The sequence below is a fragment of the Plectropomus leopardus genome, chromosome 15, assembly GCF_026936395.1.
Source record: "Plectropomus leopardus strain MGB_pleo_1.0 chromosome 15, ASM2693639v1, whole genome shotgun sequence".
NCBI classification, from domain to species: domain Eukaryota; kingdom Metazoa; phylum Chordata; class Actinopteri; order Perciformes; family Serranidae; genus Plectropomus; species Plectropomus leopardus.
The window spans coordinates 21,137,821-21,587,954 of NC_142190.1; the positions used below are offsets into that span (position 1 = coordinate 21,137,821).

At 40.3% G+C, this 450,134-nt stretch overlaps 16 protein-coding genes and 2 long non-coding RNA genes across 44 annotated transcripts; 11 read left to right on the plus strand and 7 right to left on the minus strand.

Moving 5' to 3' along the window:
- Nucleotides 1–1,055: 1,055 nt before the first annotated feature.
- Nucleotides 1,056–100,319, minus strand: dchs1b (dachsous cadherin-related 1b). Its single transcript, XM_042498854.2, has 29 exons — nt 99,792–100,319; nt 82,473–83,318; nt 82,164–82,361; nt 81,123–81,896; nt 28,414–28,602; nt 25,442–25,673; nt 24,323–24,559; nt 22,220–23,272; nt 21,790–21,977; nt 21,334–21,430; nt 20,394–20,551; nt 17,035–17,472; nt 16,241–16,536; nt 15,994–16,109; nt 13,289–13,528; nt 12,148–12,273; nt 11,776–11,985; nt 10,949–11,205; nt 10,606–10,812; nt 10,093–10,489; nt 9,848–9,961; nt 9,501–9,712; nt 9,232–9,383; nt 8,598–8,728; nt 7,866–8,152; nt 7,213–7,354; nt 6,341–6,512; nt 5,846–6,255; nt 1,056–5,051 (listed from the first exon to the last, which is right to left on the minus strand). The coding sequence occupies exons 2-29, from the start codon at nt 83,298–83,300 to the stop codon at nt 3,004–3,006; spliced, it is 9,909 nt and encodes a 3,302-aa protein (XP_042354788.2). The 5' UTR covers nt 83,301–83,318; nt 99,792–100,319; the 3' UTR covers nt 1,056–3,003.
- Nucleotides 100,320–135,794: 35,475 nt separating this feature from the next.
- LOC121952895 (lysosomal proton-coupled steroid conjugate and bile acid symporter SLC46A3) lies at nt 135,795–145,784 on the minus strand. Its single transcript, XM_042499762.2, has 6 exons — nt 145,645–145,784; nt 144,529–144,752; nt 141,267–142,146; nt 140,080–140,163; nt 139,686–139,842; nt 135,795–138,134 (listed from the first exon to the last, which is right to left on the minus strand). Exons 2-6 carry the CDS (start codon nt 144,718–144,720, stop codon nt 138,017–138,019), a joined length of 1,431 nt encoding a protein of 476 aa, XP_042355696.1. The 5' UTR covers nt 144,721–144,752; nt 145,645–145,784; the 3' UTR covers nt 135,795–138,016.
- Nucleotides 145,785–146,071: 287 nt separating this feature from the next.
- Nucleotides 146,072–175,617, plus strand: synj1 (synaptojanin 1). Of its 14 annotated transcripts, XM_088088211.1 has the most exons (35): nt 146,072–146,165; nt 147,152–147,309; nt 147,501–147,587; nt 148,044–148,311; nt 148,566–148,791; nt 149,812–149,895; nt 150,246–150,323; nt 153,030–153,091; nt 155,266–155,362; nt 155,847–156,022; nt 156,096–156,177; nt 156,300–156,452; nt 157,758–157,923; nt 158,319–158,342; nt 158,810–159,001; nt 159,696–159,780; nt 160,402–160,542; nt 160,641–160,833; nt 160,917–161,075; nt 161,194–161,350; nt 161,468–161,594; nt 161,854–162,066; nt 162,149–162,227; nt 162,455–162,620; nt 162,791–162,973; nt 163,105–163,143; nt 163,552–163,674; nt 164,443–164,481; nt 165,168–165,215; nt 167,729–167,761; nt 168,665–168,717; nt 168,832–169,021; nt 169,713–170,035; nt 170,341–170,364; nt 171,959–172,095. In XM_088088211.1, the coding sequence occupies exons 2-34, from the start codon at nt 147,186–147,188 to the stop codon at nt 170,359–170,361; spliced, it is 4,191 nt and encodes a 1,396-aa protein (XP_087944337.1). In that variant the 5' UTR covers nt 146,072–146,165; nt 147,152–147,185; the 3' UTR covers nt 170,362–170,364; nt 171,959–172,095. The 14 variants fall into 14 exon arrangements, with proteins under 14 accessions (XP_087944337.1, XP_087944325.1, XP_087944326.1 ...); XM_088088199.1 differs by lacking the exon at nt 170,341–170,364 and having other exon boundaries at nt 171,959–175,617; XM_088088200.1 differs by lacking the exon at nt 170,341–170,364 and having other exon boundaries at nt 157,767–157,923; nt 171,959–175,617.
- A 427-nt stretch (nt 175,618–176,044) lies between these two features.
- Nucleotides 176,045–179,117, plus strand: cfap298 (cilia and flagella associated protein 298). Its single transcript, XM_042499812.2, has 8 exons — nt 176,045–176,202; nt 176,453–176,623; nt 177,238–177,405; nt 177,752–177,819; nt 177,904–178,062; nt 178,190–178,321; nt 178,425–178,520; nt 178,619–179,117. The coding sequence occupies exons 2-8, from the start codon at nt 176,485–176,487 to the stop codon at nt 178,727–178,729; spliced, it is 873 nt and encodes a 290-aa protein (XP_042355746.1). The 5' UTR covers nt 176,045–176,202; nt 176,453–176,484; the 3' UTR covers nt 178,730–179,117.
- Nucleotides 179,089–189,747, minus strand: eva1c (eva-1 homolog C (C. elegans)). 2 transcript variants are annotated; one of them, XM_042499809.2, is made up of 8 exons: nt 189,241–189,747; nt 187,121–187,320; nt 186,248–186,371; nt 185,864–186,016; nt 183,186–183,329; nt 182,446–182,526; nt 182,258–182,362; nt 179,089–181,755 (listed from the first exon to the last, which is right to left on the minus strand). In XM_042499809.2, the coding sequence occupies exons 1-8, from the start codon at nt 189,353–189,355 to the stop codon at nt 181,382–181,384; spliced, it is 1,296 nt and encodes a 431-aa protein (XP_042355743.2). In that variant the 5' UTR covers nt 189,356–189,747; the 3' UTR covers nt 179,089–181,381. The 2 variants fall into 2 exon arrangements, with proteins under 2 accessions (XP_042355743.2, XP_042355744.2); XM_042499810.2 differs by having other exon boundaries at nt 182,446–182,523; nt 189,241–189,746.
- On the plus strand, nt 183,342–194,575 carry LOC148187292 (uncharacterized). Its single transcript, XR_015778903.1, has 3 exons — nt 183,342–184,698; nt 189,497–189,815; nt 194,437–194,575. It is a non-coding gene; the product is annotated as an uncharacterized LOC148187292 (long non-coding RNA).
- haus1 (HAUS augmin-like complex, subunit 1) lies at nt 192,005–195,619 on the minus strand. The gene is made up of 9 exons (XM_042499846.2): nt 195,471–195,619; nt 195,203–195,377; nt 194,468–194,603; nt 194,021–194,155; nt 193,727–193,850; nt 192,867–192,932; nt 192,483–192,554; nt 192,229–192,276; nt 192,005–192,132 (listed from the first exon to the last, which is right to left on the minus strand). The coding sequence occupies exons 1-9, from the start codon at nt 195,489–195,491 to the stop codon at nt 192,088–192,090; spliced, it is 822 nt and encodes a 273-aa protein (XP_042355780.1). The 5' UTR covers nt 195,492–195,619; the 3' UTR covers nt 192,005–192,087.
- Nucleotides 195,620–195,766: 147 nt separating this feature from the next.
- mis18a (MIS18 kinetochore protein A) lies at nt 195,767–203,891 on the plus strand. The gene is made up of 5 exons (XM_042499724.2): nt 195,767–196,443; nt 196,749–196,815; nt 198,601–198,723; nt 199,679–199,781; nt 203,601–203,891. Exons 1-5 carry the CDS (start codon nt 196,206–196,208, stop codon nt 203,679–203,681), a joined length of 612 nt encoding a protein of 203 aa, XP_042355658.1. The 5' UTR covers nt 195,767–196,205; the 3' UTR covers nt 203,682–203,891.
- A 7,987-nt stretch (nt 203,892–211,878) lies between these two features.
- hunk (hormonally up-regulated Neu-associated kinase) lies at nt 211,879–222,857 on the minus strand. The gene is made up of 9 exons (XM_042499988.2): nt 222,215–222,857; nt 218,775–219,067; nt 217,983–218,038; nt 217,404–217,539; nt 217,161–217,288; nt 215,572–215,698; nt 215,292–215,460; nt 214,911–215,073; nt 211,879–214,108 (listed from the first exon to the last, which is right to left on the minus strand). Exons 1-9 carry the CDS (start codon nt 222,449–222,451, stop codon nt 213,360–213,362), a joined length of 2,058 nt encoding a protein of 685 aa, XP_042355922.1. The 5' UTR covers nt 222,452–222,857; the 3' UTR covers nt 211,879–213,359.
- A 2,547-nt stretch (nt 222,858–225,404) lies between these two features.
- Nucleotides 225,405–238,595, plus strand: scaf4a (SR-related CTD-associated factor 4a). Of its 2 annotated transcripts, XM_042499438.2 has the most exons (19): nt 225,405–225,693; nt 227,386–227,469; nt 227,593–227,637; nt 227,748–227,909; nt 228,090–228,222; nt 228,626–228,762; nt 228,898–229,074; nt 229,188–229,273; nt 229,401–229,485; nt 230,011–230,187; nt 230,656–230,729; nt 231,243–231,433; nt 231,619–231,719; nt 232,202–232,315; nt 232,415–232,571; nt 233,326–233,453; nt 233,774–233,927; nt 234,274–234,429; nt 235,011–238,595. In XM_042499438.2, the coding sequence occupies exons 1-19, from the start codon at nt 225,664–225,666 to the stop codon at nt 236,144–236,146; spliced, it is 3,327 nt and encodes a 1,108-aa protein (XP_042355372.2). In that variant the 5' UTR covers nt 225,405–225,663; the 3' UTR covers nt 236,147–238,595. The 2 variants fall into 2 exon arrangements, with proteins under 2 accessions (XP_042355372.2, XP_087944687.1); XM_088088561.1 differs by lacking the exon at nt 230,011–230,187 and having other exon boundaries at nt 225,410–225,693.
- A 914-nt stretch (nt 238,596–239,509) lies between these two features.
- sod1 (superoxide dismutase 1, soluble) lies at nt 239,510–244,312 on the plus strand. Its single transcript, XM_042499701.2, has 5 exons — nt 239,510–239,668; nt 242,615–242,711; nt 242,873–242,942; nt 243,730–243,847; nt 243,937–244,312. Exons 1-5 carry the CDS (start codon nt 239,597–239,599, stop codon nt 244,042–244,044), a joined length of 465 nt encoding a protein of 154 aa, XP_042355635.1. The 5' UTR covers nt 239,510–239,596; the 3' UTR covers nt 244,045–244,312.
- Nucleotides 244,313–245,453: 1,141 nt separating this feature from the next.
- Nucleotides 245,454–247,504, plus strand: LOC148187293 (uncharacterized). The gene is made up of 3 exons (XR_015778926.1): nt 245,454–245,752; nt 246,218–246,310; nt 247,198–247,504. It is a non-coding gene; the product is annotated as an uncharacterized LOC148187293 (long non-coding RNA).
- Nucleotides 247,505–268,909: 21,405 nt separating this feature from the next.
- On the plus strand, nt 268,910–335,616 carry tiam1a (TIAM Rac1 associated GEF 1a). 3 transcript variants are annotated; one of them, XM_042498731.2, is made up of 30 exons: nt 268,910–269,142; nt 287,958–288,063; nt 290,558–291,219; nt 292,499–292,785; nt 293,932–294,204; nt 294,312–294,543; nt 295,190–295,362; nt 295,942–296,166; nt 298,374–298,559; nt 301,722–301,868; nt 302,265–302,339; nt 305,211–305,381; nt 306,525–306,629; nt 307,589–307,670; nt 307,942–308,028; nt 312,816–313,028; nt 314,128–314,261; nt 322,777–322,881; nt 323,860–324,084; nt 325,206–325,274; nt 325,410–325,535; nt 327,048–327,156; nt 327,587–327,766; nt 327,933–328,051; nt 328,157–328,265; nt 329,510–329,568; nt 329,972–330,068; nt 331,646–331,733; nt 331,856–332,028; nt 333,147–335,616. In XM_042498731.2, the coding sequence occupies exons 3-30, from the start codon at nt 290,565–290,567 to the stop codon at nt 333,803–333,805; spliced, it is 5,163 nt and encodes a 1,720-aa protein (XP_042354665.2). In that variant the 5' UTR covers nt 268,910–269,142; nt 287,958–288,063; nt 290,558–290,564; the 3' UTR covers nt 333,806–335,616. The 3 variants fall into 3 exon arrangements, with proteins under 3 accessions (XP_042354665.2, XP_042354666.2, XP_087944202.1); XM_042498732.2 differs by having other exon boundaries at nt 268,934–268,952; XM_088088076.1 differs by lacking the exons at nt 268,910–269,142; nt 287,958–288,063; nt 322,777–322,881.
- A 3,072-nt stretch (nt 335,617–338,688) lies between these two features.
- grik1a (glutamate receptor, ionotropic, kainate 1a) lies at nt 338,689–378,618 on the plus strand. Of its 4 annotated transcripts, XM_088088377.1 has the most exons (18): nt 338,861–339,228; nt 349,668–349,835; nt 350,442–350,699; nt 352,369–352,550; nt 353,407–353,460; nt 353,748–353,918; nt 355,116–355,259; nt 357,698–357,805; nt 358,088–358,132; nt 362,731–362,847; nt 363,285–363,488; nt 364,591–364,814; nt 365,530–365,648; nt 367,242–367,459; nt 368,991–369,216; nt 372,034–372,284; nt 373,013–373,181; nt 376,161–376,300. In XM_088088377.1, the coding sequence occupies exons 1-17, from the start codon at nt 339,147–339,149 to the stop codon at nt 373,136–373,138; spliced, it is 2,697 nt and encodes an 898-aa protein (XP_087944503.1). In that variant the 5' UTR covers nt 338,861–339,146; the 3' UTR covers nt 373,139–373,181; nt 376,161–376,300. The 4 variants fall into 4 exon arrangements, with proteins under 4 accessions (XP_042354710.2, XP_087944503.1, XP_087944504.1 ...); XM_088088379.1 differs by lacking the exon at nt 373,013–373,181 and having other exon boundaries at nt 339,042–339,228; nt 376,161–377,714; XM_042498776.2 differs by lacking the exons at nt 338,861–339,228; nt 358,088–358,132; nt 373,013–373,181 and adding an exon at nt 338,689–338,854 and having other exon boundaries at nt 376,161–378,618.
- Nucleotides 378,619–380,997: 2,379 nt separating this feature from the next.
- Nucleotides 380,998–397,444, plus strand: map3k7cl (map3k7 C-terminal like). 4 transcript variants are annotated; one of them, XM_088088818.1, is made up of 5 exons: nt 380,999–381,296; nt 386,177–386,281; nt 390,214–390,272; nt 391,829–391,944; nt 396,519–397,444. In XM_088088818.1, the coding sequence occupies exons 2-5, from the start codon at nt 386,206–386,208 to the stop codon at nt 396,697–396,699; spliced, it is 432 nt and encodes a 143-aa protein (XP_087944944.1). In that variant the 5' UTR covers nt 380,999–381,296; nt 386,177–386,205; the 3' UTR covers nt 396,700–397,444. The 4 variants fall into 4 exon arrangements, with proteins under 4 accessions (XP_042355685.1, XP_087944944.1, XP_042355683.1 ...); XM_042499749.2 differs by having other exon boundaries at nt 381,002–381,296; nt 386,200–386,281; XM_042499750.2 differs by lacking the exon at nt 380,999–381,296 and adding an exon at nt 384,074–384,429 and having other exon boundaries at nt 386,200–386,281.
- A 1,035-nt stretch (nt 397,445–398,479) lies between these two features.
- On the plus strand, nt 398,480–406,225 carry bach1b (BACH transcriptional regulator 1b). Its single transcript, XM_042499020.2, has 5 exons — nt 398,480–398,673; nt 398,813–399,061; nt 400,446–401,900; nt 402,842–403,048; nt 403,525–406,225. The coding sequence occupies exons 2-5, from the start codon at nt 398,813–398,815 to the stop codon at nt 403,858–403,860; spliced, it is 2,247 nt and encodes a 748-aa protein (XP_042354954.2). The 5' UTR covers nt 398,480–398,673; the 3' UTR covers nt 403,861–406,225.
- A 2,700-nt stretch (nt 406,226–408,925) lies between these two features.
- rab38b (RAB38b, member of RAS oncogene family) lies at nt 408,926–418,409 on the minus strand. The gene is made up of 3 exons (XM_042499980.2): nt 417,982–418,409; nt 414,545–414,822; nt 408,926–412,325 (listed from the first exon to the last, which is right to left on the minus strand). The coding sequence occupies exons 1-3, from the start codon at nt 418,208–418,210 to the stop codon at nt 412,176–412,178; spliced, it is 657 nt and encodes a 218-aa protein (XP_042355914.1). The 5' UTR covers nt 418,211–418,409; the 3' UTR covers nt 408,926–412,175.
- Nucleotides 418,410–421,974: 3,565 nt separating this feature from the next.
- On the minus strand, nt 421,975–447,350 carry grm5a (glutamate receptor, metabotropic 5a). 4 transcript variants are annotated; one of them, XR_015778841.1, is made up of 20 exons: nt 447,178–447,350; nt 446,465–446,776; nt 446,250–446,383; nt 444,568–444,829; nt 442,975–443,089; nt 439,725–439,974; nt 434,201–434,436; nt 433,966–434,087; nt 433,760–433,884; nt 433,499–433,667; nt 430,835–430,961; nt 429,971–430,088; nt 429,443–429,629; nt 428,217–428,375; nt 427,973–428,098; nt 427,048–427,230; nt 426,737–426,906; nt 424,166–424,827; nt 423,700–423,820; nt 421,975–423,256 (listed from the first exon to the last, which is right to left on the minus strand). XR_015778841.1 is itself a non-coding variant. In XM_042498582.2 (19 exons), exons 2-19 carry the CDS (start codon nt 446,690–446,692, stop codon nt 423,786–423,788), a joined length of 3,408 nt encoding a protein of 1,135 aa, XP_042354516.1. In that variant the 5' UTR covers nt 446,693–446,776; nt 447,178–447,350; the 3' UTR covers nt 421,975–423,785. The 4 variants fall into 4 exon arrangements, 2 of the variants coding, with proteins under 2 accessions (XP_042354516.1, XP_042354515.1); XR_015778840.1 differs by having other exon boundaries at nt 421,975–423,262; XM_042498582.2 differs by having other exon boundaries at nt 421,975–423,820.
- Between the last annotated feature and the right edge of the window lie 2,784 nt (nt 447,351–450,134).

Here is a 450,134-nt window from a genome sequence, read left to right on the forward strand (position 1 = left end):
ATGTATTGTATTTTGGCTTTTTTGTTTGTCTTTGATACCAAGCTATATACATTTTGTCAAGGGGTTAAATGTACAGACTTGGGTCTATTTGACATCTGTTATGTGCATCATGAGTCATCAATAGATTTTTGTCCTAGCTGTATTTTACGTCTATATTTTATATAGTCTTTTTTTCTTTTTGACTTTCCGCTACATTTTGGCCAGATTCGCACCTGATTGGGATGCTATCACCCCTTTAAATGGCTGTTATCTGTGGTTACAAACCTTGTACATATGAATGAGTAGGGGCCTGCTACACCTACTGGTAGGTTTAAGTCCATTTAATGGCCATTTTTAGTTTGTTGGGTTTCACTTTCCTTTGATTTAGGCACAAAAACAAAAATAGATAGGTACAAAAAAAAAATCATGGTTGGACACAGATATTGGTTTAACATAGGACTGACATGTAAATCCCAAACTCCTTGGTTAATGTCCTGTGTTTGATCCATACATCACCCCCCATGTGGTATTTCTCACACAAGGAAGAAAGTTCAATAAAAGCCCTTTCTGGAGGGAAGTTTCATCTCATGGCCTGATAATGGCCTTTTCACCAAAATGGTTGGTGTGACAGGCCCCATACAAACCCATATCTTTGACACTTACTACTGTAGATAATGACCATTTAATGGTCTGATAACAGCCAAATCAGCTGGAAATCAACCAAACCTAAAGATAATGCTAATATAATGTATTAGCCTAAACAGCAGATAGGGCTACTGTTCAGTTTTACTTTCAGGTTTATATTTGCTGCTCTTGAAAGCCAGATGGTGACCATACTCAGTGTAGGTCTCTGCCTCCTGGCCGACTGCCCTCATAAGGTCTGTTGTGATTCTGCCCGAGCCAAGTCTTCCCCTCCCTTTAGTAATATCCTTGCCTAAAGACTGACGTTAACTTCAGCTCTTCAAAGTTACAACTCCCAGCTAAGATAACTGGAACACTGTTAAACTTTAATTACTTTTCAGTTCTTCCCTCAAAGCCTTGGTGTGAATTCTGAAAAAGATGAGGTCTGACGCCAGTTTGTCAAAAGAGATCAGTAGGAATTTATTTGCTTCAAATGCATGTACAGCTCTTTTTTTTTGTCTGCCACTGATCCAATGATCAGCCTCTGGCAGTCATCTAAAACTGCACTCCAAATGGAGGTCCTCCAACACAGAAATGTTTCTAAGACAGCATGATTATGAGTCGAGAACATGTTGTGCTGGAGTTAGGCTCGTGGCATGTGTAGCTTTTAGATGAGCCAGTGCCAGCTTTGTATGAGGCGATTTGTAAGGTTATGTTGAACAAAGGACAGAGGTAGAAGCCATCTTTTGAAAACAAAGTGACATCCAATTGCTGTGATTACCCCTAAAGATTAAAAACAGGCTTTGAGAATAAATACATGGAAGAATGAGAAAGAAACTGTTAAAACTGGTTCTGAACAATGAGAGAAAAGAAAGAAGGTGTAGCTGATGAGTTAAACACATGGAAACCGAAAACACCTCATCATTCTGGTGACAACGTAGATGAGTGAATCATAGCAATAAAATGTACAGAACATAGAGTTAACATGGAAAATAAATACTGCAACGGTTGCTATATCCTTGTACATTCATCCGGGCTCATGCATTCAGGCATTTGCTTCTCACTTGTCAGGCTCCTGTGCAACATTTTTCCAAGTCATGTCATGAGAATCCCAGCCTATACATTGCATGTTTATTTATTTTGTGCTGAGATGAACCACTTCACAGTAAAATGCATTTGAGTTAAAATGACTGATGTTATTGATTTTAGGAAGCACTTTCTATCAAAGACACAGAGGTGATCAGCAAATTGAGTTGTCCCTGAATAACAAAGGGAGTGCTAAACTGCTGGAAAATCAGGCATTTATATAGATGACAAGTTTCCATCCAGTTGTTTTGGATTCAGGATGATCTACGATTTGACAAAAAAAAAAAAATCTTAAGGTAACAAAGCATAGTGTGAGCTGTGCTTCGTTTCCTACTGTCAAATTATGGCAGCAAGTCCTCTTTTTATATAAATAATGCTAAAAACACAAGTCTCCCTCTCACTTACATCAGAACTGTCACAAGAGTCTCTAAAAACCTAGGAGACACATACAGTACATAGCCTGCATACATACAAATATACATATATGCAAATACACAAAAAAACCTCCATGTGGAATAATGGCATTTTTGGATCTGAAATCATAATTTTATATAAAAATATATAAAAATAAAAGTAAAATCAAAAGAAGTGTCATCTCAATTAATGAGAAAAAAAAATCTCCATTGCCTTTCCATCGTGTGATGCATTGCCAGTTCAATGAATCAGTGTCTGTGTGAACACACATCTTTTGTGTGTCCATGGGATTCACACACATGTCCAGAGGCCACTTTAAAAGCAGCAACTAGATGAGTTTAATACTGGAGTGTAAAAATGTTCACGGACACAAAGAGAGGAACAAGGTCCTTAGCTCTCTGGCCAGCCAGCGAGGTAACATGAAAACTACACATCTATCTACACACTAAGGGATCTCCGACTGCAGGGCATGGTAGCTGCACATACCCATGAAGAGTCTACCTCTTAACCCCGTTAAGTTCATGGAGACCTGCGTCACTGATGACATGAAAAGGTGGGCTGGTCCTGTCAACCCAGGCACATGTTCCACTTTTGTGCATTTTTGTAACACTGTCAACCTTTGGAAGTGCTTCAAAGAATGCAAATATCCTACCAAGAGAAGGTTGAGTATGTTTTTGTGGGTGTGTCTTTATTGTCCAAAATTCACATGGCCAGACACTTGAAACAAATGTCACAATCTGGACATTTGTGAAACCTGTGTTTCATGACAAAAACCATGGTTTCTGAGAATGGCATGACACCTCCACTTTTGTTCCATGAAAAAGGAACAGCCAAAAGGCTGCCCTGTCATGCTTTGTTCAGGTTGATTCAAGTTCCTCCTTAAATAGTTTTCTAATTTTTCCATCATATTCTCATCTCGTGATCAGGACTCTGGTCCAGTGAGGGCTCCCTGGTGCTGATCATGGACGCTGAGGGCCCTTGGTTTACTCCAAAGGGAGACACAGCTGGAGATCGAGCTGCCAGGGGGGACAGCGAAGGGGAGAAGCTGGGGGACATTGCTGCTGATGAAATGGATCCCTCATGACTGATAGGGGACCTGCGGAGTGAGGCCAAGTGGGGAAATGTCCGTCCAATCACAGGGACCTTGGGGGGAACTGACATGGCCCCCGGGTGGGCCACTGATGTGATGAGTGGTGGAGGGTCAATTCTAGGTTTGGGATCTATTTTGTGCTTGGGCTGGAAGGGTTGGCGAGGGTTCTGGCTCTGCTGGGCAGTTTCATCTTTCAGCCTGGCGATCTCTGTGAAGACATTTGCCAGAGGCTGGAACTGTGGGCACCAGTTGAGCAGGTAATCCCAGTTATAGCTTCCGCGGAGTTCCTCATCACTGGCAACGATTGCCGTCAGAGAACCATCCACTGAAGGTTTACCGTCCTCAGGGAAGGCGTAATCCTTGGGGAGGGATATGTTGAGGCCGCGGCCTACCCCTAGATACCCTCCTCCTTCGTCTCTATAGACTGGGAGCTGGCCAGAGAGCAAGGTCCCACTGAGACTACCTCCCAGTTTCTTTCCTTTGAACCAGGTGCTGCCCTCCAAAGCTGCGGGCTCACAGGAGATATCAGAGAGCTGGTCAGCGTCCTGCTGAATTCCAGAGTCTGGTCCTCTGGCCGAGATGTGCTCTTGCATGGACGAGGTGATGGAAGCAACGCGAGGGTACTCATTGATCATCCTGATCTCATCATCCTCCGCTGCCTCAGCCGATCCTCTTCCACTTGAGTGTGAAGGATCCAGAGAGCCTCCTCTAGTGTAGGGGCCACCACCGGCTCCACCCTGATCTCCAGCATACCCCGGCAAGGCCTGGTGGTAGATCCTCTCCCCTCCTGGTCCTGAGTTGCAATCATCTAATTTCTGTAGAGCCGTTCCTGACGCGACAGTTCTGTTCCCCGCTTCCTGGGCTTTCTTCCTCCTGCGTGACTTGACAAGGAACACCACCACAGCCATGACCACAAGCAATACAATAAAACCAAGAGACACGGCAATGATGCTTATCAGGAGAATGTTGACATCGGGGGCCAGGCCGAAGTTGGTGTTTGTGACATCAATGGAGACCTGGGCCGTTGTGGTGCGAGAAGCATCTAGAGGACTGTGAGCTTTCACTTCCAGGTTCATCAGTCTGGTTTCCCGTTTTGCCCGTCCTGAGCTGCTGCTACTGCTGCTGCCTGAACCATCCACTTTGAGGAAAATGACCCCAGTGGTTTTGTTTACATCAAAGTACTGGGAGCTGGTGGGAAGAGAATAGAGAACAATACCATCCACCCCTCCATCTTCATCATTTGCCTGGACCTGGCCAATGCTCTGACCTTTCTTAGCTCCCTCTGGAACTTCAAAGGAGAAATCAGACGATGTGAAAAGTGGATCATACTCATCCTCACCTGTGACAAACACCTGTACAGTTACGGTGGCTGAGTGATTGCCAGAATCTACTGCCACTGCTACAAAGTTAAAGGAGTTGACCTTCTCAAAGTCAAAGGGAACTTTACTTTTGATTTCTCCGGAGTTCTGATCCACAGTGAAGCTTTCTTTTCCTGCCACAGACCGCTCCACAATGTGGTACTTCAGTTGGCCAAAAACCCCTGTGTCATGGTCTATGGCATGCAAAACAGTCACAGGTGAGTTTGCTGGTTGGTTTTCTCTGATACTGGCTGTTAGGACTTCCACAGGGAAGTATGGATGATTGTCATTTACATCTTTCACTTCAACGATGACAGGAGCAAGTGCAAAGTGACCCTGTCCATCTGTGGCCTGGATGATGACAATATGTGTGGACTGGTGCTCACGGTCAAGAGCTCGCTGAAGCCGCAAGGCTCCAGTCCACTGGTCCATGGTAAACAAGTTCACCTCATCACCAGAGCTGATAGTATACTGGACCTCAGCATTGGGAGTTGAGTCTGGATCTGACAAAAAGACAACAGAATACAAGTAATGAACTGAGAGACAAAGTAAGAGAGTAATGTTGCAAAAACTGGTAAGAACATGAAATATAAACAGTGGTGGACAGTAACAAAGTACATTTACTCAATTACTGTACATAAGTACAGTTTTTGAGTATCTGTACTTTACTTCAGTATTATTGTTTTTGGAAACATATCCCTTTGACTCCATTACATTTAAAAATACAAATATTGTACTTTTGACTCCACTACATTTCTGGGATGGCTCTTGTTACTTGTTACATTTGCTTTGAGGTCAACAGATGATTTTTTTCTTCACCATATTACCGATGGGCATACCTCAAGTCAATGATCTGTATCGTTTTCAATGTTTGCTCTGTTTACTGTTTATAACCTTTATCATGGACAAAAATTTTCCATCTAACCTGAGAAAGCATGTCAATTTGTGTTTCTATGGGCATTTCTACAGGCAGCGTATTCAACAAGCTTTTCATTGTACAGGTTCTACAAGCGAGTTGGTGGATTTAATGGGTTGTTTTAGAGTCATAAGCTTCTATACATGTATTATGACAATATACAATGCGTTGAGATTTTAAAAAATGTGCTTTTAATAATTATGTTTCTTTTTAAGCAAGTACTCCAGTACTTTAATTCAAGTAATAATTGGACTCAGAAACCTCCACATGTATTGGAGCAATATTTGACCATGATTATCTATATTTTGACTCAAGTAACAGAGTTGTGTACTTTGTCCACTATTGCATATATATAGACAAAAAGAGAAGACATTTGCCCACCTGTAGCAGTCAGTCGGATTATCTCAGTCCCAGCAGCAGCTCCCTCACTCAGTGACACAGTATATTCTGCTCTGCTGAACACAGGAGGGTTATCATTCACATCACCAATGGTTAGCACCGCAGCAACACTAGAGCTCCTCTGGGGCACACCTCGGTCTGACACCACCACAGTGAGGTTGTAAAGTGGCTTGGTTTCAAAGTCGAGCCCCTCAGCCAAAAGTAGAGTCCCAACTGTCTGAAAGCCCCGACCCTCCAGGAACCGCACGCTGCTCTCAATCTGGAATGCATTTCCTTCATTCCCATTGGCGATAGCAAAGTCGAAACCACAGTTTTCTCGAGAGAGGTCACTGTCAAAGGCCTCAAAAGTCAGAACTGTTGACCCCGGGATGGTGTCCTCCGAAACCGTAGCCCTGCAGACAAAAAACATTACATAAGTAAGGACAGCTGTTTAGGTTACGAAATAACACATTCAGAATCTAATGAATGTAGACTGACCTGTACTCTGATTGGTGAAACACAGGAGCGTTGTCATTGACGTCAGAAATTTGGACCTGGACAGTGGTGAGGGAGGAGAGCGAAGGCGAACCTCCATCACAAGCTTCAATGACAATACTGACTGACGGACGTTCAGGGTCAAACTCAGCTCTGTGATTGATGAACAGGGTTCCTGAATACAGAGGAAAGTGAGAGGAAGTCAGTGTGCTGAGGAAGTTACTTTAAAATCTTTCAAAACTGGAATATTATTCAAGAAGCTAAACTTGGGGTTTCCACACATTTTCACAGACAAAATTTCAAAACTTTTCCATCACTTTTCAAAGACCCATAAATAAGTTTCCATTTTGGAAAAGCATGTGCTTCATTGTGTCTGTGGCACTTGCCAGCATGGTTACAATACTTTTCCACACAAAAACACACGTAGGGGAGTCTCACTTCCCATAATAAAGGCTGCCACACTTTGTCACAGACATAACCTGTCTTTAAAGGAGAGGCTTGGCCAGTTTTAGTCATGGTAAATAAGAACTTTGCAAGTTGTTTATTTGTATAAAGCAGTAAATAATTTAATAACCACAATGTCGATGCTGAAACAATATACTGTCCAGCCCTAAGTCGACCACCAGCTAACTTACAGAAAACTAATTTTCCATTATGTTACATTACGTGAATGGGTATCCCTAAAAGATTACTGTAACAATTTCATTACACACAACAAAATTCCATGACTTTTCCAAATGTTCAATTAATTTTACTAATTCCATGACTTTTCCAGGCCTGGAAAATGATACTGTGAAATACTATGAATTTTCCAGGTTTTCCATGGCCATGGGAACCCTGTAAACTATGTCTGGAGAGGAGCCAAAGTTGTCTACCGTTGTTGGGGTCAATGTAGAAGCCCTCCTGGGTTGATGACGTCACTCTGTAGGTGATCTTTCCGTTTTCTCCAGAGTCCCGGTCAGTTGCTGTTACTGTAACGACTACACTTCCTGGCGGTGTATGCTCAGGCAGAGTGACCTGGAGTGCAAAGACAGTATTTGAGCATCAATGCCAAAGAAACACATAAGCCAACAACAGATCACATAAATACTGTAATAAAGGTCAACAGGCACTAAACTCACTCAGGGGAAAATTGCATCTTAAATCATAATTCCTGTTTTTCCTGAATTTGTGCTAATGTTGAGGTCATTTCCTGAGACGAAGAAGTAAATACAGGCTGATCTCTGCAAAATTTCCCTAAGGTAACAATAGGCAGTTAACTTTTATCACTCCAGTCCTGGGCAATGTACGTGTGTGTTTTTTTAAAATATGTGTGCGTCACTACAAGTACGGTTTTCTCCTTCGTCACTCCAGCAGACATGAAGTAGTCTGCTGGAGTGAAACTTAGTTCAAAACTGTTTTTGAACTAAGTTTAATTCCCTATCAAACTTTATAGGGTCTGAGAAAATCAGAAATTTAAACAACTTATTGTATATACAAGGCAAAGCATTAAAAAAAAGAAATCAGGTTGATTTATGTACCAGCCTACCTGATAGAGATCATGGGTGAACGCAGGTGCATTGTCATTAATATCCTCCACTAGTATTGTAATGTTAGCCTCAGTCTGATGTTGGCTGTCTGTGGCTCTGACAGTCAGGGTGTACCACGTCTTCTCCTCAAAGTCCAGAGGGGCGGTGAGTGATACGCCTCCACTGTAGCGGTGAATCCCAAACTTGCCTGAGGCTGTTGGGTCCAGTTGCAAGGAGTAGGAGAGAGCAGGACTGGAGTCGACATCGTTACCTGTCACAAGAGTGATCTCCGTGCCAATCAACATATCTGGTAGAGAAAGAAAATGAACAAAAACAATTAACTGTATTATCTTCTTGTGGATAGAATCATTGTTTTAATAGTTTTTATGCCGTTGCTGAGCCATGATGCACAACTACACAGCGCCCAAAGGGTTTTCTGGTGACATAATTCATTTTGTAAATGTAATATGTTTGCTGTAAACTGGCCTACATAAGATTCATAACTAGAAAGAACACAACTCCTGCAAATTAACCCTTTCAACCCTGAGCAAAGTGGCTTGATCTCTCTGAAAAAAATGGACAGAAGGCAATGAGCAACAAATTAATTAATGACCAGAAATTTCTAAATCTTCTAATATGAGAAACACACCAATTTGCTCATGGTTTAAAGGTTTAAATATTTGTGAAAGACATCTGAATTAAGTAAAAGAAAAGAGATGTCCATTCAGTTTTCAAAGGGATAAAGTACTTACTCTCTGGGATACGGACTTCCTTGGGCAAGGGAATAGTGGGACTGTTGTCATTCTGGTCAACAATGATGACTGTTAAAGTTGCTGAACCAGCCAGTCGTGGACTTCCTCTGTCAGTCGCTGTAACTACTAACCTGTGGTCGGGAAAAAATAAGAAATGGTCCAAAAAGTTGTCTTGTCTTTGATCATATGTGTAGTTCTAAAAGTTTACTTCTTATGTTGGTGATGAAAGAGAAAATGTAAAATAATGCACATCACACTTTTGGTTGCACATTCTCGTGCAAAAGAAGATTTATGGAAGCAACACAAAAAAAATAATGAATATGTTATAGTGAGCAGGGGTTGATTTACAGGATTTGAAATTACAGCTTTGATACATCTGGCATGCTCAGTCAGTTTGCACTGGTGCTTATATCATCAGCAGACTACAACCTCCTCACCAGCTATCTAAACACAAACTAGCTGAGTGAATGATTCATGGTGTGCTATACATGTTTGCCTCTGTGAATACATTAAGGATTTTTTCTGTACCACGCAGGAGCTCAAACATTTATTACAGGTAAAATATATCCATCTTCAAAATGTGTGCATAAAATGGTTCTTGTTGAGGTTAATTCAACCACAGATCTGTTCTCACTTGGTCTGGGTAAAGATCTCACGGTCCATGATGGCTGCTGTGGTGATGCTTCCTGTCATCGGGTCGATCTTGAACAAGCCGCTCATGCCTGACGACTGGATGGAATAAGTCACCTGACCATTTTGGCCCTGGTCCACATCCTCAGCCATCACCTGGGAGAGGGTGTAGGAGAGGAGAATGTAATTACACCTTTAGGAAAACTAGACCAAGCCAATGGACAGACTTTGCTTGTTTTGTTGTGCAGTTTTGGGGGTTTTTTTTGGAAATACCTGTATGATTGGCATCTCGTATCCTTGTGCTTCTCTCATGTAGGCCACATAATTCTGCAGCTGGAAGCGAGGAAGGTTGTCATTGACATCCTGCAGGATCAAATTGATCGCCATGAAAGATGTGGAGGACACAGTTTCAGCCTTCACAACTAGACGGAGTCTGGGAGTGTCTTCAAAGTCCAGTCCATTGGGGCTCTGCACCATGATTTCACCTGAAGATTTGAGAGGGAAATAAGGATCACACAATCATCAAATGGCAGATTAAACTGATGTTTACATTTTTTAAAATCCACACCTCAATAACATCTATAGGACATTTAAAAAACAAGTTTTATTGTGAGTTTCACCTGTTGAGGAGCTGATGCTGAAGGCCTGCTTTCTATTCCCACTGAAGAGGCTATAGCTGATCCCCTTGCGTGTGCCGTCTGGGTGTTGAGCCTGAGCCTGAGCCACAGCTGTGCCTACATTTTTGAAGTAGAGCAGAGAAGATATTGCTCAACTGTGACAGCAGAGAGATCTTCAAAGTGTAAAGCGGGACAAATTAACAGAAATGATTATTCTAATCCCTAATAATACTTTAATAATGTCAGACCTTTTACAGCGTTCTCCTGCAAGCTCACATCTCTGGCATTCCTGGAGAAGCGAATGCCGCTGTACTCCACCTCCTTCACATAGATCACCACCACTCCCTGTGCAGACTGAGCTGGACTGCCCTGGTCCATGGCTTCCACTATCAAGGTCCTCTGAGCCTGGGTCAGACTCCCGAGCGGCTCCGTGGCCTGGATCTCCCCAGTGAGGGAGTTGATGCTGAAGCCCTTGACTGGCATAGCGAAACGGTAAAAGACAGAACCATTGGCTCCAAAGTCTTTATCCTCAGCCTTCATGGTGGCCAGAACCCGTTGGGAACGCCTGCTGGACGCTTCGATGACCAGCGGATCCTGGATGAAAAAGGGAGTGTTGTCGTTGACATCTAGGATGGTGACTGTCACCTAGAAAGAAGAGGTCACATGTGGGTTAAGTGCAAAGTCCATTGCTAATGTACTGAGCATAAAAAAACATGTTAATCATGAATTTAAGGGTTTTTTTTCTCTAACCCTTCATTCACCTGAGCAGATGCGTTCCTGGGTTCAGCAGGTGAAAGGTCAACAGCAAACACCTGGAAGCTATATGACGCCCGTTTTTCACGGTCCAGAGGTGCCGATGTGGTGATAACACCAGTGTTCTCATCTACACTGAATGCTCCGTGAGCCTCTCGGCTTAGGAAGTAAAGAACCTTTCCGTTCAAGTTATCATCTACATCCGTGGCTGACACCTATAAGAGATAAATACTGTTTTAGGATTCAGTGAGTACTAGTGACATGGGACGACTTTTGTTATAAAAGTAAGATATACACGATGCCAGGGAGACATTTAAACAGAGCATCATTTAAATTACCATTCCTACTTACCTCCAGAACTTTGGACCCCTCTGCAGCATCCTCCGACACTTCCACAGAGTAGCTACTTCTGCTGAAGACGGGACTGTTGTCATTGACATCTAGCACTTTGACTTCTACTGTGACAGTCGTGCTGAGAGCAGGGCTGCCTTGGTCCGTAGCTACGACCTCCAGAGTGTATTCAGCACTCGTCTCCCTGTCTAGGCCACGTGACGTGGACAGGGCTCCCGTACTGGTGTCGAGATGGAAGTCTCCATCAGGATCACCAGCTGGATAGAGAATTGAGAAACAAAAATCTTAAATCCAAGAATCCTCTATGGACTGAGTGATGAAAGCATTTGTGCCAACTCTGCACTTAAGTAAAAGTTTGAATTTGCTCCAGACAAATATATGGAATGTGCTATATTTGAAATAAGCCAGAAGAATATGAGGGGCGAGCCTAGTACATGTGATCTTTCATATGGGAGGAATGAGTGCTGTCAGAAGCAATACATTGGTCCAAATGCTGCATGCACACTGTCATTACAAATTCAGATATCACCAAAACTGGTCCAAGAGAATGTAATGACTAATACAAGTTTGATTTAGCTGTAATCATTGCATACACACACACATTGAGTGTCAACTGTAATAATCTGTCAGCTGTCTGTAATTTTCCACTCTACCATTTTAAGCCTTAAAATCACCAAAAATGACAAAAATTCACAGTCTCTCCCAGGATATTGTTATTTCCACATTCAACACACCCTCCAAAAGCAATTACAGCAATTGTGGTGAACATAATCGCTCTTTAAATCTATTCTAATAAAATACTTGGGTTAAACAACACTGTTTCTCACCAGTGATCCTGTACTCTAGCTCTCCACCAGGACCTGTGTCGGGGTCTGTGGCCTTGAGGAAGCAAAGCTCTACAGGGGCCTGGTTCTCTGGCACCTCCAGTCCGTACCATAGCTTTGCAAAGACTGGAGGATTGTCATTCACGTCCTGCACCTCCACACGGACTACTGCCTTCGCAAAGTTAGGAGGCAGCCCTCCATCTCTGGCATACACTGATGAGCGATGGAAAATGTTAAACCAATGAGATGTTTAATCCAAAACAAAATTTTTATCAATTGTACTTGAGGTGTTCTGTGGGTATAAATATGCTATAGCTCCATCAGTATGGTGACAACAAGGAAAATAGAGTTGTGTAAATAGTAAAATAGTAGTACCAGTGAGTGTGTAGTGATCCTGTAGCTCTGTGTCCAGTTCCCTCGTGGTGGTTATGACTCCTGTCATAGGGTTGATGATGAAGCCTTCCTCTGTCACACCACCATATGTTACTTGGCCATTAGTACCTGCATTTAAACACAAGTCACACAAAAAAGCAAACTGCTTAACTGGCAATAAAGAAAAATAGCCTAAGTTGAATGTAAAAATGCAGTGATATTAATTAATTCAATGCACATAAAGCTGCAAACAAGTCCAAATGAAAGCTCCAGAAACATGAGGCTCTGGACGATTGCTGTAAGCACTCATATTCATTAGCATGAGGTTGTGGTTTGGATTTTAAAGTAATTTGGTTTCTCAAAACCATTTATATGTCTCTTTTGTTCTGTTCTCTGGCCTTCCTACTGGAGGCAATCAAGATTCAAGAATTGTTTTGTCATTATGCAAGCATAACACAATTGCAAATATGTATCCTTAAATGGTGCATACTATTTAAGAAAAATGAACAAATATTTTACATTTAGAATAAGGCATGCATTTAAGAGATAAGAAATATTTAATAATAGAATCTCACTAATAGACGTACAGAACACACTCAATAAAAATAAGAAAAAGTAGTTGTACAAAGTACAACTAAGGAGGGTGCAAGTATCAGCAGTAGCAGCAAAGTCCAGTAAAGGTGCAGTAAGACAGATGTGGAGTTAAGTCAGTTGACTGACATGAACTGAACATTGCACGTACAGAATAATGGCAGAATTCTGTATACCAGATGTACCTTTTTATATCTTTCTCATTCTTTCTATTGTGAATTTTGGAACTTTTCTTTCTTTTGATGCCCTATAATCTTGACATTGTCCCAAATTCATCCTTCCTTGACTTCATCCATAATTCTTACTGACCAAAAAACACAACTTTGTTCCTCATATGGAATCTACTGACACTGTTTTGATATTTTGTGGAATTTTTAGTCTGGAAAATATGTGTACGACTTGTCTTTCCTGAATTATAAGACACTTATCTGGTAACATAACATCTTTTTAAAGTCTTTGTATATCCAAAAATATAGTTTGCGCCTGCAGTACTGTATGTCCCCTTATGCAGCATCCTGATCACACAGTCTTAAAATAATATATTTCAACCAACCTTGGTCGCGGTCTGTGGCAGTAACTGTCAATACAGTTGTTCCTGGCCCTTGGTTTTCCATTACCAGAGCCTCAAACTCTGTTCGCTGGAACAACGGAGCTTCATCATTCACATCGATCACCTGCACACACAGCACCTGAGATGTGGAAAGCTGAGGTATCCCATGATCCTCTGCCACAATGGTCAGATTGAAGACTTCCTGCTCTTCTCGGTCTAGTGCTTTCAGGATAGAGAGGGAGCCTGCAAGAGAGGAAAGAAAAAACACTGTAAAACTGACCTTATTTACTTCACTTGAAATGTATATCCTCGTTTGGGTTCTTTTGGTCTTGATGTGTGTGCATTTGTGTTTGGATTATTCTTGTGACTATGTAATTTTGTGTACCTGAGAAAGGCAGTATTTATATGCCTGGAAGGACCAGTAAAAACAAAACTTTTACAGCTTTGCTTTATGAGAGTTTCCACACTGAGAGGCCAGAGCCGAGCTGTCAAATTCTGGCACTTTGAACATGCATTCAAATGTACATCAGCGCTTTATGAGTGAACATGTATGATTATGTTTGTGCAGGCATGCAGGCAAACACACGCAGGGTCCAGACTACAACCTGGAACTATAGCTGCCAACTCAAATCAGCCTATGAACTCTGCTAAAATTAGCTCATTGTTTTTTTCTCTGTAAATCAAAACAGTATCTGTTAGCCTTAAAATCTGTAAGGCATTAGTTAGTGTGTGTGTATGTGTGTGTGTATGTGTGTGTGTGTTTTATGTAAATCAAGCTGGTTCACATAGAGTCTGTGAATAAGACCACCACTTCTCTGGCTTCAGTTACTCTGCTACCTTTTATGTTTACACCCCACACCCCTGTCATCACCCCAACTACATGGAGAGTCAGTCAAAGTGAGAGGAAATATGAATTGTGTGTGTACTGTTTACAGCAGTGCACAAGCTTTGCTGGCATGTGGTGCCCGAGAGACGTGTATAATTTATAAATGCCACAGCATGCCAAACACACATACACACACACACACACGCACGCACACACCGTGTGTTGACTGTTGTGTGAGTTGAGGCTCTGATGTTCCTGTGGGGTTTTCTGACTCCCATGTTTCAGCCAAACAGATGCAAAACATTTAAGGGTTCATTCTCCTCTGCAGCCCATTTAGTGATTACTGATACAGCACCAGCCATATGATGAAAGTGTTCTTATGTTGTCTGGATAAGCTTTGCTCAGATTCACATGAAATCTTATTTAAGTTCTACTGAAGATTTTAAGGTATCTAAAAGTAAGAAATATGACAGAAAAAGTTTTTCATTTAATGCAATTCTGCAGCAATAAAAAATGGTGTCTGATATGATGTTTTACTTCTCTACTAAGTCTGACATGGCTTAAATGATAAAACAAGCTGATATAAAAAATGATTTCTTTATAGGACTGGGGACAAAATCCAACATCATGATATGCCTGTCACTAATACCACTTTTGACTGATGATATACTATCCCAGAAATAACTGTGATAAACAATATTACTGTCATTTTGAGACATTTTGAGAAACTATAATTTTTTTTTCAAATAATGTACACAAGATAATATATACAAGAACAAAACAGCCTTTAAAATCAGTAAAAAACAACACTTAACATATAACGATATCACCACCATATATAGTCTCATATCACGATATTGATATTGATATTGATATATTGCCCAACATTGATATCTATGTTCTCAAATGGCATAAATAAAATGTTTGAATTTTGAAGCTACTTGTGGAGAAATGAAGGGACATATAAAACACATTAGTGGTTAATAAAACAACCAGTAAAGCGGCCATCAAGAGAAATAACAGAAAGTTCATATTGGCAGAGCCCACGTATAATTTATAAGCGATAATCAGGCTAATGATACCCTCACATCAGCCAGGAAGTTTGGTAAATGTCTTGGCAAAACAATCCTAATCTGCTATTACAGTTTTTATTAACCATAAGCTTAACACCACACAGTCTGAGAAACAAACCAGAAGTGAAATCAAGCCCCGCATATGCACCAGACACTTTACTTCACAGTAATGAAGTAAAGACTTTCTTCCATCTGGAAGCTGCATTAAGTGTCTGTCTTACGGTTCTTAATCCCATCTCAGCCGGAGCTAAGCACGCCCACACCAACCAGCTCCAGTGATGAAGAGATTACACATACACATATATAACATATCAAAGGGTGTCTTCATCCCTAGCCCAAATTAAGATCGGTTCCCATGAAGAAATACGTCAAAAAAAGAACACTGAGGCATTATTCAAGTGCAATATTGCTCTAAGGCATTGAAAGGTCGTCTAGTAAAGATGGTTATGAGGGTTATGAGTGTTTTAGCAGTTGAGACCCTGTGGACACTGCACTTCAGTGGGTAATTACGACCTTGTGGAAAGTTTTGTTCATCCAGGGGGGCTTCAACGGGTGGGATGCTGATTATCTATCAATCATGAAACCCTCTCAGAGAAAAGGCCACATACAGTACTACTCCTGCTGTGTTAAATCATTCAAAGCCAGATTGTGAATGCACAAAACGATGTGGTGAATTTTACCCTCATCATCGCTTGATGGAGTGTAAATTGGGTATTTATGGGAAATCCCCAGTCTCCACAGACCCTGTTATATTATCGGAACATTACGATATTTTTAGATGTTGTATCTCACCCTAAAATTACTCTTACCAGTATTGGGGTTGAGACTAAAGCGGCCAGCGCTGTTGCCTGCCTGGATTCTGTATGACACTCGACCGTTTTCTCCTTCATCTTCATCCCGAGCCATCACATACAAAATCACAAACCTGTCAATAAAGATACAAAAATCCAACATTAGGACATGTCAACCACTTGATATTTTTTAGGTTTTCCACCTTGGAGCCATGAGAGTAAATGCACTTGATTTTTTTTTTTAAACAGACTTCTTGCCACTCACCCTACAGGCTGATCCTCCATGACGCTGACAGCAGACGGAGAGCTAAAGACTGGAGCGTTGTCGTTTTCATCTGTCACAAAGACCCGGGCAGTGACTGAACCCCAGCGTCTCTGAGAATGATCCTCTGCTTGATCTGTGGCCCGCACCACGAGGTAGAGGGACGGTGATGACTCACGATCTAACTTCTGCCCCAGAGTCAGGACTCCACTGGAGGGGTCGAGGGTCAGGAGGTCAGGTGTGTCAGGCCAGTAGTGTTCAATGGAGTAACGCAGTTCGCTATTGGGTCCACTGCCATCCTGTATAAAAGATAAAATGGATGAATTAAACGGAAAATTGAAATTTTGATTTAGCAAAGAATAACATAAAGGAGCAAACTGCTGACAATTGTTCATTCTTGACCTTGAAACTATAAGTTTTCTCAAAAACTGGGTGTAAATGAATTATTTTAAAATGATTATTTGATAAATAGTTACACAGAAAATGTTTCTTAAACAGTTTTGATAATAAATTAATCTTTGAAATCATTTATAATCATATCTTTTAATATGATCTTCTAATATCATATCTTGTAAATATGATGGTAAAATGGCCAACTTGGGCTCTGGGAAATTGTAGTTAACTTTTTTCTCAGTTTTTGTCATTTTATGACTTAATTATTAATCTATCAGAAAAACAATCAACGGTGAAAATGACCAAAGTTTAGTCTTATTTATGGTGTTTGGTTGAAATTATATCATAAGTAACAGTCATTGATTACCATTATAACTTGTCTAAGACAGAGAATGATTTCCCACCTGATCAAGAGCCTGGAAAGTATATATGGAAACCCCTGGTTCCATGTTCTCAGGGACCACAATGGTAACGGGGTCTTCTGTGAACTGGGGAGCATGGTCATTGCTGTCCTGCACATTGATATCCAGCTGCACCAAGTGGCTGCTGGGAAATGCCTGGGAGAAGTCCGACACCTCAATGTGCAGTGTGTACCTTGACCCCTTCTCATAGTCCAGCTCGCGCACCAGGTACACATCACCCTTTAAACGGTCTACCATGAAAGTCCCATCGCGGTCCGTCCCTCCCACAACCAGATAGGTCACCTGACCTTCCAATGTGTTGTCATGCTGGTCATGTGGGCGAACAGAGCCGATGATGGAGCCCGGGGCAGCTCCTTCGACTGTATTTAGGGTCATGGAGAGCATGTTGGGCTTAGGGTTGGACTTAGAGGAGCTGAGAACCTGAAGGAAAGAAAAGAAGAGTCAAACAAACTGCGTCAAGCAAGTAATTACTTGGAAATTTGTTTCTTTAATCATCCATGTATTTCTCCCAAAATAGTGAAAAAAATGTGAAAACAATTTAATAAATACTAAGATTTCAATAAAGTATAGGAGAAAAGTGTCAAGGTGAATGCTGTGTATGTTACTGGATCTGATTTCCTTCAGAGTTCTGCAGACAATAAAGCTATATGGTTCTCCCCCCAGCCCATCCCTAAACATAGCCTTGGGCTGTAATCTGTTTCTGTTTTGTTGCTATTACTATAATAACCCTCACAGGCATTCTCATTGTGCATGAAGACATTATGTACAATCCTTCCAGTAAATATCCTGACACTGCGACTTTCTGGCTTCAAGATGAGAATCAGAATGTGTGACCTGAGACAAAATAATAAGGGTGTAATGTGAGGGAAAACTGTAAATACTCCAGTTCAAATAATGCAAAGCAATAAGTGCAGCCACCATATGTCACAGTACGGTCAGATGAGAAACAAGTGCATGCCAGGGGGGCTTTTGCCACTCCGAGCAACAGCCTCAGGGCTCGATATTGTTCTGGGACAGATCAAAGAGCTCTGAAGACAGCAAGCATAAGCAGAATTTAACAAGCTCTAGTTTCATCATCAAAAAATCCATACAGACAGAATACCTTTCATTACCAAGATCTGTTGCAATGTATTGCATGTTTCTAGTGGCTTGCTGGAATGTGAACAGCAGGAATAAACCTACAAGAGGAGTGGATGCAGATAATGTGCATAATTTAACCTCACGTGCTGACTAAAAAGACTGAACCTTATGTGCAGGCAGCTGCAGTTAAAATGTACTACAAAACACATGTCAAAGAAGGGTCACCTGTTACTGATTCCAATTTTTAAAAAGCTAGAAAATGGGGTGACATGTCATCGTTCTGACGGCCAAAATTTCTGAAGCCCCATTAGTCTGAAATATGTCCCATTGGACCAAAAGCTTATTTCTCTGACAGCAATTATTCCCAAAATTTACGCCTATTGTGCCAAAGTCCTCTAAAAAATACATACTCCCTGCAGTTAGTTTCGGTTTTCCAGCTGCATTTGAGCAACCTCTCCCAGGAGTTTTCACTGATCCTTCACGGTATTTCCCAGCGGCATCTGAGCAACAACACCCAGTTGTTTTTCACCAGCCGATTCCTGCTTTTCCAGCTGCTTTTGTGCTACCAAACATGGATGTTTTTTTAGCCAAAGCATGATCTTTTCCCAACCACAACCAGCTGTTTTTTGTGCCTAAACCTAACCTTACATTCGCCAAAGCGTAAAGAGAAACATAAAGTTTCAACATATCTGCTACAAAATAATCCAGGCTACAAATATAACGTGTCCATGGTTTACAGAAACATCTTTTCCTAGTTTCTTTGGTTGTCTAATTATAGGGAGGGTGCATTTTTGGAGAAATTGGACTTTGGAGCAATGAACCTTTGTTTTTGGGATAACAGAGTGTTGGAGAAAAGGACTTTTGTTCCAGTGGGACATTTTCAGACTAATGGGGCTTTGGAACTTTGGGTTGTTGAAACAATGGCTTGGCACCCAGTTTTCTAGCTTTTAAAAAATTGGAGTCATTAACATGTGAACCTTCTTTTACATGTGATTTGTGGTGCATTTAGCTGAAGAAGTCAGAAAATGTTGGTCCAATGGGATATTTTTTGGACTAATGAGGCTCAGAATTTTGGGCCGTCAGAACAATGGGCAGTCGCCGAAAATGTAACCAGGTCCTATTTTTTCTCTGCGTTTTTTCTATTGCAGTTCCATTGCAACAAGCCAATCACCACCATATTAGGTTGAGATCTGTTTTAGACACAAATCTTTAAATGTAGGACTACAAGTTCTACAAGTTCTCGAGCGCATCCAAGTGCTTCCATTTTCTTGAATGTGATGCCTTATCACACAGCGCCAGCAACTATACTGTACTATTTGTATTTTAACCTTGGTATTACCTAATACCTGCAGTACAGATGCAAGCTAGCTAGAGTGCAGACTGTAGTACTTGTGGTGTACAACAAAATCCCTGTGTCTGATTTTACCCACAGCTATGTGAAATGTTATCTCAAAATCATTATCTGGAAATGTTACCTCATGAGAGTGTTTGAATGTGTAGTTACAGTGAGTGTGCTTGTGTGCATGCGTGTATGTATCACCGCCTGCTACCGTACAGTGGTGCATTCCCTTTCTCTCTCTGTGTGATTTGATGCAGCTGGCTCTCATCAAATCTCATCTGGGAGCATTTGATTTCAAGGTGCCTGTTTCCCCTCTGTCTAATCTCAGTGTCGCACAAGCGGGGCGCAGGCGAAATCTAAGGCAAGCACTCCCGCTGTAATTAGCATCCTTTTCCTTTCTGAAATCACATCACATAAAAACACGGAGCTCAAAGCTCCACAGTCAAAGCAAACCACCACCCTTTTCTGGCTAAATGCCTCTGTGGCAGGCTTTTTTTCTCCTGCTGTTGAATTCCTGATATTGTATGTTGATATGCAGGATTGACCCCCCTGCAGAAAGTTCACAACAATAACTCAGTCCAGACCGGCTCCCTCCTGCAGCTCAGGGTTTCTCACCTTGGGTTTTGGTTACCTCACTAACCTTTGGGGCAGGAAACACACATGCTAGATTGGATAGATGCTTTTGTTTGTACAGGCACAGGTTCAGCTTCTCTCCTTCTCATATTTATCTCTCTTCCCAATTCCTCTGACAGTTATACTGTTCACTTTGTGCACAGTTTGAGGAAATTACTCGCAGCAAGGAATGCAAAAGGACTGAGGTAATATGTAGATGTGACAGTTGTAGGTTTTAACCATCAGATTGGCCTTTGTTCCCTATTGCCCGTTGCATTAGAAAATATTAAAATCTACTGATTTTTTTTACCTGTATCCGTAGCTTGCAGGTTGAGCTGAGGCCTGGTGTGCCATGGTCAGCGGCAGTCACGGTGAAGGCGTACTCGGCGCGCTCCGCCGATCTCAGAGGGGATGCGGTTCTCAGTTCGCCACTGGTGGGGTTGAGGGTAAAACGTTCTGCTCTGGAGCCTTCAGAGGACGCAACAGTTATAAATAAAAGCTTAAATTCAATATATGATTGAATGGTAATTATGATGAAACAGTGCAAATAAAGAGAGAAGTCATTTAAATATTCTAAGTGTTATTATATCATTTTGAATATAAAATCGAGTCATTATTTTATTTCAGATTTTTGTGTGAAATTTTGTCATAATTAGCTTGAAGTTTTGAGTAATAGTAAAAACATGCTTTGTGAGGTCACAGTTACATTTGACCTTTAAACACCAAAATTTCTATATTTATACAGGTATATTTTAAATTTTATATTTTATACATTTAGGGATGCTATTGTACATACTTTAGATTTTTATACATATATATATATTTTATAATGTTAGAGAAGCCACATTAAGGATCTATCTATCTATCTATCTATCCATTCTTCCATCCATCCATCCATCCATCTAATCAGTTCAGCCTTGCGTCTAAGTGGACATCCGTGCCAAATTTGAGGAAATTCCCACAAGGCATTTTTGAAATATTCACAAGAATGAGATGAATGTGAGGTCACAGTGATCTTGACCTTTGACCAACAAAATCTAATCAGTTCATTGTTGAGTCCAAGTGAAAGTTCGCGCTAAATTTTAAGAAATTCCCTGAATGTGTTGTTGAGATATCGCCTTGATGATAATGTGACGAACGTACTGAGAGATTGAGAAAATGTAATGCCTCCAATGACAGCTGTTGCTGGTGTAAAAATGTAGCATAACAAGGCATAAAAATATGTCACCAAGAGGATTTACAACACTCACCTGATAAAGAATAGTACACTGTCCCGTTCTCTCCCTCGTCTGGGTCCTTAGCCATCACTGTCCCTATGACTGTCCCAGATGGAAGCCCCTCCATTACCTGCAATGGAAGAGTATTTTTATTCATGTTAATGTCTTTCTTCAACATGACTTTTCTATTTACAGTAACTTCTTCATTCTTTATCTTGTCTTTGTTCCTTCTCCAGCACTATTATTGTTATGACTGTTGCTTATACATCATGAGATTTCACATTAGACCCTTCAAAAATGAAAAGCAACTTTAAGAAAACATTTTGCTTTCAAATAGTTATTAGAAAAATCAAACAATATATGAAGAGTCATTTGGCAAGAAAAGTAACAAAACATAATTTTGCTGTCATATGGAACCCTGGCTGGAGGAACGTCTCTCTATAGGGTGAGTTATGGATCTCTGCCCTGTCTAATATCCCTTCAGCTTACCTGATGGAGTAGCTCCCTGTCCGGCCTGGCATGAGTGAAACTGGGGGCGTGGTCATTTTCATCCAACACTGTGATATGAGCAGTGCCGGTGGCGCTGCGAGGAGGCGTACCCCCGTCCTGAACGACCACAATAAGCTGGTAGCTGGACTGCTGCTCTCTGTCCAGGGCGAGGCGGGTGCTGATCTCACCTACAGAGAAAGGGAAGGAGAGAGGGCTTCAGGGCGCAGTACTTGCAATAGTTGGAGAATAATTGCCATGCAAATTCTATTGACAAACAGCAAATCATTAATTGCTCACGGTAAATCATGCTGGTACTGGTGCTGCTTATGGAGTAACTACATTTCAGCCAGTGTAACACAATTACAACACACTGCTTCAAATGTTACTGCTCTCCAATTCAAATCAAAATAGCTGAGTCATGGTGTTTTACCTGTTTGTGAGTTGATTTGAAAGTGCCTGTCGGTGTGCAGCAGCCTGTAGGTGAGCCGCGCATTCAGTCCCGCATCTCTGTCTGTTGCAGACACCCTGCCGAAGCCTGTCCCTGCCAGCAGGTTCTCCCTGACTGCGAGGAACACCCTCTCCTGGCTCAGCCTTGGGGAATTGTCATTCTCGTCTGTTACCGTCACCCTGACTGTGGCACTGCCGGTCCTCCCCGCCCCTCCTGGGCCTGAAGTGGCCAGAACGGTCAATAGGTACATGTCTTTAACCTCTCGGTCCAGAGAGCTACGAACAAACAGCCAACCACTATCTGGCATGATGCCAAAACCAGCAGCGTCACCGTCAGGCCTAAGGCGGTACGAAATAGAGGATGATGAAGAGGAGCTTCCACCATTCCCAGAAGCCTCTCTGTTGAGTGCTCGAACCTGCAGGAAACGCGTGTTGAGAGGTGTGTTTTCCCGTAGTTCCACACGGTACGTCAGGGTGTCAAAGTTGGGGCCTTGTGCATCTTGCGCTTGGATGTGGACCACAAGTGTGAAAGTGGAGCTAAGCTGAGGCGCTCCACCATCCTTGGCAACCACCTGAAGGTCATAGCGTGGGACACTTTCATATGACAGACTCCCAATCAGACGTACTTCGCCACTACCGCGGTCAACACCAAACGTCCTCTGGCCACTGCTGCCTGCAGCCCCAGCAGAGACCAGGTCGAAGCTGAGCTGACCGTTATGACCAGAGTCCTTGTCGGTGGCCTGAATGCTGTAGATAACGGTCCCCATTTTGGTGATCTCAGGTAGAAGCAGGGACTCTGATGAGGAGGGGAGGAAGGTGGGGGCGTTGTCATTGACGTCTGAGATGGTTATTCGTACCCGGCTGGTTCCATATGCTGGAGGAGAGCCGGAGCGTGCCTGGATCTCCAGGTCAAGACTGGAGCAGGTCTCATGGTCCAGAGGAAGGGCAGTGCGAATGGTACCAGAGGCACTGTCCACTGTGAAGTAACCATCAGGGTCTCCAGAAGAGATGGAGTAAAAGATATCCTTAGAAACACCTATAAGGAGGACGCACAGAGAGAAAACAAAAGAAAGAATAAGACAAAGAAAAAGACAGTGACAAAGGGACTAGGGCTGTAAAATATCATAAATTAGTGTAATTCCATGTCAAAATTTTCAAGAACTTCAAAGACTTTTCCAGAACTTTCTGTGATTTTTACTAGCTCAATGACTTTTGCCAGGCTTGGATAATGAGATTGTGGAAATCCATGACTTTCCCAGCTTTTCCATGACTGTGGGAACTGTTATATACATGTATGCAATGATTCAAAACTGAGAAAGACTACAAATAATCACACTCGAGGTGCTGGAACCAGTAGCAGATCTTTGGTATTTTTGCTTGATAAATAATAATTGAAAAAAAAACAAAAACAGAGATTCACCACTAGTATAGACGGAAAGAGTGTCAATATACTGTACAGCAGTTGATTTTCCACTCATCCTTAGCTAAATGAATACATATCCATGCATGAAAAATTCACATGACAGATCCATATCCGCTCTCAGTCAACAAGGATATGGTGTGTTTATCTCAGATAATATCTCATGTAAGTGTTAATGAAGAGCTGGAAACACTCAAAGAGTGTGAGTGGATAGAATTACTGAAAGCCTCGTACAGTTACACAGACAGAGATAAGTGTTACTCCGTCCACCACACAAAGAAGAACACTTCATTTTGACTCCCACTCCACATTACAGCCCCCATCCAAATTCATTTCTCCATCCATAACACTGAGAGAAAAATAAAAGTCTGGCCACAGTGAAAATAATCCCCAGTGAAGCCGACGCTGTGTGATGGATGTGGTATCTTAATGGCGTGTATGCTCTCTTGCTTGCATATTTGTACAACTGCTGGAGTGAGAGGTAAGACATCATACACTCTCAGGCCCAGTAGTGCTTTTTTTATCCTGGTACTTGTCAGAAAGGTGAAACCAAGCAAATCATGTGAAGTAAATTCATAAAAGCAAGCCTGAAATTAAGGTAAAATAGACATCCACATATAGTAAAGCAAAGGGAAAAGGGGGACTTAAGAGAACAGATGTCCTAACCTGTTTTAGTAGCAGCTCGGACCACTCCCACCGCCGTCCCCCTGAGGACATCCTCAGACACAGTGAAGAAATACTGAGCCTGGTCAAACACAGGAGACGCCACCGAGCCTCCCACCACACTGATGTTGACCCTGGCATTGACCGGCGCCGTCAGACCACCGCCGTCCTCGGCTGATATCACCATGGAGATTACTGTGTTGGCTTTGCCATGGAGCGAGCGAGAGAGGGAAATCACACCTGTAGAGGAAGAAAGATAAGGAGAAAAAACAAATTACTATTATATCATTTTTGGTTTTTAAATCGCACACGTCTCGAGCTGTTGCTCAAACTACAGGCTGTACTTCTGCAACTTTGTATTGCTTGCTACCAAGAGACAGACCATCCCCCCCTCTCTTTTAACCTCAGAACGAAATCCAATCACATGGTAAAACTAGGCACTACTGATCAAATATAAATACAAATTTTGTTACTGCCTTGCCTATTTCTCACTGAAAATGTTTTCGGAACTTTTTTTTGCACTGTTGAGCTGTAATAGTGAGAGTTTGTGAACAGGAAGTGGGCACCATGCTACCACCAGAACAGTGAAAACATAGGCAGACAAAAACTCAAGTTGGTAAAACTAAGAAGCACTGATGAAATATAAATCATGATTCTGTTACTGCATGGTCTAGTTTTCGACTCGTTTTAGCTTTCTGTTTGTCTGTAATACACGATCAGTTGTTACCAGCCATTGTGTCGAACAGACAAGTTTGTATTAAATCATCAACCAGCGGGAAGCCTTTATTGGTTTGGTATGATGCAGTGCATTGTTGTAGTTGTAGGTTTTCTACCTCTTGAGAAAAAGCAAATGCTGCAGCTTATTTTCTATCTTTTCTCTAATCATAAATCTCTGATTTCAAAAGTATTTGTCTTTCTACTGTCTAGATGACCTAGTTCTTTTTGAGGACCTTCTTTATATCGATGAAATACTTCTTTAAACACTCCATAGCAGACAAGTTTCACAATAGCTCATCTTTGCTTGTAAGTTATGTGTATGTGTTAGCATACACATAAAAACACACACACACACACACATATAGTTGCATCACATAGCTGTAGCGATGTGTTACACACACATACCTGTGTCTTTGTTGAGAGTGAAGAAACCAGAGCCTCCTGCAGGTACTGTGCGGTAGGTCACCCTGCCGTTCTCCCCAGCATCAGGGTCATTTGCAGTTACCTTGACAACAGAGGTTCCTGGGGCACTATGGGTATTGAGGCTGACCATGTAGAGGATTGGATAGAAGGTGGGCCTGTTGTCATTGATGTCTATCACTGAGACCCGCACGCGTGCTGTGGAGCTCAGGCCGCCCTAAAAAATAAAGTAATGATTTTTCATGACAATATAATGTCAGCAGGTCACATCAGCAAGCACCAATGTTGTACTAATATTCTGGACTTTTATGACACGTCTATTGAGACAAAGAGAGGCTAAATCATAAGAATAGCTATTTTAGTTAAACCACACCCTCCCTCCCTTCCTGCACTGTATATCCCCAAAGACAACATTCAATTTGTTTTCCATCCCTTGGTGAAAAGTGACAGTCCTGGACTTTCATGTTATGAAACTTCAACATTAGATTTATGTCAAAGATAAAGCAGCAGCAGAGGAACACAGAAAGATGAGTTCTCCACTGAAGATCCCTGAAATATGGAGCCAATCAACTGCTGAATGCATTTGTCAGTGAGGAGAAGAGGTTGCACTCATTACACCGTATCTGCCGGCTTCGTTTTATGAGTCCATTAAAAACATGGATAGCCGAGCCAGAGGGAACAGACACCAGCGCAACTGAGCTGGGAATGTGTTGGGGCCCGGGGGGGTGCATTGTCGGGGTAAGGTGGTAAATTATAGACCTGAATTTAATCTTTACTTAAACAATGGTAAATAGAGAAGAGCAAGTATGTACACTACCACTACTATGACTCATGATAATACATTTTAAACAATGGTTATGGTATGTTGTATTTCTTTACCTGAGCTAAGTATACACAAGAGAATGAATGCTTTATTGCACCTTGTGTGAAATTCCAATGTCTATTAAAGTGCATCCAATGTGATTGATATTTAAGATGTGCATGGCTCTACTGGGAAGAGGCTAGAGCAGAGAGTGTATAAATATGGTCAAGAAGGCATTGTATTTAAAGGGACAGTTCACCCCCAAATAAAAAGAACAGATTTTTATTTTTCCCTGTAGTGCTATTTAGCCATCTCGATTGTCTGGGTGGGAGTTGTTGAGTGTTGGAGATATCGGCCGTAGAGATGTCCACCTTCTCTTGAATATAATGGAACTAGATGGCACTCGACTTGCGGTGCTTAAATTTGAAAAACTCAACAGAAATGTCTCTTTCTTGAGACCATGACCCAGTTACTCAAGATAATCCAGTCCTTGTTGTGAGCAGTTACATGTAGGAACTTTTTTTTTTGCAGAAGGAAGCGTGCATCTACTCATGGATGAGAGGCATATGACAGTGTGAGATGTAAACATTAATATTGTCATCCTTGGCCAAGTGCTCTCTAGATCCATCATATAGGAGAGAAGGCTGCCATCTCTACATCTGATATCTCCAATATTCGGGCACTCACTCCAGAGGAATCTAGACTGTTAAACAACATGTAAGAGGAAAACTATGTATTTTTTGATTTTGGGGTAAACTGTCCATTACTTTAACTTAAATGACATCCTACAGTAAAGGGGTTATTCAAATTGAATGTCTAAATGGATCTGTTTTCCTACTTCTTTACCTTTCTTCCTCCACACACCGCCTCTCTGTTTGCTCTGATTGCTTTGCCATGCTGTTGCGGTTCCTCTTGATTCTTTTGAAGACACACAGTCAAGAGACAGGACGCTGTCTTCTTCAAACATGTCCCGAATGTCTCTTTGATCAGATTTATTTGTGTGCAGCTGTACACATCTTTAATTTGCCTTCTGCTTGAAGCTTTGATCAGCAGGAGCATCACATACTCAGTGGGCAATGTGTTTGGTCATGGAGCAACATGATGAAGTGACGCTTTGACTATTGTCTAGTTCAATGTTTTGGTCTCCAACTGAAATGATTTCAGATACTGTTAATTAGACTTTGACTGTACAAAATTGCAATGGTTAAATTAATAGTTTTTGGCGAAATACACCTATTTGCTTCAATGAGGCAGATGGGAAGATTGATACTGCTCTCATATCGACTTAAACTTGAAGCTCCCACCAGCAACAAGTTAGCCTAGCTTAGCAAACAGACTGGAAACAGGGGAAAACAGCTAGCCTTTCTCTGTCTGAAAGTAACGAGTCAACCTCTAAAGCTAATTATCGATTTTAATCACCGAGTCTCACTTGTTTATATGTAGGCTACAAAAGCACAAGTATGCATGCAATAGAGTGCAGGTGTCCACTAGGTGGCCAAGCTGCACCTTGGCTCTCTTACAGTCAAGATGGTGGTTAAGATAACAAAAACGGGTTGTTTTTATTTCATCTCACATCTGTCTTAACTGTAGTGGATCATAACATATTGTGCATGAAATTAATCTGCAGATACTCTGTTTAAAAATGGGACCAAATATTCTTTAAAAGACCCGATTTCTGGAAATGCCTTTTACTCCATGCCTTTGCCACATGATTTAGTTCATCATAGACTTGTGGCTCCTACATGTCGGCAAAAAGGAGTGAGGAGTCAGCAGTCAATGACAGTGTAAAACATTCAAGGAAATGTGAATATATTAATAAACACACTCTCTTGCTCTCTCCCTGACACGAAACACACACACACATAAATGACATATTATAGTCTTACAGGGATTTGGCTACCTTTCTAGGCTAGATGTTTCCTGCTTATTTCAGTCTTTGCACTAAACAAAGCTAATCTGCAAGTAGTAGCTTCATATTTATTTTACAGATAGACTGGTAATGTATTAATCCTCTCATCTAACTCTTTGCAAGAGATAGAATAAGTAGTAGTATATTTATCAAAAGGTCAAACTATTCCTTTAAGTTTCAACTTGTCTGACACAAATTACAACCAAAGTTATTCATTGCTCTTCCCTTATAATTTAGTGTTCTTACCCCATCTGTTGCAGTGACGGTCAAGTCAAACTTGTCCAGTCCCTCATCTCGGTCCAGAGTTGTGCTGGTGCAAATCTGGCCAGTCTGCTTGTCTATGGTAAAGTGGGTCGGTGCTGCACTTCCAGAAGCAGAGCCCAGGACATAGGATATAGCGCCAAAGGAACCACGGTCCTCATCTGTGGCTGACACCTGGGGGAAAAGAGACACAAGGTAAGACATGGACGGTCCAGCGATGCCAAACGGCCCGTGAGACATGAGGATTTCAGAAAGCATCGCACCAACACACCCAGCAGGTCCCGAAATCTGCATGAACGAAAACCTACATGTGGCATAATTGTTATATACGAGCTGAGAGCCTTTCTGTTATCACAATAATGTCCCATAATACAGTCACCTCACAGACCCATACATCTGCACTTGTCATAATATCACACACCATAGCACTACTTGTTATGGTTTCCAGAGTACTATAAAAACCGAGCATCTGTGAGAGCAATTCACTTTTATAGATCACAGATATTCTGTATTTTACAAAAAAAAAGAAGGGGGGGGGGGCTTGTAGGGCGGGGGGTAGATTTTCCTTATGGTGTTTTTGAAAAACTGACAAAGGGACAGGTGGTGCAGTAACCATGGCTACAGAGGGAGAGAGCTGACAGGTAACCTTTAGGAAAAAAGAGGAGCGTTTTGACAGAGGTTGTGAGTTTAGTTCAGGGGTTAACAGAAGCACTTTAATGAATGTTGGAAGGTCAAACTGGTTTTAAACTGACATTTAAATAAGATACACAGTGACAGAGAGAGCCACTTAACCACACAACTCTAATCCGTACTCCATTTTTCTCCTACGAAGGACTTAAAACTGTTTCCACTAAAATATAAAACAGACACAGGCCCTGACCTAACCTTTGACTTTTTGTCTCATCTACCTAAAAATCCTCTTTCCCCTGCGTGCGCGGACACAGACACACACACACGCAAACACTAAATCTATTAAAACACTAAAAAATCCCATAACACAACAAAGATTTCCTATCAAAGCAGAAAAGGGAAATGTCGCCTGTGCTCCAGGTTCCTGCCTCTGACTGGAGCTTCACACTGGTCCATAACATTGTTTTGTGGCGTTTATAGTGCTTGTTAAAAAAGCATTCTCCTTTAGATCTTGAAACCTTGAAGGCGAGCCAAAATCCAGGAGGCCTCATGACATCACTCGCTTTCTGTCATAGTGTTCCTCATGAGGCAACAGCAAGATATCCCAAGATATCGTGTTTGATTTCCAAGAAACTTTTATATAATAATCATCATAATCATTTTTGGAAAAAAGTCTTTTCATGTGGAGAATAAAAGCTGAGGTGCAAGAAGTTCCGAATTATATAATGATATTTTTCTTGAAATATTTAGACTTTTTAGCTAAATTTGACTTTATTCACTTAAAGGATGACTATTCTACATAACTTTGTTGATTGTGGGATGAATATTGTTTCATTATCTTAAAAATGCCATTGTGTTTTCCTTTTCAATAGTGTCCCCAATATCCTGTTGTATTCATTAATATAGATATATATCCACTTACAGTTTAAAGTGCATTTAAGTCTGCTTTCTATACATCCATTGGTGTTGTCACAGTGTTTTCTACAGCTATTGACTTCCCAAAAAAGGATTGAAATTGAAAAAGAAAGAAATAAATTACCCGTCTCTTCTCATGCGCTTGTTGTTTGATGATTTCATCATCAAATCCTACATGTGAACTTGCCCTGGCCCCGAACCCCCCAGACCACAGGATCACCGAAGCAGACATCCGGCAATGACCCTCCTTCAGTCCCACCAACACATGTCTTCACCATTACGCTGGCTTTAGACAGACAGAAAGACATAAACACTACTACCTTGACTCACACTGTTGCTCCTATAGGACATAGAAAGATGTCAATATTAGAGCTGTCCCTTCAGGGTTTGTAGTCACGTTACCGTGGCTAGACGGCTATGGTTTCTGAGGGGTCATACTGCACTTCTTGCTTTGGTCCGTGTTTACAGCTGGGGATTTTAGATCATCTCTGCGACTTCCTACAGAGTACAGTGTTGAGACTAGCACTATCTTTTGGGATCTATGCTCATGTCTGGGTGTTCGTCATATCTTTCTGTCTGTGATGGATTAGCCACCTGTGGTGATGAGAACTGGACCAACGTTTAACACACACACAGACACTTGCAAAATGATGACCCCATCCTTTTCACTAAATCTGATTAAAGAGGCTTTAACACCCGTGACCGCCCACCTGGTCATAGGGTGACTTCATCGACACCTCTATTTTTTTCGCCCAATAAAGTCTGCTGTAGATCACAAACAAAGGCAAGGGGAAAAGTTCTTTCCTCTCAGTGAGGCAGCAGAGGAGACATCATTGGGTTTGTTAAGTTGATATAAAAATGCACAGGTTGGGAACACGGTACAGAAATATGCTTGGAAGTAGTATTTAAATGGAGTCTTGGACTGGAAAGGGCTTGCATAGAGGCCAGGAGCAAGAAGGAGAGCAGGACATTGATTCTCCACACACTGTAAAATGTAAAAACCCACAGCAGTATGGTATGGATTCTTCATGCTGGAAAAAAATATGCAAGACAAACACTAAGAAAACGCCTATCCAAGCACACTTTCATGGAAACCTTGGGAGCTATAAAATAAAAGATGTAATGATTCGGGATTTTTTGCTGTAACATACATATACACAGCACAGTAGTTTTGTGGTTACGGACTGGATTTGCAAAAGTAGAACAAAAAATATATATAGAGGGACAAAACAGGAAAAGAGACAAACCTCCAAGGCTGGAATACATGACAGTATTGTCAAGGCACAACAGTTTGAAATGTGTAGCAGAAGAAAATCATATCAGCCCTCGAGAGAAGACAGGAGCTTGTAAGGATCAACTCTGTCATCAGTACATTTCCCTCCTGTCAATCCGTCTGACAGCTCAGCACCAATGTTCAGTTTACACAGCACAGGCCAGAAGGTGGGATCAAACTGACATGTCAATTCAATACCAAAAACTCCTCTTCCAATTTGGTGCACTATCTGGCATTTACAGCACTTATCTCCACTGAAAAAAGTAGCAAAAGTTTTGAAGCCAATAAGGTAATCTAGTAAACACACACACAGTTGACATGTCTTCTTAAATCAAGAGATCTGGTGGGCCAGACGGGGGTGTTTGCCAGGGAGGAATTCATCTCCTCGCCAGAGCCTGCTCTCTGATGCATGACCGGCCAGCCAGCCTCGGCTCTGCACACCTATTCCTCATCGTACTCTCCGGAGGTTTCCAGCTGCGATAAACATACAACAACATAGCAACACATACACAGTAAGCCACTCATACCTTTCAACAGTTAAATCTCTCTGGCTCTTACGCTTGCATACAGTGCTTGTCTCCGTCATATTTGTGAGATCTTCCGCATTTGCATAGATTTTTGGATGTGACTGTAGGTGGCAGGGTGGTCTAGACACAAGGTCAAAACATTGATCCCCATGTTTTCGTAACTCTCTAGAGCATGCCACTGAACCTCTTCAGTGTGCCATTACTGTAAATTATTCTGGATGTTGCAGCCTTTACAGATTAAAAAAACACCCACATCCTATGGTGGCCATTATTTTATTAAAAGGCCATAATGGTGGTTTTGCAAGTTGACTTTCATACATTATGGGCATGAACTGAAACTAATGGTTGCCTGGAAGGTGCCTGGAGTGTGGTTCACTTTGGAAAATGGTCTGCAGTAATGCTAAGTATACACGATTTGTAGTAAATGGGCTTAAACGTACAAAACCACCAACATGGTTCTTGCCTGTAGGAGCTCTGATATCCCACCTGATGTCAAAAAAGTGTCCTATCAAAGCAACATAGCTCAAATATGTCTGGTAATAATAACTGATCTACAGACAAAGCATTTAAAATTTATATCCACTTCTAACATGCATTATCTGACATACCAGCTGTGCAGTTTCCTTTTTGACTTTGAGGATATGTTCTGGCCTTTCAGAGCATTTATCAGCCGAAAAATCATCAAAACAAAGGCAGACTAAAAAATGCTTTAGTTAAGCATCTGCTAACCATTTGAACTTGTAATACTTGAAACATAAATTCACCCAGCATGCTTTCAGCTTAAGATTTTCAAACAGCGCTTTGATTTACCTATCATGTAGTTCACTGACCGACTCTTATGTATTTGTTAAAGGACACAGCCTAAGTCTCACAAAGCACACGTCAGCCGGGTAAGCACTATGTGAAAAACAGTCAGGAAGAGCGTGCCGAGGATTGAATTCAGCCAGGACTCATGCCTGCAGCTTTTTGTCCATAGAGAGCCATTCATCCCTGGCCAGGACAGCAGAGGAGCGATCACTCACTGGAGCATTAGCAAAGATCCAGACCTCATCATTCATTTGCCTCACTTTTCCTCACAATCACTCGCTCTTTCTGTTTCTTTGCATCTCTACCTTTCCACTTAGCCTTTCTCTATTGTATGCTCCCACTGATTCTCCTTCTGCTGATACACCCATTTTTCCCTATCTGCAGCTCAGTGCTCTCACACACACACACAAAAGTTGCTTCCCTGTGGAAACCAAAAAAATGCAGGTTTTCCTTAACCTGAAGTTTCAATTGTGATGACATCAGTCTACAGGTTGGAAAAAGAGGATGGAGTCTTGCACATTATAGTCTGCTACATCTTTAATCAGTAATAGCTGGTCTATGCTTGTTTTTTGCAGAAAACTATTTGTCATAACATAATAAAAGCTGGCAGGTAATCAATGCCATTCGCCATCTTGTTACTGTTAACTTGTGTTGTCCATTGTGCAGCGCCACTTATTGATGACACATTTTTTATTACAATGGCTCTTCTCAAAACTGTAGGCTGATTCACAACATAGTACCAAGGTGCCAAGAATCTTAAACACCAGTGGTTCAAGAAGCAGAGCTACTTCGGTTGAAAAGGGGTAAAAGAGTCATCTAACAGCGTTATTTAATGCTGCAGAGAAGAATGGATCTTCTGTCTTGGACATGGTGCAGAATTAAGGCCCAGACACAACAAACCAACAACCAAAAACTAATGGCGATGAAGGCTGACTGTTGCATCACCTCAAATTGCATGTGTCTTGTCCAAAAAAAATGCACATAAACACAAAACAATGACTACAACCAGCCGCCAGCCACCAACCAGCCAAATACACTGCACACCTGCATGAGAAGACTAACTCGCAATACCAGCAGGCTATATTTGTCATTAAAGAAAAGAAAACCAGAAGACCGACAGGATGGATTCAAGATGCTGGTTAACCTGTTGGCACATTTGCAACGTATGACACAACACAATGTTGAAAGAACAAATGATATTTACTCTGCGTTTGTGAACAGTAACACAAACAATTAGAACCGTTCCTGCTAAAGAGCTCAAAGCTAGAAACTTAATCTTACCTAATACCAGAAATCTGTTTTAATCTCAAGCCCTCCAGACTTTAGTAATTTGTTTGCCTACCTTACTTCCATTTCTTTTCTCGTGCACTGAGCTGAACTTCCAATCACAGTAATTTCTTCACTAGTGGGCTCTGTCATCTCTGATGCCATTTCAGCATGATGTATTGGACAAAAAAAAAGCCAACAGCTGACTAGTACCAACAGTGTGGGACACACCACAAAAACTTGCACAATGGATGCTCACCGACAGCCCGAAATTGACAGACAGCTGACCATCGGCCCTAGCATGTAGTGTCTAATAATACCAATAGATCAACATCTACCCCAAAGCCTTTGCGACTGTACCCTCAACATCTTATCAACCATCAGTGACCGACCGCTTTGGCATCAACTGAGATTTTATTTGCTTTAACTTCTATCCTGGATCATGTTTTTCCTCTTTTCCCCTAGTTCACCCCTTTCCCTTTCTGTCCTTCATTATCCTAATGTCTTCATCCTTTCTGCTGTTCTGCATCTCCTCTCTCCTCTCCTCTCCTCTATTCTCAGCATCTCCAGATGTGGGCGCTGGTCCAGGTGGATCCTGCTGTTCTCTGCAGTTTGTCTCTGTAAAACATCAGTTAGTGTCAGTAGGAGTCTGCGCATGGCTTTTCGGACGCAGCTGCAGCTCTGCTGCGGCTCTGGACTTTTATAGCTTCTCATGAAAGAGAGGGAGAGAGATTCTATGGGTTTCAAGAGTAAAACCTGTAAAACACAGAGAGTTGTTCCGATCTAATCTACTCTTCCACTGACTGAAGCCAGGCCCGGATGTTTATAAAGCAATCATCATCTATGAGGTCAAATAGGCCAAGAAGAAGGCTAATATTATGCCGTTCCACCATATGCAGAATTCTAGGATGTTTTTACATCTTGGAGCTTTAGTGGTATCATCATTTCATTTCGGTTACACAGCAATGATGACTGTGTACTCATGTAATGAACTGGCATTGATTCTTGATCTTGTTGACTTACTCCTTAATCATATATTTCCTCATTTAAATCATAATTTTGGTCATTTTAGAGAATTGTTTTTGTCATGTGCCTTGATGTTTTAAACTGGGAGTTGATTGCTCACCATGATTGCACGTTTCTTTCTCTATCTGACTTATTTTTGAGGGATGTGACTGCCCTCCAAGATCTCACATATTAACAAGCCTATTATTACTGATATAAATAATGGAAGAAACTATGATAATTAGACCAAAGCTGTAAAAAGAAAAAAAAAGAAAAAAAAACTTTAAAGCAGCAGCAATGACCATAAAAGAGCATGATAGATCTAGAGTTGGTGAACTGAATGCATCATTGCTGAATAATTGCACACAAGCTTGAGGTTATTTACAACAAACTGAAATCGGAGTCTGGATTTAAAGGCAATAACTGTGTTGGAGTGTCGGATCAAGCTAAAATATTCATTTAACTTTGTTGCTCAGTTTCCACTGAAACATTCCTCCTGCTCTCCTGTGAGCCACATTCCTCATATTAGGCATTCTCAAGTCTCCAAATCAATTTCTGCTTTTCTGTTGCCAATGAGTCGAGGCACTATGGGTACAATTAAGATATATGGCAGGGAAGGAGAGAAGGGAGGGGAAGGTCGGAGTGCGGGGGGAAATAGTTTGGCAAAGGAACAAAAGGCAGGGCTAATGATAACATGAGACCTTGAGATGGAGGCGAGGAGGATCGAGACTTCATCTCTTTTCTCGTTCAATCTCCATTCCTCCCTTGACCTCCCCTTTCTCTTTTAGCGTCTCCCCTCTTTTTGTCCTCTCCCTCGCTCGTTCTTTCAGCACCCTATTACGGCAAGTGCTTGTTGTCTTTCATGTGGAGTTCACGGCTGGAAATGATTAGGAACATCAAACCACTGAAGGGAAGCGAAGGGGAGGGAGGTGAAAGAGACATAGCGAAAGAGCCTCTGACTTCTATATTTGGAAGAAAAGAATGCTAATATTATTAATGAACATAATAAGGGATGATGGCCACTAGAAAGCCTCTTTCTCTTTCTGCCTCCTGCAAATGTGAATACTTATTTACGCACAGCAGGACACATTTGTAGATGTTACACCCTCAAAGCTAAACAGTAAACTATACCATAGAGCTACAGCTTTTAGCCCACAGAGTTTCACATGCAGACATGTGGTGTGTGTTAGGAAGTTTATCTTCGGGCTGCATCTCATGTTAAAGGACACAGGAGCTGTTGTTCAGGCCGAATCATGTCACATGTGTATCTGATGTTTGGAGTTTCCCATCCCTGTTTTTTTTTCAGTTATACATGTTTACTGTGTTTTACCCTTCACATACTAAGAACACAGTAAATTTCAGTATGTAATTAGATAAGAAAATAGTTGTACAATCCCTCCTGAACTACAAATCTATAGCACTACAACCCAGCAATTATACTAAGGGTCTTATTTTACACCTGGCACAAAGCGGCACACAGCGTAGCACAACTGTTATTGCTAGTTTCAGACAGACATAGCTTTCACTTTCACAGCCAGCGCCCACATTGTGTAAAAAGCAAATCTTCTTGTGCCGACCTATGTGTCCATGGGCATGTAGGTCTTAAAATGAGGTGTGGTCTTGTGTATGTTTTGGCACTGGCCTATTTTGAGGCAGTGGAAAGCAATTGTGCCACTGACCAACATAAATCTGGTCTAACGTCAGAATGGTGCAGTTTTTCTTGCTATATAAAGGGCACATTACTCAGACAATAAAATGCGCCTACAGAAGCAGGTTCACAACACACATTCACTTTGCTTGCTCATGCAGGGACACATGCATGGGGTTCTGGGTGGGTGAAATAATATGTCGTTACTGTGAAAAATATGAATTGCATTCTCTAAAATGTGAACATAGTAGAGAGTAGAGACGAGCTGCACAGCTGCGCAGCTGCTGTCCGACTCCACAATAAGAGAGACGCTGTGTGTTTACGCATGTGGAGCAGCGTAGCTTCATTGATTACTTCAGAAGCTTAGGCTTAATTTAGTTAGAAGTTTAGTTGTGTTTCCTCTGTCTAGTTTAGAACTTAAGTTTTAGTTGTGCTGCTTAAATTTTTGCATTACTTTCAGCAGAAAACTGCTCACTTCTCCAATTTACATAATCTGCCATGTAAATAGCATTGTGCACGCTATAGGCAAATCCAGTTTTCTGATTGGTTTAATTTATGCTATGACCAGTACACGCCAATGATTAATTAAGTGTCTAAATAGAACCAATTTGTTCATTGTGCCAACTTTGCACCCAGATTATACACAATTTAACGCGCATGCATCCTAAATGCAGCTATGTCATGCACTTTAGACCATGCCCTATAGGTTGTTTAAACAAGGCCATCGGTCTGTCACCATTTATAGGTTGAGAACAAGCTGCCATCTATTTTGTGAAAACAGGTAGGGGATAAAGGAGAGGGAGTCGCTGTGCATGGAGGTTAAAAGTGAGGTCTGAGGGAGATAAAAAGCTAGTTACAGGGATGGACAGAGGGATAGAGGGAGCACAATGAGGGATGACATCACCCTACTGGCCTCTGAAGAGTGATAAGAGACGCGGGGGATTTAGCTAGTAGCGATCCTATCTTGTGCAAAGCCCTGCAATGTGGCAACCCTTAACCCGGGTGTGCATTTGTGTGTGTGCCTGTCTACTGTATGTGTGTGTTGCTGCCTTCCCGCCCCCTCTTTTTAAAGATTCTTTTCAAAGTGAATCCTGTGGACCCTGAGTGACAGCTGGTTTAATCAACGCAGAAATCTATTTTTTACTTACTGTTTAATATTTATAGCCGTTTAAACCCTGTCTCTGTCTGTGTCCGAGGCCTCAGCAAGACTCACTCTGGCTGGTGCGGCAGCTGAGGTGCATATCTGTGAAATGCCATGGATTTTATTGTGGCTATCTGCTAACAGGGAGGATAATGAGGAGCTTGGGGTCCGGCGTTAAAGTTGAAGGGTGAATGTGCACGTTCACCACCCACAGAGACGAAAAAGGCTGTCACCGTATTCACCGTCGGGGTGATTAAATGGTCATAAGTCTGCACGCAATAGAGGCGATATGGTCCATAATTATCAGAAACATCAGCTGAGAAGGAGAGTTATTTTTTTAAAGCATAATTAGAGAAATCAACTTTGCACCCTTGTAACTGATCCTTGATCAGCATTCAAATTCAACCATCTGTGAGCTTAATGAGGCTCAACGCTGCTCCATTGTTGTTGGGCAGCGCAACTCTTCTGTTTAGTGTTTTCGGAAAATATCAAAATGCTACTAAAGTGAAGTAAAAGCTGCTAAAACAGAGACACCAAAAGACAAAAAGAGGTTTTCTCCAGGCAATCTTTGATTTGCACAGTGAGGTCTGTAATATAAAGTGAGCGATGATTATCACTCTTTGTGTTCCAGTTGTAATTTAGCTCCACAGATGAAGAGAAAACAGTAATTAAGGAGCGAGAGAGCACAAAGACGGACGGGAGTGGGACCTCAGACTGTCTGAGCTGCTGGATGAGAGGATAAATGATTGAGAGAGAGTGGCCCACGGTTGCTTTGGGGACACCGCTCTGGGTTATTTTAAATCCTTTAACTTGCTAAACCGGCAGTATGTTTTTAGGGAGGATGCATCTGTGTTTCTGCTGCAGCATCTATCCCAGAATGGGAGCAGACGTGTGTGTGTGTGTATATATAAATTTTGGGCATTTCAGTGGTTTATCCAATAAAAACATGACAAAGAGAGAGAGAGAGAGCGTGTGGAATCTGTTTTGTTTTTTTTCCTTCACTGGGACACCACAGGATTTTATTTTCTCTTTGACGAGTATATGGGACTCTCGGGCTGCTGCTAAGAGTATATCATTGGGAGCAGGCGCTTGGAATTTGAGGGTGAGCATCTTGTTGATGGTTATTGTTTCCAGTTTGTGTTTTACGTTTAAAGCATGTCAAAGGAAGGGGGATAAGAGGATAAAAGAGGATAATAATGGTTCATACTGAAGCACACTATATCTGTCTACACTGCTAGCAATATTTTACTTTGTGGGTTTAACAAATTGGCAAATGTGTTATGACATGCAATCTGTGTGTGTGTGTGTGTGTGTGTGTGTGTGTGTGTGTGTGTGTGTGTGTGTGTGTGTGTGTGTTTCATGGAAAGACACAGTGAGCAGTTAGTTCTGATTATGGATATTGATTACTCCATCTGTGAGAGCAAAAAGCACAGAAAAGGGGAGATCAATAGGTGTGATCTGGACAATCTATCATGTAGACAGCTGCTAAAGGAGTGTAGAAAGTCAATGTCAACGTTCTCCAGAGATCAGAATGTTTCTAAATAAGATTAAGTTGTCAGCAAGACTTTGAAATCTCATCAAAGCAGACAAAAAAACAAAAAAACAATCACCTAAACCTTTGAACTGTAGTAAATCAATTTTTAAGTATATGTTATGTCAAGTATTTTCTGTTAAAACTGATGTTTTATTGTCTTTAAATAAACATTATAATATCACTACATCAGTTTAAGTTTGTCGGACATAGTTCTCTAATCTAGGGCCAATGGGAAAACGTGCCCTTTCGATAACATGTTTCAGGTTGACACACAAATAGAGATACATACAATACACCTTCTAAACATGCTACACAAAGGTGCAGGCTTATCCCTGTTGATTGCATGGTTTCGCTCCACTTAACAAAAATAGTGTCTCTAAGCCTCTGTAGCCCTCCGCCCGTTTCGTCATGCTTCCTGGATGTGATCCCTGAGGTTGTAGGACGTTTTGATCATGGCCTCATCAGTCACCATGTCAACAGTGAATTGTGACACTAGTGACAATGAGTGAGAATTAACTAACACCAGACTCCAGCCAAATAATGTAGGATTTTGGTTGTGGACAGCCGTAATGGTGGTAACCTAACCAGTCAATATTATCTTTAATTGGCTTTTAGTGATATCATGTTGTTTGCCTTTGCTTTCCAAAGTCAGAGCAAGAATTGGTTTCTATCTTTCACCCACTCTGCAGAGCACACAAGGTTTGCAACAGTATGAGACTTTCACGGTACGATAACAGTCTCAGAAGATATCATGGTCTTAAAGTTTCACGATATTACAGAATTATTATAATCAGTCCGAATGACTCATAAAAGAATGAAAATGGAAGGGTTATTTTTGGTTGAACAAATGTTTTATTACTATAATTGACACCTGAAATCTTTTTTTTTTTTTTAAATTAAAGTATGTATAAAAAAGTCTCCTATTTAAAAATAACTAATATAAAGGTGACATTCTTCATCCAGTAGCATTTTTTTCTCCAATATCATAGATAAGAAAATGTACATGATATGATAACCGTCTACTTTCATATCACTGTATACTTTAAACCAGTAAAATTCTCCAAATACTTATTATGGCGACTTAATCTACAGGTTTGCCACCAAAAATCTTCTCAATAAACTGGATGTCATCTACCATACTGCCATTCACTTTGTCACAGGTGTCCCTTTCAACACTCATCACTGTAACCTGAATTCTCTATGGCCATCCCATCACTCCATACCAGTCAAAAGATCCACTGGTATCAGTTCACTGATAAAACTAACACTGGCCCCTCCATATCTCCACTCACTATTCAATATCTCCTATAGTTACTGCAATTTCCGCTCTAGCAAATTCATCAGTATGGACATTCCTAAAGTCTGCACTTCCTTTGCTCATCACTCGTTGCATTTTGCTTCTCTAATTGGAATAAGTTGCAATAGATGTTAAACTCCACACATTCGTTACCCTTCTTCATACATCATCACAAGCGATAACTTATGATCACTGCTCTTGTTTTATGATTTGCTTCTCTGCAACATTGTTCATACTGTTGTTGTACGCACTGTACATTTTTTTTCTATTTTTTAGTGACTGGCTGGTAAAACAGTGAAGCAACCTGGGAATTTTTGGGTGTATCATTTGACTTTGGCCACTGGGGCATTTTTCTTGTGAGGTGCAGACTTGTTTGAGCGGAGAACGTAAACAGGACTCACTGAAAAGCCACAAACGTCCCCCTAACACTCCCCTCTCTCCACCAAAAGCTCAAAACATGGCAGATAAAAATGGCTGACCTCATACAAACACAAAGGTAAACTCCAAAAATCATTTGTCACTGCCACAATGATTCCTTGTATCTTACGCTCCGGGGCACTCCGTTGGTTAGGGCATTGTCATACGCTGCCAGATGGAAGCCTTTAACTCAAAGACTTATTACATTATTTATCTATTACTTTCTCTGCCTTGGGGCTAAGAGTACAATAAATCTGGCCAAACTTGAGTTAAAGGATTCTATACTGACATGTTTCCAATTCAAACTAAATCACAGCTTTATAAAGTAAATCTGATTGAAACCAAGTCCCCCTCTGTGGAGCAGCAGTCTTTTTTTAGAGATGCATACAAGGTTCCAGGCAAGTTGAAGCCTGATTTTCCCCATATAAACATTTATGTTTCAGTGTCATTTTATTTCTCAATCTGTAAACCAACACACGGCTATGTGGGAGGTTCACACTAATAAGACGGAGTGTGTTTATCATTATAAGTAAGCTAGGCTTTATTGGGGGACAGACTAAACCACGTTTTTCTGCCCTGCAGAAATGGTCTTACAAAGAGCCAATACTGATCTGACAGTATTAGTTTCAGGGATGAGGGTCATTACAGACGCATGTGTATGGCTTGTGTGTGTGTGTGTGTGTGTGTGTGTGAGATCAAATCAGTGTGAGTGGAAAGGGTCAAAGGTGAAGCAAACTTCCAGCTGTGCCTCTCCTTTCTTGACCCCTAGAGATGACTTTGTGTGTGTGCGTGTGTGTGTGTAAAACAGGTCACAAGTAATGCTGCATGAACATGACAGTACAGGAGAAAGCAACACCTGCTATCTTTGTACAAAAGTATGACTACAGGGAATCACACCACTGTGTCATGTGACTCTCTAAGGTTCAACAGGGTTAATCTCACTTTTTGTTTTGCTTTCAAGAACATCAGATCAGCACACAGAACAGATTAAACCAACTCTGTGTATGTCATCTTTCTCAGCTTTTTGTGCCTGAATCCATCCTCTGTAGTTTCTCCAAGTTGCTCCGTCTTTTGCTCCTTCTGCCTGAGGTCAGGCAGTTAGGGACGTCTGCGTCAGGGAAGTGACAATAGTAAAAGATAGCAGGAGCACCCCCTGAGCTTTGAGCTTACATCTGGTGTTGGGTTACACAGATATCTGTTGACTGCAGAGAGGTGCAGCAGCTCCAAACCAGAGGGTCCATGTGTGTGTTAATGTGTGTTTTTGTGCATAGTTTTAGTCTGCACAGTTCAACCAGTAAAGCAGAGCACATAACAGAGTGGATCTGTAATCCTATAGCGCCTGTGTATCAAAGCAGTCACATTGCCAGTAAGAATATACAGAGTATATAGTGTTATAAAAGTGGCTGTCTTAAACAGGGGTGAAACTCAGGACAGCAGAAAGACATAAACTACTAACAGGCCTGTATATGACAGCAGCTGTCATAGCTCACTCTCTCTCTCTGTTCCCGCAGAAATGCCTGTTTTCATTTTAGCAAAAACATTTCAGATATGAGAATTATTTTGCTTGAAATAAGCAGATTTGGCTCTCAGTGATTCCCTGACTTTTTCACCAGCTCCACCAGGAGGTTGACCTTTGTGGTTGATGTAAAGTTTCAATGTGCTTTTGCAGAGTCAAGCACATCTGCAGTCATCTGTGTCATTATGTCCAGTTCTGGTTGATATAATTTTCATCATCAAAGAAGTGGGAGAAGTCAGGGATTCATGAGCACTTGGATGTTTGACAGACTGACCTGGTATGTACTGGACATCAAAGATTTGTTTGTTCATTTTTGTCTCAAGAACAAGCTCACAATATACCCTGGCAAAAGCCAAAAGACTAAAGCTCTAAAAAACATGTTTTTATTTTAAAACTTCAGATCTTAAAATGAGTGTTAAAGCTTACTGGAGGAGCTGCAACAGACATGTCTTTGAACAAATCCCGCCAAACAGAAAAAAATGGTATTTGAGAAAAGGTATCGGGCATTAACTTGAATTAAGTCAAAAAGCCTTGGGTAGCTAGAAATAGAATATCCAATCTAAACTCAAATCAAGTTAGACCGAATTTTAAATCAATTTATGACATTATCTCACTTTCAAAGACTAGGAATGCCCATTTCCATGTGACATTATTGGTGGAATGCTTCTCTGCACAATTTAAACATTTTTGGAAGGTGTTCTTTCAAGCTGCTGTTGATGCCTCCGCTGCTTCCCTCCAGATGTTTGTATTCTGAACGAACAGAACATCTGTTAAGATCTTCACCAGCTCCCAGTAATGCTGTATAACCACAAACTCATGTGCATTCATGCGTATCTGATCGTTTCTGTTCAGTCTCCAGCACTAGACATCACTGTATACGTCCTCGATCTTGGGCATTTTCTGTAGTCATGTGCACGAGGGTCAAACAACAAGCAGCAGAGATTACCGGCTGTTAATATTGGACCTCTGACTGACAATGGAGCTAAGTTGATTGTGCAGTTAGGAGTAACAGGCAGCTATGATAACTGGATTAGCCTCTCACTGACCCGGGCCTGAACCACAGCCAGAGTCAGAGATGTGTCACCTGCCCGATGTCCGTTGAGAGAAACATAGAAGGTTCTTCTGTCTGCATTAATGCTCATTACCAGCAGGGTCGACAGCAAGATGATTCTAAAACACAGTTAGCAAATTTAACGCTGAGAAGGTTAAAGTACTTTTTGCCCCATGCAAGACCCAAGTGGTCATGAACTCCAGCGGTGTGTGCTGGCAATTTAAAGACTGATAAGTACTGTTAAAACACATAATTCTTGAGAACTCTCACATGCAAAGACACACACACACACACACACACATGCACGTATGCACTCATACTGACACATAAACTGCTGAATGGTCAGCTTGCAGTCAAAGCAATTAAATCTTAATGAATTCTATTGATTAACTTTATTCTGCTGAAGGTTCAGGAGCCGAACCCGTGTCTGCTCTACACAAACACACACGCTTACAGTATAACTAAATTCACAGAGACATAAAAAAAAACCCTCCATGTGTATTTGTGGGCGAAGATGTTAGAGCCTGCGATTCCATTTTCATACACAGCCTGAGGGGGTGAAAAACTAGCTTATCCTTGTTAAATTAATTTCCTGACTCTGCATATGTGAGGTGAACACGAGGAAGTGGCGGGAAACACAGTCCTGATTCCTAAAGCACCTGTTAAATCAAAGTGCTCGTAGGACCAAAGCTTGATACCTAGAATTTTGATCGCGCTCAGAAGAGGCAGCCAAGTTCTTTTCGGGATAAACCGTTCTGTCTGAAGCAACTCTCGCTGCTTAAATCATCTTTGTCTCTCTTTGTTGTTTTTTTCCTTCATTTGATCCTTTTCATCTACACTCATCAGTTCCTGGAGAGAGGATTGAAGTTAATTGTTTCTCTGAGTCGGCAATTTGTTTCTCAGCCCGTCTGATTTCAGCGCACACAAAAGACAGTCAGTGTGGACAGTGATGGCTTGGCCAAACAGCAGGGAGCCTATCAGATTAAAGCAAGCACCGGAGACCTCATAAAAACCCCAAAACACGCTTGGTAAACCAGGTTGTCAGTGATGTAGAGGATCCATTAAAGATACATTGGTGCACGCAGAGGTACAACACATGTGCGCAGTCTGCCTTCCCATTATCATCCCATCCTCCACGGCTAGCTCAGCCAACTGGAATTTCCAAGAAAAACAGGTTGGCCAGGCATGATGCAGCCCCGGGGTCAGAGACACGGCCAACTCCTGCAGGGAGCAAATCAGGCAGGGGATGAAGAAAAGGGGAAAGGGAGAGAATGTGAGGGAGAAAAGGGTTGCACACCTACAGACGTGTGGAAAGAAGTCTTAAATCAGCTGCACGTCCGCACTTCATCAGTCAGCTCCCTGGGAAATGACTTCTCAACACAAAGACCCACAGCAAGCCTCGTACGGCACGGTAGTAGCTCCAAAAAACAAACACTGCAGACATGAACTGGGCAGACGAGGCCTGAGCTGCAGATTGCTCCATTGTCTCCAATAAAAAAAGTAGAAAAGCACACCACAGGTATTCAACGGAATGTTGAATGCTTCGACAGTCACTTTATCTGAGTGTTGGGAAACTGGAAATCTTAATTGCTTGAACAGAGGCGAAGAAGCAGAGATAAGCTGGAATGAAGATTAATTTAAAGCTGAATAGCCTCCACATAGAGATTTTAGCTTCAAAGATAGAAAATAATGAGACTCCAGTGATTAATTGGGGGGGGCTTTTCTATCTTCATCACTCCATCGTTTTCTGCTATCTCTGCTGCTTTCGTTCACTGTGCTGAATCATTACAACATGATGTCACTGGAGCAAAGACACAAAGAAAAGCACTGCACTTATTACCTCATACAGAAAGTTTTGGCTAATTTATGTTCACAGTTGAGTAGAAAATTGTAAAAGTTTTACAATGTCTCCGGCAGAGCAAAGCAGATGCTATTTTCCAACATTTCCAATGCAGTCAACGTCCCAGCGGACGTGATGAGCCGCACTCTGCTGTGTAAATCATGATGCACCTGTCATTGCCTTTGCAGAGAGAAAGAAAGAAGGAGGTGTAAACAGAAGTCGGGGCTGAAAGGGATGAAAGAGAGATTCCACTAATGGGTTTGATACTGAGAGATGAGGTGAAAGTGCTTGGTACAGTATGCGAAGGGAGTGGTGGAGAGGATAAAAAGAAGTGTGTGTGAGGAAAGGTGGATAGCAAGGGAGGGGGAGAGGAACTAATGTGGTGTTTTGGAGATGTGTAGCAGAGGGTTCAGGAAGGCAAAGGCGAGGGGATAGAGAGAAAGTCAAAGAGAACAGATGTGAATTAACACTTCGCCAAATAAAGATGACGACAGAACCGTATATGCGGTTTCATTCGAAGTGACAAAAAATAGTCATCGTTAGATGTCTATTTCGGTGTCATTTTTCATGCATTGAGTAGGGGAGGACAGGCGATGAGAGGTTTAGCCGGGAGTTAGCGGGGAGATTAGTTTAAAGTCACGGGGTAAACAGACCTCCAACACAGTAAGCCAAGGGGTTCAAGGTAGGAGGCGCTGGCTAAGATGCACTAAGCCACACGGTAATGGGAAATGATGGGGTCCCAGCTATCACATGGCTGGTCACACCAAGGCTGCGAGGGGGCGGTGGACCGGGGGTGGCACAGATTATTACCCAGATCAAAGCCAGGTTTGAGTGGATTTGGGTTTCAGAAATGGGAGGAGAACAAGAGACCAGAGCGGAAGATGAAGGGAGGGCAGAGATCTAAAGATACAGTAAACAGTATTTCAAAGAGGTTAAAGTCATTACATGCCTCAAACACATATTATTAAGGCTTAAATAGACTACTTTTCTCCTGTAACTAAACCACTAATACAGCATTCACTATTTCTTTCAACGTGCACCTGCTATGACAGATTTGTACCCCCCCTCCCCTTTTTCCCAACCCCCACTTTAATTCACTGCTGCCAAAAGCAGCTTCTGCCCACGCTTCCTCTCTGTTTGCTTACCCTTTAATGTATTTACTTGACCTCCAAGAGGCATCCACACGATGGTGTTTTTCTCACCCTGAAACCCCCCCTCTCGGCTCAGATAGCAGCATCGTACCTTAGCCAGCAAGCAAAGCTCACCATCACCAGGGTCACATTTAGCCCAGCTCAGCACTAACAAAGGAGAATGAGAGAGGGGCAACTGATACAACTGCAAAAACAAAAGTTGGATAAGATACAAAGGCAGAAAGATCGGGATGGAGGGATAAAAATGACGGTAAACAAGGCTTGGGGGTGGGAGGGGAAAAGGAGGTCCCTGTTGTCTTTAAAATGGTATTGGTTTTCTCTTTCATTACAGACACTGTGTTGACTCTGCACACTGCTTTTCCCCCTGTGGATTAACTACACTGCCTTGACACACACATACACGCAATGAATTGCTAACTTTATATACATACTGAAACATGCATGAGAGTATATGTGCAAACTATATGGCAATTACAAAGAAAAACATCAGTGGGTCGACCGGTTCCACTTGGTAGCAAACCTCCAGCATGCAGAGATTTGCTTCCATGTGACAAAATGTAAATATTCCTCCTGTGTCTTTTATGAGTGAAGCATGGAAGGTGATTGCACTGAAGGAAAAAGACAGCAGCTTCTTGGATGATGTAGAAACAAAATGCCCCTGTACATTTCTATCTCAAACACATTGCTCCCAGAGGGGCCAGTCAAAACAGGCCTGTCAAACCCAGTTAGCAAGCCACTATAGACGCACAATGGTGCCTTGTGTGTGGGGGCCAACCAAAACTCCTTGTTGGCCCTTCTCTGCACTGGCAGGGTATTTCCCATTAAAACAGCTTCCTTTTTCCTACCTCAATTTCCCCTCTTATCACTTCCTCCTCTCCTGTATGAGTCCCTTTTCTTCGATTCTTGTCACCTCAATCTCATCTCCATGGCCTCTCTCTGTCTCTTAATGTCTCCTGTCTCCGTTTTTATTGACAATTTGTCCTCACTGGCTTGAGCTCTTCAGGCCACGTGTGCAATATTCTTTGCTGAGAGTAAAACCTGCAAAGCCAGGGTAATTGCCTGTTTAACTGCAATGATTTGTTTTCCCTTTTTCCTATTCTCTCTTTTATTTAAATTGGTTGCAATCCAACACAACTTTGGAGTTACGTCCAAATCCATCTTCATGCACGCCTTTGCATTACAGGTATGTGCATTTTTTGATTTGCATTTCTTTCCTGTTTTCAGTTTTGGTTACAGTTTACTGTCCGTTACTTCACAGACAGGGCGTGTCACATTCATTTCTGGGTGTTTTTTCGCTGCAGTCCACTCTCATTTTGGTTTTGACCAAGGAAGAGAACCCAAAAATATTTCTGGTTGATTTTTATTTTATTTCAGTTACTTTAGGGTGCACTGTGCTTCCTCTGCTGTACATTCATTCAGCAGTGGTGGCACCGCATGGCTGGAAAGTACCCAGCTTCAGTGTCGCTGTCCTCAAAGAGAACATGCAACAGCACAATTGGGATTTCGTGAACTTGTGTGTGTACCTTAATCTTAATCTAAACATTTAAGTGTGTTATGTTTCTGAGCTGTAACCAGCTCCGACAGTGGAAACGGGATAGTGATGTGGTTTGTAAATGGACCACAAACCAAAATTGATTCCAACCCCTGCTGTTCCAAAAAGAGAAGACACACACACACACACACACACACACACACACACACATGCAGCACATACACATACTTTAAACAATGGATTTTTAGTGATGAACAGATGGAAATGTTCAGATTTATTCAGGATTTTCCACAAATATCAGCTTCATTTTTATGTATTCTTCACATAATTCTGGTTAGACAAACATCCTGCAGTAGCTCGAGTAATACAGTTGCTACAGTTGTTGTTGCCCATGGCTAAAAATTGAAGACCTTGATCCATTTGAGCTATTTATTTTATTCTAATGGTGACAGTGGTCATAAATTTCAATATGGAAGTCCATTTCCACCAGTGTGATAAAAAATAATAATACTGTAAGCTGTTATAATGAGAAAGTCATTATTTGAAAATACTACATTTTTATTTTTAAAGTTTCTCATTGTTTTGAGACACAAAGTCATTATTTTTGAGAGTTTCTCATTATTTTGAAATAATAAGTCATTATTTTGAGACAGTTTCCTTAATATTTGCAGCAGTGAGATAAAAAAAAGATACTGTAAGTCATTATATTAAGAACCTTTCTCAAAATAATGACAAAGTATCTCAAAACATCTCAAAACAATGACTATTTGTTTAAGCATTTGGATAATAAGTCATTATGTGATACCAAGTCAGTAATTTTGAGAACCGTCCTCATCATGTGTCTTGTCATTATATTGAGACTGCTTCTTTGAAATACTAAATCATTATTTTGCGAAGGTCTGTCATTTTTGTGAAAGCTTCTCAATATATTTGAGCTACTGGGTAATTATTTTTCAAAAGTTTCTTATCATTTCTAGATCCAAAGTCATTACTTTTAGAAAGTTTGTCTCTTATTTTAAGATACTAAGTCATTTTGAGGGAGTTTCTCACTTTACTGACCTAATTTTTTTTTTTAATGTCATTGGCAGAAATTAGCTTCTATACTTTGATCTATATGACACTAATAAGGTTGTGAAATGTCTTGGATTTACTTTGATGAAGCACACGACCCATCACTTGTGCGGCTGATGCCATTACTAATATGAAAATCTACGTGTGACATCATCTGGCTCTAATGGACGAAAGAACAGCCAAAAAACCCTTTCAGAGCAGGAAAAACCCTGTTAAGCCTTCATTCCTTTCTCACTCCTATCCCTGCCAGGTCTCCTTATCCCCAGTGTTTTTAATCTTTGTTTTCTCTCTTTTGTCTTTTGCTTCCCACTCTCCTCCTCCCTCATTCTCTCCATTCTCCAGTCAGTGCCAGCCTCCGCTCCCTTTGTTCTCCACTAGGTGTGGCCGATGACAGAAGGCTAGGGGGCAGTAAACTCGGGCTTTGCTCTAACACTGCTTCACTGATTCGCCACTTTGATGCTCTCGCTAATCTCCAGCACTCACTGTGGCACATACTGGCACAGAGCTACACAATCTGTGACTACACATACACACACACACAGGCCTGAGCACACACAACGGCTATGAACAAAGGATAAGGATGCAAACAGACTCGGGCTACAGAGTGTACAGTAAGATTAAACACGATCACAGAGACATACACAGAGTTCTAAAGCGGACTCTTGCAAACTTACACACACGTCAGAACAATTTCTGTACAAAACAATGGAGCAAAATCTGATCTTTCCATCAGCATAATGCATATGGGCAACTCATATTTAGGCTTACAACAGCAGATCGCCAGCTGCAATGCGTCTTCCATTAAAGAACTGGCTCCATCAGTAGATACTGTTTTTCCCCTCGCTCAGTGTTTCGCCAGAACAGCGAAATGAGCAGTGTCAGGTTCAGAAAACAAAGAATGAAGAAAGGCTGAGCGGAGCAACACACACCCAGGCGAAGCTGATTACCTCGCTTAAAGTTACTCATCATCATTGTGTCTGATTGCGAACATTTATACAGACTGAAGCAGTTGACTTCTCTCCCTCAAGTGCTCCTCTACTTAACAGTATACAAAAGAAAGGATTATGTACTTAAAGTCTGTTTACAAAAGATAAAATAAATATGTGTTATGAGTTTGTCACAACACAGAGAATTGTGTTATTAACCCACGAGCCAAACTTGAATGATCAAAAAAAAAAGTATATGAAAATAGGTTTCAAAATCACAGCAGCAGCACAATTGAATCAGTGTTCCTACAGCTTCCAGACAAATTAAATTTAATAATTTTTAAGACTTTTTAATGTCACTCACGGTGAAATTTAAGAACAATTTTATATTAACCTAAACCGAAACAATAAAAAACATGAACTGCCAACAATTTCACATAGAGTTAACAACAATTTTGCCCAAATGTTTATTGTAACAATGCAATGTCACAAAAAGCAGTACACAACATCCTCCTTCTACTTTTGAAAGATTGATTTACGACATTTTAATACCAATTACGGCATTACTTTTAGATCAATGAATTCAATGCCTTTTAAGATTTTTTAAGGATCCGCAGGAACCCTGTGAATCACTTTATCACCATTCAAGTTAGCTGAGCGCTAAACTGGAGGTAGCCACTTAGCCGCTGAAAGTCTGGTGCACGGGCTCTAAGAACAGCACAGTGCGAAAGCCTTTTCAGATCATCAAGATAATTTTATATGCAACAGTCAACAACTATTTTGGCTTCAAGCGTCCCTGTCCAACTTTTAAAGAACTGAATAGGTGCCCGCCTCCAACACTTTATCCACTTCTTTTCAAGCACACACACACCCTGAGCCAGAGAATCAGCTGGTGCGAAGCGACAGCCTCTAGATAGCTGTTGACCCAGTGGCACAGTAACATTTTAGGCCTGCCCAAAAAATCCTTGACAGAAATACTGCGAAAAACAGTTTAATGGTCTAACTCTACAGTGCAGCATTGTACAGTTCACAGTCTAACATCACATCTTTAGAAAGAAATATAAGGTTTTACTTTACCCAGAATTTGAAAAGTTCTATAGCAAATATCTGGAGTTTGCAAATACTTGCACCCTTTTTTGCAAATATATGACTCACATTATTGTGATTAATGGAACAGTTGCTTGAGCCCAAGCACCGAACACACTGGTTTTAATGGATGATGAGGAAAATGTGTCACAGCAGTAACTGGAAATGTATTTTTCTGAACCAGAAACTTTGAACACATCATGAGTCACAATTTCTCTGCCAGTGAACACAAAAAGTGTCATCTCATGACATCCTTAATTCAAGTCTTAACGCTCTAATGTGCTCTTTGGCAGGCAGGTTGTTGTTGGATTCTCTGTCCACAATCATTGCAACAGCAGAATGTAAAGTAGAGGCTTTTACCTTTAAATTACAAAAGTCAAAAGAGCCTTAAGGTTTTTGCTAACTAAGCTGTCCTATTCTATAGTATAATATTATAGAAACAGCCAAATTGAATCCACTCTCTGTCATACTATTTTGGTAACAGGCCCTTTACTTGATTCTGATGATACACAACCAAGCCACATGTTCTAAATATAATGAAATAATTCTACATTTACATTATGCCAAACTTTATGATTACATATGATGGACGCTGAAATCAGCCTGGAAGATTACACACAATCAGTGCATCATTGCTACATGGCCCTACGCGAATGTTTTCATTAGATGCGGTCCCCGAGGCAAGATGAAATGTACGACAAAAGAAAGTTCCAGGCAATAATAAGCCATTCCTGCTTAACATCTAAGTCTTTGTCATCACCCCTGGGTTCAGTTTGCTCCATATCCTTGGCATGGGAGTGAGTGTTGGATGAAGAGCAGGACTAGATTAACTTGTCAGCAATGTGTTAGTTAGGTCTGTCTCATTCTGACCTGCCTGCATCATGTCCCGTAGCACAGAGCTCGTCTTTGCGGCCTTCAACACAGCTGCTGTAAACAAGGCTCTGGGCCAGGTGTATCAGGCCACTTCCCAGTCAAACCATACAGTGGGATTCAGCCTTACTGGCATGACTTAATTCAACAATGAAGAAACGCAGCTAAGTAGAGCACCATGGTTTTGTCATTGTTGAGTATTCTTGAATGCTTCCCTTACATGGGCTTTGAAATGAGACCATAGATTAGAGAGAGAGAGCTATTAAGAGTTGGACGAGAAGATTCATGTCTTCTTCTGGACGCGCTGGACCACCCGAGCAGCAGCCTTAGATCCACGAAAACATGAAGATGGTTAATAGTTCCTGTGAAAGCCCTTCCTGAGATCACCACTCTGCACACACATAACCACAACCAAGCAAATCAGTGATCAGTATTGATTTTACAGCTTGTAAGGGGCTTCTATAGGCAATTAGATATTGAAATTTTATTAATTTATTTTCATTCATTAGATCCTAAAAACCGTATGAAGTCACATATAAATTTTAACACCTCAGTACCTGTGCAATACCTAAATTTACTTTAAAAGAGAAGAAATGGTCTTTATCTTCTCCCTATTTATCTGTTTTCCATAAATAGCTGACCTAGATTGCTGAATTCAACATTGCTGCATGCCATTTAAATGTGTGATACAGGAGAAATTGTTGCAAAATAAGTGTAACATCTGAATTTTATGGTGAAGTCCATGACGATGACCAGATACACTCTGAGGGCTGAACGAGGGCATGAGTTCATGTTTTCCTACAGTTTATGGAAGAACTTATTCATGTTGTATGAAATCCCTGAATTTAATTTCTAAAATGAAATTTGCCTCGCCTGATCCTTCAACTTTTACCCTGTCCTTGATTACTTGGTTGCTTAGGGCTGAATTTCCAATCTCTCCTCCACCGGACACTGTGGTGTGAGACGCTATTAGAACCGAGACAGGAAGTGATGCGATAAACCAGGAAGTTGCCACTATTGTTAGGACTGAAAACGGAAGTTCTGCTTGGAGCGATATGCTCAGGAACTGGACTTCTATGCAGAAATCACACAAGAAAGCACCAAACACAGACGCAAACCTTCACACAGTCTTTCTCAGCGTGTCACTATGGGTTATATTTCTCCAAGAAATTCCCATTCATATTTTGCCTTTGAGTACACATCCAAAGTTTGTACTGCAGTTGCTTTTAGACGTATTTGATTGATGAAGAAATGAAAACAATGCTGCCACAACGGCCATGACAGAGCTATTATTTGACATCCCTTGAGCTTTGTAATGCAAGAAGGTGGAAACACTGAGGTCATAACTTCACATACTGATACACAAAGCCAAACATGAGTTTGTCATCAGAGTCACACAGTTTAAAGGGCTATGAAGCTCTAAAAAAAGTATGACTCACATAAAAAGTACAAAAAGATGATCATGTATCGAGATGGATCCCTTGAAAAGGAAACAGGAATAACACATTTATCTTGTGAGTTGTGTGTGTTTGTTTTTTTTTCAATGATCTGTGTCTTGGTGATCAACATTTTTGAACAGTGAGTAACGGGGCTATGGATATTTGGTAGACTTTGATCCTGTAATTGTGAACTTGGGCAGATTATGAGACAATGGACCATAGCCTCTCCTACACAGACATTGTGTAGGAGAGGTTATGCCTCTTTTGGTTGTTGTTTTGAATCTTTTTGTGGTTTTTGTGTCTCTCTGGTCTCTCTTTGTCATTTTGTCTCTTTTAAGGTCCTTTTGTGTCTCTTTGACAACATTTTTTTTTACCTTTTTGTCCTCATTTTGTTGCAGTTTTTTGCAATCTTTTTGGTTATATTTGTGTCTTCCAGGTAATGTTTTTGACTTTTTGAAGTCATTTTGTGTCTCTTTGAGGTCATTTTTTTGTCTTTTTGTAGTCATTTTTTGTGTCTTTTAGGTCATTCTCTGTGTCTTTTAGGTCATTCTCTGTCTTATTCGCAGTCATTTTGTCTCCCTTTGAGGTCATTTTGAGTCTCGCAGTTCTTTTGCATTTCTGTGTTTTCTTTTGGACTATCTTCCTGGTCAGTACATGTTGATTTAAATGACATTTGCAGGTGAAGGCCAGAGGACACTTTGGGTCCCTGCATGGGCCTGGTAGGCCTGTTCAGTAATCCATGTATGATAAGGGAGGGAACCCGCTGATCATCTGGTCTATTTACAAACTGGATTTTTCATTTTTTCACACAATGCAATAATTCTTTGAAGCACACATGTAGACAAAACAAGTATATCTTTGTTCACTTTTCTTGAAAGCTCAAGATCCAGGGTGACAACCCCAGCAGTTATTCTCGTGTGACTCAACAATCGCTACAGTTTGCTGACACGCATTTCACACCTCTCCTCCACAGATTCAATTAGACCTTTTTACAGTATCGCCTCAGGAGGAACACGCACATCAACCTTACTCCGCTTTTCAGCACACCCCTCCTCCTCCTCTCATCCCTCCTGTTACGCACATAAAATGATTGGTGACAGCATTTTTTTTCCTTCATATCCATGTTGCAAAGCAATGATTTTCACATCAGAGCTAGGCTTTAGAGTCTCAAATTCTCTCACACAGACAGAGACAGACATGTAGAAAATATAACTGGCATACACAGCTTGGAGTCTTTAAACGGCTTTAAGCAAGCCAATGTGAAGCTGAGCATGTTCCTTTTGTGTCTCTCCCTCTTTGCTCTGCAATTTCTTTTCACCTCATTATGAACAGGGACAAAAAGGATGCTAGTCAATCAAAAGGTGATTAAACAGGAATTTAGCATGCTACCCACAGCGACAGACAAACTGTGTGAGTGCACATGTGTGTGAAAATGTATAAATGTACAAGTGAGCGCCCGACAGTGACAGCCAGACTGTACAAGGCGTCAGGGATTAGGTAGGAAAACCAATCTCGACCAGCCATGACCAAAGCTCTGTGAAATAATAAAGAAAAAAAAGCTTTGCAGACAGAGGCTGAGACAAAATAAGTTTCATTGGTTCATTATGGGAACCGACTCACTGGAGAACACATCTGGATTCCTCATACAGCCTTAATCAAACAGCTGGCCGCGAGTAATACTGGTTCAGAGGAAGACTACAAGGTTAATGCACAATACGCAGTGGGAGGCTTTGTGTGTGTGCTTTCATGAGCATCTTGTTTAGCCTCAAATTGCAATGAGGCTAATTGTGTAAAAAATGATGTATCAATTGTGGTGACACTCATAGGCCCCCTGATGTGGTTGTCTTGTTACTATGGCAACACGGAGACACAGTCCCTCACAGAAGCCATGGGAGAGAACTGGGTCAGATATTATTAGGGAATATATTACATTTCCTTTGTTTTGTTTGTTTCATTTTGCTCAGGTGGTTTTAACACTAATAAGAAATGTGTGTGTTTGATTCATTCATAGATATTTTGGTACAATTAAAAACACACCTGATATCATTTCAGTGGCCTTGATGTGATAATCTTTGAATCTCATACTACAACAAACATGTATTTCAACATCATTAGCAACAGATATTTTATATTCAGGGCCGCTTTCCTGGTGTGTGAACTTATCTTTCCCTCCTGATCAATGCAGCTGTTTTTTTATTGCTTGATTCCTCATGTTCTTGTTATCCAAGGACACAGGGAAGGTGCTACATAATATAAAGGCAACCTTGTGTTTACTTGCATCCCTGCTTCTCTATGAGCGCCATATCCCCTTGGGAAAATGCTTTGATTGCTCTGTTGATAGCACAATATACAACATCACCTCACTGCCTGTGATATTCTTGGGCTCGTCAGTCATTTATTCAGAAGAACAACAAGGTTGTTTGAGGAACTTACAGTTTTGAAACTTCCGAATCAAAGGGCCTTTCTCTGCACGGGGCTTACAAGCAAAAAGGGATGAGATATGGAACAGAAAATGTAACACAACTTTGATTTTCATCAGAGGATTTTTGAATTTTGGAACAAACAATCCTTCCCATGTAAAGACTAAGCTCTGTTTTCCTGCCATCAGGGCACAACAAGGAGGCTTAACTTTCTTGACAGAAAACTCTCTTTTCAAAACACTAAAAGTCTACCTCCTCATATCAGCTCAGGCAACACAAGAGCCAAGAGGAGCTGGCTGATTCGTCAACAGAGTTGGGGAGTGAGAGGCGTCTTTGAAGCACAAACAATTCCAGGTAATGACTTCCAGAGTGGTTAAGTTCAGAGAGATGGGTACCTTGCCAAGGTTAGAGTTACACACTGGGATGCAGATGCACTCTGAATAATACAGACAGATGCTAGAGCAAGTGGAGACGTAGTATAAACATTCAGGGTTGGTGCTTTGATGACTTGAGTCTAGTTTTGGGAGGGTGGTCTCCTAAACTGCCTCTTCATACCAGCACATGATCAATAGGCCTGTAAATGTTTTAGCACTGGCGCTACAAGGGGCATAAAATATTGAAGCGACAGACTGAAACACTACCTCACGCGATGAGGGAGGGATTGTATGCGTGCAGAGGGGGTGGGGGTAACACTAGAGAGCAAGTCAGCATTATAAACTACCCTATCAGTCACTCTACACCAGTGTTTGTATGAAGAGAGAAACAGAGACAGGGGAAAGAGATTGTAAATGTCAGAGCAATTTAGCCCCAAACTCTTTCTCAATTAGTTTACATGGATCCTTATAATGGCGAGCGATTGGTATTCGGATAAGAACATAAAGCGTATTTCATTGTCACTATCTCATCAGTTATACTGGTCTAAGTCATAGGCAACTACAGGTTACCACAAGAACATGTCATCTGTCCTCACATGGCAGAAATACACACAAACATAGGAGATTTTGTATTTACATTAAAACCCTTACATAGCTCAAACTCTGGCTCCCCATTCAGCAACTGCTGACATGAGAGATTACCTTTAACCACTCCTCTTCCACTGTCCCGCATTCACTTACAAACGCTCCACTCAGGCTCCACATGATTTACTCGAATGTATATACACAAGATGAACTCAAACCCAAACATGGTGGTGCTCATATACTGACTGTACGAACCACACGCACACTTCAGGTAAATTCTAATGCAACCAATTTTGAGAAAGCAGAGCTGACCTCAGGTCACTGTGGGTGTTAAATGACAACCAAGCATGAGTGACTGGAGGCTGGGCTCAGCCATGAGTCCAACTTTATGACAGAAGTAACATGATAGTCTCTGTTTATGACAGAGGAAACTACTCAGTAGGAGGCTGGGAGATGAGGAGATTATAAATTGACTGTTTCAAGGAAAATTCTGGTTTATTAAAACTTGGATCTTTCATAGTTCCAGGCATCATTTCTATTGGTTATGATAACATTTTACCAAAGCAGTTTCTAGAAAATGCTGACACGGCAACAACAGAGTCTAACAGGGCAAGAAACAACCCCAGATTTTTTGTATAGGGATGGCCAGATGTGGCCACCAAAAATCTTGGGGTTTGGGCAGGGGGGTCACCAAAACCAAAAGCCATGATTTCTATTATGCTGTTGGAGTTTGTAGGATAGGAGACAATGTTACGGAGGTACATTCTGATATACGTTGGTTTCTTATTTTACAGTTAATATTACTAAAATACAATGATACCGGTTCAGCTGACGTTTTGATAATGTTTTTCATGTTATGTATTTATATATGTTAGGTTGATTATATGTTGATTAGAAGAAATTATTTCCTGGGAACAAACCTTCTTAAGCTTGGGAAAAAATGTATATGTACCCATAAAGCCCATTTTCATTCAGATATTTTGAGGTGCGAGTTCAGGAGACCCCTTTGAAAATGGCCATGCTAGTTGTTCCCTCACCAATTCAGCCTAACTTTTGAGTGATATTTATCCCCTTTCCTGACGAGCTATGTCAACATGGTTAGTATCAATGGATGCCTTAAGTTGTCTGATTTCTTCAGATATCACAAGCTTTTTTTGCTTGCCTAAAGAATGAGCACACCACAGCCTCTTAAAGACAGTAACGTTTGCCTTCAGTTACCTTCGCCACAGGCGGTCACTGAGCGGGCCAGCAAAATTATCAGGGTGGCCATGGCTGCCCCTGGTCCCCTTTTGGGGTTGCCACTGAACATGACAGGGTTTCAATACCCCAGGTTAGCCAATCTTCTTATAGAAAGAAAACAAAGTGAGCAATTTAACCATAATATAATACTGGAGCTGTATTAAGCCTTTGAAATCTGGAGTGCCATCACTTTTCTTGTGCTGCTTTCAGATACCTTTCACAAGTATTTAAACCTTTGAATCCATAGCAAATTGGTGTGATTTTTCCCCAAAAAATATGAGAAAAAGGGCAATTTTGTAAGGAAATTGTGAGTTAGTAAATCTAGAAAATTATTTTGAAAAAACAAGGAAAAAATGTTTAGGTAAAAATAAAAAATACAAAAAATAGGGAAAACTATATTATGTTTTTGTTTTTTTTAAAACTAATTTTCCAGTAATCTTCTTTTTACTAATATCTTGCTAATTTTTAGGTCATTTTTTCTTTCGTTGCTTATTTCCCTCTTCATATGTTTTTGAAGGTATTGAGCCAACTTGTTCAGGTTTCAAAGGGTTAAACAAGATGTCTCCTTCAACCCTGATGAATTTTAGGGGAAGTGACTGAATGAGCAAAGACATCAATGTGTGAATCCCCTTTTGCTGCTCATGTCCAAGTCCACATTCCACATTTCCCAATCTACGGACTTTGCTGCAACCCTCTTAACCTGCGCGACCCTGTGACGACCTCCAGCAGGGACCAGAAACACAAGCACATGTTCATCTTCTCACAGCATGTCAGACACTTAATCTTAAGTGTCAAAATCCCAGTTCTACTTGTGAATTTCCTTTGTCTTTTTGCATATTTTTTACAACCTCTGTTGGCATCAGAGCAGTTGTCAATGTGCAGCATTTTCACTGTAACACTGATGACACATGAGAGCCAACAGAACTTTAGAGAGTAAAAAATTCACCGATGCCAATCCCTGACATCCTTTGTGAAATGAGTTTACACAGGACGTATGGCCAAGAAACCTAATCAGCGCACAAATTACCATGTAATGTTCCAATCCAAGAAAAAGAGCAAACAGGAGTTTAAAACTTTTTCCAGTAAATGGCAGCATTATGTAACAGAGGTTTGTCTCAAAGGTCTGAGTCGCCCTCACTCTCCTTCCGCATCTGTGTGTGTACATTATGTGTGAGAGACAGGGCTGACAGATGGCTTACGGTCCAAAATCACCACCTCGCGTGAGTAGCAGGCCTCAGACCCAGCTCTAACCCCAGTCTCTGCCCTGGGCCCAGGCCTTAACCCAATCAGGGGAATGGATAAACCAGACAAACATATGTGCACATTTACATACATCTGCTCAATCTATCCCTTGGGGGAAAGAGGATTGAAAGGATGTGACGGACAGACAAATAGATTGACATGAGGGGTTGAACTAACCAAAACTAAAAAAAAAACTGGGGAAATAAATTCAGAAGCACAAGTTTTCTACCATCCCTAGATCAAAGTCCTCTCATTTCCTTGTCCCTGTCCCCTTGTGTATCCTCCATGTCCCTGCAGCAGTCCCTTGCAGCCAATTCATACTAGTAATTAAACTAATTTCCTCACAGCTGACTCACCCTGGAGGTGGTCAGTATTAAACGCTATGCCAGATGGAGAATACAGCGCTGAGATCATTGTTGATAATTCACTTTTTCCCACCATTCAATACACGAACAGTAACACTGAGTGATGGAACATGTGGGATTGTTCGTGTGGCTGCGAGTGATTGCTTCCAAGTGTGAGAGTGAAAAAGCAAAAAGAAGAAAATGGGACAAAGATGACCCAAAATATTCGGCTACTTATCACAAATTGTTTTGTTTTTTTTTACTTGAAAGGAACATTTTCTCATTGAAAAATAAATCACTGGTGACTAGTTTAAATCGTGATGAGTGGAAAAATGAATGTCATGTATGGGAATGATTAGCATAAGAGTGAAACAGCAGCATTATAAAACGGGTGCCACTGCAGATATGCAGCACCCTTAGTTGATATGCAGCCGACATCCATGCTACACTGCCAACTTTACCGTGACCAAAATGATCTAAGGAGATGGAGTGGGAGTAAGAAGGGATGAGGGTGCGCGGGTTGAGGAAAGGAGGGTGAGGTGACTTGAGTGATTATTGTAGCTGTAATTTATCAGGACATTGGAGTGAGGTCGAGGGGGGCACTGAAGTTAAAAACAGGGAGGGGCGGGTTACATGAGATTCTGACCTCAACCTCAGAGACCCTGCAGGGAAACACGACACAGACCCGTGTGTGTACTCAGAGTCCCTGAGGTTTACTGCATGTATAAACACACCACATACTGTACTGTATATGGTGGTTATTGAACTCATGCATGTGTATGTGTGGCTCACTGCACAGGTACGATAGGACAGAAAAAGTGGAAGAGAAGAGCACAGAGAGGAAAAAAAACAGACCCATACACACTGACAGAGTGTGGACTATTTGAAACCTGTCCCCAGTAAATCACAGTAATAGTTCTCTTTGAAAATTCCCATAAGAGAGGACCAGCAGAGGGACGCTGCTGGCCACCTTAATAGCACAGATTGAATCTCTATAGCTGGACTATAAACGGACTTCTCTGTGTTTCCATAGGTCTGCTATAGCCTGCATCTCACATTACCTCTGTCCTGGCTCTGTGGTCTGCTGGCTAACCAAACCTGACTCCTACCTCCTATGTCTCTCCTTGTGGTGTTCAGCTGAGAACAGTGGTTTACATACTGGGGTCCAAAGACCACGAGGGTAGCTTGAGGGGCCACAGAGGGGGCCACAATCAGATGAGGAAAAGTTTATCATCTATGTTTCAGTCCCTGGAGGTTAGAACAATGTAGAAAGATGGTTTGGAGTACAACTACTGCTTTTATCTCTAAACCTGATTTCCATTCATCTCATTGCCAGTCATGTGACACACTTGGGCCCCCAAACACAAAATTTACAAAAGATATGGCTGTAAAACTTTTTTCTTTTAAGTCAAGAAATCACTCTTTATAGCATCAAAAGTTGTGCCATTAGGTCTGAGAAAAACAAAAATGAATGTGGTCATATCAGTATAATATTTTGTGCAGAGATTTCAGCTCAGCTCTAATGTGCGGGTTCTATGGGCCCAAATGTGTAAAATCTGAACAACGCTGTACACACACATAAGTCACTTTCATTGGAATGAATGGGGCGCCCTATAGAGGGACGGAGGTATGACGTTTTTTTTGTAGGCAGACTCGGAAGTAAACATTGCCCTGGTTCCCTCGACAAAAAGCCAACTGGATTTTGGATTATTGCAGAAAATAAGCTCTGTGGTAAACACAAGTTCATGAAACTTACATGTTCAGTGAGATAATCTTCACAAATAAACAACACTTTTATCATTTTTGAAGGGCAAATGTAATCGCCAGAAGAAAAAGCTAATGTTAGACTATAAGTAAACTACACTACGGTTTCATGACTTTATCGTCTATACAACAAGGCTGAAAAGCCATGTTTGCCATGATGACATTTTGTAGTCTCACTTAGCTTCTTGTCAGCAAATACCTTTTAAAAGACAAGTAAAAGCTTCACAATTCTGGAGTGTGGTCCTTACTGACAAACTTTATGTCATAAAAAAAACGTGAATATCTTTTACGCTTGTGTTAACCACATACTGTACCTTGTTTCAGACACCTAACCAAAAACCCATTCAAAAACCCCACTCATTACTAATCATACTAACTCATTTTTCATGTTTTAGGACACATCTCTACATCTCAAGCCAAGGACCAAGACAAAAACTGGGATTAAAATACAAAATTAAAAGTAGGCTACCTTCAGTAGTTGAATGAGAAATCACAAACGGTAAAATCAGTTCCACATGGAATGAGCTGCTGTATAAGAATGACACTCGCAGCACATGACTGAAGACCATTTATCTATCCATCTGCCTCTGTCTATTTACTATTTTTTCCTTGCTTGCTAGCCACATTTTGATCAGATAAATATGGTGCCAAAAACAAAGTAGTCTCCATAGTGTTCCATAAATGCTGACTGTGATGTTTGCTCAAATTTAAAGCAAACTCCATCTATCTGATATCAGCATGGTATTTTATACCCTACATTCTATGTCACAACCAATACAGGATTTGATTTGACACTAAATCTGGCAACTCCTACCTGTCAAACTTTTCTCTGCATTCTTTCACATATTTCTTTTCACATACTCCAGTGTGTCCCTGTTTGTCCAACATGAATATGAATTTGGGTGGAAGTTGCGGCTAAGCCTGAGGATGGAGCTGTCAGCTGTAATTCTGTCACAGGTGTCGGGATGTAAATGTACCTTTGTCTCTCGCACCTGAGAAACCTCAGTACATCTGACACAGTCATCCTGTTTTGCCCAGCTGAGCCCAACCCCTGGCTTAGTGCGGGGACACAGGGAGAAACCCCACCCCTTGTCTACTGGAGGTTTCCAAAAGTAGGAGAGACTGATGGCTAAACCAGGCACTATGTTTACGCCCCTGATCCAGCACTCAGATACCCAGTCGCTCCATCGCTCCACCCGACAGCGGAATCCGAAGTAGTTTGTCTCGGCCTGGGGACAACCTCGACAGACAAAGGAGTCTGAACTGTGGCATTTTTGGTTCCGCAGTTAAGCCACTCCATAAGCCAGCTGTCAGCCATGAAATGAGAGTGTGTTTTTTTATATGTGCATACTCTTGCCAAGGTGACCTCCGAATGAACGCGATTAAACAAGCTTCTATATTTGTGAGCCTGTATGTATGTGTGTGTCTGTACGTGTGTGTAAAGGTCACTAGTGTCGGTGTAGGGGTTTGGAGGGGAGGGTGCACAGAGAGCGCATACATACAGAAATGAGTGAATGACTGATTTATTAGGTGTATAATTGCCTCTATCTTGGCTGTAGATCTCTGTTGGATGTTCTGTGTGTGTGTTTTTGTGTGTGTGTGTGTGTGTGTGTGTGTGTGTGTGTGTGTGTGTTTGTGTGTTTGTGTGTGTGTGTGTGTGTGTGTGTGTGTGTGTGTGTGTGTGTTAAGAGTGGGCAACGTGAAACACAGCAGGATTAATGGAACACTCAGCACGCTAACTCCATGCAGACCACCAGCATTGCGTTAACCTCTTATACTGAGATATTGAGATAGAAAGGCCGTGAAATCGTCTGCATAGCTGAATATCGTCCTGTTTGCCAGTCCACCTGCACGCCTGTCCATCTCATTTTCATCTCAGTTCTTCTTCTTCTCTTTTATGAGCGTAAGAGCATGCTTTTTTTCTTGGTTGAATATTTTAAAAGCTCAAAGTTAGATTTTCTTCTTGAAGTGGATTTTAGCTTTTATCCTGCATCTCCTTTCTACCCACCCTCCCCTGAAGACTCAGGCATAATTTTATCTGTTACCGCGGTGACTCAATGTATCTCATTTAGGATTTCAGCCAAATGCTCTCTGGTGTATATCATGCCTCGCTGATGTAAGTCGAAGGAGAGAGAAGCAGAGCTCAAACACGCACACACATACACTCTCAGACGCCCAGCGAGCTGTGCCAGAAGAAGTCTTATTCATCAAACCTAACCTTGTGAAAATGTGGACCTGACTACACTCCTCTAAATCACTGGGATGAAATGGCAGGGGGAAGAAGAAGCCAAATCACTTTATTACACGGTGCACAGGCCGTGTGGTGTTGGAGCCATGACTGAAACCAAAAAGAGATGATGTGAAAAAGGGCGGTTGGGAAAATAGAAAGCTCTCCTCCAAAAATAGGAGAACCTGTTTTGTTTTTAGAATGAATGTAAATCTAACTGAAGGCTTAAACTCAGTTGCTCAGATGAAAAATCACCGCTTGCCAGTTTCTATGATTTATCTGTCTTGTTTTAACACAAGATTTTCTTTAACTCCTTGCAAAATTGTTCCCATAGAGAACCTACACCTGCTTCAAAAATACTAAATGAGCCACTGATTGGACTTCAAGCCAAGGTTCAAGTCCTTGCTCTATTGAATCCTAAACCAATAAAGACGGCTCTGAATTCGAAGCCTTAATTATGTGTCTTCAGGCCGTGCAGCAGGAGGACATTAATTAAGCTAAATGATCCTTCCTCTACAAAACATCTCACAGCATTCATCAAGGAACGAGCAGGAGAAATGCTCCCGTGGCGTGAAATATACATGTGCATTGTATGGAGCTGCGGGCAGCCCGGACAGCACTACGGGGTTCGCATCCACTCCACTACGAGAGCGAGGCAGCTGGAAGAAAAAGGCCAGACTAAAGTGTAAAATGGAGGATGTGTGATTGGACTGAGAACAAGACGTCTGCTGGGCAAATAAATATAAAAGAATAATCACCCGCAGGAAAAAAAAGAGGAGAAAGAAAGAAAGCGCCCACTCTATTCTGTGTTGCAGTTTTCCATTTTGGAGGCAGGTCCATCCCTCCTCCTCCTCCTTCATATTTCACAGACAGGGCTGGGATGGATGGGGCTTTCTAGTGGCACTCTGGGATTAGAAACACACACATACACATAACATCTACATGTTCATGGGCACTACACATGCTTAAACACACACACACACACACACACAAACATACACACACACACACACACACACACACAAGCAAGAGCCTGTGAGGTGATTGTTACCAGATGGGGGGGGGGTCGTCCATCCAGGCTCACTGTGATGGACAAAAGATTGCATGGACTTTTCTTCATCCTCTCCTCACTGTGTGCATGCACATATGTGTGTGTGTGAAAGAAAGCATATCAAAGTGTGTGTGTGTGTGTGGGGGAGCTCGTGTCTTCAATGAATAAGGGCTAAAACCCCCCATTTTTCCATTGACTGAGCTGGCAGCTGGCGTATGTGTGTCCCATTCAAATAGAGTGACATGTTTAATTTGACAATTAAGAAAACAAAGGATCCCATTTAGAGCCTCAGTCGGAGGCTGTGTACACTGTGTGTGTAACTGTGTGTGCTTGTCAAGATTCTCCGCCGAAGTGAAAGAGACAGACGGGGAAGTATCGTGGATGCAGGAACCCAAAAAGCTGGAGCAAACCTGAACCGTCAGTTTAGATAAGCAAGAAAAAGAAAAGGAGCTGTGAGGAAAAGCAGGCAAGAACAGAATGAACTTGAACAAGAATTTACTTTTCTGCTAATTCAAACCACTCTGCCTGACCTACTGCTGTGCCAGTCAATCTGGCTCATGTGTGGAGTATTTACAGTTGCGGGTTAAGCATTACCTCAGTTTACCTCAAAGCAGCGGCAGACCACAGGGATTTAAAGGTGATGCAAATAAAACCCGCACATGGTGTCTCTTTTCAGCTGGCGGAGGATCGTTAACCTCACATTAAGTCACACTTTAGGTGTTGGAAAAGCAGGCTTATGCACATGTATACACACATATTATTTTTCTTGCAAATGTGCTTGAAATTATGCTGCACAAACAAAAAAATGTCCAACATGGGAAGAACGGTGCCACTTAGAGTCTGTTTCCTAAGAAAAATATAAAGAAGTTTATGTTTTTTGGCCTAAAAAATCTAACTTTGTACCCACTTATAGGGGACTATGGGAGCTGCTGACCCTTTGAAACCTGAGCAAATGCTTGATAAATTTTTTTTAAAAAACATGGTAAGAGGCAAAGAGCAACTTATTAAGAAATGGTCCAAAAATAAGCAAGAAATTAATAAAAAGCTACAAAAAAATGCTATTAAAAGGTGTCTGACTGCAGCACAATAAAACAGATGTCCATGGTGTTAAAGAGTTAAAGAAGGTACAATTTCAGCACACATTGTTTTTACAAACTGCGCTGATTGGGATTAATTGCCTTTATCTTTGGGTACCTTAGGTATGACCCAAGCAGCATCACTTCAGGCAGTTTGTGGCTATTTTAACATGCGTTCTGTGTTTTCTCTCTGATACATTTGTAACTGATTCCTCTTGAAGTCTCCTTTCATTTTAATTTCTAATAACCTTTGGATTTTACTGTCAGAATAAACAAACTGTATTCCATATTAGTTCAATGATCAGCGCTTATCATAAGATACAGACGGCACTCCCCATAATCCACCCCACTCTCCCCTCTCTTCCTTCCATGTGGTCCTGAGAGTCCTGTTACCATGGCTACCACTGAACGAACGATGGCTCCAACCCCTTTGAAAGCCATCACGCTTCCCCCCACCACACACACACACGCACGCATACACATGCTATCTGTATGAAGTAATGGCGATCATCCTTCACATGGGTGAGTGTTCATATGAAGACTGTCTGCCTGCTCCTCTCTGTGCCTAGTTACAATAACATGACCCCACTCTCCCCCTGACAGCAGTGAAAAATACCTATGGATGGAAGATTCCTCACCAGCACACACACAGACACACACACACACACACACACACACACACACACACACACAGAGAGAGAGAGAGTCTGGTTGTTCTAATTTGCAAAGACAGCCATTATCCTGTGATCAATAGCATTTCTCATGCAGCCTTGTGGCATTTTGTGATACCATTCTCAGTCTGCATGTTGTAGAAGATAATGTCTTGCTAACAATGGAGAGAATGACTGGCTGCTGAAAGGTATAGAGCCATTCCTCTCCTTTTACTCTGAACCCTGCTGTAGACGACCTGCATGGCTGGTCTGCCCAATACCCGTCAGCTCCTCATCCAATCCTCCACTGCATTGCTCTATTTTTTTCGTATTACTACTGCATGTGTAAATGTGTTTGCAAGCAAGGAACGAAAGGCTTCTTTCAAGGGCGTACTCAGACAGATAGAGGTGAAGTCACACAAACCCAGAAACACACTCACACACAGGAGAGTGAGTGGTGATGAATTGGCTCTGCCCCATCTCCCCTGGCCCCCCTTTCTACATCTCTCATCGTCATGGTAACCATCAGCACCTCCGCTGCATCCTGCATTTACGCTTTCACACCACCATCATGGAGCCATCCTTTTTATCACTCTCCTCTTTTCTCCTTTTTCCTTTTTATACCCTCGCTCACTGTCTAAAATGTGCTGAGTCCTGCTCTTTCCACAGCTCTGCATGTCTTTACCATGAATCATCCATATATTCAGCACCTCCAGCATTTCATTGTAAAATATTGAGATGTTCAAGCAAGAGCACAAGTTCCTTGTATAAAATCCTTGGTCTTTTTTGTATATGGTTATAAATGATTAAATGTCTGCATGTGATTTAGTGAGGCAACCCCCAAGCAAAGTGTGCAAAGAGGCTGCATTTAATTCGATGGTCAACAGCATCTACATGGCACACTGACCTTGCCTCTGTCTACTATGGCATTAGGCTTTATCACATTGAAAATTATGCAATGAATTAAAGCATGTAGGGCCACCAGGGTGCACTGCAATATATAATATATTGTTTACAGAATTATAGAAAATAAATACTTGCAGTTTTAATGACAAATCTTAATGAAAAACCAACCAGAAATGCAAGAAATCTGACAGTAGCATTCAATAGATTTTTGATCTCAATTCGACAAACCTGGCTTAAAAAAGGTTAAGTAATGTTTTTCCCTAATCATTCATTAAAAAATTATGAATAAATAACAAGTGTCTTGGTTTAATTTCTGCATCTAATTTTCAGATGAGCAGACAAAGGAAACCAGCCAAAAGAAGAACTTTTTTTTCTTTCCAAATGGATCAACAGAAATTAAAAGCTGCATATATCAGAAAAAAAAACAAAACTTTTTAATAATGCCATTTACTACAAAAAAAGGCTTAACACAATACAGGTAAATACAATTGCATTATATGGTAGGGTACCAAACAGCCATGACCAGCCTCTTGCAATTCATTACCGTCATTGCATGCCTCATTACAACCTACAGTGTATAGTGTACATTGCATTACACGTTATGCACAAACTAAGCAGTATCATCTGTTCTGCACTTCCTGTGATCTCAGTTTCTCCATCTGTATGACTTGAAAGAACCATTCCTTAGATAAGAAACAAAGGCTTTGGAGGAGAAAATACCATTCGATGGATCCACATTAGCTCTAGTATCCGGTATTAGAGCAGCAGATCCGGCACTCCAAGATTCTTGCAATCAAGCAGCTCTATAATCGTCCCCTGGAGCGGGGCAGTAAATACTCTCAACAGCCCGCCAGTGGTGGGGGTGTTTAACAGTGTGCACAAGTCTGTGTGTTTGTGGGGAAGCATGTCTTCATGTCTGTGTGTGAACACAACTTGACGACATCAGAAAGCACTTCCAATTTTTTTCTTAATTGATATTCCCTTACACAGAGCAGGACGCTGGCCAAGATACCAGTGTCTGCCGTGACTAGAGTCACAGAGAGATTGTGCATCAACGACAGAACAAGGTTCCTCCATTAACAATCCAGGCTGACACAGACCTGAGACGAATGGTTTGTGAGATCATTAGCTGGCAGACACGACTACAGGCTGTCTCTGTTTACACTGTCTCTTCCACACAGCATACAAAAGATACAACACTTGATTCACCTGAAGACTTTGTTGTAAGCTGCCACAACCGCCATTCAAAATACAAACTTTTACATTCGAATGCTACACATGACGTTTTAGAGGGTCTTTTGTATTGCATGTATATTGTTCACAGCAAGTAGCATTTTTGACTTGGCGATGCATCACTTGTGATTGGCCTTAAATTTATATATAAATTTGTATATCTATCTATGAATATCTATGAGGTTTAGTTGGTGTTGAAAAGAATACTTCAAATGAATTACTAGACCAAATCCCCTCCTTACAAAGCCTTGTTTATTAGGATATGGAAATAATTTTTCCTTTCTTCTGGGTGAACACTGGGCTGTACCAAATGTCTTTTTTTTCTTATTTTTGAATAAAGCTGTAAAGGTCTATTCTCATATTTTATGACATCATCACAATAAAATATAATTTAAAAAATCCTCAAACACAAATCCTTAATTGGAATAAAGTGATTTGTCAGATTAACTATGTTTTTCTTTTTTAGAATAATTTAAAATAAACTTTCATTAATGACTAGAACTTTAAGTTTAATCAACACAAGTAGGCAGCAGAAGACATTAAATAATGATGAAATAGTGACTGCGCCTTTAGGCTTATAGCTGCATCATGCTTTGACATAAATGGCAATAAAATAAATCAGAAATTTCAAATGGATGTGTTTACTTCTCTTTTTTTTTAAACTCAAAATCATTACAGTCCAGTGCAGAGGTTCTGTGTGACTGACACTCACTCGCTGTGCAAAGGAAGGCGACCATAACCGCGGTGATAATGATGAAATGTCTGGATCACCACTGGAGTCTAATTCTACAAGTAGTAAAATATTAAAAATGTGACCTTGACATTTAATCTGCATCAAAAATAATGGATTGAACAGAAAAAAAAGAAAAAAAAACAACCTTCTCAGCATTCGGATGTGGTTTTATAACCTTATGAATGAAGCTTCGAAACTTCAAACTATTCGGTATAGCTCTGTTGAACTTGAATGAGTATGATATCAGATTCAATGAGCAATGTGTCTTTTTTTCATCTTCCAACCAACCAACTGCTCCCACTTTCCACAACAGTCCCGCTCTGCTGAGCCATGATGTGAAAACATTAAGCTGTGGTGAGTGACAGCAACTCGGGCACCAGATGCTGACATTCAAAGATGGCTGGTGCGACTCCCTCCCCGTTGTCAGTTCCTTTGATGCTTTAAGTAGAAGCACAGCATTGTCTTTAAGCAATGGGAGCCGATTGATCCAAAAACTCAGTCTCAGAGTTGTGACAGCGATGCATCTCTGTCAGCTCTTTACGGTGACATACGCCCTGTCTGTATTTCCCACGTTTGAGCACTTTGACTCAAGAGCATCATCTAGTAGCACTTTTATTGCTAAATTTTGCGAGATGGACATGTTATTCCAAAACCAGGAGATTTATTCCAAGTAGTATAAAGAACTTCCTAAACTGCACACTGCGCACCAGGGTGTGTTAGGCCGCAGTAAATCTGATCCAAAACCACAGAGCTGAATTTGGTCCACATGCACCAGAAATGTTGGTTCTCCTAAATTGACATTAAATCTGACACATCCTTACTCTAAAAGTTAAATCACTTGCAACAGCGAGACAGAACGCAGGCCAAATCAGATGATTTACCTAACCTCAGCCAACACCTATTGCCCAGGCCAAATGCCTGTAAATGTACTCAGTGTGAGGTTAACACAACACAAGGCGACTACTGTTTCATGTCAGAGAGATACATCTTGGAGTCCTTACACGACTCCAACACAAACACCTTGTGCATGATCTGACTGCAAGACATGTAAGAGAAAAAAAACCTTTCTGTCATAGTCCTTAGAGGAGCTTTGACCAAATTGCAGGGTGGGAATACTGAAAGGCACAGTGACAGAGAAGATGGAGAATCCCTTTCCCTTAATAATGAGTTACAGTATGGTTGGTAAGGAAGAGATGGACCACCGTGAAGTAGCTGACAGTTGCTTGAAGCAACATTTTGAATGACCAGAGTAGGAAACATGCGCGCCTTGTCAAGAATGTTTAAACTTTAGACCTTAGAGAAATAATCGAAGTCATTATTGATGAACGGCAAACTCAGCGGCGTGTATTTATAGGTATTAGTGTTAATGTCAGTGGAGCTTTACAAATATTACAGCAGGAGTTCCTTCAAAAGGACATTATACTGGAGCTATTTAAATGATTGACCCGGGTCCAATAGGTATAAATCTGGAGAAAAGAAAGACAAGACTGCAATAAGCACAGTGGTAGCTTCTAAAAAGTCCAACCCACACTGAGCTGGTTGTCATTTTAAAAGGAAAAAACACACTGAGGTTTATTCCTCATCTCCAGGCTGCTTATTAAATTAATATTCTGCTTAGCCGGCATGAACGGGTTCACTGAGTCCAGAAGGCTACGGTTCAGAGCGTGTCTGAAGATGGGACTGCTTCTGTTGAATAAAGGAGATTAAGATCAAGAAAGAAAGTTAATAATCAAGCACTATAATCAGTTTTTCTTATGTGCCTTGATTTTATGTTCCAACATTTTTATCACCTTTCTGATCATGTCTCCATTATTGTCGTCACTCTTTTATTCATTCCCGTCTCGCCGCAACTTGCAGCTCAAGATTTGTACAGTTCAATGAAACAAATCACAACAGTTGCCCATGCAAACAGTAAAGTTATTTCCACTCCTGTAGTCCTTCCAACCCTGTCTGACACACCGCAGCCAGCAACCACAAACACACATGTATGCTCACATGCACAGAGGCCCACAGTGGAAATAAGTCTCAGACTTTTCTGTGGTTTTTATCCCTTAAGCTCATGCACCAGGGTTTCATCCTGTGCTTCTGTTCTTCTCTGTGCATTTATTTAGCTTTATACATCTGCATGAGGGGTGAGCGATATGGCCAAAATCCTTTAGAACTGTATTTTTATATCATGACAACAGTATGTGTCAGAATACAGTAACTGTTCTGTAAATTTAATTAAGAAATGGTTTAAAGTAACCATACTGTTACTTCATTACATTTGATTTTTTTCTTCTTTTATTTGGAAACTTTTATTCACACGAGATAACACTTGACTTAAGACAAAATGCAAAAAACGGTAAAATTTGAATTATTTAATATGGAAGCTTTAAGGTTCCTGAGAACAAATTTTCAAGTGTTTCAGGTTTCTGTATGAACAACTTCACTCTCCTCCTACATGTCTGCCTGGATCATGTTACCTTCCTAGGCAGCTGGGTTTACAAGATCGTGCAAGTTATCCTGGGATCATGCGGGGAGCCAGCCCTGATTTGCTACAGAGCCACCCCTGAATAGCTCCTGCAATTGAAATGGTATTGCTAAATTGTCCAACCCTAATACGTCCATTGTTGTTTAATTACAAATGTGCATAATATACTGCAAAATGCCTCACTTAAGCCCATGTGCAGTACAGCTCAGTGAAACCAGACAGCAATCAGAAAAAGAGGGAGAAGTGGAGATCAACGGAGAGTAGAGAGGGAAGGTGAGAAGTAGTAAGAGATTCTCTTGTAAAAGATTCCACTCTGGGGGGAATGGAAACTTTGGTTCACTCTTCTGGTGTTGCTCTAACCTTTAATAGACAACTCATGGTGAGAACTATCCTTATAAAAGCTGAAGTCTAAAGCAAAGACAATATGAGGTGCACGCATGACAGAAGTGCATCTGGGAGATGTAAAGAAAGTGAGAAACGTGATGTGGACCATATTGAGTATAAAATGCTTTTTGTTAGCCGTTGCCATTTCTCTGATCTCACATAGAGCAGCGGTATTGTTTAATACTGTGTCTTTTGGCAGCGCAAATGCAATACTATATCTGGAATACTAACGTTTCCCCCTCCGCCTCTCTTAGCATCACTCCATGTTTGAGTTCCTGAGGTGAGAAGAAAGTCGAAGAGGACAAGTCAGATGATTAAATGGATGATTCATTTGAGAAAACAAATATCTGTAGCTGCACAGTCTTTGACCCCTGAGAGGAAAATAAATAGTGTGGAGAGAGCTGGGACAGACACAACACCAGAGGAGCGGAGTCAGCCAGATAACAGCTCCGAGGCTTCTGCTACAACACTCACACACACCCACACGCACAGACATCAACTGAAAGTCATGCCCAAGACTCCTGCGGAAAATAACAACTAAGAAAAATGAATTAAAATGACTTGACACAAACGCAAAATGTCTTGGTCACACCCAACTGTGACTTCAAATGGTAACCTCTATCTCTCTGTAAAGCCGAATGACAGAATCTGATACACTGGGAAACAAGCGCCTTCACCGCCCTTCACCCCTAACTTATCGACCACCTGCTGTCCCAAACTGCAGAACCTCTCCCAAAGCAAATACGATCTAGAGAAACACAGGAAGCATACTAATTTACACCAACTTAACTCAACATGTCATGAAATTAGATTAGTGTGACCAAATGAACTGTGGAGAGCCCCAGCATCACCTGCCGCTCGCGTGTGGCGTGTGTGTGTATGCACTGTGTGCCGTCTGTTTGTGTGCAAGCATTCAAGCATGTGCGTGTGTGACTGTGTGACTTTGTTCCTTTCACTCTCAAACTCCAGTGTAGGAGTGAGAAGCTATAAGGGATGAGACAGTGACAAAATGGAGGCCCAGACAGAGATAGAGAGGACGTCTGGATGGCAGATAAGTTTGAAAAGAAACACAATGCAAAAGCAGCCCAGGAGAACTGGAATAGAGAGATAGGCTGGGGAGAAGAGACAGATAGATGTGTGTGTGTGTGTGTGTGTGTGTGTGTGTGTGTGTGAGAATGGCTGCAGTTTTGACTGTGTTTTATATGGAGGATCCTGTGCCTGCAGCTGTTTGATATCTGTGTGTTCAACAGACTAGGGAAGTTATCTCAACAGTGTTCTTTACAAAGTCGAAAGTGTTCACCTTGTCAGTTTCAGACTGTGGAAAGAAACGTGCCGTATTAAAGACTTTAATTAACAAAAGTCTTCTCTATACAATTGTTTCCATTATTATCTAGTATAATTTGCTGATAATCAGCATCTCTGGTTTCATCTGCAGGTTTAAGCCCAGAACAGCCCATAATATTACTTTGGTTAGGTCTATTTAGTCGATAAATTGATGATAAAAATGGATAATCTTTAGGATTAGGATATTTGCTTGGAAATAAGAAGATATAGGAATATATCACCTTGAGCTATGGGAATTTTTCTGACATTGCTCAAACTACTGTCTGCAGGCCAATAATAGCCAACTAGAAATGTTTTGTGTGGACCTGAACATAATATAAAATTTACTCAATATATATTTAATAATCCATGTTTCATTTTAATAGTTTCTCTTTCAATAACCAACATTTAATCAAGCAGAAATCTCTGGGACTGAAAAATTAGACCAACTCTGAAGTGCCAAAAACTGCAGTACCTTGAATTGCCATTTGAGGCTGGCTCCAGAAACAAGTCAATCCCCACAGACTCCCACATAAAAATGCCCAATTTGATCTCTAGGGATCAGATCCATCCCTAGCTCCTCCACACGCTCTACCATCTCATCCAAATATGGTCAGTTTTGGCTCCAAAAAGAAAGACAACAACTGCTGAAATGCCAAAATCAAGGCTTTAAAACAGCAGACCACAAATCAATGGGTGATTTTAAGGTAGCTGTTTATTATTTTATGCTGTCTACGCATTTAGTAAACCAATTTGCTACTGCTTCTAAGCAAGCGTAAGGTGGCTATGAATGACCACTTGAAGAAAGCTACAGGTTGCATGTCAACTAAGGGCACCTTGCAAGTGTCACAAGAATTGCATTTGGTCTTCAATGTCAGTGCTGTTAGCTAAAGTTGGAGAGTTTGAAATGTGTGGGGGTATTTTTACCTATGCTGCCTTCAGTCACATGCTATCTCCCTAAATTGTCTCCCTTAGTCATCAAAACTTTAAAAACTCCTGGACTAAATTATTTATTTCTAATAAAAAGCTCAGTCAAACTTCCATTAAAAGTAAAACTGGTGCATTAATACTTGGGTTGTGTTGTATTGGCATATTATTCTTAAAAAAGGTTTCCACTGATGAAGAAAAAGAGAAATAGAGAAATACTTTCCATTCTTGATAGTCTCCTTCACTGATGGGAGATTGATTCTTCTAAAATAGCAGAGGAAAAGACAAAGTTGGGACCAGAGCAGAAGCCATGAGGGTAAAAGCCCATGAGACATGAGGTAAAAAGTAAAGGGGAAAAAAAGAATGGAAATTGAGATACTCACTAACAGATGAGATGAAGAAATGGAATAGAAAGCAGTCAGACTGGAGAGAGAGACAGAGAGAAAGAGACTGAGAGAAGAAAACCCTCACTGCCATATGGTACGGAGTATTGGGCTTAATGAGGCGTGAGGCCATCCTCTCCACAGAGGCATTGGCCAGTCAGATCACACATGAATGAACACTCTGATAGGTTTAAAACACAGCATATGCCAACAGCTAGTGATATGGAACCAAACTACTGCTTCTGAAGGGAAAAAAGAAAGAAAAAGGAATGATTTACCCAGCCCGGGCCAGAATCCAACACCCACCAAAGAGCAGAAAAATGCTCTTGCAAAAAAGAAATCTGTCTGATAAGAGTTAAATGTTTTGACGCTGATTGCTACTAAAAAATATTACAGCCACTGTAAAAAAAAAAAAAAGCGAGATCTGATGATGCCACTAAATGATAAGACAGGAGATCACCAAAGTTATTACAATTCATCCTGTGGAGGACATGATATCAAATTTCAGGGCAATCCATCCTATAGTTGTTGAGACATTTCAATCACAAAAGGGGTCTCCAACGAATGATTTGATTCTCTAACTTTCAAAGGGCAGCCTTATTTAGAAGTATGCTATATATAGAATTTATTTACATTGCAAACTAGTCAATCGAAACAGTGGTAGACATGCAACTCCCATATTCTGCGAAGTTAAAGTACTGTTTTTGTCAAATTTGATGGCTTTAGTTTCCCATCAGAAAGGGCTGTCTGATGGCACAGTGAGGCCGTGAAATTACTCGAAATATAGCATACACTTCCACTAATATTTGTTCTTTAGGTGGGCCTTATTATTTGGCTAAAAAAAACCCATTGAGGCAGCGTTTGCTCAGCACCGTTTCATTTTATGTAGGCCCCACAAGGGTTTTCTACCCAGAAGTTACTGCAAACAAAAACTGTGATTCGGTCTATAGTTGTAGTTGATATTTTAGTCTGGATGAAAGTGATGGATTGACAACTCAACCCCCTAACAAACAGGAGACGCCATCTCTAAAGCCAGGCTGCTGGTATGGACAAAATGGGGAAAATCTTGAGGATTGCAACCTTGATATTTCAAAAAAAAAAACAAAAAAAACACAGAACCATAAGTTCAGGTCTTCTAAGAAAGACATGACTACTACAAGTTAATAAATACAGCCCACCTCATTATGTAGAAAATTCGGGGCATGAGCGTAAAAAACAGGATGGATTTGGTTGCTGGCATTTGAGCTTCCAGTAGCAAACAGGTGATAAATTCACAGGGAGTGTTGATGGATGTTATGAGAATAGTTCGCATAGCAGACACACCATCCTGATCCCTCGTCACACACATCCTGTCAACATGGCTGGCAGCTGAGAGATGTATGAGTCGGTGGGAGAGAGCGGGAGAAAGAGACAGAAATACAGAACCTGAGAGTGAGCGTGTCAGAACGGGGGCCAGCTGTTAACAGCATGAAACGATTCACCAAAGTTTTGCTCTCGCTGGTGTCTTTTTTGTGTGTGAACCCGACCATTTGTCGGCACTGATCACTTGTTAGATGCAACTGAGGCATGCAGTGACAAGTGATCGCTACGACCTGCAGCCTTCTCGCTCAACTATTGATCCTCGCAAATTAAACACACTGACAGATTAATTAAAACACAAAAGATAAAGTTTCAACAGAGCGGGGTCGTATTTAAGCGCGGCCGCCACTGTTCGAGAACAATCATTGAGGGAAGACATCAAGCGGACAATAAATTTAATCCCCCCCACCCTGCATTTTCAAGCTTAATAGAAACTAAAGTGTGTATGTTGTGATTCTGGGCAAGAGGAAAGTGTAAGAGCTCCAAGTGGAAGCCGTAGTTTGGCCTGGCTCTGGTTTCTGCAACGTCGTATTCAGTGCGACACCAGCAGAGACTGGTTAGAGGAGGCTTTAAAGGAACACCTTCCTGTTTTCTGTGTGTCATAAAATTTCTTTTCTCTATTAGTTTATCAAATGTGATTCGTCTCAGTGTGCGTGTGCGTGTGTGTGTGTGTGTGTGTGTGTGTGTGTGTGTGTGTGTGTATGTTTTAAATTTGATTAGTCTTTCCTTATAGAGCCACATAGAGTTTAGCCACAGGGTCCCAGACTTTGGACTTCACACCAAAAGGGCTGATTGCTTTGACAGGCAGACTTGCTGTGTTTATTTAAGTGGTTTTGCGGGAAGTTCAGGAGGACTAACTCCACCTGTCAAAAGAAACCTGTCTCCTTCCCGTTTCTTTGTTTTTGCTCTATTTCAGTCACCTTCACACCACACTCAAACTCACATGTTCTTGTGAGACTCTCTACTTGTTTTACCTGACAATCCACAAGGCCTGCTCAGTAGGTGAGTCTGTCTGTCCATCAAAAAACAAACCAAAAAATGAAAATGAAGTGGCCATCAGGTCTCAATTTCCCCTTGATCAGCAGTTTGGTGCATGACAGAGTATGTCAGGTCCATCCTTTCAGGAATTCACAGGTTGTTTTGGGGGATTGTTATGGCCTGAAATGTCTGATTTCACAGCAGCATTAAAATAACTGTGATGCATGTTGCAACATTTTCAGGTGTTTTTTGCAATTAAATTGCAGGGACAAGTGAAATTTGCAAAAACATAATTAGGATTCTTCCTTGGATTTATCTCATTCTCTGACATAAATAGCCCTTAGTCATGTGATGATAACCGTTAGCCGTGTCACTCTTAAGTGAATCTGCCACAGGCACTGAGTTCACACTGTCACAGCAGCAATCTCATGATACATGAAAAGAGAGAGAGAGAGTGGGGCAAGTTCACTGAGAGAATCAATATGCAGCATGTAATTCTAAAAGGAAATTTGATTTTATAGAGTTTAAATAATATAATCTTACTGACTTCACAAGGATTGCCTGAGTTTGCGTTAATTGTTGCAATCGCAACATCCCGGAAGGGCTGTCAGATTCCACCCCCTGAGTTTAATCGCTCCTTTGTGCTAGTGCCACCCTCATGACAGTATTGTTTCCACAGTGCAAGCAAGACTGTACAAATAGCAAAAGTATGTTTGTCAGTATGTTTCTCATTCTGTCCAGCCTTTTGCACTGTGGAGCTTAAAGTAATTTGCAGCCTCCATGGGCCCCTGGTGTGGCCTCCAGGTTTTACTCACGTCCCAGCTTACTTCCCTCTCTTATTTCTTTTTGATTCTGATAATTCTTCATTTTTTAAGCACAGTGTCAACCTGTTCTCAACCAGCAAAAAGTGTAGCGCTATTATACTGTTGTACTGCAATGCCAGCGCGCCATTCTCTACGGTTTTGTACATCTCCCAGCTGAGTACATCTGTGCGTCTGGTGAGATGATTGAGTGTTGTTTAACAGGCTTGACCAGGAAACCACATGCTGGACATCACAGGGGAAATGCATCACCTGCTGAAAGTGAGTTCTTGGCTTCAGTACAATACAAAATAAGTACACATACACAGATGTATGACTCACAGGCAAACACATGCAGACAAACTTTTGCTTTCTGTTTTGTTGTCTTACTCTCAGCTATTTCAGCTATTTCCTTCCCACTTTTATTCGGGTCCTTTTATAATTTCTACTTTTATTCCACGTGGGCTTTTTTTGATTCTTAACGCAATTTTTTCCACTAGCTTGCATCTCATCTGTGGATGTCTACTGCATTTGAGCATGCATGTCACTATGTGTGCGATCAACAGTGGCTTACCAGCAGTCAGGTCATGCTGAAAGTGAGCATGTCATTGGATCTGACAGAAACTCTGCAAGGCACAACCCATACAGGAAGGAAAATATGCTTCAACTCTGAAAAATACACATTATACCCAAGAAAACTAGCAATTGACCCCGTGGCATTAGCACTCACTGAAACAGGCCCCACACAGATCAGATGAGATCAGCAACTTTTTTTTCATGCAAATAAGAGTTTTGGTACAATGAAAATGCCCCACACTTAAATAGGCTTGTCACTTTTCATCACCAGCCACAATTCACGCTGTTCTCATGACCCGTACCTTCCCAGGATATGAACCTGATTCAGATGGATGTGCTGTGCATACAGACACACACACATACACACACGGAGGCACCATAACCTCTCCTGCCTGGGAAATACTTTAAGGAAGCGGGGGAAGAGGAAAGCAGGGAAACCAAGAAATAAATAACTCCTTTGTGTCGCGGCTACATAAACAGTGCAGCACATTACAGATTACTATGGTAGTCCAACTGATAAGAAACTTCCTACACACCATTGCTGCATGTATGTGTGTGTGAGTGGACAGAAATCAGGAGACATCATGAGAAAGATTTAAAGAAAGAGAAACAGAACGAATGAGTAAGAAAAACAAAGACAGAGAGTATGGAAAGAAAGAAAAAATGGAAATGTTGGCAGAAAAGAGTAACTACCCTTACCTTTTGTACATATGTGGTCCGTTCGATCCAACACGTCTTCTGATAACTTATTTCCTTGTTTGGATATTAAACATTTGCTGATTTTCTCCCATTTTTACACAAAATTCAAACCGCGCCCGCCAGCCCAGTATAATAACGTGATTGCTATCTATTGTAAATATTGGTACAATACTGAGAACATTCTGCCTTCGTCTCGACTCTGTTAGGAACGTGACAAAACCTCACAACCTGATTGCGGGTGCCAAATAACATCACACAAAAATGTAAACTGGGCCTACTGGACCAGCTGACCCAATTCTTCACTTTGTCACTATCTTGACAGCGTGAAATACCGAAAAGCTCCACAATCTTGACAATTAGTTGGCAAGCGAAAGGAGAAAATACAGAACAAATCTGGAATGACATCCATTAAGGTATAAAGTCAGGTCTAACATAATTTGTGTGTGTGTGTGTGTGTGTGTGTGTGTGTGTGTCCTGTCTGAGTGGCCACATATTCCATTGGCCCACAGAAAAAGTTTACTCCAACTACCATTATCCTGCAAATCACTGCCCCTGTGGGGAGACTCTCGCCCGGGGAATCTTGGCTCGGTTTCGAGCGAGCCTTGAGGAACGTGCCGGAATGAGCAAATCAAGCCTTATTCACTCACTCTGGCATCAAAACCACCCGGGATGTCTGGCATGGGATTACGCCTGCACCTACTGCCAGAATAACTGCCGGCTAGGATTAGAAAAACGACTAACAGTTGATTACAACTGTTGCAACAACTGGAATCGAGGTCCAGGGGGTTCATTTAGTTGGTTGAGGGATATAATAATTCAACAGAGCAGCCTAATTAGGAGCAAATTACAGGGTTCAATAATTCAGCAACGTGCAGGCTGCATCTGTGATTGTAAAGACACCTCAGGAATAAATCACGTTAAGGCTGTAATTATCCATATCGCTTTATTTCTTTTCTAAATCCTTCCACAGGTCAATTCACCTCCTTTTTAATTCATTTGCATCTCATATCACTTCCCTCATCTGCTGTCTTCCCTAAGGAGCATGCCCATATGCCAGTTTCCACAGAGTACCAACCATCCATCCTCCCCAAATATATGTTAAACGAGCCTGCAAGAATGTGAAATTCAACTACTGCTACTTATCTAATTCCAGTTCGGTTGGTATGATTAGAGGCTCAAAGCCTTTTATTGGAGCCACTACACTTTTAAGTTCTAGCAGCAGGCTTTTTAAAAAATGCTGAGAAACAGAAACACTTCTTTTTCTTCTCATCCGCTTCACGGCAGAGGGGCAAAACCAACCTGTAAAAACAGTCGGTCTAAACGGTGCATGATGCCAAGTTAAGATCTTGCTGGAAGACAAACAGCCAGTCATCCTTTTTTCATTTCTCGGGAGAGGACCTCCTTATACATAAGAGCTGCTAGAATCGAGATAAAAGCAAGACAGTCAAGCTGCCGCAACATACCAGGGGCTCACCCTGCGCTGATGGCTTGGTTGCCATGGCAACCATATGAGGTGAGAGAGAGGACATACCAGCACAAGAGTAAATCTCCTCGCAGTAGTTTCAGGAATGCAGGTGAAGTCTGCCTCCTTGTCTTTCTCTCTCTGTTTCTTATTTCTTCCACCTTTATAAATCTTTTTACCACTAAATGAACATGCTGAATGGGTTCACTTCTCAGTTTTTATGAATTACATCACAATGATTCTGAGTGCACCATCCTTTTCTGAAATAGGACTTTGAGCCTGCTTCGCACTTCAGACATGACTTTGATTTCCAGACTCATTTATATTGATGTATAAATCAGGCTTTTGCCAGGGGAGTAATCAGAGCAAGCTTAGGGGGAGAGTGTGAGTGAAAAGCGAGAGTGAATAAAGAGATGAGAGTACGACGGAGACAGTGAATACTTGGTTTTGGCTGCATAAGTAGGACAACAGTGTTACGGCCAACACAGTGCAAGATTGAGCACCATGAGAATTATTAACGGCAGGTCTCCTACAAAATAAGGAGTCAAAGAGATAAAAGAAGGCAGAAGAGAAAACTTTCTTACCTCTAAAAAGCAGGTCCCAGCTGGAGTGTTCTCCTTGATGGAGGCATTGTAAAAGTTATTGGAGAACACAGGTGTGTTATCATTAACATCCTGCAGCACAATGTCCACCTTCGCTGTGGATGACAATGGCGGGCGGCCATTATCCACCGCTACAACGGTCACACTAGGTGCTGGCTCTGATTCGAAATCCAGAGCCGTCGCTGTGGTAATGATACCCGTGACTGGGTCAATGGAAAACCAATCAGAGTGGGAGTTCTTGCCCTTGAGGAGTCTATATCGGACGTCTCCATTGGGGCCCTGGTCCTTGTCCCTGGCGGTGACTTGGAGAACAAAGGAGCCAGGATAGACAACCTCAGGAATGGTCTGTCTGTAGGCCTGCTGGTCGAACAGAGGGGGGTTGTCATTGACATCAGTCACCTGGATGGTGAAAGATGACTCCGCCCTGAGGGGAGGCGTGCCCGAGTCTGTGGCCATAACCCTGAGGTCATACGAGTCTCGTTCTTCTCTGTCCAAGACCTGGTCAACATATATCAGGTAGATGATGCTGTCCTTGGTTGTAAGAGCAAACTTCCCATCACCCCCCTCCAGGGAAACATTCACGTTAGCGTACTCTCCATAGTCTGGGTCTGTGACTGATATCCGAGCAACGTACTGGCCTGGTTGTGCCCCTTCGGAGATCCTTGGAGAGCCATCCTCACTGAGGAAGATGATGGTCATGGTGGGCTGGTTGTCATTGTAGTCCCGGACATGAATGGTAACGAACGCGTTGGTCACCTAAGATGATGGTGCAAGAATTATGTTAGTTTAAAAAAAGACCTTATCTTGGGCTTTTCCATTCTGCCACTGTAGAACGTGAAGGGAGACCCACTCAATATGTGGACATAAATAGCTCATTTTAAGGTAACAAGAAAGCGATTTTAAATTGCAGGGAATTATCCACTAAATAAAACATACTTGTTAAATGATATTTAATTTCTGGTAATATATCCCCCTAAATCCTACACACTAGACCTTTAATGCACTGTAATGTAATGCAATTACCTCAGGGTGGCTGGCGTTATCCCTGGCCTGGACCACCAGTTCATGGACCCTCTTCAGTTCATAATCCAGGGGCCTATTCAGAGTGATGACCCCAGACTTAATATCCATGACAAAGAAGCGGTCAGGGTCACTCTGACGCCGGTTGATTTCATATAGGACCAGACCATTATCACCCTCATCCTCATCTGTTGCAAACACCTGAAAAGATGAGGTGAAGATGAAGGTCAAACACAAATTTAGATGAACTTTGAATCTGGATTTATTAGTAATGAATCACTATCCAAACAAAGACAAAAATTTTGAGCTAACCTGTAGGATGCTGCTGCCTTGTGGAAGACTCTCAGAGATAATAGCGTGATATCTGCTCTGATTGAAGACTGGTGCATGATCGTTGATGTCGGTCACAGTCACTTCCAGGGTCATGGAGCCCATCCTTCTTGGAGAGCCCCCATCAAAGGCCTCCAGGACCAGGGTGTACAGTGATCGTTTCTCCCTGTCCAGCGGTCCATTGACCACCAGGTCTAGATACAGCACCTTGTTAGCAGCTCTCTTGGTCTCCAATCTGAATGCCTGCCCCACGTTGCCCTCTCGAATAGCGTAGCCTTGGGTAGTCAGCTGGTCCTTGTCTGCATCTGTTGCAGGCTCCAGGGAAAACCTTGTTCCCACTGCTGTGTGCTCGGGAATCTTAAGAGCTGCTTTCTTTTTAGGGAACACAGGTGCATGGTCGTTGATGTCATTGACAGTGATCGACACCTCGACAGTGACTCCCGTCATTGTCACGGCAATAAAGCTATAGTGGTCCCTCTGTTCGCGGTCCAGACGGCGTGCGGTGGTGATGATGCCTGTGGTTTCATCGATGTTGAGATCGCTGCTAACGCCTGTGCCCTCATGGTCTGAGATGAAGTAAAGACCTCCGGTTTCACCAGGTGGTAACCCAGCACTGATGTCACCAACAATTGTCCCTGCCGGTTGCTCCTCATCCAGCTGGAGCTCCAGAGCTCCAAGGACAGTTGTAGACTGAACAAGAACAAGGACAATGTATAAATAAAAGAGAGGCTCCTGTCGCCAGAGACTTGAACACACACAGGGTCCGCTGACCCAGGCCCTCCGTTTTGACCCTTTACTTGTTATCGGCATGGCTGGGCTCTGCTACACCTGGGAGACAGAAAAACAGAGAAAGAGAGAAAGAAAAAAATATCAGCCAGAGAAAAGATGTATTTCTACAAGCACAGATATATTTTATGAACTGTGAATTGAGAAATTGAACATCTATTTTCATTCCCTATTTGAAAACACTGAAAAATCACTTGCTCCCCTAGCACAAAATGAAAACAAATTGTTCTTTTTCTAAAGTGTGCATTCTAAATCCTTGCATGACAATGTGCTAACACTTTTACAATCCCAAATCTATATTAAAGACACTGCCTGATGAATTTCAGCTTCCCCCCCATTAAATGGACGTATATATAACATTTTGAAAAGAAGGACTTTCCAGCTGGATCATGAAGATTTGAAAGAGCATGAAAATGGAAGTCTAAATCTGTCCAGGATCCACACTGGCTTAACCACATTGAGGACAGAATCATAAACTATATTTATCTCAAGGATAACAACTTTTATTCTTTGGGTGAGAACATTTTAAAGTGTCCAGAGCCGTCACGCACTGAAATCCCAAGGGAAAACACTGAAACGGACATCTAGATCCTTTGTAAGATTTTTATTTAATGATAGAAAATGCTTACACACACACACACACACACACACACACACACACACACACTTACAAAGACATGGAATGCATGGGAAAGTAAGTCTTTATGGGGAAGTATGAGTCTCATTTAAGACTGTAAGCTTAGCCTCTATGTTGCCGAAACTCTAAATCATGCACAAATCCATAAAGATAATATCCTCCTCATGCTTATGCTATATCAATCTTATCGGTCATATGCTTGATCTAATCATGAACAGATCCACATACTGTAACTGTCCACAAAGGAATGCATCAGTCCAGGATCAAACTCTTTTTGCCAAAAAATCTATATGTTCCTAGTGTGCCAGAAGCATGGATATGCCTCATGAGTCATCACATGGAAAATTGACTGCGAGAAAGGCAATCACAAGAGTTTAAAGGCTATCTAAAACTCACCTGACACTGTTCAAGTTATCCTGCAGCAAACCCACCATCTGGTACTTCCAGCAAGTTAAAACAAACACCAATAATTATTTGCAAATGGTATTTGACCCAGGTTTGACACACATACTTTTGTACACTGACATAAAACTCTCGAAATACAAATTTAACCTGTATGGCTGCTCCAAACTCTCGTGAGATAGATGCTCATTTTACCCCTTGATGAGGTCTACAAATATTTAGATTATGTTCAAAATGAGACCAATTGTTTATGCATGTTCCTCTCGTATTTACAAGGGATGATTTATTGAGCGTATAACTCTGCAAAACATCCTGTAATGAGGAGGACCATCCAGGCCTAACGTAACTCATTCATCACACTTGGAAAACCAGAGGGATGCTACTTTTATAATCTTGTACATCGAGCACCTAAACACTCTGGAATGTGAATGACTTTGGCTCCTATTAGCTAATGTTTGGTACAAATGACCAAACTATACATGTGTGATGCAGGCAAAGGGCCAGTAGAATAAGAGAGGTTACTTGTCAGTGGAGGTTTTTGGACTTTGCTGGCTAACCATATTTGCCCAGACAATGACTCCCCCAGTGCATGTATAGTCTGGACAGTTAACTCTAGGAATGTCTTCTAACTCTAGCGAGAAAGCCAGCCTGCTGCCAGCTGCAGTATCGGCACATAGATTGAATTGGAGCATTCACACTCCCACGTACAAAAAGATCATTGACTGACCTTCTGGAAGGCCTATGGAAAGGCTGAATACCATGCTATATAGGGAGAAGATGAGAGGCACCTTCTTTAGAATAGATATAAAATATGAAATAGTTCATTGGAGTAAGGTAGCCACCAGTAACAGGTTTAAATTCACTCTATCAGTCATGGTAATGGCGACACCATAGAAATTATGAATATGGCCATCATGACATCACCCATTGGCTCATGAAATCCTGTTCTGAAGCTTGAGTTTTGGCATTTTGGCCATTTATATCTTGGATTTCTGAAATCAGAAGGTGACTATAATTGTAAAAATTTAAACAGTAATTATATAAAAATTCATCTCCAGTACAAATCTCATGAATGGAGAATTTAGCTATAGAGACAAAAACTGTTTTTAGCCACCATGTTTATTTCTGCTGTAAAGTTGAGCATTTTAATGTGGGTGTTTATGGGAATTAAACAAGTGGCAACCTCCGCAGCTGAAAAATGAAGCCAACAGTAAAGTACCAAATACTACAGTTCTTTAAATGGGGACTTTAGGCTGGCTCCAGAAGCAAGTCGGATGCCCAATCTTTTTTTTTTTTTAAAGATATTTTTGGGTGTTTTTGCCTTTAATTGATAGGACAGTACAAGAGTGAAAGGGGGAAAGAGAGAGGGGATGGCATGCAGCAAAGGGCGGAGGCTGGAGTTGAACCCGTGGCTGCTGTAGCGCGGACACAGCCTGTACACATGGGGTGCCTGCTCTGCTCTAGCATGTTACAAAAAACATTGATTTTAGTCACTTTAGCTAATTACCCTGTTCAAGACAACTGTACAGGGGGTTAATTTTTTTTAACTTTTTTTTTTTTAGCGTTTACATTCTATTTAGGCTAATAGTTTTGCATATTTAATCGCTTTGAGTGACAGGCTGTCTGCTGATAGTGTCCACAGCTACTCAGCTTCTTCTGGCTCCAAAAAAACAAGATGGCAAGGGCCAAAATGCCAAACTCTTGGCTTCAAAGCAAGAGTCCACAAACCAAAGAGTGGCGTCATGGTAGTTATGTCCATTACTTTTACAATCTATGGGACTGACTCACTCTTGGAGCCAGCCTTGAGTGGCTATTTGAGGAAATGCAGTTTTTGACACTTCTACGCTGGCTTCATTTTTCAGCTCCTGAGTTTCCACACACAGAAATGCTGAAATACTTGCTTGCCTTTGCATTTAATATAAAAAGTTTCTTTTCATTTTCTTCTCAAGGCTGTAGTCTGAATAAGTCTTTGAGGGTATAAAAAATGTCTTTCTGCACAAGTAACACAAATCATTATTCAAAACAAGCTTTGAAGCCATTTAAATAATGCTACACTGTTTTGTTATTCATTTTAGATTTACAGGGCTCCTGACAGACTATTTAGAGTTTCCATAGCATATAAAGCAAATACTTTTTTATCACATGAATCCGCTTGCTATCATTCAACCCCCCAGTCTTTCTGCCGACCCTGACCTCCCGTGGTAGTTTATGAGGCCTCTAAGGAGGAGAGATTAATAAGGACTATAGCTCCACTGGGACAGGGAGAGGGACACTGATACTGGCCCCACTGGTACGGTCGCCGACCTCTACATCTGGTCTAGACGGCTGCTCTGGACAGTTGCTGCTCTCCTACGCAAAGAGGCAAGCAAAGCTGAGACTGCGCTTAGTCTGCATACACGCCTTTCTTTTGTTTTGTTTGCCATGTGTCAAAGTATTCGTGACTGTTTGTGTCTGTGGGACTGTCTGTCTTGAATAAGCGCAGGAAGAAAAGAAGAAAAAAAGAGAAGTTGAAAGAGGTGGTCTCAGAGAGACAATCAGGGGTGTGATGATGAAAGAAACCTTTTACTGCTTGGAGGGAAACTCTGCGTCAGAGACTTCGGAGACCCTGCTGTGATGAAATGAAGCCATGGTACTCTACAGTACCATAATGCAGCCAGTGGGAACACCAGGGAGGACCAAAAAAAGAACAAGAGAGATGGAAAGAGGGGATTTAGGACACAATAGAACAAGTTCTGAGGCGTGATTACAGTTTGCTTTGGCTTCACTGCCTTGTTGTCTTTAGGGACCGCGGAGCTGTGTAGGAGAAACTTATTATCGAAGTCAGAAAAGTGTACTCCAAAGTGTGCGAGTGCGTATGTGTGTCTTTTTACATCCTCTCTCCCTCACTGCTACAGTTGAGTGTCAGTGGAAGGTTATATTGATGAACAGGTCACACGGCTGCAATCTGTCACTGTCAATGAGCAGTCGGCGGATGACATCATCTCCCTTTTGACGAGTGCTGTAATACACTTGTGTTTACACTGGAAAACACGAGCTGATGAGGAATGGAGAGAGCAAAGGGCTAAAATATAGCTCATGCTGAAAGGATACTGGCTCTAACAGATGGCTGGTGGAAAAGAAAGCCACCTGATTCACTCCCTCTAGTGGCAGTCTTTATAACATTCTGCTAATTATGATAAATGGCTGCATGAATTGAGGTGTGTCTAATTTCTTCTCAAATGCAAAAACAATGTACATAAAAGAGGTAAAATACAACAAAGAACAAGTTTCAACCTGTCTGTGTGACTGCGTGGGTCTTTACACATCTGTGTCTTTGTTCGCCTGCTCAACACATGTTCATGCAAGCAGTGACATCATCTCTATGCGACCACATTGACAGGCAGGGCAGACCCGGAGGGCTCCATGCAGTCTCAGCCGCATTATATCTGGCATTGCACCCCCATAATCTGCCTCTGCTGTGTGCAAGCCTCAAAGCCTCAAATACATGGGCCTCCACTCTTAAGTGCTGTTACCATATAATAGAAAACCATAGTGTTTTCTATAGGATGTGACCATTTAAAGCGATACAGTGTGTGTTTGAGGATGTGCGTGAGTGTGTTCACACTATCTCAGTTGTGAGGAATAGCTTTCCCTCATGCCGGGCCAATTCTTAACAGGCCTCTCTATCACCCTATCCCTCCCGTGTCCGTCCCTCCTCCTTCCCTCAGTCCGTCCCCTCCTAATGGATTTTGCAGATCTAGTTGGGCATGCCATAGCTGCCCGTAGGCCAAGCTAAACAGGACCAAAAGTCACAAAGTTCCAAGTAAAAAAAAAAAAAAAAGGCCACTCTGTACCGCCTCTATCTCGGCCATGTTTCTCGTGCTTTGATGGAACAGCGCAGGATTGCATTCAGCTAGTTCCTTAGCGGTTAAGAGGTCTGGCATTGCTTGTAGATAGTTGGCAGCAACTCATTCAGCCCTGCAACAGCTTCTGTGTCACCCAGAACAAACATTGGCTAAGTGCTGTGATTGACAGTAAAGTCAGACGGGGGAAGAATAAAGGAAAAGGCTGTCAAAATGAAATACACAAGATGATGTCAGAAATACAGTATGCCTGCCATAAAGACAGACACTGGATACCACCTTGCCTTTGCATATTAAAAACCCCAACTACGAAAATCAGATTTATGGAGGAACATCTTGCAACAGTTTTCTTGCAATCCACATCATGTATTTGCTCTATTAAAACTGCACCGATTAATTGATTAGTCAATAAGCTGTCAACTATAAAATTAGACGCCAACTAATTGCATTATCGATTTATCACTCTGAGTCATTTTCAAGAAGAAAAAAAGTCAAAATTATCTGATTCCATCACCATAAATGTGAATTTATGACAGTAAACTGAATGTCTTTGGGCAAATCTTGGGCTTTGGCCCAAAATCGGTATTTTTCACTCTTTTCTGACTTTTTATAGACCAAACAATTAAAAAAATAAATAATCAACAGATTAATAGCTAATGAAACTAATTGTTGGTTGCAGCCCTATGCTTTATATGGTGTTAAAATAATAGAGTTTTGTAGTTATGGTGCCATTGGAAAGCGTAAAAAAGAAATTTCTGACAGCTCGAAGCAATGGCACAATTACAAAGCGGCTAAAGCAACATCAGCTTGTTAAATGACTGAGAATAAAAGGTTAGGTTGTGGTGAAACAGGCTGCAGCGATGAAAAGCTCTGTGAGACCAGGAAGGGAGGGCTGAGAGTCTGTTTGGGGGAAGAGGATGGAGGAATGCTTTGCATCTCAGTTTTCATGTCGTTTGGGTTGTGTGTGTTTAGGGGGACGACAACTATGACCCCTGTCTCCCCTTTAGTCGCCTTTCCCCGGATCTCTGGATATAGACGTCCCATTTCAAAACCCCAGCTGTCACCAGCACTGTGAGCATGTGTGTTGTGTGTGTGTGTGTGTGTGTGTGTGTGTGTGTGTGTGTGTGTATATTTAAGTCTCCCTCTATGCACATATACCTATGTTTCCTCAATTTCACTTTTTCTTCCATTCCAGACTACATCCAGACTACACTAAAGATGGATATCAATTTCAATTTATTTCCATAGCTGACTCAATCAAAACGGAACCCATAGTATCGTAGCACCGACCCCTCAGACAGCCAGACGTCCGCTGTCTGGACTTTTACACACACACACACAAACACACTTACATATTAAAATATACATGCACGTGTTGCACCAAGGCATAATCAATATTAATAATACTATGTGCCGGGAGACTTCATGACTGCGTCGCACAATCGGGTTACCTCACCCAGGGGGAGGTCTGAAGCCGTAAAAGCTCTCACAACTGGTGAAACCCAACCTACGTATCTGGTTTGTGGAGAGTGGTACAATCTAAGTAAGTAAGTTTGAATTAATTATTATGGCTACTCTGAGCTGTGGCTTCACTGGTTGATCTGATACAGAGTGACAACTTATCCAGCCACAAATACATGCTATAAAAGGGAAATGTGAAACAGAAGTCTGTAAAACTGATATGAGATTCCAAATGTATCCAGCTGATCTATTATATTATCATGTGTCTTATGGTATATTGTTTTCAAATGTGATCATTATTCACATCTTAAAGTTTGTCTCTTATTTTTTCTTATCTTATTATCTATAAGATATTACAAACGCAGAGAAACCAAACTGTACCATTTCCCCCAGTTTACCTCAACACTGTGAAAGCCTTTGTTTTTAACTCTGACCATGAAATGCTGCTCTGGAGTTTTATTTTATGAGTTATTTCCTACATAAATGTCCATGTCAGTGACATCAGTGAGGCTGCAGAGATCAGGAGGGGGGGGACCACGTCATCGCAGAGACTAGTCTGTTCACAGTGAGAGCGAGCCTCTGCGCCAAGAGCCTACTGAGAGTTTCAAGTCCACTTTTTGTTTTCATACTGAAGTTTTTGTTCTATTCTGAAGAGCAGAATAGAAAAGAATATCCTAAATGACACAAGTCTTATTCTTTGAAGAAGGAAGTGAATGTCACTTGTGTGTGGATTTTTTTTTTGTTCCAATCCAAAGGTATTTGAACAGTGAGATATATTTTCATGGTTTGGCTCCATGCTCTCATTTGGATGTGAAATGATGCGGTGAAAATGAGGTTTAAGTGCTGACTTGCTGTATAAGTTTTGTTTTATTCTCAGTAATACAAGAGCAGCCCCAGTTTATCATTATGTGTCCTCGTGTTGGGATCAGTGATATTCAAGATCATTCAATAAATTCATTTTTGGTATGTTTCATTCCATTATTAGCCTCCAAGAAAACCATCAAGTGCTCCTTACAGACATTGTGTAGCTATCATAATTTATTAGTGAGGTATATTTGATTAATTCATTTTGTAGTGTGGCACTATTTCAAGTCTTGCCTGGTTGAAGTCGTCAATTCAGTCTCAATTCACTGTGCTGCTGCTGATAGTCATGTCACACTTACATTTTTGCATTTCTCCACTAACATTCTTACTCTATTCCACTGGGATATTAGTTAGAGAAAAACAACTGCAAAAGATTTTGAAACTTTGCAGAAACAGCATGACAATTCAAAGCTGGTGTGATGACTCAGATTTGTTTATTTACCCACACAGAGGATGTCAAGCTAGAATACAGTCACACACACACTTACAAACTGCACCAGGTCCCCTGTGACAAAACGTCCTAGATTTTACTGCCCGACAGGCCAGAAGGAGAAAGAGAACGACACAGTAGGAGTTGGGAGGAGGAAAGGAAAGAGTGGAACTAGGGATGCAGAAGAAAAGTTTGATTCTGACTGAGGTTTCCCTAAAAACAACACTGCCACGGTGACAGAGACAGAAACATAAAGAAGTTAACCATAGTCTGAGTGAGCGCTGAATCACACACATGCATGCAGAGGACTCACACGCACCCACATAAATAATGTACCCTCTGGACCATCCGTGAAGGCATGGAGCAAGTGAAAACACAGCCGGAGGTGATTCACTAACCTCTCAACCTTCAAGGCCACACTGACAAGTGAACGTGCACTTCTCTGATGAGTGTGTGGGCCTGTGTGTATGAAAAAAAAATTAGAGGGTGGGTGGAAATTCAAAGACTATGAGGACAAGAGAGATTGGGATAATAATACAAAACAAAGAGCACAAAGTCAGCAGAGTCAAAAAACAAAACAAAAAAGATTTGTGTGGCGAGATCTCCCTAAAGGTGAAGTAGCAGCTGCCATCTACCATAATTCATCGCCCCTCTCCATCAGATCACGTTTATTATCCCACAAGGGCAAGCTGTTCAGTCAAACCAAGTCCATGGCTCTGTCGAACATTAATACCTCACTGGTGAAACTGAGATAAATAACAGTATACTGTCTCAAAAAAACTGTTTCTTTGTTTATGATTTGCATTTTGAGTTCTTTCTGAAAAAGAACACCAATTCAGTCCTCTGTTGTAAAAAGAAGAAGAGTGGCTGGATGTATTTAAACATCAGGAAATAATCTTAACTGTTGAATGTGGAAGACGTGAAAATCATTTGGCAGTATATTGTTCCACAAGCATGCTATGCATCACACACAGAGATATTTCTTTGCTTGTCATTTGGATCATTTCTGTGTAGTGAGTATTTGTATTATTGTGTAATTGGACAGCGTGCATGTCCACTGAACATAATCATCCAGTCCATGTATATTTATTCAGGATTTATTTGTTTGCACTAATTGTACAGTTTACAGCCCATGGAACACTTTAATTATATACAGACATTCAATATATAACATTAGTTTTGCTTTTTTTTATATAACATTTAAATACACCTGCTCTTTTACATACTTGAGTACATAATAGTCGTGTCTATGTTTTACCTTTATTTGTCCAACTCTGTTTTCTTTGTTCCTTGTTGTTTTGTCTATTTATGTGTAACTACACTGAGAGCAGTGCAAAAAACAAAAACAAAAAAAGTAAAAAGTATGTGTTTGCATGCTTGGCCAATAAATGTGATTCTGATTCTGATGTGTGAGTATGTTTTTGGGTGTAAAGTACAATGTTTTTATGTGATGGCGCTAGAGATTAAATGTGAGTGTTAATGTGATGTGAATGCTATGCAAATCACTGGAGAGTTCATTTAAATTTCAAATTGCGATATTTGCTAAATGATTGATCAAATTAATTGATTTCTGTCCATGATTGTGTAGTACTGATACCCACACACACTTGAGGTTATCCTCACCTCAGATGCCTAACTCCAACCGGTAACCTAACTTTAACCCAATCATAAATCAAAACCTAAAACTTTAAAAAATAATGTTTAACTGTGTGGGGACTGCTATGGGGCCACATACAAGGTCAGTCCCCACGTGGCAATATGGACACAGTCCCCACAATGTAATTACAACATTCCGACACACACACACACACACACACACACACACACACAATATAATGTCAGAAGAATCACAGCATTTGTTAACGAACAAAATGAGGAAAAGTTTAAAGACATAACATTCAGCTGATAGCCAAAACAGGATCAGGAGAAGGGAAACCAAAGATCTATGTTGTAATGTAAAAACACACACACACACACACACACACACACACGCACATGCACACACACACACACGCAACACACGGGCAAGCACACACTTTAATCTTTTTCCCCGTTCCACCCAATGAAATAATCAGAAGCATGGCCTAACAGCAAACCAGCAGAAAGTCATATTAGGTCACGTTATTGTATCAGAAAACACACAAACATTAATCAAAGTGATAAAATGTTTTGTGGAAGACTCTGCCAGCTAACAGAGGGTGAAAAGAGGTCACACAGTATCTTCCTAAGAGAAGTGCAACAGGCTTAATTTCTGTGGGAGAGAATGGGAGTTTGGCTCTACTTTGGCTGACAGATCTGGGAAATTATCAAAATGTGTAATTACTCATCTTCAGCTCAGAATATGGGACAGAGATTTAGTTTATTAGTTATTAAATTCTCCATCAACTCTCAGGCTTGTGGCGCGCCGACAGCTGTTCTCCAAGAGAATGCCTTCGTATCATGTTACGCCATTATATTTCTTGTGGTAAGCCTGGGAATTAAGTCTGTCTGTCTTTGTTTTAATTTGCTTTACAGAGTAAAACAGACATCAATGCTTGTCAGTTAATAATAATGGAATGAAATCATGATAAAAAAGACAGAGATGGCTTTTGAGGTTCCAAATTAAAAATTAACTTTGGGGCTGATCAATAGCGCTTCGAGTGTCTGACAGAAATTTCAGTGGCAAACAACACAGAATAACATTTTTGATCCTCCAAAAGGCCACTGCTTTCAATCTCTAAGTTGTCAAGAAACAAAAAAAACTTTTCTCAGGCCAACTTTTTTCTTTTCCCTCCTTTTCTCTCACACCACCCACACACATCCAGCCTCTGAATCCCTTAACTTGCATAACACGTTGCACTACCTGAGCTGCGGCGCCCTACATGCAGCTCTCAGCTCGGTGCAAGTGTTTGAAGTTACCAGAAGCTCAGATCATCGCACTTACTTCATTAAAAACACATGAGAATCTACACAGACAAGATCTCTCTTCCTCTCTCTGCTCGGCCCGCTTGCCTCAGAGCTTAGACGCTTCTCATCCATCATCACACTCCCACATGGGCAAAAGTTACCGCGTTTCATTCGTCTTCCCCTAGAGCTATTCCCACATACATCTCTTCATGTGACTAATGAAATTAATATATCACTTAATTCAGAAATGTGCACCTATAATTCAGATGCCTGCGCCAGTCGCCCCCTCAGTGGGAAGGGATCGATAAAGAGGTCTGAGCAGAAATATCTCTGCTGGCATCTGAAAGATCACAGTGGAACAACTTATCAATTAGTCGATTAGTGTACAGACAGAGAATTCATAAACAGTTAAGACATTTATCAAGCAAAAATGCCAAACACCTGCTGGTTTTTGACCTTTTAATAGACTAAACAGTTAGCCACAAAATAATTGAAAGATTTAGTGCTGATAGAAGTAGTCATGAGAAGCACCCCTGATGAGATATCGGCATTAATCACAAGTTTAAGTTTATCCAATTGCGTGTGTACTCGCAGGCTCAGAAGCAAACTCACTTCTTCCATCCATTTACTCCAAAAATGAGAAACCCAGAGTTCCGACAATCTAGCCACACTTTGGCACTCGGGAGCCAATGTCACAGCTCCAACCCACGTTGGAGAAGCACAGGATGGGGAAACTCGAGACAACACCAGGCTTTAGAGGACTTCCATGTGCAGCTTCCTCCAGGAATATAACAGCCCATTTCCAGTAGTCATTATCCCAGATCCAAAACTAAAGGCCTGGTCTAGTTATGCCGGCCAGTTTGGATTAACGTCTTTTGTTGAATTTGAAGATTACACTATGGCAAGTCAAGACATTTGAAACTTGGTATTTTTGGAGAGCAGTGGAACGAGTTCAAAAGCAGCACCTACTGTCCTGCACTGAGAGGCATTTTTAGCCAGTGTCTGTAGTCTTTCCAATTCAGCTGACCTGGTCATTACACTAACAGGATCAGCCTGGACTAGGACTATGAATAACGACAAAGGCGGGCACTTCAGAACTGGGCCTCAGAACAAACAAAAATGGGACTGCACCATCTGAAAACTCCAGCTAGTCAATCACTCTGTGTCTGACAGGAGAGTCCGGTCATTTCCTTTGATTGGTTGAGGCGGTCATACAGTAATATGTTCTCCAGATCAGCAGATAGATGGGTCTTCATACTGTAAGTAGGAAGGTAAGATGTGTATTTCCTCAGGGAAAAGTCTACAGTCAGAAAATAAGCCTCAGTTGAAGCTAAAAGATGAGGTATGACTCAGGACGATAATGTATCAGGGTCTGATTCATTTTGCCAGAGTTTATTAAATATAAACCCGTTTCCACGACCACACATTGCAACTCGTACCTCATAATTCAAACATTATCATCCAAAGTTATAGCAGCAAGAATGAAGAATGAAATAAGCAAGTATAGTAAATGATGAGAAAGTGGGAACATGTTTTTAAGGGTGGCCAACAAAAACAAAATTGTGAGATTACAATCTGATGCTTTTATCTTGAAGTTTTGATACTTACTGAAGAAATTCCACCAATGCATCTATAAGCAAGAGTTACTGAAACCAACCTGATACAGCCGCATTTCAATTTGTGATTTTAGGAACAACTTCCTCTGCATGCAAGCACACACAGAGCTCAAATTTTACACTGTAATTAAATGTCACGATTATAATCACGGCAAGATGGCAGACTAGTGATTGTAGCTGCCATGGCAACCATGAGGCCCTGAGGGTACAGTTAATGAAATGTGGAGCAATCAGCAAAGGGGGATTCCTTATCAATGGGAATCTTATTTTCTGACTCTACTACTCAAGCTAATAATAACTGCCTGGCCCTCCTGTGGATGGATGATGCAAACAGAAGCGGCTTTCCAGGAAACCGAAGCTACTCCATCACGCAATGCTGCAGCTTAGCACTGGTTTCAGTTCACATGGCTGCCTAATAAACATAAATTACATGAAATCCCCTCAATATTGAGTCTCTGGTTTATGCTATGACTAAGATGGTGGTCTGAGAAGTAAATAAAGACACCAACACAAACCCCAGGCATCAGCAAAGTGTACTGAGTGAAAGATGGAGGGTAAATAATTCCACTGGCTACTTGTGGAGCCAGGCAGGGGGAAACGATCCTTAGTTTTTTGTTGGCTGTCATCTGCTAACCATTCAACACTGTGTTCAGTGTGTGTTGTATTTCCATACTTGTGAGGACAAATGGCAAATTTGCCTCTCTTTGTTTTTAAGGTGTTAATTTAGCCCTTCAGCACTTTTAAACCTGAGAAAATTGGCTTGATATCTTTCAACAACATGGAAAGAAGGCAATGGGCAAAATTACCTGCCCAATTGTTGTGTGTGTAATTTTCTGGGCATTTCTAGTCACGTTGCTTGTTGCATTTTTTTCCCATGTTTTCGAAAGAAATCAAATTTCTTAGGTCTCATAGGTTTAAATGTGTGTGAAAAGTGTCTGAATGCAGCACAACAAAACTGATGTCATCCACGTTTTAAAGCATTAAGCATTTTGGTATTAGGAGTTAGGATTTGGGTCTGGTTAGCGAATATAAGAATATTATCTAGTGAGGTAAACTTAGACTTGTAGATGAACACATAATTTGTCTGTATGCTTCCTTGTGTGTGTGAGTGTGTGTGTGAAAGAGAGAGAGGGAGTCTCTGAGTCACTTTCCGACATTTGTACTCAGACGCAGATATCCCATGCACAGAGAAACAAAACCCAGGAAAAAACAGTTCTGGGATACAATTAGACAGATTTTTGCTTGAGCTGCAACATTTGTGTGGGAAGATGCTTTCTGTTTTTCCCCCTCACTCTTCCTCTGCTGGCAGCACTCCATGATTTGAGTTGATGAGCTGAAGCAGATATTACATCGAATCCATCCCTCACTACAGTTTTTTCTGCAATATTGCAAGTGTGTGTGGTGTCTTTGTATTCTTAATTAACAATTCAGACAACTGTGAGAAAGGATAGAATAAAATCATGTAATAAATCTTGGCGAAAAAAGACAAAATCTTCTTCTAGTGTGGGTTTTGTGGGAGCCACAAAGAGGACAACGGTGTATACAGTACAAGCAGGATTTCAGTGTCAATGTGGGTGGCGAATGCGCAATTTGATTACACTGTATATCTCCAATGTTTAAAGTACACTCTCAAGATTACTTGAGATTTGAAGAATAAAGCCTCAACTTGGACATTCCCTGAAGTAATACCATTAGAGTAAACAAAAAAGTATCCTTTAAGACTGTGGGAAGTGGTATTATATTTCATTTTGAAAAAAGGCAAAATTGATCAAAGCTTAAAGCAGAGATTTAACTATATTTCCCTGCATGCCAGCATGATTCAGAAGAGGCTTTTCTAAAACTGCGAGTAGATGCACATGCGAAAACCAAGCCAAGTTTGATGCCATGTTGCTGCAAAATGCACAAACAAACCGATACACAACGGATAGAATGGGGGTTGGAGGGTAACGGGTACAATTCAGTCACCTTCCCCCAAAAATTGTAATATAGTCGTCTGTAGTAGATGCTGTTGTCGAGGGTACTCATCTATTAAGAAGACAGCCCTTAAAAGAATCAGGCCCGACCCTGACAGAGTCAGTATCATACTCATCCATTCAGCTGCACATGAAGAGCAAGGTAAACAGCTGACTGTTTACATTGTTGATAAGCTCTACAGAAAGACTTGACACTGGACTAAATGAATAGGCCTCTCTGCCTTGACATGCTTGCTACAAAACAGTAGAAACTCAGGTCGTTATGGGAATAACATGAATGAACCACTCAGCTAATAAATCAGGAAGAATCTTTCACAAGAGGGTCAAGGGTCAAGGTGGACTCTTCAACTGCCATTTCACTGTTAAAGGTCCAGTGTGTAGGATTTAGTGGCATCTAGCAGTGAGGTTGCAGAACTGAAACTTGTCCATTGTGCCAAATGTGCAGGATAACTACGGAGCCCGACAGGACTGCATGAAAATGCAAAACTGCAAAAACACCAACAAGCCCTGTCTCCAGCCAGTGGTTGGTTTGTCCTTTCTAAGATACTGTAGAAACATGGTGGACTCCATGGAAGCAGACATGATCTGTATGTGGATATAAATGGCTCATTCTAAGGTAAAAAAAAAGATATGATTCTTATTTTCAGGTGGTTAAAAACTAGAACTGCCCTTTGAAAATCAGAGATTCAAGTAATCAGTCCAAGACCTCTCAGAAGGCAGAAATGTTGGGCATTTGCGACCCATCACTGGCACCATTACTTTACATAACTATATACTGAATGCTGCTGTCACTCTGAACGCCAAGCTGAGCCCTGTTCAAACTTAAAAACCTTGTATGGGAATCAAACCTAATCTCATAATATGCGTATTGAACTGACAAACCTGATTAAACCGATATCACTGACTTTGATACAGCCCTATTAAAAACTAATGAAAACATAGTCGTGAATAGCCTATACCATTTCTGTTAGTAGATGTCCCTAAATCCTGCAAATTAGATCATCAAATAGTTGTCTACGCTCAAACTTAGAAATCATGTTTTCATAATTGCATCCTCTAAAAAAATCTTCTTCATGACTTCAACAATCAAACCAAGACAAAACTCTAGAAAATTCTCAACTGACAACAATTGTGAAAAGTATCCAGAGTTTGGCCCAGTCCTGCTCCTGTATACAAGCTCGACTAAGCAGCCGATGTGAGTAATTATAAGTTGTTTGTACAAACATAAGCTCTACTCAGTTGAAGCCGCACCAACAGATATCCATATGGTTCCTGTTATAAAATGTCTTGCTGCACGCCTCATCACTCTGCAAGAAACCAAAATCTTACTGGTTACATGCAGTACCAGAGGCTGAGGCCAGTGTGCTGCAGAGCTGGAGCACATGAGACCATGTAAGTGGATAGTGTAATAATGCAAAGATCCGTATCCCTCCTAACAGCGGAGAACCGGGAGCTGCGGATGCCAGCAGACACCAGATATGACTGGAATAACTATTGTGGTTTGGTACTTAAATATGCCCCTACGATCCTGTTTTTAGCTTTTGGCCGTGCAAACATATATGGACAGACGTAGCTGCTATAAATACACTTCATGATAAAAAAAAAAATGTCAAAGTATTTCCTAGATATTCAAACTAACTAGAATCCTCTTAGACTTCTTATTTTTTATATTTAACATATTATACAGACTTAAGTGTCTGCTAAAATAGTCCCACTGCCATTTTCTGCTTCTGTTCTAATAATCACACATAAAATTGGAAACCTACACCATCTTCAGCAGAGCAGGCACTGCTGCAGCTAATGATTTTAGTGCCTTGCTTAAAGGCACACAGCATTGCTTTGAATTCTCTCCACTAGTGATGCCTCACAGACAGTCTCTTTAGATTCTGTCACATCATTTAGTCTCCCCAGAAAAAAGTATGCTGGCCCATTTTATGTGCTTCGTGGTGTTTCCCTTTAAGTGGTCCTGTCCTCCCTCCAAAACAAAGTGTAGGAAACCCTGAAGAGGAAACCACTGACTTACTGTCATCAAATAGTTCCATAAGACACAATCAGCCTATACCCTGGCCCACTAGAATAACCTCCCTTTTATGTTTAGCATATATTTTACACTCTGCTCTTTTTTTCAAGCTTGCTGTTTGGCTGGTTTGGCTGTGAATGGTAATCAATAATCAATATGCTGCATCATCAGGATCCATTGATCTTCTTGTACTATTGTAGCCTCTAGTATGGTCTCCCCACATTTCAGTTAGCCTGACCAGCTACCAGCTCATGCAAGGTGCAGATGCAGGGTGCACCCATCTGCATGGAGTACCCAGAAAAGCTCATTTCTCTACCTTCATCTCTTTCTGATCACATGCATCAGTGACCACAGAGGGTGAGAATAAAAGGACCTGTCACTTACATTCATCTGACCCACTCCGCAGCTCTGGATGTGCGCTCTGGATCCCCCCTCCAAAACTGATTAGTATGCAAACGGGTTTCCAATTCACCGACAGACAATCCACCAGGACAAAATCTTGAATGGAGCCGAGCTGGCCAGCTGGACCGGGCTTTTTTTGTTTGTTTGTTTTCACATAATATCCACAAAAAAATGACAGTTGAGCCAATTCCACAGATTTTCTTATCCGGTAGGTTTTACTCCTCCAGTGAAGGGTCTTTTTTTGGCGTGTCGGTTCCCGTGTCAGGTGAGCGCGTTTGGATCAGCTGGGAAGCTCTTCGGTTTCTTTGCAGTGTGCAGAAGAAAAGAGCCGTCTGTGGCCCTGCAGTGCTCTGCCCGCTCTCTCGCTGATGTTAAACGTTTCTCTCCTCTTTTTCTCTCTCTCAGCATCCAGTCACTCAGACACGGCGCGTGTGTGTGTGTGTATGTGCTGAGCCAGAGCCGCTTCAGGGCACCGTGCACCTCACCGACTGAAAGCCGACTCCTCCGCCACAAGGCCCAGCCCCCCTACTCTCCTCCCCCTCCTCCTCCTCCTCCTCCTCCTCCCTACACTGACTTGGGTTGCTAATTTATTCGGGTAGCTACACAAAAGGGGGGACAGGGGAGAGGGAGGCTGTGGAGTACATTGGGGAGTGAGAGCAGAGAGGAGATCGGAGAGCAGACTTTGGTGCCCCCCAGCTCCGTTCAGTGGAAGTATTCTCTGAGACAAAGAAGCGCACCATGCGCCATCAAAAGAGGGGTTCAGCTTAGCATGGCACATTATGTATGAAAATGAGTCATTATTAACAGCAGCATTTCTGTTTCCCCTCTTAGTATGGTATGATTTAAAAGGACACCACACACATTTCACAAAACCATATCAGTCCATACAAGTCCATATGAACATTCAAGCAATTTTGTCTTTTATCTCAAGATTATATATATATATATATATATATATATATATATATATATATATATATATATATATATATATATATATATATATATATATATATATGTATATTTAATGTGTTATTCCTATCTACACAGAGTCCCAGCTAATGAAGGACGCTCCCACAACATTGGTTAACGTTACCTACAAGTTGCAATAATGTTTTAAAGAAAACCTTTGAATCTAATATTCAAAGACTGTTTTAAGGATGTTTATCATTTCAAATAATTTCCCTATAGGGTTAAATGCTGACTAAGATGTAACTTTATAACTGAGATCAGAGAATGTCCTTTCATAAAATGTCCCCACAATGTTACATGAGAACAGAGGAACAACATTTTCAAAGCAACATTCAGAAAATGTTATTGAGGACTGAGATGACAGACCTTTTTATGAAAATGTAATGTAATGTGATATGTTAACAATTAAAAAATAAAATAAAGTTTTGATATTTATAGAGAATGTTACCCTAACTCTTAGAAGAGCGTTCTGGAAACTAAAAGAAAACTTGCCACTGAAAACGTTTCTGAAACATTGCAATGGTTGATGTACTATGTGGTACTCGAAACAAAACATATAGTGTGGTAATGTTTAATGAAAGTATGAAAATGGCCTGCACTGTTTTTTCAAAAAGTTTGTCAACTGCACATTTCACAACACAGGCTTATATTATTATTTTTCATTTATCATTTAAAGGACAACAACATGGGGCGCCTCATGGCTCAGTGGTTAGAGCGGGCGCCCCATGTACAGAGGCTGTGTCCTCGCCAAAGCGGCTGCGGGTTTTAATTCCGGCCTCAGCCCTTTGCTGCATGTTGTCCCCTCTCTCTTTCTCTTCCTTTCACGCTTAAGTTGTCCTATAAAATAAAGGCAAAAAAGCCAAAAAAAATTATCTTTAAGAAAAACAAAATAAGGACAACAACATTCAGAGCATATGTATGATGCAGATGTTGTTTCAGGTTGTCTGGCTTTGAAGATAGAGGTGGCTAAGCAGGTGGCTAGCAGCTAAAGGTGCTAACAGTGCAAACAACAGCAATGGTGCTGGAACAATGTCAGCATGAGGGGAGGGCCATAATGCTTCAGCAAAGAAACCATTCCACCACCGTGGATCGTATTGGAGATGTCATTGGTATCCACCTTATGAGCAAAGTACAAAGCAGTGGCCATTAGCTTGCCAGTGGGAAACACATAGAGGGTCTCACATGCACATACATCTATGATCGGCCAGACCATCAAGAACAGAGAAGCTCGGATTAAAACACACACAGGGAGCAGACTTCATTCTCTGCTTTGGGCATCATTACTTTTATATCCTCATATAGCAAATAGTGGTTTGCTGCCATATTAATGCTCTGATTGCTGCAAACAGCTCCTTTAAAACTGTGGTATGTTGAAACACTAAAATAAATACAGATGTATTTGAGTAATTTAAAGTAGCCTCAAGTTAGATTTAAGCTATTCCATTTAAAGCTTTTCAATATTAGGGTTTTATGGATGTAAAAGATTATAACCTGAGAGAGGAAGCAGTAGAGAAGGCTTAGCTGAGGCACAGACACACACACACCCTTTAGACTGCTAGCATCAGCAAGATGGGAGTCATCCATCACCCCCGGATTTTAGGTCAAACCTCCACCTGCATCGCTGAGGCACAACAAGGGAGGCGGTGTGCAGGAAAGAGAGATGGCGTGGAGGTGGGAGGTGTGAACATGAAGAGGGGTCTGTGGGTGGAGTGTTGGAGACTGTGGCCAAGGACAGCAATCAATCTATCCCCTCTTGCTTTTGGAGAATACTTACTCAATGAGAGTGTATGTTGCAGTCATTCCTTCCTTTAACACTAAGTGTCTACCTATATTGACCGTGAAATGATGGCCAGACACTGTGGATTAATGCTCATTTAACTCAACGGGAGACCCGTTACATCAACAACTGCTTGGTTAGCTGTGGATGCAAAAAGCAATGGTCTATGAAAGGCAAACAAACATGTCCCTGTTTCCCCACATTGTGACAGTGGTCACTTGGGGATTGAGCCATCAGTCATGGTAGTATTAGTGTCATATGGTACCTCTTAAAATTAACAAAGTATAAAATAAAGTCCCAGAGGAATAACAAAGGGTTTCAAGTGCACCTACATACTGTTTTTCAAAAGTTAAATGGGCCCGCACACTATAAATAAAAAATATCTCATGCTCTTCTTGTGATTATATTAAATTGTGATTAAAATTTTATTTTATTGTTTCATCACAGTTGCACCTTTTCACTAATGGGAAAAAAATATGTTTCATTAAGTAGAGAGTCACAATCTGAGGTAAATTTGAATGTTTTATTTTGTGTGTTATACTGTATCTCATTTTTTTACTTTAAATAATCCATTGCCTGTACAATTTGACCCTCTCGTTTATTAACAGCCACAAATACACTATTATAACAATATGATGTTTTTCTCTTCATTTTATAAGTTGTTAAAAGTCAGTTAAGTATTTGCCCTTCTTAACACATGTTATCATTGCAAGTTAGACTTTATTTTTTCAGGAGGATGGCATGTGTTAGATAAGATTACCACTGAATACAATTTGTAATCTAACTCCCATTCTCATCCTTTGGTTCTGACCTCCTGACTGAACCCCAGGCCCCAGAAACTACGCTTGCATTTCTAAGAAAACATACCAAGAAGTTAACATGAAAGATGCGATTTATAGTAGGAAATGGTCGACCAGTTGATCGTGCTTTACTACCCCTGTTAGCTGTGAGTTATGAGGACTATGCATGTCTTTTAGAAGTATTTGCTGCATGTGAAAAGGCCTGGCTGGGTGGAAAGACATGAGCTAAAAGGTCCTTATCGTAAGTGTCAAACAATGTGAAAAATGAACACAGAAGTTAGTTACCTTTCTTTGTTTCTTAATATACTTCTCACCAGAATAAATAAATACATCTTTTCCAGGTGAAACAAGTCCCCAGCTTCCTTTCTTCTATTTCTGACATCTCTCGTCCATCCTTGTCATTTTAGAGTCAGCATTTTTTCTTGTGTCTTTGTGTGTGTGCAATTCTGCTGTCTGTGTTTGTGTGTATGAGTGAATTTATTCAGCATCAATCTTCTTGTGTGAACACTTGCCACAGATTTGCTATTACACAGCTTTAACTATTAGCAGATGGCCGAAGAGTGACACTTTTGGTCGGGCTCCCCACGACGGAGGAGACCAGATCGAGATTTATATTGCTGCCGCACACATTCGTAAATGCTAAAATCTCTCTGCCTCTCCATCGCATACAAACACACACATACACACTCACATGTGCACAAACAGACATAGATCACGATCATGGCGAGCTGTCAAAAGATTTCTTTGGCTTCCGTGTCTATCCTGTTTGTCAGTTCCTCCCTCTAACCTCAAAAACCAGAGCCTGACCATGATAACTTTGGTCCACATTTCAAAACTTTAACACACCTCCAAGATTTATAGCCTGCCAAGTCTTAGATAAGTCTTGTATGTATCCCAATTCCATGTATTCATAACGGAACATGATTAAACCAGCAGCCACAACTTTCCAGAGACCCGTTAGAAATGACTTAATTTGGCCTTATGAGCGTCATCTGATATTATATACAGATTTTAATTACCTTAGACCCACAATACGATGACTGTAAACATAATATAGAAATAAGTGTGACATGGTGGTTAGCTAGAAGCTGTGGGGTCAATTGGAAATGCGTCGTTAGGAGCTAATGGAGGGGCCTGTCTATATTGGCTGTATGATTGGACTTGTTGGCCCGGTCTCTCTCTCGCTCCTATACAAACACCCACAGTTGACCGCAGGACTGTGATGGGAATCAAAGCAGCAAATTAGCCAAATTGGCATGTTTGCATGTGCAGTGGCCTGAAACTAATTTTTAGATTTCATCACTTAAAAAAAAGCTGGTGAGTATTGTAACATAACAAGTATTCTTCCTCTGAGTGAAATCCTTTTGGAAAATATGTCTAAAATAATTCTTTGACCGAGCAACATAATATCCCAGCTCTGTATATCCTGGCAGCTCTGTCCCAAAAACGGGCTTAATGTGTCTCTTTCCACCATGTTTTATTTCATTCAACTGTTATCACTTCATCTCCCTGGATTCAGTTCGTTTCCTGATGCAGAAGTTTATATCTACAGTTCTGCACATACATTCACTTTCTTATTTTTGTCACTTGACTCTGTCTCTTTCTCGTTCGACCATACGCATGACCCTGTGTCCATGCAGGTGTCTACCCCGGCGATCTGATCCACCTTTCCTGTGCGGCAGGATGGGATGAGGTCACAGCTCCACTCAGTGACTCTGTGCCAAGAAAGGAAGGAGTGGTGGCTTAATCAGACCTTCCTTTCCCATGGCCAAAATATGACTCTCCCGCCTTCATGTAGGTTTCATTCAAAAAGAGTTCAGTAACTCTTCAGAGCAAAGAAAACTTGTTATTCACAGTCCAATGTTTAAAGTATAAATCAGAAATAATCTGTTTGTTGTTGGTTATTTTTTCAAATTTGAAACAAATCTCACAAAAAGACTAAAATGAACAATTAAATGACTGCTGCTCCATAGACCTGTCATGTCCAAAAATGATTAAAACACATACACTTTTTCACTGGGAGACATGTTCATTCAGTCTAATGAACATGGACAATGTAACCCACTTTGAATCAGTTCTGCATATATTGTTCTGCTGCTGAAAATACTCACAAGCACAAATATGTATCAGTACGCAACTGAAAACAGTCCCCAACTAAAGCACTATTTACTCCTATTTGCTCTAAATGTGATAAATATACAGTGCTTAGCTTTTTTAGGAAACTATTAAGATATTTTTTGAAAGTAAACAGCATTTGTGAGCCTGTAGGCATTTTGCCACAGTAACTAATCACTATCTTAAGCTCTTTCTCTGCATCACTGGGACGCTGCATTAACACAATACCTGCAGAAAGCATCCTTCTCTGGTCTCCCTCATGAGAATATCACATTATGCCACTTCTTCCCTTAATTTAATTGCAGATCACAGACCAACGTTAAAAGTTTCATACCGCCATTATTGTGGAGCATTTAGTGTCTGTGTAAGATGCACCAGGCTTTCCACCAAGTCCAAGCTAAACCCATCTGCGTCATCATGAGACGCTCAGAGCAACTGACTCAGTTTAAAGAGCACGAAAGTCCACTTAGGGTGGGTGGGAGGTGAGATGGAAGGGTCTAACAAACACCAGACTCTGACCCTCGAGAGATGTGTCTGAGACCAACAAACAACATCGGTTGCGGGTTTTGTGTTACTCGAAGCTGGATGTTTTTTGGCGACATCTGCAATCTTTCTCTAACCTTAATCAAGTAGCTTTGTTGCCTAAACTTAACTGCTGCCCCCGTTTTACCACCGACTCCTTCTGTGTCAAAATATAGGGCAAAAGGCTGGCCCCTGCATCATTTTGGTAATGTGCAGGGCTTCTGATCAAGCAGCAAAATATCACAAGCAGGGATTAGATTTTGTTGGACAGTCAGAAAGTACGGAGAGATGGGTTACCACATTGTTGTTTTTAGTCTTTGTCACTTTTTAGATCTTGGACATTACAAAACTACTTTAAAATATTGTTGTTCAGTATCTTCACCTCTACGTTATAACGCAATGGACACTTTCACTTTTCGCTTTTTTCTTTTTTCTCATGTGCCTCCCTTTGCCCCTGGCAACAAATAGAGTTGTATTTGTCTTCATCTGTGCCTGCAGGGTATTCTTGGGGAGATTATTATAGCTTACTTTACTCTGAGGCCAGCCTGCCTACCATGCAACCACACACCGGCCCAATGACTTTGGCTCTTCTTTCAAAGCTACTACGATGTTCATTTCTGCAGATGTCACTGAAAGGGGACCAAGAGTTAAGCATATGTAAGATGTACTGAATGAAGATCTCTGGGAGAATTGGTTTTGTTCTATGACCAGAGGTAAAAAAAAAAAAAATCCCCAAAAAATCTGTGCTTCCATTTTGTTGGGTGTTGGCACCACATTTCCTGTTGGCTATGTATGGTTTCCTCTGGGTCTTTTTAGCCATTTCAGTGATTTTTACATGTGCATTGTTTAGGCGAGTAGTCTGTGCGTGTGCAGCTTTTGGACTATTTTAGGGAGAGGAGAGGATAAATAGACGAGGGGATGACAGAGCAGGAAAAGGGCATTGTTATTAGCAGCTCAGAGAGCTAGTATTTCCTGAGAGCTTTGCAAAATGATATCACACAAAGTGCTCCACAGAAATGGAAATGGAAATTATGTCTGAATTTGTGATATCATCATGGCAGCCACTCACCCCTAAAGTACCTGCTATATACAGTGCTTTCCAAAATCCATCATTAAATCCTCTTTTCACTCAGTGAAGATTTCTGCTAATTCTGAGCTTCGTACTTCAGCCTTATCTTGAATTACGTCATCTCCACAATGTGCTTAGAGTTGAAAGAAATGTTAAAACCCATCTCTCTCTGTGACTGAACCGTTACAACTTCAGAGGCTCGACTTCAGAGGCTGGCCTGCTTCCACTTGGCAAACTCCACCTGAGCACGGCCTCCCAGCATTAGCTGAACATTTGCTGAGAATCTTATCTTATATGCTCAAGCATGAAGGTCGTAACTTTTTTCTTATCGTGCAGTGATCTGGAGGTAAAGAGTGAAAACAGGAAAGCAGCAGTCCAGGTTTAACACCACAGTTGTATCGAGCCTTTCTCTCGCTGTATCTTTACATGCAGGCCGATATCAGAGAGGGAGATTAAACAGTTCCTCTGACGAGCTTCCAGGTTTTGTACAATGGAGGAAATTTGTGGGTCACAATCCATCTGAGGTTTTTTCCTTTTGTTGGGAAGATGATCGCACTAATTTCTCCCATATCGCTCTCGTGAATGTAACTATCCTGTTTTTTTCTGTTTCACAGTGAAAACAAGACATTCTCACAGTTCTATACAGTAATCTTAATGGTTCTTGTTGAAGAATCCACTACAGAATGCAAATCTTAATTTTGCAACATGGAAATAATTTTAGCAGCCATGGAAGCTGTGTTCTGTTTGTGTTTTTGCCCTTATCACTGTCCATCTTATAACTTGGGACTCTTTTTTGTGACAACACCTTTAATAACCCTCGGCTCCCCTCCTTTTCCTCTCTATTCATTACTATCTCAATCTCTTTTTCTGCAAGACTCAGACGTCACATCAACACAGTACCTGCAGTCAGCCCCCTCCTCTTCTGCACTCTTGTCACACTCTTCCCCTCCTCGCTAATTTATCTCTTTATGACACCTCCCTTCCTCCCGCTATCAGAATGTTTTATTGTTGCAAAGCAAAGACCCTAAGAAGGCAGGTCCACTAAATCAGAACGGCCTCGATTTAAGAACTGAGATTGTTTAGATTCTGCGGAAACTATTTAGCTGCTGGCTGACGGGCTGCTATAAAACCTTGGCCACCATGAAACATGAACTTAATGGGACTAAAAATGAAGTGTTCTGTAATTGCGAAACTATTGTTGTGCAGATGTGTCTATGTTACACTGATGAAAATGTAAAACCTACTGAATGTACAACAAGTCAGTCAGTCATTTTCTGTAACCGCTTCTCCTCGTAAGGGTCGCGGGGGGGCTGGAGCCAATCCCAGCTGTCATCGGGCAGAAGGCGGGGTACACCCCGGATAGGTCGCCAGACTATCGCAGGGCCGACGCATACTGACAGACAACCATACATGCTCACAGTCACACCTAAGGGCAATTTAGAGTCACCAATCAACCTGAGCTGCATGTCTTTGGACTGTGGGAGGAAGCCGGAGACCCCGGAGAGAACCCACGCAGACACGGGGAGAACATGCAAATTCCACACAGAAGGGCCCCCACCTGTACAACAAGTATACCAGCTATTAACCCATTGAAACTTGAGCAAATTGGCTTGATTTTTTGGGGAAGAATGCAATGAGCTGCAAAAAGAAGACAAAATTATCCAAAAAAAAAAGAAAATTTGTAAAATTAAAAAAAAAGAAAAAGAAGAAAGGATTAATTTAAAAATAAAAATTAAATGGCTTGGGAAAAAAAGCGCTTAAAATTATAATAATTCTGTAACATAATCTTAAATATGTAATAATGATGATTAGTTACGAAATGTACTTTCCCCAACCTTTCTTCTTTTCCCTCAACAATTCCCCTAGCTTTTTTTTTTTTTTTTTTTTTTTTTTAAAGACACAATTTCCCAGAGTTTGTGAAACTTCTCTTACCGAGTTGCTTACTGCCTTTCCTTCATATTTTTAGTTTTTTAATGTCACCAATTTGCTCATGGTTCAAAATGTTTGAATACTTGTGAAAGGCATTTCAAAGCAGCAAAAGAAAAGTGATGTCGCTCCAGGTTTCAAAGAGTTAAACAGTGCTGTCAGTGCTAATCAAGGAATATTCCATATGAATAAAATGAGTGAAAGCTGAAATGTCAGTGTTACTAAAAACTCTTATATGTGTGCAGAAAGTGGACAATCAGCTACAGCAGCTATAGAATACTAGAGTACTCTCATACTGGTTCATTACACTCAGTGAATAGCTGCTGAAAGGCTTCTGTACCCCACAGTGTGCTTCTAATACAAGCGTCTAGCAAACAGGAAGTAGCCAAAGCTGAGAACTTCCTGTATAAGCCCATCTACTGGCCAGCTTCTGCACTATGGGCACAGGAGGTTCCTGAATGTGTGTTCAGTGCGTGTGTGTGTGTGTGTGTGTGTGTTTGTGTGTGTGTGTGTGTGCCATTCAGCATTCCATCCCCTCTGCTTCCTTCCCTGCTCCTGGCCCGCTGATGCTCGGCATCGTGGGAAAAAGTGAGTCGCACCTCCGCACACCACCCTCGCTCACTCACCACAGGCATAAAGCAGCAGAGATGGGGACAGATTTAGTGGGTGTTGCAAGCCACATGTGTTGCCGTGTGGACCTGTGCCACCATGATTCCGTATTTAGAGAGAATCGATACCGAGTCTGTGTGGAGGCGGGGGAGGACATGTAAACAGATATAAAGAAGGATGTTCTTTTACTCACAGCTGGCTTGTTAAATTGCCTGTTTTTACTAATGTATCTATTTATATATTTAGTCATTCGACATTAAAACAAATGTATTGCAGAAAGGATTTCTAGTGAAGGATAATTTGTGTCCTTTTCTAAATGTCATAGCACAGCTCAAGCACATGATAAGTAGTGACATTCTCATATATGTGACATGATCATATAATAATTACAATATTTACATCACATTACAATGTGCATATTTTTATGGGTGTGTGTCTCTGTGTGCATGCTTGCACAAGGTCTTTATGAGTATGTATGTAAGTCTATCTATGTGTATCTGTTCCTCTGTCTGTATGTACATATGTATCTGTGCATGTGTATGTGCACAAGTGCATGATTGGAGATCAGTAATCACAGGTTTGGTTTTGTTTCAGCCAGTGTTTCAACTTTTCATTAAACCATAGACGGTATAAATAATGGACTTACCTTCGCACGACATCGCCCATTGGTTTGTGGACTCCCAATATGAAGCCTTGAGTTCACGATCGTGGGTTTTTGGAGCCAGAAGTGACCATATTTGGATGAGAGTGTGGAACTGTGGAGGAACAAGGGGTGGATCTGAATGAGAAAAACAGTTGTCATGAATGTTGAAATTAGCTAAAGAGACCGAAACCATTTTTTCCTACCAGGCTGTAAAATGTTTTGGGGGGCATTTTTACTCTGTTTTGCAGTTTTGTGGCTATTCTATGGACTGCAGTTTTTGGAACCAGCATTGGCTTCATTTTTCAGAGGTTGCTATTTGCTTACATGTTTATGAATGAATTGGCTAATGTTTTTTTATGTCCATTAGCAGGGCAATCAAAAAATGCATTCCTTTTGCTAAAAAAGTAGAAACTAAAAGTACTTCTTGCCACCCTGCAGTTGCCATTTGCTCTCCTGTGCCTATTCTATTTTTTGTCTTTGCAGCATTCAGACAATGTCTTTCTTTGCATGTCGAATCGTTCTTTACATACTGAAGGTCAAATGCTCTATATCACATTAACACCCCCAAAACAAACAAGACATTCCAAAGTATCTTCCATTGTTCTATCAAGCCTAGTTCCCCCCAAATAAAATTTGCAGCTTTATGTGACAACACTTACTCTTTTGTTTATGTATATGCGTGTGTGGTGCGTGTGTTATGGGACGTCTCAGCCTTGGCTCGGCCTGTAAAAGTGTGTGTCACAGACTTTAGAGGAAGAGGAAGATGAGAGGGGTCAAGTGCGTTGGGGGAGATAAGTCCCTCACGTTGCCCTTCTGGATCAGCTGCTTCCTGTTTACTGTTGCACTGAAGTGTTGTCCCATGAAGATAACAAGGCTTTGACCTTTGACTCTGACGGAACAGAAGCACATCCTGCGGCGGATGCCATATTGTTCAGCGCCTCGTCACACCTCATCACGTAACCAAGGTGACCTGCCCCTTACTCACATTTGAACAGTTTGTACGTCATAGTGGATCATAGTGCACTGTTTGATTGAATGGCTTTTATTTAGGCGTTTGCCTTACCGCAGCTCGACACTGCTTGAGTGCAGGCAGGATAATGAAAAAATGGTGAACTTTTTATGTTACGTTGACACCGATCCACTTTTTTTTTGCCAAAGGCAGCTAGCAGCAAATCTAGCACCCCATTCCAAACACTACAACAAATTCAGGAATTGTTAAATCATATTAAATCCCCAAACATTTGCTAATAAATTGGCACAGCTTATTTGAATTTGTGCAGTTTGCTTGCCTTAGGATTTTAAATTTTTCCCACACACTGAATGAAATAGAATCTGGCTTCAACACACAGTGCAAAAAAGTATCCCAAAAGCAAAATCTGTTATTTTTTCAATAAAGTTCAGGGTATAAGTTTACGTTAAGACAGAAGGAGTTGATAGATTATATTCGATGTTTTATGATACAGTGTTCTTGAAACTTTTCTATCTTCTTGGAATCAGAGAGCGGGAACTAAAGGCTACTTTGAGTCTGGAAATTGGTCAAGAAAAACTCCAAAATCGGCTCAGTAACTCTCACAGCTGTCTGCAGCTGGAGCCAGGGCAGGAGCTGGAGAATTTTCTGCATCCCTCCTCGAGTGTGATTTATGTCCACGACAGTCTTCTCCAACTGCTTCCACTTTGTTTGGTTGTTTGTTTTTTTGGAAGAGTTTAAGATTTCTTTTCCAATAAATTGCTGGCTGTTCAAGATAAGGCAATGGTGGTTTCTTAACCAGTGCCACACACATAGTACAGGTCACAATATGTTTACATTGTAGAGGGTTGTGTGAGCTTTCAGAAGGATTAGGGTCAGGAGATGGAAAGGCTCCAACAAAGCTCACATTTTTTCATAGGTTTTAGCAAGTTTGGCAAGGTGACAAAAGTATACAGAGACTTGGAGAAAGATGAAGAGCCACACTGAAGTTAAGCTGAAGCCACAACAGGATAAAGCAGAGGAGCTCAGGTTCTGCACAGGGGTATTTTTTATGAGAACCGATCACTGGGTGCAAGTTTAAAAGTATATTTTATCTCTTTTGGACTACGGAAAGGACTCCCTGCTCTCTCAACTGCTGCAGCCACAAAGCTTGCGTGATATGACAAAATAAAAACCCACAAATGGCCATTCCAACAGTCTAAATAACAAGCAGAGATTGATTTATTTTGGTTCCAATTCCCCCTCAGCTCTGCAGAGTGTCTCTATTGGAGCATTCAAGGCATGACAATCACTAAACAGGCGGTTATTCATCTCTACTTCTCCTCCAATACAGACATTTGACCTGTGTGTGTCCCTCAGCATGTGACCTGGACCGTGTCGTCTGCATCATCCAAGGTCTCCTTTTACTAAATGGTACATGAATAGAGAGACAAGCACAGTTTTGTGGGCACATTTACAGCAGACAGTCCCTGATGCATAGTAAACATGGTAAACAAGGTTATGTCCAGACTCCATACTGATAAGAGACGGAGACGGACAGGAGCCACTGATGATGTGATGTGTATGTTTTTCAAATTAAGTCTTATGCCAGCCGGCACTGAACTTAATTTGAAGGTTAGTGTTCTTTATCTCTTTTTTTCTTACTCAACTGGAAATATAAAAAAGCAAAGTATATACACACACTCTAATAATCATCAATACTTCACCCCCAAATGACCATCTATATATCAATTACTCACCTTGTGTTATGCTGATTTTGTAAAGAAAACTTTGTTTTTCTTGCACGCCTCCTCTGTGAACGAGAGGAAAAAGAAAAAAGAGAAAATTCTTGCTGAACTGAAGTCATAGCAGTCCATGTTCAGCATGTCCATCCACAGCAAAACTATATCGAAACATCTGTTAGTAAAATCTCACATAATGTGTGCAGTATAATACAAGTCTTATTTATCCATATGTATGCTCAGTACTTCCCAAAAAGACAGCCCTTTCCAAAAGAGAACTGATCTAAAAGTATAAACTTATCTATGCCATCTTAAGAGCCAGACTCATTTACTTTGCTAAACATGGGAGCTGCTGATCTGCTGATCAAATTCCGAACCACGGTTAGCCTGAAAAAAATGTCGTATTGGACCAAAAACCCACTTCTCCACCAGCCCATTATCCCAAAAACAAATGCCCATTGCTCCAAAGTCCCATTTCTCTGAAAAATACACACTCCCTACAATTAGTTTCAGTTTCCCAGCAGTATTTGAGCCACCAAACCCAAGGTGTTTTTACTGACCTGTCACTGCTTTATGAACCACTTTTTTGCCACTGAATGTAGATATCTATCTATATAATGATCTTTTCATAACCACAACCAAGTGGTTTTTGTGCATTAACCTAACCTCATGTTCACCACAGTGTTGTTGACAATGTAATGTATCTGAGGTTTACAGACACATACAATGCAAAAAAATTCTGGAGATTAGGTTGTATAACTGACTATCTCTGGGAAAACAGGGCTTTGGAGAAATGAAGGTTTGTTTCTGGAATAACAATGGGATTTCAGTCCAATGGGCCATTTTTCAGACTAACGGGGCTTCAGAATTTTGGGCTGTCAGAAAAATGGGCAGTCCCCAATTGTTTGTGTTATCCTGTGACTTTACTGAATAGGTTTCACGGGGGGCAGGTGAGAAAAACATTTTCTACGCGAATTCATTGTAACACAGTGAGTAGTTGTTATGTAAATGGTCGTTTGGAGAATAAAGTATCTCTTTAATGTGACAGTGCAAGACATTATAGTGCCTCTAAGAGACTGGTCTAATTCATGAAATCAGTAAGCATATTTGTGACATCATGAGTAAAAACTGCACCAAGCTCATGCCGTGCTCATGTTTTGACCGCCGAGTCTGTCCTCAGGTTTTAACTCTCTCGTCCCCTGGCAGCTTGGCAGTCAGCAAGACCCAAATATTTACTGTGCCTCGTCTGCCATCTAAATACCCTTTCTACATGACATATTTATTCAATTATGCTTCACTTCACAAAGACAAAAGGAGCACCGCCACGTCCAAGTTGTGAGCATTTTTCCACCAACAACTGTGGAGTCCCGATGGCTTTGATTCAAAACAGACGGAGAGAAACTTTGGATGCATGTGTGACATTTGTTAAATACTTGCTGTAAACCGTTTTGACTGGTGAGGAAATCATAAACACTACTTTTGCACGACTCAAGGTCCAGGTATTGGCCGCTTGGAGACGACCGTGTGATGAGGTGTTTGTTGGAAGCAGGCTTTTGGCTTTACAAAGAGCACTGTATGAGCTACCAGTGATTACCTACCACCAGAGAGGTATTCACTAATTTACAGCTGTATTTCTCTTTTATTGAACATTTGGTTTTTTAGCACGCAAAAAGTTCATGAATAGTCAAGTCACAACACAAAATAGCAAGTATAGATGATTGCAAATGCTCTAAAATATTTTCTCACAACTATAGAGTGAAGGGAAAAAAAGATCAGGCAGTACACTGCAGTGATTTAAATATTTGCAACAACTATTATTAGTACAATATTTCTTTTAAATAACAGCAAATGAGATCACTATGAATGTCCAAAGAAGCCAACAATGGCAGCTAATTTTTCATTTTGTTCCCAGCATGCCTACTTCCATATGAGCTTGCAACATAATACATACGGTTACATGGTTCAGCAAATGTGAAAAACTGCTTTAAAAGATCACTTTGACATCTTGGCAGGAAGGCCGTTTGATCAGATTTGTGTTGTAGGACAAGAGGAGTGGTTTTAGTTCCACCTCTTATCTGTTTAAATCACTGCACTGCATTCTTATACTTAGTTATACAGTGTTTGATAAGTGCATAACGTTTCACAGGAACTACAGAGCACAATGGGATCTGCTTGCTCTGGTGTTGGCACGCAACACTGTGAAAAAAAGTGTTAATTTGGTTAAATTCCTCTCCGGCTCTGTAAAATAGGTCCTCCTTTGTGTGTGTGTGATCGACATTTTGTTTATTTTGAGTGCTTTGGAAGAAATCCACCCATTTCTCAGTCCCCTTCCATGAAAACTTTACGAGGCAGTCTTCATTTCCACGTCCTCTGCATTGCAGTAACGGTGCCTATCAGGCAGACAGTGTGCTGCCTGTCACCTCTGAGTAGGCTGACATCATTATGACTTCATTTCGCCTGCTCTCTGGTTTTCAAAGTCACTCAAAGTCAGAGAGCTCTGTAAACCTGGATGCCCGAGGGGGCTGACATTTGTTCTACAACCCACGTGATCCCAGCTGGCACCCTTCTCCTTTTTTTTAAATTTTGTTTTGTTCTTTTCCCTCTCTGACGCTCCCTTCCTTTCTCAACCTAATTGTTGCTTTTCTTTCTCAGTTTGCCTCAGAGGCACGACTTAATGCTTTCTTCTGAAATATCACCGTGCTTTGCCGAGGCAGTCTGTTTCATGTTGGTGAAGTGTGTCGGGTGCAGGGATTTAGGGATATTGAGGTTGTGGCAAGGGGGTTGTGTTCATCTCTCTTCCAGGCAACCACTGTTTTATTCCCAAATTTTCCATGCATTAGGCAGTTATTATTTAACTACTGCAGCTTTCATATACACATGCACACCATCATGCCATAGAGGCGGTTGTGCGTAGGGCTTACGGGGACAGAGCGGTCACTGTGTTTCCCATCATTCTCTGCACACACAGATAGCCCTAAATGGAAAAGCAAGGTGGTGGTGTGTGTGTGCAAAACCACAACCAGAAAATCTGCTGCACCGCTTAGGATACCCACCGGCCGTCCACATCACAGTGACCACTGATTTCGGAGCTCTGTAATCACCGTACACAGGGCTATTTTAGTGCAATCTGACTATGGATTAGACAGCAAATTGCCAGGGATAGTGAGCGTTTCCATGGAGAGGGTGGAAGTTGCTTGTAAGAAATAATAAACAGACTTAGATTAAGATTAGATGTGACGGTCTGAGAGCGGTGGCAGCTGGAGGAGTGTGTGTTTGTGTGTGTGATGTCCCAGTGTATGCATTTATTTAAAAAGGGAGAACAAAGAGGGTTTATGTGGGAAAGAGCGTTCGAAGCAAAGAAAACTTTTTAAAATTCATCCCTACGCTTAATCACCTCCATTTGTGCATGACTTCTTCCTCATCCACTATTAATCAGTTGGGTGTAATGACAAGCTGACATCGCCATAAATGTTTGTCTTCAGTCAAGCTCACACATATGTGACCCACAAACTTGTCCCAAAGTCGAATTCATTGCAGAGTTTGCGGTTGCAACTGTCATAAAACTCAGCTCAGCCCAACAATTAGCTTCTTTAATGAATAAAAATATGAAAACTCTGTCAGAATCTCCCCAGTCTCCATCATGTATCTATTAAATGTGAGTCCCATCAACTGGCAGACTGCTGAGAGACTGGCATGCACACACAGTATGCGCCAGCCACATATGCATACACACACCACAGGAATACATAGACAGCACTTTTAGAGAATCAGGAAAATAAACTATTAAAAAATGCTTACACACGCAAACATAAAATACTTAGCGATGATTTGAATTGGAATCCTCAACATGCATTCCTTGACACTACCACATTACTTTTAACCAGTGGTGAAGGAAGCATTTACATGCTTTGTTTAGGGTGAATATTGGTAAAGTGGGACACTTTCTCATCATTTACCTCCTGTGTCATTTTTAATTATGATGTAAATGTGTTAGTCTTTTATATAATTCTAAATAGCCTTAAAACTCTACAATACTACAGAAGAAGAACGAAACATTAAACTAAAACACACATTAACCCCAAACCAAATTTTTTCAGGGGCTACCGTCAAACTGGGTCACACAAATCTATTGCTTTTTAGAACATAAAAGTACTAATTTCACACTAAAAAATACAATGTTACTATTAGAGATCCTGCATTGAAAACGTTTTTTGAAGGGATACTTCTCTCCATCTAACCAGGGCTTAGATATCCCTCCTCCCCCAGTGGCAAAACTATAGGCTGTACTTTTGTGTTTCCATATTGTATAGAGCTGGTTCAAGAGACCTACCTGCCCCTGTGGATCTGAATGATGAAGTTGGGAGATCTGAAAGAAGCCTGACAAGGCCTGTATGAATGGTGGACCCAAGGCATAGAAAAGCAAGGATTAATGATCAAAAGTTTAACTGGAAAAAAACTCTCATGCCTGAACATAAAAACATGATCAACTGACAAACTGACAAGACTGGAGTGAGAAACAGGAGATTATACACTGTCATACCTGATTAGTGGATGAGCTACAGGTGTGCAGGGTAATTGGCACCAGGCAGGCAGAGAGTCAGCCGGACACAAACACAGACACAGGTACACAAAAACAGGGAACCACGCAGGGACATAAGGGAGGGGAAAACAGGGTGTGTGTGTGTGTGTGTGTCTACCACAGTAGTCAACATAGCTAGCTACCACCACACCAGTATTAGTTACCAAACATTAGACCTTAACTTAGCTAATGTTAGTTTTTCCGCAGTGTTATGTGCCAGGTTACATCTCATTCTTGTGTGTTTGCTAGCAGTAGCAAGCGAAAGAGGGCCCACTATGTCAAACCCTGGGGAAAGGCATGCCTTTGAACACTTGCTTGCTTAATACACAAGAAAAGGGTAATAACGTTTAATATGGTTTAATATGAGCCATGGTACATCAATCTAGCCTTAAAAATGACTAAGATATGAGTAAACCCACAGACAATGTTTTTCACATTGTTACTGACAAGGTATGTGCAACTGCAGTTGCCGTTTACACAAATGAGCCCATACACAAAAAAACATAGATTCCAAGTAATATTTGTGCTATTTGGTGGATTCTAGAAACTTTAATGATTAGATATATATATACTTAACAGGAAGCATTTGGAAACTTTTTTGTTTTTCTTAAGACCACTTTCTAAGTTGTCTTCTCCCCCATATTTCCATGTGAAGTGTAATGCAGTAAAAGTAGAAAGTGGCATGTGATGAAAATTCTCAAGTAAAGTATAAGTACTACAAATTTTTTTTTAAGAACAGCATTAGTAAAAACACAAAGTTATATTCAACCCCTGTTTCCTATTCACCACACGTAGCCCTCCTCACAGCTTTAGCACAATGTTTCAACAAAAACAATTGAAAAAGACACACATCTTTTTCTGCTTTTGTGTGGAATGTTTCTTAAATTGTGATGAAATTGTTTTACATGATGGATATATTAAGTCTGCTGTTTTGCCCTGAAATTATACAAAGGCATGTCAGAGCTCATTTAGAAGACAAGAGATCCAGAGTGCTGGTAAACGCAGAAAGCCTGTATGCAGATGGTATGTAAATCATGCCAAAGAGAAAGAATCTGCTCTGGCTCTATCAATGATAGTAGAGTAAATTATTGAAGGAGTAACATCACTGAGCAATGAATCATCTCGGCAGCAACTGGGTCAGTGCTGAAAGAGTCAATGCATTAAGTTGCTCTCATGAGATCATCCGCTGAGTTTGTTTTTGTTACTGATCAGCTTCCAGGAAAAAAAAATCAAATACTAGGATTCACAAGAGAAACTCTTTGTGTTTTTTTTTTTTAAATAAAAGTAATTACAATGTTCAGTTCTCTTTTGGAATCAAAAGTGGGACACCTGACAGCCAAAGTCTCACTTTTCCTCCTTCTCACATCTCTCTCAGACTGGTCGTCAAATTTATGTGTTCATGGTTTTGTCCACACGCTGTTGCCTTAGGTGATTGCTGAGTGCTGCCATTCACTTTATCGCATTTCCCAGCAGCCAGTTTGGCCTCTGATGCTAGCTACACACACACTCACCTGTGCACCAACTGGTTAATTTCCTGCACATCAGAGAAAGAGCTGGGGAGGGTCAACAACAAAGACAGGAAAGAGTTTGAAAAATGGACGGCTTTGATAGTTATGAGCTTATTGTGCTGCGCTAAGCACTCTTTCTACGTGTGTATGAGTGTGTGTGAAGGGAAATATGGACGCCATGTGGGGTTGAAGGTGTGAGAGGAAGCCTAACAGGCCGTCTCATTTGTGCACCGCTGCAATAGGCGTGCACAGGCTTTGATGACTGTTGGGGCACCTCGCAGTGTGCGCCAGGTGTTCAGTGCGACCATAAAAGAACCTACTGACACTGAACACAGGAGCTCTTGTTTATACTAATAGAATAATGGGATAATATTTCACTGTGCATTACAGCCAGGGGTTTAAATAATATGAAACACTTCCCTGAAAGCTACAGATTCCCTGTGAAGATCTGCCAGGCATTCGTGCTTTTTATTCCGCCGCTGTGATGATTGTGGCCCAATAAAGATGGCAGGGGGCTGTGATTTTAACGAGACCCTTCGTATGGCTTGTGGCTCCTCTTGTTCTTTCATTCTGTCCATCTGTCACACCGCTGAACACGCCAGCATTGTTCTGCTCTGGCTAATGCTAAAGGTCTGTCGCCCTCTGATGTGGTGCTTCTCTGAGGGCGATTTTAACAGTGGTCCAACGGGAGATTGGAGGAAAGGAGCAAGAGAGAAGATTTCAGATTGTACTTGACAGGAGGCAAGTGAGCAGTGAGTCCAGAAAACCTTAAGGGATTTCAACAGAAACAGACCAAAAAACCCATTGCTTTCTGTGCGGCTGCATTCTATGTGTGTGTGTGTGCGTGTGAATGTTAATATACGGCAGTTTTATTTGGATACAGCCTCTCATCTCTGTTAGTGTGAGAGAGCCTCATTTGGAGCTGATTCTGTAGAGCAAATATAACCTCCCCAAGGACACTGTGATCAGTCCCAGGCTACAGGGAAGATTTGGGTTTCTTCAGCGATTTTAATTTGCAGGTGGTTTTCATTTTAGTGACAGTATCATCTTCAGATTCTTCGTCCTCTTCAGCTGTCTGGCCCCTGCACCCTGAACCACTCGCTTTTTCTGTGTTACCTAACTCTCATGTCCCCGCTTGCACTCTCCAAACTTTTTCCCCACGTCTCGACTTTTCTTTCTAAGTCACTGCGCTAAAAAGAGGCACTGTTTTGCAGACAGTCATGAGTCATTTAAAATAAAAACATTCAAGGGCTTTGTCACCCAATTGACGCCAAATGTAGCAACATCAAGAAATCATTATGACCATAACTTTTAAAAGAGCAGTGTGTATGATTAAGTGGCATCTTGCGATAAGAATTGCAAATTGCAACCATCTGTTACTTCTCCCATGTGCAAGGCATGAACTCCCGGTTAGAATTCCTGCTGTGTTCATTGTTCAGGAGGTTTTACCCGGGAGCCAAATTACCCACAGGTCTCTTTCTCTCCGAGACAAATGAGCCAGGTGATTTAATCCAGTATAAACACTGTGATAGTGTGACAAATCTGCTGATAGAAGGTTGAGACAGAGCCAAGTCATCACTGTTACACTGCTGCATTTTTCCAGTTGGAAAATATCTTACTGTTCAGATCTCTTTCTTTTCTGGCATTATATCTTTATTGTGTTGGGTGGGAAATGTCAACACATCTCTAATGAGGTTTGTCACATACGTTATTTCTGCACAATTTAATCAGTAGCATTTCATTAACTCACTGTCATTCAATGCTTTCTCATCAACCTTTTTGTCTTTCTGCCATTTTTGCCTCTTAAAAGCCTCTTAAAAGTCCTACTCCTATACTCAAAAGAGTTTCTCACCTTAGGAGCTCTTTTAAGGACTAAGATGCTTTGTAAATAACTTATCTTTACCAGGATCTAGTCTTCACTTGAAGCAAAAATTCTTGTTCTTGGAGCAACTTATTTTTACTCAAAAAAACGTAGCCAATCCAGCCCCTGGTGTTTTAAACTAATAAAAAATACTAAATAAAGCAATTTCACATTACAAATCAGTGTTTTTCTATGCATGTTCATCATTAAGGTGCTGCCGTCTATGGTAGCCGGCATGGAAATGCAAAAACACTTAGCCTATCTAGAATCAGCATTTGCTTCGTCCATTCAGGGCTACTGTAAAACATAATGGTGCAATATGGCAGACTCCATGGATGAGGACCTGCTCCCTATGTGGATGTAAGCGACTCACTCTAAGGTAACACAAACACAATGATTCTTCTTTTCAGATGTTTACGGACTAAAGAAAACATAATAATTATTCCATTTCTGCCAGTGTGTCCCTCTAAATCCTACACACCCCACGTTTAAATGCTTTTATTATCGCCGTAGGTGGTTCTACTGGTGAGACATTTGCAGCTGATACCAGTGCCCAGAAGTCATTCAAATGTTGTGCCTTCAGGTCTGAATTCAATGAACCCTTGTGAATCGGGTCAAGAATCAAAGCTCAAAAGGGCTCCTCTCTCCTGGAGCATGACTAAGCAATAGTTTCTTACAATGGCAGATGGAAGGATTTTAAAAGACCCTCAGCAAAATCTCGATGGCTTTCCACTGTGTTTATCTTCTTCAGCAAAGCAAAGACGAAAACTCTCAACCAGAAGAAATAAAGATGCTCTTTGCAAAGGGAAGCAGTTTATGGAAAATGTGGTCATAATTTTAAGAAACACTCACAGTAAGTGGCCACTGCCGCGGGATAGAAGCTGCAAATCATCTCGACTATGGCCCTATTTTGTTCATGACGATTACACAAGAATCAAATCAAAGAATTATGTCAACAATGATTTATTGGTGTTTATATGTTCTGTATGTGTCACCTGTGAGGCAGCCTTTGCAAGTGATTAGGTCTGACATACTGAAACATGAGATATAAAAGGCAACGACGCAGTTCTGCAGTTAGGCCCCAAAACTGTCAGAACACACACCGACAAATCCGCCAGAGTCTTCTCATCCTCAGTCATTGATAAAATTAAGCCGCAGCCTCGTGCTGGGACACAGTGAAGTGCATGACTTCAAAAATGAACTCAAGAAAATTGGCACATTTAAAAGCATTGTTCCAATTTTGGCTAGCATAATAACATTTCTGTATATTGATCCATGGAGTAGTTACTGCTGCATGTTGACAGACTCAAGCTCTCTTTTCTTCGTGCTTTCTAACTGTATCATTTTCTTATTGTGTGCAGGACCAAAGGGGTCTGGAGAGGCTCATCATCTGGATTCAAATTCCTGGTCCAGACGTATTATGGAGATAACAGGACTGTTTGTATGATCAACAATTCCAATAAATATCTTCACAGATATAACACAATGAAACACATATGATCAGAGAAAGCACAACATTTTGTTTTTGTTTTCTAGGTTCCAACATATTGGAGCAAGCAGATGGCTTGTGAAACCAGACAGTCTGGGTTTCTTTGTCAGTGGATCAAAGACTTTTTATCTCAACAAAAGCTCCACTTTCAAGCCAAGTATCAAGGAGAGTTTTCAGGTTTTGAATATGCTTTTGGTTTTCACCGAGTTTTTCATTTGAACAGTTTAGAGGCACATCTTTTGTTGACTGAAAATGTCATCAAATTCAGAGTTTTCATTAAACAAAATATTAAAAGTGACAGTTCACCCCAAAATTTAAAAATACTTATTTTTCCTCTTACTTGTAGTGCTGTTTTTCAATGGCAGTTTCTTTGGTGTGAGCTGCTGAGTGTTGGAGATATTGGCTGTCCAGATGTCTGCCTTGTCCTTAATATAATGGAACTACACTCTGTCTGTGGTGTTGACAGCACCAAAAAAAAAAAAAACATTTGAAAAACTCAACAGTGTTGCTTTCCAGAAATCATGACCTGGTTACTCAAGATTATCTACAGACCCTGTTGTAAGCAGTTTCATGTGGGAACTATTTTCTTTCTACCAAACTACATCCACCAGCCGTATTACTGCAAAGACTGACGTGTGCATCAACTACTGGATGAAAAGCTCATGTTTGTGACAGTGCATGATGTACACATAAATGGCGTCCTCCTCGGCTGAGCTTTAATGTTATTAGCTCAGTGGTGATAGGTGAGCTAGTAGACGATACATGCTTTCCCCTGTGTAGTGATACATTTGGTCAATGTTATTTGACTGTAAGCAAATACTTTCTACATGAAACTGCTCACAGCAAGGTCTATGGATTATCTTGAGTAACCAGGTCATGATTTCTGGAAAGAGACATTAGTGTTGACTTTTCCAAATGAATTTTTTGGCACTTTGAACACCACAAGCTGTATGCAATCTAGTTCCATTATATTGGAGAGAATGTAGACATCTCTACCACTGATATCACATGACTTGGCAACTCACAACAAAACAATCTATGTGGGTTCATAAATAGCACTACTTTTCAAAGGAAAAATTTGTATTTTGTATTATGGGGTGAACGGTCCCTTTAAGGCTTGACACTTTGAGAGCTGTTTTCTGTTGCCGGGGTTTCTGACAAACACATCAAGATCAAAGTGGCACACTTAGCGACTCCAGCTGTGTCTTCCCTCCTTTAACACCATCCTCATCCTTGGAGTGACATCAAGAGGATATCCTATACCAGCGCTGGTGACCTCAGTAGACCTCAGTCCACAGCACATGTACACTGTATGTATGTGTATGTGTGCTGGCATGTGGTCTGCTTTCCATTAAACTGCATCAGAGAAAGTGTTAGCTTTTTAAAGAGCTCTAAGCACAGGCTGTAATTTACTAAATCTGTGTTAAGGATGTGTGCTTGGAGCTGGTGCAGCGCATGGGCTGGTTGGGTGCTTGGTACAGGCTTTTTTTTCTTTTTTTCTTAAAATACAGAGGGCAGTAGCAGACCTCATCAAAGCTCGACTACTGTTTAAAACTCCTGCTGCCTGCTAAACCTACTCCATGGAGTATTTCAGAGGTCATGTCCACTCACGAAACCTCCTCCATAAACACACACATACACAGTGATCCATACACACGGATTGAACCATTGTACAAGGGAAAATTTAGCTTAAGACTGTAGATAGGTTATTGGTCAAGGCATGTTTCTATTTAAATTAATCTATTTTTGTTTGTCTTTTAATTGATCAATTAATTTATTGTTTTATACTCAATCATGTTGAATTCTATTATTACTACTATTTCTGTGTTTACTGCTAATATTCTATATTGATACCACGATCATATCAGAATCAGAATCCAGTTTATTGACATGTATGTTTTCATGTATGTGTATAGGTGCATAACATAAACATAGTAAGAGAAAATAAAATAAAACCAAGTATTCAAAAATAAAGAAATGAATATAGAATAGAAGAAAGTTATTAAATATAACAAAATACACACACAGACACACACACACACAAACAAAAAAAAAAAGTACATTCAGCTAATCATTTTCCATAACAGCTTATCCTGTTAGGGGTCACTCTTGGGTTCTGGAGCCGGGTTGGATTCAATAACCCTACCCTACTGGTAGTTTATGCAGATATGTGCAAAACTGTCCAAAGAATGAGCAGAAGTTCACAGCACAAAGAAGAAATTTAAGTATAAAAAGAATGGACAATGTACATCATTGTACAAGATGTGTGTTAATGTGTCGTGTAATGATTTGAAGACGTTAATGTAATGTGTCATGTCTGGAGGTGGGATGTTTGGGTGGTAGAGTCCGTGTCACTGGGGGTACCAGGCCTTGTTGATGAGGCCAGCTGTGAAAGAAATTGTTTTTGTGGCCTGAGGTTTTGGTCCTGATGGCTTCTTGCCGTAGATTAGTGTTTCTTTTCAAGTTTGTGTCCAGGGTGGGAGGGATCAGCCTCAATCTCTCTGGCCCGCTTTAGGGTCCTGGAGGCGTGCAGGTCCTCAAGGGACAGAAAATTGGAGGCAGTCACCTCCTCAGCAGAGGGAACGCTGGAGTCTGCCTGCTTGTCTTTGGCAGTGGCAGCAGCATACCAGATGGTGATGGAGGAGATGAGGATGAACTCAGTGATGGCTGTGTAGAAGTGTACCATCACTGTCTTTGGCAGGCTGAACTTCCTCTGCTGTTACAGGAAGTTCATCATCTGCTGTGTTTATTTGATTTCACCATTCAACATAAACCTAGCAGTAAGGTTAGCTTAGCATAAAGGAAACAAGATGAAGAAGCTAGCCTGACAAACATACAAGACATAAAATATTTATTACTGAGCTTTAGAGCTGCTGATTGGAATATCTTAAGCTAGCTGTTTCTCTATATCACTAATGTTAAGCTAAGCTGTTTCCTCTCTTAAGGACAAATAGCTTATGGATATGGTTGGCTACTTCCCATCTAACTTGAGCAAGAAAGGAAAAAAATCATATTTTCCCAAACTGGAAGAATTCATTTAATGAAAAACTATAGTTTAAATAGGGTTATTGAATAAAACATACATTTTATTAAAATAGTGCCTTACGACAGACGTTTAGCATTGATTAGTTGAGGTTTGTTGAGCCCAGTAACAGAGGTCACCCAGACACAGTCTCTAATGTGAAAGGAAATATTTCAGCATGGCTGTCGATGACATATTGTTCATAAATCTCAGAGAACAATAGCATTGCAGTCTGACTGTGGATCTGGCGTGGAGCGAGAAGGTACTTGGCTCCAACGATTTCATGGCTTTTTTTGTATCAAGATTGGAAATGTTGATTTTAGGAAACTGTAACCATTGTGAAGCAGCGGGACTGGAAAAACCAATGGCATAAAATGCTTTTCTTTTCTATCCCAGATTAACTGACCTTCCCTTCTCTTATAATGAGTTTGGCACGATAAAGAGATCCAGTGATGAAGAGTGCTGGTTAGTGTTTCACATGGAGCGTGATAGAGCAGAGCAGTTTTTTTTTTTCAAAGTTTCTCCCATCTTAAATGCGTATGATTTGCTGAAATGTCAGTTTTTCTCAGCTCATCTCAGTTTCCTGTTTTACTACAAAGCAGTAAGCTGATGAAGGGATAATCAATAAGGTCAAATGAGGGTTAACCACCTCTCTCTGCATCACTGCTAAAAATCACAGTCAGCACTATGCAAGCTGTATCACAAAAACTACATCTGGTACTAGTATGATTCCACCGCCAGATAATTTGGGTCACATAAGTTCACTTTTTAAAATGGCAACACATGTAATAAGTGAAACTGACGAGTAGCCAGCTTCTTTTTTGGGAAAAAAATGTTTCACTATAATTGGAGGAAACACTAAAAGATTTTTTCAGACAAAGACAGTCGAAAAGTGGTTAGATGCCATGCATGTATTAAGAATTTTTAAAGGTTTAGTTTATGATTAAGGTCTCTTGGCGTCATCCGGAGTGGTCATTTGCATTTTATCAGTAAGTACAGTGGAAGAAAGGGATAAAATGGCCCTGTTTAAAGCATCTGGTTTCACCCCCCTAGTGTGGCAGTTAGCATGTAACAGCTGAAATCCAGGAAACATCTTGGCAGAGTTTGTACGTTTCCAGGTGCAGGGAAGTTAAAGCACCCTCAACTCCATTTTTTTCTCTCTCATAAGGACAGAAAAGAAAGATATAGATATTGTCTTGAAATACAGCATTAAACAGTAAAGGATAAACTTGCACTTTGCACTTTCATACCTCTGAAAGGACTCAAAGTCCAGGGATAAGGATGGTTTTCAATGACTGAAAAGATTGCCACACTTACATGGCCTTATTTAATTAGTTGTTATCAAGGGCAAATGCTTCATTTCAACATTGCGATGGGCACATGAAATGGAGATTTGGGGGTTTTCCAGCAGAACATTTTGAGTATTAAACATTTAATTTTCTGTTATCTGCTGGGGTTTTTTTTTTTTTGTTTTTTGTTTTTTTTTTGGTTGGTTGGGTTTTCTACACCAATTTGTACCTTTTCTGCATGGAGTTTTGCTGTAAATGTCTTCAATTTGTGAAAGTAAAAGTCACACATTTTCTAAGTGTATGAAAATTAAAGGAGGACATGCAAGGGCCCCACCACCACCACCTACACTGAAGCATGACACACAGACTTTGTGGTGGTTTTATGTCTCTTTGTTGTCACTATGCATCTTTTTGTGGGTTTGTTGTCATTTTGAGTGTCTTCCTGGACGCTATGTGTACATTTGAAATTTTGTAAGACCAGGGGGGGCCCTGACAGATTGGGCCCCAGGGCCTGTACCTGGTTGGCCCATTCAATAATCTATCTGTGGGGATTGTCCCTGGTGTCCCCCCTGAAAGCTACACCCATGGTTTGTAAAACACTAAAAATAAATAAATAAATAAAAGACTTGGGTTTTTAACAGTCATTTTAAATCGCTCTTTGAATGTCAGCATAATTTATGATTATCAAACCTCTAACATGATGTCATAGATTTTCATGAAATGAGCACATCCCACAGGGCATTAAAGACCGAGAGTCAGTATACTACAGTGGTGTGTGAAGGGTTGTGAAGGGTTAGCTTATGATTACATCTCAGCAAGTAAAATAACTTTGACACAGATTCTGATTAGGCAACTTGAACAACTCTGTTTAAGGTTAGAGTTACGGTTACAGTTTTGTTTGGGTAGGTAAAACAATAAAAATAATTGGAAATAATGAGAAATTTGAGAGCTTTGGCTTTTATTTTGGATTAAATGAGGAAAAAACACTATCAAAAATGATCAGATATATGATATATTCCCGTGTCACCAGGCTTATACAGTATTAGACAAAAACCTTATGTCTTGTCTCTCTTCGTGACGACAGAACATTTTTACTCACTTTTGAAGCACAGAAAATGCATTTCAGTCATCACGTTGTGAATACCGGCTGCAAGGATTGTCAATATGCCAAAGTAAGATCTTGAACAGTGGAGGTGACAGGCAATAAAGCTATCATGAGCACATGTCTGGTTGTCATGTATATGGGTTTCTGTACTGCAGATGCATGAAGCTCATGTTCATATGTGTTTGTGATATTGCTGATATCACTCACGCGGCTGACATCAATCACTGGCAGACATGGGACAGATGTTAGCAGTGTTCTAGTAGACACAAATAAGTCTCAACAGCTGGAAGAGGAGACCTCTGGGTAGAGGATAAGGGCAAAACAGCCCTCAGGATATTATTTGTGTCTTCAGACTTTCCCTGCTGCTTCTGCAAAGGGCTCTGTTGCACTCCAGGAGGAGTCTGTCTCAGTCCTTCACTACTGGAGACAACAGTCAGAACAAAGAAAAGCTCAAGGACATTGCAGTTAGTCTAACTCTTGCTGTGAGTTTTCCCTCCAAAAAAATATCTCATTATTGGAGAGGAAGAGCAGGAGAGGGAGGAAGCCCTTGGGAATGCATTGACTATAAAATCACCATAATACCCCACTCACTCCAACCGCTCCCATCTACTACTACTGTACCAAATGTGACGGAGACTTCCTCTCTCATGTTTGGGTTCATGGCACTGGCTTGACAAAATACAATCAAACTCAGATTACTCCCTTCATTAAAACATGGTCCAGATGTATCATTTGACTCCACTGTTGAACATCGAGGGATTTGCTAATTCGTACAAATGAAAACAAAACAATAATATTTAAAGGGTCAGTGACAGGAGGGGTTTCAGCCAAAGATTGTTGATTGTGGAACTTTTGACGCAAATCTGAGCTTCTGTGATGGATCCAGCACTCGTAAAAATACTCTTCACATTCTTTTTATGAATTGCAGGGGGGCTTGAATTGTTTGTTAACAGATAGGTTTTCTTACTATCAACAAATCGGATGAAAAAAAAAACTGAATTGAACCTTAACAATATATTTTCTGTGTAGCCATCATCTTATGTTAAAAAAATATTGATGAAAGTTATGTTGAAATGTGAGCTATCTAATGTGAAATGTTCCTTCATTACCGAAAACAACTATTTAAGTTTATTTTGAGTCATTCCTGTATATACTATTCTGCTGCAAGAAATACTCACTGGAGGATCAAATGTATATTAATCCACTTCTGAAAATGCACTCTTTACTCCTATCTGAGTAACATTTGCTTTGACTTTTTAAAGTCTAACATTGTCAGCAGGAATACTGAGAATCACTGATAGCACAGTGAAGTTAGAAAATAATGATAAACACATTGTTGGCCTTTTCATTGGATTTGTCAACAATAACAAAAATATGGACAAACATCAGTCATATCATTCAATGTCTGGCCCACCAGTTTTTATTTTATTCATTTCATATGTGTTCTACAGTGGCCCTGACAGCTCAGCACACTACAAATCAAGACAACACAGGCAAATTAAAAAGAAAAAAAAAACATTTTGGTGACACGTGCACAGCATCAACTTTAAATGCACTAAGTAATTGCGTTTATGGATATCTGTAAATTGAGGTCATCAAATGGGTTTTGCAGGTATGGTGTGTTATAGTAATGTAGCCTACATCTATAGGGACCCAATATTATATTCTTTTATGGGATCCAAAATCTCTGGCAGCATGTCTGTAAGATAATAGCTTGACATATCATTTGCTGCTTATCCTGATTTTGAACTTTTTTGTGGGCAATTTCCACTCCAAGACCAATAATTAGAAACCTGATGCTTGTGAACACCACGGAAACCCCGCTAATGCAAACTGAAATGAAAATGCCTATTAATAGAAGCAGTTAAAACCAGACGTAGCTAAGTGCAGGCCGTAAAAATGAGCTCATTGCAAAGAACAGAGGCATGGGTTGGGTCGGAGAAAATCTGATAAATACAGATGTGACTGTGCACTCACACATCACTCCACAGCATGTCGGCTTACTGTTTGCCTGTGTGGGTAAACAGAAGGTTTACCAGCTCTGTGGTTCCTGTAATGTCGGAGTGAAACTGGAGAGCTTCTGATTTGACCAGCGATACCCCTCTCTGTCAGTTTGTGTGCTTGTGTCTGTGTGTGTTTAGAGCACGCCCCGACCAAATGCAATTAGTGTGAAACCACTTAAGACACATGTTGCTGTTAATATACCCAGAGAGACAATAAAACCATCACAGGGAAAACTGAGACCAGAGAAAAGAGAACAAAAGAAGGAAGAATCTAGACTCCTCAATTCTGAGGATGACTGCAAAGATGTCATAACAAGGATAATGATAACAATTCTAGTGTCAGTTACTTAACGGGTCAGTTATCCCTTAGACACTGAATGTGGCCTATGTATTCCTCTTAGTTAAGCCCTCTTCTTTCCATGCCTCTCTGATTATCAGGTCCTGATGTCTCCTCCAATCCGGGCAGCAGGCTGATTAGTCTGACGCACTGAAGCAGAACCAGGCAAACGGAGAGAGGCAGTGTATTGATCGTCACAGTGACCTTTCATTTGCCACTGTTCTGGAGATGTGGGGGTTTTCATTCTTTAAGACTGGCTCACCACCAGCTGACGTGTCTAAAGTCGCTGCTCTGCACAAATGACATTCATAGCTTTCACACACTAAATTGTAATCATTGAGGTTTCGGCAGGGTGGTATGACCGTACAACAGATTTTAGCTCCTAAATAGTGGGATAATAACCAACATAATTTGCTGTGACCGCCTATGGTCATGGAAATTAGTATATAGATACTGGCATTTGGCTGAGCCTGTGTTTGTGTGTCTGTAAAAGGGGCAGGAGACAAATACAGTAGGGTGGGGGAGGTGAAGATTCGACTGTAAAACCACTTCTAGGGCCTGGGGCATGCTTGGTAGGATGATTGTAGATGGCAAAGAAGAGAAGAGGGGTCCGCGGTTGAGGCGTGTGCCAATAATGGCAGATCTATATTTGAAACAGATCATAAAAAGCCAGGCAATACTCTTTAGTGAAGAAGGAGAGAGAAAATAAAGAGGATGTGGAGGAGGGCTGTAGAAGGACCGACAGGGGAATTGACATTATTGGCGGTTAAGACAGGGAAAAGACATCTGTGGAGGGAGTGGGTAACCACATGAAGCCATGGGATCCAGATGGGATAGAAACAGGTATGCAAATGTGTTGATCTCAGTGATATGAGGACACGAATTAAAGGAGAACAAAAGACGGCAATGCAATGAGGAATAAGGAGGAAGCTGAAAATCCATGTTAAGATGACAACTGATTATAACCCTTCATTGAAAAAAGGCAGCAGGGTATGGCAGTAATTACGGGTCAGGGACAGAGCTCCTCTGACAAACATCAGCTAAGCGCACACACATGACCTACAACACACTCGCAGAAAGCATGTGGGGAGCATGGGATGATCAGACCATCACTTAACCAACATATATCATCTGTTGCAGTGCATGGCAGGCCTGCCAGCAGGGGAAAACCAATACAGCAGCTCCGTGACCTTTGCAGAGCAAAAAAGGGTCAGAAGAGAAATGAAGGATGACTGACCTCCAGCTGATGCTTTAGATGACAACAGTGGGACTGACTACATTTCTACTGCCAGCTCTGTAACTGTACATGCCAATTAAAACACTGTTCCTCCATTAAAACTGTAAACATATCTCACCACTGTAGAATTATAAGGTTTGAGATAGTGTCAGATGTTCACGCTAAATGAGGCCAAAGTCTCAAATAATGAGGTAAACATATGTAAAAGTGAAGTCCTATGAGCAAAAGCCTTAGGCCTCAGACTGGTCTGAATTCTCTTTCCAATGTTTTTTGTACTTTCAGGCTTGTGACAGATTTCTGTATATGGTCATCTGCTCCAGGCACGTTACTGCTAACGTTCTCATTACGCATGTCATAAGATAAGGAGAAGGTGGACCCAAATGCAATAGACGGCAGGTAAAAGGAACTCAAAAGACCCCTTTTTATTTCAGGGAAACATTAACTGAACATCACACAATCAAATCAAGGAACCAAAAAAGACTGAACTGACAACCAGGACCTAAATACAAACTAGACTGACGTGGTGATGAAGTGCAGGTGGAGAAAAAGGTGATTAAGCAGAGGAACAGACAAGGAGCTGATTGGCTGGAAGAAACTGGGGAGCGGGGAAGGACTTATAAGGCCAATACAGCACAGGTGTGTAGCTGGCTGTGAAACTGAAGAGCACTGAGGGACTAACAAGGCTAATGCAGGGCAGGTGTGTAGATGGGTAAATGGAAACACAAGAGGGAAAAACACAGTAAACTGAAACCCAAAAACCAAGACAATACAATCTTCCTAATAATAAGCCAACCAAGTGAAAGCCAAGACAGACTAACTAATGAAGGTAAGCTAACTGAGTCTTAAACAGACACTCTCAGTCTTCTCAAAAGTCTGAAAAAATCAGCACACAGCAGCCTGTGACAACGTAGCCTACACTGCCACATGTAGCCACCAAAGACTGTATAAATAATGGATGCAGCTACCGTGACATCACCTATTGGTTTGTGGACTGCCATTATGCTGTCACCATCTTGGTTTTTTTGAAGCCAGAAGTGACCACATATGCTGTGAAGGAGCGAGGGGAAGATCTGATTCACAGACTGTAGTGACACAGCCTGTCACTCCAGTGGCCCCGCCCTTAAATAAACCTAAATTTGAGTCTTAACAAAAAGCTAATGGGTGAAAAAAAATCCCTGTAGAAATGTCATGGATGTTGAATTAAGCTATAGAGCCACTGAACATGTTTATTTCTGTTGTAAAGTTGGACATTTTAATATAAAGGTCTATGGAGCCAGCCTCAAGTGGCCATTAGAAGAACTGCAGTTTTTGGCACATCGTTTTGGCTTTATTTTTCAGCCTTTGACATTGCCACTTGGTGGCTACATGTAATCGTGGTTGCCCATGTTGTTAATTTCTGGATCCCATTTCTGGTTGAATGTGTTCAGTTGTGAAGATTTTGGTTTAGAGGCTGTAATTTGTGGTTTTTCAAGGCTGCAATGACAATGAAGAGACACAGAGTGTTGATACAGAAGACCTGGAGACCATGGCCAATAAGAGCAGACTGGACTTTTTCGGCAGGGGGCCTTAAAGAAACAAGTGCTAATATGAAGCATCTTAGAGAGAGGGGGGGAATACAGGTGTTTGAGAACAGACAGTATGAGAAAAAATAAGTGTTTTTTGAACATCAAAATATGAGAACATGTTCTAGTAGAAACCCCAAATACAAGTATGAACCTGAAAATGAGCATAATAGGTCCTCTTTAAGCTACATCTGCTCCAGTGAAGCAGCTGACTTGAAAAGCAACTTATGTTGAAAAACAACTTATGTTGAAAAACAGCCAGAAACAGCTTTTGTGGCTATCAGAATGATCCAACATTTATATTAACTGTCAGTCTTATAGTGTACTTAATTCCCTGTGCTACTGAGCCTGTTTACATTTTGAAAATAGATATGCAGTGGGTCCTGGTGTGATCATATCATCCTCAAATGATCAAATCACTCCAGCTTGGGAAACCCACATACTGCCCCCTTAGCTTTAAGTCACGCCAACCACCTCAAATGGGTTTTTATATTATAGTGAATTATCTCCTCCCGGAGAGCAGAAGGTTGCGATAAAGAAAGGGTCTGTTGGAAACTTTCTGGATCAACATCAGAGATCGAGCTATTGGTGATGTGATGTGGTGTGGTGCAGATGATCATGCTGCTGAATCAGCCAGTTTGGAAACCAGAAACCAAAGACCCTCGATCCCCCTGCCTCCATCTTCAACCATGGTTCCCTTTTATCCTCAGCGACCCTATCCATGCCAGACACATGCAAGCCACCACCACGACTGTCTCCCCCCTACAGGCTCCTTACTCCTGGGAAAACTGTCTCCTTGTCTGCAAACTATCGTCACTCTTCACCACACCTCCATCTCTAATTTAACCAGAAACCTCATGTGTGGTGCCAAGCGAGCCCTGCCTCAGATGATCCCTCATGTAACCTCCAGCGCCGAGAGCTTAATTCAAACTCAGTGTCAACTTTACCTTACAATCAAGCTGCAGTCACGGTTCTAAAGACTTGAGCATGGAAATCAAATAACTGCACATTATGATCAGACGTCATTTGGGTTTCCGTGGATGAAGCCAATTCAAACTGACGTGGCAATTATGAATTTAAAAAAAGGAAACACATTTTCAGTGGCGTGTTTCTACTCCAACAAGGTTCAAATGCAACAGGATTCTGTTTTCACACTGAACCAACTTGGTCCTCGTGTTAAACAGGCATATCAAAGTTATTTTTTAAAACCTTTTTCACAGCAAGTGTTTGTCCTTTCCATTCTCAAGAGGTTTCCCATCTTCCTTTGTTAATCACATCTTTCAGTTCAGTTTAGATGGAATCTATGTGCAGGACAAAATGTCCTTACGACAAACCCAATTTGTGACTGAGCTGTTATTTGTGATGCACCATGGGTATGTCTAATCTGATCATATGTGACATAATGCTTGCAGATTCACATGAGAGTACTATATTCCTTCGCCGCCATCTCATTCATCTTTTGTGGTCGCAGATATTATTAACCTGCTTCTCTGTTTCCACTCTAACCCAATGGTGCAGTAACCAAGCATGCAATCTGATGGGATCCCTGCCAGGAGTTCTGATTTCCGTTCATCATCCATAAGACACACACCGTTTGCATGCTTACGTGCTTTTCCTTGAATCTCACGTCTCTCCCCGAGTCTAAGAAAAATAGGTTTTACACATATACATGTAGGCACAATGACGACCCTTCTCTGTAGAGGACAAAAACAGGAGGTGGGAACTTTGGAAAAGTCAGTGCAGGAAAATCAAATACAATAACTTAGAGGTGTGAGACGCATGAGGAAAAGTATTAAGTTAAAAACTCAAGTGTTGGGAGCATAAATTGGTGGAAAAAAGGGCTGACTCTATGTTCTGTCATTTTTATTATCCATTCTCTAATCAACAGCAATTGGCCACCAGCACAGTTTCTGGTATATAAATTGCACTTTTTCTGTTTTTATTCTATTTGTTCATAAAACAGGGGCAATGGACAGTGATTGAGTGTCCCAAAGTTAGGTAGATAGCTAAATTTCATCAGCACTCCCTCAGCAGGCAAATCCACAAAAAAACCGTGGCTTTTGATTTTATAAATCAGACAGGAGCACAGAAAATAAACATTGCATCATACAAAACTAAAAGCCCTTTCCATTTAAGAACATTACATCATACAAAAAGAGAAACAGAATACTCTGTGTTTAGTACTTTGTGGTTACTGGTCACATGGACGGGTTTGTTTTAGCCATGGTTTCAATTGTGATTAAATTGGAGTGAAACAATGAGCATCAGACAATACCAACTTATTTTTGAGTTCTGGCAACTTACAGGTATACCCCAAAATGGCACTTTTCTTTGTATTGGGGGCAATGACAGTGGAAGAAAGCCCATAACTAGTGATCAGACCATTAAATTACACCGTGGCTGCGCTGAGATCATAATCAAGTTTGTTATGGTTACACCTGTCATCAATAATCCCTTTGTAGCCTTTGAAAAAACAGGGAATCTAGAGCACAGTGTACTTTAGCATACACGACGAAAAGGAGAATATACTAATGGGAGATTTACAGCTATGGATTCTTTAACAGTTTTATTTATTATAACACAACATAAAGGATAAAAACATATATTTTCTTTATTTCCATGTCTACAGCTGTGTTTCATTAGGGCTTCATATTTCTAAGTTGCTGGCTGATGATATTGTAGATGCATGGCAGTGCCTGTAAACCTGGTTCAAGAGTGACACCTAGTGGTCAATACACAAAAACCTGCATCAACAGTTGAATCAGTTTTTAATTTTTCCCTTAGACACAGACTCGGTAAAACATGTCGGTAGTGAGACTCAAGTCCACACTCCCAACTTTACAGAAGACATCGGAAAATGAGCACAAATGGGTAGCAAGATGAAAACAAAAGCTTTATTGTGACAGATCTTTGCCAGCAAAGCAGGATTTACTTCACCATTTAACATTCATGTTGATGTTTAATATTCAAGGTTTAATTTTATTTCCTGATGTTATCCTTTTTCTTAATTTTTACATCCCAAATCCAACATTAGACATAATAATAAAGTCTTCATATTTTTTACTTGCTAGACATCTGATTACTGAGGACTTTCACTCAAGATAAAGAGCTTCCTGTAAAAACACCTATTTTTCACAAGGAAATGTTCTTTGACAATATTTGAGCATGTTATTGCTATATTAGACACAGAACATAAATATCCATTAGTGGTGATTTTCCCAAGAGGAAGACTTAAAGTGACAACAGTAAAATTTAGTCTTGCTGATGGTCTTCTGCAGTATTCGTAGAAAACCATTTTATTTTTCTATTGTACCTACATATAACATACATCCATAAAAATACACACAAAAAAGAAAAGGATCACACACATAGATACCAAGTAAAAAAAATTGTTTTGCTTAATTATTGGCACTTGCAAAATAACATTTTTTAAGGCAAAAAGAGAAGAACACAAACTATTAATTACTAACTACTAACTACCAATAATCTCTGTCTTTCCAGTCATACCAGGGTGGTCCATCCAAAAACCAAACCTAAAATGTCATCCTATTTTAACTCAGTCATTGTGGCACAACGTGGCTGATAAACCAAAATATTTTTTTATTGTATATTTAACTCCAACCTTCATTCTGGCTCAGAGAACCCACTAATAAATTTTTAATTGTTGGGTCTTCCTTATCATCCCTGAGATCACCACACATTAAGTTTGGGAGACAACCATTTTAAAGCTGTTAAAGCCTCTTCCCTCTGGGGATTGCACAGTACCAAATTTATATTAGAGTATTTGTTTACTTTTACATTACTAAATGGGGGTTGTAGTGAATAAAATATATCTTAATTGTGGATTTGTTTAAAAGATATTAGCAACTTAATATAGTAAAGTAGATTTGTCTTACATTGCAATATTTGGCGCGTTACATGACATTTTATCTCAGATATAACTGACTAAAGCTCTTCATAAAGGCATTAACTAACATTGCACTTAAAAAAGCAACAAAAGGTGGAAAGATCTAAATCAGTTTGCATAATCGAAACTCTATAAACAAATGAACTGCAAATCAATCACACTGTAAAATTGTATCAAAACACATAAAATCTTTTTGACTTCTCTCCCTTCCTGCGATGTTAATTATGTGACTGAGCATTCATGTAGTTTTTCTGCAGTTTCCTGAGGAACACTTTGCTGCTATGCTATACTATGATGTTACATGATACAGTTCTGACCTGCAGTTTTGACCTGTATACCATCATTATACCGTCCTTTAAGTATTTCATATTATGTTGTGTCTTTGTGCAAGAATTACTGAGGGTTATCCATTATGAGTAGTTTCACAATTTGGGCTCTATGAAGTTCCTGTCTGTCCACACTATTGTATCATTTTATGTCAAGTAGTCCTTAATTTACTTATGTGTTATTGTATATTTCATTTCTATCATTACATGTGTGAGGCTGTAACAGCATCTTAGCACTTTTTTTCCACGGTTTTTTCTATTATTTTCAGTCATGTCTTGCATGTGGTTTCTTTGGGTGGGCAATATTAATGCTTTATTAATGGCACTTTCTGCCATTTTCATTTAAAATTCCTCAAAGTGCCTCAAATGCTTTTCAGTCTGTCAGCCAATCCATGGGCTTCTATTCTAAGTAATCTGGACAGTTATTGCCTTTTATGCTTATTCAAAAAAAATTTGAATGTGTTAGTAATGTCAAAGTCAGCCCATTTAGAGGTACATATATTGTATGATGATTCCATTCTTTATGGAAGTCCTGTAAGATTGGATGCATGTAAACATCCCATTCCTGCTTCATATCCTGTTTATGCTACAATCTTGACATGTATCTATACTAACAATGTGCCTGTAAAAAGCAAAAATTAAAAAAAATGTTTTACCTACAATTCCCTGTTGTATCGTCATATTATTCAAGTTCAATAGTAAAAACCAAAGCAATAAAACCCTAGAGATATATCTGCAAACTGCAGTACTAGCTTGAGACTGGGAAGAAGATTTACTGAGGTACTTACGGGAAAAGTGTCTTAATATAAATCACTAGCGAAACCAACAAGATGTTGGTGATTTTTTTGCCGTCCACATGGCTCATGCAAGAATAGGGCTGCTGTCATTCTGATTTTCAGCAAAATCCTCCTCCACAGTGTAGACACGCTCTTGATTTTTGTCCTCTTCGCCAACATCGACTCCGATCAGACCCACCACCCTAAAATATGGGGAAAAAAAGGCATAAGAGGAGCAGAAAAAATACATGGGATACATTAACCAGTTCAAACTAAACTGAGCAACTGTCTTCTCAACAAAGCTTCTCTCTGCACCTGCACCACAAGTTTTCAAAGTTGTTTATTTTTCCTTATACGAGACATAAACCCCAATTAGTGTACTAGTAGTCAGGCTTGACATCTGAACACCACCCACTGAAAAGAAAGGATTTTTTTCATGTAGAGCCCATATTGTCCTTGGCTGTAGGACAGAGATTGCTGAACCAGTGGTGTTGTTATTCTATGAGTACGCTTCATGTAACAGAAGAAGCAGTGCATGTAACAGAGATGAATTCACTCAAGGAGTTTTAGGTTTCACGCTACACCTAGCAGACTGACTCAGCAGTATTACAAACAAATGTAAGAACACAGTGTACCACAGACAAGCGCCCCTTTAGGGCATCTCCTCCATTTCTACATATAGCAGCGTTCATTTTGGCGGTGTGTTAGACAAAAAGCACAGGAGAAGAAATAATGTACATGTAAGAGATTCATGCTACTATGTGAAGAAAGAAATGGTTGTGTGAGGGAAGTTGGATGTGATGCTCAGGAATGAGGAAGTGAGTTTTTTTGTTTTACTGAGGGCCTACATTAAGAAAAACATTTCTGTTTTTCTAGTCAAGCAAAACTGGCAAACAGTGACTCAGCAGAAACAAAGGGTGTTTGTAATGCAACCCACAGAGTACAGCTCTGCACCTGAAGCATATCTATACAGCATAAACTGCTCAAAAGCTTCGTTTTTATCAAAGGTGTGGGCTTAAATGAAATAATAAGAGTCAGACTCGAGTCGAAAATTTGATGACTTTACAGTCGACAGAATCAGAAAAACTTGCCACTTGACTTGAACTTTAACACCAGTGACTCATGACTTCACTTCAGCCTTGTGACTTGGAAATGTCTGGAGATTAAGTAAGTTATTTAAAAAGTGTGTCATGAATAAATTCAGTGCCCTTCATTTCCTGAATACACTAGTGTTAAGTTGATGCTCAATCCCCTAGATCCACTTTGAACCAGTCCGACAGCATCTAGTCAAGTTACAGGAGAGATCTGTGAAGACTTAATGTTACGTTATGAAGTGCCAGTTAGGAAAAAAATGGTTCCAAAGATGATTTTGTTCACATACAATAATTACACAGGGGGGTAAAAAAAAAAAAATGAAAATTGAGTACTACTACTCGAGTACAAAGATTTGCAATTTACTTGTGACATGCAAAAAAAAAGACTTGGTCCTATCTGGGTTTTTTTAAGGGGGGCTTTTTGCCTTTATTTGATAGAGCAGTTTCAGATAAAAGTAGAGCAAAAGGTCTGCAGGTTGGAATCCAACTTTGGTTTTTATTGTAGAATGAACTAATAACTTTGGGTAGAATGATTTCAAAACACCCGTGAAGTTTGGAAATGTATGATTGCATGCTTTTATAATGTAGAAAAAACATGCAAAACGCTGGTATGGTCCTTTAATGTTGTGTTGCCTACATTCGGCAGCATGATGAACTTACCCTAGGACAAACAAAGGGATGGCACAGACTCCTGCAGACACCAGGAAGGCGAAGCCGGGGTACCATGCCACCGTAGCAGCGTAGATGCTGTTGAAGACGGCGCTCGCTACATTGGCAGTTAAACTATCCAGGAAGGAAAGACAGGCAAACAGGGCGCCTGCCAAAACACACCCAAAAGGGAAGAAAAACACTTTTTTTTTGGAATTGATAAGATCAGAAACCACAGGATATGCCTCAGTTAAGTTTACCCTTTGCTCTAAGGAACAGAAACTAGAAGTGCTTCAGTTTCAAGTGCATCACATATTGCTGGGACAGGCAAATCCTCAACGGACTGTGACTCTACAAACACACAGACACGGTTCTGTGGCTCCTGCAGAACCTTAAACCCACTCACCCTGCTCAGACTTTGAGACGATCTTTGACATCATGGAGCGTAGAACAGGGAAAGGCATGATAGACAGCAGCATTGGCACCCTCACTGTGGCAAATAACAGAAGGCAGACAATATGTTATAAATCACAAAGCAGGGACTATAAAAACCAAATCAAACTCTAAAATACACACATCTTAATTAAATTCATGTTTCCCAGTGGTTTTAGGGTATGTTTGTAAAAAAAAAAGACAATTTAAGTAAACACTGCAGCGATAAAGTATCATAATTATATGGTTTTATCAGCTTACAATGCAATAATCTAATTAAACACATAAGATACAACAACCCTAGAGACATTTCTGCAGCTTGTAAATGATATAAAAGAGGCAGCTCTGTCAATCTTTAACCTGTGGAGCACACCTTTTATGATTATTCATGTAATTTCCTGTTTTATATTACTCTTCAGTGTGCCATTTTTCCTCTAGCTAAAATGTGTCTTAACATGCCCTGTCCTTTAAAACCAAATTTATTTTAAGTTAAGCACATAGCATTTTGGATAATAGGCTTCACAAACAGAGATATTAACCTTTTCTTATACATATGGCAGTTAGCAGGTACTTATTAACCTAATTCCTGTGCATCATTTCACAGCACAATGTCCAATATCTGCCATTCAGTAGAAGCAGAGATGGGCAATATTTTAGTTACATATATTTAAAATATGTATTGAATTGCTTTTGGGTATTTTGTAATTTGTATTTTGCTGAATAGGAAGATAAGATGTAATTTGTAACAAAATACTTTAAGAGCTTTTATTTGTGCACCTGAAATACTTCAAATACAAAATGTGATGGCAGTTTGTATCAGATGCATTTTTGTATTTTTTTAAGTTTGAATTTTCTTGTATTTAGATTAAAAACTTTTTCTCATACCAGTGTTTTGTATTTTATTTTGATACATTTGATGAGCAAGTATTTGTCATTTGTTCACAAGATATCGTTTGATGTATTTGTGCCCATTTCTGTGTTGATTTAATCAAGTAGTAAATAGTGATTAGATCAATGATGCTCCACTGTCCTCATCAAACTACTCAACATTACTGAACTTCTCTGAAAATAGGGCAATCAAAAACAAGCCAGGTGCAAAAAAGGGGTATTATTTTATGTTATTGGTTTCATCTGCACTGTTATTGCGGAGGGTTTTCTCACCTAAAAACATCAGTAAAGTGGTCTTCACAAATGGCAGCATGACCATGCCTGATATGACGGACAGGATCCCCATCATGACAATGAGCAGCTGTGGCACACCACAGTACGTCAGCGCTGACACTCCCATAAAGCTGGCCAGGAACACAGTGGTGGACAGTGCCGCGCCGTAGCCGATCAGAATCTCAGTCCAGCACAGCGGCTTGTTCAGCTCATATAGCGTAAACAAGGAGGTCCCCCCCCAGGCAAAAGAGAAGCTGATGAAGGTGAGTATGAGGAGGACCAAGACCGTTCTGCACTTTGGGCTGGCCCTTGCAAACATGTTGTAGACCCCATAGATCATGTGTTTTGTGGCTGAGTTCTGAGGAGGCCCGTTAAGAATAACGGCATCAGCGGGAGCCTTTTTCACAGTCTCTTCCAGGATGAAAATTGCATAGAGCAGGATCACACACTGACACAGTGCAGCGGTTAGGAAAGGCCAGTTGAAGCCTAAAGCTCTCAAAAAGTAGCCTGTTGATACTGCTGCCACCCCAGACAACAGGCCAATCATCATGTCCACTCCTGCCATACGCAGCGTCTTCTGGTGACCGTCCTCACACAAGTCTGCTATGTAAGCATAACAGCCGCCAAGGAATGTGCCCAAGCCGCCAAACAAAGAACTGAGAAGCGAGGAGCCGACGAGCAAGTAAACATTGAGCTCGAAGTAAGACACAGTCAGGAAGGACAAGGAGTAGATCAATGAGCCGATCAACGGCATGATGATTGTGATCTTGCGTCCTCCCCGGTCACTGTAGGCCACGAGCAGTAGAGTGACAATCAAAGAGGGGATTGTGGACAGGAGGTCTGAGTAAAGGGAGAAGAGAGATGCCTGCCTCTGGACCTCCTGAAAATACAGAAAGAGAGAGCATGGTTAAGTCAACACTGTAAAAATAAAAACGAATTGATCTAACTCTAAAAAAAGACTAGTGTCTGGACTGCCTTAAAGTTCTCAGTTGACTCAAAGTTACCACACATATTTCTTAAGTCAATCTCAAAAATTTTCCATCACTTTTCCATAATATTTCATCTCATTTCCCTAACATTATTGAAGTAGTATAAAAAAAAGGTCAGCCTATATAGTAATAACACCATGCATCGTTAGGCAGGGGCCTCCCAGGCATTTGCAGAGAGTAAACTGTTAGTGCTTTCAAACTTTACTCCCTCAGTAGGCATTCCCGCCACCAACTAGCTGCATGTGCCAACAGACCAGACCGGAGGATCCTGTGGGTGTCAGTGCAGTTTGATGTGTTGGGATTATAATTTTGACAAGTTTATATGCATTAAATTCTTGTTAAACAAAGGTTTATTGAACACGTCTGATAACTGTTTGCTCAAGCAGTGCAGCACTTGATTTTTAATTAGTAATACAAGGAACGTATTTGGCACAGACATGTTTGGTGTTTTTTAAGTACATATTTTAAAAAGCACACAAAATAATATATATTCAAAACTTTTCCAAAATATTCTGTTCATTCCAAACCATTTTCTGGCCTGGAAAACAGTTTTTCTAACTTCATAACTTTTCCAGAAATTTCATGACTGTGGGGAGCCTGTTGTAAGAAGACAATTCAATGTAAGAAGACAAGTTAAGGTAAATTTGTAATGACTCAACTCATCTTCTCAAATTCAGTGAACTTAAAACTGACGGCAGTCTGGACACTGGAAACTTTTTTAAGTTAAAACAAATAGTTTCTTATGACAGGGAAGCTGGCAACTATCTAATAAATTATACGAGTTAAACTGAGATAGTGACAATGACAACGTCACAAAACCAGACTGAAAGCACATTTGTGTCATGTGAGTGTTTTAAATTCAGGGCCACAAGGAACAAAGCTTTCTACAGTGCGACAGGTGCCTGAGGAGCTGTTTCCAGACAGTAACAGGCTCTTCCTGATCAGTCTGTTTGTTCTCGCTTCTCTGCTGTGTGCCAATCTCCCTCTGCAAATATACTGTTACTGTTAATTTCTACAGAGGAATATTTCCTCTCAATCTTTCTTACAATGTCATATATTATATTTTGTACTGCAGACTTATTGCTGTAAGTTAATAAGCAGCGGTGTAATGCAATGTAAGTTATAATACTTGCTTTTAGGCTTACTTTACAGTAAATAAGTACTTTTTGGGAGCATCTGTACTTTAAGTCAAGTTTTTATATTTCTGTCAACTATATGCCACTTTAACTCCACTACATTTCCCCTAAGCCTTTTAGTTACATACTGCAAAACAGGAAAGAAAGGGAGGAAGGGACAGACAGATGAATAAAGGAATGGTAGTAAGGGAAAAACTGGATTTTGTTCTTTAAGTTGTAAATCAAAGTCAAGTGTATTATAGGCTCCATTTTTTAACGTGGTGTATGTTACGAAGAAGAAGTAAACGCCATACTTTTATATTACAGGCATTTATGTGTACTTTTACTTTCAATACTTAAGCACATTTAACATCATAAAATGATACTTGAGTGCAGTAAATACCAGATACTTCAAGACTTTACTCAAGTAATATTCTCATAGGCGACTTAAATTTCAGAGTCATTTTCTGGTCTGATATCTGTGCTTTTATCCAAGTGTGGCTTTCAGGTACTTCATCCACCACTGTGAAGAAGTCTGTATGTGGTCTGAAAAAAAGGTGATTCAATCAGAAAATCACTGGTTAGTAAAAGTGTTGCTTATGCGGCATGTCAGTCATTATCTAAACAAGTTCAGAAGAGTCAACTCTTGTCACGGGTCTCTCTTGCTTATCACCTATAGCACAGCAGCTGAATCAGTTCTTTTCACCTGAGTTGTGTTGCAAGATCTGTAAGGATTATTGGAAAATGTATGCTGTGTCATGATAGTAAAAGTTAAACACAGACACAAATACAAACTGTGTAAATATAGACTGTGCCAGTCGTTGAGCTCCAGGTTACTTCAGCATGCCTTACTTTGTCGTCGCCACACAACCCCCCACACAATGACTGAGTCAGCATCAAATGCATAACAATGCAGGAGGCAGAAAACACAAAGCAAACCAGCAGCAACCCCCCACCCCCCAAATTATACGTACAGTTTCGATGTCATTACATTCCATTCATGCCATACAGTTTCAGTATACTGAAAATGTCACGCAAGTGGAAAGTGGAGAAGTTAATCTGTGCATTCATTGGGCATAGCCTGCTTTACGTTTAAGAGAAACAGAACAACTTGTTCCAACTATTCATTGAGAATACATCATGTGACTAATGACTAACCTCATGGTAGCTGGACTGGTTGCTGCTGCTGTTTCCTGCACATCTGGAGGTGTCACCAGAGATGGGATAAGTGGTGTTTGTCAGCTGCTGCCAGAGCCTCCGGTACACATACTGCTGTACAAGAGGGTAGATGAGAAAACTGGAGAAAGCGTACAGTGCAACCACTGGCTCCACAAGGAAAAGTCCCTTCATTTTGAGGGGCTGCGATGTTCCCTTGAAAAGATCTGAAGAGAGAGTACATTTTTTTATCATTATTGATCATATTTCAAATTTAACAGTGCATTGAACGGATGTACATTTAATTTTCAAACATTGAAAATGATCATTTTAACGTAATGTTTAACACAACACCAAAAGCAAAAAGAAAATGAACATAAATCAAAAACAGATTCAGACAACACCAAATTGTATGAGGGAGATTCAAACCGAGACATAATACACCTTATTTGGTTTTTTTTTTTAGATACAATTTTCCCATTAATTTGAGAAGTCTTAGGCCTAATAGCTGTCTTGTTTAGTGTTATCCTAGATACAGAATCTAAGTGACACTGTAGCGCAACACAAAACAGACAGATATTTCGGGGAATCTAAAGCACTGCTGATTTATGGATGTGATATTTGAGAGAATACATTTTGAGATGAACATGAACACAAAAAAAGAGTGAAATAACTGGTTAACTTTGCATGTCTGAGCAGATGTTTGGTGGATCTTTAAAACACGTGACAGTGTTTATGAGACTACCTATTTTTCTTTACTACAGTTGAAAAATATACTTATACTGAACAGCTCAAGAAAGATTATGTTCTGGCTGCATACAGCTAGGAGTTGTAAAGATTAGATAATAATCTATTGTTTTTGCCTTTTGGGGATTGTCGACGAGAGAGTTCGCACTATATTATAGATCCAGCATTATCTAAATGTTTAAAAAATAAAGTGAAACATGCGATAATATTTCTGTAATGAACCGTTTGCTTGTTTTTCTCCGTGAATACTGCAGGATGAGCTTCGCGGTCTATGTTTAGATAGTAAACAATGGAAGTAAACAGCAGCTTAGCCATTAGCTTGTTTTCTAATAAAATGTGGACAAGGACAAGCACATGCAGCATAACACTTACCGTTTAGATAGTCGCTTTGAGCATGTTTTAATCAGCCAATTGACCAACCAATTAACCCCTGCGAGAAACTGAGTTTACGAGGTCGGTCAGAGATCTTATTTAATGTGCAGCGCAGGACCGGTTTTAATACGGCGTTATTATCAAATCAGATGTCCCGCCCCTTGTCACATATGATTGGATAGTTGTCTCTCAAGGGTGTTTTTATTGGATAACTGGTACTGTCACTCATGAGTAAAATCGGGCGAGAACATTTTGTGACTTCCTGCAAAAAGGTCGTTATTAAAAGTCAACATGAGTTTAAAATACCTCCACTGAGGAGTAATTTGATTTAGCTAGAAAAAAAATGTATTTACGGACTCTAAATGCTACAGTCGTCGTTATACAAAAGCGCACGGGACAATTACACTAGGTATTACGGTAACGTGAGGTAGACGTGCTTTGCGTCGGAATGTACCATTCTGCCAACACACCGGGAAGGATTTTGTTGTGACAGCGGAGTAACAACCCGGCGGGGGCAGACGGTAAGGCGATATCCCCAGCCCTTCCTCTGTGTAATTTAAATCAAATAAATTGTAAACTAGAGATAAAATTCAAATGCATGCCAAGGCGTGTATGTTTTCCCCAAACTGAGTCGTTTAAATGTATGTACAAGTCAGCTTGTCATCCCGGACGTACAGGTAGTACCACAATCAAAATATCGTCAGCTAGCGAATCATAGCTACCCCTGTGATTAATTTAGCTAACTCAGCTAACGCCACCAGCTAGCATTAGACAGGTGAAGGACAACAATCTGTTTACGCCTCATCGTTTTTTTTTTGTCTCTCGTTTTCTTTGTTGGTTTCTCACATCACAAAATCCAGCGTTAAAGCTAGCCTGCGGGTAAACGTTAGCGTTAGCTTCGCCCGCTGCAGTTGCATTAGGAAGTCGTGACTGTCCGTGAGAGGATGGATATTTCAGTCTCCCGGCCTAACGTTATCGTTCACAGTGCTACCAGTCATGCAGTGCTGCTCATAATCTCCAGCCACCTGCGATATTCAGTTTGAAAGATTACTTTGTCATACGTTTGAGCCTTTACCAAATGTCCTTAACTGATTTTTGCGTCTGATTTCGCAATGAAAGTTTTCTGGATAACGCAATTCTCAGTGTTGCCTCATAGTAACATATATTTCCATAATGTGTAGGGTATTTCATTTGAATTTCAAAAGATTATATCCCCTAAATGTATCACACAAAGTCAGAGTGGTGTACAGTTCTCATATTTTGTTTAGACACGTCGTAATACCTAATACAGTTCAGACTCCCAACATTAGCTACTCAAAATGTTTTACTACAGTTTTTACTCAGACTTCCCTAACAGCAAGTGATGTATAGTCTTATCATAGGTTACGGCTACATCAAAAATGAACAGACCTTCATACAATCTACTAGCCATCAAATTACAGATTTTGTCTATGATTGGGAGTGTCTCTAATCTGGTCTGCTGTCGTTCATGTTTTTTTGCTTCCAGGTAACAACTTAGGTTTTTTCACCTTGGATCAACAATGGCCTTCAGCAAGGGATATCGTATTTACCACAAGCTGGATCCACCCCCCTATAGTGTCATAGTGGAAACTAGGACCAGAGAAGAATGCCTCATGTTTGAATCAGGGGCTGTTGCTGTCCTGTGTAAGACATCTTTTTTAATAATACTGTAATGAGATGACTTAAATGTTCTAAATTTTTGCCCCAAAACAGAATGCTACATTGGAAATATATCTATAAGAATATCGAGTAATAGACATGATTCTGTACTATATTTAAATCATAAGCACTACCAATATTTTCCTTTAATTGTGTTGCTTTTGTTTGTTTTCTAGCGGCGGCAGAGAAGGATGCCATTAAAAACTCATATTCCAGGATTGTTGATGCCTATGGCATCCTGGGAGTCCTCCGCCTAAACCTAGGTAAGCTGCAGACACATCTTCACTATGCATTGCTCCTTGTTGCAGAAATTTCCTGGATCCAGTCCATACTCTGACCCTAGATTCCAGTGCGGCTCTGAAGGCCCTCACTTTGTAGTCCTTTTGCTGCTTACTCATAAGCTGCTTTCTCCTGCCCTCTACATGACCTTGAAGGCTCTTGTTATCACAACAAGGGAAAACACAGCGTAAAAGATTAAAGCTCAGTCTTATAGATGGCTGAGATTTTACTTACTGGTGTTTCCTCCAAAGTTTTGGTACCAAAGTTTTATTAACCATTTCTTGTCCAGTCTCTTAGTGCTTAATATTTTATTGTATTGTTCTAAATGCATTGCATCAACACAATGCTTGCTTCCACTCTTTTTTTTTTACAGTCAACCATATTGAATGTATTAATGCTCATATCCCTTTCTTTTTATCATATCCTACTTGCTTTTGCAGGCGACTCCATGCTCCACAGTCTGGTGGTTGTGACAGGATGCAGCTCTGTAGGGAAGGTGCAAGATTCTGAGGTTTTCAGGGTCACACAGACAGACTTTATATCGCTGAAGAATGACCCAGGAGATGAGGAGCGCATCTCTGAGGTGCGAAAGGTCCTGAACTCAGGACACTTCTACTTTGCGTGGTCTGCCACTGGAGTCAGCATGGACTTAAGTCTCAATGCACATCGCAGGATCCTAGAAGACACCACAGATAACCGCTTCTTCTGGTAAGCACACAAAATGATTTCTATTACATGGTTACAAGGAGACTAGTAGGCAGGTATTTGGTTTTAACAGTCTCTGAAGTAGTAAATATGAACTAAGGGAATGTTTCTCTGCCTGCACAGTCTTTCTGGTGGCATAGTTTCTTCTGAGTGTGTGATATGGGGGTGTGTGATTTGCAACAAAAGTGTGAAAATGAATTGTTCACACTGAATGTGTTTGTGTGTTTGCTGTTGTGTCCATCCTAATTAATAAATAGGAACCAATCTCTGCACCTGCACCTGAAACACTACGGAGTGAACTGTGATGACTGGCTGTTGAGGCTGATGTGTGGTGGTGTGGAGATCAGGACCATCTATGCAGGACACAAACAGGCCAAGGCCTGCATCTTCTCGCGCCTCAGCTCAGAGCGAGCCGGCACGCGATTCAACGTCAGAGGAACAAATGACGATGGGCAGGTGGCCAACTTTGTGGAGACTGAACAGGTGACTCAGATGCTGATGGATTTATTGCATCACTCCTCTTGTTTGAGAAGTGGTATGATTAAAAACGGCTGACCAGAAATCCGTTTCATAGCTCACCGTACTTGTATCGGTTTACATATGCTCTGTGCATGGTCACATGACCTTGGTTAATCCAGTCTGTGTAAACACTGGTTATCTATTGACTGTTGAAGAGCAAACCTGGTGCAGCCTGGTAGTGAATCAGTGTTGTTTAAGCATTCTATGCTGTCACTGCAGCATTGTTCAGCATTAATAATTATAGATTTAAAAATGTAGCACAATAGCCAGCAGAATTGCGGCGATGATGAAAATATATCAGCATACAGGTTTTATTGGTCAAGCTCCAGTCTGAAGCCTTTTACTTTCTTAGCAGTTTAACTTCCTCAATGAGTCAGGCTGTCAGTGTTTTGCTTTTATTGCTGAGTCAGCTCCTGGCACATGAATATTTGAATACATGAGCTTATTTGTCAGCTTTTCATTGTTGCTAAAGACTCAAATTGCTTTTTTCTTTTTTTTAGTTCCTGTTTGAGGCAATGGGCTATAGTTTGGACAGAACAATTGCAACAACTATGATTATTATGCAGTACAACCCCACCCATATTCATTCAAACCTTTATATAAAACTTTTACAAGACATTTAAAACATATACGTATATGCTGTCTCGGCAGGGAGGGATATGAACAGCTAGTCCTATATCACAGATCATATGACAAGGGTAATCCTTCATATTTCCTTTGTGTCCTGACAAAGCAGCCACAGACACATGTGCAGATATTGTCTATGCCAATGCAGTAATGTCACTTCCCTCTCTGCATCATACAGTCAAGGAAGAAGTTCAAAGTGTTTTTTACAGTTCATGTAGACTATATTGATTTAGTTCATGTTAATTTTTGCTTCTTCTCATCTTCCCATAGGTTTTTAAAATGTGTTTTTATTTTCTTGATCTGTGTTTTGTCACCTTTCAAATGAACTTAGCCAAACTTTCCTCTTGTTCTCAACAGGTCATTTTCCTGGATGACAAAGTATCATCCTTCATACAGATCCGTGGGTCCATTCCTCTTTTCTGGGAACAGCCAGGAATCCAGGTAATGGAAACTTAAACCTTTCCTTTAGTCAAGCCAGCCTAGAATTGTCATAGTGAGGTTTTCATATATCCTATATTTACATCATATGAAAATCATATAGCAGCCTTCTTGTTTGTGTTAAAGTTGTGCCCATTTTATACATGCTGTAGTTGTAGATAAGGCTCACCCAGTCTCTGTTAATTACTCAGTGCTAAGTGTAAACAGTGAACTCTGATGAGGCCTTTGTGGAGCTCTTGCAAAATAAGAAAAACCACCCATTAATATACATTGTATTCAGCATTTGTGGGGAATGAAACATCAATTTGTATCTTTATCCTATTTTTAACACATTTTGTCCATGCTGTGTTCAGAAAAAGTCCATTAAGGGTGTTTTATTGCACCTGAATGAGAATCGGCACCCTAATGGGATGGATGAGAACCCCCACCTGGTATAACTTGTTTTTGTGTTTTTTGGCTCTTGCTGGTGCTGGCACTTTCATACTGCAGATAGGGCTTTTTCTGTGCAATGCCAAAGACTAGACGTGAGAACAAAGGCAGTCTCATACCTCCCCTACCTGTCTGAGAAGTGCCATTTTGGAGATCTAAAGCAGGAACTAGGATCACCAATTAAATGCAAACCATAAATAACAGCACTGGGATTCTCCCGCCCTTGTCCTGACATTGCACAGACTGGTGGATTAGATCAGGTGTGGGGGAGGTTAATGACAGATATAGTGGTTGGTAAAGGGCGTTTTTCTGTTTTCCTCAGCTCCCAGACTTCTTTGGTCAGGTGAGAGTCTGGTCTGAAAACATCCCCAAACCACTTCCCTTTAGTCTGCTGATATTCCCCAGGCAGCTGGATAGGTGTTGACTGATAATATGGAAGAATGAGCTGCAAGATCTCTTAGAGGCCAACGAGAAGCCAAGACCATATTAGTCACCTATTCAGTCCACCAGGTCTATGGTTTGGTCAAAACACAGGGTAGTGGGCTCGGGGTTGTTTTCAGACAGAACTGCAGTCCTCCTGCTTCTAAAGCACTGTGACAGCTTAGTCCCCTCTACCGATTGTAGCTTTATAGGCTTACTGTCTCCTCCCCATACTCTGTAATTCATTCCTTGACCAGGAGGGATAGTTTCAGTTTTATCCAGAAGAAGAGTTATTTATCTTTCTGCACTTAGTTTCCATTAGAAGTAGCTGTAAATTAGTCTAGGAAGCATACTTGTAGTGTAGTGTCATAAAACCCTGATGGGAAAGATGTTATTTAGGGAAGTGGTAGGTCTGCCCTCTCTCGGGGCTCATTTATACTCCCTTTTCATGAGAAAATAGATTTGCCCATTTCTAATGTCGTAAACGTCACTGTCTCGTACTTCCACGTGTCCTTTATGTTGACATAGATACAGCTAAAAGATGGCAATAGAGGGCGGAGTCAAAAGTTTCACACAGCAACAAACAAGTTGAGCGTGGAGGAGGTTGTAACAATGTACCGTTTAACGGAGGCCACGCTGTGGACGGCGGTGGTCTGTGACGCTATACAATACATTGCGACATGTAGATAGAGAATGCTAGTCACTATTGATTCATTTTATTCTGCCATTTTTTAAACGTCTGTCTTCTCCTGTGGTCGAATCTTGCCTTGAACTAAGCTATGCTGTCCCCACAATCTCCGGTAGTGCTGCCTCATTTCACTTGTATCCATAAGCTTTCAGAAAATGTGCACAAATACAGATAAAATTAATGCATAGTCCAGACAAAATGATCTACTGGTTCTGATTACATATCCAACATTGAGCATAAATGAGCCCTCATTCAATTAAATCTTAAGAGTTCAAAATCTTACTTATCATTTTAATGGTTGTTTTGGGAAAAGAGCTATGTGCGAATTCAGTCATTAGTGGGAAATGATCACGTGTCATCACAATAATATTCATGAATATGCTTTGTACTTCAGGAAGCAGTAGGTTTCAAGAAATTCTTCCAAACGACTACATTCAAACATCTAATCAATCAGTTACACATTCAGATATCTAAGGACTGAAAAAAACTCCACCAGGATTAATAGTCAACTAAAAGTCAAAGACAAACCTTGTAAGTGGCATGATGACCCACAGTATGTAACCTAGAAATATACTGTCAACATGAAATGCTTTTAGTAGTATAGTAGATGAGTTAAAAACTTGATTTGACCAATTACACTCCAGGTGTCATCTGTTATCTGTTGAGTTGGAGTAAGATGTGAAGAGGTCCTGGTCTAAGGTGTTCAGCTGTAACCTGAGTCCCTTCAGATGCTATCTCAGGAAGTTATTAAATATGCATAGCATAGAGCTGCAGGACAGTAGAGGGAGGAAGGAGTGACAAAATGGCAGCAGCATGGAGCAAAATGTCTAACCCTGCCAGATACAGGCCATGCCAAATCGGGCACATGCAAAGTGATATTCAAGCAGATATTGTACCCAGAGACACTGGAGTGGTTATACTGGTTTAGACCCAGAATGCATTTATGTTGTTTGTGGTATGAATTGAGTAACCAGTATGGGAAAGAAAAGACAAAAAGTAAATGGTGTTGGATGTATGATGTAATTTCATTTTCTTCTTTTAATTTGATGACAAGGCCATAGAGACAGGAAGATAGAGTATTTTAAAAGTGAAAGAGAAGACAAATAAAGACGAGACTGCTAGGGAACAGCTAGGGAACAAGTGAGGACCTGCAGTGCAGGGTGAGTAAATTTTCATGGAACAGCTACTGTGCAAGGTTCCCGCTCAGCCTGTCAAGGTGTGGTCATGTCTGCTTTCACTCGTCTGTAACGCTCAGTGGTGTTTCTTGTGATTCAGCCTATACCGGTGTAATTACTAAAGTTGCAATATATGTTGGAGAGATGACAGACAAGATTTCTCTTCTGTTTCTTTGTCTTTGTATGAACAAATCTCTCTATGCTGCCCATGTGTTGCTGTTGTTCTGTGTTATTCTTCTTTTCCATCATAATGATCTTGTTTCCTCCATTTAAATCAAAAATTTCTACCCCAAATGAACCACCAGGTTTTCTGATCATCTGCAACATGTGTTTGCCCCACTTTCCTTCAAAGGATTCCATTTAAAGTTAATAAGGACAGTGTGACTTGTGTCTTTTTGTCTTTTCTGGCTGTCTCTGACCTTCAGGTCGGATCTCATCGTGTCAAACTCTCAAGGGGATTTGAGGCAAACGCGCCAGCATTTGAGAGGTAATTAAAATGTTCTCTCTGTGTGTGTGTGTGTGTGTGTAGCAGTTTTCAGACGCTTTATCTAGCCTCCAACAGATTACAATGCCTCTGAGGAGCAGAGGAGACACAATAATACGATGTCTCCTGCAGTCTCTGCCTGAGCCTCAGTAGAGACAAGCTCTCCACACTCTTGAAGGACAAGATGTTAATTGAAGCATGTCCTCAGAGGCTGGTTTATTGCAGGGAACAGAAAGGACACATTAGTAGCCCTTGATCAGCTTTTGACCTGAAAACCATGTGTTTAATATTAATACAGACAGTTTCGTGTGTGTGCGCGCGCACGCACGCACGCACGCACGCACGCACGCATTGAAGCATTTTATGAATCGACATTAAACAACTTGAAGCACAGATGTTATTTCCATGGTATTCAGATCCAGAGACTGCTCTCATTGTATTCCAATTATGGCTTCTCAGTAGTATCTTTCTTAATTCTACTCTGACAGTTAAAAAAAAGCTATTCTGCAACAATCGTTTTGACTTTTGATTACTCATCTTGTGTTAAATGGCAGTGAATTGTGGAGACCAGGTGGGTGGTAAGAAATATGTGCATCCTACAATGGAATCATCCACATTTTATCTAAAACAGACAACAATATTTGTCTAGTTACTTTACAGAAAGTAGCTCATGTTTGCAAATATGAGGACATATATTTTAGTGTAAACGCTTACAAAGCTGTCAGCCTGATACCTATATATATATATATATATATATGCACACACACACAAACCATTTTTTGGTATCATAAGCATGAAGCCTGTGGGTTTTTAACTTGACTTGAATGTTAAATTCAAGGACAATTTCACTTAAATCCTTATTTTGCAGCCTTGAAGGACACATCTGTTTTTCGCTTACCATGTCTACCAACACAGGGTTAGCAACAGAGCAGCACCCATTAGAGCTGCACGTTTGCTTAAGGGGAATTACGCCCATTTTCAAAATTCATAAATGTTGTTCCAATGGTTTAAGACAATCCAAAATATTGATAAACACGAACAACTCCCTACTGAATAGCTTCCACTTTAAGGACTCTTAAGCCAGATGGCTTGTCTCTGAGCCTAAATTCAGAGATCATCACCCTAATCACTGTGGTGCACCTTGATAGCACCATCCCTGGCTCCATCCTTATCAACTTTCCTTATCAGTCTCAGAGCACCCATGCTAGTTAGAGGAGAACATGATGCCCGAAAGCTAGGACGACCACCAGTGGTTCTTTTATTTCTAGACATCTTGGAATTTAGAGGATCGACTGAACTGAATTCAGTATTTCTGTCAAGAAAATATATCTTCAACATATCAAGATAAGCATGTCAGATGGTACACCACTTGTAGCAACTTACTCATTCCTCACACAATGTGGTTGGCAGTGCAGCTAGTCTTTGTCAATATCTGTCCAGATCGGGATTTGTGACTCATTCTCTGTTATATCTAGGCAGTTTTTTGCAGTCTAATATGTCCGTGTTGAAATTCCTTAAATAGTACAAGGCCTACCAGAACATCTTTTTATAAACACAGTAACATTAGCAGAATGTAGCTGAGGCCTGCTGTTCTCTTTGCTGGATGCTGCCGCCGCTTCATCCATTACTTGCAATTTATTAGAGCAATTTATACAGACGCCTGGGGTTATTGAAGTGTCTGTTCTCGGTACTATCCCTTCTTTTGTCCTCCCAGTTTCTACAACTTTGCAAAAACACATGTCATAACTATCTTGATAAATGCACCCTAGCATTATTCCCCTTCATATACGTCACTGTATTCCCTCATCTTAGGGAACAAGTGTCACGACTGAAGAAAGATGCATTGAAATACAAATAAACATTAAGACGTTTTGAATTAGTTTCATGTTAATATTTCAGCATTGACTCTAAAAGCTAAGCTTAAATCCTCAATTTACATGCCATTGTTGGTGTGCCATGTCCCCTTCAGAGAGATGTGGGCCCAGCAAGTGTTGAGATGTGGTGTTGCTGTGCTGCTGCAGCCCTGATTTATTAATCTGAGAGATCTTGTGTGTATTTACCAAGCCTAATCATTTGTGCATTAAGACTGTAATAGGCTATGACAAATGCTGGATTAGGGTCATCATTATTTTAGACCTTAACAATGCTCATTATGTGCTTGTATATGTGCCATCCAGACACTTCACTGCACTGCGGAGGTTGTATGGTAAACAGGTGATCATCAATCTGCTTGGGAGTAAGGAAGGGGAACACATGCTCAGCAAAGCGTTTCAGGTGAGGAACAATTCTCTGTCCCTTAACACTGACATGTACAGTAAGACATTTATCTGGTGCTTCTCGTAAAAACAACTTAATGATGTGCATTCAAATACATCCCATCCCATTTACTGCACCTTTAACTGTCAGTTCACATTTTCTTCTATGGCCTTACAGCTTCCAAAAAATAAAAGCGGAATCTTACTGTATAAAAACTATAAACCTGCATTACACTGGTTAATATTGAAGGCATTTCGTGGTTAGCTGTCGCTTGAATGGAGTTATAGTTCCTCAGATGTTAATCCTTTCTATCTGGAGCCATAGTTCCTAAAACTTAAATTAGTTCCTATAACGTTTACAGCTTACAATTAAAGATTTCCTTAGAGTTTAAGACGCTGGTTTTGCATTAAATATTTGCAAAATAATGTTGCATTGTAGGTTCATGCCACACAGCTTGCATGCACAACATTTTTGCATTCCTCTTCCTCTGTTTTACTCTCAGAGTCATCTCAAAGCATCAGAGCATGCTGCAGCAGTGAAAATGGTGAACTTTGACTACCATCAAAACGTGAAAGGGGGCAAGGCAGACAAACTCCACAGTGTCCTAAAACCCTACCTCAGCAAGTTCCTAGAAGAGTGTGGGTTCTTCTACTACTCTGGAGAGACAGGCATCACAAAGTAAGAAATTGATACAAATTAAATTAAAGTAATTTTTGTTATTGCTTCTTAACATTATAACATATCTTTTTAGGACTCAGGGTGGGACCATTAGGACCAACTGCCTGGACTGTCTTGATAGAACCAATAGTGTTCAAGCTTTTTTCGCTCTTGAGGTAGGTTTCTGACACTTACTGTATGTTCTTGTTTTGTAAATAAACAGCATGTCTTACGTCAAAGTCCATCATCGTTAATGTCGATGCTTACAGTCATAACCCTGTGTTCCTCACCTCACCAGATGCTGCCGAAGCAGCTGGAGGAAATGAGTCTGACGGAGAAACCCCAGCTGGTGGCCAGGTTCCAGGAGGTGTTTAGGACCATGTGGTCTGCCAATGGAGACTACATCAGTAAGATCTACGCAGGCACTGGCGCCCTGGATGGCAAGGCCAAGGTACATAACATGGACGCACTGAATACACGCAAACATGCAAGTTCCCATTAGGTTATAGTTAACCTCTGAGGCCAAATGTGAATGCAGAGCAGGCTCAGAGCTGCATTTGATACGTAGGATTTCAATGATTTTGTCAGATTCGATCAATTTTAGCTCAGCCAACAGTAAATGACAGCATTTAATTGAAGCAAATTTAGCATCCATATTTAATGTGTTAATCTTTTAATATTGTTTGATCCTTGTTGTTTTAAGAGGTGCACATTTTATTAGCTACTCTGGAATAGACAATCTTGATAAAAACTTGATATGTTGATAAAGATTATTCTAACTAAAGAGAGAAAAAAAACACTTTTGCTAAGGCATGCTTTCTGAAGAAGATTAAATTTTGCCCCACTGAAACAAAATGTCTTGCAAATTTAGTCCTTTTTGTTAGCTTAAGAAGGGATCACAAATGCTCACTATTGCTCTTCTCAACCTACTTGAAGAAGTAGCACAAATGCTTGCACTGTGCAGTGAAGTTGTGAAATAACAGAACTGAGAGCCGTAATTATTACCATTAGGCTTTGATCTTAAACCATAAACAAAACTTAAAAAAAAATAATATCGAGTTGTGTGTTGTGCATGCAGTGACAGGGTGGATCCTCTTTGTGTGTATACCTGTGTGCTTCAGTTTCTTAACTCTTGTGTGCCGTTTCTTTCCGCTGTCCTCTGGACCTCTCTACCTATGTGGTAAGTTAACGAGCCAGTCGATGTTGTCTTTGAGCTGTGGGTCTGTTTTCTGGTGCATTGATTATAGTGTCTGTGGGTTAAATGATGATGATGGAGGATAGGATAGGTGGTAGCCTCTTTATTAAAAAAAATACAACCTGATTTTATTTCCCTTGAGGTATCCATGTGATGCATACTGTCTTGACCTGGCAACTCTTGACAGCTCCCCCAAGATCTCTACTGATCTACAGAAAACTAGCCATTGCCCTCACTTGTTGAGTGATTGTTTAGCTACAGTGTCATTTCCAATTGTTGCAGACATCAGCTGGCAACATCTACTCTCTTGATTGGATGAACTCTGAGAACTCAATTTAAATGGTCGCCATGTAGCATTAAATCAAACCATGTTGCACATCAATCAGTGAACTTTTAAAGGTTTGATCCTTCACGGTCAGTTCTTAAATCTATATTACTTGGATATTTCTGATTGTTCCTCCTTTTCTTCTCTTCTGTGGTTGGAGTGGGAAGTACAGACTTTCTTGACACCAAGCGAGCTAATATTTAAGGTGGTTTTTAAATTTTTTTGTCCGTTTGTAGGCGGGAAAGCTGAAAGATGGCGCTCGTTCTGTGACAAGGACCATCCAGAACAACTTCTTTGACAGTTCCAAGCAGGAGGCTATAGACATCCTGAGGCTGGGCTCCACACTCAACAGTGACTTGGCAGACAAAGCTCGGGCCTTGCTCACCACCTCCAGTCTTTACAGTAAGTCTTTACAACATATGATGTATTGTTTTATGGAGTCAACAGATCACATTTTTTTCTAAAATGTACTCATGAATAGTAGTACAAATGCATGTCTTTTTTTTTGTTAAATGTTGCAGCCTTTATGGTTTGGAAATCTTCATTTTTGCTCCCTCAGGGAGGAATTATTTGAATATTTTGACAAGTTTTGACCTGTATCAGTTGCAGCTCTTGTTAGCCAGAAGCTCCTCTTCACAACAGAAGGGTTCATCTGCGCCACGTTAAGTGTAATCTCCATGTGTCAGCTCTCTGTCCCAGTTAGATTAAAGCTGACCCACTGCTCTGCTCGAATTATCTGTCAAAGCACTGTTTAACCCGCCCCTCTCTCCCTTCTCTCCCCGTGCCCACAATCTTAGTCACTGAGCCCGTCTTACAATCAGGTATAGTAACTGACGGACTGCCCCCATTGGATGGATCTTTTTATCCCATCACATATTTGTCCTGCCATTTGTGTTTGATTCTCATTACTGTCCATTCATTTGTAATCCAATGTTGGTAGCGGTTTAAGCCTGTCTGTTGCTTGACATCAGGCTGATGCAAGAGTGGTTAGAAGAAAGAGGATGGTGAATTTTGCAATGAAATTTAACATCACTTTCAGTGGAAATTTACAGACAGAAATGAACCATTACTAAGGTTGATTATTTGAATGCTAGAAATATTTTGTATCCTTCTCCCATGCATGTTTTAGAACATTGTTTCAGTCTCCCTCTCTTGTATTTAGATGTTCTCCCATTTGTTTTTTATTAGTTTTTTTGCCCATTTTTGTTTCCCTGTGTGAAACCCTTCCTGCAGACACACACATACTCAACATTTTTACTCTCTAATCTTACTCTCCTCCCCCGTACAGCCTCCCCAAGAGTATTGCTGGGAATGTGTCAGAACCACCATAAATATACGAGGCCAAAGCAGATCCGAGTGTGTGTCGGCACCTGGAATGTCAACGGTGGTAAACAGTTTCGCAGCATTGCTTTCCGCAACCAGACACTTAACGACTGGCTGTTAGATGCCCCGAAGAAGGCAGGGCATCCTGAGTTCCAGGGTATGTATTTATCTGTACTCACTGGTGGTTAATATCATGTCTGGACATTATTTTTCATCAGAGTGCTCTTATTTATCAGGTTAAAAAGAGTAGTTTGAAGTTTTTGAAAATGCAGTTGGTCGCTTTCTTGCAGAAAATTAGATGACAAGAAAGATGCCACTCTCATGTCTGTACACTAAATACAAAACTGCCTCTTGTTAAGTGGAAACAGCAAGCCTGGCTCTGTCAGAGAGTATCAAAGTTCAGTTATCAGCACCTCTGAAGCTCACTATCACTATCTCATTTGTTTAATCTCTGGTTAAAAGTGGGGTTATGTGCCAGACTAATACTTGGCTGAGCGCAGTAACTTTGTCTCGGCCAGTTGCCTTACAGTAATGACAAGACTTAAGAAAGTGACAGATATAGATATATCAATATCAACAGAGTATGTTTACTTAGTGAAGCTGATAAGGTTGTCACAATACCAGAATTTTAAACTTTGATACAATACTTGCATAAAAAACAATATTAGACACCACAAGAAAAAGAAAACAAGCTCACATGGTGAAGTAAAAGTATTTATGCTTTTGACAACCTTAGTAGCAGAGGTCCAAGGAGCTTAAGGGAAAAACTTATTATATTAATGTAAAATAATGTTTTGTCTCTTTTATCAGACACTTATGTTGAACATTGTGTAATTTTTTTGTCTTTACAGACAGCAAAGCCAACCCCATTGATATCTTTGCCATCGGTTTTGAGGAAATGGTTGAACTGAATGCTGGGAATATTGTTAGTGCAAGGTATGCATGCACGTTTAAAGCCTTACATAACTGACACGTCTTTTTGTTGTTGATGTTGTTGTTGTTGTTGTTTTTACCTATGGCCTATCAAATATGAGGTCCTTCACTGTGCTCCTTCCAGCCTCCTCCTAATCTCGTATCAAAAGAACAGTTATATTGTTTTCTCTTTCACAAATCAAAGGGATAGTTCACCCAAAAATATGAAAATTCAGTCATTTTCCACTCACCCTCATGCCGATGGAAAGTTGGGTGAAGTTTTATTGTCCACAACACAGTGCCGGAGTTTCATGGGGAAAAGGCGTTGCAATCATCTCCCAAACAATTAAAGCAAATGGTGAACAGAATTCAAACGTTAAAAAAATATGTAATAAAACCACAAGATGTCTCCATATTGCTTGTCCAAAGTAATCAAAGGGTCCTGAAGCCCTAATATGCCAAGTTGTTTTGATCACCGATGTCATGATTTTAGCATTGTTGTAGCCTGTAGCATGTAGCATCTTAAGATTTAACATAATTAAAAGTTCACGGTCCTTCTGACTCACTGTATGTTTTTGGCTTATCTTGGCATTTTTATTTTTTTCTTTTTCTGTACTATGACATATCTTTCTGTTTTTGTTTCAGCACTACAAACCAGAAACTATGGGCAGCAGAGCTACAAAAAAACATATCGCGGGACCACAAGTATGTGCTGCTTGCTTCAGAGCAGCTGGTGGGCGTGTGTCTGTTTGTTTTCATCCGCCCACAGCACGCACCCTTCATCAGGTATGAGCTGTTCACATTCTCACAAGACGCTTGTCTAGTTATACTTTAATTATAGTTTTAGTAACAAATGTCATCTTGTCATTCAATATGATTTCCAGGGATGTTGCCGTGGATACTGTAAAAACTGGGATGGGCGGGGCTACAGGCAATAAAGGAGGTGTGGCCATCCGCCTGCTCTTCCACACCACCAGCATCTGCTTCGTCTGCTCCCACTTTGCTGCTGGCCAGTCACAGGTCAAGGAGCGGAACGACGACTACAGTGAGATCACCCGCAGACTCAGCTTCCCCATGGTAACACCCATGACATCAACATGTGATTTCACCAACACTGTTGTGTGTCTTAAGCATAATTGCATCTGTCTTGTCCTTGCCAGGGTCGTCTGCTATACTCCCATGACTACGTCTTCTGGTGCGGAGACTTTAACTATCGAATCAGCCTGCCCAACGAGGAAGTGAAAGAGCTCATCAGACAACAGAACTGGGATGCGTTGACAGCAGGGGACCAGTTGTTGGACCAGAAGAACGCTGGTTTGGTATGACCATCAGTACACATATAGAGCATGATTACTTTTACTTCCGCTCAACAGAGTACTGCGAACCATAACACTGAGCCTTTTATAGTGCGTACTAATGCGGAAATGTCTTTAACAGGTGTTCCGAGGTTTTATTGAGGGGAAGTTAGATTTTGCCCCCACCTATAAGTATGACCTCTTCTCAGAAGATTACGACACCAGTGAGAAGTGCCGCACACCAGCCTGGACTGACCGCATCCTTTGGAAGAGGAGGAAGTGGAACTTTAACAAAACAGGTAAGATGCAGAGCTGTTGTGGATAATTGTAGGCAACTAGTCAGACCTTGTGACTGAAGAAAACATTACATATACTGTCAAAACAGTCATTTATGTGCATTTGGGCATGTTTTGCAGCTGAGGAGATGAATGTAGTAGGGGCAGCTTCCACATCTGGGGAGAATGAGGGAGATCCAAACAGCCTCTGGAACCCTGGGACTCTGAAGTACTATGGTAGAGCTGAGCTTAAGACCTCGGACCACAGGTAATTCATGTCTATTATACCTCTTTCCCACCAAAATTTCGTCCATGCACGCAGGTTTTTCAAACACAGGTAAACATGCGAAATACTGTATTCCCACTGCCAGTTAACATACCGCTTCAGCACATGAGTCTGACTCTCTGTCAGCTTTTGCGTGTGTGTGGGTTGTTTTGGTGAGTCCATGTGACGTCACGCACAGGAAGGAAAACAGGTAAACAGTTTCTCTTCTTGCTGTTCTCAAGGATCTCCTGTCTTTCTTTAGGCCCGTAGTGTCTATAATAGACGTGGACATCCTGGAGGTCGACCCAGAGGCACGTCACCAGGTCTACAAAGACGTCATAGCCCTGCAGGGACCTCCAGACGGCACTATCCTGGTGTCACTTTGCTCCTCCGGCCCTGACGACTACTTTGACGATGCACTCATAGACGAGTTGCTGGACAAGTTTGCTAATTTTGGAGAAGTCATCCTCATCAGGTGAGCCCGACATCTGAGCGCAGACAGACATATATCACCTTCAGAGAGCTGGACTTGATTTCTAATGTCCTTGTTTATGCAGGTTCGTTGAGGAGAAGATGTGGGTGACTTTCTTGGAAGGTTACTCTGCACTTGCTGCTCTCTCTCTCAGTGCTTCGACTGTAAGTCACCACCGATTATAATAAACACTTCTAAGCTAGAGCCTTAACATTGATGATATAAAGTTTGTATTATTTAAACTCAAAGTTGCATCATTTCAATCATCCTTGTTCTTCATTCATTTGTCTCGAACACACAAAGAAATTGCTTTTCTGTGACACTTTTTTCATCAATTGTATATCGAGTAACCAATCCTTCCTGCTTTCTCTGTGTCTCGGTTACACTGTAGGTCCTTGGCAAAGTGATAGACGTCCGTCTGAAGAGTCCAGGCTGGATCAAGAGCCTGGAGGAGGAGATGAGCGTGGAGAGGATCTGTGGAAGCATCCCCACCTCAGCCAGCTCCACTCTGCTTGCTGAGGACACAGACATGGGCGATGATGATTACGATATGGAAGGTGAGGAGTGACAGCCGAGACATCCCAATTCTTACCCTCAAAAATGTAGATTTTATGAATGCCAATTTACTTATTTAGTTGTTTATTTATTTATTTTACCTCTACTGAGGTGAGGTATGCTGTCTGGCTGTCCATTACATTAAATCCTGCCCTCATGTCTCATTTACCAGGTGATGTGGACGAGGAGGTTGAGGAGATCCTCCCCCAGCACCTTCAGCCTGGAGCAGGTTGTGGCCCTGGATCCTCCCCTCTCCCCTCCCCCCGCAGTAGTCCCTGTCCCTCTCCCACCCACGGAGAACCAACTGCCCCCAGCAGGCCTAGTCGTGGAGCACAACCCATCCGACCATCACATGGTGAATATAACATGTTGAGCATGACACACACCTAGAATCAAGTCAATAGAAGTACAATCATCAGCTCTGGCTTCAGTCTCTGCCTGCTGGAATATAAACTGTAATTCTGTTCTGTTTCTTACACACTGAAGCAAGTTTAAGCCCATCATCAGTGAGGAAAGAAATACCAGGTAACATGTAATGTGTGATGAGTTAATCTTTGATTGGTGTGAGAGGGCTTGCAGTCTGTTTTCCAGGAAAGCTTCTTTGTGAAACATGAACAAATTGTATGATGGCACAGTGTCAAGAGATGTTTATCTGTTAGACTGTCAAAATAGGGCACATGGCTTACAATGTTTAACCAGTGTGATTTGCCAAATAAAAGAACTTGTTTATATGATACAGTTAAATGTAAGGCATAAATCGTTGCTCTTTTCCAAAGAATTTTGCTTAAATATTAGGTATTCAGGCAAAATACCATTTCATAGTGTTATTCTGTTTGGTGTAATAGTGCTGGGCAGTCTCAGCTTTTCTGGAAACCATCAGGTTCCTTAGTTAAACCACTCCCTTTTCATTTACACCTCTTTTCTTTCTACCAGGACCTCCTGTTGACTTTCAGCCTGGTGCCCCCACATCTCAAGAGCCCAAACGCCCGCCTCCCCCTCGTCCCCAAGCCCCCCCAGCCAGACCAGCTCCCCCTCAACGACCACCTCCACCTTCAGGTAAAGTGTCATCCTAAACCTTCTTTTATACAGTCAGTTAAAGCCTTTATTTCTGTCATTTGAATCACAAATATATACTGCTTTACAAAAGAGAGAGCTGTAACTACAATAACTGAATAAAAAAAAGCTCGTAGTTTGAAGTTTAGGCTACTTGGTCAAGCAGAGGAACTGAAAAAAAGATATGCAGTGAAAGTTCCCTTTAGCTTTCTTGACCATTCTCACTGATGAACTTACCTAAGTATCTGTGATTAATACTCTAATTTATATACATATGATTTAAAGGTAGCGTAACCAAACCAAAACATGAACATGTAGCTGCTGAGGCTGAGACAACAGTTACTGCCACGCTGCTAAGCTAGGCAAGTTAGCTTTTAGCAGGACTAGCTTTACTAGCTTAAGCTTTTTTCTCTTTTTTGGTCAGATTTATTTTTCTGTGTTATTTATTGGCCATAATGCACCTAATTGTTAAGATTTTGGATAAGAAAAAGATAAAAGTGGATAAGTTAGTTCTCACCAGCTACCATTAGCTAGCTAGCATGTATTCAGTTTTTGTATTTTTTTCTGTTTTAGGTGTTGTGGTTTCTAACTCAGCATTGATCCATGCAATTAATGTATTTTTGGCTTTGTAGGGTAATACAGCCTAAGTCAGAGCAACTGTATACAATAGAAGTGAGGAAATGTAATTGTTCAGCATGGTACAGTCCAAGATACTTTATGTAGGTGTTAACATTTTCACCTTTATCCCACTGCTTCGCCTCATTCCTGAAGGAGGCATGAGCCCTCTGCCTGTTAGAAAGGAATCTGGAGGTAAAATGATTAGTGTGTAACTGTGTGTTCATGTGCTTAAATTGCTGAAGCATTTGAGGTAGCGGCTGCTATTTTCCATCTGATGCTACAAACAGAAAAGCACATTGCTTAAGTGTTGATTCAGTAAGCTGTCATTGATGCTCATTTTAGTTTAGCACAGGACAGAGTTAGTTCGCAGATGACTGTATGATGCTCTGTTAAAAAAAAAGTGTATTTATTCACTGAAGCATCAGCATGATATTGCTTTCACTTCAGCTTTTCAGCTTGATGTTGCCAAAACAATTCACCCAAATGAATCTCAGAATATTGAAGTGGATACAGACGACGAGGTTGCTGAGTCATGCTTGATTTTAGATGAAAAACTCCTAGTTTAGTGCTTTGGGGGTTGAGAAGTGTTCAATGACGACTTCCATCAAGTTCAAAATACAGTGCTCTTTGTGCATCATCCAATCACTCTCCATAATATGTGATTTTGTGAATTTTTATGGAGAAAATATAGCTAGCTTTGCATTAATATTCGTCCTCTGTGGTTTATCTGTACTGTAGTAGTGTTGTTGTTAACAAGCCTAGACATTGTCCTGAGTATTGTTGCCCTTATTTGAATTTGTGTTGGGGGGGAGTAGCTGGTTCGTAATGATATAATTTTTTCTCATAATGAAATACAGTTTCCCCTTTTTGATTTTAAGACTGTGGCGAATGTCCCAGCCCACTGCTTGGTAGGAGAGGCAGTGAAGGTAACTGGCCAGGCGGTGTGTCGTTTTCTGATCCCTATAGTTTTACACCCAGTCATCAATGCTTTTTTACATTGATGGTTCACAGATTTTTCATCATTGTGGGCTGTCTTAGTCTTGTGTTTGAGAGAGAGAGATGTGTTTGGTAGCCTGCAACTGTAGCCCGAAATATTTGACTTATTGAATTGCAAAATATACAGGGAATGAAAAAAACTACAGATGAGCTCGCAGATATACTAAATATACTCTTACTTTTACTGTGCCACTGGAGTAAAAATCAGACTTTTCCACCCAGGAGCAGGGTGTCTGTGCACCAGTAAAAGGTCTTAAATTTTTTTTTTGTAAATGTCATGCCTTAAAAGTCATTCAATAGTCTTACATTTGAATTTGTGAGGTCTTAAATGCAACAAAAACTTTATCTAATTTAATTTATCCATCTTTTTATTTCATCTTCTCAAAATGAGTTATGCTTTTTAGCATGAAAGTCCACATTTCTGACATTTTTTAAATCTTTAAAACTACACCTGAACCCAAGACTGTCTTTTTACTGTATACTTGCGCTTACTTGTTGGCAAAATTTGGATTAACCTAACTCACTCTAATCTCCATAAAGTCTTCCTCTGCATGGGACTACATATTTACCACTTACCATTATACTTACACACAATGATTTTATGAGCAAAAAATAATTTTTCCGAAAATCAGTCTTAAATTTGGTATTTATATAGGGGGAAAAGAATTCTTCTTTCCCATGCCAAGATGGTTCAGTAATTTCACCCATAAAGTTATAGATTTGGTAGAATGAAGCTGTACCCTCTCTCCACTTCAGGCCCTACATTTGGGACATCAGGGACAACAAGGCTACTTTAATCACATTATAATCAGGAGTCATTGCAGGAGACCGTCTGACTGAAATAGTTGCACATAGTTGGGAAGTTGATACCTCACTATTTAGCATTCTGTCATTGTGGACTAAACAAGTATTGATTTGGCGATCATAGTCTTTTCATAACTGAGGAGATAATGAGTCCTTTGGTCCGAACAGAAAATGGTCTTAAAGTCAGCTCTGTTACACTAATCCACTATGATAAGAGGGAAAATCCTCATCAGGCAGGTAGATATTCAGACTCACAGCATCTCAGGCTCCACTGCTCTGCTGCTGCATTACTATGGGTAGAAATATGTGCCATTCGAAACTGAATTTGAATAATTTATATTTAAATTGCTTAACTTGAGTACTTACAGGAAAAATACTGAAATTGAATCACATAATTTCCATTTGTGCTGTTTAACTTGAATATTTGCATTAAAAACAGAATCTGAATAATATGAAATTGAATTTATTAGTTTGAAACTGAAATGATTTGCTCTGAAACTGTATTTGATCCTCAATGAAAATTCACTTTGACATTCAGTTCTCACTTTTCAAATTTAATTCTTAAATTCAGATTCAGTTGTGCCACACATCCAGGGCTTTGCCTGTAGGAAGAGCAATCAAGTGCAGATTCACAGAACACCCACAGCAATACAATGCAACATACACATCAATGCAGCATTCATTTTATTTCAGAAACATTAGATATAAAACACTGGCAGGGAATATTTACTGCACTATCAATACTAATGATCAAAAGTACATTTTACATTTTTTTTTTTCTGAGAATATTTGCATACTATCATATTAAAATCCTCGTTATCAATACAAAAGCATTTCTGTAAACTGTATATAGGTCTGCTGTTATATCCACCTGATGTTCATGATTCCATTCCATTTCATATTTATTCCAGCACCCTTTGCACTGCGAACCATTGCAAAAATGTCTTGTTTTGTGGATTCTTTGTAGCAAGCTGGTTTGATAGCTCATCAAAGTCTCCCATGCATGCACATGTCAACTATTAAACAGGAAAAAGGTGAAGTAATCAGCTTCTTTCAGTATTACTTTCTTTTTACTGCCATCACCCACATTTATGCAGTTGATCTTATCACCGTTTAGTAATGCACTGCCTAATAAATAATGCGTGTAATGACTGAATTCACAGAAGGATAATGGTGCCAGATAAAAGCTAAAGTTAGCCATGTAATGTAGTCGATGTAATGTGGATCACATGTAACTTATGTTTGCAAGTACATGTTGTTAACTGTGTAATAAATCTAATAAGAGGAGATGAACTCTGTAGGCAAATGAACGACAATAACAGCCATTAATGTTATGTAAATGCACCATTAGGTTAACTAACAAAATCTAACTATGTTAGCCATTATCTTACAATAAACAATAACTAAAGCGGGCAACATGAAAGAGTCACGCCTGATCTGCTTATGCACTGAAATGTCCAAAAACTCTGATATAAATTACTCAAATTCAGTTTCTAGTTCCGCATTATTCTGCTCATGCATTACCACCATATGCTATTATTAGTGCATCTTGTTTTTACTGGGAACACCTGCTTCCTGTGACAAGTATGCCACATTGTGTATAACAGTAATGTGATTTGGTTTCCTTTGTGCTGCAAAGGACCAAAAAGTCCTGCTCTTCCTCGGCCAGAAGGTGAGTGCCACAAAGCATGACGTAGCCTCACTTAGCAAAAGTATAGCAATGAAGACAAAGGATTGTTGGGTAGTATTGTAGGATTGCATTTGTCCCATGAAAACCCATCTTTATGTTGCCTTTTCCTTTACCTGCTTAGAGTAATATGGGGTGGAGATTCTCACTGTCTGTTGGCTATAATCCTGTGTTGTGTGTTTATACCTTGACACAAATTAAGTATCCCATGTTGGAGGATAGGGTTTGGTTGCTTAGCCTATCTGTGACTTGGCCTGTCTTCACCTGATCCATTTGTGTAGTGTGTGTGTGTGTGTGTGTGTGTGTGTGTGTGTGTGTGTGTGTGTGTGGGTGTGTGTGTGTGTGTGTGTGTGTGTGTGTGTGTGTGTGTGTGTGTGTGTGTGTGTGTGTGTGTGTGTGTGTGTGTGTGTGTGTGGTTAGCTGAATCCCTCTGTCACAGTAAAGGTGTGTGTGATTAGCAGTGTTGACTTTCATTCGGTGACTGCGCAGTGAAGCATTACACTGACGCAGACATCAGACATCTAAGTCGCGTGGGAACATGTTCACAGGCGCTGAGAGGGGTTCGGCAACAGAGTAGTGAAAGAAGAGGTGTGTGCTCTCAAGCTGTGTAGTAAGCATTTGGCTCATAGAACAAGGCCTGCCTCTCCTGCAGACCTCCTGCAGCTCAGGAATGACTGAGTCATCATTTATAATGAAGTCAGCTACGGGCAATTTCTTCTGTCATCAGAAGGGGTGGGTTTGCAGTGCAGTCAGTCGCTAGAGCCTCCCATATTTTTTAACGCCCCTGCTATTCCTTAAATCTCTCCCTGGGGGGCCAACATAACATATACAGTAGTCAGATTCTTTTTTGTTGCTAACGTCCACTTTTTTTTGTCTTAACTCTTTCAGGTCGAGGCCAGGTAGCAGTTGGAGCTCCCGGACCTGCCGGTGTCCCTAGACCAGTGAGTTTACTACCCTGAATATTCTTCACAAAAAAGTCTAAACCATATTTGAAAGATTTTTTCACCCAAATTTGTTAATGTCTCCTTGCTCTCTATTCCCTCTTTGACATCCAGAATATCCCTCCTCGAGCTGGGGTAATCGGTATGCCTCCTCAGTCTCGCCCACCACCACCCTCTCACCCTGGAGCACCCAGACCCATCCCAGAGGTGCATCCTGGGGCCCCTCGGCCCATCCCGGACACCCATCCCGGAGCCCCACGTCCTATACCCAGTGCCCAAGCTAAACCGACTGACTTACCTCTGGGTAAGAGAATTTCTTTTCTCAGGGGGCAGATCAAGGGTTCCCAAACATTCCTATGTGAATATACTGCATCTATAAATACATAAAAATGAGAATTTCTTTGTATTTTACTTTTAATTTTTTATTGTCATCATATATTATCATGTATTGATGACATTTCTTTTTTAAATGAAAAATTATGTGAATAGGTGTGTCACCCAGTGGTACATTAGAATAAAAACTCATATATAATGATAAATAAAGATCAATAATGACAGTAAAAACATTTCGGATCCCATTTTTATATTTAAAATTCTGCCTGCTATTTCATAATTGCATTTTTTTCCTCTGTCATAATTTCAACCGCCCTGCACAGCAACAAAGGGCTAAGAAAAACAAACAAACAAAAAAAGACAATTTCATGTTGCATTAATAGCATTAATTTATGCCCTGGCACCCCTTTTGTAAGATGTCGTAGAAATTGCAATGCACACAGCAAAGGTGTAAAAAATATATATATATTCTGAATATATTTTCCTACTTTTACTAACGTAATAATAATACATTTTAGGACACATAATATTGATAATAATATTAATAATTAACAATTAGCTGTGGCCCACGGGGAGGCCCCCCTCTTCTAAAAATCACTGTACTACTGCTGTAAATGTAATACAGTGATTTTAAGCCTTAACTTTCCTTTTTTCTCACTCAGGTCCGTCTCCCTCAGGTCCTCCTCCTCCAGAGCACCCTGCAGGGAGACCCCAGGTCCCATCACCCATGCAGCCACCCATGCAGCCCCAACCAGCTGCCCCTGCAGCTCAGGCCCAACTCCCAGCACCGATGCAGCCGACACTTCCGGCTCCACTCCAGCCACAGCAGGCTCCTAAAGCCGGGCCGCCTCCCGCCGCCACGGCTGCTGCAGCCCCTGCTGGGCCTCCACAGGGTCTAGCCTCTCCTAAACCCCCGCCACGTTCCCGCTCCTCTCACGCTCTGCCACCGGATGCTGCCAAGTCTGAGACATCCCCAGCTGCACAGGTTGGTGCCAACTTCCTTTTAATTCAATTACTGGAATTTCAGCAACTGCACAAAAAACTAACATTATTATCTTTTGAGTATACTGAGATTTTCTGCTTGCATGTAATTAAATAATGCATTACAGATTCTTGTTCAAATTCTGCTGGTTAGACAAGATATTTTCTGCTAAATTATGGCGAGTATTGGTGGTGGCAACTGCGACAACAACTTCTTTCTGCTCCTTTGTCTCACATCAGATGAGCTTAGTTGTCTGTGTCATTCTTCCTGCTTTTGTCTCTCTGATACATTTGTCTCTCTCTCACAAGCTGGAGAAGCCCTCAGGGTGACAGGTACTTTATATTAAACCACCTCTTTGTCTCATCCTCCATAGCACAACAGTCCTCTGCTCTGATGCTATTACCTGTCATACATGACACCCAGTAACCTCCTCGTCTCTCATCTCGTAGATTTTCCTTCCTTTTACATCTCCTCCTAAATTAATTTAACCTGGATGTTTTTAATCCACTGCAAGGCAATGCATCGTTCTGTGTTCGGCTCACAAAATGGAGCATTCTTTGTCTTCTTTTTGTCCGTCAACATATCAAACCATAAATGATGTGGAGAAAAAAAAGACTGACAACAAAATGTTTTGTTGTTGGCCATTTTCTCCTCCCTCACTCGTCCTTTCATATCTGCTCAAAGTGGTTCATGTGTTAAGAGTGAGCACATATGCAATGACATAATTTGATTTGGCATTTTGTTGAATTTGTATAATTTCGTTTGTCTGTGTTAGAGTTAGTGTTTGCATATGGACTGTGATATACACATCTGCAGAAGTCAGTGTGTTTAAGTCGGCTAGATTAAAGGTACCCTGTGGAGTTTTTGACCAAGTATGGATTAATTAATGCCTGTCATACACCAAACGACTTTGAAAATGTGTCCAAAAAAAACCCCGAAATTATCTCGCCTTTAAGGACAATGTGAGTTTTCGGTCACACAAGATTTTGAAAAGACTGCCGATCTGCAAGGCTACAACTAGATTTCTTTTCATTATTTCCCATCCTGCTCTTGGTGGAAAATATTGCACCGGACTCCTTTAAAGAAAAATGACAAAAATAATTCTTTGCGTGTCCGTATAAATATGTAGCTCTAGAAACACAAGATTAAAAGCGTCATAACTCGACAGTATTCTTGTCAATTCTGTAACAATCTAATTTATAAAAATGAACTGAATTTGCGTACAAACTTTAATTTTTGAATTTTTTTCGCCTCTACCAGCCTCTGATGTAAGTCGCACTTCTTTAGTTCGAGGAGACCTTTGGATCAAGACGCGAACGGTTTCTAAAATGAAGATTTCTCATTAAAATAAAAACTGGTTGGTGGATCAGAAACACACAGAATTCAACAGAAACTCTTGTTCACTCCACAACTCCACCAGTTTCTTCTTTTCCACAGTCCAAGAGAACAAAGACAGGTTCATGTTCTCGAGCCTTCCCAGAGTCTCCGATATGTTTGCTATCTACCCAGTTGTTCACGCCATTGTATTTCAATATTTGCATGGGCTCAGACTCGAACCATACCATAATAATAAATATGTTTTGTCCTGATAAAGATGACAATAAGACTGGTGTAAGACCGCTTGGACTGAGTTTTATGACCACTGCGTGCACCAACACTCATGATTGTAGTCCAACATTGCAAGTTTGTCCTCCACGCTTGGATAGTCGTTTGGTGTCGGGGTGACATAGGAAGCGCCGGATGTAAATATACAACTGTGTCTTTGCAAGAAAGCTCCAGTGGGTATCTTTAAATTTTCCTGTGATTTTAAGAAAGACGATTATAATAAATTAACTTATGGACCATTAGTTATAAAAACACATTAGCTCATGATTCATAGTTTCCAACAGCATCTGTTGTGACAGCTGAGTGTGTTTTCCTCTTCAGACTAATGGACTGAATGGAATCCAAAGAGAAGCACAATGGAAGCCCGACCCCTTCGACACACTCGCTTCTGAGTTCCTCTCGTCCTCCTCATCCTCCTGGCAAACCACCCAGTCCTTGACCAGAGGCTCCTCGCTGCGTACTCCCCCCTCAGTTCCTGTGTCGAAGACGTCCAGCACTCTCCCTTCATCCCTCTCTTTCCAGTCCTCCGCTCTGTCAGACCTGCAGGCACTTGAATCGTCATCCTCTTCCTCACTTTCCACCCCGTCACCGCTTGCATCTGCCCTGCTCCCGCCTCCTCCAGTGCCCTCTCGTAGCCGCTCACATGAGACGCTGCGTGCCTCCCCCGGCCCCGTCCCGATTGACCCGCTTCCTGCCCGACCCAGCAGCACCAATCCCTTCACAGGACCACTGGCGCAGCAGCATCAGCAACGCCGCGCACTCACCCCAGACTTCAGCATCCACTGCCCCGCCCCGACGCCAAACATTCACAGGACCATGTCTGCTCTTACTCAGCCGCTCATCCCCACCCCTGCTCCAGCATCTGCTGCACCCACCTCCCAGCTCCAAAGGACCACGTCCCCGTTTGGACCATCGTCCACTTTGACTCCTACACCTGCTCCTCTGGCCCCCCTCGCCCCACCTACTGTCCCCGCCCTGCCTCTGGCACCACCCTCATCCCTTCCGCCTTCCCTCGCGCCTCGTCGCCAGCCGCCTCCCCCAGGAGGGAAACCAACTCAGCAGTGGGTCACGTTTGATGACGATTTGGATTTCAAACTTCCAAACAAAACACCACAGGCCCCCATCTTCCCCTCCAGTTCTTTAGTGTCCCAAAGTAAGACTCTGCCCTCCCGCTCTGTGTTTGACTCAGAGCCCGACTGGTTATCCTCGGCCCCTTCAGCATTCCCAACTCTCCCTCCCCCCATCCCAACTAGAACTGTTCCCAGTAACCCAGCTGTCCCAGAGGGAACCAGCGATAACTGCGTCTTCCCAAGGGAGTCCACAGAAAGATAGGATCACTCATAATATGTAAAGGGCATATCCAGATATGTATAGATCTATGATAAATGTGTATATGTGTGTGTGTATGTACAAAAGAGACAGTATTTAAGAAGTATAGACCAACCCCCCTTCTGAATCACAGGAAAGGATTTATATCTCGATCAGTAACACGAAAAGAGCTTAAATCTATGTTCTAACTTTACCACAGAGATGTTTGCCTGTGCCCTGATATTAACATTTATTTTAATATGAATCCTTCTGATGTTTATTTTTTATTCATGGCAGCAAACATGTGCCTGTGTCTACAGTATAGAGTTACATAAAGTACATCTTTACGCACAAATCGTGTTTAACCACCTGTGCAATATCAAGACATTTCTGTGTAGTCGTGCAGCACACTGCATTCGCCTGCAAGGTTCAGTGTTGGCTGGCTGCATTCACTGACGCACCGTGTTTCATATCAAACACTTTGACTGACCTGCACATCAGAGTGGCATTCTCAGAGGAGGGGTAATCTTCTACTTTCTCAGCTCTGTGCAGTAGAAGGCTATGCACTGCAGGTTGTACATTTGCTCCCAAAGTAGTTGTTGTTCCGTTCTTTTGTGTCTGCAGGGTGCACATTGAAAAGTCATATTGTGTGCTCGCTTTTATGATGAATGTACTTTATGTTGCACTGGGTTTTGTCTTCGCTTCCTTGCTGACAACGCAGCGTGACCGGCAACAGCACGAGTCAGTGTCACAATCAAAGTGTTCGCTGCCGCAGGACTGAAGCTCTGTGATGTCGTCTCATCCACTTGATAGGAAAACATTTTACTATCTATTCAGCCATCGTTCTCCGTCTATGGGCTGTTACGCTTAGCTGAATATATTTTGTAGCTCTATATCAAAACCTATACATAGTTATTATGTATTCATGTATGTTTTCAACATGGGAACTACTCGCTAAATGTGCGTACGTGTATTTGTGATGACCGTATCGGTGGTTTGCACAATGTAACCGATATGCACTGAAAGGCTGTACGTGGTCTCACGGTTGTATTCTTGCTGATGGCGACGTGACAGAGATGAGAGCCTGCGGATTGAACAGACATCCTCTCCCACCTCCATAGTGTTTTGATCCTTCTTAATTTATCCACAGCATTTAACCACACTATTGTAAACTCAGAGAATGTGGCACGTGTGATTCTGGTCTGTTGACACGGCAGCAAGGATGCGTAATAATAAGTGGGTACTTTTTTTTTTTTTACTTTAACTTTTGTTTATTGCAAAAGCTTTTAATTTCCAAGAACACTTACTCTAAATAATCTATTGTTGATACTGTGGTGAGAAGTGATGTGTTGTGTTTGAGGTGCATATCGTCCGTTGTCGTGTTTGACAGTATTTGTGTTTGGATGTGAGTGTGTGTACAGAGTTAAGAGTGGAATATCGGAGCTTTTCCTGCAAGAAAGTCTTCTCTTTTTAGTGCACACAGATTCTGAACTAACAGCCACTGTATTTACGGCTGTAACTCTATTTCCACTTTTACAGCCTGCCAAGGGCTGTGGAGTGGCATCACTTTATTGCAAAAATGTTGACAATATAAGAAGTTTTTTCCACAAACCAACTGAGAGTTCCCCCGTAGCAACACTAATATAACATTGTCCGACACCTTGATTGAATACACAGACTCACTTTACGCTCAGATGCATCGACAGATTATCATTTCCAGTTGAGTATTTGTTGTGTCCATCCCAGGCACAGTGTGGCCCGCATTCCAGACAGTAGCGTGATTTGGGTGTCAAACTCTTCTGAGTGTTTGCCGTCCAACTGTGATATCTAACCCATAGCTGTCTCCTCCAGTTGAGAGTAACTGTTACTGAGCCTCGCTGATTTCGTAACATTCATGAGGTGTGTGGTGTTTTCAGAGATGCTGTGTCAGTATTTTCCCCCTGTACTACCTTACTCTTTACTGCTGTTGAGTTGTAACGGTCAGCGTCAGTGTCGGCAATGATGACGAGCAATAGTTTTGCAAAAAGGATCAGTGAGAGTACAATCCTCCCAAACACGACACATGCCGGCTGTTGTGATGTAATCAGATGTTGTTTCTCCCGCCAACTTCCAGAAATGATGTACAGGCTGAAATGTCTTTAAAGGGTTTAATGGTTCATGGAGGATAAAACATCTGACCCAAGTACCAGCTAAATAATGCTTCTGCGCTTAAACACAATGTAAAATAAGAAGAAAAAATGTGTTCTCTGCACTAAAAGCAGTAGCTATCAATGTAAGCAAGTGTATCCGGTTGCCTTTGCTTACATGTCGATGTCATCTCTAAAATGCATTTATTGTGTTATCCAAATGTGTGCAGTAGATACTGTATCGGCATTAACAGTAGGTGACTAGCCAGCGCTTTGTGTCATGTCATGGTCAAGATGAGATTTTATAGGAAACAAATTGCTCCTTTTGTGAGGTCGGTGTCCCCTTTTTATGGCTATAATCCATAGTAAATAACCGGTCTGTGTTGTTGAACATATTCTGTATGTATTAAAGAGAAAACATGAAGCTGCGATTCGTGTTAATATCCAACGTTCCATATTTTAAGTGCACAGCTGATTGCACATTTATGTATGAAGCAGTTTATGTTGTATGTATGTATGCAAAAATAAATGTAAGTTTACCCTGAATGTTTGTTTGTCTTCTCTGAGTGAAGGCTGTAACTTTATTGTACATCATGCCCTGCTATGATGCCTTTCAGCAGGGCGCAAACATTTCTATGGAGAAAGGGTGTAGGTTTCCTCTCAACACTGGGGGGAACACATGAAATGGGGTGGTAAGAAATATTTTGAGCATAAACATTTGGTGAATTTTTACACACCACTTTGTGCTTTTTCTGCAATAATTTATGATGTAAATAAAAATCCTGCCCTACTTTTATTTTTAATCATTGGGGGTAACAAATGCACATATTCTAAATACTGAAATCTACACCAATGTTACTATGGAGTGTACCGACTAGTTGCACGCATATGTTTGCTCCCTATTGGCCACAGTGATACCTTTATATACCATTAGAGGGCGGCAATACTGCTTACATTGTTCTAACCTGCCATTAATTGTTCACACGAAGAAGAATCTGAACCTTCTCGATTAGAGTCCATGCTAACTACTACGATACATCCATGATGCTAACGTTAGCTCGTAATGTCACCGGTTGTAAACAAAGTGTGAGCTGAATCTCATCATCTTGTGCCTGTCGTTTCACTCCATAGGTAAGTGTGACCATTCTCAGTCTCTGTGGAGAAATTACCCGTGAAAAGGGTGAGCCATTGGGTGTAAAACAGCAACGTTAGCTAAGTATTTAGCTTTCTGCTTTCAGGAAGTGTCCGCACACTACAGTTGCCATGGTTACACTGTTGCCCTAAAGACCCCGGCATTGCTTTTACGAGCACAAATCTTCGTCTATTTGTTATTCAGCTGCAGAGTCGCATTACACTCTAATCCCAAAAACGTGTCTTTCAGCGGGTAAAGCTTCGGTGAGCTAATTTGTGAGGATGGTGCAGCTGCATGTGAAGCGTGGAGACGAGAGCCAGTTTCTCTTCAGCACCGCTGTGGACGCGCCTCTGGACGCGGTGATCCAGCAGATCACAGCCATTTACAACGCAAGACTCAAAGTGGACAGAATATGTTCAGGTGAAAATGACACATTTTTCGTGTTTTTAGTTTGCTTAGTCTGTAGTGTGGTTGATTGTTTCACCTGTGAATTATTCTGTCAGTGTGCACACTCACACATCTTTTATTACTATTTAAACAGAGAAAACTTATTGCTGGAAACATACCACTAGCCTAGTTTAACTGATGAAGCACAGACAAAGAAGTAATTATCCACGTTTATTAGGGTGTAACAAGAATGTGTTATTATTGTATTAATTATTGTTATTATTATGGTATTATTGTACTGTAGGCCAAGCCAATTATCAGGGCCAATATTTGGCATTTTGCCGATTATCGTGAATATTATTATTATTCACATTTGAATAGTCATAATCTGTATTTATGCAATTTGTTATATATTTGTATATATATTATATATTATATTATTATTGTATTTATTATATATTTTTCCTCCAGTCACTCAGGGAGGCTCAAGAAATAATATTTGTAGCTCTGGGGAGGGTAATGATATACAAAAAAAAAAAAAAAAGAAAGAAACCAGCCACCACCCTACTCTGATAAATAAACAAGTCCCTAGGATCTGTCAGTCTAGTAGGATTCATTGATTTGCTTGTTTATTTATATGCCCTCAGAAATCCCAGAGCTGGCAGACCATGGCATCACGCTGCCACCCAACATGCAGGGGCTGACAGAGGAGCAAATTGTGGAGCTGAAACTGAAGGATGAATGGGAAGACAAATGCGTACCCAGCGGAGGGCCAGTGTTTAGAAAGGATGAAATTGGAAGGAGGAATGGACACGGTGAGACTCTTGACTGTAGGCTGTGTAATTAAACAAGAAAATAATTCTAAACGCGTGGCACAGGTCCCTTTCATATGTTTGTTGCTTTGATCTGCAAACTGTGAAACACCTGGACAGAGATTAGCCCTTACTATATCCCTGATATTGAATCCCTTGTGTGATGTGCAAAAATTAAACAATGTTAATCATTGTAAGTAGTTTATTTCCTTGCCCGAGTTGATTGTGCATCCCTACTGTTGATCACATAGACATATACCGCTGTAACAGCTTTTTAAAGAGGTTCATTTTAATGTCCAGGGGAATGATTTTTGGTAATCTTACAATCCACCTCTTTTCCTTCTACCAGCTCCAAATGATAAAATGAAAGAGGTGTTGATGAAAACAGTGGAGGAGGCAAAGGCACTGATCTCCAAAGTGAGTATCAACAAAAGAAATCTTTATCTTGTTCACTTAGGGTCAGAGCTTTCAATGTAATCTGTCTCTCTCATTATCTTTCAGAAACAAGTTCAAGCTAATGTTTGTGTTACCATGGAGATGATAAAGGAAGCCCTGGATCCGCTAAGGGGTGCAGTCATGATAGTGTACCCCATGGGGCTTCCTCCTCATGACCCTATCAGGATGGAGTTTGAGGACCGGGAAGACCTATCAGGAACACAGGTAAACAGCTAAACCTGTGTTGGTAATCAGTTTTTTTTGGCAGCTATGAAATTAGTTTTAGTCAACAACAAGGGCATACACTCCTTCATTCCTCTCTATCTGCCCTCTCCATCTGTCTGTACCTCAGGCATCTCTGCAGGTGATCACAGAGGACGAGTGCCAGCTATGGTGGGCTGCCAAAGAGATGCAGAGGGGGAAAAAACTGCAGGACTACATCGGCAAAAATGACAAGACGAAGCTGGTAGTCAAGATCCAAAAGGTGAGAGCCATTTCAGCCACTCTGAAGAGAGTGTATTTGTTCTTTTATGTTTTGTGTTTGTTTTTGACAACTACTGGAATCCATTTGTTGCTGTTCCCTTTAGAGAGGAGAGGGGGCGCCAGCGAGAGAGCCTCTGATCACAGATGAGCAGCAGAAACAGATGATGCTGCATCACTACAGGAGGCAGGAGGAGCTCAAGGTGAGGGAGACAAAACACTCGGGAACTTTCAAATAGGCGTCTACATTAGAAATCATGTTCCCATTATGTGCCTTTCTAACCTTTGTCAACATTTGCAGAAACTGGAGGAGGCAGACGATGATAGCTACCTGGACTCGGAGTGGTCAGACAGACAGGCCCTGAAAAAACAGTTTCAAGGCCTCACCAACATCAAATGGGGACCGCGGTAAAGACCACTGCTGCTTAAATTCCCACCTTGGAGCTGCTGCTCTCACCTGCTCCTTTACAGCTCTATATGCAACTGACCGAGATGCCTTAATATCACAATACTGAAACCAGTTTATTTGCTGTGTTATTTGAGTTCTTCCAGCAAGAATTGTACACAACAGATAAGTTCATATGCCTCGAAGTAGTCACTGGACTGAAACATGAAGAAGACAGATGGAGAAATTGTAAGACAGAACAAGAAATGATGTCACGTGGAGGCTGATGTTAGATAAACCTGTTTATTTGAAGTTAAATCTGATGCCTGTGTTCATTTACCAGTTGTTTTCACCCTGTTGTAAAGTTATAATTAAATTGATGCTGTGAAAAAAATTAAAGCTCAATGTAAATGTACTTTCTGTCGTTATTGTGTGGGGAAAAAAATCAAATAGAGCAGTTTTTCTGGGTTGACATTCAACAATATTAAGAGGTAGTGAATCAACTGGAAAAGTTTTACAACCCTTGGATTGCAGGGACAAGGATGCAACACCTTTCCTCTCTTTGTCTCCCGTCACTGACACACACACACGCACACACACACACACCTCTGCGAGTCGGAGCTGCTCTGAGGCAGGAAGTTGCCACATACTAGATGATCGTTCCAGCTCTTGTCCAAGCACGGACAAGGAAGCTGTAGAGTTCAGAGTGTTTCGTTCACTGAAAGGTTGAACTGTTTGTACGTGCTGACAGAGCTGATGCAGTGATTCAGAGAGGAGCATTTCAAGGAGCAGTGTATTCTGGATCTACAGTGTGAACAGATGGTAACTACAACAACCACTAATGAAGTAATATGGTTAGGAAAACACTTTACTGCAGCTATTTTTGTTAAGGAAAGCAACACTTGACTCTTATTAAGCCTCAGATATGACCGTGATGAAAAGGCTTCATTCTTGAGTTAAAACCCAGAGGGAGTTGGGAACAACTGTGTATCGTGGTCCCTCTAGAAAAACTGAAGGTATTATGGCAGATCACTGTCCCTGAAATGTTCTTTGCTTTGTAGTAATATTGTCAGTGTCACTGATAAAGCTGCTATTTGTCCCCTAAAGGATTAGTCCATACAGAACAGCGCCTTAGATTACCTTAGATGTTGAAACTAAAATATTTAAGGTAACCACAATTGTACCTCCACATAGTTGCTTCTGCAGACCTCTAACATTTTCTACAAATATTATAAAGCGTCTTCTTCTAATCAATGTAATCTAATTGCTGCTCAACAGAAAGGGAAAAGATTGAAGGTGCTGTTATTTATAGGTTGTTATGCAATGATTTTACTGGTCCGGATCACCTGAGATCAATTTGCGCTGTTGTCACTGCTGTATGTGTGTTGTGTGGTGTTGTCCCTTTTTTTTCTCCTGCAGCTCTGCCCAGGTGTGCTGCATCACCAAACGAAGTGCATTGCTCAGTGAGGTGCACCTGGCCTGGGAAGAAGCTGCTTAAAAGCTCCTGTTCCTGCAGCAGAGGAGAGAGGCTTCTGGTGTTGTTGATGCCTCTCTGCCTGGAATTATTATTGTCTTGTTTGCATGGATTTAATCTTTTATAAGGTGTCTTATGTGGTTATTTGGGTCAGAGATGGAGTGTTGTTCGCCCCATAGGGCCACTTTGGGGTGTAACAGCTGTATGTGGCCCATGAATTAAAAAGTCTTACAAGGTGGTTTAAACCATTGCACAAAGCTTCCCCATATGACTACACCAATGGATGTGTTGCTCAAATTACTAACTAAGGTAGGGCTGTTGCCTTAATCTGTTAGTCTATTGTCAATTTGACCTTAAAGCTTGATACTGAATTCAGTTAATTTTACATGAAAACCTTTTCCATCATCTATGAATTGCTGGTTCCAGATCAACACACTCCTATTATTCCATCTTGTGGCACTCCACAGACCACCTTTATCCTCTTACTGTCTCTATTATGCAATGTCAGATCACTTTCTTACTAAATTTAAAGCAACACCAGCCTGTCCTTGTGATGTTGGGGCAAATATATACACCACTGACTGCATTGGTTGGTCAACTTTAACAGCAACTCACTGTAGCAGCAGGCACTGTTAAAAACTGCATTAGCCCCTGTTTGTCGCCTGGATACTGTGGTTGAACCTTTACATAATGAACCACATCTTGATACAGGGTCTCTAAATAACAACTTCTTTTGTTTTTTTCTCCCCATTGAAGAGGTATTTTGGGGAGTTTTCCCATATACTGTACACATTGTAAAGGCAGATTTGTGATATAGAAATAAAACTGAGTTAACTTAAATTTTAAACGGCAGCTGTGTGACTTCCTTCAAGACCAGTGATTTTACCCTTTTTGTGGTACTGTATTTCAACCCAAAGTCCGAGCTTCATTCGGTGGTGGATGTGAAAAAATACAACATTTAAACAAATACAGAATTTATGTGACCACCCATTTTAAATCATTAAACCCTGTTAACCCTTTAACTGCTGTTGGAGTTTCACCCAGACATTACATTCTTCACAAACTGACCTGCAGAAAATGGCAAAACACACAACAAACTGCTTTACAATGTAAAAAAAAGTCTCTTGTTAATAATCAAAGGCTGGGAGCTGCTGCAGAGGATCCTGAAAAAAGGTGTGAAAAGCATCCATTAAGTCAGAGTGTAGTTAACATGAGCTGCCGTTCAGATAGGCATTCATCCGTATCTCCTGTATGATCATATCCCTGCGCTCGATCCTCTCCGCCCGCTCAGCTGCCTCGCTCACATAAGTCACTTCCTCCCAGTCATGTATCGCCTTCCTGTCTGCGGCTGAGATTAGAGAGCTGTATGTTCCCTGTTCCTCATCATCTTCTTCTTCCTCATCATCGTCGTCATCATCCTCCTCCAGGTTAACAGCCTGGCTTCGAGACTTGGGTGTGAGTCTGTGATCTTTGAGCCCGTGCCCTCTGCAGGTCACCGGGACTGACACAGCCAGCAGTGTGAGCAGCAGGCCAATACACACGCTGGAGGTGAACAGCAGCGCTGCCATTTCTGGATGCTCTGTGAGGGAAATAAAGGAAAAATTTCTAAAACATGGATTAGATTCTTTCCACTGCTGACATTAATCAACTCCAGTTTGGTTGAAATACACCCTTCATTAACCCTTTACTAAATAAAGTTAGACAGGAAATTTAGTAATCAAAAACAAGACAACAATACAAATTCAAAAGACATTAAAACAAAATATATAAAAACAAGTATCATCTAGCAATTAAGTATCAAAATATAACAACAGCATAAGAGGCACTCCTATAAATGTCATGACAAAGTGCCTTCACATACACACACCCACTCCAGCCAGAATGAAGAAGCTGAAATGCACTATTTAAGGGATGGGGACAGTCCTGAGGAATGGAGTCTGGTGAGATTTTTTAGCTTTTTTTCTGGTTAAACAAAAGGATCTTACTCTTTAACCATAATGTTTCTGTGGAGATCCTTTCCATAATGTTTTCAGACACTTATAATAACAATCCGAGCCTGACAGCGGCAAAATAATAAGTACCTTTAATGTAGGCGTAAGTCAGGAGAGAGTTGCTCATCATCGCTCCTGAGTTGTCTGGTCTTCTTGACCCTTTGGGGAAAGGCTGCTCCAGATCTGCAGGAGGAGCTGTTGTAAATAATCATAATTATGATGTCAGCTTAAATGGCAAAGAAAACCTGGATGTGTAACAGATGGCATGATGCAGTTACCTTTTTCTGTATCCACAGCAGGAGATGAGGTGGAGGTGAACATGGAAGGGTCTGCCTCTCTTAATAAAGTTTTCGGTACTACTAGAAGAAACACAGAGGAGTCTTTATATTGCTGTTGACAAATTAATACAGAATTGGTGACTGTGTATTGGTGATTCTGAAGCAGACCATTCCTCATCACAACACTTTCCAACACCCAAACTTCTGCATAAACTGGGCCCACAATAGAGTTAGACTCTCAAATTATGAATATAATACATTATTCTGTCCAACTGTGCTGATAACTGGTCTGCAAGGTTAACACACATTGTTTTGTGCTTTCTGAAGCCAACAGAGTCAGTCAGAAGAAATCTTTCAACATCAGGCTGAAGTCAAACTTCCAAACTTTGATGCATGAACAATGTTGCTGCATGACCTCACTGGCATTTGTGCCAATCGCAGGAAGTTTACCAGGATGCCTGCCTCAACCCACAAATCTGAGCTTACAGTCTATTATTTCCTGCTACCGTGTTGTTGGGTGTGATATCACGAGAACAGCTGATAAGCAGATAAGAATCCGCAATAAGAAACTACATGTTCACTCACAAATTCACATAATGAATAAGGCAAAAACAAAGCCAGACATGACGCGACCTATCTATAGAATATTATCACGTGAGCTTGTTTCTATTTTAAAACCTCTCATTTATCAACAGGCTAGTAATTGTATCTTGTGAACGAGGAAGCAGAGAGAGTCTTACCACAAGAATAGACCACACTGAGGTACTTCCTGGTTCCTGGAAAGCAGGGGTCCCTAAAGGTCTGGTTGCTGACAGCAACAGCACACTTCTGTTTGCTGTAGCAGGATTTGGACACCAAGTGTACGGCCTCGTGGTTCAGACAATCTGTACGGAACAGCAAAGAGAAACCCAGAGAGCAAGGCTTTGAATAAGACTGAAGATGATAAGAAGTTTGTGTGTGTGTAATGCTCACTGAACTTCAGGAAAAAGCTCACTGACATGTACTTCAGTTGCAATAACCACTGATTTAATGTTTTACAGGCGTTTGGATGTAGTTTAACCTGACAAGAGTTTTCTTGTGCTGTATCAGACGACTTAAACTAGCATTTAAACCTCTGCCTGGGAAAATTGGTTTGATTTCTGTCAGAGACACAGAAAAAAAAGTAAGACAACTTGGCAAGAAATGTCCAGAAAACTATATTTCCAATTGTAATTAATTAGAATTTAAAAAAGAGAAAATATTTTTAAAGGAAAATTCCTTTTTCTTTCTTTCTTTCTTTCTTTCTTTCTTTCTTTCTTTCTTTCTTTCTTTCTTTCTTTCTTTCTTTCTTTCTTTCTTTCTTTTTGCTTATTTTTAAGTAATTTTCTTGTGACTTTTTACAAATTTCATACTAATTTTTGGGCCAATTCTTGTTTAGTTGCTTGTCACACTTTTCCCATTTTTTAAAAAGAAATCAAGTCAATTTGCTCAGGTTTCAAAGGGTTAACTACAATGAAAGCACTTATTTTGGCAGCCATGTAAGCAAATGCTTAACTCATTTTTGCATATTCTAAAGCATTCGATGATAAAGAAGGCACTTGAAAGCATTACTGTATGTCAAGTTATTGTCAAATATGTGTAATTTGGTAGAATTAACAAATGACAGTAGAATCCAGTCTGTATCTGACACCCTTCCTAAAGACCTTTTTAAAAACTGACATTGATTTATCAGAAAAAGCACAGGTGTACACAATAATGTTAACAATGGTTGGGGGAAAACCCAAATGAAATGCAACCATTACTGATGTTATTAGTGAGATCTGTGAGATTTCCTACTATATGATATCAAAATATGCTGTGGAAAGTAGCCCACTGTATATTTTTGCCTGTGTTTCCTCTTAATGTAGGCCACATTTCACATAAATAACCTTTTCTTTGTTTTGTAAAGCTAATTTCTGAGTTTTGTTAACAACTGTTCCATAGGACAGTTATTCGTGTCACCATCTGCCTCTTTCACAGAAGACAACTTGGCATGTCAAGGTAGGAAAAGTACAGATGCAGTTAATAAAAGTAATGATGACTAAATTCCATTTCTCTGCTTTGGTTTCAGAGTCCTGGTGCATGCTGGCTCACAGTCACACTGGGACACTTGACAGAGCCGTCGTTAATGTGATTGGTAACACCTGGGATTTTCCTGCCATGAAGTCTAACGCTGCATTCACATGCCTCTTAGATGGTCCCATCCTGAGTTCAGAGGCTGTTCCTTCGACTTTGGTGAGTTTTTGAGCTTTAATTTGTAATGTGGAAATAACATGGACGTTACAAAGAAAATATATTGCATTTTATTGTTGAAGCTTTATATTACAAAGTGATTTTGTCCAGCCTTCTTGCTGCACCAGTACATCCCTTAAATTTAATAAAGCATTGCTTTACCTGACTTATACTAATAAATAGCTTTTTTAACTCATCTGGGTCACCTTTATGTGGACAGCAACGGTGATAACCTAAATACGTATTAAAATATACTAATAATATGTTTACCATCATCCAAACATTTACTTTTGTCTGCCAAGTTTCTGCATAATATGTCAACAATGGTTTAATGTTGTTTTGCATGTTTTTGTCGTCATTATCTCTGTCTTTTTTGGCCGTTTTGTGTCTCTTTGTGCTTGTTTTGCCCATTTTGTGGTTGTGTTGTGTCTCTTCGCAGTTCCTTTAAAAATCTTTGTGGTCCTTTTGCCTCTTTGTGGTCATTATGTTGCCAGTGCATGTTAATTTAAGTGACATTTTGCATGAGGAGCCCAGGGGGGGCCCTGACACTTTGTACACTTTTGGGACCACTGGCAATGTGGAAAAAAGACTAGAACCATCTTATCTTTTACACAACTTATCTTTAACTGGGAAACTTGGATATTACAGAGTCATTGTTAACACCTGTGATTTTTCGTTCTATGAGGTCTAAATGAGCCGTATACAATACTTATTTTAGTAGACACTACTTAGTGGATACATTAACACACTCAGAAAATTCCAACACTCTAATAACATTATTATAGTGCATTTTATAAGTAAATATAAGTAAATACGGTGTTACAGTGAAAACAGCCACTTTGTTTATAACCACGTAAACACATTTCCTGCATAATCTGATTTAATGAAACATCATCAGCACTGCAAAAAAAGTCACCAAATAGTGCTGCTAATTAAAAAGCCATGGTGTTGTTTGTTTACAGTAATAATTCTAAGGTTTCAAAAATAATAAAAAAAAATATTAAAGTCAATTAAAATGCTATATATTGTCTGTCAGACTAGTGAAACCTGTGACTTACAGTTGATAACCTGTTGGGCATTTTGCAAGACATTATATTTTTGGTTTTACTCCTTGCCTTATCAGAGGAATATTAGACTAAGACTGAGACTGAATATCCAGTTGACTTACCAAATGGGGGTGGTCTCGTCAGGTGTGAGGGGCAGATGTCGGTCTGGCCCAGACTTCTCCCATAGACAGCTGCATAGATGTTCAGAAGCTTGGGGGGCTTACAGCGCAGGGTCATCGTCTCCCCCTCACACACCACATGTCTTTTGTGTTCAGCTGAGCGAGGCGAAAAAAAAACAATAAGGATGAAGAGGTGATTGCAATGGGAAACTGAGGGGTTAGGACTGGGGAAAAGGGGAGGAGATTTTTGTGTGTAGCTGTGAAGCTTTTTCAGGGTATTCCACCTGTAAATGTGTGTGAGAAACCGATGCTGAAACCAGGACGATGAATTGAGTGGGAAAATAAAAAAAAGGTAGAGACAAATGGGAATAGAGCTGCTGGACTCACTTGGTTTACACTTGTAGTCCACGTGGAGGTATTTGGTAGTGCCAGGGCAGGGGTCCTTCCCAAACAGCAGGTGGTTGACAGGCAGCTGGCAGTCTCTGTGGCTCTGACACTCTGACAGCAGCTTCTGCACAGCAAACATCACCGACAGTCAGCATTTACAGCAGAATGACGCACTAACTGGCTGACAAATGGAGCACAGAGGTTAAACCTTTATAAATATAACAATTAAACAGCAGTCATTCTAGTATGCTTTCACTTATTTACCTGCAAACTAGTTTCTTGGCTTGTTTATTTAGGTTAGGTCAGGTGACTTTATTTGTACCCATAGGTAGATTTGATTTATGTATTACCTTTTAAGCATTTTGTGATTTATTAAAATGATTTATAATAATAATAATAATAATAATAACTTTATTTATATAGCACCTTTAAAAACAGAGTTTAGAAAGTGCAGACAAACAAGACAAAGCAGAAGCAAGAAGGGTTTCTTGCAGAGGCAACATAGTTATAAGAGCCTAACAATAATGCAAAACTAAGGCCAGACAAAATAAGTAGAAATAATCAAGAGAGAACCAATTACAAACAAAAACAACCCTTTCAATAAGAGTAAATACAATTCAAAGAATATTAGCAGTAAACAGAAACAATAGTACTAATAATAGAAATAAACAAGTAAAGTTTTTTGTGTTTTTGAAAATCTTCTGGCTAACAATAAAAATAAAATAAAATAAATAAAAACAGCAGTCATCAGCAAAAAAAAAAAAAAAAAAACACATGAAAAGAAAGCATCTCCAATAAATCACCTAAAACTCTCCTTTACACAAGTGGCCCAATAAGACTGAAAGTGCTGCATATCTCACACATAAAATGCACCTGTAGAGCAGTAAAAGCTGAACAGCTGTGGTTGCCGGCTCTGAGCGAAGGGTCTAGGTCTGCGCTGCACAGACGTGCATCACCATTCCCGTAGAAGGCAGACTGGATGGAGATGGTGGAGTGGCGTGGACAGTGGAGACGCAGAGGCTGTCCGTCACATGCCTGAGCAGAGTGGCTGGTGATGATCCTGGACAGGTAGTCTGTCACACAGAAGGAAGTGGTTAGGCTGCACTACACATGGAAACATCAAGATGCATTAAAGGGACACAAATGTTTACACATGAAGCTCAGTTTACTGGTCATGGGGAGTATGCTTAACCTGTAGACATAATGGTTTAATGCACTCTGTGGCTCTGGAGGGAGCATTTTAAAAATTAGGGGAAAATAACTCTATGATGCCATCAGGGTTAACTTAGATTGAGTGTTAGAATTTAAAATTTTAATGGAAAGCCTGCATGACAGACTGGAGATTTGGGGTTTAAAATATGGTATTGAGTTATAGGAAATGTAGGATGTTATATGTTTGGAGCTTGGCCCACAGAGCGTAAAGTTTGTCCATTTTCACCATTCTTAGTGTTTACTCTGTCTCTTGTGAGCCCCGAAATTTTTCAGAAGTGCAATTCAAAATCGCTGGAGTATTCCTTTAAATCCACTTAATCATTTTAAGGACAGACAACCACAAGAACCTTATAAAGGGAGGAAGTGCCCCCAGGGGCACCACTAAATCCACTATTCGTTACAGTGGTGGAGATAGACACAACAACTAATAAACTTGATTGAAAATGGATTTTAACTTTGAGGCAACTTAATACCACTGAAAAACTGTTTTGTTTGTTAATATTTTTTTTAATCTGTGGTTTCGGATCTTTCTTTTTTTTTTTGGCCTCTTTGGAGCTCCCTTGGTTGTCTCATGTTGCTTTGAAAACTCACCCCTCAAACTACTGACTGCCAGATCTCTTTCCTTGGTGCCAAACTCCGCCAACTGGCTTTCAACCCAATACGACCCACCTTTGTTGCGTGGTGTCAAGTAGATGCGATTAAGTTACTTCTGATTCAGTCTTGGGGTGTTTACATTATTTGTCTTATTTATAGGGAGCCGTACAAGCATTTGCCCCAGGTAAGAGATGCGCAAAAGTCCCACCTCCCACATTAGCAAGACACACAGACTTCTTTTGTTTTGTTTTTTTTTTGATTGTCTTTGTCATCATTAGCTTTCTTTTTTGTGGTTTTGTGTGTCTTCGTAGAGGCCACTTATATCTCTTTGAGGTTATTTTGTGTTTTTTTGGTTGTTTTTGTGCCAATTTGTCGTTGTTTCGCCGATTCTGTGGTTGTGTTGCATGTCTTTGCAGCTCCTTTAAACATCTTTGTGGTCTTTTTACTTTTCCTTGTAGTCATTATGTAGTCAGTGTGTGTTAATTTAAGTCACATTTTGCATGAGAGGGCCAGGGGCCCCCCTGACACTTTGGGCCCTTGGGACTATGCCAGGTAGGCCAGTTCAGTAATCTATTCTTCCTTGCAAGACTAAGAAGTGATTGAAATAAATTAGATGGACAGTTTGGACTATAACTACAGAGACAAAACACAAAATAGGACATGTATTTTATTCCATCTTGTGAGGGGCTCATTGCATGTCTGCTGCAGAAACTGACCCTGATGGAGACCTGTGAGTCACAACGCGCTGGTCATTTTAATCTTTAACGCCATGTACAACAAAGGCATTTCAATTCTTGCACAAACCTTACAGTGTGTCTTGCATCACTTTTGAAGGAGACTTGCATTTTATATTTTTTGATTAAGGGTCATGTAAGATGGAATAAACACTACTAATGCAAAAAAAATTAAAATAAAACAAAATACAATAAAGTAAAAGAGGCACCACAAAGTCTGTGTGTCTTCCTCCTATGTATGAGAGGTGGTGGGGCCTTTTGCATATCTGAGCCCAGGGGCCCCTTGTCTCATTATCCGCCCATGATTATCACACCATTTAGAAAAGACCCATATGAAATATATATAAAGTAGCAACACTTTCTCTGATATTCAACCATAATGATTTACCCCTCTCCTTCTCCCAATGCACCACCACATCATCATCATCATCATCATCACCATCACCATCTTACTTGAGAAGTCAGCCAGTCCACTCACACGCCTGCTCCACAGGAGTAAAGTCAGGTAGAGGAAGCTGTGGCTCCAGTCTAGTCCGTGGCAAGGACGCGTCCAGCTCATGACTCGCATCACCTGTCTCTGAGATCATATTAAAGAGACTGGAAAATTCACTGCAGGCTACAGGACTTTATGAAAATCCACACCAAAGCTTCATCTTCTTATAGCCTTGTTCTTAAAGCCACCGCTTTATCCATTCCTCTTTCCTCACAGGAAAAATCACCGATGAAGCTCAAAACAGAGCAGCGCCTGTGCGCCTGTGTGCTGCTGAGTAAGAGCAGCTCCTGTCCCCCCGCAGCACTGGACCACAGAGGAGCTTAGAAATAGCAGCTGCGCAACAAGTTGCTCCAAACTGACAGACGAGGTGATCAATCCGCCGCGTGGTGACTTTGCTGCCGTTCAACGCCGCAGATTTGTGAATAGATGCATGTGGAAACTGAAATCGACTTACAGTAACAGCTGAGTGGGAATTATGGAGTGGGCGTGGCAGATAAAACTATTTTAAAAGGGAAGAGGGGCGACACACTCAATGGTATGACGCACTGGCACCACCTTTTATTTTTTTCTCCGCCATGAGGCACATGTTTACTTTTTGGATTATGGCAAAACGCTTCCATTCTGTGAGGTTTCTCCTGTGCGTGTCTTCTCCACTAGAAACTACAACTTTGTATGTTATGTAGTTTTTATGTCTTAACCTCTACACACTTTTAACGATTTGGATTTCTTTCTATTATTTAGTTAGATGTCATCAATAAGTCCTTAGGTGCGTTTTCCCCCTCTGTGGACATCTATTTTCATTATTATTTTTATGTTATGGGTTTGTTTTTAATATGTGCTATCCATCTATCTATCTATCTATCTATATGATTATAAATATCTATATCTATCCTATATCATCTGTATCATCGATCTCTTTCTATAACATATAAATATCTATAGCAATCTGTGTTTATCTGTCTCTCTTTATATATATATATATATATATATGTGTGTGTGTATATATATATATCTCTAACATAATAGAATTTATTAATATCATAGCAATCTGTCTATATCGGTCTCTCTCTCTATATATAATTATAAATATCTACAGCTATTAATATACTTGTTTATCTCTATGTATGTGTATATGTATCTATATATCTTAATGTATCCATGTCTCTCTCTTTATCTATCTGTGCATCTCTTTATATGCATCTATTTCTGCTATATCTTTCTACGTAGCTACATCTGTCTATATCTGTCTGTCACACTGCATAGTATCTGCCACACATTTGTATTAGTGTAGAGTGGAAGAGATACTCAACATATACTCAGAAGACAAAGAAAGCACTGGCACAGCATTTTTGGCAAATCTTTTATTCAAGAAAGCAACTCCAGAAATAGAGGCCAAGATAGTGGTAGTGAACAAAAATAGACATTACAGCATTAATGATGCTCTCTGTGGGTCTGTGTGTCCCAAGCTGACTTCAGTGAATGATATTTTGATTCTGTTTCTTTTCATAAACTGTCGATGCCCTAACCGTGGTGCCTTTGAATAAAGCAGGGGGCCTACTGGGTAAATGGCTCCCCAGCCCACATCCATGACCCACTCCATGGTAACCAGTCAATCTACATGTCAGACTGCAGCGTAGAACTACAACAGTCAGACTGACAGAGACGTTGGGGTCTCCACGCTCGGCTCCACGGGGGGAAGAGTGGCAGGGGGAGGAACTGAGAGGTGATATTTTGCATACAAAGTTGCATAGGAGTGGTTCCATTCTCTGTACATTAGCTTTAGGCACCAAGGGAGTGGCTGCAAGCCCCCTTTCATGTGCTGTTATCCCTCTAAAGCCTGAGGAATTTTGTTGTTGAAGTTAAGAAGTTTCTTGCACTTTAAGTTTTTTAAGACAAGGGGATAACAAATATACAGTAAATGCAGCGCCCATAACATGATTCCATTAATGCCTTAAGCTATGGTGAAAAAAAAATGAAATATGTAAACCTATAGAAAGGAGAAATAGAAAAACATAATTTTTGTCCCATCATGATGCTGACTCATGTCAGCAATTCTTGTTGATGACATAAACTTCTTTACAATATGGTAGAGATTACATAAGGATAAAATATGTAACACAATACAACTATTAGTGTTTATTTTGTTGCTTTTTGAAAAAAAAAATAAGAGTTGCCATAAAGACAAGCAAAAACATATTGTGTTAACTAAATAAATAATTACTGCTGACAACTAAGGCCACTCGAAAAAACAAAAAAACCCTAAACCTCGTTGTGTTTGGGCAGACAGATAATGGATAATCAATATGCCATTATCAGAGAGACTTTGATCAAAGAAAATTTCTCACGACATGCTGTTGAAACTTGTTCAAATTGGGAACACAACTACTCGATTAGATAGGAGTGACTCCAAAATCAAGACAAAACATTTGATTAGTGTTAATGATGTTTTGTAACAAACAGGAAGACGGGGAGATAAACCAAACAGGTCCATCCAAAGGAAAGATTTACATTTTTTCCTTAACGATGGCTTGGATCACTCGCATATCAAAATATTTTCAGTTGATTTCTTTGAAAGCACAAATCTTTCAAAGAAATCAGCTGCGGAGGAACACACAATTCTAGTCTCAGGAGGTTGCTTTATTTACTTTACAACATTCAACAGAGGGAGACAGTTATTTTGAAATAAGGAGTTGGCTGTCGCAACACAATACAAAGATTCCCAAAGACAGAGAAACAATTAGTTTATTTTTCCAAACACAAAGAATTTACAGCTCAAAATGGGACAGATTTTAACTTTATAAACATCTTCACTTGAAATCCATATTCATCTCAAACTGTGAATCAAGTGCAGCCTGGAATTGAGGAAACACAATGACATTAAAAATAAAAGAAAAACAAGTAAGCAACCACATATCAACCATCACCTAACCAAGTATTACGATACTCACCAATTCTCTTTTTGCTTCTTCTATTTTCACTTGAGCGAGAGAAGGGCTCTGTTGTGGTTTAGAAGGAAAAAAAAAACATTTCATGAAGTCGAATACACAAACATAAAGCTGTTTTGAAATATCTGTCAAGTTGGTATAATTAGGTCTAAATATAGATTTTCTCCCCAAAAAATGCCATGATAAAAATATATAGCATGATGTGAAAGTGCTGTTGGATGTTGGACTGTTAGTGGTTAAACTGAAAACAAACTCACTGGGCTTAAATCCATGTAAGGCTCCAGTTTCTTTTTCAGGGGGATTATTTCTTGTTTCAGCGCTGTGGTTTCCTACAGAGAGAAAGATAAGACGACACATTTTAACCCTAAAAGTGAACCAAAGCGTTGTATTTTCATTCGGCAGGCAGGGCAGCTTTAACTGTACAGCACATTTCATACAACAGGGCAATTCAAAGTGCTTTACAGAGCAATACAATACAAAAACATAATCAAGGATGCCGATGTACAATTAGAGTAGAATATAAAAGGTCAAATTTGTTACTAAATTATTAAAAAAGATTATTTACAGGGATATTAAATGAAGTTTTAAATAAGTTTGCATTTTCATGCTGCTTAACTTGTACCTGTAACAACTAAAATTACCTCAGAAAGCTGCACAACAGCTTGGTGTGTGATGGACTTGTCCATGTTCCTGGATACAAGTTGAGCCTGCAGGATTGACAGAAGAGAATTAAACATTCAGCCGAGTCCCATGAAGCTGTGTCCAACTGCTGACGGTGATATTAGTGTATCTGCTCTCTCCTGACAATGATACCAGTGGCAATAACTGTTGGACTGTCTGCAGCATCATCTTGTTGCTCTAGTAACTTGATGCCCAAATTATATCCGGGTCAAACTACACTCTGTCTTTTTTAACAAAATAAAATGTGTAACCCCACAGAGGAAAGAACCACGGCTCACCAGGAGGTTATTTGCTGTTTTTCAGAGAGCAATTTCGGCATCTTTGGCATTTTTTTTCTGTGGCAACATCATTGAGCAATGAACGATAAATCTGCATAGCATGTTCATCATCAAACCCTTAAGTTTGTCTTCTTTCCTATTGCTAGAGTGTTTTCTAGTAGACTCTCTTAAGACTACCCTCTCCATCGTTCACCCTTCTAATTGAGTATTTTTATGCCGTTGGCTATTTGATTTTTTTTTTTTTTGGCATGTGTTGATTGCAATTTTCTCATCCTGGTGGCTGAAGACACCAATAATCAATGCCTCTTTGGGCTGCATAACAAGTTGTCATTAGTACAATTTTTCTTAATTTTCTCATCCAGAGCAAAACCTCCCACTCGGATATGATTACGTGAAACAAAACAGGCTGAAGTGTAGAAGAAGCACTCTAAATATCTGGGCATTATCATTTTTAACAGCGGCATAAATTTAATGTTGCAATGCACAACATAACTTGCATTATACAGTTATTACACATAAACAGGTCTAATGCCGTGACGTACCTCTGCCCTCTCCCGTCTGCTGCTGAGCTCTTTAGCCTTTGCAGTCACAAAATCCATGTTGAGCAGTCGTTCTTCTGCTTTAGCACTCTCCACTGCTTGAGTTTTGACTGTTTTGTTGATATCCCTAAAGACAAGTTACAGATATAGTAAAGTATGTGGCAACAAATGCTGTATGTCTGCTGTGACTGGATTTTAGCAAGTGCCTACATGAAGAAGTAGTTTTTAGTTTTTACTTGCTACAAAGCAAGGCCACGGTCAACATGCTAAAGTCATCCTCGACATCCATGTTCTTACTCTTGTAAGTTGCTCCGCAGCACCAGAGTGGCACCGAGTCTCTTTCTGACGGCCCGCAGTTCCCTCTCAAGTCTCCTGTTTGACTTTTCTGCCTCCAGGAGTTCGTTGGTGAGGTTGTTCACCGCTGGCATGAAGCTAGGCGAGACATAAAGCTGTTAATGTGAAATCCTTTAATGCTAACTTTCCATCAAGAACAATACTGATGAGAAACAATAGAAAAACAACAAACTTAAAGTGCAATTTCTCACAAGTGTAACTATCTTCCATGTGCCATTGATGAAAATATTTTTTAACTGTTGAGTTTTCACCTTGTTCTTTCACTATTTATATTGCTCTTGTTGCTTGCTTATATTGTACACACATCTCTGCTGCAGCAATGCAAATTTCCAAACTAAAAAAGGATTATCTTATCTTAGAATAGACCACAAGAGTGCAGCGACGGTGTACCTGCCCAGTGACGTGTCTCTGACTCCAAGCACCATGGCAGTGTCCACCAAAGCAGACAAGTAGTCAGAGGCAGGCTTTGACAAGCTTGCACAGGACAGACCAACAGCTTGCAGGAGAACATCACGGAGGTGAGCACCTAGACGGAGGAAACACAGTCAAGTTGTGCTAAAGTTCTGTGAAGACTTTGTGGTATGAGCTGATGGGCTGTCTTACATTTGACACAGCTGGGTACAGTGAAGTGGATCATGTAAAAACAGAATCAGCCCATTAAAGATCTGTAACAAGTTGGATCTTTTGCCCATCACTTAGTCGTACTCATTAACCCTTTGAAACTGGAGCAAATTGGTTTAATTTCTTGCAAAAACATGGGGAGAAGGCAAAGTGCTTAAAACATATTATAACTCTGTAACACAATTTTAAATATGTAAGAGGATAATTATAAATATAGTTTTTCCCGAGCTTTTTTTGTTTCCTTTGGCATTTTACCGAACTTTATTTTAATTTATTATTTTTGAACCTATTAATTTCTTGCAATTTGTGTAACATTTCTAACCAAGGTGCTCATAGCTTTTTTCCCCCTTTTTTGTTCAGGGTTCAAAGGTCTAAATACTTGCTGAACGCAGCAGAAAGAAGTGATGTTGCTCCAGGTTTCAAAGGGTTAAATAACAGACACTTTGCATAAAAATTGACAGTGTTAAGTTCACTTCGCTCCTCTCCTGTCTGTCAGTGTCCCACCTTCAGCCTGATACTCGGAGGCTTTCTGTTTGAGGTCCTCTGTGAGGACAGCTGTGTCACTGCAGCGGTCTTCACTGGACTGAGCCAGCTGGTACAGGATGTCCACTGTCCTTGTGTTGACCTCAAAGTGTGGGACCGGCTGATCTCCAAACACTGAGCTGAGCCAGCTGTTCACCTGAGGAGCGACATCAAGCAAGATGTAAACAAGAACCAACGGCATTAACTTATGACTTAATTAACTTGTATGGTCGTGTTATAAAGACTTTACCTTCTTGATTTTTTCACACATGACGAACAAAAAGCATCAGACACCACAACGACTAACTTCTTAAAACATTTAGGTGATCCAGCAGTCCCAAAAGGCGACAACAGTAAAGTTTTTTCCTCTCTGGTTTCGCGCCCCTAAAATCATTCTAATAACTTCCGGGTTGCAAGCAAACGAGAAGACGGAGCAAATTTGTTTATGTAAAAATAACGTCATGTTTTTAAATTTGATTTAAAAAGGGACTAGTTGTAGTTAAATTAATAAATGAATAAAAACAAAGCAGGTCATAAATAACATAAATGTAAGGTATTAACAAACTGTTTCCGGTCTACGTTCTTAGGCTCACAAAGATGAACAACAGATCAAGAGAGTTCACGTCGTTTCCCCTCAGACTTACCTTTATACCTTTTTCAAGTAAACCGGAAAAGTTCAGAGAAGGCACTCTCGCATCTGTAAACGCTTAAAATAGACCAACGAGAGGCTTATGGAATAATAACGGAATGAATAGTAAGTGTTTTTTGTAAAAAATTGGGTCTTATTTTATTTGGCCATCCGTTTTGAACATTGGCTGTACATAAAGCATTGAGGTTGTATCTTTTGAGGCTTTTCTCTAACAGACGAAAGCGGAAGTACACACAATAAATTGTCTTGCGTCGTGATATGTCTTCAGGGATCTGCACTTCTCTGTCAACCACCCGCGTAAGTTCAAAACAGCTTGTTGGGTAGAATTTCGTAGAAATGGCGTCGAGAGAAAAGGCATCAAAACATCGACAGAAACTCATAAACACCACGTTTGAGTCCAGTGTAGACTCCACCGCCGTCGAAGAAAAGTTGTTTGGCCACGCAGAGGAGGACGAGGAGGAGGACGGTGACGACGGACCTGTGGTCTTCATCTGCGGGAAGTGCAAGCTGCCTGCCGGGGACTCACTGTCCTGGGATGGAAGTGAAGATGGACAAAACCAAATAAGACTGAAACGTGAGTTTCGCTTACTTTTTTATTTTCACGCCCAAACTGACTGCTTTTGCATATAACGAATGTAGAGAAGTCAGCTGGGCGACATATCAAACTGTCCCCACCAAAATTTAATTCTGTCTTTCTGCTGTTGTTTTATTTATCACCGGACAGTTAGCTCGCTAGCTAGTGCAGTTTAAAAATGAGTGGTGCGTTCAGATGCAGCAGTAAAGGTTGGGTATTTACAGATATCAACGTGGCCTTATAAATACAAACTATAACACAATGCTGCAATACGCTGCTGACATGTTTTGATGTTTTGGTCTCAGGGGTCACTGACAACGTCGTGGTTGGAGAGGACACTCGCCTACATGAAGCCAGCAAACGATCCCCCTGGTAAGACAGATTATCGGCCTGATCGGCCTGACCGATTATTGGGACCGATTTTGGCATTTTGCCCATTATCTGTATCAGTACTTTATTCTTATGATTGCCGATACAATTAATTGTTTAAAAAGTGCAAAGAAAGTGTCAGCAAGGGAGGGATTTTTATTTTGGAGCTGTTTTTATTCATTTAGTTTTTACTTGACTTTATAAAAAAAGTTGCAGGGAACCTTCTTTATATAATGTTGAAAGTTTCAGTTTTGATTAAACATTTGCTAAAGGCATTTAAACAAAGTTTTGTGTTGGAGTCTGTCATATTCTAAATTCTAAATATTGACAGAAAGATTTTCATTTTTATTGTAAATGCATATCTGTTGATAATATCGGTTACTGATCTCATTAACTACTAATAATTGGTATTGGTATCAGCCCTGAAAAACCTATATCAGTCAACCCTAATAAGAAGATCCTGCACAGTACTGTGTATGAAGTATTCAGATCCTTTTATTAAAGTAAAAGTACCAATACAGTAACTTAAAATACTCATACATTAAATTACATTAATAATAAATTATATTAATACATTTAAAATATTTGCATTCACATTTTACCTGATTAAAAGGTCAATAGCAGCATCAGCTAAATGTACTAATAGTATCAACCTTTAAAGTGCAAATTATGCAGCAGGATTGCCCCTTTCAGAATCAAGCTATACTTTTATATCATTGGATTATTTTAACTCATGCTTAGTCTTGTAAGCAACCTTTTATATCTTTAATTGATTATTGGTAAAATTAACAATTGAATAATCATTCTTTTTAAAGAAACATTAAAACGTTGCATATTTCAAACAATATCAAATGTGTTTTTATCTCAATCAAAGCTCACAGCAACATATTGCATATACTGTGATAGTATTTCACAACCTCTTGATTGACCGATTCAATTTCTAGCTTTATTAAATTCCTAATAGTCGAATAACCGATTGTTGATTCATTGTTATCAACCCCAATAGAGAGGTCTGATTTTAAATGCTTTATGCATTGTTTGGCAGTTGTATCTACAACAAAGCATCATATTTTGTCAACATAGGACTAGGCAACATGTTGATATTATATCATTGTCCTGATAAGACATAAGGTATTGTCTTAGGTTTTGGGTTTCAAAATATCATTACTGTACTGTTGTTTTTTCTTTTTGTTATAATTTGATAGATTGTAGTTATTTTTTATTCCCTTTTCCCACTTAGTCATTATATCCGCATTAGTGATGATTGTTTGAAATCAAAATGTATTTTCTCCATATTGCTCAGCCCTATATGATTTTTTTTTTTATGTGAAGTGATAATCTGCAAAGTAACTATAGCTGTACAAAGTATATCTAAACTGTATTTATGTACAGCACTGGAATAAGCGTACATAGTCATATACTACTACTGGGCCCATCCCACACACATGGGCTTCAGGTAACCAAAACAAAATACTACATTTTGTCACCCCCAGTTTAGTTTTAAATAAAACTGGGGATGTTTCATTAAAATTTTCTATAGGTATACCCCTTGCCAAAGTTTATTGGAGGGCAAGTACCCATCACTGTTACCTTTCCCATCCACAATACTTCTTAACCAAATAGTTTTAGTTATCTAAACATTCCTATACCTTTTATTATGGGGTCGTAGATGGATTTGAAAATTGGCATAAATGTTGTGTTTGAATAGATTAACAAACAACCTACATGTCTTTTGTAATTTATGTATTTTTACTTGTTAGTTTAAATCTGTCCCAATCTTTCTTTCAGTCTGATTGTGGATCTGTTCTGTCGAGGCTGCCACTCTGTGCTCGGCATGGTTTATACATCCACTCCTAAGAACCTGGACCACAAGAGATTTGCATTCTGCTTCAATGTAGCAGACATCGACAGGTAAGTTTAGGGCTTGGATTATAAAAGACACATAACTTTAAATTGTTTTATGTGATTTATGATACATTGTTGAAGAAGGCGTGATGATCAAAACATGACTGTGCAGTGAAAAACGTTCACCTGTGACGTTGTTTCACAAGATGTACATTTTCTGAGAAGAGTCTCTGATGAAATTAACACCTTATTAACTGTATGTTGAAATGTAAGTGTGAGTATGTATTGGAAAAGAAGGTTACACATCAACAATGGAGTGCCAGACCCAAAATCCAGTGAGCGTGTACCGAAATAAAAGTGAAAAGGCAGCACATCTCAAATTTCCTAGTTAGGGAGGAAAAAATGCTCCCCTTTCCCCCTGTTTATTTGACTCATGATGCAGTAGAAAGAGTTTGGTATTATACGCTAGGGAAGAGTTACTACAATATTATATGAGTATTTATTTTGTCTTGAAAATTGAAAACATGGACCCTTATATAAAAACTGGTATCAACAAGTTTAAACTTAAAAGCTTCAGCATATTCTAACAATTACGTCGAATAATAGAATGAGTAGAAATAAAAACCCTAGTTTGATGTAGAAAATATGATTTTCACACTAGTTTTGGTATGAGTGAATTTACTGCTGGTGGTGTATGTTGTAATGCACATTAACTGCTTAAGTTACAAGGAATTAAAAGCCAAACTCTATGTGTTTAAATAACAAGGTAAAAATAATAGTATGTTTTTGTGGAATTGCGTTTAAAAATTGAAAAAGATTATTTTTAAAACAAGGTGTCCAATACCACAGCCTAAAATAGGGCTTCCTCAAAAGCTGAATGTCGTATGCTTTCCACAGGCAGTGTTAATAGCTGAGATGTTGTATGGGATTTTATTAGTTGTATAGGTGTTACTGGAACATTTCCCCCCCTGTGCTTTTATTTAGCACCCTAATTTTATATGATACTGTGAATGTTTTTCAGCTATGTGCTTGGCTCTGCAAGCCAGATGTTGGCAGCAGAGGGCCCCAAAGAGCAGCCCGTCACACTGGAGTACAGAGGCATTGTTGAACAACAGCTGACAGAGGTAAATTACTGTTGCTGCTTTTCTTTGTCTGTTTTCTATTATATTGTATCGCTGTAAAAAGAAATGTTTCATCCTCTGTGCAGAATGTTTGCTCTAAAACTCATTGCAGTGTGTAACCACGACTTTTTCTCCCAGCACAAGTGAAGTTTAGTCCTCTAAAATGACATTGTTTTGTAAAAAGATGAAAAACTAGAGGTTTGACCTGCTCATTGCTGGTTATGAGTCACTGTCCTCTGTGTTTTATTGTCTTGCTGACCGTGCTCTCACATTGCTTTAGAGCAGCTCTCTCTCATTGATTACCAATGCACAGGTTATACTAATGATGACATCAGCTTAGTTCTGGGAAGCCCTTTCTCCTGTGACCGGCTGACGTTTATATCAGACATTACCTCATCTCCCCATATTGGCTCCTGGTTTAAAGATTTAAAAGTGATTTTCTTTTTTCTTCATTCCATTTTAGATTGCATTAAAATAAAGAAGTATATTTTCAGTAAGTTTTAAGTCTTAACATCTGATCCCTTTAAAAAAAATCTGTATTTTTATACTTTGAATTTCTCTTCTGTTTCTTGCACTATTATTATGAAAATGACAAGGGTACTTGCATTATAAACTGGAGCAGTGTAGGTTCCCAAAGTTATTCTTAATCACCCTTTGTTTGAAAACATCCACATGTACTCAAATTGGCCAGTAGGTGGTGATAGTGTGCAGGAGTACCTGCCAGCCCTCCCACACGCTTGCACCAAGGACAATAGATGTGATGGGGAGCATGTTGAGGAATCTTTGTTGGAGGAAAAACATGTTTTGATCATGAAGTGTCTTTGTCACTAAAGCGGGATGTACGCATGGTATTTTGTTTTACTTGGCAGTGATTTCTGAACTTTGGCTGCAGGTGATGATTGATCAGTAGTGTTATGAGATGTTATCTGTGTGACAGTACCGGTTTTTGACGAGAATAAAAAACTGAGCAACAGAAATACAAGACATAATTCCTTATAGAAACATGTATTAGCATGTTTGCGTATGAAAAAAGTAAGTACTAACATTTGATTATTTTATCCTTGACTGACACTTTGCACATATAATTAAATGTTCTCTTCTGTTGCCCTTCTGTGAACCTCCAAAACAAATGCACTTTAAAATGAATCAACTCATCTCACAAACGAATGTCACTGATGTAATAACACCATCTGTCAATCAAACAAAGGGGCGCGCCTGTGCTGTATAATGAAATGAACAGGCTTACCTCATATTCTCTTTGGGTGATATGTAGGTTTCCACCTAAATCCACCTTGTCATTGACTGTGTTTAGTTGCTGTGTGAGGAGGCTGAAGTTTAATCTGACTATGATTACAAGCTGATTGTATTAATGTTAGGTGGTTTTATAGCCATCGTTTGTTGTTAGCCATTGACGCATTGTAACGAGATTATAAAGGCCTTTGACTTAAATTAAAATCAGAGCTCTCTTTGAGCACGTGTCTGTCGGCACAAATCGTTATGGCTTAATTTTCACTGACGAGTTCTACTTTTATTTCTTTTAATCAGCTTTGCGTTTGAGTTTTTCAGTGTACACAGTCGATTATCTTGACAGAATTTAACATTTCCACTGTTAGACATATATTAGAAATGTTACTGAGTGGTATGTACGAGCTTGACCGTCCACAGCTCATGTTGGTATTGAAACTGCAATCAAGCTCTGCCACATGAATGTTAGATTGCAAAAATAAGTTTGCCTTTTTTTACACTTCTGACTCCCGCCTCTTGAAGTAAATGTCTTTTTGTTTGTTTGTTGTAGCTTTCAAATAGTTTTTTAGTTAGATGCCTAAAATAAGGTCTGTGCTTAACACAAGCTTAAGAGATTTTGACAATTTGTTGTGTATGTCAGTAAACAAAGCCAGGTCCAGTGTTTAGGATTTAAGGGGATATATTGACAGAAATGGTTTAAAATATAATGAATATGTTATCATTTAGGGTATAATCACCTGAAAATAAGAATGTGGTTTTGTTTCCTTAGAAGGAGCCATTTATATTTACATAGGGAGAGACTCTTGTCGACAAACTCCGTCATGTTGCAGTTCTTGTTCTTGCAGTCGCCCAGAATGAACAAACCAAACTTTGGCTCTAGATAAGGCCATTCACATTTTTTCAGATCTTGTCATCAGAGAAAACAGGTGAGCATAGTTTAGCAGGTGCTGGCGTAGCAGGCTGTCTTCAACACGCCAAACAGCTTCAGGTGAACACTAATTTATAACTTCAAAGTGCTTTATTCAGTGTTTTTACTGGTTTAAATCACCTGGTCCATTTGTTTTGAAGAGGAGGAGACCTTTGCGGATAATTTGGCTCGTGGTAAAATCCCCCTGAACAATGAACACTGAAGGAATCCTGGAGAAGTTTCAGCTGCTTGCAATCTGCAGTGCTCACAGCTAGATGGCACTACATTCCCCTAAATCTTACACACAAGACTAAGTGTCTTTAACAAAGCTGTTGTTTGCTAAAAAGTGTCTAAATTAGACCACCGAATGTCATCAGGCTGAACACAGCTCTACAGCCTCATTGTGGTGACGTAGAAGTCAGGCAACCATAGTATAGTTTGTTTATAGCCTAACGTTAATATTACATTACATGAATATTATCGTGCTGGATAAGCATCGTAAACTTAACCGTTTGTTAATTTATGTCGAAATAGAAGACTCCGTTTCTTAAAGCAACAGTGATCTCTTTTTTATTGTAGAGTGTCATTATTTATTTTTTTTAAATTGTTTTATTTTTATGAACGCACCCATAACTTTTTGGTCCCGCCCTGAAATGTTTCCATAGCAACAAATATACTGTTGATCAGACAGTTTCTGGTTAACAGAAGTCTTTTGCCAATTTTAGACCTTCTTTTATTTAGACAAAGTTCTTGCATTAGGTCTCGTGTTCACACAGTTTTACAAACATATATTCAACATTTGAGAATGTCAGCTAGTTTTAATTGATTAATGTCAGTTTGGTAATTGTTCAAGTCATTTATGTGGCAAAAATGCTCAACAGTCACTGATTCCAGCTTTTCAGGTGTGAAGATTAACTGTTTAAAGCATTGTTCTTTGAATACCTTTGGGTATGATGGGCCCTTTTCACTTTTTGCCAACATTTTATAGACAAATCAATTAATCAAAAAAAAATAATTGATTAAGGTTATGAGAAGATGAGATTAAAAAAAAAATCAGCCTTACTTATTTTAAATATAAAATGTTTTTGTTTTTTTTGGTAGAAAAAACTTTCTAATTCTCAAATTAAGGTATTCGGAGAAAAAGTCTTCTTTTTTGTAGTTTCAAGGTATTGTCGTCACCAGTATTAAAATTTCAAACGTTGCACTCTTTGTCCTTTGCTATACTGTATCTGATGTGCTCATCACCCCAGCCGCCACGGTTAATGTATTCTGTCTGTCTGTCTGTTCTGTCTGACTCGTAGACACTTGTTTGGGTTTTTCATCTTATACACTCACTGACCTGTCTCTCCCCCACCCCTCCCACTCTCTCCCCTCCCCTTCTTACCCATCCATCCCTGACCACTTCCCCCTCTGGGTTTCGTCATTCTCCGTCGCTGTCCCCCTTTTCCAATTATCTTTACTCCACCCCTCTTTCTTCCTCACTGCTTCCTGCTGCTCCCTTCATTTCCCACCTGTCCATTTTCTCCTTCATTTCTTCCCCGGCCTTACTTTTTTCGTATCCGCCCCGTCTATCTTTTACTAATTTTTCTGGCGTTTTGCCCTTCACATCCCAAACCCTGCACCTCTCATAACCTTCCCCATCTCCCCGGCCCATCACTCATCCGTCACAGATGAAAATGCTGGTCATGTCTATGGCACAGAGGCTGGAGGAGATCGACGCCGGCCTTCAGGATGAATGCGATGTGGCATGACAGCGATGAACGTCAGCTTGTCTGGGGTGGGTGCCTTGTCCAGGTGTTGAATGTGATTCCTCGCCCCTAGCTTTACAGTAATGGTTCCTCTTCTAAGTTTCATTTTAACCACATTCCCTCAGTATCACTTATGTACTAGCCTCACCTGGGGCGCACACACACACACACACACACACACACAAACACACACACAGAGCCTCCGTTTTGTCCTGATTACCGATGGTGAAACAAAGACTGCATCCACACGTAATCAATCATGTTGTCAGCTCGGCTCCTGTGGCTCATGGCACCATCTCCTCCGCGTGTCTCGGTGCAGAGTGAATATATGCTGTGAGCAGAATTTTTATTTGTGCAGGATTTCATCAGGCAGTCTGCACACTCAGCACAACACCGTATTGATCTGGCCCGCACGAGGCCCACACACACTTTTTCTTTGTTCTGTTCCTCAAGCACAGAGCCTTAAAGGGAAGCTGTATATATGCATTTCATCAGTTTGTTGTTACCAGAAGTGAGCAACATTTGATGAATTTATATTAAAAAAAAATACACACTCTTTCATATTGGCTGCATCTCAGTTAGGGACATTATGGACTATTTTTTCATGGAGGAATTATTTTAAGACTAATCTGTCCTTTTTCAGTTAAAACAAAAATGTTCTGAAATGAATGGCAGTTTGCATCCATTATTGTTATTACATCGATTCATTGTTGGCCTGTTTTATTTTTGTTTGTTTGTATAAGCCTGTTTTGTTTTAAGCATTTTTGTATAATAAAGTATTCAACCGCTTTCAAAAAATGATTTTAAAAATGCGTTTCAACATTGTCAGTTTCACCTAAAGGATTAAACCAAATAAGACAACTTTAAACTACCAGGATAATCTTTTCAAATGTTTCTTTTCCCCTCACTTTGTGCAGTGAGATTGTTGGAGATCAGTGGCTCATCCTGCTTTGTCTCTAATTAGAAGTATTTCTTGGATTTAAGAGTTAAACAGCAAGTTTAAGGTCTTATGGGGTTGTTCAGGGCTGTGATTATATATTGAAGGCTGAGTGTTTGTTTACCAACTGACCTCTAATGTGCCTAGCAACACTTTTACTAAGGCGGGAAAGCAGCAACACGCTGCACTGCTTGCCCTCCCTCACCCACGAGGTTTCATCAGCCTCACAGAACAACAACAGTTAGAAATGGCCAACCAGCACGCTGTATCCAAGGGCAGGTTGCGATGGCAACTGAGAGCACGTGCTATGCTGAGTGCCTGTTGCCATCTCGTCATCTTGTTCACTGCCGGAGAAACAGCCAGCCAGCTCGCTGGCCGGCACGCCTGTCAACAGACGTTATCCCCCGCTCATGCTCAGACACATACACGGGGGAGGAGTCCTGAATGAACCCCCCCCCCACACCCTAATCTCTGTGTGATGTTTTTCTCTCGGCTAACCCCACCCTTTGCCCATCTATCTCCCCTCCCCTCCCTCTGATTCTCCCCTCCCTCAACTGCTGGGAAAAAAGTCAAAACAACAACAAACAAGCCGGCGTGGTTTTTGTTGTTTCTGATGGTGTAGCTTGTTGTTGTAGTCTGTATCCGGTCCTTGCTTGAGGATGAGGTGCCTCATGCATTCTGCGCAGAGAGCGGCTGATGCAAGCCGGACTGCCAATCGACTGTCCAGATGTGTGCTGGTACGCCCTGTAACAGCGTTTTGGAGAATATCTCCCCGTTTGTTTGTTGTTCCATTCAGAGTAATACAGCTTACAGGCTTGTGGCTGTGTTTGAAGTCAGCGACACCGTGAACGGCTCACAGAATGTCCTCTGAACTCATTTGGCTGTTTTATATATAGACATGGTGTTGCTGGATGCGTTGCACTAGTGAGTGCAATTATTGCACCGGTTTCACCCCATTCACCCCTTAAGTCTCAACCAATCATTACCCCCCAAACCACGACCAACACACACAAACACACATGCATCAGCCAGTACATCTACACACATTCTACAAGCACTCGGGGACAAAGGATGAATAATGCAGAGGTAGTGTCTGAGTGAGAGTCGCCTCCCCTCTTTCCCTCCTTTTCACCTTCCCCAAGCAATAAGGAAGCAATGTTGCCATGGAGGCAATGAAGCCTCAGCGCGCCATCAGCCAATTACAGCCTTCCCTGTGTGAAACATGAGACCAATGGCTGCTGGATCTGATGCTGCTGTTGCCACAGACACTGAGATCTGATTGGCTGAGCTCTGCTCTTTGATTGAATTTCTGATCTTGTTTTTCAGAGAAAAAATATCTCAAGGAGTGCCACCTGTGTGCCAACTTACAAAATATGTTTGTTTTTTCCCACAAAATGAAAAGGATTACTTTGTGAGAGGGAAAATGTTTCTGTTTTAGGGGTTGAAGAGACCCAAATTCAGTGCCGTTTTTGGTGCTGTAATGAAGTGAGCAATGAGGAAAGTGTTTTTTGTTCCCTCTATCCTGAGGAGCATGTGTCTGAAAAACAACCTCATTTCCATAATGACAGTTTGAATCATCACTTGTTCCTGTCATTTAATTGCAATTTTCTGCCTTCCCATCATAGTATTTGGGTTTTTCCCCTGACAAAAGAACCACACCCCACCAGTTGCTCATCACTGGTTTATGTCCATTTCCTGGTTTAACTCTTGATTCTCCACAGCGCAGCCCAAACCTCAGGTCCGTCACAGTCTTATATACTGCTGTGCATGTTAAATTTCAGCATCAGCTAATTAAAACATATTTTGTGTTAACATATATGCATTTACATGGTGCCTTTATCTAAACATTAACCAAATCTATTTATTGTATCAAGTAAAATGTTTATTTTCTGTCAACTTTATTTGTTTTTTAGTAACCTTTATGTGGTAGAGCAAGTGAACTCCTGGCTTGGTTGATCCTCTCTACTTTTATATACATACTTTATCTCTCTAGATCTAAAGTCGTTAGCACAGTCCGGTCTCATTGTTGTCTTTGTGTTGCACAGAGTAGACAACAGGTCAATTAGTAAAATCCTTCACCTGAGAGGTTACATTTCCCAAATTAATCTCAGGAATCTGTGGATGCAAGATGATCTCAGTATCGAGAGCATTTGGGGAACATAGCCCAGTCTTGTTTTACTAACAGCACCTCTAGGGCGAAAGCGTAAAATCTCTGATAAGCCACAGCCTTCTTGTCTCATTAATCACCTTCATCTGTGTCTGTGATCGAAACAGGACAGCCAGTCAGAGACTCGTCCGACGGAGTAACCCAAATCCCCTCTAAGTGCTCAGAGCCTCCTACTTCATTAGAAACATCTGCTTGTTTATTTCCCCGCACATTTTGTGTACGCTGCTGTCTGCCAGGAAGTCTCTCACTCTCTCCTCCTCGTCCTCTGCGTGTGTGCGAGGTGCTGAGGGAGGCAGTACTGGTCTGTGAGGTTAGAACAGGATGCTCAGGTTGTCTGTGTGTGTGGACTGGGCAGCACATCCCCGGTGTTCGTCACTGCTCAACAGCCAGGTTAATCGTCTGTTTTTCTCAGACACAAAGGCTCGTCCCGTTGCCAGCGACACCCTGGTGTGAGTGTGTGTGTGTTTATATGAGATGAGAAGGGGCCTGAAAACAGGATTAGTGTCATCAGGATCTAAGCCTGAACAGATTGACAGAAACAAAGTCCTGCTGTACATTAAGTGGTCAGTTTGGCCTCTCATTAAACATGATTTAAAAATAAAACCTGAGTTTTTGTGTGGCCAAAGACAGATATGAATGCCGCCACTCAGGTTAATATATTAGTTCTTGAATAAATCAAAGAGATTAGCTGTTTGGGTTTTTTTTTTAATTTGTAATTAAAGCCTGTATTTCTTCGAGTTGGGGCATGTCTAGATGTAAGACAATAGGGAAATTTCATGTTTGTTTCCACAATTATCCTGGCCAAAAAGCGATTTACAATATTATGCAGATAATCATTGAAGTATGCTTAAAACTCGCACAGTGAAGTGGTTTGCATATGATTCAAAGTTGAAGCCAGGGGTATGGACAAAAAGGCAAAACAGCAATGTGTACGGTTACAGAAAATGGCAAATTTATGAGCTTCTGAGAGTTAAAGTATTGAAAAGAAAGATGTTTGTAGATGCATGCAGTTAAGGGATTACTTTATTAGGGACAAAAAGTTGGAACCAGCTTTTGTTTAAAGAAGGGGGGATTTAATGTTAAAGGCAAAACTGGAAACATTAAAAGACTTAAATAATAGACTGGTATCAAATGCGTGAGACAGAATACATCCACAAACTCACCTGTATGGAGGGAATTCTGCTGGGAGACTCCGACCTGCTTCTTCACAACACCAACAGTAAAAGCAGGCAGCTGTTTGAGGCTGTGTAGGGGCTACAGCTGACCACTTCATATTTTCTGAAACTGCAAAGATCAGGCTAAACTGGAAAAAGGTTCATACAGTTTTTTTAAAATATTGTGGAAAATGAAATCCCAAATACCTGCCCTGTTATGTAGCTCAAGAAAATTAGCCCTTTGTGACCTTAGCAAATTGGCTTTATTTCTTTCAAAAACATGGGGAAAAAACAATTTAAGAGGAAATGACCCAAAATTATCAAGAAATCAGTACAAGAAAATGACCTGAAAACTGTTTGCAAAAAAAGGACATGACAGTGATTCAAAATTATAATTTTCTGTAACATTATTTAAAATGTCATTCTGATCATTTTAAGAATAGTTATAGTTAAAATGATTTGCCCTAGTATTTTCCCTTTTTCCCTTGACATTTTTCTTTATTTTGTTTTTCTCAATCTACTATATATCTGACAATTTGCGAACGTTTCTTACCAAGTTGCTCATTGCTTTTTTTCCTGTTTTTTTTTGTTTTTTTTTTGTTTTTTTTATATTGAACCAGTTTGCTCTGGGTTCAAAAGTTCCAGGTTTCAGAGCATTAAAGGTCTTGTGATGAGAGAGGATATCAATTTGTTTAAAGTCTTATTTGCAGCAAATAAGAAAGTGGTTAACAGACACTGTCTTCATGTAAATGCATAAAAAAAAAAAATTAAAAAAAACACCGGCCGGAAATTGTCCAAGACATTGTAGTTTTGGAGAAGTTGGTGGGATGTAAGCACACTGTGCATATCTTTACAGGTGCTGAATAAAAAAAATCAAACTACCGCAAGAAGAAGACAGGAGATGCACACACAGTAATAAAAGCTGCCAAAAAATTTAATTGTGCCATGTTTAAATCTTAAAGTGATCTTTGTCCGGCATTGTCAAAGTTGACTTTTTTCAAAGAGAGAATAACTGGGAAAAACAGAACATTTCTATAAGACATGACACCAACTCAATTAATACCTAACAAGTATAAATCCTAAAACACTTCCAGACAACCAATTAATTGTGACTTTAATTTTTTTTATCTGGTTTGTGTATTTTATTTATTTTTTTGTGTGTTGATGATGTGCTGTTCTATTTGTATTGCTACAAAAACCTGATAAAACCTAAAAAAAAAGTGTGTAAAACTCATGAAATACCACAAAACATACTGGAATCACTTTACCATACAGTTGGTGAAGAAACTAATATTTTTATTTCATCACAGATAGGACAAACATGTTTTTGCGAAGCATCCTTTTTCGTGACAATTTTTTAAAAAACGGGCTTTTCAACTATTTGAATGGCATCATATCTTTTGATATTAAATGTTCCAGTGCATTTTTTTAGGAAGGTGCGTATGCCGCCTATCAGAGGCTCTTTTAGTGTTGGTTGCCGTGCCGTCTCTGCTGAGCATGATATTCACGATCATCCCAGTAAATGGAAATTCACTACGATTAACTTATTGTTTTTTGTTTTTTTCATTTTGTTTGTTTGTTTTTTAATCACAGTCAGACATACATATATCTGCTCTCTTGCTGTTTCAGTCTTAATTTAAAATTTGTCAAGATTAATGGCTTTGGGGTTATGGACAAAATACATCATAATAACCATAAGACTTCTAATATTTATATTGCGTCAAAATATTTTTTTTTTTTAGAAAGGGAGAATATCCATCATACATTTTCATCCTGCATCTCAAATATTTCTGAAATCATTCCTGGAGAAATCTGATGTACTAACTGCTTTGTATTGTTTTAATAAACAACTTTATGATTATGATTCACAATATTAAAATTCCCCCAATATGATCATGGTGAAAAATATCAACTTATAGTCCACCCCTGCTGGGACGGCAGAGGGAGGGGTGTTTGTTTATCACAGACTCGTCATTGTAACTTGACCTGTTTATACACAGATTAAAGTCGAAATAATCTGTCTGCCAAATACAATTATATTTTTGTCTTCATCTCATCAGTATGGATTTCTTCCATGAATGCTTCCTGAGATTATAACCTATATAGTTAGTTACAATAGCTGGTCTGAGTCCTGATAAAGGCAGTCTACTACTGCAGCCTACTTTAGCTTCATTTTAATTATTTGTTAATCTGCCTGTTGCATTTACCATTAATAATTAAATCTACATAATGTGCAAAAAAAGTGAAAATGTCCATCACAGTTTTACAGACTCTCTTTTCCAAATATTATTTTTACTTTGTTTTCCTCAAAATCCAAATATAGATATAGATATAGAGATATACATTTATATCTTACGGAGATAAGTGGAAAATTCTCGTATTTAAGTTTTTGGATTTTTTTTGCTTCTTTTTTTTCATTTTTGCCTGATAAATTACTTAAAAAATACATTTTTAGTGGATGATTTTCTGCCAAATGGCAGAGTTCTGATACTTTTATTTATTTTTTATTAGTTTTTACTTTTATTCTGTTTTCAATTTAAATTTTGTTTAGTTTCTGTTAGTTTCCACAGTCATTTTTGTCCGTTTAAGTTTATTTTTTTTGTTTAATTAATGTTTAGTTTTTATTAGTTTTAGTATTATTTTTAGTTTAATATGGTAGGTGTCTGTCAGGGGCAAGATTTAAGTTCGGAACAGGTGTTATAGTATCAACACAACACTTTTTGAAGGCAATTGACTCAAATGTCGATGTTTCAGGCTCAATAAACATATGCACTAATGCCTCCTCATACCTTTTTGTGTTAAGAAATTTGACCAAATGACAAAGTAAACAATATAATTTCAATAGTTTTCGTTTTTTAGTCCCTTTTTTGTCAACTATTTTTTTTCATATCCAGCTTTTGATTTGATTTAGTTAACTTTAATAACGTTGCTCTGTGACAGTATAGTGAAATAATCTATTACCCATAACTATCCCTGTCAGGTACTAATCATAACAGATATTTTTCTGAGCGCTCTGTCAGTCGATAATATTTTGTGTGTTTTTGTACACACCTACTACAGGTGTTATTAGAGGCGCGCTGAACACTGCAGGTATTTCCTGTAAATGCCCCGTGGTGAACACTATCCTTTCCCTCAGCTCTGTGGTTAAGCCATAGTATGACATGGTTTGTCTCTCTGGACCGCCCAGGGGTTTTGACTCCGCTTGTTTTTGATAAACAAAAGGCTCCGGCTCTAATGCATTTTTGAGCCACTCTTGCCCCTTGGCTTTTATCAGCTTAGCCACGCCGCTTAAATCGGACAGGCCCTGTTTGTGTCGTCGGGGGCATGTGTGTGTTTGTCTCAGAGCTCTGGTGATCCCCCTTCTTTGTCTCGTCAGGCCAGTGTCACCCAAAGAGGTTTATGATGGGGGCCACAGCTGAGTAGATTAGTGTCTGCAGTATGTGTGTGTGAAGAGGGAGGGGTTGTAATATGTGTGTGTGTGTGTGTGTGTCACAGTCCTAAGGATCCTTCAGCTGTTTAAGGGTGTTTTTCTTTTTTTACCCACCACAGGTGTCTCGTGGGAAATGTATATGGTGTGTGAGACAAGTGGCACATTGAGGTTGTAAAGCAGCGTAGACCGTTCTGTAGTGCTCCCGGAGCTGAGAGCTTTAGGAATAAAATATACGCCTCGGGCTTTGTGTAAATTAGACAAAAATGAACAAGAATGTAGAATTCTGTGGATTATTGCAGAATTACTTGCTTAATTATAGTAAGTTAAGTATATTAAATCTTTCACTTACTAAAAAGTTACATATTGGCATGTATGCACATAAAGCCAGACTGTACGCAGGTGCATTTGAAAGAGCAGACAGACACATAATGGATTTAGTATAAATATTTAAAATACTTTATACAGCATAGAAATCTCTTGACACTCAAACAAAACCATCCATTACAAAATCTTACAAAAGACCCCCCCCCCCTTTCTCTCCCTTGAGTCTGTATCAATCTCAGTATCAACCAGAAAAAAAGGTACAAAGACATTAATTTCAAAATGGTGACAGTACAGTTCGACTCGTGTAACATTGCATGCAACTTTTTCATTTTGGACAGGAAGAGATTCTACAGTATCTTAACAGTGGGGAGCCTCATGTGCCCGTGGAAGCCTTTTTTGTCATAGTTTCATGAAGCTACTAAGACGTGAAAATGTCAAACATTTTACAATCCCAGGAACACAGGAGTCGTACTGTTATTTACAAGCACAATTTTCACAGCACTCTCAAAGGAGCTCTTGGCAAATACTCGTCATTGCGGTTTAACACTTAAGACTATTGCACAAACTACAGCATTAAGACAAAAGGAAGTGAATTATTTTCGTGGATGTTACGTGATCCTCCCACCTTCATTCCCTCGACTTTCGGCGAGGTTCATAAGTTTCATAAGGCTTTTGATGCTCTATTTTTTAACTTTTTTTCTTTTTTTTCTTCAAAACCGACTATGAACAGGCAGTGAGAAAGTCGTAACTAAGACTTTGACAGTTTCCCTGTGGGTTGTAGAGGTGATGTAACACTTGTATATAAAAAGTTATAGCTGTGAATTATTATGAACGTTGAGTGATAGTTTATGAGGACACTATAAAAAGTGACTCTTCTCTTGGTACCTACTTCTATTTCGGTGCGTTGATTCTAATGGCACTAACGCTCAGACACTGCAATGCCGTGGCAAAATCCACACAAGCATGTCACAATCGACTGCTGTTCTAAACATTAATGTATGAATAATGCAGTGAGGTAAGAGATGGTAAACGCCGTTGTTACTACAGGTTTTGGTTTTTAAGAATAGTGCAGTGAGCTTCTTCATCCAGCCAGCAGTGAGGATTCAGTGCCAGCTGGCTGGAAGTCAGTGGGTATCTTCAAGAGTGTTTTCACAGAGACAAAACATTTATACATGTATTCAGGGTAAGGGTAAGAGTTGGGGTCTGTTAGCTGGTGTGAATCAGTCTGCGGCTCAATTAGTAACCAGTTACAGCGATATTACATAAGAGAGTATCTCTTGACTCAGTCTATAATACAGTGTTTAGCGTGTGTATGTGTGTGTGTGTGTGTGTGTATTACATGATGTCCCATGTCCACTCTGTATCTAGGCCACGGCAAGGTTTAGTCATTGCTCAGGGATTCGTTTCAAATCTCATCTTATAAGCGTCACCACCTCTTATTACATAATTAGAGCAGGAAGATACAATATCACTCAAACCTGCTTTTGCAAAACTTGTTTTTTTTTCTTTTTTAAATGTCATGTTGTGAAAAGTGGCTCAGTCGCAATAAAGGGACAGTTCACAGTTCAAAAGGCCGCTCTGGAAGACCTCTCCAACTTAAACAAAATGTTGAGAGGGGCCTTGAGTTCAGTCTTTCTGTCTCTCTTTCGTTTTATTTGTCGTGTATCCCTCAGCAGAGGGTCTTGAGTGCACCTGAAGCGCAGAGGAGAGTCTGCATGGGATAGGGAGGTGGGGACACCACTTCCTCGACGACCTGCTCTGGTCGGAAAGAGAACGGCTGCAGCTGGACCTTCTTCTTTAAGATCTGACCGATTCCCATAGAGGGGAATTTGCTGCGGTGCGTCGGGCTGTCAGGGTCATTGCTGCCACTGTTGGAGGGAGGACTGAACGCCGAGGTGGGGTTGAGGGGACTAAAGGCGGACTTTGGAGGGCTGAAAGCCGAGCTACCCGGGGGGCTTCCTATAGTGCTGGGGGGGCTGCCGCTAGTGTCAGAGGAACCGCCCCAGTCTGACGAGATGCTCTTCTTGGGCTGCGGGTTGACGATTAGGACGGGAGGACTGGGGATCGTGGCTTTCTTCAAGTAAGAGGAATCAGGTTGGAAGGCAGAGACGTGGCGGGGCGGGGACAGAGTCCCATTGGTCAGCTTGTACCATGGTGAGGCAGGGGTGTCTTCGATTTGCTCAGCTTTGGAAAGGGAGCCAAAGGAATGCATGCCGATGGGTGACGGTGCCGGTGGGGCAGGTATGTTGTGTTCTGGGCTCGTGTTGACTTGCGGGAGGGTGGCCAAGCGCCTCCGTTGCTGCGGGGTGTTGGAAAAAAGAGGCTGGATCTCCAGGTATTCCATGGAGGAGGACGCAACGGTGCCTGGTGGTGCCAGAGGTGAATTACGATGGCCACCAGTAATGGCACGCAATAGACCTAAGGAGAAATAAAAAGCATTGTTAAAGTCTTGAAATACTTCCAAAAAAACATATTAGTCTTTGCTCAACTTGCTGCAGGTGCAACTGAGTGAAAGAACTGCAGTACTAAGTACTCTTGGCTGGGAACCCTGCCTGTCTAGATTCTATATGTCAAGTCAGTGAGAACATACTGTGCCTCTCACTGACAATTATCTGACAACTTGGTGTAAAAGTACAAGAACATTGTGTAATCTACTGTTCCAGATCTTGTGAGGACCAGCCCGTTCTGACATGCTGGATCTGCGACAGCCTATAAGTTTTCTTTACAAAATACTTATGAGCATATGAGGAGAGGGGACCGAGCTTAGGGCCCAGCTTTGCCCTCGTGTCCTTGTCTGTCATTTGTAAGCTTTCTTAAAGGAGTATGAAATGACAGACACAGACCACATATCTCTGTTAAAAATCCGAGTTCGAAAGAATTGAATTAGATAATGTTGCTCTTTTACTAGATTGCAAAAAGTGTTGGTGTGATCGCCCTACGATTGACTGACAACTTGTCCAGGATGTTTCCTCTCAGATGGATGGATGGGTGGGTGGTTGGACGGATGGACAGACAAACAATGGATGGATGGATGGATGGATGGAAGGAGGAGTGGATGGATGGACAGTAACTACGTATGAGCGAAGAACATGCATGCTCAGTCAACCTACCCTGTATGAATAAAGGTAAATAAAATAGAATAAATAAAATGGTACTTTTTAAAACAAATATACTTATCTGTTTTTAATGTGTTTTTGCACTACATCATATGATCTCTCACCTGTTCTGTGTTTCTTCTCCTTGCTGGGCCCCTTGGCCACAGCCAGGTAGACGGGCGTCTGCTTGGGTGGGATGGTGAGCTTGTCAACGTGCTTCCTCCACTGTGTCTGGAAGTATTCGCTCTTCTGCTTTTCGCCTTTCTTTTTTTCTTGAAACTGCATCTCCTAAAGAGGCAGGGCAAATCGCACATTTTACAATTTGACATACCTGTTGTTGCGTAACCAGATTTATTACCCTATAATTATTACTCTCCTGTAACCCTGTCTATGCCACTGGTGAACACTTTGAAGTTTTAGGTTAAGTGTGTTTGCATTGTTTGCATTCTTTACACATCATTATTGAGAATGACATGAGACCGGTGTGACAGCAAGGTTCCTCTTACCCGGTACTCTTTAGAGAGTCTCTTCATTTTCTTGTTGAGGAGGAAGTAGACAGCCAGAGTGTGGCAGGCGCGGTTGGTGAGGACGGCACTCAGCACCTCGCTGTGCTTGTAGCTCATCTTTTCCGTCATGTGTAGCAACACTGTGTGGTTTATTTCCTCAATGTGGATCCTAAACACGAAAAAGGAGCACAGAGGATGAAAGTTAAAGCTTTGTGATTGATCGCTTTAAATTGAGTATTTCTAGACAACATACTGCTGCAAAATATGCGTGTCAGTCTACCTGTTCAGGTATGGTGCCCCGGTATTCTTGTTTGCCAGCTGTAGCCAGGAATCAGCCATCACCTGATGGATATTAGGACGCTTGTTGGGATCTGGCTCAAGAAGCTTCTTCAGAAGACAGATGGCAGCTGAGACACAGAGAGAGAGAATAAATATTCATAAGCTGCTACTGGCACTCAACTCACCGCATGCCTATGCAAGTTTTCCAAAACTGTAACATGTTTTTCTTGAGAAATGTGACTGTTCTTTGGTAGCTAACTGTTGGAGTAAACATCAATATTGCCTAATTTCTTTGCCACACAGTACATCGCTTAATGGTTTCCGATGACTTAGTTGGAACACAGGTACATGTTTCACAATCCCTTCGTCCTGTCCCAGTGCAGTTAGCACCCGACAACAAACTTAGCCTTTATCCTCCTCATCCCGTTCCACTTTTGTTATTATATAAGACAGAGGCGATGACACATGTATATGATTAACTCGATTAATGGTTACTTACATAACTAAGTCAGGCCATCTCTTACTGGTATGATGTGAAAGGCGACGCAACTGTTTTATAAGCAACGGTACTTCCAACCAAACATTTACACACCTATGTCCCAGACATGTACCTTGAGGCAAATACCATAATTCTTGCTGTTGCATTGACCTTGTTACGCAGTGCTAGCGACATAACAGGAAAGGTTAGATGAATCATGTTGGTAATTTTGAACAAACACAAAAAAGGTTTTGTAAGAGCACATGTACGCTGGCACTCTGCCAATGTTTCCTTTGTTGTATTTTGGCATACGCGTGACATCTCAAACGTATGTAGGGCAGTGACTGATAGGACTGTATTTCTGTATTTCCGAAGATGCTGTGTTTATTTTTGAGAAATGCGTCATTATCGACTATCAGCACTTTCGGTTTGTTGTATGTGTAGACATGCATCACTGGGCAGACCAACTGTTACATTTCTCAGTAAATTAAGCAATGTGTTTGCTTACTTTTAGGTCAGCACGGTGTCTGAAGGCTGCACTTCTCTAAAGAAGAATTAAACGATCAGTAATAGGGGTTAATCAAGGAGTCTAAGTCACTAAGAAGCCTCTAATTTCTTGTTTGGATAGTATTATTTTTGCCGCTTTTCTTTTTGTCGTATTTTGCCGCATTCTTCAGCCACTTGCGTCTCATTTAGTTTTTTTTTTTTTTTAGGTGGATGACATTTGGTAAAAGCTTCTGATTCAGACTCTCAGCTTGTTTATTAAAGCCTGCTAAATAACAATACAAAAAACTAAACAAACAAAGCTACTGACATTCTGAGCAGCTTATTATCTATAAATTTCCACTGCCCTTTCTTGCGTCTGTTTGCACCTGAATTTCAACATTCTTTCTCTCACGTGAAATCATAACCTCAAATTATCTTGTTTGCATGCAATATATATTTAGACTCAACACTTCTGTCAATTTTATCCTGAGGGGTGAATACAGTAATATCTGAATGGACATGGTAGTGTAGACAGGTTTATGGATTTATTTTTTCTTCTCCAAGGACAAGGGCCTTGTCATGTGTGATTTATCTCATAGGTGTGTCTCGGTGCATTCAGGTCTTACCTGTGGAGAGTGAGGGAGGTAGAGGGTTCATCTCCTTGTCCACCATCTTCTGGTGCAGGGCTCGGAGACTGAAGGGCTCCACGGTGAACGGCAGAGTCCCGGTCAACATTGCATACATGTTCACACCACTGGGATATGAAAAATACGCACTTCAGCTCAGGGTTTTAAAATTAACAACTATATTTAGATAAGCTGACATTTTGAAACACCTGGTTACATTTTATAATAGGAGAATACACTCACATGGACCAGACATCCACCTTTGGCCCGTACTTCTTCCTGGAGAGCAGCTCTGGTGCAGCGTATGCGGGACTTCCACACTGGGTGCTGAACGGGTCTGAGTATCCCAAGATGCCGGCGCAGTTACTGAGGCCAAAATCTGAAGCAACAGAAGAGGCGGGCTGAGTGTTGGTTTTTTTTTGTTTTTTTTACTGTCTTTTCAGCTCACTCGTTAAACAACTCACCCCCATCACAGTGTTACGCACACAAACAGAGGCAGATTAGCACTTTGGTGAGAGCTTGTAAAGGTTTTAACAGGATATTTAATTGCTCTTAGCATGTCACCACATGTGGGGCAAAGTGACGCTTTGCGTGTCCCACTCCTACTGAGAAAATCTTTTTATTACTGTAATGTAGCTGCCATCAATAGCCTTCTTCTTCCTCTGAATATTACTCTTGTTCTTTGCTGTGGGAATGTTTGTATTTATAAATGAATTTGTGGAATTTCTTTCTGTTTTATTCACAAGACATTGAAAGAAACCAGACTGAACAAGGAAAAGAAACTTGAGTCAGATGCTGTAAATGTAAGAACTCTTGAGTTACCTATGAGCTTTATGTTGTCCTGCTCATCCAGCAAGAGGTTTTCTATCTTGAGATCCCTGGAAGACAAAGAGTAATTGTTGACATTAGATTACTTATCTGAGCCACAAATCATCATACAATGCACAAGCAGGAGAGGTCACCCCCACCCCACCTCCACCCCCCCAATATGGGTCACGCTGGCTGATTTTGTCTATTGTGTGCCACCAGATCCCTCCTCAGTCTTAGAAATCCTGTTATACAGTTATCTTCATAGGCCATCTCATCATGACAGAAATTTAGTTCCCAGGCTCTGGGCAACAAAGAATTGAATTTTCCCAGGAAGAGCTAGAAATGTATGTCTGAAATTTGATTTAGATGCAGTTTATGTGTTTATGTTTTTTTTATCCCTAAATCTAATCAAACATTTTATCACTAGATTTAACAGTATTTATAGGATGCATGGAAATCCAGCAGTTATACACATCCTTTTTTTTCTTTTAAGAAATTCTTAGCAGCTCTCTTGGAAACCTCTTAAGGCATGGCAAATATGGTTATTTGTGGATTAACCGTAATGTGCACAATACGGTCTTAACCCACACTCGGAGAAAGAGGATCATGTCTGACTCAGAGATCTTAGAGTTAGCTTTAACCCATAAACGCCACAAAGCTCCCTGGATGGCAAACTGTCAATATTTACAGAGGCATTCATACAAATGGGTGAGCAATGTGTGTGTGTGTGTGTGTGGTTTTGTGTTTTTTCTTTCTCTCTCTGCATTTGTCTGCATTTCTTGAAGCGTGATATTTTTCTTTTACCTGTGCACCACACCCGCTCTGTGCAGGTGCTCAACAGCCAGCACCAACTGCCGGATGTATTTCTGAGTCTCCCGCTCGTCCAGGCGTTTTTTGTCGTAGATGCGGTTCATGAGGTTTCCCCCCGGACATAGCTCCATCACCAGGTAGTAGCTGTTTTCTGTCTCCAGGATGTCCAGCAGCTGTGTGATGTTTGGGTGGCGGATCATCTGCTGGATGTGGCCCTCCCTCCGCAGGTTTTTGGTCACATATGAGTCTTTCTTGGCCTTGCGTTTGTCGATCACCTTCACTGCCACCTGGAGAAATTGAGAAAGGAGGGAGAAAAAGATAAGTTTTGCCTCCAGACAATGTTGTGAATAATACAGATAGAACGCAGAGTACTGGTGCACTGCCGTGTCTTGGAGAAAGGATTCTGGAGAGTTGTAGTGTAACAGGTGACAAGCTTCTCGGTCTCCATTGCAGGGTATAACTCGACACTGGCCTCTCCCTCACAGCTGCTCCCAATGTGGGGCAACCCAGGCGCTTGAGGGCCCTGAGGCTGCTGGAGGGGGAGGCGTGTGTGTGTGTGTGTGTGTGTGTGTGTGTGTTGGAGGGGTTACTGAACCATCATAAACTGGGGGAAAAGCAAATGTTACCCTATCTGTTAAGAAGGCGCCGAGGCCAAATGGACAGCTGATATTCCCCCATTTGCCACAGAGTTTAGTTGCAGCTCACATGAGGAGCGCCAACAAAAAAGAGACAGGAAGCATAAAGTAGTGCTCATTTTCTGACTGAGGAGTTTTTTTTCCTTCCATTACTCATCCCAACATCTTCTTTCTATGTTCCCCTGCCCTTGTGGAGAAATAACCTGCAGTCTCCTCATAAAAGCCACAGAACATGTCCTTTACGACATACACTTCCCTCTGTAGCTAATTACATTCAATAACGCACCCGTCTACTTTATTTCATCCTCTGCCCGCGTCTCCTTGTATCCCGTCTAGACTGGGTTCAAGAGCATGGTTACCATACACAGCAAATCATCTCAAGGAGAGCCCACAGACATGGAAAGGCATGACCGGCGAAACTAATCACCATATCCATTTAATGAAATGGTGAGGGCCGAAGTGGTTGTGTGTGTCTCTTTATTCTGTCCTTCAGCTTGTCTTTCATTTTTTTTCACTTTCGGCCTTTCATCTCTGATAATTGATCCACCTCTGAAAACCTTTTTACAACTGCTAATTAAACCTGGCTGCGTGAGTGTGTGTGTGTTGAGCTGTCACAATACAGTAATAGATGGCCCATGTTTATGCCAGTGGATAAGAGAGGGGGTGCAGGGTATGTATGGGAGGGGGATGGGACACTGTATTTACAGTAGTCTATATGTGGAGAGGGGGGTGGGTGGGGATATAGAGGGGGAGGGGTGTGCCCAGCCAGGGGGCTTCTGGGGGATTCAGTTGTTTATCAGGCGCCCCTCAGACAGAAAAAGGGGGGAGATGGGGGTATGGAGGGGAAAGTGGGTTACAGACATCAAAAACACATGCATATGACCTCCCCAGCCCCCCCTGACCATGACAGCACCATCTCTCACCTCTCCTCACTTTCAGACCCCCTGCCTGTCCACACACACACACTCTCATCCCCTGCATCCACTGACTCTCTCGTGATGCTAAAAAAAGGATCTGGGAGTCCTCCTGTACTCTGTTTCCTTTCCCCCTGACTACCCTTTTGCTTGAATAAACTCCCTGCCCTCCGCACCCTCCCTGTGCCTGTTGGACTCTGAATGAGAGAGAGTGTAAAGAGAGGGAGAGCATGCCTGGTTGTGTGATTGCCAGCGTTTGCATCATCCTCAACAAAGAGAGTGAGGGGAAGAGGAGCGCTTTCTTCTCTCCTCACAGCAACAGAATGGGAGGGGGGATGAGCTAATATTTAATATGCCTTAATATGCTAAATATGGATTTCACATATGCCGTTGCACCCATACACAAACAAGCATGTAAGGACACATAAGGAAAAGGGGGATTCTTGTTTTCCAGTATGCAAATCTACTGGCTGCCCCTCAAAACAGCCTGGAGAGACAAAGGCAACCAGTGACCAATGGTGGCCCATATCAAAGCCCTTGTGCTAGCAGAATCATAATGAGGCTGAAGCCCATTTATCAACGACGTGATTTCATATGCAAGTAGCAGCTCTGCTCTCTCATAGGCCGGACAATTTTCCTCTCTGTCCCTATCACAGGCTTGCGCGCCCATAGCGGTGAGATCACCAGCAGCAGCAGACAAAGAAGAGGTTCAGAAAAAGCTCACAGAGCGCACAAATAGTTCTCCAACAACATGCTAAGAACAAGCAGCTCTTTCTCTGTCTGTCTCTCTCTTCCACACACACAAAAAGTAAATATTGTCAGTGGAGCTTGGCTAGAAAACAAGCCCTGCTGAGTCCAACAGCTGGTGGTACCGCATGAGCTCATTAACAAAGCCTCTCATTGCAAATACAGGGCTGATCACTTTCTCTCAGGAAGCCCAGAACTAAAACCCTCATGTATGGCTAAACTGCCATTATAAACAGGTGAGGAGTTTTTTCTCAGTAGACACGCAGGCATGAGCCAAGTGACAGCTGACACTGTCCACTGAAATGAAATCTTCAACCAGATCACTTTGCTGCATGCCACTCATGATCTCGACCCTTTGAAACCTGAGCAAATTCTCTTCATTTCTTTAAAAAAAAAAACATGGGAAGAAGGCAATGAACAATAAAAGAAATGACTCAAAAATTGGCAGAAATTTGTAAAAAAAAAAAAAAAAAATAGAATAAGTAAAAAATACAAAATATATTTAAAATTAAAAAATTAAATTAATAAAATTTAATTCGAAATTAATAAAAACAATAAAGGTACAAGACAAAACAAGAAAATGAACTGGAAACGTGGTTAAAAACTTAGAATTATTCTTTAACTTTTTACTAATAAATATGTAATTATGATCATTTTTAGTTTCTCCTTTGCCTTTTTCTTTTTTCCCTAGACATTTATCCCTAGTTTTTTTGGTATTACTTTCTAAATCTACTAATTTCTTGCAATTGACGGAACACTTCATACCAAGTTGCTAATTTGCCCTGCATGGGTTCAAAGGTACAGATACTTCTGAAAGGCATCTCAAGCAAAGCAGCACAAACAAATGGTGTAACTCCATGTTTCTAAGGGGACAATATTAAAAGATAGGCTATTACAGCCAGAACAAGTTTACTAAAAGAAAAAAAAGTTGGTTTTCCTAAAAAAATTTATTTAAAAATTGCAAAAAGTCAAAAGAAAAAAAAAATCAAAATCATTTTAAATGATACACGACTACATTAACTTTAATGCTGGCTTCATGAGATTGGACCACAAGATCCATTTAAATAAAACAAAGAAAAACAAAATGTGTTGCACAGAATTTTACCAAAACCCTGTTGCATTGCCCCTTCAGTCTTACCTTCTCCCCAGTCAACGCATGGAGACCTTCTCTAACTTTGGCAAACGATCCTTCTCCCAGCTTCCTCCCAATCAGATAGTTCCCGACCCGCTTGGTGTGGTAAAAGTTCTTCAGGATGTCAGCCGCAGGACTGCACGAGGCCGGGAGGATGCTGTCATTGCCGGCACTATTTGGGGTTTTACCCTCATATAACCCGTGACTGTTGTCTACTACCATGTCGCTGTCTGCAACTGGCATCACAGCTCCCTTGTCAAATGTCCCCTTCTTTTAACAAGGGGGAGAAAAATGCGCAGCTCGTCCTCTCACCCACCTTAAAGGCGGGTATTAAATGCTTAACGTCCGGTGAAGTGCGTTAACTCCGCTCTGCCTGCGTCTTGCCCCTAATAACAAATTAAGGGAACCGGAGCTCGCGCCACCTGTTCGCCCAAAGTATCCAGTGAGCGCACTCAGCAGGTTCCGAGACAAGTAGATTTAAATGACACACAAAAATATGTCACACTCAATCATGGAAAGTTATTAACTGACGCAACCTGGCTTAATACTTGTGAAGAATTAAAAAAAAATCTGTAGCTCAGTCAGAGGTAGGCTCTTAATCAGCGCGTCCCTGCTCCACACTCTCCTGGATAGTCTGCGCGCATGCAGCGTGTTTTCAGTTTGAACTGACTTTACCGGTCATATGGGTGGGCGTTTCTTAGTGTGAGGGTGGAAAAAAAACACACAGACCCTCACACTGTTGTGGTGGTGGTAGCCGGGGTAATTTTCAATCCAATCAGCGCAGGCGGGCGGAGCACATGTGAGAACAAGGGGTACAACTCCACCCGGTACCGCTGCCCCACCGTTTCGCATGGTGCGCTCTGACTGTACACAGCTATGAACAAAGAGTACATTTGTAGCCGGAAGAGAGAGAGAGAGAGAGCAACACTGTCACCGTTAATATTTAGATGTGTTTTGTAATTCTTGCAACATGATTGCTGGCTGTCAGCGTTGTAATTGTATTGCCATGTTTATTTGGGTAGATTTGTGCGTAAAAGATCCAAATGTTCACGCCATGCGCTGTGCGCCACGCAGCCCTACAACAGCATCGGCACACATAGAGCTGTGTATGAATGATCATAAACGAATATGTAAAAATGAGTCAGTTTCATGTGAGATGCGCTATCCATTGTGTTCATTGCGTTGTTGTGTGTTGCTGAACTTGGAGTTCTGCCAATTATAAGTTGTGCGGCAAACAAAGACGCGTCTTCCTCCGCGCTCGTTGAGGTGTTTACTGTCCTAATTAACATGGTGTTTTCACTCAGAGAACACCTGCAGGGAGGGGCAACAGTTTTAGACACATTTTTCTTACTGTATGTGGCTGCACAGGTTGATATGAGCTAATATGATTATTTTAGTGTTTTTACTATACTGTGAACCTGCAAAGGGTGAGCAAATAACATACACACCTGGCAATATAATTGAATCCAATAGCTCGCGATTTTATGCTTATGTTATGTTTATTTCTTTATGCTCTTTCAGGGAGGTGTTGATTTACCACTCGCTGTAGTTTGTGGCATTACTGCGTTAGATTTCCTTATATAGACCTATACAGGTGTGTTCTATGCTGCTCACCTCTTGTATGGATTCCTGGAGAGAGAATACATCTGCACATACAGACTTGCCTGCTGGACCATGCTTTCTAGACGCTAAACCAGACACCCAGACATTAAACCAAAAATGTAAGTATAACACCATCTACTGGAGTCACTCTGTACTACAAGAACATACATTCAGGTCGACTTCCTAAAAGACATGAGACATGTACTTGCTTTTATTTATTCTTTAGTTAAAATTATGAGCAGGTCATCTGTGGATTGGTCCTTGGAGTTTAGCAGTAGGGTACAAAATAAAAATACTTAATAAAAATACTAATAAAAATACTACAATCTGTGAAGGTAGTCAAGGATTTAGAGGGAAACAGAGATCTTGTGACAGATATAGCATAATGATTCTGAGATATTATTTGAAAATGTTGCACATATCATTCATTTATAAACATGAGAAACATCACACCACTACAGGGTTTCTGTACATTTTCATGGATAAAATTACAAAATTTGGCCTCATGACTTTTCAAGGACTTGTAATAAATTCATTCATTCAAACATAAATTCTCTTACACAGACAGCTTCAGAAAATAAAATCAAAACTTCAATTGATGTTTTTCAAATATTATTATTATTTATTTATTTTTACCTTTTTTCTTTCTTTCTTTCTTTCTTTCTTCGCTATTTTTAGGTCATTTTCTGGCTAACATTTTAAAGAAATTTCTTGCTTATTAGGTAATTACCTGTTAAGTTGCTCAGTGCCTTTCCATGCTTTGAAAGAAATCAGCCAATTTGCTCAGGTTTCAAAGAGGTTAAAGGTAGATGTCATATTTAGCTCATGTTTTTCCAACATTAGGTGATGACGAGAGTATTAGGAATTGCCACCTTCTATTATGAATCATAGTCATGAAAAAAAAATCAGGTGGTTTATTCTTTCAATCCTCAATTTAGCTCTATGGTTTAATCTGGAGTCATGTAGGACTCCAGTTTAACAAAATAGATTGGTATCTGAGAGGTGGAATATGTGAAATCTGCTAATGTTGCATGTGTAGTCTGCTGTGTGTGCACTGTAGCCTACCTGATGGGCCCCTGAAGACAACTTGTGTAGGCACCATGGCTGGTGATGTGTCAAAAGGGATGCTGCAATATGAGGAAGGCATTAAAAAGAAAAATGCACTGGGGAGGGTCTTGTGTTTTTTATTGGCTTTATTGGCAACTTTGAATGGTAGTATTTTGTATTTATGTACCCCTAATCCCACCAGAGACATGTTTTCTTTAAAAATCTGCAAAATCACACCATTTATCATAGCCAGAAAGTGGTATAAAAAGAAAAAACAAAGTTGCAGACAATCCTTTCACATATGATTTTTTAGGAAGGTTGGCATTTTGCATAAGAAATTGGATATTTATTAGTTTTGGCGATAACTAACACCTGCATTGTTTGCAAGTAGCATTGGCTCCAATACTACCTACATTTAATATAATAATAATAATAATAATGATAATGATGATGATGATGATGATGATGATGATGATGATGATGATGATGATAATAATTAATAATAATAGGCTCCTCTAATAAATAAAGTACACACATAAACGGACACTCCATGGACAACCGTGTCTTATGCCCTGTCCACGTGTTTCAGTCCCTGCAGCACTCCACCACCCTGTGGACAAAACATAGAACAACAAAACTGACTCCCATCATGCTTTGCCTTACCCGCCGACCTGAGCGCTACCGATGCTAGGCTAACTATCGTTAGCTACCGGGAGCGGACATGTTGTACCGACCCTTCCGTGAATAAACATCGCTGTAAGCGGGCATTCAGGAGTTTAGGGTTTCGCTCGGAGCTTTGGGCAATCATGGACGCCGTCAACGCCTTTAACCACGAGGTAAGCCGCCTTCAGGGCTCGCTGAGACCCTGAAGTCACCGAGTCTGGCGGCGCTGGTTATGTTGCTGTGTTGCTCTGGAGCTAGCAGAGCAGGACTGACCAGTGGGCCTTATCGGCGAGCTAGCTGGACTTACACATCTTACCTGTCTCAGGGCTAACTGAGTTAGCGTGTATGTTGTCGCTACACCTGCGACGCAAGTAATGCTGGTGTTAAAACAAATTATAAGGTTGTCTGCTAACTAAAGTAGCGAGCTAACGCAACCATAGCCAGTCCACTCTGGCTCTAGTAACCTTGCACAAAGTTACGTTTATGTTAACTTGTGGGAGCATGATTACTAACATTGGTGTGGTTAACAATGCTACTGGCAAACACACTATCCTACTGTTATTGTCACGCTGCAAGCTAACAAACAAAAGTGTTTCAGCGGTACGCACAGTCTGGGTTTGTGTGGAGGATTTCAGGCTAAGTTACTGTAAGGCCTGAGACCTGATGGTTAATGCCAAATCAAGAGACAGGTCAAGTTATCCTTTGGTGGTTTTGTTTAATCGTGAGTAGCCTTTTTTATCCCTTGAATGTTATAGTTACCGTGGCTGGGCCCACAGTGACTGAATGGCAAACTCAAACCTCCAATCCTATCATAACTAGCTAACCCTCATACTTGTTTGTTGCACCACATTAATATAATCCCACATTGTTTATGATAATTCTTGAAAAGGGCTTGTCCTTTTAATAACAGTTTCTGTCTGGCAATAGAGACAGAGAAAGTACGCTTTGTATACATGACACACATGTCAATGTACATACTTCACACAACTGGTAAATAACAGACGTGAGTGATGAATGAATTAGTTTCTCTCAGACCATTTTCTTCAGCTCAGAATAAGCAAAGCAACAGCCTCATGCAACCCTCAGACATTAAAATGTCTTGGCATCCTCAAAAGTAGACACCCATCAAATGTGTGTCGTAAATTAGGGCAGGGCAAAATATCAATAGTATATCAATATTGTTATGTGAGACTAGGTATTGTTGTAGATTCTGGATATCATAATATTGTTAGTGTTGTCTTTTCCTGATTTTAGAGGCTGCGTTTCAGGAAAGCGATGCCCTTTTTTTAAATTCCAAGATTGTTTTAGCTGTTCTGTCATTTGCCTTTACTAGGGTTGCAACAAATAATCAATTAGTTGTCAATTATTTAATTAATGGACACTGATAACTGATTAATTTGTTTGAGTAGAATCTCTGATTCCAGCTTCTCACCTTGAATATTTTCTGGTTTCGCTGCTCCTCTGTGAGGACAAAACAAGACAACTGGTGATGTCATCTTGAGCTAACTGATCAATCTAGAAAATAATCAACAGATTAAAGTCTTTACCCACTCAGCCATTATGTTAGTGATGATTAATTTTCAAAAATCTCACTGAGTAAATATTTTGTGAAAGCCCCAAGCCAGCCCTACAATATCGTAATTGAGGTATTTGATGAAAAAAAGAATAAATTAAAAAATTTAAAAAAATATAAAAAAAATATCTATATATATAAACCACATAAGAGTTTTTAGTGTCTGCATGTGTCAAAGGCTCTGTTACAGATGGAAAATGAAACTGTACTGTATTTCTTTGTATTATTATTTTTTTCTTCTCGCATCTCACAATGCTCAATATCTCACTCCTGTTATCTACTCTATCTCTAGTTATTCTCGTTGATGGACTCCAAGCCCCCAATCTCAAGGGCTAAGATGATCTCCATCACCAAGTCAGCCATCAAAGCTATGAAAGTAAGACTATGTCTTCATTCCTTTGTTTTAAGAGACACTTATATATCTAATTGAGCAATATTCGCTGTGTTTTTGACAAAATATGCCTCTTTTTTGAGTCTCACTTGCTTCTCTCTTTCTCAGCTCTACAAACACGTGGTCCAGATTGTGGAAAAATTTATCAAAAAGGTGAGACAAGCCTGTCTAAATTCACTTATCACCCGTTTTCACCTTTCAAACATGAATAAAACCAAACATGATTAAAAACCAAACCTGACTTCTCTTTCTGCTGTCTCCAGTGTAAGCCTGAGTACAAGGTAGCGGGCTTGTATGTGGTGGATTCCATTGTTAGGCAGTCTAGACACCAGTTCGGATCAGACAAGGACGTGTTTGGCCCAAGGTTCACCAAAAACATTACAGGAACCTTTGAGAACCTTTGCCTTTGCCCAGTAGAGGACAGGGTAAGAAGAGAATGAGTTGGTGAAAAATTCACTGTGATGAATAATATGAATTGTATTGTTAAAGTCATGTAAAGGGTTGAAGGTTTTTTTCCCACTCTAATGACAAATCCTCACATAAATCACCTTCCTGTTTTTCCTTCTTCTTCACCTGTTTCCCTGCTTTCTTATTGTCCTTTACAGAGTAAGATCGTGCGGGTGTTGAACCTGTGGCAGAAGAATGGGGTGTTCAAGATTGAGGTTATTCAGCCGCTCCTGGACATGGCAGCTGGCTCGAGCAGTGCTGCTGCACCCTACACAGGATCAGATGACCCAGGTAATTTTTGAGTTTGTAACCATGAGGCAGCAGGGATTGTTGTAAATCAGTGATATTGTTTTTAAAATTGGTTCTTTTATTAGCTTTATACCAACATCATCAGCACAAGTTAATAATGTTGCGTTCACCTGTAAAAATAATCTGTTTGCTTAGTTTGCTTTTTTTAGTTTACATTTTATGAAATCTAAATAATTTAAGACAATACAATACAAAAAAAATACACACCACACAAAACACAACGCCAACAGCCACTTTTACCACTGAACACAGCATATTTTAGATTCCTTCCCAAAAAGTTCCATAAAACAATTTAATGTTGGTATGCTGACGTATCAACAAATGTTCTGGGGTTTGACTCTGTGTGTTGCTGACACACATGTTCACGTCTTGTCTCTTCCTTAAGGTTCTTCCCCACCTCCAGCCAAAGAGCCGGTTACTGCAGTAACGGCAAACTCCACCATGACACCGGCTGCTCAGCTGCAAAACTCTGATGCCTTTGCTGCTGTGGCGCAGCTCTTCCAGTCCACGCAGGGTCAGCAGGTGTGTGTGTGTGTGTGTGTAACAGTGCAGACTGGCATTTGCTTTGACCATGGTTATTTTGCGTGCATTATCTTTGCTTGCACATCTCTTAAAACCTCATCATTAAGTCTTCTTTCACTCTCTGGCCTTTTTTAGCTTCAGCAGATGCTCCAGAACTTTCAGCAGCAGCCAGTGAAGCCTGACACCAACACTCCGCCTCCTGTCCCTACCGTTCAAACACAGGCCCCGAATGTCACCACTGGCCAGGGCATGGTCACCCCGCAGCCACCTCTGCCCACCCAAGCTGCTCAGCAGAAGACAGCATTTGACAAGGTGGCAGTGTGTTTTTGTACTTGCATATGCCATTAACAGCTATGTTAAATGACGTTAAAAACATTATAATTTGTGCACTTTTTACATTCATTACCTGTCTCTCTCTTTCTTAGAAGTTGCTGGACCGGTTCGACTATGATGATGAACCAGAGGTTGGAGAAGAAACAAAAAAGGATGAAATGTCATCACAAGCCTCTTTGTAAGCCCCTGATTTATTACATATAATACAGTAACTCTGGACTGCCAAGTAGTGGGAAGATCTGATGGATTTTTTAAAAAATGAACTGAAAGCTGTGAAGCTAATGGGGTTATTTTTATCACCACAGTATGCAGCAGCCTCCAGCCTTCCCACAGCACATGGAGCACTTTAAACCATCGATGCTGAACATGTTTCAAGACCTCTCACAACAGGTAATAACTACAAGCTTTAGTTTCAGTGAACTCATCCCTACTGACGAGTCCAAATTCTGTGATTTTTTTTCTTAATTTTTACTTTAAACTTTAAAATGCTATCGAAATTCAGTGTCCGATCTCAATAACTATTGTAGCTAGCGTTGTAACACTAGGGTTACGCACAGCCAACAGCCAAACGCTGGTAAAATATGCATGTGGCTGCTAGATTTGCTTCACTCACCAGCCAAAATACCAATAGTTATCTGTTGAGTGGCTGGTAGATTTTGGAGTCCAGCAGCCACAGTGGCAGGTAGACAAAAAAGTTCATTTCCAACTGTGGTTACGTAGTACACTATACATTATATGAGCTGTAGTTTGGAAGGTAACACTTCTGACCACGATTACATCTTAAAATGTTAAAATTATAATCTAGGTACCAACCAAACTTTTCTGCCAAATTAGTTTTATTTAAAAAAAAAAAAAAAAAACCCAAAAAACCAAAACACTGTACATGCACAGTATTAATGCAGTTGTCTTTCTCAGGCTCCTCTGCCTCCGAATGGACAGCCTCAGGCTTATGGTTTACCTCCAGGACAAAGCTTCCCAGTTATGATGCCTCATATGGGGCATGCTTTGCCAGGCCAGACGCTCCCTGGTTCTACTGGCCCGCCAAGCTTCCCAGGAGTATTTCCTCCCCAAAATACCGCCCAGCAACAACAGGTAGACTTAAAAGCAGCACATGGTGCTCAACGGTAGCTCACCCGGTACAGCAGGCGTTCCCAGTTCAAAGGCTATGTCCTTGTCGCGGCGGCCGCAAGTTTGATTCCACCCTCAGCCCTGTGCTGCATGTCATCCCCTCTCTCTTCCCCTGTCACGCTGAAGCTGTCCCATCAAATACAGGCAAAAAAACCCCAGAAAATCATCTTAAAAAAAAGAAAGCAGTACATAGTATATGTAAATCCTAACAAGCTGTTTTTAGGGTAAATTAAGTTGGTTGTGTAGATTTTCCTTAATTTTTGAAATTTATATTGTAATTGAAATCTGATGGCAGAAAAAACAGCTTAATGTAGCGAAAAGTATTATGCTTAACTTAGGTGGAATATTAAGAAGTATGCTCAATTTTACGATCGTTTAAATGCTTAACAGTTTGCACAAAATCATAATCAGGTCTTTTTCCATGCCATATAGGATTTGTCTGTGGATGTGGACCGATCGTCTATGAGAGATGGCAGACACGGTCGACGGTCGAACTCAGGCTCCAGGTGAGTGTCAGGGATGTGACGTGTCGAAGGCTCCATGTCAGAGCTGTGCTTAAGTCTGTAAAGGTATACCATGCAGAAATAGCCGAGTACTGTTTGTAAACAGTATTGTCAGCAAAAGTGAAAGCCAACCCGGATTTCTGAGTTTTTTTGGTGCTGTAGTCAAGATGTCTGTAGCTTCCTCCTGGATGCATGCTGCTACCATCTGGCACTTAGTTGCTCCCTTTTTTTTAAGTGTCGACTTCACCTCTGTGCTGTGCCTAGCAACATCCCGAACATAGCAAAATTAGAAGAAAATACTGGCATAGTGTCTGCAGATAAAAACACCACCACACACTTCTATCGTGGTTATTAATGATTGAGAGGAATCACTTTTGTACAAGTCTGTACCTTTTTTTAAGGAAAATCCTGCATTGTATACCTTTGAGTATTTCTTAAGGTTTATGTAGGTAAAGAGCACAGAGCCTTTTTATTGTGAACAAATCATGAGTTTTGATATCTTTTATTTTTCTCCAGGTCTCCAAAGCGGAGGAGGTCACGGTCTAATTCCCGAACACGACGATCCAGGCACAGGCGGTCGCGCTCTCGCTCCAGAGACCGTCGTCACCATTCCCCACGCTCGCGCTCGCAGGAGCGCAGGGAGAGAGAGAAGGAGAGAGAGCGACGGCAGAAAGGCCTCCCACCACCCAAGAGCGAGACACTAAGCAGTGAGTCATAATCTATTTATGGTCGTAGATAGGCATAAACCTGCACAGCATGTTTTTGAGGTTGTCTTATAATATGATTGACACAGAGTTTTTTTTTATTTTTTTATTCTTCCTTTGATTCCAAGGAGTGTATGTATTTTAGCATAAGTAAGTTCTTGTTTGTGGTACCTTTCCTGTCTCTTCAGTTTGCAGTACAACTCTGTGGGTGGGCCAGCTGGACAAGAGAACACAACAGCAAGATGTTGCCTGTTTACTGGAGGAGTTTGGGCAGATAGAGTCCATCAATGTAAGTGGACCTAAATTAATCAGTTACATTGATCAGACTGTGGCTACATTCTGTGTTTGTAACAACGACATTTGCGTTTTCTTTTTTACAATTTACATTTTTAATAAGAAAATCAGAAACGTAAATGCAGAGATGCAGTCTTCTGTTGGAGACAACTTTGTCTTGCTGTATCAAAAATTTTAAGTGTTGATGCGCATTGTGCTCCTGCTATCTTACTTCTCAATTCTAGCATGAACTTAATCACATAGATGCATAATGTTAGCCGACCCAACCTCTACAAAATAGATGCTGGCTCTGCACTGGCAACCACCACATGTCCTCATAATGTTACAGTGGATTAATACTTAACCTTAAGGTAATAAATATGGAGCTCTCTGTAGCCAGAATCCATAGTGCTAATAAAAATAAGAAAAAAATTCCTCCTCCTCTCCATCCTCTTTTTTTCTCCTAACCTGTCTGCTTGTCCTCCTTCTCTTGTTCAGATGATCCCTCCGCGGGGCTGTGCCTATATCGTCATGATACATAGGCAAGATGCTTTCAGGGCTCTGCAGAAGCTTAGTAGAGGATCTCACAAAGTGAACCAGAAAACTATCAAGGTGAGCGAGCAACACGGACTGCTGCTTCGTAAAGCAAATCCGTGGGAAACTGAGAATTTTCTTATTTAATCAACATTTATTTTTTTCATTTCTTTCCAGATTGCTTGGGCTTTGAACAAAGGCATAAAGTCTGAGTTTAAACAGTACTGGGATGTGGAGATGGGTGTCACCTTTATACCATGGTCTAAAATCAGAGAGACCCAGTTGGAGGAGCTAAAAGAAGGAGGAATACTGGATCCAGACACCTTATCACCAGGTAAAAACTGATGAACACATTAGGATAGCATACAAATACATTAAGACATGAAATGCATACGCACATAGTTCATGTTAGAAGTCCAGTTAGAGCAGTCATTAAGAACATTTTTGTCAGCTGAAATTGTCTATTCAGCGAATTGATTGATCAGTGGGGGAAAATAAAGCGCCAGCGCTTTTTTCTTTTTTTTTTTTTTTCCTCTAGTTGACGAGAATTGAAAAGTGTTCGGTGAAAGAAAAATACTGCTAGTCAGTGGCCACATAGACTGGCTGGTTCGTCTTCTTCCCTTACTGGCTTTAGCAAGTTCTCTGCTTTGCAACATTTCGTGGATGTTCCATTTCATAGAAGCCAGATGCATCCAATGTGTCTTAGCTAAAAATAACAAAAAACAAACAAACAAAAAACGCTTTGCTGTCAGAGCAATCCCAGCTAGGTGTTTTCAGAAGAGCACCTGGAGTCTTCATCTGGAGAAAAAAACGCCTTGGTGAACACTCAACTTTATTATGAGAGTAACACGAGAGATTGTCAGACCAATAAAAAATTGGTTGATTAAGAGCATATTGATCAATTAATCAACCAACTGGCCAGCAGATGTCAGTCCCATCGGTTAGTCACACACTGAATTAAGTCGTTTTGCTCAAAAAATGCTTTTATTAAAATATCATTCGAAACAAGTTGTATTGTTGATGTTATTGTGTATCATAGTGTACCAGTCTGCTTTTTATAAGTCTGAATTTTTAAAAAATATTTCCAGAGTGGAGTGGAGCGAGGAAGACTCTTGGCCTCCTGGAGGAACTCACCCACAACGGCCGTTCTGAGCCACAGCAGCCTGAGGAACCACAAGTAATACCTGTGGCTGCCGCAGCTGCTCCTCCTGCACAGGTAACCAGCAGCCAGTCGTGTCACCTGCATAAACTTGATACATTAGAGATAAAACTTGCTGTAATTAAGATTATGTGCCTGCTGTTCTTTCTGCAATCTATATAAATTGTATGCATGTAATGAACTTTTAAAGCAGAAGGCTTAGCTGGTGTAACACCCGGTCTATACCTGCATGAAATAAGTTGAGGTAGCTTAGATAAAAAAAATCAGTTGTAGCAGTTTGTAGTTACTAATCTGTGTTTCTCCAGATTGTCACAGGAAAGTATAACAAATGCCTTTCTCATTTTACATCTACAGTAAATCCTTGTAAATGTTCTCAGGTTCCTCCAATGCAGCAGCCAATGGTTGGTGTGGGTTCTCTCCAGCCTCCTGTTTTTCCTGGTCCCATAGGCCTGCCTCCACCTTCCTTCCCTCCAGGCGTCCCCCCTCCTCCTTTTATCAGACCTGGCTTCAACCCTATGCAGCTTCCTCCAGGTAGCACCTCTTTCAGCTTCATTTCATTGCGCCTCTTGTGTTTATCTTTCTTCTCTGGTGTCACAAAGAGCTCATCAAGAGATTATTGTCAAGAGTAATAACGAAAAGGTTGTAATATTTAAGGGGAATATTGAGTGTGTGGTCGCTAAATTTCTGCAACTTTTTAATAGGAAACTCTACTGTACAAATACAACACACTGCTGTTTCTAAATCTTTTTCAATCTCATCATGGAGTCATATAGTCGACCTGCTTTGCTTTTTCACAAACAAACCAGACCAGGATTCCACACCCGTTGACAGTTTTGACTCCGACCCAAACAAACTCCTGTCACCCCTCCTCTCCCAGGTTTTCCTCCCCCAGGTGCAATGCCCCTGGGTCCCCCACCTCCCTCCAAAGGTGGAGTTGAAGACCCGCCTCTGGATCCAGTGGGTCTTGGCAACAGGAAACATGACGAGGTCCCGGAAGGTCCCAACATTTTCAACAACCAGATAGGACCTTTGGGTCAGTCTGTCTTTCTCTCTGAACTTTAACCAAAGTGATTTGTTGTTTCTCCTTCTGCTCTGTTGCTTTTGGATAGTTGGGAAGTTAAGTAAAAATTAAAGCCAGAGTTCCCACGGTCATGGAAAACCTGGAAAATTTATTTAATTTTACAAACACATTTCCAAGGCAGGGAAAAGTCATGGAACTAGTAAAAAGTTATTGAACGTGTTGGAAAAGTCATGGAAATGCATTGTGTGTAATAAATTCAGTTACATTAATGTAACATAACAGTAAATTTATTTTCTGTCACTAATGATGTAACATCGCTTTAATATACGTTGATGTGTTACAGGTTTTTGATAATGTTTGTTTGCTTGTTTGTTTGTTTGTCCAATTGAAATATTGGATTTTTAAATTTGTGACATCTTTGAATACATCATGTGGGATGCTGAAATTATTTTTCAATAGAGTTTAATCTTATATGTTTGAAATTGCCAGCTAAGTGGGGCAAGAAAAAAATATTTTGAATCCTTGAAAAGTTTTGACAGTGACAATGTGTGGGAGCCCTGTAATGCTGTATCTTGTATTTGTTTCCTCAACAGGTAACCCAGTAGGTGGACCTCCAGGTTCTCTCCCAAGTGGTCCTCCAGGAAACATCCCACCCCCGTCTGCTGGTTTGCTTGGCGCGCGGCCCGGTATAATCCCGCTCCAGCGTCCTCCGGGTCCCCCACCACCACACATACGTTTCCCTCCACCCCACGGGCCAAGACCTCCTCACTCCAGCTTGCCTCCTATGCCCCCACAGATGATACCCAGAGGGCCACACCCTCAAATAATGCATCATGACACTCCTCCACCTAAAGGGGGCTTTGGGATGCTCCCTCCCCACAATATAAGGGCTCCTTTCCCTCCACATGGCCCACCTCCTCAAGGTCCTCCTCCTCCTTTTATCAGACCAGGGGGACCACGCGCCCTGGATGGGCCAGAAGAAATGGACAGCAGACCATTCAGGGGAGACAGGCCTGGGTTTAGGGACCGAGAGCCAGAGAGGGACAGGGACTGGGATCGAGACAGGGACAGGGACAGAGAGAGGGACAGAGGCTTTGGAGGTGGAAGGCGTCCATTTGGTGATGGAGGGAGGGGAGGAAGTGGTGATAGAATGGATGGAAGGGACCGGCTCGGAGGCTGGCAGGAAGAAGGAGGAGATCACCGGGGAGGAGGATGGGAGAGAGACAGAGATCGGGATAGAGACCGCGATCGAGACAGAGACAGACGGGACTGGAGGGAGAGGCGAAACAGCCTGGATAGCGACAGGGAGCGAGGGAGGGGAGATGATGGGGAGAGGGATCGAGGGAGGGGAGAGGGAGGAGGGAGAGGGAGGGGAGAAGGTGGGAGTCAAAACAGAGGCAGAGGAGCTGAAGGAAAAGAAGGGGACAAGCCAAGGAGAGAACGCCGAGAGAGGACCACGCGGTGGGACAGGGACGATCGATTGGCCGAACTGGAAAAAATGGACATATTTCGGACCTCTAACACCACAGAGCAACCCCGGGTGACCCCTGCGGTTACCACGGAAACCAGTAAAGAACCAAGTGCGGAAGCTTCTGAAAAGAAGGCAGAATCTGAACTTTTATCTCCGTCCCCAGGGGTAACTGCTGCTGCAGGAGAGCCGAAGCCCTCCGAGCCCTCACCTTCAGCTCAAAGTGAGCCCACAGAAGCAAAACAGGAAGCAGCATCATAGACTGGCTCACTGCTCCTTCAGTCAGAGACTGCTGTGAACCACTGAAGATTTAAAAAAAAAAAAAGGTGTTTTTTCACTCTGAGTCAGCCTCAACTCCTGGCATATGAATTCTAACTCGTCACAGTTTATCAGTTGGTAATTGACAGTTTCTGGGCAGTAACACGCGTCTTGAAAACAAACATCTCCCACGTGCTGTCAAACATGTAAAACGGATGTTTTCTGACATTACAGCTTATGGTCAAATTTAGCTTTCGTTTTTTGAAACACATGACAACACAAGAATCGGTTTGGTAAAATTGCTATAGTTAAATATTGGCTGTTAACTGTTTTTCCCCTAAGTTATATGAATTAACAGACTGCTTGCATGTTAACATAATGTCCATTTGAGGTTAATTTGATTTTAGCTTTTATGTTTTTACTCAGATTGGTGTGCAAACGGAGGATCAGCTGACTTGTATGACAAATTTCTTTTTACCTCATTGCCTTATCTGTGTGTCAGCAGGCACTCCTCATTAAGATGAATATGTTCTTTTTTTTTTTTTTTTTTTTTTTAAATCTGCCAAAATGTAATTTCAAATACAAAATTTCAAATACTGGTCACAATATAGGCACCATTTATTTTTCTTTGTTTTCATCTCATTTTGTGTGTCATGTTGGCTCCTCACTGCAAGATCACCATAGACTGTGGTAGCCTTAAAATCCAAGTTACTTGTAGGTGTTTAAAATTGAGAAAAAAAATTACAAATTGGGGAAAACAAGTCAAGATAAATTACACTGAGAATTAGGCCTGATACATTGCTCTCATGTATTGTTGAGGTCTATTGTTGGATAAGTTCCCACTTTTCACCCTTTGAACTACAATTTATTTGAGACAGAACAAAGAGGAGCGCTGTCTTCATTATTTAGAAATATCCACTCTAAATACATGATTTTATTTCATTTTTTATGTATTGCACTAGTCTAACAAACATAGAAGCTGATCTAATTCTCACAAGGTCTGTGAACCAAATGTGGTCCTCATGTTTTGCTGATAACAGGAATCACACCCAATTCCTTGCAGTATAACTAACACTCATATAATTCATAATAATGTTTAGGGAACCAAGAACGCTTCACATTAATAGTGTAAGTCTTTCATATGTGCATATAATCATTGTAGCTGGATACAAAAATATTGGAGAAAAACAAACCATTGAAAAAAGCTCAAAACCAAGGACTTAAACAGTGGCATAATTAAATTCATTTTGCTTAACTAACAGTGTGACTGATGGACCAGGAGGCATTTCACATAAGACATTTCAATATAACATGCAGAAAAAATAAGAACAAAAGAAAAGGTAAATCTTGTGTTATATCTCCCCTGGGATATTTAGGAGGTAAAGATATAAGGTGATGTTATATAAGTGGGCTTTGTTTCAGACGTATGAGTTGTCTACACAGAGATATTGGGATATCCATTTGCAAAGAAATGAACTTAAACCCAGATTAGCTGCTCAGAACTCATTAAAAAAAGAACAGATTTTTCTCTTAAGTGGATTTTCATCATGTTTTCTATTAATTCTTTTGACAGTCAATTTTTCAAAACTAACATTTACATCCAAGTGGAAGTAAACTACCATTCTAGGATGTGTATATTTAGTAATTTTTTTTTCTGTTGTCTGAATTTGACTAAATGTGTAACTTTATTTTTCAGTCAAGGGATAAAGTAGAACTTTTTGTAGATTGAACACATGTTGTGTAATCCACAAAAAACTGCACAAATTCAGGTGCCAGAGTGGATTTTTGAGCATTGTGTATTCACACGTTAGAGGGCAGATTCTATAAGTTTTATGTTTGTGGTCTTTCCTTTTCCCGGTGTGTGGGGAAAAAAGCAGAAATCTCTTGGATCAGACGAGACTTTTTTTTTTTTATTTGTCACATGTACTGTACGTCAGTCAAATTCAGATAGAAGCTGATTTTGGCCACAAAAATACAATATGTAACCCTGTAGCTGAATTCTGTTTAGTCTTTGACACAGCTTTTAAACTCAGTATCTGATTCACTGCAGACAAACTGCATCTGATATTAAGTTAACATTTAAAGCCCAGATTCTGCAAGCCCAACTCTTGTTCATGAATAAATTTAACACAGAGGCACCAAGGACAAAACTAAAGTGACAAAATGAAATGTTGCTTGGGAGACACTGCTGTAAATATGCTTGTATCACTGATGATTCAGAGGTGTAATGGTAATTGTTGTTAATGATCTGTGATTTGTTTATCTGAGAGAAGCAAACTGATTTTGGAAGGAACGACAGAGGCCTCTTGCTTTAACTTTTTTTAAACTCCTAATGGTTTGAAAGTTGACAGATGTTTCTATGATTTGTTAAAAACACAAAAGACATGGACATTAAATCTTCAATATTTCAGCCAGGGGATATTGTTTTTAATAAAACTATTTTTGTACCAAATCACTTTGCTTGTTCAAATTATATTCAGTGCTTAACCCACGCTCACTGCTGGCACACATAATGGTCTCTTTTAGTGCTACAGGCCTTATATTTAGTGTGATTTTGCAGTAGTGCTGTTAATATTTCCAGGTTACCCTTTACTATTGACAATGAAGAGTAAAGCAGGTGAGATTTATCATTATGCAAGTCTAGATTTCAATGACAAAAAGCTAATGTGACAGCAGTCTTTGTCTCCCACGCTCTCCATCAGATGTTAATCTTTGTGCTACTGCTGTGCTCGCAGCATATGGTTTAGTCATGCTTTTGTGACGGATAATGTGACACTGCCTCACTTCAGTAAGCCAAAGCCTTGTCCAGCAGCTTAGTTACTTTAAACGCAACATGGATGACTGTGGGCTAAATTATGGGCTGTGTAAGAACATCCAACATTGCCATGAAGGATTTTTTTTCTTAATTAAGTTTATGGCATGACTTTAACAACATAGCCCAAAAGTACAGAAAAGATGATGCAAATATTAGGTCATTAACTACTATGATTGTTATTATTATTATATTAATGATTGATTTTATGATCTATGGAAGCATCATTGCTTGTTTTAACTGTCTTGAAAGGTGTCCTTCAGTGCTTTGAAAGGCACCTATAAACAAAGATGTAATATTTCCATTTGAGATAAATTGAGATGACAGCAATACATTTAGTAAAAAACAAAAAATATAATGCCTCAGTACAAATGAATGTTTCTGACATTACTGGATAAAAACGCTGTCATGTGGCCTGATGACTGTTTTATACAATGTGAGCAAAGTTTGTTGGTTGGGGATTTGATCACCTGCTTAATGGGCAGCTCTTCAAGTGACCAATCAAAATGTAGCTTCATGATTGTGTTGTACTCCGATTGGCTAGTTGATTTGAAACGCCCGCCCACCAAGTGCTTCATCTTACTTGGTTGTCTCTAGCACACGCACTAAAAACTTGGGCGTCCACTCAAAGTACTGCGAAGATGGTTTTGAAAGCTGTATGCGTGTTGAAAGGAGCTGGAGAGACCACCGGGACCGTTTATTTTGAGCAGGAGGTAAGGCGTGCTTTTATATTGAGAGGAAAAAAAATATCTGGGTGGCCATTTTCACGTAACTACCCGGAGATTTGACATGCATCCTCCTGGGAGCGTTAGCGCGCGAATGCTAAGCTAGCTAACTTCTCCATCTTCAAGCCGGTTAGGTCGGTTTTCAGGAGACACCAGGCTTGCTAGCTACATGTTATATATGAATGACAAGGCGTCCAACCTCGTTTGATTAAACAAAACGCCGCCGATTTTGCACAACATCGTAACTGTGCGTGCTTATTCAATGCAAATTAATGTTAGCCTGCACGTTTCAAAACACGAATTAATGCTAAATGCGCGTGCAGAGACTCACCAGTAACGTTACATGACACTTTGTATTTAATGCGGGCTGCTCATATGAACACTATACTTGTTAAACTGAGTTTAATATAACGGACAAACCAGTGTCTTTCATTTAAGTGTATAACCTTTGAACATTTATGGCCTGTGTTTTGTTAATTATCAACAGCGCGTGCATTAAAAACGCCTGTTGCATAAGTCTAATATTTGCAATGTTTGCAACACCATTGCCAGTTTGATGTGTTTATCTGCACCACTCAGGAAGCACTTCTGTTTTTAGCTGTCTCTTGGCTGCAATTATTGTTGCAATCAAAAGCTGAACTATAAATGGCTAATTTAATTTAAAAAAAAAAGAGCAAACACGAGGCCACTAATTTCCGCTGAGTCACTGCCCTTGTTGTCTTTACCCTGACTTCACATCTATGTTGATAAGAGTAACGTCAGAGTGGGCCTGGGCAACGTGCTAATGCCGATATAAGTTCATGGTTTCAGACTTTGTGTGATCGAGGATGAGAGTTGAGTTTGACTAACCGAAGACAACGGAGTAATTGATGGTCTCATAACATTCATGATGATCTGACCGCTGGGATAGATTATGTCCAATTAAATTTGTTACTGATTGTCCTTTTGTTTTTATTCATTAAATTAAACTGACTCTTAACACTTTATACAAAAGTACAAATTATCAAAACATCAATACATTTAGTTGCTAGAAATTCCGAATCTCAGTGTGAGTACAAGGTTAAAAGAAAAGTATAAACAATCATTTTGAAGACTCTTTTTGGACACAGACAATGACATCTGACAATGACAAGAATCCAGAAAATGAACATTTGCATTCCATTGGATAGCTCCACGATATACAATCAAAAATATATCAAATGAAGACATGCATACACATACGTACACATACACTATACACATGCATACATAAACCTCTCATCCCCTGGTATCCTCCACCATCTCTAATGTGAGCCAGTTAAAAAATGCCATATGTTGCTAGTCTTGCCTGGTGCTTTATTCAGTGGCATCAGTATCTGTCACAAGTTTAAACCACTCTGCAAACTATGTGGCCTCTTTCAGTTATACAAAGTAAACCAGAGCGTTACAATAAAACCTGTTACTGTCAATTCAACTCTGCTTTAGACCTGGTGATGATCCTATTTTGATGGGAAATGCATGTGCATGCAATCATATTTCAGTTTTTGGGACAATACATTATTTATGTAGGGAGGGGGGTGTGCAAAATGGGGAAGGCACTTCATTTCATTTCATTTTTTTAAAGCACTGTGGAGAGAGTTATTTTCATTTGACTTAGGGAGAGACATTCAACATTAAATGGTTGTATTTTGTTTTATGTATAATATTTATTTAAATAGTACCTTTCATACATGGAATGCAGCTCTGCTTCACAGAGAGATAAAAAGAGATGCATAAAGGCCTAAAGAAGAGAAAAGCAATAAAGTATACAAATTATAAGAATGTAATACACAACGTACAAAACACTACAGTATCAAAAGATCTAATATCAGAGACAAGCGATCAATAAATGAGCAATGAATCAATACATGTCACAACTGAAAAGAACAGTGGCGAAAGGGGATAAACCGGTCTGATAAGGTTTTTGATCTGAGGGAAGGTCAGAGTAAAAACGAAAGTTCAGAGCCATTGACATTTACTATAGCCAGAGACTGTGAAATAAAGTTATTTATGGTGGAGGGAGGGTCATGCATTTTCCCTGAGTCACTCAGGGAGGCTCAAGGAAAAAATAAAGATAGCCCCACAGAGAGTTATTATGTATTTAAAAAAACAACAACAACATCATAGTCACACCCAGCTGCCTCCCTACTCTGATAATTTAAGTACACTCCCTTAGCAAGGATGGTGATGTAGTTTTGGATTGAATATCATGAAACTACCCATATTACCCATAAAAGCAGACAGTCACATTGTAGCCGATAAAGTCTGCCTACATTATGGATACCTTATGTGGATACAGCTAATCAAATCTTGCGCAAAGCAGCATAATGTCATAAGCAGACTGTCACTCTGAGCCAGACAGCAGCCTGCTATGTAATATAAGAGCCACAGACTCTGAACAACAACCCATATTATCCTTCCTCCGGCGGAAATCTCCTCTAACTAAAAACATGAGCCGACCCTTGTCTTGCACCTTGTTGAAGGAGCATAGACAGTTAAACCAAGTAGGTTTTGCTCATAGAGTAACCCAAAGCCCCTAGGATTTCCCATACGTGCTGAAATTGCCACTAAATCAGCCTTTTAAAGTTTAAATTATCCTAAGTTTTGTCATCTGATGAATGAGTGAAATCCATCGAAGATCCAGTCAAAATATTAATCATATCTTTTAGAGCTATTGTTCTTACAAAATATTAATTTGAGGATTTTGGTGGCCTTTTGTATTAGATATGACAGATTTTTGTTGTGCAACTTCCTATTACATTTTCATTTTTATGTTGTTTTACTACCTGGAGAATGTGAATGACATTGAAACAATCCTTGTCTTGTTTATTTGAGTGTCATGTCCTTCCAGCCGGCTGGCTCTGACAGCTCTTTCTGTCTCTGTGTTCTCATAAATCGTGTTGTCCTGATCTGTAGGATGGTTCAACCTCCGTGAAGCTGACTGGAGAAATCAAAGGCCTCACCCCCGGTGAGCATGGCTTCCATGTCCATGCTTTTGGAGACAATACAAACGGTGAGCATCTGACAATAGATTTGTGTTGATCCATCAGGTTTATGAAACTGTTGGACTTGCCAATAAATATTAGTGCATTTTCTGGTTTTAAAATACTTACACTCAGACGGAATCTGAAGTGTTTCATAATAAAACAATTTCTATTTTTCTGTTTTTCCCAGGGTGCATCAGTGCAGGCCCTCACTTCAATCCCCACAACAAGAATCATGCCGGTCCTAATGATGCGGAGAGGTGGGTCCAGTCGGATGATAGTAGTTGTGAGCCATTGCAATGTTCAGAAAATCTTTTTTTGCCTTATATTGCCCATTATTAAAGTTAATGCAGATGATAAACACTTATCAAAATCCATTGATTCAGTAATAGATTCAAAGCTCCCACACCTTAGAAATGAGAGAATAAATTATGACTGAAAATATTTCAACGGGAAGTTACAATCACTCTTTGTTTGAATAGATGAGTCATATTCACTCTGGTTTGATGTTTGCATAGTTTTGCACAATCTTTGTGCAGTTTGATGATGTGCCCGATTAAAAAAAAACAAAACAATTTAACTTCACAGATAATTTGACTGGAGGCAGAAATAGCACTAATTTACTTCCTGTTAGTGCACATACGCCGTTTATATTTGTTGGAAGAGGAAAAAAAGTAGCTTTCAGAGTTTTCTGTAGATCCTTAGTCCTAAAAAGGTATTGTATTAATTAATATAAAAATAAGGCCTTTTTTTTTTTTTTTACCCCCCCCCCCTTTTTTTTTATCAGGTAGCAACTCTTTAAGTACAGACAGGAATCATGTGGAGAGATAAAATGGGTACAACATGGAACAAAGGTTCCAGCCCAAAATATTAAAGCAGCTTTCAGAAGCTGTTGAAACACTGAACTTAAATAATTATTGCCACTATTTATGGGATTAGAAATGATCAGGTCATGACAGGATGTTTAGGTTTGGTTATCACGGAACAACTGCAAACAAAAGCACTTTTACAGAAACTTTGATGGTTTAATGCAATTCATGTTCTTAGGCATGTTGGAGACCTGGGGAATGTGACTGCAGGAAAAGATAATGTTGCAAAGATAGACATCACGGACAAGATAATCACCCTCACTGGCCCGTACTCCATCATTGGCAGAACCATGGTGGTAAGAAGAAAAGTCTTACTGCACCTGGAGTTGAGCATCTAGGCTGATTATAAAAACCCCTCTAACGGCGCTGTCTTTCCTGTGTGTAGATCCATGAGAAAGCTGACGACCTGGGAAAAGGAGGCAATGATGAGAGTCTAAAGACTGGAAATGCTGGTGGACGTCTGGCTTGTGGTGTCATTGGCATCGCCCAGTAAACATTCAACACGAAGCACTGGAAACAACTTTTCCCCAAAGCACTTAATAAGACCAACGTAGCCACTTAATGTGACAATTTGTCCTTTTTGAGTACTCTTTATTTACAGAGTAGATGAGCCATGCTTTACCCTGTCAGTTCCTCATGACATTTGTTTGTTTGGGTTTATATGTCTGCTGATTAGTTTTGGTCCCAAAGATTGGTAACGCACAAGCACTAAACAGATGTACATAATTTACAAAGCTAATAAATTGTTCATCTGAATCACATGTGGGAACTCTGCCAGTTTGTGATGTTTGTGTTTGTGTTTGTGTGTGTGTGTGTGTGTGTGTGTGTGTGTGTGTGTGTGTGTGTGTGTGTGTGTACATAGATGGTCAACAGTCAAAACCAAAGAAAACCCTCCTGAAATAAACATAAAATTTAAGCTTAATAAGTGAAGTATTTGAGACAAACCAAACATTGAGTGCGGTTATGTGTACATGAGTAATGTGTTTATGAGGTTTATCCTGGTAATAATCATTTTCAGGATATATTGTTTACATCAGTAAAGAGAAATTGGGTTATTTAAATGCCATGTATACATCCTACTTTCTTTTAAAGTACTACAGTGAGCATACTTGGATTTCTCTAAAATGGAATATGGTGTTTACATGCTCGAACACATAAAGGGGATACTCAAAAAACCCAACACACTTTATTTACGTCAATGTATGCACACTCGAAATTGCATAATTGACTGCACAATGAACATCAACCAGATTGTGTTTGAATGGTGTGGTAAATGGACTGCCGTTGTATGGCACTTCTCTAATCTACCAACCACTCAAAGCACTTTGATGCTACGTGTCACATTCACCCATTCACACACCGAGGCTACCATACATGGTGCTTCTCATGGTGGTGCTACTTAGCTTAAATAATAAAATATAAATGATGTCACACAAACATACACAAACCAATGACGCAGCATTGGGAGCAATTTGAAGTTCAGTATCTTGCACAAGGATACTTAAACCTGTTGACTGGATGAGTTGGGGACCAAACCACTGACCTCCCAATTAGTGGACAACCGGCTCTGCTTTTCAGCCTCAGCCACCATTTTTGCTGCTGAACTCGACACATTGGACCTGAAGTTAGTGAGTCAGAGAAACTGTAATATGCCAAAAAACGAATGTCATGTGAATAAATACATTTTCACATTAAATGTTTAATGATAGTGGTTGAGAAGTACTCTGTTTTTACTCAATAGCTTACTAATACAATGACTAACTACTAATATTTTTTAACATCTCAATCCATAACCTGTAAAGTTAGCATCATTTAGGTGCACATTTCAATATTTTAATGATTAAGACATGCACTTTAAATGAAGGTTCCAGAGTGCAGGAAAATGTGGGAGGACCCCCCCTAGATCCACCTACAGTGGTCTGGGCTAAGCCCCCAATGGCCTCAAACTCAGGAAACGCCCCTGACCTTAAGTCTTGTGGCCCATTCTTGTGAGGGGCCGCAGAGTGTATCCTTACTGAGCTGTGTGCGCCTGTACCTGGAGGCACGTTTGAGGCTACAGGGGCTCCCGCACTGGTTCTTCTGGCTGTAGTGGAGCAAATTTGCACCAGGTGTCACAAAATCGAACAGGTCACAAATTTCGCTGTAACACCGGTACCTGACATGTTAGCCCGAGGCGAGGCTAGCATCCGCTGGAGTTTAAAGTGAGTCATGGCTAGGTTTATTTATGTTATTCTTTCTTAGCTGCTTATTTGTCACTTTTATATCCGGATATCTTGTTTATTTTTCTTCCACTGGCGTCGTTGACAGTCGCAAATACCTAAAATTTGCGGGCTGACTGCTTGTTAAACATGCTAGTCTCTAATGCTAACGTTCATAAAGCTAAGATAACTTTACGTATTTGTTTTGCTTAATTCAAATACCTTTGTGGGGCGCATTTGAGTAAGGCAAAGTGATGTAAATATTTAGCCTATTTAAAGTTACTTCTAGTATCCAGTACCTAAATTGCTTTTAAAATTATGTGAGTGGGGTTTACATTTTCAAGTTAATGAACCAACTCAAGTTAGTAACTGCATACATGTTCCAGATGAGTGTGTGGAGGATAAAAGACAGGTGGTGTGTACACAAATTATTTAAAGCTTATGTGTTAAAAATGTACAATTTTACAGACAGACCCCCGATGGCAGATATCATGTGTGGTCACCGGTGGTCTCTCTGTCGTCATGTTGCACAGTTCACCTGCACCACATGCCAGGCTACAGGTAAGAAAAACTTATATTCAGGAAATGTTCAAGGAGACCTCTTTCCTATCAAGATCTACAGGACAATCTGTCCTGATGAATACCCTGGCCTATAGGACAGTTTAACCTGATGTTGACATTACCAGAAAATACAATAAATAATAAAATGCCTTATGTATTATAATAATAATTATAATAAATCTAGCATTTAAAACAAATAAGTTTAAGAGGTGATTTTTAAGATGTCACTGAATCTAGTTTCTTAGGCAGGGGAGTTTTGGGAGGTCCTGACAGAAAAACAAATCAGCTTTTATTAGGACTGTGTATTAAGCCGTATCATCCTCTAGAGGGCATTGCTACTCCTCATAACTAAAAGTGTTACACTTACAGGTATGACACTTCATCTCAGATGTATCGGATCACATTTTGTCATCCTTGTTACAGTTAAAAAATGTTATTTTGTATCTTTTGTACATTGTGGGGTGGTAGCCATGTCAGTAAGCATTGTTTTTTGTTTTTTTAGATGATCACAGCACACACATGCCTTATTATTCTGCACTGGAAACAAATATTTCCTTTAAAATATTAATTACAGTTGAAAAATAAAACATTACATTTCATGAACATGTCAGACAGCCCATTGGGAGCCACCCTACTAAAATATAAATAACAGTTTGTCATCAGGCATTTTGGGTTGAAATTGGAATCTTGGTCGTCATCCATGATATTAAACTGAACAGCTGTGCCCTGCGTTGGCCAACACACACACACACACACACACACACACACACACACACACACATAGTAACACACATGGACACACTCTCATACAGTATACTCATCCCGTATATATAGCAAGGACATGGCATGCAGAAATTGCATGCTCTTAAAGCCTTTCTTTTTCACAGGAATGGTGGATGCTTCCATGTGAAGTGACTTGGCACTCTGGGCTCTTCTCCCCGGGGAAATGAGATATTGGAAGGCCTTCAATGGAGTTCATACTTCAGGGAGCAATCCAGAGGCAAGCTGCAGAGTGTGTGTAGTTTAAATTTATACATGAAATGTTTAGCTCTGAAAATGTGCAGTGGAATAATCATATACGTAGCACGATGTGGGGAAAACTATTAGCATATGGGATGTGTCTCTTCCTCAGCTTTCTACTCGGGGTAGATAATCTACTGCTGTTAAGTTTCAGTTTGAAAGCCGGCAAGCAACAGAAGTGGCAGTGCCATATAAAAAAAACAGGGAGCCTTAAAGGTAAAGTGTGTAAGATTTAGGGGGATTTAGTAGCATCTAGCAGGGAGGATTTAAGATTGCAACCAACATGAACTTCTCCTGGCTAGAATTCCTTCAGTGTTCATTGTTCAGGGTTTTTTTACTGAGAGTCCCATTATCCGCAGAGGTCTCTTCCTCTTCAAAACAAGCAGACATGGTAATTTAAACCGACAAATACACTGAATAAGGCAGTGCAACATTATAAATCAGTGTTTCTCTGACATATTCTCATCCCAAGTCGCCAAGTTACTGATTTGCAGTGGACTTCTGCGTCTACATATTTTTAGCTATCTCTCGACGTCTGCTGTTTACTGGGCTACTGTACAAACATTGCACTGAACATGGCGATCTTTGTGGTTATTATACACTGAAGAAAACACTTATTATAATTTATTACATTTTGGCCAATATATCCCACGAAAACCTACATACTGGATCTTTAGGGACTTGTTATTTCACTAGAAAAATGAACATCTGCTATTGTTCTCCTGTGGTTGCAATATAATTTAGGCTCATTTTTTACGTAGAAAAGTGAAGCCTTTCTTTGTTTTGATGTAGCAGAAAGCCAGTGCATGCATAAGTCTTTCCACTGTGCTTGGGTACCTGTAGTGCTTTTTCAGGCCAAGAACTCATAGCCAGCCCAAAACTGCACGTACAAGGTGAAATAGCTATATTAGTGTAGACAGATGCAGCCAGCAGAGCGGAAAGACAGACTGACTGTAAAAGCTGGTATAAATAGCCTGGGAGTGGAGGTGATGAATAATAGAGACTTACCAATGCTGCTGACAGTGAGGGAGAGAGGCCGTGTCAGCAGGAGAGCCCAACAAAGCTTAGTATAAAAGCATGGAGAAAAAAAGAATAGAATGAAAAAGACAACAAGTATTATCTATCCAGCTGCTGTTGACAGAAGATCACGTGACAGATCATATTCTGTGTATTATTGGACTTTTATGAATAATCAGCATATCCTTATTTTCCGTCTTAGATGGGATATTTATGTTGGACTTTGTTGGATTACATTTTAAATTTATACTTGATTTACATTACACAGAATAACAGTATGAAGTGCTAGCTCTGGTATTAGCACCTTTTTTATTAGTGGTGTTTCTTGCCGAGCATGTTGAAAAAAAGCCTTTACATTCACAGCAAGCCTTCAGATTCAGTTAAACCCTACAATGAGCCAACACAAAACAGACGAGCCATACTTATGTAAGGCTTGGAGCATAACTGTCACTGCATCTCAACAACAAGCTTTCAGGTGAAAGGTGAAGGTAATGCTTAAGGTGTATTCTCCCTTTAATAGCCATTGCTTCAGGGTTTTACACGGTACAGTGGCCGTGCCTGTTCCTCCCAAAAGAAGCAGTGAACCAGTCTTGCAGGGTCCAGTCTTTTCATTGCTTACCTAGTCTCAGTGAGTGCGTGTCTGAGTGTTATCTATTAAAAAAGAAAGCATTCTGCTATTAACGGATATCTAACACTCACATGTACACGATCACACTTGGAGGTGGTGGTGATCCCTCTGGTGTTCCCTGAAAGATGACTCAGAGGCGAAGGCTCTTCTTCTCAACAAAGTTACATAAGTGGAGAGAAGTGTGCTTTACTGGAATGTGTGTGTGCATTTCTGCATCTGTGTGCCTCAGTTAGTAGTTGTAGCTTGTCTATGAGCATTTCCATGGTCCTGTTCTTTTTTTTCCATACGCAGCCAACGTTGCGCCCTGAAGCACTGCTGACAAGAACCAGTGTGTTCACATTTCTGGAGGTGCTTCCCCCGAAGGCTGCAACAGTAGATGTATGGACCAGCACTCCAACCTAACACTGGACAGGCTGTTACTTGTTTTACAGCCGCACACTATACATATGATGCTCACACCCACCTTCAGACTATAATGTTGATTTATTATAGTCTTCCCACCACACCATACAGTTGTCGTGTTGAAATTAAATGAGCTATCGAGTCTGCTTTTTGTTCCAGGCTGTAAACAGTTGGGTTTTTTTGCTGTAAAGTTGGACATTTTAACATTGGGGTCCATGGATATTGGCTCCCTTTTTAGAGCCAATGCAATGTTGGCACTTTCACATTAGCTTCATTTTTTCAGCTACAGAGGTTGCCGCTTGGTGTCAGCCAGGAAGATTGTAAATAGGGCTGCAGCAATTTATAGGTTTTTTTTTTAATCACTGAATCATCTGCAGATTATCTTCTTAATTAATCACTTAAGCGTATGGACTATAGTGTTGGAATGTGAAAAAATCCCCGTGTAATAATTTCCAAAGCCCCAAATGACCTGCTCTAGGCATTTTTTTAATGTAACCAACAGTCGAAAAGTCAAAACTCTTCTGTTTACTTTCATCAAAGATTTTAAAACAACTTGAAGGGGTACTGTGCCAATTCCACACATTTAATTTATCTATCATTAGGAATACTTCTTCTGAGGCTCTGCAGGAAGCACCCTAAAGCATCAGAAAAACGATTAATTATTTCAACGGAGTCTTGTTTTACACATTTATAACAGAAAGCTTGCGTTAACTGGGGATGTGTGAGTTGTAAGACATGGGGTTTAAACTTGGTTGGGAGGGTCTAGTGAAAGATATTATCACGATGCAGTATGAAAATGTAGGGTGGTGTTGCATACGTTTTAACCATCCTATTATTTTTTCAAATATTTCTATTGTATCCACCAACTTAATGAAAATAAAATACAAAATTGCTTGAGTATCTCTTAAAAACAATTTATCAATCATCAAAATATGTGCTGGCTGATTACATTTTTGGTAATTGAATAATTGATTTATCAACTAATCCAGCTTTCATTGTCTCAGCGCAGGTTTGTGTGATTTAGGAAACTGTTGTTACTCTCTTGAGAGACACTTTATATTTTGGTGATTGCATGTGCAGAGATACATAGCTGTTTTGAGACCAACACAGGAACCAGTTCTACAGTCTAACCTGAATGATCCTATTGAGGTTTTGGTGCTCACTCCCTTGTGACCTTCCTCTGTTCTCTGGGGTGAGAGTTCACCTTCCGGTACATCATCTACCGCTGACATTGTGGGGATGCTTTAGAGACTTGGAGCCATAGGTCAGGGGTGAGATACCATAAATGGTGCCCGTCCTGTGAGACATGGTTGGTTGGTAGACAAGGCTAATTACAAGGCTCCCGTGACCTAACCTCTGACCCCCGAGCTCTGTGTCATGTGATCATGAGAGTGGGGGCCCTGATCACCCTGTTCCTCATAAATCAGACAGATCATTTCTTTCTCCTACTGTTCATTTTATCAACTGTTTACACTTATATTAGTATCATTCTTTAATGCGCTGCATCTTGTAGAGAGACAGTTCACCCCAAAATAAAAAAAAAAGAAGTTTTCCTCTGATCTTAAGTGCTATTTCTCAGTCTAGGTTTTACTTGCTGAGTGCTGGAGATGCCGGCCATAGAGAAGTCTGCCTTCTCTCCAATGTAATGAAACTAGATGGCACTCGGGCTTATGGTACTCAGAGTACCCAAAAAAAAGAACATCTGAAAAATTCAACAACTGCTCTCTCTAGAAATCATAACTCAAGATAATTTACAGACTTTGTTGTGAGCAGTTTAATATAGGAACTGTATTTCTTTCTACCGAACTACATCGACCAACTGTATCACCACACAGAGGGAAGCTACATCTACTTATGGACAAGAAGCTTGTGCTCCTGACAGCGATTGCTTGTAAACATTAGTGGCGTTCTCCTTGTGGTGCTAGGTGAGCTAGCAGTAGATTCACCCTTCCTTCTGCATGGTGATACAGTTGGTGGTTGTTGTTCAGAAAAAGAAAACAACTCCAACATGAAACTGCTCACAGCAAGATCTGTAGATTATCTTGAGTAACCGGGGTCATGGTTTCTGGAAAGGGACATTGCTGTTCAGTTTTTCAATTGTATTGTTTTTGTTTTTAATTTTTTCAGTGCCAACTAGTTCCATTATATTCAGGAGAAGGCAGACATTTTAACGGCACATTTCTTCAGCACTCAGCGACTCACACCAAAACAATCTAGATTAATAAATAACACTACAGGTAAGAGAAAAGATGTGTATCTTTGGTTTGGGGTTGAACTGCCTCTTTAATATGGACATTTTTGGCAAGAAAGTGGAAAGAAAAAGTGTTTGGGTTCTGTAGTATGTGTATAAAAATGGTCCAGTAGCCTCAGCAGGCTGTGTGCAGGCTGTGCAAAGAAAACTCCAGAGAGATCCAAAGGCCAATTTAACACCTCACAACACCCCCCTCATCCATGGTCAAACAGCAGTCTAGGGGTCTGACCTTTGAACTCAGTGACCTGCTAACTCAGCATGTCCATAACTCTCACTTTTACTCAAGAAGGTGCTTATTATTCTAGGAGGAATGGCTGTAGAATTTTCAACACTGTTTAGTAGATTGCTGCAAGAGGGAAGGTAGGAAGACGGACGTGATTGGACATTTGGCAACTGAGTAGCTTGCCAGACGCTGACCTTGTGTGACATTCCAGAGATGTCTTTGTGTCCAGCTCCTGAATGGTCAATGGCAGGAATACCATACAGTATGTTGATCACAAACAAGTGACATATTAGTACATACGATGCTTTGCATGGTATGTGCCTGTATTCTGTTTATTTTGTCTTTTTATGGCCATTTTTATACAGATTTTACACACACACACACAATATTATTTCTGTGATAAGACTAAGACTCAGACTTTTACGGTATCTTTTGCATGTAACACAGTTTGTCATACAAGCACTTGAAACAATTAGTCAAATAAGCAATTTGACAACGTTAGAATCTTTTATCAAGCAAAATTGCCAAATATTTGCAGTTTTCAGCACCTAAAATTTTATGATTTTTGTTACTTTTCTCTGTTTAAGTATAGAAACAATGTTTTAGGGAGTCATGGCAGCTGGTTGTACAAGAAATGTTGTCACCTTGGACTTTGAGAAATAGTAATCCATGAAATGATCAATCAGTTAATTAAAACAGGACTGAAGGCCAATTCATAGTTTCTGTGTCTGTTTGTCTGCAAGGGTCTGCGAGGGTCAGCGCTATCTTAATGTCATCATCCACCTATGTTGGCTCTGTAAATACCTGCATGCAGCTCATTTTTTGGGACCATGGGGACTGTAGATAAGGCAAGTATGTCGACTGCACATGCTCCGGTGTCTTGTTCCACAGTCTAGTCCAAAACACTGGTCAAGCCAGTCACAGCCGCCTCACTGAGTTGAAGTTAGTTTTAAGTCGGATATTCAACAGACACTCATTCAAGACTCAGCAGTGTCCTCTCAGTTTCACTTTCACCCGATGTAGACAGAAGGACAGTAAGCTGACCTCCTGGCCATCCCTTTTGCTGCTGGGGGCTGACGCAGACCCGCCATTGTACTAAGAATAGAACCCCGTCCATGTGACTATGTTGTCTGTGGACTTTCAGTGCGGAAAGTATGTCTGAGCTTTAAATGTCCACAGCTAGTGGCTCTGTGGCTGTACTTGAGCTAAATGCTAAATTCAGCATGTTAACATCCTAATGACTCTCCTTACAGGCTGATGTTAAGCAATTTTGTGGTCACAATTTTGGGCCATTTTTCTGTGCTAATCCATCTAGTAGAATATCTATAAAACCATCAGCATTTGTCTTCTGGGGACCATGAACGTCAGCAATCCATACAGTAGTTGTTAGGATATTTCAGAGTGGTGGACCAACATGTCGTCCCAAGAAACCTAATGCTAAATAATCTACACATACATGGATAATGAAAATAATTGTTGCAGTACTAAAAAAATACAATCTAAATGCACTTAAAAAAATAAAAATATACAGTGGTGTTTAAGACATTGATAGTCCAGAAATATGTGAGAAACAAATATGCTTATATCAGTGTTAATTTGCATATTTTTCATATATAAATTGCACATTTTACAATGTACATGTTTTTTAGATGTTTGACAGATATGATCAAATCAGAAATGATCTGTGCTTTGAATTCCCCGCTCTCTCCTCTCCTCCACCTCTTTGTTCCCCAGAGTCCGTTCATGCAGATTTTCCCCTGCAGAAAGACTCTGGATTCCGTTATGTAAATTCGTTCCCCATCCAAATGTTATCAAAGCAAATATTTAGGGAGTTACAGAAAGAGGAAGTCGTGAACAAGATAAAAAGAGGCAAACTGTTTGCCAAGCGTTGTCAGCTTTAATTGTAAGGGAGGACAGCGAGAAGGAAAGGGTGTGTCCTGGTCTATAGATACTGTACATTCTGTTCAGGGGTCGAATCTTTGAACCAGAAGGACACATCAGTCTTTGCTCACACTAAACTACAGCAAGTATGTTTGTACATATTTTTGTCTGCAAGGTGACCTCTGTACGGACACACCCTGCGGCTTTCATGCCTTTGTGATTATTTTCTTCCTTGAGAGCTGATCCAGTGCACTTATGTCCATGCGTGTATGTTTGCGAGTTTTCAATTTAAGACTTTCATATGTATGTGTGAGATGTGCAGCTCAGGTGTGAAGTGTTCTGCGGTTCCCAGCAGAATGAATGTCAGTGAGAGAGAGGGGAGACCGGGGGGAAGGGTGGAAAACAGTAGAACAGAGAGAGGGAGGGAATGAAAGAGGAAGAGAGGGTCATAGACACTCTTATTCATCTCACAGAGAATAGAAATCCTACATTGTCCTCGACCATACGCACAGGAATCTTTCCTCAAAGACTGTCCTCTCTATATCACTCTTTACTCCACTTTTCTGATGTTTTCCCCCCTTTTTCTTCTGCTCTTCTTTTATTCTCCTTTCTGTCCATTACAGATAATGGAGAGAGTCTGGGCTCTGACCCCCATGCTCTCTGAGATGAAGGAGGAAATTAATGTGCTAATATGCGCATATTTTGCATTCCTTTGAATATCCCATCCTAAAATTATACACTTCACCCCACATTTTGCTTAATTATTCATCTACTTGTGAAAAGATTTTGGGAAGTAATCTGAACTGTACGAAGAGTGACTAGGGCAGCACTGGCAGACTGTTTTTTCAATGAATCATTTGGTTTATAAAATCTTATAAAATACTCTTTAAAAAGCCTGTCATGATGTCCTAGAACACAAGATCTTTCCGAGTAACATTTCAAACAACAACCAATTAAGAGCTACTTTTAATTCAAGAAACTGGCAGATTTCTGTGTTGCAGCCTGTGTTTGATATTTTAATTTTTGGTGACCATTAATTACAGTTGGTTGTGTGTGTGGGTGAAAGTGTGCTCTTACTGGTGTTTAAAGCTATCATATTAATTACTCAAGGTGCCCTCAGTCTTGTCAGTCCTGGACAGCAATTAACCTGTTTTAATTAGTGCTGCTGCTGGAGGAGATGAGACATCAACACCTGCAATTACAGAGAATAGGTTGAAGTGAGAGTGATTAATCGACCATGAGCAGGTGGTTGCAGTTGCTGCTGGTTGTAACGCCTACTGGCTGATCTTTGCAGCAGTTACAGTTTACTGATTGTGTTACATGTAAGATCTGTGACTTACAAATATATACGCTGATCACACACAACATGAAAACCACTGACAGGATGAATGATGAATAACATTGGTCATCTGGTGTTCCACTGGAAAACCTTGGATCCTGGCATTTATGTGGATGCCACTTGACTGTCACCACCCAAACACTGATGTAGACAAAGTACACCCCCTCATGGCAACGTCAATCCCTGATGGCAGTGACCCCCTCAGCCGGACAATGTACCATGCCACACTGCAATAACTGCTCAGGAAGGCCGTAGGAATGAGACTAAGGCATCCACCTGGCCAATCTGAGAATCAGTAGGACTTGACGGTATCTAATCCACAGGACTCATGGATCTGCCGCCAGGCAACACAAGACACTCCAATAGCCTCTGTGTCAATACCTCGACAGGTCAGAGACCGCATCATGAATTGGACTTGGCGTTGACCTGTCGAGGCATAGGTACAGGGTGGGTGCTGGCATCAGTGGATGACACGAGAAGGTGTATTTGGTCTGCAATGGTGATTGGGTGGGTGTTGCGTGATGAGTGGCAGCCACATGAATGTCAGGCCTAAGGTGTCCCAGCAGAGCATTAAATTGTAAAAACAAATGATCAATGTTTTTCACCTCACCTGTCACTGGTTTTAAGGTTGTGGTTATCTGGTATCTACTCTCCAATATTGTTGAAGCATTATTTTTCTTTAGTCTTCTTTATTGCAGCTGTTATGTGAGTGTTAATATGCAATTTAGATTTTTCTTTTGCTATAATCAGCTTACTGCTAACCAAGCTAGCCACTAGGACATTTTTTCAGTCCTCAGTTGAAACAGTTATTTCATTAACAGGATTTGGGATGAGATTGAAATATTAGGGTAGAGGTTTAACTAAAACCTTTGCATTGAGAGATCTTTGTGTTTCCTGTGTGTTTTTAAATAAACCTACGATACATTTATTAATTTATGATGATCAATAGCCGCTCATTAACCATGACCATGAAGCTTCAAGCTGAAGTTTCACGCTTCACTTGTGTTCGAAATATTTGCTAAGAAAACAGGAATAAGAGAAAAGGTCGTCAGGAGGGCACTTTGTCACTCAGTACCATTGTCTAAAGAGGAACACACAGTTTTTGTTTAACGATATGGGGAAAATCTTGATTCTGCTTCCCCTCAACCACCTAAAGGTCACGTCTATTCTTCTTATATGACCCACAGATGTGGATATGTGTGTGTGTGTGTGTGTGTGCGTGTGTGCGTGCTCGTGTGTCCTCTTTTATGATGGTGCATAGTCCAGACATATGACCAGTGTGTTCTCCCTTTTAATCTACTAATTGAAAATCAATTCGCTAATCCACTAATTCAATACTGGATAGACTGTTTACATGCCAGAGTAATTAGCGAAAAAGCTAATATGACAAATGCAAACAATACTAATCATTAATCTCAGGAAAACCTACAATGTAGGTCCATAATGATGATGGCAGCACATGATGAGACAGTTCTTTAAACATGTCATTAACAAAGAAATCAACAAATTGATTAACATATAACAGTATGAGTACACTAATACCGTTTTTGTGTAAAGATTTACACAATGATTAAGTGGTGAGTGTTTTATTTCAAGGTGAGTAATCTTACAGAAGTCACTGTAACATTTGGCATGAGGGTTTTTCCACTAATAAAATAGATAGTAACCCTTTTTACACAGAGATCACGCCATAGAGTTACTTCAGATTCTCTTCTTTAGTCTGCCTTTACATTTTTTACACAAACAACGGTGGCACCATGCAAAATGTGATTTTAGACAGCATTCTGGCAGCATGGAAGCAAATGAGCTGTGACAGTCGTGATGATTAACACAATAGCATCCTCTTCTAGTGTGACATACAACATACAGTATGTGTCGACAGGCCCTTTCAAACAATAAAATTACAGAACATGGAACTCCTGGACCTCATTGTTTTCCCAATTTGCGTAGATTTTTGGATGTTGTTCTTCTTTTTTTGAGTCTCCGCTAGCTGTTTTTTCCTTTTAATTTCTTTTTTTTTTTTTTAAATCTCCTATGGTGGCTCGCATGCATAGCACGCCACCAAAACATCACACCTGGTCCACCCAAATGCAATTGTACCTTTTTGTACAGATAGCGAGGCGGCATAATGACACAATATTCCTGCCTTGAACAGGCAGTGTAAAAGGGGCTAGTGTTGGACATTTTTGCTGTCTTTAAGATGAAATATGGCACTATTAATTCTGTTTTTGTCAAATGGCTGAAGTATGGGTTGTCCTTTATGGGGTTCACTGAACTAAAACCCTTCTCTAGCTTGGCAGCATCTCACAGCCTCACCAAAATCCTTCCCTGCCTCCTGTTGTCTGCCTCTTCCTGGCTGTTTGTGCTTCTAATTATTCGAGCTTGCCAGCTAACTCAGCATAAACCCATCAAAGCACTGATGTGTTAGCAGAGTCGCACCAGTCCAGGTCTGCCACAGACAGGCAAGAACAGCACAACTCTGTCCTGTTTATTTTTATAGCGGAGAACTATGGCCCTTGGTTTTTGCTGATGTACACAGAAAGCTTCAGAAATGGAGGGTTCATAGGAGTGTCAGGTGTCCTCACCTGATACTCTACTGCACAATATCTTCCACTTCTGCATTGTAAAGGATTTTACAACATGCTGTGTGTAAATTTAGACTTTTTTTTATGTATTCCAATGCAGTCAACAGCCTTTTATGTTTAAGTCTTCAGTGAAAGTAAATAATTTTACTGCACAAAATTTTGAGCTCATGCATTTTCTGTTAGGTGTTTTCATCTGTGGTAATATTTTAGCATAGTTCCCAAGCAAAAGGTTTGTGGGTGTGAACAATACGTGACAAAATTTCATATTTTGTTTATGTGGATGTTTGTGTAAATGAACATGTTTGTGTACAGTATGTATGAGGGTGTGTTCGTGTGTATGTGCATCACGTCTCTGTTACTGTGCGTCTCTCTCAGTGGGTGGCAACTGTTAAACTCTTCCATTTGGGAGGATTACTCCTCCAGTCAGTCCTGTGGGAGCAGCCATCAGCCCGTCATCTTTCAGAGGAACACTATACCTTCTGATGCTTTAATCCCTTCTTCCCTCTCCTCCCCTCCTTTTCCCACACTCAACCTCTTAACCTCATCTCCCGTTCTCTCCTCCTTCCCTCCCTCCCTCCCTCCCTCCCTCCATTTTTGCTGGCGCTGTCAACTTTCAGCTGAAGTGGCTGAAACTCAGTAGATTCAGCAGCGGTTGTGTTAAAGGCTGTGATGTTACAGCACCGTTGCTGTCATATATTCTTATGGGAAGAGTCTGTCAGCTTTGTGTTACACAGGTAATGTTAAACTGATGAAAAAAGATCAAGGAAGATTTTTTTTCATAGCATCCACTGTTTATCACAGCAGGTGTCACACAGTAAGAAATAGGATTTATATTTTTAATATTATCCTACATTTAAATATTAAAAACATATTTTAAAAAGTGAGATAAACCAGTTGACGTCCTTTATAAGATGAGCCAATAAGACTCATTTTTTTTTTAATTCAGTCTTTCTATTCATGTATGTTCTTAATCCTATCTGTTATTGTGTTATTGTGTGTAATTCTTTACGTAGTGACCCGAGAGCAACTGAATGGGGTAAGATGACATAAATTTGAGATGGCTTTGTGTTACAGACAGTGACTGATGTAATGAGACAAGCACAACTGGCGGATAAGAAAAGCTCTAATTCTGTCTCTGCTGCTTGACCTGGAAGCAGCCTACATACAAAGATTTAAATGAGCAGGAAATGCATGTCAATACCTGTGTGTTTGTGAGTGTGGAGTAGAGGAACTAAGATGGTGAGAAAAAACAAAAACATTTTTAATACAGTGTAGAGCCTACAGCCATGGTAGCAGTTTGACTGACTATGATGACCACTGACTTCCTCTAGTGCCTCCATGAGGTTCACAATTGTGTAAGTCTAGTTTGGAAATATGGGGATAATAGTGAAACTCCCACAGTGTGTGCTAGTCTATTTTATTTGTGTATCCCCAAAAACCAAATATCCATTATTGCTGCAGAGCCAAGACCTGGTATCTTTGTGTTCTTACACATTATATCAGAGCTTAAGGCCAGCGGTTTTTCCAGGATGCCGTGTCAGAAACCATTTTCACCCATGTCCAAGAGTCTCTGATGAGCAGGGAAATCTTCTGATGTGTGCGACGGCAGCCTTGCAATGGTTTGAGCATGCTTTAATAACAAAAGAGCTGAATAGTGTGTGTGTGTGCGTGTGCTGTTGCATCTCCAGAGAGGCCGGGTTACTGGGCTGTGTGAGTAATGAAATGGGCTGTGCAGTTTGCGCTCATGAGTTTGCGACGAGCTCAGGATGTTGTGTGTGTGTGTTTGCAGCCGTCTGAGCACTGCTAGAGTTTTACCCGTCTCTCGCTCTCCCTCTCTCACATCCTATTCCGTCCACCATTCACACACACACACACACACACTCTCTTTACTGCCATTCCTTGTGAATTTCTTTACAATTGTGAGTCAAAAGAGTGAGAGAGCCGAGGTAAACCGGCATGAAAACAAAAGAGACATATGCTGTTCCCACCCCTCCCATGTGCTTGTATCCCAGATAATCATCTCTGAATGCAGCACCCTAATTAATGCTGCTCCCTGTTTACATTGATGGGGATTATGATTGGTGAGCATGCTGCAGTACTTTTACTCCACTGATCTGGAGATTACCAACATGTATGGAGTCTTTCTATCTGATACTTTGTCTTGCTGATTATATCAGATTTTCTGTGATGCTGGTTACGCTTGCCAAACATGCCTAGTGCCAATTGATGACTCTTTTTCAGCCCATATGCTCCATTCTCTTGGAAAAATTGTGTGTATACATTACTCTGACATGTCTGATTTGCCATTATTGGGTGTTGACCGAAGTTTATCCTGCCTATGCAATTTTAAAGACATATTTTGACTTCACCTTTGCAAGATGTAATTATTTTCTTCCTAGAACTACAGACATTTTAAGAGATTATCATGTGGATACAGTCGACTTCTTTGCAGTAATTAGTCAAAATCCTTGGCTTGTTTCTTGCTGCAGGGTTTAGCACAAAGCCCCTACAGGATAGATCCACATCTCTGCTGACTCTTGCGTGATTTTTTAAGTGTTATTTCCTGCCTTTGGAAATACACGGGCATTGTTTATTGTTTATTTTTGTCTCAATCTCAACCCACGTTGGACTCTATGTTAAACCCAGCTGATCCTGAAATAAAGTAGTGCTGACTGTGGCATTGCTTATTGGCTTATTCATCTTCCTGGTGATCTCAGCATAAGCTAGAAAAAGATACCGTTTGTGAGTTCAGGGTGTTTCCAAGGAAAGAATTTCTAGTGTTTGTGTTGCGTGTAAGGGACCAGCTGCAACTTTGGTGTGTTTTCTGATTATTTATTGGCTGATCATTGTTGCTAATGTGTTTGCATTGTTATGTGTCTCAGTGGATGCCTTATTAGTATGGACTGACGGTGCTGTGTTCGCATCAATACATCAGGTTTAGGGATAAGTGTAGCTGACTATAATGCAGCTCATTCATTTACTAAGGGAAAAGGGGATTTACATACTGATTCTAACATTGATGCTGTGTGTTTGTATTTGTATGTTTGTCTTGAATTTATAATGAGTGTAAGTGTTTTCAGAATGTAGAATAGTCCAAAATAACTAGGTTCATTCTTGAAATATCTGTGAACAATGATAACAATGATTGAAACAATGATTCTTATCACTACAGTCAAGTGATGTGAATTGGCCTTCAACCGGAGCAGAGGTCAAATCAGCCGCTATAACTGAAAACATCTGGGTGGGAGTGTACAGCCTGTAAAAGTAAAACTTAAACATTTGTCAGTCAGGCCCATTTCCTTATCGTGAGAAAAACAACCATTGGCCTGTTGTTAAACAGTGTTTAAGCAGCTCAGCTATTGTGTCTATCAGCAGTAATTTTAATCAAGATAAAGCATCCTTTCTTGTGTTTCACATGTTTTTGGAGGCAACTTCTAAACAATGTGTGTAACACGACATCAAAAGCTTTAATGAACTGATTAAAAGTTGAATCATTGATGATGATTTGCATCTTTTGGCAAAAGCTCATTAATTTGAATGTAAATGTTGCAGACTTTTTAAAGGTATACTATGCTGGATTGTTGGCTACTTGTTGGTTATAAACACGCTCGCCAAAGAAACTGAAAGTAAAAGCCAACCCCAGAGTCACTGTTGTTTGGCGTTTTGCCTTGCTACTTCTGTGTTTTTTCTAGGTTGTGTCTCTTGGATGCCTGCTGCTTACAGTCTAGCACTTGGTCACCACCTTTTAATAAAGCCCCAACCTCACCTGCGCTCTGTGGGGTACACGCCCATGAATGTCTCTAACACAAAAAATGAGAAAATAGAGGCAGGGGGCAGAATCTTTGCAGAAGATCTTACGTGTTCATCAGTCTTACAGTGTTTTTTTCTTTTGAAACTCCTGCTGAAAGCATATTTAAACTTTGCAATCTAATGACAAAATAGTTTGTTACAGTTTGTAAGACTTCCTTGTAAAATGATGTGTGCATTGTGGTCTGTACCTTAGCAATACTAGATCTGCCATTTCCACTTCCAAGACTCTGATGCACTCAGATCTGCTGCACACATATGATTTCACTTTTCTGTGAAAATGCATAATCTGCCATGATTAGACAGCAAAGCTCCAAGTCAGACACATTCATTATGTGAATGACCAACTCTGATGTTTTTCTTCTGAGACAAAATGCGGGGGCTGAAGGCCAAGTTTTGCTGTGTCGTAGGAGCACATTGAAGCACAGCGGTGTAGCAGTGGTTTAGGAGCAGCAATGTAAGACTGACCTAAGTAAACCGTGTGCCTGTTTGAGAAGCTCAGATAATGAGCTGACCTCAACCACATGAATATTAATAAGACTCATAACGATGGGTTAATGTTGCAGAGATGTGTGCTGTATGACCTTAAGGTCTCTGGACAAGTATATACTGACCCATTAGCAAATGATAGCATTAACTGGACTGTGGACTTGCATGTCTTTTTAGCTGGACTTCAACCATGGGTTGTTGCCCTTTCAGAAGGCTTGACACTGTTTTTGCTGGTAACATCTTTGCTTCTGCGATGAATCATGTGATCTAATTTCTCAACACATACCCAGTTGCTGTTGTTGCACAACACATTTGTTTCTAGCTGCAAAGTTTGGCCTTGAAAGCTGCATTTGAGAAATTTAGGATGAGCTCTAAAATGTAGTTTTTAGTATAACTGTTTTTTCTGTATACATTTCTGTTTTTTTAATGTTTCAGACATTGTGTTTTAATAGTTAACAGGTTGATAAATATGTTACAAGAGTAGTGTTGTGTGGGTGGGCGTATCAAGTGTTGCATGTCCTTGGCGACTTTCTTGCTAGATTTATCAACTTTTCAGACCTTCTAAAGCAACTAATGACAATTATAGCAACTTATTCAAATGGCCAGGGAAAAGGGGAGAACTATATTCATATTATAATTTCATTGATTCTCATGCATGCTACTAGAGTAATTACTGTCTCCAGCTGCTCTGCCAACACTGCAAGGCCTCGTCTCCTCCTCCTCATGCACATAGGCAGTCAGAAGGTGTGGTTGAGCAAGAACGCGAGAGTAAGAGTAATAATAAATGTGGTCAGAGCAGACAGTTTTTTTGAAGTAAATGGTTTTGCACCAAGTAGGCAGAAGAATGGCACTGGGAAAAACTGAAATGTTCAGACCACAAGCTACAGGTCCTGACCAACGATGTGTAGAGGTATTTCTCAAAACTTCGGCAAGAAATTAAGATGTGACAGAGAGAAACAGTCCAGTCTTTCAGTGCGCTTCAGTTACCACCAGTTCTCTATAAAAAAAAAAACACTAATAATTTCACTATAACTACATGTGGCTATTAGCTGTCATGTTTATGTATTGCACTGTTTTGGTAATGAGGCTTATATGTACAGAATGGGGGCAATCTTTTGCCAAATGTTTGTATATTACCTCATTTAAATACCTGCAAATAGCAAAGGATCACCGATATGGTATTTGCATGGCAGTGCAGCGCAGTTAGGTGTGCATTTCACCCTTTACATGTCCTTTGAGAACTACACAAATTCTTTTTGTCCTTTTTATGCGGGTTTAGCAGTCACCAAAAAAGAACACACTTTCATTTTGTTACTTTGCCAGTCAGTATAATATAACACACATTGTAGAGTAAAATATTGTTAGTGATTTCATTTAACAAGTTCATAAAAGATAGTGTGGGTCTTTGAAAAAGCCCTGTATAACTTGTGCACATTAATTTCAAGATCAAAAGACAGGAAATGTTGAGAAATTTGGGTATCCTAAAAAGAAACAGCTTCTGCTATAGAAAACGAAATGATTTACGATATGAAGAAGAATTATTAAGGCCTTTTTTAAAGAAAATTGTTGATGTGTTGGGTTAGGAAGTCCCACAGTTTGATTCAGTTCATCACTGAAAATGCTACTTTGGTGTGCATTTACAAATATGCACTAATAATTAAGTAAAATACTCTTAAATAATACATTATTTCATTTCTCCCTGGGGATGACTTGTTCTGTGTCCTCTGACAAAAAAGTTCTCAGGATCATTGAATCATTTACCAAAATGTTTGGCTTGAGGACAAAGGATTTCATGAGAAAAACAGGGGCGATTGCATAATAGTCTGATGATCCCCCATTGTCTCTGTCTGCTGCACTGTGCGGCTCTTAAAATAACTGCTGTTTGGGAGTATTTAACATTTATAGAGGGAAACATGATGGGACAAAGGGCAGAAAAGGTAACAGATCTACCCAACAAAAGGACCCGACACAGCCTCCACAGGGGAGAGAGGGGAGACAGTCACAAGCATAAAGTCACTAACATTAAGTGGTGCACCGACAACACACACACATTCATAGCGCTTTGCCCTCAGGCCCATGATGACATTTCAGCACCTAACTCAGACAATGCCACTGCATTACGATTCTTTTGTGTACGGCATGTGTGTATGTATGTGCACATATGCTGCCTGTCTTCGATCACCTGGCCGCTCGTAAGACCTCATTCTGTACTCTGTCTGTCCCCTTTCCTTTCTGTCTCCTTGTTTGTTTCTTTCTGTGTTATCTAACAAATTAGCTGGAGAAGGTCGTGTCCTGCCAGGAGACGGCTGAAACAGGAAATAACCAATTCAGGAGGATGAACAGCGACTCAGACAACCAGTTCCCACACTCCTACCCAAACATAGAGTTATTGGGTTGTAATGCAATTATCCACAGAGGGGGGGTGGAATTGGTTAGTAGTTTAAGTCAGAGCAAAGGATGTGATGGCATGTTGGTGCAAGCAGAGCACAGAGGAGGTAATAGTAACAAAAGCAGGTGGAGGATGTTATGTAAGCAGAGAGGGGGGCTGGAGGAACATCAGGTTGGCGGGCTTTTTCTTTTTGTTTGCACGTTTTGCTCTGTCTGTGTTCACCATTTGGCACGCTGCTCTTGTAACATGAACAAGCTCATTGTTTGTTCTCAGCTGTGCAGTGAGAACAGCGACAAGTAAATGAATATCAAAGCTCATTCACCGGTTACGTTTTCTGTTGAATAAACAGACCGTCTGGTAGCAGTGCTGAAAGAGGAGACGGTTTTCTTCTCCTGTCTTCCTGCACACCTGAGCTGGCCTTTCAGCACAATGGACTCCACCTTTCAACCCTTATCAGGCCTTATCGCAGGGTGGATGTGTGGGTGGGGGTGGCAATATCAGTTAAAAGCTGAAGGGATGAGACACAGATTGGTTTCCCATTTCATGCCTCCCACCATATCTGTTTCTAAACACATCATATTCAAATTCATGAACGTACTGTATTGGAAAGGGGACAAAAAAGATATGCACATATACACAGTTAGGATGCTCGTTTCCCCCACCCAACCACCCACCTTGCCAGATTTGATAAAATCATTATCACCAGCCATGCATGTGGAACTGATGAATAATGTATGTAATGCTGGTCCACAATAGTACATTCCTTCTGGCCTGCTACCTTTCTCTTAGAGTCACAGTAGCTACTGGTTGCTTCGGGTCATATCAGATAATCCCTGTCTAACACTATTGCATTTCCCATTAGCATGGGACAAAACTATATATGCACATGCACAGAAGTCATGTGTGAAATCGTGCACACATGCAGACACATGGGCACACTCCAGACGGGGAAATAAATTGGACAGGTATACAGGGAGACACAACTGCACTCATTAACAGTGACAACAGATGTGACTGACGGACCCTCAAACAGGGGAAGAAGCGGGCATCAGGTGTTAGACTGCACCCCTTCATGATCGACACAAAGAAACGATGACACGCATCAAAAGTAACACTGTGATGGATGGCTTGGGTCTGATGCCAAAGGTGAGACGTCACTTATTTCAGTCGTTAAGTGTAGCAGATAACACATGGAGCTAACTTCCTCCATGGCCCCTATGCATTCACATACACAGAAAAACACACGCAGAGTTGTAATACTTGGGTCCATGCTGAACTTGACTTTGTCTCTGTTTCTTTAAAAAAACAGCTTTGCCAGTATAGATATGTACACATTTTTTGGCATTATGCACATAAAATCACACATTTTTAATTCAAAGAGATGGACTAGGTGGAAACCCAGAGTGTGGCTGGATCAAGTATATTCTTTTTTTTGGATTGTGGCAGTATTCTTACCGAAGCCCTTTTTACACACAAAGATTGACTCATAGGACTGCTACAAAGTCCCTTTTTTACGCCACCTTTACATTTTTACACAGAACCAAACAGCGACGGCATCATGTCGCTCAAATGTGGGATGTTTTGATAGCATGCCGGCATCACAGAAGCAAAAGAGGCATGACATGTGGGATGTTTAACACAACAGCGTCTGCCTCTAGTGTGACATATAACAGACACGTCGGCAGTGCTTTCTAAACAATGACAATAGCATAACATGGGAATAATAATTATTGACCATCTCATAGCGGCTGCTCTTCTCTTCTGTTCAGAGAGTAAGAGCGACCAAATGTCATTGTTTTCCTAATTTTTAGACTTTTTTTCAGTTGGTGGTGTTTTTTTTTGACTTAGCTGCTAACTGCTGCTAGCTGCTTTTTCAAATCTCCCACGGTGGGTCGCATCCATAAAATGCCGTTAAAACGTCGCACCCATCCCATCCACGGTCCCATCCTGCCAGCTGTCCTTTCTACACAGTCCTCAAATTGGCACTGTTACGGTATCTGTTGCCCGATTAAAGGCTACATAACTCTGTCCTCCATTCTACAATGGTACCTTTTATACAGACTAACAAGGAAGCATACCAGCATGATATTCCCACCTTTGACAGGCAGTGTAACAGGGGCTACAGATAATGTCAGGAGTAGTGTCTACACTGTGAATTTCTGGACATTAAATGTTCATCTGCAATTGTTTTTAGTGGCCCCACTAATATTTGTTTTCAGTATACTAAAGTAGCATAACACAAGTCTCTGTCTGTACCAAGTATGGAGCGTGAACTGGTAGCTGGAGAGGTGCCAGTTTGCCTCCTGGGCACTGCTGAGGTGCCCTTGAGCAGGTCACCAAACCCCCAACTGCTCGGGGCGCCTATCCATGGGTAGCCACCTCACTCTGACATCTCTCCGTTTAATGCATGTGTAGGTCCTATTTATGCATGTGAGTGTATTTCTCAGGAATTAATAAAGTATATAGAAAAAAATAAAACACATTTGAAACAATTCATTGAGAACTGCTTTAATTTAATACATTCAAAAATTTATTTTCATGCTATTTCAACAATCTTTTGTCCTAAATTTCTCATCTAAATTTTATTGTGTAATTATTGTTACTTTGTAAAACAGACCAGATCTAGGCTACATCTCATGACAATTATGAACATTCCTACAGCCTCAAATGTTTCTCTTAACTTTTGTACTTCAGCCTCCAAACCATGGCAGGGGAGCACAGGGCATATCATTTGTGCAATATCTTTTCTGAATTGGACCTTGAGACGAGGTAGATGACGTTTACAAGTGATGTGCAATTCATGTTGCTATCAGTAGCCTCAATACATTCTTTGAGAATTTGGCCCTGAGTTTCCATTTATAACAAAAAAGAAAATATGTGTTGGATTCATTCACCAAAACATGTTGGGAAAAGTCTCTTAAGTGAAATCCTGAGTGGCAAAAGAAACTAATCATACGACCACAACCACTTCGTTTCTAAAAAACATAGTTAGACTAATTTACCTATAACAACACGGTCCTACTTTTAGTACAAAGACCCTTTCAAATTGCGACAGCCTTTGCACTGTTTGTGTTTACCTTTGTCACATGCACCTATGTTTGCTTGTGTTAATAACAAAAGCAAATAGCAAACCACACAAGTGACAAGTGACAACTGTGCACAAAATATTCAGGTTTTTTTGCCCTTATTCCAAAAAAGATAATATTCCTACTTGTCTTTACATGGCTAATGAAAATGAATGTTTCACTAAAACTCCTGTATACTTACAGCCATGCGTTCTCCGATTAAATTGCTCTAACATGTAATTTATCTCATCAAATTACGGAAAAGTCCAACGTCTGGAGCCACTTGTACTATTTTGCTTCTTTGCATTAAAATAGGATTTTCTATTCTAAGTTTCCTGCCGGTGGCAGGTCCAGACTTGTCCAGCTGTGTCGAGGCTGGTGTTGCGCTATTTGCGCACATCTAAAAGGTCCATTGGATCCTTTTAAAAAACCGCATCTTTTCTTTTTTCAGCAGCGACATGTCTTCATTAGAAAATGCTAAATTTTCATAACCTACATGAAATTGAGAATATTGCCATATTTGTAATGAAATGAAAGATAAGTGCATGTAAACATAGTAAATGACGCCTTGAATTTACCCACATTTTGTCCCATCTTGGCAAAGACATGATTGTGTGGAGCGTACTGAGCATTGATAGGAATGGACAGTGGAGAAGTAGATAATGCTGCACGAGTGGGTTGAGTAGTTTTTATGGATGTCTGGATACTTTGTCATGAAACTGGGTCACTGTTGAAATCCATTGTAACTATTGTGAATCCAACAACTCTCAGAGAAGGAGCTGGCCACACACTCTTCAGAGCCATGTTTCAAGCCTACAGGTGTTGATTTATTGATACCCAAAACACAAAATAGCAAAAACTATCACTTGAGGCTTCATTCTTTTATTTGAAGCCTCCGTTAAAAAAATCCTAGTGGGTTGTGAAATAGTGAAGGAGAAATGGGCTGGCAAAAAAATGAGTGGAGCAGCCGCAAAACACATGCTACAGCAGCTCTGATGGAAGGTTTCCAAGGAATGAGACGGATTCACTGCACCTCACCTTTCTCACCGTTCTCCTCGAACTACATCTTTTTTCTGGCCCACTGAATTTTGCAAGTTACTCATTTTAAGATGACTCTTTTTTCTACTTTTCAGAGTGTAGGTTTGTATTACCAGACCTCATATTTGTTTTTAGGCAAATGTGTCTGTATCCTTATTTGTTTGTGCATGCCTGTGCTTGTCCACTGTATCTGTGTGTCTTTGTTTTTTGTCTGTGTGGAACTTGAGGCCAGAGAGCCAGCAATTAAAAAGAGGACTGGGACATCTAAAGGCTTAGAGGCACAGACCCAGCACACATGCTGGCAGTCAATTGGCAAGCCGGGGGAGGTGAAATTGGAGAGAAAGAGAGAGAAAGAGAGAGAGAGGAGATGAGAGGAGGAGGGCAGGGTGAGTGCGTGTGGGAGAGAAGGGGAGAACCAGAGAGAAGAGGGCGGGCTCAGACTCAGTCAGCGCACACACACCCTCTCCTCAGCCTTCAGTCTGGTCTAGGCGTGCAAGAGGCAGCATGTGTGAGTATGCACTGTAATGTGTGTGTGCATGTGTGTGTAGAGTCGAACGCTGCGCTGGAGTCCGGGAGATGTCTCACTGATGCGAGGATTCCCCTGTTTGCTCTCAGAGAGGACATGTGCTGACTGTGTTTGAACCACCACAGGGAATTAACTGTTACTCACACAGGAAACACTGGGAGATTAAGTGAAGGTAAAAAAGATGGAGTTGTTGTTTTGAGGATGTTTTGGGAGCTTTGTGAGTGACAGAGATGGAGTTGCATGGGTGTTTAAGATAACTGGCTTCATGTTGTGTGTGTTAAGATGATTTGATAACCATTTGGATGGATTTTAATTTTAATGTGTGAGAAATACAATAAGAGGTTAAGTTATAGTAAGGTGTCCAAATGTGTGCATCTGAAAGTATAAGCCTTTTGTTGTGCATGGTCCATGTACAGTGTGTGTGTGTGTGTGTGTTAATGTCTGTAAACCAATGTATTTTATATGCTTCCTTACACAACGTGTCTGTGTGACTTCTTTTCTTTTTTCGTACACTATACTACTGTTTGGTGGTGGCTCTTTTCTGTTGATGGGGCTCTCCCGCTCTCCCACACACACACACACAAACACTGAACACACTGATTTATATTTATACACATACAAGAGAATTGCAAGGGAAAAAAAGCCACATTTTTTGTTATAGCCATCCTGCGTGGGCCAGTGTGTGCGTGTGTGTTAAAAGTCTTTATCAATTATTAATGTTCTCACTGGGACATTGCCTGGTTTCCTACCTGAGGTAATTTAGTGATAACAAAATACCTTAACAGCCCTTCAGACTGCCACCACCTGACATTTCCCCGCCATTGTACAAACTACACAGCTCAGAGGGCAAACAAAGTAGTACATGCGTTAGCGTGTATATATTTGACTATGCACTTTTACGTAAGAGGTGCAGGAGAGATAATAATAGTTGATAAAGTGAGATGTTAAAAAACTCAAGCGGCACAGTAATTATTACTCGTCAAAAGCTTGTTAGAGAGCTGAAACACTCTGGGGAAATGAAAAAAAATCACAGGTCAATCCTGGAGATTTCTGGTTATGCCATCAAAGCTTCACAATACAAAATGAAGAGAGAGGGATCGTACACTAACGGCTTTGGATCTGATAAAGACATTAGCCTACTTTGTGTGTGTCTGTGTGTGTGTCAGTGTGTGTGCTGTGTTATGTGGAAATATTAAGAGGATAGGAGAGAAGAGACAGCTGAAGAGCAGAATAGAGAAGGACTAGACAGACAAAGGGAGACCCAAGAGCTACTGAAAGTCTTGGGAACAGCAGTTAAAGGCAGAGTGGTACTGAAGACTTGGCAGAGAGCGACAGAAACAAACAAGACAGACTAAGACAAAGAGAGAGCGTAAGAGAGAGGGGACAGATAAGTGTCAAGTTAAACAAGATATAAAGGAGGAGGAGGAGAATGAGCACTTTACTTCCAACTGAATACTATTTACCATCTGTCAGTCAAATGCGTGTGGGTTGGTCGAGGTGTTAGGTCTCAGCTGTGCAGAGGGTCATCTGCAGGCATCCAGACAGTCAAAGAACTAAGAGGGGTCAGAGGGCATACAGTCTCTGCTGTCCGTTCTCCTTCCTCGCTTTCATGCTTCTTCTCTGGAAAAGAAAGAAAAAAAAAACTGTCGTCTTGGGTATATCTGAGTAAGAGAATTCAGCACGGTTCACATGAGATAAGAAAAGAGAATGTGATGGTGAAAAATATAAAAGGGATTTGGTTATAATTTTGTTATATGGTCCTGGAATTCGATATTAATTCTAAAAAGATATTTATAGCCAGTCTTCACAGTGTTTGCAGTGTATGGTTCAGTGTTTCTGAGGCAGGCTTTTTGACAAGCTGATAAAATATCACTAGAAATCAAAATAATTGTAATACTTGGTAAATGTTTGGCTTTTGACCCTAAGGGCTTTACAATTTGCCTCCTATTCAACCTGCCACTCTTCAAAGGAATGGCTTAACCAATGAGATTTGTGGTTCTTTGTCTCAGTGTTTAGTGGTAACTTCGTATTTCAGTAATGTATTTCAACTTTTATTGAATATAGTGTGATGGATTTCTTTGAAGGTCCAGTGTGTAGGATTTAGTGCCATGTAGTGGTGAGATTGCAGAACTAAAACCTTTCTCGTGTGCCAAGCATGTAGGAGAACTACAGTGACTATATAGTTAAAGTCTATTTATCTTATTTATCTATTTAGAGGCATTTTTTGATTTGTCTGTTCTTGGCTACTGTAGAATAACATGTAGGACTCCATGGAAGAGGTCCTGCTCTGTTCATAGATAAAAACAGCTCATTCTAAGTTAACGAAAAAGCAATTTTTAATCTTGGGTGATTATAAACCAATGAAAACATATTCATGAATATTATTTACAATTCCTGTCAGTAGATCCCCCTAAATCCTACACATTGAACACTTAGCATATTTCAACTCTGTTCTTTAGTTTAAAACTCAAATGGTAAAACTCAACACACTGTAAAACAGTGTAAGCACTGTGTAATAAACCATAGAATAATAAAAGCTGCTTATTCTAATATTAAACTTTACTGTTGGTGTTTGTTTTGATTTTGAGATGAGTAAGAATTCTAAACTAGTCATCTCTCTCTCTCTCTCTCTCTGTCGCTCTCTCTGTCGCTCTCTCTGTCGCTCTCTCTGTCGCTCTCTCTGTCGCTCTCTTTCTTGTTATCTTTTCTTCATGTTATCTTTCTTGCTGCAATTCACTGCTTCACTTGCCGCCATGAGGAAGTTGAATATTGGCAGGGTGTTTTGAGGAAGTGATCCGTGAAAGGATTTATAGTGGCAGATAAAAACTGGTGCGCCCTCTGTGTGTTTGTGTGTGTGCACGTGCACGCACTCTTTTTCAAAACTGACAAAGACTTTGCGAAAGCCCGGGGCTGTGAAAAGGGGGGAAAGCCATCATCTCATACACAATTACACAAGGCTTACCAAGGTTATATGTGTATGTGTGTGTCACATTTACTAACGTGTGCAAATGTGTGTTCAGGACAAATATGTGTGCATCCACACAGCCATGTGCTCTGTCTGTGTACAGTAAGCTAATATAGAGTGTGAGCGTGAAAGGGGGGGATGGGGCTCCGCTAAGTGAGCCGTGTGAGTGTGCGAGTGTGTTTGTATTGCGTGTGTGTATATGTATGTGTAGGTTTACGGCCTGACCCAGATTGATACACTGCTCTCAGGCTAAGGCAGCTCACCTATAGGGCAGATGTAGGTAGGCGTATTCCCGTTTACAACCATCCAGCCTCATGTAAACACCCTTACTGAGACCATAACTACATCAGCACTGGAACTCCAATTACTTTAACCTTAATCAAATACCAAGTTTTGACCCTAAAGTTTGATGATTGACCTTGTTGAAGGGAAGATTTCTGTGACGGACACAGTCACACAGAGTTACAGGATGGACTTACTATTATGCAGCCTTAATCTACACCATAAATACAAATATTTATCCTTTCATCTGCTCATATAAAGCTCGCAAAGCACTCCATGTATCAAATAATGCATTATATAAATGGAAATGATAAACACAATCATCATCATCATCAACAGCATGGAACTCAAGCTTATTGCAAATACACATCTTTATCCTCCACAGTGACTCTTCTGACCTTGTGGCAGAGCAGACGGACGCCCTCGCTTTATGATTACAGTTACAGTACATAAGATGCAGTTTGACGAGCATGTGGCGGGCATGATAAAGGGATGATGCAATTAACATGAAAGGGATGATCTCTCTTTCTCTCTTACATCTTTGTCCATCTTTCTCTCTCATCTTCATCCCTCTTCCTCAGTGGTCTTCTTATTTCTGCTGTTAAGCAAATATAGGGCTTATGCAGCCCCCAGTTGTGCTTCTCCCCACATGCAATCAAGCTGTTTAAATGTTTGACTGTGTGCCTGTGGGTTCTCTGTGTGTGTGTGTGTGTGTGTGTGTGTGTGTGTGTGTGTGTGTGTGTGTGTGTGTGTGTGTGTGTTTCCCAATTCGCTGCTGCTGTCACTTGCAGCCCAGGACCAGACAGATATTTTTGAAGTCTGTTTTGGGAAAACCAAGACAAAAGTGACAGCTGAGGGTGGAGAGACACTGAAATGTTTTTCCTCTTCTTTGGTTTCATTGAGTGTGTCTAATTAAGGTGCGGGTTTGGTCGTGGTTGCGTTCAATAGTAGGGGGAATCCCTTTGCAGTGAGATGATTTACAGAACAGGAAAGCAGGGAAAAAAAAGTCTTTGGTTGAGCTGGTCATAAACCATGCAACCATGCTACTAGTGATGATTTGTCACAAGAACACTGAGATCCCTTAAACATTACCTGTTCAGGACGGGAATATTGAGCCATTATTCCACCTCCCTGTTCTGTATAAAATGTACGATTGCGTAATGGAGGTAAAGAGTTGTCTTGCATTTTAAGCCAGAAGCAGAGGTGGTAACAGTACCGAATTGAGGTCTGTGTTAAAGGGACAGCTGGCGGGATGGGAACATGAGTTTTACCTTTTAATTTATGTTGTATCTAATTTGTTTCCTTTATTTCAGGGTTTAATGTTGTTTTTGGTCAGTTTCTTTGTAGTCCTTTAGATTGACATTATGCGTCCTGCATCTTGTCCTCTCGGTTTAATTTTATCCTAACTCTGCCCTAGTTTCTTCTTGCTTGTGTTCAATAGGATTGTTTGGCTTTCTGTCGTTGTATCGCCGCCTGTGTCCCATTTCTGCTTTGCTTTGTTTGTCAAAGCATTTTGTAAACAATGTTTTTAAAGGTACTATATAAATAAAGTTATTATGAGTGTGACGTTTTGACGGTGGGTTATGTGTGCGACCCACCACAGGAGATTTAAAAGGCAGCTAACAGCAGTTAGCAGTTAATTTAAAAAAAAAGAAAGAATAGCAACCCAAATTGTCCCTAAATTGAGAAAAACAATGAGGTCACAGATGCATACATGAGGCTGATGCCGTTTTCTTAAACATCACGTCATGCCTTTTTTGCTTCTGCGATGCTGGCATGCTGTCTAAAATCACACACTGGAGTGGCATGATGTTGCAGTTGTTTGGTTTTATGTAAAAAAAATGCAAAGGCGGTGTAAAGAAGGGACCTCGTAGCGACCCTACAGCATAATCTCAAGGGTACACAGGTTGGAGACCACTGGGGTTTTTCATATATACGCGTGCACGTGCTTGTGCCTCTTTGGTCTTGAATGACCTTTTGAAAATACAAGAAGAAAGACAAGAATGAGTCAGTGTGAATATTATGTCACACTGACATGTTTGCTTATGTGCGTCCGTTAGTAATGTCACTCGTCTGGTTGAGCAGGACTACAAGAGGTGTTAGCGGGGGGAGAGGAGAGTGCGAAACATCAGGTGAAAAACATTGTTTTCTGTGCCAGACTCTTCAACATCAACCCCCCGATGAGAGGAACAAGAAGATGCAAAAGCCGTGGGAGAAGCAGAAGGGGATGCCTCTAATTTGCGAAGGGGGTCCAGACAGGGGGAGGGGTGTCTCAGAGCTGACATGAGCTGGCATGTTCACTCATTTCCTATCTTTTGTCTATGCCGTGTCTGCTGATGAATTGGGAGTTTCTTCCTTCCTTCCTTCCTTTGCTCCCTCCCTTTTTCTTTCTTTCTTGCTCTCTTTTTTTCTTTGTCTCTCTCTTTCTGTCTCTTGCTCCACCATCTCTCCTTCCTTCCTCTCTTGGTGTGACAGCATTGCCATCCCTGTCATGTCTGCCCATTATCTCTGATCAGTGTTGCGTTCCAGCCCACACATCGGCTCTGGCTGCCAACTGATGATGTGTAAATGTGTGTGTATGTGTGTGTGTGTGCATGCATCTACATCTTATTTGATATACAGAAGGTTAGGTCTATATTTTTTTATGGTGCCCTCAATTCAGACAAATAACTGAAGAAAACAGCAGAGAAACATGAATATGTAGAATTTTGTTTACTGAGTCATTAGCAAACAAAGGATGTCTGCAGTGTGCACAAGCTGACATGTGATGGTGTAAGCTGAGTAAATGTAAGTGTGGTTTAGTGGAAAAATGAAGCTTTGAGACGATGTTACCTGAACAGGAAGTTGGTGTGAAAGACTTCAGAGTGAGAGAGTGGAAACACATTTGTGTGTGAAGTGCTGAGTAGGGATTTAAGGGAGGATTTACTGTGGTAGTGCAAAGAGTGTCTTCAAAGATTGTCTTTATGCTTTGTTTGTGCTTGGGAGATTTGGACTTCCTGGGATTTCCTTTTTTATGTATCTGCTTGGAAATCTTTACACCCCCTTGTTTGTGAGTGTTTCTGTTTTTCCATCCAAGTTTACATCCACATGATTGTGAATTAAAGTACCTCTCTTGCTGCTTTCCTTCAACCCCCACATTACATTAGTTACATAAAGAGAATGCTGACCAGCGACTCCTCGGTGCTCATCATGTAGTCACACTTCACGTTCCTGCCTGTTGACCTGGAAGTGATGCAGTGGCATCGTACAAGGCGCTCTCAAAAGCCCATGTGTGCATTTGTAAGTGCGTGCATGTGCAAATATGTATGTGAATATGTCTAAATGTGTGTGTGTGTGGGTAATGGGGGTGACAAAAGCAAGGATGAAAGCTTACGGGCAGAGCTGCATGGATTTTTTTTTTTTTTTGTTCTTTGGATTGAATTTCTTCTGGGATAAAAACCCTGTGGTGCGCTGTATAAGGTTTCTTTTAGACTGTGTTTTTGTTATTGTCCTTCGGCGCGTTAGCTTTTAGACACGTGAATGTGTGCGCATGTGTGGTCAGATTGCCTTTGTCCTCTCCCTTCAGGCCGGCACTCAGATGTCAGTGAGTCGTGTGGGCTTATACAGGTCACTAATGCACTGAGAGGAGACTCTATTCACCGTAGAGCCCAAACAATAACCCCCAGCTCAAGTCGGCACAAGAGCTCAGCTCCCAGGAAATGGACCCATTGACCTAGATCCTGAAGAGACGCCACACTGCTGACATGTTGTTGACATCCTTTTTTTTACAGTGATCGTTTTGTTTATACCACAAGACATCATTGAAACACTGGCTGAAATCTGAGGGGACTCCTTTTTTTAAGTAGCCAGGGATTTAATGATTGTTTACCGACCTTTATAACCTTTATAGTGAGTGGAGTTCACCGTGTTGACTTTTTTGATGCAAATTGATTATTCCTATTCTGATAAGGAGCAGAAAAAAATCAAGTTTCAGGAAAATGATGCCATGAAAAATAGGAAATTAAGTTTAGACCTCAGTGTCGATCACAATGTGGAGGTAGTATGTTAATCCGAAACTACATCACAGTATGTGATTTGTTGTTTCTACTCTATTGCTTTACAACATTTGTCTGTGTCATTATAATGGCACTAAATATCAGAGCACTTTAATATAGCTATAGGGTACTGTTTATTATTAAAGCCCAGAAGAAAAGGCAGGTGAAACATAGAATTACATGTTGGAGGAGTTTGATTTTACCTGTACAGTACCAGGAAGAGAGGCACAAAGTCCATCGTAATATCCATGTAGTAGCTAAAGGAGTCCACTTTGTAGTAGTGTAGTAGTGTCTGAGTCAGCTCCAGATTGTGCTCAAGGCATTTTACAGTGACGAAATTCTAGCCAGCAAGCCCATAACCACTGTATTTTGGGGAAACGAACGGGAGAAGGTTTGAGGGGGTTAACACCCAAAGACACACTGATGTACCATGTTGTTGCTAACCAGCTAGCTATTGAATTTTAGCAATGTTCAGCCAAAAGTTGCAGACTGATTGATGGGTGGATGTCATAATATTATTGGTTAAAATTGGCTGGTACTAGCTTAGAAACACAAGCGGCATATTTTCTGTTGCAGGGAGAAAACATGATTGGATTTTGATGTAAGATTACGAAAAAAGTTTTGTTTTTTATTGGCATATATATTTTTAATAGGTCCACAGTATTCCCATGGATGTGATCTAAAAGGGTAGAGGAGGCATGTTAATTTCATCTTAACTTTAGGTTAAAGTCATTCAGGTTAATGTTCAAATGTGTTCAATGTTCCAGTGTGTCTACTTATCCATACAGTACGGGGATTGGATTCCCGAAAAAAGATTAAATCCACAACTGAAGATTACTTGTAGATATCTCTACTGGGACTGAGGCTTTGGACAAAGCAACCAATATTAATGAAAATCTTTTTTCACACTTTTCTGTCCTTTTGTTGACTGAATGATCAATCAATTACAAGAAACTATGAATAAGAAAACAGTCTTTAGTTTCAACCCTTATCTCCACTGAGTTTTGTTTTCATCTGGACCTAAGATGACCTCTGTGTGGGAAACTTAACCTGTTATGTGGTAAGATTACTGAAGCCGTTTGTGGTCGTTGAAGTTTGAGGAACATTGATGCAACACTTTGGGCGTGGGTCCTCTGTTATTCTCTAAATCAGCCACACCTTACTGCGTGCAAGAGTGTTTGTGTGTATGTGATGTACAAATGAAGAAGTGTGTCTCAAGAGGGAGGGTTGTTTTTTTTTTTCCAGTAAACAGCGGACAAAAAAATACGATCATGTGAAAAGTACAGTATGCAAATTTGTACATTCTGCTTGCAATTTGATATGAATTGTAAATTTGCTGTAGATGCACAGGTGTTCAAAGTGCAGATATATGTCAATAGCCTATATGGTTTTGTTTATTTTTTGCCAGTAGAAAGATTTTTAGAATTCTTCATAAAGTTTGAAACCATAACCCCGCCGGCAGTGTAACTACACTGTATTGTTCTGGACGTCTGTGTCCTCCAGTGGCCTGAAAAGCAGAGACACAACACAGTGAGCTGCTGTTTGTCTGTCACATTCTTACTGAACATTTCTTACCCCCATATGCTCACTGCAGTGCATTGTCTCCTGTCTCTTCTTCAAGGGGGTGCTTTGTTTGCAAGCACTGCTGTTGACTCAGGTGCAGGGATGCACTAAGATAACTTCCCCTTCCACCTCCTGCCGTCCTCCTCCCCCCTCTCTTTGCAGTGCACCTCTGTGTTGCCCATTCCTCTGTCCATAACCTTTTTCTTTGGACTATCTGCACCTTTTATACCGTTATGTTGCCTACTCTACTTCCTCTCCAACCTTAAGCCTTCATTTCCTTTCTTTTCTTCTCCCATTTTACCCTCTCCACTTTTCCTTCCCTCCTCACCTGCCCCTGTGTGGTCATGCCAAAGCCTCTCTCTTGCTCCCTGGTAATGGTTAGGGTAGTACTACAAAGGATTTGCAGAGCCTCAGCAGAAATCTTAATTAATAAAGTGATAACAGTGTCTTTGCATAACTCTATTTGATTAAAACCAGAGTAAGCGAATACCTGCATATTGCATTGTTGCAGTATTTAACCCTTGAAGACTTGGATCAAAATCAGTTTTCCTGTGCTGCGTTCAGATGCCTTTCACAAGCATTTGAACCTCTGAAACTTGAGAAAACTGGTTTGATTTCTTTCAAAAACATGGGGAGAAACTCACCTTTATTTATATATATATATGTATATGTATATGTGTATATATATATATAAGTCTTCTAAAGACATTGTCTTGTTTGCTATCTTGTTTGCTATTAAACTTTTTTTCCTTTTCTTTGTTCTTGTTTTTTTGTTTCTCATTAAGCTGTTCATTGCTTTCTTTCCTTGTTTTTGAAAGAAATCAAGCCAGTTTGCTCAGATTTTGTAGAGTTAAGCAGTAATCAAGCTATCTCTATCTAAATTACAGGTTGCACTTACACATAAGCACACACCGACACGGACAATAACCTCCTTGATAACCCTCTCCACATAGTCTTATCCTAGTCATATTGTTACTGACAACAAATCGGGCCTGTTCACATCTGCCCTACTTTGAACTGACACAACATCTATCTCTATCAGCCCCTCAGGACCTATCAGCACCACTCTACCTCTTTACCTCTCATGTCTCCTTCCACCTCAGAGCACATCATTCATCTTTCTAACCTGTGGCCCAACACTCGATTCCACCAGCTAACAGCCTCTCATCCTCTTTTCAACACCATCATTTTTTTTTTCAGACCCTCTTGCCTCTCTCATCCCACCCCCCTGTCTCAACCTCCCACCTCAATCAGTCTACCTTTGCCTAAAACCCTCTTATCCCCCTCTCTCGCTCACTCACCCACCCTGTTATTTCGCCATCCCCTCAGCCTGCACAGAGCGGAATAGGAAGTATTACCTGCCAATTTGGCTCCATTCACACCTGGCTGTGTTTGTCTGCAGGTGTCTAAACATGCCAGTGTCTGGTGATATTTGGTGCCAAAATGAAGTGTTTGAATTTAAACCTTGACATTTTTTTTCCTTAAATAAATTTAATTTGTGTACTTATTCACAAGATGGAATGGAAACACTGAAACGGGTTTTAACAACACACTTTTTACACTAAAAGATTAAAACAGCTTTTTTAACAATGCTTAAATGATTATTCTCTCAGTGTGGAGAAGAAAAAAAAATCCCGCCATAGCTCAGTTAAGGGACTGAGGGGGGGGGGACTACTGCTAAGGAATGTCCTTTTTAAGATGGCACAACAAGCCATAGCACTACTCAATTATTTCAGGCTTAACAGCTCTTCACAGAAGTGTGTCTTATCCCACTTCATTACTTTATTGCCATCTCAACCAAGTTGAGAGGAATTTGTCACAGTGTGACTCAGAGAAAACAGAAAAAAACAGGATAACTTGCACGTATCACAATAAAATCAAAGCGAAAGATCCAGTAACACATAACAGCACAGGATTCCAGTGTGTGCTAAAGTGCAACAGTGTTAAAGCAGATTATAGAAACACAAAGAGGCAGAAAACTGTTTAAAGGGTAGCTTCTGTATTTTTAAACCTGGAATGTATTTTCCCATGTTTTTGTGTCTGAGTGAGTAATAGAGGGAAACATTTTTTTAATTGGTTCAGTATTGAGTGAGAGAGAGAGAGAGCGCTACAGCTGTCAGCTGCGAAACAGGGTGCAATGTAACCATTCGGTGCATGTTTGCCAAACCCACCAAACTCTATATAAATAGACAGAGTTTAGTGTGTATAGAGCCAGCATATTTTTACATCTAACTGTGTGCATTAGGAATTTATTTCAACCAAACCAGAGATGGTGATCATTTGAAAAGTGAAAAGACAAACAAAGATGGCTTTTGTGAGTTTTATTTTGTTTCTTTGAATAAATTACGTTTTACAGTGATAAAATTACTGTTTATTTAAATGGAGTCATATGGGTTTGGTGAAAACAATTTCATGGCTGTTTCTGGTTAAACAAAAATGATCTTTAAAAAAGGTCCTTCTCTTTTCTCTTTACCTATAATTTATCCAGATACTACTAACCACAATCTAAACCTGTAAGTGTCAAAAAAGCAGTTTTAGTGCAAATAAATTAAAAATAAAAGACACAAAAACATTTAAAAAATAGGGTCCAGGTTGAAAAATACAGAAGTTATCCTTTAATAAGTTAGTAAAAAGTCAGCTGTGATTTTTGCCTTCCTCAGTGCTCCAGTTGTAGTTTTGTGCTGATAAAGAAAGAAAGGGGATCTCTTCAATATTATTCATACTTTCTTAATAAAGAATTGAGTAACATGGATGAGGGAAACCACTCTAATATTAGCCATGGATGACACAATCTGCTGTTTTATAAAACTCTAGTTTAGGCTAACAAATATGAAGGTTTATAAATATGCTAGTGTCTCTTCTTCCATCATGTCTGTGGAAGCATGTCAATACCCACAGGTCATTTGAAGAAATTCAAATATGCTGCCACGTCCACGCAGTACTCTTCTTCTTTTGTAACGTCTTCCTCTATCTCATTGCGACACTCTTAGCTGCTCCTCCCCCAGGCTGTGTCTTGCCCTGCAGGGTTTCTACGGTTACCAGCTGAAATCTGGAGCACAGTCAATGTCTCGTCCCACTCCTCCTGGATAATTAAACAACACTTCTTGTTCTGCCTCTCACATATTTGGAGCAGCAAATCACCACATGAATATTCAGTTGATTGGTTTTGATGACGGAGAGGCGATTGTCTGCGCAGTCCCTATTTCATCAGGAGGAACGAGCGAGCGCTGATTGAGGAATGGCAAAAAGAAGGCGATGAGTTATTAACATTTATCAAAAGGCAAATGATAGCTTGTCATTTATCATGCAACCTGCTGCTTGCTGATGGTCGTACTCTATAAACAAGAGGATTTCAAGTGGCATAGTAACCTTCAACAGAGGTCCAGGGTTTAATTAGGTTTCCACACCTTGATCTCCATCTCAGAACAAGTGGGAGAAAGAAGTGCTCTGATCATCCAATGTAAAAAGCCTCACATTAAAATATACATCTTAAAAGACCCTAATGGGAGGCTTGCATCTGGGGTTTCCTGTCTTTGAATTCATACAGGGACTCACTGATCGCTGAGTTTGCACTAAGCAGCAGCAGCTACAGAGCAGAGTGTCAAAAGCGACATACACTCATTGACTCTCTTGGGCCTCTCACTCAATGGAGGACTTGTGTTGGAGGGATTTTCTTTAAAATATGGTAATCCCTGACTGCACTGCACTGCAGAGACAGTTAGCTGAAATCTGAGTTAAGGAGCGTACAGTGTAAGCTCCTAGAAAGACGGAGGGGCGTATTTAATGAAGTTAGTGACACTTGAGGAGTAAAGTGGAGTGTATTGGCTGACACTGAATCCCACTGCCCCTTTTCTTTTCCACTTGATCCTCAGATGTCACACTGATAGTGACCCAAAATCTGTTATATGTGTCATTTTGCAGATGATATGCTGCACTACATAAGTATCTCCTCCCCTGTGTTTTTAAACTGGGTATTTTTATTTTCTTATTTAGGTTTTCAGATGCTTTTTAACATGAATTGGCAGAGAATTTGCTTTGCTACGATGATCATAACAATCCTCCACTTGTCTTTTAGGAGATGACAAATACAGGGGACCATAGTAACCACAGTAAATGAATAACAATCATCTCATTTCCTCCCAATCCACTTTGTTCTGTCATTTTTATGCTTTGCCCTCCTCTGCTGCCTCAAAATGAAAGCACTCTTCAGTAAGGAATTATAATTTGTCTCTCACCAGTTAAAAGAAGTGAATGTTTGATTTAAGCAGCAGCCGAGACTCAATGCTTGCAGGCACACTGTTTGTGTATGTGCATGCATGTGTTTAAGCTGAGAGAAGGGGGGGAGGTGGCGCGTGTCTTGTCAGATCCCGAAAGGATGAATAAGAAGCTAATCTCCCTCTTCCAGGGAATTCTACCAGTGATGTTTGAGACAGTCCCGTCTCAGTGGGGCTGTGGGAGTGCAGTGGAGTGTGCGCTCCCATCTCCACAATGGGATGTTTTCAGAGCATATCTGATTGTTATCTCGACATTGAATAGATATAGTTCCTCTTCCAAATGTGAGCAATTCACACATGCCTAAGTCCCCTTTCCTAATTTGTTTGGACCATTGAGCGTGCACCTAGTCCTGATTCACATGTTATGTGCGGTGCGTTTGTTATCTTTCAATGCAGGTTTGCTCAGCGTAAACAACAACAAGGAAGCCCTGGTGTACATGCATGCATGTTTGCAGGTGTGTGTATTTCTGTAGGGGTGTGCAGGTGTGTATGGAAAATCGGGGAGCGTGCAGACACTGATAAAATGTCTCCCAGATTCCCATGGTATTCTATTTTGACTTGCTTGGAATGAAGTTTGCCCCACAGAAATTCCTTTGTTTACCCCCCAGAGAGTGTTAACCTCAGCGACTTTATTCTGTGCCCTGAAGTAAGGGGTAAGGTAACCATTTGAGGAATGTGAAAGGTGCGGGAAAAGCCCTAAGGGAAGGGTGAGTCCAGTGACTGCATCATGTGTTTTAATGCTCAATAGGGGGGTGGTCAAGGGTGCAAAGAAAGGTCAGGGAGATCAGTCAAGCTGAGAGCTTCTCTGGTTACAACAGTGTCTAGACCAGTTTCTATTGTTACTACCATTAATGTTCCTTTTAGGGTTGAGCTACTTTCTATAGTTCAAGTCAGGAATAACAAAAGTGTTGAGTTATAATTACTACACCTCGACTACTATTGCCTTTTAAAATGATTGAACGATAAAGGCTACCAGTAACCTATTTAGTCACCATTATTTAATCATTGGATTAAACACACACTGAGGGGTTTTATCCAGGATTTTCAAGTCCCCAAACATGTTAGTCTTAAGGACTTTGCATCCTGGCATCAACTGTTGTTAATCTATAATCAGGAACGACAGTCATCCAGTCTTACGTCTAGTCCACATGGACACGGCCATTTTTTTTAAACAGAACTTTTTTTATGCAGTCTTTCATCTACACACAACTCAACAAAAACTAACTTTTTGTTAAAGTCTATCCAGGGTGAACATTTTCAGAGACTACATTTTCAGTATTGATTCATAAACAGGTAAAACAGAGATTTTGGCTTGTAAAGTCAGAGTGTGTGCTACTATCTCCTTGTCAGGCATCACAAATGAGGCAGCATTTTGTAGTATGGCAGATATGGCCAAAAAAGTGCTGGCTCTAGCATTGCTGCGATGAGTTTGTACTTGTTCAGACATAAATATACAGTCACTCTTCCATGATATCGAGGAATGGGTGCATAATAAAAAGCACCACGGAGGTCACTGCTGGAGGTAGCCTTCTGGTTATAGTGGTTTTTGTGCTATTGATTGGCCAATGTCTTCTTCTACTTCCTCTGTGCATGGTAAGGCATATGTTTCTGCCTCTTGGTTTGACATGCTCTTGACAGCACTTAGTGTTTAGTAGTGTTTTTGTCATTTGGACAGAGATTTTTTTTTGAATCAACAATGTTTGTGCATAGGATTTTTTTTTGTTGAACAAAAGAAAAATGAGAACATCTCTGTTTACAAAATGTTTTTGTCTATGTGGACTTGGTCTTAAACTAGTGTGTTTCTCTTGTAATGCATTGTGACTAGTTACTAATATAACTATAAATGATGTTTAATAGCATAACTGAAAGACCAAAACGATAGTTCATTTCACAATAAAACATATTTTACTCTAAAGAGTACCCATTATAGTGCTTTTTAAAAGCAGGAGATAACTTGTTCTATTTATGACTTAGATGCTGTTCACATGTGAGAGAAATTTATGTCAAACAGGTTAATTATTGTTGTTAAAGACAGGAGTTTTATTCATAATGCAGCAGCCACTGTCATTACTGTGCTCTTGTTCAAAATCAAAGACCAAATATTGTAAAAGTGAATACATTTATGATGGCTTTTTGTCTTTTAGGAATGAAGGGCATGCAATAAAGGTGCTTGTTGATGTCATCATTTGATGTCTGATTTCAGCAGCCACTTCAGCGTGCGGTCTAGACTATGACAGGCTTATAAAAGCAATGAGACAGGTTTTGTTTGGCTTCCATCACCGTACAGTGCAGTACAGTAGTGCACATCCACGTCATGGGTGGTTTGAATCCAGAGCGCTGAGCTGTGTGTCATGTAGGGCGGAGCTGTGAGACAGGTGCAGAGATGAAAAGATTGGCGGAGGGAAGCAGGGTGTGCCTGCTCCGTGGCTGTTCTGACAGGCCTTTGGTATTTTTCCAAAAGAGTGTGAGAGCATGTGTGTGTGTGTGTGTGTGAGTCGGAGAACCTGCTCACATTTCTCTTGGGATTGTGCAGGTGTGTGTGACTGGAAGCATGTCTGCCTTTGTAGTATTACACTTCATTGTGTGCTGCAGAGAACTTGCTTGAGTGTGTGTGTGTGTGTGTGTGTGTGTGTGTGTGTGTGTGTGCGAGAGACGTGAGAGCCTATAGGTGTGGAGTGGCTTTCTAACGCAATAATGGCAGTGTGGCAATATGAGTTTGACAGCTGCAGCACAGAGTTGTAACTGACAGCGTAGTTAAGTGGCACATTCAGTCCCAGTATGATGCTCAGCCCTGTCTCAGATTTTTTTTGTCCCTTATACTCAGCCACTGAATGCTTGGAAAACAGCAGATTTAAAGATTTTGTGATAAATTCAGTGAATAAAGATCAAATATAGAGTTTAAAATAAAGCAAAGAGACTTGATATGCTGTTTTAGAGTTGTGTTTTTACCAAAGGATTGAACCAGTATGGAATTTTATTTTCATCAACATTGCTCTTTGTCCCTTCTCAGTGTGTGTGTGTCAGTGTGTCTGCATGGTAATGATGCTTTGGCTGCTGTTGCACAGGCCGCTGTATTAATACACTCTCCCAATGTGTTAATATACTGCGAGAACGAGAGACTGAGAGAACGAGAGCGAATAATTATGTTTCCCCTTTTGTCTCGACTCCCTCAATTAAGCCCGAAGAGAGGCAGCCAGAGCACATGTCTACTTATCCACTTAAAGCTCAGCAACAATAGGACCCCCCAATTTGTCTCTATCTGTCTATCCCTCTCTCTCTCTCTCACTGGTCCTCAGTCTTCATTTCTTCCTCCCCCTGTTTTCACACTTTTCCATATCAAACTTCTATTCATAGCACAGGACCCCCAATATGTTTTTTTTTTTGTCTCCTTTCCCTTCTGTGTCTGCACCATCTTTAGCGCCCTCCCTCCTCATGTGTTTTGCCTCTAGCCTTGCCTCACCTCTCAGCTCTACGTGGGTTTAGCAGAGCCTCGACCCCCCTCTCTCTCCGTTACCCCTCTCCCTCTTCCATACTTTGCTGCAGGGCATGGGGAGAGGAAAACCGAAGAGACTAAACATTTTAGACTGTACACTGCCAGAGGAAAAGCAGCGGTTTGATTTCCCCTGCGCTGTGTTAGACAGGATTGTTTTGTTTGTCTGGCCTGTGTGTGTGTGTGTCTTTCACCTCCACAACACTGAACTCAACACAAATAGATGTATAGATGAACTTGGCAACAGCGATGTGAGGTCAATGCAACCAAGATTTCTCAATAATAAAAGATCATATTGCTGTGTTTTTGTTATTTTGACAGACATTATATTGCTTTCCATTCACCCACTATGCATGTATGCTTCTATTAAACATTTTAGGTATTAAGTCCTTTGTTTTTACTCTACAGTTATTCAGAAGGAAAGCAGACCAGTTCCAAAATAAATACCCAGCACCTGTCAAGCATTGTGTGTGCATTATACTGTGTTTGTTTTGGGGGGTAGGTGTCCAGCGTGTGGGTTGGGATAAGTCTTGTCAGGCCGGATGGGATGGAGGAGGGATGAGAAATAAAGGCTGGAGGGAGAGAAAGAGGAGGAGAAGTATCAGGGTCAAGTTTAGCTTATGTAACCACTTCCCATAGCTGGGTAGAACAGGTCTCCTGTGGATCCTTAAAAAAACTTAAAAGACATTTAATTCATGTGACGTGGAGGAACCAAACACACATACATTAACCACATCCAGTAAATTACAACTAAACAAGCTTCTTGTGATCCACTCTAGAAAGTTTTTCGTAGATCGTCTAATTTTTTAACGTGACCAAAGAATATTGAAAAGTTCGTCTTAAATGTATTTCCAAGTGCTATTAAATAAAGTCTTAAAAAGTCTTAAATGTCACTTGACTAAGCTGTAAGAACCCGAATAGAAATGTGCTGCAAGTTTTAAATACTATTAAATACTGTTAGTGCAATGTGAGAGTTGACCAGTGGAACAAAACACTGGTTTCAATGCACTTGCTCGGCTCGCTTCTCTTATTGTCCTTTTCCACTTCTCCTTTTCTGAACTCTTATTTTTGTCTTAATTTTCCCAGAAATGTAACATGGTTGATTGATTGTATTTCTGCCCCAGAGAATAAACAAATTGAGAGTTCATTATCAGATTAGCAATAACAAAAGCAACAGCTGTAGGCAAAGTTTAGTGAAAGTAACAAGTATGCTCATGCCACCACTGTAGACCTGAGGAAACGAATGCTTTGTTTGATTCCAGGAAAAAAATGGCTGGTTGAAATTACTCACTAGATGTGAAGGGCCTGAACAGACTCTGGTTGACATCCGCTTTGCGATAGATAAAGTGTGTATTTTCTCCCCTTTTTGTGTGTTTTTACATGTCAGTGAAATCATTTTGCCTCCATTATTTTCCTGCTGATAGGCTTATTGGAACACAAACAAATCTGACAATAGTGTTTGCTACATTTAGGGCAGCAGTCTATGCTGCAAGGGGGCTTCTGAATCTCAGCCGCCTGAGAAGGATCATCGGTTATATCCTGCTTATTCTATGTACAAACTACTTCTTTTTGTGAACTGAAAATATGTGCAAAACGACACACACGAAGGCATGATTGTACTTGCATACCTTCACACTATACATAGCACATTATGGAAATCATGGTCTACCCTAAGCAGCTCAGGGCTAGTATTAGGGAAAATTAGGTCGTGTTGGCAAGGATCATTTAATTGAGTCTTAAGCAGAAAATCATTCACCATAGCAGCTTTCATCTTCTGTCATTTCACCAACAGTGTACTCAAGTGTGTGTGTGTGTGTGTGCATGCATGTATGTGTGTGCATGTCTTTGTCTGCAGGGAAACAAGGGGTGTTATCCCAAAATGATTTATGCACGTCATGCCTGTACATGCCCGTATGGTTTGGCAATGAGTTTCAGGGTGCAGTTCAAAGAAATTGTGCTTGTTTGTGAGTTTGTTTCGCCCCCTCAGGCTCACACAATACCTCTGTGCTTTGTTTCTGATGATCTGTGAGTTTGTTTATGTGTGTATTTAAATGTGTGTCTCTTGTCTGTTTTCAGTTGCCTCCCTGCATCATCTTAACTCCAGGCTTCACTGACCACAGTGTCCTTTATTCTCTTTCATCCGCTCTGGTATTCTATAGACTCTCTCTCTCTCTCTCACTAGTGTGCTCCACAGCTTTCCTTTCAACTTTACTTCACCCGCTTCATGTGACGTACCTGGCAGATCCTCTGCAGTAGTTTGAGAACTACCTTCCCCTTCTCGTCTTCTCCCTCCTCTTCTGTGTGCGTTTGACACATCAGGTCACTTTGAAGTTGTGAGAACTCCACTGAAACGCTTCTCTCTCTTCTTGTTCCTCTCAGGGCAAACTGACACCGGCGTTTGAGGATGTGTGGAAGATCATGCGGTCGGTGAGAGATGACACCGCAGTGATGTGCAGAAGCTGGTGATGTGGCTGCTTAATCACAGGTAACCACAGTTTGTACACCTTTGTCTGTTAACTCAGAATGCAAAACCATGATGATTTTGTATTGAATTGTTAAATCCTAAAAGTTTATTTGAGTACTTTTCCTTAGCTACTTCAATTTTAGTAACTTAAAAGTCAAGAACAATTCTTTTAGGCTTTGATTCTCAATACTAGATTGATTAATTTGTTTAAAACAGATTATTGTGATAAGAGATTTTTGCAGTTTGAGCCCACACTGAGAACCTGATGGTGTGTGTTTGATGATGTGTGACTCACAGAGGACCAACTGATCTGACAGCAGTTGACTCAGCAGCTCTGTGTGCTTATATAACAGAGCGCATGAGACGATGCAGGATGCTCGGAGAACTTTATGATCAGCAGAATGCGGTTAAAAACAGATTTCTTTGATTGTTTTAACTGTTTTGGGAATATAGCTAATGAATAATTTGAACACTGATTGGAGAGAAAAGTGCTGCAGAAAGGATCAGGCGATCCATCCTTGTATCAACCGAGCCAAGTCATGCTGCTGCAGTGCACTGTGCACTTTCCCAGACTCAAATTCATCAAAATTTAAGTTTGAATTACTTAAACTGAAATGAAGGATGTTTTGGCATTTTAAATTTTGAATGTGTCTTTGTGGTCGCTGAAAAAATGAATGAGATTCTGAATACTTAAATGGGACAACACCAGAAAACCCTAAGGAAGCTGTGTTCATGCTCTAAATCAATTTTTAATGAACTCCATTGTCCCTGTGCTACTCCATTTGAGTATGTTGTCCTAAGCAAATTACCAAACATTAAGGTCATTTATGGTGCATTCCATTTGCACTGGGAAGTCGCATTTCCCTGTTCCTAATCAGAAATTTCAACTGGGACTGGGACTGAAGTTGGATTTCTGATTCGGAAAGTCAGACTAACCTCTCCAACCTGACCTCAAAAACCAAGATAGCCTCTCCACACATCAGCAGTAGTGAAAGCTGTTGTAATATACTGTTTATCAGCACAGTCTTATTTGGACAGGACTGCACACAGTCTCAGCTTCTATCTGTGGATATGTTACTGCGGTGTGCAGCATAATGTGCTGTTATCAGCTGCTACTAACTAACCTGGCTAGTATTGATAGCAACATCTTGGTTTTCTGACTTGTACTAGAACAAGGTCAAATCGGGTGTGATGTCATTCCTTACTCCGACTTCCCATTTCCAAGGTAAATGGAACGCTGCGTTAATGTAATCCAAAACTGGCGAGGGAACTTCCACCTCAACAGTGGATACCTGATCCCTGATCTCATCTGCCTCACAGCTCAACTCAACAAAGCATTCAGAGTCATCACCTTTGATGCACCATTGTTAGTAAATGGGCCATCAGATGGTACTCACCCAGTGCACAGATTGACCTGTTTTTTTCAGCAAAAAATGTGTCAGTGTAAACATGCAAATGCCATTTGAGGACAAGGGCTACAATTTGGTAATCAATAAATGTGTAGCTCTCAACATTTAAATATCCAGTGTGTAGAATTTTAGAGGATATATTGGCAGGAATGTAATGTCCATAACTATGTTTTCATTAATGCACAACCACCTGAAACTAAGAACTGTTGTTTTCCTTACCTTAGGCTGAGCCCTTTATATCTTCATACAGATCCTCTTCCATGGAGTCTGTCATGATAGAGCCTTTTGTGTTTTTGCATCAGCCACCCTAGCTTTATAAGCTTGGCACACAGTAGAGGTCGATTCTGCAACCTCACCTTTAGATGCCACCAGATCCTACACACTGGACCTTTAAAAAAGTCAGTATCTATAAACAACCTTAAACAAATCCAACCTTAGCAATGGGCGTAATGGCACTTTTCCCTAGTTTAATGGAAAACTGTGACAAAAGACTTTTTGCTCTAAATGCATCACTTACAGGAAAGCTAGGACTGGGTTTTGAACATTTTTTATAATAGTGCCAATATGATATATTGAGTTTGGCACAAATACTAACTGCTTTTTTACAATGCCTCTTTTTGCTGAGAATGACACAATTTGGCACAACCCCTTTTTCTGTCTTAACAAAACCAATAACATTTACATATAACAATAAATATTTGATCAAAGACTAAGAATCTGACTGACCATCTGATGCCATCTTCCAGTATTTGACAGATTTAAATAGTTGCTGCTGCAGTCAGAATTTCCTATTATCTGACATGTCCTTCAATTAAAATAACAATTTTTTTTGAAAAGTCCAAGCTCAGTACTTTTGGTTGCACTTTTTAGCTGCTTTGTGTTCTGCTATTAGTTAGCCTGACCTCCTGAAAACCACTGAACCACATAAAGAGTAATTTATATAATTGTATTTTGTTGCTAGTACATCAAATACTCCTCTCTCCATTTTAAATATAACAGGGTCAGTGTGCCTGTTCATGAGTACACATGTAAGATAAAAATTACAGATGTGGCACTGACCAATAAGTCGTTACAGAACACTTACATCACTACTTTATAATCTACAGTTGAATCATGGGAAACGTGGAGAGTCAGAATGGGGACAGTGCTTTCTACGGCGATGCGACGGGACATATCTCCCGCAAGCACACATCCCGGTCTCTCCGTCTCTCCAGCAAGCAGCCAATCACCCGTCGTTCCCGGCACTCTTCTTCAGTGAAACAGGAACACAGAAACTCAGATGCCTCAACCCGCTCCTCCAGCACCCCTAGCATCCCACAATCCTTAGCAGAGAACGGACTGGAACCTTTCAACGCAACAGATGAGTTTGGAGAGTTTGGCATCAACCCTCACTGGACACAGCGTGTTGCTATGACAATGAGGCCGGAGTCCTTTCAACACGATGACGACCCCTTGGCCACACCAACTCCCGAAACCTCTGAGGCGGACACTGTCGCTCAGGATGGAGGAGAGGACTCCATGGGGGAGGGGGAGGGGGAGGGGGACGTTCTTGGTGAGGAAAGGTACCTCCAGCGGATGACTGAGGGTCCACGGGATGGAGGGAGTTTTAAAAAGAAGCGGTCCAAGTCAGCGGACATGTGGAGAGAAGACAGCCTGGAGTTTTCTCTGTCCGACCTGAGCCAGGAGCATCTGACCAGCACTGAGGAGATGATAGATGGAGGAGAAGAGGAGGAGGAGGAACCGTTTACACGCCCCAGAGGCAACGCAGGTAAGGACGCAAACACACAAAAGCTACTATCCTACAGCAGTGGTTGTCAACTGGTGGGTCACGGTCCACAAGTGGGTAGCAGGTCCTTTTGAATGGACCACAATTGACCTGTGAATGTGTCAAATTTGTAAAAACATACCTAATTTTGAATACAGCCTAATTTATCATGCCATCCTGTTTTTTCCAGCACAGCCACTATTTTATAGCCCTGTTCTTATTATTATTTGACCAATTAACCCTTTAACAACTGGATTGATATCAGTTTTCATGTGCTGTATTCAGACACTTTTCACAAGCTTTAAAAAGCCATGAAACCTGAGCAATGTAATTTCATTTGAAAACATGAAAAAAGAGCAATTAGCAACTTGGCAAAAATGTCCTGCAATTTGCAAGAAATTAGTAACAGGTGACAAGGAAATTTCCTTGTTTCTTTTTGTTTTTGTTTTTTACTTTTCTTTTTTTGATCATTCTCCAGAAATTTCTTGTCACCTTTACTCATTCCTTGCTAATGCCTTATTTGTTTGTTCTTAAAAGGAATAAGTATCCAATGTTCTTATGAACTCATTCAGAAGCACATCATAGTTAAAAAGATAACCAGATGTGCAAATTGTGTTTCCATTTGCAGGGATGTTAAGTCTACACTGCCATGCCATTTTCACTCAGTTTTCAAGAATGATAACTGATGGTTGAGAAAAATGTTCATATATATGTATATCTGTGCGTGTGTGCAGGGGTGTTAGCTTGATTTGATCCGCTTCACAGGTGATGAGGGGGAGGAAGGTGGGAAAAATTGCACCGAGACACTCACCGAGTGGGGAAAAATGATTTGAGAAAATCTGCTGATTGAAGGTTAGCTGCCATCCATCAGTCGCAGTAGTTCAGTTGATCACAGGGTTGTTAGCTTAGCTGGTGCTGTGCAGGAGCTGCTGGAGCTCAGTGCGACAGCAGGCGGTAGCTGCTAACTTGACTGCTGAAGGTCTAAGCGCTGCCTCAGGTGGTCGGCTCGCTCAGAATAATGAATGGGCCTGCGACGTACACACACGTGCGCACTCACAAAAATCATACAGATTCACACAAGCACACACATGGGGAAGGTTCATTCACACGTCAAATCTGGCAAAGTAATCTGAAAGTAAATGACAGCAATCAGAATACGCTGACCTAACCTTGCTCACACACACACACACACACACACACACACACACACACACACACACACACAAACACAAACACAAACACACACACAGATTTACACACTAACCACCTGTGTATGTTCCAGGCTCGGCTGAAAGGGCATCTTCTCTGGACCATCTGTGCAGCCAGCAGAGTCCTGGCCTCAGGGGGCAGAGGAGCCGCTATGCTAAAAACCGCAGAGAAGCCCAGTGCGATGGAGACGGAGAAGGGGAGGAGGGGTTGATGTCTCCAACCGAGGAGGATGGTGGCGGGTATGGAGCATTCACGCTCCCCTGCCGACGCTCCCACTGCCTGTCAGAGGGCCTGGCAGGGCTTGGCATCCCTGCTGCTCCGTGCCCTGCTTTCCAGGGACGCCGTGCACAAACTACTCAGGTTAGATTCAATTTTATCAATAAATATATGAATAAAATTACAAAGCAGATGAAACATTTGCCAGGTTAAGTATCTTGTCTCTTCTGTTTCTCCTTTCTGAGATTCTCACGGCTAAATGTAGAAAGATAGAGGACTTTGTTTATCAGCAGTACCCAGGAGGTTCAGGGCGTTCAGTGACACGACAGAGGACAGCAATTAAAATTTTGTTGACAACTCAGTGACATTTCCTGTGTGTGCTCATGCTATGCAGTTGTGTGTGTGCACATTTTTATCTATGTACTTTAAGGATGTGTGTATAGTTGTGTAGCGGGGAAAGGGATTACAAGGAGTTGGATAGAAAGTCGCTGTGGGGCTACTTGTCCAGTGCTGGCCTGGTTCCTTCATTTCCCCTGCAGAAATAAAAGCATTAAAGCATAATATCTTACATGTCCCATTCACTAACCACACACACTGTCCTAACATGCAGAAATGTGCACACAAAGACATTTTGAACATAATTTAGAAGGTTTTCATACAAAGTCACAAAAGCAGATTCAACCCAGAGGAAAAGGGATGAAGCAAAGTCACTGTGATGTTTCACCAAGAAGCCAATTAATAAGAGATTCAATGGACAAAACAAAACTGCATCTATAGATTAGAGAATGTTCATGTGCTTTTGCATTTTCATGTGTCATTCATAAAAAAAAAGTTCCCAAATAAAAAGGAAGCACTAAAATAGCGAACCAGGCTTTTCTTTCAACTCATTCCCAGAACCCCCAAGCACCCTTGGATAGCAGAGCACCCTAAGTGCTTATTATAAATTCATCTAGCCAGGCTGAGGGGGTTGTTAGACCGGATATAAATAGACCATCAACACAGCAAAACAAAGAGAAAAAGAACAGAGGGAGGCAATGCTTGGTAAAAGAAAAGTGTGAAAGCACAGAAAACCTCTCGCTCAAAGTGAAAAAATTTCTTTTGGGAGATATGCATGGAAAAACATGTGCACCCACCCACATATACTACATATACACACACACAAATATAAATACAGAGAGAACTTGGGTAGCCTAATCTGTGCGTGTGCACATTTTGGCTATCCAAATATCTGTAAATATGTGTGTATGTACATTAATAATTCATAAGTAAATCAGTTCTGTTTCCTCACAGGACATCTCGGGTGTTTTGGGCGAGGGAAGTGAGTATGGTGATAGTGGCATCGATGGCGTCACCACAGAGATCGACGGGGATGGAGAGTTGGTGTCCCGACGCTGTAAGGCCATGTCGGCCTCTTTCTCAGTATACTCAGCCACCGAGAGCAGTGTTTTCAACGGGAGCGACAGCGGGAGCAGCAGCGCAGGAGGAGGAGAAGGACGAGGAGGCGAGGGAGGCAGGGGAGGAGTGTATGAAAATTTCCGGAAGGAGCTGGACAATCAAGCCTGGGTCAGTTTCTTTGTGCATGTGTGTCTAAGTTATTCCTTTTTTAAAAAAGTAGATGATAGATTGGCCATGCTTGTCATCACTCAATTTTTCCATGGTTTTCTCATCAGACACATCAGGGTCGGGACTTCACGGAGGAGGCTGGCTCTGCTGTGAGTGATGAGCAGAGCAGCGGCACACTCAGCAGTGCATATCCATCGGATGCTCTGATTTGCAGTGCACAAGGCACGGTCAGAAAAGCAGGCGCTCTGGCTGTGAAGAACTTCTTGGTTCATAAGAAAAACAAGAAAGTGGAGCCCGCAACAAGGCGCAAATGGAAACACTACTGGGTCTCTTTGAAAGGTGAAGATTTCTTCGGATTTCTACCTGTGTTTGATTTTAATCTCAATCATGCAGCCACAATGTCGGACTCAGATAAACATCTTAACTAGACCCCAACCTGTTTAATCTCATTCTCTCTCCTGTTGGACTGTAATCACATCAGTCTGAACACAGTTCATGCCCTTGGTGGTCACCTCCACTGTCCGCCCTCACCCTCTTCTGCGTGGCCTTACATTTCCTCTCCTCCGCCTCATCACAATTTAATTTTACAGCAGCATCCGTGTCCAATCCAATCTAGTCCTTTAGAAATGCATAAGATACAGCAGCTGCATTCCTGCCTGCTGCCTGTCCTCATATCCTTGCCCCATAATGATAAATAAATCAGGAAATATCTCTAAGTACTCTGCCTGACCTTGTGTTATATGTTAGAAGCAGTAACTAACAATGTACATTCATTTTAATTAATTTTATTTTTTAATTTATTGTTTTTTGCTGGGGGAATTTTTTGCACTCTCAGTTTTCATATAATTGCAACATGGTGCTAGAAAATCTTGTCTTACTAATTGTTTCAGTTAGATAAAATACAGTTCTTAATGTGTCATCAATATAAAAAATCCTTTTTCTATCTCTCTTTTTCTTTCTGTCTTTCTTCTATGCATTCTTCAAGGCTGCACTCTTTTCCTGTATGAGTCAGACTGTCGTTCTGGGATCGACCACAACAGCGTTCCCAAACATGCATTGTGGGTGGAGAACAGCATCGTGCAGGCCGTACCCGAACACCCCAAGAAAGACTTTGTCTTCTGTCTCAGCAACTCAGTGGGAGACGCTTTCCTCTTTCAGGTGAGAGAGAGAGGGACACACTGGCATTCAAAACGCGACATAATGGTGCACTTCCATACAAAACAACAGAACAGCAGTTGTCTTTGACTTCAAATCCAGTTAAATTTCAGTTTTTTCATTGTTTTCAGGACTGCATGAAGATAAGGGAGACAGAGATGGATGGGAATATTAGGAGATGTTATTTCTCCTGGGGTGTTTGTGTATGTGTGGCACACAAGTACATGGCATTTAGTCGTGTGTGGGAGATAAGCCAGTCCACTGTCCATGTGTTTGTTTTATGTCTGACATGTTTAAAGGCCATGCTGTCATACTGTGACAGTGATCCACCACAGTGACTATTGTGTAGTATTAACATGTGTCTATTTATATGCATGGCAGCTGTCCACAGTGACATTCAATCAATGGATGAGAAGATAAGTAATAAAATGATGATGAGATTGTAGTGACCACCCTCTCCCAGAGGCTAATAATGGAACTCGTGCTTCAATTCTCTTAGCTGTCAATTTTTGATTTTTTCCCCGTTTATTTCTCAGAGATGTTTTGGAATTAATTTCCTCTTTTTTCCCCCCCTGCTGTCAGACGTCAGGACAGACAGAACTGGAGAACTGGATCACAGCGATCCACTCTGCATGCGCCGCGGCTCTGGCTCGGCAGCACCACAGGGAGGATACAGTGCGACTGCTGCGAACAGAGATCCGCAAGCTGGAGCAGAAGATCGACATGGATGAGAAAATGAAGAAGATGGGAGACATGCAGCTGTCTACTGTCACTGACGCCAAGAAGAGGAAGACTATACTGGAGCAGGTACAGAAGGAGGCAAAAGGGAGCTGTGAGTCAAGAGCTCTGCAAGCACTCAAACAGATTAAAGCTGCTGCTTGTACAGTAATAACATGCAAATTCAAAAAGAGAGGAATCAGCTCAAATGATCATACAGCAAATTATTCATACCTTATGTGGATGTGATGCTGATCCGAACCAGGTTTGTGATCTCGTGTTGAGCGCCCTACCCAGTGCATTTTAACCTCCAGTTGAGTTGAATGAAAGCACCTAAGGGCCTTTACCGATGCACATCTTTGTACTTTTGAACTCCACCAATGCTCTCAAGCACTGAAATCTCAGCATTAAATCATCTTAACTGCATGGTGTCATCAAGACAAAATGTTCTTAAGGAGTACTTCGACAGCAGATGTGTTCAACTATTCTGACTCGTGCTCATATATTAACACATTTAAGTGCAGCAGAATGCAGAATACTCCAAACACATGTTGAAACACATGCAATGCATACTATTAGCCAGCAGGTGAGCCGGAAATCTCTTGCTAATTCTTCCATATTTAATAGCTGTTTTGAAACAAGTCATAGCTGGAATTTTAAAGCTTTGAAGATCTGATTTTTTTTCACTGTCAGTAAAACATCGCGTGTCGCTTTTGTCTCACTCTGTGAATGCATGTCTGGAGCTGCTGCTCAGTGTGAAAGCAGCATTGCATGTAAACATTGCAAGACGGTTTAAGAATGTGCCCTGAAACAATAGGGCCCCTTGTGGGAGCAGACCCCTGTGTCTTTGTATGTGTGTGGCATGTGGGTTATTAAAAGAAAACAGTATTACATAATGTAAAGCACCAGGAAGTTGTTAATGTCAACTGTGTAGAACATGTCACATTTCTGAGAAAACACCGGGACTTTGATTTCCTACTATAATGGGATGTGGGATCGAAATGTGAGATCAAAGGAGTGAAAAAGCCTTAACTTAACCTGAGTGAACCTGATCTGTATCTGGAACCACAGTAATCGACAAAAGTTTACATAAATAAACAGGCCTGGGATTCGCTTTTAATTAAAGATTCAAAGAAAGAGCAGTTCGAGAGACAGTCATTCCAAAATCAAAAATACATATTTTCCCTCTTACCTGTAGTGCTATTTATGTAGTTTTTTTGGGTTTTTTTTGTGTGTGTAGTGTTGCGGATGGCAGTAACATGGAACTAAATGGCACTCGGCTTGTGGTGCTCAAAGCATCAAAAAAATGCTTTTAAAAACTCAACAGCGATGTCTCTTTCCAGAAATCTTGACTTGCTTACTCAAGGGAATCCACAGCCTTGTTGTGAGCAGTTTCATGTAGGAACTGTTTTCTCCCTACAAAACTACCTGCCAATAGTAACACCATACAGAGGATAGCATGCATCTACTCATGGACAAGAGACATGTGCTCACATGACAGTGAGAGATGTAAACATCAACAATGTCCTCCTTGGCTGAGTTGGGACATTGGCTAGTAGTAGCTTCTCTCTGCGAGGTAAAGCGGTTAGCAGGTGTAGTTTGGTTGAAAGAATACAGTTACCATATGAAAGTGCTCACAACAAGGCCTGTGCATTATCTTGAATAACTGGGTCATGATTTCCGGAAAGAGACACTGTTCTTGAATTCAAATGTATTTTTTGGCTCTTTTTTGGCTAAGTGCTATCTAGTTCCATTATATTTGAGAGAGGGCAGAGAGTTCTACAGCAGATATCTCCAGCACTCTGCCACTCACACCACAAAAAGGAAGATTCAAGAATAGCACAATAGGTAACAGAAAAAGAGGTATTTTTGATTTTGGGGTGAACTGTCCCTTTAAGTCCTGGAACAAATAGGTTAACACAAGGACCAGTGCACATGAAGTCTAGATTGTGTTTCATTGCGAGTGTGTGTCGCTGTGTTCCACCTCCCACGGCCCACCCTGTGATACATTGCACATAGCACAGCAGGTCGGCGACTGGTGGGGGTAGTGTTGGTGAGTAATGCCTCTCCACAGGGTCTTCATCACTCCCACATCTCACTCCTCCTGAAATGACCAAAAACTATCTAACAAAGAGTGATCTCTCATGCATATTTTATCCTTTTGTTTTGTCTTCATCACTGCTGTGTTTTTCATCAGTGGCCAAACTTGGAGCTGCTCCATAGATAAATCTGGATCTAATCAGCAAAGTTTGCTTATCTTGCATAATCACTAATCCATCCTTTTCACTTTCTGGTAGATCTTCCTGTGGGAGCAGAACTTGGAGCGGTTTCACATGGATTTGTTCCGCTGTCGCTGCTACCTGGCCAGTCTGCAGGGCGGCGAACCCCCCAACCCCAAACGCCTGCTGGGCTTTGCTTCGCGTCCCACCAAGCTGGCTATGGGACGACTGGGCATCTTCTCTGTGTCCTCCTTCCATGCACTGGTATGAAAAAATGCCCATTCACCCGCTCACGTTTATGTACACGTTTTTTTCAGTATTCGTGTGTGACTCCTCTTTCCAAATGTCTCCCCCACTTGCTGTAATTTGACTCTTAAACTTAATCACAGCTCCTTAATCCAAATTCTGTCCCACGTGCTGTGACATGTTCCAGTAAGCATTACAGAGAGGTTCCCAACCGCTGACCCTCAATACCGGCTCAGAGAGTGGGTGTGTTTATCTAGCTGTAAGAGTGAGCATCTTGTCGCATACGCCCACTCAAAGAATTTCTGTTTGCTTGACAAATCTGCAAACTAATATTAAGAGATATCTGCAAATGTCTGCAAAGGGACAAGTGCTCTGGTACATTTGTAGTCTGATTAGTATTGTACCATAACACCAGTAAACAGAGCTGGCTGAAATGTAATCTCGGAACCCGTCAGCTATCGCTTTATCGAGTTCGCTTTTTATTAACTTTTTTACATAGAAACATGTCTGCCTTCATACACAGATATCTGTTTATGGAGATTAGCTGAAATGACCAGCACACAGGAGAGGAAGTCGTGGTCCAGATATCCGCTGGCTACAACAGATCAGACCAGAATATTGGTCCTGCTCCCAGAGGTTTATCGTCATTAGCGGATTTGTTCCAAGGCTGGCACCTGCACACACCGTCTTCACCTCGCACATTCAGATCATTTTCTTCACATATTATTCTGATGTTTACTTCTGTACCCTGTGGCTCAAAGCCAATTCATTAGCTCAGAGCTCTGAACCGTGTTCTCGTTGTCACCTTGAGCGCTCCAAGAATGTACAGAGTGAAACACCTCCATAGATGTTGTGATCTATATATATATATATATATATATCATGTAGCTGTGTGCTCTGCCAAATACCATCCAGGAAACAAAGAGCAGAGCCGAGAGAAAGAGGTGGAAATAATTTCTCTATAGGCCAGTTTCATACAAGCTGGCCATTGGATACACCAAACACACACACGCAAACACACACACTTAGAACATCAGAGGTTGATAGTGTTTTTTTGTGACTGGTGAATCAATACGAACTCTGTTAGTAAGCTGCCATCCCCGAGGCACTTTCCCACAAACAGGCTTAACACTCTCTGCTCTGCTGACCCCCTCCTTCCTTTTTCTGCCTACACCCTCACTTCCTTTGTCTATTGCTCTGTTTTCCTACTCAGTCTCTCTCAGTCTCTCCTTCGTCTTTTCTGCTTCATTTTTTCACATTTTCCTCTACTGTGTCTCACACTATCTCTATTTTTCTCTACCTTCTTTCCTGCTAAGTTCTTTTCCTCTTCCCCCTGATTCTAAATTTTGTTATTGCATTAATCAAATACTGCTATAAAGGGGCACTTTGCAATATACATAAACTAAATGAAATAAAATATATTATAATAATAAGGAATATAATAGTATAGTATATATAATATAATAATGTATTATAAAGAATACAATTTTGTAATTAATTAATGAAATGCAAAAACATTTAAATGAGACAATTCACATCGCTTTCAGCAAAAGATAACTGTCCTCTCTCTCAACTCTTATCTGTTTTCCTTGGCTACAAAAGGAACATTTCTACTTTTTTTCTTTCTTTTTTTAACTTTCTTTAGTAATTCTTTTTACTCATCGGGGTTGTTATTATCCATAGCCAAAAGCGACATCGTAATAAAATAGGCAGTAAAAAGGCCTTACATGCATCTTACATAAGAAGAGTCTTGAAGACAGTTTGACCTATTATGTTTGAAGTGTGTGTGTCTCATGAGCAGTGACTGGTGAGGAGACCGATGAGCACACACCCACACAAGTACAGTATGTGCTTGTGTGCACATACAGAACATACATGTGCATCGAAGTATGCATTCGTTTACCATATAGTGAGTCAGTGCTGCTCATGTAGCTCAGTAGTTCAATGTGTTATTAACCCAGAAATGCCAAGAGTGGTTTCTCATTGAATGTGTAGTGGCCCACTGAAGGAGACTATAAGAGGTTGAGTGTGTTCAGTGTGGGCTATTAGTGTATACTTTGTAGCTGGAATTGTGTGCTTTTGTAATGTGTTGGTGTGTTCACATGCCAGTGTGTACACTTATATGTATGAATGCAAAAAGTGGCTCGTAGAACAAACAGACAACCACTGCTATCAGTGTGCAGGGCACATTTGTTGTCTACCAGTCCACTTTTTTATTCTCAGTCCATTCACTTAAACTGCAGCTCAGCAATTTAATGAAATAAAGAGTGGTGTTAAATACCATTATCATATTAAATGCAGTTGATCAGTAAAATGCTTTCAGGAAAAACATCAGAAACTGTGCGAAGTACTTGAAAAATTGCATGTACTACATATACATAAATATGCTATATAATATGTACATAAATATACAAAAAACTTGAACAGTGTCTTCTTGCACCCAAGTGAAAATAGTCACACTTCAGCGATTTGGCTATTTACGCCCGTCCCTATGATGCCTTATTGTGGATCTCACTTTGTGTTGTGACTCGTCACATCAGCACAATAAGGATTAGGGAAAAGGGGTCATAAAAAGGGGTCATATTTAGGGCTAGTACTAACCAATTAGATATGCTCTGAAATAAAGGCAATACTTATACAAAAAAAAAAAATACTCACACATTTACTGCTAGAAAGTCAGATGATGTAGTAAAAAGTGTAAGATATTCAATTGGAGGGGAATAAGATGTGTTGAATGTATGGGTCAAGCACAGGACATGCATAGGAGACTGGTGAATCGTGTGTGAGTCAAAGTTGGCTTATTATTTTTTTTGACTCAGTCAACTCATTATTTTTCAGTTTTTATGATTTATAAAGCAGCTGAATGCACACTGTAAACAAACTTTGACTTAAGAGAGCCATTCATGTTAACGTCATATTTTAACACTCCAGAATATGCACCTGGGTGTAAATAGCCACATCAGCTCTTCCATCCAGAATGCAAATAATATTGTTTGCTACAGACACCTGGGTGCGGTTAGCATCTGCCACATTATTATTGCATTGATGTCTCTTAAAAGTCTTTTAATGTAAAATAATGATGTTCAAATAACAATCTTGATTGACTGTGACAACTCTGTAATTAAGGTTTAGATACCGCCTACATTTGATTGATGTTTTCTGTTATTATCACCGTCACAGGTGTCAGCCCGCACAGAGAGCAGCATCAGGAGGCGGAACCAAGCCATGCCTCGGACCTTCAGTAAACGTCGTAGCCGCTTCTCCTCCCTCTGGGGACTGGACACTGCCTCAAAGAGAAAGACCAAGGGACATCCTTCAATCAACCAGGTTATCATTACACTACAAGCTTTTGATTGTCTTCACAGTTTTTGGTATTTGAAACGGTAGTCTCGCATAGCCAGACCTATCTCACACTGTGCCAGCGTTGGAGAGAGGTCTGGCTGAACCCATCATGATTGTTATCACAAAGAGGAAAAACCGTCTGGGCTGTTAATATTTCTGTATTTAGCCATTTCAATGCCAAGCGAGCACTAGCATTAAAAATGTGTACATTTCTGCAAACATAAAGGTAACTTAAAACATAAAAACACAATTAGAGTGTAGGTTGCTAGCTCAGCTTTGACATTTCTCTAAGGAATGTCTTCTAGTTGTATATGTAACAACTGCTGTGAATTGGATGTATTTTGTTGCAGTTGCAATTTTCTGTTCTCTGTGTGGATGCAGGTCTTTGTTGATGGGATTGAGCCTGTGAGGAAACCATTGGAGCGCATGTTTGAAGACTCTGTCAGTGAGAAATCTGTAAGTGCTCAGCCATCTTTAAAAGTACCAACACAACACAAACGTCTTTTTATTTAAAGGCCTATATTAGAATTGCATCTTCCTTGACATTTTGATATGGTATGTGTTACTTCATACCCATCCTGTTTTTCAGAAATTTACAGAATATATTCGCTGTTGAAAGTTAGAGGTAAAAGTAGAGTTCAAGTCTCCCAGAACTTGCCTCCAATTCCATTGTGGTGACTGTTTGTGTCTATACAGTAATAGTCTTCCTAAGGCTAAACACTACGTTCCCCCTCCTCTTTGATTCACTACAGAGATCCAGAGCTTGTATAGCTGAAGGCTAATTCCTTTGTCATTGTTTGCTTTTGCATAAGCCAGCATAAAAATCACTGGAGCATCTGATGAACCTTTGTATTGAATAATGGGCTATGGGCTTCTTAAGACTTCTTAAGAGTCAGCAACATCACTGGATTTTCCACCTCCATTCATTTAACTGAGATCCTTTTGGTGCACTTGCTCTTCATTTGGCGGGCTAGCAGGGGGAGGCATAAAATCCCTGCATCATTCTGCACCAATGAGCATTTCTTTGAGGTCATTTTTGAGCTCCTGCTTTAATGTTTTCAGACAGCCACTTTCTAGCTGGAGAGTGAAAGGAGAAATTATCAGACTGTAAAACTTTAAAAGCTGCAGAGTCTCATCAGTTGTTATCAGATGACTCTTGAGTTTATTTGTGGTATACAAACAACCGTTTTCTTCCTCTGCATCCATTCCATTTCCTGCACCACACAACAAATAATTTCCTCCACTAGACTTTACTGGGTTAACTTGGGGTTATTTCGGCTTTCTCCTTTTTCTTAATACTGACCGCTTTGCGCCATAGCCAGAAATAAAGCCATTATTCTTCCTCTTTATCATCAGTGTAAAACACCATTTTCAGATCAGTGTTGACAGATTCCCATTTCTTCTTTTCATTTGCTCTAGGCGATTCCAACTCTATCAGCATCATTGGCTTTGGTCTGGAGGGATATTTCTGTCTGCTAATCCCTCTGAGACAAATTTGATCCGATATGTTCAGATCATTAGCTTTCTGATGTTTCAACAAATTATGCAGACATTTGCAACCAAAGGACCTGGCAGTTTCACACCATCTGTGCTCTGTGTATCTGTCATATAGACCACAATTTATAGAAACTTACTGATAATGAATAATATCTTCAGAAAGGAAAATAAATTATCCAAGGCTTCTATCAGTATAATGTTTCCAATAGTTCCTTATCACATGCTGATAAATGACAATTTTTTGTGAACTGGAAGGAAAAATGTCCAATTACCCATGGGTTGTGCAAGGACAAGCGTACCAGCTCTATATTTTATGAGCGCTGGTAGAAGGCAGCAGAGATGAGGGGGGAGGGAAGACAAGCCTCTGGAAGAAAACTCTGCAGCACTCATCCGCTCTGACCGTGGAGGCCCCCAGTGGCACTATGGGAGATTGATTTCTTTCCTCCCACGCTTAGCTTCAGCTGGCAGAGTTTGGCATGACAGTGAAGAAATGCATAGGAAGTATGCCTCGGTTGGTTGTAAAATAAAACTGGAAATGCTGCATCAGTAGAAATGAGCATCTCTTGCAAGATTTCTGTAGCTCACATCTGATGGGCTTGTCTCAGCTTCTCTGTTTGTTTTGGGGAATCCCACTGATGGCAAAAAAAGGGAGTGAGAGAGAAAGTGGTTTAGTGTGCCGCCTAGGACCCCCGCCCCACAGCAATGGCATCCTACGCAGGCCAGGAGGGGAGCCAGATGGTGCCGAGCAGGGCTGGGGAGTTCAGGGAGATGGGGGGAGGTACTAGTTATGGGCCCCCCGGTCTGTTGTCTGTCTGAGAAAATGTGTGCGTGTTTTTCTTTATAACTGCGTGTGTCTGTATTTTGTTTGTGAAGTGAACATGTGCACGTGTGTTTTGTTTGTGCATACAAAAATGTGCCTTTGAATATAGTTGTCTCTGTCTGTTTCCCTCTCTGTCTTACTTTAACCGACACGTAGATCACACACACACACACACACACACACACACACACACACACACACACACACACACACACACACACACACACACACACACACACACAAACACACACACACACACACAGTTCAGTTAAACAGGGACCACCGGGCCGGATTGTTAACAGTTAGCAGATTGTATGGCGTGAATGAAAGATGGGGAGGAGGGGGATGATGGAGTGATGTGCAGATAGAGGGGAAAAGGGGCACCAGAAGGAGAGGCGTTGGGGGGGTTGCAATGGTGGAATAAAAGAATAAACGAGTTTGTGGATGGTGTTACCTGATAGGAGCAGATAAGGTATCAGTGACAGACAGTGTGAGGTCGAATAGAAGAGACAAGCAGGACAGAATCAGAGGAGAGAGGCTGACATGGCTGCCAGATTGTAAGAGGTCAGACTGATGGGCTTAAAGGTTACATACTGTGCTTTGAAGAGAATGCACACACATACTGTTGGCCTATGTAACGCATACTCACCTAGGGAGACTGTTGTATCACAAGGCTCTCATCACTACAAATGAATTAGATTTTGTAATCAGATCTCCTGCTGCTTTCAGGCCACCACCAGTATCCATCACTTTAGTCTAATCAATCAGAACAAATCTGTTTGTATGGACAAAATGGGGAATAATAATAAATTAGGAGAATAACAACATGGTTTAAGCAACCATAGAGTTATGTTGTTACTATTTCTTCACAGAGGAGAACCTCAATTAGATCTGAAAGGTTTTCATGATAAGCTTGAGTTTATTATGGGGTGGCTTCTCTTTTCACTAAGCACAAAGGCTACTCAAAGATGCTTAGACCCTCAATGTGTTTGTGTGTGTTGCATTTTCAGAAGGAAAAGGAGGGCTCGGTAAAAAGCCTTCCTCAGCAAAACGTAGACAGCGACATGTGGGTTCCTGATTACCTTGCTCCCTCCTGGGTGTGTCTTCCGAACAATCAGCCTGTGCTGGCTATCATACAACCTGGAGAGACAGCGCTGGAAGTCCTGAGCACCGTCTGCAAGGTGGGCCATTACTGAAAGAACCATGCAAAAACGTTGCAGTACATGCTATATGATACAGTACATATAAGGGTAATAATAACAGGCCAAACATTATGCACTTGTTCAACAATTTGCAGTGATGTAAGTAATATACAGTTTTGACTGGCCTTTTTGGTTTCATAGCCCCTGCACACACACAAATAGACATGCATAAATGCTCCCTAAAACTCTTGCGAGTCAGCAGCTGTCGAGCATGCAAATAATTCATTTTCACAGGTTTGTCAAACACATGCAATCTTCAGGAATGCATCTCATAAAATTGCACGCAGCTCTGTTGAGGTTTTTAATACCAGAAGTTGCATAAGGATACGATCTTGCTGTTTTACAGTCTGTTGACAGCTGAAGACAGGCAAACATGCAAAAGTCATTTTTTTCTTGTCTCCTTGTATTAAAATCTGAACATGAATGTGAGAATACCCGAGCTATGAGCCTGTCTCTGGCACTTCTAGGAGGGCAGAAATTAACACTGTAGATGTCACATGTGCACTTTGACTGACAGTGTCACAGATCTCTTCCTGGTTGTTTTCCCGCCTTACAATATACACTGCGTATTCCAGTCTCACACAGACTTGTCAGTTCTCTTTGCAATCCGTCTCCTCTTTTCTCTAATTGGTCTCAGCCGCAGAAACACTGCAATAATGATGCCTAATGATACGTATGCATGCCACTTTCGGCGGGTCGGTTGCATGGAGCTGATTGACGTGTGTGTGGGCGTTTGTGTACATGCATGCTATAAACATGTCAAGGAACTGGAGCATCTAATTCATGGCCCTTGTGTGTTACATGCATGCAGATATACTGGGATTATATACATGATAGGATACATAGTATATGTCTGTGTCCTTTTGTCAGGGGATTTCATGAGCAATAGAGTGTGGTAATGGAAAATATAATGGTGTTTTGATGGGTGAGTTTAAAATATTATCCATGTGTTACAAAAGAAGACAGGCTTGGCTTCAAATTGCAGGGAGAATAAACCACAAGTAATTAGAGTGATTATGCCTGTCTTATTTTGGAAAGAGGAATGAAAAAATTTGTCATGATTTCCTTCACTTTAAAATTTCTTTTTCTTAACTGCTTTTCTTCTTTTTTTGTTGCCCCCAGACCCACAACATAGACCCCTCCTGCCACTACCTGCGTTTGAAGGTGTGGATCGACAACCAAATGCTCTTTTATGTTCCCAAACCGGAAGAGGACATCTCCGATCTGGTGAGAAAACACACTTTGATAGTAACTTGTGATGCCATGGATTGAATATACCATTTCTTTGGACTGGACAGTCATATAATGATCTACCTAACTACAATATTTCATTGCAACGCCCATATCTAGCGATAAAAGAAATGGAGTACTGTTATTTCACTGTAGTTTTCTTTCTTGTCATATTTGTGTTGTGTTACAGTCTCAGCTGAGACGCAGAATCCCATTTGGATTTTGGGGTCTTCACCTTATTACTAATTAATTTTTGTTTCATTCCAGGCAGATCTTGATGCAAGCTTGTGCATGTTTTATGACTTGGATGACAGATTTAATTTGCAATGCATACAAAATTCCCAGGATGAGAAAAAAAGCACCATCGCATATGCCATAAATTATACAAAATAGCATTCCGAATGTATTATGTGCGCTATTATTCATATAAACAATCAGTCTCATTGTAAAAGACCTCACCTCCACATAATTCAGCCTGCTGCGAACCCCAAGATGAATTCTCTTTGTGATGGTGCTTTGTAGGTGATACACTGAACTCTGTCTCTAAACAAAGTCATTGTATAACTGACTCTTTTTCCTCAAGAGGTCTTTTATCTCCCTGCTTTGATCAGTGACTCATTTCACCCTCTTTCATCCTCAGTCTATGATATTACATTATTATTTTCTCCTACACACTGCAGACTTCTGTCCCCGTCTGTTGCTTCATACACACAGCTGTGTCTATGCTCTCGCCCGCTGTGAGGTCAAACCCTCGTCTGAGCACCCACACTCTTCTCAGACTTGACCTGGATTTTGACCCCGCAACCTTCACATGCGATTGCTCTGTTAAGGAGCCTGAATAATACATGAATCTATCCATTCTTTATTAAGAGTGATAACATGACCTTGACCTCTATCCAACACCAAGCCATGCTTCTATATTATGCCAATTAAATACCATTTTCTTGTGTTTGCAGCTCTACAAAGAGATTGAGGTTTGCCCCAAAGCTACTAAGGTGATCTGCTTTGACAAAACAGAGTCCTGCACCATCGGATATGGTACGCTTGATTGACAAACCCTTTTTTTTTAACCAGTTCCTGTCATACTCCTAAATTCTGTATCTAATTGATTTTGTAATAGACTTCATTGAGCCATTCTTCATTAGTCACTAAAGAGGGATGACCCAGAGTAAATGCATTTTGTCTCAAGTGAATCTAATTGCTTGGTAGTTATGAGGCAGCAGTGCACACTGTCAAATTGAGATTTTTCAGAAAGGGGTAAAAGAATTAATGACTGAATCTCTCTCTGTGTTATTATCTATGTCTATAGGTTTTTCTGTGGCAGTTATAGATGAGGATGGGACGCAGCAGCTCCATATTACTGAAGTGAAAGCAGAAGGACTAGCATCTGCTAAAGGTACATATTTCTATTTATTAACAAACAAAAATTAAGTGTGTACTTTACTGCACATTCAGTGTCCTGAGAGTTGATGTTCAGACCAAAAAAAATCCAAGTTAGCATTGCTGAATCAGAGCAGGTTATGTAAAAGGTATGTGAAAGCTAGGTACATATTTCTCTCTTGAGTTAACATTGCAGACTCAACACAAACACCTGACCTGAGGAACACCTGATCCCACATGGCATCTTATCAGTGCAGCTTTGTGTGACTGCATCGCATCAGATGCTGAGCCAACAAATCTAAATCTCTTTTGTTTGGGAGAGAAGCCTGGTGGCTTTGGACAGATAAGAGAAGAGGTGAATAGAAATAGAATACACACCTTTTGTAGAGAGGCGCTGGCTTGCAGCTAGATGTCAGATGAAAGAGAGGAAAACTGCACACCCTTTATTTGGATGCAGCCAAAGTTCTCCCCAACCTGTTTTATTTTTAGAGCGTAATGCCTTGTTTCATGTCAGCTTGAACATGCACATAAAGTCCACACACACAAAAGTGCTCCAGGGAAACTGGAAACAGTCAACATATGTTAAGCATGCAAAACATTTCATTTGATTAAGGAAGGTGTTGGCTCACATGCAGATGTCAAAGGAAAGAAGGCAAAGCTGCGCACTCAGTATTCTGATGCAGACTTTTAATTTTAAACGGACGGTTCACCTCAAAGTCTTCGTACATTTTTCCTCTTACCTGTGGTGCTATTAATCAATCAAGATTCTTTTTCTGTGAGTTGCCGATAATCAACAAACATAATATTTTAACTCATAATTCGATACTGTCAGCATGACTGAGATAGCTTTTGTTACAGCTCAGATGAGGAGGACACCATTAGTGTTTACATCTTTCATTGTTAGGAGCACAAGCCTCATGAGTAAATGTACACTTTATCCGCATGGTGATTTGGTTGGCAGGTGTAGTTCAATAGAAAGAAAATAGTTCTTGGATGAAACAAGAAAGTCTGTGGATTATCTTAAGTAACTGGGTTATAATTTCTGGAAAGAGACACTGCTGTTGAGTTTTTCAATTTATTTATTTTTATTTTTTTTACACTTTGTGCTTTGACCACAACAAGACGAGTGCCACTGAGTTCAGTTATATTTTAGAGAAAGCAGACATATCTACAGCCAATATCTTTAAAACTCAGCAACTCACACCAAAACAACCTTTATTAATAAATAGCACGATAGGTAAGAGGAAAAATGTAAATATATGATTTTGGGATGACCTGTCCCTTTAAATACAATGGATCAACATCCTGCCCTTTGTCAGGATTTACAAGGTAACAAACATCAACTGAGAAATGGAGTCATTAGAGAGGTCAATCACAGCCAAGAAAAGCCTTCAGCTTCAATATGTCCACATATGAACCAGCAACTACAAACATCTGGGAGCTTGCATCAATATGTCTAAAAAGACTTGAATCACCTGCCCTTTACACTAAATTTGTCAGTCTGATGATTACTTGCTTTCACCTTAGGAAAGGCAAGATGTCCCTAAATCTGGATGCCTGAAATAAATAAAAAGATTGCATAGGAGCTATGAATATTTGACATTCCCCTCCTTTTTTGAGAAAACAGTATTCCTTTGTCTGCTACCTGCTGTTTGAGCAGTCGGGACTCAAGATCAACCCCCATTCGTTAGTCCGTGTCTTTTAACAGAGCCAGAAAGACCTAATGGGTTTGAGAAACACACAGCCGCTCTGTAGATACTACACTAATGTATAGAAAATAACATGCCCCACTATTGTGCCCCAGGGTCAGACCAAGGTTACTCAAGTGTGAGATTGTGTCCTCCAGTGCATTAGCCATCTAAAAGCTGCTAGCTTAGCAGGCTGCCAGCAGCCAGACGATGCAGCTGCACTAACTCTCTGCCTCTGTAGTAGAGACAGATAAGGCTTGTGGCATCCAGACAACACAATGCATCTTTTTTAGTGAGATTACACTATGTTTCGCTGAATCACTGAACAAAGTATGTCAGGCACAACATTAGTAGCTCTGTGTGTACGTCAGGATGAGCCTGTGTGTGCCTGTGTTTTACTAAGAGTGAGGAAAATGAATGGGAAGTGAAAGAAATCACGCTTCAATTTCTGCAGGGTATACGCAGAAACCAGGCCATCAGTGGACAAGGAGCCCCAAAGGGTGTTTTCTCTCCCGCTCACTGTAATTCCTGTTCCCCCTCCCCCTCCAGAAGCACACACACACACACACACACACACAGAGAGACACATATACATGCAACACACACAGCTAAGCACACACACACACACACACACACACACACACACACACACATTCAGCAGTATATGGCCAGAGGGGTTATCTCTCTTTGTCCAATAAAGACTCTGCTACAGCTGACATTTCACATCCCAGACAACTAGGTCATAACTTAGGGCTAAATGTGTGTGTATATATGCAGCTGTATGTGTGTGTGTGTGTGTGTGTGTGTGTGCACGTGTGCGTGTGTGTCTGTAGTATTCAGTGCATTACAAAAGCCATATCACAGACTGTCTGCTGTCTCTATTACATTTACATGAAACTGAAGAAACAATAGCAGGCAAGCATGTGCTCATTTGCAACCCTTTGTCTCACGTAATTCTGCAGTGAGGACAGGTGAGATTGCTGTCAGGTCTCCTAAACAGCTGTCACAACCAATCAGGTTTATTGGGTGAGGTTGTCAGCTAATTGGTCTGCTGATTGAGTGCTAATTCTCAATTAGCCGAGCCGGGCACAGGTGGTCTAGAGGAGGAGCAAGAGGAAAAGCCTCAAACTGAAGCAGTCGGTGTGTTACAGTACCCATACTACCAGAGTATTTCAAGAGATTTAGTGTGTCAAATGCAGTATGACAAAAATGCAAGGATGTCCTATTATATCTAGTCACATTTTGCAGTATGGAAGCCAGGATTTCTGGTTCTGCTTTTCTGGCTATTCTGACCCATGAACCTCTGCACAGTGGAAGATAAGTCACATCAGCTGAGCCAAAGACTGATGATAGCTAATTGACAGCTGACACAGTGTGTCTGCAGGTCCTTTAAAAGTTTTAAATGATCTTATATTCCATTTCTTTATAAATATTAGACCTTAAAAGTCAATAGTCTTAAATATGAATTTGTGACATCTTAATTGCCACAAAGTTTTTCTCTTATTTCATTTATCCATCTTTCAATTTATTTTTGTCAAGATGAGTCAAAGTCCTGTACATGAAAGTCCACATTTCTCATGTTCCAAATCTTTAAACCTACCACTGAACCTAATACCGTCTCTTTTTACTTTATACTTGTATTTACCTGTGGGCAAAAGCCACAATGACGTGATGTGACATAGTAATAATACTGAAAACGTGCTGTTTGGGTAGTCCCATTTCCTGAGATGTTTTCATGAGCTTTTAAGTTGCAATGTTGAAACAACGTCCCAGCCAACATTTGTATGTGGAGCCAATGTGGTTGTAAATGAGCTGAAAAAACCTGGGACCAATATGGGATTGTCCACAGGTTCAGGTATTGACCCAAGCCAATTGCCCACATGGGTTATGTAAGGGCTAACTGAGTACCAAGTTAGTATGTGCCCAAATCTTATCCGGGGTCCACTTGGGCAAACAGTCCCAAATAGGGCCCATTGTTCAGCTCATTAACTGCCCACGTGGACCTCACACACAAATGTTAGCTGGGGTTGATGCTACAGAAAGATATTATGTATTTTAGAGCTCAGAGCATTTAAGATGTTAACAATTTGAAGCTTTATATTACAAAGGGATTTTCTCCCAGACTTGTTGGTGCACCAGTACATCCCCCAAAACTACTGAAATACAGCTTCACTTCAGTATTGCAGTTAAATAACTTTCCTAACTGATCTAGGTCACTCTTCATGGACATAAAACAGTTAACAGTAACATTACAAGTTACATGTGAGCAAAACACTGAACTGCAACATGTGAATTAATAAGAAGCTTATTTCCATCAACCAAATATTTATTTCTACGCACCGTGTTTCTGCGTGTATGACCACAACTCATAAACTTGTGAACCAAAATTCTGCGACTCTCAGAGTTATTAGGAACTAATTTTTCCTGATAGTTCCTGGTCGGAAATAATTTTTTCACATTCCGACACTACATGAATGTGATACAAATTTTGTGCTACAGACCGCAACAAACATATGAGAAAGAGGGTAAAAGTTCAAGCCGGAATATTATGACAAATTAGTATGTCCCCACTGCATGCATACTCCATGCAACAGTACATACTTTGTAAGGGCAGAATGTACAGAACATACTTAAACTGAAAAGAAAAAATACGCTATTCGAAACACAGTGAAGTCCATGGACTCTTCTTCATAAAAACTACCACACAGATGATAGACATGATGACAGAACAGGAACAGACAGTCATTGCACCCTCCCTCTTAAAGCCTCTCCGTCTTGTTAGATCAGCATTTGCCTGAAGCGAACATGCACAGAAGGATGCATTTTTAATGCATTGGAACACATTAGAGTCCCAACATGTCTGATTAGCCACAGAGCTGCTGTTGAGGAGTATGGCACTAAAGTTTTGTTTGTGCAGATCATTTGTACACATTAGCACTCCAGCGTTGATGGCCCACAGGAAAGCTGCTGTGTTGGATGGTGTTTTGTTGTTGACAGATAATCCTTTCACATACTGTGTGTTGCTTTTAAGCCCCTTTATATGATATAATTTACTGTTTTTCAGCATTAAAAGAGTCAACTCTGTAAGCTCACTTTGTTTTGTCCTCTCCACCAGGTTTGAAAGCGGGGGATGAGATTCTGTTGCTGAATGGTAAACCTGCATCTGCCCTCCAAATGGATGATATGAGGGCTGCGTTTGTTAACCAAGCGTTGACCTTGAGCGTCAGCACTCTGCCCCAGCTGGACCCTCGGGTGTTGTGCTCCCTTCCACCGCGGCGCTCTGATGGGGAGCAGGACCCAGCCACAGACATCTTCTCCCAGAGCCAAGGTAAAGCTCTGTTTTTCTACATGGACAATATGAAAGAAGCTGTTATCATTATTTGTATTTTGATCTTGTCGTGGGAAATTTCATTATACAAACAGTGTCCTCTAGTGTTTTTCAGTTTCAAACTTTAGTTTGTTCAAGGCTATCAAATCAGGTAAAACTTGACCTGCAGCTTTAACATTGGGCCTGGCCTTTTGGAGTCACAGGACTCAAATCAATCTCAGTTAGGTGCTCTGTGCTGTTATATAACAAGTGTTTGTGTTTGTGCAGGTGTAGATCAGGATTATCCACACTGATGCTTACTATGTCTATGGCTTAACAGCATAGTTCAGTTAGAAGAATGTTTGAAAAATGAAACAAATGTAACATTTTAGATGTAATCTAAACTTGTACAATGCTCTTTTATGTGTGTTTTTTCGTTTTTATTCATGTTTCTTGTGTTGTACCATCATGCATCCTCTATACCCCTGACTTTGTGTAGTGGAAAAAGGGAGAATGCAGATGGGTGATATTTTTAAGCAGAGGGTGAAGAGGGTGATCTGCTAATTATGCATGTATGCTGTCTGATAACTAACCTGCAGGCAGCCGCCAGCTTTCCTCTGACCCTCTCTTTTTCATCTGTGCAAGGGCACCATTTGTATTCCTTTTATAAATTGGGGCTTGCAGTGCACAGGCTGACAAGCTGGCATTGTTTATACAGGGACTTGGAGCACTATGAATATTAATATGAATCCCTCAGTAGTGTGGAGCTGTCACTGTGTAGGATATGTCATATGCAAAGGGTCAGACAGAGTTAAAAACACTTCAGCAGCCAGATGGAGGTCTTTGGTGATGTCATGCTTAAGAGGAGACGGGTGTACACAAGTGGCCTTCAACAAAGAGGAAATAAATTGGAAATTTCTCACAAATATGGATGGAATGATAGAGACTATACAGTCATATACGGGTTACAGGGTGGGGAAAGCAATGTTTGAGACAGAAGGGATGCCTTACAGATTGCTGTCTCAAATCTCAAGTGTATATGTGACATATCTTTTGTTTTTGGGGTGGGGGGGGCACAAACTGCTCACTAGTAAGTGCTGTCCTTTGTCTCTGTCTGTAGAGGACATTCTGGATGAGGTGTCTGGGTTAACAGCGGAGAGCCCAGATGAGAGTATGGAGGAAGGATCTCGGTTGTCCCTGCAGAGTCCTGGAGATCATCCGGAAGACAAAACCTGCATGGGGACTGGACAGAAGGTAGGACAGGTCATGCAAAGACACAGCCTAAGCTGTTTTCTCATATAAACTCCAGACAGTGTCTGCAGAATTCCGTCTAGAATTTCTCTTTCACACATGTAGCTCTTGCTTTTCCTGTAATTTGCTGAACATTTTCTGTAACGGCCCTTATTGACAGAAGTTCCCAAATATCTCTATAGTTAGACATTTTTGTTTGTGTAAATGACCTTTCTTCTTCACTCTTAATGTTTGTTTCCGTCTGGTTTTGTGTGAGCCTCCCACACACTGGCTGTGAATTCTCCAGACGGTTACCTGCTCTTTTCACACATAGGCTCAATCTGACATCACACAGACTTTGTACAAGGGAGCTGGCAGGATAAAGTTCATTTAATTTCCGATCCAACTGATTTCGACATTTGTGATCTCACGTACAGCTCTTCTGGGTAATGACTAGATAATTTCAGGTTTGCATTGCATCTGTGAAAGGGGCCTTTAGCAATATATACACACATGCAACAGAGCAGGAGATTATAGTGTGGTTCTACAAAGGATGGGGTCTCATGCATATTGTGCCAGATGTGTTGTCACTTAGTAAGATAAAGACCAGCAGTTTTGGCATCAGTGTGTGTATATGTGTGTGCTTTTTGAAGTGGCTGATAAGCTGCATTGTTGCCATCTTTTAGCCAAGTAATTTTTATTTTGTTTTGTTTTTGTATTTTTAGCTTCATCAGCAGTGCGGTTAATTCCTTGCTGTTTCTGACCTCAGATCTGCCAGACAGAAAAGAAAAACACTGATATCACTGACCAATGTTCTAATACATTCTGGATGTATCTGTGAACCTTTACTTGTCCATGTGCTTATGATTATATGAGAACCGTCTGGCAGGCATTATCCTAAATGTTTTTTCTCCCATGTCAGATGTATTTTTTTTGTGTAGCATGTAGCCAGAAAGCTGGAAGATGTTCAGAGGCTTTTTATCATGTGATTCTTGTGACCTTTACAGAAAGGCTGTTTCGGGACAGAGAGATCTGAGATGAGAAACACAAGTGTGTACATGTCTGACACGCTCACACAGCCATTACACCATATTTCACACACTGACAACTGCTTTGAAGTTGCTTTTTAGTGAAATCAAATCCAACTTGATGAGTAATTCATGCAGTAATTTCACACATAACGTACTGTAATTTTATTCTCAAATAAATAGCAGGCTTGTTTTTATACAATGCTGACAACACATAATGTGATTACTTTATGGTGTGTCAGACCTGACACATGAACAGATGTGTGCACTGGATGTGTGTGTGTGTGCCGGAGCACAGAGATGGAGACAGACAGGTGAGTGAAAGAGTGAGCGAACAGCATCACTGTCTAATTAAGATTTTGTCTGGTCTGATCAGGGTCGGAGCAGTGATTGCTGGGACACGCCGTGTGCCAGCCGGTATCCCTTGGATACGGTTGTCACTTCCATTACCATGGCAATGTCTGATAACCAGTAACTACCGGAAACATTTTTTTTTTCTGGATCTCTCTGTCGATAGCCCAGACATGAACAAAAGATGGGGAAAGGGAAGGGACAGCACTCTGCTCTCTCTTGGTTATGTGTCAGTGAGCTTCAGTCTCGAGGGTGGACTAATGGGTGAGGTCAGAGTCAGCTCCAGTCCCGTTGGACAGTTGGTGGTTCTGTGACTCCAATGTGCCATTATTAGTTGGAAGCAAAGTATGCAAAGATGAGAGAAATACCGACAGATAGGATTGCCAGGAGGGACTGGATTTGGTGCACTTTATTTGACGAAAAACATCCATTGATTCCAAACTTGTTAAACTTTACAAAACTGTTTGCACAGCTACCAATTAACATTTAAAGGATTTTGCTATTTTAAGCTCATCGTGTTCTACATGCAAGAAGAAATCCATCTGAATCTATTCTAACAAGCGAAACAGTAGAGAACACAAAATGCAGCATGCAATCTTAACAACTTCTGAATAGTGTTTGGTTTAATTATTTTAATGTTTAAAAGATTACGCAATGGCGCCAGTGTCAGAGTAGCTGTATGTTGTTTTGAGCAGTAATGGAAACTCACTGTAGCATCTTATTACCATTAAATGAGGGCACATTTGCATATGTAAATGGAGTAAAAACAGACTTTCAGTCTTCAGTTAGCACAAAATAAATAGTATTATGTTTGATGGTGTGTTATACCACTAGATCCCACATGTGAAACAATGTTTTCTCTGTGGAGACGCAATAATGTAGGTTTGAGTCTAGGATATTGCTTAGCCCTGCAATTTTGTCCCTGTGTTTAATGTTTAGTAATGTGCTTTTTGATGTATTATTACTTGTAGATGCTGTTCCACACAGATATAAAAACATAGTTTCTGCAGATCCTTAAAAAGTACTTAAAGGCATTAAATTCATTAATCTAAAAATAAAGCCTTAATTAGTATAAAAGTCTTCAGTCAAGTGGGGATTCAACTAGAAATTGGTGTCTTAAAGGTTTCGCAGCGTGACTGAGCTCGGTATAAGGCAGTGCATACGAGCCTTGGTGTAATTCATCCAAGAAGTTTTTCAAATTTACACGACAGGAATTAAAGCAGTGGAATCCAACATGCAGAGTGATCAACACAAAATCAGCAAGACAACCTGCTAACAAACCTCAGATATTTCAAACTTCTGTTCTGTCCTCATCTCTGCCACACGACAAAAAAGCCATGCTAAATACAACATTGAATATTTGGGAAAAATTATTAAGTAACTGATGCCGCTTTATGTTTGTTCCTTTCAATTTTGGTAATTGTAACATCGGTCTTGGATTTCATTCAAATTGGCATTATAAAAGTCCTAAAAATTATTACATATAATTTGCCTTAAGCTGCACAAACCTTGATAGAAGAAAAAACAAAATGTCCTGCAAGAAGGCAAGAAAGGACAAAACGGTACATCAGAACAGTGCCAGTATAAACTCTAGAAATCTGTCTTCATCTCACCTTTCAGTCTGTCACCTCCTGCTCCTCCTCCAGTGTAACGTCTGCTTTCTCTTCTAATTTCCATCTGTTGTCTGTGTTAGCCTCCTTTTTTCATCCTCCTTTTTCTCTCCCCTTGTTTTTCCTTGACTACATGATGTATTGTCATATATTTTCTTTCCATAATTGCGAGCGACAATGTGACCATGTCCTGTGTCAGACATGACAGCTCAGTGTTTTTGTCTTTTGTTTGTCCTTTCTGATCATCTTGTCTCATTATCTTTGTTTTGAATGTCTTTCCTTTGTCCCGTCCTTCAAGTTTCCTCCTGACTTCCTGTCCTTGTTTATCCTCCTCCTCCTCACTAACCCCCTGCTGCTCTTCACCATAAACAACATGAGGCTGCTGTTGGCTCTTAAACAGCTCGGCTCCCTCAGCTCTCCAGCTGACTGTGGGCCCTGACCTGAGCCTGAAGCACTTGGATGCTTCCTCTTGTCAACAAATACAATCCAAAGTTGCCACAGAATCCCTGGGAACTTCCACAACCATGTTATTTATCTTCTTAAATTTGGGTTGTCCTTTTTTTCCTCATGTTGATCACGGTTTTGTTCCCTTCTCTCTCGTGTTTGGAAAGCCTCCAAAGTGCTGAAGATTGCGTCTTACCTCATTTCACCCACCGCCTGTGGTCACATGGTGGCAAGACTGAGGAAAAAGAGACAAAGTGGGACAATTTTAATTATCCCCACATTCTAATTACTTCATTCTCCGCAGTGTTTCACATCATTTAGTGGAGATAAATGAGTGTCTGGCTAGCCGGAGGACACGGGGAGGTTCATTATTTTAGACAAAGCACAGAGCCACCTCCTCAATATGATAACACAACCAGAGAATAAAACTGCGATTGCCTGCGATAATAGAGATGACGGTGATTGCTAGTGTTCTCCAAGGTGTCGTCAGCCTCACTGACAAGTGCTGGTTATAATTTACAAACCTCTATCAGTTTAGCTTAGGGGGATTTGAAATGGGAAATGCATTATTCAGTGTGAGAAGGGTTGGGGGTACAGTCTTCATCAAGGTTTGTTTTGATTGACTCCTGAATAAATAGCTCCTTTTATGCAGTGTTTAAAGTGGTTAATGACTAAGAATCCATAACTTCAGAATATCTGTAACTTAGCTGAAGTATCTGTAGCTGTTACATACTTTTTTTTAATCTTTTCTTTCAAAGTTGTCCTCTCACTTGTCTCTTCTCACTCAGGCCTTACAGCCTCGCCTCAGTTGTTGGTGTCATCTCACAGTCTAACACTGGAGGGAGCAATGAGCTGCTTATTCATCAAGCCTCACATGCAAGACAACAACACTGAGCACGCAACCAAAAACAAACCGAAGATAAATTCAAAAGCGTGATTATCAATATTGATATGAATATTTCAGCATTCAGGCATTTATAGATTGTTATTCCTTTTCTGTCTTGTATATAATAATATAGTCCACTATTTATATTGGTTTGAATATACAATATTGTGTTCAGTTGTTAATGCTGGGAAGGTAAAAAAAATTAGCTTAAAAAATATGCTCTCGAAATTTGTTTCGCCCTCCTGTCTTCCCAGAGTTGTAGTGCTGCAGTCTGCAAATGCCCTGCCTCGATGTCTAAATGTTCGTGCACAGCTTTGTGAAGACTCATGTCATAACATAATCATCCTTTCACTTCAGATTAAATGATTAAAGTCTCTCTCTCTCTCTCTTTCTCTCTCTCTGTTATGGCATATATCCCATCATTCCTTGGGGGGATTTATGGATTTGCATGTTTCCCTGATTTCAGATGAAACTGAACTTAAAGACTCTGCCTCCTTTTCCCTCCCTCCCCCCTCTGTCTTCACTGACATTAACAGGTGCATGCCTGCTCTTGAGTATGAGTACATCACACTATCAAAATTGCTGTATTTCTTTTTACTTCTATGCTGTGAATAACACTACAGGTCAAAATACAACACAACAAATTGTGTAGATGTGAGCGATGTGTGTGCCAGGTTATGTGGATATGTGTAATCTCTGTTTATCCCAGCTCTCGCTGTGCCTGGTCTCAGCTGACGGGTGTGAGAGCAGGTTTGTGCTTGTCTCCACGCTCCTCCCTCATGCTGTACTCCTGTCTCTGTGTTCTGAAGGGCGGGTCTTGGAGGTTGTACATTTTGTAAAAGGGTAAAGATTTGTCTCTGGAGTAGGAAATGCATGTGTTGGACAGACTAGAGAAAAGGTATTGCGGAGGGGCTTTTTTTAATTTGCTTGCTTCTTGCTGTTAATTGTTTCTATTTTCTCTGCCAGGCTATTGTCTTTTTTCATGTGATGTGAATTGCATGTGTGTAGGTCTGTGTTTGTACACATGCTGTATGCTCATTTGCTTGTAACTGATTTTGAGGTACTTTTTTTTATCAGACTTGATTATTAAAACCATAGTTGCCTTTGACAAAAGGTTATCCTGTTTGAACTTTTGACAGCAAAAATTTTTGATACATCTATTCCAACTAAGACTGTGACCACAAAAAAAAAAGTTCTTGCTTTGGCAGAGAAACTCTTTGACCTCCCTTTATTTCCAACAGCCTTTACATTCTTTTCCTATCTTCGCTGACAGGACTGTAAAGAATGATTTTATTCCTGCAAGTATTATGTAACTCCTGTTTCAAGTGTGCAGCAGGTGTGGTGTGGTGAGCCATCACTGGATTGAGAAGGGTGGTGCTGGAAAGTGCATTTCAGGCTTTAGATCGAAGTAATCATGGTACGAGAACTTGAAGTTCCTGTCAGACCTGGATCAGAAATCATTTCTTGATTATACTTCAAGCTGGAAGGAGGACATGTTTAGTGCATCCGGGCATTTCTTATTTTGCTGGGTATGTTTTTACTTCGGATTGTTGTCCAGATTTGTTCCTTTTGATCATGTAATATTGCTTGATGTTTATGGAATTTCAGTGACTCATTTTGAAAGATGACAGGAAGTTTGTACGTGATAGTTACCTGTTGTTTTATAAGGCAGCTGTCCTTTCTCAATTGTGGTGGCGTAAGTATCTCTGAGTTATGATGAATAAAAGAGAGAGGGGGGGGAAGCCAGACGCCTGTTGTCTTTCCGTGCTGTTCCTGTATTCCTGTGTTTGGCTTTCGCCACCCACTGCTTCCTCACCTCCCTTTCTCTCCTCCCTCCTTTCTCCTCCCCTCTTCTTCCATCTCTCAGGAGGATGTGGTGTTTGATCTTATTTAATGTTGTATTCCACGTTGCTGCTGCTGCTCTCAAACACCTGGACAGAAGTGAGATAGTCAACAAGGACAGAGACAGAGAGAGAAGAAGAGAGAGCGGAAACGCATAGATGACAGGGGAGCGTGCAGAGGCAGTCCTGGGGTTGAGGGAGATAGACGCTGTAGGATAGTGCTGTTGTTTAGTGCAATCTCTTCTATTTAATCTTTTGACCTATTTGTTAGTTGCGACAGTGATTATTTTACTGAATGTGACTGAATAGCAGGTTTTTACTTTACACTTTTTATCAAGATCAACAAGATCCACACATCCTGCATAGTGTCAGTTTGTACATTTTGAAAGAAGATTAAAAAAAATCCTTGTGGCTCTGAGTGTCACGGAGGAAATGGAAGCTAACTGGACCGGGAAGGCAAGATAGGAAACGGACACCTGACTTCTCGTTGAACTCTGTTTGACCTGCCAGCATGTCAGCCTTTAGGAGGAGCAGGAACTCCAGAAGCTCGACCGAATCCATCTATGATATGTTACAGCTGGTGAGCCGTGCAGTCTGGCGTGTGTGTGCATGTGTGTGTGTGATCCCTCGTATTGTGGATAGGATCCTGCAGTGGTCAGTGATTATGTGATCGTACCAGCAGTGTTGAGGTCAGAGGTTAAATTCCCAGCAGAGCAGCCCATCCTAACAATTAACGGCAGATTTTTGACAGATCACGCGTGATTGAGTGAGCTGTAGTGTTCAGACCTTATTATGTCATCCTCTTTATATCACAATGGAATGAATAAACAAGCATCACTGGGCTACAAATCTAACAATTAAAAAATATTATCAGTTTGGCTCAATTGTTAGAAATTTAAAAAGAAATTATTGATATTTCAGCATTGTTAATTTTGAAAGAAAGTCTAATTACTGGCATGTTCATCAAAGTTTTCTGTATTATTATGTTTATGCTGCCCATATAGAAATAAGTAAGACTGGAAAGTTGTGCATAGTCAATCCTTTTTGCCTCTCAATTAGTAGTGATGGTAAAGAATTATGCAGCCATCATTATCCATCCTTCCATCTCCATCTCCCACTGTCATCTGTCTCTGTCGCTGCTCCATCTGTCACTTGGCTGTCATTAAATCCTCTGGCTGTGAAGGGCAAGACCTCGCCTACAAGTGGCAAGACTGTTAATGTTGCCAGTGCCCTATTTTTTCTGTGTATAGAAACTCATAGGCATGATCATAATGTGGATCGTTGTTGCTGTTTGCTCATTGATTCTTCGTCCTTTTTTCTTTGAACATTTTCCGTAATACATTGTGTGTGTGTGTGTGTGTGTGTGTGTGTGTGTGTGTGTGTGTGTGTGTGTGTAAGATCAATTTAAGGAGTTTTAAATTGTTGGCAATGTAAATACTTCTCTGCAAGTGATGCTCGCAATGCATTGTGAATGATTTGTACATTAATGTTATCAGATATGATGTCTCTGTATTATGTTACTTGCATTACATGGTTTTGCTTTATCGTGTGGTAATTGTTGTGGTTTCTTTCTATTGACTGAAGGAGCTCCTCTTGACTTCTGAATTTCAATGTCAGCATCTCTTTCATTTGTGTGTGTGTGTGTGTGTGTAAGTGTGCGCAGCAGTGTTGTGAAACTGGTTTGAATACCATAATGGAAAATTATGTTTGTCATTGCTGCAGTCCAATAGGAGACAAGCCATGGAATCAGCAAAGACAAGCCATGTCCCCCAGCTGACCAGCTGTCTGTTAATCAGTCAGTAGAAACACACAAACAGGCCCTGTGTGTTTTCACTGATTACAATAAACACTTTCACTGACCCCATGCTCTCAAATAAAGGATGTACACTTGCAAAGGTACTTCTCTGAATAATGCTGATGACTACAGGGTTGAATTAGAAACATTAACCCTATCAAACTAAACACAGGCTGAAAATCAGATTGCTCCCACTTTGTTTTTTTCTGCAGATGCAGATTTTGGCTTGCATCACCTGATCATCTGTACATAACAGAGTTCCACTGCAATGACTCATCGTGTACAGTTGTGCCCTTTTGTGTTGCTTTCATTGTGCTTGTTTGAATCTAACATGTCTCAGAAAAAAACAAAATGCCAAGTAATTTTCCTTACCAAATCATAACTTTCCATTTATTTAAATGTCTTTTTTATGAAACACAGTTACAGTACGAAAATGTGAGTCAGGTGTGTAGCATTGGTCTTTCACAGAAGTTACATAAAGTGGAACATTGAGTGCAATTAGTGTATAGTGTGTGGGCAGAGCTCATTCATTTTACCACATTTCAAGAAGATTCCTTTTTCTTTTTGTCTCTTTAATGTTCAAGTCCTGCCTGAGCGGAGATGGTGAAAAGATGGAAATGTACGTTTCGTCTCTCAACAGACCTCACAGTCCGAGCAACAGCCTGCCTGGACTTGGCCCGCAAACAATTGTATGAAACCACAGATTCACCCTTGTTTGAATCCAGAGAGAGTGAAATTTGTGATCATTGGAAGTGAATTATTAGGTTGTATTTGCAGACATAGGAAAGACCTATACTAGCTTTCAGTGTTGTAAGAATAATATGACTGCTGTATTACTCACAGTGCGTTTCAGATATGCCTTAACACATCCAGCCTCTCACTTCTAATGACGCTCCTGTCACTTTCTACCTGGTTTTTGTCTCCAGTGCCTACACACCGCTGCATTCAGCTTCTCAGCCTTGGGACTGTGAAAGAAAGTGTTAGATATGGATAGAACCTCTTGATCCTATTTATGTTTTTGCGTGGGTTCTGGTTTGTAATTCTTAAACTGCTGTTGCACATCAGTATGGAAGATGAATCATCTGAGCTTTGAGGACGGTGTTGACCCTCACTTTGTAAAGCCTAGCACTGAGTAATGAATTTATGACCTTTTAGCTGTGAAAGAAGAAGAACTTTTAACTAACAGTGGTCTGTATAGTCAGAGGGAGGCGGACAGGAAGAACCCCCTAATTTTTTTTTCTTTTTTTAAAATATTACGCCTACTTTTGTACCAGTTTGACCTGACAGGTCTGCTCATGCTTGGTATTTTTGACACCAGGGATGTAGGTGGGTGTTGTTATGGCAGGTTTAGCAAGAATGTACTGTATGTTTTGTTGGTGGTGCATATTCTCTAGTTTGTTGTCTGCATCTGTGTATGATCATGGATGCTGGTGCATTTGATATCCTTGTTTTGTATTTTACTCTACACGAGTCTACATCAAGAGGGTGATGGCTATTGTTTCTGCTCCAGCTGTGTTCTCGTTTCCTCTTACAGTAGCTCACGGGAAAACAAATACTACTTAAAATGCCAAAAAATACACTAATGACAGCCACTTCTGTCATGAAATGACCCTTAACGAAACCCAATTGCGCAGAATCTGACATGTTCTTTCTCTCTTTGTGTACAGAGCACGGAGCAGGTCACTGCTTTCTGCCGCAGTCTCCATGACATGAATCCCCTGGAGTGCCCTATGTCATCCTCTTCATCGTCATCCTCGTCGTCCCTCACCCCAAGCCCTGTGTCAGCTTTACCGCCCACAGCAGGTGCTGCCGCCCAGAGACAGCTCTCCCACGCAGACAAACTCCGCAAGGTCATCAATGAACTGGTGGAGACGGAGAAGACTTACGTCAAAGTCAGTGCAAGCTCTGTTTGGATATTTATCATATCAATGTCCATAGTGAGTCATGTCTACATATGTTAGATGAAAATGAACACACGGTCTCATGCTGGCAAAAAATACACAGTTGTTGTCGGGAGTGTCATAATCATTGTAATAAGGCGTGCAGAAAGTTCATGACTCTATGATCAAGCCTCTCCCTCCAGGAACCTGGTGGGTGGAGTCAAAGAGGTTGATTTCACCTCACCTGGCTGCAGATAAACTGGTGGCAGTCAACCAGTTTCGCTTTCCCCTGGCTTCCACCCTGTTTGATTTTGTTACATTTTAGTTTATCAGTCCACTAATTTATGTAAAATAAGCTTCTTTTTAGTACAGTGTGTGGTCTCTCCCTCACCTTGTATGTAGGTAGTTGCTGTTTTAGGGCTGCTATCAATAGTGAATATAATCAGCTGGACTGAAGGGAAGGCCAAGCTGGGAGCTGGAAGGCCCTTCTTTTGGGAGCAAGTGGACAGGGGGAGCAGCTGCTTTCACTGGAGTTTGGTGTACAGACATTGGAGATGAAACTGCTTTGTGACTCCTCAGCTGAGAGGAGCTGACAGTTTCTGAAGGCAGCTTGTGTGGTATCAAGGCCAGGCAATGAGAATAAGGACTGGCAGCAGCACCTTACTGTCTGTTTAAAAGGAATGGTTCATGTCCTTCCTTAGGGGGGTTGATGACCCTCTTTGAACAGGCATCTCCCTCCAGGAGCCTGGTAGATGGAGTTAGGATATCAGAAAGTCAGTGCACCTGGTCTTAGGTAGTGGCAGTCGCCCGTCTCTCTCGCACTCCTGGTTTTCTTACAATTAGTTTATCAGTACATTAATTTGCCTCTTAGGTATGTAAAATAAGTCTTTTAGTAGCCTATCAGTCATGTGTTTTCTCCCCTCCTTTGTCAAGCCTTTAGCTGGGCTGTGACGTGTCATAGTGGGTGATGATCATGCCTGTGAGAGCTCATTTCTTTCTGTTATTTAAAATCCTCAGTAATAACTCAATAATAAACAGCCTTCACATAAACAAACGCCTACACATGCCCCTCCCGATTCCTCCTCGAACATCTGATCACAAGCTGATCTTGTTATATTTCTTGTCTTTTTCAGGACCTGAGCTGCCTAATAGAGTGCTACTTGACGCCTTTGCAGAAAGAGAGCTTCCTTACACAGGATGAGGTACCTCCTAGCTGATCTATATAATTCAGGAATCAAAACCTGTATGAAGTTTTGTACGGATACATAACACAAACATTGACAACAATGCTATTAAAGTAGTAAGAGCATCAGAGTGATGATTTGTCTGTGTTGTAGCTGGACGTTTTGTTCGGTAACCTCGGGGAGATGGTGGAGTTCCAGGTGGAGTTTCTCAGGACGCTGGAAGATGGGATAAGACTGGTGCCAGATCTGGACAAACTGGAAAGAGTGGAGCAGTTTAAGGTGAGTGATGGTTAATCTCTCCAAGTCTGTGCATCATTCAGTTTTTAATTCCCTAATAACTCTTCGAGTTACTTTCACTTGGTGCTGCTGTTTAGAACTGGCTACTACTTGATACCACATGTTATTTCATGCATATGGATGACAGGCCACTCCTGTGGACGCAGTTCTTATCATAGATACTTAGTGGAAGCAATAAAATCATTTTAACTACACTGTAAAATGATGACTTCTTTAGTAAGCAGTGTTGGGGTTAGCTACTTTAACAGCATAGCTTTGCAAACTGCCAGTTACTTCACACTGGAAGAAGTTGAACTCCTGCAAAGCCACCCAGTAGAGGAATCTAGTTTGCTTAACTAAAGCTACTTAGAAAATGTAGTTCAATGTAATTTATAAAAAAGAAAGAAAAACCTCAAATATACATTACATATGAAATCTTACCAAAATATAATATGTTTTTTTCTTATCTATAAAGTCACATACATGGAAAAAGTGCCCACTTGCTGGGCTGACCTCCAGCTCACCTGTTAGAGTGTACGCCCAATCAAGGCTGAGTTCTTTGCAGTGGACTAAGTTCACCTCCAGCCCATGTCATTCCCACTCTCTTGCCCACCTCTCCTGTCAATCTTAAACTGTCCCATGAATAAAGATAAAAAATGCCAAGAAATCTAAAAAAAATGGCCATTTGTTCACAGTTCTTATGTAAACCAAGGAAAAATAATATTTAAATAGTGCACGATCCAAGGGAAGGTGTAAGGACTGCCAGCTTTGGTTTAGTATGCAGCGTCCATCAGTAAGGCACCTGCTTGCAGAAACTAGAGTCCAGATGGGGGGATTGCAAAAAGCAGGATTATTCAGTTAAACAGATAACTTCTAAAATAGCATGCAACAACAATAGCAATAATCAATATGATACTTACAAAAAACTGCTAAAAAATGCAGTAAAGAAGCAATGATAAAATTTACAATTTATATAATAATTCCTTCTCCTTTAAGACCCCCACAAAATGTTAGGTTGGTGATGAAACCAAAAAATGCAATGTGGTGGTGGGGTTAGGTGGTGGTAATATAACTACTTGAATCACTATGCAAATGAAACATGAATTTAGTTATGAACCAGCAAGATACTGTAATATGTAGCTAAACTACCACTTAATTACATGTGGTTCATTATGCCGCAACAGTGTTAGTGTTCAGTAGCCATGCAATAAGCAGGACAATATACTCTTCTTCACATCAGGGTCCTGCATCACGCTGTCAGGGTTTATTTTCCAATAGTGACCCGCTCACTGTTAATTTTTCCTTTCATATATAGTTTAAGGTGTTTTTGCAGTTGTTCAGACATGTGTTTGCCCTGATTTACATTTCCCTAACTGCTTACAGCTTCCAAAACAAAACATATTCAGTTTGACTCTAAAGTACTAAAGTAAAAAAAATGATAAAATGAAAAAAGTGGTACCCATTTACCAATGGTTTATGAATATGAAAGCATTACATTCGCATTTGTTTCCACAGAAAGTGCTGTTCTCCTTGGGTGGTTCCTTCCTGTATTATGCTGATCGCTTCAAGATCTATAGCGCCTTCTGTGCCAGCCACACCAAGGTCCCAAAGGTCCTGGCTAAAGGTAAAAATTTTAAAAACATTGACTGGCATCAAGCACAGAGTCACCACATGCACCTCTGATAGTTGTACAGTGGTTCATTGCTCGAAACCAAGAGTGATAGCTGAGGGGCGTGTGTAGTACAGGAAGCATGTTGTTTTATTCACATGCCCTGCAGTACAGAGGGCGAGCTGCAACTAGTATCAGCACACAGAGAGGCATAAACTTGAGACCGACAGTGTGTGTAATCACACTGTTGAGAAAAGAACTTATGCTTTTACCCGCTAAGGTCACTACCCTGACAGACACTTACAGTAAATGGCCACCTGTTTACCATTTTTCATCTTGAGATAAAAGTTCTCTGCAGGTACAGTGGCTTATCTTTGAGATGCAGTTGTCTGTATCTGTTTCAGTGTTTCCTTGCCAACGAATGTTCATTTTTCTGCTCTTCCAGCAAAGACCGACCCAGATTTCAAGGCTTTCCTGGCTGAGAGAAACCCCAGACAGCAACATTCATCCACTCTGGAGTCTTACCTGATCAAACCCATCCAGAGGGTCCTGAAGTATCCACTGCTGCTGAAGGAGCTCTATTCTCTCACTGACCCCGACAGTGAGGAGCACTACCACCTGGATGGTAAGCCAGTGTCTGTATTTACTATTTACATGCACTTTTTGAAACTATGAAGGTAAACCTCTGTGAAACTGTATAATATCGGCTCCAGAACCATGGTACTATAATTAAGGAGGATACAAAACATATGGTCACTGATTAAGAAATGATCCATGTTTGTCTTTCTCAGTTGCAATGAAGGCCATGAACAAAGTTGCGAGTCACATCAATGAGATGCAAAAGCTTCATGAGGAGTACGGAGCTGTTTTCGACCAGCTCATCAACGAACAGACGGCAGATAAAAAAGAGGTGATAATGAGCATTTCATTCAAGGTTATCCATCTTGAAAGCAATAAATAATTTAATGACCTAGATTTTTTCATTTAACAATCTGTTTTATTCTGTTTCTCTCAGGTGGCTGACCTCTCGATGGGAGATCTTTTGTTACATTCTACTGTGGTATGGATCAACCCTCCACCCTCTTTGGTCAAGAGCAAAAAAGACCCGGATTTGGCTGCTTTTGGTAAGGCTTAATGTGGATTTTGGATTGCATTGAGGATTTTTTTTTCCTAGAAATATCAGTTTATTAGATTCAGCTGTGTACACAGAAATAGAAACCTTTTACATAATAATAGCTAGAAGTATTATCCATGCATTTAAAATCCTTTTTTGGATTCACCTTACTACATCCCATGTAATTAAATTAACCAGCCTTAATGTAAATCATACTATATCATAATGACATACTGAGATGTGATATAAGCTTTTTAAAATATAAATTTGTTGCATAGGTTTGGTTGCATTGCAGCTCATAAACTGTCCACTTGCATACATTTAGAGTTATGGTGGGTAAATAAGCTTCCACAGGCTAACTTTTCAGGTCAAACTCCTTAATGTGAATGATTGCCATATAGATGATGACATGCCTTTTTGCATCATCATGGACTGGACTGGTCAAAACATTGCATAACTTTGAAAATCCTGTCACATCTGCAGGATTTCAAATAGGCAGTTGACCTGTAAAGCCCTCGCCCCCATGTATTAAATACTGAAACTAGGTGTGTTTTTATAGATGAATAGAGGAATATTTTTCATATCAAGTAGATATACAGTAAGACTTTTCAACAAAAGAGCAATTCCACCATATGTCTGTTCTCTGCTCCTGAGAAACACTGCATACCGTATATAAGAGTATCTTAACACTTGCAGGCAGATGGCATTTACTGTATTCCACATCATACTGTCATGCATAGTGTGATGCCAGGTGCTATTTCAGAGGGTGAAGAAATAGACTTGGTAAAAGGAAAACAGTGTCACGCATTTAACAGGAGAGATCTTTGCATTATTTTTTTACTTTTCATGTGAAGTGCAGCACGTTATCCTAAGGTTAATGGGTTCACATGAAGTTCTCACACACCTAAAAGTGCCCTCTGTCTTAAATTTTACTCTGCACAGACACTTTTAGCATTAAATATTACATCTACATGGTAAAAGGGCTTTTCCTAGCAAGGCGATAGTGAGTGGAAGTGGTTGCTTTGTGCATGCGGTATAGTGACTGTGGTCCATTTTCATCTTTTGTGCTACTGATATAGCATGCCAGTAGTTTGAGTTTTTTTCCCAGAAAGATGTAACTAAAGCGTCTGTTGACATGCCACATCAAGCTGTCACTGTAGTAAATCAGCTAATGAAATGTCTTTTGATACATGCGATGAATGAATGCAGACCCTACTAATGGTTTCCATCTCTCTCTCTCTCGCCCTCTTTTAGTGTTCAAAACAGCAGTTGTATTTGTGTACAAAGACAGCTCCAAGCACAGGAAAAAAATAGTAAGTAATGTTTTTCCCATTTTTTGTTGATTAATCCAGTCACAGAAACGCTTTGTTGTTGGATGTGCGGTGCGGATTGGTGCTCTGGGGCTTCCTCTGAAGTGCTTTTTTTTTTTATTGCTTTTTTTAGTTTTGGATAGTGCATTGAGACCACAAAGAAATTAAGGTTAATGTCTTTCACCATGGGACAATAGTCTGAATTGAATGAGGGTATTTATTGGCAATTGAATAGACTGAAGACAATTTGTATGCACACTTTACTGTTCCTCTCATTCAGTGCAGTGCATGGGATGGTTGTGTCTGTTAGCCACCCTCCTGTCATTGCACTCTTATGCTCTCTGCTGTCATGTTGATGTATTGCAGTGGTTATGTATTAGATATCTGACCAGTCTCTCTTTATCAGGGTGGATCTCACCGTGCGTCTGTGAGTGATGACAAAGATCCTTTCCGTTTCCGCCACATGATCGCAACGGACTCTCTACAAGTCCGCGCCCTTGCAAGTAGGTCTATTTAAATACAGAAACTTGCAGTAAAAGTCTCTTTTTTGCTTTGTTTTTAAATGTATTTAAAGCCCTGCAAATACAAAAAAATACAGATACGATTGGAGAAATACAATATAACCCCCCCACCTCAAGTACTTAGAAACAAATTCAATGTGATTAAAATGGTAAGACACAAAATTATATAAAATGAATTTTAAAAAGTGCAATAGACAATTTTCAAAAAAAATCATAAATAATTAAAAAAAAATGAAAAATAAAAATGATAAATACAAATATAAACTACTGTATAAATAAAGTAAAAACAAAAATAATGAATACAAAAGTAAACTACTGTATATATAATATGGGTCAGTATCACAAGACTTTAATACGTCTTTTTCAGTCTTTCACTATTCCTCCAGGTATGATTAGCACTTTGAGGACTGGTTTGGTCTGTATGAAACTAGGATTGTTGTTGGGGTCAGTTTCAGCTTAGTGAATGGTCAATCTCAAAGTTTGTTCACATGCCAAACTCAAGTAATCATCTCAATTGTTTTGTCCCAAACTAGTTAATTTTCTACAGAAAACAGTCACATTGATTTAGGTTGTTAACAAAACTATACAAAAACATTGGTGCCCACTCAATGATATATAATTTTTTTCATGTTTTTAAAAATTCAGTGATGAAAACACTGCAGCATAATTGGGATAGATGACCTGTATGGTCAAATTCCATCAGAAAAACATTTTAGTTATCTGGTTTTTAGCCTAAAATATGGAATTGACAAGAATTGAAATGTGTAGAAAAAGCTCCTTGAGGCACCATGTGGAGACTTAAATTTGTCTTTCCAGGGAAGCATAGACCTCATAATTGATGTTGTCAGTCAGCCAGATGTCTCCATAATGAAAGTCTGTTCAGTAGGGGAACTTATGAACGGATTTTAGGTTTCTGCATGTTCTACAGATTGCATTATTGCATGGATAAATGCATTACACACTATTCTGTGAGTGTGTGTGTTGAGTCGACACCAAAAACCTGTTATTAATCAAAGGTTATATATATTCTCATGTGTGAGATATTTGACTTTACATTAGTATTTCGGTAGTGTCACAACTATATTTTTGCTTCCTTTTTTTTGCTTTTAGATTTCTTTACCACTTGAAAGTGCACATAAACCCTAATCATATTATTCTTTAGGAATGAATGTATTTTGAATTTTTATGTCACGGTCATTGTAGACGATCATTTGTATGTGATGGAGTCCGTCATCTCAAACCACAGAGGTTGTCTCTCATGACTCAGTATTTCCTGACACTGGCTTCGAAGGCTCTTGAGTCCACTCGGTGTTGCTGCTTTTTTCTGCTGAAGATATATTATAACATTTATAAACAAAACGGATGGACTCGTATTAGTAGGTCTACATGCAATCGTCCTCACATCTCTGTTGTAGATGAACCTTAAATCACCCTCAGGCAATTCAGCTCATGTGTTATCATTTGTCTGCCTAATGGCCTGTTGTTAAGGGGAAGGAAATTGATGACGGAAATTAACTGAATGCTTTTATAAATGAGGTTCACATCTCTCTTCCTCTCAGACTCTGAGGGTACCGCAGTTTGTGAGATCGTTCACACAAAATCTGAATCTGAGGGAAGACCGGAGAGAACCTTCCAGTTGTGCTGCAGGTATGATAAAAAACAAAAACAACATACACATGTATACAAAACTTGTGAACTAAAGTTATACAGCAAGACATGTACAGCAAGACATGTCTCTTGTTAAGTTTTTGTTTTTGACTATTTTGCAGTTCTCCAGATAGTAAGAAGGACTTCCTGAAAGCAGTCCACTCCATTCTTCGAGAGAAGCAGCGACGCCAGCTTCTTAAGACAGAGTCTCTGCCACCCAATCAGCAGTATGTCCCATTTGGGGGCAAACGTCTATGTGCCCTCAAAGGGATGCGGCCTTCCATGAACAGAACAGGTGACAAAGCTTAAGTATATTGTAACTTTTAGTTCACAAAACAAGAACAGCCAACAATGTTTGTACATTATATGAAACGAAACTTCTGTATTTTTCAACCCGCACCCTCTTTCTCCATGTTCTGTGTCTAAGGGACTAATGGAGACAACGGTTTTTGAAATTGGTCCAATATTGAGAGAGACTGCTGCAATCCATCATTTTTTATATACACTTAAAATGCTTGTTGTTGCCACTGACAGGCTCAGTTTGTTATTATAATTGTCTGAAAGCATTACAAAAAAGACCCTACAGAGAAATGAGGCATTTTCCCCACACCTTTTGATGGTTTGTTCAAATAGTGACCAGGTCTTGCTTAAGGAGAAGTTGTTCTCAAACACTCACAAGAGGTTACTTGTTGAAGGAAAAACAGCAGTCAAAAAAAAAAAGAAATGAAAAATGAATTAATCTGAATTTGTCTTGGATTCAAGGACATCAATACTTTCACACAAATACAAAAAAATACAAAACAACAATTAACCAAACAACAAAAAATTTAATACAAAAATCTAAAAATAGATAGATAGATAGATAGATAGATAGATAGATAGATAGATAGATAGATAGATATACTTTATTGATCTCAAAACTGGGAAAAAAAAGAGAAATCATAACAAAAATTCTGAAAAGTGGATGTAGTGCAACTTATTATTTAGTGTTATGTAAAATATTTTAAAAGAATATCTGTATGATTTCCACAATGTGGAAAAGTCAACAAGATTTTAGAACAAATCTTCTCTCTGAGCAAGACTTGACAAACAAATCACATCAAACGAAAGTTAAGGAAAAACATTTAATTTCTCTAAGTCCTTTCTATAAAGTTGTGAGACATGTAGAACAACAATCTCAGTCTGTTAGTGTTAAAAACAAGCTATTTTTGCAAATTAAAAGTGCACAATAGCCCAGAGATATTACATTGCAGCCTGTTTCGTCGCTATGGCTTATCGGTCTCTCTCAATACTGGACCAGTTTCAGAAATTGTTGTCTCCATTAGACACAAAAACATAGAGGTTCAAAATTACCAAAGCTTTCCTTTAACAAGATAAAAAATGGTTTATTTATCTTTTTTTCTGTCTGTCTAGCATCAGCTCCATCACGAAGGCTAGCACGCAGGAAGCTGGTGAGGAACCGCTTCACCATCGACACTGACCTGGTTTTCCATGGCAACAACAACAACAGCAATGATACAGACACCTCCAGCAACACTTCCTACCCTCCCTCCTACCCATTGCTGTCCCAGCATTCTCTTCCTCAAACCCACAAACCTCAAGGAGAGGACACGGACCGTTGGGTGGAGGAGCAGTTCGACCTGGGTTGCTATGAAGATCAGGGTGAGTGCGTTGACATGGTTCCAGTGAAGGAAACGGACATTTTGAGTGACGACGACGAGTACTGCAAGTCTGTCCGAGCGGCGTCGGCTGAACCGGTGGACCTGGAGGGAAAGATGGAGGGACTCAACTTGCAGGGCGGAGAGATTACGAGCCACAACCTGAATGGACGAGCGGAGGCTGGGATCATGCTGAGCGTGACGCAGGAGGAGGACGTTGATCGAATAAAGCATGGTGATGATTCAGACTCCTTCACCTCCTGCGGCGTCTCTCTATCCCGCTGTGCAACCCCCACTCTAAAGCTTGCCCCCTTGAAGCAGTGCGCTGTGGAGGGGGCCACAAACAAGGACCACGATGTCATCTGGGTGAGGCGGGACGACTTTGCTAATGGATGCAACAGTGACGTGTTCTGAGTGGGAAGTTTAGAAAACAAGATGATGAAAGGAAACAACGACAATGTGACTGGCGGTTTCTTCCACTTTTTTACAGAAAGTGGGAGAACAAAGAAAGAGGAAAGATAAGATACAAGCTTTAAATATGTAGAATTTGGAGGTGTTTGTGTATAGAAGGTATTAAACCTCAGCCAGTCCTCCCTGTATCACAACAAAACCCTCCTCTCCCCGCCTCACCTGCATCTCCCTTCTTCTGACAATCCTGGGACACCATGCGAGTCAGAAAAACATTCTCAGAGATTCTCATCCCAAACTCCTTAATAGTGAACCCAAAAGACTACACAGTCCCTACTGTTCTGGACACAGGCATTACACACATCTGTGGAATTGTATGTGAACATAACAGCACTGCATGTGCACGCAAGTAAACAAGCAAGTGTGTGTATGAACACTGAAAGCACACAGGAGCACAGACACGGAGACTCTAGACAGCTGCTGTTCTGTGCACACACGTGCTGAAGAGACGTCATCACCGAACTGTGATCTTCTGGCCAAAAAATGTCTATTTTTCAACACAGGAATGTGGGTGTTATATTTTTCTGACTCAGAAACCGTGTTTGTATTTTAACACTCAAGGGCTGTGTGTTACTGAAATTCTCTTCAGGGGCTTTTGGCTTAACGACTGCTGTGTAAAAAGATGGCGAGATTCTACTAGCTTTATTGTGCTTTTTTTATTGTTCTAACTTAATATCAGCTGCACATTGGTGTATAGTCAGGAGTACAATAGAGTGCCGTTAACCTCTTGTATGTAAACGTTTTGAAGCTCACTTTTGTCTCCCAGCATATCCTTTTTAAAAGATACCTATTCTTTATTTAATTATTGCCTTTTTACTGTATTTTTTTAATGTTTACACCACACTCAGCTGCCCAGTGTTACAAACCACCTTTTGTGTGTTTGGTGCCACAAAAAAAAAGCTTGTGCCCTTCACATGAATGTCCAGTCTATAATTTTGTTGCTCGAATAAAATATAATTTGTTATTTTGGTAACTAATGGATTTCATCAAAATCATTAATATTTCGTGTCCTTTCTTGCCCCAGAGGCCATGCTCTCCTCCTCATGCTCCACATCCTTGATAAATAGCATAATAATTCCTACAACAATCCTGTTTTACTTGAATTTTCTTTTTTGTTTTAAAAAGGTATTCAACAGAGCCATGTTAGACCGTACTGTAACTCGAAGGAGAAGAGCAATCATGCAGTTGACCTGTCATCCCCTGACCGATTCACACATCTTCTTTTCTTTCTCCAGCTCCTTTGACATTTTATCATGACATCACATCGACAGAGAAGCTGACTGAGACAGACTACACATCCATGACATTTTGACATCAATCCCATCACCTTACCCCTCCTGCATTTCTTCCTTTATCCACCAGGCTGTGCTGTTTTACTATATGTCATCAACAACACGCTGATTGCTGAGCTCAACATTGTCATGCGCACCTTAATGGATGTATTTAACATGCACTTAATACCCAACTGTGAGGAGGGAAATCTGTGAGTCACTCTGACTCAGAGTGAGTGAGAAGAGTGGAGGGAAATAATACACTTTGGATGTTCTTATTATTGTCTTTTGATTATGATGCTTAGATTTTAGCTTACCCGGTGACGATGACTGACGTTCAGACTGTGAGGTACAATCACCTGGCCTTGGAGGCAAATCCTACGAGAACCCCCTTTGACTCCTCCCTTTGTACTTTTGAAAACTGTGTTCGTACATAAAACTGTGGAGTATTATCATTTTTATGTCAAAATAAATTTTCTAAATTTAGTTTTGTGTGATTTTTCATTTTGCACACATGATTCTGAAGTTTTAATCGTCTGTAAAAGTCGAACAAAGCTCAGCAACCACGTGTTCTCCTTCAAAGGGAGACAGAGCGTTTTCATTAACATCATATTTGAAGATCACATTCAGGTGATCAAATAAAAATGACTGATGCCGCACCAGTTCGATTGCAGTGTAAATTCTATTGTGTCGAGTTCAAGGAATTGCAAAGGATGAAATATAGGCTCAAAGGCAATTTTGATGGATAACTGAACAAATATTCTGAAAGCACAGAGGCAGTTAAAACTTTAAAAGGAAGCAGAGACTTGATTTAGTAAAACTGTACCACGGTATGAAGTAAAAGACATCACATGTAAATTTTAAAGTAAATTAGACACAAATGTATACAGTAAAGTAAGACAAAATGTCTTTGAAATTCAATTTGCCAAAGCAGAATGGAACAATACTGCTTGAAGAAATTTCATTTCCAGTGTCCATATATAAATCTGTCTGTTTTTAAAATGGATTTTTTAATTCAATATTAAGTTGTCCTGTTTCTGCAGTTTTAGCAGACATTTCCATGCATGGTATTTACCAGTTGTTCTACAGAGAGACAATTCTGCTCAGTATTCATATCAGGAGAGTTTAGTGTTAGGGCTGTTGCCCAAGGACTCCTTCTGGAGAGGCTGGATGGTCATTTTCTGAGTTAATTAAGTTTGTCTATAGGCCATTTGTCCAGGTTGAAGTTAGCAGTTTTTTTTTCAGATCACTTTTGGCTCACAGCTTGAATGAGTTCACAAACATTGTGATAAACAAAATGTCAGTTCTGACATTATGCGGATTTTGCTTTAGGAGAGCAAGACTGAGATGGCTGGCACCTAGAAACTTTTGCTATTTTCCAAATGTCAAAATATCAAACAACAGTCCAGAGTTTACAAATCACAGAAATTCAACAGTAGATAGATGGCATCTAGCCACATAAATTGCTGTTTTTGCTTCTCCGACAACAGACCATGGAAGTAATATAATCAAATAATTTTTTTCAGGTCTCCATAAAAGATGTTAAAATATTTTTTCATGAGTGAGCAAGTGACTCTTAACCTTTATTCTTATTTAAAATGCATTCCCATGTCCTGTGTTTGTTATTTGAAGATGGACAGGCAGTGACCCAGTCAGATAAAGACCTTGCTTGTCTGCAGTGAGAGATAATCTGGCATCTGCCCTGTAACCTGAAGATTATTCTCTTCTCATCAGGACCGGTGGAGAGGACCACTGCCAATCCATCTGCTCCTTAATCCAAACCGAATGGAGCCAAACTATCCAGAAATAACCAGAATTAGACCACGGGTACATTCAGTGTAAAAGCTGGTTTATCAACTTTGATACATCAGGCAAACATCACCAATGGAAATAATTATTTTAAAAAAACTAATACGATTTAATATAATTTCAAATTGATAGCCACCATTACTGCAATAAACGGTGCAAATCCCTGTTCTATGTGGAGTGAAATAAAGTTAAAATGAAGCGGCAGCCTCCAGGGCTGAAAATTGAAGCCAATGCAGAAGTGTCAAAAGCTGCAGTTCCTCGAATGGCCTTTTGAGGCTGGCTCCAAGAGTGAGTCAATCTTTGTAGACACCATGATAAACACTAAGGTTGCAGCAATACAACAGTTTCAAGGTAGGTTTTTACCATAACATGAATGGTAAAAGATAATATACTGTGTACATTTGTTTATTTATGGTTTAGAAAAAAAGCAACTGGATGGACGTTTATTTTAGTTATTTAAAGTTAGTTATTAAACATACTTACATTTTAAAAATGACTTCAAGTAATAACTATAATGATAAAACATTTGTCCAACCAAAACGAACCCTTCTATTTTCACTCCTTTAAGGGTCATTCTGACTGATAATAAAAATGTGATAATAAAAATTCTGTAATACCTTCACACCATGATATTTTCTGAGACTTTTATCATCCATGACATAAGGTTTACAGTGTAGTAGCCTACCAAAAAATAAAGGCTAATCTGAGCACCATGCAACCTAAAAGGCTCTATTAAATTCTGCACTCATGTCAGCAGTGGAGCCCTTTAAAAGATGTTTATTCTGGTGCATTTGTCAGCTGCCTGCTCTTATTCATAATTGAGGGCGTGGCTGCTCTTTGGCACAGCAATGACAGGTAGCTATTGCGTCGTAACCATGGTAACCTCAGCTTCCAATGTCCTTATTTCAGAGACACTTCCAATAAGGAAAATTAATTATAGGCTATCTTTCGGTCATCTTGGTTAGTGTTTGTTTGTATCAAAACACAAAATTAGTCGGATATTCACCTTTGTTTTAATGGTTTAACGTCTGATTTTTTAAAAATATTTTTGCCAGCTAAAAACTGGCATTAGCATTATCACAGCTAACCACAACAGCTATAAATGCACTATGCTAACCAAGTTAGCAAACAGGAATCTCGTCCAAGATTTTCCTGATATCAGACAAAATTGTCAACTCGTTACACTTCGTTTAGCCTACGTCTTTATCTGTCAACTGACTGTTTCAAAGGTCTGAAACGGTCTGGACTCAAGCAGGTCCATCACTTATGGCTCAAAAAAAAAAAATCCAAGATGAAATCCTGGATGAGCTCTTCATAGTAGACGTGCCATAGATGGAAAAGCGCAGGTGAAACTGAGAACATTAACAATAGCCTAGTTGCATTAAGTTTCCCAGTAAGCCATTCCAGTGAGCCAGCATGGACCAGGGTCTCCTCTAAACTGTCACCTCAGCTGTCATTAATGTTATTGAATACACCTGAGCTTTTCCTGCTATGACTGCAGTGAGAAAGCTGTGTGGCCAAAATGCCAAACTGGAGGCTTTAATACGGGAATCCACAAACCAGTGGGTGATGTCACAGTGGTAAGTCCGTTATTTTATTCAGTTTATGGTTTAAACATGGTTTAAATATGCATGATGGTCAACAAAAAACTAGCTTAGACTATAACGTTCGCAAATATCACATCACAGCTATGGACAGTGGAATTAAAACAAACACTTGATTAAACACCACTGTCTAGATGCAAACAGTACGACCTCAACGCGCATGACTAAGATATTGATTAGATGTTTTTTTAATTTTAGTATTTTTTATTTTGAAAGGTCATACCGGAAATCAATATCAGTCGTCGTGCTTGACTCTGAATCGCGCACCCCCACTCCCTCCAGCTCCTGCAGCCTCGGAGGCGCACTGACGAGTGAGTAAAAGTGGATGTGTTTACTCTACCCACGGTGTCTCCACTGCCGGTTTTTTTGTTCAGAAGATGTGACTGGGATTGATTTTGTATTGGAAAGTTGGATCCACATGACTCATGGTCATATTCTCTTGTTTCTTTGATGCGACGGAGTAATGCAGAGTGTCAAGGATCGAATTGGGAATAAAACTTGGGTTGCGCGCTGGCATGGCACGGCAGGTATTTCAGCGCTTGGATAGATGCCGTTTCTGTCTGTCATGGTGTCAGTACCCGCGGTGAGATCTCCTGGAGCACTATGGAGGAAAGAAAGACACTTTTCTTCTGTCTTCTCTTTGCGGCGCAGCTCTGTCTGAGCTCAACACAAGTCCTCAGAATCGGTAAGCGCAACAGCTGTTTACGCACGGTGTTGCTGGCGTTTCCTTGCGTGTCTGAGTTGAACCAACAGGGCAGCATGTGTGTAAAAGAAATTGCTACATCCTTGCCAAAGTCTGTGATAATGACATATTTTGTGACCTTAAAGTTTGTATAGATTTCTTCCCTTCTTTCCATTTGGTACCACTTCAGTGTTTTCTATCTTTTATCCCACGAGAGTGATTGTTCTTATTATCTGTCTTAAACTGTCAGTGAGGATGTCAGAACAAAGGAAAAGGTTACCTAAAGGACAAAATACGCTTTGACAACTTCTCCAGCTGCTTAATTGGAGATAACACCTATCAGCCCATATTCAGTCCACATATTCAATTACTGTGCACAAAGCAAAGGTCGTTACAATAGTCAGAAATTAATTTTAAATCACACAGAGCTAAAAATGTGTGGAGGATCATCTGAGCTCATGACTTAAACGCCTCCTTTTATCAGTTCATCATCTTGAATGGATGATGTCTTATCATAATTTTGTCAAAATGTCTTTGAGTTTTTCTGTGTGATGCAGAGTTTCTGAGTGAACTTTCAGCATACTCTGCATTCAGAGGGGTTTGTCTTAAACTCATTCAATAACCTTGAAAGTTTGATTTTATGTCTAATTTGAAGTAACATTATAGAGGACTACATGTGCTTATTGCTACACAAGCACCCAGACACACAAACAGCTGAATGTAATAGATTATTGATTCCTCCCTTTGTACTCCCCTGGCCACCAGACACTTCTTTTTTATTCAAAATGCTGTATGTCCCCCAGCGGCTGATCTTGACAAACAGTTGAAACCTATCAATCACTGAGATGGATGTAATGTAACCAGCAAGAGTGATGCAATCATCCTCAGTCCTGCTGTCCTAGGGTGTGTTGTTGAGTTAAGAGAAGAGAGAGAACTTCACCTAGACTTGATTAGACAGGAGGAGGCTGGTGAGCGCTGTGGGCTGTGTTCATTATCCGAGCGTCTCACTTTCAGGCTTTGAATCACACCAGAGTTGGATTGTAATATGTGGATGTAATTGGCTGAATAAATTGGGAATTGGTGTCACTGCCACCTGTTCCTAACTTGTAGAGGTACAGGCTAGAGGAGGTTTACATGCAGTACTGGTCCTGGATCAGAAAACATGCCTCAACACAATGTGTACAGAGAGTAATATATTCAGAGATATAGTTTTAAATTCACACATCTTTTCAGAAAATTTTGTATTTTTAGGTAATAGTTTATATTGTTTGACAGCACATAATAAGCGGGTAATGAAGGCAGAGTATTTTACAGAAAATCAGCATGCATCTTTTACATTACTACAGTTGAGCAGGGCTTGGCGATATGGAGAAAGTCCCTATATTGACCAAATGCCACAATATTGATATTGTAGGGTAGACCATTCGTTTTATGTTTTTTCTAGAAAAAAATTCAATAACCTAATTAAGAATTGTTCTCTTTTTCCCTCAATGAAAATCCAAAATGTATGAATATGCAAATCCCACTTGTGCTGGATGCAACACGTCTCCTACTTAACTGATATAAACATATGAAGCTGAGATTTAAGGTGAGTGTGGAAGATATCTTTTTGTTGAAGAAACTTCACTCAGATCCAATTTGAAGAAAGAATCATTCTTCAACTTCAGAGACAGAACTGGTGAATCGCATTCCCGTTAGCATGCAGAAAAAGACAACACACAGGGAACAGTATTGGTGCCTTCTCTGACTTGCATCCTGGCAGCAAGGACTTTAAGACAATCTGTTGTCTGTGATATCCAAATGGTGAGGAGACTAACTACAGGATAATATACATCTTAGTTTACTAGGCCAAATAACAAACTGAGTCTGGGGGTTTCTGCATTAATGCAATTAAGACTGAGATGGTAATTGTAACTTCAGAAAATCAAAGAAGGGGAACATCTGAGACTCTGGATCAGGTTTAGTACCAGCAAACGCCACTTAATTCAGAATGTACAAAGGAAAAATGAAACTGAAAGTCTGGAAATATTAAATTTTCTTTTACATGAGCAAAGGGAAACTTGTAGTTTAAGAGGCACTGACCAATCACGTTTGAGCCAACTTTGGCTGTATGCAGGTAAACAGTCTGTGTGGAGAGCAAAAGATGCAGAAAGCTTTGGCCAAAATGCAATATCAGAACCCATGCTATCATCTGATGACAGGTGCTTATTATTTGCATTTTTAAACAAATATCTACATTCATATGCAGATAACTGTTTATAAATCATCATTAGATCCATAGCTGATGGCTTCTGAGATTGCTAACTGTAACTGTAAAGAATGACCGGTGCACAGAAGATGAAGTCTTGATATCTGTTATCCAGATATCTGCTGGCAATGCTGGAGTCCTTGAAAAAATGTCTTTTGTCCTCAGAGGCTAAATTGTCATCAGACTGATAGCTGATGGGCTCTCAGATAGTTTACTGTCAAACTCTGCACAGATACCATTCTGCACAGTGAAGAACATTCAAGTGAAGTAGCAATAAGCAAAACACACTTTTGAGCTGAGGGGGACTTTAAAGAGCTTGTCAGAGGGACAAAGGTTATATCAAGTTACAGAGGATAGACACTAGCCAATTGGCTCACAATTGACTAGTGTTATTTTTTAACATGTTTAACAGCAATTAATTACTATAATTATTACATATTCAAAGAGTATTACTGTTTCTCTTGTGTTAATACAAAAAAAAACCACAAGCTATTACAAAAACCTTACACATAAGAGCCCAAGCAATGCTGGGTTTTTAAGGCTGTTAAGAAAAAATGCTGATGACATGGGGGCTGCTGGATTATAAGTTCTATTATACTGTAGGCTGTATATCTTGATAACATCTTAATGCATGCTTGCTAATGTGTGTGTGTGTTTTTCTTTAGCATGGGCAGCATTTGTTCATTTTAGTTTTGAGTGTAGCTCTAGGCCACATATTAAAAATCAATATGACCATTCAAGACCAATAAGACCAGCTTTGATGGTTCAGCTCAGACCCCCTTGAACAACACTAGTCCCAAAATTCAGACAACTCCTCAGCTAGGGATACACTATACAATTTCCCCAATCCTAAACTAATCTCAAAAGACTGAGAGTATATACTAACTGACTGGCTAGATTTTTTTATAACAACTTAAAAATGCTGGATCGTACACTTAACGACTGTGCCAGATTGTGCATTAACCAGTTGTGGCGGTGACCAGTGTACACTACACGACAGTGTCCAGAGTTGGCTCTGAAAAATCCAACATGTTTGACGCGCTCTGACTCATGTTGGGAGGAGTCTGTCCACCTCGTACACTTACAGATTTCTGTGTGATCTTGTCATGTCAACTGGCCCAGACGAGGACGAAGTCATCATGATTGTGAATCCTGTGGAAAATTCTGTCTAAAGACGTGTACTATATCCCTAGCTTAAGATCCAGTGTCTCTCTCTTTCATGTGAATTCATGCAAGAGTGTGTAAGAGACTGAAAGACATCACAAAAGATTGGCTCCAGTTGTCGCTTTGTGTTAAATCGATGTTAAGTTGGAGGCTGTAACCTACATTTATAAAGAGCGTACCTGCTTAATTCTATTCATTAGTTCTGTTCTCTCCAACAACCGGCCATTAGGAAAACAAATGAATCTCTGTTCAGCCAAATTGCCATGTTATGGAAAGTTGGCCTCCACAGATATATTTGGGAGCTGGCTGCCTCGTTAAAGTGATCGTTCATCACGCTGGCAGAAACCCAAGACTTTTGGTTGTGAGAAAGGAGAGGGCGCTGTAGTTTGTCATGGGATTGCGCTGATAAAATTCCATTTGTACGTATTGATCCTGAGGCTTTTCTTGTGACGTGCAGATTGAGTTCAGGATGGCGAGCGAAACACATGTCCATGCCTCCTTTTCTTTGGCTGATTTAGCGGCACAAAACAAATGATTTTGGAACCAGAGAGAGATTCAATTTGAAAGGAAGCTTTGTTTTTCTTTGCCAGTGTGATTGCTACTGCATCACACACTGCTTTCATGGTACAAACCCAGTGCCCAAAATGGCAAACTAAAGCCAATAACTGTAATTCTTACACTGAAAGCTGGTATAATTCTGTCAAAATGCTACAATTGAGGCTTATTATCTTGTCCTGGCTTAGTCTTGCCATTGATTTGTGGACCAAAAACATCATAAGAGATTTTGTGTAAAATTATTCTTTGTGTACAGTCACTGTCACTTATTCAAGTGCACACTGATAGTGATAGGGCATGCTGACTTTCAGATACCACTCCTGGCCTTTTTGGTGCCATTGCAGTCATTTTCTGTGTGTCTCTTTTCTCCTCTGACATCCCTGATTGCATTTTTGCCTTGTTCACCCATTTGTGCGACTCCCCTGATTTTTTGTAAGGAACAAAATGTTTCCCTTGTGTTTTCTCAGCCAGGGTGCAGTCAGTGAAATGTCTGCCATTCAGTTTGACACCTTAGATCCCCTTTTTCTACCCTCCCAGATGCATTTCCTCCGTGCCTATAGCTTAAGTGCAAGACAGTCCTCTGTTTTCAGAGAGACACAGATGGCATTAGTTTCTGTCACTGTCAGCAAAAACTCTCTTGTCAAGCTCAGTGATCTTCCAGAGCTGTTTGAAACATCCACACTTCTTCCATCTCAGGTACTCAGGAGAAGATGGATGTTTAACTGCCCGCCAATGAAATGTACCACTAAATAGAATATAACTCAACTACAGCATGCTTTTAGGTGATCGCCGTCTGGAAGTCAAACAGATAAAGAAAATTTAAAATTTTCCCTAAAACTTCATCCCCTCTCTTTTGTTGAAAGCATGAAAAATAGTGAAACATGGTGGTACAGTAATCAGGGATATAAAGCCTGCATGCTAATCTACCTCAGTGCCACTTAATCATCCAAAATCATTCCATTTCCAAATCAGCAGTGTGTCAATTTAGCTTTTCTTAACACTCTGGCAGTCTTAATGATGAAAAAGTGATGTGAGACAACAACAGCATCTTGTATCCAGATTGAAGCAGGGTGTTCATAATGCCTCGCTAATCTCCATGCAAATAGCAGGTTAGCGCAAGTTGTTATCTGCATGTCAAAAATCTGTTATTCAAAAACGACAATTTTTCTGTAGTTAACCTCACCACAATTTTTTTCTCCTTTCTGTATCACAGCCTCCTATCTCTTTTTTTAAAAATGCAAAAGAAACACTGTAGAACACTGTCAAGTGACACAGATCTTACACAAACATTAATTCCCACTGAGGGAAATGGGAAGAAAATGATTTTATGATTGCACTTATCCTTGATTTGACCATAATAGGCAGTCCCGTGTTTTCAGCAGCCTCACTGCGTCTTGAGTATGCTTATATTTTATGCAAATAAAATCTACCTGCAAACCCCCAAACGCATGTTAAAAGGCATTTACGTAGTCCTGTGGGTCCTCTGAAACTTTTAACGTCCATTTATGCTGTCTTGTAGGCCAGATGGATGCGTGTTCCCGAGGCAAATTATTCCTCATTATTTTGGTTGCTGAATGAATGCTTTTAGTGCTCCAAGGTACATTAATTCATTTGCATGGGAAAAAAACACCTTGTTTAAAAAAAAAGAAAACTGCCATTTTTATGACTGCAGCAGTCACAGAGTTCAGACTGCACCGCAAGAAGGGATGACACATGACTAATGTAAAACATAATTATTTGTAATTAAATAGTGAAGTGACGGATGGATGGGGTGACATTCTACATGCACACACACACACACAAACACAAACATCTTTATCTCCCTGGTGGGTTGTTGAAGAGATTGATCAGGTCTGCGTGACAGGTTGGCACAAAGCTCAGATTTGTTCTTCAGCTTTTTGTTTTATGTTTTCCTCTCACCGCAGCAGGGGGATAAATCTCTCAACCATCCGTTGTACTGTACCACATATTCACATTTTTATGGCACAGTTTTTCTCCCAGTTACAGCCCTGTACCTGCTAATCACAGTAACTGCAGAAGAAATGACGTTTTTATGTTAATTGCCTAATGATTCTTGGTCATTATTACTAATTGGCTGCCCTACTAAGACTTATTTGTGACATCTTTTGAGTGCCTGTATTCATGTTTGAATGGGGGTACATTGTTTGAATGCATGAGAATCCTTAACGTTGGTTGAATTAATATTCCTGAAGCATACATAGAAAACGAATCAAAGCTTGACAGATAATCATTTTGAGGGAGTGAGATGTGTCAGCTGTTGATCATGACTGCCAACTTACACAGCTAGACATTAAATCAGGTTGGTAATTTATGTTCTGCACTGTGACTAAGTTCAGTTGTTACTTCATGTGTAGTATTTGACCAGCAGTTGTTACTAAGCTCATGCAGAGCTCACACACACACACACACACACACACAGCCCCCCCAAAACCCCGGCTCCAGTCTTATAGCGTCTTGTTATATGTATGCAACAATTATCCAGATTGAATTAATTGTCCACCTGTTGGGACCGCCTAATGATTTGGGATGCCTCAAACGACTCCCCTGGATCTCTATCACTGCCTGTTTGTGGAAACGAGAAGCTGGGATGTATTTCAAACAGTACACAATTTAAGGAGGGACACCAAACCCCTTTTAGCAAAATGACCAAAATGCATGCCCCTTATTCACCTGCCATCCCTCTTCTCCCCCTGAGTCTGGACCCAGATGCCAACCTATCTGGATCTTGATCTAGAAGTAATATATTATTGGGTGTTTTTCAGTTCTCAAGTAAAATTTTATACTGTAACCAAAGTTGGTCCAGGGATGTGTTCTTGTCTTGTATTGTGACTTGGAGTCAGAGCAGTAATTATAGGATTTGAGTTGTCATTTCAGATCTGAAAGTAAAATTTAATCGCTATATTATTTGTGTAGTTCGTCAGGGCGTTAGAATGTGAGGGTGCAGTGCAATGGGGAGTCCAAGACCTTTTTGCCATAACCTGAACTGCATCCTACCTCGACGCATAGGTCAGAAAACAGTAATGCAATCACCAACTGACTTCAAAGGACCAGTTACAGTTGTTCAAAGTAAACCCTGAAGTACTTCACAGTGTCATGGCAGGGCCCAGGATCATAAAATTCGACATAGATCCCATAAATAATTTTGCAGTCTTTGCAAACCTTTTGTTGGGTGTTATAAATTTAAACCTCAGTACTTTGGTAGGCTCAGAAACCAAAGATGGTTTTGATCTTCATTTGAAAGTTAAGACTTTGACTTCCTTTGTTTAATTAACCAAAACAGTATCTTATTTGTATTGATGCCCAAACTCAAGTATCATATCAACATTAATATAAAAACTATGACACCAGCACTGCATCTCAGATGTAGTGTATAGTTTTTTGGATGTGCCCACAGTTGCCAAAAAAACGTATGCAGAGCCATGTATTTTCTGGGCTTGAGTTCAGCTCATTCTGTGCTTGGCCTGGCCCCTACCAGCATCCTTGATGAATATGGAAGCACCCCATACATGCAAACCATTATACAGCATTATTCACTATTATGAGCTATACTATTATGAGTCAGTACATTTGGACTAGAACCAGAACTGGCGTAAATGAATGCAGTGGCACTGCTGTAGTGCTTTTGAGCAAACCAGACAACCACGACAAGCTCCAGGATTTCTATTCTTGTTCTGTGCTGTTGTCTTTTTTCAGACATTTCATTTCCGAGTGTGAAACTGTATGTTTTTATAACAGTGAGATGAGGAAGTCATTGTTTTCTTTTTCTCACTGTAACACATCAGCAGCAGAGGAAAGACAGGAAGCGTTTTATTGGAACCAAACAAATAGTACAACACATAGACCAAAATGATTAAATTCAGTCAGAGCAAACATCTGCAGAATCAGCAAGGGAGTAAAAACTTGCCGAGGAAACTATCCTAAAAAATGTAGTTACAGGACTGACTATTAAATGTCCGATTACTTTTTCTTGGTCCCTGTCTTGACTGATGCAACTTGACTGGCCTTTCAAAAGCCTGTTTTGAACTTCCACAAGTAGCTTTTAAAGCCTTTTTATTTCCTGCCCTTTCACACTGCGGGAGCAATTACACTACTTCCATTTCATCTCGTCTTTGAGTCCACACTTCACATCTTCTGCACCCGGATGACAGGATGTTGATGAGGAGTTCCGGGGCAATTTCAGAAGTCTGTCTGAAACAGCATTGTTTCTTCAAAGCTTGCTGACAGCTGGTCCATGCAGTGAGTCGTGTGTGGCCTTGGGTTCTCGCAAAGTAAAAATCAGAACAATGGAAAAGCAGCTCAGTATGACTCTCTCCCTACTTTGAAAAACAAAGTGTTAAGAATATACTTTATGCCTCGGAGAAAAATTATGATTGTTCATCTTTGAGCACTTAATATTCATCTTCATTTGCATGCTCCTGTGGGAACTCCAAATTAATTCTCTGCTTGTAGTATATTGAAGCTGGAGGCATTGAAACTACAAATATTATCTTTTATTGTGGACATAATGTATTTATGGGTTTGGTTATGGCTGGGAGATTTGGTTTGCATGAAAAAAACCCATTTGAAATGACCATCATTAAATCACTCTGCAGAGAACATTTGGTGTAATTTCAGATTGTGCAGACTGTTGTGCTGCTTTGTCTTACAAATATATAAGAATGCTGTTCACCTCGACTGGTTTACTTTCCACTTGTTCATCTGTTTTTGTGTTTCCTACCCGTATCTGGACTCTGTGAATAGGATGGAGACTGTTTCTAGTACTACCTTCCAATAAGGCACCCTTCATAAAGGGGATATAAATTGTAACTTTGTCTTTATTAAGGTTTAATAATACTTCCTTTGATAAGTTTTTGTTTGCAAGCATGTGAAAAATCCCTTTTACCAGTCAGTGGTCTTCTGGAAACAATTTGAGCCAAAATCCTTTGATTATCATCTCATTAACATTTCATAATTTCATTAATGTTATGATATGATATGCAACATGCAGTGGGATTTTTCACAACATGGCAAAAAATCTTTACTAAATAATGACTCTGAACTATTAAACATTACTAAATTAGTCAGTAGCCATTAATAAGGATACTTCATTAGAAAGTGGTTCCTATTATATCAAAGAAATGAACTCACTTCAACAGGTTATTGATGCCATTGAGTTTGCTCCTTAGTTGTTAACTTCTTGTATCTAATAAATTAAAAGCAAATTTATCAGTACAGGTTGTTTTCATGCAGGAGAACAGTGTGTTCCCTGTTTTGAATTTGCCTCGGTCTAGTAACCACTTATTGATTCATATCAGAACTCCAATAATTGGAGGACATAATGACTTTTAAGAGACAATAAGATATTGCTCTCAGATATTTTTCATAACACTCAGCCATCTGTCTTTTAACACACATCAATTTACGCTACTTAACTGAACTACTATTTGTTCCATTTATCCATCTATTTATTGAAATTACTTCTGAATCGGAAACTGGTTTATTGTCTGGTTGACTGTCACGGTGCTGACCCGCTGCCTCTGTGGCTGAGTTATGTCAGCCTAATAAGATCATGTGGGTATAATGTGCTAACCTGCTAAGACATGTAACTTCTGCTCATTTTTGTAAGCATGCATGACTCATTATTCATCTTAAATTAAGTTACTTTACTCAATTAATTTATTAATACATTCCATTTAAATCAATGTATTGATTATATGCAACTTAAATCCACAGAATGTTTGGTTGTGCGAGCTCGCATTCATATGACCTGCTGGTCAGTTGTCCAAAGTAAGTAATAGTTTCCAATGGGCTTTAAAGAGGGTACTACTATTTACCAGAACAAAGGTTTTCTTTGTTTCAGGGTATAGACTTTTTAAGTACTAGATTGCCAATATTTCTGTGCTAGGACATTTAGATTTTTTTCTTGATGTCTTGATTAATTATGAGCACACCTGACTATTTTTTCTGTAGGTAGAAGCTACTCAAGGGTGGTTCCTTGTTGGAGCTGGGTGTTGGTTCAGTTATGGTGCACACCTGCTGGATGCTTTCTGCCAGTATCCATGGGCTAGGCCCAACTTTTCTGTTGCTGACATATGGATCTCCTTATCTTCTTCTAAAAAGTTTCATAAATTGATTTTAATCCTCGTTTTGCATATAATTTTGTTTCCACTGCTTCACCCAAACCAGCCTGAACTGTTTTTTAATTTGTTTACTTCAAATAAGACAGAGTGAAGATCACTCAGGCCTCCATGTGTTCTCTTCCTGGCCAGTCTTTGCAGTGATACCATAAGATGCTTTTGAAGCACTGTCTTGCTTTGTAATGTTTGTGTTGTGGGTTATGAAATGCTTTCATTTTAACCAAAGACAGCAGAATTTCTCAACCCACACAGGAGCACAGAATCCATCAGTTTAATCTCTGTTATCACCGGACTGCAGTGACAGTGTCTTTGTCTCTGTCCTCAATCTCCATCTGCAGGTGGTATTTTTGAGACCCGGGAAAGTGAGTTAGTGAGTATGGATGAGCTGGCGTTCAAGTTTGCTGTAAATAACATAAACCGCAACAAGACCCTGATGCCCAACACTACTCTCACCTACGACATTCAGAGGATTAATCTCTTTGATGGCTTTGAGGCTTCCAGAAGAGGTAAGAAATAAAGACGTTACTATGTTAAGCTTAAGAAATTGCCTGTTATTACTGTAAATGATAACATAATCACCTAAATCACTTGTGTGTCCTTTGTGGGTAAAAGTGCTCTGAATTAATTATCAACATCAAAATAAAGGTGGCTCTAATTTTAAAGGGATTCTTTGGTTTGAGGGCTATTTTCCCATTTTTATCCAGAGTGGGACAACTTATTTGATACCATTGTAATGTCTCTCCATGCAGTTTCTAGGTGTGTTGAATCAATCAAGATTAGCATAATTTATCATACTTACTGGATAAAGGGGCTTGATAGCATATCTTAAAAGTAGGGAAATACACCTTTCAAGTTCCAAAAACATGGATGTATTTAAGTTTCTAATTCTATAACCAAACATGAAACCCTAACCACTGGAAGAGGTGCATTTTTCTAATACTGAGGGCAATTAATGGCACCATTTAGCTGTAGTAACTTGGGCTAAACCAGACATTCCTTTAAAAACATGTGGTTTTAAATGATATAAATAACTTCTCAACTTGTTTACATAGAAAGTAAACTTGGTTTGAAATGGACTTTGTTTGACATTTGTGTTATTTTTGTACTGCCAGTGTGCGACCAGCTAGCCCTAGGAGTGGTTGCTGTGTTCGGCCCTTCTCACAGCTCCTCAGTCAGTGCTGTTCAGTCCATCTGCAACGCTTTGGAGGTCCCTCACATTCAGACCCGCTGGAAACACCCGTCAGTGGACAACAAAGACACCTTCTTCATCAACCTGTATCCTGAATACACCGCCATCGCCAGGGCCATCCTGGATGTGGTCACTTTCTTCAAATGGCGGAAGCTGACGGTGGTCTATGAGGACAGCACTGGTAGGTTCTTATTGTTTTTATTTTAACCCAGTTTCAGTCAGCCATTTTTGACCAAAAGTACAGGTATGAACTATTTTTGCTTTTAGAGAATATTACATGAGATAATTTAGGGAGAAAAACATAACTAATGGATGATGGTGGCTATGATGATCAAACAGGTAGAGGTACCTATAGATTCAGAGCTAATTTCGCTCAGAACAGTGCAATTCAGCTCAGAGATTTGTCACTTAATCTGTGATGTAGTCTTTAAAGGAAATCTTCACCCCTAAATGGTCATTTATATATTAATAACTCACTCCATTTTAAATTTGAAATCTTGGAAGAAAGCTCTATTTTTCACGCATGACTCTGGAGGACGAAGAATCCAATAACAGAGAAAATTACAAATGAACTGAAGTCCAAGGCATTCATATTTAGCAACAGCACAACTATTTCAAAACATCTGTTTACAAACTCTCACACAACTTGTGCAGTGTAATCCAAGTCTCGTCTTTCAGTCGTCTGCTCCATATTTCCCAACAGACAGCCCTCTCCGACAGGGAACTGAATTTAACTTATCTTTGTTCTCTTCAAAGCCACACTCTAGCACACATAAAATGAAACCTGGATTACACCGCAGAAGTTGTGTGAGAGTTTGTAAACTGATGTTTCGATATAGTTTTGCTGTTGTTAAACAAGGTCACTATGACTTGAATTCATCAAAAACATTTTTTTGGATTATTTGTTCACCCCAGGCATGCAAAAAAACCCCAAAGGATTCTTCCCGAATTCAGTGTAGCACAGTTTGTGTAATTGATAAAGATATGGTCATTTGGTGGGTGAAGTATTCCTTTAAGACCAGGCCAAAACACACACAAAAGAAACTTAATCACCATATTAAAATATTTAATATCACAGACAATATTTTGTCTTATACTATGATATCAATATTTACCCAGCTCTACACCTAAAATAACACATTTTCTGTATAACTATAATAACTGACTGAGGACTAAGCTAATGATTTTACTGAATATTAACATTGTGTGACATTTGAGGTGAAGAATTGGGGTGGAGAAGAGGTCCAAAGAGCCTGTGTTTTCTGGACCTTACGATATATTTATATGTCAAGGTTCTGATTACTCACAAAATTCAATTTCACTGTCTACCTCCATCAGCTCCCTCGTGCTGGCTAGTAAACCAATCGCTGACAGGGTGCAAGTGCCTCATATCAGACAGCTGCTACTGTTCTTGCCCTCTGCTGACTTCACGCTGCAGAAAGCTAAAACCTAACACTGAGGGCCTCAGATCCAGAGGTGTCCCATATAGAGGCCCTGCCCATGACCCAGAGAATATGAGGCGTCGCTGTTGAAATGTCAAAGTTTATAGATTTTTTTACCTTGTATTTTCGATCAGAAATATATTTCCCTAAAATGTCATGCAGACACACACCGGCACAATAACACACTGTTGTTCACTCATATGTACAAGATACAGGATGTTAGGGTGTGCAGGTTATCCAACACAGGTGTGTGTTTGCCTTTGAGTAAAGCAAGTTATGTGTTGTGCAGCAGCAAGCACATGACCTGCTGATGCGTCCACGACCCTGACCTTTGACCTGGTACCATTGTTTGGTAAAAACAATGTTTAGGAAAGGATAAATAAAATGTCTAATTGATTTTTTTTCCAGGTCTAATGCGAATGCAGGAGTTGATCAAGGCTCCAGCAAAGTACAACCTGAAGATCAAAATCCGCCAGTTGACCCCAGGTAACCAAGATGCCCGACCGCTGCTTAAGGAACTGAAGAAAGACAAGGAATTTTTTATTCTCTTTGACTGCTCCTATCGCATGGCTTCAGAGCTTCTCAAGCAGGTGTGTACAGAGATTGATCTTTAGATTAGTTGGTTCTACAGATTTTACAACACATTTATGTGTCCTTTAGGGGTGACACCTTATTACCTTGTTTACAAAAGCTTACATGTGAATGAAAAATGTGATAATAAAAAGGATGAAAAACCACTTTCCTTATCAAAGTCAGAATTTAAATGGACCACAACTTATTTCCCATAACATGGATATGCTACCGTTTCGCTAATTGAACACAGATGGTGAAGTGGGGTAGCTGATGATTTATGAAATTAACAGACATGCTGACAAACGTATTTGTGACTGTCCTTGTGTGCATCAATTCCCTACATGCCCGACAGACTGAACAGGGAAAAGTCTCCATTTCTGTAGTCTGCACACGTATTTGTACTGCTTCATTTCAAGTCTGCCCTGCGATAGTTTGGCGACCTGTCCAGGGTGTACCCCGCCTCCGCCCAGTGACAGCTGGGATAGGCTCCAGCCCCCCTGCAACCCTTGAGAGGAAAAGTGGTTACAATGAATGCATGAATGAATTTCAAGTCTCTATTGTCTCTATTGAATTTCAAGTATCTATTGTCATTAACAATTTCAAAGGACATAACTTTAATTAACCATTTTAGTAATCCCCATATTGTTTAATTTCTAACTTAGACATCGTGGAATTCAAGAATATTTTTATTCTTCTTTATGTTTAGTGGCAGCCTTTCTTTTCAATGTCATAAAATTAAATAAACAACTAATCAAATTAATTTGATGTTGAAGATATGTGTGACTGAAGCTGCATTAGAGAACACGTCATATTTGACATAGGCAATACAGTCTGGCATTTTCTTTTACTACTTTATTACTTCTTATTTTGCAGCTTTCATCGATGGGGATGATGACAGAGTATTATCATTTCTTCTTCACAACTTTGGTGAGTTAAAAGGTGTAAAAGTCATTTTATGAGATATACCACACAAAGTAAAACCATGCTCGTCTTTTGTGTGCTCATTTTGCCTTCAGCTGGCTGTGAAAATGTACTGAGAATGTTAAAAAATGTTGCTGTAGTTCATCAGTTCACAATAAAAAGCTAAAAAAAGTTACATCCTGAACTAGAGCTTAAAGCTCTGCCCTGCTCTTTCTCTCTCCATCTCATATAAACACAAACCAACACATCCTTCTTTCTGCCATGCTCCTCATCTCTCCTCTCTTCCCCTGCAGGATTTGTTTGCCTTGGACTTGGAGCCGTACCGTTACAGTGGGGTCAACATGACGGGCTTCAGACTGCTGAATGTTGATGATCCATGGGTAGCCTCCACAATGGACAAGTGGGCCATGGAAAGACTGCAGGGTCCCAAACAAGAGAGCGGCTTGATGGATGGAATCATGACTGTAAGCCCTTATTGTAATTTGGCATTACAGAGTACCAACAATGCTATCCCCCTCTCTGCTGAGATTCCTATAATAAAACATATTAGAATCACATTAAAACAAGGGTAACCTTACACGTATGACTTACACTTTCCATAAAACTATACATCCAACATGTCAGCAGGACATAAGGTACATGTGATACAGTAAAAAAAGATAAAAGGCAAAGATCTAAAACGATAACTTAACAGAAAAGGTAGGCAAATAAATACATTTCTTTTATTTCTTTTTATTTAACCTTCATTTAACTTGGTTTATTCAGCTGAGATCAAAGATCTCTTTTACAAGGGAGACATGTCCAAGAATAGCAGCGACAGAGTTTCAACAACAACAAAATTTTTTTTTTTTAAATTTATTATAAATTTTAATTTATCAATTTATAAAAGTGCATAGATATTAGTAACTTTAAGTTGATTAGATAATGCAGTTTTACATAGAAAGCCTGGACTCAGTAGAGTTCACCATGGTTTTGAACTCATTCAAAATCACCGTGTCTCCAAGCTTAACTTCATTCTGCAGATTGTTTATGCTGTAGGTGCAGAGAACCTAAAAGCCTTTTTTTTCTCAATTCAGTTCTGATTTTTTGCACGAAATGCAAAAGTCATGCAAATAGAGATTGTAATTTCCATATTTCATTTTCAAAAGAGAAGATAAATAGGTTAAAGAAAACTGTAACATACTTACTGTTTGAGCACATTTCCTGTTGTTTATATATTGGATAGATATATAAACTGAAAAGGACTGAGAACTTTCTGGCTGTGAAATTTAACCTGTGAGTTTATTAACTTTGATAGACTACTAAACTTTATGACTCTTGTTTCCATAGTAAAATATTACATCCTTGGCTTTGAGCTTAATTAAATGATTGGTTCGAGCATCTGTCCTAATGTCCTAATGTGTTCTGATGTTCATAAGATAAATGTTTTATCACCATCTCCTTCATTTTCCAAAGTCATATTTGTTGTATTCCTTAGTTTTATTTGGTCCATTATTATATCTGTTCTACTCATATATCGTGTTTACTTCTCCAATAGCACATGTTGCCTTGAGTAAATTCTTCTAGACATGCTCTCTTCACGTTTTACTGTAATCTTCTTGCACATGGGTGTGAGAAAAAAAAATCCCACTGACTTCTTTATCTTACTGCCTCCTCCACAGACAGACGCAGCCTTGATGTATGATGCGGTGTTTATGGTTGCCGTTGCATCGCAGCGAGCCACTCAGATGACCGTCAGCTCCCTGCAGTGTCACCGCCACAAACCCTGGCGCTTCGGACCGCGCTTCATGAACCTTTTCAAAGAGGTCAGTATCAGATAAGACCATGGAGTGCCAAGAACTAAAAAACCCTGTTACATCAGCAGCATGACTTAAGAAACCCCTGTTGCTTCTAGCTTGACCACCATGAATTTTTAATGATGTGTTTTGAAAGTGCTCCTCGAGCTCGAGATCCTTAAAATTTCCCACGTAATGCCTCCGTTACAAACATGAATGTTACTTTATAGGTCCCTCCTGACAGGCCATGCTTTGCTTCTGAAAGTACACAACATGAAAATGTACGCTATTTATGTACTTATAAGTTGAAAGCATGCGGTTCGGCCCAACTGTCAGGCTGGATGCCTACAGACAGAAATGAGGCCTTTGATGCATGAGTGTTTTGATCTCTTAAGTCTTAAATCCAGCAGAGGACCGTTGGCCGCCATGGAGAGGGAACATTCTCATTCAATCCCCTCACTCATATTTTCCTCTTCATGCCCCTCATCCTTCTTCTCTTCTCGCTCTTTCTCTTTACATCTCAGTGTCTCTCTCCTCATGAGCTCTTTGTTTTTTTTGTCACTGCCCATCCTTTGAAGCATGTGTCCTCCTGCGCCATTCATCACAAGATAAGAGCCTTTTTGATTGCAAGAACTCGTAATATGTCTCACATAGCACTCAATTAAAAAACATTTCAGACAAGAGACTGCAGAATACGAGGACACAGCTTTCATTTCAATGGCTGAAATTAAATCCTGGGCACTGTAACTTTGGGTGTTTTCTCTCCCCTCTAGCTATTGTTGTCCACAATAGTCGGTGTGCTTCTGTGGACAAAATTGACCGAATACCGTTTCAGTGCAAATCATTTCATGACAGAAAGCACAGAAAATAGGGTAATTTCTTGGATTTTTAATCTCGGCTTTCAAAAATTGTCATTTCTACAGCAGCAGCAATGTGTCTCTGGGATTCATTTACTGTATTTTGGATGATATTTCTTAAGTCAATTTTGATTGGCATTTCTCATTTAACTTTACAATGTCTTTACTCCAGGACATGTTCCTTTGCTAGGAAAATGAAGCAGAAAGACTCATACGTTTTCTGTCAGGAGCTGCTCTTTTTACTTCTGGCTGTCTAAAATTGGGGGACACAGAACGCTCTATAATAGCCTCAATTTTCGAATTTTAACAAATTCCACTTACTTGTTCCAAAGTGAAAAGCTGGTTGGCAGCAATACATAAATTTTAGCTTGTACTCAACATGAATTAGGATAAGCTGATGGTGTCTTGGTGTAACATGGCACGACTCATGTTTTTCATTACATGTTCAGGTGTACCTCTCTTGCTCTCTCTTATAATATTACGCAAAATAAGTAGTGAATATGTTTTTGAGGTATGAGAAATCATACAACATTAGCCAAGATATGCAGCATACAATAAGTACAAAAAAATGTTGTGTGACACAAAACAATAGAGCAGGGATACTCAACTTGCTTTGCCTGTAGGCCATTTTTGCAAAGTGACAGAAGACCGGGGGCCACTTAAACAAACATTAATAACATTTATCAGTATATATGATAATTGAATTGCCTGTTTTAAGCCTTTTGAAATTTGCTTTCCTCACTTTTGCCAGGAAGGGAATCCAGTCGCAGTAACCCACACAGGGCAAGTGTATACAGGGACGTTTCTAGGATTTGAGGACATTCGGGGCTTAGCCTGGACCTTGCGTAGGAGGTCCAGGAGATCCTTCCTTGGCACTTCTCTATTTTATTCTGCTCTATTTTGATGCACTCTGGCATCCCATTTACATGCAAAGTATACAAATTCTTAGTGTGAATCATTTTATTTTTTATTGTAAATTAGAACATGGCTGGCGGGCGCCCTCTGACGGCCCAGATTTGGCCCACACGCATTTAGTTTAGTGTCACTGAAATACAGGGGGATAAAAAAGTCACTTTGTGCCAGAGTCAATATCATCTGCTTGAAATGAACACATCTGCAGACACCAAGGCATATTTAATGAAGCCATTCAGGTTTGAAGCATTTGCTGTATAAGCACAGCAGCCCGTAAAATATATTGTATCCACATGATGTAGATGAAAATTTGTACAGATCTGAGAATTAACTACCCACAAGAAAAAAATAGTTATTACTATTTACACCATATACCATGCATGCTAACATCCATAGCAACTCAAATTAAATATTATTTACCATAAAGATAGTATGAACATGCATGCACATGTAGTTATTTTTGCTTCAGTGAACAAACACTTTCATGCATATTGAAAATGGCCCGCAGAACAACCTGTGGATGTCTTCCAGTCTTCAGCTGATATCTTCCAGCCGTCTGTCATCAACACTGATATCCTTCTCTCTCCCCTACACTTCTCCTCCTGGGAGTCTGCTCCAGAGCTTCGATGAGGCTCCACACTCAGATGCCATTTGAGACTATCTCCCACTTCTCTCTCCCTCTGCGTTACTCCTCTGTAGGCACAGTGGGATGGACTGACAGGGCACATTGTTCTTAATAAGACAGATGGCCTGAGGAGAGACTTTGATTTGGACATCATCAGCCTCAAAGAGGACGGCACAGCCAGGGTGAGCACAGGGGCCTAAAACAGCCAATTACACCACTCTCATGCTGCTTCCACTGGCTGATTCATTCCATTAAGGCATGTGTGTGTGTGTGTATGTGAGAGACAGAGAGAGAGAGTGAGAAAGAGAGAAGTGCTTTAGAGATTTTGTTTCCCATTTGTTTTCCATCCACACATTTATTATTTGGTTGAAACTTGTCCAGTCATGAATATTTATAATGCAACAACTGATTATTTCTTTCCACACTGTCTGTGCTTCGTGTTACCCTCTTCACATTTTCAAAAGGGTATTGTGGAGGGCGGAAGTCGCCTCACGAAAAGGTGGATCAAGGTTTGTGCCAGTGCCATGTTTGGTCCAAGCCTTGTTGCCCCCCCCCAACCCCCCTGCCGTTTCTCCCCTCTCTTCTCACTCTGTATGCCATGCACCTCCGTGCTCCTTGCCTTGTCAACCTTGTTTCTCTTCACTGATTTTGTGTACAGCAATGCCATGTATTTGACATTTCAGTTCTCCCAATGTTTTGGTCCAGGCATTGTTCTGACACTTGTCAAAACTTTATCAGCAAAAAATATATATAAAAAATATCCCTTTGTCTAAATAGACTTAACAATACCTCCACTGAAAGTGAGAAGTGAGTCCTGCACTTTCTCTTGATGTAATGTCATGCTACAGCTGCTGGCTGTGAGAAACAAAGAAATAATGGACTTTAACTCCCCGATCCTTCACTTTTGCAGAGTTCTACTCCACTACTTATAATTTACTTAACTGTTAGACTCCCCTCATACTTTCATGGGAATCTGGGAATCATATACACTAGCAGTACTTAACTGCAGCCAAGAGGGAGCAGATGATGACAGCTGGAGTCGGGCATCAAGTGTTGCATTGAGAGGACCAGATTGCAGTCACGGCACAAGTTAAATGCTCAAATCAATGAGATTGTGTGTGTATCAAATCTATTTTTATCTAATGATTTTTCTATATCAAATTAAGTTGCATTTTAAAAGCAAAATCTATGCTTCTTTTACATTTTTTATGGTTATTTATATTTTTTATTGAGCTCTATATGATATTTAAAGATTATCTAGGATTCAAAATCTGATTCAGGTTGTTTGCACACAGCTCTCAACATTGAGCTGTCTGAGCTGGCTCGTGGCTAACCCAGGGTTTTAGGAAGAAAACTGGGCCCCTGTTCCCTCCTATGAAAGTTGCGTAGTGGCACACAAAGCCAAAAAAAGTTCAACTACAGGATAAAAAATTACCCAGATGTTCTGATCTGATAGAGCAAGGCCAATTGAAATTTCCACTGGCTGAGCCGAATACCTACGGTTTATTGCTATGCTAACTTAAATGGGGATAAAAATGATTTAATCGTGTGGCTCTTCAAGACTTTCCAAATGTTATAGGACTGAATGGATGAAGTCCCGTTAATGAAACGTGTCCATTAGCAGAGGTTGCTGAGGAAATGCATCCACTGTGTAAAGACATCTCTTTCGTCATGTAAGTCAATGGAGGAAAAAGCCTTTTTGGGCCACAAGACATCCTGTGACTAATGTAATAAGCCTGTTAGGCTACTACGAAAATAAGATTCCAAGCCCAGGGCACCTTCTGAGCTTGTAGAGCAAACAGTGCTTACAACACCAACAACTGAAGGGGAACTGAAGGGTGGGCGTTTCGCTTCTGTGATGAGGCCACTATTTGGGATGCTGTCATCAGCGGTGAACACTGTATGACTGCAGTGCAGAGTGGTGGCAATATCTGATTTAATTTTTCTTTAAATCTCTTTTAAGATCATTTGCCAATCTTCAAAGAGTCCACAGTAAACACATATACCCACAAAGGGACTCTTTATTACCAATAACAGATAACTTAACACACACAGAGGGAGTGTGACTTCATTCTCTGCTCAGGACACCATTATTCCACTATACCTCTACATAGCAAATAGTTAAAACTGCTAATTAATGTTCTGAATGTTGCATTAAGCTCCTATGAAAATCAGACAACATAATATATAGTGACAACAAAACATAATAACTTACATAAGTGAAAGACAAAGTAAATACATAAGCGTATTAGCTTTGTTGCTAACCTTTTAATTTAGTCTCACAAAAAACACGGTAAACAGCAAAGCGCAAATTAAATATTCTCTACTTTACCACCTCTGCTTATCAGCTTCAAACCAAGTATTTATTGAGTGAAAGACGGAATGTTGAATTAATTCATCCCCATCAAACACATAGTTTACCGTCAGAAGTTGGCAAAGTTCTTCCTCTCCGTCTGCTTCAGTTGTCAGACAGACAGGTATGGAGGCAGGCAGCAGCTGTCAAGGTGCAGAGGCAGTGATTTATACTGTAATTTTGATTCCATTCAGTACTTTTAGCCCTCAAAAGCCTCCCCTCAGACGAAATACCACAACATGGTAAGCACATCACATAAAAGGCTTGACTTTATGGTCATGGAAAAATGAATTATCAGTCCGTTGCAGTCGTGTTAGTTCTTGGGCACTGGAGTGTTAAATACACTCTGAAGAGGATGATGGGCCTAAACAAAGTGAAAGTCTCCCAGGAAATGAAGTAATTTCTCTTAAAGTTGTTGACTTTCTAGAAATATTTTTTTCCCCTTTCCACTCAGATTTCTTGGCTTGGCTCAGTAAGTCTCCCTCTCTGTGGTAACGGTTTTCCAGTCTGATTTGGTTCTGGATGGAGATGAGCTTTAGGATTCATAGATAACATTTTACTCCCAGCGTATAAGAGAGAATTCCTGTCAGTTTTTATAGCACACTTTGTTGTTGGGAGCCACTCTGGTATGCATGATAAATTTGCAAGGCTATACACAGTAAATCCTTGACTTTGGGGTTTAAAAGATGATGACTGTGTGCCATGCAGTAGTCCGAGGCTATATTTTAGCATTGATCTCATTGGCTGGGTCAGATTACTATATTACTTAAACTTCAAACTGACTAATCGTGCAGTTGATATTTCTGAGAGGAGGATTTTTCCCAAAATAACACTGATCTACAACATGAGCTGGATTACGTGAAACTGCGCGGTATCTGGGACCAAAATACCCTCCACACTTCCAAAAATATTGCTCTCACTCGGCCCATTTATCTTTGAGATTGGGGACAATACAATTAATTAAATCCAACCCCATTCACTGTGTTCCTCATCTGCGGCGTCGAGAGATAAGGCAGATTTATGGACTGCCGCACAGAGTGGACCCTTGCTAAAGTGCTACGGTGGAGATATGGAGTGCTTTTAGCGAGGCTATAAGTGAGCACATTTTCTGTCAGTCTGTATGACTGGCTGAACAGAATAAGATAGAACGTAATGGGGAGTGAAAAGCATGTTATCTTTTCCAAAAGGTAATCCCACATAGCCATTTTCTGCAAAATAAATTGTGAAAAATAAGACCTTATGTAGTGCTCGGTTTAATAAGAGGTACTGATGCGTTCACTACTACTCATCCTCTTATGAACGGGCCATTGTTTCTGACTGAAAATACCCCAAATCATGACTTTCTGTTCACAGACTGAAAACCGAAAGAGGATGAAAGCTTAAGTTCTCTCTTAATAATGATGCTTGATCATTTAATACACTTAACTTTATTGCATCAATGTTCTGCGCCCCTTGACCTTTGTTCAGCTCTTAACCAGTTGAGGGGATTTGAAAGGGTCGAAATCCAGCTGCCAGACGCCTGTTCTAATCTGATAACTGTCTGGATTATACCGCCTGGTCCGATGAACCGGACACTCTCATTCACAGTTACTGCGACAGGACGGATGGCAGACACCATGTCATACTCCATCCCCCCAAACGCTATCTGATCCTGCTCTTAGTCATTCATACCATCCCTGTGCTGTGCTGTGATTTCCAACTCCTCACCATAATACACAAGTAGGGCTGCAAATAATAATTTTTTTCATTGTCAGTTGTTCTGTGGATTATTTTTTCAATTAGCATTTGGTTTATAAAATGTCAGGGAAAAAATGATTTCTTGAAGCCCAATGTAATGTCACCAACATTCAAAAAACTGAAGATATTCAGTTTATTAATCCTAATGACTGAATCCTGGACATGTTTGTAATACAATGAATTTCAACATTTTAATTGTTGCAGATTACGAGTCAACTAATCTTCCTGTTGTTTTAGCTCAAAATTTAGGTAATAATATACTCAAAACAGGTTATCTAACATACGATTTTTGATATACGTGTATTTTACAGATTCAAAAGGGATAAAAAAAATACAAATGCTAACAGATGTCCATGCCAATCCAAAGACCATAATTCATCATGAAGAAATTGCTCTCCTCACATTTATTGTTAAAAAAGCCACACCTTGATTGATCAGGCTGCACATAATGTTCAATACTTGAGAGTGAGATAAATAACTGCACACAGCAGTAAAAATATCGGTTTGTTCCAGAATATCTTTAAACTTCTACCTGACTTACACAATCAGCAGCGCTGTTGTAACAAATTACTTCTAAAATTTCATATTCACTGTACATAAAATTGATTTTTTTTAGCATTTTGCCTAGAATCATGAGAGCAACGTGGAGCAAAGGGAAACGTTGTAGGATAGTGAATGGAGCAGAAGGTTGAAAATGAGCCAGGAGTGTCTTTTAACCACACTTCTTTTTCATTTTTCTGTTCGACGAATCAGAAAATATGACTAATATGCAGCATATCAGAGCAATTTCTAGTATCCTGTTAAGACTTAGAGACTAAATCAGCCTCTATTTGGTGTGAGAGATAATAAGAATAACTAATTTCCTTCAACACCAACATGTGTCAGTGATCATTAATTATCTCAAAGCTCTACCAGAAGTAAACTTCTATACACTTCAATTTTGTCCCCCATGGTACCTCTTCTGGTCAAAGCACAAAATGAGTATCAATAAATCTAAAACCCTGTTTGCCTTTCCAGATTGCTGTGTGGAACTCGTACAGGGGAATGAACCTGACGGAGAAGTCCAACCGAGACAAGAATAACAATGTGACAGACTCTCTGGCTAACAGGACTCTTATTGTCACCACGATACTGGTGAGGAGGAAGGTTAAACAGAGGACAGCATGGGCAGAAGGAGGGGAGTGCATATGGGATGTGTAGACACAGACAGGGGGACAACAGAAGGAAATACAGTGAGAAGGGAGGAGGTAATTTTTGCTGAGCTGGATAGTTTAAATTTGTATTTTCACATTTTTTGTCATTGATGCACACAGAGAAAATGTAACTTAGAGAAAATGCATTCTTCAAAGTCATATTCAGACATTAATCAAGAAAGACCACTGGATCTGTTTAGACATTTTGCCACTCATCCTATTAGCTCTGAGAATCAACAAAGTAGTAAAGCATCCTCAAGTTTTAGACTACAGGTTCAGTTGAGTTTAACATGGCATTCAGCATAGGAATAATTGAATCAGATTAACGAATATATGCCTTGAAAACTGTGAAATACAGTGTTTTCTTGTGCTGTACAGGAAAATCCATATGTGATGCACAAAAAGTCTGACAAGGAGCTGATTGGGAACGATCGTTATGAAGGTTACTGTCTGGACCTTTTGAAAGAGCTCTCCAATATCTTGGGTTTTACGTATGAAGTCAGACTGGTGGCTGATGGGAAATACGGCGCCCAGAATGATAAGGGAGAGTGGAACGGGATGGTGCGGGAGCTGATTGACCATGTGAGTAACAGCAGTCACACTAGAGTTCTTGTTTACAGGTAGAAGAGGGTATATCAGATTAATGAGGGACATTTGGGCACAACCCTGGCTTTTTGGTTTTATGAATTTGGCCACCATGTTAACCAATTACTTCAGCATAATTACAAATACTACAATGCAAAAATACTGCATTTAAAATTTAAGGAAAAGCACAGAAGTATTATCAGCAACATGTACTTCAATTATAGTAAAGGTACTCACTTGGCAGAAAAACATCCACTGAAACTGTTTTTTAAATTTATATGACATTATTTGATTTGTATTGTTGCATCAGTACTTACATTTATTCGATGTAAATGGTCAGGTTTGTGCTAGTTTGAGCTATTTTACACAGGTTCTTTAGTGTTGTGGTTCCCAACCTCAAAGTCAGGGCCCTCCAAAGGTTTTTTTTTCTAATTTTTTTTGTGAAATATTGGATATAGAAATCTCTCTCTTTTGTGGATCTGCTAACAACTCACGTGATATGAAACGTGACTAGGAGCGCCAGCTAAACACTGCTTTTCTTTTGTAAGAGGTTACAAGCCAGAAAGTTTGGTGGTCACTGGTTCAGTCTTGTATGAATAATATTGCTTTGTTAAACTATTTTAGGAGCTTATAATACGTTTGTATAAACTGTCATAAAATGTAGAGGAGCAGAAGTATTTATCTGAAACGCTTGCCTAAATGTATTTATTTGTCTTCATAACTAATCTGCTTCAGACCTGGTGAAATTTGGAATGCTGTATCTAAAATAAGTTAAATCTCCACCTCCTCCCTCTTGGTTTAACAAAGCATGTTGCACTCATACTCTATCACCAGTCTCAGAAAGGTAATCTGTTATTTTTCCAGTCAGTGATTCTAATCCAACACACCATTTGTCAAATTTTTGTCAAAAAAAAGTTATATTTCTTTTGCTGTCTGTTCAAGTGTTCATACAAAAATGTAACAAGTTTTTCATTTTGTTGGGATATTGAAACACAGACATTTGTTAATAAGATTGATTGATACTGGAAGAAGCCATATGTAACCTTAAGGAGTGCTCGTTTTACCTGTGGTATCTTACTTGATCTTTTTGCTTTTTAAGGTTGCAGACCTTGCTGTGGCCCCTTTGACCATTACATACGTTAGAGAGAAAGTCATTGACTTCTCCAAGCCCTTCATGACCTTAGGAATAAGCATTCTGTACCGCAAACCCAACGGCACCAATCCAGGCGTATTCTCCTTCCTTAATCCCCTGTCTCCGGACATCTGGATGTACGTGCTGCTGGCCTGCACAGGAGTTAGCTGTGTGCTCTTTGTGATTGCCAGGTAAGAGGATGGGTGGATGTTTGTTATAACGAAATGATGTACAATGGGATGGAAAAATCTAAAGGGTTGCTGCAGGTATATCCTGTAGGAAACATAAATGGTGACTGAGCTGTCCACAGCCAGGGTCAGCTTTGCCACAAGCTCTTTTGTCAATAATCCGAAAGTGCAAAAGATAAGAAAATGGGAGAAGGTGCCAGCACTGAGCATTTGGAAACAATACGCAGAGTCATGCCTCTTGCATCATATTCACATGACAAGAATCACAACTAGTCTGGAACTGGCACGACTGTACTTCAGCAAATTTCTAATTTTGCATTGGTATTCTGAAATAACTAAAATTATACTTTGCTGCGTGTCAGCTGCCAGGCTGACTTTGGTTGTGCTTGTTTAGTAGCTGGGAGTAATTGTAAGCTCGCCCCTCAGCTCCCTCTCAGATAGTGTTTTAACACCCCCTTCAACAGGTTGCACCTAGCAACCTGTAACTGAGCTATGTATTTCTGTGAAAATCAAAATGCAAATCAAATGTGAAGTGTAGATTGCACCCAAATAAATAAGAAGCCTGTACTGAAGTTAAGTGCGTGACCAGTATTCCCCTCATGCAGCTTTGCTACAGTACATAGAGGAGGATTTGCCTGTTTATATTTTTCATCTTTCCTTCTGTTATTGCAATTTTCCTTTCATATATTTCTCTGTCTGTTCTTTTATTGTCTTGCAGGTTCACTCCATACGAGTGGTATAACCCACATCCATGCAACCCATCCTCAACTCTAATACAGAACAATTTCACATTACTCAACAGTTTCTGGTTTGGCGTTGGAGCTCTCATGCGGCAAGGTATTTAGAGGGCAGTCAAAGCAATTATAAGCCATATTTTCATGTTGCGTGTTTATATATGTGAAGATTTGTCATTTTGTGACTCTCGCTGATAAACTGATGCTGTTGTTTTTCCCAAGAGGTCAGTCTCTACTGCTCCTAGTCACAAACCTTTGCTTTTTTTTTACATTTTGGTTTAATTGCTCACAACTTTACTGTTTTGGATTTTTTGGTCACTGTCACCACTCTCACACCAGTCTCTTTAACAAGCCTCCCTGTACACTACCTAATGAAGCACCAAACAGTGGAGGCAGACCAAGTTAGTGACTAGCCAGTGAGCACAGTGAAGTATTTAGCAGCTAAAATAACAGACATAGCCTTCTGGAGTTATATTAGAGGCCAGTTTAGAGATAAAAGGAGACTGATTATCAGACTTACATTTCTCAGGTGGTCAGAAGCATGATTCTAATAAGTTATTGCAGGTTTAAAGGACTACTATTAGCAGAGGCCAATGTCTCTGCAGAGCTGTTTAATAAACTCCCTGTGCTGGCGCTGTAAACTCTGCGCTAAGCTGTTTAATTCAAAACATCAATATTCGCCTCCTGTTTTCTGTGAATGCCCTTTCCATGTAGCCTGGGTCCAGTACCCATTAATTGCAACCGTACCCTGTAATAACAATCATGTGTCACTTTGTGGGGACTTGACCTCCCTTGAGGCAGGAGATTTGGGCAGGATAAGTCCAGAATGCCTGATTGGACAGCCAATAGACCTCCTGAAAACAGCAGTCCACAACAAAATGGTGACGGAAAGCTTCATTTTGTCAAATGTATCAATTCTTAAGAAATGCAACAGTATAGATCATTAACAATGTTGATGCCTTGTGATGTGTGCAACCTAGCGGGTGGTAGTTGACTGTGACCTTGAGTACTCAGCTGGTTGCGGTGCCTGAGAATAACTGCTACCTTGGATGCGTGGCCGTTAAATCAACTCTCCAGAATCAGTAAAAGTGTAGCAATTTTTCACTACGAGTGGAAAAAGGGTTTAAAAATAGACATAAATGTTTCAAACCAGGCACATTAAATGTGGTAAATAATCACAGTCATCTTGTTTTTCATTGCTCCTTTCTCTGCACAGAAAGTAAAAGATAAATAATGGAGCTCATTTCGTTTTTTGTGTTTTTTCAGTTTTATGTTTCATTATGGTTCTGGCATGATGTGTTTCCTCACTTTCTTTTGTTCAGCTTTATTTTGTCTGTCACATTTAATTTTTCAAATTTACACTTGTTCTATTATATTTGTTTTTTCACAATGACCTCTTTTTTTGCATCTTTGTGTTTTAGACTAAACAAGTGAATAGGTGCACAATTCATCATTTAGAGCTGAGGTGAAAATCCAATTGGAGCTGTGATGTGAATCCTGCCATTAAGATAATTCCATTTGGACTTTATTTTTCTTTAAAAGAATATAGATTCTTTTCCATTTAGTGCTTTTAAGATTGTCTAGTAATAGTTCGCACACAGACTGCTGTTCTAACTGTTCTGGATGCACTATACTCATCACGTACTGATTCAGGCTACTTTTTAACCTTTTGTAACACTCATCTCTTTGCTTTCAGGCTCGGAGCTGATGCCTAAGGCTCTCTCTACTCGTATAGTCGGGGGTATCTGGTGGTTCTTTACCTTAATCATCATCTCCTCCTACACGGCCAACTTGGCTGCCTTTCTCACTGTGGAACGAATGGATGCACCCATCGACTCAGCAGACGATCTGGCGAAGCAGACTAGGATTGAATATGGGGCGGTGAGGGATGGATCAACCATGACCTTCTTCAAGGTACAACTGATGTAACCTCTAAATTAGCTTTCAACTTGAGCAAAATCACAGCATAAAAAAGTAATAGTCGAAATTACCACGAAGAAGTGCCTGTTTACTTTGTCTAAAGTTCATTTCAAGTTGTAGATCCTGTCAAATTATGCTATACACATAGTGAATTTTATAAATATTACAGCAGAGGTCAAATAAAAGCCCCCATTCATATGTAGTATCATTTATCTGAATGAAATCATAATTCAGAGCTTTTAGAATGTGAGAAAAAAATAGTTTTCATTTCAAATCAGTTAATAGTCTGTGATTACTCCTGTTGACCACATTAATGTGATTGAGTTATGCTGTGATTTTATATTTGTATATATAACACAAATACCTCAGGTTATTTAGATACCAAATTAGTCAATAGTAAAAACATACACTGGACACCATTGTCTCAATAGTGCAACATATGCAGTGGTTTGTATATCTTGTGAATTAGTACCTTATGAATGTTGTTACCCCCTTAAAGTAGAGGTACATACTTAACATAAAGAAACGTGGTGACAATGTGCCTTAAAATAACTCAAAGTTCACTTAGTTTTGCATGATCCCAAACAGTGGTCTTCTTGTGGAGAGTCCTGTGCTGTTTGACCCTTCCACAGCCCCAACCATCCGGCTCACGCAGACTTTGGGTCTTTTTTACTGCGTCCTCCTTTACTCCTGTGAGCACACTGGTCGCAGCCCTCCCTCTTACATGGGTTATACACGAAGTACTGACTCATGATTACATGAGTGTTTCTATTAATCATGCAGTACTTTTTGTTGGTATATGTTCAAACGACAGCCTTAATAGTGTGTATTCATCTCTAATAAATTTCTGGTCATTTGGGAAAATTCACCACTTAATTTGTATTCTGCCACACCTTCCCTTATACTAAACTGGAGGGTTTGCTCAGCTGCTCCCTCCATCCTGAATCTCTGCCAGACTTCCCATGTAAAAGAAAAAATCTAAAGATGGAGGCAGAGAAAAAGACTTGCATTTACTTTAAAGTAAGGCGATGTAGATGCATCAAGAGTGATGGAAAGTGGAGAAGGTACATCTTAAGACTACTTGTATTTGCATTTTGAGGCGTCTCAGTTGAAGTAATGCATATAACTTTTTAGTTTGTATTATATAATGTATCGAGTAGTCCTCGGGCAGGGCTGTCACTTCCTTCCCCCACCCGCCACCCACTCCCCTTGCATCCTGGTGGCTCAGCAGGGGTGATCCGTGCAGGGCTTTATCCTCCCAGATTGCAGCCAGTGATTACCGCTGCCTGGATAGGAAGAAGCAGGCTGTGTTGATGGCTCGAACAAATTGAATCAGCTGGAGGAGATTTAGAACACAGCTGTCCCATTTTCTCTGACTGAGCAAGGAGAAACGCACATGCAAGACACACTCAAAAACAAATAGAGTCCCAGACATCTTGCTGTTAAACTTATATTTATGTATGGTAGTATATGAAATATATTTAACACTTCTCACCAACTTCTGCCTGTTTGACTCCTTTGGTAGAAATCAAAGATCTCGACCTATGAGAAGATGTGGGCATTTATGAGCAGCCGGAAGAACACTGCATTGGTTAAGAACAATCGAGAGGGCATCACCCGGGTCCTAACGACAGACTATGCCATGCTGATGGAGTCCACCAGCATTGAGTACATCAGCCAGAGAAACTGCAACCTCACACAGATCGGAGGTCTCATAGACTCCAAGGGCTACGGAGTGGGAACACCTATCGGTAAGAAGAATGGGGGCTAGTGTCTGTAGGTTCCCCCCTCACAATCACCATCCTTTTAAGTCAGTGGAGCATGGAAAGCCCCAAAGAAAGAAAACACTTTTTAATGTCTTGATACTGTAATGGAGCAGTCATTTAAAAAGAATCTGCATATATTGAAACAGAAACCAAAATGTCTTTTACATTTTGCTTTGAAAGAAAATTTTGGAGTTGTCCTTGTAACTTCAACACAGAGAGACTCTTAAATGATAGTGTGAACTTTCTGGCATTCCCTGCTTGTTTCTCTATGGTAGACTGCCCACACTTGGCTCAGTTAAAACAAGCCACAGACAAGTGTAACCAGAAATGACACTCATATGCATACTTTTGAGAATATTAAAATGTAGGAAAGGCCCTCTGAAAATTCTGTTGATAAGTTTTAACAGAAATATATTTGGAATTTGCATTTTCATTCTTCAGGAGTTCAAGTACAGAGATACTATCCTGTAACCTGAAGATTCAAAGGCACTTCCATCCAAATTCTTCACTAGCTGTTTACTGTGAATGTACATGTGAGGTTTCTGTCCAATTTGCTGGATTGAGAACTGAACCTGGAAGCAAGTCAACCTGCTGGACCATGTCTGCAGGCGCATGTTTACTTAAGCAGTGCTTAACATCTTGACTCTCTCTTGTGTTTTCTCCTTTGCTCACAAGATGATTTTTTTAAAATGTAGAGCCAGTTCAAAATATTTATTTTAAGCTAGAGTAGTTTTGCTGAGCACAACCTGTCTTTGCTTAGGACATTCTCCACACCTGCATATGGTGGCAAATACAGGGCATACATTAAAATGTATGGCTACCACAATAGGAATAATGAGGGTGGGGCCACACCCATCCTACACCTAGAGTCACCAACAAAGGAGTTCTCCTTCGTGAGTGCTCTGTCAGTTTTTAAAACCTGCCCCCTGCCCAGTCCCCTACGTAGCTAAGAGAGTACCTCAGATAGTTTCGACCAAATACTGATTCAATAGATAACAATATCCATAGAAACAAAAATGAGAGGCACACGAGCAGAAAGTTTCAGCAGCTCAAATTATGGGCTGGCTAGGCATATGTAGAGTCTGGATCCAAGCTGCACCCTTTGGATTGGAGGAGCCAGACTGAATGCCTCCCCGGGGGATGCCCACACTTTAGCAGGAGGTGCCAATCCGATGCAGGGGACCACACATCTTTATTTCCATACATACAGCTACAAGAAAGGCTAAATTATGGCATGAGGGTTGGCTGTGGCCATAACAATATAGAATCATGAAATATATATGGACAGGAAATAGTTGTACGAAGGATTGCTGATACAATATGCAATAGTGGAGGATGCGGTTTTACAGTGGAAGAAGTGCAATTACAAATACAATAATATACAAAAAAAGTAACATTTAACAAAAGCCAGAGTTCAAAGGTTGTGAGGCTTCTCCAAGCAGCAGGGGGAGGAGGATACAAAGCACTTCCTGTAGAACTCAAGCAGATGTAAGGATGGCTTGCAGGGGGGTGATAGGCAATGCCAGTTATCATCTGACACACCTCTACCAAACAGAATCAAGTTTCAGTCACACCACTGAGCCAACCCTCTTAACAAGCTTGTTGATTCTAGGGTTGCCAGCTGTTCTCACCCTGAACACTTCTATGAAGGATATAATGATGGCCACCACGGAGTGGAGGAGTATCTGCACCATAGTTACTGCAGGGGACAGATCCTCTGCAGAAAGTTAAGTTGGCACTCCTCAAGAGGGCATCCAGTCGAGTTGATGTTGAGCTGCAGGTGGTCCGGCCCACATCATTTGTTTGTATTCAACCTCTTTCCAACCACGGCAAGCTGTATCTAAAAGCAAGAGATGTGAAGGATGAACAAGAAGAAAGAAAGGTGGACACCTGTGATGCAGCTCCTATAGGAGCGTCAACCTGTTCCTCTGAGAGTGTAGTCTAGAGCAGGTCAGTTAACGTGGCCTTAAAACCAAATAAAGAAATAAAAAAAAAACCATGATGCTAAACCAGGAAAATGATGCCACCCTGCACCTCAATATCTAGCCAGAAGGGAAACTGCAGGGGGCAGTCATAGCTTGACTCTTTCCCTCCAATTACCCCAGGACAATTTTAGTTGTTTGGTGTTGTTTGGTGTGTTTGGCTGGGGGTTTTCCATAGCACAGGAACTCCATAGAGGTTCAGGTTTAGGTTAAAGATGTGCTTAAGAACTAAAACACAGTTGAGTGGCACACCACTTTAGCTCCCTTAGGCTGATGCCCTCGGGGCAGATGCAGCCGTGCCTGGGCTGCACTGAGCTGAGCTGACAACTGAATCTATTCAGCTCTCCTCTGATCAACAGGCTTAAATGTACCGGATGTTTTTAAGCTCTGGATTGTCAGATAGTTTTGGGGAATGCTGTAAAGGAGTTGGGGGGCCTTATCAAACCTATTAAAAGTGTTTTAATTCCTTCCTTTGGCCCTATCCATGTCTCCTGCAGTCACCTGATCTCCGGTCTGTTTGATGATGTTACCCAAAATACATTTAAATAATGAGAAATATTACAAATGCAAATTGGACTTTTATATCCTCAAGATACATGTAGATTAATGTTCCCTGTCACACACAGTTAGTTCTGTTTTTTGTAGCAAAGGCTCCAAGTTCACGGTAGAAAATGCTCATTCTTCACCAATATACTGTTAACAAAGTAAACAGATCGGTTCCTTCTGCATAGCTGCCATACTTTATTTTAATAATGGGGCATTTAAAGATTTTTCTAAATTCTCTTTCTGTATTTAATGTCTTTCTATTTGCCGTCTTGAGGATCTCCATACAGGGACAAAGTGACCATTGCCATCCTTCAGCTGCAGGAGGAAGGGAAGCTGCACATGATGAAGGAGAAGTGGTGGAGAGGCAATGGCTGTCCAGAAGAGGACAACAAGGAGGCCAATGCTCTGGGTGTAGAGAATATCGGTGGCATCTTCATTGTCTTGGCTGCTGGTTTGGTCCTCTCTGTGTTTGTAGCTATCGGAGAGTTCATCTACAAGGCTCGCAGGAACGCCGACATCGAGGAGGTGAGTGAGGGCCAGCAACTGCTGTTCTGTTGCAGAGTGATGATGACCAATTAAAGGTTACACTCAAAGGGAAAAGTCTCATTCATAATGAGAAGTTTGTTTTAAAGCGTTGTTGAAGAGAGGATTCATTAAATGTAGGTTGTCCAGTGTCACAAGTATTTTAAGAAAAAATTATATTCCTGCTAATTTATTCTCACACATCTCACACAGAGGCTGAGGATGAGAAATGTTTTGCTTAGTTTTTCTTTGTCGCATACTAATTAATATTTTCTAACTATAGAAGGGCTTGTCAGATGTTGTTTGCTCAGTCAAAATGTATTCAAAATCTTATTTGCACTTGGTGGTGTTAACAACAGTAAGGAACAAGATGAATTTCTGACTTATCACTGTCTGACAGTCCTACACAGCAAACACCACATTAAATACGGTAAAGAAGAGCTGGCAGCGCCAAATGACAGGAAATTAAACAATTCACTCACTGTTATTTATGTAGCTTTATTTTTTTCTCACATGCCCAAAGTATGTCACACATGATTAATGCTTGAACTTACCTGCTTTTTTGTTACAAAAAAGAACCATTCACATGATTCGTTTTTTGTTGCCTTGCTTTTCTGTCTTATTTTCTGTTTTTTTCTTTTCTGTGTCACTTACGTTACGTTACGTTTACGTCTTTTTATCTCTTTCTGTTTTCTCCTCCATTCTTTTTTTCCCATGCATGCTCGCGTCAGGCCTTTTGTTTTTTTTATGGGGTGCAGTCCCGTCAGTTCCAGCGGCGTGGCTCCACCTCCTCCTCTGGCACCTCCTTATCTACTGATCTGGAGAGCGGCAGGCTACTCGGAGATGACACAGAGTAGCCATGGCAGCACATTTACAGCACACACACAGTCTAGACGATAGGTTTGTAACTAGCTGCTCTTCTGTCTGCTCCCTCCTGAAAATACCCCATTTATCAGCACCTGTGTCAGCCAGTCCCAATAACCATTTTACCTCCAATATCTGACCCTCATGCTCATCCCACCATGTCCCTTTTTCTAATGGTTTGAACTGGTTTCAATGTATGTCTTTTCTGCTAAGGCCAGATTTTAATATGGTTACTGTGTGATTTTATACTGTGTAAATGGGTATAGTTCAGCAATCTTTCCTAACTAACTTTCCTAAGAACTAACAAACTTGTTATATGAAGAGAATCCACCTCACCTTCATGCAGGCATTTCTGCTACACAAGAGACCACCCCGTCTTATTTGCATGCTCTTGTTACACAGCATGTAAGGAGCACTTTACTAATGAAAGCCTAAAAATACAAACTCTAATTAGGAAAAACACTCAGGACATCTGGAGGCTTTTTTGAAAGTTGCAAGTATTTATATGAAACGTGTGAGTCACCTATTTGTGTCCTTTTTAGCATGCATTTATTAAAATCCAAGATAGTTTGAAAAATGTGGCATTGAAGTTCATATAAACAGTGCAGAGCTCTGCGGCGGTGCCCTGCTGTTCTCTCGCCTGCACTTAAGTATCCTTCCATCAAGTTTTACGTCATTCAGTGAAGTCTCAGGAGGCATTTGTGAATACTTTAGAGGCAGACTCTGAATGCCTTTTGGGAAATCAAAAGATAGGAAAAGTTATTTGAATATTTTCTTCCTCATTAAGCTCGCTGGTAGACTGGTTTGGTCGTCTGAAATTTGGGATAACAGTGATGGAATAACGTGTTCGAGTTAAGATGTCCCCTGACGCAGATCCAAAGCCAAAAACACAGTTGTAATTTCATAAATAACTTCTGCTGACTGCAGAACATTTTAACTGAAGTAATGAGGGATCACAGAGGGATTCTGACTTTCAAGGTCTTCCATGCTCCCCAGGACTGACCTTCATCCTTCTCCAAAATGTGGTAAAATTCTCCATGAAAATATTCAATTTGTCATTGCAAATATTAACCACCATAAAGAAGAACTATTGATCCTGTCATTAAATGAGAACTACGCCCATTTTAAAAATTCATACCTGTTATTTCTATGGTTTAAGACATTCCAAAAATATTTGTGAACATGAACAGTTCTCTCTGAATGTTCTAATTAGAGTGCTTAAACTCAAATGTGTGATGTCTTCAATAATAGTCTTATTAAGTCTGGAGCTGCTCCATAGACAATTGAATCGAATCGAATTGAATCGAATCGAATTGAAATGAAGTGAACTGAACTGAACTGAAATTTATTTTGAACATGTAAAAAAGGAAAGGAAAGAATGAACATGTAAACATACAATTAATTGAGATGTTGTAGATGACACTGAGGGCACCCAAGGAAATTTTCTGAGTATATGGGAGCATTTTCTATTTAAGAACTGAAAACACTGAAATCAAGTAAAGCTCATTTGGGTATATAAAGAAAACAGACTGTGGGTCCACAAAGTCAGGCTCCATCTATTGTCTATGGAGCAGCTTCAGACTTTATGTATCTGGCTTTGAGAGAAAGTCACTCTCATTCACAAATATTAATTAAACTCTACTAAGCCATGGAAATAACATAATGGAATTCTTTATTTGGGTTGCATCCCCTTTATAGGGTGTTAAATCAGTGAACATTACATAACTATGGTGGTCACTAAATAAATAAGTAAATGGAGAAAAAAATGGAATCAGCAATGAGTTTGATTGTTTTTGTGTTCAAATGTAATCTCAAATATTAACATTGGGACAGTCAGGTGGCAAGAATCATTAATTCTTCTTTTGACACATTTCTGATGTCAAACTGTTAATTTTAGTTACAAGCATCTCTAGAAAAGACTGAAAAATATATCTGCCCAAAGAGATGTGCACATTTCTTTCTTGGATTTTTATTTGACTTCTTTGACTCTCTTTCTAAGCCAAAAGTAAAAGGTCAAACTAATTTGAACCTGTTTAATGAATCATTTACTGAAGTAAGCCTATTTAACTGTAATCTTGCTTTATGAAGGTCATATGAGATTTAGTTCTTATTAGATAACTCAGTAGGGTTTAGTTTTTTTTTTGGTGTTCTACCCAGCCCAAAAGATATATGAATGGAATTGCTATTACCTTTATCTCCATCTTTAGAGGCTGGTACCAGGTAGGTTTTCTGCAATGATACAGTGTTACTGGTATTTGTGGGAAACTCTGCAGGAAGCCACATTCGTTTGAGAAGCCTAAGGCAAAGCCTGAGGATGAAAGAAGACCTTCTATGGTCCTTGGATGCAAAGACCAACAGATAAAAAAGGGGATGACTTTGTGCCGTGAATGATAATTTGCAAAATAAATTCAGCGAGCACCCCCTCTGGAGGAGAGCAAAATAAAAGGCAAATAAACATGATCGAAGATTAATGAGTTCAATGCGATGTATTATTCTGCAAAATCAAATAAGCCCGGGGCTCCTCATTTCAGATGGCCCTCTCTTTGATAATTTCAAATAATTACCATATTATGAATTCATAGCTTCCTGCATTACGATGTTGCACAGCAGACATTGTCCTTCATCTCTTGTCTGTGTAATTGGATTTTATGATGAGACAACAGAGTTTACAAGTCTTTTACAACTCTTTTTGATCGATTTATATTTTGTGTGCGTTTTGTCATTTCTGGTGTTTTCCTGGTGAGGCTTTAGAGCTGACCTGCAGTAATTGGCTGTCTGCTCCCATTCAGCTGCGGGCGAGCTTCTAGAAGCCACTGCTAACTAATCAAATGTCATTGCCTTAGGTTTAAAGTTAAATTAGTAAAAGCTTTCAGTTATTGCTGTATCCAACAGTTCCCTATTAGTTGATCCAGCCTTTAAAATCATGGCCATAGTTAAAAAGGTCATATGACTTTACTGGAAATCAGCTTTATTAGTGTATTAACCCAGGCCTTTAACTGTTGTTCTCTCTGGCAGTGTGTGTCTTTTAGCGCCCTGATGGAGGAAATGGGTATTTCCCTGCAGTGTTACAAAGGCGTCCGGAGGAGGTCGCGACCGCACAGCGGAGCAAGGACAGCTTGCGTCCTCTGTCAACCCAAACTCACTGCAAAGAGGGAGGGAGCGAGGCGGGACTCCAGCACGTGAGCCTTCAATCCAAGCACTGATGGAACTTAGATCAGAGACTGCTGTTTGATCACTTTTCACTTTGTTTGTGAGCCAGAGAATGACATGAAGCTGTTTCCCCGTCACCCCTGTCTTTATGTGTCTGGATAATACATTAGTGTTATACTGTAGATGTAGTTTACAAAGTCTTGGCCTTGTATCAACATTAATAATGTTAAAAGAGGTGACGACTATGAGAACAAGAGCTCTCTCATCGTATAAAAAACATTGCTGTTCCCTCATGTCTGTAGTTCACTGTTCTGAGCAGTCTGCAGAGTTGAATCTGCACACTTTATAGATACTCCCATTGTGTAAATGTATGACAATTTCACTGATTTTCAGAGTAAAAAAGACTTTTGCATTTTTTAAGCTGTTGTCCTAATTGCTTGTGTTGTTGTTTACCCTTGGCAGCGGCGTGTTTGAGCAATTGTCTTTGTGTTTGTGCCTACTGGCAGGCAGCAGAATAGCTTCAGAAGTGGATTGCTGAGCCAACTCTGGCCAGTGAAAAGAGATAAGGACCTCTAAGAAAAGTCAGGAACATACCTACTGTTTTATATCCTTCAAGCACCAAAATCACTGACAGAAACCAGCTGCCCCCTCCCCCAACACACACACACACACACACACACACACAGCCTCACAAATGCTTGCGATCATGAAATATTTCTGTCTGTGCATCAGAGAAAGGATATGATACGGTGAGAAGGAAAGGAGAAAATGAGAAGCAGTTTTTTTAATGCATGAAATTCTCGGGAGGTCAAAGACAATTTCCTTGTTCCCCTGGGAGTAACAGCCTTGTTTTTCAATAAGTCATTTTTTTTCTCTTCGCAGTTTGAAAGCCTGAGGGGAGATCTTGTCTCCCAGTAGTGACAGTGGATCTCATTGGATGTGTGCACTTAAACAAGTGGAAAGCTTATATTAATAATATTGTACAGCTTACTGTTATATAGCTTACTTACAAACAGATGTTAAGGTGCATTATGATTTATGATGGTGTGGAATTCTGATCAATAGACAAAAACTCAAATGTTAAATGGACAGTTCACCCCAAAATCAAAACTGCATATTTTTCCTCTTACATGCAGTGCTATTTATCAATCTTAATTGTTTTGTTGTGAGTTGTTGAGTGTTTGAGGTATCAGTTGTGGAAATTTTCCGCCTTCTCTTCAATGTAATAGGACTGGATTTCACGCGACTTGTGGTCCCCAAAGTGCCAAAAAGATACATTTAAAAAAAATCTACATTAATGTGTCTTTCCAGAGGTCAGTGCCTGGTTACTTAAGGTAATCCACAGACCTTGTTGTGAGCATTTTCATGTAGGAACTACTTTTTTCTACCAAAGTACACTTGCCTGAGTGCATCTACTTATGAACGAGAGGCTCATGCTCTTGACAGTGCAAGATGTAAACATTAATGGCGTCCTCCTCGGCAAAGCTCTAATGTTATATACACGTTTCCTTCTGTGTGGTGATGTGGTTTGTGAGCGTAGTTCGATATGAATTAGAAATAGTTCCTACATGAAACTGCTCACAACAACTGAGCAGCTCACACCAAAATAATTTAGATCAATAAAAAGCACCACAGGTAAGAGGAAAAATACGTATTTATGATTCTATCCCTTTAACATAAAACCTATATTTTGGAAGTAATTATCTTTATAAAAATGTATTTTAAAATGTGATTTTGTTTGATTCATTTACAAATTCAGAGACACAATTAATTCTCGGCAGCACGAATGCAGAGTAATCAGTAATATATTAAATGGACAGTCCTATACAGCTTCCACTGCGTTCTGAGCTTGATGCTACATTAGGAGCTTCCCTTTGTCCTCAAGACTGTGTCACCTCAGGGTGAAAGAAATTAATCAGAGAAGAAGAGTTCACTCATGCTCTGTGTTTCGCTGCCACCTCTCACCCAACCAGTTTAATCTCTTCTCTCTATCAGCGTGTACTTCCCCTTCAGTCTTACTGTGCACCTGCCATGTACTCTGTCAGTAAACTTGATGTACACTACATGTTCTTTCAGAAAATCCTATTGAAGCCAGCAATTCAGTGTTCCGGATTTTTTTTTTTTTTTAACTACTGCCGTAAGTAAAATCGGAATCAAGCACAGAATGCAATCATTCAGCAACACACACAAATGTCAACATGACCAAAGGTTATCTATACTGGGGAAATAGAAAGCTGGATGTTAATGGAGCACCCTAAGAATTAAGTCTTAATAAAATTCATTATCAATAATGTCAGGACTTTTAAACCTGACCTAGCATTTACCAGCTAATGCAATGACATTTCAAACCGGAAGGAGCAATAAATGGATATAAATGCTTAATAAATCACTGGAGTCAGAGGTTTTGTTGAGACATTTCTCTCGGTGGATAGTGTGCACTGGTTTGTGTGCATCCTGAGAGAATTGGACCGAGCTTTTCTTAATCTCTCCATGTAATGAGTTTTCTCTTTTTTGGTATTCAGATTAATTCTGGGATTGGGCTCAGTCCAATGTAATAGTGTTTGGTTGTCTCTAATCTCCCAACCCCATAATTCTTAATCAAAACCAAGGCAGCATTTTTTTTTTTATCATTATCTAATCCATCATGAATGAGGCCATGGATTACAACTCTGGCCTTGGCATTCTGCACGGCTGCGCAGGACACTCCTTCTTCTTACTAACCTAAAACGACCTCACCTGAACAATATTCTTCTGTGGGGCGATGCTTCACCTGTGTTCATGCCCCTGCTTGTTTCACCCACTGAAACTATTATTTGTCCTGATGATCCTGAAACGTAGAGCCCTCAACCTTGGCACTGCTGGGAGAGGTGAAAGAGAAATGGGGAGAGATAAAAGGATAGCTGCATCTGTTTGTTTGTGCCGTCAGTAAGAAGGTCAGAGATTATGATCCGTACTTCTATACCTCTCTTGCACAGATGAAGGGAAAGAGATTGACTGAAAAGTCCAGGGAAAGCATGATGGAGAGGTGGTGGTTGACATTTTAAATGTGTCCAAAATGGGGCGGTATATTGCTTTTATTGAGTCCACTTGAAGAAAAGGTCAGCAAAGCATTGAAAATCTCAATAGAGATAAATTTAGCTGGAATAAAATTTGTTGTATAAAGCCAGCTGCATTATAGAAATGCATTCTACATCAGAGAGCACTTGTAATACTCTTGTTGTGCAGTTTTATGTTTCTTAAATCTCACATATAGATCCCTCAAACCTGTTAAGTCTGGTTCACTGCACGAGGCTCTCAACTGTACATACAGAAGACTCAAATCAAAACTATGACTCCAACGTAAAAGAGTGGCAGACGTTTGAGTGTGTCCCATCCATCACAATAAGATGAACAGTCTCTCGGGCTGATAAGGCAGGTGTGTGTCAACAGCCTGTCAATGAAGACAAATGAGGAGGAGGAGGACTCTTGGAGGTGCAGAGCGTCATTTATCTCTCTCTCTCTGTTTGTCTGAGCGCGAGTGTGTGTGTCTTTCTTCCTCTCCTGCCATCTGAAAGCCTGGTTGTAAATAATTCAGGAGCAATGCTCTCATCTGCTGGTGTGCAGGTGAACTGGCCTCATGGATATAAAACTTCAGAATATTAAAGTTAATCAAATCATGAGGAAACCCTGAACAGTAATTCTTTCCAAAGAACTGCAGAGCCTGCTTCTTTATGCCTCCTTTTAGATCCATTCTTGAAAATCAATGTATACAATACTACTACTAATTCTTCTTCTTCTTCTGCTTCTTCTTCTTATTATTATTATTAGTAGTAGTATCATTATTATTATGTTTAGGCTAGGGGTGCACAAATATAAGTATATCATCGATATCAGCATGTATTGGTTTTAAAATTAAAAATCGGAATCGGCCGACATGCTGATTTCTGCCGATATTTGAAATATTTTTCTTATTTTGAACAATGAATGCATATTAGTATTTTATGTCTCCATCTGCTGGTGGGCCACCATGATAGGAGTTATGTTAAATGTCAATTCCACTACAGGAGACTTGATGACCACTGAAATTAGGTGGATAAAAAGGTGTATATATCGGTATCAGTTAATTAGTTATTGGCCAAATTAGTTGCTGGATATTGGATATCGTCAAAAAATTCAATACCATGCCTCCCTAGTGTAGGCATATTATAAATTCTTGTCATGCACATTCATACCAGCCTATAAACAGACCAGATGGAGGGCAGACTGTTATGTCCTTTACTCAGGTTTCCAGTTGATAATAAATATAAACTGTTGTTTGGATCAGATGCAGATTGGCGCTGTCATGTGAAAACAATAAATTTGCACATCATCAGCTTTTTATGAGAAAAGTAAAATGGTCCCTTTTCAGCTTTGTGACAAAGCTTTTCTTTTGTTTGTTTTTCTAGATATTTTAATGTAAACTTTTAGTGGCTCATTTAGTTGAAGAAGCTGGAGATTTCTCTCAACCAAGAAGGGAACTCTTAATAATACTTTGGTTTATCTGAAAAGTTCAAAATCAAAGAATTTGTTTTTCACTGGATAGCACCATGATCTTCTATCTGTGGTGATAAAGGAAAAACAGCATTGTAAAAATTTTAATTATCTAAAAGGGAGTGTCTGAGCTATTTCTATAAAGCCCTTATAATTTACCATTTTTAGAGGGGTCACTTGAACGCATCACCTGACGTGGCATCAGGTGCTCTCATTAAAGGCAGGTGTGCTAAATTCGTCAAGCAGGAAAGATGCCAAGGGGATACACTTTTCAACCGCCGTTTCTTCGGTTAAATCTTTTAATATTTAAATGAATTTATCGCCCCATTTTTTTGGAATTTGTTTTGAAAGGACTATTTATTTTGGGGAAATGTTTGTTTTGGGTTTTTTGATTTCGTTTGAACACGACAACCAGATTTATGGTTTAGCGTCACTCAGCAGCTCTCATGCGAATCAACGTCCAGCCAAAGCACCCTGGATCATCAACAAACAGTGAGTACAACCACAAACAGGGATATCCTGATTTCTTGTCCTTACACTGGATCAATCTTCAAAAGCACTGAATCCTTCATTTCCCACGATGTAACTCAATCGTGTATTTTCTTTAGACCAGGGGTGTACAAACTTTTCTAATGGAGGCCAGATTAGATCATGTGAAAATACCTGGGGTTCACCTGCTTCTGGCATGGTGTGGGTTAATAAAAACAACAATAACGATTCCATACAAATGAGACGAAACTTTAGGTGGGTTTCCATTACAGATGTGCGCAAAACTGTATTGGAAATGTTGATAAAACACAATTGTGAGATGACTGCGTTTCTATTGAGTGATGTTATGCAACTTGGGAGCCAGTTTCTACCTAGTGTGTGTTTCAGTGTTTCAATTGCAGTTTTGCGAATACCACCTCATGCAACATCAAAAATGTTTTGCAATAGATAGCTTTTTCAAAAGTTTCCATTAGGTGTATTTTATATCAGTGATTTCAGTTTGTGTAATTTCAGAGTTAATTGAAACCAGTCTTGTTTCATCTTTAAAAGAATTTGCTGACAGCTTAACACTTTCATTGTCAAGAATATGGCGATGCAATGCACACCACGACACAAGTTACAGTTCAAAATATAGGGATATATTGCAGTACTATAAGCAAGGCAATATATTGTGATATTTTTTAAATCTACTTTTTAAAGAAATCTGTCATAAAGACCACTCCAGCATATGCATAAAATATGAGTTAAAAAAGTATACTTTTTTAATGCAATCAGGACGGCGGGAATTAAATTTATCACAGCCCCTTTCCACTTTCACTCACATTTTGCAGTAAATTAGGGGGATAACCTTTTAGGCACCACCAGTGATTTTCACTACTCAGACATGCACATTCAGGAACATAGCCATCTTGTACCTTTTCACACATGACCATGGCCATAGTGGAATAGATGGGGCAAGGGACAGTCCAGCAGATGGTAGTGATGCAACACTTGTGAATGCTAACCACTTTAAAACACAACAGAGGAAGATGATGGGGCAAGGCCGGATGTACGTGAACACAGCAGAGTTGTTCACTTGTGTAAGTCTTGGCATAAAGCATTCATGTCCAAAGTCTAGCCTCGGGCTAAGTGTGGCCCTCAGACCAATTTTAAATGGCCCTTGGCTTGACTTTCAAAAAATTAACACAATATTGGCTAATCAAGCAAGAGCACTTTGCCTTTATTTTCTTTCACCTCACAACAGCTAGATAATCACAGCATTTGTAGACATGCACCAAGTAGGAACTACATAGGAAAAAAGTAATGTTTTTGGAAAAAAGACAGTAAATAAGCAAACTAATGATAACCAAACACCAGATATTTCCTGCAAGGTAGCAGACATGACCACAGCAAAGTTGCATGATAAAGTTGACAGCGAGGGCTACAGCTCTCAGAAGTGGTGGAAAGTTTAAATACATTTTCACTTAAAGATGAAACAGTTGTGTTGGTGTCATTTCTATGCTTTTTTTTTTTTTTTTTTTACTTAACCCAGATGATGATGTGAAAGACAGCTGTCCCCCTGGTATTTCCCCATTTTTTAAAAAAATAAAAGAATTAAACACTAAGCACTTAATAAATCAAATACAGATTGAAATACATCATCAGTGGAGTCTGGTGATTAGTTTGCTCACTCCCCGTGAAGTCTTTTGACAAATGGATGGCAACTTTTATGTGTGTGTCCCTGCAATATTACTGCTGTCATTCACAGCACAGCTGCTCTGGCATCTTGCCTAAAATTTGAGTAGTCTTGAATAAATTTTCTAAATATCGATCCCTACCATTCACACATGACCCCATGCAGAAAATGTTCCTGAACATTTCAGGGAAAGACTTTATGTGTAAAAGGGGCTTAAGTCTGAATCCTGGATCAGTTTTTATTTTTCAGACTGATGACATCATCTGGATTATCTGGATCCTGTAGAACCACAAACATCAAAATTCAACAGTTTTTACAGGCTGAGTAGTACTCCTTGTGATGAGTAAACTTGTCCAGTGTTAATTCCGCAGAGGTCCTTTAACCCTTTTAAACCTGGAGCTACATCACTTTTCTTGTGCTGCTTTTAGGCAAGTATTTCAACTTTTGAACCCTGTACACATTAGTGAAAAATGTTCCACAAACTGCAAGAAACCAGTAGATGCTTATATATTTATTTACATAATTATAATTTTCGAGCACTTTGCCAAGTCATTTTCTTGTTGTATGACCCCCCCCCCCACACTTTTTTTTAAAAAAAATAAATAATAATAATAATGATTTGCTTGTACTTGTTACTAATTTCTTGACATTTTTTGGGCCACTACTTTAATAGATCATTGTCTTCTTCCCAAGAAATTAAAGTCTCAAACGGTCAAAAAGTCCGTCTGTAATTGCCTGAACCATGTCTGATGTAGGATACTGTAGCTTATTTATTGCAAGAGACTCCCCTTGGTTATAAAAAGTCTATCACCAGGGTTAAGGTGTTCCTGCCCTTGCACTTTATTCCCAGAACGACTCCCCAGAAGATAAACAGACTGGGATTCTCTATTTTCTTCCGCCGGTGCTATAATAGCATGAGATGTTCATTCTGAGCAACTGTCTCATTGCACAGCTATTGCAAAGCCAAAGACCATCCCAGCGGCATGACCGTGTCACTCAAAACAGTGCTGCGGCTTTGGACATTTTTGCGGGCTAAAGTCATGTCATCTGAGACATTTAATTGGGCCCGGGCCGCCACAGGGGGACAGCGGACGGCATTCCTCCAGCTGCCTGCGCCCTGTTGTGTTGCTCTCCGCCGCGTGGCCGCACTCCGTGGATAACATGTCCATGCCCACGCTAACTTGAGCTGCTGGTTGTGTGGATGGCCGCCTTGACTATGTCGGAAAACTTTTGAATATAAACTAAAATTGTCTTAAAAGGGAAGCGGAGATTAAACCTTGGAGAGTTAGTTGTGCCATGCAGCGGCTGAGAGACGACCTGTGCTGATTCTGAAGAGTCCTCAGCGCGGACCGATAGGGGACAGACAACAATCAATATTGTGGACGTACTCTTTTGACTGATTTTTTTTTTTTTTAAACTTTATTAGACGGAATTTCCTGGGACAGGTTCGCGCTGCTTCAGGTAATGATGATGTCGGCCCTTCTCAGCAGTGCATGCTGGAGACAGTCCGTATGGATTAAACTCCATCATTATGTGGATCATAAGTCTACATTATGTTTCATTGTTTCACTCATAATGCTCTCATTTTCTGAGAGAGACTAATTAAAAACGCGCTTATTCGCTGGTGTAGAAGGTCATTGTTGTGTGAGACAGAGGGTTTACTGGGGTTAAAGCAGGCAAATGGCCTGATATAAAAAGCCTGTACCTACACTGGAGGGGGGCATGCAAAACCCAGACCTCAGAGCCAGTCTGTCAAAGCTCCCTAATTATATAATCCCACTGCAACTCTAAATGCATGATGAAACTGGTGGCTGCAGTGTGTCTGTGTGTATTCATAAAGCCCTATACTGCATTAACCCTTTGAAAACTGGAGTGACATCATTTTTCTTGTGCTGCTTCCAGATGCCTTTCTCAAGTATTTAAACCTTTGAACCCTGAGCAAATTGGTGTGCTTTTTGTCAAAAACACGAGGAAATGGCAATGAGCAACAAAAAAAAAAAAATTAAAAAAAAGAAACTGGTAGTTTTAGAATTTGTTTTTGTTTTTTTTAAGCTGGGGCACAATGTCTAGGGAAAAATCTATATGAAAGGAAAACTTTATAATTAAAATAAAATATTTTAAGTTATAATTCTAAAGGACTTTTCCTAAATCATTTCCTTTAAAAAACGTATTATTCTTTTTAAATGTACTTATTTAATCCACAAAATTTAGGTAAATTTTTTTACTATCTTTTTTGCTAATTTTGGGTCATTTCGTGTTCCATCGATCATAGCCATCTACCGATATTTTGGAAGAAATCAAGCCAATTATTTCAGGTTTCAAAGGGTTATTCATGTGCTTTATCAAAGAGTCTGCAAACTTGTATTTCAACTAAAAACAGCACCTGTTGAGTTCAGTCTTTAGTTTATTGTGGTTAAAATCACAAAAGACTGCAACGAAATATATATTTTATTGTTAATTTGTCAATCATTGTCTTTATTAACCAGTTAATAGTTTGATGTATTAAATGTGAGAAAACTGTAAAAAACATAGATGAATGTTTACAAAAGTTCAAGATGACATCCTCAAATGTTGTCTTGTTTTGTCCACGACCTAAAGATGTTTAGTTTACTGTTATAAGAGAGTAACAAAGCCAGAACATATTTAGATTTTTAAAGCTAGAATCGCAGAGATTTGTCTTTCTTTTTTTTTCTTTCCTAAAAATTACTCAAGCCGATTATCAGATTAGTTCGACATTTTATAATAGTTGACAACTAATGAGTTAATCATTTTCAGCTCTAAATCACAATGATGTACTAGGTTGGAATAAAACAAATGCCTTCCATATCAGATTGGACACCGCATGCACAATAATTAGGGTTGATACTCTGTAACTACTGATTGATCTGCTGATAAGATGTTTGGTCTATAAATATAATGGTGAGAAATGGCCACTACGATTTCCCAGAAGCTACGGTGACACCTTTGAAATGCTCAACTCTGTCTAAGCAACTGTTTAAAACCCAGAGACAGTCAACTTAAAAAAAAAAAACAGAAATGAAGGAAATCACATTCAAGAAGCTGGAGGCACTGATTTTTTTTTCATTTAAAAACTCTTAAATTACTATTAGATTATTAAAATTGCTGTCAACTGTAAGTTGATCGACTAATTGCTTCATTATTGCAAAAACATTCGCCGTCCATGAGAACCTTTTGATTGTGCTAACAGCTCTGTTTTGTGGCCTCGTGAAGGAATAAATGATCACCTCAACCAGAAGAGTGTCCCCTGATAAATCTGAAGTTAGAATTGCCTTCAGCCTCGACGACACATCAGGTAAACACACGCACACTTACAAACTGTGCACACACACACACACACACACAAACGCCTCCACACACACACACACGTGTTCCAGCATGTCAAAAATGATGGTACCAACTTATTTAGACTTTTGTTAAACCTATTACTCAATTGATCATTTAACACCTGACGAAGCTCGGGGGCTCTACTCTCACTGCATTTCCAGTATGTGTGGGACACATGCACCACATTCCTCTCACCAAAACAGAGCGGGCACAATCTGCCCCGAGCAGCTCCCTGCTCCCCTCGCACCCTATCACTTTAACTGTGTTCATTCTTCTACGCCGTAACTTAAACAGGTGCTCCCTCTATTTCTGTAGGACCACAGCATATTAAAAACTAACCACACATGCATGTGAGCAGCTGTGCACTTGCAAAACACACATGTATGCACCCACACGAGCAACTGCACAGCCTTTTATGTGACCAGAAGTATTTAATTCTTTAATCTTCAACCTGAAGTCAAAGATCTACTCCACCTATGGTCCAAGGTGTCTGTGGGGATGTTTTAGCGCAGAGGGGCCCGGCGCTGGGACAGCAGCTGCAGCTATGCAATGGTAGAGTCAGGTTTCCCCGCTAATACTAACAGTGTCCCGCTGCCTGATTCACTGTTCAGCTTTTAGAACACTGGCCTATATTTATAGGCAGTTAACACTTCCAGTCCTACTCCGCCCATCTCTGATCCCCCTTGTCTTTCTCTTTAGGAAGTGAGATGAAGGGCTGTAGCAGGAACGACACACTCAAATCCCACTCTGAACAGTGATTCATTGAAGTTTGTGACATTCTGCTTGTCATCCCACATGGCGACGTGTCCTCTTGCTGAAATACTTTTTCATTTCATAATCAGTCATGTTATTTTGGTTTCTATCTTTCTTTTTATTCAGACCTCAGCCATCCATTTGCCTGGATTCACCTCGCTTTCCAATTAGTTTTTTGTCTAGTTGGGTTCATTTTTTTGATGACTCCTTTAAAGTAACTGTACAAGGCCTGCTTTAGTTGGTAGTATGTGTACACCTGTGTACCTTGTTTTGATTGTACCTCCAGAGCTTTTCAGGCATAATCTGACTCTACCACCCAAAATCAAATTCTGGGTATTCCCTAGACCAGGGCTGTAAAATGTACAGCCTGCAAGCTTAAAGCGGTCTTCCAAAGTGTCCAATCAGGCTCTCTGGATGACTTTGTAAAGTATGATGTCAAAGAAGTCATTAAACTTGAAGGCCAGCAATTCTATCTCAGACAAATTAAAAAAGTGGAAAATGTCTTTATCCTTTATTTATTTATTTTTGGGGGGGGGCGGGTGGGGGTTGCTGAAAATAGAAATAGAAATTAAATAGTGATTCCTCACATTGACTGATAAACTTATAAACTTTACTTGAGGACATCTCTGACAGTATAGGGACACAAAATTCAAGCATTTTTATTGTATAAATTTTGAAATATTGCAGAGTAAAAGTCCCACATTTCTATCTTGAAATGACTTCAAATCTGACAATTGAGGAGCTATATAAAACATTGTTCTGTAATTTCTGACAATGACTGAAATATATGAGTTCAGGACATCTCAAACTACACCCATACTGAAAATCAAGCATTATACTGTTTCAAAGTTTATTAAACTGTAAGATTTGTGATGGTTTTACTGGTCTGGTCCACTTGACATCAAATTGGGCTGTATTTGGCTCTGCACTAAACTGAGTTTGACACCCCTGCACTAGATGATCGTGTTGTTGCCTCTTTGAACTTGTGTTTCTCAGCAGGGGCACTGAGACTTGTGCTTCGTCTGGGGATCATCCTCTAGGCCCATCATGACTTCATGCCAGGCATAGTTATAACCCCACACTGTGTCAATCCTAAGCATGAGAACTGTATTTATTCCACATCATAATTGGCCCCATGGCTGCAGGCTGGCCCACTGATACCTCTGCTTTTAGACGGTTGCATCATCCCAGGATTCTCCACATGTGTTCCACAACTCCAGGGGGACATTACTGGCGAGGCAGAGGCTGGTGCAGACAACCTGTCTGTTTCTGTCTGTCTGGCTGCATGTCTGTCCGTCTGAATCCCTCTCTGTCTATACATCTGGCCTGTCGGTTCTTTCTGCTCACTGTGTTTGACTGTTTGTATTCTTACCCTGCGTGTCTTTCAATCTGACAGCTCATTACTGCCATACAGTAAGAGGACATGGCTCATTTATAAGTGTAGCACTGTGTTGCTATGTTGTGGTGTCATTTAAGAGGCCCCTATAGTGTTTCATTTTAGTCCATTTTATGAGGCGGAGAAAGGCATTAAAGCAACTGCCTGTAGGACAACTCACTTGGCTGTACATCAGGAACATTCAACAAACAACATCAATAAAAAAAATATCTAAGAAGACATTATGCACTGCTTTGATTTATCAAATGAAGTCATTTAGCATGCTATAAAAAATCAACTTGCAGAAAGGGGCTTGAAGGTAATCAGTCACAATGAACATGTTGATGTTTTTATCGCCAAAGTGAAACCTTATTTATTAAAGAAATGGCATGATTCAGATTGTCCTTCAACAGTAGCAGTCAAAATGATGCAATGTTTCATGTTTGTCTCACTGTTTTAAAGATATATCACAGTAGTTCCCAAATTTCATGTGAAGGACCCCTAAAGTTTCATGCATTAAGGCACGGACCCCCATTTGATAAGATTTAGCTGCAGGGAATTTCATCTGAAAAGATTTTGTTTGTTTTCTATAATTGTCAACTATAGTTGAGAAGATAACCATGGAGGAAGTGGAACCTGTGATCAGAATAGTCACTCTTATGACTTGTACTGATTTCACTTCTATTGGGGTTTAAATATTAAAACAAACTGTTCCTCATTTTTGTGGAGACCTCCAGAACTCTCTTTGGTGACCTCTGTTTGAGAGCCATTGATTATATGACTATAACATGAAGTCAGTTCCCAGTGTAAGAGCTTCCTGCAATGCTTCCTGTATTTTCACAGCAATTGCAGTAGACAAAGGTATTGCCACAATCCCAACTGAAATGTGATAGAGTACTTAAACAAAAGGTGGGACTTTAATCTTTATACTACTTTATACTACATTGCATTTATCTGTGAGCTATAGTTACTAGTTACTTAATTTTATTCTTTTATATGTAACAGTAATGATCATATGATGCATCGTTACAGATAAGAATACTCAGCTGTTTATAAAATACGTAGCCCTAACTCAACTAGGGCTGAACAACTGAAAAAAAATCCAAGTCTGATTATTTTGACTGATATTGAAATTGCAATATGATTTGCGATATCAAAGTGTGTGTTTTTCTGTGTTTGTTTTGTTTTCTGGCGATCTGTATCATAGATGTCTCCTTAGGTCTGTAGAATATGATATGTAGGCCAGGACACCCCTGAAGGGTGACAATATGTCATTTTAAATGGCATTTTGACACACACTCCTTCTTTTAACACATTTTGTGTCTCCTGATATTTGAAAGTTGCAGTTGTAGGCTGTATTGTGATTTGACAAAGTTTAGATTAATTTTTAGCCCTAACCTCAACAATATTAACATACCCCCTTCATGTTAATGCATTAATAATAATTGGCTATTAATACAAATACTGTATATGCTAACATGTCACTGTGAAAGGAACCTTTCTGTAAATAAGTACTTTTACTTGTGATACTTTAAATGCATTTTGTTGCTCATGCTTCCATATACTTGAGTAAAAAGTGAGTGCAGGGCTGTTTCTCATAAGAGTATTTTACAGCTGCAACTTTTACTAAAATACAGGATCTGAATACTTCTTCCCCCACAGCAGAAATCATACAGTGTTTGTTTTACTGTTTTTCCAACTCAACGTGTAATAAATTATATTGTAAATATTATTTTAAAGTAATGAGTGAATACTGTGCTCTGTCTCAATAGATGTAAAAGATGTGGAGGACATCCCTCAGACTTTCCCAGACCTCGAACAGCGACTACAGGTATACAGTGCACTCTAGCATTGCATACAGTAAACACACACCTTGTATTGTTGGCAGGGCAACCCAAGAGGAGAGAGGACAATTATTTTAAATCAACAGTGCTGGTAAAGAAAAGCATGACATGAAAGGAAAAATCCAAATCCCCTCTCATATGCTTTACTTAACTTTGAAAAAAAAAACTATTAGCATTTTGTGTTTCATGCCAACATAGTCCAACAATTTAATGCCAAAATATCCCCTCTTTGAAATATGTTTTGATTTTGAATACTTTTGCTCTGTTAACATTAACACTGCTGTCATTATTGCTTTCTCCACTTACTGTATTATACTGTATAGTATAGCTACTTCCCAACTGAAGGCCGAGCCAGAGACATCATTCTGGAAATCACTCACTGGCAAAGAGTTGGGGGCAGGTTAAGAAAAAATGTTGATTGAAAAATAGTTAAAAAATAGAATATGTCAACCAAAAATTAAACTTAAACAAGTTTGAGGACCCTAAAAGAGTTTTTGTTTTTTATTTGAGCTTGCAATCTTCAGATCTGGCATCAGACATGCTACCATTGCAGAACAAGGTCAGGCTTTCCATTCATAAAGCATTTATAAATTTCATGCAAGTCAGTTTGGGTCTCACGTCCTCAAGCACAGCAATCTCATATTTCACCCATAGTGATGTCTGCAGCAAATTTCATGGCCATTTTCCTGATACTGTAGGAGATAACCTGTCATGGATAAAATAACATTATAATGGTGCTACTGGGGCAGTGGAGGGAAGGTCAGAGGGTCACTGAAGGAATGTGTAGGAATTTGGACTTTAGCAGCCTTTTAGTTTTAAAGCTGGAGTGATGAACTTTTGTCTCCCCCCTCTGGCACTAAGAGTAATTACATAAACAATGTCACTCTTTATAATGTGTTTTTACAGGTGAATTTGGATCGTCACCTGCCCCCAGGAGCTCTCTCCAAATATTATTTTCAATTTAATCCTTCTCTATGAATGCATTTTGTTTTTAATTTGGAGCATCCACTCCAGAAACTTTTCTTGGATGCCTTTTGTGTCATTACTACTACCATATGCCTAGCTGCCTGCCTTTTTTTTTTTAAAAAAAAAGTTAAAATCTTTATTTCAAACTGTCCAAATACATGCTCTCAGCAAGAACCAGAATTACACGCACATACACATGAAGCATTAAGGAAAAAAGGAAAGTGTGCCAAATAAAAAAATAGACAACAAAGTAAAACCAACTTAACATAAAATAAATTAATTTATGCATTACTTAAGGTTGCCACACCAGCCACCAAAGCAGAGTATACTGAGAAATACAGAGTGCTTTCCTTGGTAGCAATTAGCTTGATCAGCATTGTATGAACTTATTTGACAAGGGCCTGAATATAAGGGACATTCATTTCTATGTGAAAGTCCTGCGCTCGAGCTTTGATAGAAACAAGGGAAAGGGAATTTGCTTGGAACCATGTTGTGTGATATAAACAGTTTTTAAAAAATGTCTTACACTCCTTTTTTTAGTGTTTGGCTTATTCCTAAACTATCTGACCTCTTGCAGCCAGTGCCCCCCTGTGTGTCTCTGAGAGAGAGCGTTCAGGTGTACAAGGAGCACTGCAGGATGGCGAGAGAATTCCACCAGGTCAAACACGAGATCGCCGTGCTCGAGGACCACAAGTGAGTCCCATACATTTTATTTAACAAATGATAACAGGAGATCTTGTGGCTGGCTTGAACCAGAAGAAAACATTTCTAATCTGACAGTATAAACCAGCAGATTGTCTGTTGTTGTTCTGGCCAAAATGGCATGAAAGCCACAAGGAAGACATGTTCAAATATCCATTTACTGGTACATTAAGCAACATTGATTCAAGGAGAGCAAATGAGAATTTGTTTTTGTAATAATGATTTATAGGTGCATGTTTGAAACATAAACTTACTGCGAGGCACCTTGGATCAAAATGTCCACTAGATGGCACATGTTAATAGCTTTAATACAGTGTTTATCTCGTGATCTACTGAAGTTTCCTCAAGATGATATTTAAATAGCTGGTGATGTCTGACTTTAAATTTCAGATGCATGCTCTTTATTATGATAATTACTTTTAGATTAGAATCAAGATCAAGCATGTATGGATGTGAACGTTACACTGCATTTCTTTGTTTGACTGCGGAGGATATTTAGGAAAAGTAGCACCTATGCTGGGGTAAATATTACACTAACTGCAGCCCCTGTCAGGTGTAATTGAGTGAGACCAGCTGTATGCTTTAATGCACATATATCTGCTGTGTGTGCTTGCACATAAACAGGGGTGTGCAACGCACACACAGTGCACACTGTCCCCTGTGCCCTCAGCAGCTGTGGGTAGTCTTAACAGTGGGATTTTCAAGGCCCTGGGTTTTACCCCACCACCACACCTACACACACACACACACACACACACACGCACACACACACACACACACACAGACATGCACACACACAACCTACACCACTTGGCAGCTCCTAAATAGAGAGGCAGGCAGACTGTGATGGGATGAGTATAGCCTTGAGTTTAGATAAGAACATGATGAGTCAGGGTGGTAGAAACTCTTGCTTCTCTCTTTTCACGCTGTTTCTCATGCCAACATCCACTGACACATACACACACAATGATTCACACTTAAGAAGAAAAGCGAGACAGAACTAGACAGAAGTGAAGGCAATTCCACACATGGTGTTTTCAGGCTGATACCCTGCATACAATATAAAGTTTCACCAATACTAATACTTCATTATTTATCATCAAATGTATTTCCATTGAAATGTGAATATTTTTATATTTTTTGCTGTTTGTCACCAACAGTCTTGCGTGAGACGATGAATGTTTTGTTCCTTCCCATATGATTACACGCAGAATGACAGGAGAGTTTCAGACATACAGTGAAGTGTTGCAACAGGAACAACACTTTGACACACTTCGCAGGGATTTTCCGAAATTTGCTCAGTTTACTTTTGGTCAGTTGCAAATGTGTATATACTGTAGCTCTACTCTTTAAAGTGGATTTCAACTCTTTAATCTATCCAGTTTTTATGGAGTCAGTCAGTTTAATCAGTCCTGTAATACCAGATGGACTGAATCTTTTCCACGAACATAACGTCAATTTTAACTTGATACAAAAAGATTATACAAGAAGTAGCCCTACTATGAAAGAAAAAACATGAAAAACATGACTTAAAAAAATGTCGAAGTTTTTGGTAGACAGGATTATATATTAAAAATGGTGTCCTTTTTGTTTATCTTCAATTTGGCAGCTTATGAAATTTTAGTTTTTCCTTCTTTCTTTTTTTTCTATTCTTCTTTCAGATCTTCGCAAATTCGGTTACATAGAAAAGATTCTGTACAATTAAAATCGGACTGAGTCTGGCTTCTTTGGTTTCTGGATAGATTCTTTTGGAGTGAAAAAGATCTCTTCCCCTTTTTTAGGCTGTAAACGTCACAAATACTCATACACCCACACACATGCGTATACACATGTATGTTTTAACTTACTTTCATATGAAAAGAAACTCTGCGCAAAAGTAATGCACCTGAAACACTTATCTTTTACTGTAAATCGCACTGTGTTTCGCTTGTGGTTGAAACTTTTTTTTTTTTTTTTTTTTTTTTTAGTAAGCTGCACTTTAAAGGTCCAGTGGGTAGGATTTAGGGGCATCTTTTGGTAGAAAAGGTGTTTTCATGACCTTATAATAATCTGTTTATCTACATATGCAGCAGGTCCTTTTCCACAGTCTGCCATTTGTTCTTCAGTAGCCAAAAGCAGACAAATCAGTTACTGGCTCTAAATAAGGCCTTTTTTCGCATTTTTCACCACTAAATCCTACACGCTAGAATTTTATTTACAATTGAATGCAATCATGTTACTTATACGAAATAGAGAAATCAAGTGTAATTATGAAGTTGTGTTATACAGTAACCGCATGCCTTCCCTTTTTGTTTTGTGTAAGTCATAGAATACTAAAAAATGAATTATGCAACTCAGATGGATTTACCAGTATTGGTTAAAAACTAAAAATGGATTGTGGATGAGGAAATTCACAGAGATAAGATGAGATAACCACCATAGTTTCCACCATCAAGCAGTTATGTCTATTTTTATGATTCCTTCTTATTACTTGTGGATCTGGTCTTTCAGGAAATAAACTGTCTGAAAATGGTTTCATAGGTACGTATTTGGATAAGAGGATTTCAAATGAATAGTCCATTATAATCAAAAAGTGACTTATTCAGAAAAGCTGATTGTTAATGACAGGTCATGTTGGACTAGACAAGGTCAATTTTTCCATATAAATATAACATTTTGCATAATGTTAGCGCAAATATTTAGCGCAAACAAACATGAGAAATGTTTGGGTTTTTTCAGACAAGATTTAAAGGGTTAATTTGCGATGCAAACGAAAGAGAGGCCCCACTAACAAAAGTAAAAACTAAAAACACTTCTTGCTCAGATTGATAGATTTTTAGTTAAGTTACTTGGTTCTTCGTATTTGTTTAATTTGCTTGTACCTTTAAGCGCAAAAATGTTTACACCACTGTTGCAAACCTATCAAACGTGTGTATGAATTTAGCTCAAATGTGTATGGCCAGAGGACTTAAAGTTTATTATGGTTATCTTTTGTCATAGTGATGTCATTAAAGCTCCAAAGACAGACTGTATTGTTGAATAGAGACTCATTTTCTTCTTTGTTGATGCTGCTGTTATGTGACTTGGCACTTACCAGCTGTAATACAACACTGACATTCACACACTCTCAGGCGTGAGGCCATGACACGCACGTTGTACACATACATGTGCGTGCGTGTGTGCTTACACTGCCATTCGAAGTCCAAAGGCTGATCTCTTCCCAGAGTGTGAAATCACTGTTTGCCAGGCAAAGTCAGGTCATCCTGCCTAAACCAGAGCTGCAGTCATTCAATTCAAACGGCTTCATGAAGTGGTAAAAAAAATGTTAGTTTGTGTTATTTTTTTGTGGCATGAATGTACTAAAACTTGAACTTACAAGATACCAAAAGTACCATTGGAGTGAAGATACATTTGTCAGACAAGAACATTACTTCTAACCAATAACATTACATTGCAAACTTGCAGTCCACTGTCCCAAACTAAACTGCCATGAAAAACACTGACTAAACAAAAGACAAGTCAAGTTTATTATAATAGTCTTTCCTGAAGAACTCATCAGAAATTAGGGACATTTTACTAAAGTGTAGGCCTTGTGTGTATGTAGGATATAGGATTTTGGGAGATATATTTGCAAAAATGGAACATAATATTCATTGCTTAGTAGCGTAAAACATAAACGTAGCAAACTCAAAACATTGCAAACATCAACAATGTAGCTGTCATAATCAACACTTTTATTGGGGGGGGGTGAGGAAGAAACCTCAGGAAGAGCGGCAGAGGATGATGAGGGATCCCTTGTCCAGAACGGACAGACGTGCAATAAATGTCGTAAATAACAAATTATGTACAATTGTGGCAAAAAGGAAAGAGAAAGGGAGAGGGGAGAGGGGGAGAGAGGCACAGCAATAAAGTCAAGTGAAAATTTTAATAACAAATGAATAAATAAAAATAGCTCCCTAAAGTTTTACAAAGTTAGAGTTCCTCCCATGCTGACACTTTCTTCGGCCCCGATAATCGCCAAGGCCAGTTATCTGTCAACCCCTAGCTTGTAATTTAGGTTTGTATCAAACATCAGTAAACCATCTTTCCTTCTACATAAAGAAAAATTTGCTCTGCACATCATGAATATAACACAGTATTTGACCATGCACCACCAAACGTCTTATTTACTTATTCCAGAGTGGTCAGGATTAATGTTTTTGTCCAGCTCAGCCCTTCCTGTAATGTTGCATTGTTTCCATGTTTATTTTTGGTTTCTCTGGTTTCCCTCACACTGTAGAAACAAGACAGCTGGAGAATCTTAATTGCTTAAAGATATGATTTTGAGTGATCGTCTGCAAATCTGCCTTTTTCTGAACTGGGAACCTGTTATGGGTGTTTCCCTGCCTCTGGCCAAGTGAAGGCTGGGAAAGTATCCAGCTTTTCACAACTGAAAAGACATAAAACGGCAACAGAAAAAAAGACTTGATAGTTAATTAATTGTAGAATTTGGAGCAATAATATACTGTTTTATGTGTTTTTTTTTCTTTTTTTAAAAAAAAGATTTACACCACCTGCTAATATTTTTATCTAACTCATCTTTTTAGGCGCAAGTTGCTTGCAGAGATGGTTGAGGATGAGCAGGTTGCCATGGAGATCGCCCGTCTAGAGGAGGAGTTTAGGCGTCTAACAGAGGAGAACCGCACCTTGGTGACTGTGCACAATGAGCGTGCTCAGCAGCTGGAGAGGCTCTGCGTGACCACCCGAACGAGGCAGGACTCCTCGTGACCTCTGACCTCCGCGGAACCTGAGGCCTCCAAACATCCAGTTGACGCCAGGCCAGGACAACCAAGCAGAAATAAAGGCTCAGTCAGTGCTACACAACCACAGTCAGTGAATCAGCCAATTACACAGTGAGGCGTCGTATTTATTCATGTCTGAGTAATTTTTTTGAACCACTGACGTGCTGTCATCATCAGTGTGAAGCTGTTGTAGTGATTCTACCAGGCTATGACACAAGACCACTTTTTCTGGGTTTTGTCATTGTGTGATCTTGCAGAACCTTCCCTGGTCGCCACTGCAATACCTTGCAGTATATTTATGTCAGCTGCTGTGAATGTGACCAGATGCTCTGATATGTCTCAGGTCCTGTGGAGAATCAGATCTTTTTACCTGAGGTCTGCGAAGGGAGCCAAAGATTGTATGATGTGGTCCAAATGACATATTTTGAGGAGTGTTTCCCCTCCCCTCTCCCTCTTCCCCACCTCCCACACTTGCCTGTCAAAGTTCCTGTAATGATAAAAGGAAATGAGTGTGTAACAGAGTGTCGGGGATCGGGAAATTATAGCCATTTGTACGAAACAGCAAAAGAAGAAGGGTGATTGTTCATTTCACAATCTGCAGTAACATAACACTGTTAGAGTTGTACTTTTTTTTGACATCTCACCCACCTGTAGATGGAGAAGTATACAACAAGATAAACTGTTGCTTACCATCCTCGTCTATTAATAAAATGCATTTTATTTTAACACCAGCATCAGTTCCTTAGTTTCATTTCTCCAAGCCGTTGCTGTTGTGTTTGCTGTGTGTTTTATGACCATAAAGCAGCACTTACACGGAAAAAGGAACTAGATTTTTTTTCTTCATGAGATTAGCTCATTCTGGAATTATGAAACAGTCATCTGATTGGCTGGTTTGGCTCTGGCAGCCTTCCCTCCTCTTGCTCTGAATCATGTGACACTGGCAACAGAGCTTTGTAGTGATGATTAGTTGTTTTTCTTTACTACCTGGCATCTCAGCTTTGACGGAGTGCTTCTTTCTTTATACAAAACTCGCAAGTTTATCATTTCACAGTTTTTCAGTTGCCTCTGTAATTATCCTAATACAAATATTTGATAAATATTTACATGGCTTCTGACAGTTACTGACACCTCAAAGGCTTTTGGAAAAAATCTAAAACTTTTAAATTTTATTTATTTATTTTTACAGTTTTTTACCTATTGTATCTTTTCCAGCAAGACATTTTCTCTCTCTCTCTCGCTAACCCTAACAGACACACAAACATGCGACAAAGACTTGAACTGAGGTTACACAGAAATATATACTGCCAGAGATATGTCACACCGAGGACCTACTGTGAATAAATAACCTGCACATTAACATAAAAGCCTCTCTCTTCTTCCAACAGGTCAGTTTCATTTGTTTACACTCTATTTACACCACTTGCTCTCAAAATGCACTCTAATTAGTCGAGTAAGTCCAGACAACTCTAAATCTAAATACTCAAACAATAGACAATATCCTGTTTAAACGCTGGCTTTATATCCCCAACCCTCACCTTAATCTCTGAATTGTGTTCGGGGTAAATCTTTAAAGGGATTTTCTGGGAAAAGCCTGTTAGTTTACCAGACAGATCCAAGGGTGGGATTGGTATGGACGGGAAAACTGCTTGCTCATCCTATATCAGCAGGAGTGCATGAGTCAGCGCTTGCTCTGTTACACCCAGAGTTGTTGCGACACACACACACGCGCGCACACACACACAAACTCTCACTCCCTCTATCTCTCCCTCCCTCTCACATACTCACACACAGGCCATATGACTGAGTCAAGCTCAGTTTTTAGTTTGTAGCAGAGTTGAGATAAGACTTTCTGGGAAACGCAGACTAGTTGGACGGCATTCCATTTAGAAATAACCATGTAACAGCTGGGACTTTCTTTATCACACTAAGAAACTCGGATATATAAAGTCCGCCTCGCAAGGTAGGCGTGTTTTTGTTGTTATTTTTATGTATAACTTTTTTATCATGTGTCCTGGTAGAGGCGAAGTGGTTAACTTTAAGTGTGTGTGTGTGTGTGTGTGTGTGTGTGTGTGTGTGTGTGTGTTTGTGTGTACATATAGATGCCCCTGATGGCCACGTCTGCCCCCCGGTCGTCTGTGTTTACATTTGAGTCTGCAGTGCATTCCTCCCATGTGCTGCGCTGTCTGGACGAGCAGCGTCGCCGGGACACGCTGTGTGATGTTACCGTGGTGGTGGAGGGTCAGAGTTTCAGAGCCCACCGCTCAGTCCTCGCTTCCTGTAGCGAGTACTTCACACACAGGATCTCCTCCCTCACACAGCACGGAGCGGTCGTCACTCTGCCACATGAGGTGAGATGTCACCTCTAGACGCCATACAGACAAAAAGCAGAAACACACATATGCTGCCAAACAACAACTGTTTGTAAAAGTGAAGTGAGAAAACCCACCGAAAGGTTTATTTCCTCAACAAGTGTTGATGGTGCTTGGCTGACTGTGTGAGATTGTGTAATTTTTTTTGTGCTGTGTTAGTCTTGTCATGACCTGTCACTTCGAAAATACACAATGTCTGACTGTATTTTGCTCTAGGGGGACAATGTAGAATAGCCCTAAATGTGCTGTACTACTCTTACTCAGTGCTTATCAGCGTTACAAAGTTTGTTGTTCTCAGTGATTTCCAATCTGTTACCAGTGGAGATGGCCAATACACCACATTATATTCCCTAGTGGGGTTTTAGGAATAATAGTTGTGGAGTTAAAGAAAAAAAGAATAAGAAATCATTTAAAAAAGAATGTGTCCAACCAGTTTGGTCTTCAAAAGGAAACACATCAGCATTTTGAATTTTCCTCCCGACTAATAAGGCTATTTTAATTACCAAATCCTTTTTGAGTTTGGTTTTCTATTATTCCACAAGTACTCTGTTTCTTTTACAAATTTAATTTGCATTAATAAGATTCTCTAAATGGAGGACCCACTGGTACCCAGCTTTTGGGGAGCTGCCATAGCAACAGAAACCTGATTTTCTTGTTACATGCAGATGTTTGAACTGGAGTCACATGACTTGGATTTAATCACAAATTTGATGATTTTAGACTCAAATTGATAGAATATAAAAAACAACAACTTGCAACTCGAATAGAACTTTAACACCAGTGACTCCTGATTTCTTAGATTTTTTAGCCTGACAATACTTGATACCTTCCCCGAAGCCCAAAGATAAATACATGTGTTTTATTTCCAAAGTGTGCTGTGAATAATTCATTTCTGTTCCAAACTAACAATAACACTACTCATTCCCAGTCAGTCAACACTTAATTCCCCAGAACTGTTTTGTTTGAACCAGTCCGACAGCATCCAATCAAGTTGCAGGAGAGAAGAACCAATTTTTTACTCTGCTGATAAAAAATGAATTATATTTGACAGAGTGCGCATTAGGACTTATTTAGTACTTGAAACTCAAGGTTTAGGACTTTGGACTTATTCGTTTTGAATTGGGACTGGAGTGCCAAGACTTACTTATGACTTGCAAAATAATGACTTTGTCTCACTTCTGGTTACATTGGTTACTGTGTCAATTAAGTCCCATAAATGCTGGGCTTTATTTTGCTAAATGTTTGTGGTTTTGTATGGTATGCTTTATTATATGACAAAGTATTATATAATTACCTATTTCTGTCCTTGAGAATGAACGTAAGGATATAAGTGCTTATTTATGTCACCTCTCCTCTTTCACAGGTAACAGCTGCTGGTTTTGAACCCTTGTTGAAGTTTGCCTACACATCCAAACTTCTTTTCGGGAAAGACGATGCCTTAGACATACGTAACTCAGCTTCCATCCTTGGTTTCAGAGACCTGGATGATGCATGCTTTGATTTTCTCCTCCCTAAGCTCTTCTCCAGAAATGAAGGTTCTGCTCCTCTTCCGAGAAAGACCTGTTGTAAGAAGAAATGCAAGAGGCGATTATCAAAGGAAGACCGTGCCTTTGACTCTGACGATGTGTTGTTGGATGAGAAAGAAGTCAAACCAGCTGCTGACTCACCATCTCAGCAGGAAGTGGCTTGGCACTGTAACAAATCAGTGAACAGCAAAATGGGAAGTCAGAACAGCACAGGCGCCCTTACACCTGTGGCTGAAGGGACAAATAACCATTTTCTGCAGTGTCCAAAGTATCGCAAATTCCAGCTGGCCTGTGGGAAAGAAACTTGTGTCACAGAGAAAAGCCTGAACAATCCAGCACCCTTAATAAAGGATGACTGTGACCTCTCCTGCTCGCCCTGCTCCAGTAAGAATGAAGCTGATGTTGAATTCCCGGGTAATTCAACCTCATACTCTACCAGACCGAACAAAGGAGGGGCCGATGAGCCATGGCAGACTGAAACACATGACAAGAAAACAGAGGATTGTGTGGGTAGAGGGGAGTCTGACGTGATTATGAAAGACACAAGTGAAATGCAGATAAAATGGAAAAAGAGGATGGATATGGAGGAAGACATCAGCTCTTCAGACAGATCCAATGTCAAGGCAGTCTCCTCTGGGCCAAGCACAGCACTGAGTGAGAGGTCTGCAGGGTTAATATTGCACCAATGCCCCCTGAAGACCTTTGGTGAGGGGCTTATAATCACTGGGTCACTGGGACACAATAGGTTCACCATGGACATTGGAGAGGGCAAGAAAACAAGGGACTCTGATGCACTAGTATCCATTCATCAAAATGGAGTGGAGCAGGTGGAAGCTGAGCATGAAAGGGCAGACGGCGAGATAGATTGTAGCTGGCAAGAAGGAGGAAAAGGAGGACAAACAGGCAGCATGGAGAGAGAGAGAGAAAGGAGCACCGTGGAAAGGGAGGTGGCTGAGCACCTGGCCAAGCGTATGGGCTCCGATGTGGGCTTGCCTCAGCTGAACTTCCAGGACCCTGATCCAGAAAGTTCCTCCGATACAGGGAACGGACAGGCGCAGAGCTCATCTCTAGAGTGGCTGAAGCTCCACAACAATCTCAGCTCCGCAAGCACCAGCTGTCCCTTTTTCCGGGATCTGGACCAAAGCAAATGTTTATGGAAGGGAGCAGAGCTGTCTGAGTGCGAGGTGGTGTCTCAGTCAGGCGTGTCATCCCTGAACTCTGGGGAGGATGGAGACTCAGAGACAGAAACAGAAGGAGACAGCGAGTCCTACACAAGAGAGAGGGCCAGACAGGTGAGCAGTCAAACCACGAATCTACTCTGCAGATCTGTTCTGTTCTTCCATGTATCCGCCACCTCACTGTGAAGTTCACAATGTGCTGAAACTAATCTGCATCAATAAGCGTCAGCAACCTGAGATTACTTCACTATGTTTGCTTTAGATAAGGGATATCAAATGAGCATTTGGATTCATTTAACAGAAAGCAGAATCGCTACGGTACCAAGTTAATTATTCACCATGTACAGACGATGTGTGTATGCTTCTGTGTCTTGCGACTGTTTGCATGTGTCTTGCTAATTAGTTCAGAGTCCAAGCAGTTGACAGCTCAGGCCGTTGAGTTAACAATGACTACAGGCAAACAACAGCTTTGAGGAACTTCTGGTGTCACTGTCCAGAAAGTGTGAACAGTGAGTGTGCAGACAAAGTTAAGGTCATTTCAGAGGAGAAACAGTGCTTTTATTTACCCTAGATAACACTACATGATTTATACTGCTCCAATAAAGCGGTGATTGTGCATTTCCTGTCACACATTGGCAGCAGCAATAACCCAGCAGCACCCAACCTCTGCTTTTAAAAGTTAACTCCTCGTTTTAAGAGTTAATAATTAATTACTTGGTAGAAATATGTTAGCTCCATGACCATTTTAACTTTTGCCTGCAAGCTCAGCAGATATTTTTGGTCATTTAAAATTTCATTGAATGATGTGCCAAGATAAGTTTCATACATACTGACAATGATCATATGTATTTCTTATGATGTTCAGACTGGCAAATCAAACCAGGTGTTTGTGTACTACAGTCCCATGTCATCCACAGCATGACATGATGCAAAAACTATACAAAAAAGCATTGATTTTGACTCTGTCTGTCATTAAATTTGCTCCTCCTGTGATGCAGATACTCTCTTGATTTACTCTTTTGTGTAAGGTTGATTTTCTGTTTGGGCCCCCTCAGGTGCAGCTGCCGTTCTCTGTCGACTGGATTGTGGATCTAAGCAGAAATGACTTCCAGCAGCTGCTGAAGCAACAGGTCTTTACACGTGAACAGCTGGAGTTTGTCCACGATATGAGACGCCGCAGCAAAAACCGCCTTGCAGCCCAGCGATGCCGCAAGAGGAAACTTGACTGCATATACAATCTGCAGTGTGAAATCAACAAGCTGGTAAAAAAGGAATATTTTTTTAATAGGTGCAGTGTGAAGGATTTAGGTGGTTATATTGGCAGAAATTGAGTACAGTATTTTAAGTATGCATTCTTTTGTGTATAATCACTTGAAAATAAAAATCATTATGTTTTCATTACCTTAGAATGAGCCATTTATATCAACATAACGTGAGTGTCAGAAAAACACAGAATTTAATTTAATTTAGTATTGTTAAAGGGTAAAATCACCAGGTCTGTTTGTGTTAGGGGGGAACAGACCTCTGTCGATTATTCAGCTCCTGGTGAAAAGCTCCTGACCAGTGAAAACTGAAGGAATTCTATCTGGGAGAAGTTCAGCTGGTTGCAATCTGCAATCCTTACCACTAAATGCCACCAAATCCCCATAAATATTACACACTGTTCCTCAAAATACTTTTATAAATCCAGTTCTGGTTTACAGACCTGCTAATCAGATTGTGCATGTGTGTCTCACAGAAGACAGAGAGGGAGAAACTGATGACGGAGAAGAGCCAGCTGAGCCAGCTGAAGTCCAAAACATGTCACAGTGTCTCTGCGTTGTGCCAGAGGGTCTGCAGCGAAGCCAACCTGCAGCCAGAGCAGCTCCAGGTGTTAGCCAAATACACCTCACCAGACTGCCCTCTGTCCTCCTTCTTTCCTCACATAGACACACTCCTTTCACAGCATGGGTTGCCACTCCAGCCCCAGGTTTCACTTTCAGCCTCTTTTGTGGGCCATGATATGTACGTGGCGTCTGAGGAGGCGTCACCCACCTCCAGAGGGGAAACAGTAACAGGCAATGGTCAGCATTAGCTTTAGATACACATCCAGCATATGTACAAAACCCATAGGATCAGTTATGATGTCAAACTGTTAAGTAAACCAAAGGTTCCCACCCTGCTCAGTGAAGCAGTGGTACATATACAGCAACACATGACAATAGATTTGCAATGAGAAGGCTGTAATCAGTGCAGATTTTAATTAAATCCTGCTTCCTTTTCAATTTAAAACATAAGCCTCAAATTAAGAGGTCAGAAATGCATTCCAGGTGTCCAAAACATTTTACCTTTTGTCTCTAATGACCTTCTGTGGCGAATGTTTTACGCTTTGCAAATGACTTATTAGACTTCTGGTTAAAGCCCAAAGGGACCTGCTCACAAATCAACTCAGCCAGGGTGCATGTTGGGAATGTTTAATTTTTTTTTTTTTTAGCACTGGGACAATCAAACTTTAACCAAAAATCAAAGGGAACAGTGGTCCCTATATTTATAATGTTCTTCACTGCTTAATTACCTCAGGACAACACACTTCATCCTATGTACTTCAGTTGTTTAAAATGACATTTTTATACAGTTTCTCAGGTTTTAATAGGACAAATTCAGCACACAATACCTCTCACAGACAGTGCTGCCCTCTCTCTGTAGAGTGCAGCATAAATCAGCATTTTGCACCAAAACCAGACAACTCAATAAATAGACTTGACTTAGTGTGCCATGTTTACCTTCTAGTCATATGTCTGGCTATCATATTTCAGCCTGTCATTGTGGTCCTCTGACCACAGTGACACAGCTCTTCTAGGCTGCACACAGCTCTCAGCTTTGCTTCGACTCACTAACACAGACCTCACAAAAAAATCCCCCAAACGTGTTAAAAGTGCTGTCTAAAGAAACTGCACATTAGCAGCTTTTATACATGAACAAAGTACAAGTTTAGGATAAAAGCTGCCACACTGTAATTAAAAACCACATTACGTGCCTGCTCTTTATTATAGCAGGTGTCTGACTCTTTTAATTTTTAAAAATATTTTTTTTAATGGAAATATTGTGGGTTATCCACAACCTGATCATCTTTAACACACTTATCCAAATTTATTTCAAGGGTCAAGTTAACAAGGTAGCATTGACTCATTGTTGCATGCGGTACAAGCATATTTATGTATATATCTTGTGTTGTGTGTACTATGGAAAGCACAACTATTCCTAGTTGCTTTGTGTAACCCATTTATTACTCAATTTCTGCAGCTTTTCTATAGAATGGTGCAAGAATGAGTCCTAAAACCTGGCAATGAGTTAGCATTTTAGTACTTCTGGTTTCCTTGCTGCGAATGGGTTTTTGGTTAGCTGGAAATAAGGTCTGTAATTTACACAAGCTGAAGAGGCTTTCACTTTTTTTTCTTTGACATAAAATACTCCAGTAAATACCCCACTCACAAACTTTGAAGCTTTTATGTGTCTTAAAAAATGGCAGTTGCTAACAAGTGACTAAATGAGACTACAGAATGTCTGAATGGTAAACACAGCTTTCCAGTCTCATTGTGGTGGTGATTTTAAGTCATGCGACCGTGGAGTAATTTGCTTTAAGCCTAACATTAGCTTTTTACTGATGGCAATAACAATTAAGCTTCAAAAATCTTAAAGTGGTGTGAAGATTATCTTGCTGAACAAAACCTGTAAGTATCATAAATGCTTGTTTGCTGCAGACTTTATTTCCTGTAATAATCCAAAATCCAGTAAAAAAAAAAAAGTCCTATTGAGGGGAACCAGGGCAACTTCCTCATAGGCTTACAGAAATACGTCATCCCCTGGGCACTGTACAGAACTTTAACCTGTAACCTTTCACCCCGTTTCTCCCTGCTTATAGTAGATCTTTGACGCTCAGGACTCTTCGCAGAAAACCAGCTTTACAACCTCCTAGTGATCAAGGTTCACTGTATTATATGTGTATATATTTATAGATTTCTTATGAAAATCATTACACTGCAGCTGGTTTTAAAATTATTGTTTAAAATAAAAAAATAATACAAAAATCACTTATCCATTACTAGGAAATGCTGAACAACCACATTGTATTTTTGAGGACAGAGTGGTTTGAGGGTGTTAAGACGTCATTAAACACAAGCATTTTTTTTTCCCTCCCACTAAGCCAACAGCAGACTGCACACTCACTCAAAGTAATGCATGATAATGCTGGTGCTTATTGCCCTCTAGTGGCAGTGCCTGTACAGTCAATAGACTGTGAGCTGTATAGATGTGTACTCAAGTATATGCTGCATAAATTGCTACTGTGTTCCTTTGTTCTGAATGCACAAAATGACCATAACAAATGGATTTCTGCATTTTTTTAAGCAAAACTGAAAGAAAAACAATCAACATTAAAACAGAATGCTCCAAACAGTAAATGATGTTTGTTGTCATCTACTACTTGTGAAGATGATTGTTAGTGCAGCGCAGTGTTATTGAAAAATCATCAGTAAGGTTAATGAGATGTAAAATCTGTCAGTGTTCAGTGCGAGTGATGAATCGCTGAGCTCACAAGGTCTTCAGAGGACTCATCTTTCAACCTTGACAGATGTATTAATGATTTAATACTGTGCTGGCATGCGTCTTTCATGTTTCTCCCTCCTGAATCTGAGTCACTCTCCCACTTTACCTCCTCTCTGTTACTTTTAAGTTTCTCTTTCTTTTCGCTCTTTCTTCACTCATCCTCTGTCTCTCTCTGGAGGCTGTTTTAATTATACGGAGACTGTTATTTCATCTCTCAAATATCTTTTATGTGAGCAAACATAGTGTAATACCCCCCTGGATGATTACGAAACATACTAAGACCTGTTACTTATGGTAATGTTGGTCATTCTCACCAGCTAGGTGTGAACATATCATAAAGGGAGAATTAAAGGAAGATCCAGGAGGGCAAATGTCAACAGTTTGAGTTAATAGATTTTGTCACAGGGGAGTGGGAACCAAGTGTTGCTGAGGTCCCAGGACTTAAAGACGAGAACCTTAAACCTCACCCTAATAGAGGAGGTCATTTGCTTGAGAAAGCAAGTGTTCACACGCCGTAATTAAGTCTATTAAGTCTTAAATCCAATCATTCTCAAGTGTCTGCACCTACCATGCACACACACATAGGTGTACATTTTAGGGGGTGGGGGTGGAACACATCACCCTCAATATTTAGAACGTGTATAGAAGCATGAAAGTAGAAGTAAATGTCTTTAACCCATTCAGAACCCGACTGTTACAAACGACACAACAAATAATGTAATGGTGTTTTTTCCTCTAAACGCACTTTTTTTTCCCTCTAAACAATTATTAGCAACATTTTTTTCTTTTGATTAGGATGCTTTATCATGTGCATATGTCTGTCCTTTTAATGGACAAAGAGTCTTGAAGCAGAGATCACCTAATAACAGAAATGGCAATACATTGTCTAAACAGATCTTTATTCAACCAAAAACTTAAACACAAACTATGTACTTTAACATTATGATTAATAGACTAAAACATGCCTCCTCCTTTCCCACAGTCAGTCATGCTTGTTAGAAAAGGGGGCATGGCTTTACTGCAGTGCAGCTTAGATGATGTAGAACACTGTGATTGGCTAACAGATAATAAATAAATAAACCTGTGCGTTTGGGAGGTGAAAGATGGAAGTAATTATTGATCTACACATCCTCGAAAAGTTATGTCCATTAGAAGAGATGGGGAATCTGAACAGGTAAAATTTAAAATTAAATAGATTTACACAATAAATTTATATAGAAATTGCACAGATTTTGCATAAAACTCCACCAGGAAATTAAGTGTGCCATTCCCAAAATTTTCTGCTGCAGGGCCCCCAAACCCTGCTGTCTATGTATGTTGAAACAAAACCTACATCCTCCACATGTTTACTTGTATGTGTGTGTGTGTGTGTTTCTGCGTGTACACCCACTAGTGTTTTCTTTGTGGTTTTTCTGTAGAAATGAGAGATCTCAGGAAACGCATTATATGTGGTTCATTAATGTCTCACCTTATTAAGCCATACTATCTTCCTTGGTATATTTCAAAATAAAGGAGGGTATAAATGCCAAAATAAACTTAAAAAGGGTGGGTTGTTTCCAATAATTCAGTGTCCATAACTTGTGGACATAACTTTACGTTTCTCTCAAGTGAATAAAATGCCTGTGGTGTTGCTAATGTGACAACAGATGGCACCACATGAGCAATTTCTAACAGTGAAGACGCTCGATCAGATCAGATCAAGTCCATCATCTTCTTCTTGTTCTTGTCGCTGAATTATGTCGCTTGCCAAAACACTCCATGTGACTGAGCTGGCTGTGTTCTGATCTGCTCAAACAGAGAGTTATCAGTGATAATATGTGTGAATTCAGTCTGGAAAACATTTCAAAAGCAGTCGAATGTGACCTGTATAATGCGTCTGCTTCTGTTTACCTCCATGCAGCTTTGATGAGCTGTCTGTAACCTTTTGTTGTTGTAGCATTTAAGTATTGCTTTTCTCCCTTCTCATTTTCTTCTCTTGCTACCTGCTTCTTCTCATTTCTCCCTCTCTTTCTCTCTCTGAGAAAATATGTGGGTGTTTTCTGTAGGTGGTTCTCTGGCAGAGCCCGAGCACTAAAGAGAACACAATATGTTGGGCTCATAATCTCAGTAATGAATAGTTAGATCTGTGCCAGCTGTTATCACAGGAAGAGTTAACAGACCAAAACTTGGGGAATATGGTTCCAAATTAAAATAGAAGTTTGTGTTTTGTTTTTAATAACATATTTTGAAAGGTAATTAACATTCTAAAACTGCACCGTGTGCTTTGTTTAAACCAAGAGTCATTTGTGTCTTTGAGATGAATTCAGATGACAAAATTCTTCCAAAGTGGTTGTATAAGGGTTGTCGATCAGCTGATGGGTTGATGGTGGTGATGTCTTTAACGTGAGCCAAGAGCAGACGACCAAATCTAATCCCTCAGGCAGAGAATAATCTACGCAGTCATGTGGCATCCTAATGAGAACCTGAGAGTCCTGGATCAGCCCAAAGACACACACACACACACACACACACACACACACACACACACACAGACCAATAAAACTTAGAAGCTGATCCACTGTCGCTAACAGTAAAAACTTTATTCATGTGCTACAGCGTTCAGGCTGTTCATGGGCTGTTCCAGGTGAAAGGCTAAATGGCACGAGTACACTTTGGCCTTACATTATATAATTGTATTAAAAAGATGTGTGAAATTATATATTTTAATTACATTACAATAAATAATGAACAATTCACAAGTGGCGTAATCATCTGACGATGTGCAGTTTACTTGTGAGACAAAACATGCAATTATTTGCCCAAAGTATTGTCCTGCACAGAATATGTGTGAGCATGCAGCTCTTTCTTGTATAGTGTAATTCCATGCTGATGTCACATAATGCATGATGTTGCACACCCTCATGATGAGCCAAACTAACACTGAAATTGTAATCCTGTGAAGAGGGCATTGTTTAAGCTTACTGGAACTCAAACAATAACACATGACTCTGTTGTGATCAGGCTTATAAATACTGTGCAAACACTGCTGACCAACCACAGCTGGAGGAAACAATTTAACACATGGCGTTCAACACTGACCATACATTTATGTAAATGTCAACAGAGCACATGATGCATTTGATTTTATCCTGGTTTGGTGCATCTAACATTCAAGGATTTTGTTGTTTGTATAAATTTTACTTTCAGTCACTTCACACTCTTAATTAGCTGTAAGAAAAAGACACAACAGTGATGGCGTTGGGCTCAGCTTCCTTTAAAAAAAGACAAATACTACCAAGTAATACAGAAGTGCAAAGTCACTAAAAAGATGCAAAAAACCTCCAAAAACCTCATTTGTTGAAAGATCAATAAAAGTGTTGCATCTCTGGGTGTGTAGTTGAGCCTATGCAGTTTTATATAATGTGCCGTACATACTGTCAATCATACTGTCTAATGTCAATCAGAGAATGGGAAGCAGGGAAAAGAGAAGCAGGGGACATAATAAAGAAAGACTCTGGAAGCAGCCACATTTATAGAGAGAGAGAGAGTAAAATTTTCAGGATAAGAAAAAAATAACGGAGGATGGAGTGCAGGAGAAAAGATGAGGTAAAAAAGGAACACGGACATGTAGAGAGGAACAGTCTGTGTGCATGTGTGTGTGTGTGTGTGTGAGAGAGCAAGAAATAGCTTCACACAGATACCCATAAAAAAGGATCTAGTTACCATGGATACAGAGGGTTAGGCTTTGGCAAGTGAACCTGTGAGAATGTCCAGTTTTCATCCAGACATTCAACGCAATTTTACTTCCGATGAAGACAAATAACACACACACACACACAAATTAACCAGTTCTGGAAAAATGGCAAAAACCACTTTGGTCTGATATAGTAGTTTAAGTCAGCAAACTTAAGACTGAAGGATAACCACGCTCCCCCATTGTCAAAGACACATGTCTGACATATCTTTGATCATTGAACCTGGGCTGTGCCACTGGATCTGCCCATTGCTCATAAAAGACTAGTTACACTGACAAGCTCCAGGATGTTTGTCTTTCTAAGCGTTCAACTCTCCCTCTCTTCACAGCCGACTGAGTTGTTGCTATAAATATGAATCTGTTGTGACTTCATACATAAACCAGCATTACACACATAAATCAACTCTGTAGATAACTTAGAATCATAGTTTAAAAAAGAATGCATGTGCAAAATTCACATAATTAGGCAATGTGGGATCCACTGGAAGTGGTCGATACTGCTTTCTTGGCATCTGCAGAATAGCCACAGTGAATACATTTACATGCACAAAATATTTTTGCCCTTACTCTGAAAAAGATAATATTCCTACTAAGCTGTTTACATGGCTTAATATTCGCTGTTTTAATGGTGGCATGGTGGCCAAGTAATTAGCACTGTCACCTCATAGCAATAGGGTTCTGGGTTTGAAGCCGCTGGCCAGCTGCAGCCGGTCTGTGTGGAATTTGCATGTGCTGTCCATGTCAGTGTGAGTTTTTTTCAGGTTCTCCAGCTTCCTCCAGGTTAATTGGCGACTCTAAATTGGCTGCAGGTGTGAATGTGAGTGAGCATGTTAGTATCTATGTGTCAGCTGGGATAGGCTCCAGCCCCCACAAACCTCAAGAAGTTAAGCAGTTACCAATAATGAGTATTACAGTTTACTTGAAGCAGTGCTTACCACCGTTTTCCACCAGTGTCGGACTTGTTCAACTGTGCAATCGCAGCCATCCACTTTCATTCCTCCAACCACCCTCTTGAAAAGGTCAGTGTTGCGATATTTGCACGTCTAAAAACCTGTTCATAACCAAGTCTTTTATAATGTTTAGCTGTGTTTTCCCTCCAACCAGAAATGTCCTTTGCCCTTTTCTTTTGGCCATGCACCTTAACCCCAGCCTTACATACTTAAGTCTAATTACTTTGTGTGCAAAATATCTATGACAATGCACTGAGCTAACCATAAACAGGCAAATGCAAACTGTGGTAAAAGCCCCAGTTGAGGCGCATATTCTGAATGCACTGTAAACATGTCCAAAGACTGCTGTTCAAACCCAACCTATACTGACATATCCCACACGTCAGAAAGTGCTATATTTAGAACAAGGCCTAATGCAGAATATCCAAACAGAATATGATGTGTATATAACATACATCAAACTCTGAATATTTTCCTTTTTTGATTAACAGTGGAATCTTAGTGTGCCTATAAACCGACCCATTAATTTCTAAACCAAGCTGGAGGTTAGGGTAAATACTTGTGAAAGGGACAACAACACAATCACATTTGCTTGAAATGGCAAACAACCTTTGCAAGACTTCTGTCTTCATCCTGCAGTTACTGCACTTTTGGGTGTGCTGCATCAAACCTATTAATAGGATCATTTACTCCATTGGTTCAGTTTGGTCCAACAGTTGTCAGTCCTTTTCCAGGTGAACAGTTGTGAAAAGAGAATGTAGTTTAGATAAAAAAGAATAGTCCCAGAAGGAAAGTCTGACTGTTTGATAGTTTGAATAATCACATTTGGCGTGATACATAAATACTTGTTTGTCTAACAAGAACTTTAAACTCACATTATGATGAGTTTCCAAAACTGTTAATAAATGTTTAACTTCTGAGTCCACATGATTTTAGTTTTTCGAGTTCTGGTCTCTTGTAATCCAGTACTGAAAAGACAAAGAAACATGCGCCAAACTAAAATGTTCATCTTTAGTTTGGACCAAAGAAGTCAGACTATATTGTGTCCTTGTGGTTTGTCTGTCCCTCTTTTCCCAAGTGTGTCTCCACTCTGATCTGTCCCACCATTGCTTCCTCTTTTCTTTACTTCAGGCAGCCAGAGCAGCTCATCTGTCTGTTGGAGTCGAACTGAGGTGAGATTGTGTCCGGTATTACGCTTTTCAGGATGTCATTCTCTGTGGCCATGATGTGCTTGACCAGGAAGTTTGCAGCTTCACCGATGTTGAGATTATCCTAAAAGAGAGAGGAAACTGTAAGGTCTGACTCCATTACTTCCATCTGTAATTTTCTAAGTTATATATTCTGTCTGATATTTAAATTGTTTATATTATTGTACTAGGACAATTACAGAGAATGAACAACATCTGCCACCCCAAAAAAAGATTTGCCAAGTATGTTCGCAATGTGGTTAACTGCTATCACCTTCATGTGAACACCATGTGTGCACCTTTATGTGTTTAAACGACTTAAAATGTATCCTGTCAACATTTTTTTTCCAACTGCTACCAAAGAAGAACGTGTATGTCTATTTGCATTGCCCACCTCTGGCACTTCTGGCTTAACCTGCACCTTTTGACCTTTGACCTTTCAGAATGTTGAGTCTTGATGCCATAAGAAAAGCAAGCGCACTTAGGTGGCTCCAACACAGTGGTGTCAACAGAAGATGTGTGAATGAAGGTTACTTTTGTAGAATGTATATCTGTATGCAGATACAGCTGAGTTTTAGGGGAAGGTTAACTGAAACACTAATGCATCACAAGATTCATTTGGTGGGTCCATCCTTACAAACCCATACTGAAAAACAAAAAAAGAATCAAACCAGCATATCTATATTTTAATTCTAGTCCGGATACATGTGTTTCTGAGCATACTGTCAGAATAACGGGAAAATATGTGATGTACAAAACATCCATAATTCTCTATTTCAGTTTGATTCTACTGCCATAAGAAAACCAACAAAAGTTTAATAAGGCTTCATGACATGTCAGATTAAGCAGATGCAAAAAAGTTTATGTGCCGTGGTAAAACAGTTTTGATGTAACTTTGAATCTACACATTAAGTAACTCATTAAATAACTTTTCTTGGCTTGGAAGCAAAACTCCCAGGCAGCAGAAAAAACCCATTAACAATCCTCTAATACTTTTAACTTTTCACTTGTTTTGACCCTGCTTTGTAAATTTATCTCACAGAGCCACTTTTCACGGGGATATGAAATTCCAGTTGGCTCTGTGGGGATGTTTTGCACTGACTGAAGTGACCTGAGTGGGAGATTATCTCCACTGAGTGTGTCAGCTGCTCACAGCAAAGGCCTACAATCTGGCTCATTCACTGGCATGCTGATGATTAATTAATATTTCTACATTTGGAGAAATATGCTTAATTGCATTCTTGCTGTGAGTTTTATAAGAAGACTGATTCCACCCTCACGTCTGTTGAATATGAAGCTACAGCCAGCAGTCAGTCAGCTTAGCTTCATGTAAAATTTGCCCTCCATCACCTCTAAAACTCAATCATTTATACTGTATGGATATACCAGTTGCAACAGCGAAGCAAAGGCCGGTATTGTTTTGAATTCATGATTCTGTGTGTGTCATTATGGCAAAATGTGGCCCTGTTGACACACGGGAACTACCACAGAAGCTGTTTTGAGAACTTTGGCAGGCATATGTCTGTCTGTTTGTCTGTGTATAGATTTTGTCAACAAGATAACTTTACAACCGTGCAAGATAGAATCATGAAACTTTACAGGTGTGTAGATGGGATTATAATGAAGGCTGAGTTTTAAGATGGTTTTGGTCTGAGCAAGATGGCCGGAAGAAGGGCATGAAAGAAGTATAGAAAGGGTCATTGGCTCGCCCATTTTACACCCTGTCTGACACTTGCAATCATGGGTGTAAATCATGGATTATGGATTGCGCTCATCAGTGCGTCACTTCATGCTGCATATTGGTTGGTGAGCAGTCGTTGGTCGTAACAGCAGTCACAAAGTGATATGATCATCCCAAATTTCAGACGCTATCAGAATTTGATCCCAGGCTGTCTTTGATTGCAAGACCGTAACAACTGCCATCCTTGAGCCTTTCTCATTGTGCCATGTAGGACCATTGTTTTAGAGCCATGACCAACAATATTGCCACATTTTCAGGTCACCTTTTGTCTGGGACAGCCCAAAATGGTGTCCTTTTTGGATTTCTTGCCATAGTTTGTCCCTGTGTTTGTCGTTTCATTCTGTTTTTGTTTTTTTTCTTTTTCAGTTTAGTTTTGATTCTTATTTCTTTTGTACTTTTTAGGAGATTTTTTTTTTACCAGCATTAAAGCTCACTTTTTGTTATAACCATCTGCTTGCCTGCTGTTCTGTCTTTGGGTCCTCATTTGAACTCAACACAAACGCAGTAGTTTATGAATCACAAATGACTGACAAACAAGAACACCTGTGCCACTCTGGTCTCACCTTAGCAGAGGTCTCAAACCACCCGACGAAGCCATGGTCTTTGCAGAACTGGTCCATTTTGATGCCGTTGTTGGTCAACTCTCTGCCCTGGTCACACTTGTTAGCCAGCAGCACAGTGGCAATGCTCTGTCCATTAGTCAGCATCAGTTTGGAGTCCAGGTCCTCTTTCCACTTGATGACGGCCTCAAAGGTGGTGGCCCGTGTCACATCGAACACTATGAAGGCTCCCATCGCTTCACGGTAGTACACTCGAGTCATGTTTCCGAAACGTTCCTGACCTGTGATACACACACACCGAGAGCTTTATTCATAAGTGTGGCAACACTGGTGTTCTGTTAATGACAGATTCTTATTGTTTTCCTGCATTTTTGCAGCATAACAGCTAATGCAACTAGCATTAAGACTGCAGTTAGCAGAGCCTGAATTCCCATGAAACAGCACATTCCTGCGGTCTTACTGTCACGTTGCACATACTCAGATGGTCAATGTGACTGCTTGTTCCAGCTGATAATAGGCCTACTTAAATTAAACCTGCATTTCGCCCGGCCTGCAATGAGGATAAACCTTGACCCAGACTATAATGATATTCATGCAACTTTTCTGTGAGAATACATGTGAAATGTTTGTGTGTAAGTATGGGTGTTTGTGTGTTAATCCATGCTTGTGTATTGTGCCAGGAGAGGAAATTAGGTGCTTGAGGAGCAGGTTAGAACAGCTGTCAACATGACATTCCCTGGGGGAGTGTGTTCAGCTGTCTGCTGTCTAATGTGAGCACTTGTTGGTCAAAAAAAAATATGAGCGTGTAGGTGTGTGCTTCCTGCTTGTTTTACATATCGTGCCCTCTCAGCAGAAAAGTTTATATGGTAAATAAATATTAATGCGTGGGAGTCTACTTTTGGCTTAAATAGAATTACATTGACAAGGACAAAATGCTGCTATTTGCCTCACAAATAAGAGGAAATGGAAAATCTGACAGGACGCGGACTGAGAAGTTCCTCCTTTCGTACGGGAGAACTATCAATGACTTTTGTCACTCACATGGACCTTCATGTGCGGTGGTGTGACACACAGACACACACTGCACACATGTCACTTGACACACTGTCATTCAACAAACTGATGGTGCAATTTATAGCTTTACATGACTTCAAAGTACAACATGTAAAATTTAAGACTCCATATATAAGAAACCAGCACATCTCGGCCCCTACAAAAGTCTATCCTTACTCCTCTAAGATGAATTTCAAACAGGTAGAGACTAAATCAGATGTGACTTATAATTGGATTTGACTGCTTGAAGCATGTGCCTGCATGTGTGTGTGTGTGTGTGTGTGTGTGTGTGAGAGTGACTAATGATGTTTTGGTTTTTATTTAGGCTACAATGACACTCCTGTGACTGGCCTTTAAATCTTCCTCACATGGGCCTAATCACATGATGCTGCACTATATCCTAAACGAATGACTGGACAGCAGCATGCTGGTCTTCCCTAAGCAATGTTGTCATTGTGAGCATGTTAGTGTGTAGCTCAGATCACCACTGAGCTGAAGTGGAGACTCAGAGAGCCTTGAGCATGGCTGAACTCTCTTTATCCACAGGCCAGCTCTTTCAATTCAAAGTAGACAAGAAGTTGAATCCATCTACCACCTCCTGAGTTTGGTCTGCTACATTTGATATGTACAAATTTTAAATTTTCTATCAATTTTAGACATTATGACTAAAGAGGAGGTCAGGAGAAGTCAGAGTGGCATCATGTTTTACTTTACTTTTATCCATCTTATCCATTTATCAGCTAATTTTATTTGTAATATTTTCCATTTATCATTGAAGTCACAGTGTAGCCATAAACTTATCTTAACTCATAAAGGATATATTAACGTAAATATTAATTTGGCATGGTTTTTATTTTGGTATTGTTACGTGTTTTTTGTTAGTGTTTTGGGATATTATTGTTATTAATTAGTTTCATGATTTCAGTTATTGGGAGAGTTGGGTCACATGGATATGAGCGGTGACATTCATAATCTACATTAATATTTGCTTTTTACCTGTGTCAGGTTGATCGGTGAGAGGGTGAGGTGGGTCGCCGCATTTTTTACTTTCTTTTGATTGCTGTGATTAGTTTGGATCTGGTTGGCGTGTCACACACTAGACCAGGCTCAGCCTTAGCCTCTTGGTGTATTTTAGTTTGTCCTGCAGTCGCTACACACAGTTAGGAATATTTGGTTAGTTTAGTCTGATGTGTCTTTTTTTTTTGCAACTAATGTTGACCTACTCCACATCACTGCTACCTCTCAGTGTTGGCCTTGGAGCACCTGACTCTGCCATAAATGTATAAATATAGCAAATGGAAGTTTTTGAGGTTGTAAGAGACAATTTCATGTGTTGTTTAGTTCCATTTTAGAAATTAATACTTCCAGTCTCAAGTTCGTGCCACTACCGATTTCAAAAGTGTTCAATCAGAAAAAATCTCGCTGGAAATTTCACCATCAGTGTTTTATGAGGTGAAATAAGTGCATGTGTTTGTTTGTTTTTTGTTGTTCCCAAATGTTTTGGTAAAAAGAACAAATATATTGGGTAAACAAACTGAACTGAATCATTTCTTGAAGTGGTTCATTCATTTCTCCAGTCAGTTGTGAGTGAACGTGACGGCGCTCAGTGGGTTAATGTTCAGGGATTCGTTCCCTGACTGAGTCCTGAGTGGGTCGCTGAGTCGTGCAGGCCCACCCCTCCCCTCCCTCTAATGTCTTTAAGACTCAGAACTAGTATCAAATATCTATTTGAATAATTAGGTGCTGCAAAAGTATACACGCTGTACATAACAAGGTAGGACTTTAGCTTTAAATTTGCAAATAGTATCTGTTCTCAGTTTGTGAAGTGTTTCAGATCAGTGAGTGGGATTCCTTGCAGTCTGAGCAATTCTGTTAACAAATCTTTTTACTGAATAGATTCAAGTAATTCAGTAAACTCAAAAGAACAGCCTCACCCATTACTACTGCGTGAGAGTGTGTGTGTGTGTGTGTGTGTGTGTGAGAGAGAGAGACTCTTATTTGCAAGATACCAGCTCTCCACAGTGACAAAGCATCTTTGAGCATGTTTCATAATTTTACGACAGTCATGCTTTCACCGTTAATGTGAACATAATCTTATCTCCCCAGACCATCATCTTTTCGAGAACTATGACAAACAGCTTGAGCAACGTTCACATTTTTTTAATGAAAGGGTTAGTTCTTGCACATTTAACATTAAAACACTAAATTAAAGCTATAAATATATAGCCTACACACAGACACAAACATATATTTATATTTGTAACACAAATGCACTCAACTAAAAAAGCTACATGAACCCTGCAGATGACTAGATGGCCATGGGTTTGAATTTTAGTGATAGGCTTTATCCAGCAAATAAAGAAACATATTAAACTTAAGTGTCCCACCTGCAATGTCCCAGAGCTGGAGCCGGACAGTCTCAGAGTCCCAGTTCAGCACCTTCAGGGCGAAGTCCACTCCGATGGTGGCTCTGTAGTTGGTGGAGTAGGTCTGATGGACGTAGCGCCTGATGATGGAGGTCTTTCCGACCCCCAGGTCTCCGATAACCAGCACCTTGTACAGGTGCTCCTTGCGGAGACTCTGCATGCCGTTGCAGTGTGATGAGGTGCTGGTCATTCCACTTGTCGGATCTCAGTGACGCAGCAGCTTTCAAAAACTCTGACTCTGTTTGAGCGCAGTTTGAGACTTCGTCCCCCTGATCCCGTTGATCCCGTGTGCCTCCCTCTCTGCGCAGGAGCCGCCCGCCCTGTGGGGAAGTGTGCAGTCTGCTCGGGGCTGTGCTCGGGAACTTCTGACCTCGCCTCGTCACCCTGTAGAGACGAGAAGTGCGCGCTGTTAACTCAAGACACTGTATTCTAGTTCCTGTTAGAGTAAGTCTCCACCGTACAAACTGCCACTTTATGTCACTTTTGCTATATTTTAACCTTTTGTGTGCTGCGAAACAATCGCTTCCAAGTGTGTCTGTTTAGATGCAGCTTAAAAAATACAGCCAGAATGCAAATAAGGTTGTAATGTTACTTAATAATGAGCATAACAAATAACTATAATCATTGTAATATGCCAACAGCAGGAAAACGTTTGCTTTTGTAATTGTGGTAAGATCCTATTATAGAGTGATTATTGAATTGAATTTATGTACAGTACTGAGCAAAAGTCTTTGGCCACCTTAAACGTTGTTCTTTTAGCGAGGTTATATGATCATACATATTTATATCTCAGTAGTCTCTTCATAAAATAGAACCAAAACATCCAGGATATATGTATATAGTATTAAAAACGCAAATATTTCAGAATAAAACAACCTTGATAGACTTAAGTTGTAATTACTTAGAGTGACCTTCCTTTCTACTTTGCATGTCTTGAACTCAGACAATATGAGATTTACAATATTAATATTTTGAGTGTATTTACACCAGGTTTTGATCTGGTTACAATTTCATGTGTCACAGTAAATATTGACTTCAGTCTGAAGAAGACATTTTGTTCTGTTTATTTTTGTTGTTTTAATGCATTGCACGTTCTCTGTTTGTTGTTCGTATCTTAATAAAGAAACTTTAAATAAACAAATAAATAAATATCCTCATTACAACTTTGCTAAAACAACAAATCTATGGTGGCTCAAGACTTTTGCACAGTACTTGTAAAATGCTTCATACCCTTTCCCCACTTTATGCCTACACATCCAGCTGCTGAATCAGGCATCAGTGTTGGGAGGGTTACTTTTGAAATGTAATAGGCTACAGATTACTTGTTACCATATTAAAAAGTTATGTAACTAATTTAATTACTTCACCAAAGTAATGAAATTTAGTACTCTTTGATTACCCTGATTATAACATGAGCTCCTTAGGTTATCATAGAATATCATATGATTCTGCTTGGCTTTTAGAGACATTTGAGGTTGTAATTTGGAGACACTTTTAGAACAAAACGGCTCAGAATAGAAACACGTGTGTATTCATTAAAAAAAATAGCAGGTAAAATATAAGTTGCATATAAATGTAGTGTAGTAAAAAGTACTACATTGTAGGTAGAGTTATTCAAACCTTTCATTGGTCGATTGTATGTAGCGGATATGCCTTACAATCCATCATGGATTTCCTGTTTTATTTTGTTAACCTTGGAGTTTCCTTGTGTCTGTGAGAGTTACTTCCACCCTTAGTTCCGCACCACCTGCTTTCAGTCAGTTAATTACCTGTCTTGTATTTAAACCCTACTCATTTACTCACCTGCTGTCAGTTTGTCATGTACTCTAGTAGTCTTCATTCCAGCAGTTCTATTCATGACTTCAACCTCTGTTTTGATTTTGGGATTTTTGCCTCTTCCCTGTAAGTTTTGCTTCTTCCCTGGTTTTTGATCTTTTCAACTGTTTCTCTGTTTTTTGCCCAACTGCTTGCCCCTTGTCTGTATACTGTTGCAATGTTTTTTGTTTTGCTTTCCTGTTTATGGCCCTGTTTTGGATTGAACTTTTAAAATTGGATTTTGCTTTTTGCTTCTGATTGTTGCATTTGGGTTGATTACTGTCCTCTGGCCCTCACAATATGTTTAAACGGAACGTTTCGACAACACTGAGGTTGATGGGTAGTTAGGTTTAGGCAAAAAACTCAACTTAGTGAAGTTTAAAAAAAGATTAGGTTTTGGCTTAAAATACCCAGTTTTGCAGGGCATGATCTCCACTGGAAAACAACTATGTGCTTGTGAAATGCTTTTCATGGCCTTATCTAAAAAACAACCCAAACTGCTTTTTGTGGCTCTAAAGGGCACAAAGCAATAACTCACAACTGGCTTTTTTGTTGTCCCAAACAGTGGCCTGCAGCTTGGCAGGTGTGACACCACAAGGTTTCCCACACATTTCATGGACAAAAGTTTCAAAACTTGTTCACGACTTTTTAAGCACCCATAACAAATTTCACATATAATTTCTGTTAGCTTGCACACATTAAGGGAGAGACAGAATGTGGGGAGAAAACTATGAAAGTACATGGTTGTAAACAAAGCACAGTCACTCATCAATGCATTTACAGCTACGCTACGTTGACAGCTATTTAAAAATAAATTGCAGTTATGATACATTACATGGAAGGTTGTTCATAAAAAATAATTGTAATAATTGTATCACTTTTCCATGACTTTTCCAAAATGTTCAATGATTTTTTACTAATTCCATGACTCTGCCAGGCCTGGAAAATGTGATTGCAAAATTCCATGACTTTTTCAGGTTTTTCATAATTGTGGGAAACCTGGCAGGTTGTGAGACAATGGGCCCCTGGGCACAGATTTGCAAAAGGCCCCACTAACTCTCCTCCATAGGAGCGGTTTTGTGTCTTTGCGGTTGTTTTGTGTCTCTTTCTAGCTTCCATGTACTGTATCTTTTTGGTGCATGTTAATTTATGTGTCATTTTGCAGGTGAACTATTGAGGCCCCTGGATCTGTGCCTGGTACGTCTGTCTTGTAATCCACCCATGTGTGTAACTCCATCCACTGTCCCTGGCAAGTAAGCTCTTATATTATGGCACTTTAGAAATGTTGATATACTGATGAAACTGGTGTAACATATTTGTGGTTTGCAGAAGCATTTGCTTGATTTTCGATTCAGCTCTGTTTGTGCAGCTGCATATTGTGTTTGCTCTCTGGGGGAATCAACACAAAGGCTATAATGTCATATGAGAGGCTCCTCATAAAGTGATACAGGACATGTCTACAATTGCATCCAACTGCTTTTGGCCTCTTTGTACCTTCTTCAGGTGTGACTGAGGGTCAGAGTAATGGAGTTAAAAATGCGTCTTCACAGTTGCCTTTAATAACACATATGATATGGCAAATCTGAGATAATTAGTACTGTGATTGTTAGTATGTTTTGGCCTTGCTCTCTCCCTGGATTCATTACACTCTAACTATAACTTAACCGCCATCTTGTGAATGTTAATTTCACTGAACAATTTTTGTCTACGGTATACGGCATAGGAAATTACATCACGTTATTTAATAAAGAGTGCCCCAGAAACCCTATTTCCCGCTAGGTTTAATAATTATCGCACTGTGATTTGACACAATTATCTTATTTAGAAAAAGGTTTGTGAGTTACATCAACTTAGAAGGTGTAAAAATAACACTGCACATGATCTGGTTTATAACATTAAAAAGGGTGACTCTTTAAAGCGTGAGCGGAAAGCATAGAAATTTAGATTTTCAAGTGTCATTCAAAAGTCATGTTGGGACATTTTCTTCCAGTTACAGTCATACAGTACTTTTGATTTTTGAGAATTGAGATCAAGTATTTTTCCTATCAATGGGAAGACAAATTTCTACAATGTGAATGAAGTATCCCTGCAATATAAATAAGGAGCATTTGCAATGAATTACAAACAACTGCACAAAAATGTATCGCACTTTAGATGAAACCTTTAATGCAGAAGAAGTCTAAATTGTAAATTCTGGCTATCTGGAAGGCAGCTAGAGATAAAACCAAGACAAATGTCTATGGAGATTATATAAGTGAATTACTGGCATAGAGCGTAGTATTCATCTACAAAATTGGCACAAACCTGCATGCAAATATGGCAATTGTCTAAGATGAGTTTTACATTGCAAGCCAGTAGAAAAACACTTTCTGTGTAAACATACAGAAAAAAATAAGGACTGAAGGATAGAAGCCAGACAAGAAAAAAAAACATCTGATAAACAAGCATAAGCAGCTCCCACACGAACATCATCATCTGCCAGCCTGTCAATCTATACTGTCATTCATCTACATCCTCAGAGAGGCCAAAATGCAGATACAAAACAAGAATATTCATTGAATATGATCAAGCATAAGAAATAATATCTCATAAAATATTATAAAAAACAACATCCTCTTTATAACGCCTGAAAAATTAGTCCATTTATAGATACACAATGTCATTTACTGCAGGGAGACATTGGCACATATGTAGGTAAAAAGCCAGGCTAGAAACAACTACTTTGCAATAGATGTCTGAAAAATCCGGCGCACTTTCAGTTCTCCTCCCAAAACAAATCTTTAAAACGCATTAAAACACTGACAGTATCATTACCTTGCTACTGTATCTATTCATCTTATTGGTTTCACATGTACAATATCAAAACTCATTACAAATATAACTTAAAGAGTGCAACCAAGTCTTGACATCATGCAAACGGGAAACACTTTTGATGACGGCACTCGTTCAGCAGGTAGGAGTTGAAGTCAGAAAGCGTTTTGGTTCATCCTGAGGTGGAAGATTGTTTTGGTCCGCTTCGAATTATCAAATACATTCAGCTAAGTAACATCCAGAGAAAAGAATTACAGAAAAAAAGTAGTCCATAAGCTCTTTGTGGGTTAGACTCCTGATGATGTTGAGACAATGTCTTATATTCCCTTGAGATGTAAAGGTCCTCTCAGGATGGAAAGCGGGTTTATTTTCAGTAATATGTTTTATTTCCAAGAAAAGGGAAGTTCACTGATCTCTCCCACACACACAAAGCCTGCTTCCTGATTTGCACAATCGCACAGCATCTTTACAAAATGCTCGATTATGCCCTCCAGAATCGACAGCTTATTCGAGGGCAGGAAAAATGTGTCCCATATGACCTTTTGATTTCAGTTATTTGAGCTATTTTCTTCTGGACAGATGCCTTCATGCTGATACAATCTGCATCCACCTGGGTCTCAAAATATTAAAAATCAGGGCAATTTGTCAGTAAACAAAAACATCACATGTGCATAAAGTCAACAGCAATAATATACAGTAACAAGTAAGAAAAAAATCACTTTGTGTTAAAGATAATATGTGATGCAAAATATACAACTGAAATACGACTATCTTTAATGTTATATCTGCACTTATCTAAAAAATCAGATGCCATTCTGAGATTCAGTATATGAGCCATAATCCAAAGAAACACTGAAAATAAATATCTGGTAAATTTTCCAAACTGTTTAACCATTTAATAATGAAGTAAAGTGTAATACGTGGTTTTACATTTGTTTTTTCAGCTTATCAGTGTTTTCTTTGGGAGCAAGAAAGCTGTGTCAGTCAGTATAGCATTTAGAGGTATGTAAAATGCCCGTATGTGTGTTTCAGTTTGTCAAGTTCTCTACTCACTTGGAAACAAATGATGAAGCACTGACTTTGCTCAGCTTATTTTCAGCATTTAGCATTTGCAGTCTTGCCACTGGTATTTTTCTCTCTCAGTGGAGGCATGTATGGGTGCATTCAATCCAATCTGAAAATGAAAATACATTTTAAAAACTGTTCAAAATTCAGGATATCCACATGTAGAAAGGCATCCAAGAGTTTGGTCCAGGCTCAAGCTTTGTCTTTTGGGGTTTAAAATACTCCAAATGGACAAGGAGGGTGCAGAGAGAGCAGGTTTAGAGAGAGGAGGAGCTCTGGCTGTAGTGTCTCAGCAGCAACTGGCCGTATTCAGCCTCAGATGGAGGTGAGCTGCCGCTGGAGCTCAGAGATGAGTCTCTAAATGGGGAAGGAGGCGTCAAAGCCACCAGCTCCTCCATATCCTTGGCTCGCCTGCTGCTTACGCAAGTCCCGGCCAGGTGCTCGTAAATCTTACCTGCTGGTCGATTCTCGCAGAAATTGGAGACGGCTGTGACCTCTGCGTATGTGGTGACAGTGGATGGGGCCTGTCTGCCTCTGGATGTGAGGTATTGAGGTGGGCAGGGGGCGGCGTCTGCAGCTGCAGGCAGAGCAGTGGTGGATGTGGAGCTGACTCCCCCTGGCAGCATCATGGTGTTCAGCTCGCTGATGTTGGCCGTGAAGCGGTTAACCACGCAGCTGATTTGGTCCATGATGGTCCCCTGAGCTTGGCCGCCAATCATGCCTATGCCGATGTCACCCACTCCGATGACGCTAATGTCACCTCCATCCACCATACCAACACCCTGGCTGTTATCCCCACCTCTTCTTCTCACCCCAGGGTGCTCAGGTACGTAGGTGGGTAACGCCTGTCCCTCCTCTCCTGTCTCGCCTCCCTGGAAGCCCCTTGGTGACTGAGAGGGGGAGCAGTTGAAGGGCTGAGACACCTGTTGCTCTTCATACTGCTCTTGGACACCAGCATCCGCAGGTGTACCTCCATCTTTAGAGAAAGGCTTGATGATGGCGGTTTGGTTCACCTCCACTGCTTGCTTTTTCTTGACATGAAATGACATCCTCTTCCATATGTTTGGTCTGTAGGCCTGCTCACTCTGAGCCCATGTCACTGATTTCCCATTGGAACTGCAACACATATAAAAGACATGTTTACATTTGTTAAAAGGTGATGATAAATACGACAGATCCACTGTGTAATACTGCACATCTTCTCATGTTCTACTTCTTCGTGTCTGTATTTCTACCATCCCCCGTTCTATATTTTGCTGTCTGTGTAATTTTACATCTCCCTCCATTTTCTTTTTATCTTCCCTAGAAAGAGAAATCCTTAAAGGCAGCGGCTCTCCTGTGGGAGTACTTAACCCAAATGAGGTAGCCTTTTCTCAGCTCGGGGAACAGTTTTTCTTGGCGTATTCAGCCTGTTGGAGTGGATTCAGTTCTGATTTACCAAAGACAGTTTAAGAAGGAACAGGGATAGTTGTGTTCTTGGAAATATCTCAGCAGTTTCCATCTGTACAGATGGACTCAGGGGTGTCAACAACTAAAATATGTGGCTGTAAGGACAGAGGTGTAGATTGCCTGATGATAAACCAAGCAGGTAGTCTCTCCGCTATGACTTCCTGCAGCTTTCTGCTCATAGCCCCTTCCCCCCTTTTGTACATTAGACCATTACTAATGAAGTCCTTACATAAGTTAAGATGAATTATGCAAACCATGATTATGCCAGTATCTTTTATAGTATCTTTATTAACCACATCTGACAAAAATCAGCAAAAAGGGAAGCCAAATTCTTGTCTAATGAATATGGCAATTGATGACATGATTGTATTACAAAGTAAATATTTTATAGATAGCCAATGATGACGTCTTTATAGAATTTCCTGCCACGTTTTTATACAGTTATCAATGGCAAAAAATAAGCTGACACTAAAAGTGCTTTCTCTTATTTAAATGTTGGACATGCAGGAGAAAAATGATTTAAGAGTAGCAAAATGTATTAAAAAATATATATTCTATATACTTTCTATAAAAACTAAATGAGAACTACCTTAGGGAAATGCATTTTAAAAGGATAACCTCATCCCTTAAACAATTGTTTGTATATCAGTAACTAACCCCGTGTAATGTTGAATATGTGACAGAAAGTTTGTTTTTCTTTTGTGTCCCCTCAAAGAGCAAACAATCCAGTAACTGAGAAAAATATTGATGAAGTAAAGTAAAAGGGGTCCAGGTTTAATCGAGACAGAGCTGATTTAAGTCCGGTTCCCTCCAGGGGGAAAAACAATCCAGCGCTCTCCATGGACTTTGTATAGAGTGAGGATGGCTCCATGTTTTTTCTGTCTGCTAGCAAACAACTGAAAAATACCTAAAAGCCGCTGTGTGATTAGATGCACCACCAATGATGTAAAGAACCCAAAATTAAGTTTTTGTAAGCTGCTGAACCTAAAACTGAGGTTTTTTAGAGGACAAATGAGGAAACAGAAGTAAGGGATCAGTAGAGAGAATGGGGGGAATCTGTGGGATCCTGACACTTAGCAAGTATTTTACTAATAAATAATATACATAACTAATAAAATATGCATATGACATGTTGATTTTGAATGTTTCTAGCTAGCTTCAGGCATTTTGTTAGCATTTCAGCCCTTGTTTGCTTATTGTGGCACAGATAGTGTCCTTCTCAGTGGATGTGGCTTCCGCGTTATGATGCATTTTGCTCTGTGTCATCAGCAAAACAATTAGAAAACATTTCTTTACAAACTCTCACAGTATAATTCAATGGATGTTTTGATATAGTTTTGCTGTTTTTTAAATCATAAAGAATTTCATCTGTTTGGGGATTTTTTCTTCACCGTTGAGGCATGTGAGAAAAAATAAACGTTTTTATCCCGAATTCAAGGCAACATGGGGTGAGTAAGTGATAAGCAAACAATCATTTGGGGGATAAAGTATTCCTTTAAGACGCTTATGCAACTGGACTCAGGTGTTCAGGAGTTAATTTATTCATAGCTTAATACCCACTCAGGTCCCCATATACCTGATGTTGTCTTGTGCAGAGCCACGGCGTCGAAACAGGTTGGCCATGCTGCTAGAGGATTTGGCAGTCTTGGCAGCTTTCTTGGCATCACCGACATGCATGCGCACCACGGTAGATGTTGTGAAAGCACTCCGGACGTTTTTCTCCGGCTTAGCAAGCATGATGTACACCTGACCAGAAAATGAACGATAAAATAATATAAAGCATAAAGATGAAGGAATAAACTAATTATACCCCAAAAAGAAGACAGGACATTTGTAAGCTGTGTAAGTTTTTCATTGTAACTGACAGTATTTGTTTCCATTTCTTACCTTTGGGACAAACATGCAGCAGAGAGCCACTGTGGCACTGAGGCTGACACTAAAGCACATGGTTATGATCTTGTAGTTGGAGCCAAAGTAAATAGGAACAAAGGCCAGCCAGATGATACAGGTGGTATACATGGTAAAGGCAATATACTTGGCCTCATTAAAATTAGCTGGAACATTACGAGTCTGTAGGAAAAAAGGAAGAACAGAGATTTTAAAGCAGTGTGAGACGTTGAAGTAGAAAGGACAATAAGAAAAGGTCTGAGTCTAAAGACCTATAAACCTGAAAAAGTATACAATTTGTGTTAAAAGAATACTTCACTTGAAAAATGACCGTTTTTATAGCAGTTACGCACTGCATGTTTCCTTGATTTCATGGAGAAAACGTTTTTTCTTGCATGCCTCCACGGTGAACAGAGAATGTAAGAAAGGTAAACATTCTTGATGAATTGAAGTAAACAGGGACCACATTTAACAACAACAAAACTATATCAAAACATCCATTTGCAAACTCTCACACAACTTATGGAGTATAGTCCAAGTCGTATTTATCCAGTCGTATGCTCAGCACTTTCCAGACACATGCATTTTCACAAAAATGCTGCAACATAAAACACTTCTGCTTACAAGAAGTGCACCTGAGAATGCCTGGACACGCCACTCCACCACACATGAGACTGTTTCTTTTGACGTGTTTTAATTCTAAATAAATTAGATTTGCGTGAGAGTGTGTAAAAGGATGTTTTGGTACGCTGTCCCCTTTTACCTGAAGAATGTTTGTCTTTTTTGGATTCTCCATTCACAATAGAGGCATGCAAGGAAAAAAAGTTTTCTTCACAAACTCAAGGTAACATGCAGTGAGTAATAGTTATAAAAATGTTCATTTTGTGGGTTAAGTATTTCTTCAACTACTGTTATGCAGCGGTACCTTGAAGGCGTAGAAGGTGCAGCTCAGGATAAGCAGGCCATTGTAGCCCAGGGGCGCCACCACCCCCAGAGTGGTCAGGTTGCAGATCAAGTGTACTTCACGGATACTGGGGTAGTCATAGATCACCTAGGAGGAAGAAAAGGAAGAGGTCAGTGTAGCTGCATCAATAAATGTAAATGAGCATCGCCCACACTGAAACAGACAGACACACACACACACACACACACACACACACACCACACACCTGTGGTGGCTCTATGATGAGAAGTGCCACAATAATCCCAAGCTGCAGCAGTATGAGTAGGAAGGCGATGACCAATTGCGCGCAGGCGGACATAAAGCGCGGCTTTTTGGTGCAGATCTTCTTCTTGCTGCCTGCCAGGATCCGTGCTATACGGTTGGTCTGGATCAAAAATAGATCAAATGGTTTTGCAGGCTTCACTTAAATCAACTGTGGATAATACTGCTCGCTCTGATTCATAACAGTAATCTCCCTTTTAGTAACCAGATTTTAAACATCAACGTCAGCCCACACCAGATTCTAAACTTCTCCAGTACCTCTCTTACAATTGGCCATCATCCAATCTCTGGAGGTAGCTCTTTTACTCCTGCCCTTATCCTTAGATGCCCTTCTATTTATGTTTTTTTTTAAAATTGGACCATGATAGTAGACAAAGTTGTCTGATCAAATGAATGTTTGCAACATCATCGGCAGCTCTCTCCTCTGCCAAAAGCTCCAACATGTGATGTGTGTTAGAAAAAGTGAGTGATGTCAGACAGCTAGAATTTCAGTGTACATTTTGCAGTTTTGTTCTGCTGACCATCTATTCGGCATCTCAATCCCAACACGTGGACGTGTGTCAAAAAATGGAGAAAACTGAGAATTTCTAATTTAACCTTTACCCTTTGAAATCCCTGACACCTTGGGAAAAAAGGGCTATGACCCACTTGGCAACAAATGTCTCAAAAATTAGTAAAAGGTAATTTAAAAAATGATCTGAAAATTAAAAAGAAAAAGGAAAAAAGAGGATTGTCAGAAAATGATCAAATACTAGGGCAAAATGCCCAGAAAAAAATATTTATAATCATTATAGTTATATATTTAAAATAATGTTACAGAAACAAATTATGCATGTATATTTTTAATTTATCTGCACTTTTCAGGCTATTTTCTTGTGTGTTTTTGTTTTTAACTTTTATTTTTTGTCTATATTTAGGTAATTTTCTTGTAATTTTTTACTAATTTCTCGCTATTTTTTGGGTTATGTCTTTTTAAGTTGCTCATTGCCTTCTGTCCATGTTTTTGAGAGAAATAAAGGGTTTTAAAGAGTTAATGGGAGGGTGTAAAGATATTTTTTGCTGTATGGAATACTGCCACGTTGTAGATTTTGACATCAAAATAAGCTGATGCTGGAACCAAGGTTATGTTTGTTCCTTTACCACCTGGGAACAAAACAGGAAAGAAAATACCTTTGTGACCAGTGCAGAGTAGCTCATGGCAGGGGACAGTCCGATTCCCAGCCGCTGGAGGTAGCAGTAGATTATGTGTGGCTTGGCAATAAGGCTGAAGGTGCACAGGTAGCCCAGACATATTCCAGCCAGGATGATATAGCAGAGCTCACGACTGGACGACTTGACCACAGGAGTGTCCCAAAATCTACAAATGTATCAAATCATGTCTAGATTCACAAAACTGGTAAAAGACAGCTGGTCCTATAGTATTTGAGTTTAGCTGCGGACAGACAGATATACACAAATGCATTCCTACAAAAATAAGTAAAAAAATAAAAAATCATGATAACCTCCAGGCCTGGTGGAGATAATAACACCAGCTCTGGGTCAAAACAACAACCTGTCAGTGATTTTCTATGCATGGACACTGCATTAAGTTGGCCCATTGTTGCGTTGGTGTATGTTATTGCTATTGACCCAGGTCGGATCATTTTGACCCACTGATTTTACTGCGTATGTACTAGTAAAGCTGTAGGCTGTGATTACTTGATGAAGACGGAAGTCACAAAAAGTGTAGCCATGAGGCCCAGGCAGGCGAAGACCACTGCAGCGATGGGCTCTGGATCCCCCCAACGTACATACTGCACAGGGATGGGCTCACAACCTGCGCAATACAGAGAGATGATGGGGAGTGAGAAAACAAAACACAGAAGAATGAGAGGATCTATTCAAGTGTTTGCATTTAACAGCAGGTGGAAGAAATTCACACATGCTGCACTATTTACTGTGAACAACAATTGTTACTGTATGTGTAAAATATTCAGTCTGTGATGCAGTGGGTCATATAAGTTGACTCTTTTTGTGTGTGTGTGTGTGTGTGTGTGTGTGTGTGTGTGTGTGTGTGTGAAACATTAAAGGGATCTGTAAGGGAAGAAAGAGGGATCGCCGAGAGATGTATCAGTGGAGCGGCAAGATAAACACACTCCTGGTGTCCTATGGAGGATACACACATAAAAACTGCCTTCGTGTGTTTTTTTTAAAACTACAAAGGAAGAGAAATATCGTGGGAGACAATAAGTGCTTACAAAAGGGCATGAATTTGGGCTTCAAACAGTTTTTTACAGACTTTGGAGTTAAGAAATCTGGCCTCAGCCAAATCCTTTATTCTGGCAAGGATCTAAAGTCTCTTGGTGTGTGTACAGTACATAAGTATTTGTGTTGATTTCTGTGTCTTAGCTCAGAGCGTTTGCCAGTTTTTCAGTGTGTGTGTGTGTGTGTGTGTGTGTGTGTGTGTGGTATGTAAGACGCAAGGGGATTTTGGGTGCACCACAAGTGTGTGACCCAGATTTGAAGGCTCTTCTGGCCTGTCTGGAAATCTTTGCAACAGGCACATAAACAAAGTGCATTTACCAGTGAGGTCATCAGTGGGCCAGAAGCCGAGGACACAGGCTTGACAAGTGTACTCATCAAACACAAACTCGTTCTCCTTGCAGGGAGTGCAAGTCCAACAGCAGCTCACCTCTCCTTTACGGATCACCTGGAGACAGACAGACAGACAGACACACACACACCCACCCACACACACACACACACACACACACACACACACACACACACACACACACACACACACACACACACACACATACGCATGCTAGTATGAGAGGGCGGAAAGGTCTCAAAGCTCCAGTGGCACTTTTCTGTAGCTAATCTTAAACTCTGACTGGGAAATGAGGATTTCTTCATTAGGGGATAAAAAGAAATAAAAAAAAGAAAGATGTATAGAACAGATGTATACTTATTATTTAAATGATATTATCTTTGTACTATCGGCTTTTCAGTGTGAAAATAAGCTGAAGGTGTGGTGGGTCAGTGGTTCATGCTGTCACTTGCAGAAAGTTCTGGATTCAAATCTCCGTGTAGAGTGTGCATGTTTGCCCAGCCCTTTGTCATTCCCAAATATTGCCACTTGGTCATGCCCTGTGATACTGACAAAGCACACAGCCTTTGGTGTCTATATGGAAGCGCCAAGCTTTCAACTATTTTCAATATAAACCCATTTTTTAGCATTACTTGACACTGTCCTGACGGTATAAAAAGCGAGAAAGTCTTCAGGGAGGGCTGGAGGGAGGGGAGCGTAAAGAGTCAAACAAAACTGGACTTCCACCTGGGAGACCACAGTGTGTCTCCCATCTGAGACCCTAAAGTCTAAGTCCCCCCTATGAGGGGCCTACTTGGGTAAACTCACCATGTGGGCGACTGGGGCCATTAGGGAACCCGTGGACAATCCCATTTGGGGCCTGTTTTTCAGTCTATTTACTATCCACATGGGCCCCACATACAAATGTTGGATGGGAATGTAACCGTGACCGTTTCATGGTATTAACGAAGTTGAAGAATGTGTCTCAGCGTGTAGACTCCAAGGGGCTTGATAAGTGGTGTAGTGGAGAGTGGAGGGTAAATGCAGGTAAATGGGGTTTGGCAACCTCTTTTTCTGTGCGTTTACAGCAGGGGTGTCCAAACTTTTTTAAATGGGGGCTGTATTAGATAATGTGAAAATACCCAGGGGTCAGCTGCTTCTCACATCATACTGGTTATTAAAAGAAAAAAAATCAATACTGTATTGATTCTCAAAAACACTCACAAAACATTAAAATCGCGATTCTCAAGTGATATTTTTTTTACACCCTTCCTTTGCTGTGGCCATGTCTGCTACTTAGTGGGAAATGTCTGCTGTTGGGTTACAGTTGGTTTGCTTGTTTGATGTCATGTTGTTCATGAAAACACATGAGTTCTGCTGCGTAGTTCCGACAAACAGTGTGATAGTTCTGCCATTGTGAGGTTGACAGAAAAATGCAAAGCGATTTGGCTTCATTAACCAAACATGTGTGAGGCCACATATGGTATATTTTGAACAACATGCTGAGGGCCATTAAAAATCAGTTAGAGGACCATAATTGGCCCTCGGGTCGGATTTTAGACATGCAAGGTTTAAACCATTGGAATATATGAGATTATACCCACTTCCTTCTTTGTAACATCTTCATCTACCGAGTGATACTCCTACCTCAGATAAAACCATTACACCACTGGGTGTGGCAATTTGTTACAACCTGGGTTAAGAAAAGGTTGGTTTGCCTGGTGTCTCCCAGGGTGCTCCAGTTTCCTCTCACAGTCTAAAGGCATACCGGTTAGGAGATCTGGAAACTGTGTGTTACTTTTGAATGTTTCCTGTGATTGTACCCTGGGACAGGCTTCATGGGTGGATGAAAGGAATCATAGGTGTAGTGAGCAGAGATGGAAACTTTGAGAGAACACAGTGTGAGGTGTTTTGTTTTTGAAGAAAAGCATTACTAAAATGACAGGAAGCGGGGAATCGCTCCTCAAGGTCAGCACAGGTCGGACAGAGACAAGCAGCTGGTATAACCAAAGAGGAACGTGGGCTGGGGTGTAAGGCCTGGAGGTGTGAACAAGCAGATCTCCTCCAAAGCACGAGACTGGAGTTTTGAATTCTCTACAAGCTGCCACATTGCAGGGAGTTGGTGTAGAGTGTGTAGGATGGGTTTAATGTTAGAGACTTTTGGGATGATTAAGAGGAGGCAGACTGCAGTGTTCTCTATGATTTGGAGGAGCTGCAGGGAGTTGCAGGAGCCCAGATGGGACATGATTAAAGCTTGAACAAAGAGCTTTTCTGAGTCCCTGGTGGGGAATGGGAGAGTCTGATTGGAGCGATATTACACATTTTGCAAACCCATGGGACCAAGGAATGGCTGCTGTGTGGGTCTTGCTTGACAGTTTTCTTCAGAAAAACTTTGATATCTGCTCCATAGTGAAATGTTAATGTATGAAATCAAACCATGAAGCAGCAGACAAACAGAAGCAGCTACCAGTGCTGGCAAAACTGAATTTCCATGGTATTATGTATGAGTCCAAATCCTTTATAGCTTGTAGAGGTTGATAAATGCTCTGCTGAATGCATGCAAATAAATGAATAGGTGTTGAAATGTATTGAAATCTTAGAAACTCAACATAGCTTATCAAATTGTCTTGACTGTGTGTTGAAGTGGTGCATACCTTAATCTGTGCCTTCTGGCAGGGCTCAGAGCAGACTGACTGGATGATGTCACTGTTGTTACTCCAGATTTCCTCATCGTTCATCTTGAGGCCACCCTGATCCCAACTTCCCACATGGATGTAAGCGTACTCATCCTCGCCTGTGAGCTTGAAGTTCATAATTTCATACCTGGGGCACAAAACTGTGTGTATGAAGCAGCATATGCATACGTTTAATGTTCCTTTCAACTTTGTCATTTCTTTCCCTAATATACTCCTTACCTGCCTGGTGAGTCTCCATTCTGGTCAAAGTGGATGGTCTCCCCAGACACACCAGTGAAGTTGGTTCTCATCAGGAAATCCAGCAGCTTGCGGCCATCAATGGGCCGCATGTTTTCACACAAGCCCTGTCAACAGGGGACGAACAAACACTGTCAGTACTGTCCAATGTGAAAGCATGCAAATGTGCACGCTGCTCATTATCGTACCTTATATCCTGGACAGAGGGACTCCTGCATGGCGTGCAGGCCGTAAGCCATGGAATAGATGGCATTTATGACAAAGCCCATCTTGGTGTCTTGGGCGTACTGATGGCGCAAAGACTCTCTCCCTGTGGAGAACAGAGACCTGCTCATAAGGAGAAATCCAATCACTATCATCTAAACTGATGAAAAAACTTTTAGGATATGTCAACAGGTGTGTGAAACATGATGCTGTACTAACAGGTGCAGGTGCGGTTGTATTTGGTGCTCTCTTGTGGGTGCCCTCTCAGTCGGCACTGGAAGCGATGCTGCCAGAACTCGGGGAACCAGGGGTTCCTCAGGTTGGCATCAGGCGTTAGGTTCAGGTAATAATCGTCAAACCAGGTCACATATGCAGATTTTAGCTTTATAGTGATTCCACCAGCTGCTTCCCTCTGGTAGCCATCGGTCACATCATACCTGTCTGCCCAGCCATCACTGAACAAGAGGAGGAGAGAGACAGACAGACAAAGGCACAGCGGATAGTTAGAATAAGAATTGGTTGTAATATGACTCATATTTTACATGTGTTCTTTTTTTGTTTGTTTGCTTGTTTTGTTCTTGGTGCACCTGGCCTGGACATGAGGTGCCAAAGAGTTCCTGTTTCAGCAGCAGTGGAGGGAGGCCTCTGTTGTTGGGACTGCTGGTCTTGTTGCCTCTCAGTCTCAGATTTACTGTCTTGTTTGCATGTTGTTTGTTCATAAATCCCATGGACTGATTGTTTTAAAGATATTTTATGTGGTTGACTTGAGAAAGTCGTGAAGTGGTAATCGACCCATAGAGCTGCCAAAGGGTGGGGAGTAATACTTCAATAGATTTTTTGTTTCCCATAAAGCTATTGACTAAGTCATCATTTTAAATTCAATTACTGAGATATATAGTGCATGCACACATGGAAAGAATATAGGTGTCATCGTGGACGTTCGCAGACGTTATATATTGGAATTCTTTTGACACTGTCTTCCATCAGTGTATCAAGTGTCTACAAGTTTAAGACCCTTTTTCTTTTAAATTGGTGTCTGTGAGCTCCTGTAAAACCTGATACCTCTTGCTATAAAGAATGTCAGTGTTATAACAGTGATTAACCTTGATGTGTGCCTCAAATTATGCTAGATCCTTGAATTTAAGGGAAGTGGGCATGGAAAGTACTTGAGTAGTCCTTGAATTTGATGTTTAAAAAGTTGTGGAAACCTTGGTTTCTATACTTAGCCTTGAATCTGGTTCACAATTATATCCAATATTACTGGATTCATGAATAAAAGGATAACAGGGTGGCTGAAAATGCTCAGCTGAGTCCCAGGAGCAAATGTTACACCCAATATTAGCTCATATTATAAAACATCTTTGGGACAAATATTTTAGAAATCAAGGTTTTAATTAAATACATAATTAGGGTACAACAGTTAATTGTATTTAGGTTATAATGATTTTATAAAGAGATATAACACCAAGTCCAAGATAGCAAGGATTTTAATGTGGCCTGCTGTCAAAAGCTGTAGTTGCTGCTTATGACTATATTTTACACCACTGTTGCACAGACTGAGAGAGACAGGTGGCGCCTCACAAAATGAACCTAATGAGTGCTCTGCAGAGAGTTACAGTAAAATAAAATATTTATCATGATGACTCAGATGTACCAACACAAGACTCACTGGGTGATAAAAATAAAAATGTATTTGCTCACATATCAAAGTTGGAGAAATGTGAAGTGGCATTTTTTAAAAAAAATTATGTTCATATGCAAAGAAAACTTGAATAAACCTCCAAGGATCAAAGGTTGATGGTGCTCGGAGGACTTGGCTGGCTGTAAGAGAGAGGCTGTCTTTTATTTTCAACATGCCATTTTTTCAAGTCAGTTTCAAGTCAGTTTTATTTATATAGCCCATTATTTATTATTATATAGCCCATTCATTTTGTTGCATGCTTCGTTTTATATGTATCATGCCTGTGGCCTTATAATTTTGTTTGCTACATTTGTATCTGACTGCTGATTTATAAGATTTCCATGGGCTCATTATCTGCAAAGTCCATCAAGACACACTTTTAATGAAGAGCATACTGATGGACTTGACTTAGAGCAAATATCTCGGTGCAGATTCAAGCTCTGGGAAAACATACTGTTCCTGTGAACCAGTCTGTTGATATATTTTTAATGCAGACAGTCAGAGCATGTACTGACTTGTAAGTTGGAAACGTTCTATAGTTATATTTTCAAAAGATACCTGATGCTCAGTGAACTTTAAACACCAGACAAATACCATCAGACTGCAGCGTCTGCAGACACATCTCATCTGCTATTTATTCAAAAACACTGTGGGCTATCTCATCAGTGAACTGTTCAGAAAGGTTTCCACTCCGTCTATTATTATCTCTCCCTCTGGACAGTCGTCTACGATCAACAAAGACAGAAGGCTGATTACTCCTCCACACATGTGCATACATGTAAACATGCACACCTCACGCTGACACAAAGAAATGCACTCTTCCTTTTTTAACTGGCAAAAAAGCAAAGGAAGTCATTTTTGAAAAACTTCGCTAATCTAGCTGGAGTTACACAACACTAGTGTGGGTGTTTTTTTTTTTGTTTTTTTTTATGATGCCTGGTTCTCTGGGTGAGGTAGGAGATCATTTCATAACACATCCTTAGAGAAGCAAGCACAGAAATGGTTCACTGGCGTAAAAAAAGACAGGAATGGATATGAGAAGCATGGATGGCTTTGACTCTGGATAGTTTGAATCACTCTTGAACGAGAGCTCTGAAACCCACACAACGACCTGGGAGGGCAATATGCTGTATGCAGCGTGTTGCTACACCACCTACAAGCTTGAAGACACACAAAAGTGTGTTCTCACACACACTCACACAAATTGTGCTCTTATTTCACATCATAAAACAGAAAACTGGTCAACTTTATGGCCAGATTTTAACTGAGTGGACACTTTACTCTGTAGTGGTATGAACTTAATGCTGGAATGGTATCCATTTCTAAATTTAAACTGGACAAGACATGAAAGGGAGTGACACAGTGTCTGATTGGGACACCTCACCCAAACAACCTTGGTGAGATGTTTTAAATAGTAAGGTTTTAGCTAAAATGCATGTGTTTGTGTTCTGAAGTTCTGAACATATGACTGGGTAAATGAATGAATGGATTATACTGCCAAGCTGTGTGAGAATTTGTAAACATATGTTTTAATATAGTCTTGCTATTGTTATATGCCACCCCCATTTACTTTACCAATTTATCAAGAATATTTGCCATTTTTAGGTTCGTCATTGAGGCGTGGGATCAAAACAAAGTTTTCTTTTTTCTCAGAGTAACAGGGGGTGAGTAATTGACTTAGAAATTATTATTTTGTGTGTTAAGTATTCCTTTAACATATAACAAGATGAAGACAACACAATCATGCCAAAGGCTCTTTGAGCCTGTATTTACGTAATATGCTAATGCTTAGCAGTTAATGTTTATCATATTCACTATTTGTAGTTGGTGCTACCATGGCAACATTTGCCAAACAGCACTAAACACAAAATACAACTGAGGGATTGTAGTTTTGCAGGTATTTAAACATAAATTAGACATGTTACAGCGCATGTTCAAACATATCTGTGACAACACATCTTAAAACTGAACTGATTATTCTAAATCATCACTGATACTCAACAAATCAGTAGCTGTGGAGCTCCTCTCACTAGTGACTGAGCACATCATTGCCAGCTAAACCGCAACACACAGTATATTAGCTACATTCCATTTCCACCTCTAACATAAATTACAGTACTTTATTGAACCAATTCAGCACTAGATGACAAGTTAAAGGACTATGAAAGTGATTACTACTCAACTTGGGGGTGTTAATGGCAATCTATCCAATAGATGTAGCAATCAAAACCACAGATTTCGGGGCACCTAGTTGCTCAGTTGGTAGAGTGGGCGCCACAGCTGTTTTGATTCCAGCATTGGTCCTTTGCTGCATGTCACCCCCTTTCTCTCCCCCTTTCACGCTTAAAGCTGCCCCCCCACACTGATTTCAACCTCAGAGAAAAGTCAGTAATGTTAGTAAAATTAATTTCCTCTGAGCTATCAATATCTGCACATTATTTCACAAAAACCCATCTCATAGTTGGCTGAAAACAAAGAGGAACTGTTCTTTCTTCACCGATTTCTACACAAACAAGCTGACATCGGCTTGGATACAACAGTTCAAAATCACAAGGAAGAGCTGGCAACAAAACAATAGCTACAAAAAATCATCATCTGCTCCTTTAGTCTTTCTCTTCCTGTAAACTGAACCTAAGCATAAAGGCAGCACACACAAAAATCTGGTGACAAATCCTCCCGAAATATGAAAAAGATGGTTTGTTCAGGTAACTTGAACAAGAAAGGTTATGTACCCAATAAAGTCAAGATTTAAACATGATTTTTAAAGACAGGGCAATAACAGGACACACAAATAATCCTGCATGTTCATATGACAGCATGAAAAGAGACACATTTGCCATTTTAAATTAAATAACCCTCAAAACAGATAAGCAAGGAGAAACACTCACAAACACAAATTAACTATAATCTTGTATAATGAGCAGATGACAAAACCACAACTGTATGGAAACTCTATGGATTATAGAGCATGGTGTTTTGCAATATGTAGTTCAAGGTTATTTTATGTTTCCTCCTGTCAGATTTGAGCGACAGCCTACATATGTGGCTCCTAATGAGGAAAGGCATTTATAGAACACGAGGAACGAGAGTGAGCCAGAGAGCTAAACCTTAAAATAAAACATGTTATTCTCGGAGAGAGTGAAGCTTCCTGCTAAATCAGCCCCCTCTTTCCCGCTTATTCTTTTATCCCTCATGTTTTAATTGCACACTGTCTCTCCTGCACTGTATGCCCAGTTTTTAACATTTTCTCTTGCCTAAATTAAGATCGAGCCAATGCATATGAGTGCTGCATATTTATAATCACAACCATCAGTGCCAGCTATTCTTCATTTTTGTGATTTGTACTGTTGATAGTGCCAATAACAATATTACACTATTGAATATAGATTCATCATTAATTCACTGTTTTTCTCTGTATGGATCCTATAATTTTTGCACATTTTTGCAAGGTAAATGTGCTTCCCCATTTAAGCGCTTTTGTTTTTTAACAAATAACACTATGCTACTCCAATAAAACATTTGCATGAATTAAGCTTGCTTGTAAAAGGCAAATAAAAACAAAGCAGGCTCAGTTATCCTTTCACAATGGCAGCAACAAGTGTAGCGGTAGAGACCAAATGTAAAAATAGTAGTAGCAGACATTGATGGATCACTAAACAGGCCTACCAGGCACAGGCCTGGGAGCCCATTGTCTTAGTATAATCGACCCAAAGTATCAACATGGAATTTGAGAAAAAAAAACAACCCTAAAAACCAAAAAACATTAAAAATACCTTGACTTTCCCAGACCACCAATGCAGTTGATGGATACGATGAAGATGATAATAAGGATGATGATGAGAGGACAAAGATGGCCCCAATGACAACAAATACATCTCATCCGATGATGCTGGACATCTGAAGAGAGTCTAGATTAGAAATTAATGTTTAAAAAAAACTAAAGCACAAATGTTTCAGTCAATTCTATTAGCCTCTAATAAAAGCAACAAAAAAAACAAAACAAAAAAACAAACGTGTGTAAAATGCAGTTGAAAATTTAACATATTATAATCTTGCACTCACCTTCCAACCAGCAGAAATTCTCCCACCAGGCGCTGCCGTCTCATGGCCATTAGTATGCCTCGGACCGTCATGCCCTCACAGAAGCAGGCCACAACCCTGGCTTTGGGCAGGTGGGCTCGTAGTTTCTGCAGTAGCTTATCAAAGCTCTGCTCCCCTGCGTTGCTGTATATCTTATCAGAGTGGGCAATGCAGATGCCCTCCTTTGCAGCCATGTCTTTAAATGCCTCCATACCACTCTCACCATAATTACCTGAGGAGGGTAATATGTGAAAGAAATAGTGTTTATATACAAACAATACTGCACTTGCAAAATCTGGAGGTTGTTATCTAATTAAACCACAACTCTTTAAGAAAGCAGATAGGTTATTTAGCAGTCAAATTTTGTTTTTGAATTGAAAATTCACCACTTGCTGTTCCAGTACACTTTGTTCACATTGCTATGTTCTGCAAACATTTATGCCTTTATTTTTATTTTTTGTGCTCCCACACTTTCACTCTAGCTTTTGTGTGATCTCGTGACACACACACACACACAAATGCATGCACTCACATAGTGAAATCCACTGGTGTAATGCCAGCATAACACTTGAGAATCAAGTAAAATTGTCCCCGTTATGGGAACTGTCAGGGGTTACACTTCCCTGTTTATGCTGGAAATGAGGTCACCTACTTTCTGTTGCCTAGCAAGTGTACTCTCACTGCGGGCATGACACTGTTTGACGCATCTGTTTCATTACTACGTGTGAGTTTTACCCCCATATGTGGCATGCCTCCTTGAGCGGTAACATCTTTAATTTCTTAAACTGTATTTTCACCTCAGTTCAACTCTCTGTTTAATGTTGCTGATGTTTGCAATACAATTATTATGTTTTTTCTTCTTAAATATTTTTGCCTCCTATTCTACTTCCCCAAATCAACATTTTAACCTCCTTTGCATCCAACATTTTAAATAAGAACAAGTTTATTGTCCGCAGGTAAAGGCAAAATGTCATGTCAAGTAAGCTGAGCAGCACAGTGTCGATAGTCACGTAATCGTAACCTCTTGGGCTACAGTAAATATGGATTCTCTGCTCTTGTGATTGCAGCTGACCATTTTTAAGCTGTTTATTTGTGTGCTTTGTGAATGTGGGAAAGCTGAAATCATTTGTGGGGTCATAAATCTTGTCATTAGTTTATGTAAATGTCATGCAGAGTAACAAACAAGCATCTGCATTTGACAGATACGGCAGTATAATTGTGCTGTTGGACTGCCAAGATTGTGCAACATATTTTTAACCATTCATAGAGATTAGAAACCCAGAAACAGAGCTTGGCATACTAATTTCATGAATTTTGAACAGAATGTTTGCCTTGTTTGGTTTTCCTGTAAGTAGTTAGTAAATATGCACAAGGCTGTCTAAGTCGTGTCAGATAAATAATAAAATGAATAAATAAATGAATGTGTGTGTGTATAATTAGACACACAGAATAACAAATGCATTCATTTTGACAACATCCCACCGCCTACTAGACTCTAACAAGATTGTCCACAACATAAACATTAAAACATAGGGATTTTCTTACAATAAGAGCTACCCATGAGATGAGGTTTTATCCTGGAAGAGAATATTTTGCATGCAAATGTTTTTAATTTTTTTTTTTTTTATAAATCCTCCTCGACAACAGTTGTGTATTTATGTAGAATAAACTGGAACGATCCAGTCAGGATTTAGCACTTATTCCTATCAAGAGGGATTTATTTCATAAACATATGGCCTTGAGCCACTAAGAGGTTAAAAAAAGAAGCAGTAAATGGAGGGTACAGTATGGAATATTTTGTTATATTTGGTATTTTATGTTGAAAATAATGCCATTACCATGTATTTTGTGTCTGAATTAGTAGGATTAGTGGTTCAGGGGCTGGATCTTTTGAAGTTGTGATAACCTTGTGTGATGATATTGCCTAAATGTCTGCAGCAGGGGGTGGGGGTTGCTTTGTGTTAAGAGCTTGAGATCAGCTTTATATGTGTTTTGCCAAATATTGTATCTGAGATTCTCTGTCTCTACCGTTGTACTGTTGCCATTCATCACAAACTGTCCGTAAAAGACAACAACAAAGATACGATTTTATCTGCCTATTTTTGTAATGTGTTATTTAAGTATTTGATTTTAGTCTTTTAATTCACCTATACTTTTCACTGAAACAAAAGTCAACATGTAGATAGGACAACAAAAAATTAAATGCAAATCTGATAATGAACAACTGCTGTGAGAATGTGATCAGTGGCTAAAGCATCAGTGAAATCAGTGGACAGAGCACCACGACACCCACAGAGTTCAAAGCCCATAGCAGATGTTCCCTGGGAGGCTGTTCCAGTGATGAACAGGATTATAGAGAATATATAATCAGAGCTAATTTCATATGAATGTCATATTCTTGCCAGAGATATAATGGCCTCCACTGTACAGTGACGACTAAATCAGAGGTTTTACAGGAGAGTGACTGTATGTGTATCTGTGTACTGACTCCAGTGTGCTTGCTGCAGGAGACCATTTACAATTAAAATGATATATGAACTTTGGCTGGGCCTGCTCTGCTGTGAATTGATGGCAGGTTTAAATGTCAGCAAGTACATTCTCATTTGCCTTTTCAGATGCAAAACTGAAAAACTACTTAAACTACAAACTGGAACTAAAAAACTAAGTCTGGCAATGTCCACAGTAATACAGATGTGTGGATTTCTCAATTTCTGACTCATTTTTTTAAAAAAGAGACAATATTATAAGTCCACAAGTATCAAGGCCCCCCTTGACCTTTATCTGCAAAATGGCACTCAAATGAACATACTGACTGGGAAAAGATTAGATATTACCACAAAAAGACACAAAATAACTCCAAAAGGGGCAAAACAACCAGAAAGAGACACAAAACAACAGCAAAAAAAAAGAAAAAAGACACAAAATGACCTCAAAGGCACACAGAATGACCCCAAAGAACCACATAATGAGGAGAAAGAGACACAAAATCACAAAGAGATGCATTTTAACTACAAAGGGACACAAAACATTGACACTAAAAGAGGCTAAACAACTATAAAGTGTGTGTGTCTTGCTCCTATGCAGGAGAGATAAGGTTGTCTTTTGCGTATCTGTGCCCAGGGGCTCATTGTCTGATAATCCGCCCCTGTTCATACATGTGTAAATAATGATGAGAGAGGGAGATGAGAGGAGAAAATGTAAAGTAGTGACATGCATACATATGCGGTCTTACCCTCTGTATGTATTGCAGACACGTAGCTCCAGTTATATTTCTTGACAATGTCCACCATGGCTTTGGCCTGTTGCATATCTGATGGCACCACTCTCATGAAATATTTATACAGGCTCTGTTGAAAGGAATTTACATGTTCACACGTCTGGCAGTATATTTGACAGCCTGTCTATATATGCACCCATGATAACTCCTATAATAAACCCCATTCCATGTAAACTTGCAGCACATCTACTTGCAGATGATTTTTTAGAACAAAGGACATTATGGATTTTTTTTTTTTTTTACAGATTACTGAATTCTCTGCAATGTCAGTGTCAGCTTCCTGATCTGCAGATTTGAGGTCATTTACAATAGATCACATATACACGTGCTGTCTTATTTTAGATTATGTAATGTATTCTACCTGGCCTCTCTTCACCAACTTTCTATTCAATTTATCAATGAAAATTGTCCTTGTCATGGTTGCAAGTCAGGTTACTTTGTCTATAGTCTATAGTGAAAGTGCAATTTTAAGTAAAAAGCAGACATAATGTCTATTCAAGTTGATTTTAAAATCTCTGCATTGGCTCCCTCTGTGTTTCAGGATTGATTTGAAGCTACTTTTATTGGTTTATAAAAGTTTAATGATCTTGGGCCTTCTTATTTATCAGACTTGCTTTTATCATATGAACCCTCACGGGCCCTGAGGTCCTCCGGTAACGGCCTTTTAATTATTCCTAAGGTTAGAACAAAAACCCATGGTGAGGCATTGTTTCAGTATTACGGCCCCCATCTGTGGAACAGCCTGCTGGAGGACCTGAGGGCTGCAGAAAGTGTTCATATTTTATTATCATTATTATTAATTTATTCATATTTTTTATTTATTTATTTATATTATTAAGATTCTTAGGTTGTTAAACTGTATGTTTTAGCTAATTTTAGTTTATTTTATCTCAGATTTGTTTTGTTTTATCTTATTCTCAGCTTCTTAACCTTTTAGTCTTAACTACTTTATTGTTTATTTATTCTGTTTTTAGTTTTTTACTCCAGCTCTGATGTTACCTCACGGAGGGCCCTTTGAACCGAGAGCTGTGATTGGCTCTGGCTGTGGGGGTATTGTCGTGGGGGTCGCCCTGTCTCAGCTGGAAGGGGGGATCCTGTCCACAGCTTCATGGTTTTGGCTCGGACTCCCCGTCTGTCTGGGGTGGGATGAATTCTGTGGCAATGTCTCTGTGAGCTCGATCAGCTCCTGGTCCAAACGGCCCTCCATGATTACGTTTCCTCATTTTAGTCGTCTGTGCTCAGCCATGTTTTTTACCCAAAGCCATTCTGTTCTGGGGGTGGGGGTGGGTGGGCCTGGGAGGGGTGGGGGGGTTGTCTATATGTTTAGATGTTGTTTTATGTTTTGAACTTGTGAAGCACTTTGTGCTACATTAAATGTATGAAAAGTGCTCTATAAATAAAGTCTGATTTGATTTCTTTCATGAAACCCAAAACCAGCAATTGTCCAGAAGGACTGGAAAAGCAACATTAAGTTGAGATCCTTTTGTACCTTGTATTTAAATGGTTTAAAGTTTGAAATGACTTTCATGTCATTGTTTTTGGTCTTACCTTGTCACTAAGATCCATGCTGGTGGCTGAGTAAGCTATCTGTGGGATGTTGAAGAGCTGGAGGAGATTTTGCACCTGGATGGCCACAGAGCTTGATCCTGGCCCGATCAGCCCCACGATGGGCTTCTTCCCCTGCACCAAAAGGCTCCCTGCCTCTGCAGTGCACCTGCCTTGGCTCTCCTCCTCTTCATTGGACACTAGTGTGTCCCGAATGAACTCAATGCTCTGCTCCAACGCCACCGCAGAATGCCAGCACGAGTCCCTGGTGTAGAAAGATTAAGTTCAGGCAAGCCACATGGGAAAACGATGATCGCTTGGAGAAGCCAATTGGATGCTTTTTAAAAACACAGGCTCATTCTTTTGGAGCAAAAAACACTTGACTTACACAATTTTTAGCGCAGTGAAAATTCTGCCATCCAAAGTTCAGCCAAAGCTAATATGAGCTTTCAGCAGTCTGAGTCAGTCGAATCAGGCTGGTGTCTTCCAAAGCTTTTTATTTCCATTTTTGCCTTTTTGTTGTTGCTTAGCTGCAGTGAAGAGATGCTTCCTGGTGGTCACACGTAGGTTTGTTGCCGGGCCACAACACCAGCAACATCATCCTCATATTAGCTTTAGCTGAACTTTAGAATCATTTTTGTGCAGTGGATTTTGTCCCTGATTTTTCACAGTTTCATTTCACTTGGAAGCGATCACTCCACAACCCTTTTTGAAAGGAGGAATGGTTGTGGCAATCAGCTCCTCCAACACACATGTGGCATGAGTGAGTACTGTTGCTTCAGCTTTAAAAAAAACTGAACTTGAAAAGCATTTGATTGTTAAGGGCATATCCAGCTACCCATCATCAGTAGTTTATATCGCCCTGTTGGTGAAAACCTAAAATTCTGATTTACTTGAAGTTGCTGTAAGTGGATGCCTGCTGGTTTTCCTCATTAGCTTGTCTCTTAAATTAGCTGTCAGTCTTTTCTTATGACCTCAAACCACTGTTCAGCTGTTTGTGTCCAGCCCCCTTCCATTACCTACAGCCTCCCTGTGAGTTTGCATGCTTTTTCAAGGTTAACATTATATTAGGGGAAAATCTAGAATGCTGGGTCCGAATAAAAAGGTGCAATTTGGCTGATTTTATCATGGCTGGATTAAAAAAAACAACCACATAAAAAAATGTATGTGTCAGAAATCAAAGCTTGAGTTTTCAGAGACCACTCAAAGCCTTTGCCTTCCTTGAATTATTGGAATTTTAATGCAATATGATGGACCTTGCCTAGGTGCACTGTTCCTAACATAACATGTTGTAAAAAGCACAGTCCCCAACCAAAAGATGTTGCTTAATTTGCAATAACTATCTGGGGCTAACTAGTTGCAATGATGCAAAACATCACTGCTAAATTCAGTTAATTTGTTTATGAGTCTGGAGTGTTTTTTTATATAGTGTTTTAAAGGGGAACACAGTTTTATGCCAGACATCTAGGTATTAAGTGGATAAATTCTATGTTTAAATTGTCAACTTCAGGAGGATTGCTATCTTATACCAGCTTGTTTTGTGTAAGATGTATTGTATTCCTGCAAACTAATTAGTTAGCCCTTCTTTTGTATCAAAATTCTTAATTGTGTCAACACATATTCCACTCATAATTCAACAGCTAAGGTCACTAACAACATCAGAACTTTTTGGATTCATTTCTGACCTGATCTCGCAGCCCAGGGTGATATTCGGAAGGATAGTAGGGTCTGCATTGATTCGATCCAAAGTGTGCATCATGGCCTCCACTCTCTGGATCCCATACTGCTCACGCACCGCACCACACTTTCGCTCATGGACCTGAGCAAAGTTTAACACGACTGATATTAATAATACTTATCACATATGGAGAAAATGAGCACATAAACACACAGCATGTACCTTGTCTGCAGGTGGTTGGTGGTGGACAGAGAACAGAGCTCCTATGATGATGTCTCCAGGCATGTGTGTCAATATCCTCCGCTCAGTGTTCTGGGCATTGACCCCGACCTGGTGTTTAAGGCTCAGCCAGCTCAGATCAGCTCCCAGTAACACACTCAGTGCCAACAGCCTCACATATAGCTCTAATCTATTTCCCATCCCCGAGTTCCTCCTTACACCTCCTGCCATCCTGTGTCCTCTTAGAGCTGAGGTTCTGACGAACTTGCCATCTCTGGCATGGTGCTTGTAGTACCTGGGGTAAGAGTTAGATTCCTGAAAAAAGGAAATGGCAATAGAAAGTGAATTAGCTCAGTATAAAAGCAAGTGTATATGTTTGTGTAACAGACAATACACTAACACCTTTTTACTTGCTCAGTCTAGTCAACACATGTATTTTAAGTGCCATGTGGAACAAAGAAAATCAAGTTTGGCTATTTATTCACAAATAACAGTTTATAAAACTTTCTATCCTACTGTCCTTAAAAATGACAAGTTGCTATCCATGGTGCTGAAATTATGCTGGCAGAGCATCATACAACTTAAAAAAAAGACATATAACCAGGTGGTCCAATGAAGAATTTACAGTAAAACTCAGTTACCTCCTCTGTAGTTAAAGCATCAATTCATTATTAATTCGCATCATACACCCAAACTAATAGACAACTTCAGCCTACCTCTTTTCTGCCAGCAGCCTCGCAGATGCCATTCCTTTTGAGATCGTTCCCATCACACAAGAGCAACGAGAAAAAAAGCGCTGCAGGTTTCTGCTCAAGCTCAGTCTGGCGCCTGGTTACAGCAAACTGCAAATAGCAGCAGATAATATAGCCCGTTATTGGAACATGTTTGACTTACTGACGCACACGGCGGCCCCCCCTCCTTCTCCACCTCCTCCTCCTCCTACTCCAAAACAGTGGAGAGCATGGAGCATCAACAGTGACTAAATGAGCTCAACTGTGGAAGGCTTTTGGAGGCGCGCATGAAAAGAGAAAGAAATGTTTAAGAAAAGCGTCCTTAACGAACATCATTGTGGAACGTGACGATCTGTGGGCGACTGGCTATCAATCAACTGGTGATGCGGGTGTCTCTTTAACTTAAAGTTCCTGCTTTCACCCTTTAATGTGACTCGAAATGATCAATTAATTATTTATTAGCCATTAAAACAAGATGACCTCCTTTAATTGGAGAGTTACATTCGTAGGTTTCCAGGGGACGGACGGGACACCTCCCAGTACAGTTTGAAATCTGAAGAAAAACCCAAATTTATTCTCTTTATTAAATTTATTATTACAGTCTCTGAAGAGACATGGCTGGAGTTCTTCTGAGCTGGATGAAAAATGACAGTGTCCAGGACAGAAAGGAGAAATTATTATTTAATGCACTTCCACTGCAACTCGTCATGAGACCCACTTTTTGAATCAAAGTAATTTAAACATCAAAAACATTCAGTGTTACCAAACCAGAAAGTCTCTATTCTAAGTAACACAGGAGAGAAGAGTGGTCTGATAAAAGAAGTGAAGTATGAATAGGTAAGACACAAAGTAGTCTCAAACTATAATGCAATCAAATTATAAGGTGTTGTTTTGTGATGCTTGGCTTCATCTGTAGGGGAGATTGGGGATTAATGTAACATGTTTGACATTTCTGTTTGTATCTTGGAGCTCTTTAAAGCCAGTGCATTCAAAATGTCCAACAAACTATGAAGTGCCAAAAACTGCAGTTCCTTGAATGGCCACTTGAGACTGGCTCCAGAAGCCAGTCTCCATAGACACCCATGTTTAACTTTACAGCAGATATTAACATGTTTACATTCTGCTAAAAAAAACAAACAAACAAAAAAAATGGCCTCTTTAGCCAATTGAATTTTTATATAACTCATCTGTTAACATTTTATAGTTATACATAATTAGGACGGACCGCTTTAAGTGTCAGGCTGTCTGCCAATAATGTGCTCGACTCTCAGTCAGATCTCTTCCACAGCGCCAGCCTCTCACCCAAATATGGTCACCTTTGGTTTCAAAAGCCCAAGGTGGTGAAGGCCTAATTGCAGAATTCAAAGCTTCAAAATGGCGCTTCACAAACTGAGTGATGTCAAGGAAGCAATGTCCATTATATATACAGTGTATGCAAATAACCCAGACTCTTAAAGCCACAAAGTAGCTTACCTTAAAGCTAACAGATAAAACATTAGCACTAAAAACTTGCATGAAAGATATCTACGTATAAACACTACCAACATGATTTAAGTTTGAACTGAACTACAAAAAACCCTTTATATTATTTTTTTCTTTATAAACGTATCTTCAGTGTGCTACTCCCAAACATGAGGAATATGAGTTCAACTAAGCATGTGCAGAGTGAATTGAGAAATCATGGTGACCGTAGCGAGTGAGGAAACCAGTAGCTTGGTTTGAAACCACTAACTACTGAATTTACAATCTGCATGACCAGATTAGGAAATGCAGTGGTTCAATCTATTTGATCAAGTGGATACTGCTTCACCTCAGAAAGGCTACATCATATGACCCCTATAGAAACAAGAGCAAACATGTTGATCTTTGCAGTTTGGGTACAATTAATCCATCTATGACAGAAGAGCATTTGCATTTCAGACATTTAAACATCTCCAGAATGTGTAGGTGAATGCAGTGGTTTCTGGTATAAGATGCAGGCACAATTAGGGCTTTTAGCAGGCTCTCAACTAAATGACAACATTTCAAGTTACAGAAAGTGTAATTAGCGCAGCGAGAATGAATAATGTGAATGTTTTGCAGGCTAAGATGTGTGACGCATATCCAACAACAATAATCTTTTAAGAGGATGTTGGAAAAAGTTCAATCAAATGGAGGTCGAATCTGTGATTGAGGATGTCTCTGCATGAGAATGCATTACTTTGAGCTAAATGGATTTATTTCTGTATGCAAAATTTTGGTTTGTTAGTTGCCTGGGGAGACAGAAGGTATCCTTGGTGAACTGTCATTTATAGAGACTGAAGGTGTTGGAAGTAGTCACCTGGCGCCCTCTGGTGGGGACTCATTTGCTTTCATGGACTTACTTGCACTCTAAATATCACATGCAAACAGTTCCTCAGTCATTAGACTGAAGGTTAACAGGTCACAGTGAGCAGTGGTTATGGTCTCAGGTGTAGAGAATCATGTGGGGCAGCAGTTTAAAGAAGCTCAAAGTTCGTCAAAGTCGTCTTCTGGGAAAGCGGCGTCAAATGCAAATACCACATATTCTTGCCTTAGGCAATGACTTACTTTTATCTTGCTTTGCACTTCCGCCTGTTCTCAGTCAATCCTTTGATTCATTTTTGGTGTGTAGGTGATGACTTGCAGTATGAGGAGTCATAAGACCACAGTCACAAAAAAAGAGTCCAATTCAACAACTGTGGTTTAAGTAAGGGAATCTTTAGCAAAACTTAAAATGAGAGTATATGAATAATATAGATATTATACAATACCGTACATGCAATATATGTGTACATATATTAAGTAAAGCATTTAAAAATGTCTTTGAGTTCAGGGGATATAATATTTATTCATTAATTTTTACCTGGCAGTATATAAATATGCCAGGGTTAGTCAATAATTTGTGGTTATTATGTGGTGTCACTACTGGCTTTGTGATTTTG

Excerpts from the sequence above, each read along its gene's own strand:
- grik1a (XM_042498776.2), top strand. The coding sequence starts at position 338,704 with ATGACTAAGATATTGATTAGATGTTTTTTTAATTTTAGTATTTTTTAT. Across the intron at positions 357,806-362,730 it reads AAGAGGACGGCACAGCCAGG|ATTGCTGTGTGGAACTCGTA; the intron begins GTGAGCACAGGG and ends TTGCCTTTCCAG. Across the intron at positions 363,489-364,590 it reads TGCGGGAGCTGATTGACCAT|GTTGCAGACCTTGCTGTGGC; the intron begins GTGAGTAACAGC and ends TTGCTTTTTAAG.
- haus1 (XM_042499846.2), bottom strand. The coding sequence starts at position 195,491 with ATGTGTGAAAAAATCAAGAAG. Across the intron at positions 194,156-194,467 it reads AGAGACACGTCACTGGGCAG|CTTCATGCCAGCGGTGAACA; the intron begins GTACACCGTCGC and ends TGTCTCGCCTAG. Across the intron at positions 192,933-193,726 it reads GCAGACGGGAGAGGGCAGAG|GCTCAACTTGTATCCAGGAA; the intron begins GTACGTCACGGC and ends TCAATCCTGCAG.
- hunk (XM_042499988.2), bottom strand. The coding sequence starts at position 222,451 with ATGCCAGTTGCAGACAGCGACATGGTAGTAGACAACAGTCACGGGTTA. Across the intron at positions 219,068-222,214 it reads ATGCGTTGACTGGGGAGAAG|GTGGCAGTGAAGGTGATCGA; the intron begins GTAAGACTGAAG and ends CAATTTCTCCAG. Across the intron at positions 215,074-215,291 it reads GACTCTCTAAAGAGTACCGG|GAGATGCAGTTTCAAGAAAA; the intron begins GTAAGAGGAACC and ends CTGCCTCTTTAG.
- scaf4a (XM_042499438.2), top strand. The coding sequence starts at position 225,664 with ATGGACGCCGTCAACGCCTTTAACCACGAG. Across the intron at positions 230,188-230,655 it reads ATACCGCCCAGCAACAACAG|GATTTGTCTGTGGATGTGGA; the intron begins GTAGACTTAAAA and ends CATGCCATATAG. Across the intron at positions 233,454-233,773 it reads CAGCTGCTCCTCCTGCACAG|GTTCCTCCAATGCAGCAGCC; the intron begins GTAACCAGCAGC and ends AAATGTTCTCAG.
- cfap298 (XM_042499812.2), top strand. The coding sequence starts at position 176,485 with ATGGTGCAGCTGCATGTGAAGCGTGGAGACGAGAGCCAGTTTCTCTTC. Across the intron at positions 178,063-178,189 it reads AAGACCTATCAGGAACACAG|GCATCTCTGCAGGTGATCAC; the intron begins GTAAACAGCTAA and ends TCTGTACCTCAG. Across the intron at positions 178,521-178,618 it reads GGAGGCAGGAGGAGCTCAAG|AAACTGGAGGAGGCAGACGA; the intron begins GTGAGGGAGACA and ends CAACATTTGCAG.
- bach1b (XM_042499020.2), top strand. The coding sequence starts at position 398,813 with ATGCCCCTGATGGCCACGTCTGCCCCCCGGTCGTCTGTGTTTACATTT. Across the intron at positions 401,901-402,841 it reads CAAGAGAGAGGGCCAGACAG|GTGCAGCTGCCGTTCTCTGT; the intron begins GTGAGCAGTCAA and ends GGGCCCCCTCAG. Across the intron at positions 403,049-403,524 it reads AGTGTGAAATCAACAAGCTG|AAGACAGAGAGGGAGAAACT; the intron begins GTAAAAAAGGAA and ends TGTGTCTCACAG.
- grm5a (XM_042498581.2), bottom strand. The coding sequence starts at position 446,692 with ATGGCAGGAGGTGTAAGGAGGAACTCGGGGATGGGAAATAGATTAGAG. Across the intron at positions 439,975-442,974 it reads GTCTGCAATACATACAGAGG|GTAATTATGGTGAGAGTGGT; the intron begins GTAAGACCGCAT and ends TACCCTCCTCAG. Across the intron at positions 430,089-430,834 it reads GCCCACTGATGACCTCACTG|GTTGTGAGCCCATCCCTGTG; the intron begins GTAAATGCACTT and ends TGTATTGCGCAG.
- eva1c (XM_042499809.2), bottom strand. The coding sequence starts at position 189,355 with ATGCGAGTCATGAGCTGGACGCGTCCTTGCCACGGACTAGACTGGAGC. Across the intron at positions 182,527-183,185 it reads CAGTGTGGTCTATTCTTGTG|TAGTACCGAAAACTTTATTA; the intron begins GTAAGACTCTCT and ends TGTTTCTTCTAG. Across the intron at positions 182,363-182,445 it reads TGCTGTGGATACAGAAAAAG|CTCCTCCTGCAGATCTGGAG; the intron begins GTAACTGCATCA and ends TATTTACAACAG.
- LOC121952895 (XM_042499762.2), bottom strand. The coding sequence starts at position 144,720 with ATGAAGGGACTTTTCCTTGTGGAGCCAGTGGTTGCACTGTACGCTTTC. Across the intron at positions 139,843-140,079 it reads CGTCTCAAAGTCTGAGCAGG|GCGCCCTGTTTGCCTGTCTT; the intron begins GTGAGTGGGTTT and ends GTGTTTTGGCAG. Across the intron at positions 138,135-139,685 it reads ATCCCTTTGTTTGTCCTAGG|GGTGGTGGGTCTGATCGGAG; the intron begins GTAAGTTCATCA and ends CCCATATTTTAG.
- dchs1b (XM_042498854.2), bottom strand. The coding sequence starts at position 83,300 with ATGCCGATAACAAGTAAAGGGTCAAAACGGAGGGCCTGGGTCAGCGGA. Across the intron at positions 24,560-25,441 it reads CACTCTCAACAAAGACACAG|GTGTGATTTCCCTCTCTCGC; the intron begins GTATGTGTGTGT and ends CTTCCTCTACAG. Across the intron at positions 11,986-12,147 it reads GGATCACTACACACTCACTG|TGTATGCCAGAGATGGAGGG; the intron begins GTACTACTATTT and ends ATCGCTCATCAG.
- rab38b (XM_042499980.2), bottom strand. The coding sequence starts at position 418,210 with ATGACCAGCACCTCATCACACTGCAACGGCATGCAGAGTCTCCGCAAG. Across the intron at positions 414,823-417,981 it reads CCAGCTCTGGGACATTGCAG|GTCAGGAACGTTTCGGAAAC; the intron begins GTGGGACACTTA and ends TGTGTATCACAG. Across the intron at positions 412,326-414,544 it reads GGTTTGAGACCTCTGCTAAG|GATAATCTCAACATCGGTGA; the intron begins GTGAGACCAGAG and ends TCTCTCTTTTAG.
- map3k7cl (XM_088088818.1), top strand. The coding sequence starts at position 386,206 with ATGATCACCTCAACCAGAAGAGTGTCCCCTGATAAATCTGAAGTTAGA. Across the intron at positions 390,273-391,828 it reads ACCTCGAACAGCGACTACAG|CCAGTGCCCCCCTGTGTGTC; the intron begins GTATACAGTGCA and ends GACCTCTTGCAG. Across the intron at positions 391,945-396,518 it reads GCCGTGCTCGAGGACCACAA|GCGCAAGTTGCTTGCAGAGA; the intron begins GTGAGTCCCATA and ends TCATCTTTTTAG.
- synj1 (XM_088088199.1), top strand. The coding sequence starts at position 147,186 with ATGGCCTTCAGCAAGGGATATCGTATTTACCACAAGCTGGATCCACCC. Across the intron at positions 150,324-153,029 it reads TGGATGAGAACCCCCACCTG|GTCGGATCTCATCGTGTCAA; the intron begins GTATAACTTGTT and ends TCTGACCTTCAG. Across the intron at positions 165,216-167,728 it reads TGGTAGGAGAGGCAGTGAAG|GACCAAAAAGTCCTGCTCTT; the intron begins GTAACTGGCCAG and ends TGTGCTGCAAAG.
- tiam1a (XM_042498731.2), top strand. The coding sequence starts at position 290,565 with ATGGGAAACGTGGAGAGTCAGAATGGGGACAGTGCTTTCTACGGCGAT. Across the intron at positions 296,167-298,373 it reads GGAAGACTATACTGGAGCAG|ATCTTCCTGTGGGAGCAGAA; the intron begins GTACAGAAGGAG and ends ACTTTCTGGTAG. Across the intron at positions 325,536-327,047 it reads AAAGAGTGGAGCAGTTTAAG|AAAGTGCTGTTCTCCTTGGG; the intron begins GTGAGTGATGGT and ends TTGTTTCCACAG.
- mis18a (XM_042499724.2), top strand. The coding sequence starts at position 196,206 with ATGGCGTCGAGAGAAAAGGCATCAAAACATCGACAGAAACTCATAAAC. Across the intron at positions 196,444-196,748 it reads AAACCAAATAAGACTGAAAC|GGGTCACTGACAACGTCGTG; the intron begins GTGAGTTTCGCT and ends TTTTGGTCTCAG. Across the intron at positions 198,724-199,678 it reads AATGTAGCAGACATCGACAG|CTATGTGCTTGGCTCTGCAA; the intron begins GTAAGTTTAGGG and ends AATGTTTTTCAG.
- sod1 (XM_042499701.2), top strand. The coding sequence starts at position 239,597 with ATGGTTTTGAAAGCTGTATGCGTGTTGAAAGGAGCTGGAGAGACCACC. Across the intron at positions 239,669-242,614 it reads CCGTTTATTTTGAGCAGGAG|GATGGTTCAACCTCCGTGAA; the intron begins GTAAGGCGTGCT and ends CCTGATCTGTAG. Across the intron at positions 242,712-242,872 it reads TTTTGGAGACAATACAAACG|GGTGCATCAGTGCAGGCCCT; the intron begins GTGAGCATCTGA and ends TGTTTTTCCCAG.